Source organism: Chionomys nivalis, chromosome 13, assembly GCF_950005125.1.
Source record: "Chionomys nivalis chromosome 13, mChiNiv1.1, whole genome shotgun sequence".
Classification (NCBI taxonomy): Eukaryota; Metazoa; Chordata; class Mammalia; order Rodentia; family Cricetidae; genus Chionomys; species Chionomys nivalis.
The window spans coordinates 17390241-17917832 of record NC_080098.1 but is presented as its reverse complement, the minus strand read 5'-3'; the positions used below and the strand labels follow the sequence as shown (position 1 = coordinate 17917832).

General features: G+C 41.5%; 4 protein-coding genes and 1 pseudogene across 8 annotated transcripts in view; 2 read left to right on the top strand and 3 right to left on the bottom strand.

Annotated features, from left to right (window-relative positions):
* Positions 1–56848: 56848 nt before the first annotated feature.
* Positions 56849–236232, bottom strand: Rsu1 (Ras suppressor protein 1). Its single transcript, XM_057787590.1, has 9 exons — positions 236068–236232; positions 235793–235904; positions 207848–207898; positions 190164–190284; positions 184680–184798; positions 182802–182884; positions 182414–182528; positions 143929–144061; positions 56849–57624 (listed from the first exon to the last, which is right to left on the bottom strand). Exons 2-9 carry the CDS (start codon positions 235899–235901, stop codon positions 57522–57524), a joined length of 834 nt encoding a protein of 277 aa, XP_057643573.1. The 5' UTR covers positions 235902–235904; positions 236068–236232; the 3' UTR covers positions 56849–57521.
* A 7629-nt stretch (positions 236233–243861) lies between these two features.
* Positions 243862–450430, bottom strand: Cubn (cubilin). Of its 2 annotated transcripts, none has more exons than XM_057787625.1 (67): positions 450315–450430; positions 449820–449949; positions 448816–448911; positions 448226–448264; positions 445815–445916; positions 445041–445144; positions 438682–438808; positions 437603–437765; positions 434709–434840; positions 434176–434271; positions 430517–430635; positions 429695–429881; positions 428503–428615; positions 426125–426359; positions 421949–422130; positions 419467–419629; positions 418392–418582; positions 410358–410502; positions 409403–409581; positions 408569–408734; positions 407963–408179; positions 405793–405923; positions 402553–402742; positions 400265–400425; positions 399500–399681; positions 398622–398778; positions 396242–396429; positions 373775–373925; positions 355626–355807; positions 350960–351134; positions 349160–349329; positions 334112–334271; positions 332230–332343; positions 330073–330183; positions 328746–328874; positions 327743–327875; positions 324605–324810; positions 323540–323724; positions 321900–322092; positions 321406–321603; positions 317519–317665; positions 315358–315548; positions 315043–315226; positions 310394–310568; positions 309295–309473; positions 307949–308158; positions 307216–307356; positions 306389–306570; positions 299296–299467; positions 298027–298233; positions 295859–296008; positions 293858–293979; positions 293123–293348; positions 291560–291747; positions 286929–287085; positions 284897–285046; positions 282086–282286; positions 279931–280057; positions 275773–275990; positions 260022–260230; positions 254460–254622; positions 253902–254107; positions 250652–250796; positions 249594–249775; positions 247482–247647; positions 245395–245630; positions 243862–243971 (listed from the first exon to the last, which is right to left on the bottom strand). In XM_057787625.1, the coding sequence occupies exons 1-67, from the start codon at positions 450425–450427 to the stop codon at positions 243864–243866; spliced, it is 10857 nt and encodes a 3618-aa protein (XP_057643608.1). In that variant the 5' UTR covers positions 450428–450430; the 3' UTR covers positions 243862–243863. The 2 variants fall into 2 exon arrangements, with proteins under 2 accessions (XP_057643608.1, XP_057643607.1); XM_057787624.1 differs by having other exon boundaries at positions 434170–434271; positions 450315–450427.
* Positions 450431–466028: 15598 nt separating this feature from the next.
* On the top strand, positions 466029–466611 carry LOC130885857 (60S ribosomal protein L9-like; annotated as a pseudogene).
* Positions 466506–503568, bottom strand: Trdmt1 (tRNA aspartic acid methyltransferase 1). Of its 4 annotated transcripts, none has more exons than XM_057787659.1 (11): positions 503494–503568; positions 491477–491586; positions 486044–486120; positions 484298–484369; positions 483720–483785; positions 483380–483449; positions 482333–482416; positions 480763–481106; positions 478016–478073; positions 477395–477524; positions 466506–466576 (listed from the first exon to the last, which is right to left on the bottom strand). In XM_057787659.1, the coding sequence occupies exons 1-11, from the start codon at positions 503555–503557 to the stop codon at positions 466569–466571; spliced, it is 1083 nt and encodes a 360-aa protein (XP_057643642.1). In that variant the 5' UTR covers positions 503558–503568; the 3' UTR covers positions 466506–466568. The 4 variants fall into 4 exon arrangements, 3 of the variants coding, with proteins under 3 accessions (XP_057643642.1, XP_057643640.1, XP_057643641.1); XM_057787657.1 differs by lacking the exon at positions 466506–466576 and adding an exon at positions 470147–471599; XR_009058199.1 differs by lacking the exons at positions 466506–466576; positions 477395–477524 and adding exons at positions 471463–471599; positions 477584–477744.
* A 23799-nt stretch (positions 503569–527367) lies between these two features.
* Positions 527368–527592, top strand: part of Vim (vimentin) — an 8301-nt gene continuing 8076 nt past the window's right edge. Inside the window, exon 1 of the mRNA XM_057787825.1 lies at positions 527368–527592. This exon is cut by the window's right edge and continues 443 nt beyond it. Coding sequence (XP_057643808.1) covers positions 527473–527592 — 120 coding nt within the window. The 5' untranslated portion in view covers positions 527368–527472.

The window sequence follows — 527592 nt, the reverse complement described above, 5'->3', positions numbered from 1 at the left end:
TTGGGCATGTCCCCCTAGAATTGAGCATATGTCTGCCATGACAACATAGACCACTGACTAGCCCTTCCTGTCCATTGTCCCATAACCAAGCATGGTGTCCATATACCTCTTGGTTTAGAGTCCCAGAATGGAACAAAGGGTGGGGGGAGGCATTTTACCAAAAGTATATTTCTCAGGGAAAAAAAAAATGACATATTGATTCTGAACAACATGTTGGCTTTTCCTTCTGAAATTCCAGCTGGTTCAGGCCATAGTCTAATGTTTTATCCAGTGTTTGACTGCACTGGTGAGAATGACTTCTCTGGACAAATCAGTTGTATTATTTTCTCATTAATACATTCCATTTAAATCAATTCAATTTAGTATAAAACATGTGAGAAGAGAATTGAACACGGTCCACGCCACCCTCCACCCATCTTTTCTCATCACCTTCTGCAATTGTTCAACGCCTACGGCCACGGTTCAGAAATGAGGACTTGCTCCCTCGTTGTCCTTGAGGTCAGAGATTCTAAGTCCCTAAGCCTCAGTGACTGGTGCAAAGCTTCTTTAAATTCCCAGGCTTGATTTACATAACTGGCCCTGTCTTCCACATCACTGGCCAATTATCAGCTAATCATTCCTGAAATAGCCTTACCATTTCCAGGCTTTCTTGAGCACCCTTTCAACACCTTCCTCTCCTTTCTCCTCCTCTGGGTACCTGTTCACTCTGCTGTTGCCCTGAGCTCCTTCCCTCATGGGCCCTTCCTCTGCATTTCTCAGTCTGTGGTCCTCGATGAGCTCTGTTCCAAACCTCATCCTCTCCCACTGCTACCTCAGGACACACCAGGTCTTTTGATCTCTGGCCTCCTGCCATGTTTTTGTCACTTTGTGAGAAAGGATCTGAGAAAGGAATACTAAATATTAGGTGATATAGAGAAAAATGTATTTAATCACAGCTCTAAAGGCTGGCAGGCCAAGGCATGATGCTGCCATCTGGTTGGCATCTAGTGAAGGTCTTTCTGCAGCATTATCCCGTGGTAGAAGACAGGAGAGAAAAAAGAATGAAGTCAAGTATGAACTTTTAGAAATGAAGGCGGGGAGGAAGTCAGTTAAAGCAGTTGGCAAACTTATTCCCATACCATGCCTGCAATAATCTGAACCTGCTAATTGCTACAGGTATGGGTATCTTACTACTTGTATTTTGTTTTTAATGTTGAATAAATAAGATGCTAACTGGTCATACCAAAATATCCAATTTTTAAAACAGAAAGGAAGGGTTGGGAAGGTTGCTTAGTGGGTAGTGATTGTTACAGAAGCCCCAGGACTTGCCCCCAAGCACCGAGGATGAGGCTTCCAATGCAACCAGGACAAATGAAGAGGTGTTGCAGAGCCAGAAAGATGGAGGAGTGAAGAGGTCTTTGTTGTTGCTATTGTTTTGCTTTTGTTCTTTTGTTTGTTTTCCTCTTTGTGTTTGTTTGCTTGCTTATTTTGTTTTGATTTTTAAAATTTTCATTTGGGTGGGTACTGAGGAGGGAAGATATGAGGGACTGGGAGGTGAGCAGAATTGGGGTGCATGATGTGAAATTCCCAAAGATTCAATAAAAAATATGTTTTAAAAAAAAGTTGACCTGGTACTATGTTAACCTCAACACTGGGGGAATGGATAGAGATGGTAGATCCCTGGGGCTCCTTAGCTGGTTGCCTAGTCAGTTAGTGAGTTCCAGGTTTAATGAGACATCTTGTTTTATTCAAAAACATTAAGATTACATGGGGGTGACTTTCTTTTATTTAAAAAATATTTTGTGATTTTATGTGCATGTGTGTTTTTGCATATGCATATGCTTCTGAACCACACATGTATCTGGTACCCAAAAAAGACAGAAAGGGGCATCATATTCCCTGGAACTATAGTTACATGTGATTATGAGCAACCATGTGGGTGCTAGAACTTGAACCCAGGTCCTCTGGAAGGGCAATAAAAACTCTTAACTGCTGAGGCACCTCTCTAGGCCCATGATGGTAAGTTTCAATAGCCAACTTGGTAGAATCTAGACTCTAGTGACAGTGAGGAACTGTCTGAATTGTGTGGGTCTGTGGGCATGTGCATAACACATTTTCTTAAGTGGGTTAATTAAGGTGAGAAAACTCACTCTGAATATGGACAGCATTGTTTCGAAGGCCGGACTTACAAAAGGGAGATTCACCTGAGCACAGGTGTATGTCCATTCACTCTGCTCTTGACTGCAGATGTGACCAGCCACCTCGATTTTTCTATAAAGATGGACTGAACTTGGAACAAACCCCTAAAATAAACTAAATAAAATAAGCACTTTCTCTAACTTGCTTTCACTAGGGGATTTTATCATTGGAACAGGAAAGGGAACTAAAACAGGCAGAGAGTAAAGGGGGCCCGGACATGAGCCTCAGGCCTCCATAGGCATGCACACACACCATCAAGAGCATGTCCATACTTCTCTCTCCCTCTCCTTTCATTCTCTCTCCCTCTTCCTCCCTCACAAATGGCTTCATCTTTTATCAATATTCCCAAAAACATAACTACTCAGTTACCCAAAGTCCTAACTGTGCATCTGTAAGCACAGATCTACTCGCTACAAATACGAATGTCACATTTTTGATTTGTTATTTGTAATTAGAGATTTTATTTTAACCCCTTTGACTTCATCAGTCAGGCTACTCACCAGTTCCAGAAACACAGACAATGCATTCCAGGTAAGACACCACAGCACACTCGAGACAGTAAATGAATTTCTTGAAGTTTTCAGTATGGAGTACAGTTTGAATTTTAATGAGTTTCGGCTCGTCTTAAATCCATACAAATACAGAAATACATATTGTACGATGCAAATGAACTTGAAGTGGCTTCAGTGCACGATAATGCCATCCCTGTGATGGCTGCATTAATTCTCACGGCCAGAAACCACTCAAAAGGGAGCACTTTCCCACCTATGTGAGATAACAGGCAAGCTGCTCTTCCCAAGCAATCAAGAGGACATAATTCAGCTGCAGGAATAAATACTCTTACAGGACACACAAAAAAAGAATGGAACTGGGGAGATAAAAATGCAAGAATAAATACAGGTGGTTAAACCAGTGAAAAGGGAATCTCAATGAGAGAAAATGATTGGCCGATTTCTTTCTTTGAGTGCCTCACATACTATAAGCTTTCTTGGAATAACTCAAGTTTTAAATATGGCGCTGCTTTTAAGTTCAGCCTTCAAATAGCCTTATCGTCAGGGAATGGTTCTGAAGCACTGTGGGGATAACTAAAGAATTGGATTCTCTTTGAAGCAACATTTACCTCTTTGTCAGTGCAATTAGAGATGACCAGGGGGCAACGCTGTGGCTGCAGTTCCCTCTACCTGGTGGGAACATGCTGTTAGTCTCACTCAGGGCCCAGCTGGCATGCTAAACCGGCATCGCATCGCATCTCCTTCGGAAACTTGGTGGATGCATGCCATCACCGCAGACCTGAGTGGGACTCAATGCCAAATTAAAACCTGCACTCTTTTGTTGCCCAAGAGATTCATTTGAGGCTCTTATGCCCTCCATGTACTCCGCCCTTTGTTTCCTGACTATTGGTAACATGTTTTTAGCCACGAAAGTGATCATTGTAATTATTCATTTGTGAAACTTTTTAAAATTTAACATAGAAGAGACTTTAATTGAAACTGAGTTTCCTGAGATAAAATGGCCTCTTTGTGGGAGATGGAGGATTTGAAAGGGATTTCAGGTCTTTGTGTGGCATTTACCTTCAATCACCAGAGCTTGGGGTTTGGGGATGATTGAGGTGTATATACACTGACTCAAATAGAATGTGCGAGATTGAAATTGGAAAACTCCTTTTAGATGAACTGTTCATGAAAGTGGAAAATTACAGGATTTGTCTCAGTAACATAATATTTGGGGCTATGAGAAGACACTTTCATATTTTATCTTGGCAGTAAGAGCTTGTTACAGAAAATAAGATGGCTGGTTTGAAGGTGGGGTCTCAAATTTGAAAGCTATTTGTTTTGTTTTGTCCTCTTTAATGCTAAAGCAGGAAAATTATCTTCTGAAAGTATTAAGAAGACTAAAGTAAGGATCCAGAATCTAGAGAACCCCACCGTCTTGAGTTCTCAGGTTGCTCTTTTGGAAGGGCAGACTTGATTACGGGGCTGGGTACTGTAAACAGAGTAGATCTTTTTCTCTACCGTCTCCCAGAGTCTGGAACCAGCATCTCTGCACCCAAGAAGTCCTTAGGAACAATTTTTTTAGCGAGTAAAGAGAAAGGCACTTGCTGGCTGTGCCACTCTAAGAGTAAAGATAAAAACATGTTCAATGGTTATAGTTCAATGGAACATTCTGGGCCAACCAAAGCAACATCGTTAGCTGTAACAGAGGAACCTGAAGAAATAGACCACTCACGGTCACTCTTCGTCAGGAAGATTCTGTGAAGGCAAACCTTTGGCGGTTTGTCCCTAAGACTCTAACTAACCTTTCCTTCCACCCCATCTGGCCAGACAGTTCTTCGTGGGTCAGTCACGTTGGGTTCTCTTTCTTCAGTTTAAAATTTAAATATAAAAGTCATGGGCTATCCATTTATTCTTACATTTGGGAGGCAGAGACAGGAGGATCACTGTGCGTTTAGGACTAACCAGGTCTCTGCACGGCAAGTGCCAGGCTGGCCATAGCTACAAAGTGAGACCATGTCTTTAAAAATAATAATAATAAATTAAAGTACATACCATTGGCAAGTCCAAAGAGAAATGACCCCAGAGGGCTTCTGCTGACGCTCTGGAAGCTCTGACCAGTCCCTCAGACCCTGTAGGATATACCAACAGGGCTCACTACCCCCCTTTTCCGTGACTTCCTTTCTTATTATGCCACCTAAAATGGTTTTATGCTGCTTACAAATGCAGACCCTAACAATCAACCATGGTTGGACTTTAAGGACATTATGGGGATCTTATGCTTTCTTCTACACCTGTACAGTGCTGTCTACTAGAACCTTCTGGCAGATATGATGAGGATGCTCTGCACTTTCTGTGACCATTAAGGTAGCCACCTCTCGTCACAACAGACTGTCGTGTACATCAGATATAACTAGAACAAACAGGAAAGCGCGTCTATCATTTCATTTCATTAAATTCTGTTAGGTTGACATAGGTAACTAGTAGCTCTGTGTTTAGAGGTCTGGTGTGTTCAGATGGTAAGGTTTCGTTTTCTCCGGGAAGGACAGAATAAGAGAAATGTGCAAAAACTGAAAGAGTGAGTCATTAGTTGGCTGCAGGCAAAATCTCATAAAATGAGGATCCAGAAGGCCTCCTGGAAACACCATGCTCGGAAGTGGCCATGAGTGAGGCAGTCTATTGTTTCATCGAGGACTGTATAATAAAGTGTCTTGCACACAGTAGCTTAGTGGAACTTGGTTTTCTCATAGTTCTAGAAGCTCGAAGTCTGACACCCGAATAACAGCAGAGTGTTTTGTGTCTGTCTTTCTCCTTAGCTTGTAAATGGTTGCTGTGATAGTTTAAATCCAGAAGGCTGCCCGAAGGCCCATGTGCTAAAGGCTTAGTCCCCAGCTTGGTACTGTTGAGAAGTAATGGGAGCTTTTGAGGTGTGGTCTGTGAGGGGAGGTTTAAATCTTGGGAGAATGCCAACAGAAGAGGAAGTTGTAGTATCCTGTCCCGTCCCCCCCCCCCCCAGGTGTTGGCCATAACGTGAATGGCTCTCCATCATGGAGGATGCGGTGGTCTGGATAAAATAACATGATCCTAGTCTCTGCCATTTGAACATTTGGTCCCCTACCATGACGGACTTTTGTTCTTCTGGGACAAGATGTCAAACAAAGCCCTTCTTCTGGAAGTTGCATTAGTCATTGTGGTTCATCACAGCAACAGAAAATTAGTACTACCGTGGGCGAATCTCTTTTTCCATGATCTGCTACCTTACCATACACCTAAAGCAGTAGGGCCAATCAGCTATGGTCTGGAACGTCCAAAATTATGAGCCAAAATAAGCCTTGCCATTTTAAAAGATGTCCGCCTCAGTCATTTTTTCACAGGAAAGGAAAACTAACACAACTTTCTTCTCCTTCTGTCTTCCCATTGTTTCCCTCCATGTCGGTATCCCAATCTCGCCCTTTACAGACTACCAGATCTGTCCGATGAGGGCCCATCTGTATGGAATAATTGTACCTTAGCCACTTTAAGCACTGTCATATTTGAAGAGTTGGGGTTAGAGTTTCAACATGTGGATTTGTGGGGACAGACTACAATGGAGCTAAAAGAAACAGGGGCTTAGAAATGGATATGCCTGACAGATGAAAGCAAAGAAGAATGTTCTAGTTGCTAGTACAGCTAGAAACGTGCCGTCCAGAGGGACCAGGACGTTCAGTCAGGATTCCCGATCCAAGTTTGCAGCATCTCACGCATGTTAATTGCGGTGTCAGAGAGCTGTGGGTGTGACATAGCTCTCCTCCCGGTTACCATGTCCAGGGAGTCTAATGAGTGTGACTTACTTCTTGTAACTAAGAGATTTCAATGGGGATTTTTGGCTCTTTCAGATTCTCCCTTTGAAATCATTTCTACTTTGCCCTTTTCTCCTTCAAAATGGTTTCCAGAGCATGGCTTTATGGCTACATAGCAGGGCTTGCATCACAGCTTTCTGCCTGTCGGTCTCCGGGCCGCCAGCTTATTCCAGCTCTCCTCTCACATACCAAACTGAGATTCCTCACCCCGAGAGATGGTGACCGTCATTCCTCCAAGTTTCTAGAGATTTTAAAGCCCCATCATCTCAAAGTCTCAAATTGAATCTCTGATTCATAATGACACACTAATTATAATTTTTGCCTACATAAGATATTAATTTCTATTACCACTGAAAATCCATCAGTCATCACTAGTTCAATTTCTAGTCCTTCTACTGACATATCTCATCTATGTTTCTAGGCGTGGTTCCTGCTAGCGTTTCCCCTTCTTAGCATGCCTGGGCATATAATCCCACCTACTCAGAAGGCTGAGTTAGGATGATCAAGTTCAAGATCAGCCTAGGCAATTTAATTATCTACTGTCTGAAAAATAAAAAAAGCAGATCCAGCAAGATGACTCAGTAGACCCAGGAGCCTGCCACTGAGCCCAGTGACCTGAGTTCAATCCCCAGGTCTTACATGGTAGAAGGAGAGAAAAATGCCCTCCATTTCTGCTCTCGTGCACACACACACACACACACACATGCACAAAAAATAAATTTTAATATAAAGTTAAATAAAAAATGTAGACAAAAGTTTCTGTCCCGCCCTGCCCTGCAGCTTTTCTCAATGAGGTTTTTTCATCTTGCTTCCTCTGTGTTTGGCTATTTTTTGGCTATGTATTCATTCATTCTGGGTTAAGAAAAGTAAGATTTAATTGAAAAAGACCACCTAAAATATCTCTAGTGGGAACAGATGGCCCAGATGATATAATGTTTCAGAGCACCTCTGTGGCAGTTTCTTCTGAGTTCAGCATCCAGAACAGCTTCAAGACTGCTGGTTAAGATGATCCAGCCTCACAGAATACTCTAGTCAGGACTTGATCATAATCCTAAATTTTCTTTGGGTCCCCATAAGATTACCAGCACCCCCAATCAGCAGGAAGTAGTTTTAAAATCTATGCTTACATTCCAAAAAAAAAAAAAATGGATTTGTTTAGTATGTTGGTTACAAGTAGTTATGGACAATGGTCAGGAAAAAAAGCTCAACAAATAAAATTAGATTCAGGGTCTTGTCTTTGAAAAGAAATAAAAGGGAGAATTGTTGTGGGATAATGCTTTTGTACACTGTAACGATTGGTCATTCTTATTGGTTTAATAAAGCACTGATTGGCCAGCAATCAGGCAGGAAGTATAGGCAGGGTAATCAGACTAAGAAAATTCCAAAAGGAGAAAAAGCAGAGACAGAGTCACTAGCCAGACACAGGGCAAGCAAGACAAAAAGCCTCACTGAGAGAAGGTACCAAGCCACACTGTTAAACATAGGTTAAAAATTATGAGTTAAGTTATAAGAGCTAGTTAATAATAAATCTGAGCAATAGGCCAAACAGTTCATAATTTTTAAAACAAACAGGAAGCAAGATGAGAATGCTGTACTGAGAAAAGGCACCAAGCCACATGGTTAAATATAGATAAGAATTATGGGTTAATTTAAGTTGCAAGAGCTAGTTAATAATAAGCCTGAGCAATAGACCAAATAGTTTTTAATTAATATAAGCCTCTGTATGTTTCTTTGGAACTGAATGGCTGTGGGACCAGGCAGGACAGAAGTTTCTGTTTACAAAAAAACATGAATTATAGCTCCCTGGTAGAGAGCTTAGCATATGGGAGGCACTAGGCATAAGACTCAACACTAGGAAAAAAAAGGGGGGTGGAGGCTGCTGTATCTTCCCTTTAGATGGTGTTACTGTCTGTACTGAATTTTCATATGTTGAAGTATTAATTCCAGTTCTTGGAAATGCTTCCTTATTTATAGATTCCTTAGAAAAGTCATTAAGTTAAAATGGGTCATTTTGATGAATCCTAATCCAGTATTATCAGTGAGTGTCCTTATGAAGAAAAAAGATTAGGGAACACAAATATACTTGGGAATTGAAGGACACACGTCATAAAGACCACTGGGAAGAGGCCATATATACTCCAAAAGAAAGATCTACAACAGATCCTTTTCTACCATCCCAGAAGAATTTTTGTTCTTCTGACACCCTCATCCCAGATTTCCTGCTTCTTAAACTGTAAGAAAATGAACTTCTGTTGTTTTTAAACCACATGATCTACTTTGTTGTGGCAAACATAGGCAAGTAGCACAGGTAAGAGTCATTATTTCTTTCTCTGTGTGACTAGTTCCCCTGCGGGCAGATGGGTAGTTCTGTATCTCATGAGTAAAGAAGTACCTGTCACATGCTAGGGATTCAATAGTTGCCATTCTAATGTTCTTGGCTCCATTAATATTAGTGCCAGTTCTTCAGTATAATAAGTTTTATAATTTGTTTGCATATAAAATTTGCAGCCCAGAATCCAGTCTTTGCTGTCAATGAAGGTAGTACTTTGGTCTCTCTTACTTTTTCTTATTTCTCAGTTGACTCCAAACTTGACCAAAGCGGAATCCATGCTTTTGATTTCCGATATCACTCTGCCTCTTGGAAGTGGTAGGGGCCCTGCCAGTATTTTACTAAATAAGATTTTATTTATATGTTTTCTGAAATTGTCATGGTGCACTTTTTAAAGTTATACTTGTTCCTTGAAGAATTTCTATGTGTGTATGGTCACTTTTACTCCCCATGCTCTCAGATCTGCCTTACACCTCTACTAACACCCCTCCTCTATATAGCTCCACTGTCCACATTCATGTCTTTTTGGTTTTGTCTTGTGACGCACTGAGTTTAGCCCTCTGTGTAACCCTAGGTATGGAATTGTCCAATGGAGCATGAGGGGGTTCACTGGTGGATACTCATGGGAAGACATGACTTTCCCTCCTTCCAAATCCACCAAGAAGTCTTTAGTTCAGCCGTCAGGGTAAGGTCCATGAGCCTCTCCTTCATCCACACCTGGCTATTGCCAGGTCCCGTCAGCTGCAGGGTGAGCACAGGTAACCATGGCTGCTGTGTGCTCTTGCTTGCAAAATTGGGAGGCAGAGGCAGGAGGATCTCTGCGAGTTCGAGACCAGCCTGGTCTACAAGAGCTAGTTCCAGGACAGGCTCCAAAACCACAGAGAAACCCTGTCTCGAAAAACCGAAAAAAAAAAAAAAAAAAAGAATTGCTTATTTAGGCCGGGCGATGGTGGCGCACGCCTTTAATCCCAGCATTCAGGAGGCAGAGGCAGGCGGATCTCTGTGAGTTCAAGGCCAGCCTGGTCTACAAGAGCTAGTTCCGGGACAGGCACCAAAGCTACAGAGAAACCCTGTCTCGAAAAACCAAAAAAAAAAAAAAAAAAAAAAAGAAAGAAAAAAAGAAAAATGCATATTGTTATCTCCAGCTGGAGTCCAGGGCTCTAAAGGGCAGGGATTTTCCTAAATGATTGAAATTCTGCCCTCTCTTAGTAGAGGTTTAATACATTTACCCATGTGCCCACTCTTAAATTGGTTCGATTACACTTAATTTTTAAGAACTAAAGTCACATAAAAACAAAACAGACAAGAACTAAACACAAAGCTGTAGCTTTTCTCACTTTTTTGTGTTTTCTGTTTGTTTGTTTGTTTGGGTTTTTCTTAGAAATTGTGGTGATTTCCTTCTGAAAAAGAAACATTAAAGCCTTACCTCATGTTTCCACTCTTGGGTCACCAATTAAGCCTGTTTAGTTTGAGATAATTGAAGAGCCATCCTCTGTATTAACTCATCTACAGGTTTGGACAGCATTTCTTTGCAATTCTTTCCAAATGGAAAGTTCTACACCTGTGCTCCAAACCCCACCAGGACCTCTCAACGCTTTCAAACCTCTCTCTTCTAAATTGCCTCCTAAATTCTCGCTGTTTTCAGGATCACTTTTCTCCACTATCCCAGCTGAGATGCACTCAGGTGGTTACCCTACCAGATCCAGGATGCTAAATCTGAAACAGGTCTTTCTGGAAAGAGGGCATTCATATTTTCCCCATGTTTAAAGCAACATTTCTCAGGAAGAGATGTCAGTGGGAAAAGATAGCATGCTCGTGCTACATGAAGTTTAGCTAGAGTTTCTATTTGCTGCCATTCACTTCATCCACTGTGGCTCCCTCTGTCTGACTGTCAAGATGAAGTCAACTGGCAGCAGAGCCCAGGTCTCAGTGGAGGTGGCAAGAGGCAGTGTGGACCTGGTGAGATTGGGGCTTCACAAAAGGAAGAAACTGAAAATGGGAATAGAATCTCCACATAGCAATGAGAAGCTGTGGGAGGAACCTAAAAGAGGGTGCCAATATATCATCTTCTCTGTGGATGAGTTTTATAAACTGAAAACTTGGAAAAATCAAGAAGGGGAAAAAAAAAAGATTCTAGACCAAAGGAGCAACTTGCACACAACTTCCCACTGTGAAGGAGAGAAGATGGCCCTAAAGTCAAAAGGAAGGTCAGAGTGACTGGCACAGGGCGGGACCAGGGAATGAGGCCTCAGAGGCAGACACATGGGTGGCTTCTCTAGCTTCTGGCTATGTGCAGACAGCAAAGGTCTTTTATCTTGTTCATATATGATTTACCTTTCTAAAAATGAAAATAAAAACTTTACTATGTTGTTACAAGGATGACTCCATTGGTAAAGTGTGTGCCTCGCAAGCATGAGGACATGTTTCAACCAGTACCACAAGGTAAACAAAGGCTGTGTGGTGGCGTGTGCTTGTAGTCCTAGATAGGGGAGGCAGAGGCAGGGGATTCCTGCGGCTCCATGGTGTCAGCATCGTCTAATTCTCAAGTTCTGGGCTAGTCCCACCCAAAAGGGATGACACTTGAGAATGATACCTAAGCTTGTCTTTTGTTCTCTACATACAGATGCTCATATGTGTACGTGTGTGTGTGCACTTGCACATGAACAAACACACAAACACACATGTATGTACACACACACGATAAAAGATCAGTTTTAGGAAAAATTCACACAAGATAGAACAGAAAACATAGACTTCCAATATACTTCTTGTTCCTCACACAGTTTCCCTGTTGCTAGCATCTTGCCATTTGTGTGTTACATTTGTTATAAAATCAACATTGGTGAATCATTACACTAATTGGACAAAGGAGACTGTGCCGTGTGTGTGTTTTGTCTGTGTATGTGTGTGAAAACGATAATAGTTACAGAAGAGAACACATCCCAGCTTCCTTTCCCTCACCATCACCTCTAGAGAAATCCCCAGTGCATCTGATCCTCTAGAAGGGGACATACCAGGTGATGTATTCCCTAGATACCTGTTTAATCATCTGTGACATGCTCATTGACAGGCAGACTCTGCTTCTAGAATCTAGCCTACAGAGTGTGAAGGGGCAATGAAAAGTGATCATTTTTATTCTGTATCATTTAAAAACATATATATGAGATATTTAAAGACAACAATATTTCTCCGTGTGTGTGTGTGTGTGTGTGTGTGTGTGTGTGTGTATTCCTTGCCAAGAGGAACCCTGAGACTTGGGTATGCTAAACAAGTGTTCTACCTCTGAGCTACAACACCAGCTCTATTCTTGACCTTAACTTAGACTATTTTATTCTCCATTTCTGGTCCTAAAATTTTTGAGAAACAGTCTCTCTCAAGCACTGTAAGTAAAAGGCTGTGTGCATCTTAAACACTTACATGTTGCAAAGAAAGCCTTCAGGAACTTGGGTGTCTTTAGAGACCTGCTGGCTTTGTTGGTGAGTCTGCATAGTCATTCTTTCTACCTTTTAAAAGTTTTTCAAAGGTCTCAATATATAGCTCTGGCTGTCTTGAAACCTACTCTGTAGACCAAGCTGTCCTTGAACTCACAGAGATCCACATGCCTCTACCTCCTAAGTGCTGGGATTAAAGGTTTGTGCCACCCACCGCCTGGCTTACATATTTGTTCTTAAAGTGTAGTTGACCTGGCTTTTGCTTTGTTCTCTGACTTCTTAGTTACCACAGTTAGACTTAAAAAAAAATATTAAGTAGAAAATTCTAAGAATGAACAATTCATAAATATTAAATAACATTATAGTATAGGATTAAATTACTCTATTTTAGTGTTAATTACTATTAATTTAAAAGTATAGCTAATTTATAAATTAATCTTTGTCACAGGTATGCATATAAAGGGAAATATGTTGATTTCTCTACATTTAATACTTCATAATTTCAGGTATCAGATGACACCTGGGAAGGTATACACATACAAAGGAGAGAAAGAGACAGAGAGACAGAGGGAGGGAGACTATTCTCTTTCTCATTCCAGGATTCTGTGCAAATGCGGGGGGCTGCTTTCTGCTCTGAGTCCTAAGTGACCCTGTATTTACATATGTTCAGGTTCTCAAGATAATAAGTGTTCTTTGGTTAGTGAATTACACTGGTGCTTGGGGTAGGATCCTTCCCATGGGGTCAGTAGACAGACTTAGGGCTGGGTTGCCTGGGACTTTCCTAAAGCTCCATAGGGTGTACTCGGGACTTTGAGGCTGCCTGCTGACAGTCACCTTGCCAAAGTGTTCTGAACTGTGGTAGTCACAGGCAGGCTGTCGGTTCTTTACGGTGCAGTCACCTGATTCTCAGTGATCCCAGAAGACTGATGTTGGAGCTCATCAGTGAAATAACATGAGAGAGAAATGGGCGCAAACTTAGGGCAACCATGGTGCTCTCATTGGGGGTTCTTTTGATGCCTGTTCCTTTTCAGTTCACTTTGAAGACTATCTTTCATTGGCATACAATATTTGATACATAAAATGAAATTTTATATGAAGCTTCATATTTGGTAACTAAAAGTATTTAAGTAACTTGAATGTAATATACTGAGTCTGATTTTTAAACAGGATTTCTTGGAAATGAAAGTCTGATAGTAACTATAAAATGTAACAGGAAGCACGTGGGTAAAGCATTGTGAGGAAAATCACCTTCTAAGAAATTAGAATGAGAACTAACGCCCCTATTTCTCTTACCACACCAGGGAGAGCTCTATGGTGGCTCACAGGGCTGGAAGTGATGGAAAGCTTCTTAAACAATAAGCGTGACTCTCTGGTCCTCTCCTGTCCTTTCTACTGCAGAAAGATGTACTGTCACCATCATTGTACCTCAGACAAACGTCCATGTCCCAATCTTTTGGTAGAGAAGGAGGAATAAGCTTGTCTCCTGATAAACAAAGGCAGAGAATTTCCAAAGATATCTCAAAGCAGTGAATCTATTTCCCCACCACGTTTCTTAAACCCAAGGGCTCCCCAAAGCACAGCAAAGATATTGTACAAAGCATGGGGATTTCTTAAAAATGTAAAATATTTCATATTTAGAAAAACCGACGCTGACAGTATTCTACAGATACACACGTGCCTTCTACATGAGATCATCTTGGTTACTGGAAAGAAAAAAGGTGGCAAGCTTGGGAAATGGCAGCTTCCACCAAATGTGTGAACAAGAGAAAAGCTGGTTTCTTCTCCCTCCTCTCTGGATCCTGTTTCCACCGGGGAAAAGGCTGTCCTGTTTCTCTTTTCACTGAACACTTAACAGTTCCTGCAGCCAGATTTCTTACAGAGGAATGAGGGAGAAGGGTGAGAGGCAAATTGTGGGATTTCCAGTCATATGGTTGGCACTGTGCTTGTTAAAATGGATGGTTATGTTACTTCTTTTCCCAACCTCCTGCATCAACTGTTTAAAAAGAACGAAAGATAAGACGGCAACCAAGTATTTGTTTTTATTCCTGGGGGACTCTTAGCAAATATGCCATAAAGTATCCCTAAGGGACTCTTGGTAAATATACCATGAAGTATCCCTAAGAGACTCTCAGTAAACATATCATACAGGGTTTGTTTCCCCACGCTTATTACAGCAGGTTTCACAGTGCCAAGTCATGGAATCAGTCTAGGTATGCCTCAACAGATGGATGAAGAACATGTGGGTTTTTTTCAGGCATAATGAATAAATGTATCAGGCCTAGTGGTACACATCTGTAATCCCAGTACCTGGAAGCTGGAGACAAAGGGGACTTAAGTCATTCTCAGGTACACATCAAGTTCAAGACTATCCTGGCCTTCATAAGACACTGCAAACAGGCAAGTGAACAACAGAAAAGTGGGATTATATCATTTGCTAGAAAACAGAAGGAGCTGGGGGTTATATTAAACAAAATAAGTCAAACTCAGAAAGACAAATAACATACTTTCTCTCATTTGTAGACCACAGATTTTATATAGTTTAAACACATATGCAACGCTCACCCCTACCATGAAAGTTAAAGACCAGTAGAAGGAAAAGGGACTGTGGAAAAGGAAGAGAGGCTATGGGTGTGAGTATGGGTGTTTATGAAACTCAGCACTGTGTGAAAGGATTACACACCAATATAAAGCAGTAAATACACAACCCAATTCGGCAAGGGATTTGACAGTCAAGCTTAGTAAACTGAATTTGATCTCTAGATGCCATGTAAAGGTGGAAGGAGGGAGCCAGTCCTACAAAGTTGTCTTCTGATCTTCACACACACCATGACATATGTGTATATGTATGCATCCTTCAGAGGGGGGAGGGAAGGGGGAAGAGCAGGAGGTAGAGAGGAAGGAGAAGGAGATAGGGGAAAAGAGACACAGGGAGACAGAGACTCCAACGTTTAATAACCAATGAAAAAAAACCATTTAAAATAAATAGAACAATTCTGATTTAATTAAAAGACCAACAATAAGAACCAGTAGGCTTTTATTTTTAAGTCTTGGGCTTTGATCTTAGAAATTCTTTACGGGCACTAGGAACTGAACATTGGGCCTTATACATTACTAGGGTAGTTTTGCTTTGTTTTTACCACTGAGATACACCTTTCACCCATGATGGACAGAGTTTCATTATGTCGTTAAGGCACTTCTCAAACTTGCAATCTCCTCTTCCCCTGTCTCCCCTCAAGTACTGTAATTGCAGGCATACATCAGCATTACTTTAAGGTCATTCTCCAGGTTGAAGTGCTGGAGATCAAACCCACGACCCTCATCACAGCCACACAAGTGCTGTGGGAGAAATCCACCAGCTTAGCTACAGTCCCTAGTTAAATAATCTGTGCTTTTTACAGCTCAAAATTTTAAAATAAAAGCCACCCAGTAAAAGTGAGGAGCATGGTTTTGTCTCCTCTCTTTCCTCTTCAGCCTGAGTCCCTTTGGCAAGCACTTCTCTGTTTCCCTTGGATCCTGTAACAACATATGCCTAGTATGGTTTTCCCAGTGTATCCCCTGGCGGTCAGAAGCTATGCTGGTAGACGGTATCTTCAAGCAGAAGTGTCCTGTTAAGGAAAAGGGTTGTTGATGGCAAAAGGAAGCTCCCTCTGCCGGATGTGGGCTTCTTCTGCAGGAAGGAAAGACTGAATATCCACTTAGTGGCTGGATACTTTACTGCCCTGCTCGGAAGTCTTTCTGACAGTGGACAAGCTGATCTTGGGGTCTAAGACCTCAGAGAACTCAGGTAGGAACTGCTGGATCAGAGCCCTCTGTGGATGCTCTCTGAGGCTAAATACCCAAAGCCTAGGACTCAGGACAGAGTTAAATTACAGTGCTCATCACTAAGAAAGGGACAGATGGCAGACCTACCCTGAAATAGCTTTTCTGGAAGGCTAACACATGCTAAATTGCATTAATTGTAATAATTGCTTTTCATGCCTTGATGAAACACTGGCAAAGACCTTCAGAGATCTTCTAATCATGGCAAATTAGCAGAGCACCCTCAACAGACAGAGCCCTGGAGCTGTGTTTTGACTTTTGTTAAGAGACTAAAAAGACCATAGGAAGCACTTGCTTGAGAAAGAGGTGCACAGCTGAGGCCCTGGATATAGCACACGCTAGAGAAGCACCCAGTGCGTCTGCAGTCAAGTTGTGAGCATTTCTTTAGTGACTAACTTAACTGATTCAGTAATGAACGTTTGGAGGTTTAGATACTTCTCCCTTTAACAGGCTTCATTCTTTTTAACTCAGAGGAGCAGAGACACTGGAGGGTCAGACTTCCTACAAAATGTTTATGATTTTCCTCTGATAAACAAAGCTGTGTTAGAGTTTGGATAGTGGTTTGCCCCTGAAGATCTATGTTGTAGGCTCCAAACCCAGCCTGGTGTGCTGTTAGGGTTAGGGTGGGACATTTAAGGGGTAGGGACAGAGTGGAACGGGAGGAAGCTGGATTGTTAGGAGCTATTTTCTGGGGGGGGGGGTACATGAATCCTGGCCCCTTCCTTTCTTTTTTGTTTCCTGGATGCAGTAAGAAGAACAGCTCATGTCTACCACATCCTTCTGTCAGGATGATCTGAACTGCTCAGGCCCAAATCAGCAAACTTGAGGGAACTGGGATGAACTCTCTAAACTTAAACCAAAAATCAACCGATTCTCCTTTATTTTAGTTGAATATCTCAGGCATTTTGCTACAGTAATGGAAAGATGACTAACACAGAGACCATGCAACACAGGGAGGATTTACATTACCTAAAAAAAGCTTTCTAGTCTTTCCTTTCCCACTTTTCTACGGTGATGTTTATGTTTTGCTTTATTGTACCTCCTGTAAGTATGTTGAGCCAAACTTTTGCTTTATGCATGGTATCAGTGTACAACTTTGGATCCTTGCCATTACTTTAATCTTCGAGGAATATGCATTTTCTTTCTACTTCTGCTATTCTGCCAACAAATGCAAGGAACCTTTCTGGAGAATGCAATAGGCTCCAGGTACTGTGAATGCAGAGCACTTTATGGAATGTCGGATGTAGCTAACATTATTTGATCCAAAAACTACTGTAAGCTCTTTTGTAATAACTCATTTAAGGGGCTAAACAGATGGCTCAGAGGTTAAGAGCACTGACTGTTCTTCCAGAGGTCCTGAGTTCAATTCCCAGAACCCACATGGTGGCTCATAGCCATCTATGATGAGATTCAATGCTGTGCAGGCAAAATGTAGACTGAACATCTTATGCACAATAAATAAGTAAATCTTAAAAAAAAAATAACTCATTTAAGCCCCAGGAACTTAGAGGTCATTGTTATTCCAAGTTATACAAATGAGAAGCCTACCGTGCTGACATAAACGATTTTCTCAAGATCTTACAGTTATGAGTAACAGAACTGAACCTTGTAACTCGGGAATCTGCCACCAGAGGCCTTGTTTCTTGTAGTTAATAACACGAAGAACTAGCGACCGTTTTGCAGGTGCCTTAATTAGAACTTATGTGGCCATGACAAAGCATCATGACCAAAAGCAACTGGAGGAAGAGAGGATTTATTTTAACTTTCAGTTCTCAGGTTACTCTGTCTCACTGAGGGAAGTCAGGGCAGAGACTCAAGGCAGGAATCTAGAGGCAGAAGCTAAAGCAGAGGCTAGAGATGAGTGCTGCCTACTAGCTTTCTCTCCAGGGCTTGCTCAGCCTGCTTGCTTATACAGTCTTCCCAGGGGTGCCACAACCCACAGCGAGCTTGATCCTCCCCGCTACCTTTCATCAGTCAAGAAAATGCCCCACTGGCTTGGCCTTTGGCATCTTCTTTATGAAGTTTCCAGCTTTTAAATAACTCTAGCTTGTATTCAGTTGAAAAAAAATTAGACAGGTCAGTGAGTGAACAAGTCAGTAAGCATAGTCTCAATCCAACATCCAGGTCCCATTAAACAGGAGTACATGCTCTTGGGCAGTTGTTGGCAAAGTTTTTATGCCAGATAATGAATAATTTGACTTTTTGGATCAAAGAGTCTGCGTAGCAACTACTCTACACATTATCAAGAAAGGCCTATAGACAATGTGCCAATAAACAAGAAGGCTATGTTCCAATAAAACTTTATTCATAAGAATAGATGTTCTTTGTTTTCTGACAGCTTGGTTTCTTCTGAAAGACTGTGGTTTGGTGTCAGCCATAAAGAGTAACCTAATATCAGGTCTAAATAAAGACTCGGGGTTAGACATTTGCACTAAAATTTGGATAGCAGGCAGCAGGGAAGAGAGTCAGTGTACTAAAAAGATAAGTACTTAGGAATGATGAAAGTACATGGATAGTTGGGAAAGATGCAAACATGGTGAGAGGTTCATATGACTTAGGCAAACTGTAGGCTTAGAGAAGAGGATTTGTGCCTAGTTTAAAAAAACTAGTGTCTTGTAAATTAACTGCTTTCTAAGTTATTCATTTAAGAACTTCTAATTTTTCTCTGTGAATAAATAGTTTCACAACTAGTGAACAACTAGTTCAGCTTTGATGTTTTCCTCTTAACTTAAAGCCTGGAAAATGTTTCTCCACAAACCAGGCATGGTGCCACCAGCAGGTAATCACAGGACTCCAAATGCTGAAGCAAGAGGATTGTAGGTTTGAGGTCATCCAGAAATATGTAGCAAAATCCTACCTCATAAAATGCATACAAAAACAAATAGTTAAATAAATAAAATGTATCCATGTGCAACTTTATCAACAAAATAGGAAGAAATTATAGAGGGTATACTATGCATTGCAAGAAAGTCACAAAGAAATGTGGAATTTCAGAGATAATACACTGTAACATTCTAGAAGATACACAGGAGATGAGGACAAATTTTTGTCTTTTGCAAAACCCTGCGGGTGTAATTTTGCCATTACGTAAGATGGATGTGTCCATGGTGAGACATGAGAAATCTTTGCAACTTCAGCGACATAACAAGAATGCTGCAGGGAAACATCATTGCTGGCGCCATTCTTCCTCTTGGTCTGTAAGGCAACTAAGGGTGCTCTTGACAGCTTACTGATGAAACAGGATTTATTTATAATGTTCACAGACACTTGTTTAGGTTATTAAGTTTATTGGGAAGGCTACATAGGTATGAGGGATATTGAGTGTATTGCTAGATTCTATTCCCCAGAGTTAGGCAACATTCCCGGGGCATGTCTGGAACTGGAGGAGAAGGTGGGGTGGAAGACTCACCAGATTCCCTCAAAGCATGAATAGTTCTCGATGTGATCAGGCCATCACCTTAATTTAAGAACTCCCTATATAAAAGAAAAAGATGGAAGTTTCACATCAACTTTTTAGGTAAAATTCTTAAGACAAGTTCCAAGCCAAGATGTGTGTGTGTGTGTGTGTGTGTGTGTGTGTGAGAGAGAGAGAGAGAGAGAGAGAGAGAGAGAGAGAGTACGTTTGTGTGTGCACAGCACGTGTGAATATGCCAGGCTAGAGGACAACCTCAGCTAGATCACATGTGTCCCTTTGACATTGTTCACCTACTTTTTTGAGGCAGGATCTCTCTCACTCATCAGATAGGTTAGTCTGGCAGACCATCAAGTCCCAAGGATCTGTCTCTGCTCCCCCAGTGCTGGGATTAAAATGTTTGTTATCATGATAGGCTTTGTTTACTTGAGTTCTAGGGATTAAACTCTGGTCCTCCTGTTTGCAAGGTAAGTTCCTTATAATTAGCACTTCCCCCGCCCAAGCTGTTTGAGTTTAAAAAGAGGAAACAAAAGAACTATGTGATTTTTAAGCCACTTACTCCTGTAGGAAATAAATGGACCATGCAGGGTTCTTGGAATTTTATTTTACTGTATTCACCCAAGGGTGCAGAGTAAGGAGGCTTTCTCTTGTTCTTCGAGTCTGTTGGGCTTGAACTCATGTCAGATAGCACTGTAAGGCCCTGCAAACTGGAATCTGACTTCTAAGGGTGGAAAGAGACCAGGCAGTTAAGGAGACACCAAAGCTAAGGACCATCCTATTCTTTGGCAGCTTTGAGAGCAATGATGTACAAGAATCTCTTTTAGATTGAAAATGGGTCGTGGGGGGGGGGTGCTGATGGTGTGGGTCATGTGTGTGTGGGGGTGCTGATGGTGAGGTCATGTGTGTGTGTGTCAGGGGGTGCTGGTGGTGTGGTCATGTGTGGGGTTGCTGGTGGTGTGTAAGTTTCTTCATCCAGTTTGAGACAGACACACAGAAATAGAAGGGACTTCCATGGAAAAAGGCCATAGTTCCAAAGCCAAAAATGAGACAGGCAGGGAAAGAGGCTTCCTCGTTAAAGGTACCATAGGGAGATCACCAGCCCCAAAGACCTCCCCAATGCATCCACAGAACTGTCCACAAAATGATAAAGCATTATATCAGTCAAGATGAAAAATGTGGATACATCACGAACAGCACCAAACAAAACAAAACCTTTTTTTGTCCCATCACCCACCTGCCTGCTCTTTGTGGCCGTTCCTTCCCTCTGCTTCAATGGTGGAGGTATTAGAACCAGCATTTAGCACAGCAACCTGAGTTAGGAGGAGGAGGAATGAAGTAGTAACTGGGGCAGAGAAAAAATACACCTTCTTTCCCTGTGCAGGTTCTGACTCCATTGAGTCTGAATTAGGAGGAGGAAGAGGAGGATCAGTTTGGATCAGGTTTAAAATATTCATGCAACTTGGACACTAGCCTTTCAGCTCACATGGTCTGTTATGGCCAGAGAAGAAACAGAGATGGCAGAAGCCCTTCCTACATTGTCATCTAACGTTTGTAGGACTGAGTTGGAGTCAAGTAGTTCTATTAATAAAACTTAAGCTAAAGGGAAGTAAAATATGGTTGCTTTGCTTCTTTGTTTGTGCTGGCTACTCTGGGTCCTGCTGCCTCCAGATCCGTTTGTCAACCTCCCCCTTTTTGATTGGTGCCTTAGGATAGTGGTAGCACAATTCTAAACTGAACCCCTAAAATTTAGTCCCTTCCCACTGCATGCACTGATGTATAATCTCTTCCCCTTGAATGTTGCCAGGCTTTGTAAATGCAGGAGAGTCAGCCCTGTGGTTATGTGACTCTATGTAAAGCTGTCTTGGAAGTCCAGAGAGGGAGAGTTGCCTACTGGTTTTAAAGAAGTCAGAGGTCACACTGAGATGGTCAAGCAAATAGACCCTGGAGCTGGTTTCTGGAGAACCCTCTAGATTCACAGCCAAGAAGACAACTGGTTGTTACAAATTCGGGAGCAGGAATTCTGTTAATAACATATTGTTATTATTGAATAATCATGGGGAAAGGCCAAAATATTACATAAGGTCACTGTCTTGGCTGAGACCTTGATTTTGCTGTGGGAATCCCAGTACAGAAGCAGTTCTCCCGTGTCTGGACTCCCATCTAGGGTAAGCGTGAAAGAATAAATATGTATCTGTCTGTGTAGTAACCTGCTATAGGATAAAGCTAACACACAGGGTTTGTTTTTGAGGACTGCTTTCCAACTTTCCAATGTCAGGTGGTTCTAGCTTCATTCAGCTAGAGCAGAAGTTCTCATCCCGTGGGTCATGACTCCCTTAGGGGTTGAATGACCCTTTCGCAGGGGTCACGTATCAGGTATCTTGCATATCAGATATTGACATTATGATTCATAACAATAGCAAAATCACAGTTATGAAGTAGCAACAAAATAATTTTGTGGTTGAGGGGGTCACTACAACATGAGGAACTGTATTAAGGGGTCACAGCATTAGGGAAGATGCGAACCACTGAGCTAGTGCGAGGTGTTCCAGAAAAACGGAGAGAGAAACCAAGGCATCTTTTCCTCTCTCTCTGTTTGCCATGGATAATTTCACAGTCAGAGACCAGTACATTGGGTAGGCACTGTGTCTTAGTTTGGGTTACTATTGCTATGATGAAACACCATGACTAAAAGCAAGTTGAGGAGGAGAGGGTTTATTTGGCTTACACTTCCACATAACTATTTATCAATAAGGGAAGTCAGGACAGGAATTTAAACAGGGCAGGAACTGGAGGCAGGAGCTGAAGCAGAGGTCATGGAGGGGTGATGCTGTTTGTTCCCTATGGCTTGCTCAGCCAGATTTCTTTTTTCCCTCCCCTCCTCCCACTTCCCACCCACTCCTCCACACACCCTCCCCCACCCCCTCCAGTCCTAAGAGAGAGCAGGGTACCCTGCTCTGTGGGAAGTCCAAGGTCCTCCCTTCTACATCCAGGCTTAGGAAGGTATGTATCCAAAGAGAATAGATCCCCAAAAGCCAGTACATGCAGTAGAGACAAATCCCAGTGCCATTATCATTGGCTTCTCAGTCAGCCCCCATTGTCAGCCACATTCAGAGGGTCTAGTTTGATCTCATGCTTATTCAGTCCCAGTCCAGCTGGAGTTGGTGAGCTTCCATTAGCTCAGGCAAATTGTCTCTGTGGGAGAACCAACCCCTTGTGGTCCTGACTTCCTTGCTGATATTCTCCCTCCTTTCGCTCTTCAACTGAAACTTGGGAGCTCAGTCCAGTGCTCCAATGTAGGTCGCTGTCTCTATCTCCATCCGTAGCCAGACGAAGTTTCTATGGTGATATTCAAGATAGTCATCAGTCTGACTACAGGACAAGGCCAGTTCAAGCACCTTCTCCTCTACTGCCCAGGGTCCTAGCTGGGGTCATTCCCGTGGATTCCTGGGAACCCCTCCAGAGCCAAGCCCCTTGCCAACCCCAAAATGGCTCCCTCAATTAAGATATCTCCTTTCCTGCTTTCCTCCATCACAACCATCCTACTCCCCCAAGCTCTCCCCAACCATCCCCTGTGCCTCTCCCTCTCTCCCTCTCCCCTTCCCCCACCCTACCTTCATCCCCATGCTCTCAAGTTTTTCCTGGCGATCTTGTCTGCTTTCAATTTCCAGTAAGATCTATATATGTTTTTCTTTGAGTTCACCTTATTACTTAGCTTCTCTAGAATCACGAACTATAGGCTATTACCCATAGTGCTTAGCACGTTCAGGTTAGTAATGAATTTCTGAGATATGCTTATGTTTAGTAGAGTAATGCATTGCAAGATTTGGCATTTGGAACTTCCAGCAAAAGTTCACTATTTATTCTATAACACCATGAATCTTAGATGTCTAATTCTCAGCACTGAATGCCAAGTCAGTTTGAGGACCCTGAAGGAGAAGTCTACACCTTCTCCACCAGTCTACCCTCTCTCTGGAAGGAACTGCACCACCGGCCTGAATCCCCCATTCCCAGCATGAACAAGCAATGACATACGAGTGTCCTACTTACCTTACAATGGAGGTAAAGCATTTCAGAAAGCCACACATCTGTCCATGCTGGAGACTCCTGCATTAAAGTGGAGGCATTTTCTCAAAGGAACTACATTCTAAGACTGCTAGAAAAATGTCAGCTTCATTGTCCATTGATGGTGGGCTTTGAGGACAGCCTTAAGTTCACAAATAAAAATGTTCAGGTGCAGAAGCTCGATAATCCAGCAAAAAGGAAGATGTTGTCTTGACCTTTTATTTAACATTTCTATGTATATAAGAAAACAATCAGCCAGTGAGCTGAACTTTAGGTTAATAAAGGTGGGCTCTTGGCTCTTTACAAAGCAAACTGCTTGGAATGTGACAGGATCACCAGAGGTAGCCGGTTGCTCTACCCATCAGTAGCTGTGGGCAGACAGAGGAGGTGAGACCGATCATTGTGGTGTACCTTATAATCAGAAGCCTAGGAATAAACAGTTCCAGAGGATATGGAGTGGATCCATGTAGACTTGTCCTCCCATGAGTTCTACCATACATCAACTGCCTTGCTTGGTGTCGCCTAGGAATAAACAGGTTCCAGAGGATACGGAGTGGATCCATGTAGACCAGTCCTCCCATGAGTTCTACCGTACATTAACTGCTTTGCTTGGTGTTGCTTATTTACACAACAGTGCAATTCTGTTGTGGCTCACCTTTGGGCAGGAACAAGATGGTCACTTGAGAAAATGTTCAATTACAAGTCAATATGTGATGTAGAATATCTGCCATTTGATTCTGAACTCATGATGATTCTGTAAGGGGAAAGGATTCAAACTTAGGTCAAATGATTCTCTATGATTGAAGGAGCCCTCTGTCTATGCCAAGAAATGGGTGTGTTTTGAATGAGCATACTCCTGATACAAATGCCAGTTGATGCTTTCATTCACAGTAATGAGTAAGTGAAACAGAAAACAAAAGATGTATCAGTTTCATCAATTTGTCAATGGCATGAGTGACTTCCTTGCTCAATCAGTTTATAACTTTTTAATACTACAATTTTCCTTCAACTTTTTGAAGTGTTTGGAGTGTCCAATGCTGTAGACACACATTTTTAAAACACAGTGAGCATAATTCACATTGTCTGGAGGAACTAAAGAGTGAGCAAATCAAACTCCAACAGTAGTGTCAGCCCGTTCCTATGGTATAAGCTTTGTCATTCTCAAACATTAGACTTGACGTGGAGAGAAAATAACTGTATCTATTACACTTAACACAGCACCTTCAGGACCCTGGATAGTTCAGGGCATAGGAGATGAGCTTTTAGTCAAAAGAATCAGGGGACTGGGGAAATGGCACAGTCAGTTCGTGCTGGATGTAAAACCATGAGCACCCGAGTTCCATGCTTAGCATGGATGTTGAAAATAAAAAGACAAAAACAAACGGACAAAACGAAAAAATAAATATACAAAAAGAAAACCAATCAAAACAAAACCAGATTTGGCAGGATGTGCCAAGCCTGGTGCTGAGGAGGTAGAGACAGGCTCCCTGAGGCTTCCTGGCCAACCAGCCTAGCATCAAGCTCCAGGTTCAGTGAGAGACCCTGTCTTAAAATATAAGGTGCACAGCAATTAAGGAAGAAACTTGACATCACACACACAGAGACACACACACATGCACACACACATGCATGCACACATGTGCATGCACACAGACATGCATAAATAGATTCTTCCCATTCTGAAATAAATGAAGAAGAAAATGGAATATCCTTTCCTGTCAAGGACGAATCTCAACAAAAATACCTCTTTCCAGGGTAAGGGCATGGGAATTTAGAAATATAAGTAAAGAATACAGAGACACATAAAAAACAATAAGACAAAAACCATAGAATAATGCCTGGAGGGCATTCCAGTGATTACTGAAAATCATCTGTGTTTATTTTTCCATAGCTTTTATAGCCAATGTAATGGTGGGGAGGGGGGGAAAGTAACAAAAGACATTGTTATTAACATGATACAAAGGACAACTCAAACAGTCAATTGCTCTAACACTCTGGGACATCAAATTATTATGAAGTGGAACAGAAACAAAGGCAGAGGTATTTAGGGTTTGTAAATATTATATTTTTGTCCCCATGGTGGCAGCATATCTGCCACTGCCTTCCTGGGACTTGAAGAAGCCAAAATAAGGCCTTGCCTTTGCCCTGTAAGCAGAGGTGCTATGGTCACCTAACCTCAGCCTCTATTGCTGCTGAACCCAAGGGAAGAGTGAAGGGAATGTGGGGTTTAGCCTAGCAATGGCCTAGGTTACTGTTGACATTGTGGCAGTCCACTACACGCTCTGTAGCCAGCTGAGTCTGACCCATGCTATGTGGTGGAGCCAGGAAGGCTTAAAGGACTATACCTCCCACAGTGAGCATCCAGAGCCAGTCAACAGAAATGCCTAGAGGCTATTTGACCCACGAGCCAAGGAGCCTATATGGATAAATCTATGGCTTTTAACAGAGGAGAGGATTTAAGAATTCTCCCAATTTTATGGTTACAAGATTTAAAATAAATAAACAAGGTAATAAGAATCCACGTGGCTATACCCGCCTAAGCTTGTGGTCTCACACGGGAGTCTCAGAGCCGCTATAATGGCGGACACCTGAGAACCTGTAAATTTGTCAGCTGCCTCTAACACTAGCCTGTGATGGGACTGATAAATGTAAAATGCATGGCCTATGTCCAGGCACAGCTGGGTTCTAGGGACACACATGTGCGGACAAACCCTCAGGCAGAAGTGCCTAATGGCCCCAGAGATCTTAAAGGACCCCGCATGACCCACGTGCCACATGGTTGCATCAATTACATATGACCCAACTGTTTGAGGCTTTTAGCGCAAGTGTGAGCTCCATCATCTGTGTATGACACAGCCACGTGATCCCTCTGTGTGCATGTGCTAGGCAGTCTTTAAAAGTTGGATGCACCATCTTCAGCTCTCTCTGCACACCAACCTCACCAGGCCTGTACACCCAACCCCCTAATAAACTCCTAAGTGGGTTTGTTGCGTGTTCTGTGTTTCCTTCTCACTCATGCCAATGTAATTTCACCTAGCCCATCAAGTACATGTGGTTTCTGATGGATCAGTTCAGGTTTCCCAGAGTTTTACATGGTTAAATTGCAGGTTGTGCTCTTTCTCGGTTTTCTCGCCTGGCTTACTCAATTAGCATGTTTATCTTGTGTTATGGCAAATGTCGGTTTATTCTTTCTTCTTCTCTCACACTATTCCACTGCATCTATGTGCACAATCTGCTTATCATACTTGTAAGTGGTTGTTGAATTGTTTTAAGACCAGACCTGAAGAAAATATATACAAAGCAGATATTTGATTTAAAAAAAAAGGCTTCATCAAGAATATATAGATATTTCCTAAAATTCAATAGGAAAACAGCTATCCTAACTTTTTTGTTTTCAGCAGAGCTTGGTAACTGCTTGCTGTCCATGAGGGAGTTAGCATTTAGTCATGCTCCTATGCTATACATATAACATGATATGTATATCTTTTCTCTAAATAGTGTTCGTGGCTATTTCTTCTTCCATATCATTTCTATTTTTACACCTTAAAATTTTTGTTATTCATCACCTGCCGAATTCTTTTCAGCAATCGACTTTGCTTGAGAAGGGCTCACAATATCTGTTCTCTAATTTTTTTTCTGCTTAATCATAGCTTCCAGGAACCATTATTCTTTTGTAGGTATGGTACTGGATACTGAATCCTGGCTCTCACACATAAGAGGCAAGCACTCTACCACTGAGCAACACCCCAGTCCCCTCTTGCCTCCTTTTTGCTTGGATTCTTTTGAAACTGGCTCTTGATAAGTTGCTCAGCTACCCTTGAACTTCCTGTGCCCAGCTAGGCTTGAACTTATGATCTGTCTGTCTACGCCTCTTGACTAGTAAGGATTTCAGGTGTGTGCCACTGGGTCCAGCTCATTATTCTTTATATTTAGTTCTGTGCATCTATCTTCTATCTCAGCCAGGTATTTAGTGTTTTGAAAGTTAGTCCTTTGTGAGCTTTAAGTTTAGATTTCTCAACTCTTGCTTTTCATTGAAATGGCACACAATTGTATAGCTATTATCATTTGATAATTATTTCTATGATTTTTTTTATGATCTTTGCAGAAGCTTTCGCTCTTGAAGGTTAGTGTCCTTCCTGTCTAGGCTTCAGTAGCTCCTAGCACACTCATGGTTCAGATACTTCTTTAATACATTTGATTATTTGTTTAATAAACACCTGTTAAGCAGTAAATATAATAGACAGCAGCAACAAAAAGTCCCCCTCTTATGAAACTTATATTCTGATAGAGACAGACAGGAAATAAATGCACAGCATACATAGGGTGCTTTAGAAAAACATCATACAGTTTTATATATCTCTGCATTTGTGAATATTTTATTAAAATACTTACATGTAAGCATTTTTGAAAAAGTATAAAACTTCATATGCATACAAAATATACCTTATCTAGAGTATTTTAAAGATAAATAGGTAAGGATTCTAGTCTAACAAAATCACAACATTCATTTACTAATTGTAATAATCACATGATTTCAACAAAATGGGAAGGTTGATTAACATAATCCTAAAGGCCTAGAAAGACTCTCTTTTAAAGGCTGAGATCTGGTGGAAGGTCAGGCAGTACTGTTGGGGATTAGGACTGCTAATATGGTGGTTGGAAATGTTTTACCTGCAAAGTAACATTTAAGAAAATACCTTGGTTTTTTTTTTTCTCACACTAGTGGGCATCAAACAAAAACACTCTACATCTAACCATTTTCTGGGTTTGATGTCTCCATGCCATGATGTGCATGAGGACAATCCACTGCCCAATGTCCTTCCCTATGGCATCTTGGACAAGATCTCGCAGGACCAAGATGAAGATTAGGGAATGCTAGTGTTCAGTGACCAGTTCTACCACATTTGAAACATGGGTCTGGTGGTTCTTGAGCCCCAGGGAGCAAGGGAGCAGCATGGACATCATGGATCGAATGGTCTGTCACTTTGGCGGTCAGGGGGCTGTGGTTGGCACGTGACAGTGATGGTTAAAGGCTTTGTCATTCCTTGCGTGACATATTAGAAAAATGTCTTAAAAGCCAACTCTAAGACTTCTGCCAGTGGAGTCAAGGGGCCTTTCTCCAAATGTCTAAATTTAGCCTTAATGTCAGGGTAACGCTGAGAAAAAAAATGAGTCATGAGTAACTGTCTGCCTTCCATGTTTCTGGATCTAAGTTAGTATATTGTAACAGAGTTTTAGTGAGGTGTTCCAAAAATGCAGAAGGATTTTCCTTAATATCCTATTTAACCTTTGAGAGCTTAGTATAGTTTACTGGCTTGAGGGCCAGACCTGCCAGAAGGAAAGTCAAAAACTAGTACCTAGCTAAAATTCCACCTGGGGTGTTATAATCCCAGTGCCGGTCCTGCTCAGGGACTGCCTCTGTCCCTGGGGGTGTGTTGGATGAGTTTGGTGAAGCTCATCTGCATGTAGTCTGGCCTACTCCCAAACTCACCTGTACTCTTCAGTCTCACAGCGCCAATGAAATTACCTGGCGAGAGTGAGAAGGAAACACAAAACAGCCAACAAACCCACTTAGGAGTTTATTGGGGGTGTGCAGGCCTGGTGAGGTTGGTGTGCAGAGAGAGGAAGATGGCACGTCCAGCCTTTAAAGGCTGCCTAGCACAGTCTCACAGGGGGATGACGTGGCTATGTCATATGCAGATGACAGAGCTCACACATGCGTGCAAGGGCTCACGCAGCAGTGTCAAACACAGATGATGCAACCATGCACACGTGGGTCATGCGGGGTCCTTTAAGATCCCTGGGACCATTAGACACTTCTGCCTTAGGGTTTGTCCACACATGCGTGGCCCTAGAACCTGGGAGTGTCAGCCATGCTGTGGCTGAACCATAACACTAGGAGGTAGGGAGATGGAGGAAGATGGATTTGCAAAGGTGCCTGAGGGGACTGTAGGGAGAGCAGGGTAAGTTCATGGTCTTGATCGTGGCCAAGTTTTATAGGTATTTGAAATACAAAATACCAATGTGATGTTTACACACTTAGAGTATGTACAGATTAGTGTAGGCATACTAAAATTCAATAAAACTGCTACCCTTGTCTGTGGGTATTGAGCAAATGTATACAGACTGCTGTCAGGCATTATGCTGGTTTAGTAAATTAGAGGTTGCTGCTTCTCCTCCAAACCATGGCTTCACTACCACTGAGTACTTAGCTAGGTTTCTAGTACCAGCCATGGTCTACCTCTTATTAAGGGGTGTGTGGGGGTCTTATGTCTAATTAGAGAACTGTTATTTACCATAGAGGTATGTGTGCCACCTCCATACACTTATCAATCTTCTGACTCAGTTTCTAGAGTGCTGGAATTACATGTGCATATACCACACTTGGCTACATGTACTTTTATATATGTGTATGTATTAAATGAAATACAAAGGACAAATATATTAATGTACAGAAATATAGTTACATGTACATATGTAAATGTATTTGGCAGCCATATAAAATACAGATGCCTTTTACTGTATGTAACGATAGATTTTATAGATGCTTACGTGTGTTTATATAAACAAGAATTGAAGTAATGTTAAATGTGAGGGATATTATTTCTTAATTTTAGGCTAGTTTCTTTTAAATTGCATTTTAAGCTCTATATATTTGAGTTTATTTCAAGCATCTGTTCATTGTTTTTCTTTTGGTAAATAAAATGGTTGTGATGTTATAACTAAGAAGGAGGAGGATGGGGAGTCAGCTGAAGAACAGAATAAAATATTTCCAGCAGGGGAACTGCCTGATGTGGGAGGGGCTTGGTGGGACGACAAACAGGAGGCAACAATGAAAGGAAGCCAGGTAGCGAGGAGTGGTCCAGGTTCTCGCAGGTGCCTAAGGCTTTGGCACTTCATCTACTTTAGAAACAGGATACGCATATTTTTTATGTGATTTGTATGAGTCAGTACTTTAGATCTACTAAGGCAGCTGCTGTCTTATTGAGGTTTTAGTAGTAACAAAAAATCATCTTTTAGTAAATTAAATATAAAAGAAAAATATTGAGAACATGTATGAGTTTCCCTGAAAGGAACAGGATATTTTCAGTTGTGGACACCACTCTATAACCAAAACCTCAACCTTGACCAGGACCTGCAGTACTGAAGTGAATGCTGGCCTTTGCTTTTGGTTCTACCACAGTTAAGAGACTGCACAGACCTAAGCAACTGTACCTTAGCTGCACCACATGAAAATCAACTTCAGTAATGAAAGAAAAGGAGGGGAAGCGGGGGAGGAGGGAAGAGGGGAAGGAAGAACAGGAGGAAGAGGAAGGAGGAAATGGACGGAGAAAGGACCGCAAATCAAACACACCTGGATGAAGACACACACAAAAAGACAAGGGAGAGCAGATTAAAAAGGAAGCAAAGAGAAATGTATAGAATCCCTGGCAGCAGACCTGGGTTGATCCCTTCAGGCCCCAGCCTTGCTGTAATCATTTAGCTCCATGGGCTTGAGCACTAGGCATGGCCCCCAAAGGGCTTGGATTAGACCCATCACTGTGAGCAATTAGTCTCACCGTGTTTCCTTCTCTGCCCTGGCCATTTTCTTTTCCTCAGGCCACAGTCTTTGTGTTTTGTTTTGTTTTTGTTTTTTTTTTCCTCTCAGATTATTTACCTATAAAATGGGAAAAACAATTTTTTTCTAATATGTTTTTTACCTCATGACCTGTTTTTAAACATTTGCATAATTTACTTGAAGGGATCAGAATGTCAATGTTTAAAAGAGCTTTAAATTTAGAGCTAATGTGTTTTTCCCCCCTTTTCGGCTTGTCAGTAAAATGAAGACTCACTATGGGGTTGACTTTTGTGCTCAAAAAACTGTGTTCAAAGTTTGAAGCTGTGGAAGAAACAAAGAGATAGACATTATATTAAAAAAATGAAGGAAAAAAGTTTTTCCTCCAAATGCACAAACATTAGCTTGCAAATGACAATGATAAAAAAGAAAGGGCAAGATTCAATATAAAGAAAAAAATTGTTATATATAATATATAGTTGACACATTTGACTATGCTTATTCTTCTTTAAAAAATAAACATAGGAACACTTAGCAAGGTGTGTGCACAATAAATAAGAACAGAAAAGGATGCCCAAAATCATTCATTGTCGCCCATGACTAGGTACCATTACACTGCCCTGAGAATGACCAAAATAAAATAAATATGGCAACACCAAGTATATACAAATATACATGAAATAACTGGGATTCTGTCCACTGCTGATGGGTATATAAAATTGTTTAACTTCTTTTTAAGACAATTTTAAAGTTTCTTATGAAATTAAATTTATGATCATGCTGTACCCCACTGTGTTCATTGCTGTTGTATCTCTGTGACCAAATTACTTGACAGAAACAATACGAGGACAGAAAGCTTGTTTGAGCTCATTGTTTCAAAGCTAGAGTTCAGTACATCCCCAGAAGGAAGGCATGGTAAAGGAAGATGACCTGACATGGCCTGATGGCAGGGGATGAAGCAGAGTCTGTCTCTATGACCTAGACTGGAACAGAGAAAATTGGAACCATTCAAAGTCTGCCTCAAGTAACCTGGTTTTCATCAGCCAGAACCATTCTCCAAAGACTCCCCAACTTCCCCAAAGAACCCTCTATTAGAAGGACAAGTGTTTAAAATGTGAAGCATTTTATGAAAATAGGAAGCATTCTGGGTTCAAAATGTAATTTTGCTGCACTATTTCTATGTATGGAGAGATAAAAACATGCGCCCATGCCAAAACTTACTCATCATGAGTAAGATGAAACCTGCCTGAGCCCCAGTGCTTGTGGGGCTGATACGAGAGCATCACAGGGTCAAGGCCAGCCTAGGCTACTTAGGAAGATGCTTCCTCAAACTAAGGAAAAAATTCTGGTCACGTAAGACTTACTGACAAATATTTAAAGTAGTTTCATTTATAATAACCTCCATATGTAAACAAATCAAGTGTTTTTTTTTTTTTTTTTTTTTTGGTTTTTCGAGACAGGGTTTCTCTGTAGCTTTGGTGCCTGTCCTGGAACTAGCTCTTGTAGACCAGGCTGGCCTCGAACTCACAGAGATCCGCCTGCCTCTGCCTCCCGAGTGCTGGGATTAAAGGCGTGCGCCACCACCGCCCGGCAAATCAAGTGTTTTGACAGTTGAAAAAGGCACACATAGTATAGGCCCTAATAAACTATTAAAAGCCCCTCACCCTAAGAAAACCCTACTGATGATACATTTCGTAATATGGGTGAGTCTCGAGAGAATTGTGTTGCCCCAAAGAGGCTAGATATCTTTATATAAAACTCCAGAAAAGAAAAACCAAATTTATGGTGACCAAAAAAATAGTTTAATACTTGGTTGGTTATGGCTAAGGGAGAGTGGGAGTTGGAACTAAAGAGAACTTTTGGGGTAATAAAATGTCTTATACTTTGATTGTGATGGTAGTTACATGGGCATATAAATTTGTCTACAGTTATTGAGATGTATACTTAAAATGGCCACATTTTATTGTATATGAAGAATACTTCAATAAAACTGATTTAACTTTTTATTTTTTGAAAGAATGCTTACATCAAGTGGGTTAGCGAGTCTCAGAAGCATTGCATCCTCAAGGCATTTTATTCCAAATTACAGCAATTTGAGGAGGGGGAGAATCCTCTGGTAGCGAATCTTAAAGCCTGTTCTAATATTAACATACTTTCTATATTAATGCTGTCATCAATCAAATATCAATCTATAAAGTGACAAAGATGCTAAGTAAATCAAGCGGCACACAAGTCCCTCTTCTGACATCCTGACTATACTTTATAATGTCACCTGCCTTCAAACAAATCAAGTTCTGTCCTGAGAGGCACTACTCATAATGTTTGTGCCATGAGTTTTACATTTACTGTGTGGACCGACTGATGGCAAGGTTTTTTAAGCTTAAGAGGTTTAAGTGACATTTGAAAAATATCTGAGATGAAAAATATAGTAGATGAATAATTTCCTTAATCAGTATAATCACCAAGAAATTGATGATCACAGTTTATAGCCTGTTCATGGGGATATTTTAAAAGTCTCAGGCTACTATAAAAATATTCCCGTGTTATAAGTGATCATTTACAATACAAAAAGATGAAAATTAATAATAAAAGCTACTTTTTCATATCCCTTCTACTCAAGTTACCTCCAGTTATGGTCATTTATTCTACTGCAGCATTTCTTGTCATTTCCTTTTTAGGACATACAAATGCTTGGGGTACTCCCAGGTACAGGAGTAGTAGTATTACAAAGAGTGCTGGGGATAGCCAACCACTGTATTCTTTGTTTATCTAAAAACGACAATATATTTGTTGCCTTAATCCTTGCAAAATGCTCCCTATCTGCTCTATTCTAAAGGAATGTTGGAACAATGTAAATCAACACTTTGTTGAAAGGTCCCCTTCTGTCTCCACATATACCTGGTTACTATGCAAGGGAATCCAGAAATCTCATTTCCGCTTGTTTTCAGATGCAGCTATTAGGGAAATGTCTTAGTCATTGTTCTATTGCTGTGAAAAGTTACCATGACCAAGGGAACTCTTATAAAGAAAATATTTAATTGCGAGCTTGCTTGCTGTTTCAGAGGTTTAGTTGATGGTGGGGAGCATGGCAGTGGAGCAGTCACTGAGAGTTACATCCTGATCCACAGGCAGAGAGAGAGAGAGAGAGAGATTCCAGGCTTGGCATCAGCTTTTGAAACCCCAAATCCAGTAACACACTTTCTCCTACAAGGCCACACCTCTTAATCCTTCTAATCCTCTCAGTGTCATTCCCTACTGACTATGAATTTAAATACATGAGCCTATGGGGAGCATTCATATTCAGACCATCACAGAAAGCATGTCATGATGAAATGAAAGTCTTCTGTTCTTAACCAATGTCAAGGGTGGCAAAGGTCAGAGGACATAGTTCAGGAGTTTGTTCTCTCCTTTTGTAGATCACAGGGATTTAATTTAGGCCATCAGACTTGATGGCGGACATTTCCACCCATTGAACTATCTCAACAGTCTTAATTGTGATAGCATGGCTTCACAGGACAAAATTAAAGAAAGAGATTTACAGGGCATGGGAAATAATTTATATTATGTCACATGAGAACATATGATATGTAAGATTATGCAACTGTTTTGTAAAAATGTATGTGTGTATATATATTAAGTACATGCATAGAAAGATAGAAAGATGCATGCTAATTGTCATCTGTAGAAAAAATTAAAGATGAATATGAGTGAAGGTAATCTTTTCTTTTTCATTTTATGTCATCTTAGATGTTTGCATAATAAGTGCATATTAAATAAAGGTATTTAAACTTATAGTGTCCTTAGTTTCTGCAGCATTTAATTATTTTATAATATTTAGGTATGTTGACAGAGGTTTCTGTCCTGCCCGGTCCTCTGACCATTTAGTCCCAAAGGAATACACAGAGGTCTACATTAATCAGACCTGTTTGGTCAATTGATTCAGGCTTCTTATTAACTCTTACATCCTACATTAACCCATAATTCTTGTCTGTGTTAGCCACGTGGCTTAGTACCTTTTATCAGCAAGGCATTGTCATCTTGCTTCCTCTGCATCTGGGTGACGATTGCAGACTGAGTCTTTCCTCTTCCCAGAATTTTTGTGTTCTCAGTTGCTCCACCTATACTTCCTGCCTGGCTGCCCCGCCTAAACTTCCTGCCTGGCTACTGGCCAATCAGCACATTATTAAAGCAATACAACTGACAAATCTTTACAGGGTACAAGATCATTGTCCCACAGGATAGATATGTAGCTGGGCAGTGGTTGTGTATGGCTTTAACTCCATCACTCGGGAGACAGAAGTAGGCGGATCTCTATGAGTTCTAGGCTTGTCTGGTCTATAAATAGAATCCTAAAACAGTCAGGGCTATTACACAGAAAAACCCTGTCTCAAAAAACAAAACATTTAACAAAACCAAAAAATTTACATGTATATGCTTATTTAAAAATGAGGAGTGCACTTCATCATTACATCAAGGAGTGCAGAAGACCGTGTAGTGCAGAGATGTGGCCAGGGGCTCTATCACGCCACTGACTCACTGTGTGATCTTTACCAAATCTTTCCAGCTCATGGAGTTGTTGTCTCTCCATCTGTTAAATGTCACTGGTATCAGCTAGAGAGAGATTCACCTATTTGCTTATCCAACAAACACTGGTTGGAGTTTTACCTCCATATGTTGGTCCCCGTGGCTAGATCTACAAATGCAAAACTGAAAGCGATACAGCTTTACTTTCTGAGGAAGTTGTTCAGAAACAACAGCAGTTCAATAGGAAGTGAATGTGTCGATTAGTATCTCACTGACTGCAAGTCACAAAACTCCTAATCAAACACGGCTTAATGATACGATGGTATTTTAAGGAACATCTCACAAGAGAAGATCCTAGGGTTGGTTAAATGCAGTGGCTATCATTCTGATGTTGGCTCCATACTTTTCCCTTCAGATCTGATAAACTCAGTATGTTGGTTTTATACCCCAGGTTTGTTTCCACTCATGGTTAAAGATGACAGCTATAGCTCCAACCATCCCATCTTGATACAAATAAAGATAGGGACTATGTAGAACAGGAGAGATAGATAGCTCAGTTGTTAAAACGCTGGGCTTCACCCTGTAGAGTTCTCTGGGCAAGGTGGGGCACATATTCCCAGTGTTGGGAATGCAGACTAGTTTACATGCGGAGTTCCAGAAGCAAGAGATCTCGACTTGAAGAAAAGGTGACGAATGACTCTTGAGGTTGACCTCTGGCCTCTCTTTGGATTCTCACTCAAACATACATGTGCAGTCACTCCTGCACCATGATGGAAACTGTGATGATTGGGGAAGAAGGTATGTTGGACTCCGGTACACAGAACCAGCTCAGTGGACATTAGCTTTAATTATTTTTTTTCTAAAAAATATTATACAATGCTAACTTGTTCCAAAGAAAGTGCTTGTGTTCATTTGCTAGAGGTGCCAAAAAAGTTATTACACATTGGGGATTTAAACAACAAATTTATTGTCTCACAACTCTGGAGGCCACAAGTCTGAAATTAAGGTAACAGATGGCAGGACTGGTTTCTTCTGTAGGCTGTGAAGACTCTCTTCCAATGGAATCTTTGGACATCTCCCGATGTGTCTTCACTGTATGTTCTCTCTCTAGCTCTCTCACAGACACAGACACACACATTCCTCCCCTCACAGACATACACACACACACTCCTCCTCACACACACACACACACACACACACACACACTCCCTCATAAGGATGACAGTAACGTTAGGTTGTGACCCGATCCTTCATGATAGATGTCAGCTCCCCTGGTGATAACTGCATGTGCCTAGTTTCCAAATATGGTGACAGCAGGGGGGTCTCATGGTCAAGACATCAACTTATGAATTTTGAGTGGTGGTTAGGACTTTAACCAAGAAAGTTTACCCATGGCACTGCCCATTACTGATCAAGTGTCTTCATTAAAAAAATCTTTCCAGAGTATGAAAGTAAAAGAGGAAACACAAATTTCTGGCTGCGTGTTCAGTGCCCTCATGTTGAGATGTACCCTGCAGGTAGCAAACTCCTTTCTCTAACAATTTTTGGGGAGATTTATGAGCACATGGAGGGGAAGCTAGAGTAGAAACTTTGCCCATGCTGAACTCTCTCCATAGAGAATGACCTCTGCTCCCGATTTTGCTTTCATTGCCCCCCCCACCCCATCATTTGTTTTCTTGTTCCTTTTAGCAAGAGGAAAACAAATCTCCTGCTGCAATCATTTGCGTTTTGTCCCACCATGGGGGAGAGTAGCAGTAGAGAACAGCCCAGGAGTTTGTTCTTGTCTTGTTGCCATCTTTTAGACGTTGGGCATTGGCCACGGTTTATATAGAGCACAGCACAACAACGCATGGTGCCTTTCACCCACTCACAGTTGCTCCTAACTGCAGACGGGCTTTGTAAGCTTCTCCAAGTCAAATGTGTGTGGTCAGCTGCTTGCAGGAAGCACAGAGACCACCCTGGTGATGCTCTTCCGCCTACAGCCACAGCCACTCTGCCTTTAGCTTGGAGAGGGGCTGGATGGAAAGAAGGCAACCCTGAGTTTTATCCCTGGAAAGAGATGGAAGCTGAGAGAGGACAAAACAGGAACTGTGCTCCGCCACTGCTAATCAGCAGGCTTGCTGGCTCCCTTCCTCACGCCACGCTGAGTTTTCTGTTCTCAGCTCCTCGTTACCTCTGTCTGCTTCTCTCTTCCTCTTTCTCACCCACCAGACACCAGACCTCCTTCTGTTTGAGAGCTGCAGTTTTTAGTTTTGTCAGTCTGAGCCATCCCACCCAAAGCCTATGGCACTTGTGCAGGGTGGCACTTGCTCTGCACCCACTCCGTGGGATGGAGAGCCTGGCACCTACCCTGCCACTCACTGCGGCCTGTCCCTGCCTTCAGTCACAGAGACAGGTGGAACAGTTCATTTCTAACTACACTTCCTGAATGCCCAATGAGATGTATTTTCTTTCTTTTTAATGCTTACCATTAATATTTTTAAGGAGAAAATGGGGAAAATTTTTCAGCATCTCCGACAGTGTGTTCCATGGGTTTCCTGGTGGGAGGTGATGAAGGCATTTTCTAACTGACTAAAAATGGTTAGCCACAACACCATGAAAATATCTCAGAATGTTTTAAAATGAAGGGAAAAAATTCCTCTGTGACATGAAAATAGCAATTGAGAGGGGGTCCAGGGGCCGCTGGTAGCTTTGGGTGGCTGATTTTATTCTTCTCTGGACCTCTCTAGTGATTTCCACACCAATTTTCATCTACTTCAAAAAAAAAAATCTAGCCTCCCAAGGTTCAGGGGGAAAAAGTATTGGCCATTTGTTATTTTGGACACAGATGATTCCAGCTGAGGGAGGACATTAAAATGTTTCAGGAAACACAGCCTTTGAACTATCGCTATAGTTCTCATCTCTCACCAATTCTTCCCAAATGAGAACCCCTCCATCCAGACCAGAGCCCTTTTGTGGCTCTGCAGGCTTCAGAGTGCCCTCCCTGGGCACCTTTTTAAGTAGTGGGATTCAGCCAGGGCTTGCACCGACGCTGAAGAACGACTTTGTGCCACACACGGTTCTAAGCTTCAAATTATGGCAGACAGCACCATTCCAAAACCTTCCACCCTTTCCAACTTTTTTGCCTCAAAGAGGGCAGAGGAAGTCCACTGCTTTGTTCTGTGTTTCTGATCAGAGGGCTTGAGGTGAGGGGTGGGGATCAGTACCATCATTGTCACCATGTTTTGTGTCTCTTAAGAGAGAGACTTCAGATGTTATGTGTGGAGGCCAATGCCCATACCCCGAATGGAAGTATGAAAGAGATGTCAGCATTATTAATAATGCCTTCAAATAGCACCAGGTGCACATGTGAACCCCATTGTTCCGGTTGCTAATGACTGGAGCTATTGTATTGACAGATCTCTGCAGGAGTTTCTGCTACTCCACCCTTTCTCCTAGCCATTCTACACTTGGATGCTCCTGAAGTGGCCTAGCCCTGATCTTCCTCTTTACTCCCTCTTAGGGTGGCTCTCTGTTTGTCATTTATTCAAGAGTCCTCCTACTTAGGGAGAGGCTCTTGGAGGAGCCTGTAACTTTGACTTGGAAATTGAGGGTGTCAAGAGCAGAAAGAGACAGCAGAAGAGGGAACATGAAATTCAGCCCAAACCAGGAGAATGGAAAGGGGCCGGGGAGCAGTAGACTGAGACTTCTAAAGCCACAGTTGAGGATTTCCACATTGTGCTGGGTTGAATTATGATGGAAAGGCACATAGGAGCCAAGCACAGATGCAGGACCAGGCAACAACACACCCCCTTCCTTGGTCTTCTCCCTCACTGTTAGCTTGTCAGGGAAATATTGTTTCAAATACACAGGGGCTTGATTTAGGGAGATCCACTGACTCTGTGTTTTTGTTACATTAGTTGAGATGGATTTAAAAACTCAAAAGTAGATCTCTGCTGTCTCTGAGACTCATATAAAACAAAGCAGTCCCAGCCGGGCGGTGGTGGCGCATGCCTTTAATCCCAGCACTTGGGAGGCAGAGGCAGGTGGATCTCTGTGAGTTCAAGACCAGCCTGGTCTACAAGAGCTAGTACCAGGACAGACTCCAAAGCTACAGAGAAACACTGTCTCAAAAAACAAACAATCCCCCCCAACAACAACAACAACAAACCAAACTAGTCCCATTTCACCAGACATGGGTTTGTTTGATCTTTTCTGGGCAATTTAGTTTGCTCAGATAACTAAAGAAAGGGTGTAGGTTTTGCTTCTGGGCATCAAACCCCTTTTCCCTCTTGTTACCCCCTTGTGTGCATCCAAAGAAGTCTCTTTTGTAGCACATTCTAGTCAAGAGATTGTGCTTTTGCGAGCCAGTTTGAAGCGATGCTGGCCATCTGCTTCCTCCTGCTAATGGTGAGGCTAATTGGTTTACACTATGGTTTAGTAACCATGATACACATTATTGGGTTGTGACACTTATCTTTGTGTCACAAGGTGATTATGGCTTTAATCACTCCCCAAATATCAGGTTTCCTAAATCACTTAATTCTTCATCAAATAGAGAGGAGAGCCAGATATTATCTCCTCTCACTTTGGATGAGGAGCCAGAGACCCATGTATGATTTATGAGGTTTGGACCACATCTGCACACATTGTGCTTGTCTGTCTTGTCTTCTCTAGTGTCTTATTTAAATGATCATTGATATCAAGTCCTGGAACCTAGATTCTAGTCCTGAACTTGTCATTCATCTGAAGAGGTAACTTGTGTTTACTTACAGAATGCGCATCTACTAATGCGGCATGAAAGCTTGACATCAACGTTCATTTTAGTCTTATTGGACAGCCTGATTTTTAAAAAAATGTGTCTCTCTGTGTGTATGTGTCATGTGTGAGTAACCAGAGAGGCGCAAAGAGGGCACTGGATCCCCTGGAGCTGGAGTTATAGGTACTTGTGTGTTGCCCAGCATGGATGGTTGGAAACAAACCTGTGTCGTGGAAGAGCAGTAAGAGCCCCTATTTGCCAAGCCACCTCTTTAGCCCTGGCAGTCCTGATCTTGTAAGTTTCTCAGTGTCGGCACAAAGGTGAACTTGATCTGTGTCACTTACTCTTCATGGAGAAATGCAGTACCTTTTCCAAAGGTAGAGGTTAGGGGGCTGGAGAGGACCTGGGCCCCTAACAACCACATGGCTGTTCATAGCCTGCTTTAACTCCAGTTCCAGGGCATCCAATGTGCTCTTCTGTCTTTTGCGGGCACCAGGCACATGTATGAGATGCACAGACATATGTGAAGACAAAATACCCATATACATAAAACACAAATAAAGAAATCTTTAAAAAAAATAATGTTAGCGGTAAAAACAAAGAACCCCTTCCAAAAATCAAATTAAAGACTGTTCTTCTGGTCCCTGAATTTGTTCAAACTCCTTCAGTATGAATATACCATTGCTGTGAGCTACAATGGACATCATTTCACTATCAGAGGTAAACACTGGAACTGTTCACTGAGGTTCACATAGCAGTTTCACAGTCTACATTGTTGCCAAGGGCATTAGATCCTCCTCTGCTCCACCTCTCCCAATGGCCTTTAACCATCGACCTGGGATCTCATTCCTCTTATTCTGTGGATGCTTGGAGGGATTCCTTTTGGATTTGTGGTAAACCCCAAACTCTGTAGGGTTGTTAAGTTTATTCTTCACTGTTCTTTAGACCCAAGAACAGCACCAGGGATGCTGACGGCCTTTATGTCCCCCTCTCCCTCTCTGTAGGCTCCGACCTTTCCCGTCTCCCCTCTGCTTGGACCTCTCTCTCTCTCTGTCTGTCTGTCTCTCTCTGTCTCTGTCTCTCTCTCACACACACATGTATGTATGTATGTATGTATGTACATCAGAGAGAGGAGGGAGGAGGAAAGAAGACAGAGATAAAGAGAGATTCATATGTCTACATAAAATCTAAGATTCACGAATGAAAGAAATCATGCAGTATTTGTCTTTCTGAGTCTGGTTTAGTTTGCTTATAATGATGATCTCAAGTTACATGATATTCTAATCTTACTTAGTCCTTCTTGTTATTGCTCGCTACACTACCAAAGTTTTCCCTTTAGGAGGATTCAGAATTTGTAATTCCATAATTATTTGTGTGAATATTAGTTTTTGGATGGTTTCCTTCACTGGACTAGATTTTATGTTGCAAAGGGCAAGGCTGCTCTTGCTTCATTTAAATGGTCCTCCCCATAGTTAGGATAGTCTGTATACGAGTGTTCAGTAAGAATTCATTTTGAAAATTGTTTAGTGAAAGCATTGACAGTGTTCTAGGAGTAGATTTATAACTGTTGACTAAACTGACAGAGCACACACTGTCTTAAACACCTATGCTTTTACCCATAGCCAAAGAGAAGTCTTTATAGACTGTGACAACGCATTATGATAAAAAACATCTCTTACATTCTAAGAGACTGGAACTTTTGCTGAACCACATAGCCAGAGTTAACAATAACACACCTTGAGGTTACTTAAGACTGCTGTCCTGCTGGGACCCAGCCTGTATGTTTAACCTGCTTTTACGAGAACAGTACCAGGCAACCTTAACTTGCCTTGGATTTCCTATGTAGTCAACGTTTACAACCTAAGCTAATACATAGCTCTAACAGGAAGTTGTGTACTCTTCTGTGACCCCAACCCAAGAGTAATGCATGCTTGTTATGATAATCATTTTCTGGAAGTAGAAACTAGATAAAAATAGCCTTATAAATGAGTACACAACATAAATGCTGAAAGCAGCATATGGCTATTGTTTGATAAACAATGATGCTCCTAATACTGTTGGATATTTGGGTAAGCTGGGGTTAGTTTGGGTCAATGACTTAAAGACCTGTAAAAATCAAAGATTTCTGTAAAGTGTCCCTCATTACTTCCTCTGTGATGCTTTCTGTGTTGTTCAATAGAAGAGGGGACAAAACAGCTGAGGCACACACAGACTCATGGGGACAGAGGCAGGCACAGGGACAGATCTGCAAGACAGTCTTTAGGCAGGCCACATAACACACAGTCACAAGGATGGAAGACACAGGGAGAGTGAAGTAGATAATTCAAATCTGGACACATTCTTGGTTAATGACACCATGGGAACATGCTTTGACTTCTTTACTTAATGTGACACCCACACATTACTGGTGATTCTGAGTTTATTATTAAAACATTCAAATCCACAGCAAAAACTAACAATGGGGGATGCAGACACTCATGGCTGCCTAAAGTACAGAAAAGTAAGCAATGGATACAGGGTCACCCTTTAAAAAGGCACTAACACTGTTCAGGGAATCCCGTGGGAAAGGGACTGGAACTATGTCAGAGCCAGAAGGCAGGAGGAAGGACTAGGAATGCAATTATATGATTACATATTAAAATGAAAAATAGAAGTTTAATGTGCTTTCGTATTCTAAATACTTCATGTCCATTTCTTTTTTTTTTTTAAGATTTATTTATTTATTAGGTATACAACATTCTGCCTCCATGTCTGCCCACACGGCAGAGGAGGGCACCAGATCTCATTATAGATGGTTGTGAGCCACCATGTGGTTGCTGGGAATTGAACTCAGGACCTCTGGAAGAGCAGACAGTGCTCTTAACCACTGAGCCATCTCTCCAGCCCCCTTTATGTCCATTTCTAAAAAGGGTACAATACTATGTATTTACTTATTCTAAATGCTTCATTCAGGTCAATTTCTAAAAAGTGTATATCACTGAAAAGCAAGTTCCCAGCCTCTGTGCCCAGGATCAATTTCTGCTGTACTGACATATTCTTGTTGAGATAATCTGAGAATATATAAATACATATTTAACATATATTCAACAAATATTCTTCAGGTGAACAAGATAATAGACTGTACCTATTATTGTAAACTTGTAAAAACTTGAGGGGGCAACAAGATAGGAGCTTCTTAGTCTGTCATAAAAGCGTATAAAATAAAATAAAATAAAAGTGTATAAAATAAGCCTTTCCGAGCTGACAACAAAAATAATTTAGGCAGCTTAGGAACAAACTTCATATTGATTCTTTTTGTCTTTGTTTATAGCCGTGGATCAGAAAATTAATATGAATACAGACCGCCATCCCCACCTAAAGAAATGAGGGTTCTTTAATGAGGAAATAGGAAAGTTATTATTTTCTTGAAAGATGCAATTCTAGTTTTAGAATTTGCTGTAGCGATGGAAGCCACCCAGAGAAACAGGAATTCTTCAGGTTCTTAAGTGGGGAGCTAGATGCCTGAACCTGTAGCTAGGCGAGGCACCTCCTAGAGGTGCCCCAGGCAACACCATCTAGACTGATAGACCCCATGGAAATCGGCCACACACAACAGAATGAAAACTTCCGGAAGTTTTGGGCGGTTCTGCTTCTCTATTCTGAGCACAGGGCGGTCACTTCTGGCTACACATATTTCTCTGTGCTGAATACATTTGCTGGTGTTTGTTTCCCACGGGCACCAAGTACCACGGACACAGCAGTTTAAAACAGTTGATATTTATTCTCTGGGTTTTGGAGATAATTTTACTTTTTGGATCTGAAGTGTCCCCCTAAAAGACCCATGTGCTGAAAATTTGGTACCAGCTGGTCCATCCAATCACTGATGGGTGGTAGTACCAGGAGAAGTTTAATTAATCCATGGATGGATTAATAATATAATAGTGCTACTGGGAGGTGTCGTAATTAGCCTTAGCTGTCGTGATACAACCCAGAGTCACTTGGGAAGAGGAAACCCAAAGTGAAGAATTGCCTAGATAAGTCTGGGCTGCAGCCATGTCTGTGGGGCATTTGGTTCATAGCTAACTGACTTAGGAGAGCTCAGCCCACTGTAGGCAGGGCCATCCCTAAGTAGGTGGGTCTGAGCTGTAGAAGAAATATGGCTGAGCAAACTGGAAGCAGTGCTCATCCCTGGTTTCTGCTTCAAGCTCCTGCCTGAGTTCCTGCCTTTGGAACATCGTTTGGCTGTTTTGATGATGGATCCTAACTTGTAAGCCAAATAAACCCTTCCCTCCTCTAAACTACCTTGGATAATGGTCTTTTATCACAACAATAGAAGGTGGGGCCTAGTTAGAGGAAATAAGCAACTGGGGGTGTTTGGGGAGTATAGCACCCATCTGTCTGTCTATCCATCTACTCATCACCAATCTTGCTACATCTTTCTCACTTTCCAGCTGCCACAGGTTGAACAGCTTTGCTCTCCATGTTGTTTTGCCTCCCTACATCTCAGAAACAAAGAGAGCCAGCTGAGCACAGACCTAAGTCTCTGAACATGTGAGCCACGATAAATCATTCTTCCTTGTAAACTGTGTTCTGGGTGCTTTGTGCCAGCCAAGAAAGACTGTATAACCGCGTTTCCTCTAAAGTTTCAAGAAGATCCTTCCTTGCCTTTTCAACATGAGGATGCTACTGAACATTCTGAGGTTTGTAGCATCATCACTCCAGGCTCTGCCCTGGCCTTCACTGTTACATGACCTTCTTTCCTGGGTGTCTGTCATCATAGATTGTGTGGGAAGATACCAGTCACTGGTTGTGGCTTAATCTAATCCAGTAGGGACTTATTTCCCTTGCCTGATTATATAGCAAAGAGTATTTCCCCATAAAATAACATTCTCAAGTACTAGATGAACTTCAATCTTGTAGGGTAAGGATGGATACTCAATCCAGAACAGTGCCCAAGGCAAGTGAAATGCAACCAAGAAAAGCCAAAGCCCGCAGTCATCTAAAAATCTCTAGCCACACTAATGTTGACTTCCTCTGGAGGCTCTTCCATCCAGCAGACCCCAGTGTCTTCATCTCTGGGCTTCTTCACACCTCCAGTGAAAACAACTACCCTTCCAGACTCTCAGGTCTTACATGAACCATCCTGTCACTGATGAAGGCCCTCCACCCATATCACCACCAATGCTGGAGCAGCTGAATGGTGAGATAACCTGGAAGCTGAGGCCAAGTCTTCAGGCCAAGTCTTCAGGCAGAGCCTCCCTGAGCCTCAGTCTTGGTCTTGATGCTGCATTGTGTATGGTGATGCACGTAGCTTTGTTAAAACTATGCAGCAAGCAGCCCATGCAAGCAATGGGACCACGGCTGAGTGTGGCAGGCAGGCAGATTTTGAGTGGTACTCTGGAGGAGTTATGAATGGATTGTGCTCCCCACCCCTACTTGCAGCTGTTAGTCATGGTAACACTTCCCTCCTGGGCTGAGACACGTTGGTTTTGCTGACAACATCTGTGTACAGAACGTGCCAGTTTCAGAGTGTGTGGAAGAGTGTCAGTGCGAGGTTCCAGATCGGTAAACTGACCTGTGAGCTGGAAAATTAGGATGATTTGAGGAATTGCACGTGTGTATGTGTGTGTGTGTGTGTGTGTGTGAGAGAGAGAGAGAGAGAGAGAGAGAGAGAGAGAGAGAGAGAGAGAGAGAGTTGTTGGGGTGGTGGAGGGGTGAATATAGCCTCCAGCGACAGTGTACTGTCGGGTATGTAATTTACAGCTTGCTCCATTGCTATTGGAGGAACTGATACATTGCCTAGGTGGTTGATGACAAGCCATTCTAGTTCAAGGCCTTTTCTAATAACACTTCATTTTGGCCTGGCCTTGATCCCTTAATTCACTCTCATTTTTTAGGGACACACACCTTATTAGACATGTCAGATTCTCCACAATGCATCCAAATATTCCATAAGATATGGCCACTACAGTGATTACATAAGTAAAAATTCTTAGAAGAGATAGGATATTGGAAATAGCCAGTAGAAACAGGATTGATCCATCCAGTAATATTTGAAGTATAATATGTTTGAAGGACTATGCTCTATATGAGGACACTATGATGGATATATGGATACAATGGGTTCTTTTCTCCATCTCTGACTGAACCTGTAAGAACAGTTTTCCAAATGGTCTGATCATTCAAAGCTAGGAAATGGTTCAATCCCTTTAGGTGTATTACGCTTCTTTAATGGGCATCACTGGAAATAGTTCTCTGTTTTAGCCGAGGAGAGAGAGCAAAGGTTCTGTGGAGTGAGGTTTGTCGGCTTCAGTCACTATCCCACATAGCCAATAGAGACATGATGCCATCTAATCAACATTAGGAAAAGACATCAGAAACCAAAGGCCCAACACTGACAGATGGGGTCATGAATCAGTACCATGGATATCAACACAGAGTGGGGTGAGATAATAAAATAAACATTTCAGGATATCAAAAGCAGATACTCCAAGTATTAGGATATATGGGAGACCCAAGAATGGCGTTTCTCAATTGGTGGGTCATGACTCCCACAGGGGTTACATATCAGATATCCTGTATATCAGGTAGTTGCATTAAGATTCAGAACAGCAGCCAAATCATAGATATGAAGTAACAACAAAAACAATTTTATGGTTGGGGGTCATCACAACATGAGGAAGTGGATTAAAGAACTGCAGCATTAGGAAGGTTGAGAGACACTGCGCAAGAAGCTTGATTGACAGTCAAGGGGCAATATGGGCTTGGTCATGTGCTTAGGAGCCAAAGACCCTTCCCTTACAGCCTTCCTCTGCCACTCGCTAGCTGTACACTTTGAGAGATGTTCCTTCAATCTCTGACGTCACATTTCCTACCATTGATCATGAACACAGAATGAGAATGAAAGAAAACACGTCGGTGAAACGTCTAATATACGGAAGGCCCTCAAGAATGAGTGACATCGACTTCCCTTAGTCCCTGGCTCATTGGGGCATCCAGGAGTTCCTGTGTAGGTGCCGAGAAGTTTCATCGGGACGGGTGAGTGTGTGCTATCCTGGGGCGGACTGTCCCGGTAGAGAGCACAAACACCCCTCCCCCAGCTCCTGCTGCAGGGCTTGCTCTCCTACACACCCGCCCCCACCCCCACCCCCAAACCTGCCTTGTATGCAAGGTCCTTAGCTGTGGAAGAGTTTCCTGCCATTTCACTAAGGCTACCAACCCAGAGCAGTGAGTCCCTGACTAGAGGGCAGGCCTCAAGGTCCCCGCCAGGGAAAGCGGGCCCCTGCTGCTGGGGCTGCAGTCTCTGCTGTGATCTGCTGGACCTGCTCTGCCTGCGCCCTACTTCCATTAGTCCCTGGCTCATTGGGGCATCCAGGAGTTCCTGTGTAGGTGCCAAGAAGTTTCATCGGGACGGGTGAGTGTGTACTATCCTGGGGCGGACGGTCCCGGTAGAGAGCACAAACGCCCCTACACTAAGGCTACCCAACCAGAGCAGCGGGCAGGCCTCAGCAACCCCCGAAAGGGAGCGCAGGCACCTCCAGCTTGTACTGCAGTGTCGCCTGTGTTCTACTGGACCCCGCCCGACCCCTTGCATTCGGCCTTCTTTACGCGGGTCATTGGAATACCACGCATCCATGTTTTGGTGTTGAGGAGTTCACCTGGAAGGGAACGGTTCCTGCCCCTACACTGAGGAGATACACCTAGAGAGTTAGTCACAGCAAAGACTGGTCCAAGACATCAGGCCTCTCCTGGCTCCATTTGAAGGAAAAGATGGGCAGGCGCCAATGCAAGAATTCCCCCAACAACTTGAAAGGCAACGTGACATCACCAGGATCCAGGAATCCCGAAATGAGAAGTCTAAACCCTAATACAGAAGAATTAGAAGAATTCGACTCAAAAGTGAATTTTATGAAAATAATAGAGGACCTTAAACAGGAAGTGAAAAACTGCCACAACCAATTAGAGATTACAAACAAAAAGGTAGAGGAAATGAATAAATATCTCAAAGATACCCAAGAAAACCAAGAGAAACAAGAAAAAGTAATCAAACAGGTAAGGGAAACGGTTCAAGACTTGAAGAACGAAGTGGAAGTAATAAAGAAAACACAAACCGAGGGAAGGATGGAGATGGAAAATTTGAATAAACGAACAGGAACTACAGAGACAAGTACCACCAACAGATTACAAGAGATAGAAGAAAGAATCTCAGACACTGAAGATACCATAGAGAAAATAAACACTCTCATCAAAGAAAACAGCATAACCAACAAATTCTCATCACAAAACATTCAGGAAATCTGGGACACAATAAAAAGACCAAACCTAAGAATAATAGGGATAGAAGAAGGAGAAGAAGTACAGCTCAATGGTCCAGAAAATATATTTAATAAAATTATAGAAGAAAACTTTCCCAACCTTAAGAAAGATATTCCTTTGAAGGTCCAAGAAGCATACAGAACACCAAATCGACTGGATCAAAAAAAAACATCTCCTCGTCATATAATAATCAAAACACAAAACATACAGAATAAAGAAAGAATATTAAGAGCTGCAAAGGAAAAAGGTCAAGTTACCTATAAAGGTAAACCTATCAGACTTACACCTGATTTCTCTATGGAAACCATGAAAGCCAGAAGGTCCTGGATAGATATACTGCAGAAACTACGAGACCATGGATGCAAGCCCAGACTACTATACCCAGCCAAGCTTTCGTTCACTATAAATGGAGAAAACAAAGTTTTCCAGGATAAAAACAAATTTAAACAATACGTAGCCACAAATCCAGCCCTTCAGAAAGTAATTGAAGGAAAATCACAAACCAAGGAGTCCAACAATGCCCACAATAACTCAGACATCTAAAGACCCTTCACCAGCACAACTTGAAGAAGGGAAACACACAAACTCTACTACCAAAGAAAAGAAAGAAAGAAAGGAAAAATGACCGGAGTTAACAACCACTGGTCATTAATATCACTTAATATCAATGGACTCAACTCACCTATAAAGAGGCACAGGCTAAGAGATTGGATACGAAAACAGGATCCAACATTCTGCTGCTTACAAGAAACACACCTCAACCACAAAGACAGACATCTACTCAGAGTAAAGGGCTGGGAAAAGGTTTATCAAGCAAACGGACCTAAGAAACAAGCAGGTGTGGCCATACTAATTTCTAAGAAAGTTGACTTCAAACTAAAATCAATCAAAAGAGATGGAGATGGACATTTTTTACTCATAACAGGAACAATTCACCAGGATGAAATCTCAATCCTGAATATATATGCCCCTAATATAAAAGCACCCACTTATGTAAAAGAAACGTTACTAAAACTCAAGGCAGTCATCAAACCACACACACTAATAGTAGGAGATTTCAACACTCCTCTCTCACCAATGGACAGGTCAATCAAACAGAAACCTAACAGAGAAATAAGAGGATTAAGGGAGGTAATGAATCAAATGGACTTAACAGACATCTATAGAACATTCCACCCAAATAGGAAAGAATATACCTTCTTCTCTGCAGCTCATGGAACCTTCTCGAAAATAGACCACATACTCGGTAACAAAGCAAACTTACACAGTTACAAAAAAATATCGGTTACCACCTGTGTCTTATCAGATCACCATGGATTAAAGTTAGAATTCAACAACAATGCTATCCCCAGAAAGCCTATGAACTCATGGAAACTGGACAGTCAACTACTGAACCTCACCTGGATCAAGGAAGAAATAAAGAAAGAAATTAAAGTCTTTCTTGAATTCAATGAAAACGAAGACTCAACATACGCAAACCTATGGGACACTATGAAAGCAGTGCTAAGAGGAAAATTCATAGCATTAAGTGCCCACTTAAAGAAAACGGAGAAAGCACACATTGGAGACTTAATAGCCCACCTGAAAGCTTTAGAAAAAAAAGAAGCAGACTCACCTAGGAGAAGTAGAAGACTGGAAATAATCAAATTGAGGGCTGAAATCAACAAAATAGAAACACAGAAAACAATCCAAAGAATCAATGAAACAAAAAGCTGGTTCATGGAGAAAATCAATAAGATTGATAAACCCCTATCCAAACTAATCAAACGGCGGAGAGAGAATACGCAAATTAACAAAATCAGAAACGAAAAGGGAGACATAACCACAGACTCAGTGGAAATTCAGAGAATCATTAGATCTTACTACAAAAATCTGTATGCCACAAAATTGGAAAATGTTATAGAAATGGACACTTTTTTAGATAAGTACCATATACCAAAGTTAAACCAGGACCAGGTGAACAATCTAAATAGACCTGTTAGTCGCGAAGAATTAGAAGTTGTTATAAAAAACCTCCCCACCAAAAAAAGCCCAGGTCCAGATGGCTTCAATGCAGAATTCTACCAGAACTTCCAAGAAGACCTAATACCTATACTCCTTAATGTATTTCACAATATTGAAACAGAGAAGTCATTGCCAAATTCCTTTTATGAAGCTGAAGTTACTCTGATACCAAAACCACACAAAGACACAACCAAGAAAGAGAACTACAGGCCAATCTCACTCATGAACATCGACGCAAAAATACTCAATAAAATACTGGCAAACCGAATCCAAGAACACATCAGAAAAATTATCCATTATGATCAAGTAGGCTTCATCCCAGAGATGCAGGGCTGGTTCAACATACGAAAATCTATCAATGTAATCCATCATATAAATAAACTGAAAGAAAAAAACCATATGATCATTTCATTAGATGCTGAAAAAGCATTTGACAAAATTCAACATCCCTTTATGATAAAGGTCTTAGAGAGATTAGGAATACAAGGGTCGTTCCTAACTATAATAAAAGCTATTTATAGCAAGCCGTCAGCTAACATCAAATTAAATGGAGAGAAACTCAAAGCTATACCACTAAAATCAGGAACACGACAAGGTTGTCCACTCTCTCCATACCTCTTTAATATAGTGCTTGAAATTCTAGCAATAGCAATAAGACAACATAAGGGGATCAAAGGGATTCAAATCGGAAAGGAAGAAGTTAAACTTTCATTATTTGCAGACGATATGATAGTGTACATAAGCGACCCCAAAAACTCCAGCAAAGAACTCCTTCAGCTGATAAACACCTTTAGTAGCGTTGCAGGATACAAGATCAATTCCAAAAAATCAGTTGCCCTCCTATACACAAAGGATAAGGAAGCAGAGATGGAAATCAGAGAAGCATCACCCTTCACGATAGCCACAAATAGCATAAAATATCTTGGGGTAACTCTAACCAAGGAAGTAAAGGATCTATTTGACAAGAACTTTAAGTCAATGAAGAAAGAAATTGAGGAGGATACCAGAAAATGGAAGGATCTCCCTTGCTCTTGGATAGGGAGGATCAACATAGTAAAAATGGCAATTCTACCAAGGGCAATTTATAGATTCAATGCAATCCCCATCAAAATCCCATCAAAATTCTTCACAGATCTTGAGAGGACAATAATCAACTTTATATGGAGAAACAAAAAACCCAGGATAGCCAAAACAATCTTATATAATAAAGGATCGTCTGGAGGCATTACCATCCCTGACCTCAAACTCTATTACAGAGCCTCAGTATTGAAAACAGTTTGGTATTGGCATAAAAACAGAGAAGTCGACCAATGGAACCGAGTAGAAGACCCTGATTTTAACCCACAAACTTATGAACACCTAATTTTTGATAAAGGAGCTAAAAGTATTCAATGGAAAAAAGAGAGCATCTTCAACAAATGGTGCTGGCAGAACTGGTTGTCAACGTGTAGAAGAATGAAAATAGATCCATATCTATCACCATGCACAAAACTCAAGTCCAAATGGATTAAAGACCTCAATATTAGTCTGAACACACTGAACCTGATAGAAGAAAAAGTTGGAAGTACTCTACAACATATGGGTACAGGAGATCACTTCCTACGTTTATCCCCAGCAGCACAGACATTAAGGGCAACATTGAATAAATGGGACCTCCTGAAACTGAGTAGCTTCTGTAAAGCAAAGGACACTGTCACTAAGACAAAAAGGCAACCCACTGACTGGGAGAAGATCTTCACCAACCCTGCAACAGACAAAGGTCTGATCACCAAAATATATAAAGAACTCAAGAAACTAAACTTTAAAATGCTAATGAACCCAATAAAAAAATGGGGCACTGATCTGAACAGAGAATTCTCAACAGAAGAAATTCAAATGGCCAAAAGACACCTAAGGTCATGCTCAACCTCCTTAGCGATAAGGGAAATGCAAATTAAAACAACTTTGAGATACCATCTTACACCTGTCAGAATGGCTAAAATCAAGAACACCAATGATAGCCTTTGCTGGAGAGGTTGTGGAGAAAGAGGCACACTCATTCATTGCTGGTGGGAATGCAAACTTGTGCAACCACTTTGGAAATCAGTGTGGCGATTTCTCAGGAAATTTGGGATCAACCTACCCCAAGATCCAGTAATACCACTATTGGGAATATACCCAAGAGATGCCACATCAAATGACAAAAGTATCTGTTCAACTATGTTCATAGCAGCATTGTTTGTAATAGCCAAAACCTGGAAACAACCTAGATGCCCTTCAATGGAGGAATGGATGAAGAAAGTGTGGAATATATACATATTAGAGTACTACTCAGCAGTAAAAAACAATGACTTCTCGAATTTTGCGTGCAAATGGATGGAAATAGAAAACACTATCCTGAGTGAGGTATCCCAGACTCAAAAAGAGGAACATGGGATGTACTCACTCATAATCGGTTTCTAGCCATAAAATAAAAGACATTAAGCATATAATGTGTGATCCTATAGAAGCTAAATAAGAAAGTGAACCCAAAGAAAATCATATAGTCATCCGCATGGAGAGGGGGAAGTAGACAAGATTCCAGGGCAAAAACTGGGAACTTGCGGGTGAGGTGGCATGGGGCAAAGGGGAAATGGGATGAGAAATATGAGAAGGGGAGGATGGGAGGAGCTCGGAGGATTGGGATGGTTGGGATATAGGAAGGATGGATACGGGAGCAGCGAAGTATATATCCTATCTAAGGGAGCCATCTTAGGGTTGGCAAGAGACTTGACTCTTGAGGGGTTCGCAGGTGTCCAGGAATATGTCCCCAGCTGGTACCCTGGGCAACTAAGGAGAGGGAACCTGAAATGACCCTATCCTATACTGATGAATATCTTGCATATCACCTTAGAACCTTCATCTGGCGATGGATCGAGGTAGAGACAGAGTCTCAATTTGGAGCAACGGTCTGAGCTCTTAAGGTCCAAATGAGGAGCAGAAGGAGGGAGAACATGAGCAAAAAATCAGGACCACGAGGGATGCACCCACCCACTGTGACAGTGGAACTGATTTATTGGGAGCCCACCAAGGCCAGCTGGTCTGGGACTGAATAAGCATGGGTTGATTCCGGACTCTCTGAGCATGGCGGTCAATGAAGACTGATGAGAAGCCAAGGACAATGGCACTAGGTTTCGATCCTAATACATGAACTGGCTTTGTGGGAGCTTAGCCTGTTTGGACGCTCACCTTTCTGGACGTAGATAGAAGGACCTTGGTCTTCCCGCAGGGCAGGGAATTTGGACTGCTCTTCAGTATCGAGAGGGAGGGGGAATGGAGTGGGGGGAGGAGAAGAGGAGTGGGGATAGGGGGAGGAAGTGGGGGGAGGGCAATATTTGGGAGGAGGGGAGGGAAATGGGAAATGGGGAGCAGGTGGAAATTTTAATTAAAAAAGAATAAAAAAAAAAAATAAAAAAAAAAAATAAAAAAAATAAATCCTGTACCAGCATCTTGGACTGAAGAAGAGGGGAAAGGAGGTGATCAAAAGAACATCAATGTTGTTCTCTCTCTCTGTTTCCAAATCTGTCCAAATGTGACCGAGTTCCTGTCACCATATCTGGGAGCTGCTCCTGTCACCATGCCCTCCTCATCATAATGGACTCGTAACTCCTCAAACAAGATTGAAAAGAAATCCTTCCTCCTTTAAGTCATTTCTTATCCAGTGTTTGGTCACAGTAACAAGAAAAGTAAATAAAATTTTCTTTTGTTGTTTCTTCTTTAGTAAAAAAAAAAAAAGAATGAGTGACATCATCCCTACAGAAAAGAGTAAAGCAGCAACGACAATGAATCCTAGTGCTTGTTATATATGAGATAAGGGTTAACGTCACAATGTATGCAGTCTTGACAGAAATGTGACATTCCTTAAGCGCAGAGAAATTTTCTGAAATGTTACTGATGGGGAACTATCCCCTATACATGGAATATAACATATTGTGTATACAGTATGGGAAAGCCTATGAATACAAATGATTAAAACCTAATTTTAGGCCATAAACATGCTTACCAGCAAAAGCGCCATGAATAAGTGCAAGGCAGAATAGCTGGCGGAGTTGATTTCAGAGCCGAGTTTTATTTGTTCAAAGGCTACCTTCTGCACTAGGATTTTGTTGTTGCTGCTGTCTAGATGCTGAGTAGACACAGAATACAAGGAGATGTGGGGGCTCGAGTGCTAGCTCACTAGTCAAGGTGCTTGCTGCTCTTTCAGGGAATGAGAGTCTACTGTCCAGCACCCACCATGGGAGATTCACAACCATCTGTAATTCCAGCTCCAGGAAGTCTGATTCTGGTGTCTGTGGGCACCCGTAGATATATGCACCTGCACACATAAAAATACATAAATAATAAAAGAAGTCTTTTTAAAAAGGATGTGGAAATCCATTTTAGTAACAGAAAATGCTAACGTGACATTTTATATTATGCTTTAAATTTAAATACATGATCTTATTTTCTGGACTATGTTATATATAATAATATACCACGTGCATTCTGAAAAAATATGCATTTGATGTTTTTGATTACAAGTTACATGGTCATTACAGAAGTTTAAAAGCACAGAGTCAGGCTAAAAAATAAAACGAGAAAAAGAATCCTAGTCCACAAAGCAGCGATAATTCATCAACGTCTTAAATGTAGTTTTACATGCACATACTACAAAAACAACTTTAAAAAAAATAAAATTAGGATCATTTTTTCATAGTTTGAAGATCTTTTCGCTATTTAACCATCTGGTATAATCAGATATTCCCCACTGTCTTGAGACGTTGTTCATTGACTGTGGACACTCTGGAATTCTCCCATTCGGTCAGCTGGCTTTCCCTACATTCAGTCACGGCTGCCATGCCACCAGGGCAGTATTCACATACCTCTCTTCGTCTGTACCTCTGGCAGTGCCTTCAGGATATATCCTTGGAAGTAAAAATTCTTGTTTGGAAGGAAATGATTTTAGGTCTTTGCTGTGTGCATTATTAAAGTGCTACACCCAGCCTCGATGGAAATTTATATTCCCTGTGGCAGTAGAGAAGAATGTGTACCTCCCACCCCTCCTCTAACTAGGCCCACCTCAAAAAGATTTGCTCACTTCTCACTGCTAGACATTGCTTATTTTTGATTTGTATTTTTTTGATTACTAGTGAGTTTTTGCCTTTTTATTTCCCTCACGCTTTTGGGGGATACTGCATCTTAACAAATATAGTGCTTGGCCCATATTCCTGTCTAGAGAGCTCGCCTTCTGAAAGAGAGATTTCTTACAGACTTTCATATTGCTGTTTTTATTAATACTTTGCTGCTAATTTAATTGTTGGCGACGTCTGTCACGCAATAGTGGTAGCAGTGTTCTTCCTTGTACAACTTCACAAGCTTTAAAACAATAATGAAAAAAACAAACCCATGGGGTGGCCAACTCTGTTCCCATGATCATCCTTTGGAGCCTGCACCAAGGGGTGGCAGTCGGGGCTTCCCATGGGTAATGGTACCCAGCGTACTAACTGGAAAAAAGAATTTGTAAGGCAGTGCTCTCAGCTGAGATTAGAACTTCATGCCCAAATGAATTCAAGGCCTTTGGTCTGACTCTGGCTCGCTTAGGGCACAGCTGGGAAATGGATGGCAAGTATTGCAAGGGAAATGTTAGGTCCTTCCCCCATAGCCCGCCAGAAGTGCATCTCATCTTACCTGTCTTTTGCTGTAAGGTCTCCAGGTGCTCCCACAAAACTTGTGTTTGGGCTTATTTTCATCCCCACACCCACCACTGCTGGCGAGAAGGAAAACTGCCTAATGCAGAGGGTTGAGAACTGGTCATCTGATGACCCTGTCACGGTGGTCCCCGTACCAGGTGTGCTATAGATTGTGCACATTTGTACAACTTCTTTGGCATCAAGCTCTTAGGAGAATGTTTCTGTGTGAACAGATTCTCTCCAGTTAGAAAAAAAAACACACTTGAGTTTCTCTTTCCCTTCTTCCACAGTCCTTGTCTAGCAAGCACTGGCAAAAGTCACAGTTTCGTTTGGTGAAAGATGACAGCTTTCCAAAATCTTCTGCCAGAATCTCCTCGAGATTTGTTTTTCTCCTCCTTCTTAATTTAGAAACAGTCTTCAAAGGAGAAGAAAGAGAGAAACCTGATAAATTGATGCGAGAGGAAAGCAACAATGATTTAATTATTTTTTTATTTCTTTCATGATAAGGTTCATAGATGATCATCTACAATCAAAATTAGATGAGTAAAATTTTTTTTGGGGGGTGAGGGAGTAATAAAAATGTATATATATATACCCCAATACTAGGTTAATTTTTTATTTTAGTCAAGAAGAAATGTGTGATATAAATTCAAGACTTTATTAAAATCATTTTGGAGTTTAAATGAACATAATAGCTTGGCGGTGAAGGAAGATTTTTTTTAATAAGGCACAATAATGAGTTATGTGAATAAACAGAAAGAATGAAAAGTGTTAAAAGTGTTAACTGTGACATTTAAGTAGTTACATGATTTTAATTATTCTTTTGATAATAAGCAGCCTTGTGACGTTTATTCAAGGAACTGAAACCTGTGCCTACCATGGAATTTGCAGGAGAATGGGAGCTTTGTTTCCTGCCTTTGGCAGTTTTAAGGAAACAAATGGGAATGGATTTAAGGCTTTATAAAATGTACCACCTACTACAAGGATTTCAAAAGTGCAAAGGTGAGGTTGCACTCACTGGGAAGAGAGAGGGGAAAGGATTTTCTTTTCTTTCTTTTCTTTTTTTTTTTAAAGTAGGCACAGGCACACTGTACTGATCTGTGAGACAGAGTGAGGAAGGCCAGGAGATCTAGAGAGGAGGTCGGAGTGTCTGCTCCTTATTTGTTCTTGGCTGCTAGGGGTTTCCGGCTGATCTTTTTTGATTTGTCGTTATTCTTCTTTGGGGGTTCTGGGTTCGCCTGCATGTGTCTGCCGTAGAGGCTAAAGAGAGAGAGAGAGAGAGGGTAAAGTCATGAGCTTTGCTTACTAGTCTGTTTCTTTAGAAAGACCTTTAAATATTCAAGCACCAGGTATGTTTGAGGAGCCAAAAATGTTGTTTACTCTGCCTCATCCACTCTAAGAATTTATGATTTTACACATGTGTGTACAGACATGTATGTCTGTACATACCCCCTGTGCTATGGTTTTCTATCATAGACAAGGTTCTTGGTATTTCACATTTCCTGGAACGGGTGCAGGAAGAGGAAAGGACTGTAAACACAGGTCATGTTTACAAAGCCCTTCTAGAGCGGTGTTCCAAAGACTTAGAGTATTTACACCTACAAGGACAAAGAACTCATTGAACTTGAGAGACAGAATATCCGTTTCAAGAGCAGTAAGTACCAATGCTTGGACTGAAAGCCCAGGGGCCAGTTAATGTGACTAAGAGCAATGGTCTTAGAGATCAGATCGGCTGCTCATGGATGATGGATAGTGTGGGGATGGCCATCACACATCAATGCCACATTAATAAGTACCGCTGATTAAATGTTGACAAAGTGCCCCGCAATTACAGTGGATGGCATCTATTGCCGGAAGGGTTTAACTGAGCGGAGATAGTAATTAATCCATAATTTATGAGTAATTCTGATTAAACAAAATTAAAGCCACCCTAAAATAAATAGAGCTCAGCCTTAACTCCCCTTGGTAATATAACTGTGTTTTCCAGAGAGTTCCATGCACCTCCCAGCCCTTGGTATCTCTAGAGGAAAGGCCTGGCCTTAGTCACAGTTGCACCTGCTCTTTGTTAATGGGATGAGAGTCAGCCAAGAGTCTCACCTCTACAGGTAAGCAGTCACTGGTCCTCATGCCTACTCAGCACCATATCTATTTTTCTGAAGGTTTGTTTCTGGGTCTGTTTGCTTTCTGATTTACTTATGGTGCACTGTTGAGGATGAGTCCAGGGTCACAGGGATGCTAGGTAAGTGCTTTGTCCCTGAGCTACACCCCTAACCCCTTCTCTCAGTTTTGACACTAACACTGGGAGGAACACAAGGATGCACCTGACTGGCATCAACACTCTGGCTGAGAAGTTGAGGGGAGGGCCCGGCGAACGGAACTGTCTCCTTGGTAGGCGGCAAGCCAGGCACTGGTGTTATAGTAAGTAGGTAACATTATGTTTTCTCTTCTGCAGACTCCCAAGTGCCAGTTTAGAAGATGGTTGTTCCAACGGGGTGATGGAGAGGTATGCCCTTACAGAGCTGAGAATTCAGAGTTTACAGCTCATAGGGGATGGAACCAGGAGCCAGGTGTGGGGACTGCTCTGCAGGTAAAGGGGACAGTCATCCTCTTGTATCAAAGAGGCAGCATATCTCTATACAGGTTACAAGGGAGCCTGTGGATAGGCTTCAGCCCTGCAGCAATTAGGAGCTTGGAGAGCTTTGTACTGGCATAATGGTCAGAGTAGGCTGGACACCTGGGGTCCCATAACCTAGAAAGAACTAATGGCTTTTAATGGTGCACAAAGCAAGTCCAGACTTAGTTCTGCCACCCAATTCCCGTGCTGTCAATATCTCTGCCTATGTATTGCCTTCCCAGAATCTTGCCCAGAGACAATAAACAGAAAGCACACTGAGTCAAAGCAGCCCGGCCATCCTATTCTTTACCTTCATTTGCACATTTGGAAAAATACTTTTCAACCATATAGCTTCTGTGATCTCTTCACCAAAGGCCACATACCCAAAGCTCAGGGGCTCCAGGCTCCCCTGGAGGACTCTCATCTCTGAGGTCCTTTCGCATGCCACAGAGCCAAGATCTGACTTTGTCCTGTGCATTCGCAAGGATGCCCCTGACCTCAGGATTATCTGTTACACTGATTTCTTATATTTTCCCTCTGTTTTACAACCATTTATCCCCACAAAGGAAAAAGAAATACACATGCTCAAACTCAGACAACATCAGATGTGATGGATTAGAAAAGCCAAGAGAAACAAGACAGCTCATTCATATGTGTTCTGGTGTGAATATGAAATGCTCTCAAAGGCTGGGTTTGAACCCCTGATCTTTAGTCAATGGCACAATTCTTTCGTGGGGGGCACATGTCTACAGAACTATTGAAATGTGGGGCCTAATTGAAAAGTGTGGGCCACTGTGGGAGGTCTTTAGAATTATACTGGGTTTAGCTTCTGGTCTCACTTGGCTTCCTTATCATCAAAGGGTGATCCAAGCCATGCCACAAGCTTTCAACGCTATGCCTACATCATGATGGATTGGTATCCCCTGAAATGAAGAGACAAAATAAATCCTCCTCTTTTAAATTGTGGCTGTCAGGTATTCTGTCATAGCGATGAGAAAGTATAACTAATACAACAGAGAAACGCAAACCTACCTCAGTATTAGCAAAGGCATACCAACAACAAGAGGAGATGGAGGGTCAAGAGAGCTCAAGTCTCATGAAGGACTTGACTGGCATGGCCTGAACGAAGCGAACCACACGGGCAAGCAGGACATTCCCTGGAGGGGCAGGGATCCGGAAAAGTCAGTTCTGAAGGAGATGCTAAAGCCACGTGGCACTCGGCAAGGCTCTCCTTCCCTTAGAGAAAGAGCAGGAATGTTCCAGTGTTTCAATTACTGCCTTTGACACTCAGCTCACACTGTGTGTGCTTGGGCTTCCCGGGGCTTTGGAGCAATGCACTACAAAGGGCTAAGCAGTCACTGCAGGCGTTGCAGTCTGAGTTTTGACCCTTAAACAGTGTTGACGCTGAGCAAATCGGCAGCAGCTTTCACAGGCGCCCTCCCTCTGCCATGCCTCAGTTTCCTCACCTGTAAGTAAGGGAGTTTCCTTACAGGGTAGCTCTAGGCTGGGCACCACGGCAAATCTACTGGAAGTAGGCAGAAAACACTTTTGAAAACGAGGGCTTATGATATGGAGCTCTACTCAGAGTGGCTAAGTAGAGTTAATCACATGGTTATCTTATTTCATTAGGAGTTTCCTCTGAAAAATAACATGCTATTTTCTAGCAATGACAATGCTTTAGACACTCTAGAAGAAAGGTTTTAATTCTCTTTGAAGGAAGTAACCATGGCTGAGCTAAATGCATTGGCCCACTTCCTCAGTGAGTCACTGAAGGGTTGGATGATACCTCTGTCCCCTGTGTGATCCTTTAATTCCTCCAGCTATGTGGGCAGATGAGAGTCAGCCTTATCCTGAGCAGCTGTCCCCACTGAGAGATGGGCTGTGGCAGGGCAGTAATGACACATATCTCAGGGTCCAAATTCTTGGGTACCATTCTTGGCTGCACTACTTATTACTCAGGGGGACCTCCATTTTCTAGGTGTGACAGACAGATCACTGGTCTGCAAAGGTGACCACATCGTAATCCTTCCAATACACTCTAAGGTTTAGGACTTTGTAGAATCCAGCCTTCTCTACTTGTCCTGTTCCTTCCCACTTCTGTACCCAAGAAGACCCCAGCCATCCCTCAGCCCTGAACACTCTGTCACTTCCAAGATGTATAGCCTACAGCATCCAGGACTGCAGGCCCTGGGGAGAAGAGATCCAGCTGTGCACTCATCCATCTGTACCGCATTCAGTTCCAGATGCTACACGGCCTTGGGGATACCACTAAGTCACCACAGTCTGTTGTTCTCTTCTACAGGATGGAGATGAAATTTCTCTGCAACCTTGGAGGGGGCTTCAGGAAAGATGGAGCTAGACACACAGAAACAATCCTGTCCATGTTGACACACGATAGATGCTCTAAAGGCTATCACTGCCTTTAACATCTCACAAAACTCATGACCCAGTCTACTAGTCCTCCTCCTCCTACACACACACACACACACACACACACACACACACACACACGCACACACGTGCACACATGCACTCTGCTGTATGATCTGGAACCTATATTGTGACCATATGTCCCTGGGTGCTGTTTCTTGAAAGAATTCCAACAGGCACTGGCACTTGGCCATGTCGAACTGACAGTGTTGACAGAGAATCTTGCTCAAGATTACCAAGGAGCTTACAGTCACTAGTGGCCAAAGTGTTCAAGCAAGCTGGAAAATGGGGGAGAGGGAGATGTGTCTTTTGCAAAGAGTCCTAGAAAATCCCACTTCTGAAATCTAAGGTTTGTAGAAGATAAATGGGAGATGGTTAGTGAGTTCGAACAATACCCACCACGACGAGGGATACTCTAAAGTGACAGGAAAAAGTCCATTACTCCCAAGGAGCCTGAGAAGCACGCCTTGTCAATTTTAAAAGCACATTTGGCTTGTGGTTGCTCTCAGAACCTCCTTGCTCAGGAACACAAGGGCCCTCCACCTTCATCTGTGAAGACACGAGTGAGAGGAGAAAGCCATGCCCCGAGCCACCAGAAGATGATGCCCCGGGAGGACCAGGGGAACCATTAGGAAAAGATCCTGCAGACTGCTATTGCCATCAGGATCCTGCCTGTAAAAGCAGCTCTACTGGAATGTGTTATTAAAGCAGTGGTACACAGACCATACCAAGTCCATGAAACTGAAAACTACTACCCGTTAGTAGGTAATGGGGTATTGAATTCAGTTATTCAACAAAATGTTCCAGCCTAGCATATCAGAATAGATTTTGCAATCAGTGTTTCTATTAAGCATTATGAGATGCACAATTTCCCATTACGGATGTGTGAGCTCTGCTGAACGGGGACACTTCCAGTCTTAGACAAAGCCGTATGTTTTCTTGCGGTCTTCTGCTGTGAACATCTCATTTCTGGAGAGCTGCCACGTGAGGACCACTGTGCACCAACCCACTCCTTCTTCCTAGAAGGTTTCTCTCTTGGCTACGAAGCACAGCCCAGAAATCCTCTGAAGGCATCTTTGAAGACCTGTTCTGTCTCGTGTCTCTGTTTTTATTCCTTTGTATCCTCTTCCACAGAAAGATCATCTAATTTTACAGCTCCGATGAGGACATCAAAGCTTTCCAAGTCGCTCACCTCTTCAACCCAGCTGGTGAAGCAGTTACAAAATGTAACAAAGCAGGTGAGCAGCTCCAAAGAGGCTCCTTGGAGGAATTCTAGCAACACCCTGGAAACTGGATCCAGAAGGCAGTAGAGCCTGATATGATCTCATTGAGGTATCCGGGAAAAAGCTGGGGCTGGAAAGATGGCTCTGGGGTTAAAAAGCCCTTTTCGGATAAACATGAACATAGAAGTTCAGATATCTGGAAGCCAAGGAAAAGTGATCTAACTGGAATTCCAGGGGTTAAAAAGAGGTGGCTGCGGATCCCCAGAACAAGCTGGCTAAGTAGCCTGCCTGAAATACAGAGAGATGAATTCTATTGAGAGAACTCGTTTCAGTAAATTAGGAGGATGATAGAGGAAAATACTCAGTGCCAACCTTGTATCTCCATGGACATGCAAACATACATGGACACATGGACACCCATAATACACATATAAAAGAAAAAAATGCTAAGTCAATCTGAGGCCTGATATTAGTGTTTTACCAGCTATCATTCATCTGCATCTCTGTGCTTTTTGCTTTAGATGACCCGTGTTATTACTGCCCAGAATGCTGGCCTGGGTCCTTTCTACAAGACAGTTTTCAATTTTACTTCGAGGCTTCCCCGGTTTTCACTGGTCTTCACCGCTATTCTGCCTTCAGGAAGCACTATGGGATTTACTAGGCTCTCACCATTATGTCCTGGCTAACACAGTGACTTCTGCCCTTGGCTCTCTATTTCAAGGCATCGGCGGAATGCCTGATGACACCGTGTTCCTGGCACTGTGGCTTCCATGCACTCATTAGCCACTGTCACAGTCGCCCAGTGGAGTAGGACCTATTGTTATCTTTCTTATCCAAACGAGAAAACGGACACTTTCCAACTTCAGGCTTGGGTCAACCCAGACAATTACTCCAAAGTTCAAACCTGACTAAGTTATCTTGTCGTATGTCATTCCAGACTTTCCAGTCTTGTTTTCTTCATAAGAGAACCATGTTTTTTTTTTTCTTCTGGAGAGTGGGGGATGCAAACTTGCCTTCCTTTGTATTCTGTATACCCAAGGCACACTAGAAACACATTGTATGCCGTGTAAATATTGTGTTTCAGAATGCCAGGTATATGTGAGGTGCAATATGTTGCTCTCAAGTCGTTTGCTGTGTCATATGCCTCCCTACTGTTGTTTTGGGTGTTTCCATGGCAAGTCCTTATACAGACCAAGAAAAGAACCAATTTTAAAAGCTAAGTAGATGGCCAGCAAAAATAATGAGAAGTAATTTTGCTTGTAATCTGTAATCTGTTGGTAGGATGCTAAATTTAACATGGCTGCAAATAAATTTGTGGACAAAGTGTGAAGCCTGGATTATTAATAAGCATTTGTACTATCTTTATTTATCCATCTAGCAGCTATGAGGGGCTGGTGACAGGATCTTAGCACATAAATTGCTGAGTCCTGAAGAAAAAACATATAACTATTCCATTCCTAAGATAAGTCTCATTAATTCAAAATGCTATGATTTTTTTTTGAGATGCTTCCACACAGTCCTACCAGCAGCAATATGAGCCTTTCACATCTTTGCCATCATCTCTCCCAGTGTTCACTGTGCTCAACACAGTGTAAAAGGAGTGTACAAACATCCACGGGTAAGCAGCATCTATACAAACAGCCCAAAGGAATAGGTAGCTGCTTGAACAGAGATGTGAGGCTGTGCCAAAATACCATACATACTAGAAGGCAGAATTGAAAACATTCCACACATCCCAACCTCACTCTCTGCCCCACTGGAGGGATGAACAGTAGATTCGGGAAAGAGCAAAACCAACAATACCATAGCTAGAAGATGCTCATTAAGCTTCATCATCCTGTCTACTCTAATGATGCTTTCACTTAATAAAAATTCCCTGAGCAGTGGAAAGGATATTAGACAAAGTCTTTGGCTATGTATCAGAGGTCCAAGCTGTCACCGGCAAGCATGCAGTTCAGGGGGTATGCTCCCCGGGGAAGGAGCAGAAACGGCTTTCACGGAATACATGCAGAGGAAAATCAATAGTTGCAACTTGCTCTGCTGCTCAAGCATTTAAGAAAATAGGTAATCCTTTTAAATTAAACTGCAAAGTGCTAAATGTTGCAATTTCCAAACTGAACTCAGAGGTGAAAGGAAAGACACCAAGGACACTGGGAAGTTCCCTAAACAGGCTTCTTCGATAAACACTATACCTGGAGGGACTTCCCCCTCCATTCCCCTGAGGTTAATTCACTTATTTCAAAAATTATTCCTTAAGTTCACTACTATGAAAACCCAAACCCCAATAACTTGAGTCTGGCCTTAAAAGTTAAATAGTAATTTTCCAAAGAGATTTTGGAACCTGGATAACTAGGTGCTAATAAAATAAAATATCACAAGCTATTGTGACATTTCGTTCCTATTTTATAAATCACCTTAAACTTCACATTCTGTCAATACAAAATTACCAAGTATATGAAGAGCTTATGATAGCTGGACCAATGCTGAGACACCACCCTAAAACCCGAATATATGGGAAATAAGATTGTTATTTTGTGTAAATGATAAATCAATACACAGTGAATTGAAGTAGGAACATGACAAGTCATCAAAATAGCACCAGCATAGTCCCTAAGTCAGTGAGCTTGACCATAACAGACACCAACAGAGATGGAAAGAGATCCTGTTCTTAGAAACAATGGTCACCAATGAAAAAAGTGGGTTCAATGCAGGCAGTGGGGGACTTCTGCACCTCCAGAGAAAGGCAGCAGGGAACAGCAACTGCAGTGTGTACACATTCAAGAATGCTACATCCACAGTAAAGCCAAGGGATCAATCACAGTGAGTTCTTCTCTTGCTCTGCACACATGGGCCCATGCCTACATGTTCCAGCCCGAGGTCAGCTCCCCACACGCCACCATTACTTGTCTTAGTCAGCGTTATTACCGTTGTGATGAAACACCATCACCAAAACCAACTTGGACAGGAAAGGGTTTACTTTTTCACAGTCCCAGATAACACTCCATCATCAAAAGCAGCAAGGGAAAGCTTTTTGCAGGACAGGAACCTGGAGGCAGAAGCTGATGCAGAGGCCATGGAGGGGTACTTCTTACTAACTTGCTCCTCATGGCTTGCTCAGTCTGCTTTTGTATAGAACCCAGGACCACCAGATGACACCACCTACAATGGGCTGGGCCCTCCCCCAAATATTACTTATTAAGAAAATGCTATACAGCCAGATCTTATGGAGGTGTTTTCTCAATTGAGGCTTGCTCCTCTTAGAAGATTCTAGCTTGTGTCATGTTGACATAAAACTAGGCAGCACAACTTCCCTCCCTGCTTCCATCCCAGGTTCTTGCCCCTTCTAACACTGGTCCTTATTTGCCTGTCCAGAGTTCTTCCCAAGTTCTCCCCTAGAAAGGAACCACCACCATGCTCATTGACAGACGAAGAAACAGAGGCACTGGAAGCTTAAATACCTTGATGAGAAGATAATCAACTCTGAGGATACTGATGGCTTTGGAGGTCATGTGACTCACCTCATCCTAAGCCTGCCAGGATGTCTTGTCACCTTGGCTAAAATAATTGGATGGAAAATGAGCAAGTGGTCCATGATAGCCAACAAGAGAAACAGGTCTAGGTTCTGAGCTGTTGAGGGAAGAAACAAACGCCTTTCTTTTTGTTTACTTAAGAATGAGAAGAACCCAGATTTGCATTCCACACCGGCCTAGTGGGAGAGGGGACTGACTGCCTAGGAGAGAAACTGGCATAGACAAAGCAGAATAGAAACACAGGGAGGTTTTGGGCCCAATGATGCTAACTGAGCCCATAGACCATGATGTGCCTGAAACCCACTAGCTGCTCTTATTATATAAGATCTTCCTCTTGGGCTTTGTGTTCCTTGCCATTAAAGGACAGCTGTGCTGACACTCTTACTCCGCGCTCCTTCATGTGTGATCTCCCCAGCCAGGTCTTCTTGATCAGCATTGTCACTGATGACACAAGCCTCCTCTTATTGTATGTCACAATAGTGTTATGATGCTCATGTGATTACTATTGCCTCTTGCCCCACCAAACAGAAGAATCCTTAGAGGGTAGGAACCTGACCGACTGTCTTCCTTAGTCCCCTCTTTATCTGGCTGTGATGGTCAGTCCTCATTGTCTGTCTACTTGACTGATTTAGATTCACTAGGAGACAGCTCTTACTATGTTTGTGGAGCTGTTTCCGGAGAGGTTTAACGGACTGGGAAAGACTCATGTTAATGTGGGAAGCACCGTCTCATGGACTGGGGTCTTGGACTGCACAAAAAGGGAACAAAGACAAAGGCAGACCAGGGTCAGCATTCCCTATCCCTTTGCTTCCTGATCCCAAGAGATGTGAACAAACAGTCTTGTGCTTCTGCCTACAGTCTTGGTCCACTCCTACTGACAAGCCTTCTCCACAGTGATATAACGTTTCCTTAAACCGTGAGCCAAGTCCTTCCTCCTTTAAGTGATTCTTGTCAGGTATTTGGTCAATGGTAAGAAAATAATGGATACTGGGTAGTGTATTACAGATACACTATAAGTGTCCGCTGACTGAATGAAATCGAGTATATCATTACTAGGATTATCAAAAGCATCCGAGTGTTGGAATGACTCTCCCGATGGATCATGAATGCCTCTGGAATAAGATTATGTCTAAGATTATTTTTTTTGTTCTTGTGCCTAGTACCCAATAGTCACCAAAAATATGGATTGGCTAATGGACAGAACAATGGTAGAGGGTGTGTGTGTGTGTGTGTGTGTGTGTGTGTGTGTGTGTGATGGAGAACTGTTTGTACCATGGTGGACAGGAAACAGAGGGTCTGGCAGGAACCAGAGGCTGGGTGTAACCTTAATACGCGTACATGTAGTGACCCATTTTCTATAGCTAGGATCTGATTCCTAAAGGTTTTGCAGTCTCCTAATTGTGCCATCACATAGGGGAACAAGTGGCCAAAACTGTGGGGGACACTTCAGCATCAACCTATAACATGTACTTTATGGAACTTGAACAGTGCTTCAATTTTACAAATTCATTTAACCAAGGCACAGTAAATGAAACTTCACAGGGTTGACATCTCAAAGGTGCTAGGTTATAACATGACATGATGCCTAACATTGAAAACAGTGCAGTATTAGTTTTTTCTTTAGCAATCAAGGAATTTTGGTGAGACAAATCACTTCTACTTACAAATTGCAAAGATTAAACCAAGAGCAAAACCAAACAACAAAACAGCTTTAGTATTCAAACCCAGAATGTCTTTAGCTACAGACTATCTATGGTGGTTTATCCACAAGGCTGTCAGCCACCCAGGTGACTTCAAACAAGAGTAAGAAGAGACAGTGGGTACCTTCTGCCCTGTCCCTATCATAGCCAAGTTCCTCCTGGAGCAGTGTTTCTGGGATGTGGTCATTGGCATCTCTGATACACAGCAAATCAAGTTTTGCTTCTCCATCAGGTTCCCACTTTTGAACACCTGGTGGTGATATAAAGATCAGGAGCAGGGCAACCTCTTGTGACAAGGGGTTCCATCAGGAGTAGGGAGATACAGGGGTACTGAATTCAAGGCACCAATTATGAGAGGAATAATGAAGATACTACAGCTTCAAAAAACAAATCTTTGGATTTCACCTCCCTTTTAGTCTTGATTTGCATATTTTGAGTTTAAGAAAAGAAACACCCTCAAAAGGAAGTTTATAAGATATTTCCTGCCTTGATCTATTCAGATTGTTTATCATGTATTTTTATATTTTTGTTTTTATATCATATTTTTAAGAGTCTCTGAGAAACATACAGTCTACAGAATAAAAATGGCTAAAACCCAAGATGGTTACAGGCTAGGCTGGCTGTGACCCCAGATCTGCTGGAGGATCCCAGGCACCAGCAAGGAACCCGTGAGGAGACTCAGGGAAAGACCGTGAGTAGGGGCTGGCTCTCAGGACTTGGTTTTTGTGTCTGATGCCCCCAACAGGCAAAAACTGTGGCTGTGGGTGGGCAGGGAAGAGCTGAAACCTGTCACAACAGCCCGCTGCATCCAAGAATCTCAAGCGCTTCGTCTAAGAATCTCACCCACCAAACACCCCTGGAAGGTGTTAGAACATTCGATGTGCAGATGGTGAGTGTGAGGTGGAGTAGAAGTGTGCCGTGGAGATGCCAGAGGCACAGGGGGTGTGGCAGCTCCTCCCCGCTCCCTGGTGGCATGGGACAGAAGACCTTGAAGGGAACACACACAGAGAAGGAACATGCAGATGCAATAATCGGTATGTGGGAAGAGTCCACTCCAGCTGTGAGGGTCTATAAAACACAGGGCAGCTCCTGTGGAACAAGGCGAGGCATCACAGTCAAGTTTCATGAGAAAAAAATGTCCTCAGATGATACTGGACACCAACATTAAATCTGCTGCGTATATCAAGGCTCGTGATTTTTTAAAATTTATATTTCTTGGTGAAGTATTTTCTCCATGTACCTCAAAACTAAAAACAACAACACAAAAACAAAGAAACCCAATACTCTGAAAATTGAAAGAAGGGCAGATGACCCCTGCAGGTTCTCTCTCATTTCTGCGACAACAGATGGTGTGTGCCCTGAAAGTATGTATGCTGCTTCTCTGTCTGTCTGTCTGTCTGTCTGATCCTGACAAGGAGTGCTCTCTTAGGAGGTCACTTTTGACTGAGTGTGTGTGTGTATGATATGCAGAGGTGTGCACAGGCATGCTCATGAATGTGTTGTGTACACAGAAAGGCTAGAGAATAATCTTGGATATTGTTATTCAAGAGTATAACCCTGACCTTGTTCTTTGAGATAGGGTTTCTCACTGGGATTCAGGGATCGTCAACTAGGCTAGGTTGGCTGGCCAGTGAGTCTTGGGAATCTTCCCATCTCCACCTCCCCAGCACTGGAATTACAAGTGCTTGCCATCCTGGCTGGTTTTTCTGTGGATTCTGAGGATTAAACTCAGGTCCTCACGTTTGTGCAGCAAGAACTTTGACAACTGACCCTATACCCTCAGCCCCAACATGCTGCATTCAATTTCCTTGTGGATTCAGGTTCAAAACAGAAAAGCCCAGATACACTTAGTGCACAGTATGCTTTGAGAGAGAGGAGACCAGGGGAATACGGCATCTTCTTCCATGGTTGGCATTCGTATGGAAGCTAACTTACAGCAAACTCATCTAAGTTATTCTGCAAGTCATCTGTAATTCTTCATAGCTGGGTAACTTTGGACAAGTTACTCAGCCTCTCTGAGAGGTCTTTCTCATCTGTAAACTAGTATTGAGATTAACGGTACATACATCATGGGATTGTCATGAGGATGAAATAACAAAGCACTGAGTATATGGCAGACACCATATAGGTACTAACACATCCAGGCTGCTGCACACTGTGCTAGAACTGGGATTGTCCATTCTAAACTTGAGTGAAACCACGGAATTGCAAAATGCCTTATGCTCGTCTGCACAAAGTTTTACACAAAACACAGTTTCTTTCCAGAGAGATATTTTAAAAGATGCTGTATTATGCATGCCTGAGGAAAATAGGAACTGGTGGAGAATACACAGAAGGTCCTTAGAAATAAAAACACCCGACAAGTTCAGTCACTCTTGGAGGCAGTCTTCACTGGGTATGAGACAAAACCACCAGAGTCAATGCTAAAAGCAGGAAGGGAGCGGCCATGCAGAGGGCTCTGTCCAGGGTTCTGAATGGGCGGCACTCCAACACTAATTGAAAAGAGGAGGCGGGGATCGGGTACATCTTCAGTCCTCATCTCGCTCCAGCCCTCCCATTCACAGGCTAAGCTGTTCTAGAATCTATTCAGATGGGACCCACATTATGTAAGAGTCAATAATCTTTATGGTAACTCTGCAGTGAAAGTGTCATTTGTTGTAATGAACACTGATCATAAGTTAAGCCCCTAGCTACTCTCTGTGTTATTTTTTATTATACTGTTCCTTGCTCTGTTATATTTCAGGAGTACTGAGGGAATTTATCCAACTATGTGTGCTAGTCAGCTCTTCGTTACTCAGATTGCATTTTGCTAAGATGCTCCGCAGCAATTTGCAAACACACTGATTCCTAAGGAAATGCATCAGACACTGGTTATGTGTTCTCCTCTGCTGATGCCAGCAGGCAGCCTTCCCTCTTCTCTTTTCTCCTGGCTATCCGTCCCCTTCATTTGCCATTTTTCCTCTCTGTTTAGCTGCCACCCCATTCAGAGTACAGTTCTCCAGGCCCAAATCTGAGAGTATTAACAATGTGATACTGGACATTTTTTTTTTCAGCAGTAATAACTCTTTGTTCAATTCAGCACCAAGAATACTGTTTTCCAAAGCAACATCTCTCCTATAGCTCACACTTGCAAACACCGCTCTGTGCTTACATTACAGGCCTACCCCTCTGGCTGCTTCGAAGGACTCCAAAAGGCACTTAAGTGAAGAAAAGCTGGAATGCTTCCATTTCTTCTTCTTCTTCTTCTTCTTCTTCTTCTTCTTCTTCTTCTTCTTCTTCTTCTTCTTCTTCTTCTTCTTCTTCTTCTTCTTCCTCCTCCTCTTCCTCCTCCTCCTCCTCTTCCTCCTCCTCCTCCTCCTTCTTTTTTTAAAAAAAGTCAATATGAAAAATTCATTTGGCTTGTTGTATGTTAGGCATGAGAGTAGAGTTTCCACGTGCCTCTATGCCTTGTGCTCTTGGAGTTGCTTGTAGGTAGGCTATGATTTCCCCAGGGGACCACACTGCTGCCATGACTTGGAGATCACTGGCCAGCACAAAGGCATGGAGCCCTCATGGATTCACACCAAGCCATCAGCTCCCTGACTATAAACACCAGCAGACTCTGTTGCTCTGGCTGCACATGGCGCTGCAGCCCATTACTACCAGACACCAAGGAAGGTTAGCTTCTGCTGCACTGCTAGCTTTGTTCAGGATGCTAAAGAAGAAACCAAAATATTAAGAATGAGAAAACAGCACGTAGAGGCATCAAAGACCTCGGCACTCCATTATTGACAACTTTTTAGGGAAGACTCAGCTGGGAATGCTTCTTCTTAGGGAATCTCACTCAATGAACTGAAATGCACACAGGCAAGCAAGAAAGCCACATTCTCCTCACTATGTTTTCTTCCTGAGACACGTGACGGAGGAGCTGAGAAGAAACTTAGATTACCATACCTGCATCTCTTTAAAAATAGCCTGGCTAGCCCCTGCCCCCAGACAGATGCATCCTACCAGCACGCAGACTTCCCCGGAGAAGAGGGGAAGAGTGTGCCTGTGCTCAGGTCCCTTTCACTAGTGGCCACTCACGTTGGTCATTGAATAGATTCTACTCTAGGTCGACGATGATGCCACGGGGGTAGTGCAATTCTTCAAACTCTAAAAGTCAGAGAAGTGGCCGGCAAGATGACTTAGGCCCTGACAACCTAACTCTGACCCCAGAACCCACACAGTGGAAGAGAAGAAGCGATTTCTACCAGCTGCTCCTGTTCCACTCGTCATACTCAGACTAAGTGTAACTTTCAAAAAGAGAGACCGCAGGTTCACTCATTTCAAGGCTTCTTCTCTGAATAAAGCTTTATTTGTGGTTCCACTCACACAGGTCAGAGCCATGACATCAGGTCTGCATGATCAGATGTCTAAAGTTGTAAGGTCCAGAAGTTCATAGTAAAATAGCTCAGTTGTAGAAAAGATAGCTTCAGAAGTTTAGATTTAAAAGGCTAAAAGCCGGGGCAAGAGACAGTTCATACACATAAGTGTAACCTGAATAAAAGTCAGTACTCAGTGAGAATAGAGACAGGGAAGCCAAAACTTCAACAGCAGAGGTTGAGGAAAGAAACATAGGACGCTCAGCTGCTCAGGATGAATCTAGTCTTTAAAGATACGCCTCCGTAAGTGAGTCTGTCCAAGGCTCAAAGCTAAAGGACCCTCATTGAGAGCACTGTCAGCTACTTTACAAGAGATGGTAGGAGTACACAAGTCAGTGAAGGTACACAGAGAGCTGCAGGTCTCTAGACTCAGAACACTGCGGGAGATCATCCAGGCACACCAGTAGGTGCCTTAAGATATCTGAAAAGACACAATTCAACACACTGGGCAGCCAGGTACAAAACTGCTAGATAACTGCACATTAGATTACATATCCAGCTTGAGAAAAGCCTTGTGATCATGAACACTGTATATTCAGAAGGGGGGGGGAGGGAGAGAGAAAAAATGGAGTTATAACTTCATCTTGATACAGTCCCTCTTCATTTACTAGGGATTCCAAAAACTAGAATTCACTGTATCTTGATACATCAGTGTCAAAAGAGACTTAGGACTCAGTGGTGTGGAGAGAAGTTTTGAAGCACCTTGTATTTGCTCTAGGCACCAATTTTATTAACAAGCTGAGTTATCATGGAAGGTGTGTCCAGTAAACCCTGAATCCCCTCTTAACCAGCACCCCTGATGAGGTGTGGGAAGCTGCAGCAGGCTGTATGTGTTGTGCATGTCTATACACCTATGTGTGGGCAGTGACATGAGTACTGCTGGAGAGACAGGAGATCTGAACTCACATCCCAATGATGCTCCATCATGTCCATTCTCGGCCCCACTAGCTATTGCTTCCATCCACCTCTGTGGACAGTCTACCGCTCTTTTCCCGTTGGGAATCCCATCCCTCCCTCCTTAGAGCCCAACTCTCTTCACTTTGACAATTTCTGCCCACGATTTTCAATCTCTCTCCCGAATTCCAACTTTGCAGACTGATGGGTGGCCCTCAACTCTGGAGAAAAAGTCACTTTCCCATTGCTTATGCCAGGATTTATTACTATAACTAACTTTGGGGAAGATGCCCTCACAGATGAAAACAATGTCATGACTACTTAGGAGAGACACCTGGCTCCCCTGCCCTTTCCACTTTCCATTTCCCTTACCTCACTTACAGTGCTCAGGGCACACTCTGCCCAGAATACCAGCTCTCTGTGCACACTCCACAGTTAGGCGGATGTTCTGAAGGCAAGGACGACACCTTATAAATCCCTGTCTGCTCAGCCTGGTCCTGTACACATGAAGTATACTTAACAGATAATTGTTCCAAAAGTTGATTGATTAAAGGAGCCTCAGACTTAACTCCCTTCGCAGGTTCATGAGAAGAAATATACCATGAAACTCAAGGATACAGCTGGCGCCCTAATTAATATCTGTCACTTGGCGGTTCTTAATTAAGAACTCTAAAATAAAGACCCACCTTTCTCCCATGCCAAATGGGTATCACCTTCATCAGCATCCGAGTGATGAAACTGCAACTTCATTATTTTCTGCTTTTTTTTCTCTGCCCTGCCAGATGGGAACATTAGCTACATAGTATTTATTAGTATAACAGAGACCAGCGCAGAGGCTTGGGAGAATTCGAACAGAAGCAGACCCTTGCGCTCTTTCAATGCCAGCTTTGAACAGAAGGGGAAATGCCTTCTTTGTCCTATTTCTAGGAGGGAGAGAGCGATATTTGATGTAGGAAGTAGACTCTGTTACCAACACAGATTGCTTCCTGTCCCTTGGGGGTCTGTTGCCCCCTGGAAGTCTGTTGTTCCTTGAAGTCCATTCATGTTTATTCTCATAACAGGCCCAGCAGTACTTGCCTCAGGAAAAGATTGGGCCATGAACAGGGAACCACTTTCTAAATATAACCCCAGCAGCACAGACAACTGAGAGAAACAATAAATGGGACCTCCTGAAACTAAAAAGCTTCTGTAAAGCAAAGGACACAGTCAATAAGACAAATCGACAGCCTACAGAATGGGAAAAGTTCTTCACTAACCCCACATCAGACAGAGGGCTGATCTCCAAAATATTCAAAGAACTCAAGAAACTGGACACCAAAAGATCACATAATCCAATAAAAAAAAATGGAGTACAGACCTAAACAGAGAACTCTCAACAGAGGAATCTAAAATGGCTGAAAGACACTTAAGGAAATGTTCAACATCCTTAGTCATCAGAGAAATGCAAATCAAAATGACTCTGAGATACCATCTAACACCTGTAAGAATGGCCAAGATTAAAACACTGATGACAACTTATGCTGGAAAGGTTGTGGGGAAAAGGGAACACTTCTGCATTGCTGGTGGGAATGCAAGCTAGTACAACCCCTTTGGATGTCAGTGTGGCGATTTCTCAGAAAATTAGGAAACAACCTTCTTCAAGATCCAGTAATACCACCTTTGGGTATATATCCAAAGGATGCTCAATCGTGCCACAAGGACATGTGCTCAACTATGTTCATAGCAGCATTGTTTGTCATAGCCAGAACCTGGAAACAACCTAAATGCCCCTCGATCAAAGAATGGATAAGAAAAATGTGGTACATTTATACAATGGAGTACTACACAGCAGAAAAAAATAATGGTAGCTTGAATTTTGCAGGAAAATGAATGGAGCTAGAAAACATTATTTTGAGTGAGACACAGACACAGAAAGACAATTATCACATGTACTCACTCATAGGTGGTTTTTAAACATAAGGCAAAGAAAGCCAGCCTACAAACCACAATCCCAGAAAACTTAGACAACAATGAGGAAAATAAGAGAGACTTACATAGTTCTAATCTACATGGGAAGTAGAAAGTAGAAAGACAAGATCTCCTGAGTAAATTGGGAGCATGGGGACCTCGGGGGAGGATTGAAGGGGGAAGGGAAGAGGCAGGGAGGGGAGCAGAGAAAAATGTAGAGCTCAATAAATATCAATTAAAAAAAAAGAACAAAAGATTGGGCCATAAACTTTTAAAACTGGGAAATATGGCAAAAGAACAAACTTACCATCTTTCCCAAGATGGTCACAAGGTCACTGAAGGGGACAAAGCAGGGTCCCCAGGGTCCTGTCACTGGGAACCATACTGTACTTTCCTAGGTCAGGCTGGTGCATGAGCCTCAGTGGTTATCAATTACCTCACTGAGTCCTTATTTTAAAAAGGACCTGGGCATCCTTAGGCACCCAGCACGAATATCCTGCTATGATAATTACCTCTCCTATTCTTAAAACAAAAATGAACAAGTTCAGGACAGCAAGATGGTTAAGTAAAGGCGCCAGTCTCTAAGCCGAATGATGTGAGTTTGATCCCCCACATAGTGGAAAGAGAGAACTGACTCTCACAAATGTCCTTGGACTTCCACACCTGGGCTGTGGCACACACATGCCCACTTACACACCACATGTGCACTCAAAATAAATAGATTAAAATGTAATAAAAATGTCCTTGATTGTGCAGTACCCCTTTGCTCACTTAGGTAGTGTTGGAGAAAGCAGAGAGAGAAGAAGAAGGGGTGGGTGGATGATATTAGCATGGTAGACACACTCCCTCCTTATTAGGGTTCATCCCAGCTCTCGGGATCAGGGGCGAACTCTGGCTCCATCAATGTTCACGAGGGAGATTGGGCTGTAATTCTCTTTCTTTGTCTCATCTTTGTGTGCTGTGGGTATCAGGGTAACTGTAGCCTCATAAAAAGAATTTGGCAGATGTAAAACCTATTTGTCTCATTCTTGAGAATAGGCAGGAACAGCATTTATCTACTGAACGCATCCAGTGATACATTCTGTTTCTTTATGTTCTCCATTATGGTATACTGGGGAAATTATACCTTTTCAACTATGTGGAGTCGGGGCGTATTATCTACGTAAACTGTATCAGGGTGAGAGAGGCAAGGCTGAAGTCTTTGTGACAGAAGGGAATGTAAAACATTGAAAGCAGTGGGATGCTAGGAAGGCTCGGGGAGAGGAAGCTACAGTACTGAGCCCAGACCAGCACACAGCAACTGCTCAAGAAACACAGCCACTGTTAATATCGCTAATATTATTGGTAACCATCCTTTCTGCCTCATGTTGCTTGACAAACTGCTGGCAGAAAAATGAAATCTACTTTCTGCCTCTCTGGATTTTCCATCCAAAAGTAAGGGAAGCAGTGATGAAGGGCGTCTTGTCTAAATTTGAAGGAGATGGATCACGCATGGCAAACCGCCTAGGAGGGAGGAAGGTTATTCCCAGTAGCCCTGGCAGATAGAGGATACTTCATTATCCTGTCCATTACAAACCACTCCAGACACATAGTTATCGACGACAATCTGCCAATTGATTAAACATCTCAATATATGAATCCAACTTTACATTAATTAGCAGTTTGGAGACAATGATCTTAGAAGTTAGGGAAGGCAGTTTTGAAAATGTTTACATCTGCCTTTGCTTTAACCTTCTGTGAACTATCACACACAATTTACCTTCTTCTAAATAAGCTACATTTCTGGTTCATTTGTTCGCTAGAATAAGATGGGTGCAAGAAGTTTTGCGTTTGTTTTTTATTTCGTGCAACATGAAATGTGGATTTAATAAATAGCTCCACAAGGCAGGTAGAGAAGGCATTTGCTGACATTGACGTACATTTGCTCTCAAGAACAAACAACAAAAATTAATTGTACAACACCGTGCGCTTATGATTTCCCTCTCCGCGTGTGAAGTTACAGGGGGCAAAGAGGCCGCTGGCTCATGTTCCACATGGGAAGCTTGACAAAGTTGGTTTCAAAATGTAAGTTTTGCTCTTCCCTCTTTTTATTAATTCCTGCATTTTACTAATTAAGCCTTACTGTTTGACCTTTCAAAAAATCTCCAACAAATTCTCCGAAGGGGATTTTTTCTTTAAAGAAGCGAGATAAATTCATAAAAGCCTTTTTTTTTTTTTTAAGTTTCTCTTTTATTTGGGTGGCACACAGGGCCTTCTATTTGTTCCTCAAGTGCTTCCCTGTTGGCTAGAACATAATTGACACCATGAGGTGATGCACTGGGTACAGGCCGCTGTCCAGGAGAATGGCCAATGATAAGGGGCTAGAGCTATGGCTCAGTGGACAAGGCACTTGTTGAGCAAGCAGGACGACCAGATTATAGATCTCCAGAATTCACAAAAACTAAAAACAAAAAATTGGCAGGTGTGGCAACCAACCCATGAGTCTCAAAGCAACTTGACTAGCTAGCCTAACCAAAGCAGAGAGCAACAGGTTCAGCATCAGACCCTACCTCAGAAAACAAAGAGCAATTAAGGGAAACACCTAATGTCAACCTCTGGCTTCCACAGAGACACATGTGCACCTGCACACATACCTGTGAATACACGCACACACACACACACACACACACACACACACACAGGTATGTCCAAACAAACACAGAAGAACACAAGAACCCATGCCTAGGAGCCCAACAGACATGTAGAGCTCGCCAAACTTTAGCATATTCCAAGACTTTCAAGAGACTCATGTGCACGTGAAGGCTAAGGGTCTCGGGGGATCACCTGCATGCCAGACGATACCAGGAAGTCTGTGCTGCACAGGAGACCAACATGCTTGGCTCCACTTTCTTTATCCCTTCAACAGAGCCACAGCGCCCATCTGGATCTACATGCAGGCTGCTCCCACAGAGCGTCCCTGCAGAGAAGCAGGACACACCAAGATGGGCTGGGACTTGGCAAGTCCATGAGGATTTCCTCTCCTGTTCAGGAGAGGGACAGCTGAGGGCACTGAATTGCCGCATGATAGGATTTCGAGCAATGGAAGATAAGTTTCATAATATGCAAAGAGAAGTAGATTTAATAAGTATAATCCCCCAAATACCTGCTAGTCTTGAACTATTCTTACCTTGGAAACAAGAAAAAGTGTTGGGAAAGTCAACTCTAGTTTAAATGGAAAAAGTTTCAGGGACCCTGAATGGCTCATTGGAGCATCGCTGCTTCCTTGTGCACAGCCGGTTCTGCCATGATGCCATCAAGTGTATTTACCCGTTGGTGTCTCTGTGTAAAAATTCCCCAGGAATAGTGTTTGTTGAGAATGGTCCATAAGTCTCTCACAGAACTGGTGAGTTGCTGCCTCGCTGTACCTCAAGCAAAACCTAAAAGGAAGTTTATGTTTTTGCCAGACAAACTTAACCTATAGATAATGACTGGGTTGTAACAGACACATTGGGTTATTTTTGTATTAGCCAGGTACTTAAGAAGTAGTTCTACCTGACAATGTTGAGAGAAAGAACACATTAGTGATGGAACCCATCAAAAAAGATTTTATGAGTGTTTTTGTTTACTGGTTAAAGATTGTTCTAGAATGTGGGCATGGAATCTTGCCTGTCTCCCAAGTGCTGCCCAAGAAATCCAGACCATTCCCATGGGAAGTGATTAGGAAGATTTTGGGTTCCTCCCTTTAACCTTCTACTTTCCTAGTAATACTGATCATTTTCCCCCTTCTTTGTTTTAAAGCAGTTTTACAATGGATGTGACCTGCCCTCCCAATGACTAAGGGTCTGTTAGCTCCCTTCATTTGTTCTCAGAGAGCCGGTGACATCAATCTTGCATCACAGAGCTCTGTGAAGCCTCTCCCAGCCTTGTTAATGTAAAAGTTGATGGGAAAGAAGCAGATCATACCAAAAGCCAGCTTTAGACAGCTGGCCCCCAATTCATCCATCCCTTTGTGTGCTGGGAAGCTTTGCTCACTGCGTGGGCCCACGCTACAGGTGTGTTTCATGATTTCCTTTATAGTGGCCATGATCCATCTAATTGAAAACAATTCATCCCGGGTAGCACTTGCCAGAATAACTCACCAACCTAGGGCACAGTATGCAGCTAAATTAGAATATAATCAGAGTTAGATATTCTGAGAATATATCATCTCACATTTAATCAGCACCAGATTCTTGCTTTGCATCGAAATATCCCAAACCGAATCCCTTCTTTGCCAGGAAGTAATAGTAACAGGTCCTCTAAGCCCTTCCTCATACAATAGCCTCAACTCCCATCATAATGAACTCGATGCATTATCGCATTCTGGTAGAAAAATAAGTTTTTTTTTTTCTGTTTCATAGTTATTTACTTTTTATCACCAATAATAAACACATTTGCTTTTTAGGAGCCCTAAGGTTCCACTCGTAATTAACATCCAACTGGCTGCCAGCAAATGATTTCTGATGATTAATTCAGCTATTACAAAGCAAACTGTGGTGTCCATGGGAGGATCAGAAGCAAGGTTCTTTTGAGAAAGCTACGGTTGTTGCTGGTGAGGCCCATCCATGCAGTTCTCTGAAGGGATGGACTCAAAGCACAGAGGGGATTTAAGCCAAGAGCAAGCTGGGGTGCCCAGGTATGAGATCCAGCTACCATGGATGACATGCAGTGACGCTCATACTGTGCCTGCCTAGTGGTAACCAGCATGGGGACCTCCAATGAGTCTGTAGCCACGGGCTTCACAGGAAGGGGAAACAAAGCAGAAGGTATTTTCAAAGGGAAAACTACGCTTTTTGACCTGAGGACCCCTACCTTGTGCCCTAGAAGACCTTCCAATTCCAGAAGACCCACAACCACTAATCATAGCTCACCTTTCTGGTTTGTTTTGCCATTTTCATTTAAAAGCAAGAGCAGTCATTTGCTTTTAAAAATGTTCCCACATCAGAAAAGAAAAAGAGAAATTCACCTGGTGGGACAATAGCAGAATCCCAAGTCTTTTGCTGGCACTGCCAGGTAAGCCCCACCTTTGCCCTCCACCAAGCTGGGACCCACTGTGAGCCCAGGACTCCTTCCTTGACCTTGATGCTTCCTGTTCCCACTTCAGCCCCCACAGTGAGCACATGTACCTCGGCATACAGTAGGGACCACAAAATCCGTTTGCAAGTTTGGCTTGAGTCAGTGCAATAGAATTAGGGAGGTCTAAGCTGATGCTCAAAGTGTATGTGGCCTGAGATGCTTCTGGAATCTGTCCACAAATCTAAATCACTTCTGCCTCAACTGACAAGTTCTTCTGAGTCCTCTCTCAGCATGGGTTCCACCCTAAAAAAGGTGTGTGGGAAGCCATTCACTGCTAACATCTGTCACACTCTTAGGATTTAACAAAAGTGCATTTATATCACCTACCACTGTCTTCCAAAGACAATGAGGAAAATGCCATTTATTTTCTCTGTCTCTTTTCTTTTTGTATCTCTATCACACAAACAACAGCCACCAGACCAAATTTTGCCAGATGATAAATAAGACACAAGGTTTAGTATTCTCTATAAACTATGGAAAACAAATTGCTCTCTGAAACTATCAAGGGCACAAAGCCTTTTAAACATTTTTAGTCTTCCTAGTTCAGTTTTTTCCTTCTCATTGGAGATAACAAGTACATCCTTGGTTTATTAGTAATAAGTTCAAAGTGCCTTAAAAATCCCCAGAGACCTTTAATATACTTTTATTTTTTTCAAAAAAGATTTATGTGCACAGTGTTTTCCTATATATATACATATACATATATAGGAAAATATGCACACACATATGCACTATGGACACTTTAAAAGCTATGAAGCGTAGCATATGCCAAATATGAGAACACAGCCATCTTTGAAAACTAACGTCAGGTATGTCAGGGCTCCTGAAAATATCATGGACACCAGGTAGGGAAAGAGTGACGAACATATTACTTGTATCTCTTAAAATGAAAGGAGACAAATGCTTGTGGTACCTAGCACTTGTCTTCATCTGGGGATGAAATGTGAGGAAAGCAATCAAAGCTGCCACTCCTAAGCTGCCTGGGGGTATGGTTTTGTTGTGGATTCTTTCATCTGGTCAGGAGAAAGGCAGCACACCAATGGCTTGGTAAGGTTTCTTTCTTGGCAAAAGTTCTAAAAAGTCCTACAGTGAATACGCCAAGGTAGTAAACCCCATGTTGCTGGAGGCACTTAAGCAGATACAAGGTGACAATAGGGTCAGAAGGCTGTCAGGGATCTCTAGGGGTTTACCTTAATTGACCACTACCCTGCCAACTCCAGGATCTCATAGGCATTCCCCGCCTTTCTATGCTCAGATTCTTTGCGTATCTTCTGAGAACTGTGCCAAGCAGTGAGCAGGCATCTTTTTGTGGGTGGGTCGGGACCCCAGGGCACTGAAGGGTGACTGGAAGCAACTGGACATCTATGCCAACTACCAACTGCCACCTGGTTCAAGGCATCTCCAACTGGTTTTCTCCTCCCCACTCCTAATTCTCATTAACTTGAAAGACAGCTGACAGCAGTGTGGGATTTCACACTAAGGCTCAATCTGTCTTTCCTAGCGTCCTTTATTGATCAGGTGGCTTCAACCAAGTGAACCACAGCTCTGCAGCCTGTGCCCCTGCACACCTTCCAACACACAGGATTGGCACATGGTGCTAGGAAGCCAGGCGATGAAGGGGGCGAAACGGGCAGCAATGCCCTTAACCCCCTCACAGACAAGACAGAACGAAAGGTGGCATCGGGGCTTTTGCTCTTGTCTGGTGGGAGGAAATGAAGAATTTTCTGCCCTGGGACAGAGTGCAGGTGACCAGAAGTGTTCCCCAGCAGATTTGCAAAAGTAATGGCGGCATAAGCCAGAGCAATCCAAACGGCGGAGGAGAAAACGTGTTTCCTGACCCAGCCGATTGCATCTCCCAGTATGTGTTGTATTTAAGACATATGGGCTCTACTCCTAAGTATATAATGTTTTATATAAAAAGCTGAGTAGAATTCTGTATCCCCTTCCAGTGTTCTAACAATCTTCACACACAACCAAGTGCTTCCTGAAAGCCTAGTATTGTTGCCTCTGCACCTTATGTTCCAAATTTCCTTACTGTGTCCGCTGCATTAAATGGTGCTCGGTTCCCATGGAATAAACATGTGCAGAGATGTGTTTTTATTACCATGTGGCAGAACGCCACCCCAAATCAAAGAGTGTGAGATCGGAAAGGGAGGTTTAGGGCTGACGTGTTTCTTTCACGTTGTCGTTGGAGGCACTGAATCCACAGATGTTACCAAAGGTTTGCTGTGCTCTGTGATCTGCCAAGACGAGGTCAAGGCTAGGAATTCTTACTTGATTTCATTTCCCAGTTGTTATTTTCTTAGCTACCAGAGTGAAGCCTTTGCCTGGTTACTTACGCAGAACAACTAGTTCAGAAAACGTACATCCATAAAAAGATTACCCACAGAAGCTCCATCTATAATATCCTTCAGCTGAAAGCAACAGTCACGACCAGGGACAGGGCAGTTGATGCACACCCTATGCTGTATTTAACAGTGGAAGATGGGTGCTCTGGAGAATACCCTGGGTAGCCTCTCTGGGTGTAGGAATAAGAGAGGACTTGCTTGGATTATCTTCAAGAGCCTTGGTGCTCTTTACTGTCCTACGACACTTCTTTAGCTCCTACATCCATAGTCTCTGTCTCTCTCCCCTAGTCAGTTAAAGACTTTTCTAACCCTTTAAGTGATATTAATGGACCGCGAGGGGTGCACCCACACACTGAGACAATGGGGATGTTCTATCAGGAACTCACCAAGGCCAGCTGGACTGGGTCTGAAAAAGCATGGGATAAAACCGGACTTACTGAACATAGAGGACAATGAGGACTACTGAGAACTCAAGAACAATGGCACTGGGTTTTGATCCTACTGCACGTACTGGCTTTGTGGGAGCCTAGGCAGTTTGGATGCTCACCTTACTAGACCTGGATGGAGCTGGGTGGTCCTTGGACTTCCCACAGGGCAGGGAACCCGGATTACTCTTAGGGATGATGATAAGGGAGGGGGACTTGATGGGGGAGGGGGAGGGAAATGGGAGGTGGTGGCGGGGAGAAGGCAGAAATCTTTAATAAATAAATAAATAAATAAAAATAATTAAAAAAAGACTTTTTTAATACTGTATTTCCTGCTCCGTTCTCCATTCTGTCTCTAGCCATGAATCCTATTTCCCCGAATACTATGGCTGTTGGTGTAGTTCAGATGTAGCAAGGATTTCTGGTTCCACTCAGCAGCAGGAAAAAAAAAGTCACCTCACAGGTTTAAACACCGAGCTCTGAAAGGAGGCTTTTACCCAGTCCACATAGCAGTCTACAGACCTACATGTGGTTCCATTGCTGCCACCATCTTCTCTTTAGCTCGGGATGAATTTCAGAGGCCAAGGGAAGCCCCTTTGCTAGATTCAGGGTCCTAGCCCGTTCACCAGGCATGAGGGTATGTGCCTGGAGTCCCAGCCACATTCAGTGCTGAGGCAGGAAAGCCATCTGAGCTCAGGAATCTGAGGCTAGCCTGGGGACAACTGTCCTGTGTCCCACAGAATTCATTTGATTTCCTCTCAGCTGGACACCTACGTTCACACAGATTCATTATACCGCTGCCATAGGAAACACTCCGTATTCTCCTCCAGCAACTGCCAGTTGTTGAGCAGCCCTAAACCTATCCCAACTAAACCAGCATGTCCTCACCAAAGCCACATCTGGGCTTCAGCGAGACTTCTGCATCCCTAATTCCAAAGGCTGTCTCCTGATCTCAGTTCTCTCTGATCACTGAGAGCGACTGTGTCCACATTCTGGAAGTCCTGGATTCCACTGCCTTCTGCTGCTCTGACTTTTCTCCCTAGCAGCTCCTCCTGTGTTTCTTGTGCCAGTCTCTCTCCTCTCCATGGTGCCTGGGGACTCGGTGTGTGACGGTCTTGTCTTTACACTCACTCCTTACACGGTCTCCTCCAGATTCATGACTAGCAACCAACACGTCTCAATCCCCAGCCAAGATCTCAAGCCCGCCTCCAGGCTCCTGCAGCCACCCGCCTACAGAGCATCTCCACTTGGATGTCTGGAGGCAGCTCACCCTTAACCACTTCTTGCTGCCCCCTCCTTCAAATCTGTTTCTCTCCCAGAAGCCCCCATTTTAGCAAGGCCTACTTCAGTCTGAAAATTGTTCACACAGTGTGCAAAGTCATCCCTGACTCCTGTCCTCCTCTCCCAGCCCACACTGAACCCGCCGGCAGATTCTGTCAGCCTCCCCTTCAAACGCACGCCGAGCACTTCAAGTCTCCTCATCCCTGCAGCTGCCACTCCCGCCTAGACTGCTGCAAATCCTTCCAATTTGTTTGCTCTCTTTCCCTGCTGGTAAAAGAGATTTTTTTATTAGATTTATTTATTAATTTATTAAAGATTTCTGCCTCCTCCCCGCCACCGCCTCCCATTTCCCTCCCCCTCCTCCAATCAACTCCCCCTCCCTCAGCAGCCCAAAGAACAGTCAGGGTTCCTTGCCCTGTGGGAAGTCCAAGGACCTCCCACCTCCTTCCAGGTCTAGTAAGGTGAGCATCAAAACAGCCTCGGCTCCCACAAAGCCAGTACGTGCAGTAGGATCAAAACCCAGTGCCTGTAGGGACATAGCCCCACCCATTGGGGGCATGTTCGCCTCGGGCTAATGTTTACGGATAAATCTGCCAGGCGTGAGCCCAGCAGCCCTTTTCCTTTGCTCCGCTTTTCCAGTGCTCCGTGGGAACCTGTGGTCCTGTAAGTTTATTTCCTTATTAAAGCTGTATATATCTATATAATCTGTCTGCATTCATTTGCGCCGCCACATTTGGTGCCCAACGTGGGGCGTAAATGAATGCAGACAGATTATAAAAATATATACAGCTTTAATAAGGAAATAGACTTACAGGACCACAGGTTCCCGTGGAGAACAGGAAAAGCAGAGCAAAAAAGGGGCTGCTGGGATCACGCCCGGCAGATTTATCCGTAAACATTAGCCCGAGGCGAACACGCCCCCAATGGGTGGGGCTATGTCCCTACAAGTGCCATTGTTCTTGACTTCTCAGCAGCCCTCATTGTCCACTATGTTCAGCGAGTCTGCTTTTATCCCATGCTTTTTCAGACCCAGTCCAGCAGGCCTTGGTGAGTTCCTGATAGAACATCCCCATGTCTCAGTGTGTCGGTGCACACCTCGCGGTCCTGAGTTCCTTGCTCGTGCTCTCTCTCCTTCTGCTCCTCATTTGGACCTTGGGATTTCAGCCCGGTGTTCCAATGTGGGTCTCTGTCTCTGTCTCCTTTCATCGCCTGATAAAGGTTAATATCCAGGAGGATAACTATATGTTTTTCTTTGGGTTCACCTTCTTATTTAGCTTCTCTAGGATCACGAATTATAGGCTCAATGTCCTTTATTTATGGCTAGAAACCAATTATGAGTGAGTACATCCCATGTTCCTCTTTTTGGGTCTGGCTTACCTCACTCAGGATAGTGTTTTCTATTTCCGTCCATTTGCATGCAAAATTCAAGAAGTCATTGTTTTTTAATGCTGAGTAGTACTCTAATATGTATATATTCCATACTTTCTTCATCCATTCTTCCATTGAAGGGCATCTAGGTTGTTTCCAGGTTCTGGCTTTTACAAACAATGCTGCTATGAACATAGTTGAGCATATACTTTTGTTGTATGATAGGGCATCTCTTGGATATATTCCCAAGAGTGGTATTGCTGGGTCCAGGGGTAGGTTGATCCTGAATTTCCTGAGAAACCGCCACACTGCTTTCCAAAGTGGTTGCACAAGTTTGCATTCCCACCAGCAATGGATGAGTGTACCCCTTTCTCCACAACCTCTCCAGCAAAGGCTATCATTGGTGTTTTTGATTTTAGCCATTCTGACAGGTGTAAGATGGTATCTTAAAGTTGTCTTGATTTGCATTTCCCTGATCGCTAAGGAAGTTGAGCATGACCTAAGTGTCTTTTGGCCATTTGAACTTCTTCTGTTGAGAATTCTCTGTTCAGCTCAGTGCCCCATTTATAATTGGGTTGATTAGCATTTTACAGTCTAGTTTCTTGAGTTCTTTATATATTTTGGAGATCAGACCTTTGTCTGTTGTGGAGTTGGTGAAGATCTTCTCCCAGTCAGTGGGTTGCCTTTTTGTTTTAGTGACAGTGTCCTTTGCTTTACAGAAGCTTCTCAGTTTCAGGAGGTCCCATTTATTCAATGTTGCCCTTAATGTCTGTGCTGCTGGGGTTGTACGTAAGAAGTAGTCTCCTGTGCCCATGTGTTGTAGAGTACTTCCCACTTTCTCTTCTATCAGCTTCAGTGTGTTCAGACTGATATTGAGGTCTTTAATCCATTTGGAGTTGAGTTTTGTTCATGGTGATAGATATGAATCTATTTTCATTCTTCTACAGATTGACATCCAGTTATGCCAGCACAATTTGTTGAAGATGCTCTCTTTCTTCCATTGTATACTTTTAGCTCCTTTACCAAAAATCAGGTGTTCATAGGTTTGTGGGTTAAAGTCCGGGTCTTCTATTCGATTCCATTGGTCGACTTCTCTGTTTTTATGCCAATACCAAGCTGTTTTCAATACTGTAGCTCTGTAATAGAGTTTGAAGTCAGGGATGGTAATGCCTCCAGACGATCCTTTACTGTATAAAATTGTTTTGGCTATCCTGTTTTTTTTGTTTTTCCATATAAAGTTGATTATTGTGAAGAATTTTGATGGGATTTTGATGGGGATTGCATTGAATCTATAGATTGCTTTTGGTAGAATTGCCATTTTTACTATGTTGATCCTCCCAATCCAAGAGCATGGGAGATCCTTCCATTTTCTGGTGTCCTCTTCAATTTCTTTCTTCAAAGACTTAAAGTTCTTGTCAAATAGATCTTTCACTTCCTTGGTCAGAGTTACCTCAAGGTATTTTATGCTATTTGTGGCTATTGTGAAAAGTGATGCTTGATCGACAAACCCCTATCCAAACTAATTAAACGACAGAGAGAGAACACGCAAATAAATAAGATCAGAAATGAAAAGGGGGACATAACCACAGACACAGAGGAAATTCAGAGAATCATTAGATCTTACTACAAAAGCCTGTATGCCACAAAACTGGAAAATACAAAAGAAATGGACATTTTTTAAGATAAGTACCATATACCAAAGTTGAACCAAGACCAGGTGAACAATCTAAATAGACCTGTTAGTCACGAAGAATTAGAAGCTGTTATCAAAAACCTCCCTGCCAAAAAAAGCCCAGGACCAGATGGTTTCAATGCAGAATTCTACCAGAACTTCCAAGAAGACCTAATACCTATACTCCTTAATGCATTTCACAATATAGAAACAGAAGAGTCATTGCCAAATTCCTTTTATGAAGCTACAGTCACCCTGATATCAAAACCTCACAAAGACTTAACCAAGAAAGAGAATTACAGGCCAATGTCACTCATGAATATCGATGCAAAAATTCTCAATAAAATACTGGCAAACCGAATCCAAGAACACATTAGAAAAATTATCCATTATGATCAAGTAGGCTTCATCCCAGAGATGCAGAGCTGGTTCAACATACGCAAATCTATCAATGTAATCCATCATATAAATAAACTGAAAGAAAAAAACCATATGATCATTTCATTAGATGCTGAAAAAGCATTCGACAAAATTCAACACCCCTTTATGATAAAGGTCTTGGAGAGACTAGGGATACAAGGGTCATACCTAAATATAATAAAAACAATTTACAGCAAGCCGACAGCTAACATTAAATTAAACGGAGAAAAACTCAAAGCCATCCCACTAAAATCAGGAACACGACAAGGCTGTCCACTCTCACCGTACCTCTTCAATATAGTGCTTGAAGTTCTAGCAATAGCAATAAGACAACATAAGGGGATCAAGGGGATTCGTATTGGAAAGGAAGAAGTTAAACTTTCGTTATTTGCAGATGATATGATAGTATACATAAACGACCCCAAAAACTCTACCAAAGAACTCCTACAGCTGATAAACACCTTTACTTTAGTAATGTGGCAGGATACAAGATCAACTCCAAAAAATCAGTTGCCTTCCTATACACTAAGGATAAGGAAGCAGAGAGGGAAATTAGAGATTTTTTTTTTTTTAATTTAAAGATAGAAGGTAGCTATTCTCCTCAAAATATGAGAATTGCTTCCTGACTCTTTGTGGATAGTAGCCAAGATCTTCACAGTGGCTTAAGAGACCTCCTTGTCCTATTCCGTGCTGTTTGAGCTCCTTCCCACACTGCCCCACAGTTCCCTCTGCGGGTGCCTGCTTCTCCTTGGCTGGGAGCACTTGTTGACCCCTTCCTCTAGGTTTCTGCATGCCCTTCAGGTATTTGAGGCCTTCCCCATTACCACGTGTTGGCTAGCATTCCCTCCCCCCCCCCAGACACCTTTACCACCATCCCGCACAGCATGCCTGCATCCTTTTATTCTTCCTCCCCAGTAGGATCTACTCTTTGTGATCGCAAGAACTGTTTTACATTCCCTGCTATTTCCACGGGGAAGAATGGGTACCACAGGCACTGGACAAATGAGTGATGAGGGAACACTTGGCTTTTTATTAATCTCTCCCTCTCTCCCCATTCACCCTCAGCCCAAGTGCTAAGGATGGAACGCAGGGCCTCACACATGCTAGGCAAGTGCTTTACTACTAAGCAACAACTTAAGCAACAGATTCCTTTGATTTCCTGCACCTAAAACATCATAGGTACATTACAATACCCACGGATTATCTCACAGAAACCAGAAGCAGCACTGAAAATGCTCAATCAAACCATGTGCAAATTCAATCTTGATTCTGTACAAAATAGAAACAGCTCTTTATGGCACCCAAAACTGTTCATTTAGGCAAAATTTGTGGCTGTTACTGTGATCATGACCTAGCTATGGACAGAAATGAAGAGGTTACTAGGGGTGTGGCAGTTATTATCTGTGTGACCACGGCTCCCCAGTGGCTTTTAGTTAACAGGCTAGATTGCTTTAGAAAGCTGAGTCCAAAACAGCAAACATACAAGCAAACCATTGGGTTACATTAATATATTGAAAAACCTACTCAGCTATTGTAATAATTGATACCAAGCATCTAGAAGACAGTACAAACAGGGCTGGGGAAATGGTGCAGTGCTTAAAAGGCTCATTATGAAGCGAGTTCAGATCCCTAGGACCCATGTAAAAAGCCAGGCATGGGAGATATGAGCCTGTAACCCCAGCCCTAGAGGGATGGAACAGGCCTATCCTCAGATCAGTCAGTCAGTCTGACTGAATGACAAGATCCAGGTTTAGTGAGAAACCCTGTCTCAGAAAACAGTATGAGGAAGTGGGAAAGCTATCCAGCATCACCTCCTAGCTTACACACACACACACACACACACACACCACTTTAAAGACAAAGCATAAGTAACCAGTGAAAGTACTGAAATGAGAACTCAGGTCAGACCATATTTCTGCAATTAGCACCATATACTTTAAAAAGAAACAAACAAGCAAACATTAAGAAAGAAAAGGAAGACAAAGAAAAAGTGTTTTTCCTGGTAGAGGAGAGAACAGGAAGATGAAAGCAACAGAAAGAACTGTGTCCAGATGCCTCCACTGAACAACCATTGTGTGTTTCCAAAACCAAAAAACCAAACCAAACAACAAAAAAAAAATCCCAAAAATCCAAAAAGCAAAAACAAACAAACAAACAAACAACAACAACAACAACAAACAAAGAACAAAAGAACAGAAGCCTACCTCTGATGTGTGTGGTACTTTACAACTTGTAAATCTTTTCAGCATATGATTGCTGCTACCCTGATAAAGTCTGTGTGGTAGCCATAGCCACAGGATTACCTACTGTTCAGTCTATGTTATATATTTCAATTCGTGTTTGCATATTTATCATTTTTACATGTTCTTCCACAGAGGGTTCTTTGGTCTATAATGTTTGGGAATTGCAGAGAGCTGGACCCCTCACCTGGGGAGCTCCTGCATACAATAAAACGGCCTAACTAAGGCTTTGCGGGCCTCCTAAACTAACATTTTCCTTCTTTATTTTTGTTTGGTTTGACTTCCTGCCTGTTAACCTCCCTGAGTCTTATGCAGATCACCCTGGCCTGATTTTTCTCTGGAATGATATCATGGCCTCAGAAGGCTTCGCAGAAGTGAAGCCCCAGTGGGCCTGTGATTTAAAATAAAGCTTTTATGAAAACGGCAAGCACGAACTAGCATGGTAGGTGCTGCAGAGCCCTCAGCCTTTGCATGTTAGTTTCATTTTCCACGCGAGAGCAGGGGCTGGGGGTGTTCTCACACAAAGTTCTAGGGGAGGTCATGTGGGAATGGGGTGGAACCGCATTCCCTGAAATGGAAATGGATGCCCAGAGGTGAGGACGCATGAGAGCTGTGCAAACATCAAGCTAAAGCATGCGACATGACATGAAAATCCACACAGTTCAAACCAACCGATGTAATAGCTCTTGACATGCAGGGAAGGGAGGGGAAAGGACAGAGGACAAGCCAGCATCAGCTTCAGCAACCGATGGCTTTTATAACTTAACAAATGGATGTGGACTTTGCTGGATAATTCAGGCTTATTAAATGTGTGAAATTCTTGTGATTCATTGTCCCTCCTGTTTTCTCAGGGACTTTGTGAAATCCAGGCTTGGCACTACCGAAAATAAGAAAATGCAGTGTAAAATGATGTCATTATCATCAGTGTCTTTAAATGCACAATGATCTCAGACACTTCTCTGCTTGGACTCCTGAGTGACTGCCTCCACTGCTGAGCGGTTATGGATGGGGTACTTTATTTCTTTGAGATCACGCAAATGGAACTTCTGAACTCATTATGGAAAAATTACTAAGTTATAAAATACCACTGCTAATAAAGGTGTGCCTATAATACGAAGAGTGATTAAAGTCATATGAGACTCTGACCTGTTAAATAATAATGTCAAATAATAATCCATAAAGCTGTAAGCATTTCATCCAGTTACTATAATTACCGCTGGCCTCGTCACTAATTGCCTTACCAACTTTTAAATTTCCCCCAAAGGCTCTTCAAATGCTTGTTACTGTCACGTGTGTTCTAGTATTGGTGACGGAGACGACCCCTGCAATAACAAACTTCATCTCTGTTCTAATCCTATTGATTAGCAATGAATTTGCGGGCTGCAAGATATTTTAGTAAAACTAATGCTTTTAAAGGTGGGGGGAAATCCATGCACTGAAACTGAGGGGAATAACAATGTTTTCCCATATTTCTGCCAACATATTAACTAATCCCGTGAAGAGGATCCTTGATGTGTCAGGTGCTGACTGATGAGTGCCCAGGGCTCAGACTTAAGCACAGAATTTTATTGCCGAAGACACTTTCATCTGCAGCCAAATCGCCAGGGAAACACTCTGTCATACGACTTCATTCTGCATGGAGACCCTGTGACAATACTGGCATCCTCAGGATTTGTTCGGGCCCTTCCTGTTGCATCTACCTATCTGTGCCTGGACATATTTATGGAAATATTATTTATGGAAGCACTGCAGCTCATGCGGACACTTGGCTCGGCACCCAGAAGCCACTCAGTCAGCTCATGTTTTATCTCAACAGCCAGCTGAGAATAAGAGCTCAGAAGTTGTAGGTTTTTAATATCAATGAGATAATATATTTTAGAAAGGTTTAATACCCTCACTTCACATTAATGGGAGCCAATGGAGCACCGGACTAAAAGTTATAGACCAAAGTTACTTTAAAAACACCCACAGCCTTCTGTTTGAGGCGAACCAAAGTTAGGAGAATCAGAAAAAGGGCAAAGGAAGGAGAGAGAGGGGGAGTGAGGGAAAACAGAGGCAAAGAGGGGAAAACGTATGCACTCTGAACTCCACACATTTTGAGGTGAACTTTTGAGTTTGTATTCATACGTGTACACATTTGTGTTCTGACATGTGGAGGACAGGGGTGGACATCAGGTGACCTCCTCAGTCAGTTTCCCTCGAGATTTTGAGACAGGATCTCTCATGGAACATGGAGGTCATTGTCTGGGCTAAACTGGCTGGCCACCAGAGAGTTGCAGAAACCTGCCTGCCTCTGCTTCCAAGCCCTGGGACAAGCATGTACTGTAGCTCCGTGAACTCTCGGATCAAAGACAGGTCCTTGTGTTTATGCAGCAAGCACTTTAATGGACTTAGCCATCTGCCTGACCTCTTTGGAACCTTTAATTTTGGATCGTATTTACCTTGCTTGGTATGGAACCCCCAACCCCTATCTCCAGGAAATAATTTTTGGCATTCTGCTGGCCTCTGAGCACCATGTTTGTGAATCTTCAGTAGGCTGGCCAGTTCTTTACCCTCTTCTCCACCTTTTCTCTAAGCAAATCCACACTCCCATTGGCATCCCTGGAAGAACCAATCAGCTGATACCTCCAATTCTGCACTATATATGTAGTCTAATAACAGTCTTTCAAGAAGTTAATCCAAGGGACTGGAAAGATGGCTCGATGTTTAAGAGCAGTGACTGCTCTTCCAGAGGACCCGAGTTCAATTCTCAGCACCTACATGGTAGTTCACAACTGTCTGTAACTCCAGGATTCAACCCCCTCACGCAGACATACATATAGGCAAAACACTAATAAGATAAAAATAAATTTTAAACAAAGGAAGTTAATCTGGTCATATACCCATGTCCTCCCACACTTGCCACTAAAGAACAAAAATTCCTTGTCAGCCATTGGCACCTGGAAGGCATGGCCTCTGACCAGCACTGTGACTCTGGAACCAAGTCCCTTAGTCCATGCACACGTATCCTCTCCCCAGGCCTTACTGTATGCTGCCACAAGAACTCTGCATGCAAGTCTTTTTTTCTGGAAACCCCTTCCAGGCTCACTCCTCGACACTGCTTACCCCTCTTTGCTTCATGAGGTTAGCTCTGGCTGTTCTTTGGAGCTTTGCTTACCCATGATGATGTCACAATCTACCTACCTCTCTTTCCCCAAATTCACTGTGTGGCTTACTTTGCTCTCTGCTGCTGAAAAAACACCATGACCAAAAATAACTTGGGGAGGAAAGGGTTTATTTAGTTTACCCATCCTAATCAGAGCCTATCCTAATGCGAAGTCAGGACAGGAACTCAAGGGAGGAACCCGGAGACAGGAAATGAAAGCAGAGGCCATAGAGGAATACTGCTTAATGGTTTGTTTCCCATGAATCATTGTTTGCACTCTTATACAGCCCAGGACTACCTTCCAATGGGTGTCCCCATTCAGAGTGGGCTGGGGACCACTAATACCAATCTTTACAAACAAAAAGGCTCCACAAACTTGCCTACACGCCAAACTGGTAGAGATATTTTCTCAATTGAGCTTCCTTCTTCTCAGATTGCTCTAGCAAGTTCACAAAAAACCTCTATGGCACTAGGGTTCACAAACTATACTTACTTTTGAGTCTATTCAACAGGATGTGTCTCTTACTGCAACATATATAGCATAGAACATGTGTGTCTTCAAGCACCCTTGGATCCCAGGGCAGATATAGGTGCACAGTCAGTGCTGGAGCCAGAGAATCCAAGTATTAACATTAGGCAAGAGAACTTCATAGCCTTCCACCACGGCCAGGGTGAACATCGGGCTCTCACACCCACAGAAGGGTGGTGACCGGATGGGATTACCAGCACCAGCTAATGGTTGAGGTTGTCAGATTCACCTCAAAAGTAGCTTCAAAGAGTTTAAAAACGCTGCACCCATATTCATAACCACACTCTCCTATAGTTGGTACCAGTCATCTTTATCAACGCAACCATAAAGCAAGGATGTGCGGTGGGCTAGGCACAGATCAAGTTCTCTTAAATTCTGTCAGATTCCTATTATGAGTACAAGCCCCTGTTTCTCAGAGTAAGGCTGTTGATACAAAGGCCCAGGTACTTTCTTTTTAATGGCAAATTTCCTGTGTGTGCACATGTGCAGATGTGTTAATTTGTGTAAATGTGTGTGTACACATCACTACCCACATGTGGAGGTCAGAGGACTACTTCGGGTATCAGTACTCACTTTTCCACCATGTATGAACATGATCTCATCGCTGCTGTGTCCTTCAGGCTGTCTGCAGGCTTCTGGGAATTCTCTTGTCTCTGTTGCCCATCTCCCTGGAGTTGTTCTGGGAATACAGACATGTATATCCTGGGATTGTCACATGTTCTGGGACTAGCACCATGTCTGGTTTGTATGCAGGTTCTGGGAATCTGAACTGAGGTTCTCACATTTGTATAACAGGCATTTTCTTCACTGAGCCATCTTCCAACCACAAAAGTGTGGCTAATCCGTAAACTTGTGCTACAGACACCTGTACCCATGGATCTGAGCCCTGAGCCAGTGAAAGCCACATGTGAATTGATAACTGACCAATTTCCTTTACCCAGGGTAAGGTGTGCAGGGGAGGTAGTGAGGCTGACCCTCTTCCTCATCCTAGGGGAGGCAGGAAGGACAGGCAGAGGAAACATTTCTTAGAACTGAATGGGATGTGAGAAAGGTGGGTGACTTGCACTTCAAAGCTGGGCAGAATACGGCTCACAAATTTGGTCCACATGGCCAAGGTTCTACAAGGAACACATGCTTGGCATGTTGGCTTCTAGGTCTGAAAATGAGTTTGAATGACTTCTTCCCATGCAGACAACCTGAGGCACAGCTAACTTTGTAAAGTTGGTTTCACAGATTTGTAGCAACAGCCTGGTCTTGATTTTCCTTGGATATGGGAAGGGGAATAATGGATCGCAGCATCTGCCAGATTAGAGTAAAATTTTTATTTTCTTTGTCACCTAATATTTTACCTGGTGACGGAGAATTATATCCATATCCACTGTCACTTTAAGCAGTGAGATGAGCAAAAGAAAGGCACGGAAAGAAGTGAGGGGGCATGGTTTTAAAACTTCAGAAATTAAACTCAATAGCTTAGAGATATCACAAAAGAATAAAGTGTTGTCTGTAAAATCCAAGGGGGGCATTGTAGAGACAGAAAACGTACCCATGCCTGCCTCGGACAGTGGACTCTGGTTAACTAGAGGAATCCATTCCAGTGTTAGGATTTGGGTCTCTAATCTTTTTGGTCAATAATTTTTCACACACTGAAAACTGCACACTGAGGCAAGAGCCCCTTTCTTTTGTCTTAAAATTTCCAGCCATTAATTATGTCCTGGATGGCATATTTTCATGTAGAAAATAAACAGAGAAATATTATTCTTGGCTTGGGAAGGATATCAAAGCTACGTGTAATTTATAGCATTATTCTTGAAATGCAATTTATAATATTCTCAAAAGAACTGTGATAACAGACTACTGTGTCAAGCTGTTTAACCTGCTGCCAAAGGTGAGTCATTTCAATGAACAAGATTATTCTAAATGCTCTATTTCAATTTTATACAGAATTCTTGATCATTTCTCAAGATTTCAAATTTTTATGCCCCATTTCCCATTTTTATAGTCTGGAATAGAATTCATATATAGTACAATTTCATGCTTACTCTTTAAATAAGGAGTCCCCAATATTTACAACAAAATTGTTAATTTGAAGAAGTGAAATGTAAGAAAGTCCTTTTTGAGAAGTGTAAATGCCTATTGCTTAGTCTACTCAGCAGACAACAGAAGATCAAGTTTTTATATAACAAAGGGATTTATGGGAACTCACAGTTATGTGAAGGATAGAATCCACTCAAGGGTAGCCACAGAGCTATAGAAAACTAGGTATATAAGAACCACAGTGCACATTGAAGTCATTCCATAATGCCCAGCCATGAGGACTCAGAAGATCTGTCTGGACAAGGTCAAGCACAGAAATGATGATTTCTAGAACAGACAAGCAGATGGAATCTGCTGCTGAGAAGAGAATCAACAGCACTGTGTCAAAGTCACATGTGAAGAGCTGATTTCTCAAACGAGGCACGAAGATGCACAACTGAAATTCCAGCGCCAGAGAGGCCGAGGCAAGAAGAACTCAAGTTTAAAGCCATCTTAGGCTACACAGGGAAACTCTGAAAACACATACATATGCACACACACATGATGAAAATACCCACACACATGCACAAGCACAGTCACACACATACACAGTGTAGATTTCTAATGGATGCCTGAAGAGTTAAACATTATTTTCCAGGCCGAGAAGAGATAATTTAGCAATTAGAGTGTTAGCAGGCCAAGTATGAGGGCTGGAGTTTGGCACCTCTGAACTGACATAAAATCTAGGAGGGGATGGCAGGCCACCTGCAATCCCAGCATGTGGGAGGCAGAGAGAGGAATTCCCCCAAGCAAGGTGGAGAGCTAGACTACTCAAAACAGAAAGCCACAGGTTCAGCAAGACACACTGCCTCAATAAAAAAGGCGCAAGACATGCAGCCTCCATGTGCCCATGTGCCCAGACACCTGCACAGACCTGAGAACACGCACACATATGTGCACACATGCCACATATAGAAACATACAAAAATTTTATATATATGAATAACAGTTATATACTAAATATGTTATTAAACTAGGGAGCTTAGCACTTTGTGGACAAAAGCTTCATAGATCCGGCTCGGAACAAAGATGTAATGGACTCTTATTATCTTGCTAATTGTGCTAGCTCGTTTGTTTGTAAACTTAACACAAGATAGAGTCATCTGGAAAGAGGGAACCTTAATTGAGTGACTGCCTCTATCAGACTGGTCTATAGGTAAGTCTATGGGGGGAGTTTTCTTGACTGATGATTGCTGAGGCAGGCAGCCCACTACAGGCAGTGCCAAGCCTGGGCAGGTGGTCCTATGTGGTGTGAGGAAGCCATGGGGGTCAATCCAGTAAGCAATTGGTCTCTCCTTCAGCTCCTATCCTGGCTTCCCTCAAAGATAGACTGAGATTAGGAAGTGGAAGCCAAATAAACCCTGTCCTTCCTAAGTTGCTTTTAGTCATGGAGTTTGATCAAAGAAATAGAAAACAAACTCATAAACCCTTTCTTCATTCAATGCTCTATCGGGAACTCACCAAGGCCAGCTGTCCTGGGTCTGAAAAAGCATGGGATAAAACCAGACTCGCTGAACATAGCGGACAATGAGGATTGCTGAGAACTCAAGAACAATGGCAATGGGTTTTGATCCTACTGCACGTACTGGCTTTGTGGGAGCCTAGGCAGTTTGGATGCTCACCTTACTAGACCTGGAAGGAGGTGGGAGGTCCTTGGACTTCCCACAGGGCAGGGAACCCTGACTGCTCTTGGGGCTGATGACGGAGGGGGACTTGATTGGGAGGGGGAGGGAAATGGAAGGTGGTGGTGGGGAGGAGGCAGAAATCCTTAATAAATAAATAAATAAATAAATAAGAATTGAAATGACAACTTTTGTATCATATTTGTTCCTACTCAACAACTTAAAGTGGTCCAGATATACGTGGTACCACACAGCACCATCTTCATTGACTACATCACTCTGAGAAAGATGGTCACCTCTTCTGCATCTCAGGCTCCTAATCTACACCCTGTAAAACTAACAGTTTATGACTATAATGAAGACAAAATGTGAAAATCCAATAACAAGCCCTCCGGCCGGTGACACCTGCCAAATTCTGTCAGCCAGGGTGACTATTACCAACAGGTCACTCACAGCTAACCCTAATAATGGACAATTTATCAATTAATGACATAGGATATCTTTGTGTTTAACAATAATTTTATTTTTAGTTATATGTATGTGCGTGTATCTATGTAAGGGCATGTGTAGAAGTGAATAGTGTCCACCCTGGACGTCAGAAAAGGTGTCAATTCTCCTGGAGTTGGAATTACAGGTGGTTTGAGTCACCTCACAGAGGGACTGGGAATTGACCTCAGGTTTAAGAGAAACAAACCCTCTTAACTGATGAACCACTTCTCCAACTGGGAAGCCCATGATTTAAATGTGATGTGTTGCCTCAGTGAAAATGTTTCTTGGCATCTTACTGGACCTTTAAATGCCCCCTTCTACTAAGTTGACAGAAAAAAGTAATCAAGAGTTATACAACCGATGTTTACCAGCTGCCTGGGACTTCACTGTGTACTTATATATAGTCTCTTTATTAATCAAATAATTTGGCATGTGATACATGATGTGCATATGTGTGTGCAGGCATATAGACCCATGCACGAGGAAGATGGTCAGAGGAAGATATCGGGTGTCCAGCTTTATCCCTGGGCTCCTTATTCCCTTGATGCTCACAAACCCGGGAGCTAGCCAGGTGGCCAGAGAGTTCCAGAGAGCTCACATTCTCCTATCCCCACCTACTACAGCACCGAGGCTATAGTCCCATGAGCAAGCATGCCTGGCTTCTAACATCAGTGCTAGGGATTCAAACTCAGATCTTTATGCTTGTGTAGGAAGTAACCCTCACCCGCACAGCCATGTTCCCATCTTCTCCATTGCTCTTTCTTCTTTTTTCTTTATAGTTTCAAGTTCACATTATTGGACTGGCAACATACCGTAGCAGTGCAAGGACGTGCAAGTACTCACAGATGTTCCATATTATGAAGGAAGAGGTTACAGTTAAGAGGAGGTCAGGTTAGGGTCTAGGCAAACTTTGTGGGTGTCTGAAGTCAGCACATTAATGGTCATGCACAGCATTTTGATTTTGCATGTCAATAGAGCTTCGTAAAGAAGAAAAAGAAAAGGAATGCCCAGATGAACAATATGGAGATATAGCAGGTGGGAAGATGGAAGTTCCAATGCCATTACTAATAGGAATCTCTGGAAGCACACATTATGAACTATGGTAGGTCACACTGTACTGAAGAAAACACCAGAAGACACACCTGAGCGCTGATTATTTCCGGGTAAATGATGAGAGCCGGCTTTTCTCATGAGAGCATTTCAGAAAATCCTGTATTCCGACCCAGTTTTAACTATGAAAAATAAAACTCAAGACAATATTTAACAGCCTTGATTTTCTAGTGCTCTTCTTCAGATGTCTTAGGAAGAAGAAGCTGTGGGATTGCAGACACTTCGAGATACACATCTGTGTTTCCTTAAGCCACCAAATGCCACAGCCTATAAGGAAAGAATCACGTTACATGGCTTTCCAAAACATCATGTCAGGGTTGCAAATCCAGGAAGAGTGAATAAAGCTCTGGGCTACTCCAAGTTGTCACAAGTCACGTCCACTCTCCATCTCTGAGGGGCAATCCTGCAGAGACCGAGAGTGGCGGAGGGGCTGAGCACAAGATTTAGTTAGTGTGAAAGGTGGTTTAGTTAGCATGTTTCATAGAAGACAGTGTTCTTCTATAAAGTTATCAGAAAAGACACTAGGAAAAGAAAAGATAATAATTATGTTTTTTAAACCCTTGATTATCAAAACATCTCATTTCAGGCAAACAGCAATAATACTTTTTTTTCAAAAGAGATTCTCTTTCATGTATTTTTGTAAAGAGCTACGAAAGCCACTTTATATTTTATAAGCTGAAGAGACTAAATAAAACTTTTTTGTCAAACAGGATTTTCCACTCAGATATAAAGATGGCAAAAAAAGTGTGGGAGAAGGGGAGGGAGACACATGCATTCAAAATTAAACCATACCACAGTAAAAACCATAGCAGCTAAGAATCTAGTTCTCCTGGGTTTTATTGCATGATGCTCATGTTTCCCAGATAGGGAAGTAAAGGAAGTTGAAAGACACTTGGTCAAGAATGCAGTGCTGGCCTGAAGCAGTACCTACCTCTTAGGAAGGACTATATGAGGAGCTGTCTTTTTATCTTTAAGTCCCACATAAGGTTCAAAGGCTGAACAGTAACTGCAGATGAGTCAAGGCTTCCACAGGTGCCTACTTTTCCCCTTGTCAGTTTCCTGCTCTTCAGCAGAATCAAACACTTACACCTTTAGGTTCCAGGGGTCCACCAGACACTCCCATCCCAGCACCCCAAAGACTGCACTAAGTACATTCCATATGTCGTTGTTTCCTTCACTCCGCGTGTCACGGGGGTATGACTCAAAACCTTTTCCAGATTCAGGGGTTACTAGAGACATGACATATTACTTGATCCTTCTGAATACACTATAATGGTACTATAATAGTGACCATTTGTATGTAAAATACTATATATAGTACTCAGGACACAGGAGTGTGCACGTTGAAAAGATGTATCGCATCGGTGCTGTTAGGGAAACGCATGTCAAAACCACACTGAGATGTTATACCACCTATAAGATGGCTATAATTTAAATGAGCTAATGGGGGCAGGGAAAAGTGGCTCAGTAGATAAAATGCTTGCTGAGAAAGCATGAAGAACTGATTTTAGACTCTTAGTACCCATCTAGTGTGGAGGCATGCATCTACGTCTCTGCACCCCAGAAACAAGACAGGAAGATACCTGGGGGGCTCCCTGTCAAACTAACATTGACAGTTACTGAGCTCCAGGTTCAGAGACCCTGCCTCAAAAACTAAAGTGAAGAGCTACAGGGGAAGACATCAGAGGTCGACCTCTAGCCTCTACACATAACACACATGCAATGCACCCACATGTGTACACCCAACTAGACATAAAAGCCAGCATTATACCTATAGGTACACACCCAAGATAAATGAAAACATGTCTACCGAAACACTTGTACACAAGTTTAATATTACTCACAATTATGATAATACTATGATGAGTAGATAAATGAAACATGCTATAACCACATCAGGTCATGAAAAGAACTGAAGTGCTCATCTACAAATCTGTGGTGGTGGTATCGATGGCTGCAGACTCACAGTTGAGAAAAAGAGACAAAGAAGGCCTCGGTCATCGCCCCACCCCCAACCCCGACCTGCCCAAAGAAAATCTAGACAGGAAGCAACGGAAGAGAACCCTTAAATATTGTGATAAGGATGCTGCAGGGTAGCTCTCCACAGCTGAAGGCTTCTGGTGGGGGTGGAGGTGGGGGTGGGGATGCGGAAGGACTCAGCTTTCTTTTAGGGGCTGGCCACTGGAAGCTTGACTATCTTCCAGTGAGTGAGAATATATAACACAAACTGGATTTTTTTTCTTGCGGGGCGGGGGGAGGTCTCAAAGTTTGGGGGTGGGATAGACCTGGGAGAACGGGGAAGTGAGTGTGATCAGCGTGTATTGTATGAAACTATCAAATAATCAATATAAATATTATGTTGGAAAAAAAAGAAGGCTACTAAAATAAGCACACTGACCCATGAGTTCACACACAGGCAGGGACAGGAATAGAAGGAGCTGCCTACTTCTATACGGCGCTGCTCTGAGTCACTTCTCCTTAGCATTTTCAAAGACTGTCCACTTTAGGGAAACTGAGGCAGGCAAGTCAGTTAAATCGGCGTTGTATCAGAACCTAGTGTGCTGACTTCTGGACACACAGGTGTCATGCCTCGTTCTTTTGATCAGCCCAAGATCTTGTTACGGGTCTGCACAGTGCAGGTACAGCTGTGCACACCCGAAGTCTCCCCTTGGCTGAGCCTCCTCTAGCTTGCCTGAGGAAGCAAAGAGGGAGCCATAGTGAAGGAGTGAGGTAAACAGATGGCTGACACAAAGACCAAAAATTCATTTTTCTGAAATTAAATGGCAAATTCAGTTGTTCATTCTTTTACTTCAAATCGTTGCCTTCCAAAGAATGAAATGTACCTGGAATACATTCAGAGGGTTGGGAACAAAGCGTTTCTGTAACTCACACGGCACTGCTGAAAACCAAGACTGGTTTTTAACTCTTAGCATTGCTTAACCTATTAAGAACAGGGAGCTGAAGAATGTTAAATAATTTGCCTGTAGTTAGACACACAATTTCTCATTCTTCCACTAAGAGACTCTTGTCATATACAAGATTCATTTTCCTCGTCCCAATGGATGTTTTAGAAAATGATTTGATTCTGAGATGTATAGACAGGTAAAGGAAAGGCATTTAAATCTTTCTTTCAAAAAAGTGAGAATTTTATGAACAAAGATTTAAACAACCTCATCTTTATTTTTAATTTATTTCGGGAACATCAATGCAGATTAAAACCTAAAAAGGTTTTTCACCCCCTTTTATTACAAGCAAGCGAGTATCCTAAGAAAATTCAGATTAGAAGGGGCCCTTGTGAGGCTCGAAGATGCACGTTCAGCTGACTTAGAATTAAATTACTCTCCTTCTGAGATATGCATCTTACTTCTTCTGTACGCAAACAACTTGGATGACTTCCTTCTCCAAATCAATTAACAAAATTAAAAATGAAAAAGCACATTCAAAGAGGAGAATCTTATCAGCGTTTTACAAAGAAGCTATTGTGCCTGAAAGATATAGTTCTGTAAATCCTAAGTGCTACTCAAATCAGAGCTACAAAAGACACATTAACAGAAAACAACCTAGCTCCCCTATATGAGGAGATACAGAATTGAAAGAAAATGAATTCAGCTGCCTTGTTGCTGCTATTTGGCAAGTCAAGATAGGAACCTGCCGGAGTGGAGTCCTATTTTCTCTTTTGGTTCTCAGAGGTGAGGGCATTTTGAAGGGTTAGACAGAACATAGTTCTTAACAAAACTCCATGTAAACAGTCTCTGCAAACAGAGCATGCCCAATTGCTTTCACGAATTATTAGTACCCCAATTTTATTAGAAATTACTCTTCTAGTCTTGCCTGGAGTAAGATTTTCTGAGACATAAGGAGATTTAGGTTTTTTTTTAACTATTAATATATAGTAGCAAAGTAAGTTCTCAATTTATCATTGTCAAAAGTGGATGGCAATATGTCAGGAGTTTTGTTTAGAAAAACAAAAGAAGACAAAATGCATCCTATCTCCTGAAACTCTCCTAGTCTCTGCAAAAGGTCTTGGATCAGGCCTTTCGCATCAGCAAGAAGCACCATTGTAGAGTACTTTGTACAATTACATATATGCAATGATTTCATTAACTCTGACAAAAATTAATTCACTCTTTCCCTCAGGCACAGTCTGGGAGGATGGAATAACTAAAAAACTCAAACAAAATTCAAACATCAGGGTATGCGCATGCCCTAAGAGTAGAGACTTTTTAGCTTACTGTGGATCTTTAAAACTGTATTTGTAGATGTGCCAATAGGTAGATATGATCATGTGACCTCATTAATCAGTAAGGACAGAGTTTAAATGAAGACTCAGCAGTTACACAGATAAGGATACCTTTGACATTTTTGTTCCTACTCAAAACAGTGTTGGACTATTGTTAACATTTATCAAGTATGGCACCTAGTAGGTCTTCCACACATCCTCACTGTGACTATTAAAGACAACGGTAAAGTTATCTTTTGAGCTGAAAGTCCTTCAATGAGATAGAAAGAAAATCAAGACATTATATGGCTGAGAACAGGCTCTAATCTAACAACAAGGCTACACCAATAAAGATGCTGGGAAATTTTTCTTAATGTTTTTTTATCTCATAAAGGAGAAGCAGTGAATTTTTCATAATATATATTTCACTCAAGGTTTTAATATTTATAACTAATATACACAATATACAAAAAAATATGTAGACTGTGGAATTTGATTTACTTGAATCATCTTTATTAGATAAATTAATTTTTTATTGTCACATATCAGGATGGCCTTGTGTGCATAAATTTTTACTGTAAAATAGTTTAAAAATTTAAATGCTAGATGCACCAACATTTTTACTACTGAACTATGTGCTTCTTTTTGTGTATTTATGTAACATCTTTCTCACGGTTGTCAAACAAACCATGGGGGCTTGAATGGACAATCTCGGGCAACTTTTCTTATTCCGTCTGCTAGGTTAAAAGAACTCTGCATCTAATGACAGAACGTACCCCGTCACTGACTCTGGCAACTTTTCGTAGAAGATATATTTGAGGAAGAGTCAGTTCATTCAGATTTACACTATTTGAAGGAAAAATGCCAAAAGCACATCCTTCAAGATTATACTTTTTACCTTCCTTCTGCATAAGCTGATAAATCCTTGGTGTCACGGCTGCAGCGTACCCTGCTATTTTTATTTTCTCCTGACAGAAAATTCAAAGCTGACAAATGTTGTAGAACAGACATAGTTATTAAAAGCTTCAATTTACAGCAAATAGTGACAGTTTGCTGTTGTGCTCATAAAGCAAAATCGAAGAGGAGTAAATACACGGGCCAAGGTAGAACGTATAGCATACACACCTTCAGCAACTCTTCCTGAACTCATGCCTCTCACTGGGCATGCTATTCCCGAGGGGGCTTAGGTACAGACTCAAGATCAGAAACAAAGCAAAGGTGTATAACCCTGAATACAACTTCAAAGCCTTTACTTACAAACACTGTTCGGTAGCTACAGATGGCTTTGAAAAGAACTGACTTGAACTGCAGTGTAGCTAGCTGTGTACTAACCAAGAATCAAATGCTTGCCCAGGGGAGAAAAACAATGAAGCAAAGAAGCAAAAATATCTGCTTTCATATCAAAGAAATGACTGATTTGCTGTTGAGATGAGTTTCCTAGCATTCATATTCACTCACACTTTTACTTTGTGCTGCATTCCGGGTGAGAAAAGTATTTTTCTACACAAACACTGTATAAATTCCGGGGCCAGGTAATGTACCAGGTATTTCGGAGACAGCACTGAAGAGTTTATACGTGAAATCCTAAAGACCCTTACGTGACTGACTATTCAGCACAGGGAGCTAAACAATGGATTCCCACTTGGGAACAGAGACATTAGAAAAAACAAACAAACAAAAAAACCAACAGAGAAATGCATGTAGGAAAATAAAGCAATTTCTCTTCCATTCTAGAAGCAAGTCATCAGTAAGAGGGAGTGAGCTCAGAAAGTCTGTTCTGAGGCTGTAGGTGAAACAGACTCCCCTGCCCTAGGAATAGCCCCACCTGGAAGAGAAGCCACTTTCAAACAGAAAAACTTTATGAGGTGGTGGGAAGGTTCGAAACCAAGATTATGGAGCAGATAAAACTCAGGGAGGGATGTGTGGCGAGATGGCCCAGCAGGTAAGGGCCCGCTGCCAAGCCTGAGAACAGGAGTTCAGTCTGGGATCCATGCGGTGGAGGGGAGAACTGGTCTTTCCTAGCTGTCCTTTGATTTCCACACTCATGTCATGATGCATACGAGCTCACACACACATGCACACACAAAACTTAATATATATTATATATATACATACCACACACAACTTAATATATATAATATATACCACACATACACACACACTTACAACTTAATATGTATATATAATATATATACATACCACACACACATATATATCACACATGCACACACACAAACTTTATACATATATAAAATATATATATATACTTTATATATATAGACACATACAATGCAAACAACACTTTTATTAAAAAAGGAAATCAGCTCATACATTTTGCATTTTTATGCTAATGAATGCATTATATGTAAATACATATATGTAAAACTAAGACTATTCTGTTACTTAGGTTTTCTATCAATTTTTATCTAAAGGACAGCAAACTCTAAATGGAAGAGCTGAAGATATTCAGGAGAAATGTAGGGACCGAGGGATAAACGTGGAGCACTAACAACAACAAAGGCCATGTGCTGGTTCAGGTAGCATGTTCAGAGGGCCAGTGCGAAAGGGGCGGGACTGATCCTCAGGTTTAAAAGCTGGCATCCATACCACCTGGATTTCAGTAAACAAGTCTTTGGGCGATAGTGGACTATTAACAGCCCTTCTGTTTTAAAATACAGAGACTCCTTCAGGGATGCACTGAAGGGTACACAACTAGAAACACTGGATTACAAACAGCTCTCACGCTCCCATGTGTAGTTCTTTGCACAAAACAATGCACCCTGTGCAGTGTGTGAGTGAAACACAAAAATAAAATCCATTGTGTGCTCTCCGCTGTAGTGACAGGATTTCCCTCTCATGCCCACACAGCACAGACTAGGATCAGTGTGAGGCAGGAGCAGTCACAATCAAAAATATTCTTCTACACAATTCCTCACCACCGCCTTCCACAATGCTCCTGATGATACTTGCATTTCAAAACCTACATGGCTGAAATAGTCAGTGCATCAAAGACTCTTTGGCCACAGATATTGAGGACAATTTTATTTTGTTGTATAATTCTTGTTATGAATCAGTTAATGTTGACTATACTTGATTTCAGAAGTGCATGCAGAAGACACTGTCAGATGGGGCTGAACTGTTCGTGTATTGACAATAAAAATATGAGGATTTATTTTTTTTTAGTGTATATGTCTGTGTGTATGTGTGAGTGTGTGCGTGCACACGCATGCGTACGTGATGTAAGCATGTGGGTGTACCAGCCAGTGTATGTGCCTATGGAGACCAGAAGACGATGTTAGGTATTTTCTTTAATTATTCTCCACCTTATTGCTTGAGGCAGGATCTCTCGCTGGCCTTGAGCTCACAAGAATGGCTTTACAAGTCCCAGGATCACCTGATTTTGCCTACCCACATCCAGTGCTGGAGTTACAGGTACCCTCTACCACATCTGGCTTTTTATGTGGATGCTGAGAATCTGAACTCAGGTCCTTAGGCTTGTAAAGGTCCCAAAAGGACACATCACCCATTGAACCCATCTTTTCAAATTACACTATACATTCTGAAAGTCTGAGAATTGTTTGGGATAGCAAGATGGTGGTCCCAACAGAAGTCAGCGCTCACAGATGCTTCTGCTTGGGGCAGAAGTCACAGTTTCTCCTAGAACGGTAAGATTCCTAAAAGTAGTAGTGTAGATTCTGCCCGAATAGTGTCCTTCCCACATCCCATCCTGTGACTCCACATAGCTGCACTGGCAGTGTGAGCGGTAGCGGAACACAAATGTTTTTCCATGTTTTATTCATTTTCTTTACTCTCAATATTCCTAAATACATAAATTAAAACCGGAATCACCTAGTGTGAATTTGTAATAACAACCACCATCACGACCCAAGAGTGGCCTCGTCCTTTCTAATCAGAGAGGAGCATTTTGTACTTATTATACAATACGCTCTGTGTGATAAAATGTACAGCTACTTCTACAATGAGGAGCAGAAGACAAGAAATGGATAGAGGTAAAGTTATTGTTAGCAAACAGCCACATTTACAAACTAAAGAGATAAACGGGCAATTACTAAAAATTTGAGCTTAGGGCTGGGAGAGGCTCTGGTTTAAAACTGGGCTCTTCCAGCAGCTATGTTAGTGAAGGGCAAGAATTTGATGAAAACTTTGGTCTCTGACCTGTAAAGTAGGGGTGATTATGGTTCTTGCCTGAAAACGTACATTCAGGGCTTATCAGAGCATCTGCCATTAAAAAAGTACAACCCAATGATTTCATATAACATTACATATGCATATATAGTTAAACACCTATAATTATTAATATAATAATTACACCCAATGTAGATGGGCTAAAAGTATGAAAAATAGGAAGTTCATTTTCCCCTAATAGTCTTCTAATTCTGAATGTTTATTTGAAAACTTGCTAGTTATTCATCAAATGATAATTTATTACAAGTAAAATTTTGGAGCTGGGCCTGGTGGTACACACCTTTAATTCCAGCACTCGGGAGGCAGAGGCAGGCCTCTGTGAACTCTGTGAGTTCAAGGCCAGCCTGGTCTACAAAGTGAGTTCCAGGACAGCTAGGGCTGTTATACAGAGAAATCTTATTTTGGAAAACAAAACAAGAAATACAATATTATTAGATAAATTAGGTAAAAATCAAAATTATCAAGTCGTACTAAATTATAGGAAGTCTTACAAAATTCTGTAATCACAAAGAGCAAAGTTCATAATTTTTCAGAAAACTATTGTTACTATGGAGAGATATTCTTCAAAGCTTTTCTTTCCTACACAAACATGCATTTAGGAATAGGCTTGCAATCTGCCTCTTAAATTTATGTTATGGAAATTGTCGAAGTCATTAAACAGTGGGTAGCAACCCAGCTTTAACTGGTGGCATCAGCATCCACTCATTCGCCTCCTTTCCCATCCAGCACTGCTGGGCACTCTGTCTTTCCCAATTGTTATTACAAATGAGATTAAGGTTGTATTGGCTTGTTCGATAAGAGGATTAGCTCACGCATAAAATAAGGAGAGCGGTAGCTGAAGAGTTTTATTTTATCTCAAGGTGTCTGCTGGTGGTTGTTTAATAAAATTGTATAAAATCAAAATATTTGAACAGGTAACTTTTGGCTTCAAACTCCTTTCCACGACGCATCCTTGAGCATCTGTGTGGACATGAGCACCCACAGAGCCATGTGTTTACAGTAACAGGGTCAAGTAGGGCTGACCCACCTAGCAGAAGCAAGCATTCTCCCACGAGTACTCCGTTAGCAGGTTTTACAGGACAGAAGTGGTTTGGGCTAGAGAGATGGGTCAGTTGGTGAAATAAATGCTTGTCTTATAAGCATGAGGACCTGAGTTTGATCCACAACACACACACGCTCTAGACTCAGAGAAGGAACCTGTCTCAAAAAGAAAGGAGAAGATCGAAAGAGAAAGGCAGTCAGTATCAACTGCTGGCCTTACATACATGTGCACACACATGAACACACACACGCATTCCATATACATGATTTTTAACAAGTCAAAAAATACTAAGTTTTACAGAAAACAGTTTTGAAATATGCTGTTTGCTGTTTTAAAAAAGTCCTTATTTCTTATACTATGTAATTAAAAAAATTAGCAATGAGGAGAAACAAAAATAAGAGCCAGAGAGCTGACCAGCTGACTGTGATGCTCCGTGTTGTCACAGACAGGAGCATTCAGTCCCCAGGAAAAACAGAGTTCTCTTTAAATGCTGAAAATATGCAAACATGTCAAACTGGTCCTTTATTCCATTGCAATTTTTTTTCTGTCAGTGTAACAAGCTGACAAAAATCTGAATGCCAAGTGCACATACTTCGCTGATGGAGAACATGGAGCCCCACAATAACCACATTCATCTCTCAGAGAGGTCACGTGGCTTCCAGGCAGAAATACTGATTCATACCTAGTCTCCTCCTGCCTCAAAATCTGACAAATATTCAAAGCCAAAGCTGGGAAATTTCTTTCCGAAAAGGTTTTTCTGGTTAATTAGGGAATGTTACATGAATGTCTACTTTTATCCAAGTATTAAGAGATTTTAATAAGCAGGTTGTTAGGTAATAATAACATGGATATATGCAATGCCCTAGATACTGGAAATTGTTTGGAAATGAAGAATCTAAAGTTAGGCAACATTATCAGACTAAACAATATCTCTAGTTTGACTTTTAGCTTTTCCCCTCATTTAAAAAATATTACCATAGCCGGGAGGTGGTGGTGCTTTAATCCCAGAACTCGGGAGGCAGAGGCAGGTGGATCTCTGTGAGTTCGAGGCCAGCCTGGTCTATAAGAGCTAGTTCCAGGACAGGAACCAAAAAGCTACAGAGAAAACTTGTCTCGAAAATCAAAAAAAAAAAAAAAATTACCATAATAAGCCAATAAAAAGTTAGATTTTTGGGGGGCTAGATTTTATTCTTCCAGATTTTTGTGTGTTCTTGTATGAACTGTGTATTCTGTGACTTCTGCAGATGTCATCCTTCTAGAGGGCTCTGTATCCCTCTAGACATTGATTCCTTTCTCCATGGTCCATGGCAAGGCACAACTGACCACTTAGGGATTCTTTTAGGAGATAATTAGATTTTGTGGTGTAATTTCTCCTGTTAAACTCGAGGAATTTAAATGCTCAATGTCTTTTCCTATATCCCAATCACTGCATATCTTGATTCTATGCTAAGTGTCCCCTAAAGGCCCCTCAAGCTATGTCTCCCAGAGGCCCCTGGAGCTAAGTGTTCCCCAAGGCCCAAGGTGCTGTGTCCCTCAAAGGTACCAGATGCTAAGTGTCCTCCAAAGACCCCAAGAGTTAAGTGTCTCCCAAAGGTCCCAGATGCTAAGTGTCCCTCAGCGGTCCCAGGTATTAAATGTCCTCCAAAGGCATATAATAGGAACCGAAGGTCTTGGTCCCCAGCTCACAGTGCTCCTGGGAGATGGTGGTACCTACAGGAAAGAAAGCTACACTACTGAGACATGGCCTTCGTAGGGGGGAGGGGACCCTGTTCCTTCTTATTTCTCATTTTTGCTCTAAGAGATGAACTGTCTAATTGTACCCTGAGCCTCTGTAATCATGCACCACCTTACTATAGTCCCCAGAGAAACACAGCCAAGTAACCAGAGTCTGAAATCTCCAAAACCAGGAGAAAAATATTCTTTCCTTCTGGAGAAGGTGATCATATCAAGTATCTGTCATAGAGACAAAACTGGCATCTTATTCCGTATGAAGATTTGTCAATATGAATTATAAAGTTACTAAGCAAGATACATATTAGAGCTCAGCTTTCTAAGTTATGGGTCTCAGCATCCTTAAAGCTTGTATAAGTGAACGTATGTGGGGGGTTCAAAAGAAACTTAACTGCAGCCCTGGTTCCCAGCACACATTTCTACGCCAAGGTCACTCTGAGTTACACACTGCATGTCTTTACTGTGCACAGTAAGTTTCTACACTTTATAAACACAGTGACCAATTTAAGTACGGAAAACCAAGAGTTAATATTTTCCCATTTTCAATCTTCAGTGACTATCAGACTGGCATATTTGGATTGTGTTGTGTTAGAATGTTTGATTTTTAAAAGGCTGTTTGAGTTCTGACTTGATTTTCATTAAAAAAAATCATCCAGTGAATTTTGGCCTAATATTAGGACAGAATTCTGGCAATTTCTGAAATGGCCCCAATACAGTTCTGCCATTTTCTACTGTATATTTAAGTAAAGTCATTTGTCAGCGCTTGGAATTATCAAATTGGAGTACTGATCTGTCAGGAGCCATGTCCCCCCGAAATTATTATAGGAATCACCACCGTGAGAAGTTTTGCAGAGGGTTCCACTTCCCAATTGTATTGAGAATAGTCTTATTGACAAAGCCTATCCCACACCCAAATTAACTGGTAATAGAGAGCTATCTGTTAGCGGAACCCACCTCATATTCCAAACTATCTAGAGAACTAGGTGTGTCAACTTGTGACTTCCTGACCAAGGAATCGTGACCTGACCAATTGTAACCTCTTGGCCTTCGTGACGGACGTGGACCACGTGGCAAGATCCCGTGCCCCAGCCCCCCAAGCTCCTCATCCAGGGGCTATATAAACTGTAACCATGACTCTAATAAACGGAGGCTTTGACAAGTTTGCTTGGCCTTCTTCCTCTTATCAGCACATGTCTTTCAGGTGGTACCTCTCCGTGACCCTGGAATAACTGACCAGCCAGGTGGGTTACAGACCCTAGACAGAGTAACTCGCCAAGGCTGTCTACACTGATCAACTGTGAAAGATGCTGAAGATGCTATGTCCTTTGGTATCAAAGATCCTGCCAAGATTCAACTCAATTTTTATGTAAAAATAAGCAAGCACATTAACCTCTAGTATTCACTTTCAGTTTTAATAAGTGGTAAAATTATGTGTATACCAAATACTTGTTTCAAAATAGATTTCTTAATGATTATCAAAAATGTTAAATTTGTATTCCTATTTTACAAAGCTCTATAAAAATGTTCACATAAAACTTTCTCAGGGGTCATGAGTAGGAAATTTGAGAAAGGTTGCCTTAAAGGGCCACCACTCCTTTGAGTTCTCTTTGGAATAGTCTAGCTTTAGGGATGACCAACAAAAAGGAAAACAAAACAAAAACAAAGCCACAAAGCCATTGTGTGTGTGTGTGTGTGTGTTAACCTACAATACTCATACTCAAGATGTTGAGGCAAGGGGAGTGTGAATCTTAGGTAAATCTAGGCTACATAGTGAATTCCAGGCTAGCCTAGACTGAACAGTGACAGCCTGCAAACACTAAAGAAAACCATATAATAAACAAAGGACTCAAGCTTAATATCATAGATCTTTCTTTGACATATAAAAGACTTTTGTCTATATATTCAACGTGCATCCAGATATGGCTTGAAAAACAGTGATTTAAAGAATACGTATCCTTCTTGCTACATTACCTTCTCCATGTGTTTAATGCAATTTAGGAGAATTCAGACTGTATTTGTCTGCCTGGGATGTTAAAGACAAGGAGACAGAGAGAACATGAGTGTTCCTGTAGCCCCATATCCTTGCTCACAAATGGCTCTATTTGGACTTACTTCACCACTGAGTAGGTATAAAAGAGTTACCATAGTGGTTTTACTGTATAACATACTGTTTAGTAGTAAAGTTGATTCTTTTTATGAATATTAGCCCATCATGTTTCCTGGCTATCTTTTAAAAAACTGTGCATATGCTGTGTCAATTTTTACTTCAGTTTTTACACAGCACTCATCTCTCACTGAAGACCACTGACGGGTGGATGAAACTATGAATAATATCTGTCTATCATCCATCCATCCATCCATCCATCCATCCATCCATCCATCCATCCATCTAATTACCACATTTTTCCTATAAACACACACATACCAATGATAGCTGTTTAATTTATAGATAAGACATGGTGAGTGATCAACAAATAACAGATAGCTGTCGCAGCACACTAAGTTTAAGCGCTGTGAATGGCCTCTCTTCCCCAGGTCATTCAGAGTATGTCACACACTGTACGCACCGTTATGATGATGAGATGATGTCATGCCTCACTGACGGGATGCCGTGAGGTGGACAGTGTTAGTCTATCACGCAAAGGTTACTGGAACACGAATATTGTGGAGGTCTGACAGCTCTCTGATAACCAACAGCGTTCTAAGTGGCTAACGAGTGTTTAGTATATATACCATAGATATGCCAGACAAAGGGGTGATTCATATTCTGCGAAGGACAGAGTGACATTTCAGCGCGCTACTCAGAACAGCATGCAATTTGAAACTAATGAGTTCTTTCTGGAATCTACTGTTTAATATTTTTGGACCACAGTCGGCTCATGCTGCCTGTGCTGTGAGAAAATTAAACTGTACAAGAAGAGGCCTGAATTTCTTAGTGATTTAGATGGTAATATTACAAGGGAGATTGTGATCCACTCCCTCAGTTGCAGTGAATTTTTATTTACTAATGGTATCCTTAGATAAGGAGAAATATATATATATTTTAATGTTATTGAATTTGTCAGTGTTTCCTTGAAAGATTTTATTTTGTTGCGTATTTATGTTTCTTTGTTATCTTCAGGGTATAAAATATTTCTCCAATATGTGATCAAAAAGATATTCCTGGGGCTGGCGATGAAGCTCAAAGGTGGCGTACCTACTAGCACGCACAAAGCAGTATCAGGCCTGACACCCGGAAATGCCAAGTCGACAACATAAATATTTTCTCTTTTTTGCTCTTCGAAAGTTCTATAGCTTTCTTTCCCTTTAACCATTTTCTGTTTATGATTTAAATATTTCAATATTTCATATACACTGAACACGCCCATGTGTTGTGACCTGGTTTCATTTTGTCACTCCACATGTGCCATCTTGCAATTGCGTCACCTGTCAGCCTAACCTCTCCCATGCACCTTTGGTCCTCATTCTGTCCGGGAGGAGGTTGCCACACATGCATGTGACGTTCTGTTTGGACTTCCTGCCCTCTCCTACTGGCCCTTCATCTAGCCCTACTTCACCATCTTGGCTACCACAGCTTCATAACATGGAGTGTGAACCCACAAAAGTCTATGTAACAATTTATTAGGGGGTGCGATGGAAAAACAAACTCAGGAACACAGAACAAAGCAGACGCCTCCTCTAATCTAGCTGCTGCTGTCCTGCCATTCTCCCAAGGGTGAGAAGGACCAACTGCAATGCTCGCTCCAGCTCTGACCACCCAAGAGAGTGCGCACGCGAACCTTCTCCTTCATATTATCTGGTCATGTCTCCAGAGAAAACCTCACCAGTGACAAGTCTCCCCCAAAGTCATTGGCTAAATGGACTGCACTCCCACAACAATTACAGGCCTTGATGTCTACATGTTAACATCCCATCTTCCCCACTGTGGTTGCTCCTAAAGGTGTTATTTATCTTTGGTTCTTCACTATTCCAAACAAACAAACAAAAACAAAAAGTAAAAACAAACAACTGTGGAACATGATCGCCAGGTTCTACTTTTCCTCATTGGTTACTTTTAATGTCTCTTGTTCTGTGTTTGGGTCTACAGTTCCAACATGACAGGTCTCAATATAGATTTAACTATGTCACTTAGTATGAGATGTATTTCTTCTGAGGGTTGCAATGCCTAAAACCTTTGAAAATCTTCATGTCTTTAAACCTTAACCAAATGGCCTCTGCTATTGGGGAATCTATCTGCAAGGGACACACTATTCTGTGTGTTTTACGGGCAGAGGCAAATAACTTTCAAAAGATGTTTGAAAGGTCAGCTGCTGCTCCCTTGAGCAGAGGGTGAATCTGGTCCCTGTCTAGCATGGTAAAGGTAACATCTGCCTCCAGAGAGAGGAAGCACACATTTGTTCATAGCCCATTCAATGTCCTTCATTGGAAACAAATTTTCATATAGTATATTCAGATCATGGTTTGCCCTCCCTCAATTTGTCCCAAATCCTTTCCACTTCCCCATCCACCATTCCCTTTCCCTCGTTAGAAAACAAATAGGTAACAATAGCCAAATAAAATAAAATAAAAAATATCAAACAAACCAGAATTAAAAAAAAAAACAGTGGAAAACACAAGAAACACTAACACACAAGCATACACTCAGAACTCATAAAAACCCAAAATTGGACACCATAATATATAACCAAAAAACCAATAAGATTTTTTTAAAAAGTCCAAACAAAGAAATACAAGACACGAATGTCTACAAAAGTACCACTGAGTTCATTTTCTATTGGTATCAACTGCCAGGCCTGGGCCTACCCTTCACTGTGATTAAGATATCCACTGAGACGTCACTGGAAAAACCAGCATTCCCTTTGCAACTGAGTATCACTTGGAGGTTGCTTATTGTTTAGGGATGAGAATTTGAGCCCACTTTCACCTTTTAGCACCAGGACCCCACTGTCTGGAACCTGTGCAAGCTCTGTGTTCACTGTGGGCTGCTCTGTCATCCCTTGGACAAATGGATCAGGGGGACCCACCTTGATCATGTACCCCATGATTGTGTCTGATTTAGAGAGCCATGTCTTAGACTAGTGTCCCCCAAACTGAGGCAGGTACACTCATTAGCATGAGAGTAAAGTTTCACAACCCTCATAGTTCTTGATAATGTCTATGTTCAATACTGTAGCGTTCTAGAATTTCAAATAGACATGTGTGAAAACCTTGCATTCTATCCTCATCCCCATGTTTTAATTTCTCTTTACTATTTTTCCTCTTTGTTTCATGTCGAATATTTTTTCATGATCTTCCAGACCAATCTCTCTTCAGCTGCATGTAAATGTATACTTAATATATGAGTTTTAAACTATCATGTATAATGGCTAATAGTCACTGTCAACCGGACTAAATTTAGAATCACCATGACAACACACCTCTGGGCAAGCATATGAGATTGTTTCCAGAAAGGTTTAACCTAGGGAAGAATCATTCCAAACATAGGCTGGATGGAGCTCAGGACTGGATAAAAAGAGGACATGAGCTAAGCGACAGACTCCTTGTCAGGACTGTCTGTGGACGCGACGTGTCCAGCTGGTTCACGCCTCAGTTATTACTTCTCTGGGACTGTCCCTTATTCCTTGTTAAACTGCTATTGTCACAGCAAGTAGAAAAGTGACTTTGATACCATTATTATACTTTTAATTCTAGGATTCTATCCAGTAAATTAAAATAAAATCTGGACATTTGATGGTTTCATCCTTGTTCAATTTATTTTCTATATTCAGAACCCAGCATCTCAGTGTCCTAAGGCCCTAGAGATCTAAGTTTGTCGTTGACTATTGGTGCTGAACCTTGTAAACACTAGCGTATATTATTTCCTGCTTGGTAAGCCTCAGAGAGCTGGTATTTCCTCATGGTAACGTCACATGAACTGACTCCATAGAGATCTTGAAAGTGCCGGATATTTGAGTTGCTCCTCCAGACAGGGTTTCTGCTCATCGCTCCCAGGGGTCAGAGGGCTCCATCAATGTGGAAACATGCTACCTGACTATTCCAGGCTGTTCCTGTCATCACCATGCTACCGGCATGAACTTCCTCCTTACATTCATCCCCAGAAAAGTTCACAATTGCGGAGAGGATACATGAACATGATAATGCGTGTTTTATACAACCACAGACACATCAATTTGGTCATGTGCTCACTAGCTCTAACGGGCCCTTCACTGAGAACATGGTTGCTTCGCAAGCTCTGTTTCTGTGAGTTGTTTCGAGTCTGGCTCTTAGCTGGACCCCAGTCCTTGTCATCTATTCCCCAAGTAAACTAATCAACCAAGTGCCAAGTTCCTCAGCTGAGCACTGTTTCTGGCATAGTCCTGGGGGATTGCCTTACACCTTTGGTTTCCAGGCCTCACAGTCTTAAGGCCTCTTGAAGAACTCTTCTTGTTCTCTGGCAAGTGTGGTGACATATTTATAAAATTCCATTTCCTGACCTGTCCTGTGTCTAGTCATCTCTTTAGTAAGTAGGCTTTTAGAATATCTGAGCCCCATAAACTATCATTTCTTTCTCTTTCAGACACCCACAAAATGGGCATCTCTCCTTTCAGCAGGAGCCTCTTAGAGCTGGCTAAAAGTAGTCGTTCAGGAAAAGACTGAACATTTTTGGGAATTACACAATTACACCAAAATTCATATTATTTTGCAATATTAAGACCTCATAAGCTGATCAGGTTGTTTCTCAAATTTACACAGGCTTGAGACAATGGAAGCTCGGACATCATTTTGCCCTGCGCTCACAACATCTATAGCTACCATGTCTCCCTGAGAAAACTGGTAAATTTCTAAATGAATTTCTGATGAACTGAAATACAAGAAAACATAGGCGTACTGACTCAAGACATCCTACCTTACTACTACATACTCTAAAGTTTCAGGAATAGGCACCGTGGCCCCTTAGAGTCTGTAAAGCTGTCTACTGTTCCTTTCCCAACAGAATCACACTGTGACCTTGTGACTTCCTGTGACATGCACTGTCTAACCTCTAAGAGCCCTTAACTGACCTGTAAATATCTTAATTGTGGCAAAATTGAATCATAGCCCCAGAAGTATATTTCTGGTGGTTTGAAACCCATTTTTAGACACATCAGAATGAAGGAATGAAGAGGAATCAATAGGTGAGAACGTGGCTGAAGCTCTGTTTCTGTTGAAAGAAAAGAAGCTTCCGAGCTTCAATCAGTTAGACACCCTCTGATCGCTCATATGCTGATTCATACAGACTTATTTTAATTAAAGAAAAAAATTAGGTTACATTTTTGTCCTGCCATCTTAAAATTAAAAGATAACATCATCAAAGAAATCTCGCACAGGATGACATGAAATACTCTGTGAAGTTAAAGATGAGATTAAATTTGACTAAAAAAATCCAGGACTGATAGAGTAAGAAGTCAGTGGTAATAATAGCTGGAGGGGGGCATCCCTCTGCAATCCTGAGGTAAGAAATAACTTCTCTACGTCTGGAAGGATGAGAGTGCCTTTTCTCGGTATAAAAACAGAAAGGAGCCAGAAATAATGATGTTTAGAAAAGCCCATTCATGCCTCAGACCGTGGTTTTTGCTTCACAATGCCTAACTCCCTGAAATATCTTCCGGCGAGATCTGTGTGTGCCATGGCAGCCTGGCAGACAGCGTTAGCAAGGCAGTGATAAATTTATTCAGGACAGTTCATTCAAAGCCTTCCGTTTCTAAACAAGAGTGGTACATGTTCATGCATGCTGGGGGAAGGGGTCATTTGTGATGCTCAGGCTTGATCTGCCACCCCCCCCCCACCACCACTCCCTTGGAGTGAAGAGAGATGTCTTTATTCTGGAAAGATGAAGGGACTGAGCATAAAGATGGATTTAAGGTTATAATTTGCTTATTTGGGTATCTACTTTCTTCAATTGAAAAAGCTGCATCAAATCTCTTTGAACATTTCCTAATGCTCTTGATAATGGGTCAAAAATATTCTTCAATTAAGCCTCAAAACCACTCCATGGAAGAAGCCCGACTATTATCTCTCCATTGTATGGTGCAGGAGACTCTGTAGGCTAGGAGGCTATAACGACAGCCAAAAAGGTCACAGGGAAAGCCACTCACTGTGCAGAACAAGAACTTGTGTCGTCAGCAGGCAAAGGTCATCACTGGTTTTTCTTAATTTCCCACATGGTCGCCAGCAAAATACAGAAGATACAGGACTTCACTATACACGCCACACAAATGGGTGACGACAATCTTTTCACTTTAACCTTGAATACAAAACTGCAGCCATGCAGGAAGAGATACTCCTAATTGCATGCCATTTAACAGACAAAAATCACATCTTTTCAGATTTCCACGCAGGGACAAGCTAGTCCCAGAGCCAGGCACAGTTTAGTTACTGCCTCTGAGAGACTGCCCAGGTGGCAGTGGGACCTTTTTTTAAAGCTGTGACAGGTAAAGGGGTGCATTCCAAGAAAAGTAGTTAGTGAACCTACTATAGGCTCCAGGGACCACAGGAGGGATTTGGGTTAAATCTGCCTCTATGAATACTGTTTATGGTCCCAACACTGACCTTTCTTTTATTGAGAATTTTATAGAATTCACTAAAATATACAGCACGGAAACACCGACCGCAGTTCCTTTAACACATGACTGTTTTATATGGAAGAAAGGCTTCATTTTAATCTTAGACATTTATGAGGACCCCAGGGAAATTCTAGAAACTCCAGTGCAGTTATTCGTTGTGAGTCCTCCTACCTGCGGCCATAGCTCCCAGCCCAGCTAGCTACCCATCCAGAGCTGCGTGCTTGGCCTGATAGTGGAGCAAGCTGCAGGTCTTGATTATGTGGAGAGCCAGCTCTGGAAGGTCAATAGTGATCAGAAGATCAAGCCAAAGGAGCAAGTTCATGTTAAATATTGGTTCAGCATGTTGCCACATCTTAGTTCCTGAACCAGTCACATCTAGGAGTTCAATGGTTGCTTCTTGTGAATAAGACAATGCTTTGGTACAGTCTGGGGACTAAGCTGTGTGCCAGGATACCGTTAGTGTCCTGTCCGGGTTGGCTGATTCCCATGGGGAGTTGTATTCCATCTATGCAAAGAGAAGGCATCCAACTGCATTATCTGAGGCGTCTCTAGTGCTGCGCCACTATTACATTCTGGACTATCAGTCTTATTTGTTCCTTATCAGTTCAGAAGGACAATATTGGAGAAAAATATCATTTTCTCATAGATCCTTCCCTAACCTCAAGCTCATTCTTTCTGTGACATTCTGTGATACACTATTATTGTCACTTAGAGCATTTTTTTAACTTTTAAAAATAAGTTTATTTATCTTACATACTTGCCATAGCTTCCCCTACCTTATACTTCCCAATCCCTGCTCCCCCCCCTGCAACCCTGCTCTGTTCCCACCCCCAAAACAATCCTCCTCTGTGTCTGTTTAAGAAAGGGCAAGTCTCCCATGAGTATTAACAAAACATGGCATATCACGCTGCGGTAAGGCTAACGCCCCCTCCCACCTTGTATTAAGATTGGGCAAGGGGATCTAGTATGAAGAGTAGGGTCCCAAAATCCAGTAAAAGAGTCAGAGACAGCCCCTGTTCCCACTGTTAGGAGTCCCACGAGAAGACAACTGTATGCTGAGTGCCTAGGTCAGTGCCATGCAGGCTCTCTGGTTGTTGTTTCAGTCTCTGTGAGCCCCTATGAGACCAGCTTATTCTGTGAGTTTTCTGGTGGTGTCCTTGAACCCTCTGGCTCCCACAATCCTTACTTCTTCTCTTCTGGAGGATTCCCTGAGCTCCACCTAATGTTTGACTGTGGTCTGCATCTGTTTTCATTGGCAACCATGTATTAAAGGATTACTACATGGTCAACGCAGTTCTCAGGGACCTATATGCATTATCTTATATACATTTGATTGACAACATTATAAGTCAGGCATTGTTAACTGATGTTCAGAAAGTTCTGACAGTGGTCTGGAGAGATGGGTCAATAAATAAAAGTGTTTTCTGCACAAGCAGGAGAACCTGAGTTTGAATCCCCAAGCACCCACAGAAAACAGTAGGTGTGGCCACATGCACACCTGACACCCCAGCACTGTGGATGTGTGAATAGGAGGTCATTGGGGCTCCCGTACAGTCTAGCTCCAGGATCCGTCAGAGACATCGTCTCAAAAGAATGAGACAGAAAGTGACAGCAGGACACTGGGCATTGTTCTCTGGCCTTTGTTACATTTGTACGTGGGAGTGCGCGCGCGCGCGCGCGCGCACACACACACACACACAAATTTAACAAATAATGGCATGGGTTTAGAATATGAATCGAAAGCCATCTGTCTTTAGAACTCGCCATCCCTTAATTTTAGGTAAGAAAGAGTATTTGGCATCTAATTACTAATCATATAACAATAGCTTTAAAAAATACTTTTGTCCAAAGCTTATTCTTTAAAGATTAAAAAACAGGTCTTTTCCATAGAAATTTACTATTTTTAAAAAACCTTAAATAAAAGATCCTATTAAACAAAATGGAAATGATAAAATTTGGACTTAGAAGATGGTGATATTGAACTATTCCACAGATCACTGTGAAATTTAGATAAATTTCTGGTCTTGTGCCATGACAAAATGGACAAAATAATATACTGGCACACAGAACAAGATCTCGACAGTTCATCTAGGCAGCTATGCAGTTATGAATAATTTTAATAAATATGCAAAGCTGGTATTCTGCCACATAAAATACGTAGTCAATTGTGAACTTGATATATATTTGTAGACTATAATGTGTCCTTGGAATTAAATAATTGTCACTTCCATGAATACCACTATCTTTTGAGTCTAGGCAATCTACCTTTTGTCTAGTACTTTTTAAAGATTAATTTTGATCTTTCAGCGTTTTGCCTATGAGTGTTACCAATTAATTTTATAAGTCAAGTTTTATTCTACAGCAAGAATCTACTGCCTACTAGAAACAAATTGCAGACTCCTTGCCAAATGCATTTCTATACCCAAGATTCTGATATAAAACTATTTTCAAGGATAAGTTGAAATAAGAAATCTTATCTACATCTACGTCTTTCAAAATAACACAGAAAGACTCAGAAGAACACATATACATATACATGCACACGGCAGCTCAAAGACACAAGTGCTCATGTCCTTGCTGTGACTAAGGATATGACTACATGGATAAACAACCTACTGAAGGGAACATACGTAAGCTCTTCCTGTGGTCCATGCTTAGGATGCTCTTTCATCATCACTGAGTCACAAAGACTATGGGTCTGTCTTGAGCTCAAGGAAGAAACTGACGTTTGTCAAAGATAAACCATCCTTGGGCTGTCTGTCTAGTTTGGAATCCAAACTTGTCTCGGGCAGGTTTTACTAAGATTTGCTTTTCTCACTATTTTCATCATAGATAATAAAAAATAAGGAACAAAAGTTAAGAGTGGGGGCACCTGGGCTTAGATTCTGTGTCACGTTCTCAAGATTTCTTAGATGTAATTTCTTTTACTGGAGCTATACATTGGTGTTGGGGATTCAAACTCGGGTCCCAACGCTTGCTCACTCTTATGGAGACTGCATCCTTACCAATGGCTATGAACCACTGAGTACTTCCTGCATGCTTTCTCTACTTAATCTTCAAAACACTGCACTCAGTGCTAGAACACAATGACAATAAAAACAAAATCTCCTATAATCTCGTCCACTTTCCACACGATCACTAAGCCTCCTGCAATACAAGGACATTAGTGACATGACTCTAATCAAGTGTCAACGGGCTCCAGTGCTAGGAGAGGTATGAGCAATCGATGATAGGCTACTCCCTGCTGGACTCGGCCTGAATTCCCAGTGTGCAAGAGTGTTTGCTCTACAAGTATGAGGATCTGAACTCAAATCACTAGCACCAACAGAAAAAGCTGGCAATGGCGTATGCGTGCCTACACCAGAACTCTGAGGCAGAAATGGGAAATTGTTCCTAAAATAAATACATATGTGAAAGAAATATAAATGGAATTATCAAATAGCAAGGGAGACAATGCTCTAACTAGACAACTTTCACCACCCAAGTGAAACTTTCAATGACAGGAATGGGTTACATCTGGTTGAAATTGGACAAAGAAGACCCATGGAAAAAACCCCAAACATCTCTGGCTATTGCCATGGTTATTAGATGTGTTCCAAAAGTTTTTGGTAAGGCTGTATTGTTGACGACACCTACATATCTTGTTGAACAGATGTCAAGGTGGTGCCTAACTAGAGCCTTTAGCCCTACTGGCCAGTGTTCCTGCTATTAGAAGATATTCTGCATGCTACTGGAGGAGAAATGCAAACACTAACCCAGCTACAAATCCTTCAGTCAACAATAGTGACCTGCTTGTGAGATCTACTGGTGCAACAGTGGCACAAATGTTGGGGGAGAAACCATCCACTCTCTGATTGGACTTAAGGTTCACTCCATGAGCCAGGCAGTGGTGGCGCACGCCTTTAATCCCAGCACTTGGGAGGCAGAGGTAGGCAGATCTCTGTGAGTTTGAGATCAGCCTGGTCTACAAGAGCTAGTTCCAGGACAGGCTCCAAAAAAAAAAAAAAAAGGTTCACTCTATGAGATGCCATGCCTGACACGGCTAAGATGGACATGAACCTTAGACTGGAAAGGCCATAGGACTAGGGGAAAATCAAATACTCTTGTTCTGTTAAAGGAATATAACAAGAATATGATTCACGACATTCTGCTATACCCATAGACCAGTGCCTCATTCAGCCACCATCACAGAAACTTCATCTTGCAGCAGATGGGAACAAACACAGACTCTTTAACACAGTTCCTCATGTTGTGGTGATCCCCCAACCATAAAATTAATTGCTACTTCATAGCTCTAATTTTGCTACTGTTGTGGACTGTGACATATAAGATGGATGACTATGAAAACAATGTCTAACACTGCAGGACTGACGCACACATGAACTCACAGAGACTATGGTAGCATGCAAAGAGCCTGCACAGGATCAGACCAGATAGGATCCTGGCACTGAGAGGGAGATGCGAACATGGGCTCCCATATCTAACCGAGAAGATATTATCAAGAAGATATCTGCAGCTTACATACATTTGCAAAGGAAAAATTAATTTTTTCCAATGGAGTATCACTAACCAAACTTAAGGGCAGGCCCCATGCCTAGCAGCAGACAGCCACCACAAAACAAACTCAATAGAATTTTTGTAGACATTTTTGGTTTCATATTGTTTTGGGGTGCTCTTTTTTCATTGGTTTTACTGGTCTTTGCCTGTGTATTATGGTTTCCGATCTTGATCTTGTGTTTTTATGGATGTCATATAGGAGTTTCTTGGGTTGTTGTTTTTCTACTTGTTCTCTTTTGGTTGTTTGCTTGTCTGTTAGTTTGCTTTCTAAAGAGAGAGAGAGAGAAAGCATGGAGTTAGCTTGGTGGGGAAGTAAGAAGGATCTGGGAGGTGCTGAAGAAGAGGAAGGCAAGATCAGAACATATTTTATAAAAATTGTTCAATAATAAAAGAAAAAAATTGAAACTACTGTGCAGTCAGAGAGTAGGTTAGTAATGTCTGCAAATACATGTGGATAAAGGTGCAGGGGTGTAAGGGGATGCATGTCAGCCCTGTGAGGAGAGAAACCCTGGGGTTGGTGAGCACGTGCCTATCTGTTTCAGTCAGTTGCTCTTGGAGTGTGACGTCAAAATGTATACTGTAAAGATGTGACTTATTGTAGGTCAAGTGTCCTCCAATGGAGATGTTCAGTTAAAAATAAAAAAGTAACTGCTCCAGTAGACAAAAGGTAAGATTGCACTTTGAACCCAGATCTCCTGCCTGCAGTTCCTAAAGGTCCACTTTGTACAGAAATTCTGTCTTCCTCCTGAGGCCATCAGAATTTCCAGGGTAGAACCTGTGTCAGAGCCCTCCTCCTCAGGGTCATGCCCAAGCAGCATCAAGACATTCCACACTTGGTGCATACATCTTTCATGGCTATTCAGGAGGCTTCTGGCTATAAATGATGCTCTTCCAGCTGGGCATGTGGTGCTGAATTATCATCTCAAGATCTGGGGGTGGAGGCAGGAGGATCATGAGTTCAAGGCAAACTTTAATTATACAACAGTGTTCTGTCTTTAAACAAAAATGCCTTCTCCAGATCCCCAAGGAAAAGATACACTTCCAGGAGCTGCAAAGGCTCACTGGCCAGAAACAGGCGAAGAAGGCTGTGGGTCCAACACATTCAGTGCAGTGGCTGCATCTCATTCATAAGGCAGGCAGCCACATTTGTCTATTAAACCACATGCACCTCAAAAGGAGGACTTCTCCCTCAATTCTAGCTATAACTCCTCTCTCTGCATTCCTCCCTCCCTCCCTCCCTCCCTCCCTCCCTCCCTCCCTCCCTCCCTCCCTCCCTCCCTCCCTCATGTGCATAACTAAAAGGAATTCACACTATTCGCTTAAGAACTATAAAATGCCACCCTCTCCACTGAAACCCTTAATTAACAATGAAAATTTAATTAGGAGAAGTTTTGTAGTAACACAGACACTAATCCAATCTGTAAGAAAATTCAGCACTAAATCTGGAGCCGGGCAATGATGGGATTCTGCTGCATGGAAACAAGCCGAGTGTTTTAAAGCAGTCAGCATTCCACAAATTTTGTGTCCCTGGACGCAACAGGTCAGGCTGCATTGCAGGTGACAACTCTATTGGAGGATATGGCTCCTTCTCAACATGAAGCAGGAGGCTCCAACTCCTGAAGACTGAACAATGGCTGAAGGAATTCCTTATGCCTTTCCCCATCCACATTCTCAGATTTATAGTGGGATCTGGGTACTTCTTCTGTCTTGTGATGTCTGAGCTGTCTCTTCTAGACTGGTGTGGGGGGGTCTTGGACCTTGCTCTCCAGTTGGAGGCACTATTTTAGGTAGTTGTGCATGTTTTGAAGGTAGGGTTCTGGCAGAGGAATATTGGGAGGGATGAATAACTCAAAAAAACCTTTTGAAAAAGTCACATGGAGACAGACCCACACTGTAGAATCTTCCACATACATACATACACACATACATACATACATACATACATACATACATACGCACACACACACACACACAGAGTTAAAATGAAGTTAGCCTATAATGGGAGGACAGTGCTCATAGTAGACACCATATGCAGCAAATTAAAGGCCCAGTGCCAGAAATTGGCTACCTGTTTTGAATTGCTACTTACAGTGAGTCTCATAGACCCCCAAACATTACATGTTATGGACAGTGCTGTTGGTTAACCTTCAGAACCTGGCAGTAACACCTTACCAATGAAGAAACCACATACTCGAACAGAGAACATGGAGATACCAAGCTGGTACAACCACAGAAGCCTCATCCCCAGTGGCTTGCTTTTATAGTGCTGGAAGGTGCTATGCATACTACAGAGGAGAAAGTAATCATCACTTCTGTGAATTCTGTGAGTTATAAAAATGCCTGGCCTGGAAAGATAAGCCCACTGGTGCAACAGAGGCATAGACATCATGGAAGTAAGCAGTCACTTTCTGATTGGATTTAAATCCAATTTAATTCTGCTCCACAAGATGAAAACCATGCCTGGCACCATTTTCAGGCCAAGAACCTGTGGTAGGCAGGTCACAGGCCCCAGCATAGAACCCCATAACTATTATTCTGCCAAATGGGCATGATATTAAACTGACTCTTAATGGCTTATCATTATATCCATTGATTACTGCATCTTTTAACTCTTATTGGAGAAGCTAATATTTACATTAGATGTTAATAACACAAAGACTCATAACTGGCCAAGATGCAGAGAATAACCCTAAATAGCATATCTTTATCATATTTCCCCATCCTAAGGCTCGGGAATCGTTGTAGAAAATGAAACAGAAAGACTAAGAGCCAGTGACGGTGGACGAATATAATGAAACAGTGTCTTCCTGACAGAACATGGCATCTACGCATATGAACATACAGTGGTTGTGACAGCATGCACATCCCTGTGCAAATTCAAGGCAGAATTCAAGGTGAACCTCAGCATGGAGAGATGAGGTGGACATCATGGCCCACCACTAAAAATCTATTAGAAACTGCTAGCGACTGAGAGATGGGCTAGTCAGTTTTAAGAGTGCTGTCCTTGGTAAGTTGACCACGCTCTAATGGAAGGCCGCTATTCATGTAAATACATAAGTTGATGTATTCAGATGGGTCTGGACCAATAAATTCCGATAATGCAGAAAAGACACACGCACGTATGTACACACGCTCGGGCGCGCGCGCACGCACACACACACCTAGACACAGAGGTAATGGTGGAAATCATTATGAATGAGCAGTCCTCTGAAGATGACAACTTTTCTACTCAGGCATCTAGTGGACCTCACACCACGCTGCCCTAGTCATGAAGCTCAGTAGAGAAAAGTGCTTTTGGGCCTTAGTTTTTGCATTCAAGTGCTATTTCCCACCTCAAGGAAGGAGACTCTTGGAGAATAATCAATTCTTCATAAGGGTAAGAAAATTAAACCAAGGTCTACAGCTAATAAGAAAACAAAGACACAAAGAACAAAGAAGATTGTGTGAAAGTTCTTTAGGTGTATTTACTTCCTGTAAACCAATCTAATACAAGGTGATCTGTAAAAAGCCAGAAGTCCATTTAAAAACTCAAAAAAGAAATCAAGCATGCTAGAGAACAGTCCTACCCTGAGCTGACGCTGGCTCAGTCAGTAGTGCTCACATAAACATCCAGGCATGGAGGAAACACTTGTAATCACAGGGCTGGGAAGGTGGAGGTAGGAGTATCCCTAGAGTTTGCTGGCCAGTTGGGTTAGCAGAATCGTTGAGCCCCATGGTCCTCTCCAAGTCCTACTGAGTGGTAACATCTTAAAAGACAAAGCAGACAGTACCCAGGGAGAATAGTACCTGAAGGGGTATTCTGACCTCCATAACCAGGAACACACACACATACCCACATGCACCCAACCCCACCGCCATGCACACATAGAGTAATTTACTACCTAAATGAACAAATAGAAAGGGCACATATTAATGACGTAAGTCAACTACAAAATACAACCATGAAGCCTACATTGAATGTACACACACCCATTGAGCCAGAGAGTACAGCTGGCCAGAAAATTGGTCTGTACCTTTTGCATCAAAACAACCCATATAAGAGGCATACTAAGTCAGAATCAAGGTGACTTATGGAAGGGCAGACTTTGGGACTAAAGATGGAGCAAGGGAGATCCTGTTGGGGACCCCTAGTACATTTATCTTCAAGTAAAGCAGAACATATATGTCTCTGTAGGACAGTGAACTGGCTCAAAAGCAGACGAGCCAAGTGCTCGTGAACATCTCATTAATCTCTACACATTGACGTTCAATGAAGGTGTGTAATTGTCTTCTAGTCACTGTGGCCAAATAGCTGAGAAAACAACATTAAAGGAGAAAATACTTGTTCTGCATTAGTTTCATGTTCCTGTCCATCATTCTCTTGTTTCATTGTTAGAGGTTTGTGCAGAGGCCTTGGGCAGAAATCTATGGTAAAGGAAGCTGCTCACCTCATGAAGTCAGGAAGCAGAGAAGAGATGGAATTGGGGAACCTGGGGCCAGACAGATAAAGCCCCGGTGACATTCTCTGAGTGAATGGCTTTCTCCTTCGAGGACCCAGCTAAGGTGTTCTATCACCTCCCAGTGGATGCCACCAAATTAAAAATCCATCACAGATGAAATCACTGATTAGGTCAGGGTCTTCAGGATCTAGTTGTGGACACACCAACAGCTGGCTCTTAGTATGAGAGTTTTGCTGAGGGGGCAACCTCATCTAAAACCGTAACAGAGTGACGTCACTCCTTCATTCATTCTTAGATATTACCCTAAAACAGGATGAAGAAAGAGGTTCATTTGGGAAATGAGCTTTAGGGTGGGGTCTAGGCTTTTGCATTCTAGTACTAGTTCCTACTTCAAGGAAAGAAGGACACTTGGAAAGGAGTTTTTAAAACAAGACAGGCTGAGTTTGACACTTGGTTCTGTCACAAGCCTCGTCTATCTGCTGTTCAGTTTCTCCTGTGACTGTTTCACCCCTGCAAGCGGAAGTGAATGCCGACATCTCTGAGCCACGCCTTCATGGGAGACGAGACCCTGTGAATGCAGACCCCTTGGAGTCTACAGCACAGGTGGGGGTCAAGGAAAGTGGCTTCTCTGCTGTGAGTGCAACCAGACCGGATCCTGTCACACACTAATCTGTTTAGGTATCAGCAAAGGAAGAGAAAAACTTGCAGAGGTCTGTGCCTCCTGCTCTGAACTTCCTTAGTGAAAGTAGCTCACGGTCCTACGGTTCTTCGACTCTCTGTATCTGAACTGCAGTGAAACTGAAGTCACCCTGTAAAGCCTGTTCACCTGGTGGGTGGGCTTCAAGGAACCGTTTTCACTATTTGCCATTATATCTTTTCCAATCATATTTCTCTATACAATTGATTTTCCTCTGTGGCTACCAGTTTTCTTGTTGCCCCATCTTAGAAAAAAGAAATGAAGCAGAAAACAGGAAAAAAAAAACAATTTCAAGACTTTTAAGTATCATCAAACAAAACTTTTACTGACAAAATTCACATTCCTCTGGAGCTATCTAGCATTTGGTACCAAAATAAATTTGCTAGTTGCAAGACACATGCTATTAAAAGATCACCACTCAGGCAGTTTTTATCAAGCACACATAATAAGAACAGACTTAAAGTGCTCATCATCGCACATAAACAGTCTGAAACACACATCTCATCTTAGCTTACAGCCCCCAAAACTAAAGGAGGGAAGGAAAACAGTCCTCCTTGAGTGTGGGTACAGGGCCGGCACCTCCACAACACGTTCCTCACTGCCATGCCTGTCTTTAAATGACGGGAAACGTTCCCTCTGAACCTAAACCTAAAAGGTGAAGAGAATATGCCCACTCCATATTACGACTAGTTTTGTGGATTTTATTCCCTCTAGAGATAATCACCTCTCCTAGTTTATTGTGTGTCCCTCAGAAATACTCCTCAGGCTCACAAACACATCCATATACTTCCCAGTCCTAGGAAATCCTCCACTGGTGGACAAGCAAAAGACTGGCAAGTAGCAAACCCTCAGATTCACCCAGGTCTCCCTCTGAAGTGAGGCATCACTTTGCCATTGACAAGTTACGAAAGGCACTTAGACGTGAAGAGAGCTATAAAAACAAGAAGCACCTGGGAAGACCTAATCTCCTTCAACCACGTACTGAGAACACATTTTAATGTTCAAAGTATTATTTAGCAACTCCCTGAAAAACAAAAAGTGCTACACACTTTGGTCCACTTCAGACCTCAGAACGGAATTTTTCTGAAGACATTAGGAGACCTGTCAAAGACTTCTCTGCATAAAATAGTTCGTTTATATAATAAACGAGAGCATACCACATATAAAGCTACATAATCAGGAAATCAGGATTCTCACTTTCAGAGAAATTCCAGGCTCGTAAAGCAAAAGTGTGTATGTGTGCACATGAGTGTGTGTACATAAGACTACCCTCAAAATATGTGTAGTATTCACAGTAATGAATAGTACACACATGTAAGAAGCCTGGTACCTGGTAAATCCTTACATATGACAGCAATTATTACAACCATCATGAAGACTGCTACCAAGAAAAGGAAAGGTCCTGAAGAAATAGTAGAAGGACCCTACAGCAGAAGGGTAGCAAGGGATCTGGGGAAGCACAATTGAAGCTGAAAATGGAAGAATACCTGAACATTCCACAGGCAAGGACAGAAATAAAGAACACTCAGCAGAGAACTCAGCTAACATGAGGGTCTGTGATGGAAATTAGGTGTCTGTCATGGGATATCTCATAGCCCTGCCATTCTAGGTTCAGCCTCAGTGGCTCTGCATAAAGGCTTTGTCATGCCAGGGCCCCTTTTTCCTGAGGATCATGAGGTACTGATACATTCAAGAAAGAGCTAGGGATAATAGAGAAACCCCCTTCCATGCAGCTCAACCCACACCACAGAGCCAAATCTTTAATTAAACCTTCTAAAGAGTATCAAAATCTAGTAAACCCAAGTCAGTTTCCATTCTTCAGAAGAAACATGTGAAATATATCCACATGGAAAGCAATTTGAATCTCACCCCTTCCTTTGTGTGCCTTTGCCACCATGCCCAAAGACCTGACCCCAGTAATTCTGTGATGGAAATTCAGAAGAAAGTGCAGGTCCTATGTCTGCAAAACACTGGAAATGATGCTTTCTACCTCCTGTTTATTTAGCATCCTGAGTTTCATAGTAAGCTAAGCACGATATTCTTCTGGAGAAAAACAGAAACGTTGCACCCGAGAAGATAACGATTGCCCTGCTGACTGCGTGTGTGAAATTATGAGTAAGTTCTCTGCTATTGGCTGTAAATATCACACACAACTGACAAAAAAGCACAGCCTTAAATGATCCTGTACATGCCTCTTTCTCTACCCTATTAAGATGCTCGTTGTTTCTTTGATTTATCTGATAATAAATTTTTGATGACTGGTAAGTCTCATAAAATTGCTCTGATGCTGACTGCATTGATTAATAAGTCTGACGAATCGAAAGTGTCAGGAATTCATGTGTAAGAATAAGTTACTGCCAAACATATATTAGATATTCTATAAAGGATAGAATAAAAGGTTGATCTGGTAATTTTATCTTGTATTCATTTTCCTGTAACAATTTATATTTGGGGTCATCATTGTCTTCCTTTGCTAAAAAAAAGAAATCAATAAAGGAAATCTGATTAGGTGTTAAAATCAAGAATTAAACTATGTTTAAAAAATAACGAATTAGTATAACAATAAACCACGTTCTCTAGAATAATAAAGAACTCAGAAATAGTTGCTGGAATGACCCTAAAAGAAGATGTATTCAGAAATTACCTCATTAAAGATGCAGAAATTTGGTGAGATCATTCATCAAAGCAAAACTGAGATAGAAGCCACGCTGGTGTGTGTGTGCGTGTGTGCAAGTGTACACATGTGGAGGAGCTGTGTGTGTACTTATGCATATGAGCATGTGGAGGCCAGCGGTCAACCATGGTTACTGTTTCTCAGGTATTGTCTGCCTTGTTTTTGAGGGATAGCTTCTCGCTGCCCTGGAACTTTCCAGGTATGCTAGGCTGGCTATCTAGCAAGCTCCAGGCAACTCTCTATTACAAAGCAAGGCAAGGCACCTCACCCATTTTTTTGTTTCTTTTTGTTACAGAGCCCTTGCTGTCCTGGAACTTGCTTTGTAGACCAGGCTGACCTCAAACACACAGAGATCCAGCTGCCTTTGTCTCTGTCTCTGCCTCTGCCTCCCAAGTGCTGGGATTAAAGGTGTGCACCACCATGTTCTTTTTAACGTGGGTTCTAGGGCTTGAACGCAAGTCATCAAGTACTTTAGAGACTGAACTACTTCTTCAGCTTTTCCTTGAAACTTCCTTTAATACCAACATAGGCTATAATTATTCTCTTTAGAACCATGTGTTTTTTCTTGACTTAAAAAGTAAGCCTATCAAGAAAGAAAGGAAGGAAGAAGGAAGGAAGGAAGGAAGGAAGGAAGGAAAGAAAGAAAGAAAGGAAGGAAGAAGGAAAGAAAGAAAGGAAGGAAGGAAGAAGGAAAGAAAGAGAGAGAGAGAGAGAGAGAGAGAGAGAGAGAGAGAGAGAGAGAGAGAGAACCAACCACTATCTAGAGGCTTTCTTTCTTCCTCTGTCTTCAGGGTTTCACAGCAAGGTCACCATGTCTTTACGGTCTCATGTTGCATAGTATGAAAACAGGTCCTTTATTTTTGATGGCTGTTCTGGGAAAGTAAGGTAATCTAGCACCAAGAGGAAAGAACTCTATAGTGTTTGCCATCTTGGACATTCACCCAGGGATCTCATGAGTCAAAGAAGGAACAATGATTTTAAAAAGTCATGAGTGCTGGACTCCAGGCTGAGACAGACTGTGCCCGCGCAGTTACAGGAGAAACTCCAACACGTGTCACATAGGGCTGAAAACGTCCCTGAAACAGTGCATGTCTACTGGGAGCGTTCAAGTGACACAAAAGTCCTCCAGACTGCGTCTCTCTCTTTGTGACACTGGTGTGGCCAACTTGGTCTTATTTAGAAAACCCCAGGATTGTTGGGGAATGCCTGTGTGTGTATCTGTTAAGGCACTTCTACAGCAGACTAAGGGTGAGGACACACCCTACCCGTGGGTGGTGTCAGTCTCCCAGGCTGGGGACCCGGACAGAGTGTAAAGGAACAGTGGAGACAGCCAGCCCAACAAGCACGGTGACCGTTTCTGCTCCTTGGCTATCATCTGTGCACTGCTTTGCTCTGCCACTGTCCCTCTAGCTTGATAGACTGGCATTCCGGAAACCAAATCTAAGGCAAAACAAATGTTTCCTCTTATGTTGTCTATCAGATGCTTGGTCACTGGGACAAGACAAGAAACTATTATGTTCCTTATATGGGAAATGAAATGGTGTCCAGTGGGCAACAATCTATGAAATGTTCCCTCTTGAACCCTCTAGCTAAAGATTGGCATTCACAAGATACCTTCAAATTGAGACCAGCTTGGATTTTGACAAGATTTAGCCTTAAAACCATTCGCCTGCATCAAAACCTTGTGCGAGCCTGCCTGCGGCATACATGGTGAAAACCGTGTTTTGGGGGGACATGCTACTCTGGATGCCAAGCAGGGACACAGTACCCGGATGCCAATCTTGAGGGGGCATGGATGGGGAAGTGCTTTGCAGGGACGTGTTACTCTGGATGCCAATCTTGAGGGGGCACAGGTGGGAACACAATGCAAGACCTCAGAGGAGACGGCAAGATGATTCTACGGCATTTAGATAATAATATTATGGAGTAGGGGTGATGTTCTCTTCCATCAGCCCTACTATTTGATGAAGATCTACTAAATCCTACCCTAAATTCAGAATCTGACCATGTTTGAACACAGTGTTGTTATAGAAGAAATCAAGTAAACTAAGACCATTAGGATGGGTCTAAACTCAGCAGGACTGGTGTTCTTGTTTGTTAAAAAAAAAAAAGTAAATTTGGTCACAGAACAGAAGGGCATAGAAGGAAAAATAGGTGAAGAGGGGCAGGGAAAGAGAGTCATCCATCTACCAGGGCAAGAAGAAGGACCCACCCACACAGCAGGAAAAGAGGAACCCACATACCAGGGCGACCAACAGGCTTGAACAGGTGCTGCCTCATGGTCCTCAGAAGGAACCAATCCCACTGACAGCTGGCTTGAGATTACTGGCTTGCATTATGGTATGGTAAGTCAAACGCCAGTGTCAACGCCAGTAAACCAATTCCAATAGTTAAGGTAAAATTATCAGAGCAGAAACCTCTATAAAAAGACAAAATAATAATTTTTAAAAGCTAGAGTAGTCATTTATTTAGCCTATCATGAAAAACTCCTAATTGGCATCTGATTCAACCACTAATCAACCACTATCTGACTGGGCAGAGACTGAAGTATAGGCTTACATATTGAATATTTTAAAGATAACAGAATTATTACATTACTAATATGGGCTTCACATATTACTATTATGAAGCTAGCTAAAAATAACTATACTAGTGAGTACCTATTTTCTTTACCACAAACATTTTTCATACCATAAATCTTAAAATCACACATGAAACAATATACAAACTCAACATAATAAAACATAAAAAATTATCTCTTTGATGCCTGATGAGTAAGTTGAAACCCTGACAAACGCCTGCGAATATAACTTATGTTTAAGTTTTTATCTGATAAAGTTGGTTGAAACTCTTTTCATAACATAATTCATTCTGATCCCATATGCCTGACAACAAGGAAAAACACTTAACTGCCAAAAATAACAGTAATAAATAAATAACACCTTCACCAATGCCCAACTAGAATAAGAGATTGGGGTTCAGTAAAAAGCTAGCATGCAATAAAATAAGATACAACTGTGTAGAGAATAGAAACCAGAGGCAGTTTAGTTTGATCATATAAAAGTGCCACTTTTTAATTTATCTCCCAAATAAAAAAAGTAAATTCAAGCAATAATTCACTGTAGTTGGATAGAAAGCATCGAGCTCTGAGTGCTCAAATTGGGGAATCTGAGAAAGATTATCAATACGGAGGGCTATCTTCGTCACTGATGATGTCAATAACTTACAGGTCAAAGTGATTATATCAAGTGACTACTATCTAATCATGGAACTCAAAACAGTTCCTCTTGAATAGGAAATCACCTGACATATTTCCTTTGGGGAATGTGGATAGAGTAGTTGGTGTTTATTTTCTTCCTGTCAAGTGTGAGAAAGTATACATATTATACTAGTCTTAAAATGACATCATAGTGTGGCGTGCCATGCATCACACGCTATACACAAGCTCAGTGCAAGTCTGAATATCAACAGTCAAGAGAGGGAGTGAAGGGGGGAGAGAAGACAGGAAGGAAAGGGATACTGAAGTAAAAGGAGAGGAAGAAGGAGAAAGAGGAGGAAGAAGCAGGGAGAGAAGGAAGGAGGAGGATGAAGAGGAAAGAGAAAGAGGAACAGGAGGGAGAAAAGGAAGAAGAGAGGGGAAGAAGAAAGAAAAAAAGGGAAAGGAAGAGGAGGAGGAACAGGGTGGGAAAAGAGGAATGGAATGGGCGACAAGAAAGAGGAGGGAGAGGAAGGAGAATGGGGAAAAGAAAGAGGTGGAAGGGGAAGAGGCTGCTCCATACCTTAAAATGATCAATTGACGGATTCTGTGGGCAAAGTTCAGAGTAAACATCTCCTCCACAGACAGAGCAGGTGTGCCCCCACTTTGATCCTCTAGAGGTTAATCAGGAATTTTTTTTTAATGACAACTGCAGGAATCACTGAGAAAAGTACAAAGCACAGGGCTTCACCTCCTGTCAACCTTGGTACCACCAGGTCCCTGCAGAATCTCAGGAAATCCGCATCCTCAAGGCCTGACCACACTAGAGGGAGGACCTGAAAACTGTGACGGTCAATGTGGACATCAGAAGGGACCATTTCCAAAGTCTGGATTTCTACCTAAGCATGTCGAGAGGGAACCATTCCAAAATAGGATATTATCAAGTGTCATTTTGTATAGACGCCACCTGGAACACCAGCAAGATTCTAAAGGCTGGATTTCAAGCCTTTGCAGGTTGAACTTCACAGGTGTGGCGGGTGAAGACTATCAAGTGTAACTCGCAGAGTATCAGGGCACGGGAAATGTCAAATGGAAAGCACCTTTCTTTATAAAAATTGAATCATTTTAAACACAAGAGTGGAGAAAACAAATCTTCATAAACATGTTTAAAAGAATAAAGGAAAAAACTGTTTATAGAATAAATTATGAATATGTCCAATTAAAAATATTAGTTATGTGTGAAATTTAATAATTCTAAGACACAAAACAGAAAGGAAAAAAAATCCTTCAATGCAAAACTTATTAAGTGATTTTCCAAAAAAATGGAAGACAGAAAAATATTCCACATTCTTCCTCCAACAGTCTATGTATCTCCTGTTACCCTCAAAGGGAAGCACGACTTTACTAGGACAATTAACAACTATGACCAGACAGAGAAAGAGTTGAGCAACTAAATCAAAGATAGACAGTCACTATTACATAAACCTTCTTAAATTCTGTGCTCACAGTCCATTTGCTATATGGGGAAAATGAAAGCTATGGGATTTTATGATTTAATGCCGTCACCTTAACAAAACCAGCCTAGTCAAGCTCTAAGAGAGTTACATTTATTTAGAGAGAAATAGGATCGTCACTCAAGCAAATAGCTTCAAACAATTTTTTTTTTAAAGATCTCTCTGTCTCCCTCTCCCTCTCTCCAGTGCATGGGTGTTTGATTTTGTGAGTTTATGTGCTTATATGTCCAGGAGCCTGCAGAGACCAAAAGAGACCATATGATCCCATGGACCTTGAGTTACAGGCTATTGGTTGAATCTATAAATTCTGGGAACTGAACCCAGGGACCCTGAGAGAGGGCTCTCAATTGCTGAGTCATCACTCCAGCTCTGCAAGTAATCTTGGAAATGTCCGTGGAAGTTTTACAACATGGAGGCTATTAAAACTCAAGAAAGACGGTAATGGTGTCATGCTTTTATGTTTGCAAATGACTGACTCTTTGTTCTGGAACCAACCCTCACAATTACCAATGTCATCATGATCCTTAATTCTCTGAGGTCTTATTATATTTCTTCTGTTTTCCTCTCTGGCAGAGATAAACTATTCTACTTTATTCATTTAAGAGAGACACACAGTGGTACAATGTACCAAGATGTGGACACCAAGTGGGAATCTAAAAACTGGGGGCTATCTTGGAAGCTGGCTACTGAATGTTCAGAGAGGATCTGCAGCTGAGGTTTGCTTGTATAGCTGTTACCTCTCCATCACTGTGACACAATGTCTTAGAAAATCAACTTCAAGGAAGAAAAGATTTATTTTGGTTCACAGTTTCAAGGCAGTAAGTCCACACACCCATCATTGTGGGTCCATAGCACAGCAGAATTATCACAGTGGGCACAGCGTGGCAGACCAGAGCTGCTCACCCATGGGAAGTGGACATGCGCCTTCTTATAATGTACCCCAATCCATACTGAACACTGAGTTCTGACTCACCGAAAGGATTGAATTTGTACCTGTCTGTATGTTTTTGTCTACAAGTCAACCCCAAACACACCTAAGGACTGTATCACTTGTTAGTGAAGGGTTGTGGTTGGTGCATGCAGAAGGCACACCCTTTGAAAGAAGAGGTGGAGGTGCAGTCTCGGGCTCCGTGCAGTTTAAGGGAATGGGTCTCCTGCAGAAGGTCAGCAAGGTTTCAAAATGTCTCAAAGGTCAACATGTATGGAAGGCTGCCTCTGCAGTCTCGGGCAAAGAATCCGTTGTGACTTGTCTAAGGTTGGCCTCCCCACTCCACCTGAGTGTCCTGGTGGTTTTGTTGCTGTACCTTTACAAAGTAAAGAGATGTGACACAAGCCTACCCAAAATTTAATACTTTCAATGCCTTTCGCTTTTTCCTTTGATATTTTGTAGCAACCCTTGCCATTTTGTTTGTTTGGTTTTGGTTTTTGAGACATGGTTTCATTGTGTAATCCTGGTTGTCCTGAATCTGGCTCTATAGACCAGGCTGACCCTGAAATCACAGAGATCTACCTGTCTCTGTCCCTGGAATGCTGGGATCGAAGGTGTGTGCCACCACTGGCTGGCTGTATTGATCCTTGTTAAAGACATGTGCAGACAAAACGGACCAGAGGTGCCAAAAGCTTGAACGTCATCGTATATTATGGGGGAAATAGAATGATACATTTATTAAATTTAAACAGGAAGCCAGCTATACATATGTAGCAAGTATAAAGGAAATTATAAATGACTGGGAGTAGAATGTAGTCAACTTTTAAGATTAAAAGCAATCTCTATATCAAAGCTTTAAGGAAAGCTTTGGTCCTTCCTGTTCATTTCTAATGTACAGAAGTATTGTTTGCATGTGGCTTAATTTATTTCCAGATACAATAATTAAACCAAAAAGGTCTACAGTGTACTGTATACTGTTTACCAGTATGTAAAATTCACAGAGAGAATCAAAAGGTCCTGATGGTTCAACTTTCTCCTTGGTCTTTCTGAAGATATTCATAAAACCATCTGCTAAGCTTTGTGTATCCATCTACAATTCCTTAGAAAAACCTAAAAGGCTTTCAGAGTTTTCATTAGATATGATTCCCTGCTTCACATGGCTGTCTTAGAGTGAGAGAGCCCACACTCTGAGTTCCAGATGCACTGGTAAGGGTACAGAGACTGGGTACCAGATGCATTGATAAGGGCCCACAGACTGGGTACCAGACGCACTGGTAAGGGAACACAAACTGGGTCCCAGACACACTGGTAAGAGAGCACAAACTGGGTCCCAGATGCACTGGTAAGGAAACACAAACTGGGTCCCAGATGCACTGGTAAGGGTACAGAGACTGGGTACCAGATGCATTGATAAGGGCCCACAGACTGGGTACCAGACGCACTGGTAAGGGAGCACAAACTGGGTTTCAGATGCACTGGTAAGGGAGCACAAACTGGGTTTCAGATGCACTGGTAAGGGAGCACAAACTGGGTCCCAGATGCACTGGTAAGGGAGCACAAACTGGGTTTCAGATGCACTGGTAAGGGAGCACAAACTGGGTCCCAGACGCACTGGTAAGGGAACACAAACTGGGTCCCAGATGCACTGGTAAGGGAACACAAACTGGGTTTCAGACGCACTGGTAAGGGAGCACAAACTGGGTTTCAGATGCACTGGTAAGGGCCCACAAACTGGGTTCCAGATGTGCAGACTGGGTCCCAGGTGCACTGGTGACTTAAAGAACTTCTAGGCTGCTGACTCAGCAGCTATTAGCCGACGTGTTAGTTGATTAATAAAGCCCATTTATGTCCATTATACCCTGGGACAGGTTTGCCCACAGTGCAGAAGGAAAGGTAACTTTGTTTTAATTCTACATGCAGATAAAATAACTAGTCCTCATAAATCAAGCAAGACGGCTGGTTTTGCCGGATTCCCCAGCGAAGAGAAATAAATGCTTGGTGGTTTTTCGTAATTGTAATTGCCCACCTGCCCTCGAGCACTGTTCCCACTAACTCACGTGAAAGGAGAATCTCCTGAGGGGGCGTATTTCCCTGGGGAGAAAAGCAAGCCACAGGGCAGAAGAATGAGGAAGAAGCATCTTTTGTGTCAAGTCAGGCTGGGAATGAGAATGTGGGCTTGCCACACTGCAAATTGCACCCTTCATGGGGACGCCCGTGTTCCAAAGGCCTCTTTCAACTAACACGTCTTCAGCCCAGCATTTGTCAAATGTCTCCTTTTGTTAACTTGTTGACAAGAGTGAACTTGTCAGCTTTTAAAATGGCTGCGGTCGCTGTGTGCACGCCTAGATGGAAATGTGGGAAGTGCGAGCTACTCCCTTTCACAGCAGATCTTGTCAAGCGCTCAGACTTCAGCCCGGCTGCTCCTTCAGCAGGAGAAAAAAAAAATCTACCTCTGGAAAGGTAACAAGCAGTGATGGGTCCATCAAATTTCTACAGACATCAAAGAAGTCAAATAGAAATAAGTAGGTGAATAGGTACCATCCCCAGAAGAGTTAAAAGGTGATGTGTGCTTCAGCCACGGAATGAAAATGCTACTGGGTTTAAATGTGTTCCCTATCTCCAGACTCAGCCACTTATTTTACATTAACAGGGGCACAAGACATAATGGGTAACACAATGACAACAGTCAGTATCTTCCCCTTGAAGCAAGAAGACAGGTAGACACAGAGCAGTCTCCACCTGAGAAATGGCTACGACCAATGAACACCCAGAGTGGACCCTTCAGAGCATCTCTGAAGAGCCATATGGTAGGGCTGGTGAGATGGCACATAGAATGGATCACTGCGTAGAGGGGCCTGTACACAGGTCTGATAACTGGAATTAAACTCCTGGGGACAATAGGAGAGGTCCCATTCCTTACAATTGTCCTCTGACTGCTACATGTATGTCATAAACACACACACACACAAACAAACACACACACAAAATGAAAAACAAATCAACATCCTAGCTGCCAACACCTATTGCTCTTCTTCCTGCTTCACTGACTAAGCTCCTCTTTGAATCAAGTGAAATCATCTCCAAGAACCTAGGGTTTCTTTTCTGCCCAGTCACCAATTCTCTGTCCATTTTGAGTATCCACATTTCTCCCTGTAGTCCATCAGAGCCGGTAAACCAGATGAGCCAGCCTTGAGCTTGTCACATCCCTACATCCAGGACATCTTGGGGATGTGCTTGAAAGTGCCAAAGGCACTGGGGAAAATTTTCAATCACCAGCATGAAAAGAAAACTTTTGGAATGTTCCCTAATTCTTTCCTGCTTCTACCTAGGTAAAAGATGAATTGGATAGGGGGAAAGTGGGGGAGGAATTTATCCTCAAATTTCAAAATTTCAAATCAAACTGTGTTTTCATAGGTGTATGTGTATCTTTAATATGTGGCCATATATTAATATAAGTACATATATATATATATATATGCACATTAAGTATTTTTAATTAGAGGAGATATGATATATCAGTTAAAGTAAAAGAGATAAAGAAACGAAGTAATTATTAGAAATTATAAGGACAGCTGGGGAGAAATGATAGTTGGCAAAGTGCTTTCTGGTTAGCACGAGGATGAGGTAGATTCCCAGGACTCACACAGAAGAACCACTTAGGCTGTAATCTCAGTGCTGGGGAAGCAGAAAGAGCGATGCCCTGGGACTCGGTGGCCAGGCGGCCTGTCTATCTTGACAAGCTCCAGGCCAGTAACAGACCGTGTCTCAGTGGACAGCACTCCTAAAGAATGACACCGGGAATTGGTCTCTAGCCTGCATACACATGTGCACATATTCACATACGTGCGTGCATACACATAAACATATACCCCTACCCACCCACACACAAAAGAAATTATAAAACTTCGGGTTCTTTGAGAACCTAAGACTTAGGCACTGGACATGGAAGTTGCCTTTACAAAAGTAATGAGAGCCATGAATAAAGAGCCACATGGTCTCCTGTCAAACTTGAAAAGGTGGTTTTAGGTTTTTTTAATTTTTAGAATTAGAGTACTATTGTTTCTGATAGAAGGTCACTATGCAATGCTGCTTTGGCGGTAATGGAATGGAGGTAGGTGCTAATTACCACGAGGGTGCATCTGTCTGTCCATCTCCTTGCAGAGGCCCCCAGGCTGCAAGCAACCCTGCATGTTAACATGTGAGGATGAGTAATGGAGAACAGTGTTGGACAAGCAAGCACTTTATGTCTATGACCTGACTCTGCGTCTTAACTGCCTAATGATCCATATTTCAGCCCAGCCTATCTTATAAATGATGCTAGTTATGATGAGAGAATATGGTTTAAAAAGCTGAAAGAAAGAAAGCCGTCAGCATTCATTTCTGTCCCAAGGAGGGAGGAAGAGGTCACAGTGCACCCTGCCCTTCAGTGCTGAACAGAGTAGTGGATGGTCCCCTAAAAAGGAGACAAGGTCTTTGTACGCTTCCTTACACTTCTCAGTGTTGATTTAACTCTACCAAAGGTGATCCACTTTGCCACAGTTAATCTAACACACAAGATAGGTTTATAATACACAGACTGCTTCGTTACACCAACCCTCAAGGTGAAGATGCTAATGACGGAGGTGAGAATATAAACAACAGGGCTGAGGAGAGTGTTCAATAGGCAAGGTGCCTGCCAGGCAAGCGTGTCAGATCCTCAGAACTCACATAAAACCAGACACAGACACCACAGCACTCACTGCTCCCATAGTGCTCCCATGGTGACATGTGGGATAGAAAAGGAGAATTGCTAAGCTTGCAGGTAGGTTTGTCTGGCATGCACAGCACTAAGATCCCATCTTAACACAAGGTGGAAAGCAAGGGCTGACATCCAAAGACATCCTTGACACCATGTGCACTGTAGTACCTGTGCACTACCCCCGAACACGCAGGTAAACACACACATGTATATAGGTGTGTACATACACACACATGTATATGTTACTGATTAAATTCATCATGTATTCGTCGTTAAATAACTACCAATGAACTACGTAAACAAGATACCCCTTCTTCATCCAGAATCCTAACTAGGATTGAATCAATTGAATCCATTGATAAGACGTATAATGGTGATTAATTGCCTAATAATGACTCTGAGGTACCGTAAACCCCAGGAAGTCACAAATTAATCTTTATAAATGAAATTCAACTTAGTAGCGCGTTTATACACAATGAATTCTAATCTCCCATAAATTATAAATTAATTTAGACTAAATCAAAAGTTGTTAATTGGAATAAAAAGCAATGCTTCCTCTACTTCTGAATTAATAGAGGCTGGTGGGCACTTTTCTGCATATTACCACATAGAAAAAGTTCCATAGCCTTGCATTTGATAACAGAAAATTATCAGCTGTGAGCCAGAAAAAAAAAACCATGATGCCAATAATTACCAAGAAGCACAAAATAATCTGTTAAATCGCAATTATATTTCTGCACGTTTTCATTAACTACACAACTTCTAAGGCTGAGCTATATTTGCATTTTTGAAAATCTGGAATCTCTAATGACTGTTCATACCTGCTCAGTCCATACACAATAACGAACTGGACATGTAAATTATTCTGAGGGCTTGCCACATGGATGTCTCAGCATTATCTAAGAAGCATGCTGTAGTTGCTTCACCTACAAGGAGGTGCTGCCATATTGTCAGCTTCTATGTAAATTCTGCCTTCCTGTGCCATTCTGCCACTGAGCTACCTTCCCAAAGCTTCAGAGTATTTCCCCGGCCGGGCGGTGGTGGCGCACGCCTTTAATCCCAGCACTTGGGAGGCAGAGGCAGGCGGATCTCTGTGAGTTCGAGACTAGCCTGGTCTACAGAGCTAGTTCCAGGACAGGCTCCAAAGCCACAGAGAAACCCTGTCTCGAAAAGCCAAAAAAAAAAAACAAAAAAACAGAGTATTTCCTTTTCTCCTTTGCACAGTCTTCTCTACAGCACCCCTGCTGGAAGACTGCAGAATGACAGCTGGCCATTTACAGAAGACTGCCTCTGTCCTGTCACCTGATCCAGACCCACTGGCCCAGTACAGCCTTGATGTTTTCAGTTGGGAATGGGGGTAAGGCTTTTTCTATTCTCAAAAAGAAACCAAGAGACTCTTGAGGGAGCACATCCTTTATTGATATTCTTGCTTTGCTCTAGCAGTCAGGATGCTAAACTGGAGCTGAAAATAGAAGCAGATTAAAATACAACTGAATTTTTCTCAAGTCTCCCTGAAGATGGTTAAAACTACACTAGCCTTCTGCATTAGGAATCAGGTAAGCATTGAGATAAATGAACACCTTAGGGTGTAGGAGCTAGGGGGAGATGGAAAAATGACAGAAGGCAGCACTAGCAGGCGGGAGGTGGGAGAATACCCATGAACCCTGAAACCCGAGGAAGAGAGAAGTGGGAATCATTAGGTATTGTGGGAGGGACTTCCCATGGTCCCCCTTAACCGTAAGGGGGGACTTGAGATACGGTAGCCATGACCTAAAGCTGGCTGGTTCTTCTTTCTCCTCCCTCCTCGTTTTCTGTCTGTCCTGTTTCCACTGGAGCTCGTTATCCCACTAGAGTAAAACCTTCTGCACAATGGAATGGCTGGCCTGGTATTCTCTATAGATTTTATAAATAAAGGCTAAACAAGGTTTCTCGCAACACATAACTCTCCTACACAGAACAGTAAAGGGTGCTCTGATCTTAACATGTCTGGTTAAGTTCCTGGAGTACAATAGATATTTAACCAATTTAATACCTTTGTTCACCTTCCTAGATCTGGATGGAGGGGGGAGGACCTTGGACTTTCCACAGGGCAGGGAACTCTGACTGCTCCTGGGACTGGAGAGGGAGGAGAAGAGGAGTGGGGGGAGGGGGAGAGGGGCGGGAGGATGGGGAGTGAAATGGGAGGCGGGGAGGAGGCGGAAATTTTTTTTTTTCAATTAAAAAAAAATGCCAAAAAACAACAACAAAAAAATTCTCTAAACAGAACTGGCAAAAATGCCCTTGAACATGTCAAGTAAAAATACTGTACATATATCAAAGACAATTACCACCTGAAGTTTTTAGTAAAACATTTAGCAATGCTATGTGCTCACTACCAACACACAGAAAAAAAAATGCCAAGATATTTTTTAAAAACACATTTAAATATTTAAAATATTAATTTAAAAATCAATTTGAAGTTTAAGAAAAGCATAGTTTACTTACTACTTGTAGGTTTCAGAACGAATATATTCAAAAACATGGGAAACACCAAGCTGGAACTGATCAGCAATTGGGGTGACCCAGGGGTTGTTCTCTGCTTTGAAGACCTGCTTCTGACCAGTTAGATCCAAGTTGCCTGAAAAGATGGAGAGAAAGAAAGGGAAGCTGAAGGTTCTGTCATCCAACAGGGTAAGCATGAAGAAATCCTTAAGTATGCTAAGTCATTTTTACTTTATTTTTTAAAGCTCTTAGCCCAAATCTTACTGGTACACATAAGCAGTGTTGATGATGATACCCTGATTTGAGAAACTGATACCAAATGGAGGGAGGGAGGGAGGGAGGAAGGAAGGTACAGAGGGAGGAGAAGAGGGGAGGGGAAGAGAGGGGAAGAGAAGAAACAGAAAGGTTCACAAGCACCAACTTAAGAAGATGCTTTGTCCAGTACAGCATGTCTCATTTTGCTAGGTTTTTCTATAGAAACTAAAAGTCTTATTCAAGACTGAAAGAGGGACTGGAGAGATGGCCCAGCAGTTAGGACAGTACACTGCTCTTGCACAGGGCCCAGGTTTGGTTCCCCACACCCACATAAAGTGGCTCACAGTCTCCTTTAACTCCAGTTCCAGGGTAATTCAGAACCTCTGCCTTCATAGCCATGGACAGATTCACCCACGGACATACCCACCGAAGCACACACCCACCCATGCATATAACTAAAACCGAAGTTATTCTCTAAAACAAAAGATTGAAAGAAGAGATAACATTGAAGCCTCCTGGTGATGCTTGTGTGTATTGGCATTTTATTTGTATTTTAATAAATAAAGCTTGCCTGAGGATCAGAAAGGTAAAACAGTCATACTGGCCAGCTTTATAGACCAGGCAGTGGTGACACACATCTTTAATCCCAGTAGACACACTAGCTTGCCACAGAAAGCAGATGGTAGTGTACACGCCCTTAATCACAGCACTAGAGAGAATTATAAAACGGGAGGAGACAGCTCTCAGTGTGTCATTCCTAAACGTAGGATCGTCATTTTGGACTGAGGTAGAGGTAAGAGCCAGTGGCTGGCTGTTTTGCTTTTCTGACCTTCAGGTTGAATCCCAATTTCTGTCTCTGGGTTTTTTATTAATGGTGCTACACTAGTGTTAGTGGATCTAAGGCAAATCAGATCACCAGAATGTTCTTCATCGAGCACAAAATCAAGTGAGGTGATAGGAGCGCATTCCACTGCCGTGTTACCCTGTATCTACCCCTCCAGCACTATGAGCATATCGAAGATCAGTTCTAAGTGAGTCTCATTAACACGGTGATGATGCAGGCTAACACTTGTATCGCTCTAATCAGTTTACAAATTACCTTAGAAAATTACTCCCTCGGTTAATTTTCTAGCAATCTCTGAGATCAGTTACTAACATCACTTTATAGGTGAAGAAATGGACATTTGGGGTGAATGAACTAATGTGCCCCAGGTCAGAAAATGTCAGCACAGGAATCTGAATCTGGTTCCAAACCTTGTTTTCTTTCCATGGCCAAAACAATCCATCTGCGTGTCCATCTAGATCAATAATGTGTGTTAATGAAGCACTGAAGCCAGGAAGTTCCCTCCCACCTGTGGATCACCTACTCAAGATCAATCGAATCTCCCTGCCCCAACTTTTGGACTCCTCAAAAATAGAAAAGGAACCATGAAGGTACTTCCTTCCACCTGTCAGTTGACAGAAGACAAGATTAAAGACAGAGTACTTCTACAGCAGGAATGGATGTGGCTTCACCTGGAGAGTCCCCACAGCCTTTTCCTGAGAGGTCCAATTTCAGTCTTCTGCAGCCAAGGGCTGTTTGAACAGAGACTTTCAGCAATTACCCTTCTCAAGACATGCCAAGTGACATGGCTGTCCTGTTCGGACACATTACTGGCATTTTCCCAGAACTGATGGTAAGGACAATGAAAATATATTCTTGACATGCAAGTAGACCAACACAAATAATTTTCCCATTCCTCTGAGCTCTGGGAATGAAGGAATAAACAATAAAAATTCATTTTCTTTTGTGATATGTAGTATATGCATGTGTGTGTGTGTGTCTGTGTGTGGTGTGTGTGTCTGTGTGTGCACGTGAGCGTAAGCACATGTGTGTAGTCTAGGAACAAATGTTGGCTGTCTTCCTCAGTTGCCACCTTGCTTTTTTCAGAGTATCTCTCAGTAAACCTGGAGGTTACTGAAACTGACTGGCCAGCAAGCCGCTGTGATCCTCCTGCCTTGCCCAGTGTCAAGATTATAGGAATGCACCATTTTGCCCATGCCTAGCTTTTCACACAGTGCTGGGAATTTGAGTTGAGATTCTCATGCCTACAGGGCATGTACTTCACCAACTATGCCATCTCCCCAGTTCCAAAAATTTTTGTTACAAAGTGGTTATACTTGTTTCTTCTTAAAACAACTTTGATTCTTTCCTTTTTGTTATAAAAATTGAAAAAAAACAGAGAAAGAAAAATATTAATGAAAAAAGAGGTCATGATATTAAAGGATGAGGGGTGTGTGGGAGGATCTGGAAGTAGGAAAGGAAAGGGAGAAACATTATAATTGTGTTATAATCTTAACAATAAAAAATAAATTTCTACAAGCCCACAATAACTTTTAAAGAAGACATATTACTAAATATTAGAGAACTAATTCATCACGTCTTTCCAAAGAAACTGATTTTGTTGATATAAAGTACAAAAACAAACAGATACATTGCTCTCCAAGATTATCAATACTGTCAATTTCCTCATCTTAATGATTAAACATTGGTCAGCTATTATATCACTCAGAAAATTAATGAGCTTGATTCTACAAATCATTTCATGTACTTTGGGAGGGGGAGTGCTGTTGGGGTTCCTAAGAAGGAGACTAATCTCTCATTTGCATTTTTCTGTAGCTCTGATTTCTTCTTATGATCTAGGTTTTCAATTCCTAAGTCATCTCTTCCATACCACTCTGTCACTAATGCTTGTCCTTCAGAGTCCCCTTATCCTAAAGAGGATGATGATAGAAATTTCAAAAGGTAAGTCCATATTCTTACCATACAAAAGGTAAGCATATGTATATGAACAATATACACTCTATACCCTGTCCTTAGGACGCACGACCACCTGAGCAAGGTCCCTTGTACTAGGTATTAGTCACTACAGGAACAATTCAGTAAAAAGCTGAGGTGAACAAACCCCTCTAACACACCCACCTGATGTGTCACTGAAGCTGACATATCGTCATCTTCCTGCATCTAAGTTCTTCCTACTCACTTAGCCTTGTCAACAATGAAACAAAGAAAGATCACAAGGTGGTAAATACTACAGATTGATGGAATTAGGTCACAAACTGACTTCTAAACAAAAGGGATTCCCCCAATCGGAGGGAATTCTGTGGGAACTCTCTTCCCCTTCTGACTCTAATGCTGGTTACCTTGCTGAGAAGTAGAGCTGAATTTCACTTGGTACAGTTCTAATCTGCAGACCAAGCATCCAGGGCATTGTATCATTCGCCCACTACCATGAACTAAGGCTGTAGCAATGGCTTCCTCCGAGTTTGTGGTTTAGACAGGGACCACAGGAATATGAGGTTTTCATCACTTCACAAAGAGGAGCAGGGACTTCCAAAGGCAAGCTGTGTTGAGGCACAAAGGATTTCTGGCTGTGCTGTATTTCCAGGGCCTTGGGTCATGGCAGAGACTGAGGAAGATGCCATGGATCAGCATCGGTTAATTCAAAGTTCAAATTTGATTGACACAGACAGTTAGGAAAGGGGGCTGGCTTCTTTTTCTGGACTACATCGCGAGCCCCTTTCTGCTGTGTACTAAGGCTTACCCCAGTACTTGAAAACACAAGGACAAGCTGGCATGGTGGTTCACATCAATAATGCTAGGGAAAGAAACTGAGACAGGATGGTAGGAGTTCTAGGCTAGCCTGGCCTATACAGACTCAGCCTCAAAAAATAAGTATGATACAAACAAATTTTCAACGCAGCATCCTTGAACTTAAGATCCAGCTTCACATTTCTATAGGAAAAAGGAATCTATGGTCTACCGCCAACCAACTACCAAGACGTTAAAGTATGAGCATAGCCTCTGGTTAACTACCTGACAGTGTCTTACAAACCCTGCAGTCTTTAATGGCAAGCTTCTGAAAATAATACACGAAGATCCTATGCTCCCTCGCTGCCACACTTGGAAGGCAAACGTAAGGGAATAATGCCAGGAAAGGTCAGCCATACCCTCTGCCTGAAGCCCTCGGCCCCCTGGAGATCTGTCAGTCCCTGGTGATGTCTCTATTTAGTGCTGTCAGTGGAGACAGGAGAGGCACAGAGGATTGTTAATGACTTCTGCTAACTGGAGCACAGAGGGGATGCTGACTGTAAGCTAGACATGCTCCCTTCAGGGAAAAGGAGTCATAACCCGATGTGTGAGAGTGAGAGGAAGCAGAGAGGACCATGGGATATTATTCATCAGCATCGCCATTTCCATCACTTTGAATCCATTCTGTTGTTCTGCTCTCTGTGCTGTGGGGTGGAGAGGGAGAGCCGAGTTACCCTATGCCTTTATCTTCTGCTGATTTTAGTATCAGCACTGCTGAAGCAAATACACAGGGGCCCTCACAATCCAAGACGAACTGAGGGGGAGGCGTGTCTGAGAGGAGAGAATGGTTCAAGTTCACTGAAGAGAAAAACAAAACATCAGTTTCCTGTTTGATGAAAGGACGGTGAAGACCACATGGACGCTCCACAACAAACCTTGAAGAAGGAATCAATTACCTGGGACCAGGATGGAAATTACAGGTGATTCCAACAGAGCAGCATCTCCCCAGAATTATCATGGGAGCTAGGCATGATGGGATGAGCATCTTTTGCTTTTCGACTTAACGTCACTGGTGGTTAACACAATCCCTACTTCTGTGCAGCTGCAATCCGTCCAGGGAGCTATCTGTCTCCGGGTTCTCTTGCCTCACTCTGCACCAGCCTGGCATGCAGCAATTTCAGAAGAGGGCTAATATAATTAGAGTGAAGATGGGCCATTATGCCGTGCAAAAAGATGACATCTGTCTCAGATCGGCCTAGCAACAAGTTCCCATCGCCTCGGTGAAGCTCGTCTGTCAGCTGTCTGGGGTGTGTTCCCTTTTAAGTAATAACAGGCAGGCAGCATCTCATCCCGCTGTCAGTCAGCCTGCAATCGCCCTCACACTGCACGCTTCAGTGCATCCAGCAAGGAGCCCTCCCCCGGCCCCTTTATTAGAAGGCTGAGCAGTGCCCTGGTGGTGCTCTAACAAGGACCAGGCAGCAGGATTAAGCACTGTGACAAAGAGGATCTAATAGGCTCCAAAGTGGTGCATCTACAGACACGCTGGCTGGCTCGCAGACACAAACTCACTTTGCTCAACTCCTCAGTCGGGAGGAGCGGGCCACTGGGGGAGCCAGGCAGCACCTTGATTAGCAGTGACCCTCTGACCGATGCTGCTATGAAGATCATCTATCACTCAGAGGCTTATTCTGCAATTGCAAATTGGATTTTCCATTTTATTACCTGCAAAAGGACCACATATGCCTCTTTCTCAGCCCCTAGTACAGCCAGCTTGGCTGTGTGGTGGTAATTGTGTAAACTCTAAATCATGCAATACAATCATTCGCCTTGCTGGTTATAAACGTGATTGAATGCAATAGGCAACCAAGGCCCCATTAATAAGCATGCTCATTTTCACTTATGGAAATTGGTTGTTTCCCGTAATCACACTGTGAAAATTCTTCCCAGGAACTCAAGATCCTGACATGTGTGGCCAGGAGCACCGTTTATCACATTGCAAGCAGGGCAAGGCGGGAGGGCTGGGTACATTTTTCACGTCATCAAAATGGCATTTCCTCCCTCCCCAATTTCACAATGATGCCACAGAGAACATTTAAATTAATGTACTCTGAAAGTCAGGTTCTCCCTCACTCATAAAAATCTAAGACCATGGTCTAACAAGGCTAAACTAGAAAACCATGGCCGACTAGGGATTCCGTCATTCAGATCCCAAGTTTACCCAAGCCCAGGTAACTGATGCTCATGAAGGAGCTCAGACAAGATCGCATGGTACCTGAAAAGTACCTCCTCCCCTGCTCGGCAGCCAATTCCCACATATATATGTGTGTGTTGATAGTTTTCCCATATAGAGGCTATATATATATATACATATATAATATATACACACACACACATATATATGTATATGCATATATGTATATATATGTATATTTCATTCCAATGTGCAACCTTGGCAATTATAGAAATGTGTGATTATTGCTGGCTGACTATGCAAAGTCCCTCTGTCTTCAGTTCTATTTTACTGAATGAAAAATAATAAAAGCTTATAAGATGATAGCCATGCTGCAACAGAAAATACTTGTAATAATAATCTCAGGGACTAGAATGCTCACTACGAGGTGATGAGACAAGAGTGATATTGTAAATGTGATTAGCAATTAAAATAGACATCTGTCTGAACTGGCCTGGAAAGAGGGCATGTTTCATTTTTTAAAAGTATTGGTAGTCTTATGATTATTTTTTAAACAAAAGGCAAAAGGAAAATAATCTCATGATATGCATATAATTAAATTTTACATGTAAAATAAAAAGAAGAAAGGGGTATATCACAACTATTAATGTTCATTTCCTCAAACAGGAAAAATTAAGGTGAGACAGAGATGTGAACCAGCAAAAAAAAAAAAGGATAACATATTTTCCCTTTCAAGAACGTAATGTTGTAGTAAGTGTGGCTAATTTTCGTAATTTAAAAAAGATTAAAGATGAAGAGATGAAAGGACCTTAGAAGCATTTTTGTCAAAAACAAATTCAATATCCGTAGTGTGTGGTAACTGCTGCAAAGAGGAGCCTCAGATCCGAGAGGGCATCTTCCTGTCACTGTGACCACCGCAGCGGCCCACCCAGGTCTCTCAGGTTCTAAAGACTTCAGAATCTGGGTCTGAGGTTGCCCCTCTTTCTGTGCATCATCAGCGCAATCAAAGGAAGGTAGGATGTCTCCTGACAGCTCTCAGATTTATTCTGCAGGGAATACATGGCCACACCATCATTCTGCCAACTGTCGGGTGAGCCTTTCTTGAGCAGGGGCAACCTGATTTGAAAATAGGTATTCTGTTTATTTCAGGCATGCAATACATGGATGCTTTATCATGCATGCTAAGATAAACAGTTATTCTTCCCCGCTAGTCCAGGGAAAGGTATAATTTAAATTTTAAAAGATAATAAAACAAAAAGAATCCCCCGCCCCCCTCCACCTTCCCTCCAAATGGATCCAACGAAAGCAGCTCCTGATGTATGTGAATGCGGGAGCAAACAGGTCCAGAAGCCTTTCCCAATAGAGAAAAATCACATTTTGAATTGTTTCCATCTCACGTTCTTCTTGGCCATTTTAAAACCATGGCCCAGAGTAATATGGGACAGGGGTAGCTATTGCTCACTTGTAGATATGATCACCTAGCAACAAAACAGTGAGCATCCCCAACACACACCATCACAGCAGCTTCATTTTGCAAGTGGAAATGGCCACTAATAAATAATTCATGTTCTAAACCTGGCATTTGTTTAGGACCTCCCTATCACTCGTCTAAACATGGGAGGCAATACAATTTTTGCTTGCCAGATTACTCTTGTATTGTTAACGTAATGTCAGATCTTATAGAAAAGAAGCTCCATGGTCCCAGATTTTGTTTAACACACACCATTCACTGACTTAGCGACCAGGAGACTGGGTAAACTCTGTGCTCTGTGGAGCTTCACTCTCCCTGTCCACCAAGTGAGAGTAATCAATGGGCAGCACTGTGGATGGGTGGCAAGGACGGTCCATGAACTGCTTCTATGGAATGGAAAGCATCATAGGATTATGAAACACGATTCTATTATGATTTTAAGTAAAATCTACCATGTGCATTTGACAAACATTTCCTTAGTTCTGTGAGTTCCGTTAAGGAACTGACATGTAAACTCGGAAAACTGCCATTCTTCTGAGGGTAGGTCCTGAGCAGAGAAGGTTGGTAATCGAGAATAGGGATGAGGTGGTACGTGTCTGCAATCTCCACACCCAGGAGGCAGAGGCAAGACCTTTCATGAGCAACAAACGGAGGTCCAGGTCCACTTGATGTCTTGATATCTATGTTAGATATCAAGAGCCTATCTCAAAATAAAGTGAGGATATAATGCAGTTTAGAAACAATGATTACAAAGATTGTATTTTGTTTTTTTGAAGACTGAGAGACTGCTAGTCAAGAGTGGTTTGTTTACATCTTATTGAGTGGCTTCCCCAAGAACACTGGTCATGGCTTGTCTTAATCACTATGACACTCCATCCCATCAAATTTCCTTGCTCGCGGGGCTACTGAAGGCTTCCTTCCAACCTCTTGAGAAACCAGAAATGTCAATCCTGAAGAAGTCTCTGGTAATGTGGAAACCCAGTGAGAAGTCATTTATTAAAGAAATATAAACTAATAACAAATTTATATTTAATAATAAGTTGCTGCATTACCCCTTTTAATTGAATCGATACAGCTATCATCAACCCATCTTCACCACACCCATTTCACTTAAATAAATAGAACATTTTCCTTAATGACAAAAATTTTTACAGTTAGTTTAACATCAAATTAGCATACTCCCTCAGGCTGCATGTGTTGATAGGGAAGTCTGACTTACTGTCTTTTGCATGTGGACATACAATCTTCACAACATCATATCTGGAAAGAGTTGACGCTTCTCCATTGTATGGTCTTGGTATTCTCATTAAAAAAATAAATTCTAGTCAGGTTTGGTGGCACACAAGTTTAATCCCAGCACTCAGGAGGCAGAGGCAGAGGCAGGTGGATCTCTGTGAGTTCAAGGTCAGCCTGGTCTACAAAGTGAGTTCCAGAACAGTCAGAGAAACCCTGTCTTGAAAAAAATCTTTCAAGCAGCCTTGTAGACTGCCTTCCTTCCTTCCTTCCTTCCTTCCTTCCTTCCTTCCTTCCTTCCTTCCTTCCTTCCTTCCTTCCTTCCTTCTTTCCTTTTTTGACAAGAGCTGTGACTATGGTGAGATAGAATTTCAATGCAGATTTTTGTTGTTTTGTTTTGTTTGGTTTGGTTTTTGGTTTTTCGAGATGCGGTTTCTCTATAGCTTTAGAGCCTGTCCTGGAACTCTCTCTGTAGACCAGACTGGCCTAGAACTCACAGAGTCCACCTGTCTCTGCCTCCCAAGTGCTGGGATTAAAGGTGTGCACCACCACTGTCCAGCTTTCAATGCAGTTTTGATTGGCATTTCAGTGATGAGTAAAGAGGCTGGATCCTGTTCATAGCTTTCAACAGTGTGATGGAGAACAGGAGCCACACACTGCATGGAGAAGACACACTACTATAGCCATCATGAAAAGCTTCATGGAGGAGCTTCCTTTTAAAAAAAGATCTACCATATAGTATATATCTACTGGGTACTAGGTACACATCTGAAGGAAACTAAGCCACTACACAAAAGAGAGGCCAGCATACCCACACTTGCTGTGGCATTAGTCTCAATATTCAAGACTATAAAATCAGCCTGTCAACAGCTGAATTGATTATACAATACACATCATAAACAGATGATACATATATGGAGTAGTACTCAGCCATAAAGAATGAAATTGGACTGGAGGTTACTCCATTAAAGGAAATATTCCAGACACAGAAAAGTAAGTACTTCATATTCTTTCTTTTGTGTGTGTGTGTGTGTGTGTGTTGGGGGCGTGACAAAAAAGTCCACTCAAAAGTAGAAAGACTCTCAGAGGAGAAGGTGCCTGGCAGGAAGAGAGAGAGTCAAGAAGACAAAAGAGGGTGGGTAGGAAGAGTGTAAATTATCCAAACATGCCCCACGTGCATACGGAAATGGCACAGTGCAATCATTTGAATAACTAGTGAGTTAATAATACAAACAAACCCATTCGACCACATACTTGAGAATTTACATTAGCATTCTCTATTCCACTGGTCTGTATCTGAAATTATGATAGCATGCTTTATTTTATTTGATTTTTGCACTGGGGCTAGAACCCAGGGCCTTATTCACACTAAACAAGAGCGGTACCCCTGAGCCACATCCCAAGGCCTTCCTTCTTTATTTTAATTACTGTACTTTGTACATGGTTTCAATTTATAAAGAGTAAGTCATCTAGATTTGTTCTTTTCAGCACTGTTTTCACCATTTGGGCCACTGGCATTTCATATGAATTCCAGAATTTTTCTTTTATTTCTATAAAAGGTATTGTTGGAACTTAATGGGGATCCAATTAAATGCATGAACAACTTCCAGGAGCATGGCACAATTTTATTAACAGGGCAGAATATTCAATATTTTTTACCAGGCCACACTTATCAAGAGTCCCTATGCAATAGTCACAACATACAGAGGTATACATTTATGTAATCTGATAATATATATGCTTTTGAATGAATATCACATGTAATTCTAGGTTGACTAGGACACTATCTTTAAAATAATACAATTTCATTATATTCTCACTTATGAAAATCAGCATACAGAGATAAGGGACTTGGAAATATCTCAGGTGACTTTTCACTGCCAGGGAAAGAGGAGAGATAGGTTTGAGGGAAGGCAAGACAGAGCAGACTTCCAGGGTCGGATGTGGCTGATAAACATAGCACAGAAGGACTGTGGTGTCCTGTGGAAGTCTGAACTCCTGGATGCTGGCGTATTCTATCTTAACACATTTACTTTTCAAATGGAAACCTCTATAATAGTGCAGAGAAATGCTGTGACTCACACTTCAAAGCCTTGAAGACCCTAAGTGTGTGCGTTGCAGTTTTCAATGTTCTTTTCTTAAGGAAGTAAGGGTGGACCTACTTCCTCAGTGGTCCTCCTCTCTAACAAAGATCTGAGAACCAACAGAAGGAAGTGGTCAGACCTGACTAACAGAACCCAGAAGAATCTGTAACAGAGATCTGAGAACCAGCAGAAAGCAGTGGTCAGAGCTGACCAACAGAACCCAGAACTCGCCTATGTCTAAGACCAGACTTTGATCTTAGATCAGCAGCCTCTGGCACAGACCTGTACTAACTACCAAATTGCCTCAAGGCTACAATCTAGAATTGTGTGCAGTGGCAGAACCCTGTAGCATAGGGATGCTATCAAATTTAATTTCCAAAATATGTAAAAGGAGGAAATAATTTACTAGATAACATCAGAAGAGATAAAATGGCAAACAAATACAGAATAATGCAACAGGCTTGAATATGATCCCTTAATCTGAACAATAATCACCTCAATAATGTTCCCAATGGCAAAAACTTACTTTTTCCATGTCTGACCTCATAAACACTATCTTAGGAAGAAGCTGGGCTGTGCTTTAGCCAATCAGATGAAAGCTGAAGTTCGAATGTCACTGTAAGGCAGCATGAGGCGCTTTCTCATAAGGAAGAGGAGAATGAAATTAACTTTATTTTTTATTTATATATAAATACCCTTGAATCCAATTTTATTAAAGGTTAAGTCAGGGATCAACCACCTACACAGAACCTAAACTTAAGTTATATGTAAAAATGGCTTGTTTCGGCTTTGCTTCATGCTTGAGAGCTTATATTTTTATTACCTTGGTGCTATGTGTTATATTCTCTGCAGAGGCTGTGGATGATAAGGGTGTGGACGCTGTGTCACATAAAATATGTGCTAAGATAATTAACAATGGCGAGTGGCACAATTGCTAAGTCTACAGGTAAGACTGTAATAACTGGAACTTAATTTTCAGTGAATTCCGAATTTTCACAACAAAAAAAAATTAATGTTTTTAGGCTACATATTAACAATCCATTTTAATGAGTATTGATTAAACTTATTTTCACTGATTATTCACTTATTAGTAATAATAAGAAAATCTAGAAAAAAAGGCAGTGATAGAATTCTGTTATATGCTCCACGTGCATAAACACATACACGCACAAACATAGATCCTACCTCTAAACACAATGAAAGCAAAAACTACACACTAGAGCAGAGTAAACTGCAGGGGATTAAAATGAAACTATACATTTTAATAGATACAACCATACCCTTTTGTTTCCCTTGTGACAAAATGCAATAAGCATCTACAAATTATTATGATCTGAATATGAAACTCTGCCCACAGGCTCATTTGATAACACCTGGCCTCCAGCTGGCAGCGATAATGCAGAAGGCAATGGAAACTTTAGGGGATGGGGCTTAGGTAGGGGAAGTAGGTCACCTGGTCCCTAATCTTCCATCCCTCTTCTAGATTTGATTTCCCCCTGCCCTGCCCCCCAAAATGATCAGTCTAAATACATGGGACTAAAAGTTGTAAGGTAGGGCGAGGGGGGCACCCAGCACAATAAACTCTTAGCAACTATGAGCCAAAGTAAGGTTTCTTTCTATAAATTATTCTCACAGGTATCTTGATTACAACTATGTCAAAGTCACTAATACACATCATCTTAAGTCTTTAGTGTTGATCCATATTTAAGCAGAATACAAACACATCCACTAACACAGTCTAAAACTTTTAACAGTAAGGCGTAAGAAATATGAATGCAAAGCCAGTATGTGACTCAAGGGAAAGAGTCTACCACACCTCTCACAGATTCACTTTGATAATTTATGAATCCTAACATAAAAAAGCATCACTATAAATAGCACAGTGAAAATGGAGTTCTACCACAATTTTGGATGTGGGTGAGAATGATTATATCATTACATCATGAATTTGTTTCCAGTATTTTTAGAAAGCCAACTGCTTCAGGTTAAAAATATGAAATACTGTCACAGTAACAATTAACAAAAACAGAAAGTACTATCATACTCTACTCAAGAGGAAAACAATCAACAATTACAAAATCATCTTCACTGTGTGAAGGTGTCTCTGAAGCTCAGTTTATTTACAGGGGGAAAAAATAAACTCAAGCTTGAATGAGTCAAACTCAGGCTTGGTTCCAAGCATTAGCACTTACAACTAACTTTTCTGGTTGCAACTGGTTCCCACAGCCTTGCCAATCCCAACTGGCTACTAATGCCTTCCAAACTGATCATTCTGACATTCTGATCATCACCACCTTAACACTGGCATCATAAAAAATAATTTTTACCCTCCCATAACCTCCTTATATCATTTTAGCCTCCTGTTGACCCTGTGTGTGTGTGCGTGTGTGTGTGTGTGTGTGTGTGTACACAGGTCTTGTGTGGGTGGTCACAGCTGCTGTGTTCATGACTGCAACGGACATGCCATTTCTAGAAGATGGCACTTTACGGAAGATTCCTCCCCATCCTCTGGCTCTTACACTCTTTCCACCCCCTCTTCAGCAATGTTCCCTGGGCCTCTGAGTGGGTGATAAAAGATGTCCCATTTAGAGCTGAGCACTCAGCAGTTCCTGATCCTCAGCACTTTGACAGGATATGAATCTTTGCTTTGACCAAAATAACAACTCCAAACAGTGAACCAATTCCTTCCATGTGACATTTTACATGTTATTCCTATTTAGTTAATACTGAGCATATGGAGAGTTTCAGAAACTTTTCCGTTTGGTTTGAAGCTACAAACTATGAAGGAAGAGCCATCAAGGGCCAAGTCTCTTACCTGACATCATTTAGAACAGTCAATGCCTGGGGATCACAAAGCTACACTCCATAGAGTAGTCAGAGTCATTGCTTAAATTTTAAACAACCATTCCTTAAAATACGTCATTCAAGGTCATTAAAGGACACTCCAGAGAATCATCTTGTGAATCACTTTCCATCAGATGACACATGGTTTGAGTTCATTACCTAAGTTCACTTTGGTCTTTATTGCTCCTGAATCCTATTTTGATGTGGAATTCCCCTCTATATGCTGTGAATATGTTTTATTACCATTGGTTAATAAAGAAGCTGTTTTGGCCAGTAGCTTAGCAGAGAAAAGTCAGGCAAGAAATCTGAATAGAGATATATAGAGAAAGTAGGCTGAGTCAAGGAGACGCCTTGTAGTTGCTGAAGGAGACAGATGCCCAGAACTTTATCTGGTAAGTCACAGTCTCGTGGTGATACACAGATGAATAGAAATGGGTTATTTAAGATATAAGAGCTAGCTAGAAATATGCATGAACCATTGGTCAAGTAGTGTTGTGATTAGTATAGCTTCTGTTTGATTATTCAGGTCTGGGCAGCTGGGAAATGAATGAGTAGCCTCTGTTTACAAAATGGCACCAAATGTGGGGCAACTATATTCACATAAAAACTGAGAGAGCTTGGGAGGAATACTAGACACAAAAGAACAGAGTTAAGCACAGCTTCTTGGTAGCTGCATTTTTTTTTTCAGGTAGGCTCTGTTGCTGGCAGCTAACAGAGGTATGGCTTCTTTAAGAGATGGCTTCCTGGTTTGTGCTGGCAGAAAACTCTGGCTCTTTCGAGAGGTCCTACACTTAAATGGGGTCTATGAGCAGTGTGTTACAAATTACTTAATGGTGACATAGACCCGCTACATCCCTGGAGCTGGGGCAGTGAGCATGACTCACAGAGGTGGTGATCATGCCTCTGCCATGTTGGACTGGGCACAGCAAAACAGGCAAGGCCATGGAGTTGGTCCTGGTCACACCTGCTTAGCATTAAAAAAAGTTCCCCTGCTCAGAAAATGACTACAGATGCACAATAAAGAGAGATTCAGATGAAATAGACCTCTGAATGAGTCACAGTGATGGATAAATATACATAGGATTGGGAAAGAGGAAAATGAGTATTGACAGTTAAAAATTAAACAAAGTCTTTAAAGAGACTTCAAAATTTGTGTCTTAGGATATGTTACTTTGGAAAAGAGGTTCTGCTTGTTTCCACAGAACATGAGAACATGTGGATTTCTTCCAGGCTAATGTGGTTTGATGGAACAAAACCCCCTGAAAGGTTTCTCTGAACACTAGAATTACTTCACCCAACAAACAGCAGGAAGCAGATTGGAGAAAACTATGCCCAAATTCCTAAAATGATTGTTTATAAATGTTTATTTTCATTTAAAGGGGGTTGATTATAAGTGATTAATAGTCACAGTCAATTTTAAAAAAATAAGAAGGATATTATATAAAGATGAATACTTTGCATTGGTATGGATCTCGGTCTACTGATACATATTTAAGGTTAATATTGTTATACTGTGTATATATTTCTGATCTTGTTTAAGGTATTGTGTTTGTGCAGCCCATTTAAAAATGTAATGCATAGTTAAGAAATACAGATTAATAGAATGTCATCTAGAATAGTCAAACTGTAGCCATGTTGGTTAGTTTTCTACATGTACAAAGATATATTTCAAATGGATAAGTATTCTTCAAACCTTTCAAAGATTTACAGAATATGACATTTAAAATGTTTTAAGAATTTAGACTTTTCTTGACAGTGAAACATTTCTGCTTCTGGCATTACCAATTACTTCAAGAGGATAATGAGCATTAAAGAAGCTCTTTATGGAGTTTGATAGCCATTTGGGTAAGAAACTGCTCTTAACTGGACTGTTTGATGGTATGCTGTATGAACTGGATATGCAGGACTCACAGAAAAGTGACTGATAAATTTCCCAAAAGATGGGGCAGTCCTTCAGGATTTCTGCTTCATGAAGAGTCTGCCAGACATTCTGTAGGATATAGACATTGTGCAGGGTACAGAAGAAAGTGACTGACAAACTGCCAATATAGGTAAAGCAGTCCTTCACATTTCCTGCCTCATGGAAAAGTCTGCCAGACATTTTAAGTCTGTAGACTGAAGAAGGATGACCCAATGTTACAGAAGAACTTTGGGCAACTATCCAGGCAGCAAGAAGTCTCTGTCAATTCTAGAGTTTTGGAAATAGCTTATAATATACTTCCTGTTTACTTAGGTAATGTATCCTTCTGGGGTCTTTGAAGAGTTGAAGACAGATAGTTATAGTTAAGCTTTTATTAGTTATAATAAAAGATAAACTAGATATAAATATTGTAACTATACCCTTTGATAAGTAGCCTAGTCAGGGCAATTGGCTGAGCACGACTAAAAGAAGGCAAACCATAATTATGACCAAAAGCGTATGCTCTATTATGTGAAGAACTCTGAGTAAACACTGAACAAAGTGTTTCAGAAACCTCCTATACATAACAACATAGAGAAGTCAAATATCAAATAGAGACAAATGGACAGTCACCAGCCACTCTAGAGAATGACTGTACTGTACAGATGATCTGTGAATACTTCAAAAAGACAACAACAACTCAAAATCTTCAGGAAATGCAAACTACTAACTTCACGGTTGGGTCCAGGAAAATGGAAAGTTCTTTGCTCTAGTTCTTGCTAAGCATGTCCTTACGAATTAGAGTTTCTCTCACATTATGAGTACTCTATGAGGAATAAATTGTTCTAAGGACCTACTATGTACACCTCCTTTCTTTACACCAGCACAGGGCACACACATGTGTAGTCAACACACACCCCCTCTGACTATCACACAGGTTTGTTTTTTTTTTTAAAGAAACAAAGAAAAACTATCTTTTTTCATTTTGCATACCAATCCCAGTTCTCATTCCCTCCACTCCTCCCGTCCTTTCCACCTTTGCCCCACCCCTGAACCTCCTATCCACTCCTCAAAGAGGGTAAGTAAGGCACATTGCTTTGGGGAAGGTTCAAGGCCCTCTCTACTATTTCTAGGCTGAGCAAGGTATCCATCCAAAGAGAATGGGTTCCCAAAAAGCCAGTACAAGAGGTAAGAACAAATCCTGGTATCACTGCCTGTGGACCCGCAGTCTGCCCCAGCCATCCAACTGTCAACCACATTCAGAGAAGCTAATTTGGACCTATGCTGGTTCCTTCCCTGTCCGGCTGCTGTTGGGGAGTTCCCATCAGCTCAGATAAACTATTCAGTGGGTGACCCCCATCATGGTCTTGACCTCTTTGTTCATATTCTCACTCTTCTCACTCTTCAACTGGACTTTGGGAGCTCAACCCAGTGCTCCGATGCAGGTCTCTGCCTCTGTTTCCAACAGCTGCTGGATGAAGGTTCTATGGGGACATTTAAGATATTCATCAATCTGACTACAGGGCAAGGCTAGTTCAGGCACCCTCTCCACTATTGCTGAGGGTCTTAGCTAGGGTCATTTTTGTGGATTCCTGGGAATTTTTTTAGTGCTAGGTTTCTTGTTAGCCACATAATGGCTCCCTCAATCAAAATATCTTTTTTCCTTGCTCACAGAGATCCACCTGCCTCTGTCTCCAGAGTGCTGGGATTAAAGGTATGCACTACCACGGCATGGCTAATTGAAAACTTTTTAAAGCATTGGAAAGATCTCATCCATGCTATTATGACTTAAGAGCATACCTGAAAATTCTAACAAAAAAGGAAAATCACATGCAAAAGGGGTTGACCTTGGGGGAGGGGAGGTGGGGAAGAACTGGGATGAGTAGAGATAGGGAAAACTGTAATCAGGATATATTATATGAGAATAAAGCCTATTTTCAACAAAAGGAAAAAGAGACATGGGCCTATATAATATTTACTGTTAGGGCAAATAGAAAACATTTCTGGACAATAGCAGATAAAGGAAATCAAGGTATCTGAAAAGCACATTATTTTAAATACTTAAGGTACTAATACATCCATCTAAACAACAATATATATCATGCTGGTTGGAGTGATTTGGGCTGAGAGAGCACAGTGCATGAGAATCTGACTTCATTATTCTCATCATTCTGTTGGGCTAGAAAGAAATGGATGCAGTCAAATATAAAGGCTAAATATCTTAATTATAAAATATCCACTTTTATATTTTTTATTCTGCAGATAAAATATTTCTTCGAAAGTAATGCTGTCACTTAAAATCCTTAACATGTGCGTATTTTTTAAAGAATGATTGTGCCCTTTGAAAAGCAATGACTTTATCTTTAGGGGAATGCCACATTGGCCCCAAATTACACACAGAAGAACAAAGAGCACCTCACTACAGTTCAATGAAGCGTCTGTGCAGGCGCCCTGACGGCAGTTTTCAGATGCTCTTTGATGATGAATGATAATATTAAGCTCATACTCAGAGACAGCATACAATAATTCTCCATTCCCTGATATTAAAAACCTATAAAAGAACATAAAGCTAGCCTCATATCATAATTTACCCCCTGTGGTTTAAGTACTTCTTTGTGATAACTTAAGTCAGAAAAGAATAAGAGGTTTCAGGGACATTGGTAGGTGTTGGGGCTAAGGCAAAACAGTCAAGAGCCAAACTCAGAAAGGTAGAGGACAAGCTATCAGGTAGAGAGGGTCAAAGACAGCTGACTTCGGTTGCACTGAAAGATGCGCAGTCTATAGGTTTTACTTTATTGGTTTTTTTAAAAAAAAATATAAGGTTTATTCTAATATAACGTAAAAGAGATACAATCAAATGGAATAATGATTTTTCTATATCCTCCTTCCTCAATTCAGATAGAAGGGATCTGATCCATAATATATCATTTACAAAGAAACAGTCACGTTCCACTACCACAAACTATAATGGGCACTAGTTGAGGGAAGAGAAATTTAGAACAGAATGGGGGAAAACGCTAGCTGTGCCATCCAGTTCTGAGTGTTCAAACATGATATAGACTGTAGTGACAGTAATGAAGGCCTCTCAAGTGAGCTTTGGCAGAAGTCCTAAGATCCAATGTCTCAAGCTAGTTGGAAAGAAGGCGAGGAGAACAGTGGGCATCTCCAGAGAAGCCCTGTGGGGGTTGGTGCGGGAGAATTGTCTGTATTCTGTCAATCATGTTTTAGATAAATGCTGATTGGCCAGATAGGAAATATGTCGGGAATACCAGACAGGAAATAGAAATAATGTAATGAGAACAGGAGAATTCTGGGAAGGAGGAAGTTGATTTCTCCGACTCCTGCCCAGACCACCGAAGCAGCAGGATGTGATCTGCCCCACTGAAAAAAGGTACTGAGCCACATGGGTAACATAGATCAGAAAAATGAGTTAATCAAAATGTGAGAGTTAACTAGTGAGAGGCTAGAGCTAAAGGGCCAATCAGCTTTATAACTTATAGAGATCTATGTGTGATTTTCTTTGGGGCTAAACAGTTGTGGGGTACCTGGTGGGAGGACAGAAACCCCAACAACAAACAAACAAGCCCATTCATGCTACAGGGGGTTAGAAAAAACTTCTTGTTGCTGGAGCAGGAAGGAACAGCCATGCAAAGGGTGTGTAGGGTCACGCAGCAGCATACCAATGGTTTCTAACTTTGCTACTACTCCCAGAGTAGAGAATGTATGAAAAGTGACAGGGCTGTTGCTTAAGCAACTATGTCATCTGAATGAGAACTGGAACTAGTAAACAGATAACTCCTATCATGGGAGCAATGAAAACGAATGAAATGCAGCCTTAGGCAACAATGTAGATAGATCTCACGTCATAATGCCAAATGAAAGGAGACAGAAAGCATGCTGAATGATACGGCTTTATATGAAAGTCAAAATGAGCAGAAGCAAAAAATTACACTACCAGATAAGGTAGAAATTATACATATGTAGAAAGGAAGGCCTTTCCAATGTTTCCAATGACTGCAAGAAGATCCCAAGGCACTTCTGAGGCTCTGAAGGTTACCTATTTATTGATCTGTGCAGTTATTGCTTGAGTCTTCATATGGAAATAATTCCTTTTTAATCTTATGGGTGTTGTGCTTTTACACATGTGTCTATGTGTGTGTGAGTATGTATCTATGTGTGTGTGAATGTGTGTGTCTATGTGTGTGTGAGTGTGTATGTGTGAAAAAAGAGGAAGTGCAAGAAAGAACACATGAATAGATATTATGACTATAAATGGATGAGAATAAATGGGCATCTGAGTTAAAAGTGTAAGTCACTTAAGAAGTGGATAAACCAACATGGCTTGTGATATTACTTTAGCAAAAAGTGGAGTACCTGCGGATGGTTTGTGTGTCCTTATGAAGAGGCCTGGTGGCAGGGTTCGCACCTCTACTCTTCTGCTACTGGAGCAGTGAAGACAGCGGGTTGCCCCTCTTGTCGCGAAGGAGTAAGTCAGCATATTGCAAGCCGAGAGCAGCCCTCAGCAGACACCAACCCTGACAGAGCTTTGATGAAGGACTTTTTAGGCTCCGTTGCTGTGAAAATGAATCTCTGTTCTTTGACTAACCCAGTCTCAGGTACTTTGTAATAGCACAAAACAGACAGTGGTACCGAGTATACAGACACAGAGGATATAGAACATAAGTCATTTTAGATAAAGCATCTACTGGATAACTGAATCCAACCAATTAAACAACATTCATAAAATCTATGAATCTACAGTTTGAAATATAGCTACAATTTAATACTCTAAAAGCTCTAACTTTACATTAATGTTTTGGGAATTAAAAATATGCTAATACTCTTGGTCAAGTAGTAAAATTTTAGAAATTTGATTTTTCTTTCTTAAATTTAAGTAATATTTACTAAGCTATGTAGTTTATTAGTTTAAACAACATATACCACTTGTTGATCTTCTGTCTTGACATTTATTAAGTATTGATGAGCAAAACATAAATAATTATTATTTAAGGTGGTAGAATATTGACTGAAGTATTGCTAGCTTTCTGAATTCTTTAAATCTATAACATAACAGACATTAGTTTTATGAGAGTAATACAATATTTTTCCAAATTGTTTTTTTGAGTTAAAAGCTAAATAGTCTTTCGACCCCCAGTATTTGTCCCCTTACTTACACATCCCATATTTTATCATCCCTACTCACTCAAGGCCTCCCTTTTTCCCTTAGTGGAGCACTTAGTGGGATGCTGAGGGAGAGGGTGTCATGTTCCAGGAAATAACCCCCACTGGTGCTCATGTACGAAAACATAATTAAGCTTAGGGATCAAAAAGGAAAAAAAAAAAAGACACCCAAGTGGGGTGGGGGGCACATCTGGAAGAAAAGGGGTTCAGTGAGAGAGGAGGGGGGATGAGAGAGTAACATGGACTAAAAATGTCCAAAACTCTGTGTGCATGTGTGTGTGTTTCTGCATACCTGAAATTGTCAAATAAATAGAAATAAAACAAAAATCTTTTCTCCCTACTCTACCAAGAATAAAAAAAAACATAAGCAAACAAAACCCCTAAGATATTTAATGTCTAAAAATAATCCACCTCCTCCATCTCTGTATCCAGTGAAGGAAATGAACTGAAGTTACAAGGCAAGTCAAATCCCCTAATGACAAAATGAGATCTAGCAGGCAGCAATGGGCTGTGTGTGAGCTGCTCTACCAACAAGATGACACCACAGATACCTGACGTTGTTTTCTTGTTATCGAGCCAGCACCCTGCACTCCACCGTGTTTTCTCTGACATTGTATCCCCAGTTAATGAGGAAGGTGTTTCAAGGAACTAATTAACAGAAGCCCTTACGATGCAGGGTTTTCTCAGAGATGCCTACCCAGTAGAGAGCCCCAGGCCCCTCCTCTCTTACCTGCAATGACAGCTGTCTAGGACTTGAGAGTCCACTGGCCTGGTGAGAACGTGAAGACGTTCCACCTGGCTGCACATTTTGATACAATTACTTGACCCTGATATTTTGGATGGAGGTTAAGGGTATACATCCACACAAAACACCTGATACAACTTTCCTAATAAGCTGAAAACAAATACCCTACTTTTTCTAAGGTTAAAAAAAAAAGTTGCTTCTGGCTAATTGAAGTTCAAACACAAACCAGCAGGAATTTGTTTTTCGTTGGCAACAGCACAGAGCTGCTCATGGATGGACCACAGGTATGTAAAGGTAAGACCACCCATCATACCCATCCAATAGTGTTGGAACATCCAAGTTGATGTATTTACAAATGCAGTAGATACCCAACAGAGGCCATCAGTGTGCGCCTAAATTCCAGGAGACCCTCGGGGAGCATCTGCATATTCCTTACTCTGGCTCCATCCTGGGAACCCACCCTGAAACCTCCTATGGCACCATGAGTAAACAACAAAGTGAGAAAATCGGAATTTTAAAACAGTATTCAAGACACCCCTAGCCAAACGGTGTTGTGCTAATGACTTCTACTTTTAGCTGACAAGTCGTGCTATTTAAACAACCATATTTTGCTGCAAGACAGCCTTCAGGAACAGGTACCAAGGCAACCAGGCTGCTGCCGGGCTGTGGGGAGCTGGGGGAGGAAGGACGCACTGATAAGAATCCAAATCACCACCACAAACTCGAAAAATTATCCGAAGGAAAAACGAAGAGCTGGACTTCATTCAACATCCATCTGGCATCTCTGCCAGGAAAGAAATAACTTAGGGCTCCACGTCTTTAACCAGCTTCACATTTCAGAACTACATGGAAGGAGATTCAACGCTGCTCAAAGAGATGATCTGAAAACGATTTCTGTGGCTGATATTTTGGTGATATTTCTGGACATGACATCTTTGGTTGATGACTTAGGTATAGAATATGAAGCTAGTAATCTCTGTAACCTACTCCTGATAGAAGAGCTAAACACAACACTGATGCTGTCAAAATACGTCACCATAGACTCATATGCCAAAATAGTTTTATGTCAAAAGCTATTAATCATAATATCAGTATATAGGATGAGGGAGGCAAGCAATATAAATTTCATTTCTTCCCAATATGAATAATAAAAATCTGTCACATGTCTACCTACATTCTGAATCAAACCCCAGAACCAAATTCTGAAACTAAGCAAGGCCTGCAGAAGTCTAGTCTGCCCTGGTGGAGGATGAGACAGGGCCCACTGTGTGGGAAAACCAGTCAGCAAACATCTACCCTACTGAGGTGGGACCACTTTAACTCTAGCTCAGTGAAACTGACTTAGGAACTTACATCCAGAATTGTATGAAAGTCCACTAGGTTTTTTTTTTTTTTTTTTTTTTTTTTTTTTTTTTTTTTTTTTTTTTGTCACTGAATTCAGACAGTCTGTTGTAGCAGCAAAAAGAAACTAATACAGTGATGGTATATAAAAAGCGTTCTGGGTGCCTCCCTCTTTAGGCTTTTACAATGAATCATAATGCCACTTCTATTTACTGAGCTGTTTCCAGCTTTAAGGCCTGTTGACAAAATCTATGCCAGCTGTTGCCTAATGTTACAAAAATAAAATAAATGTATTTTGGTCTTGGCACAGAAAGTATATGGCAACAAATGCATATGTTGATTCTTACAGGAGGTTATTACACATTATTAGGGTATTACAATAATTGAAATATACTCCAAATCTTAATCCTGTAATACGTTACTTAACAGTGGCTACATTACTGTTGGTTTTCTCAAAAGACAATGAAGAGTAAGCGGAAGGGCTGGAGAGGTAGTTCAGTGGTAAAGGTTTTGTTCATGTGAGCATGGGGATGTGAGTTAAGAGCCCTCAACCCATGTGTCCTAGTTAGGGTTTCTATTGCTGTGAAGAGACATCACGACCATGGCAACTCTTACAAAGGAAAACATTTAATTGAGATTGGCTTACAGCTTCAGAGGCTCAGGTTTAACCCATTGTCTTTATGGTGGCATGCAGGTAGACACGGTGCTGACCCACAGGCAGAAGCCACTGTGCCACTCAGCATGGCTTGAGCATACGAGACCTCAAACCCTGCTTCCACAGTGAGACTTCCTCAAACATGGCCACACCTACTCCAGCAAGGCCACACCTCCTAATAGTGCCACCTCCTATGGCCCAGGATTCAAACACATGAGCCTATGGTGATCATACCTATTCAAACCACCACACCATGTAAAAGCTGGGCAATTCTAATGCTGGACAAGTGCAGACAGGTAGATCCCCGAAGCTCTGGAAATCAATGTAGATAAATGAATATGCTCCAGGTTTAGTGAGAGCCTCTGTCTCTAAAACATCAAGTAAAGAGCAATAGAGTTGCAATCAGCATTGATCTCTGGCCTCCACACAAACACAGAATGGATACCTGCATGTGCACATGTACACATATACACAGAAACACACACACAAGCACACACACATACATGGGAGAGAGACAAAGAGGAGGAATAAAGAGAGAGCAAGAGAGAGGAAGGCTACAAGACAATGGAAAAGTCCATATACTTAGTAATTAACAGTAGAGAGGCAGGTAGTAAGCAAATGAGTGTGAGGCAGAGAAAAGCTAGCTGCACACCAGTTATCTTTCCTAAATACAACACCCAGAAAGAATTTTTTTTTCTTTTTACAAGTGCTGGGAGTTGTTATGCACACCTGTAATCCCATTTATCAGAAGGCTGAGGCAGGAGGCTAAGAATTAGATGCCAGCTTGAGCTACTTGGTGGTTACCACACTAGTGCCACCTTGTCTCAAAAAGCACCAAAAATCAAAATAAACAGAAATGGAGGAAGGTCATTGGTTAATAAAGAAACTGCCTTGGCCCATTTGATTGGCTAGCCTTTAGGTGGGTGGAGTAAACAGAACAGAATGCTGGGAGGAAGAGGAAGTGAGCTCAGACTCAATAGCTCTCCTCTCTGGGGCAGATGCGATGAAGCTCTGACCCAGGATGGACGTAGGCTAGAATCTTCCCGGAAAGCGCACCTTGGGGTGCTACAAACATTATTAGAAATGGGCTAGTCCAGGTGCGAGAGTTAGCCGAGAAGAGGCTAGATATGATGGGCCAAGCAGTGTTTAAAAGAATACAGTTTGTGTATTGTTATTTCGGGGCATAAGCTAGCCAAGCAGCCATGAGCCGGGCTGTGGGAAGAGGCCCACAGCTCCTTCAACACAGAAAGATAGGAAGCCTTTGGGATAATAGAAACCTAGGGTACAGGAACCAGGATCTGGGTAAATCCAGACATCTTCCTTCTTTCTTTAGGTCATTAGCTCATGGTTTATGGCAAATACGGTTCACTGGAATAGCTCCAAGAATCCCATCCTCCCCTCACCACCACAGGCTTTGCACATTGAGTCTGCAGTTAATCGTGACCATTCCTTTGGCCAATGGGTTGCTAGAAATGTGAAATAAGTCAAAGAGCCTGGGTACCTGAGGATACAGCTTGTGCACATGAGAGATAACCTGAGGCATCTACTGAAGAGACAACCACAAAATCAGGGCTCAGGGGACCCAAAGAGAAAGAGGACACTGGAACAAGCAAGCTGTCTTTTCGACAGCAGTCTAAGTCCACTGTACAGTGAGATGATCCAACAACCATCATTTCGTTTTCTGCTGCTATATAACAGCATCATAGGCTGGACAACTTGAAAGATGTTTTTGTCACCGTTCTAGAAACTGGGATGGTCCACATCAAGAGGTGGGTATGTGGTGGGCCTTCCTGTGACAACTTCCCATGGCAGAGGGCATTGCACAGTGAGAACCTGCTGCTGCTCCTTCCTCTTCCTTTTCTGCCGCTGTCTTTCTTCTCTCTTCCTCCTCCTCTCTTCCCTTCCTCTTGATAAAGCCATTAACTCCATCTAGGGAACTGGACCTACAAGATCTCATCTAACTGCGCACTTCTCGTGGGGCTCCATTTCAAACACAGACAGCATACATATGATGAGAGCCTTTGCTTCCCTAACAATCAACTTTTGGGGGTGCCATTTACAACCAGAGCACTCACCAGTCAATCAGCCCCCCAGCTGAGCAGGCTCATGAAAGATTCAAGGAAATAACAGCGAAGACAGTTCTACGTAGGAGAACTGTAAGTGAACCAGAAAGCTCTGGTCAATATTATAGCTAAGAACTGACAGTGAGCAATCCAGTAGGCAAGAAAACACACAAGTTTGTGATAAACTGGTGTTCAAAGAACTGTTAAAGAAACAACACAGACCAGAAAATTTTCATTCATACAAAACACAACACACGTCCCTAAGGAGTGAGAGACAGTTAATAATTGATAGGAGAAAAGGAGTTATATTCAATAGTAGCCATTGGTAAATCGCCTGTACTCAAGTAAATAACCTCTTCCGTCCCACCTATGATCATGTAAGCAAGCCTCATCCTTTAGGCACTGTGCCAGGAACATAGACAGCTGAGAAATAACATTCTCTTGGATGTTAGGTTGGGTAAATCATTTTCTGCATCCTCTTACAACAAATTACAGCTAGCCGAGTCTTTTGGATAGCAATTGCTTTCACTGGGGTCAGTCAACTGAAATGATCAAACAATGAACCTTTACCACTGACCATTGATCTTGTTAATTGCTTGTGCCACTACATTTGCTTCTGTGGTTTCCAGCCAGCCCTCTCTTAAGACTGCTCCAATTGCTAAATGGTCAAAACATACAGAGCGACAGATTTAGTATTTCACTGGCAATTTATATAACTGTCAGCTACCCAGTTGTTGTGGTGAATTGTGATTTATTTGTCTCGCATTGTAGCACATAACCTTTTAAATGGAAGAGGAAAAGCCAACTCCTTTGTAAAGCTTAATATATGACCATCTACCCCTTTACCCTATGAACTGGATTTGAAAGAGAGGGGATCAAGTGAGCGATGTATTTCCCTTCCTGCAGCTCTTCCTTCAGTATAATGCATTCCATTAATAATGCTTCCATTACTAAGCTTGATTTGCACACTGCACACGAATCCATAGGAGATCTGAGCGCTTTACATGAGGGACAGTAGGCTACCAGCTGGCTAAAAGAACCTAAAATAGAAAGTTGAAACAGGACTGTTTGGGGGAGAAACGTTATACTGAAGGCTTTGTGGGAAATTATGGTTCTGTAGGTAATTATGAGGCCCTTAATAGTTTCCAAATTACACGTAAAGCTTCCCAAGTAGAAATGTACTCCTGGGTTCATGAGTTTCTCAAAAGAATCGACATCTACTGACAATTAACAATAATGGCTTAAGATACAGCCGGTAGCTATCATAATTAAAGGGACTAAATAATGGCACTACACCAAGGGGCATCAAATCCTGTTACATACAGCAGTCTCTAAGCAAAATATAAGGCAGGTGAGAACTGCTTAGGTCTGCTCCCCCAAACTGATATAAGTCCTAGTATCTCAGAATGTGGCTGTATCTGAAGACAGGGACTTTATGGAGGTGATTTATTTAAAATGGTATCCCACGAGAGTAGACATTAATCCAGTCTCCCTGGGCTAAAAAAGAGAGGAAGACATTTGGATACAGATAAAAAGGTGCTGTGAAGACACAGGGTGAGGCAGGCACAGGGAACAGCGTCCCATGGACAAAGAAAAGAGGTAAGGAACAGATCCTTCTCCATCACCAATACCCAGGAAGATGCAGTTCTCAGGATCAGACCTCCCGCCTTTCCAAGCGGGAGGGAGAGCTGGGTTATAGCACAATGCTACTTAGAAAACTAACACCGTCTTAGGCATAATGGTGAAGAGATGACATAAAAAGCAATTAAGACCCTGAGATTGTCCTGGGTGGTTAAAATATGAGAGGAAAAGGGTTTCAAAAGATGTGCTTAGACAATTGCGATTAGATATGTACCCTGCTATGTCTATGATAAACACTATCAGTGAGTGCACGGTTGGAAGAATAACTTCTTGAAGTTGTGTAAACAGGAAAGAAAAACACACTATGTTACTGTTTTCCACATGGCCAAGGATCAAAATAAGGCCAGATTTCTGGATCTAGGCACAATGAGTAACTAGACAGTAATGCAATAAGTGCTTCTAGATATCAGGCAAGATGTAGCTCAGTACTAGACCCATAAGAGAAGGAGATACACTGGGGAGATCCATATTCATCCTTTTTTTCTCACATGGATGTTTCTAGGTAGTTACAGCTGAAGCGATAGATCAGACATCATGGTATGGCTGAGTTGAAAAGACAAAAATCACACATGTTTTCAGAGAAAGCAAGGCAGTGGAAAGAAAAGAATTAATAAAAAAACAAAACAGAGTCACAGAAGGATCTCCACAAGTCAGTGACCAAACAACACTGATGTCTAGTACAAGTGTCCTCAAATCTAAGAAAGCAAAACAAAACTCACCAGGGAGGAACAACTGCAGAGAGATGTAACGGAACCACTGCTGCAGTTTGCAGAGGATCAGAAACTAAGCCCAGACCATGCTGAATGCAGAGCCCTCACTGTAAACATGGTCACACACAGGAAGTCTGATGAACTGCGGTAAGCTAGTCCCAGAGTTTACCTAGTATGCATGAACTGACCCCATTAGGCATTACAAACACGCCTTGAAAGAAAGAATACCTTGAAATACTTTGCTTGCAGGTAAAGTAACTCTCCGCTGGACTTAAGCTCAACTACTTGCAAAGGAAGACAGCAGAGGTCACGTGCTCAGAGACACATGGTGTCAGGCCAGGATGGAGCTCAGTCTGCAGTGTGCTTGCCAGACATGCAGGAGTCGTAGGATCAAGCTCCAGCATCACATGAACTGGGTGAGGTGGTGCATTTCTGCAAGCCCAGTGATAGGGAGAGGGGAGCAGGAAGCTAGAAGTTCAAACATCCTTGACTACATGAGACCCTGCCTGATAAATAAATAAAGAAATTTAATTAAAATCACATATATGGTCTCCATATATAATATATTTATTTATTTATACATGTTGTCTATCATGCAATAGACCAGAAAACAAATTAATCAAAAATTTTAAGGGTTAAAAATATATACGCTAGAAAATACGCAACACTGTAAATCTGAAATCAGTGTTAAAAACTCTCAGAAATGGCAAATTCTGGAGAACCAAAATTCTCAATTTTGAAACAATTAAAAAGCCAAAGAAGGAACCAGAAGGGGAATTAGAAACCCTTTTAATCTGAAATATGAAAATACAGAATATGTGACATGCAGTTAACACGGCAACAAGGGAAATTTTTATATTTCTAAATGTGTATTATAGAAGAGTCATTAAAAAATTTTAACTTTTCACTCAAATCTAAAAAAAAAAAACCAAACCGAACTGAGAAAGGAGAGAATAAAAGGAAATTAATAAACAGTAAAACATAAAGAAACTCCAACTACAATGCCAGGTCTCTGAAATGACTAAAACATATTTAATAAAGTATCTGACCCACTCAAAGGTGGTAGGAAAGAGAGAATAAATGCAAATTCCAACTCTAGCAAACAAACTCAGACAGCATAGATTTAGATGCTACACAGCAGCTTAAAAGGTGCACACAAGATTTTTGAGGTCCTAAATTCCACCAGACACTAGGAGAAATAGAAAGTCTTTGGAAAAGTGGATGATTAAGACTATTGTTAAAACCGCACACCAGGGCTAGAGAAGTCAAAGCGACAATGCTGACACTGAGCGGACCCTTCCTCCCAGTAGCTGGTCTGCAAAGCACCAGACATAGGCTGCAGTCTGGGGAGGGAGCAAAGGCTTTCCTCTAGGTAAAAACTGTTCAATGGTGCAAGATTGGAGCACGTGAACACCCCTACCCAACACACACACACACACACACACACACACACACACACAGATTCTAGTTAACAAGGTACGGTAGTTTGAATGTAATTGACCCCCATAATTTCATAGGGAGTGTCACTATTAGGAGGTGTGACTTTGTTGAAGAGGGTGTGGCCTTGTTAGAGGAAGCCTGTCACTGTGGGGCAGGTTTTGAGGTTTCCTGTGCTCAGGAGACTGCTTGGGTGTCTTAGCCAACTTCCTGTGGCCTGCATATCAAGATGTGGCCAGCATCATGTCTGTCATGCTCCCCACCATGATGATAATCGACTGAACCTCTGAAGCTGTAAGCCAGACCCATAAATTAAATGCTCTCCTTATAAGAGTTACCGTGATCATGGTGTCTCTCCACAGCACTTGAAGCCTTACCTAAGACACAAGGTGATCCACAAGCCATTTGTGGTTTCACGAGAGCACCCTCCTCACTGTGGACAACTGACCAGAAGGAGCACGGCTATGGTACCATGGAGGAGGCTGTTTGAAGTTGAAATGCCTGGGCTCAGAAATGTTTTAGATTTCACATTTGTTTCAGATTCTGGAATATTTGCATTTACATAATGAGATATCTTAGGAATCGGCCCAAAGCTAAACATAAATTCATTTATATCTCGTAGCCACCACAGACACAGCCTGAAAGCAATTTTACACAATAGTTTTAACAGTGTCTGTATTTGGACTTCAACTCATCACAGGCAGTCAGAAGAGGTTTCCCACTGACAGTGTTATGTTGGCCCCCAGAGTCTCAGACTTTTGGATTAAGGCAACTTAATGTACATAGCAACCCAGGTGAGAACAAAGGAAGGCAACAGGTGTGCCACAGGGGAGCCGACGACAGTCCCACAGACTGAGACACTAATGTCGTTCCCATCTTGCAATGTTTAACCATTTGCTTTATTACCTCCTTCTATCAGAGATATTTGCTATCGGAGGGGGAAAAGTTTCATTTACAACTGTTCACCCAAACCAGGAGACATAGGAACACATCCTACACAGAGTAGGATGAAAAAGAAGATTGGGCATGGCTGTCCAAGGAGGTGGCTTTCTCTTAGCATTGCAGACCAGTGCTTCCAACCGGACTTAAGTACACATAGCACATTTAGATGCTCTCATCCCAAAGCAGTCAGTGTAGGAGACTAAAACTGATGAATGTGTCAACAGTTCATCCCACAAAGGTCTAAATAAACATAGTCTTAAAAGTTGATCAGTGATGAATTATGATAGAGTGCAGTTTGGGCTTCATCAACACTACATCCCTGACGTTGACAAAATGAAGGACAGTCATCCCCATTCTACTCCGTTCCCAGCTCTGGTATCCCGAAATGTTCACACTCATGTTTGTAATAGCATTTGAGGTCAGTCTGAACAGAGGGTTGCTCATTTACTTCAGCTAGGAGTAAGACACAGGAGATGCTTTGAAAAGAGATGCCATGGAACTGGGAGACATTGTATATGCGTTTGGGGGTAAGAACTGTGTTCACAGACACGCCCGTGGAATAACAAAAATTAAATCCGGGAGCTTGGTTACTGCCGGCATTTCTCCCAGGGCAAGCACACATTTAGTGTCCCATTAAATCAAAGGATGCCCACTGCACACAGTGGCATGCTTCACCAGCTGGTGCTAACACGGATTGATGTGTGTGTTCAATCACACCGAACCTGACATGCCTCTGGAAATTTATACTGCACAGCGGAAACGTTTGCTATGATACAGCTTCCCACTCCCTTGAAGGCAGTAACTCACCAGGTAGAAATACAGCTCACTTAGCAGTTTTAAAAATCCATGCTTAAAGTATTTTCAGGGGCCAATGATTCACCGGAACAGAATAGATAAAGTGGGACTTGTTAAAAAATATCATGGAGGAGGCTTGAGAGGGGTCATTTTTGATTATCCGCTAAGACCATGGGGAATCAAAAGATATGAAACATGGCTTTTTGTAAAGTCTGGTGAAAGATATATTACCAACAGGAATAAATAGCATGTAAGAGCCAGCCCGCGGTACCATCCAAGTCAAAATTCAAAGTTTGGCAAATTTTTTTTTTATTCTTTCCACTTCCTTTTTTCCAGATGAAATTAGGGAACATATTTGGGATCATTCCAATCTGTCATCTAATGGCATATTTTACCTCCTCGTTGGCTCGATATCAGCATGTTTATAAACTACCAGGAGGAACACTTACTTCTGAAACCAAGAGATCTGAGCTAAAAACCAGATCCCCTGAACAACAGATGATGTCAATGACGTAGGGAATGATGGGTGAAGCACAGACGGCTGGAGTCTCCTTACAAAGAAGCCAAAAAGCTCTTCTTCCAGAGAGTACAGAACTGAGAGTTTAGAGACATTTGGGTTATAAACTAAGGTATTGTGTAATTCTATTAAGTTTAAAAACAGGCTTAAAGTGTGAGAAACCAATTTTGTTTCATATACAAGTAAGTAGTGACATAGGTTTTTGGCAGAAAGAAAAATTTACAGGGGCAGGAAAGATTGCTCAGTAGTTAGAAACACTTTTTGCTCTAATAAAAGATTGAGTTCAGTTCCTTGCACCTGTGTGTGTGGCTAAATTGTTTGTAACTTTAGTTCCAGGAGTGATCTGATGTCCTCTTCTGGAACCTTCACTTATGTGCACACACACACATATACATAATTAATACATTGGAAAGTTAGGAAGGAAGGAAGGAAGGAAGGAAGGAAGGAAGGAAGGAAGGAAGGAAGGAAGGAAGGAAGGAAAAGAGGGAGGAAGGGAGAAAGGGAGGAAGGAAGGAAGGCAGGGAGGGAGGGAGGGAGGGAGGGAGAGAGGAGGGAAGGAGAGAGGAGGGAGGGAGAGAGGAGGGAAGGAGGGAGAGAGGGAGGGAGGGAGGGAGGGAGGGAGGGAGGGAGGGAGGGAAGAAATAAAGCTAGGAAGAGAGCAAGCGAGCAGACCAGCCCTTGTCACTTGGTGGTATATCTCTTCAGCCACATCAAGCCACATGCCAATCATTTCACAGACTTAGCATTACATCTTTTACAGTATCTTCATTGATCTACAGAGCTTTAAAAACCACGAGGTTCTTTAGAGAGACCAATCTATATGATATTCTGTTCTAAAAAGGCATAAAGCAAAGAAGCCAACAGCCCACGGTGCTCCTTTTCTTAACCTGGTGAGCATACTGCACACAGTGGCCTGACTTCCACACTCCAGGTCCTGAGTGACCCCTTGTATTACTCTACTTTCTCATGGCTATGACACAATCCTTGACAGAAGAAAAAGAAGGGAGAAGAGTTTTACTTGGGCTCAGAGTTTTGAATCATACAGTCTATTATGGAAGTGAGGGCAGAGCTGCAGAAACAGCAAGGTCTTTAGCAGCAGGAGCCTGTGGCTGCTGCTTCTCACATCGTGGCTAATCAGAAAGCAGAAAACAGACAAGAATCAGAACTGGGTGTAACCTTCAATGCCTGTTCTTAGTGACGCAATTTCACCAGCTAGGGCTCATGTCGACAAACTCCCTAAACAATGCCAACAACAGGGACCAAGAGTTCAAATAATGAGTCCGTGAAGAGTGGGCATTTCTGGTTTAAATCATCACACCTCCCATGGGTCCTTGGCATGTCCTTCAACCTCACAGAGCTGTCAGTTACTCACCCACTAAATAGGGAGAAACACCCCAATTTCACCACATTGTTGGACGTTCAAATGAAATGTCATGTATAAAAATGGTGAGTACATACATTTATACACTCAATAAAGACTAGTTTTCTTTTATATTCTTTGTGAATTCTTCAGAGTAATACAGAAAAACTGAAGTAATTTTTTAAACGAGAAAATAAAAGGTCAGTATTCACAGGTGCTCAGGAACCGCTTGGCTCTCATTTCTTGTCTCCTTTCTTCTGCCTTCTCCCTGGCTCATCTTAGAAAGCTTCCACACACTCAGATACGTGCATCAGCTACTTTTGGGTCACTGTGGCAAATACCTCACAGCAAAAACTCATGGTTCTGGAAGTTCTCTGTTTGCCATCATTGGGAAGCTAGGATGACGATCATGGTAGTAGCGGCAGCAGCAAGCAGAGGGCTGCCACAGCCAGAGACTCCAAGAACCAGTCCTCGTGAAAACTTACACCAACCCCTCAAAGGTTCCATAGCTTTCCATCTAGAGAATAAGCAGTCAACACATAGCCTGTGGGATATTTTAGATTTAAACTATAATATTATGCTGCTCTAAATTCCAGGTTTCGCAAGAACATCTGTGCCCTTGGTAGTGTGTTCTCTGTTGCTTTTGTTTGCTTGCTTTTGCAGGCTTCCTATGGGGGCAAAGGCTAGTGGTATCTGTGGAACTACGTCACTTGGAGGAAAAGCCAGCACTCTGACGCTGGCTTTCCCACTGACCCTCTGTGGTGGGAAAGTTATAAACCTTTAGGAGGTAAGGTCTGCCTGGAGAGATGCGACACTGTGGGAAGGCTCTGGAAGTTATAGCCTTGCCCTACTTCCAGTTCTCTCTCTCTGCTTCCTGTGTGTAGAATTGAAAAATGTGATCAGTCATCTTCCTAATCCCGCCTCTGTGCCATGCCTTCCCTGCCACGGTGGACTCTATCCCTCCAGAAGTGTAAGCCCTTTCTCCCTCAAGTCACTTTTAGTCACGATATTTATCACTGCAGTTAAGAAGTAACTAATGCAGTCTGGAAGTCCATGCTGCCCCCCCCCACCACCACTACCTTTGCTGGACATTCACACAACTTTTCTTATTTCTCCCACAGGAGCTACATCAGAACCTTGGCTCTGGCTGCTCTCTCTGCTTGGAAGGCGCCTTCCCTCCTTTAGGTCTCAATTAAATGCATTATAGGCAAGGCCTTCTCAGATTGCCTCTTCCCTTACCCAGCATTCGCTCAGGCCTGATTTTCAACACCACCTGATTTAGCATCTCTCCTCACTTACCTAGCTCTCTCGATCTTTGTCAATTGTCTGCATGTCTCCTTCCCTTCCTTCCCTCCATATGGGCAGCTGTCTCCTCTTAGCACCCCTAGCAGATATGCTAAAGAGGATCTTAATAAATACTTGTTGGACAGGCGAATTCTGCTTCTTGGGAAGGTCAGTCCTTTGGAATTAAAACAAAATAGCCTAAAGAAGGAAATTAATAAATGCCTGAATGAATACAGGAGCAGGTGACTCAATTCCCAATTTATATCTAATACTCTAGAGATATTACTTCTGCGTTGCACTGAGAAATCACCTGACAGAAACAAGGGAGAAAGGTTTATCTTGGCTCCTGGTTTCAAAAGGAATTGAGTTCTCTATGAGGGCAACGGCAGTCACATGGGAATAGACTAAGAAGAGAGAGCTGGGTAGGAAGAGTGGGTAAATTCTTCAAAGACACCCCTCCCCTCCCTGGCTTAGCTAACTCTGCCAGGCAGGCCCTACCCCTGAAGGGCTCCACAGCTTGAAGTGGTGCCACAAACTGGGCAGAAAGTGTTTAAATCATGAGTCTGGGGTGACATTACTCATTGCAACCACTACAATATAGATAGCTTGACGTGAAAGTGAGAAACCAGAAAAACAGTCTAAGTAAGGAAATTAGTCTACGCAAGGAAAAGAAAAGCCACAGAATTCCAAGCAAGCCCCCGACTTTCACTGTGCTGGATTAGACAAGTCTGAACGCATCTGGATTTCTCTGCTTGGCTGAAATTCTCTCACTGAAGAGATTTCAAATTACAAACTCTGGATTTATTAGAAAGATTTTCAACAAAAATCTCAGGAGCACTTACCTTGCTTATGTAAAAACTAAATAAGCCGAAAGGAAATCACCACACACACTTTAAAACATACTCAGAGGCAAAGCTGCAGCCAGTGGGTACCACAGAGACAGGAAGGATGAGCTGAATGAGAGAAGGGGCTTCAGATGGTCACTGGGCATCACGTGCACAAGTGAAAGCCAAATCTACTATGGTGCTTGCTTACTGAGAGGCAAGAATCACACAGGCAAAGCGACTGGCTTGGAATGAAACAGCAAAGTAGTAATTCATTTTGCAAAGCCCATTTCAGGCACACTTTGCATAGTACTCCAGCCTCACCCAAGGACCAGCAAAGCCTGCCATGCAATTGGCCTTACTGTCTCAAACTTCCTCCTGCACCATCTTGAAGGGCTGATGTTTTTTGGTTCAAACTCGGAAGTACATGTCTAGGAATCTTCTTCCTGCCATATGGGTGGGTAGGAGACCATCACAGTGGTCAGGAACGTGGGCCTGGAGGAAGACTGACAGGTTCAAGGAAAGCCACTGTGACTCATAGCTGGGCCCTTAAGGATATGTCACAAATCCTCCCTGAGCCTCAGTTTCTCCATCTCTAAAGGACTGTTCCCCATTCTCACAAGTCCAGAAGAAATTGCATGGAAAAGTACTTATCACTGTGCTCCGGCATCCAAGGCCTTACCAGCTATGATTATATTACCAGCTAGCATGTTGCCCTTGCGTTTTAAAATAATCACTGCTCAAAAATCTTCATCTTTATTTTAAATTAGTAACTAGGGTTTCTGAAGAATTTATTACCTATTTCAAATGAAGGTATTCACTTCAAAGTAGAAAAAGACCTACCAGACAGACGTGGACAGTGTATTCTAGGTATGGCTAGCAGAAATGAAGCCACTCAAAGACTCGTTACAATTCTACTCCTAAGTAAAAAATATACACGTGTTGTTATCAGATACCTTAAAAAAAATGTCAGAGAAATATGATGACATAGAATATTTATGTAAACTAAAAAAAGAATAAGGCTTAAAAATACATAGATAGAACCATTCGGTTCAAGGAGGCACTTTTCTAATAAATCATCCAATAAAAGAATTGCCAAGCCAAACAGTGATGGTGCATGCCTGTAATTCCAGCACTCTGGGAGGCAGGGGCAGACAGATCTCTGTGAGTTCAAGGTCAGTCTGGTATATGAGCTAGTTCCAGGGCAGGCTCCAATGCTACAGAGAAACCCTGTCTTGAAACCCCACCCCCTAAGAAAAGAAAGAAAAAGAAAAAGAAAAAGAAAAAAGAATTGCCTAGCCTAATACTTTAGATTACCATATTGCTTGCAGAACTGAAAAAGCAAGCAATATGGCAACCAAATGCATATTTACGTCTTCCAGTTTTACTAGTCACACTAAGCGAAGACACGCGTCAGAAGCTTCATCCTGTTACACAAGAATCTGTCTCACACTTGGAGTTTTGATTCAATAGTGTAGGAGGAGGTGAGTTATTTATGTTCTGTAAAATGTCCCCAAGTATTGCTAATGCTAAAATCCACAGTTAACAAACACTGGCCCAAGGCAGTGTTTTCCCCGAGGTGAGTTGTTTCCCCTTGGAAAATCCTCACTAAATACCATTGCCCTTGAACTCTTCCATTCCCAGACAGGACCCACGAAGCCCAGGCTGGCCTTGAACATGTGAGTCTCCTATTTCGCATCTCAACTGCTAGGTTTACAAGTTTATATGACCAAAAGAATACTTTTTGGCTACTATGTGTTGCTTCGTTCCTTCCAAAGCAAAACTTGACTCCTTGTAGTTCAGTGAAGAAAAGGTGCTGAGCTACTCTTGAACCCTGAAAACTCAGTCCTCCTTTGGAGTTACCAAAGGGGTGAAGGAGATGGGAAAGTGGGGTGAAGTGGGATTCATCCCATGAAATCAAGTGCCTGCTTGTCTTTACAGCTTTTTTTTTTTTATGTGTATGCCTCTGTCTGTGTGAGGGTAAGCCACATGTATGTAGTATGTGTGTGTATGCCTGTGTCTGTGTGAGGGTATGCCATAGGCATGTAGGTTCTTACAGAAAAGTTGGGTTTCCAGTAACTGGGAGCCACCTCAGGGGTGCTGAGAACCAAACTTGAGTCCTCTGGAAGAGCAGCAATGCTCTTAACTGCTGGTCCAGTCCTCCAAGCCCCTGTTTATCTTTTATACAGTACTTTGCCTCTGAACTGTGGTCTCCTGTGTGACAACCACACATAGCTATGAAACATCTGATTTGTGGCTGGTGGCCTCTGTGCTGGGAGTGCAACTCTAGACAGAACCCACATTGTACCCACAACCTTCTTAATACTTTAGTATCCAAGATTGCCACTTCATTACCTCATTCAGCAGGTTTTGTTTTAACTCGATACTGCTCATCTGGCATGGGTGAGCACGGAAGGCAGAGCGGGGAACAGACGTCAAAATGTTCTTACTCTCATGGCATTTTATATTTTCATTTGCAATGGCCTTTGAAAACTACCAGTCCTACTGTAGAATGGTTTTCTCCAACAAGCATGAGTCAAATAAAGTTTTTTTTTTCAAATATGTTATTTTGGTGTAGAGAAACAAATAATTGAGAAACAATATCAGTTCAAGAAAGTTAGGTGGGTCAAAGGAGAGAAGAAATGAGAGGAAATGAGAGACCAGTGAAAGTCAAGATTTTATTGTTTCTGTTTAACAAAGGGTCTCACCATGTGACCCAGGGTGGCTCACGAGTCCCCTCCCCCTCCCCCTCCCCTGCCTCTATTTCCCAAGTGTGTGCCTGCCGTTCATGAGCTTGTTGCCGAAGAGCAGTGTCAACTCAGCAGTCAAACTGTGGGTTCAGAGGTTACAAGAGAAGAAGAAGAGACACCCACCTGGGGCCACACAGAGAACTGAAATTTAGCCACCTGTAACAGGACCAAAGAGTTCCCAGTAAAAAACATTTAACAATTCTCACTGGAGATGGCATCAGGGCAAACCAAAGCCACCACTGGAAAAGGCTTTTTCAGGTAGCTAGAATAAATACGCTTTATCTAGTTGTTAAAAAAATTTTAGTTGTGGGGGAGGAGCAAGAGATAATAAGAATATTGTTTTGGCAAGCCATTGCTAACCAATGAGAACCCAGAAGGCTTACTCAGCTATCACACAAGGCATTCTAAAGGAAGCTCTTACTGCTAACCCCAAGCTCCTCCCACTGCACCACCGGGTCAGAGGCCGGCCATCCCTCAGCGATTTCTAAGATGCTGCCCCTACAGCTGTATCACAGAAAGTCAATTCATAATACCTGGGCTCTGGCCAATGACAAATTGCCCTAATTTGATCAGAATGGGGTGCCTGAGTGAGTCGAGAGTGAGTGTCAAGGGGAGGAGAGATGTCAGCCACAGTCGCAAAGTTGGGGTTATTATGAACTAAGCTCGGCATGAAGACTCTGACAAGCATCCTTACCTAGCTCTGGAGGCAGAACAGTCAGGCGGTTCCCCTGGATGTGGAGCTCCTTCAGCTGGGTGAGCTCACCGATTTCCTTAGGCAGTGAGATCAGGTCATTATCCCTGAGGCTGAGCTAAATATACGAAAACAGGGAGCTGTCAAAACATTTTTCATAAAGAGGTGCTCAACAGAAACTCATGCCCTCACCCAATGCCCTCTCTTCCTTCAAGGCTCAATCTTTCCAATTCATTTAAAAGTGTCTGAGGCTAAAAACAAGAAACAGAAGTAGGGGCAGTGGTTCATTCCTGCAAAACAAACCTTACTCCTGCCCAAATTGACTTGATTCTACTCCTACAAGGGCTGCAGAAGTGAATTGATTTTCTAAGAATTTAGATAAATCACTTACTATCTGCAACTTCGTGAGCTTCCCAATATCTGGAGGCAGGATTTCAAAATCGTTGTCACTTAGATAGAGTGCACGCAGGGTGGCTGCAAATTAAACAGCAATATATAAACAGGGTGGCAAGGAATCCAACCATCTGGGGTCTGATCAATGAAAGGGAGTCAGCTTTGATTAATAACCCTGGCGGGATGAAAAGCCTGTGACATACCTAGGGCTCACTCTAATAGCGAGCAGGTCAAACCTAGATTTACCGGTTGATTGTGGTGCTGGTGTATCCAGGAAAACATCTGTATCCAGGAAGACTGACACAATTAACAACCCCGGGCTTTACACAAAGAGGTTGGCACCGTTGTGATGTTTTCAGAAACGATAGCAATGTTTCTCTAGTACTTTAGATTCACATTTATTATACTATTTGCAGTTCAAGAGAAAGAAGGACCACATGGTCCCACAGGGCCACCCACATCAGAATCCAGAGCAAAGGAGCTCTTCCATCAAAACGGATCTACGTCAGATTGGAACTTTCTTATACAAATAGATCCATTTTAAGAATGAATACATGAAGGGCTTTCCCGTGACGGACACCATTGTCATGACTTTTTGTTCCCATAATCAGGCTAATTACTGTCACTTTTCTTTGTCACTTTAATGATGAAACTGAATGAAGACAAAGGTGCTAAAATGAGGACATGGATTTAAGAGATTAAAGCTTAAAGCAAGCAGAATACTTGCACAGATTATAAAACGATGGCATGATCCCAGCCTCCGAAGGCTAAAATCTTAAACAGCTAACAACAACAACAACGCAAATTTAATTAGATGTACTTTAAAACTTTGCTTAGCAGCTATCAAATTACATTCCAACATGGGAAAACAGACAGAAATGTATGTTATCACATATAACAAAAATCATTTTCTCTGTGGCCCAAGAAAACAATTTAGAATTGGTTTTATGTGCTTCAGAATGTCTGGTAGGCGGCATGAAAGGGAAGTAAAGAGTGGAATTTTATAGGCTGCTTCAGAAGTGACAGATTTTCTAGTGTGGCATTGTGACAAGAGGTTAAAGAAAGGGGACTCACCACAGTGTAAGGCCTGCCTAGGCCCCATAGCGAGGGCTAGGCCAGGCAAGGCTATCTATGAGGCCCTTTCTCAACAGTAACTTAGTAATAGAAATAAACACACAGAACATGGCCAACAGAATGTTCACAGGACACAGAAGTCCCTGTCACAGGTGCAGATAAACTGACTTCACATACAACTCTTCCCTGAGTATTTCATGAGTTGCTGGGATGTCAATCATCCTGATTTTTATATGTATCTATAGCAAGAAAAGTAAACATGTAACCATCCTTGACAAACAATTCCATAATGGTTATATACTAGATAATGTCAGTCTATGGCAAGGAGAGCTCTTTAAAGACTTAAGTAAGAATTTGAGCTAGATATTTAAACAATTCTGTTAGCAGCTTATGAATGGATATTTTTTATAAATTATTTCCTGGAGTATCTTTGAGCAGTGCATTGCAGAGAATTAATAGTAACCAGGAAAAAACCTTTTCTTTTCTTTCACACTCTTAAAAAAAAAAAAATCAAGATTTCTAGCTAGATGTGAGACTTGGTCTCACTGAAGAACAAAATCTCTCTTGGAAAGTTAATGTGACATCATTGAGTCCACTTCTGTCCAATGGTGTCAGACACCTATACATCAAATACAAATACTGCTACACAATGAAGGAATATGCAAAAGGACTGTGATGGAAATACATAAATACATATATTTCTAATGATTTCTCTTAAGAGTTTTGGCACTGGCAAAGAAATCAGCACTCTTAGAACCAAAGTACTATGTTAAAGAGATTTACAGAATGAAAAGTTTCTCACTGAGGTAGAAGAAGTTTCCGGGGAGAGAATGTTCATTCAGGTTGTTGTAAGTCAAGTCCAGGACCTCCAGAGCCGGGAGAGAGCCAAATCCTCGAGGCAGTGTGTTCAGCCTGTTCATGCTGTGGTTTGAGGACAGAAGGAACATGTCACCTCTCACAAAGCAGAAATTCACCAAGAACACTAGAAACGGTGCAACCCCAGCTCATAAGGATGAAAGCCTCAAAGCCGGCCATGATACAGCATTCACGGAATGCAATTCATTGTTCATCTTACTCATGTAAATTAACTGACCAGAGGAAATAGTCACACAAACAGTACATGCAACGTGCTGGATCATCACATCAAGCTATTTAACATATTCCTTATTCCATGAGCATTTTGATCGTGCTGAGACTATATCGGGAATACAAATACATACAAATCTACTCTCTGAGCAACTTTTAAATACAGCAGATACTGTTGACTCTAGTTACTGTGGTATATATAACCTCTTGAACTTATTCCTGAACAACTGAAATTCCTGGTCTTTTAGCATCTTCTTACTTCTTCATCCCTGCCACCTGCCTCTGGTGAAAAATCACTTTATCCTGCTGACTTTCATATTTTACCTCTCCGATGAGATAATGCATACTAACCTCAATCTAAGCATTTTACTCAGACAACCCATGTTCACAAAATGAAAATTTTTAGTTATCACTTCCTCCAATAGGAAAACTCGAATACCACTCTACATACGAATACCCAAAAAAACCTGTCTGTCTGAAGAGAAACTTCCTTAAGCATGAGCAAACAAGAATTCAAAACATGTATTCCGGGTATTTGTTTTATTTCATACATTCATTGTGATGGGAAGGGACATCACATTCCTATTCTCTAACTATGAACCAATGATCACAATTATCTCCAGTTAGAATGCTGGTTGCCGGGGCCTGGGGCAGAGGGAGGGAAACTGGTTGTTTCAGGTTTGTAAGACAAGAGACTTCATGTGTGATAGCGGTGTGGAAGCAGCACTCTTGACTGCCACACTACAGAAAGGTCAAGATGGTAAACCTTATGATACATATACACACACGTCTATGTGTGTATTGCGTGCATATACGTGTGGTGGCTAAGGTTAGCTGTCAACTAGACACACCTGAGCAAAGAGACTCTTCACTGAAGAACTGCTTCTATCAGACTGACCTACAGGCATGTCTGTGGGGCACTTTCCTTATTGCTTATTGGTGTGAGAACGCCCAGACACTGCAGGTGGTGTCCTCCCTCAGGCAGCTGGGCCTGAGCTGTGGAAGCAAGGCAGCTGAAGAAATCAGAGGCGACAAGCTAGTAAGCAGCTGTTCTCTCTAGTTCCTGCCACAGTTCCTGCTGCAGTTCCTGCCTTGAGTTCCTGCCTTGGCATCCCCTAATGCTAGACTGTAATTTGTCAGCCAAATAAACCCTTCAGCCCCCGCATTGCGCTTGGCTAGCATTTTATTACGATAGAGAAGCGAATTACATATGCATACATACACACATATGTATGTATATGTATATATAAAATCGAAGAGAATATTTTGATATTATCTTTTATTCTTCAAGACCTTTATTTTTCTTATTGCAGCTCTCTTTGAGAATACTTAAAAGTCAGTTTAGAGCCGGGCGGTGGTGCACGCCTTTAATCCCAGCACTCGGGAGGCAGAGGCAGGCGGATCTCTGTGAGTTCCAGACCAGCCTGGTCTACAAGAGCTAGTTCCAGGACAGGCTCCAAAACCACAGAGAAACCCTGTCTCGAAAAACCAAAAAAAAAAAAAAAGTCAGTTTAAAAACACTCAGTGTAAGCTGACAGGGAGGAGAGGCTGTGACAGTAGAAATCAACCCAATCATTGACCATTCTAATAAGAGACAGTGTTGCCCGCCTCTACCAACCCAGACCTCATGAGAAATGAGGAAGCAAAAGGGAACCCAAGAGAAAAATGGATTTACAAGTCTCAAGTAGAGGGGGTCCCAGGCTGGACTATTCACCTCAAAACAGAGGGTTTGTCAGCGTCCCTATGATGTCACAGTCCGTGAATCACATCTATTTCAGGACTTTCATCTGGTTCACTAACTGCCAAGTGCTTACAAGATGAATTCTAGCAACAAACTAGGCTGACAGTCCAGAACAGTTGACTGTGGTCCTCTTCAGTGAAGTCTGCCCAAAACCTATTAAACTGCAAACTCCGAACATCCAGGGCTTTTCATTTCTTGTAAAATACACAAATACACCGTACTTTTAAGAGTTAAGAACAGATCAAAACTTTCTCTTGTGAGCTGGCCTAAAGTTCTTTCATGTCTTGGAATCATCATAACAAACAGCAAATATTACATAACACGAAATCTGTTTGGTTAAGTGCATCTTCAGGACTATGATGTGCATGACGTAACCTTGTGCTTATGGTCTCCCGAGTGCACACTTGCGTTCTACCTGCTTGTGCCAAGCAGTCCTCTCCATCCTGCCTTCCCCTGGACTTAATGTGCCTGTATAAGTCTCTATGACATTCAAGAACAGAAACTCCTTTGTTGAAACCCATCTTAATTCCTTTCCCAATGAACTAAAAGTTTTGTTGTGATGCCAAGTTCTATGGAGCTATGGAATTAAACACTGGAAGTTTTACATAATCAATAAACTTAGAGCCAAAAGTACAACTAATTCCAAAAGGACAAGAAAATAACTAAGGTGCATGTTCATCAAGTTGACCTTTCTGTTCAAACTCAACTGAACCAAGCCTGAGCTTATGTTCTTCCCAAACGTGTCTCCATCTCAAATTCCAAGCTCGACACAGAAATCGAGATTGGATACCTCCCATCAGTAACTGTCTTGGTAATTTTTCTTCTACATAGTTTTCAAATGAACCCCTCCAGCCCCTCCTCCACTGTCACGGATCCAGATCATCTCAGCCGCAGAGGTGGCTCCCCGCTGTTCCCCACTGGCCCCTTGGCCTCTACCCCAACTCCCATTAGCCCTCTACACACTGAGCTTTCAGACAAAACTCGCACTTCATACCCACTACTCTGCGAGACAAATTCTTTAATCATCAGGCAGACACAGTCCGCAATCAGAGCCCCATCGTATAAATCGGGGCAGCAATTGTGACTCCCTGCTGCCACTGAAATCGTTCGTTTAGCACAGTGTCTCCATGACGGCTGCATTGCTATTACCTAAAATGGCACCTGGTAGCCACCTGGAAATCAACAAGCATCCATTAGGTGATCGGCAAGCGATTCCCAAGTGTCAGGCTGGTCTTGCATCTCACGTGACCACCACCTGCCTCACATTTTACGTCCAGTTACACCAGTGAACTGTCAATAAACAGCCCAGAAGTTCAGTGCTCTGAGCTTTGAAATGTGTCGCTCTCTCAACCTGAGATGCCTGCTTGGTTGTCTAGGTCAGAAAGTCACTTGCAAGCATTGTTTGGGTTCCAGTGTTCATCCCGCGTGAAGCCTTTTGAGAACCCCATCTATAGCCTAACCCTAACTCATGTCTCTGATTCCATTACAGTTCCATCAGCCCCGGTACAACTATGGCCCTACTGTGTTCACTGACAGTATGCCGTGCCCCTATCTTAAGGTCCACGCCAAGATATTTATCCTTGCTCCCCGTCAGTAATGCTGACATAGAATAAGCAACTTACATAGTCAAGAAACAAATGAACAAATTAGTGAAACACTGATGATAACAATCACTAGTGCTGTGCTCTGATTAACATATATTAGGTCATGTTCCTAATTACATGCTATTCAAATATGTACTGTGCATTAATATCCTTATAATATGCTAATAGATGTATATACTACATATACATACATTTTATATGTATTTTTTAATTTTACAAATGCTTAACATTAAAGATACATATTTTTAGCATTTTTGCATACTAATTTACCATACAACTAATGGGTTTTTTTTTTGTATGTTTGTGATTTATGTACATGTACTTACCTGTATGTGCCCCTGCACAGGCCAGAGAAGGACACAGAGTATGTGTCTTCTTTAATCACTCTATACCTTATTTTTTTAGATAAGTTAGTTCTCCCACTGAACCTAATGCTTGCCATTTTGGCGAGGCTATCTAGCCAGCAGGTTCCCAGGATCTACCTGTGTCTATCTCTGCATCCCCAGTGCTGAGCTACAAATACCCAAGGCCAATCCTGATTTTTACATGGGTATTGAGGATTTGAACCCAGGCCCTCCTGGTTCCAAACCAAGCAGTCTTACCCACTGAGCAATCTCCCCAGAGCCAGGACTTATTATTATTAATCTTCAAACTTGAGAACTAAATGCATAATCCTTCCTTTTCTGTTTCACGGGTTGGGATCCAGTGTGAGCACGAGCAAGGGAAAGCTGTCATTTGAAGGGAGGTTCTCTTTCACTCCGCTTCCTCTCACGCATTAGCAAGCAGATGCTCGCAGATCTTGTAAAGCTGGTCTCTTATCCAAATGGAGGTTCAAAAAAAGAGTTATCTAACCAAACCCTTCATGTGAAAAATGAACTAGCAACCGTTTCCTAAGCTCCCTATGAGGCTGATAAATACACAGTATACTTCTCTTGCCATGCAGCTCGCTAACATAACGGCAACATCCAGTGGCTACAATTTTATGTCTTAATTGGCTTGTGCAGAGATGGGAACATGAATGGACTAGCACTCAGCCAACAACTAGGGCAGGGGAGATGAAATCAAAAGCCAGCATTCCACTTGCCATCGATGAGGTCTGATAGACCCAAATAGATGGAGGTCTCCACCTCACTCGGCCACCGAAGCCAGCGGTAATCAGGAGCAAATGGCTTAACCCCTTGCAAGGAGCTTGGCTGCCTCTCTGCATCAGGAAAGTGCTGAATCCCGCCCTTTCCACCTCACAAATTGGACAGGGTCAAGTGCTGGCGCAAGAACTAACAAGCAAGCACTACACAGAGACAAGGTGCTACTGCCGTTCAGTGATGCTTGGTTCTGCAACCTCAGCTCATTCACTCTCCTTTCTTCACCTTGGTGTGAAATGTAGGATTGCTCCTACTCCCACAACACAGGAAAACGCGAGAAGTCACAGTGCAATGCGAAGGCCACTGCATGGATGGAATGTGTTTGTCAAGCTACTTCTATGTACACACAGAGAACAGTTCAACAGGAGCCCAGCATATCTGAACAGTTAACGCTGTTCAAGTCAGTCCTTCCTTGGCCAGCACAATGAAAATCAAATGTTATTGGAAACAAAATATCATGAAAATAACTTCTTTATTGTGTGCCAACAACCAACCAGCTTCTCGATTAGTTCCCAACTAGATACGCACTGATGGAGGACAGAGAAAAGAAATATTAAAACAACAGCCTTTTCTAAAGCCTGAAACATAAAAAGCAATGAGAAACTCCCTTCTCCCATGGGATAACCACGTAAACGCTGTCCCTCGCTTGCCCACGCCCTCATTCCCTTTACCTCTCTACTGGCGTCCTTTCCGCAAGCTCGTCCACTACTTACCCCAGATTCAGGTGCTTCAGCTTCTGAAGGCTGCTGATCTGGGTGGGCAGTTCCTCGATCTGGTTGTTGAAGAAGTTAAGCACCTCCAAGTTCTTCAGTTCTGCTACGTTTGGGGGCACAGCTATGGGAATGGAGATGCCGCGTGTGAATTCAAGGTGTAAAGGATGCTAGCCATGCATTTTCCCTGCAAACGCAAGCGAGGTCAGACTCCAGGGTTGTCCACGCACAGATCGCATTCACATTTCGTAAGTTTACTTATTTTCGTGGGTAATAACTAATGACAATGTGGAAGAAACTGAAGTGTTTCTTTTATGTAATCAGATAAAACCTCGGGTGTACAGAGGGTGACAGCAGGAACGAAAAGAGGACCCCCACACAGGCAGCAGCCTCCCGGGGAGCAGTACACCGCACACATGCCCTTGCCATAAGTCTGACACTTGCAGTTATTCTCTTCCTTGTGGTTGCCTTGAACCTCCAGCACTGGACAGCTAACTGCAGTGAATGAGGCTACATTCAAGCTTCGTAAATAATACTGTATCTGACAAGCTGTACTTGTTAACATTGAACTCAATCACAGTTTAACCTCAACCTGAAATAGTACAATGTTCAATGTTCCTCCTTCCTAATTTTGTCCTTTGGAGTAATGTACTTTGATCAAAACATACACACACCACCACACACACACACACACACACACACACGTAGTGGGAGCTGTGGGCTGCGTTCCTACCATCCAGCTCCTGGCCACCTGGCTAGCTTATGCCCCGAAATAACAACACACAAATTGTATTCATTTAAACACTGCTTGGCCCATTATATCTAGCCTCTTCTCGGCTAACTCTCGCACCTGGACTAGCCCATTTCTAATAATGTGTGTAGCACCCCAAGATGCGCTTACCGGGAAGATTCTAGCCTACATCCATCCTGGGTCGGAGCTTCATCGCATCTGCCCCAGAGAGGAGAGCTATCAAGTCTGAGCTCACTTCCTCTTCCTCCCAGCATTCTGTTCTGTTTACTCCACCCACCTATGTTCTAACCTATGAGGGCCAAGCAGTTTCTTTATTTTTTAACCAATGACCTTCCTCCATCACACACACACACAAACACACACACACACACATGCGCGCGCAAGCGCCATATTAACAAGTGATCAATACATTATTTTGGGGGGTGGGTGGGGTTTGAGACAGGGTTTCTCTATGTAACAGCCCTGGCTGTCTTGGAATTCACACTGTAGACCATACCACCAGCAGCTGGCCTCGAACTCACAGAGATCTGCCTGCTTCTTCCTCCCAATTGCTGGGATTAAAGGCTTGTGCCACCACTGCCTGGTAAACAATACATTCTTACATTGAAATGCAGAGAGCCAACTCAGTAGCGTACTGACGACAGTAGTGTGCAGGTCACGGGTGAAGAGAACCACCTGGGACCTGCATGGGGTCTCCTTACTTATAGTCCACGACTGAAGACAAATAAAAAGTCTCAAAAGTCTTGGCAGCCGTTAGTATCTGCTACTTTGAGGAACCCAGAGTGCACAAATACCAGCAGCACCTTTTGCTTTCAAATGGAAGTGTCGTGGCGCTCCAAGGTAAGCAACTAGCTCATAGGTAGGCTGGGTTTACTTCTTATTAAACCACAGCCAGGAGTCAATCAACTGAAGATCAAAAATGCTTGGAGAAAATACTGCATCCTTCCTGACTTTATAGAACAGGCTTTTCTTGTAATTACTTCCTAAATATGCAGTTTAACAAGCATTGGTATCTCATGAGATACTATTGTAATCTAGAATGATTGAAAGTGCATGGAGAATGTGCCTGGGTTATGTGCATATACTGTGCCCTTTTACCTAAGGGACCAAGAATCCCTGGATTTTGTTAACCAGGGCTTTTATAACCAATCCCCAATGACGCTGAGGCACAAATGTTCCACTTCAAAATGGTAGCAAAGCACGGGGAGGGGGGGGGGGTTGGGGAGTTCAACATATTGCCACTCATCTATCCTAATTGTTATCTAATTTTCTGTAGGCAAACACATGCAGCTTGTCCATCGTTCACAGGAACTATACTTTTCAAACTTTCCAGACCACTGAAAATACCAATGTGGCCTTGGACGCAGCACGAGCAAGCGGGCCATGCCTCCTATCAGAACAGTCACTTCCCATCCCAGCAGCTCAACTCTCTTCTCTCCGCCCCTGACAGCTGGGAAAGTCGCTTTGCTGGCCAGCCTTCCTGACTCTGAGTTAAGTCTAAACTCAGAACCAGGAGCACTTGTGCTTAGGACTTCTGCACAGATGTATGAAAATTCCAAACATCTGAGAGATAGATCCAAACAGCCATTCCAAGAACAGCACTTGGCAGCTCCCAGGCAAGACAAAGTAACGGGTGATACTGTTTGTATTCGCTCTGAGTCACTCTTTTCAACACTGAGAAATACCACAGGTATCAGTGGCCTAATTTCTTTTGATTTTGATTGTGAGCCTAGCCTCTAACGCTGAACCCTCTCTCCAGCCAAATCTATGGCCTGATTTCCTTAAGAGAGGAACTACTTGGGATGATAAAAAGGAAATGCTTCCACTGGAAGAAGGGACATGATAGACAAAGATTGGGGTACACTCCAGCCACAGGCAGGTGACAGTGGTCCCACGGAGCCTTGCATTAGCTCCCCAAATGGATGGAGACAAAAGCACCAGCATTTTATGGAATAGTCTAGACAGCTGGGAAGAATTTCAGGATGACTTGTGGATACTCAATCAAATAACTAAAAGCCTAACAAAATGATGGCAAAACCATATTTTAGGTGTGTATTCTTTCATGTAAATAAGTGATGTTCACTTTATATAAGCATCAAACTTTACCCTAATGGCTATGTGTTCCCTCCACGGACTAAAGTGAAGGACAGCTACCAGAGACCTAACCCTCTTCTCTTTCCACCCTGAAGCTAACAGTGAAGCCTCCTCTCACTACAGTGATCTGATTAGCTTGAAGAGCAATAAAGAAAGTTACTGAAACCAAGAGAAAATGATGATCTCAATTTAGCCACAAACCAAGAATAATGTGGCCAGAATTACTGCCGCCTCCCCAAACCTACTCTGCCAATGCAATTAAATGCTGGTCTAAAGGTATCGCCTCTTTGACAGGATGAGAGATTATTTCACTCTCCTTGCTAAAGTGGTCCAATTTAAAACCACCAATTATGTTAAATGTGATTTAGGACTTTGTTTAGTGGACACAAACAATAACCCTGCATTCAATTTACCAAACCTCTCTCAGCCTTTTGGTGTGCATTTGAATGTGTTGTGTTGAGACTACATTCACATGGGAAGGGAAAAACCAAATACATAGCTATTATTTCCCTGTAAACTACAGAATTTTTCATCAGTCCTGGTAAAAACAGAATAACATTCCGATTTATTGGGACAGAAGACCATTTATCCAACCAAAATTCAGAGACTGCTAAGCATGTGCAGGGTGCTATAGTCCTGACATCTAGGGTAGTGATGCTTTGCAGGTAAAGTAAGAGATTGGCTGTGCTGTTTAGAGAAAGAAAGTTACAAAAGAAGGGCTGCTGTCATAGTCCTAACATGGAGTCAGAGGCAGTGTCTGGAAAGCCAGCTCATCCTCACAAGACCATGACCGATGTAAAAGGTTAGCAATAGAAAGCTGTGGTGAATAAATCATGTGTATACACAGCACAGACGATCCCAACCGTTAGGGTAAGGTGGCTGCAAAATCTCGCCAGGCAAAAGCCTCTCCTGGAGTATTCCACGGCATCCGTGGGACATGTTAGCAAGAAGAAGCAATTGAAAACATAATTAAGGGGGCTGGTGAAATGGCTCAGCAGTTAAAGACACTTCCAAGGCAGGTAACTTGCATTTAATCCTTGGGGAACCACATGATGTCATATAAGTTCCACACGCTAACTGATTGCGCCACTGAGCTCCTGGGAATCCACGTGATGTAAGGAGTGACTGTAGAGGTTACCCTCTGACCTCTACATACACACCACAGCATGCACAGATACACACACACACACACACACACACAAACCAACAAATAAATACAACTTCAAAAATCTTTTTAAGAGAATATAATTAAACAGTGTGCATCAATGTCTCTTATAACCACTCGGAAACCCTGTCCATCTGCCTGCACAGTGCATGGTCTGGGAGCACCAGGTCCCTAGCCTATGCAGAATTGTGTGTCCAGAAGCAGCAGAGAAGTACTAGGTATCTGGTCAGACATCACAGGCTGACTCAGACCCTCCTGACTCTGCCTTGTCCTTACTGGGTGTCTCCTTACAACAGACAACCTCTCTGGGACTCCTTTTCCTCCAGAGTAGAATGAGAAAGCGAATTGTGGTCATTTTAAATCCTCTTCTACCTGCTTTTAACATTTTATGAGTCTAAGAAGAGAAGGATTGTGAAAATCAATGATAATAGATTCAAATCATGCAACTCTGGGGTCCCCAATTAGGATGTGCAGTCAGGCAGAACTGTGCTTGTCACAAAGGACTTGGGAGCATTCTCTGTCTTGTCAGTGACAGTCCCTCTAATTTTCAGAGTTCAGCTGCTAAATTTGGGAGGAAGGCCACAACTGTTCTCTGCTGCTCCCAGGCTCCCAAGGTCACACTCTGTGTCAATGGGAAGACCACACCACTTCCGGGGCTCCTTTTAGCCCAGATGTTAAGCCCAGGGCCTGTTTGCTGAGTACATTCCGGGGTTTCTAACAATTTCAGACAAACCAACCCAGCACGGCCCTATTTCTTCCTTCAAGTTTTTACATAATGAAAATAAAACCAAACAAAACAAAAATTATGAATGTTGTCTTAGAGGTCTGTCTATTTTATATTCTGGCTCAGAGTCAGCAATTCAGAAATTATTCTCCAAAGTATCTGGAAGGTTCCAGGTCCGTCTATCTTATATTCTGGCTCAGACTCAGCAATTCAGGAAATAGTCTCCAAAGTATTTGGGAGGTTCCACAAAAAAAACCCCGAGGGACTTAAAGGCCTCATTAGCTTGTCTTTGAGGGGGCTTCATCAGAGCCAGCATGGTGTCACACATCTGTAATACCATCACTCAGGGGGCTAAGATAGGAGGATGACAGGTCAAGAACAACAAAGTGGGTCCCACTTAGAGTTCCCCTTAGGCCACCGTAGAGCAAGAAGCCTCATAGTGCACCTCCCTCTCTCCATCTCTTCCTACAGATCATGGGCTAGAACTCTAGCTGCAAGAAATAAGTGACTCTATTCCCGAGGAAGAGTGTGACATCGAAAAGGACATTTGCCGCCATGCTATACACATTTTTAAAATTTATGTGTATGTGATATTTTGTCTGCATGTATGTCTATGTACCACGTGCATGCCTGGAGCTGAAGAGACCAGAGCAGGGCATCAGATCACCTTGAACTGGAGCGACAGATGGTTGGAAGCTGCCATGTGGGTACTGAGAATCAAACCCAGGTCCTCTGCGAGAGCAGCCACAGTGTCCTTAAGTAGGAAGCCATCTCTCTAGCCCCTCATGATTTTATATTTACAATCGGCAGAAGCTACATGGCCAATAAGGGACTCTTGAGAAGGGCTTTCCCGCACCTAGCTGGCAAGCAGCAGGGCGCCCCCAGCAAAAGGAGGAGCAAGACAAACGAGGTCACAGCAACAGAGCTCCACTCTTGGAGAATTCTGTTCTGTGATGTAAAATCAGTAATTCTGTGACTGATAAGATACCTTTAAGCATTTTAAGAGTTTATGAACATAGTAACAAAATTTCTCTGGAGTCAAGCTGGTCAGTGGGTAACCACTATTTATATAGATGTTTAAAGCTAGATTAATCAAAGTGAAAAAAAAATACTGCTATGATTAAGATCTGAAAAGACCTCACAGGCTCATGCTCCGAGCACTTGTTTCCTGGCTGGTGGCACTGTTTGGGGAGGCTGTAGAGTCTTGAAGAGGTGGGGCCTGGTGTCTAGTAAGTCACTAGGGGCAGGTCTTGAAGAGGACAGTCCAGCCACTGGTTCAAATCCCACTCTCTCTAGCTCCTGGTCCACAGCAGAGCCACGTAAAGTTATGCCACAAGCTCCTGTCACCGTGAACTGAGTCACTCGACCGTACCTTCCCAGCTAGGATGAACTGGAAACCAGTGAAAGCACACAGGAAAAGAAACATTTCCTCTTTGAGTGGCCCCACTACACTTTCATATTGGGAAGGGCTGAACAACCCCACGAGGTTCATCTAGACCATTTCCACCTCTGCAGAATGTTCTGTTGGGCAGTACTGCTCTAGGACTCTGCATCGTAAAACATGGGGTATAAATCTTGAGCAGCGAAAGATTTACAGATGGGTGGGGTGGCCTAGATTTTCATCTCAGTGGCATGGGGATGGGCCTGGGAACCTGCATTCCCACTAGCTCTGAGGGATGCCAAGGCTGCTGTTGGTAGAAAGCCTTTTCTAGTTTGGAGATCTGTCACTCTATTGGTCCTATTATGATCACTTCTTCAATGTCTACCCATTACTCCACACAATTACAGTGATAGTCATATGAGCAATCTTACCCAAACAAGAGAGAGCCTGGGAACTGATGAAAAGCGGGAAAAGGAAGAAAAGAAGAAAAAGTACTTTGAAACGAATCCATCCAACCTAGACGCTACCATACCGCATTACTAGTCAACACCAGCTTCTCCAACTGCGATTCCCCTGGTGAGAACCGTGGTGGGTAAGATAAACGCACACAAAGGTTGAAATCCTCAAGTCACTGAATTCAGGCACCCAGGACCAAACTCATCATGAGCAAGTGCGGTCCTGTACAGAGAGTTTGGGTGCTGGAGTGCCACACCAGGGCATGCTGGAGAGATGAAGACACATCACACAGACTGCCTTGGGTGGGTTCAGTCATTCCACGGGTTTTTTGAGCAAAAGCATTTTGCCCCCTAAGGCTAAGAAACAAAACTGTGAAGAATGACAGGCTCTGGGAACAGCAGGCATCATGCAAAACATAAGGATGGGAGCCCTGCCTGGGAGCAGCCCACGGAGGGGTCAGGAAGCCACGTATTGGTCTTTGGAGCCATATGGTTAGTACTGACAGTGGTTCTCCTATAGCTCCAGAAGGGCAGCTAATAGACCGTGCACCATGTTAACACCCACGCTGCCAGGAAGCCAGGAGCAGCACAGAACATGCGGGTTTCCATCAGAAGCGAAGGCATAGAATCCGGAGGTGACCTTCTCCCAGCCCCCACCACCAAACGTGGGGTGAGCTCCAGTGATTGCTGGGCTGGGATGCAGAGCTCAGGGGACCCAGCCCTCAGACAATTTTCAAAGAAGCAGATTCATGGTTCAGTTTTAACGTCCTTTATGGGAAGCCAGTGATGGACTGGAAATTCCCAGAGGACGAAAAGAGGGAGACCCTGAGCACACACCTCCCAGGGCCGTGCGCCTGCAGCACCAGCACAGGGCTGACAGCAGCAGACACAGGAGCGCACACATCTGCTGAAGGATAAGGCGGAGCACTGTCGCCACCTGTCCATTTCCAGGGACACAAAGGCGCCACCTAACCCAGATCTATTAGCCACAACAATATCACATGGGAGGGGGTCAAAATAAATTACAACACACATCACTCTTTCAAAAAGCCTAGTGCATTAAATATGCGCGCGGGGGGGGGCAGCAAGACGCTTTGGGGGTAAAGCGCTTACAGGGAATCCCAGGAGGCTGAGTTTGATCCTCACAAACACCACATGAAGGTAGAAGGAGAGAACTGACTCCACATTGTTGTCCTCTGATCTCCACATGCACACCATGGCAGGTGTACCCCGACACGCACACATACACACACACACCAATAAAAGTTTCAAGGAAAGTATTTTGGCTACTGACATAACAAAACTATGTGCTCTCGTTTTTTATTTGTTTGTTTGTTTTATGTGGGGAGCAGGTTGGGTTTTTGGGGTTTTCTAATTGTTTTTATTGAGCTATTTGTTTTTCTCTGCTCCCCTCCTTTCCCCCTCCCCTTCTGCCCCCTCCCATGATCTCCATGCTCCAAATTTACTCAGGAGATCTTGTCTTTTTCTACTTCCCATGTAAATTAGATCCATGTATGTCTCTCTTAGGGTCCTCTTTGTGTCTATGTTCTCTGGGCTGTGAATTGTAGGCTGGTTTTTCTTTGCTTTATGTCTAAAAGCCACTTATGAGTGAGTATACATTATATTTTCTTTCTGGGTCTGGGTTACCTCACTCAATATGTTTTTTTCTAGATTCATCCATTTGCTTGCAAATTTCAACAGGTCATTATTTTTTTCCACTGTGTAGAAGTCCATTGTGTAAATATACCTCATTTTCTTTATCCATTCTTCAGTCAAGGGGCATTTAGGCTGTTTCCAGGTTCTGGCTATTACAAATAATGCTGCTATGAACACAGTTGAGCACATGTCCTTGTGGTATGATTGAGCATCCTTTGGGTATATACCCAAAAGTGTTATTGCTAAGTCTTCAGGTAGACTGTTTCTAATTTTCCAAGAAATTGCCATACTGATATCCAAAGGGGCTGTACCAGCTTGCATTCCCACCAGCAATGCACAAATGTTCCCTTTTCCCCACAACGTCTCCAGCATTAAGCTGTCATCAGTGCTTTTGATCTTGGCCATTCTTCCAGGTGCAGGATGGAACCTCAGAGTTGTTTTGATTTGCATTTCTCTAATGACTAAAGATGTTGAACATTTCCTTAAGTGTTTTTCAGCTATTTTAGATTTGTCATTTGTGAGTTCTCTGTTTAAGTCTGTACTCATTTTTTTTTTTATTTTGAATTGGGTTATTTGTTCTTTCGATGACCAGTTTTTTGAGTTCTTTGTATATTAGCCTTGCCTGTTCTGGAACTCACTTTATAGACCAAGCTGGCCCAGAACTCACAGAGATCCACCTGCTTCTACCTCCCACATGCTGCAATTAAAGCTGTGCACCACCACTGCCTGGCATGGTCTTATTTTTTACACTCTAGGTTTTTATGACCTTTCTTTTAAACAGAAAAGAAGAATGGATGGTGAAGAACACTAAGCTAGCTTGTTCCTACATCAAAGGTAAAGAAATGCTACCAAGGACAGGGTGGTACATGAAAATGAGCAAAGCTTCTCATAACATATACGACCATCCAAGACAGAAGAGGAAGAGCCAGCACATCTATGACCAGATTTTTCATGGATCAAGACACTGGATGGCCACTGTCCTCCTGTAGCCTGAATGAAACTAAGGTCACAGAACCTGTTTGGAATATGGCTTGGAGCATGGCTGGAGAAAATAAAGCCCGAGGGCCTTTAACCCTTACCCATCCCAGTTAGAAAACAGCTCCTAGTTCCACTGGAGGCACTGTCTAGGCTCGGTACGTGCGTGCCAATTCCTACAGCAAACCAGGAATCCTAACCTTCAATGCGATTTCAGTGATTCCATGTAAAAAAAGAGATCTTTACTCTCACATACAAGAACTTAGGCTCCTTGGAATTTTATATGCAAATAAAAAAGATCATTTGTACTGATGGTGATTAATCACCTTTGTTTTCCGTCCAGAACCACGAGGTGGATAATGACGTAATTATATATTACTGTACGAGTCTGAAGTTCAAAAGTACACTAATCATGTTCGGCTTCACAGGTTTTATGGGGTTTCCTCCAAAGCAGCTATTAAAGCAGTGAATTCCAGTAGTTACAGGTTATTTAAAAACATAAAGTTTATGAAACACTGAAGCAAGTTTTCATTTAAAAGGTTCCAGATGTCCCTCAAGGTAAAAATAAAAATTCACAAAGTAAGCCTCCACCTTAATGAAGGCCACCAGCTCCCCAAGTATTATTAGACTTACAGGTAACTACAATAATTCCACCTGCGGTTAATCAACGAGGATTTGCAGAGCATGTGTGCCCAGGGGCAAACACATTTCATGGTCCTCTTTAGGATTCTGCAGTTTAAGAAGTGTTATGATCCAAAAACCAAACCAAAACCAAACAAAAATATCCCTGAGTTAATCATTGCACAGACACACAAATATGGTCCCTCTCCTACCAGCAGCAATGTGAACAATCAGTCATACAAAAATTAGGAGAAAATGGCATAAATAAGCAATAAGGCGGATTGTGTACCATAAAACCAAATGTGCAAAAATATAGGTGCCTGAGCTATAAAACGTGTTCATGCACAGCTAAAGGAGACACGCGAAGAGCCAACAGGCATGGGCTGTTCCCCTTCCGAGGAGAGCCTGACGCCTGCACTAACTTCGCAGACAGGAAAGCAGGGACAGTTGGTACTGTCTTCAAGAGGACTTACAAACCCCGGGTTCTGCTGGGAAACATATTCCTAATTACACTCGATTCTGGTCTCCACTAATTCAGTCACACATCAGCAGACAGCTTTCATTTGGGGGTTGGGTAGAACAATTAGCACTCAAAGGAGAAAAAAAAAATGGCACTCAGAGGCGTGAGAAAGAAGTGACATCTAGTGAAAAGGAAGAAAAGAACAGTGCTCCTGCTATGAAAAATGCCCCAGAAGCTCAGAAACATCAAGAGAAACAAACAAACAAACAAACAAAACCCACACAAGGTCCTCCATCAACAGAGGAAGTGAGCGTGAGGTATAAAAAAGCTGTTTAGCTTCCTTGATGTGCACACTTTAGTATGTATAGAGTATAGTATAATACAGTATAGCATATGCAGTATATGAACACATGGATGGTTCATATATGCTTATTAACAATAAGAGGCAGACAGTACTTGAATCAAACCTTCAACACATGCTCAGAGCATGCTTTGCCAATAGTTTCTGTCTCCCCTTACAACTGAGAATTACTTCCATAAGAGACCACATGGGGTTGCTTCTCTTCCTATTAGAGCATGTGTTTAGAGGCTGAGGAAAAGGTTAATTCCATCAGCAGGGGAGGAAGGGGAAGTAGAGGAAGATGGCCAAAGATAGAAAAATGCACACAGTCCACTCAGTGGTTTCAAACTCCTCCCTCAAGATGTAAGTCCTGCCCTCCAACCTTGACAATTCTCCCTTGTCTAATGGAAACAAGTAAAACTCTAGAGTCGTAGAAATGTTTGGACCAAGGAGCACTGGATTTCCCTTGCCTGGGACAGTTAAACTGCACACATAGCTCACATAGAGAAGCGGCCATGGACATGGGAGTGCAGAGACTCGGGCTGCAGGAGGACACAGCCCTTCTGATGCCGACTATCTAACCACATTAAGTCTAATTCCTCCACTTAAAGGAGAGTTTGGTTGTATGAATGGCATCTCTTGTCTCACTTAATTCTCAGTTAATTTCACATGTGGGGTGCTGCCCTTCGACCTGATGGACCATGGGGTGTCTTCTATTACATGCCACACAGCCATGGTCCATTCTGAGGGAGAAGGGGACTTCATGGAAGTGACAGGAGTTCCCTTGTGTGTCTGAACAATGGCAGATTTCAGAAAGACGAGTCAGAGCTTTGGAGCTGAAAATGAGCAGAACAAAGAACATACAGGCGAGGAGAAACAATACCAAAAATAAAAATCATACAAAAGACAGTTCAGATTGAATATAAGATCAAAAGTTTACCAACTGTGATTACATGGGCAATTCTGTCCTAATAGACTAAGTGATAGAGAAAAAGAAAACATTCTAAAGAAATTCATTACTTAAAAACACATACACACACACATATAAAACCATATTTTACTCAAGACCAGGGGCTACAAGATTAGAAATCCTTATTTTGAAATGTAAATTTAAGCTGATAAATTAAGTGGTATATATGAATACTTTTTATTTGAGTTTCTCATTCTGCATGAAAATCATCTTTTTAAAGTTCTGGGGAACTTTCTTCAAGAAACAGCATCAGTTTTTCCTGTCCTGTGTTTCCTCCAGCCCAGAGTTTCCGAATCAGAGATGCATAGGCTTAAAGAACTCATGTCTGGGCAGAGCAGGACCCAAGGCCAGTAAATTCATAAGCCCCCTGGGCACATCTCCAGGGATTATGATCAGTTTTCCTTTGATTTTTAAATAATAAGGGTAATAATAACTCAATGATTTAAGAAGTTAAGAAATCCTTTTTAAGATGCTCATGCCTGTATATTGCACATTCTAGGATATATACATTCACTTTCTATGTCCCCCCCCCCCCCCCCCCGTGTGTGTGCTTGTTGTCCTTGACTTAACCTTGGCTGGCTCATGGTCTAGGACATTGGACAACACTATATGCAGATCCTATTTTGCTATTAAGCCATCTCTGCTCGACAGACATTTAACTGTAAATAGAAAGAAAAACTGCTCAATATCAACCCGTAGGATGGGCTGGTTAGGATTTGGAAGGTAACAAGCTCCTCTGCCCCATCTTATATTTTCACAGCCTGTCACCATTCTCAAGCTGTTATGATTGATGTCCTCCCATTTGAAACGATACCATTGGAGAATTAATATGCTATATTTTAGGTGGCTTCCTTTTATCATGGAACAAAGTCCCAAGAAAAAGGATACTAAAATAGGTACTTTTGGGGGGTGGAATCAGCAGCCAGGGGACCAAAAGGAACATGGCCCATCAGCCAAGGGTGAGGTGTCACAGGAGCTAGGAGCAAACGGACCAAAAGAAACAGCGTCAATCACCCAGGGATGCCATGAACAATCTCCATTCACTGCACTCACTGCCTGAGATCTGACCTGGGGCTGGACCACTCTCTCACACGTGATGACATCACATGCCTGCTTACTGATGCCAAAAATAACAGCACACGGCCAACTGCAGGCAATTTTTCAAGGTAACCTGACGACCGGGACCGGCAGAGAGATATTGTTTAATTAATAGCTGTCAGGTTCAAAAATACTATGTGCACACTTTTCCAACTCCAATCTTTCAAACGATGGCACAATAACAAACTGATAAATGTGCACTAATTAAAAAAATAAGCTATTGATCAAAGCCTCTGTGTTATAAATACATTTGTGCTCTGTTAAAATGCAAGCAGCAAGTTGTTTTGATATTGTCACAAGATAAATTCATGGCACAGGAGATTTATTTTGCATATCCCCCTTCATACTTTAATTTCATCCAAGCCAGGAACAGAAATTTTTGCATACGGGATGACAGATAAGCTATGAGAGAGGGAGTAACTAGAGAGCCAAGAGCAGCAAGGTCTTGGGAGGGTAGTGAAGGTCATTATTATGAATTGGGACAGTTAATTCTCACTCATCCAACAATCCATTATGGCTATGGGGAAGGTCGTCAGTGTATCCCACTCTTAAAACCGGTTCCATTTTCTTCTTTACAGCTGGATCTGCACATTTCCTTAGCCTGCTCAGTTCATTTACAATGATACTGGTGGTGCATAGTCTACTGGTCTACATAAAATTTACAAGCAATGGCCTAATGCGCTATGTACTCAGAATATCAACCTTGTTTTTTTTTTTTTTTTTTAAAAAAATGAAATCACTAAAGAAAATATCCTAGCATTTTCTTGTTCACTGTGATTTCAGATTCACATCTAAGCTCTCAGTAATGGGAAATCGCCTTTTCAAAAGCCATATCTGGCCATAATACTTGGGTTTACTACCTAACAAGCCATTGCCAATACATTAAATGACAAGATAAAGCCCACAGCTAAGATCCCAAACTGCGGCCATAACTGGCAATACCTCAGGAAATGTCCCACGCGACAGTTAAAAGTTAAAGCACCCAACTGCACGATTTCATTCAGATACACACACTTGGGGCACGTTGTCCAAAACAGAGTGCTGCTCACTGGTAGCAAAGATAAGAGATGTGATCTGAGTTCACAGCTCAAACTGATGATGGCTCCATGCGCAACACGTAGGTGCTCTACAATGGGACACACTATTGTTTTATTTAAGCTGTCTGCAGTACCTATAGACGCTTGTTCATACAGGATCACTTTCCAATGTCAAGAGAAGTGTCATGTTGAAAATGAATGTCTAGAAGCTTTCATCTCAGGTTGAAGGAAACCCATGTGATAAATCCTAGCATTTGTCCTGAACAGCATTATTCATTAGTGCAAAAATCAGTATTAATGTGAGCAAGATGAATATTTCCCATTTGTTTTATTTGTAAATTAACATCTGGTCACAGGCATGTGTATGCTGAACATCCTGCTATAAAAAATCTCAGTGACACCCAATACGAAACAGTGTAGAAAGGGAACACATTTCCTTCTACTTAGACCTACTGGGAAAAGAACTGTTCCTCACTTAAGAAAGCAGCAATAATAAACAGTGAAAAACAGTGGTGTGTGGAACTGAATACATATTTCAGTTTTAACAGCCAAACATAAAAACCAAATAGCTCCTTTGATAAAGAGCTATTGTAAATGTAACAAAACTTCACGATGTAAATGGCAACAGCAACATGCCCTGTGGTACAAAGCCAAGCCAGAGAGCTGCCAAAAACATTTCTTCTGACAACACAAACTTGTTTTTCAATCTTAGGTAGCAGACCTGGGGCGGGGGGGGGAGGGGGGGAGTGGTACCAGAATCAAATGTGTGTCTCAACACTGACCTCTAGTGGACAGACTTAAAATGATTGTCTCCCACAGAAATTCTTTTGCACCAATGCTAACATCTCCAAAACCGTTTAGGAACAAGTTAGGAAGCCAGCTGGAGAAGATGCAAAGCTAGCTCTCACACAGGATGACCTTGCACAGGTCATGGCAAAGGTGGTCAGGGACAGACAACTGTGATAAACACTTGTCTCTCTTCTTACCGGATTCCTTTGTCCCAGCAGGCAGATTCTTGGTTAGGCCTCCCACAAAGGCAAGCATGTCTGGGAAAGTTACTGTTAACATTAGTTCCCTAGGTGACTTTATCAGAATCCATCAGCACCGCCCCAGTCGCCCAACTTTAATGAAGTTTCAACAGTTATACCTTGGGCCTTGGATTTTTCAATTTTGTTGTTTCTTAGTTAGACAAGGCTTCAAGAATCTCTGGACTGGCAGTATGATTGCCTCTTATATACAAAGCTCTGGGTTTTAACCCTGGCATCGCAAAAAAGTGAATGAATGAGTGAATGAATGAATAACAGCTCTTTAGAAAGAAGTCAGATTCAGATCTACATAAAGAAAGAACGAGTTCAGGTAAAATAAAAAATAAAATACAATTCTAGGGCTGGGTGAGTACAGGGCAGCTTTATAAGCTGGGGGACCCAAGTCTAGATCCCCAGCACCCAAATAAAAACAGCATGGAGGTTGATGCAGCTGTAATCCCAGCAGGTGGGAGAGGCGGAAACAGGTGGCTCCCAGCCTAGGCAGAAAGAAGAGCCCCACGCTCAGTGCAAGAAGTAAATAGAAAACAAAGGAAGATACTTGGCCTCGACCTCCAGTGTCTATGTGTTCATGTACCCATACACGTGAACACATGACGCACGCGCGCACACACACACATTATGCACACAAAACTATTGGACAACCTCAGGAATGATAAAGGCCACCTTAGGGTTTTGATAACCTCACTTGTAGTGTATCGTCCTACACGGATCTATCAAGGTCAAAACCCCAACAGGAAAAGGGTTGTCAACCCAGCGCCACAGTGATCAGACGTCTCTGCAGATGTTAACTCAGAAGCAAATGGTGTCGTCAGACAAGGTTCCAGTCTGGATAAGCTAGTCATTCCTTCCACAGGCAGGCGAGCAGAAATGCCAGAGAGCAGTGTAATTGGCACAGTGAGAGAAAAACACAAATATTTTAGCAAGACAAAAGTAAGCAGTGCTGAGGGGTTTGTATTTTGAGTCCCAGTGGTTTTAATGTAGCCTTGTCAGGCGGCCCCTATTAAAGAACAATGGGAAGTGAAAGACACTGATTAGAATAGAAAGTGACAGGAAGGTGGGTTCAGCCGTGAACGTTTAATGCATATTTATATTTCCATCAAATGGACATATTTACTATAAACACTTGAAAAACCACAGCGAAGTCATTCATTTAAATGCCAGAAAAATAGTAAAAGATGCTAATTTGACCTTAGTAGAACAGATCGGGTGTCACTGACACTACAGGACGGCTTGAAAGAGAGTCTACCAAGACGATTAATTAACGCTTACTGGATTAGGTCAGGAGCGTCTCACATGGAGGGAGAAGAAGCAAATGGGGAAAGAAGACCAAGTTTGGATTCTTTCATGGTCAATCTATTACAGTTTACCACATTTACACCTCTCTAAAGTATCTGATGGAGAAAGAGACAGATTGACCTGTTGATTCCTACGGCTCCGGTCTGCAGGTGTGTAAAATGAAACAAAAACCAGCTATTGGGATGCTCTTCTAAACAGCTATTGGGATGCTCTTTTAAACAGCTAGATTGACAAATGATCTATAGGGATGCAACACATCCGACTGTCTTGCACAAATCTAAGTGAACAAACCTTAGACCTACTGATCAGCTAAGACTTTTATAAACTGCAAACTAGGAGTATAGAGAATTCCTACCGGGAAGTCCCAGGGAATTCTGAGATCATGTGTGGGGCACTTTTCAAAACAAACTGCAAAGCTCCTCTGAATTAGAATTGTGGTCACCAAGTACAGCAAGACCGGGGCTATAAAAGCAACACAACCAGCACATTACCTGTAACAACAAAGGTTACGTGGGACATGGAGATCTGATTTTCAGCTTCTGTGGTCACTGCTACTCAAACACAACAGTGCCACTCCGCCTTTCCTTACAAATATGCATTCTGCCTAAAAATGAGCTAATCGGCTTCTTTCTAGCACTTGAGGGGCCCTCCTTTACTGCCACTCTTAATCCTCAATAATCAACAGCTCGGTGACATTGCCTCCAGCTACGTATAATGCACATGCACACATAAATTCACAACACAAATCCCTCAACATGACATTCCACTCAACGCCATCGGACTCGGAAAGCCCCCTAACAAATGCTTGCCACATGACTAGAAAAATCATTCAAGTCTGCAGGAAATATATCAAGTGGGAAGAAGTGACAGTCAATTAGGAATGAGGAAGGCAAGTGGGCCCCGGCCATTAAAGTCTTTAAAGCCTTAATGCCAAGAGGGAAATGGACCATCGTTCACTTCTGATATTCCTTTTAAAACAGGTATTAATTCTGCTGCATGTGAAGCACTTCAATACACCATGCATGCCCACGAGAATCCTGCAGGAGGGACCCAGGAACCAGCCTCAAAAAAAAAAAAAAAAAAAAAAAGAGAAAAATGTATTCAATATAGACAATTTTGTGAGCTTTTGTCCATCTATAAAGCTGGGACAAAAAGCATATCCAACAATGAAATCTTCCCCACTGTAGGAAGAAATATAGAAGAAAACAATTTTTATTCTAATATAACTTTGTGTCGTTGTTGAGAGTGATGGGGGGGCACCCAGGATTGTGCCCTTGGCTGGACTTAAACACCTGGGCTGAAGACATCCTCTTCCCTCAGCCTCCTGCACAGCCACACCCAGCTCAATACTTTCCTCAGGAAATGCTAACCCCTGGCCAGGCATTTCCATTCCCCAGCGGATTCGGGATAGGAAAGCATTCTCAAAGTAGAGGCAAGCACAGAATGCAGAGAGAGGGAAGGGGAACATACACATCTTCACTGTCACCTAAATAAACTTTAATTTTGTCACAAGTGATCACTTCTCATTACTTTCTTTAGTGGAAAGAATAACAGAATCAGCGGCACTGTGGCAAAATGTAGGCGGGAAGCCATGTAATGAAAAAGAAGCTTCACTTACTTGTTAGCTTGTTGTGACTGAGCACCAGTTGTGTGATATGGGCCAAGGAGACTGGAAAAGAAAGAACAAAACAGTCAGGAATGTTACAGTTGCACTCCCTTCTCTCCCAGGTAGGCTGCAAAATTATTTTCAAAGGTGGAGATGTCTGCCACTCAGAATACAAGCTAGAATTCATGCAAACTGTCTTCTCGGTGCTAGACCGGGCAAAGAAGCCAGGCAATAAATGGTGCAATTAGCACGGCAAGTTGGAGCTAATGAGATTCCTGTTACAGATCAAACATTACAAGGACCACTTAGCTTTACTTGGAGACCTGGTTAGCTGGCCTAACTCAAACCATCCATTCCAATACACTGCAGCTCAGAAGAAAGGTCCAAGATTGCAGAGAAACTGGAGGCCCTGCTTATACCAAGCAAAACCTTCATATCCAACAGATATAAGTAAACAAGGAGCACAGCTCTACCCCACTGTCCACACTGGAATTCCTTTACACATAACTGCAGGATCAGAGAGAAACCTCTCTGACGTCCTCTAAACATAATTTAGTTGATAAGAGAAAGTTCTGACTTGGAATGTGTACTGTTTACCAGTTTCCAGCCTAATGACAGAGGCACTATCTGTGTCCCCAAGGAACTTGCCATGGTCCACTGGGTTCCAAAACTCTACAGGATGCTCAGAATTATATATATTCTTCCAATACTCTGTCTCTAAGCACATTCTTTTAATGCAGTTGAAATTTTTGTTTAAAGAGGTAAGAAAGAACAATTGCCAGCTTGCTCTGGAGACAGCAAGAACTGCCTCTAAGTATAACTTTTTTTTTGGCTTTTCAAGACAGGGTTTCTCTGTGGTTTTGGAGCCTGCCCTGGAACTAGCTCTTGTAGACCAGGCTGGTCTCAAACTCACAGAGATCCGCCTGCCTCTGCCTCCCAAGTGCTGGGATTAAAGGCGTGCGCCACCACCGCCCAGCCTAATTATAACATTTTTAATGTCTGTTATCATTCCATCCATTATAGAAGAATTCAAAATACAATTCAAGAGCAAACCTTGCTCTTGCTTCCTCTAGTCTGGTCCACTGAGACCAAGCCACTAAGCCATAAACTTAGGGAACATGGGGACGGGGGGAGGTCCTACATGACCATCCAAACCAAGATCATGGCCAAGTGTAATGTCAGCTCCATTCAACAAACACCCCATTTATTTGCAACAAAACTTTGAATCCACAGTGCATGGCATTGCCAACCCTTCTCAGTGTTCTTTAGTCTCAGAATATCCCCTGTCCTTGGCTTTCATGGCCTTGGTGACTGGGTACTGCAGCCAGATCATTTTTCATTATGTCCTTGCTATGGTTCCAATAGGTTTGGGGAGAGGGTATTCAGTATAACACACGCTTCCTCCATAACGTACAACTTTCAGAAGAGGGCCAGACAGGCTGATGGGTTCGCACAGTCTTGGACTTGAATCTCCAGAACTGTGAGTCAAAAGAGACTTGGTTCGATTTCCTAAGTATCCCTCATCAGGTGGCAAGGCAAAGCACTTGTGGGTCAGCCCCTTGCCTGGACTCTCCCATCCACTGATCCTCTGAGTTTGGCTATGTTTCTCTGTCAGGTGCATGGCACCAATGCATTCTCACTGTGCCCTACCCAGCAGTTTGTGACATTGCCTATAACTTAGGATCTTCCTGTGACCACAGGTCCCACCATCAATTTAGCCCATTGTCTCTAGTAAGCATGTGGAGCAGAAAAGCTAAATGAAACTACACTCATGCTGTGTTCCTCACCCGACTTTAAACTTGCTTGTTTTTCAGTTCCCAACCGAGGCACATGTCCCTCCCACAAGCTACTTGGTAAAGACTACTGCGACTACTAAAAATTCTAAAACTTTTTACATGATTTTCATTATTTATTAGACAGCAATGGTCTAAATCCCTGAAAATGTCTCCTAGAATGTCAGGGCACAGATCTATAGCTCCAGCGTTTACATGGCCATGACCAGTCAGTCAAACATGAAAGGCAATGAACGTGCTTACCCAGGCTCTCCTGGAACTAAACTCCTCCCTCACACCCTCCTGTTGGTTGCACAAATGTGCCCTATACAACTAAACAGCCACCCTGACTGGCTGTACCAGGTCAGTATAGACTTAGACACAGAGCTTGCTTTCTCCTGCTGATCCACAGAGCCCTACGTCCTAAAGGGGAACAGGCTCTGGAGACAAGATATGCACATCTCTATGACCAAACCTTCTTCTCCCACCTCTCTCAGTCTGGCTCCCTCCTCACTAGTCTCAGATGCTGGCCCATGACCAGCTGCTGGCCACCAGATGCCCTCTCACTGTGTGGATTAAGATACACCACTCTGTAAGGTTGTCTTCTTGTCCACTCCTGCCCCACACGCCACCCTAGGTCATCCCTGAACATTCTGTGCCACTTCCATTTAATGATTTCGGGGAACCACAGGGGAGGAAAGATAGCAAGGCGAAGCGGAGCACTCCTGTGGTTTGTAAGAGGAATCATCATGGTGGCCCCATGTGACATCAGAGAGCTCGGACACTGTGGAAACCCTCACACATTTACTAGTAAGAGTTCAGATTTTCTTGTCTACTAAATGAAGTGGTCCTCTGTTTCAGAGGTGGAAGTCTAACATAACAAGAATCTCAAAAATTCCCCTGCACCGCACAAGTCTCACAGATGAATCTGTTAAGATTATGTTCCGCTTCCTGCTGAGAGAAAATGACAAATGGCAGGGATTCCAGCTGCACAGGGGCATCTCCAGTACACACACAAGCAGTCCAGAGGTCCCTTGGGTGCCCAAGCTTCGTTCTCATCTCATGTGGACCAAATGTCTTTTCACATGTACTTGTTGACACGCTAATCCCCAAGAGGATTTGGAGGTGGAGCCTTTAGCAATTAGGGCCATGAGGGTGGAGCCTCCATCAGTGGCATCAACACCTTCAGACAGGAAACAAAAGAGAGATGACCTCTTCACATTCCTGCTGCCATCTCCAGCCAGTGAGGACCAGGCAAGACTGTGACCCTCTGTAAACCAAGAGAGGGGATCTCACCAGGCACCAAAACTGTTGGCACCTGATCCATCAACATGCCAGTTTTCAGGACCGTGAAGGGTTTAAGCCAGCCAGCCTATGGCGTATCTCTTTTAATAACCCAAACTCTGAGAGAAACATCATGATACCAGTTGACTAAATGAGGTTGACCAACACACCTTCATTCCTCCTAGGAAGAGGGAAGAGAAAGCAAGTCTTCCAGGATCTTTTGAGAACATGTACATGGTCTACGCATTCACAGGCTTTCCGTATACAGGCTACCTACTGCAGGACAGGCTGGACATAGAGCCTGTATTCCAGGCAACTGCTAGTTAGCCAAAGAGGAAAAAAAGTTGAGGTTTTACTACCAAGAAAGAGCAAACTAAATCTAGCAGATAAATAGCAGTCTCTCATGCTGACATCTGGATGTCACAGGAATCAATTCTGATTACAAAAGAAAATTGATAATTTTCCTATCTCCTTCTGCCTTAATTTTTCCTCAGATATCAACAAGTAACTAATTAGAAAGGGAAAAAAACCAATCTGTTCTTCTTAACGATGGGCAAAGTTGACAGTGACAGATTTAATTGGGAGAAGCCAACTCTTTTCAATCATTTCATCCTGCTTGTCCAACCATCACTGAGCAGGCGAGAAGGCACCGGAGCTGAAAAGTTGAGCTGTCTCTTTAATCATACGTTGTTGTTCCTCCTGACCGCACCACGAGAATGTATTTTTCTTTCTTACTATTGTTACAGGGCTCTGAGTCAAAGTAGGTGAGAGGGAGAGAAACTAGAGCAGGAAAGAAAAAGTTTATAAAAGAGCTTTGAGGAAAATGTTTGGGGCAACAAAGGGCTGGAGGTTGAGTCTGCAGGGAAGGCAGTTAAGTCGGACAGGATCAAGAGAAACCTGCAAAGCCTATGACAGGAACAGACCAAGTGACAGGGACGTATTCATCCAGCCAACCACTCCCTGTCACTCGGGAAAGGTGGGTTCATTGTGACTCTGTGACATATGACAACTGTGCGGTTAGGAGGGAAGAAAAAGTTGGCCACAATAGAACGGGTCATTTCAGACTACAAAAGCCGCCCTGTTAAACATGCCAAAGAAATGGAAACGGGCTGTACCCCCTGACCTGCTCCTGGTACCTCGCTGACCATAATCACACCCAGGGATGGTTTTCTGCTGCGTTAATAATACACTCTAAGGGTAGGCTTTGCTATTCATAAGCTCTACCAGAACACATTGTTAGCAAAATTGTTCCAAAAGCAACATTCAAGTGTGATTGCCCCAGTATTTGTAGAGTCTGTATCAAAATTCAACTAAATGAATGAAAATGTGCCACAAGTTATGCGTTATGGTACCTTCACTATTCTTCCCCTGTGTTACAGGGTAGGTATTGCAGCGAGCCTGGGGTCCTGAATGAAGACATATACTATTTGGCATGCACACTGCCATGTTAAGGACCCCAGCACCTCAGCCTTCCCTGGGAGAGACTCAGAGGGACAGCAAAGTCTCCCTCTGGTCCCAGCATGAATGTTGATAGCGGATGTAGAAAATGCCCATCATAGTTTTTTCCCCCTGGATGTTTACAGCCTGAAGACTGAGATTAGCTAAGCCTGCCTCCTTGTTCAGCTCTACGTAATAAGCACGCTGCCACTTCTCCATCAGAGAGCCCAGCCCACCCAATCCCAGCTTCTCTCTCCCTGTGTGCCTATCACTTCTTCATTCCCTTGTCACCTCCGGTCAAGTTTCCAAACCCAAGCTCTCCAAGAATGTAGTAGAATATGATAGTTCGTTCATGTGCTCCTGGCTGACTCCAGGGTGGAAACAAACTATTACAAGTTCCAAGGCAGGCTGGGAGACAGAGTGAGTTCCACAGTGAGATCCTGCATCAAAAAGGAACAAGAAAAATGCTAGCTGGATGCACACATGGGATCAGAGCAAAACAAGAGTGGGAAGCAAAATGGCTAGAGGGAGGCATTTGTGGGGAAGTGGGGATAGGCAGAGGCTGCTGGCACTGTGGGGGTAACTATTTATTCTATAACTAAGAGGACGAGCAGGAAAGTGCTGAGGAGTTGGATGGATCAATAATTTCACAAGAAAGACAATGAAGGGTTCATTTGGGCACTTACTAGATATTTACTGCCAGAACACCAGCCAATACACATAGTCTCTTAAAAGTGGCACCGACTGATTGCCCATCCTGGTTAGCCTGGGATAGTCTCAGATCACATCTGCTGCCCCAGGATAGTCACCCGATGTAGGAACACAAGGCATGCTGGTAGAAGAGGCTCACACACTCAAGGGAAGGAAGGAGATCTGAAAAGATGAGCTATGCAGAAGATGCTCCTCACAGTGAGGTGAGGAACACCAAGAGACGCTCAAGTAGACGGACACCACATACTGGAGCTGGCTCTGGGGAACATGTGGAGACAGAGGCAGTGAGCATGAAGCTGCAGTGTAGGGAAGGTGCAGAAGCAGGAGGAGCTCAACCCAGATTTCACTGGGCAAATTCAGGAACAAACAACTAACTAATCTCCTGGGAAGGGGCTAGAGAGATGGCTCAGATGGTAAAGCTCTTACGGCACAGCATGGGTACCCGAGTTTGGGACCCTAGCACCTATATGGTATGGGTCTGTAACTAATGGTATGGGTGGGATGGAGACAGGCAAAGCCCTCATTCTCACTAGTAAGTGAGTCCCAGCTTTGGTAAGAGGCCCTGTCTCAACAAATGAGGTGGTGATGGATAAATGGAGACACCAAACATCATCCTCTGTCCTCCCAGGCACACGTCCATATGTGCAAGCACACAATAAACATGTACACATGTATAGGCCCCCCATACATATACATGTGCAAATAAAATCCTAGAAAAGAATCACTATTTCCAGGAAAGCATCTATTGTTAAACCAGGTTCCGTGTTTTTCCTTCTTCTTCAGCAAAAAACAGCCAACATGAGAAAAACAACAACAAAAAATTAGCAGGTAAAGCCACTGCAACTATGATGACACTGTGAAGTTATTTCCAAAGAACCCCACAAATCACAGCCACGTGGAGCAGTGAGAGCTGTCTCCAAGGCTTTCCATGGGGAAACTGGAATGCAAATGATTCCTCTGGTGGCCCTTTACATATGGGAGGAAAGTTCTGGCTTCGGAGAATGACATTTACATCCAGAAATGACAGAAAGCCTGCAAGGCACGGGTGGCACAGAGCCTGAAGTGGTCACAAAGTCTGTCACTGGTCAGAACTGGCCTCGACTGATTTCCCAGTGAAAACTCCCGTAATTTCGGTCCCACTAACAGAATGTCAGCCATCAGTTAGTGTTGGAGGCTGTGTGCTAAATATAGCAAAAGCTTCTGGGAGGCATTGTTATCATGAGAACACAAATGGCTTCCTGAATCTTGGTATCTTGGTGCCTCTTCTGGTATAAAATGGAACACGACAGACCAATAACATACCTCCTCAGATATTCAACATGGTCACCTTACTGTACAACATGGGACACTATTTAAATTCTGCACAATTTGCTGATGAGCATAGAGACCACCGTGTTAATACAAACCCACGCAAAGTTGTAAATTACTAAAGAAGAATTGCTTTGAACTTTGCATATAAGATGATCCTAATACCATTTTGGTGTCCCAGTGGGTTAGGAAGCCTTAAGTAACCTTGGCTCAAAGACACCACAAGAACGTGGGCACTGACCAACTGTCAATATCAATGATGACCAACTTGAGTTTTGCATCTCTGTGATGTGTGATTAAAATGCCTGCCTGTGTCACCCAGTGGAAGTTATTTCACCCCTGACAGTAGAATCCAGACTCAGTCCTTCTTACGCATGCAGGTTCTGGCTATATATCAAAATGAAGACAAACAATAAAATGCCAGATACTGAGATATAACTCAAAGATATTCATCAACACACTCTGAATCATAAAAACATTTGTTTTGGATTTCACTCATAATTTAAACCTTTAAACAAAATTCAATGTGGTATGAAAGTTTTTCTTCATTTCACAGCTGATTATTATGCAGGTTTGCAAACTGGTCAGTGTCTTTTTAATTTTGTTGCTACTTCATAACTTTTAAAAAATTGTTTCTATTGAGCTATACATTTTTCTGTGCTCCCCTCCCTCCCTTCCTCCCCTCTCCCTTTCTACCCTCCCTCATGACCCCCACACTCCCAATTTACTCAGATCTTGTCTTTTTCTCCTTCCTATGTAGGTCCATGTATGTCTCTCTTAGGATCCTCTTTGTTGTCTATGTTCTCTGTGGTTGTGACCTGTGGGCTGGTTTTTCTTTGCTTTATTTATAAAAGTCACCTAGGAGTGAGTACATATTATTATATTTGTCTTTCTGGGTTATCTCATTCAATATGGTTTTTTTTCTAGATCCATCCATTTGCCTAAAAATTTCAAGATGTCATTATTTTCTTCTGCTGTGTGGTACTCCATTGTGTAAATATACCACATTTTCTTTACCCATTCTTTGGCTGAGAGGCATCTAGGTTGTTTCCAGGTTCTGGTTATTACAAATAATGCTGCTACAAACATAGTTGAGCACATGTCCTTGTGGTATGATTAAGCATCCTTTGGGTATATAACCAAAAGTGGTATTACTAAGTCCTGAGGTAGACTGTTTCTAATTTTCTGAGACATTGCTACCCTGAAATCCAAAGAAGCTAGACAAGTTTGCACTCCCACCAGCAATAGAGGAGCATTTGTTCCCCTTTCCCCAGATCCTCTCCAGGTTACTATTTAATACAAAGTGTTTATCTACTCTGATTACATCTTGTCCTTCATTCAACAGGAACACAGATTATTTCAGATGACAACTGAGCAAAAATGTGATATGTCTTTTTTGCCCTAGGAGCAAGAAAAACATCATGATCACGCCACTAACTGAGAGCTTGGGGTGTCCCAGTACTTCAAACAACTGGACTGTTCAGGATCAGAACAGAGCAAGGATGGAGAGGAAGGGTGGGTTCTTCTCTTTTAGAGCTGGGGTATCCATCTCCCATTCTTGCTCACAACAGCTTCTGACTGCTGAGCATTCAATCTCTAGGATTACATCACTGACCACTCCCCTTTCTCTGGGATTATGTCATTGACCACTCCCCTTTTTCTGGGATTATGCTACTGACCACTCCCCTTTCTCTGGAATTACATCATTGACCACTCCCCTTTTTCTGGGATTGCATCACTGACCACACCCCTTTCCCTGAAATTACATCACTGACCACTCTCCTTTCCCTGGGATTACATCAGTAACTACTCCCCTTTGTCTGGGATTACATCACTGACCACTCCCCTTTCTCTGGGATTATGACATTGACCATGCCCCTTTCTCTGGGATTACATCACTGACCACTCCCATCTCTCTGGTTCTCAGTCCTTTGGTCCTAGTCTGGTTATAGCACCAATCTCTCTAGCTTTCCATCTTGTGGACGGCAGAAATGTGACTCTTCAGCCTCTGTAACCTTATGAGACAACTTTCATAATAAATCTCATCCTGAATCTGTATATGTCTGTATAAAACTGACCATTTCTGTATCCATAAAGGATAGAAGAGCCTGTCTATGAAAAGAGGAAAGTTTAAAAGAAAAGATTAAAGAGTTTCAGTTTAAAAAAAATCTTCAAGAATCAAAGTCAATATAATTCCACATCTGCCCTCCAACATCAGTCCTCTCCTTTACTTCCTTTCCTCTGAGTTGCTTATTTGCATCAACTAACTTCTTTTTGGCAACATCTGCTGTATTTGTGTAACATAAACATGTACTTTTAGAAACTCTTATTTTGCTGCTTAGTTTTCTTGTCAACTTGCCCCAAATTAGAGTCTCCTAGGAAGAAGCAACCTCAGTTTAGGAACTGTCTGCATCAGCTGGCCTGTGGAGCACACTCCTTGATGACTAATGTTGGAGGACCCAGCTTACCCTGGGCAATACCATCCCTAGGCAGGTGGACTGAGCTACAGAAAAAGGCAACCCGTAAGCAGCCTCCCTCTGTGGTTTCAGCTCCCAGCTCCTGCTCAGAGTTCCTGCCTTGGCTCGCCTCGATAATGGACTGTATCCTATCAGAATAAATGACGTATTTCCTGTCTTAGTCCTCGATAATGGACTGTATCCTATCAGAATAAATAGCGTGTTTCCTGTCCTAGTTGCGTTTGGTCATGGTGTTTATCACGGCCAAAAAAGCAACTGGAGCCTAAGGAATCTATATCTTGGTCATTTTGTGTTGTTATAATCAAATGCCATAAACTTGGTAATTTAAAGAAAAAAGAAGTATTAGTCTTAAAAAAGAGGAGAGGGTAACATAGGATGACTTTGAGGGAACAAAGGAAAGAGGAAAATGACATAATTATATTATAATCTCAATTTAAAAAATAACTTATTTCCGCAATCTAGAAAGTTCATGCTCAAAGGCCTAAATCGACATACAGATTGCTAACTGCACAATTTCATGGCAGAAAGCAGAAGGACAAGAGAGGGGAAGGCAAAGAACCAGAGGAACCAATTCAGTTTTACAACAACCCCTCAGGAAGACTGGCACGCTCCCGAGATGGCATTAACCTACTCATGAAGACTCCAGAGCCTAGTCAACCCTTTATAGGGCAGGTTTCCCAACTCTTAGAAGCTGGATGCAGCTGCTAGCACATAGACTTTGGGGGACACACTCAAACTACAGCATGTTTGAAATCTGAGAACACAAGATCCATGAGCTGGGTATTTTTTCCTAAGAGCCCACAGAGCATCTGAATCAAAGCTGAGACTACATCCTGGCTTCGTGATTCTTAATCCTCAGTTTATTATTTCTAAACTGGGAATATAATATTCACACTTGGTCAGAGCGTTCTTTATAAGACAGTAGAAAATCTTATCATAATAAAAATAGTATAAACCTGAAAGGAAAGATTCTATCTTGAAAAACAAATATGAGAGTTACATAAAAGAACTGAGCTGAAAGCACATGATACAACCCAGGCAGTATGAGCTCAGCCCGTGTCCTATGTCCTAAAGTCATGAGAGCCTGAGACAATCATTACATCCCCCAGGAGCACACATTCCTCATGTTAAAAAGAAAGGCTGAATTAAAGTATTTGATTCTGCGACAGGAATGAATATTTGCACAGGACCCATCACATCAATATGCTGTGTTGGGATGATAATAATACTGAATGCTTGCCAAAGGTTCACAACATGGCAGGCACAGACCTAAGAATTTGAACTCACCTAGTCCTCAGAATAACCCTATACAGTAATGGTCCCATTAATTACCTGCACCTCTCCCAGATTCAGACAAGGAAAAGGAGACCAGGAGAATGCAAGTGACTTGCTCATGGCTGCCGAGCTTGCAGGCGGAGAGAAGCTTTCTAAAACTATCCAAACAAGAAACTGGATGGTGTCCAACACTAGCTGCTGCCCCAAATAAGCAACATACAAATGCGCCACTTACGGCACCCACAGTTTGCTCGACTGTTTGTCATGCAAAAGATAGAGGAGAGCATAGGTCCACTGGTGTGGCTTCTTGCTGAAGTGAAGCTTCAGTACCGTCAGGCAGCAGCTCAGTGCTTCTCGGCCGCTAGGGAACCTCACAAAGGAACGTGCTGCTGTTGCGTACACGGCAGCAGAGGTTCTCTCCTACGGGGTCTGATCTTGGCATTTCTATTCACTGGCTACCTGCTCTGGGCTATAGCTCTCTGCCCGTACTTCAGCTTTCTCCTAAACATCTCTCCTGAACCTGTCCATATTCCTCTGGCAAAGGCAAGCCAAGCCCCCTCCCCGCATGGATTAGGAATTGGGAGATGGAATTTGACCTTCTAACATCACCAGAGCCTTGTAGTTCTTGGAGGAGGGTCCATAGAAGCAGAACAATTCACAATAGATCGAAAAGAAGCAGAATAAGGCCCCAAGAAGCAGGGGCCAGGTAAAACCATCAGTGGCAGAACCCCAGTGACCCACTTTCTCCAGATAAGCACCACCTGCTATGGCTTCTGCTACCCGCACAAACAGCACCGCCATCTTGGAATCGCAAGCTTAAAAAGGTGTACCTGGAGAGGAGAATGCACACTAAACCCTAACAGTGCTCCTCATAACTGACCGAGCGTACATGGGGCCGTTTTCCGGGCAGCAGTAGACGGTCCTCTGATTTCTTTTGTACATGCATCTTTTCCTGCATCCCACCTGCCTGACCCCCTCAACACTTAAGAGATGTCACTCTCGGTGTCCATAAACTCCCATCAAATCCTCAGCTCTTGGGTATTTGATTCTTCACCTCCTAACCCCTGACCATGCAAGCCTGTACATTCAAATCTTCAAAAGAGATAGGACTCAGCTTAACAGACACAAGATCTAACGATGGATGGTGACGAGGCTCTTGAGTGCCTGCTCCGTACAAGCTATTGCAAACACACAAGCACACCAGCCTTCATCTGAGGAGGGCCATACTTTTCTCATATCAACAAAGACGAAGTCAAGTACAAAGGCACAGGGTGAACCATGGAATGACATCCGACCAACAGTAGAGATAACTAATCAACTATAATGTTACAGTTGGAATATGAACTGTCCCGCACAGATTCACCTGTTCCAACACGTGGTCCCCAACGGCTGGCCTGCTTTGGAAGGCTGTGGAACTTAAAGCAGCTGGATCCCTAGGGCCAGATTTTCCTTGACTGGCTCCCCTACTTTTCTGAGCACAGCTCTGATGTAACTGGCTTCTTCCTGTTCCTACTACCACAGACTCTCCTTCACGATGAAAAAGTTCTGAAATCATGAGCCAAAATACCTTTCCCTCCTAAAGATGCTTCTGCCAGGTACTCCAGGCATGGCGATGAAAAGTAATTAATTCAGACTTCTACTTGAAGTTCACTTCTTCAGTCAACTCCACAGGTACTTGAAGAAACACAAAAAGAATCAATATCTAAAAAAAATCTCATTTTCTCTATAGAAAGGCAAAGACTCTAACTAGGAAGGCGCTCTGGTGAGCAGCAGAGAGGGGTAACCAGTGTCTTTCCCACCAAAACTCACTTTCCTCTCCACCTGCAGTAATGTTTTAGTGTTGGGTGAAGATACCAATGATGGAGGTGGGTCTTGTATTAATCTGTTGCTTTCATTGGTTAATTAATAAAAAAAACTGCCTAGGCCCATTTGATAGGTGGGTGGAGTAAACAGAACAGAATGCTGGGAGAAAGATGAGTCAATGAGTCGCCATGATTTTCCCACTCCAGACAGATGCAGGTTAAGATCTTCCCTGGTAAGCCACCTAGTGGGCTACACAGATTATTAGAAATGGGTTAGATCAATATGTAAAAGCTAGCCAATAAGAGGCTGAAACTAATGGGCCAGGCAATGTTTAAAAGAATACAATTTCCATGTAATTATTTCGGGGCATAAGCCATGCGGGCGGCCGGGTGCCAGGGACGCAGCCCCGCGGCTCTTATTTCAACATACCAACACCAGCTCCCTCACCTACTGCTGCTGGTGGGTGTGGTCTTGAGGATACTTTGATTTATGGATTTTAGATCTGGGAATCAATGCATTTCTGATGTTCTAAGAAAGCACAAAGCTTGTGGTACTTTGTTCCAGCAGCCACCAGAGTCTGATACAATTGGACTAAAAGAAAAATGTTAAAATCTCAGCATGTAAGGAAATAAAGAACAATGGCTTACACAGGGAATAAAATGAGATGTCATCAGGCTTTTGGACAGCCATAACTTTTGCCAGAAGAAAATGGGAAGACATAGTTACAGTGTTTCAAGAAGCTGAGTATTGTATATAGTAAAACTGGCTTTCCAGGCAAAGGCACAGATCTGTGTTTACCATCAACATGCAAGGACTCTAGGAATCCTTCTAGATGAGTCTCCCAGGTACATCAGAATAACTTGGGACACTGACAGCACAAAACAGCACATCTGGGTCCTGCACAGTAATTCTTACCAAGAGAGACTGAGACGGGTAATCTAGGTCCCTTACAAACAGAGACACCCCACATTTCATCGGCTTCACAAGTCAGGACGACCAAGAGCCACCTGCCTCAAGCTGCACACAAAGGGACCTAGAAAGAAACCGAGGTCTCTGCAGTATAACAGAGATGTTTATTGACTCTCAACACCTGCCTCTGACTCTGACAGGAAAGAAAGCTGTTATCTTCAAGCCTTTATAGGTTTCTTGTCCACAAAGCACAGCCTGGACTCCAAGTGACTTATCTCACAGCCAATAGAGAAGAAAGCTCCCTGCAGAGAATCTGTGCTAATGAGTGGGTGAAGCAAAAGATTCCAGCCCCTAGAACTTAGGGCAAGGTTGTGGCGGGCGGCCTGCATTGAAGGGGGCCATAGGGAGGGAAGGGAGTGATACAGGGCTTGCTGGGGTCGGGGTGGGGAGACACAGGGCCTGCAGTAATGGGAGGTGACATAGGGTCTCCTCTGTGTGTGTGTGTGTGTTTGTGGTGTAGACATACATGCACGCTCACACATACACAAATAAATGATTCCAATAAAACAAAGAAAATTCAAAGTCTACAAAAATTCAGTTTGCAAACTCCAAAATAGAGGAAGGAGGGACCAAACAAAAGCCACAATATCAATGACATCAGTATGGGTATGGTAAAGGAAAACCAAAACAATAAACAGTCAGAGAATAGAGAACGCCATGCGAGCTGACTAAGTCCACTCAAAACTTGAGCAGATGACAGAAGAGCAGCTCAAATGAGGAAGGGCTGCCCATTCCAAGATCAGCGCAAGGCCAGTAAGAGCTGAGGGCTGGGACAAGACTAGCCCAGGACCTGAAAAATGACCACCAAGGGCTTCCTATCAAGACAGAGCCGAGAATCAAGACTGGGCAAGGCAGAAACTCCAGAGATGCAGGAGAGGGACAGTACAGCAGGGTGGAGGGCTGAGCTGGTTCATCTATTCGTGAGCTGCTATGTTCTGGGAGACAACAGAAGGTGGAAAGTTATAATAGTAAAACTAACTTGAAATATAAAAAAAGAAAAATGGAAATGAACACAAAGCCTATACATTTATTAAAATGAAATATAGGGCAGAATACAAAAATAGCATTCCTTGGGCAGGGTCCTGTACCGTATAGAACAGATGTAAGCTGGGCATACATGACTGCATGCATGGCTCTCTGCTTTCGGGCCCTGGACACTGTATGCTCATCGCGTCCCTCGGACAGGGTAAATCTTCTTCCTTCAGTTGCTTTTATCGGGTATTTTACAACAACAGGAAAGGACGTGAAAACACTCCAGAGTGCACGGAAATTACTAAAGGGTATACTCTTGTCTAAAGAACTGAAGAGGCCGGGCGGTGGTGGCGCACGCCTTTAATCCCAGCACTCGGGAGGCAGAGGCAGGTGGATCTCTGTGAGTTCAAGGCCAGCCTGGTCTACAAGAGCTAGTTCCAGGACAGGAACCAAAAGCTACAGAGAAACCCTGTCTCGAAAAATCCAAATAAATAAATAAATAAATAAATAAATAAAAATAATAAAGAACTGAAGAACTAGAAGGGGCTTCCGGGCGTTAGTAGTCTGAGCTTATTACAGTAACTATGACAAAACTAGCCAGGACAGAAGCAAAACTTACTCTTCAACGCAAAAGCTGACATGGACGCCACATTCAGACCTTCATAGCTCTTGGTCTGGGGCATGGACTGCACTCTACAGCCTTAGTCCTTCCCTGGGTGATGCTGACGTACAGCCATGTTTGGAAGCCTCCTGTGTAGATCAGATGGACCCCTCAGTGTGGCATTTCTCAGAGAGGGGTCTGAGATGTGAAAAGCTTGCTCAGAAAGGGGCAATGTTCTAGAAAGTGCCTTCTTTGTTTGACCTGGATAGTGCCCTTTCAAAAACCCAGTATACGCTAGGAGGGCTCAGTGCAGGTCGGCCACATACTTCTCAAATATTCTCCCTATTTTGGTGATTCCCACTTTGTATTTTCAAAAACATATGGGCACACATTCCACCACCCAGCAATTTGCTCCTTGGTATTTAACCAACAGAAGTGCACGCATATGTTCGCCAAAACGTGTCTCCATATGCTCACGGCAGCGCTGTTTATAACAGCCCTACCTGGAGAATACCTGTGGCAGGTAGCTTTGTGTTACTGTGCATGAACACACTCTAGAACGGGTTGACGTGTGTTCACACTCTGGAGGTTTCAGTTCCTGACCGCTTGGCCCTTGTGGAGGTTTGAATAAGAAGGAGCCCCAAGAGGTATGGCCTTGTTGGGGGAAGTATGCAATGGAGGGTAGGGTGGGATGGGCAGGCAGGGATGGCTTTGAAGTTTCGAAAGCCCAAGCCAGGCTCAGTCTCTGTCTGGTACCCGGGGATGAGGATGTAACTCGCAAGTATTGCCCCAGCACCATGAATACTGCCATTTACCCTGCCGTGATGATAATGGATTAAGTTTCTGAAACTGTGAGCAAGCCCCCAGTTACATGTTGTCCTTTATAAGGGTTTCTTTGGTCATCGTATCTCTTCACAGTAGCAGAAGAGTGGCTAAGACAGCCTGTTGCTTTCAGGCTGGAGCAAACCTGCTGAGCTCCCAACTGGGGAGTAAAAACCAAGTAGAAAAGGCTACACACTAAAATCCCCTTAAAGGGCATGGCACTCTACAGTGACTGCCTCTCACAAAGTATCCTTGCATCTTAAAGTCTCTACCACCCTCCAAAAGCACCAGGACAGGAATTAAGCCTTTTGTAAACATTTCAAATCCAAACCAAAGCACTTCAATGGTGGGCTGATTGTACAAACTGTGTCTACAACCAGCTGCATACGAATGATGAGCATACAGGCAAGCACACGCTGAAGCCCGTATTACACTATGCTCTTTCTTTGTTCCCCGCCCCGCAATGGTATGCATGAGAAAACAGGCAGTATTCACCTATGCTTCTAAGGCTGGGAGAACAGTCTTTCCTGAAGGAACGGTGAGTGGGAGCGCTCCTGAGATGCCGCCAGTGTGAAGGCTGGAATTCTACTGCGCTGAATGCAGAGCATGACGTCTTTAACCGGGTGCTCATGGGGGCATCTTTTAGAAGGCATGTGCAAATCAGAAAGAGCTCCGATTTCCTCAGCTCAAAAGATACGAACACGGGTAGGTCAGCATCCATGAATGCATTCCTAAACAGATAGGAAGCCACTAGTCCATCCAGTCAGGAACAGCGCCGCATCAGGCATTAAGTTCACGTGCTCATTAGTCGTTTATCTTTGCCTCCTCCAAAGGGTTTGTACGAAACTTGTCAGGAAAGCTGGGAGGAAGCCAAGACTGTGGCTCCTATGGCCTGGATTCAAACACTTCTACCACAGCCTGGTGTTGCTTAGGCCTGCGCATGTTTCCCCAGCCACTAACTGGATCATCATCACTACAGGGACCATGACTTTAAAAAGTAATCGGCAAGGGAGTTTGCACAATGATCCATGATGAATGTGAACATGTGTCAACATACTTTACCTGTACAGGGGACCAATGGTATACCCGCCCTGCCCCTACACTAAACTACCTGTACAGGGGACCAATGGTATACCTTCCCCCTACCCTAAACTTCTCCACCCAGGGGCTCGGCTGCCCTTCCCTATATAACCCGGCTACTTGGGTTAGCTGATCCTTTCATCTACAATCTAGGGGTGTCTCTTGGCCCAGGTTGCCCCTTTTGGTTGGCAGTTGCTTTCCCCTCTCCCATTTCCTTCCTTCCCTCCCAAGGCTCAGAGTCACGTACGCTCTCGACTCTCCCAGAAATCAAATTCCCTTTCCAATGAGACGCGTGGTCTGATGATACATGCCACTCATTTGACCCTGTTTGTTTTTGTTTGGTTGTTTTTTTTTTTTTTCGTTATTTTTTTTTCCTCAAGACAGGGTTTCTCTGTAGCTTCAGAGCCTGTCCTGAAACCAGCTCTTGTAGACCACGCTGGCCTCGAACTCATAGAAATCTATCTACCTCTGCCTCCCAAGTGCTGGGATTAAAGGCGGGCACCACCACCACGCGGAAACCTGTTTGTTTTTAATACTAAAAACTATTCTGAGTCCAAAGAACACAGAGAAGCATGTGGGAACAGAAATATCTTTGCGAACAGTGGTTCTCGACCTTTCTAATGCCGAGACCCTTTAATACAGTTCCTCATGTTATGGTGAATCCCAACCATAAAATTATTTTCATTGCTACTTCATAACTGTAATTTTGCTAATGTTTTGAATTGCAATTTAAATATCTGTGTTTTCTGACGGTTCTGTGATAGGATTATTTGACTCAAAGCGCTCACAAACCACTGCTCAAGAGCTACAGGCCATTACAACTCTGTCATTCTGGCTTACTCTGTCCACACAGGAGCCAGAGTCTCCCAGTACAGTCTTTTCTAGCCCCTCGGCGTACAGAATGCCACAAGCTAATGCTCTAAGTTTGAAGCCAGGGGAAAAATATGAATTAAGATATACAATAGAAAAAGCTGTCATAATAAATGATTAAAGAAACAGTACATCTCACATGTGGTCATCAGACTTGGTGCGGACTGATGGTTTCTCAGGAAACCCCAAAGCAAGGAACAGGCCAGCTGGCCCTGCTCAGATAGTGATTACACTACTTCTGGGTCTTCTCCAGCACGGCACTCTGCAACCACTGTGCAAACCTAGGGGCTGAGCTGGCCGGAGGCACACATTGTAGAAGCCTAACACGGTGTTTGAAGGAACCATGAAACGGAGCCAAGCATGGAGAAGCAGGCCCTTAATCCGTCTCTCAGGAGGCTAAGGCAGAGCACAGTAAAGCTCAAGGCCTATCCGGTGACAGAGTAAGTCCAAGCCACCTGACTACTGAGAGCCTATCTTTAAAAGAAAAAATTGAACGTGACCATGGCTATAGCACAGTGGCAGAGTGCCAACTTGGCATGCAGGAGGCTCTTGGTTCAATTACCAATAACCCTGATCCCCCCCACACTACACACAAAAGAATACTCTTTGAGAAAGAACATAAAGTTGGGTAGGTAGATGGACAGATCTAAGTGTAATTGGGGCAGGGGAGAGACTATGATCAACACATATAGTACGAAAACTTCAAAAAAATAAAATAACCCAAAGAAAACTGAAGTTGAACACCCTGAAAGGCAGGGCAGCCCCAGCCAGCCCTGGGAAATGTCTCTTTGTCATCCCTCCAGGCCTGTCACCTTTTGGCAGGGCAGGAAAACCATCTAACACAGGACTAAAGGGCAACGTTTCGATTCCACACTCACTTAGCTCAGCCACAGACAGCAGCCCCTCCCATCTCCAGAAGGCTGGAAAAGACCTTGTGCACCCAACGGTGTCAGGAAAACAAGATCGCTCAGGGGCATTTCAGTGAGAATCTCCACTGCACACGGTAGGGATGGCATCGTGTGCTCCAAATCCCTGCCGAGGCCTGGACCTCGAAGTCCCTGGAAGAAGGCTCTGCAGAGAGCATCTTTGTGGCGGCGCAAATGAATGTAGACAGATTATATAGATATATACAGCTTTAATAAGGAAATAGACTTATAGGACCACAGGTTCCCGCGGAGTACTGGAAAAGCGGAGCAAAAGAAAAAGGGCTGCTGGGCTCGCCCCCAATGGGTGGGGCTATGTCCCTACACATCTTTATGGAGTTAAGTGAGTTAAAATGCAGAGCTTGGGTGGCCCTGGTCCAAGCTGACCACTGTCCTCAAGAGAAGAAGAAGACAGACACCAGAAGTACACACAGTCAGAGGAAAGTCCATCTGAGGATGAAGGCAGAAAACAGGCACCTGCAAGCCAGGCAGAGATGGTTCACAGCAATGAATCCCGCTAACGTCTCAGCTTGGACTTCCTAGGGGAAACTGCATCTCTGTTGTTTGAGGAACTCAAGTCTTTGGCATTTTGTTATGGTGGTATTTTGTTATGGTTGCATTTTTTTTTTACTTTTCCAACACTCTAAATCCAAATCACTGTTTTTCATGATTACACACACACACACACACACGCTGGAGAGTCTACTGGATCGTGCACTCAGGAGCATGTTGGGAGGAGGCTTGAAGCCTGATGAAGATGTTTCCGATCGCAATCTTGCCATGGGTGAGATTCCCCTCACCTGTGAGGTGAAGCAGGTGATGCCCCATTAGGTGGTACAAAAAGGAGAGGTGAGAGGCTTACAAAGCAACCAGGAAGGCAGCAGCAGGGATCAATGAGACACTGCCTTCCATAAGCAGCTCAACACTGACCCCTGCTGGTCAAACTGTGACATAGCCAGACCATTCCTCAGCCACTACCTCTTTGGCTTTGAAAAATGGAAAAACTGTGCCAATTCCCTAACCAAAATGCAGCCGGCCTTTTTCAGCCACGAAGTCACCTGCAGCATTTGTGGTGTCTTAGCAGATCTCACATACAGAGACAAGGCTTTCTTTCAGGAAAATATAAAGACGAATCAAAGGTTATTTCAAGGCGTTATTCACGCCAGCTCTCACACTGATTCACATTCTCCTAACAACCGGTGCAACGGCACAGCAGTGAGCGACATGATTTTTATGGGGAAATCTGCTTTATTATCCAATACCACTCTGTACAGTCTTAATATAGTAAATATTAATGTATCACGGGATAAAGATTCAATATAAAGGAAATCCCTGAGAGTAGTGCCCAGCATGAAGGCTGCATTCAGTCAGCAGCTGCTACTCAATACAAGGCATTTTAATAATTGAAAACTTGTCAGGTTCTTAAGGGGCATTTGTGATTCTCAACACAACCCGGGTCACAAACATATCACAGCTGAAGTCCTGTGGACAGCCCTCCCTGCCCCCATCCGTTCCTGGACCATCACTTTCTACTTTTGTCTACTTACTACTCTGAACTTGCCAGTGCGAGGACACAGCTGCTTCTGACTAAGGCACACAGGACACAGTTATCGGACTCCCCGGGATTTTGATTACGGTGAGGAAGGGGGTAGAGAGTGCCAGGGTGGTTAGAAACTGAGACCACTGAGCAAAAAACACTGGAAACACACCATCCCTTACACTTCCGGGTCATAAACATTGCTGTAAATTTTTATACAATCACAGGACAACTATAAAATAACAGCGTGAGATAACGAGATGGCTCTGTGGATAACAGCCCTTGCCCCACGTCTGAGGACCTGAGTTCAGTCCCCGGGACTCGCGTGAGATAACGAGATGGCTCTGTGGATAACAGCCCTTGCCCCACGTCTGAGGACCTGAGTTCAGTCCCCGGGACTCGCGAGGTAGGAAGTGAGACCCAACTCCAGCAAACTGTCATGTAGCACACATGCTGTAGCAAATACACATATATACACACACACATACATACAAGTAAATAAATTTCTAAATGTGGGGCATTCACAGGACTTTAGCTGCGATGTGTTTGTGGCTCAGGTTCGGTTGAGAATCATATGTCACGTAGCAGCTACTGACTAAATGCACTTTCATGCTGGGCACTACTCTTAAAGGATTCCCTTTATACAGACTGGGGAAATAGGCTGAGTAGATACAAAGTGTATACTGAGCACTCTGCAGGCCCTTGGAAAGAAAGACTAAATATTCCCAGCTTATATACGAGGAAGATGAGGCTCGGAGCAGACTATTGATTTGTCTGCTTACTAGATTTTCACCTTAGGGTGCCACAGCTAGGCATGGCAGCATATGGGGAGGTTGAAGCAGAAGGATCACAAACTCAAATCTAGCCTGGGCTGCGTAGACAATCTATTTACAAAACAAAACAAAAAGTCACTGCCAATTGGAGCCCAAGTATCAAACACTTAATAGAAAATGCCATTACTAGTCCAGTCATACCAAAAAAGACACATCTTCTCTTTAGCCTCATTCCTCATCTTAATAAAATATTTATAGAATTTAATGGTATGTATATAAACCATTTTAACATATATATTAAAACTCCAAATAAAACAGAACAAACCATTTAGAAATTCTATCTTGCCCTGATAGTTGCAAACTATCCCCTCTAGAAGCTTTGAGAGAAATCTTTCTAGAGGGCCACGGCCGCCACTCATCTTCCCTGATTTACTGTCCGCTGCAATGCCTCAAAATCCCTTCACTAAGTCTAAAACAACCTCGAGAAAAGAACCCAATTTTAAAAACGGGCAACAGAACTAAGCAGAGAATTCTCAAAAGGAAAAAAAAAAAAAACACAAATAGCTAAGAAACGTTTAAAAAAATATTCAACATCCTTATCCACCAGGGAAATGCAAATTAAAACTGCTTTGGGATTTCATCTTACATCAGTCAAAATGGCCAAGATCAATAAAACAAGTGATAGCACACGCTGGGTAAGGACACAAAGAAAAGGGAACACTTATTTATTTACAGTGGGCATGTAAACCTGTGCAGCCACTATGGACTATGCGAATCAGTGTGCTAACTCCTCAGAAAGCTGTAGATCAACTTCAAGATCCAGCTCTACCACTCTTGGGCATATACCCAACATATTCTATATGCTACTATAGACATATTTGCTCATCCACATTCATTGCTGCTCTGTACATAATAGCCAGAGTCGCCTAGATATCAGTTGGCTGATGAATAGATAATGAAAATGGGGTACAATTACACAATGAAATACTAGTCAGCTGTTTAAAGAACGGAATTATGAAATTCCCATCTAATTGGGTGGAGCTATAAAAAAAAAGCATCCTGAGTGAGGAAACTAAGAATAGAAAGATACTGTAAGTTCTTTATGTGTGGATGTTTGCTTTTGGGTCTTTGATATGTGTGCTATAATCCATATACCCACAGCGGTTAGGTACCTACTAAGGGACTGGCGGGGGGGGGGGGGGAGGCGGGAGGGATGGGAGGATCTCCCAAAAAAAGGGAAAGAGAATATCTTGCTAAGGAAAGATGGGAGAGGGAGAGACTAGAGCCGGAGTATGAAGTGAGGAGGAAGGCGGAAGAGAGGAGTGAGGGAAGGAATTTGGGGAGGGACACTATCACTAAGGGCCATTATACTATAGGACTTCCTAAAACATATACAAATATGAAAGAAAATAAGTGGAATAGCCAAAGAATGGAGGAGACAATGCCCTAACTAGAAACCTTATACCACCAGGCGAAGCTTCCAGTGTCAGGAATGGATTATATCTGAGTCTTTGTCAGGGACCCCATGTAAACCCACAAATATCTTAGGCTACTGCTGAGGCTATGGGTTGCTCTCCAAGAACTGATGGCAAGACCCTATTGCTAAAAAAGAGCGCCTACATATGTATCTCATTAAATATGGAGAAGGTGCGCTGGTGCCTGTCCAGAGCCTCCACCCCTACTGGTAAGTGCCTATGGTCCTGGAAGGTGCTCTGTACACCAACAGAGGAGGAAGGCAAACACCAGTCCAGCTGCAAACACTGCAACCTACAGCAGAGACTTGCCTACGGGATAGGCTGGTGTGCTAACAGCACAAAGAGCTAAAGTTAAGGCCCATGAGATGGAAACCATGCTTGGGTGGCCAGGAACCTGAGACCGAATAGGCCATTGGTCCAATGGAAACCAAACATTGGTGTTCTGCTAAAAGAACATACAATACAATGGCTCCTAGTGACACTCTGCCATACCCAAAGATCAGCTCCTTGCTCAGTCCTCATCAGAGAACCTTCCTCTTGCAGTAGATGGAGCTAACACAGAGTCCTACAGTGGACAATGTGCAATCAGGGAGCGAAGCTGTAGCACTCAGGCCTGAGTGTGATGTCTTCCTCTAACCTCTCCCCTCAGGGCTCGGGGGGCCAGGCAGAAGAGCAGGCAGAAGATTGTAAGGTCCCAAGTGGGTGGAGGACTCCAAGGCCATGGTGCCCTCCAGACACAGCAGGACTGACACACAGAAACCCACAGAGACCGTGGCAGCATGCACAGGGTCAGTACAGGTTCAAGACACATGAGGTCCCAGCGCTGAGAGGGGGCGGGGACACAGGCTCTCCCTCCTAAGCAAGAAGCTATCTTCAACTTACACTTGCTTGCAAAGGAAGACTTCATTTTCTCCATTGGTTTCTCAGTGGGGAGATTAACCACGCTTCAGAGGAGGCCCGTGTCCAGGAAGATCTGGCCATGATGCATGAGTTTCTGGGGTTTGTGCTTGTTAGATTTATTTTGTTTTGAATGCTTATTTTTTTAAGAGAGAGAGAGAGAAAGAGAGAGAGAGAGAGGAATTGGGTGAACAGGAAGGGGAAGGGAGTGGAAGAGGGAAAAGCACAATCAGAACATACTGTATGAAAAAAAAAAAAAAGAAAGAAAAACTTTCCAAACAAAAATGTTACCAAAAAGCAGCTACATTCTTCATTTCATAAACTTTCCCCTAGTATTACACTAAACAGAGGAGCACAGAGGAGACTCTTGAGCAAGCTGGAGGGGGCTGGTGGAAGCCTCCTGGAGGAGGTTACATGGGAATGGAGTCACTGTCAGAGAAGTCATCTATTCTCTGCACAGCTTTGACAGAGGAAGGGACGTCTCAGCAGGAGACAGAAGGGAAATGGGCATCCCTACACTTCCCAGACACAAAGCTGGGCCTGTCCACCAACTTCAAAACTGAAATATTTCGATAGACGATAGCTAAAATACACCCATTCTGCCAGTCCGGATACTTGCCCGGAAGATGGCTGAGACTGGCAGCCTAGCGCAGGCTGCGGTGGTCCTGCTGTTTATTTTGCAAGTCATTTTAGACCAGTGGCTCTCAACCTTCCTAACGCTGCAACCCTTTAATGCAGTTCTTCACGTTGTGGTGAGCCCAACCACAAAACTATTTTCATTGCTACTTCACAACTGTAATTTTGCTACTGCTATAAATCGTAATATAACTATCTGAAGGATCATTCAACTCCCAAAGGGTCGCGACCTACGGGTTGAGAACCAGGGCTTTAGCCAGACACCCCCCTGCCCCAGCTTACATTTTAGAGCTTTATCTGGAAAACATTTTAATCTAGCTTGTAAAACAAGAAAAGGCTGAAAATGCTTAAGCACTCGCAAAAGAAACTTGAAGATATTAAAAAGACACAAAAGATTTAAATAGAAAAAAATGAGAAAAGAAAAAATAAAACTCCTACAAAGTCCCTGTGACCACTGGTGGGATCTTTGGCCTCTTGGAAGTTCATATGGGAAGGCTTAAATGTAATCTTTTTTTTTTTTTTTTTTTTTTGGTCTTTCGAGACAGGGTTTCTCTGTGGTTTTGGAGCCTGTCCTGGAACTAGCTCTTGTAGACCAGGCTGGTCTCGAACTCACAGAGATCCACCTGCCTCTGCCTCCTGAATGCTGGGATTAAAGGCGTGCGCCACCACCGCCCGGCGCTTAAATGTAATCTTATCAAGCAGGAGAAGATGGGTGGGTGCTCTAGCGAAAGATTTCCATGGAGAAAATAAACAACTTGCTTTGATTTATTTGGCTTTGGGCAGGATGACTCTTGGAAACTTAAGGAGAAGATGTTAGGTAGAAAAGAATTTTAAAGGATGAAATAAAACAAAGTTCTACAGAAGAGCGACGCAAGCTACAGAGTTAGCCCATGCTCTCAAAGGGAGCACACAAAACAGCGATGCCGGACAGGGCTACTGCACTGAAGTCCAGCTAATCATGACAGGGGATCCGGGCTCACCTCACTGCCACTCTGCTGACATCAGCATTCAAAATGCATTCCTGGATTTAAAACTAAAGGGGTCCTATGAAGCCTGGAGGGGGTGAGGGGTAGGGAAGGGGTGGGACTGAATTTCTAAACAAGGAGGATCTTGAAGTTTGGAAGATAAGAATCTGAAACCACTCTAACCCACCTCAAATCCTGGCTCCTAAGAATGTCCCAGGGTAGGATTTGAACATCCCCAGTCTCTGCACTGGTCTCCTGCTTGAAATTGCTCCCCATCAGAAGAGTGTGATATATGCACAAAGTGTCTTGCAAAAAGTAACCTACTAGCTGAAGATGGAAGGAGCTTGCCCAGCACCAGGAAGCCCTCTCTTCATTTCCCAAAGACAGTATAAACCAGGTGTGGGGCATCACACCTGCCATCCCAGCACATGGGAGAGGAACCCAGGACGGTCTTCCTCAGCTACAAAATGAGGTGAGTTCCAGACCATTCTGGCCTACAGGAGAGCCTGTCTCAGAAAAGAAACAAAGTATTTCATCACATCTGAGGAAACACTTTGCTGTGTTCATTCTCATCTCGACCGCCCCCCAAACAGAAAAAGTGACATTTCAAATGCTTCAATGTAATACAAATCCTCCTTTCTTATCTTCAAAGCTGAATCATTAAATTATTTTTAAGAAATGAAAGTAAAGGCAATAAAAAGGAAAGCTTAGGATACAAAACTGTCATTCCCTACATCTAAGTCAGTTTGTTTCCTGTGTTTAATCAGGATACTAACAGACAAAATGTCACAGCTGCAGGTAAACTTTAGTAAGCAAAAAAGTATGGGCATTCCTACAGGAAGCTCAGAGTAACCCTGCCATACCACACACATTGTATGCTAACTGATTGCCGCTTTCAATGTGTTCCTGTGGTGCTGAGGATGAACCCAGAACTCACTCTCTCTACACAAATGCTTGACCACTGAGCTCCTATCCAGGGAATGGCTGATAGATAGAGCCAGTTTAGGAACAGGCTTCCAGTGAACATTCTAGAATCTTCCAGGTTGTCCTGATGGCAGGGAGTCAATATATGCAGCCTTTCCTTAAACCACCACCACCAGAGGGGGTGATTTTTTCCAAATACCCACTGAGCTTTCCAGGAAGTCCCAGTGTTCTCCCTCGGCTTCTGGTCTGAGCAATTAAAGGATGACCCGGCTTATTACCCCCAAGTGTTAGCCCAGAAGCATTTCTTATTTTCAGGAAGCAAGTGACTATCTTTTCTTCTACAGTAAGAGCCAAGGCTTCAAAGAGATAATGGAGCTGGATTGAAATAGCTAAGCCACTCTTGCCATTTGTTAATATTACATGGATTCTCATCTTCCAAAACAATATAAAATGGCTCTGCCCAATTCTGACTCATACTTCAGTACATGGGGAAGGATGCCACAGGCAGAAAACTGGGGAGTGTGCAGGGCACAGATGTACCAGGTTCCCTGTCTTCTGCTTAGCCTCTCCTTCCTCTACTGCAGTGGGACCCAAATAAAATTCATGATCACCAGAATTGGGCCAAGGCAATGAGAGTACATCTATATTGTCAATAGCCAACTCAGTACCAAAATTCACCACAAACCCATCCTTCCTGCAAGAGACTAACACGTATCGAGCAAGTTAAGACATGGTTGAGATGCTAAGATGCTAAAACCTATGTCAAAGCAGGACTCTACATAATGCCCACCAAATGCAAGATGTGTGCACGTCTCCTTCCGCCTGGATGTGTCAACATCCGGCCCCTTGTGGCCCCAGTGCAGATGATAAACTCACAGTAAACTCGATTTTACTCTCTTCATGCCTAGGAAGTGCCCCACCATCTCTAAGCTCTCTGGACAGCTCCTTAAATTAATTCTGCTGTGGCATCTGCTCTGGCTCTCAGGAACTCATAAACTCCACCCACCATTCTCTGCTTCATTCCTCAAGCATTTCAGAGCACCTCCTGTGGTCCAGACTATTCTCAAGAACACAAGCATAAATATTGCACATCTTTGTTCTGGTATTGAATGAGGAAGAGAGGCTATTGGATGAAAAAGAAATAAATCAATTAAAGTCGATGTAATCTATTCCTTGAAGGAAGGCCAATTTCACAGAAGGAGGAAGAAAGAGAAGGCTTTTCACAGTCTGTGATGTCTGTCACTGACTCTTGGCTGTCAAGTTAACAGGCTACAGGTGGAAAGGGTGGGACACGGAAACAGCAGGCTCTCGAGCCAGGGAGAGCTGACTGCTCAGGTTCAAGCAGAGGAATTTATTCAATATCTTCTGGTGCCGGATTCGTGAAAAGATCCACTTATGGTCAGAGTCCGACCTTGTGTGTCCCACCGAGGAATGTGGGCACCACAGTCAATTGATAAACATTAAGAGGGTCTAAACCAGTGGTTGCTAACCTTCCTAACGCTGCGACCCTTTAATACAGATTCTCGTTTTTTTAGTAACCCCTAAACATAAAATTATTTCGTCGTTACATCCTAACTGCAACTTTGCTACGGTAATGATTAGTAATGTAAATATCTGATATACAGGATATCTAATATGGACCCAAAGAGGTCAGGACCCAAAGGTTCAGAACCACTGGTCTAAACGAAGTCACACGCAACCTGCAGAAGTGTTGTGTCTCACGTAGAAAGTGTCTTCAAATGGCACAATTAGTTCCCAACACTTAAAAACTATGAAAACTTGGATTTGGGAATTATTTATTTTAAAAAAATTCTGGCAATACTGGTTCAATATTCACACATGGTGACAACTGTCTGGATGTGGCGAGGCCCCTCCTGCCCTCCTGCCAGAGGGGCACAGGTTATGGAATGCATGGTCACTTCCACTTGAACTGAGTTTTACAGAAAAGTTAACACAATAAAATAGGTGTCACACAAATTTTAGGCTGAAAACAACACCCTGATTAAACGGGACATTCAACTGGAGGCAAGGTGGCAGTGAGCTTGGAGCACAGAAGTGAGCAAGCCTGAACGCAAATGGAAGAATGGCCCCGAAATAAATAATGAAGGGGAAGGGTTGAAAATACTCCTGGCATTAAAAGTTTTGCTAATCGTGTAACTTTTGAGTGCCCCTGACTCATGATCCGTATAGAGTCAAGTGACCTCCAAATTAAAAATATAAATGGCTATTAGGGACACTGCCTCTGCAGCTGATAAGGAACTGCAGCACACCTCCCGTGCGGTTCTCATCTGGTTTACCAGTCCGAGCAAAACAAACTGTGGTTGCAAACTTTCTGAGCCAGGCTCCCGACAAGTGTTTACAAGCAGAGGTGGGATGGGAGCCTTCTGAAAGTGGCCTCCCAGGAGCGCAGTTTCTTAGCAAACTTAGCAACTATCCGAGAACTTACACAAGCCGTTGACATCCAGCATACTGGAGATGCCCCTGTCACTCATGTCCACTTCCGGTTGGTTCTTCTCCCTGCTCTCCTCCACCAGCTTCTTCAGTGACTTAGACATATTCTGCAGCAAAAGACAACAAAGCACGTGGGCGATGGCAAGAGTGTGGAGAGTGGGAGCGGGAGAGGGAGGGAAGGGCAGAGGCCAGGGTCTCCAGGGCAGTCTGGGGGAGCGTGGGCATCACCGCGGAGTCCTGAGTGGGAGGGCCCGGACCCCGCGCACTCACCACAGAGGGCAACAGCTGGCGTGGGAGCCTTCAGGGGAAACTCGGGTGGCGAGAGTGCACTCGAGCAGCCAAAACCAGGTTCTGAGAGGAGGAACACACCCTGTCTCGGCGACCGGCGCAGGCGCACACCAAATCCGGCCAACCCCACGCCCCTCCCGGCCTGACACTTCCCAAATTAGGAGAACAGTTTCCCAGACGCCGCTCCCGGCGAGGCTCGCCCACAGAAGAATGTGGACCCCGAGGCTGGCCAATCATACACGATTTTAGGCTCAGAGGCTCCGCCCCACGCTGAAAGACGCCCATTTTCCTCGGGTTTGAAACTTGGATTGGACGCAGCGAGGTGCGTGCGGTCTAGATTTTGCACATGTGCAGTAGGTCTACTGAAGGAACAAGCTCTGTGGGCGGAAGCAGGGAAGTTTAGGGCGGAATGCTGGAAAAGCAGTAGGTGTAAAGAATGGAGAGTAGCTTGTTTTGAAGGATTGGGGATCGAGTCCTGGGAAGTCCAGAAGTCAGTTATTCTCTTTGTCCTGCGTCTTTCATTGCGGCTCCCCTTCCAAGTGTGTGTGTGTTGGGGGGGGAGGGGGGGAAGCAGTGAGTGTATTACCCTGAATTCCTCTGAGTCTGTCACAAACCTGGTGAAAGCATGCTTCTGAAGATAAAAATTCCGCCAAAAAAAAAAAAAAAAAAAGCAGTCTTCAACAGGAGGCTCACGGGTTTCTGTACCTGCCTCTGACCTTGTTCTTAAAGCAGCTGGAATCTCCCTAAGGGTTAGATGTGCAACAGTAAATAAACTCAACCACTTCAGAGTTCCACCAGAAGAGGAGCCAACTCCACCCGAGTCTTCCCTGCCATCATTGTCTGAGGAGCTTTGACACTGTGAGCCAAAAGAAATTCTCCCGCCCCTAAGGTATTTCTGCCAGGTGTTTTGTCATGGCGATGTGAGCGTAACTAATACAGTTATGTCCTGAAAATGTAAAACAGAAGTGCAGGTGAGCAGCCTAACGAGGAAGTATATAGGGCAAGTTTGAAGAATCTGAGAAATAGGCTACAAGCGGAAATCCCACCCTCTGGACTTGCCGGTGTGCTCACCAGCAAGGAAGTTCTCTGAACCCAGTACTTACTTTGGGATGTGACCCCATGTAGGCTTTAAACTCACTGGGTAGCCAAGACTGGCCTTGAACTCGTGACAACCCTTCTGTCTCTCAAGTGCTAGGATTTTTGTACAGTAGTACATGATTTCTTCATTCCATTTAATACCATCAGATTTTCCTATGGTGGAGTAAGAGAAATGGCTCCATGGTTAAGAACCCTTGCTGCTCTTGCAGAGGACTAAAATTCAGGTACCAGCACCCATGTTGGGCAGCTCACTGCAGTCTGTAACTCTAGTTATAGGGGATCAGATGTCTTCTGGCCTCCAAAGTTACCAGCATACACACATGTGCACGCACACATGCACACACACATACATACATACATACATACTTAAATCCTAAAAAACTTTCCACTGGGTCTATGGCTGTGGATCAATTGTCATATCATTTGGTCTAGATTTGAGCCTCTTTTCCCCATGGTTACTGGGGTTGGAATCTCAACTCTGTCACTGTGAGTCTGTACTTGTTTTCTATAGCTCGCTTTTCTCATCTGTGAAGCGGGAGTGATGGTTTCTACTGTTTGGTGTAGTATGTCACACAGCTGCACTAAGATTCTCTCCCTTAGACCTGGATGGAGGGGGTGGACCTTGGACTTCCCACAGGGCAGGGAACCCTGACTGCTCTTTGAACTGGAGAGGGAGGTGGAGGAGGAGTGGGGGGAGGGGGAGGGAAATGGGAGGAGGTGGAAATTTTTTTTTTGTTTTGTTTTGTTTTTTTGTTTTTCGAGACAGGGTTTCTCTGTGGCTTTGGAGCCTGTCCTGGAACTAGCTCTGTAGACCAGGCTGGTCTCGAACTCACAGAGATCCACCTGCCTCTGCCTCCCGAGTGCTGGGATTAAAGGCGTGCGCCACCATCACCCGGCGGAAATTTTTAATTTAAAAAAAAAAAAAAAAAAAGATTCTCTCCCTGGAACTATGAGGAAGACTTCTGAAGAAATTCTTCTTGTTCACTGGAGTTTAAATGAAATAGGAAACTGTGAGTAGTGAAACCTACATCTGTGGCATTTTCTGATCTCAGACAGTCATGGCCTATATTTCCATTGGAGCGTTTGTCCCAAGAATGCCTCACATCTCAACGGGTTCCACTGAGCCTCTCTTTCAGCGTTTCTTTTGCTGCGATAATCACCATGACTATACGCAGGTTTGGGAGGAGAGGGTTCATTTCATCGTGCAATTCTCAGGTCACACTTCAGCGAAGAAGGACGTCAAGGCAGGAACTGAAGCAGAGGCCGTGGAGGGATGCTGCTTACTGGCTTGCATCTCCCTATGGCTCGCTCAGCCTGCCTTCTTCACCGCATCCATGCTCACCTGCCCAGAGGTGCACCACTCACAGTGAGCTGGACCCCCTACATCAACCAATCAAGGTACAGATTTCCCTACAGGGAGTCTGCTGGCAGAATTCTCTCAGTTGAGGTTCTTCTTCCCTGATGGCACTAGCTTATATCAGGTTGACAAAAATAAATAAATAAAAAATAAAAAAAAAATCCATCAGGATAGGACCCTATGAGAAAGGTATTCCAGTCAGATCCTAAAAACCAGACGTAGACACTGTGGCAAGAGACGGTGCACTTTGTCTTGATTTTTAAAAGCAAGCTCAAGTTAGTTAATGGGGGAGGGGAATCAGAGGGCAGTGGAAGACTGGTTTCCTCCAGTATCACCCCTGGCCCCAGACTATGCAAGAATAGGGTGGACTCCAGAGCCCAGGGGATTGAATTAGAAAGCTGCTTCCAATCCTGTATTAAGCTGCTTATTGCTAGACCACAAGGAGGCAAGAAAAGGAAGTGGTGCTGGAGCTGAGATCTTGTTTTCTGACCTGCCCCATTTCAGATAGGATGCTGTAAGTTTCCATTTGTCCCTGAAGTCAGTGGTTTGCTATGACCACAGGATTTTCTCAGTTCTATGAAAGCAGACACTTTCTTTTCTCTGCATTTTATTTTTTGAATTATATTTGTATTTCCTTCAGGTTCCTTCAGTGTTATGCAAATACAACTTCCCACTAAATCCAAATAAGGCTCCCTGACACTTACCTCATGGCCATGCACTTTACATTTTGACTTTATGAGCTCCTATTTAGGACCTGGAAGGAACGTGTGTGTGTGTGTGTGTGTGTGTGTGTGTGTGTGTCCAAAGCACTACAATGCCAGCGGAAATATCAACAACTATTTGATGCCTGGGTTTTGATTGGAGGCAATAAACCTTAAGAATGAAGCACTCTGGAAATGAGAAGAGGGTGGGGAAAGTCTCTTGCCACTGCTCTTAGGAGTTGACTTCAAGTCAGTCTCACCAGATAAGAAAATTGAGGCTGAGCATGGTAGCACATACCTGTAACCCAACGCTTGGGAAGTGAGGGTGGGAAGGTTTTAGTTTGATGCTACAGGGCAAGTTGAGACCAACCTTATCTTATGAATGAATTATTTAAAGACGGTTGAAAAATAATGTGAAGAGGAAAAGGAAAAAAAAGAGAGAGATGTGAGGGGAAAGCAGAAAAGATAAGGGAAAATGAGAGGAAAAGGGATGTGCAGGGTACTTGGTCACATGGTGCAAAAGGTGGCTTCTGATTGGTTTAATAAAGAGCTGAATGGCCAGTAGCTAGGCAAGATATAAGAGGAGAGAATAGGTGGGACGTCTGGGGAGAGAGAGAAAATGGAGATAAATGTAGGCTTGTGAGAGGCAGAATAAGTTGGATGCATAGAATGGGAGAGGGGTAAAAAGCCACATGGCAGAACATAGATTACTAGAAACAGGGTGATTTGAGTTATGAGAGCTATATGGGAAAAGGCCTAAGCTAAAGGCCAACTTTCATAATTAATAATAGGTCTCCATGTCATTCCTGGGGAGCTGGTGATTTTCAGAAAGTTGACCAGAAAATCTAATTCCAAAAGGATGAGGAAGGGAAGAGGAGGGGGAGACGAGGGGAAGGCTGAGGAGGGAATGGTTCTCACAAGAACCCAGGAAAGATGGATCTGGGAAGGTTGCATTGTGATAGAAATCTATGGCTGTCTTCATTTTCTCCTCAGTGTGTTTAGTGCAAGTCACAGGATAGACATTCAATAAACATTTATAAATGAATGAATTATAAGTAGAACCAGTATGAGATGGCTCTCGCCTAGAGAGTGCCAGCTTTAGCTCACTGATGTCAACAGAACAATGGTATCTATAATAGTGATTTCTACTCAGAGGGACCCACGCGTCTCTAAGATGCATGCTAATATGTCCAGGAAGTGGGACTGTAGAATTAAAGAAAGCATATTCAGTATTTTCAAGTAATTATAAAGTTGAAAAGTTGATTTTAAAAAGGAGGCAAAGCTCCTCAATATTCCCAAGGTAGCAATCCAGGCTCGAGGGTTTTTTGTTTTGTTTTGTTTTGGATGGTTAGTCAATAGCTACCCTGCAGGCATAAGCTGAGTACAGCAAAAAGAAAATGAACTCTCGGGTTCCAAGGGGTTCATCTTCGTGACAAAGACCCTGTCTGTACTTCGCTCTCTTTGTAGGAGTGAATGCATGATCTTGCTCTTTCTTCCTAAATGCCTTGCAAAGGTACAGAATGTGAGAGATTACAGACATGAATGACAGGAGATCTTTATGATGTATTGTCATACATGTATTAGTTTTTAATTCTGGTCTTCTTGCAGTTATTCCCTTGTTCCATCTTGTCAAGGCCCTGGTGTGGGAGGTCCTTCTGTATATGTGTTGCTTTTATTGGTTAATGAATAAAGAAGCTGCTTCAGGCCAATGGCTTAACAGAATATAGCCAGGCTGGAAAAGATATATGCAGAGAGAGTAGGCTTCCTTGGAGAAGCCATGTAGCCTAGTCAGAGACAGACACCAGACGGAACCTTGCTGGTATGCCACAGCCACGTGGCAATACACAGATTAATAGAAGTGGGTTAAATTAAGATGTATGGGCTAGCCAATAAGAAGCTAGAGCTAATGGCCAAGCAGTGATTTAATTAATACAGTTTCTGTGTGGTTATTTTGGGGCTGAGTAGCCGGGAACAAACAAGTGTTTTTCCCCTACAAGTCCCTTTGGATTTAATGATGTTATTCATTGATTGACCATATTTCCAATACAACACTATCCATAAACTGGAGATATATACATAGCTGATGGGAACAGGGCTATTTAAGCTGATAATATTTCATCAAAGCACCTGTATGTTCTGTACAGAAACAATTTCTCCTGTGTTTATGTGTTAAAGTTAGGTGAAGCAGCACTCTCTCGTTCAGTGCCGGTCTTAAAGACGTCACTTTGCAGAGTTAGCATAGTAAGTTTTGTTCTGTGAAGTCATCTGCTTTGCTGGAGGACATGGAAAATTCCAGAAAGCACTGGGTTTTCATGCAGAAAGAAAGGTAGTAAGGTCCTCCCTTAGTTACCCATCTGGAAAAGTAGGAGACAACAACATACTATGGAGTGTTCTCATTCTTGACAAACCTGCATAGTGTACCACAAAGCTAGGGCACCCGAGGTAATGGTATTTTCAGGAGCCACAGACTCTAAGACAACGTACACAACTTCAGCACACCCGTGGTTTAGAAATGTTGTTACCCACTACTCAGAGACAAGCATATGCAAGTTTTGTTTTGTAGATCTGTGCATTTTTATACTTGATAATAAATAGAATTGTCTACAGTAAATGCTCTATATTCTTGGTTTACTTGAATAGAAATATATAGACTGTGCTTCAGAACATGGTCCTGCTTAGAACATTATTGCTTTGAGATTTTGCTTTTACTAACAATTTTTTAAAAGATTTATTTATTTATTTATTTATTATGTATACAGTATTCTCAGTACTCTGCCTGCAGGCCAGAAGAGGGCACCAGATCTCATTACAGATGGTTGTGAGCCACCATGTGGTAGCTGGGAATTGAACTCAGGACCTTTGGAAGAGCAGGTGGTGCTCTTAACCACTGAGCTATCTCTCCAGCCCCTTACTAACAATTTTTAAACAGACAGAAACAACACACTTTTACAACCAAATATTCATTGATTTCTGTGTGTTATAACAGTACCTTGAAACAAGGCGTGAAGGGAATATGAAGATGTCCAATAAAACACACATATAATAAGAACTGATGACCTGCGTTGAGTTGAAGGTGTAACTGTGAGGCTGGAAACATGGCAGATGTTTCTGCTGTAGCAAGTACAACCTATACAGTATAGCATGGAGGGCAGTAGGGCTCCAGTGATGAGAAGAGAGTGTATGCAAAGTTAAAGAGCTATGTGATAGACGTAAGGGCTGATTTTTTTCCCTGAAAGTTTAATGTATTGTGGTTTGAGTCGAACAGGCCACCACAGGCTTGTGCGTTTGAACAGTTTGTTGATCCCCAGCTGGTGGCACTGTCTGGGGAGACTGCTGAACCTTTGGTCCCCAGCTGGTGACGCTGTCTGGGGAGACTGCAGAACCTTTGGACCCCAGCTGGTGGCGCTGTCTGGGGAGACTGCAGAACCTTTGGATCCCAGCCGGCGGCGCTGTCTGGAGAGACTGCAGAACCTTTGGTCCCCAGCTGGTGGCGCTGTCTGGGGAGACTGCAGAACCTTTGGTCCTCAGCTGGTGGAGCTGTCTGGGGAGACTGCAGAACCTTTGGTCCCCAGCTGGTGGCACTGTCTGTGCAGAACCTTTGGTCCCCAGCTGGTGGCTGTCTGTGGAGACTGCTAAACCTTTGATTCCCAGCTGGTGATGCTGTCTGGGGAGACTGCTAAACATTTGGTCCCCAGCTGGTGGCGCTGTCTGGGGAGACTGCAGAACCTTTGATCCCCAGCTGGTGGTGCTGTTTAGTGAGGCTGTAAAACCTTGGACTGTAGGAATTGGAGCACTAGGGCTGAATCTTATAGGCCACTTTGCTTCCTAGTTTTCTGCAAAGTTTGTGCTTTTGTACATGTTTCTACTGCCCATTCCACCACGCCCCTCTCAGTATGATGAAAAGAAACCCTCTAAAACAGTGAGCAAACAAACCCTTTCTTACAACAGACAAGTATAGCAGAAAGAAGTATCCTTAGTGTACAGAGGCATGACTGTGACGCATGCCTAAGAGATGCGACCTAAGAAAAGTTAATTGGGGAAATTCTAGAGCCTTGAATAATAGCGAGTGGAAGGTATACAGAGATTCAATAGCCAGGACAGCACAGAGTCCTGAGGATGACCAGAGGGGAGCCCCAGCATGGCTAAGAGCGGAAACTGGAGAGCTCATGATGCAGAACAGTTTCCGAGGTCACAGAAAATTCTTCAACCACAAGCCACCATGAAAACCCAAGTTGCAATGGGTTACAAATGAAGACAACAGACTGTACATCATTTTCAGTAATGTTTACTACCCTGACTTTGACTTTTGTAGCAAAAACAATGCATATATATGTATCACTGGTTTTTCAAAACGTACAACAATCTGTCCCAGGGTAACTTTCACCTTTGAAACAACTTACAAGATGTCAGCTAAATGGTGCATCCAGTAAGAGCGCTGCATACAGCTGAGTTGAACCAAGTGCTGCTCTGTATTCAGAACATTAAATGTACAAAACTGGTTCCACACTGTCTCTGGTAAAGGCCATGGAAGTTCAGTTCATGTTTGATGGCTCAGGTGGGGATGGGGATGAGGAAGGCAGAGTTCTGGACAGGGTGGTAGCCAACCACACAGCTCTCCTGACTCAGCTGTCCCACACTATCTCAAACCTTGACAGCCGTGTTGTATACAGCGCATGAAATCTTACGAAGACTTGATTTGATGACGCTCTGAAGGGGACTGTAGTAGGGTCCTAAAATTGAGGGGAGGGAAATGGTTAGTTTTTAAATTAAACATATTTTAGAAATGTCAGCCTACTTAAAGTATTACCCATAGAAACCTTATAGAGTTTGTAGTCTGTACCTTCTAACAGTGAACCAACATCTATTTCTAGAAGTAACCTGTCAATAATTAATGCATTAATTAATACAAAAGGATGCTCCCAGGAACAGGATGCTGAGAAGTGATGGGTGGGGAGATAATGCTAAACTCCCATTGGTCTTTTGTTTTCCAGATGTCTGAACTGAGTGCGGACAATGGTGCGCGTCTTTACATAAACATAAAGCATATTGCCGCTAGACCCTCGCACAGAAGCTGGCTGCTGCAGGAGCGTACATAACCTGATGCTTTATGCTTGTGTTTTACTCTTCTTCTTTCTTCTTATGCTTTATATTTCGAGTTAACATCGTGAAATGTTAAATAAATTGGTGATACCTTTCATTTAACAAAATAAAGGAACAGAAATAATTATACGTGGGAGGGAGTATATTTTGAAAGCACTGGCGTATCCAGTTATATACCTAGATTTTATGTGACACTGGTCTACGTGGCAGTCATTTGCCTCCTAATGCCCCAGTTATCCTTCAGCTACCAAGTCCGGAGTAACTGTTCTTTCCATGGCACAGACTGTGCACTATGGGACCAAATGAAGCTGAACGCTTAGAAGGCACTGAAATAGACACACAGGAGCCGTACAAACATAAAATAAAGATATCTCTTTTATTTAATACTGGGTATAATAGTGACATGGTGCCTACTGGTCCCAAAATCAAAATTCTCCCCAAGTAACCAAATTTCTGTGTGAAGATGTAGTTAGCCAAATGTTTCCTGGAGTGTCAGCTGTAGCAGTGAAAAGTTGAGAACTGACTTTCTCAGCAGAGAGCCCTTGTTAAGTAATCTGGACTGCCTCAGGCACATAGAAAATGAAACACCAAAAATGTATCTACATCAGTGTAGTAAGATATTAATGACATATTGGTAGATGATTAGACGATATAAAATGTGCTGATATGTGTATATATTCAAAGAAAGGTTCTAGTAATAATAGCATTCTCAAGCTTTTAAAATTTTTGATATACTTACTGATATTTCTAAAAATAAAATTTTACAGCAAACTTTTAAATAATTTATGTATTTTGAATTCTCTAGATTTCCGGTGACATGATGCTTGTCCAATTTGTTTCAAAGACCCGTGTGAATAAAGAGAAGGTTAGAAACAAAATAATTCTCTAGGTTTCAGCGGTGCATGTAATATAACATATCTGCCACCAGATAGCGCTCATGCTCCCAAAATAGAAACCACTGACCTGTAACTTTGGTTTTTGCATGTGCCTATACTGTGATTGTCAATGTTTTAAAATCACATGTGAAAATCTAATAACGTTTGCTTTACTCACCGTTCCACAGTAGGTTCCAAAGGGTGGCGAGCTGGCGTCTGGCCCATTATAGAGAGTGAGGTAGTTGTGGGCGCAGTCTCCTGGAGGGTTGATAATGAAAACAGAAAAGCTGACGGAGAGAGGTCTTCCAGAAGGAGCAATGATGGTCCATTCACAGTGAATGTTGCTTGGGTAGTTGTTAGGATAGCCAGGACTGGTTAATAGACCACTGTCATCAAGAAGAGTTCCTCCACAGCCTGCAAGGAAGGAATGGAAAAGGTTCCATTTAGGGAAGTGCTTTTCCACAGGTGCAGGTCATGGAAGGGAGAGCTTTTAATCTTCTTAAGGGGGCAGGGAATCTGCAAAAGCAGCCAGCCAAGGCAGAACCCCTCTTCTTGGTGGACATCCTCTCCAGGCCCATTCCCACCAGCCATTCCTTTCTCAATAGTCTGTGACCTGAGGTGACTTCTCCCAGGATGGCTCTTTGCTAACCTCAGGCTGAGAACAAACTGGAAAACAACACAATAGCTTCCGGAGAGGAAAGTCTCTGTCTGCATGTTTTCAGGGTGCAGCAGCTTCCACAAGCAGAGTAGGTAACAGTGGCTGGGAAGCCAAAATCAAGTCAAGGTCTGTGGCACGCAGACTGATATCACAGCTTAGATGCTATAATAAAACAGGCCCACGCTGACAGTTCTAAGATCTAATCAGCTTCTAAATTGGATGCGGTACCTTTACCAGGGTCTCCTTTCTGTGGAACCCCTGTGTATCATAGCCACGGGGCGCCTATTAGTCTCAGGGCCAAAATTTCTCCCCAAGTAACAACCATTCTGTGTGAAGGTAATAGTTAGCAAAGGTTTCCTGGAGCGTGAACTGTAGTCGTGAAGGGCAGGCTTCACATCAAATCTCTTTGGTGCTTGGTGTCACTGGGTTTGATTTGCTCATTTCTACATGAAAGCTGAGGAGATCCAGAAGAAAGAGCCTAGTAACTGGGACTTGGGCAACTTGATCTTCAATTCACACTTTGTTTACTGATTATTTATTGTATTGTTTGCTTCCCCCCTTTTTTTAATTTTAAGTTTTTCAAGATCAGTTCTTACTATGTATGTAAGGCTGGCCTCAAGAATTATGACTGCTGGGTTGGAAAGATGGCTCAGTGATTAAGAGAATTGCCTGTTCTTCCAAAGGTCCTGAGTTCAATTCCCAGCAACCACATGGTGGTTCACACCACCTGAAATGAGATCTGGTGCCCTCTTCTGGCCTGCAGGAATGCATGTAGGCAAATCACTGTATACTTAATAAATAAATAAATCTTAAAAAAAAAGAATTATGACTGCATTGCCTCAGCTTTCCAAGTGCACGATTACAGGCTGCTAATGCCAGTACATTCGTTCCTTCCTCCTTTACCTCCAGTCAGGACAGTTAATTACTGGGCACCTTTGGGTGTGTGGAGACTTTGCTATCTGTGGTTATTGGATGGGACCCTCACTTCCCCTGAGGACACTTAAAAGATTCCTTTTATGGTTTCTATTTTGTCGGTTTGGGGCTATTACAGGCAGTTCATAAAGGCATTTCTCCTTGCTCAACTAAATGTGTTCACGGGACTTATATCTCCTGCTAGTTGATAAATAGACAACCAAACATTCAGGAAGACAGTTGTCACCCTGAAGAAGCAATCAAGACACAGGAGTTTCACCAAACGACAGGAGCCAGGACGGGCACAGCTGCGCAGCTGTGCACACCATCAGGAGTGTCTGTGTGCACACAGCGGGCTGCTCACTGTATACAGCTGCTGGCTGCTCGTCCTGACTCGACCTTCTTGTAATTTCATTCACTGAATTCTCAGAGAGGTCCTTGGTGATCAAACCAGAAGAACAAGATAAAGTTTATACGGAAAGTTTACAGTGTTTACATTCTCGGGCCTTTTGCATGTAGAATGCGGTCTTTTATATCATTGGAATGATAAATAATTGTAGGATTTTGAAAAATCAGTTCTTCGCCGTTTAAAAATCGGAACGTTTCACAGAAAATCATCAGGTGTGATCTAATGCGATAAAGGCCTTTTAATCTGCCATCTCCTGTAGAGGCTTCCCTCACAGTGGCTAGCTTACCAGACGGAGAGGAGGTCCAGATGATTTTGTATCCAGGGACTGAGAGTGAGTCATCTGTCTTAAACCGCAGATACAACTCGTTGCTCTGAGAGAAGATGGGGTTCGGCTGCATCAGGCCACAGTACTTGTCAAGCAGCGGTGAACTGCTGTTGCTCCCACTTCTTACCTGTTAAAAGCAGTCATTAGTCAGCCCATCCATATTATTCCTGCTTCAACTCATCACTACCATGATGAGACAAGTTCAGTAAGTGTTTGGTTTGTTTTTTAAGACAGTTCTTCTGCTAAATGTTTAAACAAAATGGAAACAGAGTTCTGGCTGGGACAGACTGGTTGGTTATCTTCAAGTTTGTGGGATAACTGCCATATTTAAGAATGCTGGAAGGCCCGACCTGCCGCCCTCATACTCTTGCCTTTGAGTTTCCTTCCCTTGGGATCCTCTTGTAAATCACTGCTGAGGAGGGGAGACATACAGCACAGAGCTTACGATGTGCATGTTTCTAACTCAGAGCAGAGGCACATCTGGGAAATTAGAGAGGGAGTTGGGGACACATTCGTTCACAGTAGGGTCTGGAACAGGGCCCTCTCTGCTAGCCTCTGCTAGCAATACATTATAGCCCTCATAATGGGCTTCTGTTCCCACCATAGTTAACTTGAATGGAACACTAGGGCTTCCTGCACATAGTCTCCTCTGCAGCACTAAACTCAGATACGTTTAACAGGCCGTGCTGTAGCTTCCTGTCTCTGCTCATGCAACAGGAAGCTTCTCATCCATTCTCTGGAGTGGAGGAGGATGTCTGGGTGGTGTAGTCCTTACCCTCCAATGCAAAAACAAAACAAAACTAAAAAATCCATGACTTTACTTCCCAGCATCCAAAGGACAAATGACAAAGGCTAAGTTCGACCAATAAGAGGCAACTTGAGGTAGGGATGACTTAGAATTAGCAGGGAGTGCGCCCCTTTTCTGTATCATGCTCTTCTTGTTTCTGTTTAGTTCTTATAGAATCATTTGCTTTTGAGGACGGGTAAGCATGTCAGTCCAAGTCTAACTTCCTGGCGAGCACAAACAACATTGCTTCTGTGTCTTCATTTCTTCCCTCCTCTCATCTCCTGCCATGGGAAGTAACCCATGAGGAAGACATGAGCTTTCCCTGGAAATTGACTGTTTGTTAAAAACACTGATTAGTTTCACTCTATATGGGGAGCTTTTCAACATAATAAGGCATCAGGAAGCTTGTGGGAGCTGAACCCATGTGCAAAGACCGTCTCCTGGGACACCATTCTCCCCCAGGTTGAGGACCACACATGGGATGGGTGAAGCAGGATGGTACAGAAACAAGACAGTTGGGAATGGGCTGGTGGCTAAAAAGACAGAAATCTGTTAGCATTAAGAAGCAGCAGAAGAAAAGAAGCTAATGGAAAAGAAACATCAGAAGAAAAGGGGCAGCATGAGCCTGAAAGTTGTTTATCCCACGAAGAGCAGACAGCTCCAGAGAGCTTATTTGGAATAAAAACTAATCAAACACAGACATTTTAACTACGCTGATTTGATTAATATGCGTATGTGTTTACAATATTGTGCAGTACCCCAACTGTGTGCACAGTTAAAATGTGATTAAGCTTCTAAGGAACCGAACAAAGAGGCAGTAACAGAAGAAATAAATAAATCTCTGAGTCAGGTGTGGAGGCTGTGGACATCTTTCAGAGCCTTTCCTGTATAGCCACAAGGTCAATTGGGAAGTTTTAGATTTAGCGTTGGCAGAACACAGGTGTAGCAACCACATGATGGGGAATCAGTGTGTAAAAAAGCCTTCACACTTAGTTGGTGCTATAGGCACCTTATCCTTGGCATCCGGAATTCATGTAACTTCCTTGAGAAACTCTTCTCTGTTCCTTCCTGAGTGGTGTTTCCACTGACTGTGATGCTGTCATCTGTACTGTACTTCTGGTACTAAAACTAGAATATTCTCAGCACACATTTATAGAATGAAAAAATAATGATTAACATAAAAAAATGAAGAGAGACATATTGGATTAACATCACTATAGAAAAATTCTTAGTTATCCATCATCTTTTTACATCATTCATTTAAATTATATTCAAATATATATTACCTCCAAGAAATCATGCCTGCATTCATTTGAATATTCCAGCTCAAACCAGTAGAAAAAGAGGGAAATGGTATTGTTGTGTGGGGCTCTGAGAATAATGGTGCAGTCCAAGTTATTATGATACTCTTGAGGCCATCCAGGACTCTTCAGATTGCCAAATGCTTGGTTGTATTCTCTGTTGCAATCTGCGATAAAAACCAATATTCATAATTAATGTGCACACCTACATATTTAGTGTTCTTTTAGGTTGACAATTCAGTGTTTAGAGTCTACTGAATCTGAGCAAAAGCCGGGCGGTGGTGGCGCACGCCTTTAATCCCAGCACTTGGGAGGCAGAGGCAGGTGGATCTCTGTGAGTTCGAGACCAGCCTGGTCTACAAGAGCTAGTTCCAGGACAGGCTCCAAAACCACAGAGAAACCCTGTCTAGAAAAAAAAACCAAAAAAAAAAAAAAAAAAAAAGAAAGAAAAGAAAAGAATCTGAGCAAAGTTCAGAAGCTGCTCCAGTCTCTTGGATGATGTTTAAGCAAACTGAGACCCAAGAGATGCTGAGAATGCATGCCCACAGCTGCAGTGCCAGGCCTTGTTAATGTGGATGCCCCCATGTGAAGTGTGAAACACAAGCCCCTTTTGAGAAACACTCCAGCATTTTTGAACTCTTACTCACATGGCGGGAGAGTCAGTGGCTGACATTTAGATATTTTTTAGACCCAAAGGCTTTTATAGTCCCAGACACTATCTGCATAAGAATTTCCATTGATGGATTGTTAGTTCTGCTACAACTCACATTTTTCTTTTTACGATTTTTTTTGTTTGGTAAAATTAAAAACCGGAAGTAACTGTGTCTTTGAATCAAATGCTGCTTTAGTTTTAATCAAGTTCAAAACAGTCCTTACAGGAAATATTCTCTGCAAACACTTCTCAGTCACCAAACTCAGTTGAATCTTACTTCTGATGGGTGTGTGTTTACTTTAGCAAAACCAGATGTGTTCACTGGAGTCAGTTCCAGCAATCCCTGCCATCGAAGCTGCCTTTCCCCATAAACAAGACGTTTTAGGCTCACCTGCAATCTGATAGGTGAAATGCACCCGAGAGTTCATGTTTAAAACATCAGATTTGAAAACGACAGTTGCGGTCCTTGTTGAAGAATAAAACACTGGCAAGGCTGTAAAGTTCGTGCCGCAGTACAGAGTCACTGGCCCATTACCCTGAAATGAAATAGAAGCCACATGGCCTGAGATACAGTTTCAGGAGACAGCAGCCACACGGATAATAAACTGTATTTAACATGTGACTTGAGTATCCAGCCATGGAAAACAGCTCATGCCTCAAGTGTGCTGCAACGCTCACCATTAACAGTGTCCCACCTTCCTAGAGGAAGGGGAAATTAGGAGTAGAATTTCTGCTAAAACCACAAGCAGGCACTTCTCTACAGAAAACAAAGCTGTTCCTCCTCGAGTAGTGTCACAGCTAAAGTGTGTGTTTTGTTCAGAGCAGAGCCAGGTTGTGTGAGCTCCCGACAGGGCTCTTACTGCAGCTTCTCCCACAGTCTAGAGTTCTCTTAGATTAGCCAGAGCCAGGTGTTCCTATGTGTTTCCCCTTCCCTGTCATCTTGGGTGCTCAGTATCTATAATAATGTCCCTGATCTCTTCGGCAGCACTCTGGGGATGTTGTTCCCTCTCAAATGCACAGGGTAAATGGCTAATAATTTCTACACATGTAAGCAGGTACCTCAAAGGTAGCAGCCAGCAGCCACAGTCGCATTATGCACACGCTGAAATACATGCAGTTCTTGGACTCTTTAAAGGCACACCCTCCAGCCCTGCTCCCAGACTCCCATTATGGGTCTGTGCTCCCTCACCTACCCTTAGCCCACTCTCTTCTGCATTGACCTCCTCCTAAGTTCGTCTGCTGTAACCTCTAAACTTTGACTGCATTGCTAACCCTCCAGTGTTTCTATCCCAAGACTTCCAACTCTGTAGTCCTACATGAATCTCACATCTCCAGCAGCCATGAAGGCTCTCTCCACGGTTCACTGGGTGAAAGTGGTGTAGGGTGGTGGGGAGGGTTCTTCTGTGTTTTTCAATATAGAATCTCTCCTCTGTGATGGCTTAGCTCATAGTAATTTTCTATGTCCTAGGCTTGCTCTGAGCACTTAGAGGCTTTGAATATTTTTGTACATAGTGCACCCTCACTTTGAACTTTGCATGGGTGATACTCATTTCCATTCTCTATGGTTGCCTACTCCAGGGCCAGCTATCCACCCTACACCTTCTCCAGTGTTCCCACATCCACCAAATAAGCCTTTTGCTATCGTCCAACCAGCCTCTCTTTCTACTCTGGGGTAACTTGAGAATGCTAGTTTTTTCCTAGCCATCATCTTTGTTGTTGCTATTGTCTTTATTCCCTATTTGTCCACTGTAGTCTCCTTTATTCATTCAGTTTGAGCAGATTATTCAGTGACAAGAAGTACGTGTTTCTCATTATTGAAAATACATAGTGTGTTCTTCATTATAGCATTTTCCCTCTGTGGTGTCTTAGCTCATAGTTACAGTCTATGTCCTAGGTTTGTCTGAGCCTTTAGAGGCTTTGAGTATTTTTATAGACAGTGCATTAAACATCCTCACTTGTATTATCTGAGGCCAGTACACCTGCTCTTGTATACCTCAGATTCCTCATTCTTTATGTGCTATTTATTGTGCCCTGATGAGGAATCTTCCCTGATTCTTCAAGTTCCAGCTTCATAAAGTAATGAGGAACAGAAAGAACTTTGACCCCATGTAGAGTCCCCAAAATGTGAGCCTATTTCCACCTTGTCTGAAGGTCAGAGAGTTTCAGCTTGCTCAAAGTTGTTGAGAACAAGTACGGCTACACACCGAGACCTGGGGTGTGATTACTTGGTGTTTTGGACATTAAGGTGGCCCAAAGAGGTGTATCTTCTCCTCCTCGACCAAAGGTCAGGAAATTCAATCATACTTCTGTTTCTTCTTTGAATTAGGAAGTTTGACCTAGGGAGGGGCTACCTTCAGGATACTTGGTCTAGGGTGAGTTCATTGTCTAAACAACAGAATGCATTTCTCAAGAATTAATGGCTTGATGTCTCTAGTATTGAAGCAAGTAGTTGATCTAGCTGTCCTTTGTACCATGTTAAATCAGTCTTTTGCCTCGCCCTCCCCATTGTATTGGGGTATAAAAGTGTATGGGTGATTTTACTGGAGCTCCCTCTCAGTACTATTGTATGTTTCTGTTTTATTATTTTCATTCATGTCTTCATTCTCTTTACTTATTTTTCTAATTCCCATGCCCCTACCCTGGTAAGTGTTATACTTGTCAAAGCTAGTCTCCGAAACCCAAAGGGTCTGCTCCACTTGGTTCTAAGTCCTTCCACTGGGGAATAGGAGTTCTGTGCTGACAGCCATTGTCAGTAGAATGCTGAGAACCTGGTATCTCCACAACCCAGGAGCCTAAGAATAACCTCAGTCTCTCTAGGCTCTCCACGGCACTCATCTCGGATCCTCAGAAGGTGCCAGGTAGAGCTCTGTCACTGCCAGGCCTTGGGCATTTGAATGTGGCCTTCTAAACTAAACTGTTAGTTTCTAAACAGGTTAACTGCTCACCGCTCATGACTACAGATACCATCCAAGGGTTTGGGTTCAGTCTATGAGCCCTGAGTGTGGATATTTTTCTCTGGCCACCTCATTACTCTCCGTGTTTACCCACAGCCGAGGAGATGATCATACTCAGATCTCTGGGTCTTTCACACACCAGCTGCTCTGTCATCTTTCCCGTGTGAACTTAAGACTCAGATATTTATCTCCTTGAACCCAGACAGCTTCTGTTTTCCCTTTTCTATTCTCTCCCATTGCTGTAAGTGTAGCCCTGCCTAGTTATACAGCCTCTTAGCTGGTTTGCCTACATTTTGTATAGATCCCTCCAGTTCACCCTACACCAATCCTGCTGGTCACAGACATGATTCTCCAGATGTAGCCCACGGAGCTCTGGGATTGGTGGCAGAACACAAGATATGCTCATCAAATACTGATTAATGTGTGTTATGCCAACAAATCCGCGTTTAAAGGGGGCCCTAGGAATATGCATTTTTAGCAAGATAGCTGGATGCTTCCTAGACATGGGACATTTGCAAAGCCTCTTTCCTACGGGACTACATTTACATTTCTTAGTATGATGGAAAGTAGAGTTTTGTCTCCTGCTGAAAAAAATACACTTTTAGAAGGAACAGGGACTTTATTTGGGCATGGCTTCATTACTTCCATCATTTGCAGATGTGACGGCCAGCACGCTGGGGTCTTTACCTGTGGTGAATCCTGAAGCTCTAAGTAGCTCTGTGAACAGTCTTGTGAGGCCAGCTTTAATTCCCACACTGTTATCTTGATGTTCTGGTATGGAGGAGCCTCGATGATCCAAGTGCAGGTGGAAAGTGGGCGTCTGATGTTCGACAAGTGAGGTGAGGAAGCATTTTGTGGGGTCACAGTTGCAAAATGTGTCCCCCCACAAGGCACTGAAGAGAGGAGAAAGAAAAAGGTAGATGATTTAATCATGTCTAATTATATATAACAGCTTTAAAATCCTGCTCTAGCCCAGCCCACAGGAAGTAATTTTATTATTCTTTTAAGGATTCGAGTGTATGTCCTGGTGATGCAGGGCTATGATCCCAGCTCCTTGCAAACCTGAGGCAAGAGAATGGAGTTCAAGACTGGCCTGGCAGCTTAGTGAGACTTTGTTAAAGAAAGGGAAAAGGAGAGCTGGGAATGTGGCCCACACGTGTTCAATAATAATCCTCTAAAATTGTCATTAATTTAGATGAAATAAGCTTGCATTCTTTGCATTTCACAATATGTCAAAATACTTACTGTCCACAAAGGTATATGTTGCATTAAATCCTTCTCTGTCTTGAGCTATGTCAGAGACAAACTGAACCGTAAGGAAGTTGCTAGACGAGATAAAAGGGGCAGGTATTTGGTCACCACACAATCTTCCACCTAAATCCGCTGCCATGCTCCTGCCATCTGCTATCTGGAAGAGAAAGCAGTTTATAGTAGTTCGTTATTAACAGAGGAATCGTTGTTTTTCATTGCAGCTACCATAGGTCAGTACTAAGCATCTTTATATTGGTGCTCTTACAGACAGCCTTGATTTAGATAGATACTACCATAATGACTTTCAGTAAAAATCCAGTATGATGCCAAACAGACATTTTTCTCTTAGGAAAAGTAATATATAATTTAAAGAACTATGGCTGTGAACTTACCAGGCCCATTACTAATATTTCTAATGCCCAAAATTATTCCTAGAGGCCCTTCCCGAGGCTTCCTGGATAAGTAAGCTCTTATTTCTCCTCTTTACTCTCAAGATGTCACCTAGAGGTTGCTGCCAAAACAAAGTGAGGCCAGGACCTGCCTGACTACTTCCTACCCTCTTGATACAAAGGCCATGGCCAATGACAGCAGCTGTCAAGGCCTAACGGAGGGCGCTTTCCTCCCACCTCAGATCTCATGGGTCTCCTTTCTGCCCATCTGCTTCTCTGACTCCTCGAACATCCCAGGCTTAGTCTTGCTCCACAGCTGTAGCATCTGCCTTCCTTTGCTGTGTTGTAATAAGGGCGGCGGGGCTGCGTCCCCGGCACTCGGCCGCCCGCATGGCTAGCTTATGCCCCGAAATAATTACACGGAAACTGTATTCTTTTAAACACTGCCTGGCCCATTAGTTTCAGCCTCTTATTGGCTAGCTCTTACATATTGATCTAACCCATTTTTAATATTTTGTGTAATACCACGAGCTGGCTTACCAGGAAAGATCTTAACCTGCGTCTGTCTGGAGTGGGAGAATCATGGCGACTCCTTGACTCGGCTTCTTTCTCCCAGCATTCTGTTCTGTCTACTCCGCCTACCTAATTTTCTGTCCTATTAAAGGGGCCAAGGCAGTTTCTTTATTACTTAACCAATGAAACAGATAGAAAGATGACCCACCTCCATCATTGCTGGATCACTCTTCCCTGTATTTGCCAAGCCTTTTCTGTGGTTCCTTCAGGTCCTCGCCCCCTATATCACCCACTGGGTTCCCAGACTTTAACAGTGCGTAAGGCATAAATGATGTCTCGTCAATACCTAGGAAATGCTCTGATTCTCCCCCCACTAGCACCTGCCTTGGTTTGCTTTATCTTATTACACCAGAGTACCATAGACGAGGGCATTTATAAACAAATAAGTTGATTGGTAACAGTTCCGGAGGTTGAGAAGTCTTTAGAATTCCAGGACTGCCTCTGATGAGGACCTTCCTACCTTCTGACTTAAAAGCATCATCTGAAGAGACAGCAGGAGCATGCCAGATCTGCAATAGCTTCCTCTTTTATGGAGTCATTCACCCCATCCTACGAACCCCCTCTCATGACTTCATCTGACTCAGTTATATCTCAAAGCTCCCCGGATACCATGAGCACGTGAATCCGAGGCTTCTGTTTCTAACACACAAACTAGAACGATGTTCACGCCACAGCACACCCTTCCCTAAAATGTTCTCCCCAAGTCTCCCCTATCTCAATCAATAAACAGCTCAAGACTAAACTTGAGTCCTGCCCAACTCTTCTCCATTCCCATCACGACCATACCTGCTTCTTTCCACCTTCTAAATATATCGGCATCAACGCCATGTCACCCTGCGCCTCCAGAACATGGCTTACAAATCAGCTGCACAGAACACCCACGCAGGTCTCTACCAGGCTGCCCAGGTATTGGTGACCTAGACTTATGCTCTTGTTCTCCCTGTAAAGCTACGTTTGCCCAGAATGCAGTCTTCACTCTCTGCAAGCCCTGGCCGACAAAGATGCTACACCCCCTCTCATATCCCTCCCGCAATGGTCTCGGGCAGTCTCCTCCCTCAGTGATATAGTCTTGAGGGATTTCTAGCCATGGAGCCTCCTCAGAGAGGCCACGCCCACACAGTGTGGCCCTCCTCCAGTATCATCCCGTTGTATTTTTCTGTAACCAAACTAACCTACTTATTGCTTATCTGCTTTCCCTGGGCTCCCACTCTGCAAGGATGTGAGTCCCCAAGAAGAGGCACGGAGCTCTGCTCAGAAGTGTTTCCAGCACCGAGAACCATGCATGCTCATACACCCTTTTACAGACACTGAATGTGATGACCTGGATGTTCCTCAAACACCTTATTTAAAAACAAAGTACGCTTTACTTTTTTATTTGTATTTCAGTAATTTTGATTGTACTTTAATAACAAATTTCTGTGTTTGTTTAGCTCCAGATCTGAGCTCGTAACAGAACCACATCAGATCCGAGATCTTAGAGCAGTGCTTCCCTGGCATTATTTGTTATAGAGATAGTGGATTTCAAAATTAAAAGTTAAATGAACTGACCACTAGATGGCACTGTCTCCCCTATATGAACATAACTTATTCATGCAGAATGTTAAAAGAGAGGGATTCTGTAATCTAACAGCCTCGATTTACAGAAGAGAAGAGTTACAAGTTTAGGACAATGTGCTTTTTCTGATAAAGGAAGTTTCATTACACCCACTGTGGTCCTCATGATCATTGCAAGCTTTTTCACTTCTGTATCACGTGCCTGGCTTGTGTTGGGTCTCGTGTGTACAGAGAGGCATAAAAACACTCTCTACCTTCAAGGTGCTCATTGACCAGTGAGAGGGGCCAGAACTAAATATAAGCATATGTGCATATACGTGTCTATGTATCTCTCCATATACATATATTTACAAATGGGAAAAAGCCAAAAAAGGAAGAAAGAAAGATGAAAATAAATGTATCAAATAAAATAAGGGAAATATGTACCGTGAAAGGAAGAAGTATGTTGGATATAAGAGAATCAGGAAAAACCCGTCCATTTCATGCCAAGGAGCTTGAGTCACTCTACAAGAGCAGATGTGGGTTTTAAATAGAGACAAGCAAATATGAAGGACAAGGGAGAAGCCACAGCTGGGTGGAAGGAGGCCCTGCACTGGCAGGACAACCATTCAATTACTGTTTAAATGAGAGTTTCCCAGCTGATTGGAGATACATAGTTACACTTGGCATGGCTCTTAGAGTCCTGTGCAATCAAGCCTGACATTCTTTCTATCTTTTCTCTGTTCTCTGACAACACCAAATCCCCACTATGTGGGGACCCTGCCCAGTACTGGGGCAGGAACTGCACGTCTATGGTGCCTTGAATAATAATCCACCCACACCTTGCTCCCTAGAATCCTTTGTTTCCTGGCATCACTGGACAAAATGCCTATAATAATCAACTCGAGAGAAAAAGATCTACTTTGTCTCTCACTCTCAGTCCAGTCATGACTAATCTCCATAGCGACTGAGTTACAGCGCTCTCTTGTCCGGGGTCTGTGCTGCCGTAAAGCATGGCGGCAAAAGGACGTACTGAGGGTGGCTGTACACGGCATAGAAGCTGTGATGCAGAGAGAAAGGAGGGCTTGGGGCTCAAGTATCTTTGCAAAGGGCGGTGTCCTCAGTCACCTACGTTCCTAATGAGTCCCTATGTTGGCAGCCTTGCCTTCTTTACCATTGGGCTTTGGTGAGACATTCAAGACCCAGGCTATCATAGTAATAGTACTTAATCTTTATGGTATAATCTGGTTTGCATACTGTCTATCGAACTGAGTCAACTTAGCTTCCATAGAGTGCCATTTTATTGCAATATTAATGTGATTGACTGCCTCATGTTCCTGTTGCCATGGCTTCTCCACCACGATGGGATATGATTTCAAAGCCTGCACTGGAATGAACTGTTCCTTTTTTTTTCTTCACAGACCTAGCTCTCTAATGGAGACATCTCAAAGTTTCACATTCCTAGTGCTTTCCTTCCATCCGTCTGCCAGTTACTGGGAAAGCTACCAGTGGGTAAAGCTGCTCTCCAGAAATGGAAAAGAAGAATAGTCCTAAAGAGAACTTATTGTAATAAACAAATAATAAAATAAATGACTTAAGATTTCATTTTGAAACTAGCAAACAACAATTCCTTTTGATGCTGCTATTTCTGTCAAAATGACTTTCGGAAATTCATATGGTCACAAGTTCTTACCTATCACCAAATCACACTCACAGAAATCAATTTACCTCCTTGCAGGACCTATGATATCTCACATGAGTTAAGTTCCTACTCTTTGTATGAATCACTTTTTAAAATATTCATTAATTATAGTGTATGTCTCTCTCTCTGTCTCTGTATCTGTCTCTGTCTCTCTCTCTCTCTCTCTGTGATGTATGTATACAAGCATAGGTGCGTGCAGGCCACAGCATGCCAAAGGCCACTTTTCACTATGGGTTCAGGCTTATGAAGCAAGTGCTTTCACCTGTTGAAGCATCTTGACCACCCTTATTTTGGGTATTTTTAAGAAAAGGAAATTCATAGTTGGAAATAACCAAAGGGGGGAAAAGGAAGTAAATTGGTTAATGAATCATTATATGGCACAATGTGCACCCTAATACACACTGTTTTTATTCTCAAAATACCCTTGCAAAGTAGCTGCTGTTGTATGATTATTTTAAATGAAATAAAGTGATAAGGAGTCAGGTTGACTAATAATTTAGTCTGGTAACAAAACTAGGTTTGAGTCAACCTACTCTCTGCCTTCTAATCCTATGACTCTTCGATAACCTAGGGAAGCTGGTTTTAAATAACTTCTTAAGCTGGTCTGGCTACTTGGGTCTCATTTTAGAGAAGGATTAAGCTTGAACTGACACACAACATCCCACACTTTGTTCTCTCTAGTTCCTCATGCACTCCCTCGAGTCGACTGGCTTCTATCCCAATGCCTTATTACAAAGGTTCTCATCCAGCGGAATGACTTCCTTCATCACAGCCTTTCTTGGCCTGTGACCTGACACTTAGCAGCTCTGTCCACCCACATGCCACTTGGACAAGCATTTTCCCTTGACTCAATGCACTGAACTGTGACCGCCTGTCACACGCTTTTCCCCCTCATCTGCTCCCTTCCCTTCATCCTCCGTGCTCCCACTTCACCCCTGGGTACCAGTCCTAGAACAGGATGAGAACATGGCTGTCTGGCTTCACGCTGTCTAAGGAATTGTGATTCTTTGAACTTTTTAGGAAGCTTTGGATGCCATCTGCATACATAGAAGAAACAGACCAAATAAGGGGTGTTTCTTTTTTGGACTTCAGGTGTCAGTTATATTTAGGATTGCCAAGTTCTTTTGAGTCTCTCACTCCATATGTCCAATCTTCCTGTAGACACTGAACAAGACAAAGCTGAATCTTGAAGGTTAGAAGTCACTTGAAGTTTGAGTCATGATAACAGACATGAACTCGAACAGGAAACTAACATCTGTAATATACACTGAAGCCACTGAGAGCAGCAGTGCTCCCATTTTGAAGTCTGAGAGATAGCACCCTGCTTTAGAGCAGACTCTTGCCGTGTAGTCGTCTTACCTGCACGTAATCATAGTAGCATCTCCCGTCTGCTGTCCCTCTCTCCAGAGAGAACTTACTGAAGGTGAGTTCAATGAGCTTGTTTTCAGGTGCAATTATGTACCAGATGCAGTTTAGCTCCCGGTCGTACTTTCCATCTGAGTCTGAGTCCGGAGAGACAAAGGTGCCCTTGTCCTCTGTCAGGTATCCGCCACAGCCCTGCAGTGGTCCTGTGAAAACAAAGACACATCCCGTGCAAACGGACAAAATGACCTCAGCTTCCACACGGAAGGGCTTTGAAAAGGGGGGGCTACATTCTCTGCCATGGATTTGCACACATTATCCGGACCTTGACAAGCAAGTATGTGTGTTTATCAAATTTTCTTGGCTCCTTGCTTATTGTGGTTGTTTGAAAGAAAATGGCCCCCAAAGGGTGTAGCACTATTAGGAGGTGTGGCCTTGTTAGAGGAAGTGTGTCACTGTGGAGGCAGACTTTGAGGCCTACAACTTCCTGGTGCCTACAAACCAAAATGTAGGACACTCAGCTACTTCTGCAGCTACATGTCTGCCTACATGTCATATGTCACCATAATAATAGACTAAACCTCTGAAAGTGTAAGCCACCCCATTAAATGTTTCCCTTTGTAAGAGTTGCCACGGTAATGGTTTCTCAATAGAAATGCTAACTAAAGCACTGATTCTCCTTTTATCCCCGGCACCCACTGGGGTCGCCTCCTTTTCGGCATGTACAGGTCCCTGAGAGTGAGCAACCATGTTGAGGCGCACACATGTGCCTCTTTGGAACTCTTCATGCGATTTGTTCAGACTTTTCCCTACCTTGAAGAACTCAATTTTGTGCAAACTGAGTATTTTGCATAATAAAGCTGGTGGAAATGTTCACTTGCCTGACTTTCAAGTTCTACTTTTGTGAATGCTGCCAAAACTGAAAATTGAATTTATGAAGATTTACCCAACATGTCTAAGAAAATTACCTCCCAACCAGGTTTTCATTTAAATAGTCTGACAGAAAGAGGCCGAGAGGAGGCAGCTTGCTCTGTGGTCTAGCTTACATTAAACTGCCTTCCAAAACCAAGTCCTGCGGGGACTGAAGACCAGAAGAACTTCATTCAAGAAAAATTGTCTACATTGAAATTCAACAGTTAGTACTGCACAATCAAATTACAGAACACAGAATACCCTAACGGTGCCTGTACGTCCACCGTGAGAAAGAAGAGAAACAAAATCCTCTGGATTTAGGTTCTGCCTATTCCGTAGCCTAATGGGGATATCAGAGATGACACAGGAAGAACATAAAAATGAAGAAAAACTTACTGACAGTTTCTAAAAAATTAAGCTCAAAGTAGTCACATAAAAAAATAACATTAAATTAGTGTTCAAATTAATGTCTTACCACTTGCACTAGACATAAACACAACTTTCTTTGTCACGGGCCTTCTATTTATCTCATTCCAACTGTTTATCTACATTACCGAAAAGATTAACCTCCACATTAGGGGGCCTTTAGATGTTTTTGGACTTGATGAGAGATAGAGAGAATGGTAGCCCTCCTCGACATCAGCCACAAAGTAGAGAGGCTGTGAAGGGGGACTTTCAGCACAGGTGCATGCCTTGCAAGCCAGGCTGCCCTGTCCACAGCTTCTGTGCTAGATAAAGCTGGAGAGTGTTTTCACAGTCAGGTATTCCCTGGAGTCGAAATGTTTCCAAAGACCCAATCCCTAATATGGCCTCTCTAGTATACAGGTCAAAATGAGTCTGAAACAGAGCACTGCATATAGTCACACTGTGTGCTATTGGTGGTCAGCTCATGAAACATGCCTGCAAAACACAGAAAAAAACTGGAGCTTGGACAGCTTTTATTCAGTCGTGGGCTGTTACATAAGGAGACCAGTTAAACTCACTGGCTTGCATAGCAGGGAATAACAATTACATTATTAATGAAATGGAAAATGCATGGTTATTTAATATTTCCTTAATATTCGAGGAAGTACACTTAAGATTAAAGTTCATTAGAAGTAATAACACATAACTAATTATGATAATTATGATATAGTGAGAGGAATGGTAGATGCCCTAAAAGGAAAAAGAAAAAATTAATTTTGTAAGAAGTCTTCAGCAGTTACTGTGAGGATAGAGACGCTCCAGTGCAGTATTCAACTCAGGCCTTAAGGCTGCATGGAATAAGAACCTGCCGAAATAGGACTGAGAACATTTGCTCTCGGCTGAAAGACGCTCATCATCCAATATTAAATGAACAATATGTGTAGGGAGGCACAATTCAATATTAAATGAACAATATGTGTATGAAGGCACAATTCTGTTCTGAAAACCATGCAGCAGATGAAGGTTCATCCCAAGGCTCAAGTCTAGGGCATGAAAAACTTTGATTCTATCCTGTGGATGGTGGGGATCCACTTGGAAGCCTCTTAATGTAAGATTTGTTTTTATTCTTATTTATTGTATGTGTGAGAGAATACCATCTGCCCGTGAGAGCCTGTCAAGGCCACAGGAGGAATGCATAGTTGGATTTCTTGAAGCTGGAGATATTGGCTCTGTGAGCCATTCTCTGAGTGTTGTGAATGAGCTTGAATCCTCTAGACATGTGGTAATCACTAAACCTCTCAGCCATCTATGGCTGCTTGAAAGGCTTTTGATCAGGGAAGTGGTCGGATGATTTCATCTGGTAGTAGCATCTTACATTAAGGGAGCATTGACTAGAGGCGATGCCAGCTTTAGTTATAGGCAACAGACATCTAGATGGCTAACTACACAGTATCACTGTAATAACAGCAAACACACACACACATACACACATAAACATATATATACACACATATATGCATCCATACACAGATACACATACAAATATATACACACAATACACATACATACACATACACATATACATACATACACACACATGCATACAAGCTAATACATACACATACACACAGAGAAAACTTGTTCGAATTATCAAGCTATTGTAAAGTACAGAATTCATAAAATACAGAGAAGACAGAAAGCTAACATTACTTAATATTAAACAATATTACCAGTCAGATAGTCCTGACCAAATTAGCTAAGTAACTGAAAAAAAAATAATATTATATGGGTGGATAGCAGTTTGTAGTGTTCTGGAAATGATAATTGTAGAAAATGCCCCATTTTAGTATTTAACCATAGTGCAGCTTCTCCATGCTTCAGATTCTCCTAAGGTAGATGGGAAAGCAAGTGTGCTTGGCTTTGGGAGAATGTAAACAGAATCCTCACGAAATGAGAATGCAATGTCAAAAACTGCTATGGCACATTGTTGTGTACAAATATCTATAGAAACATAAAATAATAGGATCTGTGACTATGGAAGAGTCCCCACATATTAAAATATCTGCATTTTCTGTATTGATATTTTGAAGTTCCTTTTCTTCTGATAAAGACATCATGACATTGTTCTTCTTAGAATCGCCCATCCAACATCTTTTCTACCGTTGAGAAAGTGCTCATCCACCAGCACCTGGCTGAGCCACTTTGATGGCACATCCTGTACCCAAGAACAAATGTCACTCATTTGTAAGTTGAATTTACAAATAAAACTTAAATAGAACTTATCTGTAAGTTGGAAAAATTTAACTCAAAAGAGCTATTTCTTCAGAGAAAGAAAATGTTTGGGGGGAAAAATTCTGCTGGAGATATAAACCCAGTTCAGCAGAGAGATTCCAGCCAGATCTACTTAATTAAGTCAGTAACTGAATCCTAAATGATTAGACTTCAGGTGAAGCACAAGGCAGCATCAGTCTGATAAGAGAAGAAATAGCTGCCCTATCTAGGAGAATCATCTTAGAGACTCCAGTGGAGGGAGATGACTTATTAAGGAGTTATTTTGAGGACTGACATTTTTGTGACTGACACTTTCCTGAGGTCTTTGGGATGCTATCTCCCTGTCTCTGGACTCTTGCTGCTCAAGAGGTTAGTGACCTGCTGCACTTCAGATGATGATCGCCCCGACTTCAGCATATTCCTGCTGCCCAGCGCCATCTGTGCCAGGAGGTGAGGGTCAAACAGCTCTGGAAGCCTCACACCAAATGCCTCTAAAAACCGGTGCCCCAGTGAGACAGAGCATGCCATGGTGGCTTCTCGTCAACAATGGGGGCTTGAGTTTCACAGTCATAGTTTGCAGTAAAGCTCACTGTGACCTTCACAGCTGCAATATCGACTGATCCAGGGTTGTGAACTCACTTGAGAATTCAACGAGGTTTCTGATGGCTGTGCTTATTTCTCTAAAAGGATTTCATTGGATACCGCACAATGTCATGATTAAAAACTCACAGAAAACTAGGATTAGAAGGGAAATTTCTCAGTTTGGTAAAGAACAGCTTATACCTATTAGCACAACTTATACCTATTAGCAAACTTTTAAAAAATTGAGTGTGCGTGTGCATGTATGTGTACTTGTCCATGCCCATGGAGGCCAGAGACTAATGTCCAGTGTCTTTTGCAATGTTCTTCATGTTAGATTTTGAGATAGAGTCTCTCACTGAGCCTGGAGCTTGCTGATTCCTCTGTCGAGTTAGACACATATACAAGGGGGCTTGGTGGGGGAAATGAAGCATCTGCTGTTGTTCACTTCTCGCTCTGTGCATGAAGATAAATTTGTACGAGCTGTTCTTGGTCTGTAGGTGCCAGACCAGCTTAAGGGCAGTAAAGCAACAGATAGGTAATGTAATCTATATGGTAAAGGCTAAAATAACAACAGATCATGTCTGCAATAACAGAAGAAGAGTGATTAAAAAGAAGCAAAGGACAGGAGCTATGCCTGCCACCAAGCCTGAAGACGGGTTCAATCCCTAGTACCGGGAGAACTCCTGCCAAGTTCTCCTCTGATGTCCTATAACATCCATTGTGACACTCCATCCCCAAACATATGCACACGCACAAGTGAAAAATAAAATGCAATAAATAAGTTTGAAAACAAGAAAGGATGGTTGCGGGAACATGTGATGAGGCAGGAAAAGCCGAAAAGAGCACAAAGGTTGAGTGAAATCTGATATGTAATTTCATTGCACACAAACATGTTAGATGTTAAATTCCCCAATGGGAAGAAAAAGCCAAACAGCAAATACACTCTACAGGATAGAGCAAGGTTGGAAGTAAAAGGGTCAACAAATATGTCATGTAAATATATGTACACATACATAATTAGAGTTCTTAACCAAATGCCTTTTGGGTCCAAAAGAAAGCTGTGCATATTATTCTAAATCAGGAAAAAAATGGATATTATTATTAAGATGTTTTCAAAAGTTACTGCATAATGAAATAAGTTAATATTCCAGGAGGATACAGTGGCTTTAGGCATGATTGTTCTTTATAGAATGTATGGATCCCAGTGAGTGCCTTCCTCAACCTCCCAAGATAAACCTACTAGTTAGAGCTGGGAATTCCTGGCTTGTCAAATGAGTACGGAGGATATTCTGGTTTAATCAACGCTATAACCCTAATGAGGAGTGTGACCACTTTATAAATTAGAAAACCAAGACAGAGTAGTTAAACACATTGTCCAAGGCTGAACTTGTTAAAATTACAAGCTGACTCTGATTCTCCAAAGCTGACATATAATTCAGGACTGCCATCTTCACAGGCAGAGTTATCACACTGAGTTTACAAAGAGTTGATAATTTCTGTTTGAGTTTATCAAGTAGAGACTTGCTAAACTCACCATTGCATCCTTGAAATCACTGCCTACAAAATAAGTAGCAAAAGATATTGTTAAAAAAAATGAATGAATACATTTAACACAAATAGTTATAAGATAGGTCTCTGATTTCTAGTATAGGTTTAGAGAATTTTTATAATTAAAACTATTTCTTGATTTACAAAGGTGTTGCCTAATTATAAAAAATACATGAATATGCATATGTACATCAGTGAAATGACTTTTTAGCCTTAAGTGTTAGCCTATTTTTAAAGCCAACTTTTCTAACTTTCATGCCATATCTTACTACATATTTCAGCAGGACAGCAATAGAAATTTCATTAAAAGATATAAAATAATGACTCTAAGTCAGTCTAGCAGGTAGTCTCATAGTGGCGAACAACAGATGATGCCAGGTCTATTACTTAAGGGATTTGATCTCTGGGCATCGGGGCAGTATATCAGTAGGTAGAACACATTCATTAACTTGTACAATTCCATACATACTAATGAGCATACTCCCTATATAAATGGAATATGATTTTACTGAATATTGACAATTACTAAGTGGAAATTTTTTAAAAAGGAAAATATTCTGTTTAAAGAAAAGCAAGCTTAATAGTGATATATTACTTAGATGTCATAAAATAGATGATGATATAAGAAATAAAATTTATAAAATAAAATCCAACAACCAATAATTTCATAATAATAGCTTAAATAAGGAAATGGAATTTTTGTTTTCATTAATGTGTTGTTTTGTACTAAATATATAGTTGTTTTTTTAACTTTCACTGCCCTGGTGTTGTGCTACTTAGTAGTGACAGAGATCAATCCCCTTCCTATGGAACTTGCTAAGTGTCCATGATAAATCATGTAATTCCCTTGTGACTTGGTTTCCCCACTTCTAAACTTGACTATTTGACAAGTGTAGCAAACAGGGCTACACCATCAGAATAAAATATCTAAATTACTTCATTTTTTCAGAACCCTGGGGTTAAGAAATGTTACTAATTGGAGCCCATAATTAGAAGCTACCAATTTTTGTTGTCATACAGGTTTATTATCCTTTATTAAAATATAGATATATTCCCTATATCTGTATTTAACCATGCTAGGGCTTCACCCTTTATGCCATGCAAAGCCAGCAGGACAGATGAGACATTTTCCTATCAACACCAAAAACGTGGCTTTTACAACATATATTCATATTTGCAAAATACATATACTTGCTATATTTACAATTATATAACAAATTGCATAATCTATATTTAAAGTATAAATTTGTTCTTTATATAAATTTTAAATAATTCATGTGTATTTAAATGTTACATTTATAACATAGATTATATAAAATGCAACTACGAATGGAAATATATAAAGGTTAAATATTATTTATGTTATAAATATGCCATATACAAATGTATAACTATTCTATGTGGTAGTATTATATAGTAATAGTAAAACTTAAATGTTCTATTCAGAACTAGCATCCTATGATTTTAAAGCAGATAGAATCAAATGAGACGATGAACACAGCTTGGTGTTGAAAAAAAAATCTGGCTTATTTGCTCAAGGACAGGAAACCCTATTCTTCCAGACTAGGAGCAAATGTAGACATTCAGAGGACAAGGAGAAGGGATACTTGATTGTGGATGATACTGATATAAGTTCATTAAGATCTTTCCTTGCTTGATCCTGAAGCCTACAAGGTTTTGATGAGCTATGCAATAGCTGGTTTCTTTATTCCATCCACACATTCTAAGCTAAGCAAATATTCTTTCAGTGAGTCTCCAAGGAATAAGCTACAGATAACCTTGTGTTTAGTCTCATCCTCAGGGGACAGGTAATCAACAGTGAAAGCAAGCAGACTTGCAAGGGGCAGAAACAGGCTTAGTCTAGTTTTCTTTAAACGGGTTACAGTTTCAGCTGTTCTCATTCTCAGGCTTCATAAAAGGAAGCAAATGACATTAGGAAACCAGACAAATAGCATCCCCCGGTTGCTTTCAAGTCATACCCCACTATTACTTCCTGGAGAGTTATGAGTAGTGATTTATCAAATTATTCAACTGATAACCCAGATATCTGACTGCAGCTGTACTTCTAGAAGTCAGGGTAGCAGCAGCCTGTCTCCAGCTGCTCAGACGCGCCTAGAGAAGCACACACACATGATTTTAATGTCAGTGAATATTTGAAAGTGCATTCTTTTATTGTCGGGCTACACAATTTCAGGGTGCCTCTCAGAGTTTAAATTTATTTTTGAGTGTGTGTGTGATTATTTTGGTTTAAGCTAGACAGGCAGCCGGAAATCAACAAGCCCCCTCCCGACAACAAATTGGCACCCATTTGGCCAACTAAAAGCCACATAAAAACCTGAGAAAACTTAGAAATTAATTCTAGACACACACACAACACAGAGTTTGCTAGTGACATTTTCTTGGATGGGTTCTGTTTGCTAAAAGCAAACAGAGGCATGGCTCCTTTAAGACAGATTTTTCTGATTCAGCCATAGCAGGAAAGAAGTCGTGCTGCTTTAAAAGGCAGCTTTCTGAGCCATGCAGCCAGCATGAACTCTGGCTATGGAGCATTTGGGCATTTGTGGGCCTAGGTATTTGTGTGCCCACTCAGGGTTGGGAGGAAAGTAGCTGAGACCATGACCATGGCTCAGCACTCCCCTGCCTGGGCAGGCAGTGTGACCATATCTACTAGGTGTGCACAGGCATGAGACTCCTGCCACCATACATAGAGATATTTTCTAGGCTGCACATTGCTCTGCATGGCAGATTTAGCTATTACTCAGATTAAAAGGGTTTATGTGCTGCATGCTCATTCTCAGAGTTAAAGTGCTGAGTGTGACTCCTACCTGGCAGCCCCAGAGCCTCTACCACTTTAAAAGTGGAGAGAGGCAGAGCCAGCATCCAGTGCAGCAGCAACCAAGCTGCTTACCATTTTAAAAGCTCTTCAAGACAGTAAAGAATCACAGATAACGCAATAAGGACAGATTCAGACATAAAAGAACTCTAAATGGGTCACAGTGTTGGATAAATGTGCATAGGCTTGGAAGAGAGAATAAAATGAGTATAGAGAGTTATAAAAGGAAGGAAATGATTTATAAAAAATAAAGCAGTCTTTAAAGAGAGAATACAAGCAATCATAGATTAAAGAAGTAAAGATAATTAAATAAATATTAAAAAGTAAATAGAGTAAAAACAAGCCACATAAAGATGGAATATACACAGAGAGTCTGGATTATAAATATTATTGCATTTTCTTTAAATTTTTTGACTGTGAATGAGCTAAGTAAAGAGAGACATTTCATTGTATGGGCTGCTAAGCTAAACCAGCATGTATATTATAAAGGTAGCATGACTTGCAAATTTGGGTCTAAGGATATGTTGCTTTGGAAAAGAGGTTCTTTACTTGTTTCCACAGAGGATGAAAACCTGTGGATTGCTTCCAGACTGGTGTGGTTTGATGGAATAAGACCCCATGAAAGGTTCCCTTGAATACTCCTCAAAAAATTACTTTGCCAAACTGCTGACTCAGATGAACTTAGCACACGGGATACATCATAAAAGACCTGATTAACAGCACCCCCAATCATCAGGAAGCAGTATGGACAAAACTATGCCCATATTCCCAAATATTGTCTATAAATATTTGCTTACATTTAAAGGGAGATATGAATAATTTACATAGATATGGATCTTGGTTTATTGATACAAATTTAAGGTCAATTTTGTTATATGTATAATATGTATATGTATTTCTGATCTTGATTAAGGTATTATGTTTGTGTAGCTAATTTAAAAATGTAATGTATAATTAAGAAATATAAGTTAATAGATACTCATCTATAATAGTCAAGCTTGTAATCATCTTAGATTTTATAGATATATAGAAATACATTTCAGTTAGATAGGTATTCTTCATATCTTTCAGAGACTTTCAGAATATGGCATTTAAAATGTTTTAAGAACTTAGGACTTTTCATGACAATGAGACACAGCTGCTCCTTGCAGCACCAATTACTTCAAGAGGAAGATGGGCATCAAAGAGCCTCCTTAGCCATTTGGGCAAGAAACTGCTCTTTCCTGGACTGCTTAATTGGACATGCATGACCCACACAGAAATGACTGCTGAACTTGCGTAAAGGTGAGACCATTCTTCAGGGTTCTTGCTTCATGAAAGAGTCTGTGAGACATTCTGCAGGATACAGAAGAAAGTGACTGGCAAACTGCCAATACAGGCAGACCTGTCTTTGAAGTTTCCTGCTTCATGGAAAAGTCTGCTAGATACTATGGGCCTGTAGGCTGAAGATGAATGCCCCAACAGTACAGAAAAACTTTGGGTGACTGTCTAGGCAATGAGATATCTCTGTCAATTCTAGAGTTTTAGAAGTTGCTCACAATGTTCTTCCTTTTTAGTTAGGTAATATTACATCCTTCTGGAGGCTTTGATGGAGTTTAATAGTATATTGATAGTTATAGTTTTCCTTAGTTATGATAAAAGATAAAATAAATAGAAATATTGTAACTGTGATTTTTGCTTGATACAAACTGTTTTGTTATATGGAATTTTACTATGTTAAAGTCTTCCTTTTTGTTTAAACAGAAAAGGGGAAATGGTGTGGGAGGTCCTTCTGTCTATGTGTTGCTTTTATTGGGTAATGAATAAAGGAACTGCTTTGGACCATAGCAGAGATATAGGGAAAGAGAGCTAGATGGAGAAAGCTAAATGTAATGCTGGGAGGAAGAAGGCAGAGTCAGAGAGATGATATGGAGCCGCCAGAGACAGACACTGGAAATTTTACCCAGTAAAGCACAGCCACATGGCAATACATAGATTAATAGAAATGGGTTAAATTAATATGATTGAGCCAATAAGAAGCTAGAACTGATGGGTCAAGCAGTGATTTAATTAATACAGTTTCTGTGTGATTATTTTGGGTCTAAGCTAGCTGGGCAGCAGGGAACCAACAAGCCCCTTTCCCCAATAAAAGCAAACGACATTAAGAAACCAGACAAATAGCATCCCTTGGTTGCTTTTAAGTCATATCCCACTATTACTTCCTGGAGAGTTATGAGTAGTGATTTATCAAATTATTCAACTGATAACCCAGATATCTGACTGCAGTTGCACTTCCAGAAGTCAGGGCAGCAGCAGCCTGTCTCCAGCTGCTCAGAGGCGCCTAGAGAAGCACACACACATGTTTTTAATGTCAGTGAATATTTGAAAGTGCATTCTTTTATTGTCGGGCTACACCATTTCAGGGTGCCTCTCAGAGTTTAAGCTTGACACCACAACTGGGAAGGCTAAATATAACTAGAAGTAGAATTCTCAAGTGTGCATTTGAGAGTTGCCATTTGCTGAGACCTTATTTTTCATTCCCATGATCCCTAACACTCTACAAACTCTGCTTTTCATAACCCCTTTTAGAAATCATAATTTTTTTATTCTCTCAACTTCTTTCTACCCCTCCCACTGTCTGTCCTTTTAACACATTTGAGAGATGTTTTCCAAGAGTATGATAACAGGTCCAGAGACCAAGCTCATTTTACCCAATATTGAGTCAGATCCAGTATCTCCAGAACTGGATGAAAGGTATTCCCTTCTCTTTCCTGTAAAATAGCTTAACTCTATGTATCGTGAATCAATTTTGAGAGTAAATAGGTATAATATATAATATTAGTCACATATAAATGTAATTTCAAAATAGGCATAATTTATTCATTTATTGTTCAGTTCATTCACACAGCCATTATTGATGGAGTAATATTTATGTCTGAGTCCTCTATGTTGCCTTAGGATTTAATTAGAATTTAACTTCTGATTTGATTTAAGTTATAAAATATAGTTTAGGACAGCTATAATATGTTCCAGGAACTAAACTACTTTACCTCTAATAGATTCTTAAAAAATGGAAAGTGATAATATTTCAAGCTAATCTTCTTTAGTAGATGAAAATTGAGCAGAGAGAGAGGTTAGGGCTTCTCAAAAGCTCCATCTCAGGCAGTGATATGATGAGTCACCTGTATCCTGGGTACCTAAATCCTGGCACACGGCTCTTTCCCTTTGGCCATGTTCCTGCCTTCACCGACCTGTGATTCATTCTGTCCTTGCCGGATATGTGTTTTTGTATTCATGTCTTTCTCTCACCCTGAGTTTGCCTTTAATGCTGCCTGACTCACCTCTGCATGACTAATAAGCCAGGTGAAGGAAGACAGATAGTGGTCCCCATTCTCAGCATATTCACTGCAATCCACAGGAGGCAGAGAGGTTAAAGATGTGTTTCTGACCTCATTACAGATGGTTGTAAGCCACTATGTGGTTGCTGGGAATTGAACTCAGGACCTTTGAAAGAGCAGGCAATGTTCTTATATACATAATAAATAAATAATTTTTGAAAAGCATATAAGCAGTCAGTTTTCTAGAAAAGATATTAAAGATATTGCATGCCTTTTTTTTTTTTTAAAAAAAAAATGTGTTTCTGGTCACTGAGGTCCCTGATGTAGCTTTTTTTATCTCCAGGGGCAGGGATTTATCTCCCTGGATTGCAGGAACTCCTGTCTCTTGGGCTTTTCTTGATTCCAATGCCCACAAAACCTTACTGAGCCAAGTTTAGTACTGTATATTAGAATTGTGCTGAAGTGATACAAAATGCATTCTGGGAGGGGGAATGGGAGCTAGGATGATGGCTGAGTGGATAAAGTGCTTGCTATGCACGCATGAGGCTGGGTACCTAATATTGCATGTAGATGCTGGGCTGACAAGGCGGCCCATCTGGAATCACAGCCCTTGGGAAGATGGATTCTAAAACAAGTCTGTTAGCTTTACTAGCTACACTGGAAAGCTATGGGTCAATTGAGAGAGTCTGCCTCGATGTATAAGGTAAAGAGTGATTGAAGCACAGTCCTGCCTCAATCTTGGGTCTCCATATGCTCACACATGTAGATATGCATCCTACATGCATACCCCACTCATATACATACAAACTACTAAAGAAAAGAAAGAAGAAAAACAAAATGACTATGGAACCGAAAGTACACACCTAGCGCTGGCCCTAGAAGATGTGTGTTAACATAATGAGTAGTCATGAAAGACTTACAACATCATGACAGACTCAGCGAGACACTTGGCCACGAGGTCAACAGAGTAAGGCATGGAGGCATGAGCTGTAAAAACATATGTTCAAAGATGAAGTGTTTTATTTTTGACATGTGAAAGTTGGCCATGGCTGAAGTGAGCTCTGTTGGCAAAGGAGAGGCTAAGACTAAGCTAGCAGAGAGTGTTAGGAAAAAGCAGAGTGCTTTCATTGTGAGTTCTGCCCTGTAGAGCTGACATACATCATCTAAACCCACAGAACGACTGGGATCTCAGAGGCATTGATGATCTGAAAAAAGATGAACACTTGGTCTTGAAAAAAATGCTCATCTTTTTAGAGAATTTCATTTTCCTGGATCCTGGGAGCTCGGCACAATCATCTCTGGCTCCTCTTGTTTCAGTTACCCATGTTATGTTGACACTCATGGGAAATGCAAGAAAAGTTTATGTCGTGGTTATGTGCCAGCTCCTGCTGTCAGCTTTGCCTTCGTCTATCGCCACACTTGAGCAATAATTCCACAAACGGAAGAAGAAACAACTTCACCCTCAATGTACTAACTACCCACTGTGGGTAGTTCCCCCAAATTTCCTCAGTGAATGAGAAACACTAATGTACTAAATGCACAGGGAGATGCTGCACTGACTGTCACATAAGTACATAAGCTGATTTTTTACAGAATTTTGAAAAGTCAAAGCAGATGTGCATAAATTATTGTCAACTGTGTAATCTAAACAGCAAAGCCGTGAAAGCTGCACTTAGCGATCTAGTTGAGATAAAACTAAACAGAAATGTCAAGGGCTACAGTGGTCTCCTCTTTACATGAGGTTTTACCAGGGAAGGCAGATGGATAGCCTGAGAAGTAAGCAGTCTGGTCCACAGTCTGTCTCCTTATAGAAAATACGGGATGGTTTAAGTGGATGAAGTGGAAGAGGAAGGTGGAGGCGACTAGCTGAGGCTGACTTTGCACTTTTTATTTTTTTGCGAAGTCTGTAATAAATAGATTCTGGAAATCCGAGAACTGCAATGACATTCGTTACTCCTTTTCCTCACCATGCAAACGATCAACAAAACTGTAACTTATTTAGCCTGGCCAGGACATGTAGTTGTGTGAGCTAGAAAGCTTTGTAAAACCCAATTAAAAATTACAATACTCGCCGGGCGGTGGTGGCGCACGCCTTTAATCCCAGCACTCGGGAGGCAGAGGCAGGCGGATCTCTGGAAGTTCGAGGCCAGCCTGGTCTACAAGAGCTAGTTCTGGGACAAGGCACCAAAGCTACAGAGAAACCCTGTCTCGAAAAAAAAAAAAAAAAAAATTACAATACTCATATTCTCACTGAAAAGTGCAATTAATAATTAAATTATTTCTGGAATGTCTTCAAGTGGACAATGGCATTTATACAGATGGGAAAGTGATAAAAATTTTTCACATGAGGCACAGGGGCATCTCAATACATGAGATCCTTCATGCAAAATTAAAATATCTAAAGAAAAGTGAGTCTTTCCTTTCAAGTAGTCTATAGTGTTTTATATACCGCTTCACCTATACTATTCTAGGAAGGCTACAGTCTGTGTCTTGTGAGTCTTGCTTTCAAGTTGTTGTTTCAAGCTGAAAAGGGTAAGTGGCAAAGTGCCTTTCTGATACAAGTATCGCAGTATCTACTCTTTATGAGGAGCTTAAAAAACATCAACGTCTGTCTGATCACTCCCCTCCTGGAAAGCGTTATTGGGGCTGGGGAGATGGCTCAATAGTCAAGATCTCTTGCTGCTCAGTCATAAGAACCTGAGAACCAGAGTTTGCATGACAGCACCCACAAGACGCAGCTCACAGACACCCATAACTGCAGTTCCAAGTACCTTTTTCTGGTCTCTGAAGACATCTGCACACACATGTGCATGTATACTCATGCAGACACATGCACATAGATACACATAAATAAATAAAAACCTTTAAAAATGAATTCAGAAAGTGTGACATAGGAAAACGTAATAAAGTTAAGCTCTGTTTTTGTGTCACGGAGATAAAGGTGAAATCGGCCATGGGCAAAGAGAAAATCCTGGGAAAAGAGCCCAGGTGATTTATTGTGGGAAAGTTCTCCTGTCATTTTAATCTTCTCAGAGATTGGGATTCTCTTGAGGATTGGTAAGATCTCAGAACATTGGTTACATCAATATTCAAGGAAAAAAATCAAAATACTTCCCTGAGTCCAATAAAAATTGTACAGTTAAGCAATTAGTATAAGCAGAGAACTAGCTAGGTTAAAAAGCTAATCTTAGGCAGATTATTATCTTTCATATACAGTGGCAATAAACTGGGCTTTTGTTTTCAGTTTATCCTCACCCTTAGCCATCCTGCCATCTCACAATGACTCTGAGACCACCCTCTCCATCCCAAATGTCTTTTCAACCATCTCTTAAATATCTTTACTTAAGTACCTGACAAGCCCACCAGCCCCAAATATGGCAAACTTCATGACTAAGAATAGACTTAGGTACCACCTGAGTAGACTTACATAACATCATCATCCAACGAGTGGCCCTTAAGACCACATCTTCAACTTGCATTCCCTTGTAATGTCCCATCAAGTTCCAAACGCTACACTTCTGATGCATTTGGCCTTCTAAAGACCTTTACTATTTCAATTTTTTTCTTTACCTACATTCCCACTTGTGCTAGTTAGACCCTTGGCCATTTCCCACCAGGACTTCTGTCCTAAGCTCCTATTTCCTTCCTTAGGTTGTTAGGTTCTTGAAGCATTCCTTTTTTATAGCCACAAGATCATTCCATACATTCTCAAGACTCTTTACCACTCTAGGAGTAAAGCACCCATTGTCAATGAGGCCTTCTAGCTGGGCTTCTTCTGTGTTCAAATGAAAATCAGCTGGGATTAACTCGGAGAAAAAAATTAAACAAAGAAGAAATGTAGAAGTAACAAGAAAAAGACTTTCATGTCTCAAATGCTCACCTAGTGTCTCCCTGAAACTTATTTTCCAGCCTTTTGCTGTTTGAGAAGAATCCGTCTTGAATAGCAGGGTCAGGCTGTTACTGGTGCTCTTAAGATCCCGTGGAATCGTGGAACCACAGAATTTTCCAAAGGACCTATTTCCAATGCTAGGACCGTCGAAAACCGCCAGGTAGTCATTGTCGCAAAGCGGGGAGGGAGCAACTTCAAAATCACTGAACCTGTGAAGTACACCTGGTTATTTCTCATGTCCTTTTTTGTGTGCCTATTAAATTGTACCTGTAGTTCTCATAAAATTGAATAAAAACAAAAAAGAGACTGACAACACAGAATTGGAAAGAAATCGTATAAACAAGGTGTATTCAAATATGAAGCCACTATTTGTTGGGTAACTGTAATATACTAACAACTGTGATGAGACCTGATGATGTAAAGATGAATAAAATACAATTCTGCATTTTAAGACAATCTAGACCTAGGTTCAAGTGAAGTCAATTTTTAGATAATTTTGTATTCTTTCACAATCCCTACATTCATAATACACTTTGACCATATCTCCCCATTATTCTCTCAACCACCTCTCTCCAACTGACTCCCTTTCTGTTTCTAGCAATCATCTCACTGCTTCCATGTGCTTTATTGATGTGTTCTATAGCACTTAACTAGAGTTGCTTGCATAATTATGGACAGGGTGTTACTCCTTAAACAAGGGCAAGTTACTAGTGGCTACGCCTTCAAGGAACACGACTCCTTCCAGCATTTTTTTTGTTGTTGTTGTTACCATTGCCTGCCTACAGCTCCTAAGATTGAATGTTGACAAGCTGGCCTATGTTATCATCCTAATAACATGCAAAGTTTTTGAGTTTCACCTAAACTATATTCCTCCTCTTCGATTTTTCTTGTGTTATTTGGTAAGTGGCACTGCTGTCTCATTCTTTATTTATGTGAAGAATACTGAGACAAATGAAAGAAATTCTGATTTATATAGCTTGATTGTGGTTCTTCCAGCCTCTTGTTTCCTTCTTCTAAAACGAAGTTTATAGAACCATCAATGCAACAATGTGATACAGCCAAATTACAGCATCTGGCATACAGCATATCCTCAGTAAAATTAAGTTATGATTTTATACAACAAGAACATGAAATAATTTTGGTTTGAAAAATACGGAGCAGAGGTAACAAAGAATGACTAAATTCTGTTATGTCACTGGACTGATCTAAAAAGAAATTCACACATAGCTCCCTGAGTGGATCACTGGAGGCTCCCGGCACAGCCTCTGCCCTGCCTTCCGAGCACTGGGTAGGGATGATTGCATGTGCACACACCAAAGTCTGGTGTGGCCATAGGACATAGCCTGGCTATAGGAATGCTAGCAGAAGGTAAGGCCCTGCTTGTTTTGATAGACAGCCTTTCTGTGTCAGTGAGAATCACAGGAGCAAACATAAGAGTGAAGCTCCCATCTGCCCGGGACACTGAGTGAGCACAGTTGGCCAAGCATCTTGTCAGCCACACTGAAACCACTCATACCAAAGAGAAGTAACGTGCTAAACCAGTGTGCCTTGGCTGCTTGCTACCACATTCAACCTTCCTGACAAATCTATCCTGACTTTTCCTCTGATGGCCTTGGTTAGTATTTTATTCCACACCTTTGCTTTGACATTTTTGTTTGTTTGTTTGGTTTTGGTTTTGCTTTGTTTGTGAGACAGGGTCCTGGGACTCCAGATATAGACCAGGCTGGCCTTGAACTCACAGAGATCCAACCTGCCTCTGCCTCCTAAATGCTTTGAAAATGATTCCTAGATACCCCAAAAGGGAAGACTTTATATGTGCTTTTATTTTTGAACCATATGATAGGCTTATTTCTGCTTTCTCAAAAATTTCTGCTAGCAGATTTAATGAACATATGACAATATGAAATGATTCTGAAATATAAAATAGCTAAACATTTCCTTTTTATGAGCATTAAAATAACCCTAAGTCTTTCCCTAAAGAATTTTGGCTAGTCAGATAAGTGTTTTCAAACTGATGATGAAGGTCCATACCAAAAAAAAAAACCTGATCCCTTTCATCAAATGTAATATTTACTGTTTTCTTTAGAGAATATTATTCCAGAGCAAGAGAAAGACCATTTCCAATGACATTTTTTGTTTTTAATTGTTATTTTTGATATATTTGATTTTATTGTGTATGCATAGATAACACATTTATTTTTACAAAAGAAAAATCTAAAAAGAATGACAAAATCTGAGTTTTCAGGGGCACCCAAATCTGTTCTGACTTTCTACCCCAAAACACACAAAAAACTCTTAGAAAAGTCCATTTTTTCATTTGTGTCCAGCATGTTTTCAAAGCCTGTGTATATACTGTTTTACTTTGCAATACTATACACCTTTGCAATCTCTGTAGCAGTATCTGGTCATAGAATTAAAACTACTAGATGTACACTGTAAATAATTTTCCAAAAATAAAGAAAAACTTGTGACCATTGATCTTCAGGGTCAGGCAGGAAATGAAAACATGTATGTATGGAAGTTTTACATACATAAATGTTATGTCTCTGTAAACAATGATCTCGATGTTTCTCCAACAAATTCCTATGCTGAAATCTTAACTCTAGGCAACCAGAGTTGTGAAGTAGGGGCTCTTGGAAGAGACTAAATTATGAGGGTTCAGTCTTTGTGAATGGGATTGGTGTGTTTATGAATGAGTTCTGAGAATGCCACCCCCAACCCTCCACGGCTGAAGTACAAGCTAGGAGAGATTTTCTTCTGTAAACCAGGAAGTAGATTGGACCATCTGACGCTGAAACTGCCTGTTTTGAGCCCCCCAGACTCCACTATGAGCATTTTGTTGCATCAAAGTCATTTATCTGCACGTTGTTATGGCAACCTGTGCATCCTGTACACGTAAGAAACACACACCAGCACAAGCACCCTAGACAAGCTGTACCTGTTCTGCCATTCTGGGAGAGCAATCTCTTCTCTGGTCTCTTCCTCATAGTAGTCTGGCAGTTTGTGTTCCTTTAATCCTAAAACTTGCAGGACCTTTATCCCTATGGCACATTTTCTCCACAAAGAATTTCAGGTGGGATTGACAGTTTCCTCACGGTCCCCACCTATAACCACTTTCCTTTCGTGGAGCTAAATCAATCTGATGAGTCATGCCTTACACTTCATGGACCCAACAGACATACAAGATGCTGAAAGTAAGCTTCAGAGTTCATAAATCATCAGGAAAGAACCTATCAGTGACAAATCAGGGACAGATGAGTAACCATTGTCCCAGCTTGTCAAGCTTCTGTGTGTGAAACTCTGTATTGCCCAGCGATTAGTCTAACTTTCAGATTTCCTATCTCATGGTGAAAATTTCAGCTTTCAGTGAAATTGAAGAGCTGGACATCAACCATCCTAAAAGAAAGAAGCCTAGCACGTTATCCCTCTGGACAATGGAGGCTCCATCCTTTCAATCAGTCTCACTTGGAATAAGGAGAATCAGAGAGATAATTTACTAGTGATGTAATATATCCACATAAAGCAACAGCTTGGAGTCGCTTTAATTCACAAATAAAAACAAATATTATGGCATAATATTTATCTTTAAGAGACAAAAGACAGTAAAATTACTCAGGACACGGATTTGGGAGGACACCAGACATGGAGTCAAATTTTCGCTCTTCATTTAAATATGTGCTACTTTGGGAAAGCTGTGTGACCTTTTAAAGACACACATATAAGTGTGCTTGCGTATTTATCATGATGGTTTTAACAGCACAATAAAACACCTGAGGAAAGAGTTGAGCAAAGCTTCTTGTGTATAATAAATGTTGAACAAATGGCAACCATTTTTCCTAGTCCTTTGTACCCTCTTCCATGTTAAGGAGTGCATTTAAGCTGACAACCATTATAGGAAGCTCCGTCAAACTGTTAAGAAATTACAAGAAGTGTTTTAACTGGCCAAGCTCCCATTTTAACCTCAGTCCCCCCTGGATTCTGCAGAGGATGAGAGGACTACCTTGTAGGCTTTCCTGCCATATGGGATCCCTCTACCTATCCCCAAATTCCAGCTAGGCCACTATGAGAACTCACGGGCTCCATCAGTAAGGAAGCTTTTCTGTGAGCAAAGGCCAAAGGATTTTCTCAAGGCAAATCTGTCTCACATACCTAAGCAGAATCACTTTGTTGCTGCTAACGCTGATGCTGTAGACACAGTAGACGTCATTGGGGTATCTGGAGTAGAAGGAAGGACTGCTAAGGACCCCGTAGGATTTATTGTAGGTCCCACCACAGGCTGTAATAAAAGACAAGCAAATGAACAGATACTAATTATTACTTATAACATGGGCAAATCTTTTGGGGGGATTAGTCAAAGCTATTGTTTGCTGCCCCCTAAAAGAGTTCATATTAATTGTTCTTCAGGTGACCTTAATCTCCTTCATTGTGTTTATGAATAATTTTGAATTTCCCAGACAGGAGAAAAAGGAGAGAAATGTAGAAGAACATTTAAAGCATTTGGAGGGGGGTAAGTCTAAGTAAAAGAAAAACAAAAACCAGAATGAAAGCAACAAGAAAGACTTTTTTTTTTTATATGTTGGGATATCTGTCGCGTCACTCTAAATGACAGATTGACAGAGAGATGGTGTGGCAACTGGATTCTCAAATAAGGCAGGCAGACCCCAGGTGTGCTCCATTCATATGGGAAGACTGCAATGTAGAAATCCAAATGATCACAGATTCAGGGCCTCTGTGTTAGGGATAAATGTTATAAGTAAAATGCTAGAAGTCAGCTACCTCTGTGGGTCAATTGCCTCACTCTTAGGGTCTACAGACTTGTATTTAGTTGTGAAATTAGGAAAGCTTATTGTTGCCCAAATTTGTGTTATTTGCCTTCGATAAGCATGACTATATTTGACCCAGCCGTTAACAGCTCATAGCCCTTTGTTATACCCAGCAGTCAACAATGCAATCACCGCAAAATATAATGACGTACCATTATAACTAATAAGGCATTGTTTTTACATGGATTGTATCCAGCCAGATTCAGATGTTCGCACCTAATGATGGTATTCCCATGAGCATGCTTATTTGTTTTAGAATTCTAAAATTACGTGAAGTTTGTATATTTTGATGATGTTTCTATGGTTACCAATGAACACACTCCACTAACATATCACCAAGATTAGATACAATTTGTGGCTTTTTATTTAAGGCTTTTGTTTATTTGGCTTGGCTTTAACTCTGCCCATTTACAGGGCAAATTCTTTTCTGTGCCAAAAGTCTTCATACATTCTGACTTCTGGATATAGCAGCCACAAATTAAATGCCATATCGGTAGCAACTGCTTTATTTCACTCAATGTCAATTACATGATCTCTAGAAGCTTGTCAGTGGCTGAACAACTTCTCCACACACTACCAAGGTTTGAAGCCAGTAGCAGCAACATTCTTTAAGTGATACTTAAAGGGGGATTGAACTGTGCTCCCTGTACTTTAGGAAAATAAGGAGTAAATGAACAGAAGAATACACACATATATGTGTGTGTGTGTCTTAATTCTCCAAAGTAGTAGTTAAGAATAAAACAAATCCTCTTCTTCTTCTTCATCTGAGGCCATAAGAGAATATGTGCTCTATTAGATTGATGCAATCAGGCATAGCAAACGTCAGAGATCATCCTTTCTAGCTGCTGACGTGAGTTGCTGAGACCAAGCTATGAGACTCTTTTCATGTGTAAATCATGTTCTCTGTAGATGGGCAAATTGCCTTATTTGAAAATAAACTACCTTATTTCTTCCCATTAATCATTCATGTGGCCAAGCAAAGACAAAACAAACCCAGGAACAGTTTTGTGTGCTGGTTTTACTGAATGACTGTAAGATAATGCTACAAAAATAATCTCAATTATTTTAAGAGGGTAATTTTAGTTAAAATTCAGGAGAAGTGTCTATTATATGTAGATATATATAATCTAATATATATTAATTTATGCATTATATGTGTGTGTACTTGTATGTATGTGCGTTACATGTAAAATGTGCCCACAGAGGCCAAAGGAGGGCATTGTGAGCTGCTGTGTGAGAACTGGAAACCAAACCTAAGTCTGAAAGAGCAGTAAGTGCTTTTAGCTACAGAGCCATCTCTACAGTCCCTAATGGTTTATTTTTAAAGGAAAATACCGCCTTTTGTATCATGTACCTAATTGATAATTTTTTGCACTAATGTCTCTGAATCTTTAATTTGGTGACATATGATGAATCATAAAACCTTCTTATGTGAATAACAGCAGAAAATGATTCCAAACCATAACAGTAGGGTTACTCACAGGTGATTCTGTAGGAAATCTTGAACCCTAAGTCTGTGGTATACGCATTAGAATAGAAGTTGAGTGACACTGGGCCAGCCACAGTGAGGGGATGCAGGGCTTCAGAACCACACAGAGTCACAAGAGGAGTGGAAGAGAGGTTGTGGCCTTTGATGATGTGCAAGCCATCATGATCACAGTTTCCAGTGATGGCTGAGCGATCTACACAGAACAGAGAATGACCAACATCAGAACAGAAATGCTGTAGACAAGTGATGCTATAAACAGGCAAAATACCACAGTTCTGTAACTGATCCAAAAATTATAACCAAATTTAAGAGGTGGTTTCCTATATCAATATATAACTTCATTTCCAGATGAAATAATATTTGTCCAAGAGACAAACATGGACAAAAAATAGAAATCAGGTAGAACGCTATAATAAATAAACTCAGTTGTTACTCAGAGTTTCTTCCTCTACAGAACCATTCCTTTTACCTAGAGATAATAAAACCAGAGGCAACTTGCCTCCAAGGGGAAATAGGATATCTGAAGACTTTTTTTTTCCCTGCCACACTGGAGAATGAGATAGAGGCCAGGGAAGCTGTTAAGCAGGCTTTAACACACCTGCGACCATTCCCATACTCTGAGCCTTTCTGTCACAAAAAGAAAAAAGAAAACAACAAAAACAAAATCCCACCCCCCAAATCACCCAGAATGTCAACAGTGCTGCTCTTGAGAGAGACTTAGAGAGACTTCACACAGAGAAGTAAAGATAAGGGTGGCCATGAGCAGAACCTGAGAAATTCCTTGATGCTTCCTGACAGCCCTTTCCAATAAGTCACACAACTATCAATTTTAGGGCTTTGAAGATTATAAATTTGCATCATCATTGTCTTCTAATTTAAAGCAAAGGAGGTTCAACCCAACAACCTTACTGTTTATCAACCAACAGCCCTTTCCCTAGAGTTGGTTGATGCAGAGAAGTGCATCTTCTTAGGAACCTCTTCCCACGGAGGAATCAGAACTTGGGAGGTGAAGATCACAGAACATAGGCGAAAGGAAGTCCCATGGTGCTCGTTCATGAAAGCAGAGCAGACCCCAAACTTATTCACTCATTCAGTATCAATTGAGTGCCTATTCAGACTCACAGAATTGCTTATCTCTCTGGATAGTTTTTAATGGATGTCTAATTGTAGGTGTGTATGTTTACACGCATGTATGTAGAATATAAATGCAAATGAATGAATTAAAAGTTATGCACCTGGACTGATGGCACAGACCTGTAATCCCAGCTCCTTGCAAGTCTGAGGCATATTGCAAGTTTGAGGCCAACCAAGTCTATAGAGCAAGTTCATGGCCAGCTTGAGTTGATTAGCCAAACTCCATCTCAAAACAACAAGGGAAAATAGGCCTGGAGACTTAGCTCAGTGGTGGATTACTTGTCAAATTTGGTGTATATCCCTCAGTTCAATCCTCTGTGTTCGGGAAAAAATAGAGGCTATATAAAATATAACAGGCTCCAGATGCATTTTGTTTAAGCAATTTTATGTGATGCCTGTGTCTTTAAAGTTACTATATTATTTTTTCTTTCAGTTCTGGATGAAATACATAAAATGGTACTTTTGTTTATTAAAAACCAGAAGAAAGTCAAGCCTATGACTTCAGCTTCTCTGCAGACTTTGGCAGGAGTTATAGGCCTGCTTGATCTACATAAAAATTCAAAACCAGCTTGGGCAGCTAAGTGAGACCTTGTTTAAAATAAAAACTTTTTATTACAATAAAAAGTAATGGGTGTGGTTTTAGCTTAGTTGTAGGGTGCTTGCTGCTCCTGCCCAAAGTTCAGTCCTCAGTGTGGAGATGAAAATAATTTTCTATTTGTAATTTTATTTGCATTTGCATTACAGTTGAGAACATGTTTATTATTGTCTTCAAATGATCATTTTAGACTACTGTGCCTACATCTTTCTCATTAATAGCTTAATTATTTTTTTGTTTCCTTGAAATAGATTGAATCTTTGGCAATTATCAAAAGATAAGAGATAAGTTATGGTGAATATGTGGGTATTTAAACTGGTGTAACCATTATGGAAAAGAGGGCCCTCAAAAAGTTAAAAATAGATCAATACTATTCAGCAGCTTCACTCTTGGGCTTACACCCAGAAGAAATGAAGTCAGTGTGGTAAAGACCAATCTATCCTTCCATGTTTGTTGAAGAATTATTCATAATAGCCAAGACATGAAATCGACTCAGATCCTTTGCCTGATGAATAAAGAGAATGACACACATAGAAAGACAGCTGAATGAGCACAATGGAATACTACTCTTTTTGAAGAAGGAAATACTGTAGTTTGTGGCAATATGAATAAGTTTCAAGGCATTATACTGATTGAAAAAAACATACTCAGGAAAAACAAATAGCACACAATTTCATTTCTCTGTGAAATCTAAAACAGCCGAACTTGTTGAGGAGAACAGTAACAGCCGAACTTGTTGAGGAGAACAGGGGTTACTATATGTTAGGGTGGGGAGATGTCCATCAAAGATCACAATACTTAACTGTACTTTTGCAAAATGAATAAATTCAGAAAATCTTCTGTACAACATGTGGATTATAATTAATAATGATGTATTATCTAGCTGAATATTGCTAAGAGAATAAATTCTAGATGGTCTCACAATCAAAAAATTGTATGTTAGTAAATACTTTAACTAACTTGACAATAGCCATGCTGCAAGCAATGCCTTTATCAAAGTCCTATAGCAACACTATAGATACATAATTTTAATCAGTAAAAAATTAATCAAGTTTTGGAAAAGAATAAACATACCTTCTAAATGGAAGGACACAAAGGTCAGGATGATCAGAGACTGAGGTTCAACATCTATGAAGTAGGTGCAGTTCATGTTATTGTCATATGGTTTTGGGAAGTTTGGAGAGATGATGTCACCTCTGGAGCCATTGAACCTACGTCCACATCCTACACAAGAATAAAAATCCATCATCAGGAGATTCATTATCATCAATAGCAACTACTTCATAAAGAGAAAGATATAAGTTTGCCATCTCATGAAGTCTCTACAGAAATTTCTTGAGATACTCTTAATGGAGGAAGAGCACCAAGGGAATGACTCTTTGATTTATAAGTCAATATGTGTGCAAAACAAGAACTTACTAGAATATCATGAGGAATTTTAGATGCTAAGTAAGTACATATTTTGCCACACAATACACTTCAGGTCTCGCAATATTTTTAAGACGATAAATGACCAAAGATTAAATATGGTTCATATAAAGAAACAAACCATATAAGAATGAGTTGCAGGCCTGGGGAAATGAATCTGTCTGTACACTGTTTGCCTTGAAAGCATGAGGACCTGAGCTCAGTATTAGAATCCAGGTGAAAAGAAAGCCAGACTTCTTGGTGTACCCTTGGGACTCCAGCTGTGGGGAGAGAGAGTGAGGAAGACCCTGAGGCTTGGCTGAGCAGCCAGTCCAGCCTATGAAGTGAGTTGCACGCCAGTACAAGATTCTCCATCAAAAAAAGAAAACAAAAAAGAAGGGCAGTGCCTGAGGAATACCCAGGGTTGTTCTCTGGCTCCCATATGCACTCACTTATACACAGATACACCTGCACACACGTGCACAAGCACATACATGCACATGCACACATATACAGTGTGATTTAGCTCACAGTATTACTTTATATTTTATTTGAAAAGTATTATATTAATCACCTAAAGAGCTGATAAAGGGTTTTCTAAATGTCCTTATTAGAAAACTATTACTTCCTTACTTTTAAATCTAATCATAATAATAATGATAATTGCTTTTTAAAGCTTGTTTAATATACTAGTCATGATATTTATCAGACTGTTGCAGCAAATACAGAAAGCAGGGGCAATAGTACACAGCTGGACTCCCCGCTGTTCTGGAAGCAGAGGCAGTAGTGTTAGCCCAAGGAAAGCCTGTGCTGCACTGGAGCTTCATTCAGGACTGCCTTAGGCTACTTAGATAGACACTGTGTTGGAGGAAAGGGCTGGGAACGTAGTTCTAAAGTAGCGCTTTTCTGGTGTATAAAACCCCCTAGGTTAAACCACACTGTTGCAGAAACTAATACCTGTGCGTTACTAAGGCAGCATTTGTTTTCATATACTTCTAGCTAATGTATGCCACCCTTTGACTGTAAATTATGACAGTGTATATATCCTTTTACACTGAATGACTCTCTCTCTCTCTCTCTCTCTCTCTCTCTCTCTCTCTCACAGACACACACACACACACACACACACACAGGTCATCTGAACATCCAGGCTAAATCAGAAGTTGGCCATCATTACTCCCTTATCCATCACCCTTCTTTTATTCACATCTGAGATAGCTGTTTACTGTGTTATTCCCTCCAATTCTTTCTCTAAAGTTTTTCCCTGAGCAATGCTTTGTAAATGTGGCCCCGTGATTTAATTCATCCAGACACACGGGCCACAGCATCTAGACTTGGAAACTGCTACAGTTTCCACTAACCTAATTTGTGTTCAGTTGTCAGAGTCGTGGAACCTTCTGGATCATACTCAGATGACTTGCGTTTGAATTCAGCTCCAATAGCACTCTATCTTTTCCCCCAAACTGGTTTCAAACTCCATTTTTTCCTGCCTTTGCCTTTTCTGGAACATAGGCACGTACAGCCGTGGCTGAATCTCACTGACTTTCGAAGGAGGGTGTTCTGGCAGAATTAGGTGGCTCATTCGTGGTCCTTCCTGGGATTACTATCAGGACAATCTTGATGGGGTTCTCACACTGTTCCCCAAGTCCATCTGAGGCACCTGCTCTTCCTCAACAGCTTAGATTCCAGTGCTACTTACGGCTTACGAAGGACGCAGAGAAGCCCTGGCCCGGCATATCCTCAGATTGGAAGACAGCAGTGAATATGTTTCCTGATGTGACAATGGGACTGGGAGCCACATCTCCACAGCTTGTGGCTAACAGGGTATCATTGGTCTCCAAAGTTCCTCCCCAGACCTGATGGGGTCAAAAACATGACTTAATGCTAACAGTTTTCACCTGCCAATATTTTAACAGGTTTAGGCTTGAATATAATTGTACTCAATTCTATAGGAAAAGAAAAACCATAAGACTAAGTAAGCCACATGCAAATCTGGAATATTTTCTTTTGAGAATGGTTTTAAAGCTGCCTTCTAAGTGTTCTGTTTCATCCTGGTTGCTCTAAGGAGGTTGTGTTTGGATTTTATAGAGCTGGACAGTGAGGACTTCTTCTGATTGGTCTACTTTAGGTAACCCTGCCTTCTACGTAGGCATTCAGGAAGGAAGTGACTAGAGAAAATGAGCCAAGGATGCTGTGCAGTCTAAATCTCTCTGTAGTAGCTGCAGGAAGACACTTACCTCTCTTAATTCCACTCTATCTGGTACCTGTGATTTGTGTTGCCACTTTTGATTTTTATCAGTCTTGCAAAATCTTTATCAATTTTCTTAATTTTTCTACTGTTTTCCTATTGTCAAGTTCATTAATTTCTATTTTTATCATTATTTTCTTGATTATTGGCTTTGACTTTATTTTAAAAATGTACATTCTTACACTGTAAGAATGGCCAAGATCAAAACCACTGATGACAACTTATGCTGGAGAGGATGTGGGTAAAGAAAACACTCCTGCATTGCTGATGGGAGTACAAATTGGTACAGCCCCCTTCGATATCAGTACGGCAATTTTTCAGAAAATTAGGAAACAACCTTCCTCAAGACCCAGCAATACCACTTTTGGGTATATACCCAAAGGATGCTCAATTGTAACACAAGAACATGTGCTCAACTATGTTCATAGCAGCATTGTTTGTCATAGCCAGAACCTGGAAACAACCTATATGCCCCTCGATGCCCCTCGACCAAAGAATGGATAAGGAAAATGTGGTACATTTACACAATGGAGTAGTACACAGCAGAAAAAATAATGACATCTTGAAATTTGCAGGCAAATGAATGGATCTAGAAAACATCACATTGAGTGAGGTAACCCAGACACAGAAAGACGATTATCACATGTACTCATTCATAGGTGGTTTTTAAACATAAAGCAAAGAAAACCAGCCTACAATTCACAATCCTAGAGAACCTAGACAACAATGAGGACCCTAAGAGAGACATACATGGATCTAATATACATGGGAAGTAGAAAAAGACAAGATCTCTTGAGTAAATTGGGATCATGGAGACCATGGGAGAGGGCTGAAGGGTAGGGGAGAGGAAGAGAGGGGAGCAGAGACAAATATATAGCTCAATAAGACCAATAAAAAAGTACATGAAGTCTGTAATATTATCAATTTACTTTTAAACATTTTTTGCCATAATCTATATACTTGATTGGTTTTATTTTCTTTGATTCACTTTTGTATGTTTTTAACCCATGTGTGTTTGACCCAGAGGTATTTGAAGGTGTTTGATGTCAGTGTATTTCCTCATACAGTGTACTTTGTCTTTGTTAAAATCCTCTCTGAATTTCGAGTCTTGGTCAATGACAGTTATAAAAATTTTACCTGCCAAGCCCTATGTCTGCCTCCCTCATATAACTTTTGCACAGTCTACATGTTCCAGTCTCTTAAGTGTGTTACTGTAAGGGATCCAGGCCCCAGCAACCAAGCCCATTCCCATACAGAGGAGCATTCATAGCCCAGGCACCTTGCAGGAGAGTCTCTTTTTCAGGAGCCTCGAGCTGGAGGCCTTCACGAACATCTTTGCAAGATTCCTCTTGAGGGGAAGGGATAATGCTCAAAATGTTTTCCTCCACTTTAACTCAGTCTTCTGTTTGGGGCTCACACAACTGTGGATCAGTCCTACCTCTGAGCTGACCACTTGACCCCTTCCACGTGCTTATCAAAAAGTATGATGGGAGGAGTCCACACTGCTGCCCTTTTCACCTCTTGATTATGCTGTTTCAGGAAGCAATTAAAGACTTGATTTCTGTGCTCACTCTGGCTGGTTGTTTTAGCTGAGTGCTCACTCTGATGTGTGCAAGGCCGACTCTTTTTCTACTATAGCTTTGTAGTTCTACTTTATACCGTCAGAGAAAATATTCTCCGCAGTTTAGCTCTTTCATTTGTTGAGGTTTTATTACTTTTCATCTCAGTATGTGGTCTATCCTGGTAAGTTACAAAGACATCAAAAATGTGGATGCTATTGCTAATGTATGGTTTCGTTTATATTTGTCAATTTTATTCTACTGCTTCCCAGTCTCAGAGCTCCCTTGCATGCTGGTGCATTGTTTAGCTGTTGCCCCATGAGCTACTAAGAGTCAAGTGCTGAAATCTTAACCCAACTGAAGAGCTATCTACATAGCTCTATCAAGTTTTGCTCTCATGTTTCTGGTTTTTATTGTTTCAAGAAAGAACATTCAATCTCATTTTGTCTTCCTGGTAGACTGTTTTATTCTCATAAGATATCTCTTTCCTACAGCAATATTTTCAAGCTATGGATTTCATTTTAGCAGGTGTTAATGTGGCCATTACTGCTTTTTTTTTTAAAAAAAATAATGTTTCCATGATCTATTATTTTATATCCTTCTCTTTCAACCTATTTGTATGGTTGTGTTTGAAGTGAGTTTGTCTCCTCTTACATCATGTTCCAATAATCTATTTTAATTGGTGTAACTAAGTTGCTTAAGACACACAAACACATTGTGCCTCTTTGACCCACTGTGTATTTTTTCTTGATGTCCTTAAACTCCCTGTGCAACCAAGAATGGACTTGACACTCTGATGCTTCTGCCTCCACCTTTTGAATGCTAGGGTTCTAAGTGTGTAAAACCATGCCAAGTCTCTGTACCCAAAGGTACAGAGAGTCCTTCATCTGGTTTGACTTCTGTGCATTTGTCCTCCAAATGGAAGGGTTAAGTAAGATTTTCCTATTAGTACTTTAGGGTCTTTGAGAGGAGGAACACCTCTAATTTTGAGAACAAAGAGGAACCTTTTGAATCTTTGACTCTCCTGTCCACCTTGCCTAGTGTCTCTATTACAAAGAAAAGAGTCCTTGACTAATGATAGCAAGGACCTTTCCATTCTTGGTAGTTTGCTGTCATTGGGTCCCTTTGCTTATTTCTTCCATTATGTAGAAGCATCCTTTGGCAGAAACAAGTGTTTCATAATATAGTTATCATAGTCTTGTCAATGGAAAGCCTAACACTCGATGAAACAGTGTTTCTTTGCTGACTCACTTTTGTCAATTACTAATTGATATCACTTTCTGCTGGCACTTGGGTTGTATGACACTTTCAGAGGGACTTCCACTCTATCCAGAGGAAGAATGATCCCAGTCAGTTTCCCTGATTAACTTTTTTCCATTGAATAATGTATAAGACTTCATGTTTACATACTTTGTGTTGACTCATCTGATGAGAAGAGAGTTCTCTTATTTCATGGAAAAAAAGCAATTAAGAGAAGCATATATTGATTCTTTTTTATTATGTGCATAGTTTGTAAGAATTAGATTTTTATTTAAATAAGACAAACATATCAATGTGAAATAAAACACTTTGAGAGATGATATGAAATAATAACTTTGATTTTAAAAAGGCATTTCCATTCTTAGTAGTTTTTATAAAAACTAGGTAGTTTATGCTATCATGTCATATTCCAATGCTTAATACAACCCCACTGAATTTGGAATCATTCTTTTCATTTTATAGTTAAGTAATTTGAAGCCAAAATATTAAATTAAGCCATAAAAATACATGTGGGTGGTAAGTACAAAAGAGATGAATATATTTCTGGCTAATGGAATTCAGGCTGATGTCTTTCCACTAAAAGGCATAGTTTCACAGTGACACAATATACAATATGTAATATAGCCCAGCTAAAGTGAACTTATAGCACAGTTAAGATCATGTCAATGGGAAGTGAAAATCATTGTCATGGGAGCAGAAAAGCTGCTTTCAAGGAAAGCTGCCTATCCAACTTCCTGCTACCATCAGTTTTATTGCTCAGGTATCTCGTGATTGTTTTCCTGTATGGACTCGATGTCTAGAAAAAAGGTTGTCATTGACTATTTCAACATCCTATCATTTTTAGGGCATATATTAAATTTTCCTTGTGATGAGACCTTATCCTGCTTATACTGTATTTTGTTTTAGGAAAGAAAGACAAAAATAGGAAGAAAGGGGGAGAGAAAAATCAAGGAGGGAGAGAAGAAAGGAAAGAAGGAATAAGGGAAAAAACAAAGAGGAAAGGATAAACCATCCACCAATGTTCATGACAATTTCAGGAGGTCAGAGAAAATTCTTCACTGTGCCAGATCAGAAGATGGGGGACTACAGGAAGCATGGACTTGGTGGTTCACATCTAATCTTCTAACAGTCGGGGTGTCTTGCTTTCACATCTAAACAGTTCAAGCAGTAAAACTGTACTCTTTTCACATCGAGAAATGACCGAGTCCTCTTTAGCCAAAATGCTTACATTCAGAAAACCAGTTAAACAAACAGTGCACCAACCTTCACAAAGCTGTTCGGACACTGGCTGTCGCTGCTGGGGATTCGGAAATTGCTGTCAAAGCTAATCTCCCAGTGTTTGCTTTCATGTGTGATGGCTGTCCAGGAACATCTGCTGTTCAGGGGGAATGGCTGAGGCCAATGAGGAGATTTGATCGTACCATTATCTGAATGGAATGTTCCACCACAACCTGGAAATTTTCCATTAAAAAAAAAAATCAATCTTCAAGATAAAGTATCAAATTTAGAAACCAGAGACAGCTAGAGAATATTTCTAAATGTGGGATTATAACTAATCTCTTCTTGTGTGTGACTCATCTTTGGGGCAGGGATGAAGCAGGAGCTACAGACATGAAGTTCATTAAAAGGAGGGCTGTCACTGTTTCAGTACACACACACAGCCCATTTGAGGTCACTTGATCTGAGTCTTGTAAGACTATAGCAGATAGATCCCCACTCTATCTCAAAACAAGTCATCTTTTCTATGTGGCTGTGTAGTAGGTAGATAGGTAGCCAGGCCACATTCACTCTGTGTTTTCTTACCACTAACAGATGTGCGATCGCTCATAATTTTAGTCTACTAGATTGAACTAGAGAAAAGGGCTTTTGAACAGGGAAAGTCCTCCCACTGAATAACCTGACTCATTCGTATTGAAACTGATTGATTGTTCTGAATAAATCATAGGAATATGAAGAAAACAAATCTAGAATTATTTTCATAAAACACACACCTAAGAGATAACAAAGAAAAGTAGGAATTCAGAACAGAATGAAGTTATATAAAGGGGAATGGCCTGAATCTTTTGCTTTTGAGCCAGTGCTTCATCTGTAATCCCCTGATGACTTCAGGAGCAACTAATGGTTTAATGAGGATCTCGAATCAGTCTATAGAGATCTTCATGTTTCAGTCTATAGAGATCTTCATGTTAACCAACTCTGCTACAAAGAACTGCCCTGTGAGAGTTAGGTAGGACATACTAAAATCCTGACTAACTATCTGTTACAAATATTCATATTTTCTGGGAATTTTCATAGGGTTTATATTTCATAGGTACAATGCTATTTTCAAAAATCAAATCTGTTATCTTTGATTAAATGTCCATAGCAGACTTCCCATCAAAAATTTCATCTGCTCACTGTTATCTTCACACCCCTTAAACACCAGTCTCTAGGAACTATATAGATATAGACAGATATAGATATAGATATCTCAAGACTCTTTATGGTGTAAGCTCTGTCTTACCTCTTTGAAAAGTCTGCCTGTTAGCTGAGAGTGAGACTATTTGTCTCTTGTTATCCCCTGAACAATATGTATATAGCAACTATATACATTGCATTTATATTATATTATGAATTAGACATAATCTAGAGATAATGTTTTCTGGAGGACACTCATGCGCTACACACAAGTACTGCACCATTTTGCATGAGAAAGTTTAGCACTTCTAGATTTGTTTGAGTGGAGTCCTGGAGCCCATCCCCCATCAGTACTAAGGAATGACTATGCTTTAAATTAGTTATGAAAAGTAAATGGTAAGCACAGAAAAGGTTTTTTGTTTATTTTACCTAATGTGCTTGTATTCCATGTAGCATAAAATCCACGACTTTGCCCTAGATGGTTTGTGTTAAAAGTCACCAGAAGCTTGTTGGAACCAGACTGTACCGGCCCTGGGAGTGACCACCCACAGTACCGTCCTATGATGGGGGATTCAGGGTAGCCACCATTCCTGACAGTAACAGAGTCCGCAGTGCAAGTTGGATCCATCTCTAGATGAAAGTCACTAAATGTGAGCTACAGAAGAGAAAAGACGTGATGAGCCACCCTGAGCTGTTGGAGTTCATCTCCCTCCAAGCAAACAAGGTTTTACAAATATTTTCATTTTGTCATAATTCACATTGCCTTGTATTTCTGATTCTTTGGTTATTTTTTCCTCTACACTCTGTTTTCCTTATTGAAAGTTCTCTTGTGAATTTAGAAAGAGTGTATTTTTTTTTTCATGAATTAGAGTCATTTGAGAGAACCCCAGAAACTTCTTAGGCTAGAATGACAGTTCATGTCAATACTGAATTCGCCTCTTTCCTGGAGGCTGAATAAGCTTCTACAAACACCTTCTCCTAATCTGAGAAATATAAGTCTTCATTAATTGTAGACTAGTGTAGATAGCAATAGCTACACTCCAAACAAAGAACTTTATAGAGAATTTATCTGATTATAAATCCAAAGCCTACCCTAACCACTTATTTATATATACACACACACACACATTTCCATGGTCCAGTAGCCCAGCTGTAAGAACTCACAGTGATGATGTGCCCTTCTGGGGCTTCCAATAGCCATGAACATTGGGTCCATCTACCATAGACGTTTGGATAGTTAGGACTTGAGATCACTCCACTATGACCTGTCTGTATTCCACCACAATCTGAAATGAAATTTGTAAACCTCTAAATAAGAGAGAAGAAAACACTCACATAGCCAAAACAATACTTAATGATAACCATCTTACTTTCTGGTAGAAATATAATCAGCAAATCAATAAATAAAAACCTGAACCAGAGTAAAGTTAGAGTGAAAGAATCTAAACAACTTAATTAAACCCCTACTAGTAGTCAACAAACAGAATTCCATAGTACAGACAACCTCAACTTAGCAGAAAATAGAGGGTTATCTTCATTGTAAATGAGAATAGTTAGCTGCAGTATATAGGTAACAATATAGGAACACCAGACCATAGATATATGGGTGACAATCACTTAGGTTTCAAAGAACAGATTATTGTAGCAGGTTAAAAAGATGCTACACGTCTATGACATCATATGATCTGTCATTCAACATGAACAACACTGCTTGTTTGTCTGACTCTTCTTTCAATGGGATGAAAAATAACCAAGGGATAAAAACGTTTGCACAAATAGATTATGTTTGAGTTTATTTCCTCCTTCAACCATGCAGTGGGTTGCTGTGGAATAATCTTTCTGCACACCGTGAAGATGTGTTTTTGTCAAGGCACCTTCTGATGACAATAATAAAGAGCTGAGCGGCCATTAGTTGGGAAGAAAGAGGCTAGGTGGAACTTCTGGGGACAGAGAACTCTGGGGAGAAGAAAGGGGGAGTTGCCAAGCAGATGTTGAGAAAGCAGGCTAGGCAGTGCAGAGTAAAGGTAACCAAGCCACATGAAAGAACATAGGTTAAAAGATACGGGTTAATTTACGTTAAGAGCTAATGGCACAAGCCTAAGCTAAAGTCAGGCTTTCATAATTAATAAGAGGTCTCCGTGTTGTTTTTTGTGAGCTGGCGGCCCAAAGAATAATCTGTCTTCATTTGGTTATAACACAACAAACAGTACATGAAACTATAGCAAAACATACATTTCTCAGTCAAACTCAACAGAAAGAAAAGTGGGATTCTAAAATCTGTCAACAAGTACACTCAAACACAGAGGCGCAATGCCAAACAGAAAGTGTGGCAGATCAAGAGGGCTCTAACGAAGACATGGTCTTAGGGTGGGGGTTAGGTTCTGGAGACAGGTGGAAAAGGAAGGAAGACTTCATATTTCACAAAAGGAAGCATTGTCACAAGTTTGAAAGGATTGCCATGCTAGTGAAAGGAAGCAGAAAAAAATCTCTGGTAACCAAGACAAGCAGTTTTATTGCCCACCTTGAACTGAAATTCTACACATAAATTCAAAATGCCACGCATGCAGGACTGACACAAATTACTATAAATATGCAGTAATCCGAATAAAACAAACTATGACCATGTAGGATTTATCCTAAAATGTAAGAATGATTTACAAAAGAAAATATGTCAATGTAAATTGGGGACCAATTACATATAAAACCAAACCATATAAGACAAAGCAAAAAGACTATAGTTTGAAGAAAACACAATTGTCTACACAGAGAAACTGAGAGAATCAAAGTATTAAAACCATAAGACCATAATAGGGTCTCTGAAATAAAGGTAGGTATATAAAAACCATAAAGTTCGGCCGGGCGGTGGTGGCGCACGCCTTTAATCCCAGCACTCGGGAGGCAGAGGCAGGTGAATCTCTGTGAGTTCGAGACCAGCCTGGTCTACAAGAGCTAGTTCCAGGACAGGCTCCAAAACCACAGAGAAACCCTGTCTCGAAAAACCAGAAAAAAAAAAAAAAAAAAAAAAAAACCATAAAGTTCTTTTCTTGGTATCCAGTAACAACTGATTAAAACTTAACCTGAAACATTTCACTGAAATTATCAATGAAACTATTATGAGCTAAGACATAAATTTATACAGCTTTATGGAGTATCTATCAGGCTTACCGGTAAAGTTGTATTGTATATGGAATCCAGTATATTCTACACGCTCGTTGGTGACAAAGTGAATCCACACCTGAGGGTAGGGGATAATCAAGGGTACCGCTGGTGCTGACAAGCTGCAAAACTTCTCTATCAGGGGCCCATCAGCATCACCTGATCAAAATAGTATGCCAGTGACATTACTCATAGGGTTTCAGACAAATATCTTTAACTAATAGGAATAAATAATAAAAACAACAAAAAGTACTCCTTGATACATTTCAAACTGGGTACAGTAGCAGACATTTCAAAGGAAACCCTCTACTGTCTTTATCAATACACACAAAAGAGTTCTCTGACACACCGGGTGTAGAGATGTCTGAACCATCGGTGCCAGTTTATTCCAATTTACGTCTTCAAATTCACTTTCACATATCTAAACAGAAATGCAATCAACTTCATACTCCTTTAGCTGTGTGCTGTGTGTGGGACAAAGGAAGATAACGCCAACTGTGATAACAAATACGCTCTTAGGATAAAGGTGATGATCGCCTAAACTTCTCAAGACTCTTTGCTGCATTTGGTCATTGAAAATGAGCAGAATATTCAGCACTCAGGCCAAGAACTGTCAGTGTTAGGCTGAACAAGTTTCATGAAGATTGCTTTTCACAGAAACCTGATTAACATTTAGAGAGGACCTGGGAAGTGCGCATTTATCTGCTCCCTGTTTATTCTGCCAGATGAACATCACTGACCTTATAAATCAATGGAATAGAGTATTTCTACTGTCTGTAAATCAGGGGGAATGAAGAGAAGATTGGATTTCACTGACAGAAATTGATTATATAGCTGTTCTGCTTTATTCTGCGAATGGCCTGGCAACAGGTAGAGGTAGTGAGTGTTTATCAGCGTTTCTTGGAAAGCATTCCCAAATGATGACTCCCATGTTTAAACCCATGTGCCTCACTCAGAGAGCTGGGATGATTCTCTTGGATGATCTGTCACCCAAGATTATACCAAAGCCCTTCACAAAATCTGTTTTCTGTGCTCTCAAAAGAGGCCATCAGTGACTGGGCAGGTCTTCTCAGTTTTGGCCGTGGTGTACCATTGCCGTTACATATCTCACCACTACATTATTTTATATAAAACTGGAAAGAAATTATCTTTAAAAGTATAGATATGGAACACATCCTTTAACCCATTTGATTTCTTACATTTTACTTTACATGTGTCAAATTGCTTCTCAGTCTGACAACAGCACTACACTATTATAACCACTACATATTATTTTGTAATGACATTTTCTGCATAGACACAGCTGCTTCTTACTTGCTGTTTAATATCATTTGTGTGGGTACATTAAGATTGTTACTCTTCTCTTTAACTTTCCCTGTTTCTCTACCACCCAAAGGTTTAAGACAGACCTTTGCAGAACAGCTTCCTCCCCTAAAATAAAAGGTGTTAAAATAACACAATGACAATAATAATACAATATATATAACATATACATTATATTCAATATTATAATAATTAATAATATAATATAAGGTAGCTACCACTTTCAGCTTTCTTTTCTTTAACACTGGGGATTAAGAAGAACACAACCTACATCTGACAGTATAGAACACCCGTAACATTATTTTCCTCCTCTGTCTACTTCTTTTCTTACTGGGAAGCAAGTGTCAGTGTGACGGTAGAGGCACCCTCATTAGATCATCTACACCTGAAACCTAAAATTGTCAAGAGAAGTATGGTTCATCAGTTATGCTTTGAGCCTTTCCTATCAGGAAACGAATGAATGATAAAAGCTTCCATGTGCTGCCCCCCCCCCCAAAAAAAAAGAATCTAACAACCTCCTTGTGGAACCCCACAGTTCAGGAAACTCTGCCAGCGTCTGAGCAGAGAAAGCGTGGTTCCCAGCCCCAGTGGAGCACACTGACAGGCCAGAGCCTGATCGGGACCCGTGTGGGTGAGCCTCCCACACAGGAGACCTGAGACAGACACTCTCCTTGCTAAGGTCCCACTGCCTTCACAGTTCTTGGGTCCCATTTCCCATCTGGGAAAACAGAATTTCAGCTTTGCACCAACAAGGGACTTTTGTAACTCGTGTGCTAAGATAGTAGCTGTTGTTGTTGTTTCCAGGAACAGGAAGAACATACAGATAGATGAGAAAATACATTCTTTGAACTCACCCACTCGAAACTCGAGTACATCAAATGCACAGTCCTGGTGACTCTCAAGGGAAAGTCTTACAAAATGGATGGTAAGGGACGAATTTTCCCGATTTGGATTGCTGAGAGTCCATTCACAGTCTAGGTTGCTTGCATAGTCACGGATTCCGTTATAGCCAGGAGAAGTAAAGTTTCCACCAGAGCTACTCGGAAGAGGTCCACCACACACTAAGGCAAATAAGGCACACAAAGAGTAATAAGATCCACGCTGCAACTGACAATTCCAACAATCAAGACCCAGTGAGTGGAATAACAAAGACAGTATCACTTTGCTTTTCTAGATGTGATCAGGCTTGTAGGCAAAGAGCATGCCAACCGTAGGAGGGATGCCTATGGGTCCATGAAGGAAGGATGCACGATGCATAGTTTTTATATTTCCCTTCTGGAATAGAGAAGATGGCTGTGGTTTGGCTGTGTATCAATATCTCCAAGTTTATACATATTATTCATTCACTATTTAATTTAGAGAAATACACAAACTACTGCTAGGTCCTAGTGTCTTTTGATGAACAATTTTCTATTTGATCCAGTAATTTATTTGCATCAAATAGATAATATAACACCAGAGTGCCAACAAACCCTCTCTGTTTTGATGGTAAGGAATGATTCTTAAACCAATAAAATAAAAACAATTTTTTTAAAGATGTATTTACTTCCATTCTTCCTAAAATACAAAACCCTTGGATAATGGCAGCAGATATAAAAGGAAGAGCGTATTTATAATCCAGGCCATATGTTGCTTAATTTTGGGATAATCTATATTAAATGCGACCCAGGCTATTATTTTCACTGAACATACATGTATAAGTAGGTGAACAGAAAACAGTAATATGTATTCAGTTGTCTATGGAATTAATTACTCTGTAGTAACTGTTACCTAGGAAGTAGGTGTTTTCTTGAATATAAAATAATAAATCAGACACTGTCAGTTCAGAGTCAGTCCTAGCAGTGGTATTACATGGAATCATTCTAGGAAGTAATTCAATAAAATTTTGTTGTAAAAAAAATCAAAATGCAAGTTTTTTTTCCCCCTGAAACTACAATGGTTGCTTCCCCCACCCCTAAACAGGTTTTCTGTTTGCTCATATCTGTTACTCCTGTACTAAAGAATGCAGGTGTACTTTTGACCATTGTAGAGAAAACAGAAGGCTTGGCTGCTTGGGGCAGTGTTTGTGGAGGCACTGAGTGAGTCTGACCGAGAGGAGATACGTTTGCAGCATCCTACATCACCTGCATCTTCGCTGGAGGTGTAGGAAGCAGTGAAGCCTCCATACGGCCGGGATCCATCAGTGAAAAATACGACCTTCATTGTGTTTCCAGTAGACTGGAACTCATTGGTTACATTCACACGGCTGCACAGTTTCTGTAGCTGGGGCGAGTTACTTCTAATGCCATTGAACACCTGTTAGAGAAAATAGTTTGACTTGTAACTATGTTGCCCGTGTTACTGAATAGCCCTCAGGAGAGCACTGTCTCCGGCTCTAGGTGTGAAGTAAGCGTGCCACCGTGCTTTCTGTCACCGAGTTTACTGACATGTCGTTTTCCTAATCGGGCCTTGGAAGCTCTAACACACTAAATTAAAGGTTAGGTTTAGGTGATTTCAAGTGCAGAATCATTCATCTTCTCTAAATAACTTGAAAGTACCTTTAAGTGTTTTTTCTTTTTTGCTTTTAATTAGGTGTACTTGTGAGAATCTGGGCAGGGCTATGTGCACGTGAGCGCAGGTGCTTGCGAGGCCAGAAGGCCAGGGCCTTGGATTTGCCCAGAGCTGGAGTTACAGATGGTTGTGATGGCACAGAGTGTGTGCCTGGAACTGAACTCCAGTCCTCTGCAGCCTGGTTTACGTTCTTAACCCCTTAGCCCCTTAAAAAGCAGTTTAAAAAAAATACAACGATCTTTGTGTAAAATATAATGGCTCTTTCTGATTACTTATGGATTCAAAGTTTCTATATTCTTTGTCATTTGACTTAACCTTTTTTTTTAGTTTTTAATTTTGAGATTATAATATAACAACCAATTGGTATGCTTTTACTCTTTTCACTTTTAAAAACTGTATTTTTACTGGTATCAAAATACAATTAGTAACTACGTCTGCACAAAGCCTTGTGAACACTTTCCAGAGTTCAGAAATGTTTCTAGAGAAATAATTAGCAATTTACTCAGTGATTGATATTCTTAATCTTTAAAAGGATTTGGAAGGCTCACAATTAGAAACATCAGCTTAAAAGCTTTGAGGAAGTAGGGCATGTTCTCCTCCAAGCGATGCAAGCGTTTCCAGTTACTGTAATTAGTGATTGGTTGTAGCTCTTTGGAGGTTTCTGGTTTAAAAGGCCTTCCAGCTACAAGACCAGAGGAAATGTTCCCGTCATTTCTTGTGTAGTTACAAAGCCAGACTCTGCTAATTGCCTGCTGGGGTTATCTTATCTGATTATTACCATCCCCCTCTCTCTCAGGCGTGGACTACTATCACTCCATTCTCCAAAGGCAGACAGTAGAGTACAGAGATTTGTAGTTTGCTGAAATTCCAAGAACTAGAAATATTTGAATTTGGGTTCAAATTCCAATATCAAACTACAAAGAAAAGCAACGGAAGACAATACCTATTTCATGCTACTACAAGCAGGAATGGATAATGTGGTCACAGAATCAGAAGAACTTAGAACCAGTTACAAGGCTGGCGGGACACGTTGAAGGCAATGATCAATGGTTTTTGTTGCCTCTTTGTGTGTCTGACCCTGGCGAAGAACTGGAATGATTAGAATATGTGCACTCATCCAGTTAGTATATGAACTTCTTTATCCACTTAGAAGCCAGCAGAGTGTGAGCTCCTGTCTTATCCTCTAACGCTTTTGTAGTCAGAAACTGCAAGCCTCAGAAGACAAAAGGCAGCAGCAGGCACATGACAGTCAAAACAAGAGATGAGCTGTTACGAGCAGGAACAAAATTGGGCATTGGTCTCATGACCCCCACACACTGTGTGGGTGCACACGCCTTTCATTTCCTCCCTGTGAGTCATCAGATTGGTTGCTGGATTTGGAAGAGCATCAAGTTCAGTCCAACTGGGTGTGGTGCTCAACAAGCACAGTATGCCTGAAACTCTCCCTGCCACTTGCAGATCTTAAGCTTTCTGTCCTTGTCGGATAAGCATTCAAGTACACAGAAGTTGGGCAAAGGCAATTCTAACACTTGTTTGGAATAAAGGGGGAAGAATAAACACCAACACATAAACATATTTTAAAGAAACAGAATTTGAACATCCTCCTACAGAAATGAATTTCCAAAGAGGTTCCTTCATGGAGTTTCTTTCTCCCATAAGGGAAGGTCTGAAGCTGTGATATTTGCAGCACACTAATTACATGTCACGGTCTGTGTTAGTTACTTCCACAAACTCCAGTTACCAGGCTCAAGTACGTGTGCGAGCTGTCAATCAGCTTTTGCACACTTTTCTTAAATATGAATGAAATTCAAGCAGGTCTCTGGGGAAACATCTAATATGAAACACAGAGACTGATATAAATGGAAATGGAACCTAAAGGAAACAATACAAAATTATGCATTAAATGATTAAGGTACAGCAGGAATCGTATACGTCCTCAAAAGTTATCATCCACACTTGTGTCCTTAGGGAATACAAGCACATATGCCTCACCAAAACACAGGAAATTGCCTGAGAAAGGAAATGTACAGCACCCATGAAGCCAGGTGGCCAGTCCAGAAGGGAATGAAGAGGCTACAAACATGATGGTGCAGGAAAATCCCCAAACAATAACTCCCACCAGGCTTGCTGCAGGTGGACATGAATTTGCAGGATACTGGCGATAAAAATAGACACATATGCCTTTGGTGGAAGATGTGTAGAACAATTAGTGACTAATACCCATAAAACATAAAAATAGTACAACTCTTGTAACTGTTATTTAAAAAAGCAAAAGGAAATTTGGCCACAACATATTGCCTGGCTTAACTTGAATGCAGTTTCCATGATCACCCAGGCCATGACCGTGGAAGCTCTGACAGGTTTGTTTTAGAGGGAGATTGGCAGAATATGGGAACTGTGGGTTCCCTATGTGTGCTTCTCAAGGAAGGGAGCTAATTCCTTAGTTTCTATAGTAGGAGGTGGGTAAATGACACCCAAGACCAACTGAAGAGGTGCATAATAGGAATGTTAGCTAGATTTAATGGCATAAATGCTACAAGAGATAGTTAGGATACCAGAGAGTAGATACATCTGGCTTCAGTGATTAGGAGTGGAGAGGTCACAAGTCGGGTCTTGATTTGCAATCTGTGACCATTAGAGTCAATCTGATTCCATTTTAAAGCTGGGACTGCTTTTATCTTTCTTGTAGGTCATGTACAGTCTGTGGTGGTAAAATTCCTAACAATCATTGGATCCAACATGGTTTAAATCATAGATATAGTTTCATAGGGCAAACACCCTCAGTTAACCCTCAAAAATAATTATGAAATTTTAGTGATAGGTGTGTAGAATGTAAAAATTAGGTATTTTTTGTTTTCTAACCTTCTAAGATACTGTTTACTTAGTTGCCATTATATTTAATCGGAAAACATTTTAAATTAGTTTTAAGGGAATTTATATTTCTTAGTTAAACTACATAAAATTATGTAGGAGCCGGGGAAACATACAACACATAAAAATATGGTACACTGGGACTGTTTAACCTTTTTCTCTGTTTTCTTTGTCTATATATTCATATAATAAGTAATAGGAAAAATGTTTCTATATAACTAACAACTATGGGTCACAAAATGGCTGTGTATAAAGGTGCCTGCCACCAAGTCTAATCTTTACATGAATGCTGTAGCATGTGAACACCCATAAACATACATGCACAATAAAGATACTATTAAAATGTATTTTTAAAATTAACAATCATTTGGTGGGGATGATTTCAGTTACATAGAATGCACAAGTCCTGGGTTCAATCCCCAGCACCATATAAACCAGATGTGTGGTGCATACCAGAAATTATAATACTCTGGAAGTGGAGCTGGGGGATCAGAATTTCAAGGTCATCCTCTGCTACCTACTGGGTTCTAAGCTAGCCTGGGCTACTTGACATCTTCTTTAAAACAGACAAACAAAAAATAAAAAGAAGGAAAAAAGAAAGAAAAGAAAAAAATAAGTAAAAGAACAAAAAGAGACAGAGAAAAGAGAGAGAAAGAAAGGAGAAAACAAAAACACAATGCAGCAATCCCTGGCTCTCAAACTTAAGGAAGACACATGGGTTCCATACTGAGTGTCTGGGAAAACATTTCAGTACTTTAGATACTAGCACTGAGACAATAACCTGATGGCTGACTCAGGAAACTTGAGGGTAACAGGAGTGATGACGAGGGGGTGTCATGGGAAATTTGAGGGTAACAGGAGTGATGAGGGGGTGTCATGGGAGGCTTCATCTTTGGAATTTACTATTCAGCAGCAAAAAACTAAACTGAAAACAGAAGTGGTTCTTAACTTTTTTAAGCCGACAATGTTATTTCTATAATTCATTCATCAAGCCTTTATCTTCATGAGCGAGCATAGGCCACTGGGGATTCACTGAAGGAGACTGAGTGCTGGCCCTCCTAGAGCTGGCATGAAGTACTGTGAAATGACAACACAGGGGAGGCCAGGTGAAGATGTGGGTCTTCATGTAGGGTCTTAGTGAGGCGGTGTGGGTCAGTCGCTAGAGCAGAGACCCAAAGGAAGTAAAACATAACCAGGCAGCCATCTTGAGAGAAACAGTCTAGGTAGAGGCCATAATTAACCATTACAGCCTGATATTGGAGCCGGGTAGCATAGTCAAGGAATAAAAGAGAAGCTGGAACAGCTGAGTCATAGGAGTGAAGGAGTGGGGGACAGGTAAGATGGAGGGGTACAAGAGGGAGGACCAGCAGGTCTTGTCTGACTGGGTGGGCCTTGGTAGGATTTGGGATTCATCTGAATGAGACGAAAGACGATTGGAGGATTTCTCAAGGAGAAAATGACATGCCATGATTAAGCATTTCTTTCCCATTGCTTAGGATTGAACCCAGGGTTTTATATATGCCAGGCAAAGTTCCTACCACTACCGTACTCTCCTACCCTCAATACAGTCCTGTTGCGACTGGAAACCATGATTCTGGCTGCTGTGCTGAGAATGCGGATGACAAGGCTAGAAGCGGAGACCACCTGGGACGAATGGGACAATCTGGGTGAAGAACGGTGACATAGCAGTGGGCAGACAGACGTTAGAGCTGGCATTTTCTAAGGCACAACCAATGCCCCCTGTGTATGGATGGGTGTGGGAACTACAACTGTGGAGCCCCAAAATGTGAGCCTTTTCCACCTTGTTTGTCTCAAGGTCAGAGAGATTCAGCTTGCTCCAAGTTGTTAACAACAAGTGTGTGCGGCTACACACCCTGACCTGGGTGTGGTCACTTGGTGTTTTGGATGTTAAGATGCCCCTACAGGTAGATTCACTCCACCATGTCCAAAAGTCATAGAATTCAACTACACTTTTATTCCTTCTTCTGAATTAAGAGGTTTGACCGAAGGAGTGTCTGCCTTCAGGATACTTGGTCTAGAGTGGGTTCACTGCTTAAACAGCAGAATGCTTTTTTTTTTTATTGAAAAAATTTCTGCCTCCTCCCGCCTCCCATTTTCCTCCCCCTCCTCCCACTCCTCTCCCCCTCCCCCCACTCCATTCCCCGTCCCTCTCCAGTCTGAAGAGCAGTCTGGATTCCCTGCCCTATGGGAAGTCCAAGATCCTCCCCCCTCCATCCAGGTCCAGGAAGGTGAGCATCCAAACTGAGGAGAGGGAACCTGAAATGACCCTATCCTATAGTCATACTGATGAATATCTTGCATATCACCATAGAACCTTCATCTGGCGATGGATGGAGATAGAGACAGAGACCCACACTGGAGCACCGGACTGAGCTCCCAAGGTCCAAATGAGGAGCAGAAGGAGGAAGAACATGAGCAAGGAAGTCAAGACTGCGAGGGGTGCACTCACCCACTGAGACAGTGGGGCTGCTCTATTGGGAGCTCACCAAGGCCAGCTGGACTGGGACTGAATAAGCATGGGATAAAACCGGACTCTCTGAACATGGTGGACAACAGAATGCTTTTATCAGGAGTTGATGATGTGATGTCTCAAATATTAAAGCAAGTAACAATCTGGTTGTCCTTTGTATCATGTTAAAATGGTCTTTTGTCTTCTTTCCCCTTTTATATTGGGGTATAAAAGCGTGTGGGAAATTAAAGGCAGGTGATTTCCTCTCGGTACTATGCTATGTTTCTGTTTTTCTTTTCACTCACATCTTTGTTCTCGTTACTGTTTCCCTAATCCCTGTGCCCCTGCCCTGGTAAGTGGTGTACTCGTTGAAGCTGATCTCTGATATACAACTCCAAAATGAACACCAACAATGTTCCCCTTAGCCATTAGAAATATTATTTAGTAAGATAAGGAAGACTGAAGAGTTCAGGTGTGGTGGTACACACTTTTAATCCCTGAACTCAGGAGGAAGAGGCAGGTTGATTTCTAACTTTGAGCCTAGACTGGTCTACAGAGCAAATCCCAGGACAGCCAGGGCTACACAGTAAAACCCTATCTTGAAAAAACAAGGGCAGTCAGGGCTACACAATGAAATCCTATCTTTAAAAACAAAACAAAACAAAAAAGACTGAAGAAGGGAGCAGGATGAGCGGAGAAATATACTAACATTAATTCCATTCGGTAGTCTATTAGTCTGCACATAGTTATATCGATAAGTACAAATACATATACACAAAAATTGTTGGTACACACACACACACACACACAGTCAACACACTTCTCAGTCAACAACACATTTGTTATTCATACTCATGGGTCTCATTTGCTTTCTTCCACTAAGGGAAGCTAATAATGCTGAGGGCATGGCTTTCACATTTGAAGTTGGCAACATGGCAGGCTTCCTAACCAGGGTCCCTCAATACCTCTGTCAGAGAATGAGCTTACATAGGAACACTCATCTGCTTAAGCCTCGCTGGTCCCTGTACTGAGACCGATGAAGTTTGCCTATGTGTGTAGCCGTGACCTGCTTATTCTCTTTTGTTGCATGTAATGATAGTGTGCTCTGAAAACTTATCCATCATATGACATTTGTGCATGCAATGACAGATAACCGTCTCTGAAAGCAGTGAGTGGTGATTTTGTTCTATCCAAACTATATAGACTTGGTCTGAAATGCAGTTGTATAGGTGGTAACCATTTGATTGAGTTTTCATATTACTACTTCTGGCGAATACACTCCACACACAACGGAACACAGTGCCCATCCTGGAGAGAACACTTACTATGAGGTGCTCGTTGTCGCAGGATGGAGAGCTGCTCAGCCTCAAGTTGGTAAAGGTCAGGATGACCCTCCTGCCTTCTGGCACAGTGATTGTCCACTCGCAGATCCAGGCATGAGGATTTGGGTTGGGGTAGTTGGGAGACGTAAAACTCCCAGTAGGGCCATATAAGTTCCCACCACACACTGAAAGACAGAATGAACAAATTTAATCAAAATATCTTTCAGAAGGAACATTTTTAAAATTACCCATCTAGGCAAATTTTTGGCATACTTTTGTCTCCACGTGTATGATAATGCTTATCTATATTCATCTCTTGACTTCTTATAGTCACATCTGTATTCAGTTCTTGGTTCTGTCAATACCTGACATTTGATTCCATGGGAAACAGTCCACTGGCAGCATTTAAATCAGTATTAGAGCCCAGGAAGTATGAAAGATCAATAAATATGGCAAACTTAGGAAGACTAAAGTCATTATTCTGTTTTTCAACAGGACCTTTATTTGATCCGCGTTCATCAGGGAATTTAGGAATGTGAGTTCTTGAGAGTTCTAGGGCATTACAGTGTACTAATTTCTCAAGATGGGTTTTACAGATAAGCCACGTCTCCTCTCTGCATCTCTCTCGATACAAGTACTTTCCTTTGTGACATTTAATCCAGCTGTACGTTTTCATTAATTGGTGACTGTTTAATTAGTATCCGCCTTTCAACTTCTCATAAGTCAAGAAGGCAGCATCACATTTTCTTTTTCCCATTCTTATATCAGTATCCAGCGCAGTGCCTATCCTCTAAACTATCAGTACCCTTCTGATAAGTCACTGAACTCACCTTCTCTGCTGGACTTAAACTGCAGCCTAAATCCTGAGGCGGTGACAGAGCCGTCTGTGACAAACCTGACTGAAGCAACATTGCTAGAAGTGTCGACACTGCTAGGAATGGAGGTTCCACAGTACCGGCCCAAAGTGTTTCCTGTAAGAGTCAAATAATTCATTATGTGCATGCCCAGGTGACTTATTTCTGTTAATGTTTACATAAGTTGTTATGCACGAACAAAGAAAACCTTAAAAGACAATCTTTTGTCCATGAAGAAATGGCAACAACTGGTATGAAAATCAGGAACAAAAATCAACATATTCAAATATATGCAGATGTATAAAGAGTGGAGCCAATTAGGGTAAGTCTTTCTCAGCCTGATGAGGGAGGCTTGCTCGCATGGTTATGATACAAATGCCTCTCACACTGTTATATGACATACACCGCATTCCCCTCTCCGTATGCTTCAGGAGACTCCTCCGGTAACCACACGTGGCACACTGGGCTATGCACAGGAGGATGCTGTCCCCAAAATAATCACAGACCAGCTTTAGCGATAATGAGCATCCATTGTAATCTGTTAGAAACATGGAAAAGGACTGCTGGTCTTGCTCAGTGCTCATGAACCTACATTTCTCTGATGACATCAGACACACCTTTGCCTTTCTCAAAAACAAAGATGCTTCAGATCTTGAACAAATTGGTTAAGAAGTAAACACATCCCCAAAGAAAGTAGTATTTCACTAACCAGCGCTATTGTTTTCCAAGATCTCCACAAAGTCTTTTGTACAACCAGAGGAACTCTGAAGATTAAAATCTTCAAAACGGATGGTGAGGTAGTGTCCTGGGAGGCCCCGGAGATGCCACTGACAAAACACATTGTTTGGATAGGAAAGGGTTGGGTATCCAATGCTCTCGATGACCCCACTGTCCCCTGAGATTGTTCCTCCGCACGGGGCTACAAAACACACACACACAAATGATATTCAATTATGGATTATTTTTATGATTAAGTCAGTGTAATTTAAAACTTTTAGGAGCCAAATTAATATTAACAGAAGTTGTAAAATTTGAAAATGTTTGCTTAAACTTTCCTGATTATTTGAAATCGACTTTGGATGGAAAGAAAGAGACGCCAAGCCTACTCAGTGCGAGAAACGGAAGATGACTATGGAAAGTCAAATTCTGCAACGTCACGTCCATTCTCTTAGGACAACATGCAAGAGCTATTATGTGTATGTAAATTACATCCAGGAAGCAACTGGAAGTTTAATAAGACCTGCCTGGTATCTTCTGCTGCTGATTCCAAATACTATGTACACTCTTCTGGAAGGGGAATGGGCTGACTGGCGACTGCTGGTATCCACCTGTCTAGGTTCAATTTAAGCACACATTGCATTGCAGTACATGGTTTCTTAGAGCTTAAAAATTTCTATTCAGTTATTGTTTATCAATAGATGCAACAGCTACATTAACCTACATACAATATTCCTTAGGATACAAGGTAAGTTGTGCAGATTATATATTGTTAAAACTAGGCTTTCTGAGTTTTTGCTGATTTACATTCTCTTTTTGAGACTTCAGATTCACCAGATACATGTGATATATGGTATTATATACTTGGAGTGAATCTTCAATATATGTGTTTATGGCTCATTTTTTGAATAAAGAAATCAAACTCCAGGGGAATACTGTGCTTTTCATTAAGTGACTGGCGTGGCATTAAGATTCAGAAGGAAAAGTCTGGACTATTCCATGGATGCTGTTTGGTGTTCCAAGTCATTGTCCAACTGCAGTTGTTGGATCACTAAGGAATTTTGCAAGGATATTGTATTTATTTCGTGGTAAGAGAAATAAAGCTTGATATAACTGAAAATACTTTTTATACACAAGTTAGGAAAATATAAAATAAAATACGAATAAAAATTACATTTTAGCATAATACAAAGTAACTTAAACCTGGTGATGACATTGTGAGTTTATGTGTAACCTTCTTCTTCCTAGTCTTAAAATTAGGCAGATGAGAGGCATGGCATGGTTAGGCTTCAGTGTTTCCCTGTACCATTGTTTTCCTAGTTGAAAATAAAGCATTACCTATAGAATACTTGGCCTTGAATCCCATGTAGTTGGACCCACTCTCAGTGTGGAATTTCAAGTACATAAGTTCTCTTGAGGATACCCAGTTGCTAGGCAAAGAGCTCCCACACAATTTGGAAAGCAGCGGTGCGTGTGAGTCAACTCCATCGCGCAACTCAAGGTAGCTCGAAGAACAGCTGGCAGAAAAAAAATTAAGTTGACAAAACCAGTTACTTTCATTTATTTTGTCATTCAAGACTTCTTTCTTCAAGGACAATGTTTAATCATCATTTCTGTACTATAAGACAACATGACCGAGTCTCCTTAAGCTTCATGACATTTTTAAATACCATATTTTTCCTAATGACAGCACAGCCTTTCGTGAGTTCCTGAAGAAGACAACTTTTTATACTGGGAGATAGTTATTTACATATTTTATATTTGTCTTATAAACATAAAAGACATTTTAGATGAACTATGGATTCAACTAAAGGAGAATTTGTCAGAATGATACTTGAATATATTTCACATGAGAAAGATCTGCTTCTCTTGGAAGTCCCATGACTTTGGCTACTGAGGAGCACAGGTACACTCTCTACGTCCATAAAAGAAGACAAGCTTTTACTAATGTTTCCTAATAAAGTTAAACTAGAGACTCCATACTAATTCCTGGAAAAATAAATTGTGTTCAGTATCTAAAAACGATGACTGGGGAATTGTAGAGTACTTGGTTGGTGGTTTGTGACACTGGTGGCCTCTAGTGCCATGCCACCTAAATTCTTATTTGTTAAGCAAATATTTATTATTTGTGACACTTAATATGAGGTTGGAGAAAAAATACTTATCTATCAGAGATTGTACTTTTCCTGTGGAAGAAGAAACAACATCAATCGCAAACAGTCACCCTCAGGGTCTCATGGAGGGTGTGTTGACGGTCAGGAGGAGAGTTGCTGCCAGGCAAGGATTTGAGGCTTCAGACATTTACTTATCTCTGTCTCTACATTTTTTTCTGGGCAATGGGTACCACAGAGCAAAGAAGACATAGTTGTCTTGAGACATGACAGCTAAAATAATATTAACTTTGGGGTGGAGGAACTTTAAAATGTAGGTGACCTACCTGGGTGTTTCTTCAATATGGAATTGATCTTCAAATTGGAGCTGTATACTTTTCCCAGAAGGAGCTTCTAAGATCCAAATGCATTCAACATGCTGGGGATAATTAGCAGGGTAGTTGGGGGAGGTTATGTATCCATCAGAATTGGCATCATGAATGTAGATATCGCCCCCGCAGGCTGTCAAGAAACAGTTAGGTCAATCTACGGTCTGATGAATGAGAACATAATCAGCTACCATAACTGTTGTGTACAGTCAACTTGTCTTTACTTGTCCTCTCAATTTTATCTTTTATCAGAATTATCTTCATGTTCTTTTTAAGCAAGTAAATTCTGGCATTCCTATAAAACAAGCCACCATGTATGTCCCTCTTTATCCTGTCAAACTATGTATTCTTCTATTTTTGTTAGGTTGGGCATTTAGTTTTGAAATGTGTGTATTTGCAGGGATTGGTTTTGCTTGTTTGTCTGTTTTTAAATTTTAATTTATTTTTTACTTTATTTGTATGAGTGCTTTGACTACATATATATCTGTGTACTACACGCATGCCTGGTGCCATTTGAGGCCAGAAGAGAGCATCAGATTCCCTGGAAATGGAGTTGCAGACAGTTGTGAAGCATCATATGGATGCTGGGAATTGAACCTGGGTCCTCTGGAAAAGCAACTAGTGCAGCTAGTGCTCTTAACTGCTGACCCATCTCTCTAGCTCATTTGTTTGCTTTTTGAGAGAGTCTTGGCTAAGCCCCAACTGTCTATGTCACTGACACTGCCTTGAATTTCTGAATCTCTTATACCCATCTCCCATCAACTGGGATTATAGACACATACCATGATGATCAGATTGTCTATTTGGAATGAAAATTTTATATTTCACTAAAGTTAACAAAATTATTATGCAAAATATTTGCAGCATCACATGAACACGTAAACTGAAGATCTCCGAGGCTGACTGGTTGATTAGAAATTCTAGGCTTGCAGAGCTGGGCTATTGTAGTCTGGAGTCAAATCATCTTGGGCTGTCTTTAGCCTCCTTAATAGTCATTTATTGTCCACATGTGTTTGATCTAACATCCATCTTCATGGCTGTAAGGTAAATCCTTTTGAAATATAATATAGATCTTTAGCTTCACCAACCGAAAGGTTAAGAATGTCATCATGAGCACCTGAGGCCAATAGAAATTTCCTTTCTTTGTTATGAGCCACCAATGTATATGAAAAGTTGTTCCCACCAATGTATATGAAAAGTGCCTTGATCTAAGACTCTCTTTTTTCCGTTACTATAAAGGTTTCCTGAAGCCATTACTATGTTGGAACATAGCATTTGAGGATAGCCTGATTCTGTTTTCCCAGATGATGGTCACTCATATATGGAATCCAGAAAAAAATTCTGTATTCACTTTTATATGAAAACTTCAGCATCAATAAATGCAAACCCATCAGTTAGTCAAGTGAGAAAGTAAGCAAGCAGTTACAAATTCTCATTGAAAGCTCAGATCAGCGAGCTTTCACTCACTGCAGGCCTGTGATCTCAGTATGTGATCTCAATATGTGATCTCAAAAACAAAGAGGACAAGCCGGGCGGTGGTGGCGCACGCCTTTAATCCCAGCACTTGGGAGGCAGAGGCAGGCGGATCTCTGTGAGTTCGAGACCAGCCTGGTCTACAAGAGCTAGTTCCAGGACAGGCTCCAAAACCACAGAGAAACCCTGTCTCGAAAAACCAAAAAACAAACAAACAAACAAACAAAAAACAAAGAGGACATTAAGGACTATTATTCTAGATCACAGTTCTCAACTTGTGGGCTGAGACCCTTTGGGGCGGGGGTGAAATGGCCCTTCTACAGGGGTTACCTAAGACCATTGGAAAATACAAATATATACATTAAGATTCATCACAGTAGCAAGCAATGAAAACAATTTTACGGTTGAGGTCTCCACAGCATGTGGAACTGTATTAAAGGGTCGCAGCATGAGGAAGTTTGAGAACCATTGCCCTAGATCATCCTCTGACTCCGCACATGTACCTCAGATGCGAGGTATTTGCTTGTATTGGAGATGGAGTCTTTTTATGCAGCCCTGGCTGGTCTGCAATTCATAACATGACTAGACTGACCTTAAACTTGTAGTCATCCTCCTGCCTCTTCTTCCTGAGAACTGGGAGTACAAATAATTTACTCCTTTCTTTCAGATCCCCTACTACCATGCAAAACATGAACTCATTTATGGCTGTGTTCATCGTCTTCAGAGTATGTAGTTCAGGGATTCAGGATGAACACGGTCAGTCTGGCGCTTTGAGTGCACCTAGTTCTTATGCATGCTCCTCTATCCCTTCTCTCCACTTCCACCTCCAAGTGACCCGAAACCCATCGAATACCCTACTTATACCATCTTTCAACATGGCCTCTTCTCACCTTCTTGCTGACATTGCCTTAGTTGAGGACACAACAGCTTTTCCTGAATTCTCTTTCATTTGGGTTTTTACTTCATTCTTCCGATCATGCAACTATGTTGATGTTTCTGTTTTGGTCCAGCCATGACACATTGGATTTAAATCTTTCATTTTCTCCACAAAGCATCTGGTAATACCTTATCCTTAGGTCTTACTAATGGCCCTTAGCATTGTGACCCACATGTGGCTCATCATCACATTCACCTCCTTTTGACCTTGTTCTCCACCATACTAAATTTTTGCAAAACCGTGAATTGTCTTCTAAAGCCGAGATGTCTCATGTTGTTGCATTATTCTTTGCTGAAGTATAAAACTCTGTTCTCTCTGTTTCTTCTCTGATCCCATCAGTTGGATAGATGCTTCTCTCTGTGGTTACAGATCCTGGAGCATTTCTCCATCTGGAACTTACTATGTTGTATAATAACTGTCTCTGCTTGTCTGTCTCCTTCATTGTGTGGAGCCTCTGGATGGAACTCAGTAATGCATGCAGGGTGAAGCTCTTTCTAAATGTTTAGCTAACTAATTAACAAGCCATTTAATCAGGTGAGAATAAAAGACATTTAACGCAGCGCCATAGAAATCTCAATCAACTACAATGAAGGGAAGTCTCTGGGAAAAGGTGGTAAAAAGCTCAGCAAAGGATGCCAAGAGATATTCATGCAAAACATAATTTAAGACATGGGAAATGGTATGAGGTAGACACGATGGGAAGAGCCAGGGAGAAGTCTGGCTTTAGTAAGTAGGAGGAGACAGGCAAAGCATAACCATATTGCTGGGGCTACCCCCAAAAAGTTTTTAAAACCAAAAGACCTTTGTTTGATCTTAATATTAAGGACAGTCATGTGTGTAAGGAAAGTCAGGGACATGACAATGACCACTGGCATAGATGCATGACTGGTTGATCTAGAAAGGAACTAAGAAGAAAGACACTTAATACAACAGACCCGCCACAGAGTTAAGATTAAGCTGAGCACTGACACAGTAGGAAAGTGGGGCCTGCAGGGAGGTCAAACCACTGTGAACACCAACATGAAGACAGTGATGTAAGAGAAAATTCCAGCCTCAATCAGCACTGCAGCTGTCCTCAGAGCTGTTAACAGATCCCTGTATGTCGGAGCTTGATTCACTATGAAGTGACTGAACACCCTGCTTGTCTTGGGCCTTGCTAAAGTTATTAAATGCTTCAGGGGGAATAATTAATAAATATTTTCATTTCTTTTTTTTTCCTAAATAAAAAAAATGATGATAGCATTCTGAACTCTCTCACAACTGAGATAATGTGTAATAAGACAGACGGTTTCTATTGGGCATGGTGGTATGTGTTTATAGTTCTAGTATTTGGGATATCAAGGCAGAAAGATAAAGGACTCAAAGGTCTTCAGCTATACAGCGAATTCCTGGCTACCTTGGGCTGTATGAGACCTATTTTAGACAGCAGCAGCAGCAGCAATATAAGCAACAAGAACAAAAACCCATGGTTCCACTAAGATCAATGTACCTTTTGAAGCATATTTGAGAATCTGGAACTAAGATCACATAATCATTCAAGATATTGAATTTGGGGTGACAAATAGAGATTTAGTTGTGTTGTTTATCCTCCACTGACATTTAGTTAAATGCTATTAAAAAGTAAATGTTATAAAAATCAAAGCATCCCAGTAAAACTAAATACAAGTATAATTAAACATAAAAGTAAGGGTGATTAGTTAACGATTGCTGCTGGAATACAATAATACACAAGTAATAACTAAGTGAGTAATAATAGAATCATAGGTTCACTAGGTTCACTACAAACGAAGAACAGTGATGATGAAGAAGAGCGATCAAAGCCTTTACTATGGTAAAATAACTAAGTTTAACTTAGACATTTCATCATCGAAAGGGGCCCATTAAGATTAGTTCATTTTCTACACATTTGCCAGTAATTGGAAAAAAATAAACAATACAAAACCAATAACTTGGAAAACTCAAGGCATTATTTTACTTACCTAAAAAGTAGAAATAACTATAATATAATTTCCTTTAAAAGCATCCTGCTGAAGAGTTAATGTATGTAGCATACTCTAAGTCCTAGATTGATCAAGACCTGTTCTTGTTAATACTAACACTTTAACCTAGGAAAACTTGGCATTTTCCCCTAAAATGTGTATCAACAAAAATCAAACAATCTCAGAAAAAATATAAAGCTCCTAGAGGAAATACGTACCTAAACTCTTTGCCTCATATCTGATCTTAAATCCTTGCCCGCTGTTACTATTATCAGAAATGAACTGAACAAACATTTCATTGTCTGAGGTGAACAGAGTTGACGGAGGATAAATTCCACAGAAACGACCATTTGCTCCAGAGGGTCCCAAGGGTGGAGAATGGATATCTGGTCCATTTCTTAGCTGGAAAGAGATTAAAATTGTGCAAATTATATTCCAAAAGAATGTTAGAAGTCCTACCAATTTATATACTAAGAATGTTAAATTAAGTCTGCAGAGACAGTTAACTATAAAGAGTAACAAGCATGACCTACCACCAAGTAATCCCCCTGGCTGCAAGAAGAGTCTCTATTTTGAATCTGGAAAGGTTGCTCAAAATGGACAGCGATGGTCAGACCACTCTGGACCAGAACATGCCAGGAGCAGTTGAGGTTGGGGATGTAGAGGTCTGGGTACTTGGGCGATGTGATAATCCCTCTGTCTGCATGCAAATATCCACCACAGCCTTCCCAAGAAGAAAAAGAAAAGTAGGTTATTTAAATGATATTGACAACGAGGTGTTTATGCTTCTCTCCCTGTTCCCCACCCCCCACCCCCAACTGGAGATTTTTCAAAATGTAAGCAACAGATGAGAAATTTGAAACTAACAGGGATCAAAGTATGAGAAATGATTAGAGGCACAATTACTAAATGAGCACACACTGTTGGGTACCCACAGTGAGGTGGTTAAGATTTGAGTCATGGAGAGAAGACCATTTACTTTCACAAAAGCTGGCTTTCCAGAGGTAGAAGAAACAAATGTATACTCTGTGAAATAGCAGTAAATCCAAGAAAGAAAAATGAAGGGACGAGGGGGTAATGTACTCTGTGCTCAGGAAGTTAGAGAGGTGGATGTCTGAGCAGAGACCTGGATGGAATAAGGAATCAAACTGGGTGAGTTTAGGGAAGATGAACAACGCAATCCAGAGAACAGTACAAAGACCTGGTGTGGTAAGTGGGGTGTCACTGGGACTTGGACTAGATGAGGCAGCATGAGCAATTCAGAAAGTAGCTTGGTGAAGTTATGTAAGAAGCAGAGTAGTCTTATTCTTCTATGTAAGAATGGAAAGGCTTTGGAGATCATCTGTGTATATATCATCTATCTGTCTGGTGTCTATCCATCTGTCCATCCAACCAACCATATCTCTCCCTATCTATCTATCTATCTATCTATCTATCTATCTATCTATCTATCTATCTATCTATCTATCTATCTATCTATCATCTATCTATCTATCTATCATCTATCTATCTATCTCTTATCTGTTTGTTTGTGTATCTATCTAAGGAGATGAGCTATACCGATTTTAGACATTGGGAGTTGAGAAGAGTGGTGGAGCAGGCCTTAAGTTGTCACTGTCAAGTACTAGACAGCCTGCTATCAAGTAAATGAAGAAACTGCATACGACTTAGATTGCAGAGGCAGACGTTCATTTGGGCCCTAATCCAAAGCTCACCCACTATCCCCTGCACATCTTGTTTCTACTGAGTGTAAGGTAGATAATTTTCCTTTGATTGCTCCATTCTTACAAAAGCTACATATAAACAGGGAAAAAATTACTAGATTAATTTTAATATTAGGTTAATAATTCATTTTAAAATTAAAATTTTCTTTCCATATTCCATAGACAATTTCTTTAATGTTAATCTAGCTTGACTTGAAAGTTATTATTAGACTTCATACGCTGTCAAGTTTTGAGAAAACTCAATGATATGACACATTAGAGCATTTCATATACTCTAATGTATATCCTCTGACTGATCAAGTATCTATTTCAAGAGCTACAGGTTCGTTCTATCAAGTGGCTGATTTCAACCAAAGCCTTTATGAAGGTGTCTCTTGCTTCATGTTTACTGGTTGTTTCTTAAGCTGAATACAGCATGTATCTATAATTCCTTAGCGGGGCTGTGAATATGTGTTATCTTCCAGTTCCAGTCCTTAGTTAAGGTGAAAGATATTTTAAAGATCTTTTCCTTGTGTCTACCATGAGCACCAATGTTACAGAAGGTATCACTCAGACATCTGAGGGCAATAGACACTCTGTACAACTAGACAACTCTAGTTTGTGTGAGGACTTGGTACCTAGCACCCTGATGTAGCAGGGATCTGTGACTTTTGATTTATAACTTGTGTCTTGTATAAGAAAATGAGATGAGTAATTAGGGAGAAAGTGAAGAGAAGAGAAGGGAAGGGAAGGGAAGGGAAGGGAAGGGAAGGGAAGGGAAGGGAAGGGAAGGGAAAGGAAAGAATAGGGCAGGGGAGGGGAAGGTGAGGAGAAGAGGGAGAAATACAAGGAAAAGACAGAGAAGAGGACAGAAAGAATTGAGACAAGAGAAGAGAGGTAGAGGAAAACAGGAAAGGGGCAAACAAGGAAGGAGAAAAGGGAGAGAGAGGAGTGGGGAGGAAATTGAACAGCAAATGTTTGACTTCATTACTCTTGTGAACGGAGGCGTTGAAGCCTGCTCCAGGGACGCTGGAGTCTGAGATGAAGTGGATGTACATGAACTCTCCAGTTGACCGGATGGGCCCAGGAATATTTCTGCCACACAGGACAGCCAGCTGCTGGGCTAAGAAATTGTCTCCTGTGACAAAAGAAGGAGAATGTCAGTTTAAAGACACAGTCTTAAGATTCCACTCCACCATCATTTGCAGCCCAGCCAAAACTACTCACATATTTTTCTCAGATCGCCCAAGTTCCTAGGAGATAATAGTGTTCTCACTAAGAGGGCCAGTCAGTCAGCTTTACATCCTCCTGGCTCCAGCTTGCCATGGTCTACTTACCCTCTCCTTAACCCTTTTCAATAAAAAAAAAAAAAAAAAAAAACCCTTTGGGACAAGTCTCTCTGTCTTCCTAAACAGCTGGCGGCCAGCTCTTCCTGGCACAAAATCTTAGAAAGAGAGCAGCTGAAGCTGGAAAGGATTCAAGGGCCATGTTTATGTGAGTGGAGTCAGAGGCTCTGATCTTAGCTACTGTGATGGCTGAATATCAAATGTCCGAAGAAGCAAGAAAGACCGGTTCCTTAGCCTAGACCTGGGCTCATAGGGCTAATATTCAGATATCGTTCACTAGGAGGTATGGGTGCTTCATATGACCATCTCCCCAGCCCAAAGACGTTTTTTTTTTTTTTTTTTTTTTTTTTTTTTTTTTTTTTTTTTTTTTTTTTTTTTTTTTAAATTTGTTTTGCTTTGTGGTAAAAGGACCATGGTTATGTAGAGGATGAGAAAAGATGGTCCCCCAGGAAGAGACACAAAAGGAAGTCAGCTTATTGTGTGGCCCCTTTTCCTTTTGCTTCCTTTGGGTATAGGCTTTCACCAAACCCTGAGCTGTCTCAGCCAGGAGCTAAATGGAATAAAGGGGATTAGAGTAGATTCAGATTCCTTGAATGGGAAATTAATAAACACAGAAAATTGGTAGATTTCAAACTTAAAAAAAATAAGAGATTTGAGACATGAGGAAATGTGCTTTTTTTACACAACAGATATATACTCATATAATATATTTATACACAAACATATAAAATACATATATATACTTTAAAAAATATTGACAAGTCAGTTTATAATTTCTATGTAATTATCAATATACTGGCCATTATAAAGACGAACTTTTTCCAGAAGCTTGGAACAGAATTTATTGACTTTTTCTGTAATTATCAAAGCTACAAAAGTTTGGTTCATTTACCCAATACAGTTATGTCAATACATGTTTTACTTCTCAGTGACACTGGGATTTATCTATTAATTTTATTTATTTTATAAGCACCACCTAGACTGGTGAAACAATGCTTATTCCAACATGATTACTGTTAATCCATTCGTCAGTCGTTCCGTAACTCAGTAACTGGAAAATGGAATCCTTTACTTGTCTTTCTAGTCTCTAAACTTAATTCTGTGCCATTTTGATAAACTTCCAAGTAATAATCATCCCAATTTTAGAGCCAAAACTCTCTCTAAAGGGGGGCAGTAAGTCTGGGAACAATAAATATAAGGCCTAGAAAACAGGTAGTGATTCCCTAGGCCACCCTGTCATAGAGATATAGAAACAGGTACTAACGGTATAAATGCCTGACATTTATCGAGCAGTTACTATGTGACCCTCATAAGTGTCTTACATATGTTTTCAATTTTTCCTTCGCAAAAATCAGCTAGGTATTATTATCATACCCAGAAAAAAAAAGAATCTTATAAGGGACACAAGTTTGGTTACCATATGTAAGGGCACAGAAGTCAACAATGACTCTAACCCTGGCATATTAACTCTAGACACCCCAAACTTCCTCTACAAGATGATATGTCTAATTAAACTACATCAGGGATTACTGATATTGTTATTATTATTATTTAGTTTTGAGACAAGATCCAAAGTATTCCAGACTCACCTTGAACTCACAAAGTAACAGAGAATGACTTGGAAGTTCTGATCCACTTACCTCCATTTTCTGAGTGGTAGGATTACAAGCATTTGTGACACTGGGAATTGAACCAAAGGCTTCTTGACTGCTAACCAAGCACTCTGTCAACTAATCTATAGTCAAGTCCAGAATTACTGATGTCTGATATAATTCCCCCCCTCTTCCCCTTGCTTTCCTCCCTCCATTTATTCTTTTCTTTCTTTCCCTTCTTTCCAAAAATGTTTTCTATGCTCAGCACAGTTCTATGAAACCTATTTGGCAGAATGTTTAGTACATTAAATTGGATGTGTGTTATACATGATGCTTGGTATCACCATTTTATGGGCAATGAACTTCATATATTGGCTTCAGAATGTCAAACATGCCTACTAATCAGAAGCAAAATAACTAGTGGGGCAAAAATCCAAATAAATAAAATAACAAGAAAGTAAATTTTAGTTTCAAAGTATCTTAGCACAATGCAAATGAACAAAATACCCCAAATACCCTGCAACTGACACAGGTGCTCAACACACGCGTTTCTGAACCAGCAAACAAACAGATGAAGAAGGAAGGAAGCTATAAGCTATCTATTCATGGTCGTGAACAAAAGGACCCATGTGTATCTGTTACTTTATTGATCTAAATGCTTTTGTTGTTTGGGCACAAAGCACAATTTCTGAGTTCTTTCAACTCACCCCATGAGCAAGAAAATGGATAGAACATATCAGCAGTGTCTCCTTAAGTAAAGTGAGGCTTAAAGGATTCTGCATCTATAAAATCCTTGGACTTTTGTTAGAATTTTACATTTATTGCCTTTTCTGATAATCATAAAAAGCCACTGGGGGATAAAAGCCCTTGGGAGCAGCATTCATCTCTTTCACAGATGATAAAACAGGCTTGTATAGGTCATTGAAAAGAAAGGGAGCATGCCTTAGCATTCAGGCTTCCAAGACAGGCAGCTCAGTAGACGGTTAGTTCTATAGAGCAAGCAAGCTACTCCATTGATGCAGTTCCCTCCTAAAGATTTCCAAAAGCTTTCAACTGTATTGTGACCACTCAGAATTGTGTGTGCCAGAATGCAGCCACTGAATTACACTCTAAGAATAAATTTAGTATCTACAGGGATGCCTTGATATCAGAAAAGAGAAGCACTTTGGACATGGGCTAAAAGCCAATTGTTCACAGGACAAAGGGTAGGTGAGGGCATGATTGATTATTTCTTAGTGCCCAGTCTCTATAGACTGAGATATGCATTTCCACTAAGCAATGTTTCTCACTGGGAGGTTTTGTTGGGGTGGGAGTATAAGAAAGCAATTTCTTGAATATTAAAGTCAAACATCTTTGCTTTTATTGACAATCTTCATTTCCAGGTGATGCTGACATTGACATTCTGGGAGCGACTGAGAAACACAGATATGGAGGATGTGACCTCATTATTGTCCTTTTGTATTTAGTTGATGCAGAGTATGAAGCGCAATTGTGTGTATATTGGTTCTTCATCACTGTACAGTCACACCACAACACCCTCATTTCTATTCCTTCTGCCCACAGATTCAGGAGATGATGAGAAAGAGACACATTTTTGGTATTCTACTTTGACCTTAATGCCTTAAGTACAAATATCAATATTTACTTTCATTGTGTCAATAAAAATTGAACACAGCCTGGAGTCCAGACCATGTCTCTCCTTTTGAGGCCTTTGTTTTCTCCGAGGAATGTGCTATCCCTGACATTGTGCAATGAGTGATACAGTACTCTCCCTACAGTCTCTAGACATTGTAGCTTTTTTTTTCTATTTGATCACTCGACTGGTTACAGTATCTATGAAATTCCACACAAAATGTAGTGGATCTAGTACGTAAGCATAAAGACAACTGAATGTACCTGTGTATAAGATTTTAAACAGCGATCTCTATACAGTTTCTTACCATCTCTTATGATCAGCTTGTCATAGTCACATGTTGCCTGAGACTCAATGTCCATGGAGAGGATGTTGAGTTCCACAGTAGAACCAGGAGCACGGATGATCCATACACAGTCAGCACGGTTATTATACTGCCCAGGCCAGCCCGGGGAGAACAAAAGGACAGGAGTGTCTCCTGTCACCAAATACCCTCCACAGGCACCTGTGGAAAGAAAATCCTCATCTTTAACACTTTGTCCTTTAAGCGCTTCAAAGTGGCCACACTCTGGGGCTGAGAGAGAATGCGTGGTTAAAAGCACTTCCTGTTTTTCCAGACGACCTGAGCTATGTTCCCAATACCCATGTCAGGTAGTTCACAAACACTGTGACTCCATCTCCAGGAAACATAACCTCTCTTCTGGCCTGTAAGAGCACCAGTACAAACACATCACACACACACACACACACACACACACACACACCAGTCTTAGACAAACCCCCAGACATTACCAAACCCACCTGTACCAATGGTAGGAACAGCTCCAGCAGAAGCGTCTAATGCAAACCATTCCAGAAGGAATCCCTTCCCTGAGATGGTAGCATCAGAAGAAAACTGGAATGTCATAGAGTTTCTACTGGAGCTAAAAGATTCCATGTGGGTACTGCAATAAGTGCCAATCAGGTTGGAGTGAATGTCAAACCCATCATAGATCTGCATGTAAAAAAATAAAATAAATAAAATAAAACATCGTAACTAGGCAGCTATCTGTAGTTTTCTTCATTAAATGAGAAATTTAAAGGAAGGTTTGTATTTCATAATTTTATCAGAGTAGAAAAGTTATCAAGAAAATACTTCAATTTAAAACAGAAAGTCACATTAAATACATTATTGTAGATAATTTAAGTTATTCCATATAGAGTAACTGTAGAATTATCTTTTAAAAACATGCTTGTGGGCTCTAGCATATTTAGTGGCTTTTAGTCAAATCTGTGGGTGGGAAAGTAAAGCCTACAGTAAAGAGGTTCCCACTCTAAGAGAGACCGGAGCTGATTACAAACAAAGAAAGAACCACAGTTCATGAGGGTCCGTATATTCAAAATGCTTAGTAGATCTATTCTATCTGCCTTAAAATACTATCTCACCTATGTAGAGGCATATTTTATGACAGTTTTAAAATAACCATAAAATCCTCTATTAAGCTTATTTCTTTCAAATTATGTCACAATTATTTCCACACCTATTGGGCATCATGCCATCTGTCATTGGGTTCTACTTTGAGCACTGAGCTTTCAAGAAGCGTGATTGGATTGTGGTTTTCAGGAATATGATAGCGTTTTCTGAAATTCGCAGATTAGTCAATGCATGGATGGCAAAGTCATCATAGCGTCTCCATTTGTGTTTCCTTATTTTTATATCACCCTTTCAGGTTTTAAGGCTGTACCATTGGAATAGACAACTCTCTTTTGGGAAGTCTGCTGCATCTGAGTATGCTTTATGCCCCCTTCCTCTCTCTCCACTGATGTGGGATTACCCTCTGTATGCTGTGAATACCATTGGTTAATAAAGAAGCTGTCTTGGGCTGTGATAGGGCAAAAGAGTAGAGCTAAGCAAGAAAAACTAAACTGAATGCTGGGAGAAAGAAAGCAGAGTGGAGAAGCCATGTAGCCCCACCGAAGACAGATGCCTGAACTTTACCCAGTAAGCCACAGCCACATGGCCATATACAGATTAAGATAGATGGGTTAAATTAAGATATAAGAGTCACACAGAAATATGCTTAAGCTATTGGCCAAACAGTATTGCAAATAATATGGTTTCTGAGTGACTATTTTGGGGCTGAGCAGCCGGGAACAGAACAAGTAGCCTCCTACAACACTCCACCTTAACAATCGGGCTTCTATCTACAATAAAGACTTCTCTTAAATCCCCACCTTGCTTCAAGAAAAACTGCAAAACAAGACAAAAACAAATAAAAGAACAAACAGGATAACGGGATAGAAGATAGAATAAACACATAACCAGAGCAAATAGGCATGCTTAGACAAAGTCAACAAGGAAATTATAGTAATGCTTAAAATGTCTTTTATTTATTATGGACTTAGTTTTGCCAATAGTATCCATTGAAGTAGATAAACCTCCTCCTCACAAAGAAACTCACCTTTAATTTGTCATATTGGCAGTTGCCTACTGATTCCATGTCTATCTCCAAGATTCTAGCATGGATAATCTGAGATGCGTTTACATTTACTGTCCATCTATAATTGGAATTAGGGGGATAATTTCCAGGCCATAAAGGAGATGCGATTTTCCCATGCGTTCCCACAATATTATCATTGCCAAATACTAGGAGGGAAAACAGAGTTGTAAATCAGACCAATTTAGAATTTGTTCTTTAATAAAATGAAATGAAAACAAAACAAAAAACAAAAACAAAGGGCAAGACTGTTGGAAAGGGTAGGCTTTTAATTGACTGGGATTTCTTTTCTGACCACTGAAAGAAATACTGCTTTCCTTTAGGTTTTCTGGGCTATTAGCTCCTGGAGGAGAATGGTTCCTGAATGAAATTTCATCTCCTTAGCTGACTGCAGGGTATGAAAAGAAGGGACAACTTCCCATGAGAAAAGTATTTCCCAGACACCAGAGGAGTTGGGGAGTAGTCACTCCAGCTCACACCTTAACTGTAGTTTTACCAATTTTGATTTGCTTTATGAAAGAAAGGAATTTTTCTTTCCTTTTTAAAATTCTATATGACAATCAACACAGAGAATAGTCAATCATGGAAAAACTCGAGTTAAAGAACAAAAATAATTAATACTTTATCTGTATTGGAAGAATAGCCCAGGTTTTATCCGAATGCTTAAGCTAATCCTAAAATAATTCTAAAGATCTTAATATGAAGAATGTATTAAAAGATCAAACGAAACATGTTTGATAGAACTTTATCTGCCTGGAAGATAAAAAAGGTTCCTTTGCACAATATCATAAACATTAATAACAGTTGCAAATCGGGGCCTAAAAAAAGACTTAAAACAGCAAGCTCAATTTTCTTATCTGTTAGTGAGCCATCCATAAACAACTGAGATTTTCTGGTATATTACTCTAAAATCTGAGGAAAGAATGTGGCGTGTAGGATTATTTTTAGTTGATACATTACTGAAATTTTTCATCATTCCTAGTTTGTAGGATTCTTTCTAGAAGCCATTACGGAAACAGACCAACTTACTATGATTGAACCTGGCCTGGAAGCCCATGCCACTGCCTGAGCCATCAGAGACAAATCTGATCCACAAAGTATGGCCCTTGATGGAAGAGTAATTGCCAGGGAGGGAGTTTCCACAGTATCGTCCCACCAAGCGGCCTGTGGCATTTCCTTCCCGGATTTCCACAAAATCCTTGTTACAGTTTAAAGAGTTCTCCAATTGGAAGGATCTAATTTGGAAACAAACAAACAACAAAAGTAGCAGAGTGAACTGGTGAAGAAATTTGAGATCCTGACTTCAGTTTCAGGAGAGCCAAACCCCTCTCCTGGCCCCCATTGGCCTCCAGTTCAATACTGAAAATGTTGCTTCAATAATTGGATATCCCCCTGGAGTTAGAAAAAGAAACTCAATTTCTTCTTTATATGCTGAAATTAATTTAACATTTTTCACATGTGTTCTCAAAATATTAGAAATACAAAGCTCTTACAACAAAACAGAGTATCCTTGGAACTTTGAGATAAAGAACTGCAAAATAGTACTACCTACAAAAAAAGCAGCATAATTCAGGCTCAATTTTATTACACTTAATGTTATTAACAATGTGAAATATGCTAAAATTGTTTTACTCTACTTCTGAGATGAGAGAGGTGAATCCTCTCTCATCTCAGAAGGTAACCCATCCCCCCCCCCACCGCAGGATCACTCTGAAAGCATCATTCTGAAGCATCATGTGTGGTCTAGCCACCTTAGGACCACCTCAAAGCTCATTTGCAATGAAGAATCTGGACTCCTCATGATTTGTCTGGGCGTTTCTTTCCTTATTTCAGATCCTTTGCTTACACAGGATCGATTCTGATTCCATTTTTATGGGTGTTCTGTGTGTGTGAATATGTCTCAGATTCTGTATCTGTTTCTTGTACTTTTCCTTCAGCCCCCCCACCCCGTTTTGTCCTATCCTGGTTTGTTTATTTTTATTTTATCTTCTAATAATTATTATTACTTTAGGTGATTGTATTCTAATGAGAGAAAAAAAGGTGTGGCTTTGGATGGGTGAGAAAGTGGGGATGATCTAGGAGGAGTTGTGGGAAGGTAAGCAATAGTCAGGACATAATGTATGAAAAATATTTTTCAATAAAAAACAAATAATTATATATTCAGGAGGGGGAGAATCTAGCTATAAATACCAACTGAATCAGGATGTGAAATTTAACAAAACTCAGGTGATGCGAACGCCTGTTAAAATTCTGACAAGTGATCAGGGAGGTTGCACAGGTCTTTGCTAATGATCAGATTGTTTATCTCCCAGGGAGAAACAGCAGGGAGGGCTTTCTGCTAGGAATCACGGTGATGATTCTTCCAGGAGTCAAATTAAGCTTCTTATAAGTTTTATTCTTGGGAGTCTTTGTTTTAGGCTGGTACATTTTATAAGCAAATCTACCCTTTGGCTAAGATCTGTCAGTGAAAATAGAATGTGCAGCACAAATAATACACTTTCTGTTTCTCATTATCTCCCTTCTGTTAGAAGCAACCATTTCCTCAATGCCTTCTTCTGGCATAAAGTATTATTTCTGTTCATTCCTTTGAATATCTGCTTTTACGGAATAACTAAGTTTTATTTCTCCCCTCTCCTTTTCATTGCAAATTCAACCATAATTTATCCGCTTTTTTCTCCGTACTCAGTTTCACCACAGCATCCATAAACCAACCCTGTGTTAGAACTTGATGAGCTTCAGATGCTTTTCACACACCCCAGGGAAGAGGGCTAGTCCACATCTGGAAGTGCTTTAGACCAGAGCAGAAATAACTCCCAAGCCTTGCCAGGAAGCCTTTCTCATAACCATTGGCACAGAGCGAAAGCAGTGTGCACTCTACAAAGGCCCCTTAAACAACAAAACTCAAGCCAGTAACACAACAGAGTCAGACTGCTTCCAGGTGAGCAAGGAAACCTTCCCATGTGGCAGTTTAAAGTTGTGTTGACTCTCATCTACAGGAAGAGTGTCTTGCTTAGCACAATGTCACTTGCACCCTAAGGAGGCATGGTCTGGCTGATGGATTAAAGAAAGCAATTTGAAATATTTGAACTTGTCTCATTTCTAATCAGTTCTTGTGCACAGACGGGCATGGCTATGAGGAAGATCCAGCAAGCAATTCTCTTCTCTCAACATGGAAGAGTTTACATGCTTTTCAGAACAAAATTAACATTGCCATGCATGCCTGTTATTCCTGCATGGCAAAGTGAGGCAGGAAAATCACAAGTTTGAGGCCATTGAGGGCTATACACCGAGGACATGTGAAAAACAACTACAACAAAGAATTTATTTCAACCTGACTCCAATAACATGTAATATAGTATGACATATGACTTTGAACTCAAAATGGTTATGTAAATACCAACATAGCTTCAGTTAGTGTTTGTTTGTTCTTTTTCTTTTCTTCTTTTATTTTTTGAGACAGGGTCTCTGGGTTACTCTGGTTGTTCTGGGAACATGTTGTATAGACCAGATTGGTCTCAAACTCAAAGAGATTTATTTACCTGCCTCTCCCCCTGAGTGCTGGGGTTAAAGTTGTGTACCACCACAGCTGGATACCAGTGCGTATTTTTTAAGTCCCCATTATCAATATGCTTTGTCATTGGAACCTCTCTACTGAGGGATGAGACAATCTCATTTCACTTACCATGTGCTCTTCACATCTGCTTCTGGGAAATATTATTATTGCCGTTTAGTTTAACCTAGGTCTATTTGGAACGTAACAAGATCTACCATCCATTCCACAGCCACAGTCCATGTTCCAAAAGTGTTAGGATTCAATGAGAAGCTTGAAGGCAGTCTTACCAACCAACTGCTAGTTTAAAAAAAAACTAACACGAAAACCCCTCCCTTCCATTTCCCTGATAGGAAAGGAATAGGGATAAGGTATGTGGGTAAAGAAGGTCTAATGGAGACAGGTACTGTTTCTCTCCATTGAAAGATTCTTAGTGCTTTACATAACTCAAGCTATGAGCGGGACAGAAGAAATTGGGGACAGTCTTCCTGAGGTTTCCCTGTTCCCTCTGGTGAGGGCTCGGACGCAGGATGCTGGTTACCCCGTCTGTCACTAACAGTGCCGTCTCCCTGCAGACTCACCAGTACTGAAACAGCATACCCACATAAGGGACTTACAGGAAGGACAGCTGCATCTGGTTCCCAGGGGAGCTGACAACGTTCCAGACACACTCCACGTTAGGATGGTATTCTGCTGGGTAGTTAGGGCTGTTGAAGATGCCGTGAGCCATGTTGAAGGTTCCACCGCAAGCTGGAAGGCAAAAGAAACAGAGTTTCAGAGCAAAGGCCAAATGAAAGACACCGCAAGATACAAGAGAAGAGCATTAGAGCCATCTGTGAAGCAGCACACGGCACTTCCATGTACTCCACAGTAATAACTGATCTCTGTCACATGTAGTAACCAGAAAAGCAACAGCTCCTCAGTATGTGGGCCAGAGGGGGCCCTTTTCTGAAAGGCTTCCTCAACGTGGACTAGAACTTTAGGTAAAAGGGACCTGATTTTAATCCTGCATTCCCTTGGTTTTCATGGTCAGGGTGATTTTCGAGTTTGCCCTGGAAGAGGAGGTACTTTTCTCTGGTTGCCATGGAAAAGACAGCTTTCCATCTTTCCCTCTGTGGAGAGCACTGAAACTGACCATTCTTCATTGTTCTACACTATATCTGTAACCGCCTCTCCTGGCCAAGAACCACAGTGTTGGCTGGCACCTCTTTCCTTTCCTGCCCACGTGCCTCACGACAGAGTGGACAGTTGGTCAATGGCCGGGCCTACCTACCATCAGTGCAGAAGATGGAAGAATGACCATGAGGCTGTGCGTCCATATGAGTTGCCACCAAACTGCTAGTCATGGAGCATCTTAGCAAACACAGTGCTGGGATGCTAGCGAACAGGTCTCCAGGAAGATAAGGTCTAGCTAAAAATCAGTCGGCTTTCTAGCTAATTATCCACATGTTTATATCTCATGATTGTGAGAATTTGCACAGTATTAAATTATAAAAAAAGCACATGGGAAATTTTAAACTAAAAGAGTCAACTTTAAACCAAAAGAGTTCTAAACAACCAACCGAAGATTTCTATCACACGCTGCTAACCCTGCTCCATCTGTTAATACCTCTTACTTACCTGATGTTGACGCAGAATAGAAGGCATGGAAACCCTCAAACCTGCCCAAAGAATTGGAGACGAACCTCAGGGTCAGGGCACTGCCAAAGGATATGATGGGATGGGGCAGAGAGTTGCCACAGTAACGGCCTAAAGGATGAAGGGAGTAACGAGGAGGTAAGTAACGACGTGGTAGGAGCCACGCGTCTCTTCACCAAGCACACACAAGAATCTCACAATCTCACAGTGAGAACCCCTTACATCAGAGTTGTGTTTGAGGCAATGCCTGACCACTAAAGATAAACTCTAGCTACAAGCATAGTCAGGATAAACTATTAATCTGATTTTTAAAAAAATTAGCGTGACAGAGGGAAAGCTGATGTGAGCAGACTTCAAATGTAACTCAAGTAATCATTTCCAGCCACGTGGGGACTAGACAACAATGCACTAAGAATCTCAGTAAGAGGAGATAGGGCGCCGGGTTATATGAATTCAATGCATGGCTTGCCATTTACTGGCAATGTAACCTGAGACAAGTTACTTGGGTGCTCTGTTTCCCCATATGAAGACGGGGGCATATTAGAAATAACTAACCCCATGTCATAAAGACGTAAGGACTGAGTTACCACTTATAAAGTACTTAGAACAGTACTCTACAGGAGGCGGTTGGGTAAGAGTGTGTGTTATACAATGCATCCTTGGCACAATGCAAATGGATCAGTGTCTCAGACAAGACAATGAGAGGTGTTCTCCTTCCTTGTCCACCAAGCTCCGTTATGGGTGCTGGAATCAGAGCAGTCTCTTCTAACAGAGCTTGTCCTCTGCCAGGGGGGACACTCCCATGGCAAAATACTCACAGAGGAAGCTTAATGCATCTAAGGCTGTTTTGTCTGAACCATTTTAAGAGCCATGTCACATATGTTTTAACTTTATTGGGATGTCTAGCAAACAAACTGGTGAATTTTTAATTAAATCAATTAATATGTTTTTCTTCCTTTGGAAACAGAAGAAACATTTCCAATAGAGTGTAAGAAGTACTTTAAAGTACTAACCAGAAATTTCTGAATTTTCTGTTTACTGATGAAATGGCCTTTGTTCCACTATTGATTCAGACTGGAGTTTAGAATCTGTAACTTGCACTTCAAAAGCAAACTAAAATACACAAGCTATTGTCGAACGTAAATAATTTGGGTTTCTTGAGCCCCACATTATCCCGCTTTCCGACCCTCTGATTATTCCTATGTGGCTTTTGAGGCTCTTCATGCTCATTAGAAACACTGTAATTTTGAATGTCACACACACACACTACATGCCAAAACTACAAATGTAAATGACCGAGTCTCTGTACCTTGGACAGGTGCGTCATAGTCCTTGCCATCCAAAATTTCTAAAAAGTCCTCTTGACAACCCGTGCTGTCTTGAAGCTGAAAGTGGCTGAAGGTGAGGGTGATATGATTGACTGTAGAAAAAACAAGAGAGAAGAGGGTTGGTGATTTAATAAAATCCTGGCAAGCAGAAGAGAGATATTTTTGCCTCTGGTACTTTCAGAGAAGGGTTTTCCAGCAGGGAAGTAAGGATTTGGCAGGCTTTGCACAGGGGCTGGGGTGGGTAAACAGAGCTAAGGGTTCAGCTTCATGCTTCAAGGGCTTCCTTTGAAGAGTAACAGAATCGATGCTTTTGAAAATGCCTGTAGAATCCAAAATGCCAGTTATGGTAAATCAGGAGTCTTGGGCAAGTTCATCCCAGAGGCTTTGGGAACTGTCTTATTGGAAAATGTAACTTTAGGCTTTTGTTGCTTTGTTTATCAGCCATTGTTGTGTTCCTCTCATAAATACTTTCCTCCAGATTAGTTTTCTGAGAGTCTGATTCCTTGCATGTGCTTGTGCCGAAAGATCCTTTTTGCACAGGACCTGCCTCTTGGCACTCAGGCTGGTTTAGGGGTCAGAACCAGTGCCCCTGAGCTTCTGAATCATCCACCAAGAATGCTTTGAGTCAAGTAAGGAACAGTAAGTGCCTGGGTACATTTTCCTTTTGTTGTCCTTCACTGTGTCCCTAATGTTCAGAATGGGATCTTTTCCTGTTGCTGGCCTTGCAGCAAGAACTTTCATCTGGATGTTTTTACAGCTCATGAGAAAATAATCAGTAGGCACAAAACTGCTGGGTTCAAGGCAGGGGGCTTCTCTTTTTCAGTTTGGTTAGGGCTCCACCCTCTCTATCTACAAAGACTAAAAATTACATCACTGGCGCCCACATCTCCTGCATGGCTACAAAATTCTATCAGTTGGTGAAATTTTAATTTCATAATGAATAACAATGAAATTAAATTTAATAATATTTAAACCCAGCTCTTCTGCAAATAATTTTATGCCAGGACCTGATTAGCCTAAAGTGACTGTCCAATTTTCACACAAGTCATTAATTAGAGTTCAGAGCAGAGAACTTAATGGTTTTCCCACACTGTGTCTGAGATCACAAATTCTTCCTGGAAATCTTAAAGGAGGGCAGGGGTCACATGAAATAGGATTCATAATGGGACCAGACTCACTCTGTGTGGAGCTATTGTGTAATGTCTATAAGGATCATCTCATTTTCTCACCTGTCAACATGAACAGACTACTACCATGTCAGGTAATAGAATTCTAAGATTCCGAGAAGAAAAGAAGGCAAACATTTACTGAATGCTTCTAGGTCTGTGCTGAGATTTCATAAATCTATTCATGGCAGGAGAGACAGGGTTTTGCTATTAGTTTCGCCTTTAGTGACCAATAGCTTGTGAGATCGTATCCTCCAACTGTAAGATATTTCTCCAAATTATCTCCTTCTTATTCACATATTCATAGGTATCTACTATGCTCAGCAATACATGGTAGGTAGGTAAGTGTTCTGGGAGTCACGTCTTCAATCCTTTGTCTTTGTTGGTTTGTTTGTTGTTTGCTTGTTCTTGAAACAAGGATTTCACTGATCCCAGAGTGGCTTCCAACTGGATATGAATAGAGGGTGACCTTGAACTTCTGATTCTCCTACTTCAGTGTGTGTTGGAATGACCAGCATTTGCCACCACTCCCGACTCATGTAGTTCTGGGGATCAAACCCAGAGCTTCGCTGGTGACAGGTAGGTACTCAGTCCACTGAGGTATACCTTCATCTCTACAACCCTTGGAATTTTTAGAGACAGTGTCTCCAGATATTTACTCAGGCTGGCTTGACCTTATTGTTGACCCCAGCCTCATCTCCAACTCATAATCCTTCTGTCTTAGCTTCCAGAGTGCTAGGATTACCACACCCAGCCTTAAAACTCCCTTTAAGTTAATATGAATGAGTTTAGACAGGTTTGCTTACTAGACTAGAAAACGACTATTTCCACACATTCCAGGAACCAGGCCTTCCCTAAAAGAGGCCAGTCAGCAATTGTTGCCACTGAAGAGCTAAGGGTTCTACTCACAGCCATACCTCCCAAGGGGATCCCTTGCTCCAGACTCCTCTCCTTTTTATTCTTGTTACTTACATGGAGGTTGAGCTTCTAGTATCCAGGTACAGTTTTGATTGTTTGGATATTTATCAGGGAACAACGGAGAGGAAATAGTATCGGAAGAGTCAGTGATGATGTGACCTCCACATTCTGAGAAGCAAAAACACGCATGTCATATACTTTTGATTTCTACCCATGACACCAAACAATTATTAGATGACTGAAAAGGCTTCTTATTTCCACCGTGAATGCCAAGAAAGCTCTCTGTTAAGGAAGTTACACATAAACCATCAGACAGACAATGAGAAAATACTTTAGAGCTATAATATTTTTCAATTATAGGAAGTGGGGGCTATGGCATAGAACAATACACTAAATGGTTGTGAATTGTCTGAATCATTCAATCAATACCCTGGCTTTGATTGATTTCCTCTGTTTCCTTGTAAATCATAAGAAGGGTAATTTGTTCGCAAATCAACTTTATTTTCTCTGGAAAGAACTCAATTTATAAAGATGATTGCAAGTTAACCAGAGAAACTCAATGTTCTGTGGAAACAAGGAGAGGAGAGTGTATCTCACTGCTGAGTGCCCCGTCTCCAGAGGAGGCAGGACTGAACCAGGACCTGGAGGGTAAGAGCAGTGCAGGGAGTGGACAGCCTGAGCAAAGCCATGGGTGAGAAGAGGGGCCATATTTATACAGCCTTGGCTGAACCACGAGAGGCCTAAACAGTATTGGAGGCAGCAGCACTGTAAAAGGGTCAGGGCTGGTTTGGGGACTGTGGCTAACAGATGGAGTGGCTTTTGTATTCTAAGCCACACAGAGACAGGACAGACACGAGGAATCAGTGTGACCACAGTGTGTCTCCTGGAAATTATTTGGGAGAAAGATGGAACAGGAGTAGGTGAGTTTGAGGAGGCTGTTATAAAAGTTCAGAGGGACAGGAGAGTATTTTTACTCTGAAGCAACACTTAAAGGAATGTTAAGTGTAAAAATAAAAAAAAATAGCAGTAAATACTGCTTTTTCTTTGAAATCACTGAGAATAGCAGATACTCACACTAGTGTCTTGCTCTGATGTCTCTGAGAGTGCACCCTTGTCAGACTGACACAGAAATACTCTTCATCTAGGACTCTTTACTAATGTGATACTAGCAAGTCTACCAGTAGAGCTGCTAATAGGCACATGTGGAATAAACAGGCTAATCTTATTTGAGGTGAGGCCAGTGAGGTGGCTTAGCAGGGAAAGGCATTTGCCGTCAGGTCTACAGGCATGAGTTCAATCCCTAAGACCCACATGATAAAAGGAGAGAACTAAGTCCCATAAGCTGTCCTCTGACCTCTATACATACACCATGACACACCCAAATAAACATGCGTCAGTATTTTTAATTAAACTTTTTTTGAAGTAAATGATCTGAGCCATCCAGATAAAAATCAAGGCCCCATTCAAACCAATTAATCATTCCTACAAATTCTGGGTTACTCCATGTCTGACAATTTGATAAAGATTTCTCTGAGAGAAATCTGGTGAAAAGCCTTGAGAGAGGAAATTGAGAACTGGTGATTTGAAGATATAAACAATGGAAAGCCATGGGATTCAGGTAAAGGGCTCCATGGAGACAGAATCTGACTCTACACTACAAACAAGGCTTACAGTTGTATATCTCCTTGGATAGGTGCTAGGTAAATTAATTTGGCTAATTCTTATTTTGTATATTGCTGGTACTGTACCATTAAATGCTATTTTAAAAACACAGTGCTTAAGAGATGCGCAGATCCTGAGACACAATCATCATTTAAGGCAGACAAAGACGTGCAAAATGTAGGAGCATCTAGAATACCTGCAATCTTCCTATCTGAACATTTGCATATTAAACTCTGATCAACTCCAGGGCTCAGGTCACCCACAGTATACTTACCTTGCCTGAACTGAGCTCGGAAGCCCCTGCTCTGTCTGGAAGAGCCAGACTGAAATCTCACAAAGAGGCTGTTTCCTGTCGAGAGGATGGAGTTAGGCGGCGTCTGTCTTCCACACACACTGGCAACACGGGTGTTTGCGGAACTTGAGCCATCATAAGTCTACAAAGACGGAAAACAGAAAACTCTCAGTACTGCAAGTTTACATCTATACAGGCCCATATTCTGTGGACCATCTACATATCAACAGATCAGTAAAACATTGCATTGGCTGGCTCTAGAACAACTGGCTTTATTTCATCGTCCTGCTATAGAGTTCCGGGGAGCATATCTAAGCATTTGATCATTTTCTAGAGACAATCTAGTGTGAGGTTTTCTGCTAAGCCCATTATTACCTCCATAAGTTCTGACCCTCACAGGCCTCCTTTCCCCATTACCATCAGTACATGCCCACGATGTGTACTGAAAATGTTTCATGCAGAGTTAAACACAAAAGCAAAACAAGTGAGAGATAACAAGTAACCATTCGTTTTTAGAAACAACATTCTTGAACTCCTTTGCTCCTCAGAGGCTCATAGACAATGAGCAAGAAAAATGGTAGAATTCTTCTAATAACGTGAGTGGGATTAACCTGGTTTAAAAAAATTACCTCATTCAAAGACGTGTATTAGGTTCCGACCCTGCCCAGTACTATGCTGGCACTCCTCCAAGGCACTTTTTGTGCCAGTGGAGTAAAGTTTATATTATCTGTGCCCCAAACTCTGCATCATTCTAAAACTGGAGGTTACTCCTCTATTTGCTGTCTGATCTAACATGCATTCTTGAACACTTTCATGTATAAAGCAGGGACGAATGAGTCTCTTTTCTGTGCTTGGCAACACTTGTTACCACTAAGCACATACTCCGTCAGAAACTGGATTCAGTCTTTCTCGTTTGATCCTTTCAACTGGTTTCTCTACCTATATCTTTATCAACAAATCCATAGATAGTCTTAGCAAAGTATAAGGTACATAATTCCTAAGAGGAAACAAGTCACTTTGAGTCTGAAAACTTGATTTTACGGTCTAGAATTGAAACTCTTATTTTGTTCAATATAAGATATATGTTGACCAGGGTAGATATATTGCTATAATGAGAGTGATTCTCTGAAATAAATTAAATTGATTATGACTATCTCATTAAAAACTAATTGCCACCTATATTTTGTTAGAAAAAATTGGGGAGATAACAGAATACTCAGGGATCTAAGGAAGGGAGGCATTCACAAGTTACTTGGAAGAATCTAGTGATGACTCTCATCAGCATTCTATTAGAGAAGCAGGGTTGGGGTGTTCTGAGTTGATTTGTGAACGTTCATGAGTCAGATGGGCAATAGAACTTACGTTCTCAGAGAAAGGGACCAGGCCAGTACAGTAATAAATAGAAAGTAAGTCTGGTTCCAGAACAATACTTCTTTCTTCCTTCCCCTTTTATCATTTAATGGTCATGTTTTAAATCCAAGCATTTGATACATGAAACTCTAACGATGGTTTTTATTTAACGAACACTGACAGAAAATTGAATGATATTCTTCTTCCAGACTCCCTCAGTATCACAAGTACCTGTTACATATTTCAAAGTCCATGCTAGCATCCTGTCCCTTCTCTGGCCCTAGCCTGTTCTAAACTCCTTTCAACTCGTGGGATTTCCTATAACCCTGCTATCCTCAATGATGTTTTCTCTATGCTCTGCTCCTGCCTCTCTTACTATGGTTTCTCTATTCTCTATTCTCCCCTCTTTAGCTGTCTGTTGGCCATGTTCAATCTGCTTCTTTCTCTCTCCGCTCAGGGCTCTTCCAGAGGCCTCTGGCTAGTCTCTCTCTTATATCTACAATCAGAACCTTCTTTACCATACCATAGAATAGTCATCTTGTCAGCTTATACACTTATTAATTAAACAAACAAACGACAAAGGGCTTGAAGTTTGGGGTGGGTTGAGAGTAGGGATATGGGAGGAGTAGGAGGGGGCCTGAGATGATTATGACCAAAATAAATTGTATACATGTATGAAAATTTCAAAATAAATAAATATTGTTCCCAGTCTAATACAATTGCTTCTTTTAGACAAACAATTGCCAAAACAACATATAAGCCATCACAAACACACCTCTTAATTTGATCGATTTCTTAAACTTCAGTTCAGTACTAGACTCTATGAAGTATATACTAACTCCCAAAAGAATAGAAACTTAAACCTTTTTGAAGCCCACATTTAAAAGGAAAATTTTCTAGTTCAATATCTGCTGCTGTGATAAAATACCCTGGCAAACAATCTAGGGAAGAAAGGGGTTTACTTCATCTTATAATTCCAGCTCACAGTCTGTCATTGTGGGGAAGTCATGACCAGGAACCTCAAGCAGCTAATCAGACCACAAGAAAAGAGCATAGTCTTTTCCTTGCTTGTTTTCAACTTGATTGCTCTTATACAGTTCAGGACCTTTTACCTAGGGAATGGTGCCACCCAAAGTGGGCTGGTGCCTGTATCAATTAATTAAGTTGAATTCCCCATAAGCATACCCATATGCCCACCCAATGTAGATAATCCCTCCTTGAGACTCTCTTCCCAGGCCATTCTTGTCCTTGAATGGAAGCTGTGTACCAATAGCATACCAAATACGTGTGTATCTCTCTCTGTATGTGTTGTAATTTTATAAGCATGACAGCAAATGTCTCAAGTTCATCTCCAACATGTGGCTATTTTTAAATAAAGTGAGACAAGAGTATTTATTATGAAATTATGCTCTATTCAAAATAAGTTAGTAACTTATCCAAGATCACACAGCTAGTGAGCATGAGTCTTCACTCACCAAGTTCTACATAACAGCGCTTCTTTTTAAAAACAATTATGATAGCTGGCTTATTGGCATGTGCTTGTAACCCCAGAATTTTGGAAGACTGCGGTAGGAGACCATAAATTCAAGCCCACCCTAAACTACAAGAGTAAGACACTGGCTAAATAACCAGTTATTAACATTCTGAAAAATTTCAAAGCCTCAGACTAGCAATGAGACAGTATTTTAAAACTGCATTTGAAATATCAATTCTACTTGAGACTGTCTTCAACATCTGCAGTATTAAGACAATATTTTCACATTTTAATTTGCAAAGTTACAAGGAAACACTGCAAGAAAGAAATTATGAGAAACTGTTTCTGCTTATTTAAAGGTCTACTGTCACAAAACTATCAGTATGTATGGTCCCTTTATTTTGACTTAGCTCCCAAAACAGAACTAGCAAATTGTATTACCATGGGAATTCATATAGCCTAAGTGATTCTTAAGTCTACTGCCAAGACCAGGCTTAGGAATTGATTTTCAGCCTGCTATTTAAGGAGCAAATGCCAGAGCAGTATACACACAAGACTCTCAACTTCCTCTTCTTCTAGGTGACAGTAATGAAGTATGGATTTGGAAGCTGAATCCACAAAAGAATAAGCAGCCACCATGTTCATGGACTCAATTAGCACATCTCTCAGTAAGCCGAGGCAGAGCTGGTAAGTGGTAAACATTTCTGTGGGAAACGGGGTCCCTTCCTAAAGGACTGGGGATGCTATAAAATTATAAGATTCTAGCATACACATTTACTAAGCCGAAATATATCTTTAGTATATAAAAAGAAAGGAAAAGTACATAACTTGGCACGTAATGGCCAGTAAATATGAGATGTTTTAATGTCTCACATATGGCAGTCTGTAGTTTCTAAGAACAGAAAGCTGGGTTGAGAAAAACCTTAAGAAAAAGTTGCCCTCTCCTTCATGAGATGGATTATTAAAAAAAAAAAAAAAGGTTCAAAGCAGGTAAAAAGCTCTTCACAGGGGAGAGAGGTCCCTGTGACTGCTGTCAGGCCAGGTTTCCTATATTCTGGGACCAAGGAGCAAAATGACAGTAGTGTAGATACAGAGCACAGCCAGCCCCACACACTCAGTTCCCAGCTGCCTTTCCCTGGCACCATGAGAGAGGGGGAAGAATGAGGTGGACCAAGGGCTTTGAGCTCTCACAGCCCAGAGAATCTCAGATACAGGACTAGATGCAATGTCTCAGCTCCTTTCCTACCCTGAGCCCTAGTCAGAAGCAAGAACTGAGCTAATGGATTAGGAATTTTCATAGTTGACATTTTAATATCGTGAGAGTTGAGTAAATGTCAACCATTGTCATGTTAATACATGTCCCCCTTGTCATATATCAAGAGGCATTAGGGGACAAATCATTCAAGTGAGAGGCTGATCCCCTTCCTGATGACATTGACAGTCCTGGGAGGAAGGGATCTATGTTCAGAGTCTTACAGAGCGGCAGTCTGAGAAAACACAATGCGAATCTTTTAACTTACTGCATATAATGTGTGGATGTGAATATTCATTATTAATGAACTCATCAATATGCACTATTAAAACATTGAAAGAATATTTTTTAGAGTGAAAAACAATCTTATTTAGCAGAAAAATCTTTATAAACTTCAGTATGGAATTGGAATAATGGAGGTGATGTTTCTCATCTTGGGGGACAAGCTGCTCTCCTTCTTGGGCTTCCTAATCATTGTTTAGACATCTACTCTGAAATGGAGCTAAGATGAGTTTTTATCACATACTATTATGTGAATTAAAAAGGATTGAATAAAAAGAATTAAGAGCGTTCCTGGGGTACTGTTTGTATAACAGATAGCTATAAATAGCATAAATCTTCATGACAAAACATTTTTCCATCTCTCTTCTATCTCCCAGCCCAGGGACTCAGTATGCTGTCAGTTTTCTCTGATGTAGCTTTGATTCCACCTCCTCTGCTCATGCCTGGAGGCTCCCCCTGGGTGCTTTAGAATTTGGATCTTGCCTTGATCACTTTTTTTTTTCTACCTGGCTTTGTGTCACCTTTCAGTTCAGTCTCCCAGCAACTGCCACTGTGCCTTGCGCTGTCTCTAAAGTGTAAAGTCAAACACAAAAGGCAAGCTAAACAGCCCTACAGATTTGTAGAGTACATCAGACAAGCAGTCACTGGTGGCTCCCCTTCTGAAGTTAAGAACACGTGATTGATATGGATGCTACTAGCAGTGCTTTAGCCTGGAGTGCCCCTTCTGCTCTGATCATAACCCTAGAATGATTAAATGGCTCATGATCGCCTGATGGAAGCATCAGTCACTTCTTATGGCCCAAAGCCCATGACTGCAGGGTAAAAATGAATTTTGACTCTGGCAGTAACACATCTTTTACTTCTAAAACTTTCATGTTGAGCTTTCCATGAAGAAAAACTTGGATGTACAAGTATGTGGTTTTTCTTTCCATTTGTGGCACTATACTTTTTGCTTCCCTAATTTACTTGCAAGTTTTTTATTGGAAAATAAATTATGATTTATTTTTTGCAGGAGATAACAAAATAATGCAATCACAGCCTAACAAAATGTGTTAAGTGGGGGTTGGTGAGATGGCTCAGCCGGTTAGGGCACCTATAGACAAACCTGATGACCGGCATTGGATCCTTGGGACCTGATCACATGGTGGAAGGAGAGAGGTTGTTCTAACAAGTTGTTTTCTGATCTCCATATGCATACACACAAATATTCAAAATTAATATGTAAAAATGTATTTAAAAAGTTAATTTCGTTAGGATGATATATTGAAGACGGAAAAATAGTTATATATCTTAAATTTTAAGTATTTAAACACAAAGGGAGGACTGTTTATGATTTAAAAATGATAGTGAGCAAAGAGCTGAGGATTCTACATCCAGTTCTGTGTTCCTAAGATCCACAATACAAAAAGACAACTAAGACCATAGGTCTAAGGCGACTTCATTGGCCACTTGGCCCTTATTCTTCACCAAATTTTAACTCTGGCAACTCAGGTTTCCTGCTTCAAGTGCTTTAAGTCTTAGCAAAGTGAAAGGGATGTGAGGAATACACTCAGGGTAAAAGAACTAAGGCATGTCTGTTAGGGCCAAAGGAAGTTCCAATTCCCCAAACTCCAGAAGGCACTCCCGATATCCAGAAATGAGCTTACCTTGGATGCTGGATAAAAGCCAACATCCCTCAGGAACTCGTGAAGCTGGTTCCCCTCTACCAAAAGGAGTCATGTTCCTTATCACCAGTAAAAGGGACTAATGGATCTCCAATTAACACATACCTCTGGCTCCTGGCAGCATAGCCAAGGTCCAGGCTAGCCTCCAGACTCCCCCAGTCCCTGCTCTCATCTCAGTGTTCCTGTGCCAGGCTCCTTCCCTCCCCTTCTCACAACCTGGCTGTTGGCATTGTTCTAAGCCCCTGCTCCGCTACCCTCACTACCCTTTCTGATTCTCTACCTTCAGCTATTTCACCCTCTCTTGCAAATAGCACTTGTCAAATATAGTCTGCTGGCCACGTACGGTCTACTTCTTTTTCTCCCTGCTTGAACTCTTTCAGATGCCTCTGAATATTCTCTCTTACGCACAATAAAGGCTTCCCGTACCATGGAGCAGTCATGCCATTCGTGCATACAACATCAAGGGACAAAAATCAACCTTGAGAAGAGAGAACTCACAAACCACCTTCACATTTTATATACAGTAGTGTAGCTGCTAATGGGATTCCCAGCTTCAGATCCGGCTCCAAGAGAGAGGAAGTAATATGACAATGATGGGGAGTCCCGTCTTGGACAAAGACTAATGGCAAAGCTGGGAAGTCCCTCAGGATATTGTCCATGTTATTAGTCACCAATGTAACCAGGGAAGGATATGGAAACATCACTCTGGGCAGCGGCTTTTCCCGAGGGAAGAGAGGAAGGAAGCAGGAACATCCTCAGCTGTGATGTTTCCCAGCATGCTGCTCTGCAAGGAGCACCAAGGCAAACCCCTAACTGTCCATCTCAGTTCAGGACTCCGCTCCTGGGCTGTTTCTACACTACAACTCGCTCTTCACATTTCCGGAAGCCTGGGGGATGTAAAGCTGTGTAGTGGCTGCAGGTCCTGATGTAAAGATCCCCCCCCCCGCCCCCAAAAGGAAGCATTTAAAGAGATGGAGCCAAAACAAACACAAAACACAATAAATAGCCTGGCCCGGGGAACTGAGAGCTGTGGCTTCAGCTCAGCTCCTTCCCTTGCTTCAGCACAGCTGTTGGAGATTCATTTGGCATGGGCCTGGGAATGGCTAAGCAGGTTATCAAAAGGGAGCCACAAAGCAAACCTTCTAAAGATGGTACTCAGGCATCTCAGGGCAAACTAAGATGTTTGACACAGATACTGGAGGAAGGGAAGAAGGGAAATAAAGTGGGAGAGAGGAGAGAACAGGGAGGGCTAAAGAGGAAGGGAGAGGAAGGAAGGGTGACTAGCCTGGATTCCTCAGTAAAACAATAAATATTTAAAGAAGGCCGCTTCCCTTTGTCTCCCTGAAGCTCCAGCCATCTGTTATGTTATTCCTCTTTCCCTTTGGCCCCTTTTGAGAAATGAGTGTTTTCAAAGCAAACATATCATGGGCTACATGGCAACAAAAACCATAAGACAAATTATGGATGCTGTAGTAGGCGCCTGCTCTGGGTGCTGTGGGCAGATAATGTGAACAAGCCCGGCTGCCTCCGAGGGAAGCTCGGAGATGGGGTCCTCTCAGTTCAGATCAGAAACTCAGCTTCCTTTCCTTTAGAGAGGCACCGAAAACTTCAGAACAGAACAAAACCAAACCAGTTAGGGCTTGCTTGCCTCCTGTGGCCTCTGCCCTGTTTGCCTTCGAATAGGCTCCCTGCAAATAAGAGGCAGGGTGGGCCTGCACTCTGCTGCCTTTTATCTGCTGATTCTCATAAGGCAGACATTCCATTGTGCTGAGCAAAGAGGCTGCTGGAAACCCAGGCCAGCCTCCAGGGGCCCTGGGTGCCCCTCAGCCACCTTCCCTCCTCCCTCTCCCCTCTCCCCTCCTTCCTCTCTCCTCTGGGTTCTCCCCCTCCTCCCTCTCTTACATTGAGCCCAGTCATTTTCTCTCAGGTCCATAAGAACTTGCAGACCCAGAGCCTCTAAGGCTCAGAAGAGAAATTCTAATGAAGCAATTAAACTGGCAGCTGGAGGTCACTTTAATACTCAGCCTTCCTGAAGGACAGTGTGATGAAACCACTTTCCCTTCTGAACACACAGAGCCACCCCCTAGCCAGCAGCTCCCACTATTGCCTAACCTGAACCACTCCTGGCGTATCATTCCCCCAAACCAGAGCAGAGTTAAAGCTAGGCTGGAAACTGGGTAACAGAAAACACAGAGAAGTTACCAAATTTGTTGAAACCCATCTCCTGGTGTACTTTGCAGGTCAGCTCTGTGTGGTACCCTCAACATTTTAATAGAAGCTTTTAAATAAATTGGTTTCCCTCCATTTTCATTATAGCGGGATGAAATTCTAGAAAATCCACCTGAGCCATGTTTTCTAAGCTCGGAGGCCCCTCAGAATAATGAGGTTCTACATCAATAAGAGTGCCGGGAGCGAGGGACTGCCGCACAATTCCACAGGTGCCCTCTGCAAATCTTAAAAGGCGCCGATCCCAGCAGCAGGACAGATGGCAAGAACTCACTCGCTCATTATTCACCATGGCTCTAGCAGGGATTCAGGCCTCACGTTGCTGCCTTTGGGTGCAGCCCGCTGTGGGTTACGTGAAAGGAGATTGGCTGTGTTTATCACTTCGTTACCTTAGTGGTACATCTAGTGATAAACACCTGACAGAAACCGCTGGAGGAAAGAAACGTTTAACTAGGCTGATGGCTGTATTTTTAATTTTAAATGTGTTTCCTCTGCATGCCGAAGTTTGGCTTTCATTCCCAGTGCTCCAGCTTGGGGCTATCTGTAGGCTCACCCTACCTTCTAGATGAGCCACCATCTGTGTCACAGAAGAGAGAGGCAAGACTGTCACTGAAGCCCCGGTGGCCTTGCATTCCCCAGACTGACCTGAGAGGCCCTGTGAGTCAGACTGGGACATAATGCTGTCCTTACTCCATTGCACCCACTCTTTCCCTCTTTCTGCTCACAAATGCAAGTTCAAGCTGGATGCTCTTCCCTAGCTTTCCAGGTTCCCAGAGCCCTTAGTAAGCCAAGATCCTCAAGTCATTCAGAGAGAGAGGCCATACTCAACAACAAGGACATGGCGGGTGATACATGCAATCAGCACCTAACAATGAATGAATGTATGAAAGAATGAAAGAATGAATGAATGAATGAATGAGCTAACCTATCAACCAGCCAATCAATGGAATCTAGACCTCCTCACTTATAACCAAGGACGTTTTCCATTCCATATTTAAATTTCTATCATTTTTTTTCAGTGACAATTCAAGTCCAGGTTCACCAGAAATAGAAGTCAATTTTTTTATATTTTATCAAAATACTTATTCTTACTTTAGGGATTATGATAAGGGCTTCCTTTGAGTCCCGGGCCTGCTAGTAATGTGTACTGCACCTTGACCCAGACTCTCTTTGTCTCTTAAGGAGATTTTCAAGAAGATGACACTAAAATAACTTGTATTTTGTTCTGACTTCAGCATTCTGTATTTTTATTAACTCTATGATTGTTGATATTTCCATTATCACTATCGTAATTACTACAGGTTTTTTTTTTTAACAAAAACAGGATGACATATGCCATTTAAGCACAGTTTATTATGGGATTGATGGTACATTTGAGGTCTACTGAAAACGCCCTGAATATAATCATTATTAAAAGTATCATTAGCTGCTGTTATTTTTCCCCTTGCTAATGCTCTAAGTAACAGGAGCAAGAAATTGCCTTTGGTGTCTCCACCATGAATGACTGGCTTTGTATGAGCTTCAGCTACGGAGAGTCTTGTGTAAGCATTGGACATCAGGGTGCACTTCCTATCCAGTGTCCATCTGGCCATAAAGATGAATGGCTGGGATTTCAATGCTGGCCTTCACGAAACCCTGGATAACGAACTGCATCTCGGAGCCAAGCATCCAGCCTAACCAGAGCATTGCCCTACCTGGTTCCAAACCTCTGCAGACTTCCTGATCCCACAGTCCAGTGTGCTTTGGCCACTGTGTGCAGCAGATTTCTTTTCCTGTTTACCTGTATGCCTTTTTCATGCTTAATTACGTTGTTCTGAAGGTTATTTCTAAATCATAAGAAAAGATGGCTTAACTTATACAAAGCTGTGCCCTTAACAGCATAAATGTATAAGTTAGAAAAAATAGGTCATGTGTTCTAATTTCTCATTCTAAAAATGTACAATTATAGGTCCCATCTGGGTCACTGCTAATTAATTTTGTGTTGTGACAGACACCTGACAGGGACAGATGAAGGGAGGGAGGGAGGAAGAGAGGAAGGGAGGGACTACCCTGACCCATGGTGTCACGGTGACTTCAGTTCATCATGACAGAAGGGCATGGCGGTGGAGGGCTCCAGCTCTGGTGTTCAGAGCATGTGAGCTGGATAACTCATGGAACATAAACCAGAAAACAACGGAGTGTACCATTTATATGGATGCTCCGACTTCCACCAGCCCATCCCAATGCCCAAGGGCTCCAACAGCCCTCTAAACTGTACTGAAATCTAGAAGCCCAGCGCTAAAATTATCAGCCTTTGGGCGATACCTCAGATTCAAACCATAACGCTATGTATCAAGTCTGTATCGATAACACAACTATTTCTGTGGCGTTTAGATTGACTGTTCTTTTCTCACTCACATCTCATCCTTATGGGATATATGTGGTCTCTCTGTGCCCACTCTCTCTGCTTCTTCTCCTGTGACCCTGGTAATCTCCTTAGCTCCTGTCCTCTGAGCTTTCCTTTGTCCCTTGAATGGTGGCATGACCCCTAAGAATTTACCTGTTTCTCCTATATGTGACCACACTTACTCGCATGACTTCAAGAACCACCCGAGTAGAAATATACATACAATTACATGCATATCTCCAACTAAGACCCCCACCTTGAACAATGAACTCAAACTCTAAACTCTATACATAGGACAGCCATTACACACAAAAGTTTCCTGTCGAACCCATAAAGCTTAACTCTTTACTCAGTCAATGGCATTGTCAGTTACCTGTTCTTTAAACAAATAGTTTTCACCCCAATCTCTTTTAACCACCCACCTTCTACCATGTAATTAGCCCATGGGTCTTTCATTTTGTCACCATAACAGGCCTCTAGTATGAACGGTCCCTTCTTTCCATTCCTAAGACAATTGCCCAGAGTAAGACTCTACCACGCAAGCATTTCCCATTGACACTCAATGGTCTTTATTGACCCCTTTTCTTTGCCAACTCATTCCTTACAAAGCTCACTGTAAAATATAGCCTTGAATAAGTTATTCCTGTTACGTGGAAAAATGTATATGGACTAAATCTAACTAAATATTATTTCAGTTTTTTCTTTTTAGTTAAGGCACGGAAGAGTATTCAACCTGGATGGCCTTTATTGGCTTTGGTCTCCGTGCTTCTAAACAACTGTCTGTACTCCAGGCACAAATCTTGCCTTTCCTGCTGCAAAGTCCTTGTGTTATTTTCCCATCTACCCTCCTCTGGCAGCCTCCCTCACCTTTTGACTCACTGTGTGCCCTCTGTCACTTAAATGTCGCCTCCAGTGTATAAGCTTTTCCAGCTTCCAGGACCAAATGAGTCACTCACTCCCTGCTGCTTTCCTGTGATTACTATGGCAGTGTGCTGAGTCCTAGGCACACTAAGACAGAATTCCATTAGACATATTCATAAATGTCTAAGGAGTTTGAGGCCCAGTATCAGAGAACGAGGAGCCGTCCAGCTAGCTCCTAAGCCCGTTGACCCTCCTAATATTCCACACTGCCTCTTCTCTGCTCATTGGACATCCCTGTCTGAAATCACATGACCCATCCATAACAGAAGCATGGTGTTGGTGACAGTGGAAAGCTTCTCTTTGACAGCAAGCACATTGTGCACATTTTCTCAAATAACCCAGTGTCTCATGTATCATAGGCCCCCATATTAAACTATTCCAGCCAATGAGACTAAAACTGAATGTTGATGACCACATCTGGGCTAGATAGACCCAGGTTAGCCTACCAGAAAGCCAGATCTCTGAGCCACTGCATTCCAGTGACTCTCAGTGTTGGTGCAGCCCACTCTTTATATCATAGTTTGCCGAGTCCTTCAGGGTGTCTGTTTCTAAGCATCCTTCTGTGCACTGCCTAGGCTACTCCAGCTGTTTCGTGATGACAACGTGGTCAGATGACCACATGTTGTATGGTGTATGTTTTGATGTATCTGCCACCCTGAGTCCCTCCCAGAACCTGTCTGCCAATTTACTTGGGCACCTCCATCCTAGGATGGGATCCTATTTGAGGTTTTGCTTCCTCTTGCCCATTCTCTCCAGCTATGGTTGGTTAAGACAAGCCCTGCTGTACAAGGAGATATGTTAGTAGTTAACACAAACTTTCGTCTGTGTATTTGTCCCCAAGGTTCATGGAAAAAGCATTTCATGAGCACAGGAAGGAAAAACACACCCAAATTGGGTGTGTCTCTAATCTGGGTTTTGAGCTGATCATATTCTGTATGTTGAGCTCTAGGGATCATGGAATACGCCAAGGGGGAGCTCTGTCTCCAGTTGTCTGCACTGTGGGTGCTGCGGAAAAAAGGAAGTCAAGACGTGACTGTTATCCCTGCCTGGAGATGGACAGTAAGCTTCCAGCCGATTCAAACTTGTATCAAAGACACTTCTTTGAATCAGTATCTATTTATGTTTTGCTTGTAAAGAAATTTTGCAAGCCTATAAGGTTTCCTTCTTTAGGCAGAACATATAATTCCATCTGTTTTTTGTTTGCTTGCTTGCTTCTGATTACTGCCGCAGAAAGTCAGCATTTAGTCTACAAGATTCTGAAAGACGGTCTTTCCACACCCCACCCCCTTGCTTTATGTTTTTCTCAAGTGAATACGCCTTTCTATTTATTCTACTTGTGAATTTAGATAATTTTTATTAAGTTAATTCTTTACTTGATTTCAGAAGCTCGAGACATTAGCCCTCTAAACACTGCTGCTATTTTCTCTTCCTCCTAGGATCCTTGTCTACGCACCTCTAACATGTCTAAGTCCCTCTTCTGTATTTAGTCTTTCCTTCGCCCATGCCTTCTTCATGCTCATTATTCTGACTTATCTTCCAGATCGTTGTTTCTTGATCATCTTACTCTAATTTACCCAAACATCATTATTCAGGAGTGTCAGTTTAGATGATACTGTGTTTTTTGTGTGCATGTGTGTGTGTATGTTTTGTCTGTTTGTTTTTTATAAAAAAAAACTTCAGTTGTCTCTTTTTAATAGTTATAATGTGACTTTCATAGTTTGCAGTTCTTTACTGAAATATTTTAGTTTGATTTTTATCTTCAGGAGCTTAGTAATCATGTATCTAGTGACCTCAACATTGGGTATGGAAGCAAGTTTGTTTCTGTTGCCTGCTGGTCTGCTGTGTCTCATTTATGTAACAGCATCTCGTCAAGTACATGCCTTCAACAGGCTGCTGGCTACTGCACATGCAAACATACAGGGGATCTACAATGATTCTCTCTCCCCTTAAAGGAAACTTTATATTGCTTCTCCCAGAGTCCATACGTGAACATATAATCAACACAAAATTTGCTTTCCCTTATCTTGAAATTTGTGGGAACCACTCAGATGCCTTGAAGATGGGAACCAGTCATTTTAGAGGCTACTGTACCTTTATTTTACTTAGGATATAATTTTTCTTCCAGGGCCTGTACCTAGCTGGGTTCTGAGCTCATTGTCATCTTTGTTCCCAAAGCCCCAAAAGTACTGCTGACCTTTTCTGAATGGTCAAAACCATTATGGGCAAAGACTGTTCCAAATACTGTGTTCATATTTCACATATTAAAATGGGACATTGCTACATTGAGAAAGTTGCTTTAGATGTCTTCATTTTCAATACTCTTTTTCAAAAGAGTTGGTCTGAGTTGGCATTAAGGAGAATGGATTTTCTATATATACTGCCTTTCCCACTTGGACCCTGAAAGCTTATTCAGGGGGTATGCATACAGTCATGAGTCAAATAAACTTTTTTAATGATCCAACCTTGTAAAATAATACTTAAAATGCACACCATTAGACTTGATGATTTTGAAACATGGAAAAACTTTTGAATTTTCTTGAGTCAAATTCAAAGAAGCTAGCCAGTTGGAGTGTGTGTAAAGAATTTACAGGAAGTTAAAATAGGAAGATCCATTAACCAAGAAAGCCTGGTTTATATTAGAATGAAATGCCTATAAACAAGTAGAACATGGAAATTATTTTGCTGGAAAAATCAGTAACCAAAATTGTTTTAATTGCAAAGATAAAGAAAACTTCAACCATTCTTATAGTAAGTACAAAGTATTCATTTAAAGTCAGGAAGCTTTAGGTGCTGGTAACTGTAACAACTCCTTATCATCAAACCCACCAACAGTTGCATCTCTTTCTGTACCCTAATCTCCCAGCCTGTTTGGTCCTATCAGAGAATTGATTTGTTCAAGTAGCAAAATGAAAACATTCTGATGACCAGGAAAGTTAAACTTTCTAGGAACCACGGAAGGTTAATGATAACCCATCTAAAGCAGTGATGACGAATCTTCCCACTGGTTTCCCTGGTCTAGTTTGTGGTGAGCCATGTCCATAAGAGAGCTTTGTAGAAATCCCCCTTTACACACACACACACACAGAGAGAGAGAGAGAGAGAGAGAGAGAGAGAGAGAGAGAGAGAGAGAGAGAGGGAGGGAGGGAGGGAGGGAGGGAGGGAGGGAGGGAGGGAGTGTCCCTTCTTCCTTTCCCTAGATAATGGACTGAGATAGGTTATTGAAACTATTTCTTGATATGAAGAAAAAAATTAAAAATGCTAGAGCAGGGATGGAGCTGCTTACCAAACCTCTATATCATCCACATGTGATCAGATTTTAAGAAAAACAAACAAACAGAAATATAATGTGCATATGTTTAAAGATGCTAGGAACTGGCTCACCTATCTACCTGAAAACACCCATAACTAATAAGTACACTCTCAAAATTTGCTCACATTGCAAAAGGTAACAATGTTTGCAGTTTGTGCCACTTACCATAATACAGGAATCTGTGGCTTCAAGGTCGAAGTCAGTGATGTTCAGGAGAACACGGTGATGTTTTCCAACTTGAATAATCCAAGAGCACTGAGTGTTAGCTCTGTAGCTATTGGGGTAATATGGAGAGTGAATCTCTCCACTGGGAGCCTGGAAAATCCCACCACAACCTGCAAGTAGGAAACCCAATTCAGCCATGAGAGGACTCCTTGTTATAAAAACTGTAAGTCATCTGGTTCTCAGCACAGATGATCAGTATCCTACCTGGTTAGACTACTGCATCAGTTCTATGCTAAAACTTTAAAGAACCAAATATCCACATTAATTCATTCAATTCAAATTAGATAAGAGAACATGGATAATATGAGTAAAATACTTTAAATATTATAAATAACGATGCTAAAAGTCAATTAAAATTATAATGTGGACTGAGGATATAATTCAGTGGGTAGACTGTTTGCCTATAACATGCACAAGAACCCGGGTTCAAATTCCAGCATGGCATAAACTGTGCATAGCCATGAATCCTGCAATCCCAGTGTTCCAGATGTGGAGACAGGGCGCTCAGAAGCTCAAATTTATCTGTTACTATATCGAAAGTTTGAGGTCTAAATATGGTCATGTCTCAAAAAAAATAACAAAAATAAATAAGATGAATTCATGCTTTCACTGACCATAAGTGTCCCTTTGTTTTTCCCCCTAAAACAATACATACTCTAAGAATCATCCCTGCCTTTGAAGTGTTAGATGGTCCAGTGACTACAACATTGCAAATTACTTAATGTCTGTCTTTGAAATTGTTCATATTCCAGATAGAGTGCATGGCTTAAGTTCTGTTTAATTCTTATAATGTTATCAAATATCTGTTAATGGAAAGTCTATCAATATAAGCCATTGTTCCTTGAATTTATGATAATACAAACAACTGATAGAAAATTTCACCACTGTTTTCTGGCAGTGGCACTAATCTTAATGTTCTACCTATAAATTGATGGGCAATTTAAGAGAGAATTCATATAGCTCCATACTGCCTTGGTGGTAAGAAAGGGCCTAATGTGGGCTCTCATCATATGTCTGCACTATCATACAGCAACGGTACCTTGGCCAAGCCACTGGGCTCTCACTATCATATAGCAATGGTACCTTGGGCAAGCCACTGGACTCTCTGAACTTCCTTCCCCATCCCTGCTTGTAAGATAAGGATATACAATAGACTTCCCTCACAGTGTAAGTTGTAAAGATGAAAAGAGATAGGCCTCATTAGCTAGAAAACTGCCTGGGATATAGCAAACATGCTTCACCTCAGCAATAGTGTGAATGTCTGGTAAAAAAAAAAAATTATACAATGTGTAACTTAAAAAATCTGAACAAGCAACTTCTTTCGACAACCTAAGATCTTGGGCAGAAAATCCCTATTGCAACACTTACTTTTGGATTGACAAATCTAACACTTACTTCTTTTGACCTTTGCTAAGAATTCAATCTACTCTATGGCACGATGTAACTGGACACTTACTGATGTTGAGGTTTGACCTGGGAAATAGGAACTAATCATGTGTGCAGCAAGCAAGTCTCTTCAACCACCATGATTCTACTTCTACGTGGACTGGCCTATTTATGTCCTTAGAGAGGCAAACCCCATCGTGACTTCTAAGGAAGACCATATGCCAAAGCAACACTGGCTACTCGAGGAGTTAAAAAGTTATCAGGGTGTAACTAACGCCTTCTTCCAATAACTGTAAAATTCAGCTAGGCTTCGGCTCCAAGACCTGCAGGATATCTCCATATATGTTCACTTACCTCCAGGGACTGCTTGCCATGAAGCATTGAAACCTCTCCCATTTACACTGTTGTCAGTCTTAAATCGGATTGCTAGTTCATTTCCAGTGCTGGAGATCTGCATGGGATTCGCTGATGATGTTCGCGAACACAGCTGAGCTATTCTTGGAGAGTGAAAGTCGGGGCCTGCATAGATCTATCAAGGGGTAGAAAAGGACTTTACTTAAAAAGACACACTTAGGCATTTCACTCCTTCTTGAGTTTTTTGTTTTCAACCAGTTCTTAGAATCTATTATGATTAGAGATTGTACTCAGTCTCCCTGGATGAGATGAACTATAAATTTGAACTGAATATTTATGGGCACTCCCTCTGCCTTATGTACAAAAAATTTTAATAACCCACAAGATATCTATTTGCTACATCAGATGGAATAGTGAAGTCAGAACACAGAGATTATTCCAGAATCCCCCTATCTTTTGTTTCCATATATGGGTTGCTGCTTTCTCTGACAGAGACATTGCATGTAATACAGTATAAAGACAGACTTTCTAAATCTTGTACGTCTCAGGAGAAAGATGTTCTTACTTATGAACACTGAGTTCATGGAAGGCTTTTGATTTTCTAGTTACATTTTTAGGAAATTTCATCTACCCTGAAAATGGAACGTTTGATAAGATTTGGAATCAAACGTAAGAGGATTGCTTCTTCAGAGGGAGTTGAAATGCAACCTGCAGAAGTGTATTCTGGGCATTGCAGGAGTGGTCGGCATCTTCCTATGCCTGCTCTGAAGACTGTGGCCAGGATTTCCCACAGGGCTGTAGAAACCCTTTAGGTCTCTCCCGCATGAGTGCAGCCCTCTCAGGCCCCTCCAAGTTTGCCTGACTTTATGTCTGACTGGAATCCCTCAACTCAGTGGCACACTCTGCCAGAAAGGGTTTCGTTTCCCTTGCCCTACCTCCAGGAGAACTCGCCTGCTGGACACGGCTTATTTAAAGTGTGCATGGGACTGGGGGTGAGGGAAACAAAATGACTTAGAGAAGACTCTACTCCCATCTTCAAGATCTTCTCCGAGTTGCTTTGCAGAAGACAGACTACTTCGGGGGACAGTTTTCAAGAATATCGATGTCTAAGCCTGCACAGCATCCAGGGCCAAAGTCAGCAAGGCCTCTCTGGGTGAGACCTCACTGGGCAGCAACCCCTCTCACCACTCCAGGCCTGGACTCTTTCCTTCTGCTCCTCCGCAATGCCCTCCCTTCCCTGCTCACCCGCAAGCCCTCAGCTGACTGATAGGGAATTCACTCAATAGTTCCCTGGGGAGAGAGTGAGAACAAGAAACCTACTTTGGAGGAGGAGTATATGACTTGAATCTATAATGATTTCTTTGTCTGATTATCTCTCTCCCACATCCCCCGACCCCCAGTCAGTCAGGAAACGCTAAAGAAAAAGAAACCGCTCTTTCCCAGAGGGCTGAGCACCAGCACAGTAATCGCAAAGGAACGAAGCAAAGCGGGTCATGGCTCTGGGCTTATTTTCATTATGAGGAACTGATGTTTGCTGTTTGCAAGGCCCTGAGAGTGCCATGCAAAGCCTGGCTTCAGGAAGGGCCTCTGAGGTTGTCTCTCGCACACACACTCCTACTCTCAGGAGCACAGCAACGAGCACACATCCTCAGAGAACACCGCGCTGGCGCTAAGTGCCGACAAGCCGGCAAAATAATCTTTGTTTTCCCTGGTCCTGCATCCCCTTGAGATCACAAACATAATGGGTACGAGTTGGCTAGGCCTAGAAGCCTCCAACAGAATAAACACCGCTGCTTTGGACATTCTTTGCTTCCCCTGGCGCTGGGCTTAGCTCACAAATGACCACTGCTGAGAGACCCTGACTGTGCAAACTGCCCACACCAAACAATTGTCTGGTTTAATGTACTAGGGTGGGGATTTCCTCTCCTGGATGCCAATCTAGGCTCTCCACAGAGCTTTCTTGGAGACCGAAACAAAATCGGCCTGGGATTTCCTTAACCAAATCAACAGAATGGCGATTTTTGGTTCCCATAAATAAAACATGGTCAAGTGGGAAAGGATGGAAAGAATTTCAGGGTGTGGCTCATTCCACTCCCGCTTGTGACTAACGCTGTGAGGGAAGAAATGGCATGCTGGTCAGAGATTAACGAGTGGTTTTTAGCAAATGCCCGAGATGGAGAGTATTTCAAAGTCCGCAATTTTAGTCTGTTTTGAACATTGCTTTCTGCTCTGTTAGCTCCATTTATTTTGAAGATCAAGTCAGCATTCCAGGGCTATGAGTAGCCCTACGGCTGTTGCTTTGTAAAACTGACCACTTTCTGAACAGCGATCCTGTAAGGGAAGAGACGGCTCCCCATAGAATTTAATGGACCCCAGAAAGTCCAGTGTCTAGTGACAGTAAGTCCTACTTGGCTGTGCACAGCAGGATAGGAGACATGTTTGAGCTGGCATAGGACACCTACCCCCAACAGTGCTGCTTGCTGACTGGAGTCTCTCATTTTTGTCTCTATGCTCTTGAGACTGCTCACGAGAGAACACCCTCCACCCCTGTCTCGGTGCATGTAATAGGTGTGACAAGACCCGAAGCACAATGAATCCATTTACATTTTGCCAAGTGAGCACCAATCACATGTACTCTGGAATACAAAAATGAAGGGCTTGGAACCTGGAACAGTGTACGGCGCTACAGAGAATCAGCTGCCAGCCCTCTGTAAGTGTTGAGGGTTTTATGTAATCAAGTAGTATTTTTGTTGGTAGAGAAACAACTTCAGCATCCCACGGGTCTTTCTTCCAGCTACAAGGGCAAATTCCCAGAGGCGCCTCATTCTCTCCTAAACACCATTGCTCCAGTAACACAGAGGCGTGACACAGTAGCAGTACTGCCGCAGAGAAGGGTATGGATTTGACCCAAGGCCTCCCAGTTTGGGCTTTGACTCCTTTTCTCTTATCACTGTCTGTACCCACCACTAGGGCTTGAGAACCCCAACTTATCAAATAACTTTAAAGGGTCCAACTTTTCTTATAAAGGCCTTTCTACTATTTTCAATCTTCGCTCGTATTTCATTTCATCTGGGTAGCATAAGGCAGCGAGTGGCAACTAGATTCATTTCATAGGTTGTCCGTTTGCAGAGGAGAGAACCCCCTGGAGGAAACCACATCAAGACTGGCATATGGCAAACATCAGTTGGCAGAGAGAGCCGTGAAACTCTTCCTCTCCTAGCCGTACAGAAGAGCACACCCAAGTAAAGCCCAAGATACACGAGTGTGGGAGAGGCTTGAGCTGTGTACATGACCTATGACGGTGACGAGTGCTGGGACCAGGTATTGTCAAGGGCATGCTTTTCTCTCGTCTCACTAGCACACTCTCATCGCCGTTTCTTAATAACTCTCTCTATTTCTATTCATAACCTTGTATCCCTAGTCTACTTCTTTACCCTGGGACACATGAAACTGGAAACTTTGACAGGTGCCATCCACGCCTTTAACAGCCACCATCCAGGTGATCACAAGAAAGGCCACGAACTTGAGACTCGACTTCGACAACTGTAATATGTGAACAGAATCTTCCTCTTTGTTTTTCCCCACGGGACTATTCACATTCCATTGTGAATGTGGTCGTGTACAATCACTGTGACCCAAATGTATCTCCTTATCATGAATCAGAGCCGTGGACGCTTTTGCTCATTCATAAATATTAGATGCTTACTCTTTGCTGGGTGTTTGGGGCTATGAATGCATCGTTCATAAACATTAGATGCTTACTCTTTGCTGGGTGTTTGGGGCTATGAATGCAGGGGAAAAGATAGAAACAAACCAAATATCCAGCCTCGTGGGGGCTACATGTTATTAGCTGTAGAATGGTGTGAAATAGTCCCCACGGCTGAGGTGATGGGGAGTTTGTGTGTGCCTAGAAACTATTCAACTTGGTTGATACTTCCAAGTTGATTAGTATAAACTTTAAGACCCCAAACTCTCAAAGGTTGTCTTAATTTTCTGAGATAAACTCTTGAAGTAGCATAGGAAAGTCCTTATCTACAAAGGCCTTTTTTTTTTTGTAGATAAAGGTCACCCTGAGTGACTTTTAAAAAATCCCCTGTAGCTGCTGCAGCTGTACCTCCAGCAGAACAGCGGCCAGAACCGCAGGCAGCAGCTGCAGCTGTGAAGGCAGCGGTGGCACACGTGCTCAGTACACTGGGGCCCATCTTCCCACTGACTTCCAAATGCAGGGTGTTTCCTCTAAGGGAGATTCCTCGCTCCCCTCAGACCAGAGGTAGAAGTGTGGGCTGCTAAAGGGCCCAAGCATAGTCTTTATCTACAGGCAGCAGAGACAGGGACGAGTGAATCAGCTTCCTGTGCTTCCCTAAAAGGGGCCAAACCCAAGCAGTCCTCTGTGACTCTTCTCCTTCATTGGCTCTCCTTTCCCATTGTTCCCCAAATGCTGCTGTCTGTCCTTACTTCCTAGGGAACCGGCCCCAGCCAAGGCCCCCACAAGGATAGAGACCCAATTGGCATATTAATCCCATATGTCTGCTAACATTATCCACAGCGAGGCGATACTTCTTAGAATGTCTAAGAATAGAACAGGGCTAGCCCCTGGAAAGAATGTGTGCCGGCTCCTGCTTTGCCCTAGCGTGGTAACACAGGGAGAAACAACCCGACTTCCTACCTCCAGGGTGTCGAAGTTGCAGCTTGCGTGTTGTTCCACATCAAAATCATGGATGGTGAGCTGGATACTACTCCCTGGGGCTCCGCGAATGTTCCAGATACACTCCTTGTTGTGGAGATAGTTGAGAGGGTACCCAGGGCTGCTGAAGGAGCCCGCAACTCCAGACATCTCCCCACCACAGCCTGTCAGACACAAAAAAACTCAGTTAATGCTAACTGGCAACAGTGGCCAGGACATATTTAAGCCTTCTTCTAACTAAAGGTGACAGAAGACGTGCAATGCCTTGTACAGGAGAAAAGTTACGATAAAGTTTAATTTTCCCGCCACAAAGCAGTAAGAAGAGCATGGGTGTAGTTAAGAAGCAGAACGCACACTTGGGATGTACACTGCCCTGGCTCCCCAGCGGAAAGGGCGAGAGACGGAAAATGATAGTTATGAAAGTTATTTTTTAAGATAAATGCATATTACTTTATTTCCATAATAATGTTGACTTCTTATTCCTACCACATCTTGATTTCCTTCATTAGCTTTAGGTGAAAAGACCTAGGAGGAAGACAGCGGATTTTAGGAGTGGGGGTCCTGTGTCTACTGCAGAATTTCAAATCTACAAAGGACCTGCTTCTAGCCAGGGCTGGTGGTGCCTGTCTGCAGTCCCAGCAGGGGAAGCGGTGGCAGGATCAGGAGGACAGGGTTAACCTCAGCTCACAGCAAGTTTGAGCCCAGCCTGTAACATCTGAGATTGACTCAGGAAGAAGGGAGGAGGGAAAAAAGGAGGGAGGGAGGGAGCCCTGATTCTGGCTCCAAGTTCCCAAAGTGCTAGCTAGCACCTTCTTCGCAAGCTTTGCTGCTACTTCCACTGGGACTTTTGTTCCAGACTTTTTTTTGCAGCTCAAAGCAATACCTTTCCTATGTCTTACAATGTTTCTCCTTTTATTTCTGGAGTGGGGGGAAATCCCATTTAAAAAAAAAAGTTAATGGTCTAAAAATCAGTGTCATCATAGATTAGGAAATATTTTTGTGCTGTAAAATTACACTAAAAATATTCCTGAAGCTAAAACCAGCATAGTCTGTACAATTCTTCAGTACCATCTGCTCAACTCTAGGGGGCGCCGTTCAATTTGCTCTAGAAATTGTCACTTCCTGAGCTTGGGCACCAGTGGGGCCTGTGTTATGTTCAAACATAGAGCTTTTGCCCAAATTACAAGAGAGTGAGGCTATTCTGTTTACATGTTAGGGTTCTTTTTTTTTTTTTTTTTTTTTTTGGTTTTTCGAGACAGGGTTTCTCTGTGGTTTTGGTTCCTGTCCTGGAACTAGCTCTTGTAGACCAGGCTGGTCTCGATCTCACAGAGATCCGCCTGCCTCTGCCTCCCGAGTGCTGGGATTAAAGGCGTGCGCCACCACTGCCCGGCTCATGCTAGGGTTCTTAACAACCTTTTTATCAAATAAATAATGCAATGAGGAAGCCCTTCGAGAGAAGGAGCTGGGAGCTCAGCTAGCGCATCTCTGTATCTTTACTGAGGTTCTATCCATCAGCCAATCAAATCCATTATTTGAAAATCACAGTTGACTCATCTGAGCCTCTGCATCACGTTTTCCCACTGTTTCCACTTGTTTTAGATTTCCGTGTAAATTCCATATACATAACAGGATACTAACGCCCTGCCCCATCCTGTGCACTGGGATGATGATACCAGGCTCTGGACTCCAGTGAGGCTTCGAAAGCTGCAGCTACAGCTCTGTTGATCCGCAATTCAAGACCTATGATAAGCAAGATTTGCTTAATAATACGAGTAAAATATTGTTTTAAGTGTATCATTCTATGCTCCCATTAATAGTGAGTGAGGTTGTGTGTGCCTTTGATAACAAATTTCTAATACTGGCAGTTTTATCCTGTCGGGAAAACATGTGGTTATGGAAGATAAACGAGAGGGTCTGCGGATGCTGGAAAATTCTGTCAAATTCTGTGTTTCCTTCATGTTCTCATTACTTCTAATAAATCTGACTTCAAAGTTCATGTCAAATACAAATTAAAATGTGAAATTTAGTACTTATGATTGAAACCATAAATGTCTAGAAAATAAAGTCAATTCTGATAATTATGTTAGAATATGACTGTATCTTTGTTGCTCTAAATTGAGAAAAAAAAAGCAAAATCATTTTCCAGTTTCCTTCCTTCACTTGTTGCTCACTTATTAAGGCATTTATCACTGAGGGTAAGCATTGCTGCAGAAACCAGGTGCATTTAATGTCCGATCACTGGGTATTTGCCTGAGGGTAAGCATTGCTGCAGAAACTAGGCCCTTTTAATGTTGTTATCCTGAGTATATATGCCTGTGGGCAAGCATTGCTGCAGAAACCAGGTACATTTAATGTCTTTTAAAAAACAAATTTATGCACATACATTTTTAGGACTATACACCATTACACCATTATTGCTTTTTCTTCCATTCTCAAAGATTAATTTCAACATTTTTATTTAAAAAACAAGCGAGTTGTTTTTTTTTTATATATATACTTTATTGATTAGATTTTCAAAGCAGCACCAGAGCCAAGGATCTGATCTCAACATCTCTGTGCGCAGGGATGAGTCGGGGTCAGGGTCGGGGTCGGGGTATTAATACTCTGTTATGTACAAAGGAATTTATCAGGAAACCTGAAACAATTGGAAAACACAGTGGGAAAATATGATCTAGCTGAAGCTTAGATGACTCAACCATGATTTTAAAACAATGGATTTGATTGGCTGATGGACAGAACATAATAACCATAAGCTCCTCTCGAAGGATTTCCTCACTGGGTTGTTTATTTAATAAAATGGTTATCAAGAGTCCTAGCACGTAAGCAGAATGGCTTCACAGGCCCCAGTGCTGCCCAAGCTCAGGAGTGTCTGTTTCTAGAGTAAGTAGACTGGGAATGGGGCCCTCTAGAGTTTTTTATACTGTTTTGATTTTGTGTTTTGTTTTTTTATTATTTTGAAATAATAAAAATGTGGTCTCATTATGTACCTTTTGTTTGCCTGGAACTAACCATGTAGACCAGGCTGGTCTCATAAAGATCTGTCTGCCTCTCTGAGTGCTGGGATCAAAGGTGTGCCCTACTACATCCGGCCCTTAAATGGCCTTAATAACAACAAGAATGAATGCATGATCATGCCATAGTCTGTTAGACTGGTGACTTTGGGTATGAAACAAAGTCACAGGAAGAAATTAGAAAGGGAATGCTGGAAATGGGAAGATTCATGACAACCAACGGTCACCTGGCAATAACATAAGAGGTGACTCCAGACTACCAATGCCCTTTGTGTGGCTATGCTGAGTTTGTGGTTGAATGAATAACAAAATACAAAGAAAATAGGGAGGTTTTAATAACTAGACATTCTTGATGAAAATAGATGAATGTTGACTTAGAAAACGGATTCCAGGGATCTACATGGAGAATCTGACAAAATGATAAAAATGTCAACCAATGAGAGAACAAGAGCATGATAAATAAGAACTCTCCAGAGTTTCAAATTTAGAAGAACAGTGATGTGGCTCCTTGCCCCCAGTTTGTCAAAGGCTTTCACAGAGACAATAATATTTGTAACCGTTTAATTAGCACGTTAGATGGAACACTTTCAGACACCGCCAAGTACTTGGACTCAAGGTGGGCTGTAACATTAGACAAGGTGGGCTTCAACTCTGACTGTGAAACTTCATGGATAAGTAATTTATTATCCCCAATCTTCAGATCAACTGCACGAATATTAGTCCATAATTCATAGAGTTATTATATAGGTTAATAAAGGAGCCAAAATAAGGCTTTTGGAAAAGTGTCTTGAATAGGACAACTGCTCTGCTTTTGATTGGCTCACAGCAAGAGTTTTCTAGACGTGAGAACACAGTATAAAAAGCTTGGGGCTAGGATAGAATTGTTGGCTAAAAATTTCGCCATCAATAGAGAAAAGATACAAAACCCGTTACTCATTAAGTTGTATGTTTTTAAAAACTGTTCATGTGTATACGGTAGTACAGTTTTCAAAAGGCTTTTAGTAAAAAAGACTCATTATCTTGTTTGACATTCCTAACAACAACACGGGGTGGGCAAGGCTCACTTTAGAGGTGAGCTGTGAGTCCAGGTCACTCAGGGAAAATTCTCAGCTTCCCCTCCCAGCTCTAGTTCTCTGCTGTCCATTAAGCCCATTGGCCACGGCAGCCTGACAGCGCTGCAGAGCTGTGATGACTGCACTGGACACTACCCTCATGGCTTCTCTGGCCACTGACTAAACAAGGGATTTCCACAGCAACCTGGATAAAGGAAGCGGAGCAACATCCGTTTGTCAGCTCTGAGACAAATCTGACACTGTGGTGTGTCAACGTCACAGACGGCAGCTGGACTGGACCGCAGCAGCGCTGGGAAGCGGCCCACAAGCTTTTCCAGGTTTAAGCGGCTGAGCTTTAGAAAACCTTTACCAGTGACTGATAATCTACTTGATTTTTTACTTCCCTCCAAATCCTGCCATTGGCTGAAAGGAAGCGTTTACCTTATCAGCAGGAAACACACTGCTCTAGGCGCTCTGAACAAGGGAGAGCTGAAAGCTGTTGCTGCGCCTATTTAGTTTGATAGATTACTAGTTTTTTTCCCACAGAATAACTCACCCAATACTATTTTGTTTTGTCTAAAGCAAGCTATGAATTTTTAAATTGCAGCACAAAATTACAGTCAGGGTCTCCTAGGAGAATTCTATCTTTAAACCAATTACACTCAGAAGCACAGAGTTTCGATTCATCCTCTTGTGCCCCAGAATCACTCAAATCACCATCACCTCACATCTGGTGTTTTCCTAACACCATAATCCAGAAGCCAATTTGTCAGGGGAGTGTTGGTACAGAACAAATATGACCAAAACCACAAATGCTGGCGGAAAAGAAACTGCAAAGCCGGCTCCCAGGGTACCACCACACTCTATTCTCTACTTCCCGAGGGAAACCTGAGAAACCAGCAGTTGGTGGTACCAAGCCCGAGAACCAGAGGATAGTAAAAACAACAACTACAGTAAAAACAAATGCTAAACACACAAAAAATGAGAAATACAAAAATATAAAAAATGAAAAAAATACTCAACAGTATATTGATTTATAACATAATAGTTTAAAATGCAAACTTTTGTTCTGTAATAATAACTTGAAATGGGTTCAAAGGCCAGGTCAATTTACTCCTTTTACACAAAAGGCCTCTTTGCACCTCTGATGTACTTGGCTATCTCACCTCTGGTTTGTTTTACTGAAGCTGATTTTATTTGAAACACACAAGCACAAAAGCTTGAAGGCAAAGCAACAACAGAAGAATCTTATTTAGTCTCTGTCTGGAATTTAAAAATGCATGGCTATGTCTGGTACAACAGAAACAATATTAAGAGAGTTCTGTGAGGAACAGAACTTTTAGTTATCTTTAAAAGCAAGCAAGTTTAGCAACAGCCAGAAAGGACAAAAAGGAAAAGTTGGAGAGGACTGCAGAAGACTAGGGAGTGGAGTTCCTCTTTGGGTCAGGAGGTTTGATGGGAATTAGCAGAGAGAAACTGGGCGATTAGGGAAGGTCCAAACCGTGACATGGTAAACTCTTTCCTGGTTCTCTTGTTTGACTTCATTCCATAATCATTCTAGCTTGTGCTGTCCTTCACACAAGTAAAGGTTAACCACAATTATTCTCTAGAAAATGAATCTGCAAATTCTGAAGTTCAGGTCAATCCTGACAAATTTGGGAGACTGGCTTTGCCTGTGACTTCAAAGGCAAGAAATATGAGATTTTCCTAAGGACAAGGAAGAAACAAGAAGACAGACAAAGTTACAGAACAGAACATCCTGGCTAAGTAGAGTCGTTTCCCAGATTCATGTCCACCGGGAACCCGAGCATGTGATAGGCAGGTCTTTGCAACATTATTGCATCAAGAAGAGGTTACGGGATTAGGGTGGGGTTGAAATCTCACATGACTGATGGCCTTATGAGAAGAAAGACAGTGAACCCAGCACTGAGAGGAGGCACCCATACAAAGGTAGAGGCAGAAGTTGAGTTCATAGCTGCTCAAAGTCACAAAACCCAAGAATTTCCAGCCCACAACAGAAGTTCGGAAAGGAAGGAACATTTTTCCCTGGGGTACCTTTTAGTGGGATGGCCTAGCCAATACCTTGAATTTAGGTCTTCTATAGTAAAGTGATAAATTCCTGTTGTCTTAAGGCACCTCCCCTGGGTACTTTATTACAATAGCCTTATGAAGTTAATACATTTCATTCTTTTGCTCATAAATGAGACCAGCAAACTCCCAGGCAGGCAGGAGGCAGCAGCAGTCTGGGTGTCACATGGGAAGGAGGGTGATGCGTGAGTTCTCCTCCCTCATCTTGTACTGATCACTTCCTATTTATCTTCTCAGATAATAGATGATGCTTAGACAAGGATGAGGTTAGAAATAGAAAAGATCTACCATTGAGGAAGCCAGCAACAGACACTGGGTCCAGCACCACATTAGGGGGAAATAAGAAGTTAAAAAAATAATTTAAAAAAATCTAAAAGGTCATTAAGGGTTAGAAATTTTCATCATCCATGGGAACCTCACTCCTACCTCATATTTTGTAATAATGTATTTTGACTGATTTCTATATAATCTATTGAATCTATTTTCTATATCTATAATCTATATCATATATAATATATGCTTGGAGTGATGTTATACATTTTTAATACTACAAACAAAGAAAAAAAAACCCAAAACAAAACAATCCTTATCATGAAGAGTACGACTTGGACAAAACATCCCAGAAGTTTAAAATCAAGGCTGCCTATAGTTATAAAATGACAGGACCCGCTACGCAATGCAAAGGTATGCAAGATTGAGTCAACAACAACCTCTAACTATCTAGGATGTCCTGGATCATCTTAGTACATCAGCAAAAGAAATAAATCCAGGCTGGTCATACTCTATATAAAATTTAATTTCCTGTACATAAAGGATAAACATCTTTCATTTGAATCCAGAGAAATATAGCCAGTCTCATAAGCTTTTTGCTGTGATGAACAGCACCCTTTTCCTTCCAATCTCCTATTTCTATTTTGAATTTAGATTTAGATTTGAAATGTTTTCCCAGTAGAAATTCTGCGCTTACAGTTCTCTAGGATAAATCAATCCATTAGTTATACTCATCCTGTTGATCGCCTCGCATCTACCTTCTCTCTGACTCTCAGAGAGTTTTGAAATTATTTAAAAATTCTAAACAAAGTGCAGTATGACATATCTGCAAAGGAAACAAAATCAACGAAATGGAATAAATGTCTTCTAAAATAAGTCACACATCAGGCTAGTAACAGCTAATCCTAGGAACAAGCAAAGATGGAGGAATCACGCCTCATGCATTAGCAAGTCCAACGTTCACACTTCCATTTTTTCAATATTCAAAAGCGCCAGTTTTTCAAGGTCATTATTTTAGACAACTTTTTCTAGGCAGAAGTTCAGGGAGCCTCCGGGGCTCCACATCACTCCCTTCTCTGTAATTCTGCCTTTCACTTTGCCCTCAGTTCCCAAGCCTTGCTCCACAGGGAGGTGTGTCACACCAGAAAAATGTCCAAAATCAGGCAGCACCATGTGGATGGTGTTGACACAACCATGGACTTAGTCATGTCAAGGAGAGGCCACTGCCTGACAGTGGACTGAAGTTAACACAGCTGTACCCTAAGAGGGAGACTTGGAAACAGACATGCAGAAGGGGAAAGGCTGTGAACGATGGCAGCAGAGACTGGTCACAGGAAAAGATGAGTCCAAGATTCTTTCCTGTTAGTCTTATATCCAGGACTGTAGCCAGTCAGCCAGCCAACCTAGTCCCCTCTCTAATGGGGAGGAAAACAACTGAGTCAGCAAATCCTCCCACACTCCACACTGTCTGCTGACCCAGTCCAGTCCCTTGTCGCTCTCACTGCAACCTGACTCCTCCTTGTAGCTTTTTCTGCAACTAACCCTGGACAACAGACTGGCTAATCTTCCTGTGTTTTTTTTCCCTAATCAAACAACTCCATCAGTTGTGTGTGGTGACTCCAACAGAGCATTAAGGGAATGAATCAGGACAGGACTGAAGCAGAGCTCAGTGGTAGAACACATGCTTAGCAAGTTTGAGTGTGAACGATGCCCTGAAAGAAAAGACATTGTGTGCAAAGCTGTTTGGACGAGTCCTAACATCAGCCTTTTTGGACTAGTCCTTTGCCTGACAATGCACTAAGGCCTCACCACAGAACTCCATATTTTATTGCTACTTGAACTGAAAGACAAGATGCTTAGTGTAATTTTGTGGGGAGCTCTGGAAACTAGAACATAAGTTGCATGGGAAAGATTCTATAAATTCTTTCAATATGCCTATTGTTATGGAATTCACTTATAGAATTAGCCACTGCAAGCTCTGAACTTGTTTATATTTTCACAGTGAAACTTGTGGGGGAAATCGCTGACTTCAGACAGCAGACAACTACTTAAAGCACCGACTTCGACGTCAGATGCCAAACACTTCTTTGTGCTGATCCCACAATCCTTGGACTTCTGAGGCTGAGCTACATAATTTCTTCACGGTTCCTTTCTCCATCATTTTCCTCTACAATATGAGACAATGTTGCTTCTTGCACAGAATTATTGGAAGGAGATATGAGATAATATCTTAAAGTACCCAGGACATTGAAATTACCATTTTTAAGAAAAAACACCAAGAGTAATAGTAACTAAAATGCCAGTGAGGTTGGTGTAACTAGGTACAATTTAATCATATTTAAACTCAATTTTCAATGTAGTTTGTAATGTAATTAATAACTTAAGATAGATTTACTGGCCAGAGAAGTGGCTCCACAGGTAAAGGGTTGCTGGCAACTAACATGGTAGAAAGAAAGAGCTGACTCCCATAAGTTGACCTCTGACCTCCACATGCATACTCTGTGTGCACACTTACACACTACACACATAAATAAATGGATACTATAAATAAGTAAAATGTTGAAAAATTCCTAAATATTGACTTAAAATTACTCTTAGGTAGTTAAACCTACATTGCTTACTCTATATGATGAGAAGGAAAAAGCATTAGAAACAGTGTTTTTGTATCATTAATTACAAATATACAGAATGTAAAATTCTACTAACTTCTACAGTACTGTTTCTGTCCTATAGCAGAGACTCTTTCTATTTGGTGAGAGGAAAATGACAAGTGATAATTTCGCTGAGCTCACAGTGGTATTTGCATAAAAATTATTGTTAGATATGCAATAATTAAGAAATATGAATAAAATTAATGTTCCATACTGAACTTAATGACTTGCATGTGTTATTTCGGTTATTTGTGTCTATTACAGTATTTGAAGTTGAAAAGAAATAACTTGAAATCTCTCGGAAAGAATGTGCAATTGCTATCAGGGATATTTGTTGCTAGGAAACCAGAATACAAATAGAATATTTGAGAAAACTCTCCCTTTGGCCCCAAATCAAGGAATACTCTAAATTGTGCAATACATGATTTTGGAAGGTCACGATTGTTGAGGGTTATTATTTTTCTTTTTTTCCATTTTATAATGGTTTGAAAGAGCAGCCATGGAAATAGAGCTCAGATATTTTCAAACAGTAGCAATGTGGGAATTGGGACATAAGGCATTAATGGCTCTGGGTAGAGACTCAGAGCCAAGATTAGACGAAGGTCAGTGTGTGTGTGTGTGTGTGTGTGTGTGTGTGTGTGTGTGTTTACTGCTGTTGTCAAGGAGGCAAAGTGAAAAATGCCAGGGTTTAGCTTTCCCATGCACTGTGAAAGATCCACACGCGTTTACCATTACTTCTGACCACAAAACTCATGATGAAAACCCTTGATTCAAAGGCAAAACAAGCTGAAAACCTTTTTTTGAGTATATCTGTCCAAAAGCAGTGTTATTGGTAAAGAGATTTGTTTGTTGTTTATTTTTGAGACAAGATTGTTCTAATATTGCCCAGGCTGATATCAAATAATGAGCTCAAGAGAGTTTATTGCTAGTCTCCTAAAAATCTGAAAATACAGAAAATCACTGCTGCCTGACTTGGTAAACAGATTTTTAAAAGTAGCATTATTCAGTGAGAGCTTGTTTTGAACAAAGATACAACTGAGACTTTGCCAAAATAAAAAATCAGCCATGGCATCATGATCAAAACTCTGAACTTTGTTCTATACTAAGGCAGCATTCATTTCTAGTCTTCACTGCTAAAAATATCTTAGAGTACCACAAAGAAGTCTAAAATGTTAAAGTGGGCAAAATACAAGCACACATTTAAGTGTGCAGTATGCATAAATCTGGGGAGAAATTCAGTGAGTTGCTGAACAACTGTCTTTGGATGTGAACACAACCAGTGGCTATTCCTTTGATTTTTCTTAAAGCTCTATCTAAGCCAAACAATTTATTTCACAGCGCACAATAACCATAAAACAAGGACAGGGTTTCATCTCTCTCATCTTTTCCAGTCACTTGCTTGAAGAGTTGGTGCATGAGGGACGTGTACCCTCAACATAACGAGGATCCTTTAAGGACAGAGGAGCACGTATGTTCTCACTTCACTCTGTATCATGTTATATTTGCCACAGCTTAGCAGGAAGTGGCACCATGAAAGCAATTCCATCTCCACCTGAGAGGAAGGGCTCTCCCAGAGCGGGTGATACACATGCCAGTTTTGCTGATTTGGATCATTGCTGACCACAATTCATAAAATCACTTTCATTACAAACATCATGAATAAACAAGACTCAAGATAGACACAAAAGAGTAATCGTGCAATAATTTAAAAGGTGTCAAAACAATGTTCAAACATGAAAACGTAAATATGATGTCTGAGCAATAGCTTTGAAGGAAGTATCAGGGAAAGTGAATGTGGCCGTTCTGCCTTATAACTTATTATGGGGCCAGCTGTGTCACCTTCAGCTTCTCTGTGAAGGACTCAATAGATCAGTAGCTCTCCTTGACCTTTGACCTGTTTATTTTGTAAGTCTATTTCTTCTCTTTTAATAGACATAGTCCACACAAGTCCCTTCAAGTCCCCTCTGCCACCATTTCTGCAGTTTCTCCAACTGTAATCTCCTTCCATGACATCTTCCACCCCCTGCTTTTGAAACAATGGTAGTGGCCTGGGGAGAAGACTCGGTGGTTAAAACACTTGGATGAGGACTGGATTTTGGAAACCTAGAAACCCACACTGAGAAGGCCAGATGGGCACTGTGGCCCACTTGTATTTCTAGCCTCTGAAGGGAGAGATGGGATCCCCAGAGCAAGTTGGCTAGCAAAAGCAGATATATCAGTGAGCTCTAGGTTTGTTTGAGAGACCCTTTATCAGTGAGTAAGGTGGAAGAGCAATGCAGGATTATTTCCAACATCAGCCTCATGGGCCTCCAGGTCTGTCCATATGGAGCGTCAGATCTTCACATACATCCACATAGAATTCCCCCATCAGCGGTTTACTGCATCATCCTTTTGCCTTCGACCCTTACCTAACTGACAGGCACACTGCTTCTGATCATTGCACAGGATCTTGAATTTGCATGCTCAAATTGAACAGATGTACAGTCTCCATTAAGGTTCCCTGTCTATAGTAATTGGTGGCAACAGCACCGGATGATCTACTGTGGGGACGCCGGACTAAGACCCTCTCTTCATTGCATAGACCCATAGGCATCATCTGACATCATGTCTGCCTATCCCAGCTTCCACATATCTCCTAATTTGCTGCTGCATCAGCTTCTGTTCTGGTTCTTTCTCCCTGTTCTATTATGATAGTACCCCAGCAGTGATGTGGGATTCCCCTCTGTAGGCTGTGAATATGTTTTATTACCATTGGTTAATAAAGAAGCTGTTTCAGGCAATGGCTTAACAGAATAAAGCCAGGCAGGAAATCCAAACACAGATATAGAAAGAGAGTAGGCAGAGTCAAGGAGACACCATGTAACTGCCAAAAGAGACAGATGTCAGAACTTTGCCTGGTAGGCCACAGCCTTGGGGCAATTCACAGAACTCACAGATTCAGTTGCATAGCCAGTAGTACCTTAATTTCTATCACACACTTTGCTTAGTGTTTTTCAACCTTTATTGACTCCTTATAGAGGCTTTCAAGATATTTTCCAATTTTTCATCTATGGCATTTAATACTGAGACATTCTAAATATCTTCTATGCATGCATGTGCTGGTGTGTGTGTGTGTGTGTGTGTGTGTGTGTGTGTATAATTTTCAAGACAGGGTTTCCCTGTAGCTTTAGAGCCTGTCCTGAAACTCTCTCGGTAGACCAGGCTGATTTTGAACTCACAGAGATCTGTCCATCTCTGCCTCCCAATTGCTTCGATTAAAGGTGTGTGCTACCACCATCCAGAAATATATTTCAAAGAATAAGACTTTTTTCTTCTTTTTAAAACAGGGATCACAGATTCTGTGTGCTACCCCTCTGCATCTACCTGCAGAGCCCAGCTAATTCACTCTAAGAAACTGACCCCCAGCATCCATGTTTGTAAGAAAAATAATAACAGAATCACAACAGCTAAAACTTGAGTGCTCCCAGCGACCCAAGCTCATAGTTCTAAGTCACAAAACAAATAAAAATGTCCAATTAGAAGGAATTCCCCTGAAAGACCCACAGTTGTCCATGACCAAGAGTGGGAATGAGGGCTGAAAAGAAGCATGGCCGACCCCGTGGGGCTTCCTGGCTAGATTTCCCAAAGTGACTTTTGAGAAGCCCTTGGCTCGGGGCTGAAAGTCCAGTTACCCAGCGAGGCACTGTCTTTCAAACCCAGTCACTCTCAGAGGGTCCTGAAAATGTTTTAAAATGTTCTCTCAGAGTTCGCCTAGAGTTTCTGAAAACTCTAGGGCCCCAGAAATCTCATTAATAACTAAAAAGAAGGCAGAATGGAGTGGCCCCCATCTGAGAGATGATGTCATCTGTCTCCCCACAGAAAAGGCCACGCTTCCCTTTGTGGAAGTCCATGGTGACATCACCTCCTGCTCACAGGCCATTTAGCTCTTCCCCTGCTGGTTCCCTAGCTGAAGTGCCTGCTGCCTTTGCAAATGTCATTCACAGAGCTCCTTGACCTTGTTTGTATGCTGGGCTCCACTGCCAAGGGAGGGGAGGCCTCCGGAGCACAGGGAAGAGCTGAGGGGCGGGTGTGTGCAGATGGCAGGGAGCTCCTATTCATACAACTTATGGAAAGTTCTATACACCCTTCAGCAGCCCAGACCGAGGCTCCCAGGGTGGAATTCAGTTTCTGAACAATGCTGTCAATGCTGAATTCTGTGAACCGATTAGCCAGGCAGGGCGGCGCGGCCATTTCTTTCTTTTTAGGGTGGGATTTTCTTTGAAGATCTGCATAAAGGCACTGCAGTGTGGGCTTTATCTTGCCTCGACAGAGCCACTTTCAAAATGCACCCACAGAGAAGGCCCGCTTGTAGATCCATTTTCTTAAAGTAAATAGAAGATTTGTGCTGTTGACCAAAAGGCACACTGGGTAAACGGATTTATTTATTACTGAGCAAAATGAATGAAGTGTGTAGGGGTTCCTGAGCCACAGTGCTGGGGAAATGATGTCACCTCAATTCCGGGCTCTGCAAGCATTTGCTGAGCTCTTATAGCAGAGTCTGGAAAAGAGCCAGTGGGGAAAGGGCTTCGTGTGATTTGGTTCTGATGAAAACAGGAGAGAGCTTTAACTTCACCCATCCTGGCCAGGTGAGGAAAAGATGCTCAGGGCCAGGTCAGGCTAGGGATCTATGGACTCTGAGCACAGGCCCAGAGGGACGACGCAGAGACTTGCCTTTGGTTTTTGTCTGCTGATTGTGGTTTTTGTGCACACTTGCATTTGCGAAGATGGAGAGTCAAATGCTACAGAGTGAATTTCAGTCAAGGATGGGCAGCGCACACCTGGGTTGCCCCACAGATTGTGCCACCAGGTGACAAGATGGTCATCATGATGAGACGGGCTAACACTGTAGTGCTTGAAACACGCCCCTGTTGTTTAGTGGGGCACGACTATGCTTAGTTTATATTTTGTATTGTACCCTTATTTTAAGTCAATTTGTCATGCTTCGCCATCCATGAGGATCCTACTCCAGACCTATTTTAATTGAGTAAAGGATTTGCATGTTGGAAGACACCGTAGCCTCTATGGTTTGAGTTTGTGCCTTATAGAGCCAGCTTGTGGTAGCCACTGCTTAAGTTTCTAGCTCTCTCTAGAGATTCATCCTTTGACCCTGAATCTAACCGCATGTGACTTTTTTTTTGTTTTGTTTTCTTCGAGACAGGGTTTCTCTGTGGCTTTGGAGCCTGTCCTGGAACTAGCTCTGTAGACCAGGCTGGTCTCGAACTCACAGAGATCCGCCTGCCTATGCCTCCTGAGTGCTGGGATTAAAGGCGTGTGCTACCATTGCCCGGCTCCACATGTGACTTGTTAATGCCATCTGTTCCTCCTGCATCCTTAAATCACTGGGTCACTCCTTTCCTTTCCCTGATTTGGCCAGATACCACCTGCTTATTTTTCAGGTTCAGAGGTTGCAATTTCATAGAAGACTTTTCTGTCTGCCTGCATTCCTGACCCAATATCATCGCATCTTATTATTCTGTGTGATCTCTCAGCCCTTATCAGATTTGATTGTGCATATTCATTTGCATGTTTAATGTCTTTCCTTTATTGTAATGACTATGAAAATTGAACTGTTTCTGTGTGTGCACATAGATCTGTGTCCCTAATCATAGCATGGTATCTGGTACAAAAGCATTCCCCCAATACCCATAACTTTAATAAACAGAAGAATGATAGTTTATAACTTTTGTCCTCAGGTTTTCTCTAAGGGATAATCAGGTTGCCACTCCCAGTGAAGGCCTTCTGCCTGCCTTATTCTGCTGACACCTCTTCTCAAGCCATGGCAAGTCATATGGTCCAAACATAGAACATAATATATACAAGCATGCCATGATGACATATGACATCAATTAATTTTGTATCGATTTTAACTGTTGACAATCTCCTTCCAGAAGATTATTGCCAAGTACCATTTATATAAGTAGGCAGTACAGAGTTAATTTTTTTTCAGTTTTGATCCTAACTACTAACATACTGTTGCGTAACTCTGGCTCTGAGTTTAGCAAATTTTCAGCAAATGGGGAAAAATTTTGCAATAGTAAACAGGAAAAGAGAATAGACAGAGAGTGTCTTTGACTCTCTTAAAAGAAGACAGATTTCCAAACAGAAGTGAAAGAAAAATTTTGGCTCAAAAAACCCGAAGTGCTTTCAGCAGAGGACTTGGCATTTTGGCTAGGAGAACCCAGTGATACAGCAAGCTGGGTGCAGCCAGTAATGACGACCCCATAAAACTCTTTAGTGAGGCCTCTGGTCAGTGTGGCTAGAGCCTGGAGGGGAGGGTAAGCAGTCTCCTGAATAAAGAGATCAGTTAGCAAAAGCACTGTCCTTCTCTCTTCGTTCTGAGTGCAAGGCTGCATCACTTAAGAAATTGAAAGGCTGCCGGGTGGTGGTGGCGCATGCCTTTAATCCCAGCACTTGGGAGGCAGAGGCAGGCGGATCTCTGTGAGTTTGAGACCAGCCTGGTCTACAAGAGCTAATTCCAGGACAGGCTCCAAAACCACAGAGAAACCCTGTCTCGAAAAAGCAAAAAAAAAAAAAAAAAAAAAAAAAAAGAGAGAGAGAGAGAGATTGAAAGGCAGCAAGGGCCAAAACTGACCAGTTGAATCCTATCTCTCAGGACTTGGAACTCAGACAGGAGTTTACACTCCTAGGCAATTCCTGTGTTTACCTAGGATTGAGGACCACATTCCCAAGTCACTTCCTGAACTGTACTCTTATGTGCCCAGAGGAGCATTCTGCCCTTTAGATCTTTGAAGCAGAAAGAGTCTCCTTCAGGACTCTTGCTACCATCCTGGTGCTGTTTGGACCTGGTTATGACACTGGGTGGCTTGAGCATCTTAGAAGTATGTTCCGGATTCTGGGGAGACTGTCTTTCTGCCATTTCATTTCAACAAGCTCCATGCCAGTTTTACCTTGCTCCTAAAACTGAGTTATACTGAATAGTAACATTACCCTCTGTAGTAAGGGTCTTAGAAACTCCAGTTGGTCTGCCTACTCCTCAATATTTACAAGATCCCCAGTGAGGGCTGAGGCTATCGGTCATCAGGAGAGTACTTGCCTAGCACATTTGAGGCCCTGATGTTGCTCTCACAGCATTGTAAAGCTAGATACAACCACAAGGAAACCCTAATTGTTTTGTGGATATACATACCTGACATACCCTGATCTCAAGATTACACCAGAACCCAACAATCTGAGAAATTTCCAAGACTTTCCTGCCTGGTTTGTTTTTTCAGTCCATCTCTAGATTATTACAATATTGCTGAAGAGCCGGGCGGTGGTGGCGCACGCCTTTAATCCCAGCACTTGGGAGGCAGAGGTAGGCGGATCTCTGTGAGTTCGAGACCAGCCTGGTCTACAAGAGCTAGTTCCAGGACAGGCTCCAAAACCACAGAGAAACCCTGTCTCGAAAAACAAAAAACAAAACAAACAAACAAACAAAAAAAACAATATTGCTGAAGAGCAGAACACTGGAGACAGACGATACTAAGGAGAGAAATCAGCTAAATCCTTTTATGAAGTCAATCAATTTATAGTGGGTTCATAATTTCATCATGAGTGGAAAGGGTCTCATCCTGATATTTAAGGGTTCTACAATTGGGGACTTCTGGATGGCAGCTCTGAGATTTATATGGGTGGGCTGTGACACCAATAAATCTCAAGTCTCAAATGCTCAGGTACTTGCTAAAGTACCTCTGATTCATACTCTCTCTCTCCTTCCTCTCCCTCTCTGTGTGTGTCTCTCTATTTGTTTCTGTGTGCACTTACATGTGCATGCTCATGCCAGGGATGGATACTGTGTGGCCGTGTAGGGAGAGGTCAGAGTACCATGGAGAGCACTAGTCCTCAGGGACTTCCCACCTTTTGTTTGAGGCAAGGTCTCTTATTGATCTGAACTCTGCTGAGTAGGCTAGGTCAGCTGGTCAGTGAGCTCTGGAGTTCTGCTCATCTTCACCTCCCATCTTTCCATCACTGGGATTATAAGAGCTCGCTATTGTGCATGGCTTGGGTTCAGGGATCTAACTAGATTTAACTTGTGAGACAAGCTCCTTACCAACTGAGACAACTCACCAGCCCTTTTCACCGATTTTAACAGGATTACAATTTAGGCATCCGCTAGATTTCTGGTATAACATTGCAATTCTACCTCTTTTGGATTTACTGAAATTCCCCGTGAGTCCTAATCTGTGGTCGGACAGTTGAGAACTACTGGATGACGTTCTTTTGAAGTTGGACTATCCTAGCACCATCTCTCTTAAACCTTAATCACCAGGAAGGTTAACTAAGATACTGTTCTGGATCTACTACTTTCAAGTTTCTGACCCAGTAGGTCTAGCATAGGAAGGCTAAGAATGTGTATTTCTGAAAAGTTCCTTGTGCTACCACTCTTACTGGGGACTGCCTTTTGAAAGCCGTTGGTCTGGGACCATCCCCCTGTAGACTGACACACAGGAGATCAATTTTGAAGTCTCATGTCTCGTGTTAATAATGACTTTTAGAGAAGTAATTATCTTCACCTGCTTCTCAACTACTCGTTTGCAGTTGGGTTTCAATGCGTCCCTACTCCATTTCGTAGACACAAGACATAAGCCTGGACTCTTGTATCCAGCTCAAATTATCGGCTGTTCCTCTCATCCCAGCCCTTTCTTTACCCTTTTGCTGACCTTTCTGACTCCTATTCTTTATATTGTCCTGATCGTTCTCTTTCTGACAATGAGCCTCGCGTCTCTTTCTGGGCTCCTGCACCCTAAAGACTCCCATGCCACTCTGTAATGTTTTTGTTCTAGGGCAGAGGACCACACCACCTGCTCAAGCGGTTATTGAAATTGCTTCTACTTTAACCATTTTTTCTCAGGGCACTAGCAAAATTTAACTCCCCAAATTCCACAAATGTCTCAGTCAGTTATCTTATGCATAGCTCTAGTTACTACTTTGCATTTATTATTTATTGATGCTACTGTATTCATGGATAGAATTGACTAAATAACAATTATTAATACAACCAGTATTAACACAGGACTTACCATGAATGAACCACTGCATCTTAAATCCTCTCTCGTCCGTATCTAGCCCATCTGTATAGAACAGTACATGAAGCTTGGAGCCTGTGGTGGCCCCTGGTGGGGGGATATCTGCTCCACAGTAGCGTCCTATCCTTTGGGGTCCATCATAAAGCTGAAATTAAAGAGAAATTTCACAAAGTAAAAACACTGCACGTATTTTTTGTTGTTCTCTTTGTTTCTGTTTGCTTTCAAGGAGGGCTAGCTTAGCTACATAGATGCACACTGGCTCAAAAGTTAAAGGTGTGTCTACTCTCATGGGATATTATAAGAATTAAAATTAATTGCATATAGACTGTTTCAGAGAAGGATTAGATTACTAAACCCAGTAGATGTGAAAATTAGACTACAAATTTTGGTTTTATTTTAACCTGCCAAGTCCAAATTAAAATCCAGAATAGGGAACTAGGCTGACCTTGAACTAGTTATGTAGCCAAACATTCTCACTGTCCTGACAATATCTCTCTAAATCTGGGAGGGCAGGTGCAGAACCGAACTAGATTTCTGCTGTGCTGGAATCAAACCTAGAGCTTTGTGCATGCCAGGCAAGCTCTCTACCAACTGGGCTCCACTCCAGCACCACGTGAGCACTTTCAGCAGCAACAAAGCATGCCAGTGATGCAGTTTTCATTGCAATCTTGTCGTGTGTTGAAAATGATTTCAGATTTTTGTCAGTATATAAATCTGATACTTTAAAGACTTCTGATAAAATTTCTAATAAAGATTCCGAAAAGTACACTTTGTGTTGTTTTGTAATATTATTAAAATCCTTAGCAGAAAGTTTGTACCACTCTCTGAATGTGGTGGACAATGAGAGCTGACGAGAGGCCAAGGAGAAAGGCACAGGAACTTTCATCTGGCGATGGATCGAGAGAGAGACAGAGACCCAATTTGGATCAACCGTCTGAGCTCTTAAGGTCCAAATGAGGAGCAGAAGGAGGGAGAACATGAGCAAGGAAATCAGGACCACGAGGCGTGCACCCACCCACAGTGACAGTGGAACTGATCTATTGGGAGCTCTCCAAGGCCAGCTGGACTGGGACTGAATAAGCATGGGTTGAAACTGGACTCTCTGAACAAGGCGGACAATGAAGGCTGATGAGAGGCCAAGGACAATGGCACTAGGTTTCGATCCTAATACATGAACTGGCTTTGTGGGAGCGTAGCCTGTTTGGATGCTCACCTTCCTGGACCTAGATAGAAGTGGGAGGACCTTGGTCTTCCTGTAGAGCAGGGAATTTGGACTGCTCTTCAGTATCGAGAGGGAGGGGGAGTGGACTAGGGGGAGGAGAAGAGGAGTGGGGATAGGGGGAGGGGAGCGGGGGAGGGGGCAATATGTGGGAGGAGGGGGAGGGAAATGGGAAACGGGGAGCAGTTGGAAATTTTAATTAAAAAAGAATAAAAAAAAAAAAAGAAAGTTTGTACCAAACCAAAATCATACTCGCACTTTATAAACACATTTCCTTCCATGAAAGTTCGTTAAATTTGACTATTATCATCATTTTTATTTATTTTTGCTTTTCTAAATATTCTTCCTTTTTTCTTAAAAAATAACTTTTTTATACAATATATTCTGATCACTGATTTCCCTCGTCATCTCCTCCCTTATCTTACCCACCTTCCCCTTCCCACCCATCCATCTCCAAGCTTTCTCTCTCTCTCTTTAGAAAACAAAGAGGCCCACTTTAAACAAGTGAACCAAAGTAAAACAAACAAATGGGGAAAATGGAAAGTGCATGAGAAATGCAAACACACACAGAATACATGCACACACACACAAAACCCGCAAGAATACAAAATTGGAAATACTAATGCTAAGAATGAGAAATTGTGCTTTTGCAATTATTGTCATTTGTGTTAGGCTGAGTACTACAGACTAGAGCCTTCTGGGTTTTCACGCTGCATGTCTAATGGGTATTTGCATCTCTTCCCTGGGAGGTTTTCTGCTGGGGTCGTTGCCCATTATTCCATGAACATATTTCTACAGCTTTCTTGGTGTCTCATTTTAAAAACATAATAGAGAGATAGTTAAACAAATATCCAATTTAAAATAAAAAACATTTTTTCCTCCTTTCACATAGGAAAAAGAATGCCGTCCTCAAAACATGGCCTCCTCATGTGGAAGCCATTAGATTTCTTCTTCATCCCTTTGAAGTCCACATTAATCACTTTGCTCCAGTTATCCTTAGAATGATACCAAAATGGAACATATCTGAAAATATGCACATAAACTTACATGATTATTCTTTTTTGAGGGGAGAGAGTTTGGGGGGGGCAGAGTTTTGGACGGGGGAGAGTTTCTTTATTTAGCCCTGGCTGTCCTGGAACTCAGGCTGGCCTTTCACTCATCTGCATCCAGAGTCCTGGGATTAAAGGCTGCCCTGTCTGGTCTCTGATTGTTCTTATTCTCATCTATTTTTCCCTGTGGGGACTGACCTCTCTAATGTGCTGTCAAGCACTCTACCACTGAGCTATATCTTCAGCCTTCCTTGGTTACTTATTTTTAGTGGATGTGCATTTGGTGTGCCTTTGAGTACATGCATAATATGGACTCGATGCCTTTCAAACTGGTGTAGTTAGTTTTTTTAACTAAATGTGATAAGTGTCCCTTAAATACATTGACTCAGCCATGAAAACCTTATAGAGAAATTTTACAAAGTACTTTGATGGAACCTTCATAATTTCAATAATTAGATATGAATCTTTTCCACCTCTGAATAAACCATCCTCCTTTGGGTTTTTGTTTCAGGTTCTTTGGAGACAAGGTCTCACTGTGCAACCCAGGAAGGCTGGAAATTCACTATGTAACCTAGGATGGTTTAAACTTGCAGTAATGCACCTGCCCCAGGTTCTCATATAATAGGTTTACAGGGGTAAGGCACCATGCCGAGTGACACCTTAGCTCTTTGCTTCTCTTTCTACGCAGGCAGCCACATCTCTTCCCTTTCTAGTGATGGGCACAGCATTCTCTTACCCCTACTGACGGTGAGTTTCCTTAGGGAACAGGCTATCCCTGATTTCCTTTCCCTCATATGCACAGCATTATGAGGGCCCCATTCCAGTATAGATCCAGTGAATGTACACTTTGATTTTTGCCACCAGTGTATTTACTTTAAGGACTGAATCTGTACTACTTCTTCTGTATAGTTAGATAAGAATTTGAATTATAAAATTGCAAATATCCGTCTAATAATTGTGCAGTAGAAGATTTGAATCACTTTGTAGTCATTCTGCAGAGTGGGGACCTAGGTGCTGTCTTGTTCAGGTTCAGAAGAAATCATGATTTCTGAATGTTGGCCTGCCTCATCAAGTTCCCAACAAGTTGTTTGTCTTGGTTGTAAGATGTAGGGAAGGTCTGAAGAGATGAAAAATGGGAAGCGAGTCCAATATGCCATTCACCAGTTGGTACTAAGCCTATGATTTTCAAGTAAACGAATGAGATAGTAGTCATTTCTCAGATCTATTATTTTACCTTCCTTATTTCTTTTCTGTAAATACTCTTAGTTTAAAAACTTAGATTTCTTATCAGGTTTCTAGCATACTACATGTTCTGGTTAGTTTTATGTCAACTTTTCATGGCCTAGAGTCATTTGGGAAGATAGACCCTCAATTAAGAAAACAGCCTCACCAAACTGACTTCTTGGTAAGCCTAGGAAGGGAGCATTTTCTTGATTAATGATGTGGGAGGGGCAGCTTACAGTGGGCCACACAACCCATGGCCTGGTGGTCCTGAGTGCTCTAAAACAACAGACTGAGCAAGCCATGAAGAACAGGAAAGCCAGTAAGCAGTATTTCTTCATGGCCTCCTCTTCCAATTCTTGCCTCCATGTTCCTGCCTTGACTTCCCTCAGTGATGAACTGTGATATGGAATTGCACGTTTGAAGTGACCCTTTTCTCTCCAAGTTGCTTTTGGACGTGGAGTTTACTTCAGTAATAGACACTACATAGTGAAAGAAACCAGATGAAGGAGGGAGAATGAAAAAAAGAAAAAGATAAGAGGGAAGGATGGAGAGAGAGAGAGAGAGAGAGAGAGAGAGAGAGAGAGAGAGAGCATGAACAAACACAACAGGAAAATCAGAAAAGAAGAAACAAGAGCCAAAGCCCATCACCTCAAGTCTTGGACTCTATCACCTTCTACAAGCTAGAGGCAGGGGCACAAGGAAACCAGGCTGTATTGGGAGTGCTCCCAGGCTGTACTGGGAGTGCTCCTGAATCACCGTCTCTTTGTAGAATATTTCTCTTCAATTTCAGAATTTCAGTTTCAGAATTTGTATCAGATTTATTGCAGGAAGTCTACTGTGAAACTGAACACAAAAATATACTGTCTCCAAATACTGACAAAAAAAGCAAGTCTTTCAGCCTGCTTTAAAACTAACTTTGAATGTGATTTAATGACCAAAGCTGAAATTACTTCATCTCTAACGTGCAAAATTTAAGATAAGCACTTTTATGATCATAAGAAGCCTCAACCTGGTGGATTACAGTAAGCATTGGATAGCTGCAAGCTGAGGAACGTAGTTGGATTCTATATAAGGTCATTATACATTCCAATACAGTATAGAGCATTGTTTTTCTCCATAACTCAACAAGCTTAAGAACTATGACCTTTTACATGATGTAGAGGTTCATTTTTCTTTTTTCTTTTTTTAATGGAAGTTCTTCCCTAAAGAAGATTTCCTAATGCCAGAAGCCAGTGGCCTTAAAGGAGTGCATTGTGAATGGGACTGAGCAGAGTAGGTGACCAAGAAGGATGGACTTGTGAAAACACTGATGAATGATAAAGAAATGTCTTTATCCTCTAGGAAGAATGGAATGAGACATCAAGCAGACATATTTGAAAACGCTTAAATAAAATGTCAGATAAATTAATGAACTAATTAGTGTACAACAATACTTCTACTAGAGAGAGGGGGAGAAACCACCCCATTCCTTCAGTTTTACACCCTTTTAACATTTACATTTAATTAAATCAGGTCTTTTTGTTTATATCCACACAGATGGTTAATGTCACCTCCACAATTCATTCCCGAGTAAACTCACCACACAAAAAGTAACAGTCATTTTTCAAAGTACACAAATACCAGTCACCATGGAAACCAGTTGGTGTCCTGCTGCTCTTGGTTCTGTTTTCAGTGCAGAGTGTTCAACCACAGGACAATCCAGCTGTGACTCATAGCCACGACCAGAAAACACACTGTTTGGGCCTGGTAAAACCATGATTTCTTCTGCTTTCAGAGAGCCCGAACCACTCCACAGAACCACCGAGAAGTTCTAAGTGAGCTCTCTAGAAGTGAACTAAAACTACAGGTGAGATTCTCTTACTTTGAAGGTGGACTCTAATTTGTGTCTCTGAAAGTCTTTTTTTTTATTACTTGAAATGGTTCTCGCTTTGTCACACTGGCTATCAAACACGTTTCAAATGTGAGATTGGGTCTCAAAAGGCCGTCTGTGTTCAGTCTTGTCAGTTTTTCTCTTAGAAACACAATTTAAGTATAATGTGTTTTGCTCAAGTCTCCCTCACCTCCTCTCCAATAACAACAACAACAGCTAAACCTCAGCCCTTCTCAGGGCACATAGAGAGGAGGAAATCCCTTGGCCAGGCCACACTTCTCAGCATGCTGGGCTATTGGGTTACTTCTTCTGTATGGATGAAAATCTGGTGCAAACATGGAGACCATTAGTGAGTTCAGATTCCAGTTACTATATGGGCCCCTCTCAATGTTAAAGACCCCCAAAGCAAATGATATAGAATTGAAGACATATTAAAGACAAAGGCATTGCAACATCTGAGATAGTCCAATTATTGTGATAGCAATGCTTCTTAATTTTTATTTATTATTACTGTGTGTTTGTGTATGATATATGTGCATGTGGAGGTTAGAGATAAACTTTTGGAAATTTATTCTCTCTTTCCATCATGTGGATTCTGGGAATTGAACTTAGCTCATCAGGTATTCACAGCAAATGCTTTTACCTGTTGAGCCATCCCGCTGGCCCACTAAGATAGGTTTCTTTTTAAAAAAAATTATGTTATTGAATGTGTATATGTGTGAATGGTGTTTTCTGGGGTCATGTGTGGGCTGATGCATGTCTGGAGGCCAGAGGACGTTGCTGTGGAATTAATCCTCCCCTTCCACCATGGTATCTAGGGATAAACTAAAGTTGCTGTCCTTGTAGATGCTAGTGCCTTCACTTGATGGATCATTTCACTGGCCCTGGAGATTAAAGTACCCTGGCTTTCAGGCATGGTGGCACATGCCTTTAATCCCAGTACTTAGAAAACAGAGATAGGTAGATCTCTTTGAGTTTGGGTCAGCCTTATCTACAAAGTGAGTTCCAGGACAGCAGACAGATCTTTTCTTAAAAAAAAAAAAAACCAACCAACCAACCAACCAACCAACCAACAAATGAAAAAGTCCCCTGGCTTTGTGGGCACTTTCAGAATCACTGGACGTCAGAATCTAAATGAGCAGCACCCAGTGCAACATGCTCTGCCCACAGCGGGCCCTCCCTTCACCAACACTCAAGAACATGTTCTTCAAGACCCTTGCTTTGCAGGAGTCTCTCATTTGAGCTCTTGTATGATGCTGTTTGGTGACTTTGAAAATTTGTGACTATAATGAATAACGGTAACAGTGTCTACCACACGAGGAGACGAACAGACTGACATTTTCCTAACTCTCTAGCACGGGGGCTTGGCAGCTGAGGCATTCCTCTTTACTTCAGATTAACACAAAAGTCATTCTTTATGTACAATTTTTCCTTTCCTTTGTACTTTTTCTTTCCTGTTCCTGGAGCTCAAACCCAGCATCTTGCCAATGCTAGGCACGCACTGCACCACTGAGCAACCACAGCAATCTTTTTTTAAAAAAATATTTATTATGTATACAATATTCTGTCTGTGTGTATGTCTGCAGGCCAGAAGAGGGCACCAGACCTCAATCCAGATGGTTGTGAGCCACCATGTGGTTGCCGGGAATTGAACTCAGGACCTTTGGAAGAGCAGGCAATGCTCTTAACCACTGAGCCATCTCTCCAGCCCCAGCCACAGCAATCTTAAGTATTGTTTTCTTATTTTCTTGAAGTGTGTCTAGAGGTAAATCTCACTTTTCTCTATTGCAGAAGATTAATTTTAAGACAGAGAAAGCGAAGGAAGCCTTTCTTGTATGATATCATTAAAATTGGAGTAAACTTTGGAGAATTTAGTCACATCCTATTATATGTAAATATCGAAACTTGCAAGGAAAATTGCTTCATATCTGAACATGTAACTGAAATAATTCATCATCTGCTGTGAAGAGGAATGTTCAGATGCAGCACTGACTCCTCTTTCTCTAGATAAAGGGAGACTCTGGTCAGTGCAAGGAGGCTGACTCAAGTCCTGAGCAGTTCTTATGTGGGCTTTTGAAGTCAAGTGTAATGATGGAAGCAGTAATTTCCTCGCCAGGACATCCACAGTCTAGGAGGTTGTAGCCAGACACAGTCTAGCTATAGGTGCTTTGCTTATTGCACAGCCTTGAGGAAATTAGTTAACTTCTTGAATCTAAACTTTCTGTATGAATGTGAAAGTTTGGTGTCACATGGTTCATACAGGTTTGTGACAATGAGAAAACTACATGGCAACAAGGCCTGGCATGTAGAATATGCTTGAAATGTTTTCCGATTTTTGGTCATACACAAAGGGAACAAAATTAGTTTTTTTTTCTAAAGAAACTGCCCAAAAGTAGCTTTGTGAAATGAACTATGAGTCTAGACAGCAAAGGCTGACTCATGGTTAGCACTTAGAATGGTCACTGGCTGAGAAGACAGGGAAGAAATGAATCAAGCCTGGAAATGGAGAGCCCCTCCTTGCATCGTGTTACTGTGGCTACCTCGGTTTGAGTGACCACTGTAGCCATCCCTGACATTCTGGGTGCAAAGCCAGCTGCAAATCTTCCTGTGTGTGGTGAAGGAAGTGACGTGTGTTCAGGAGTGCAGGAAGTGTGATCCATCATAGCCAGGGATGGCCCAACAAGAAAGAGGACGTCAGAAGTTGTTGAGGCTAGCATGATGGGGTAAGAAGGGGCTGAGCACACTAAAGCAGAAAGGGCTTCTCCTTATTTTAGTGACCTTTCTCCTATCTACCCTGCAGCTCCTGCTGGCCCTGGAACACAAGTGGACCAGAGCTGCTGAATTCTTGAAACATCTGTTCAGTTCTTTGCCCCACTCCGCCCCCCCCCCCCCAACAAAAAACAACTGTAGAATGCCTATGGCATTGACTCATTATTTTTCCTGTGCTGACGATGAACCCAGGGTACTGTGCAGGCTGGGAAAGTATTCCATCTCTGAGCCACAGACTTAACAGCAACTTATGGATGCACATTATCTTAGTAAATATGGCACTTTTATAGGCTGCTGTAAATGTTAAGGGCTTTGGTATGTTTCTGTAATTTTGCCAAAGGAAAATCACATAGTCTGATACAAAGTTGTCATTATGAACAGGAAAAACCAAAGGTGTGTATGTGTTGGTGGGGGGTACAGACGGCTGAACTGCAGAAGGTCAATTAGGCAAATGTTGAGGAAGGCTGACAGCAGGACACACTCAGGATTGCTCCGCTGTGCCTCTCCTCACTCAGCTGCAGCTACTCCTTCGCAGGGCCCTGGCATCTGAGGCTCACACACATCTCCTCACTATGGGAAGAAGAGCCTTGCTGCCGTGCGCTGCCAGGGTGGGACAGGAAATGGGAAACGCCCATCTACAGTCACTGATTACTCATAATGCCAGGCTTTGCATGGGAGAGGCCAGCAGAGCACCACAGTCCGAGTTATTTTGTGTCACTTTGAATTAGAGGTTTATCTGAAATCCAGAGGGCTTAGTGCCTGTCCCTGGGCTTGCCGGTCTTGATCGTCTCTTACTGCTTTCTATGGGTCACTTACATCAGAAGTCACAAAGGTTGATTTCTGTTCTTTTGTTGTATTTTGTTGTTGTTGTTGTTTGCTTTGTTTTGTTTTTTTCAATCTGTGTGTAACCATGGATTTAAGATAACAATTTAACTACAAAGATCTTTACGTCAGAATTGTTTAGAAAAGTGGAAATGTGAAGGACACTGTCTCTCAGCAGGCAGCATTGTAGTAAGGAAATGAGAATGTGTCGTGGAAAATGACACGTGCAATAGATATGTCCCATAAAATATCATAATTAGCTAGAATGCATGAGATGACCTATGCATATTAAAATAAAATAAACATAAAAGAGAACAGTAAATAAATACTATTAAATATTATTAGCAATGGTGCAACTTGATTTCTTGTTTCTTCTAGACTTTTCTATGTTTTCGCAATCTCCTGCAATGACTATGTGTTCTTTTTTGATTAGATAAAATCTATTTTTAATGCATTATCTTGGGGAACTATTGACATCATAATATAAGTACGTTCCGGTAATGTTTCCCCTATGCTAGAATTCCACACTCCTCTCAGTTGTCAGACACCCAGCTGGCCCTCTAAAAATATTCTGCTATTTCCATATCTCTCTTCTGCACTCAGGATCAAACATCAACATTGCTGTCCTAAAATATTGTTATGGAAAGTAATCTGTTCCAGCAATATCTTCAAACCATGTTGATCCCGAGTATTTCTTTTTCTGCAGTAACTTTTTATTATTAATTATTGTAATTCTTCATTAAAAATCAGAAGCCCAAGGACTAAAGGCTTTCTATGAATATTGGTTTTATAGCAGCTGACGGAGCTGTGAGTGCCTAGTTCCCTCCCCAGGGGGAAGGGAAAGGTTTTGAACGCCAAGAATACTCTCTCGTGACTATATAAACGGTTAATTCCATAGCGGCAGCCTTCCTCCTGCCAATTGTTCTGCCATAGTGAAACACTAGACATTCTAAAAATAAATTATTGTGTCTTCCAAAATTGTATCTGCTGCAGATGGATTCTGGGATAGAGAAAAGTCGAGTTGATAGAAAAACATGAAATCTTAGAGCCTTGAGCCTCAGAGGCCTAAGGAGCTTGTATCTGCCTCTTCCCCCAAGCTGCCACAGCAGAAAGAGGAAGCCTGTTAAATAGGAACTGAAATTAAAATATCATTGCATATTTTAGCACGAGAAATGAAAGCAGAGGGGAGCAATGGAGAGGGTCCTGCAAGATAGGTTATAATGGATATGAAGATGCAGTGATTATTCTGCGTGCCAACTAAAAAAGCCAATGTGTGCATGTATGTCTATATTATGATACCTATAATGCTGTGATTGGAAATTTGCCTGATTTAAAAAACTAAACAAAAATCCACAACTGGGATTCACAATATTGAAACTCAGCCTGTGACCTGCACCTTCCTACTCTGCAGTAATGTGCCTGCAAACATGGCCCTCTCTGTGCAGTGTACCTGCAAACATGGTCCAATCTGTGCAGTGTGCCTGCAAACATGGTCCTCTCTGTGCAGTGTGCCTGCAAACATGGTCCTCTCTGTGCAGTGTGCCTGCAAACATGGTCCAATCTGTGTAGTGTGCCTGTAAACATGGTCCTACCCTTGCACTGTACCTGCAAACATGGTCCTCTCTGTGCAGTGTGCCTGCAAACATGGTCCTCTCTGGGCAGTGTGCATGCAAACACGGTCCTACCCATGCAGTGTGCCTGCAAACATGATCCTCTCTGTGCAGTGTGCCTGAAAACATGGTCCTCTCTTTGCAGTGTGCCTGAAAACATGGTTCTACCCATGCAGTGGGCCTGCAAGCCTGATAGCAGATGTCTCTGGGATGTAGCAAGAGGGAACTGTTGTGGGTAATAATTCCAAGCTGTGAGCACATGAAAAGATTTCTAAGTGGCTTAGAGGTAGCTGAGAAAATTAATGGGTTTGGTTCTTACTCATCTGTATCTCCTGCTCCTGCTTCAAATCTGAGAGGACATGGAGCACAAAAACCATAGCTCTTTTGAACTCAAGGGCTGGCTGTCTTTTGGGGACCAGTGACTCTGCATCAAGTATAGCAAATTAATCACTTGAAAATTATTAATCGTGGGGATGGTCAGAAAAGAGCAGAATTTCTCCCTTTCCCTAAAGACAGGTTTTATGTAGCAGTCTGTCCTTAATCTGATCCTCCTGTCTCAGTCTCTGAAGGGCTAGGATTATAGGTATATGCCACCTGACACCAATCCCTACCCCCAAAAGAATCTGGATCACATTAAAATAGAGATCTTTTAAATTTTTAAAATTAAAAAGCAAATCACATTTTACCCAGATTGATGGAGGTGGGTCTTGTATTAATCTGTTGCTTTCATTGGTTAATTAATAAAGAAACTACCTAGGCCCATTTGATAGGCCAACCCTTAGGTGGGTGGAGTAAACAGAACAGAATGCTGGGAGAAAGAAGCCGAGTCAGGGAGTCGCCATGATTCTCCCACTCCAGACAGATGCAGGTTAAGATCTTTCCTGGTAAGCCAGCTCGTGGTACTACACAGAATATTAGAAATGGGTTAGATCAATATGTAAGAGCTAGCCAATAAGAGGCTGGAACTAATGGGCCAGGCAGTGATTAAAAGAATACAGTTTCCGTGTAATTATTTCAGGTAAAGCCATGCAGGCGGCCGGGTGCAGGGGACGCAGCCCCGCCGCTCTTATTACTTCACCAGATAACTCGGGAGTCAGCATTTGTGTAAGATGCGTCTTGGACTGCTTTCTGACTTAAGAGAGTCCAACCTTGTTGAACTCACAGTTCTGAAGGCCGATTATCTTGGTGGATGCTAGAGTGTCACAGCTGGCTTCACGAAGAAAACGGTATGGCTGCATACAGCTTCTCCTTACACCCACAAGCAAGTGGCAGGTGGCCTAGAAGCTGCTCTGAACTATAAGCAGACTGCTAAGGTCCTAGAAGCGGACTTCCTCTAAGGGACAGTTCTAGGAAGTGTGACTCATCTGCTCAGGAAGTGTGCAAGGAGAAGCCTCCAGATCAAAAACATCTGCTCAGGAAGTGTGCAAGGAGAAGCCTCCAGATCAAAGACAGACCCGTTGTTGCACACACAGAAACCCCTTTGCTTCTCTGCTTTGCTCTAATCAGAAAGTGAGAGTTTTATTACCAGGCTGCTCAGATTTAGACAGAAGAGGCCTGGGGGCTTTGTTAAGAAGGCTGAGAGGCAGAGGGAGGGAGCCCTGGTCTCCACACATGGGGGCACTGTGTCCAACTCAGTGCTGGAGAGTTAGGAACACTCTCCTGAAGACTCTAGCCTGTGGAGTGGGTAGCAAGTATTTGTGTGTGGAGGGTGTTTCTGTGAGCTTGTGGGTCTCAGTCCATGTGTGTGCTGCTGGGTGGAGGCCAGATATCTAGTTTTTGAGACAAAGTTTCTCCCCAATTTAATGAGGCTGGCTGGCCAGATTCAGGGGCCCTCCTGTTTCCACACCCCTATTCCCTAGGACTGGGTTACAGAGATGTGAGGGGTGATGTCACACCCAGCTTTCTGTAGAAGACTCTGAACTCAGGTCCCCATGCTTGCATGACACACACTTTAGTAACTGAAACAAGCCCTCGGGTCTCAACTACAGTGTTTTACTTGGTGCAAAAGGCTCCCGAGGGCAAACAGCAGGCTGTGGGATTCTGTTCATGCTGGAATAACAATGCCCTGTTCATGGGCTTGTGGTCTCTACCATGCATTATTCTAAGTTAAAATGCCTAGCATCTCTGAAATGAAGACAGTATTGTCATCTCTACTGTAGAAATCTAAAAGTCGAGATGTGTGCAGGTTTAATAAGGCAGGAAGATGAATTTTATCAATTATTCAAGGAAAAATGTTGTTGCTTCCTTCACCATTTTTTTTTCTAAAAACAAGTGTTAAGATGTAGAAAAGTCCTCATTCTCTGTTAAAGAGTTATAGAGAACAACAGCACGGATTTTAAAGGAAAGGACTGAGCAGGACAGCGATGGGGCCCAAATCTGTGGGTCACCTCTGGCCAAGCAATATTTGAAGAGCGCTGTGCTTTATTCTTAACATGCCATAGCAATCAGCAGTTTAACCTAATTGGATTAAATGTGCTTAATCAGATTTGATTCTGATAATGGGCTCCTCAACAGCACAAGAAAGAACTCTTTCCAATTACATTTTTCGTGGAGAATTAAGGGAGACTATTATTTTCCTTGAAACCAGACTTTCTGAGTACTGAGCAATTGTTCTGGAGTCCTGCGTGGAAGCAGTTATGTAGTCATGTGACCCGCAGTGATGGGCAAATACAAACATCTTTTTCTACTTCCCTTGTTGGAGAAGTTACGAAAAAAAATTGAACTGGATAAATAATTTTGCCTTTAAATAGATTCCAGGAAAGAAAGAGAAGCCAAAGTCCTAACCAGAACCGAGTATATGAAGTACGAGGACATGGACGTTGAAAGCGGCTCACGTGAACTGTGGGAGTTGTCCAACAGCTCAACCCTGGGTTTGGAGGAGGGAGACCTCACTAGGCTGAGCTGCCAGTCGGCTGGAGAAACACAGGTGGCATTTTCAAGAAAATATTTTGTAAGAAGGGTGGAAAGCATGGTTCTCAAATGTTCTGAGAAGACTTGGAATGGCCAAGAATGACTGTTTAGCTCTCCAGCAGTAGGGGGGAAGGAGTCAAGAAAGTATTTCCAGAGTGTTCTTAAAATTCCTCAATTTGAACATTCTTCCTCCACAGCAGTACAAGAGTTGATCCCCTTGCTCTCACTTTCCACATCAAGCCCCTTAAAGAATTTCCATGGTATTCAGTTAACCAGACTCTCCATGGTATTCAGTTAACCAGACTCTCCATGGTATTCAGTTAACCAGACTCTCCATGGTATTCAGTTAACCAGACCCTCTGTGTTATTCAGTTAACGAGACTCTCCGTGTTATTCAGTTAACCAGACTCTCCATGGTATTCAGTTAACCAGACTCTCCATGGTATTCAGTTAACCAGACTCTCTATGTTATTCAGTTAACCAGACTCTCCCGTGTTATTCAGTTAACCAGACTCTCTATGGTATTCAGTTAACCAGACTCTCCGTGTTTGTTAACCAGACTCTCCATGGTATTCAGTTAACCAAACTCTCTGTTATTCAATTAACCAGATTCTCCGTGTTATTCAGTTAACCAGACTCTCCATGGTATTCAGTTAACCAGAATCATCTTTTTAAAAACGATCTCAAACTAGCATGGTGTGGCTTGCCTGTAATCTCAACACTCCGGAGGCTGAGACAAGAGAATTAGGAGTTCAAGGCCAACTCTGGCTCAGAAAAACCCCACACATATTCAGATAGCTTGAAGAAGTAACACAGCCAGCAAAAAGCAAAATAACCAACCCACCAAATTGTATCTAACTCAGCATTTCCCTAATTCACTACAACACAAAGCTCCTATTTGTGAATCATCTACCAGCTTCTGTGGTATATAACTACGTGGTGACCGTGAACCGTCTTCCCTGCTAGCTGGGCTCATGAATCACTATATGGAAAACTAAGAATACCGGCAATGACTCTGATGTGATTGAGAAATAAACTATTGTTGCATGAAGTACCAGCAAGTCAATGTAAGTCCTCTACAGATACAGTAACACTGCATTGGGTAATTACAAAATCATGGGATTCACAGTTGTGGGATGGGAACTTTTGCTCAGAACAGAGATACAGGGAATATGTTGTCAAACTGGAGGATTCGGGACATTGATGATGAGTTCTTTAATCCATAACTAAAGGCATTATTTTGCAATTGAAAGTTTCCAGGGTATAGTGGTTATTTTGCAGTTGAAAGAGGACAGGAGAGTGAAGAATAAGATATGAACATCTGGTGAGCAGGATGACATCAGCGAAGGTTTGGCAGGAGATGAAAGAGATTTTACACACTGGAGGGAAATGCGTTTGACAGATGGCACTGGCATCGGCAGGAAGAATCTGAAACTTTCTTCCACTGAAAAGGTACAGAAAGGGAGGAGAGAACGGGATGGAAGATTGTGCTGGCCAGTTGTGTGTCAGCTTGACACAAGCTACGGCTATCTGAAAGGAAGAAACCTTGACTGAGAAAATGTCTCCCTCACATCTGACCATAACGCGTTTTCTTAATTAGTGATTGATGGGGAAAGGCCCAGCACACTGTGAGTGGTGTCATCCTTGGGCTGGTAGTCATGGGTTCTATAAGGAAGCAGGCTGAGCAAGCCAGTAAGCAGTACCCTTCTTGGCCTCTACAACCAGATCCTGCCTCCGGGATCTTGCCCTGTCCTGACTTCCTTAGTGACAAACAGGGCTATGAAAGTGTAACTCATAAACCCTCTTTCCTTCCAAGTTGTTTTGGTCAGTCTTTAATTACAGCAATAGAAACCCCAAGACAAAGACTAGAGTGGCAAAGATGCCTATACGAAAAGTATAGGCAGCAAAATTTAGAGTTCAAATACAAGCATTGTACCATCAAGCTGACGTTGTTTATGTGATGTGGTCGCTGTAATAATATCATCCCATGGCCCTCTGAAAATACAAGTGCCTCTGTCACTATGGGAAAGCAAACACTCACTTTAAAGAGAAATATTTATTTGTAACAAAGTTAAATACTAAGTTGCCTATCAGGACACTTGTAACTTCCCAATAGAGCTTTGGAATGAAGATATCACCATCAGTCATGACAGAGTGGGCTACAGAAAGTTATCTTCAGTGCTGGTCAAAACCTTGTGGGGCCTTGTTTGCTGGAATACTCCTGGGTTCTGGTGAAATCTGTGGTGGGATCTTAGGAAATGCTTCTCTATTGAATAAGATCTATAGTTGATTTTGGAATGCAGCTAGATTTAACAGCCAGTTTAAAATGTAATTTTTAAATCAATAGGGACAGCAATGTCCTTAAAAGTTCTATCTAGGCTGTTTGGATGTTCACCTTACTAGACCTGGAAGGAAGTGGGAGGTCCTTGGACTTCCCACAGGGCAGAGAACCCTGACTGTTCTTTGGGCTGATGAGAGAGGGGGAGTTGATTGGGGGAGGGGGAGGGAAATGGGAGGCGGTGGCGGGGAGGAGACAGAAATCTTTAATAAATAAATAAATTAATAATAATAAAAAGTATTTTTAAAAAGTTCTATCTATCATCTATCTATCTATCTATCATCTATCTATCTATCTATCTATCATCTATCTATCTATCTATCTATCTATCATCTATCTATGTGTGTATGTGCACATGTTGGGCTACTCTGTGCACACATGATGTGACCATAGGAATAAGAGAGTATCAGGTGGTTTTTTTTTTGTTTTGTTTCTTTTTTTTTTTTTTTTTTTTTTGAGGTTCATATTGTTCTCAGTGAGGCTGGGAGTCAGTCAGCCCTGAGGATCTGCCTCAGCAGTCTTCCACCTCTTCTTCCCATGGTGTTACAGGTGAGGTATGGGATCTGAACCCTGGCCCTCATGTATGTGCAGCCAGAGCTCTTAATCACCACGCCACCCCTCCACTTCCTCGACTGCAGCCTCTACAAAAGAAACCTGTCAACACACTGCTGCACCCAAAGGATCCACAGAAACGGCGACTGGAAGCCCAATCAGCCATGTGGGCACTTGTTTTGACATGTGGGATATCTTGTTTTGACAAAACCAGAGAATTTGCTGAATTATTTGCATGCTTGTTTCTCAGGAAGTGAAGACAAGTGCTCTTCTGGATGTACTGTTACTGGGAAGGAGTGTTATTGTTATGGAAGTGACAAACTGTTTGTGAGGACTGAGAATAGCTGAATACATCAATTGTAAACCTAAGGTTTGAGTGATGCTTATTCCACAGTAAGACAGAATGCTATGTATCTCAAGCTAGGCCAAGAAAGAAAGAATAAATTTTTAAAGGGAAGGAACAGAAAGGGAAAAGAAAATTCAAAGTAAGTGACAGATTATTAAAAATTAAATTATTCCTGTGAGTCAGAAATGACATGAGAGCAGAGGGTTAGCAAAAGGAAAAATCTCGGAAGAAAGTGACCAACCTATGAAGCTCTCTGACTCTCCTTATGAGCATGCATACAAATCAGCCAAATGTTGGAGTCTCTAGGAAAAGGGTCCCAGTGTTCAAAGCTATGATCAGGGTAAGAAGAGGATGACTGACTTGGCTAGGCAATGTCTTCAGATAAGGACACAGGAGAGACAGATAAGACTTTGATTCCGAAACTGGAGGAAGAGACATTGAATTTCAGTTCAGGGGACAGGTCAGCTTCTTAATGAATCTTTCCGGGAGTAAGCGAACCCTAGTCTGCAGTACCTACTCATTACAGAAATAATTTGTCATTTTGGTGGATTCTTGGTTTTCATAAAATATTTTGGGATGACAGCAAAATCATGACCCTACCTGCTCAGAGTATTTGCCTTGCTTACAGATGTCACATGTGAAAAATGCTGCTCATACCACCTCGAGAGCTGCCCATGCATGTGGAAGCTGAACCCACACCTTGGCTGCTACAGTATAAATGTGAGCCACTGATTTAGGTTAGTACCCTCTGCACAGTCCTGGCTTCAGCGTGCGTGCCGAAGCTGCAAGGACAAGGATGTGGAAACTCTGTGAAGCTTTTGGAGATAAGTGGGGCTAGATAGGACCCATCATGGAGAAGCAACAGAGCTTCCCAGAGGAGTGATGGTGGAGAGTTCACTCTTGGGCATTTCCTGGATTCTCGGGTTCTTCTCTGTGGCCTATGACACTCAAAGCTGCAATCCCACAACAAACATTACTAATCCTTTCTCTTGTCTTACTGTACGTGAGATGCACCTGTGGTGACTATAACACAGAGAAATGAATGCTAGAAGAACCGTCCAAGTTATATGGGAAATGTCTTTCAGTTTGCAAAATATAAAAACGTTTGTTTGGAAATTTCTTAGATAAGAATGACAAGAATTTCAGCTAATATCCTAAATCAGAAACTGAAAATAATTTTTAGCATATACAAATAAATTATGGTTATTTTAGTAAAAGGCAATTTCTGTGAAGAGGACATGGTGGAACAGTATCCTTTTGAAAAACAGTGTTAGAACCGTGAGGGACCCATGGACACTCCCTCGTGATTTCTGTGAAGGTAACAGGAAGCTATGAAAGAGAATTTATGATGTATGAAGAAGTGTTGCAGCCAATGGCACCGGCCCAAGGCACAGCACCTGGGGTTCAGCATCCTTGCCTCTTGTTACTGTTATTTTTAGCTATGGGAAACTCACATCTATATAACTTTTCCTACCTGTAAAATGAGAACAATGTTTCCTGTGTTACCCAGCTATAATATATGCTTAGCAAATAGTAGCTATTATTATAACCTGGCTGTTTAAATAGTGATAGCCCCCAAATATTCAACAAATAGATCCGTTTATACTAAAACCACTGTATGAGAGAACTTGAAATAGGTGTCATCCTGTGTGACATTTTTATCGACTATTTTTTTATTGAAAATAAACTTTTTTCATATTCTGATCATTTTCCCTTCCCTCATTTCCTCCTAGATCCTTCCCACTTCCTCACTCTTCCAACTCTTTGTCAATTATTTTTGAAGAAGTTGTATGCCCATAAGTAATGGATAATGAAAAATGTTCTAAAGAGTACTGAATGTGGATTTAGGGGGATCATGAGGTGAAGAAATTCCCAGATAAATTTAAACATAACTTGCTAGGAGAAATGACCTCCGGGACCTTTTTAAACTGTATGAGCTAAGGTAAGTAAGATGTACATGCTACAAAGCTTATCAGCTATAGCAGTTCACCTAAAAAGCAGCTGGGAGATAACTGGTCTATATATATATATATATATATATACATATATATATATATATATAAATATAACCTGGGTGCTAATAAACTTCATGTTCCTTTTACCTATAATACAAGAAACATTAAACAAATAGCATGCTCTCAGGAAAGGCATCTCTGCCCAGGTTAATGGGAGGTTCTGTCCAGTTATGGGGCCACATTTAGGACACTCTGGCATGCAGATAAAGAACATGCAGAGGGGAACTCCCATGAAAGCCACATGAGGACCAGTTAAGGAAATGTCGGCGAGGACTAGGGAAGAGAGGCCACAGCATCCTGTACTGGTTTGAGGCAAAGCAGCCAGTCAAACCTCTACGTCTCCTCACGGCCTTCTGCTATGTCCTGCTAATCCCCAACATGGGCTTCTCAATCCCGCTGATGTTCTAGCGAACCGTCTCAGCCCTCACCTGCTCTACCACTGCCTGCAGTCTCTCACACCTTTGGTAACCAGCTCTTAGGTCCACTGAGCCAACCTCCTTTCTCTGTTCTCTTCTCAACATTAAGGACACCCACCTCCATTGACTTAACACCTCTAACACCTGCCAGGGGTGTTTACACACCAGTGAGCTGATTTCTCCCAAATCTACCTACTGCTTCTCCCTGTATCCCCAGTCACCTGTTAGTAATGTCTTCTAAATGAACACCCAGAACAAAATGAAACCACGTTACAAAACATGGACTGAATCCTTGAGACTGACCTCACAGAGCTGCATGGGCAATGGCGAGCTTCCCTAAACAGATGCCCTGTGCTCACACTGATCCTATTTCTAAATCTAATGTGCCTTGTTTGGGGTAGATTCATTTCCCAGTGAGGTCTGGGCTGGACCTAACCCAGTCTTTTTATAGTTTCTGTTTTATTACTTCAAAATAACTAATTTCTGGGCCCAATAAGTATCACTCATTGGGGAATTGGCTAAATCACTTGAAGGGGGAAAAAAAAAAGCAAACCTTTAACTAGAAGTTATTAAAATAATGGAAGCTAGAGATTTTGTGCTTGTGGCTTTTTCTCCTTAAATGGTTGGGATTTTTAATTTTCCATCTTAGAGCAGCCTCTGCAGCCATGGCTCTGGTCCTGCCCCATTGGCTTATAGCAATGGAAAAAGATCTCTTCCCTCTGGCAATACTGTCATTCTTTGGAAGGCTTTTCTGAACTTCTGTTTCTCATTCTGTGTTTCTGCACTTCCACCATCAGTGTTGCACAAGAGAAAAGACACGCCTGGGACACGACAAGCTCACCATCACAAGGTGCCTCTCATGAGCTGTTCTGTAGCTGTTGGAACAAGTACTCCTATTTGAGTTTTCAAACGCATCTAAAAACCACCCGAGGAGATGCTGCACCCACAGGCAAGTCTTTGGGTATAGTTCCCGGAAATGCTCATTTTGTTTCCTTTCCACTCTGTCCCACAACTAGAGACCAGTGTATTCACTTCCTCTTCTCTTTAGTGCTTGGCACTGTACCGTCGCAGATTACAGCCATGGTGCCCACTTAGCATGGGGTGTGTTGCACACCCAACAGTTGGCATTTGTTGCATGTTCTGATTTGTGCTCAGAGCTGACGGGCTGTACTGAATGTGTAGGAATTTACAAAATGATTACCGAGGAATTCACTTCTCTCTTATTAGTTAATAGCTACCATCAGATTACAGATGAAATATGGCTGTGATAACTTAATCTCAGTTCCTCAAATTTGTGCAAAGTAAGGACTTGGTCAAAGTTCATATCAGACAGCTGGTAGTTCAAGAAGACACGAGTTCAGAATGAGAGTCTTAACTAATAAAACTTGCTATCTAAACCATAAGTCTCATATGTGGAGAAAAGTATAATTAAGTTATGCAAATGAAGCAGGGTAGTTCCTGAGCTCCTGGAGGCGCCTGACTTGAGGGGAAGTTAAGTGGACTTCAAACTATTGACAAGCCAGCCATGATACACACCTACAATCCCAACATTTCGGTGGTGGAGGCAGCTGAAACAGACTCTCAAGGCCAACCTTGGCTACCCAGCAAGTTTGAAGCTAACCTGACCTACAACAGAAGACCCTGTTTCTAAAGCCTGAAAGCCAAACAACCGAAAATGCCATTCCATCTTCATGCCTTAAATTGGCTATGTAGTGCATCATATTTTCTTAGGGCAGCTAGCATATATGGCTTTCTAGTGTGAGAATACTGTTTCTACATATTTTTTTTCTACATATAAAATGAGGAGTGTTTTGTGTTTGCTTGACTGGTCTGCTTTTCTGTGACAGAATTTTGTTATTATTTCTCAGTTGACCTCAGGCTGATAATCCTCCTGCCCCAGGCTCCGACATGCTAAGATTACAGGTATGCATCACAACTTGAATAAAATTTTCATTTGATGTTGTTGTTGTTGTTGTTGTTAATCCAATAGAATTTTCCCCCAAACAAAAGACTCTCCTTATATTCTTGACTTCAAGCAAAAGTCTCTCAAAGAAGAGATGTTCTCTGTTTCTAAAGCTAACGTAGTACTTGGCAAAGGCATGGTGATCTCAAACAACATATAATTACATTAGTCTTTTGGTAAGATTGGGGAAGGGGAGTTAGAGAAGTTTGCAAAGGTTCCTAGTCCTGGGAACATGGCCTAGGCTTACAAGTGCTGACTCTGTACGTCTTTGCAGGGAGATTGCTAAACACCACAAATCCCTTTGATTGCTATGGGTACTGAACCTAGGACTTGGCACATTCCAGGCAAGCACCCTGCCACTAGCTACGTCCTCACTAATAATCCTTTAAAAAGTACACTAAGTCATAGAGTTGTGGAAACCTTGGGAAAAAATGAACTGTATTGTCAGAGTGGGTCCCCTACACTTCGTGAAAGTTTGCCAGCGAAAGCATCAGATGTGGACATAGGGGAACAAAAGCAATATGTCAGTTGACCCAACAAGCGATGTTATTAACTATGGAAAATAGATGTCAAACATGTCAAACACATGCCAACTGTTTAAATGAAATTTTTGTTTAATCCATGAAAATATAAACTAAGATCTAAATTTATGTTTACCTGAGTGAGTATTAATATTAAAATAAGCAAAATAAGTGTCTTCCTAATTTTTAAAATGTATAATCCTAAAAGTTGCATATACAAGGGATCAGAACAACTTTCTTAAATGGAATTTCCCATAATAAAAATAGCAGGTTATTTTACAATGCCTCATCGTCTACATTTAATACTAAAGCAGCCCCTAGTGTATGATTGCATAAAGAAACTTGAATTAATATTATAAGTGTTCATTTTTGTGAGCCACCATGTGGTTGCTGGGAATTGAACTTAGAACCCCTGGAAGAGCAGTCAGTGCTCTTAACCACTGAGCCATCTCTCCAATCCAAGTGTTCATTTTTGTGACAAGTAAAATGTCTATTTTGAAAATGGAAAATAGACTTAAACAAACTTGAATTTTAAAATTAAAAATATGCTTAGTATCAGGAAAAGTAGATATTAAAATATTCAAACTTTTTCTCTTATGTATAGAGATCAAACATAAAAACAACAAGCAAGATAATAATTTTAAGCAAAAGTTAAAATGATGCAATAAAAGATATAAAACACACCCATCCATCAACACTGGTAGTTGATATATTACAGATACACATGGCATGATTAGTGATTTGATTCTGAAAAGTATGAACTTCTAGCATAAGCTATTTGTTTATTTGTTACTTGATATGAACATGGAATTATTTACTGATCTTCAGAACACTCACCTCTAAATAATCTTCGGAGCAGTTTCTATGAGAAGTAACACTTAAATCCAGAAATGTGTAGTTCACAGTGTTGCCTGTTGTTGCTTGGATGGTCCAGTTACAACGCAGATTCTTGTCATAGGGCTTTGGGTAGTTTATGCTCTCCAAGATGCCATAGGTTTTATTCACGATTACTACATTGTCACATGCTACAGAAAAAAAAAAAAAAAACAGCCATGAGTGTTAAAAAGAACTTGCACAAATGTCCTCATATCTTTGGGATGTGTATAAGATTCCTATTTAAGACGGTATCAAGGATTTCCCACTTTTCACTCTAGATTAATAAATGCATATGTATGCATGGGATGCCATTTTTATGCTGAAGGAGTCTCCATTTAGAATAATGTAAAATAATATTTAGGTTAATTGAAGCATCAAAATGTCATGGAAATGGAACAGTTATATTATAAAAGACACCCAGTTACTATACATTGTTGGACAAACAACATGGCTCTACTCTGATCTCTCTGCTGTACTTAGAAACATGTAGTGAGCAGTCTATGCTTCTGTTTTCTAGCTTGAACATTTGGAACAAATGAACAATCTGATCTTTGAACTCAACAGTTAGGAATACATGGCTTTTGTGGATGGTTCATGAGTAACAGCTAGAACACACAGCTGTCTGGCACGAGTCTCAACAATAGAACGTACAACTGTCTACACAAGTCTTAGCAAAGGCTTTGTTAAACTTCAGGTCACTCATCACGAAATTCTGAATGAGCAGAGGGAGCAAAAGGTAGGAAAGAATAAATAAAATTCCTTAATTATGAACAATTTTTGAACTATTGTGGGTAGCATTTTCTCAAGATGACTACTCATCAAGGCCACAGAAGTGACTGTAGCTATGGCTAATCCTGGGACAAGCACCAAATCCAACCAACCAAAATGACCAGAACAAAGTAAATGCATCACCTCCCCTCTCATTGTCTATACTTTAAAAACTATTTTCTATTTATTTATTTATGATGTGAAATAAAAGAAAATAAACATTGTTTGGAGAGACCTGCCTCTGCCCTGTGGTTCCTAGACCATTTTCTCCTAGCCATGAATGTAGTGGCACCACTCAGAGATTTGAAAAGGGAGCACTGGGCCTTTCACTTCTTCCTTTGCTGTAGCAGGCACAGGAACCAGCTGGATTCTCCTGAAAACCTTTAGACTACTTTTTTGTTAACAGAGGATTTCTCAATAATATTTTTGGCTTTGGGTATGTGTGGGAGAGTAAGCCCATAGGTAGCGGGAAATCACAACAGTCTGGATCCCAAACCCACACAGGTGGCTCTCATGTCTCACAACTCACTCTGCCTGCAAGCTCTCCAATTTCAAATGACAAGTGGTTTTATTTGGGGCGGGGGTGCAGGATCTCATATTGTATCGTGCAGGCTAGCACTGAACTAGCTACACAGCATGACTTTGAACTTCTGATTCTCCTGCTTCCACTTCTTAAATACTGGGATCCCACACACACGCCACCACACTTAGTTTTATGACGTGTTGGAGATGAATTTGGAACTTCATGCTAAGCAAGCACTTTGCCAACTGATCCACATCCCCAGCACCTGCTTCTATCTGTAAGGACTGATAGCCTGTGTATAGAAACTACTAGAAGGAGAAAAAGAGAAAGAGTGGTTTTAGTAGCCCAATAATAATCAAGAGAAACAGAGGCGAAGCAATAGCAAAATGAAAGGAATTGCTGCATGTTCAATCAAACAGATAGACACCTCACGGAGTATTGCTGCATGTTCAATCAAACAGATAGATACCTCGTGGAGTATTGCTGCATGTTCAAACAGATAGACAGCTCGTGGAGTATTAGGAAGCTGTTCGCATATAAAATGATGATTAATTTCAGAAGAACAAAGCCATACGTAGAAATCAGTTTGCCAGGGGAAGGAAGCAGGAAAGAAAGGGAATAGGACGATATGGACTACAATGAAGAACGCATCTTCCCCATACATGCTTCTCTATTTAACAGAACTAAGGCAGAGGACAGAACCTAGGCTGAGAGGCTGCTTTGGTCACCAGACCAATGTTTCATTAAAGGATGGTGACCCACAACATGAGTGAAAACTCGGAGGTCTTAGAGCATTATGTGACCTGCAACTGAATTACAGGCATCTCCGCATAGTAAAATCTATGCTGCGTTTCTTGGTTTACCAGATGCTTCAGTGATATGAGATTAGGTTTAATAAGTATGTAGTTTTTCCTTCCAATGGCACTGAAGATTTTACACACTAACTCAAGACTAATTTCCAAGGCTCAAGCCACTGGTAAATGTTATCTGGGTTGTTTTTCCGAGTCTGGGGTCTGCTGGAGGTTCTCTGCTGTTGGCATTTGTACTTACTCTGCCAGTATTTTACTTTAAAGCCACGTCCTTGCTGGCCATCGTCTGTCCTGAGTTTCACCAATATGCTGTCTCTACTGGAACGGATGGGAGCTGGTGTTGTGTCTCCGCAGAGTTTATTTATCAGATGGGAGCTGGTACTCGGGCCATCGTACACCTTTAGTAAGACATTGTGCACATCAGACAGTCAAGGCTCTGAACGTAAAGGACTTTGCAGGAAAGAAGTGAAGACAAAATACATGTATGTTTTAAGAAAAGAACAGTCCTAAATTTTATCAACGTGTCTCTAAACTTGTGCGATAAACGGCAATGTATGACAGTAAGGAAGTGAACTGCCACTGAAATCTGAACATGCAAAAGGAAAAATCAGTGCAAACCTTGAGACCATAACTGACATGCGTTGTTGGTTTTTGATTACAAAATGTGTAATTTGTGAGACTTCAGCCCATTTTCTTTACAGGATTCTAGAGGAGCACGGTGAAGAGCAGGAACTGGTAAAGACACAGCTACATGAGTTTACTCCTCTAATTCACCGCAGTGGTTCAGGGAATTGCAAGTTTTCAACACAGCCACAAAGTTGTGTAGGTTATGATTAGCACAAAGTCCATAACTACTCAGGATATTATTTTTTTCTACCAAATCTTTACAGCTTATAGTAAAATACCTCAAATGATTAATGTATCAAGTCATTCAGCATGCACTTCATGTAGAAGGTTGTCATTTTTACCACATTTCTTTCAGGGTTTACTTTGTTTGAATCTTTTACATGAACGCTCCTCTTACATCCTGCTGCTTTTGGAATCTTAAGAACATTTTTTAAGTTCTTTGCACTGAGTAAGAGATGCGCATCAAAGGGCCCAGAGACTCATTGTACATACAGCCAAGTAATCCAGAGAGCAGTTGGGGTGGGGCTCGACGTGAAAGTCTTGGAACTCCAGCTGGAAAGGGCTGCCGTGGCTGGCTTCCAGCTGCCAGTAGCACTCAGAGCTGTGGTAGTAGGGCATCGGGTAGTTGGGGGATGTGAACAAGCCCGTGGGGCTCGTGAGATTGCCTCCACAGCCTACAGAGGGGAAACAGTGAGTGAGACGTGGCCTTTTCTTCATGTGAGATTAACCTGGCCTACATCATCCTGCCGCTATTGTGGTCTTCTTTGTATTCTGACTTCTCCAGTACTGGGGATGGAGCTCACATACGCTAAGCAAGAGCTCTACCACCAAATCTCACATCTCAAGCTTTTGGGTTTTAGAGATAAGAACTCATTATGTAGACCAGGCCGGCCTCAAACTTGGGATCCTCCCGTCTCTGCCTCCCTGGGGCTGGATGATAAAAATTCACCATCACAGCCAACTGTGTGCCTCTTTAAAATGTCATAGGACAAGAGATCAGCTAAAGCTCAACTTCCCAAAATGGACTTTCATTTTTCTAGTCAAGATGAGCAACTTGGTGAAATTTCCTGGGAACTAGAACTTTCCTCTTCCTTCAAAATATATGCTGCTGTTATTCCAAAAACATTTGTGACATTAAATTTATTGTAAAGAATGATAAAAAGTTAAGTAGGAAAATTGGCAGGTGGTGTCAGCACGACAATGAAGAAACCAATCAACTTGGTTTCTCTAGTAAAAAGTCGGGGCTTTGCTATTTACCTGTTGATGCTGTGTCCCAGTGAGCTAAGAAACCCCTATATGTTTGCACTCTGTCAGTCTTAAACCTCAGCCACAGCCTGTTGCTCTGAGAGATGATTTTAGGGGGCAAAACTGAGCCACAGTAATGTCCAAGGAGTGGTGAAGTTTCGAAGCCTCCATCTCTGTGACAGAAACAGAAATAAAAATAGATTAAGTTACAGTTTGACTACAACATTCAATAAACACACAACAAATTCAAAGTTCAGATGAGTTGCTGATTTCCTCAGCTAGCATCTCCCAAACACTACTTTAAAAAACACAATTTCAAGTTCTAAGGCCTTAGTTCTTCACTGACTAGGAGCTGAATGAGTTAATAAAGCATATCTATTATTTATGGCTTTGATGGCATCTTTATACCAGCTGCAGAGAGGCTGTATTTGAGATTCACCTTCTCAAAGCTTCTGGCAAATAGATCAGAAAATACAGAATATGGAACCAGTTATCTACAGTATAAACCAATACATTTCATTTTTAGAAAGAAATATTACTTACATCTTACTGATTTTGAAATCTTCAAGATTTCAAATCTTCAAATCTTTCAAATCTTCAAGATGTAATATATTTATAATATTTGGGACAATTGTAGAAATAATTACTTTCCTAAGAAGTTTGGGGGATTTAAAATCTATAGGTATTTCTTAAAGGATGATTCATTGACTGTTAATGCCAAGTACTTAGTTCTTATAAATTTAAAAAAAAAAAAAACTAAGCTGAGCCTGAAAGTTCATAGCTATAAGCATAGCACTCAGTAGGCTGAGTCAGGAGGATTTCTGTGAGTTTGGGGGCAGCCTGGACTATCTAGTGAATTCTGAACCACCTCAGGCTACATACTGACACTCTTAAACCCCCTCCCCTCAAATGAAATTATGTTAATTTAGCATTATATGGTTCAGTTATAATTTATTAATTTATTATCTTACTTTATAGCAAAGAATAAAATTTATTATAAAGTGTTAAAAGATTCTAACACATTGGAAATGACAGGTAAATATTTTATATAGTTGCTTGCCAAAATAATCAGTCTAATATTACTTGATGTAATGATAGAAGAAATAGATAGATAGATAGATAGATAGATAGATAGATAGATAGATAGATGGATGATAGGTAGATACTAATATACAATTGCCAGTGATATATTTTTTTTAAATTATACTTGTTTAAAGTGCAAACAGTAAAAGAAATGTCAAGCACTGAAATCACCAATTCTAGACTTTTGTTATTTAAAAACAAGATAAAGTTGCTATTATACAAATGGTTTTAGTGATATAATAAGATTAAATGGACAGCAAAGACCCACAACCTTAGACTGATCTTACATAAAGAATGAAGGTACTTGATGAGGGACGTAGATGCTGATGATCAACTTGACACGACCTAGAATCAACTGGGATAGGAATCTCAACGAGGCTACTGGGTTGGCCTGTGGCCATGGCTGTGGGGGTGATGTCTTAATTAAATTAAAAATGTGGGAAGAATTAGCCCACTCTAGGCAACATCATTCCATCATTCCTGAACTATATGAGACAGAAAAACCGAGCTGAGCGCAAGAAATCAAGCAAGCTAGCAAGAAGCGTGCATGCACTTATTTCTTTTTGTTCCTGACTGTGGGTATGATGTGACTGAGTTCCTGGCACCTTGCTCATCTACTATGACAGACTGGACCCTGAAATCATGGGCTACAAGAAAACCTTCCTCACCTATGTCTCTTTGGGTCAAGACATTTCTTCTCAGCAATGGGAATGGAATTAGATGTCAGCAATAGGTGCATCACATTTGAGAGTAGTAGCTCATCGGTTTCCTTTGTCTAACAGCTGAAACTTACTGCAAAATCTTCCTAATATAAGAATTTGAAATAACTGTCAGGGGGCTGAGAAGACGGCTCAGCAGTGAAGAATACTTTACTACTCTCACAGAGGACCAGAGTCTAATTCCCAGTATTCTTAACATGTAGCTCACAACCACCTGCAACTCCAGAGGATCCAACATCCTTCACAGGCACTGCACTTACAAGCACATAACCATACTCACACGCATAAACATAATTTAAATCAAGAAAGTAAAATCTCGAATAATCACCAAATCTTATACAATTTCTCCTTTTCTTGAATATCATGTTTAAAAAGACAAATTTTATGTGTTATAATACAGGACTTGTAAAATAATTTTACAAAACTTTCCATGTTCCCTTTAATCTTTTCTGAGAAGATTGTTGAAAATAAAGGTTATAATGAAGGAAAAGCCCATACCTAATTTCCACAAAATCGAAACACTTTTGCCCCGACCTATCCTCCAAGCTAAAGTTAGTAAATTTCAGTTCAATCTGTTCATTGAATCCCACTGTGATCCTGTAGACGCAATCCAAGTTATTGGGGTACTTATTAGGGTAGTTCGGGGAGGTGAGGTCCCCAAAATTATCTGTATACTCTTCAAAGCACACTGTGAAAAGAAAGAGAGAGAAAAATGGGAAACAGTACACATCTACATACATCCTGTAATATGCAATGCGTTAATTTGTGCTCCTGCACTTGAGTTTCAACAGTATTTTGTAAAGATCAAAGATTGCTTTCATTTTGAAATAATGTTTTTTAAAATTTCAGATGCAGCCAAATCCTAAATCTTAACTGTGTGGCCGACATAGTTATATATTTTTTGACAGAGTAAAGTTTTGAGACTAGAAGTGTTACAATTTTTCTAATTTATGTAAATTACCATAAACATCTCCCTCATGCAAAGATAAACTGAGGTAGACTTGCTTTGTACTTTCTTGAAACAGCATAAAAATAAAATTCAATCATGCCTACAAGATTTTTAGACAGATTTCGTGAAGTGATGCCTAACTTTATATGGTAACTGATACTTTCCAATCTTTTGCTTTGTTTTTGTTCAGATCCACTTTTTTGTTTGTTTGTTTCAAGACAGTGTTTTTCTTGTAACAGCCCCAGCTGTCCTGTAGCCAGGCTTGTCTTGAACTCACAGAGATCCACCTGCCTCTGCCTCCCTGGTGCTGGGATTAAAGGCGTGTGCCCCCACTGCCTGGCTTCAACTCTCCATTTTTAATGAATGAGTCAGTAATTAATTTGAAAAATAATGAAATAATTGTTAGATACTATTTATTCTTAAAATTTAAGTTCATTTCTTATTTATGCTTACAAAGTTTTTTTTTATTAGTTCTGTATTTAATCAGTGGATAGGTAATACCTGTTAATAGGATATGATTATAACTTAAATGGTAAAGTATACCAACTCTATTATCTCAATATTCAGGTATTTTCTACTTCGTGTTAGTAAATCCTGGAAGTTAAATCTGTGGCAAGGGGTTCTTATGAGTTTCTACCCAACATTGTTATTTTTGTTATTTTTTTTTTTAATCTCCCCAGGCACATTTAAATGAGAGCTCCTGCGAATGCTTAGGGAGGGAGTCAGAGCATGAACAAGAAGTGGCTCTCCTTCCTCCCAAACACATATTTAAGGGCTGACATCATAGCCTTCTGGCAGGACCTACAGATGGAAGTCTAACTGAATTCAAACCAGGAAATTTTGACTCCACCACACGAAGGCAGGACAGATTTAGGGGAAATGTCCATGGGCTGTGCTAAGAAACTAGACATCAGTAGTGCAGAACATCATGATCACTCTAAAATAATGTCTGCCAGAAGAATAAAATAGGTTCCAGGCCAGTGATTGGGTGTCCTCTGGTTTTTTATCTGACATGATTTCAGGCTACAGAAAACACCCAGAAAAAGATGCTGTGAAATGAGAGTTCTCACCTCTGTTCTTCTAGCCAGTAGCTCATTTCATCCAGGCTCCTGAGAACATTAGCCAACTAACTGACCATCACCCACTTAACCTCCATTCCAGTCTCCTGCGTGAGCTGTGCCCTGAGACGTACCACAGGGCCAGCCTCAGCAACACATGCAATCCAGTCGCCCATATAACCTTCTGGGTCCCGTCACCTGACTGCTATTTCAAGTGATGTGACTGTGTTAACCAGTCCTATGAGTTCATCCAGCAAAAGGCAGACACGCAGTGAACAGCAAGAGGCAGAGAGGATGTACTACTCCCTCGTCTGGAGCTTCAGCTCTGTCTGGCCCGAGGGGGTTGGGGGCTGGAGTAACGACTAACACACAGGGAAGCAGGGCGGAGGGTCTTTGCGGTTCTCCTACAGTGTCTCCTTTCTCAGCACTTCGTTTTTCTCCTCTCTCATTTCTTCCTTTTCCTTTGTTCTTCCGTGTTAGAGGGTTTGGGAGGGATTGAACCCAGCCATGTAATCTGAACATATGGTGTAACTGAGCATACTCCAAACTCTGTCCTCTACATCAGTTATCCTTCCTGTCTAGCTTACCTGTCAGTTTGTCCAGTTCTACTTGCATCTTATCTTTCTAAACAATTTCATTAACTTTTAAATTATCATCCTCCTCCCCAGGTTATGATAACGGCTCTTGGCTGTCTCTTCCCTTCATATTGCCTTCCAAGCTCGTGTAGTGTTAACACGATCATTTCAGTCATCACAGAGCTGTGTTTCATTTTGTATACTATTACAAAGATCCCCACGATATTTTCAGGAGGCACTTCCTGAATTACATGTTATTTAAGATACAACTAGCTTATTCATGCAGCAAATTAAAATTATGTTCATAGAGGATTAGAACCAGAAAACATTTCAAAAAATCATCAGATATAATCTTTTAATTACACAGATGAGAAAATTGTACCCCACAAAGTTCAACTGACTTACTCCAAATCTAATATTCGGTGTGGTTTAGGGCTAAGCATATGAGAGAGACAAAACTACAGAAGTATGGAAAATTGTGCACACGCTGTAATTTCCTGAGAAATCCACTTTGGCCTTTGGCTGTTAACCATCTAAATAAGACCTAGTGAGAATGTCAGTTACACAAGATAACACACTATACTTTAAATCCTTGGGCTTTAGAGCCCTTGTGCTTGGGCTAGGTAATGCGCTCTCTGCTAGAGTGAGTTCTGCCAGCAATGAACATATACAAGTCTCTGGCACTCTGAATTTCTAAAGTCCTGCTTCCAGAACACAGAAGTTGAACTACTTATGCCTGAACCAAAGTACAGTGACCAAACTCCCTGGAGGAGAAGGAAGTGAAAAACTGGCCAGGGAGGACTTTTTCTTTGTCTTTATTTATTATAGGATTAAGGGCTACAAAAAACAGCCCCTCAAAGATGGCACGAGACTGTCAGAAAAGGTATGTCCAGGCCCAGAAGGGTCCCCTGAACCATGGGATGTTTGGCAAGTAGAGGTACCATGTGCCTGCTGTGGATGTGCACCGGCTGCCAGTTTCCCCCATCGAGCATTTTTCTAAGTACGTTATAAAACTGAAGGCCCAGAACCCCTAAAAGGGCACACAGCTCGGGTAGCAGCATTGCCCTATTTTTAATAAGGTTGTGTTGTCTTTATGTTTTATACCTTATTCCAGAGACTAGACATTAGATCTACTTTGCAGTGGAGAAACTATTACCTGATGTTGCATCAACTGTTTTATAGGTTACTGAAAATCCTTCGTGGGCAACAGCAGAGTCGGACACAAACGTCAGCTTTATTGAATGGGAACTGCTAATAAGAGAAGGAGGGATGGATTTTCCACAATATCTGTTTTAAATGAAGAAAGAAAAGAAAAACAGATTTTTAAACGGTTAATATATTTGAACCAATATGCCAAAATTTTGTACATTTAAAGATGGTTGTTATCTATTTCCTATCAACCTTGAAACCAAATGTATTTCAGTGACAGCGTCAATACTCTTGTTCATGATTCCCTAAGAGTTGTGTGTCCAGCTGAGCCCCTTGACATAAATGGGAAGTTAAGCAGGCCAGCAATCGCCTGCTGTTAGCATACTGAGGAATTCATTCATGGAACTGTCCTGAAGGGAATCAGTGCACGCTAACCTCATCCAGCACAAGTCCCAGCCACTCCTGTCGCTCAGGGGCATCATGACATCGGGCACCTAGCTAGACTGTTCTGTCACACTTTCTGCCTGCTTCACACAGTTCTTAACACCTGTGTCACTTAGTATAATGTACATAGGCTTTGAAAGCAATGTCTGGATAGTGGGCTCTGGTGTAAGCTGTCTACTGTCTTCAAGCAGCTAGCTTGTGGAGAGGTAAGGGTGCAATTAGTAAACCATGTCATCGCTCCTTCAGAACAGAGGAAGTTTACTCAGAAAGTCTCTTCTAGCAATACCCAAAATACAACTACAGTAAATGACATTATGCCATGGTATTTTATCTTGAGAAGCATGCATAAGAAAAAAAGACTAGGAAAATGGAACCAAAGAGAAAATTATAATATGGAACAAATAGAAGCTAAGATGTTGAAAATGGGAAATATGAGAATTAAAAAGTTTGGTATAGAATAGCATTTTAGTATCAACAGAGAATTACCATATTAATAAGACTGAAGGCAGAAAAATTAATAAGTACATGGGCACACATAACCATGTATCCTAAACTGGAACATAATCTTTAAACTTTATCTCCTCAGCAAGAATTGTATTTCTGTCATCGTTAAAAGTACCCAGATTTTACTTTAAGAAAAAAAACAAAAACTAAAAGGGTGAAATGTTGTGGGACAACAGTCTTGTACCCTGTAAAGGCTTATCAGTTGTACTGGTTTAATAAAACATTGATTGGCCAGTAGCCAGATAGGAAGTATAAGCAGGGCAACCAGAACAGGAGAATTCTGGGAAGAGGAAAGGCTCAGTCTGCAGTAGTCACAGAGGAAGCAAGATGAGAACACCTCACATAGACAAGAATGATGAGCTAATTTAAGATGTAAGAATTAGTTAATAAGAAACCTAAGCTAACAGACCAACCAGTTTATGATTAATGTAGACCTCTGTGTATTTTTTGGGGGGAGGGACTGAATGGCTGTGGGACTGGGTGGGACAGAAACCTCAGTCAACAATGAATGACTGAGGTGAGAAGCAAAAGAGGGTGAGAAGCTGTATAAACAGAAGTAAGAAATGTAGAGACTAACTTAAAAGGAAAATGTTTACAACGCAAACATAATAATAGAGGCTGGGTCTAACTCTGCATTAAAATTTCTGCAACTCTGGGGAAATGAGGTGGAAAAAACTCTCAAGGACAGAAAATAAATACATTAAAAAGGAAACTGGAAAGTAACTTAACAATATTACGGGGCAAAATCCAAAACTATTCTTACAAGAATACATGAACTTAAAATTCTTCACAGACTATCAAATATCAAGGACAAAAAGAAACAGGAAAGTGCAACTCATAATGAGAGAATAATCAGTGAACACATATCAAGTAATCACATAACCACTGATTGAGAATAGACATTAAAATAACGGTAACCGTATCACATAGACTTAGAAGGTATGGAAAATCATATATATCTATATATGGTGGATATTTTGTGTTTTTACCAGTGAAATGATGATTATACTAAATAATGTACTTGTCAGTAATATAGATTTTTCTATTCCATGCACGTTATTTCAAAATGGAACCATATGTAAGGTCAACATATTTTGCCAATTTATAAAATAAACTTGAAAAGATATATATAAAATGATGTAAGTGTAATAGTGACTTTATTCATCTATGTACAAAAAAATCTATATGCTCTGCTTCAAAGTTCAGCATAGACAACCAAGCATTCTCACCTCCCGAGAGATATCTGAGCATCAATGTCATCGACTTCCAGGTAATCATTTGTGCAGTTGTAATGGAAGTCCAGGTAAAATGTGTTGAATTCCAGACGAATCACTTTGCCTTGCGGGACTACTATATGCCAAGTACAATTTACACCACTTGGGTAGATCTTTGGAAAACCAGGACTTTCAATAGTTCCTGTTTCTTCTGTGAGAACTTCTCCACATTCTGGTGAAATAATAACAACAATAATCACAATAGTTAATGAAAAGAGCTACATGGGTCCCAAATTAAAAGGTGCTTATCATAATTGCTTAAAGAACAAATGAAAACTGTTGCTTCTTATCTGCCATTTACGATAACTTAGTTTTCTCTTTTATTGATAGATACACAACTATTGATAAATATTTGTTAAATATAGTCTTTGTTTTTAAGTGTACTTTATCATTTTTCACAGAATAATTGATTTTTATGTTATTCACTTATTGTAATGAAATTGTGTTTTCAGAAGTGTGGATTGAATCCAGAACCTTACACACATAGGCAAACATGCCTAGTTTCACTGGTAATTTATTCTGATAGCAGCATGGAAGGGAGAGAGATCAACATGTTCCTACCTAAATTCTCACTACTGTACTTAGCCGTGAAGCCACGATTTTCCACGGAAAAACTTTTCACAAATGTGACGTAAAGAACATTGTACACAGATGTGACAAATGATGGTATGTTTGTGCCACAAAACTTCTCATTTTCAGAAGATCCCAAGACAGAACTGGCACCAATCTAGGGAAAAAAATAGATATGTCCAAGTTAATTTTTATTAAACATCCATTTTGGAAAACTGTAGCCCCTGTGTTGAAGCTATCGGTAAGAGTGTGGTGGGGGACGGGCTGCAGAATCAGTCTCTTTTGGGGACTGTGAGGAGAACAACTTTTATTTCTTGCTTTTGATTCAGGGTGCATTTTATTCTTGCATCATCACTCTCGTGAGAATTTACAGCATGACGATGAACAGAAGCGATGAGACGACATGCCTGCCTTTCAGCCAATCGCCAAGGCGAAGCGTTTAGCCCCTCCACCACTCTGTATGATGGCATCTACATGTCTTTTGGTGCCTTATATCATATTAAGAAGGTTTCTCTTGCCACAGTTTTTAAAGCTGTTTTTATTATAAGGAGCAGGTAGATTCTGTCAAGTGCTTTTGTACATTTTATTGGGCGAATACATTGTCTTTTACTTTAGTGATACTATTATATCTGTACTATACTACTCACTGATTTTTAGGACACAATAATATTCTACACATATTTGTAAAAATTTCCCTTCATCGTAGTATATAACCATATACGTGCTGGATTCAATGACGTAGTATTGGTCTGTCCAAGCAACAGTTCTTTTCCTATAAGCAGCATACGGGTACTTTGGTAGAACTCAATGGTATTTCACTCTTACCTCAACGTAATCAGTGTCACAGGAGGCAGAACTTCCAATCTGGAAGTCAGTGAAATTGAGGAGAACAATCTGTCTCTGGGGTTGGGAGATGGTCCACCTACAGGTTCTTTGTCCGGGATAGGCATTAGGATGAAACGGAGATCGAATGACGCCTTCTCCTGTTAACTCACCCCCACAAGCTAGAATGGAAAATGAGAACCATATTTGCTCAGAATTAAAGAATTCGTGACCTCAGTTTCATTACCGATCTAACTCTGCCTAAGAAACAGCAGAACGTCACACTGTTACAGGAATATATTAACTAAGATAAACCAAAACTTAAAATGTTAGAATGACATAAATTGGACATTTAAAAAAACAAGCAAAGAAAAGGACCGTCAAGGGGCTGGAGAGATGGCTGAGCAGTTAAGAGCACTGGCTGCTCTTCCAGAGGATCTGAGTTTGATTCCCAGCATCCATATGTCAGCTTATGACCAATTTCAACTCAAGTCCCAGGGAATCTGATACCTCTTCTGGCCTCTGAGGGCATGAGGCACACATGCTGTGCCCAGACATTCAGATAGATAAAAAGCCCACCCACATAAAATAATTTAAAAAGAGATAGAGATGAAACATGGCTCAGTCAATAAAATGCTGCATGTGTATGAATTCTGATCTCCAGCACCCATGAAACTGGGTACAATTGTGGGTGTATGCAATCCCAGCACTAGGTGGGTGGGGGGGGAGCACAGGATAGATGACTTTCCAGAGCTCACTGTGCAGCCAATCCAGCTGAATCCGAGAATTCTAGGGAGGGACCCTGTCTCAATAAGGTGGAAGGAAATTGAGAAAGAGATTCAACCTCAATGCCCTGGCCTCTATGGGCACCACACACACACACACACACACACAAATCCAGGCATATGACATGCACACATGAACACACACACACACAAAAAGAAAGAAGTTTCCTTACCAACTTGATAGTCAGCTCTGAAGCTCGCCTTCTGGACTAAGGTGTCTATTCTCAGTCTAATCCAGACTTTATTAGACATCGATCTAATGGGTAACAGGGTTGTATTGTCACAGACCCTTCCAAGTAAGTTGTTATGGTCTCCGACCTAAGCAGAAAAGTAAAGACAGATTTGTAATGCTAACCAGGAAAGTCACTGTAGTAATTGGGGATAGTATTTGGAGACTAGAAAATGGCACATTCAAAACAAAAGTTTGTTTTCTGTAGTGTCTATATTATATTTAGAAGTCGTCAGAAGGTCAATTTTAGCACAAACTATTGGTACTAAATACACATAAGATCTTAAGTCAATATAGTGCGTAACTATATAATCCTTAAAATGTTCCAATAATTTCCACAATATCAAAAAGGAAATAAATCTGAAACTGCAGTTTCCCCAAAACAACAAAAGCTAAGAATGTAGCATATCAAAAGATGAAAGTTCAACTAAGTCTGCAATTCGAGGTATAAACTCTGTTCATAAGCCACACACAGAGAGAGAGAGTCTGGAGAATTAATACTAAAAACAGAACAAAACCATTAAAAGAAAAAGGAAAAGCTAAGAGCAATTTTAGACAAAACTTAGTAAGAAAATAAGAAATATGTCTAAGGACACAAAATACAAATATTAAACATCACAAACACAGAGTTTAAGAAGCATTCAATTAATTAAATGCAATTCTGTATACAGTTCTTTGCCAAAGTCTTTGAATGCTTGAGATAGCTTATTTTCATAAAGTTATACAAATTCCTAAAAGGATCTGAAGGAGAGGAAGACAGGAACAGCTGCTGCAGACAGTGGGACATCACTGCACAGGTCCTTCAGCCCACTCTCCCCAAGTAGGCGGCACTGTGAGAAACCCTTTCCTCCCAAGCCCTTTCCACCTTTAAGGGACAGACAATCCCCACAGTGAATATATTCAAAGGCCCCCAGGCACGACACAACTCGCTACTACCAAATTCCAAATAAACAGTAAAAAATAAAAAGCACGGAGCAATTGCACTTGTTAATATAGATACAGAATCCTAAACAACGTTCTAGAAAAATAAATTGACAGACCACTGGCTCAGTGGGTACCGGCACTTGATGCCAAGCCTGACGACCCGAGTGTGTTTCCCCAGAACTGACATGGTGGAAGGAGAGAACGAATTCCTACAAGCTGTCTTCTGATTTCTAATAATCTTAGCAATTTACTACATCTAAGCCTTGCCAGTGAGATAGAAAAAAATCTATGAGAAAGCCGCGAAATTTCCCAAAATTTTGGTAATAAAACATTGACTAAAGAGGAGCTCTTGTTACTTCTGACATTTCTAAAGGTGAAACAGGGAGATTATCTCCACAGTTGAGATTCGTACAAAGGATGTACATGAGATTCTAGTTCCATGGAATTATTCTGGAGGACGGAGCTCCCCAGTGTTAATCTATTCTCAATTAGCATTACTGAGATCTCAGCAAGAAGCCGGCCCGTGCTGGCAGGAGTGCCGTGGGCAGTCGGTGCTCACAGAACCTGAGACAGCACAGATGCTCCCCGGAACCATGGCAGTGTGATGTTCGTGCAGAAGCAGCCACAGCACTATCACCTAACCACGGTTTCTCAGTGGACACCATAAATCCTGAGGGTGTTTTTTTTATTCTGACATTGGTGGGCCATGACCAGCATAGAGTAGTTAAGATTCACACCATTAGAGTCTGAACTGTCACAGCCACACACAAGGATTCTCTAATATCCTGTGCGATTTTCACTTAGGTGAAAAAAGTTGCTGTTGAGCACAAAATTTAGTCCATTTTTACATATATAACATAAAGTACTTTGGGGGAATATTTAATACTCAGGATGGTCAGTAGAATACAAATGAAAAAGTACTTTTTTCTTCCCTCTGGAAAGCCACCAAGAGGACCTCATTCCTCAGAGAACTCAGTCACCAGCCAGCCCAGCCAATGGGCCTGCATTTATTCAGAATTCCTGGCAGTCTAGAAGACAAAACCCTGACTCTGTTTATCTCAAACTGAAGTTTGTCCGGGCATCTCACATATCGGGGGGTGGGGGGGGTGGTTTTTATTTTGTTTCTTTAATTTTACTCATAACTTAAAGTTTTAATATATATATGGATTTTATTCCAGAATAGTAAAATGATGTTATAAAAAGATCTTAAAGTAGAAAAGCTCTTTGCGTGCAGGGGATTAAGGAGTACTCGGGAGATGTGTCTCTTAAACTGAGGTCAGTAAGAATTATTTAGGTCAAGGGCAGTGAGCAGTAAAGGCTGGCGGGATATTGCAACATTGTTCCTCTCATCTAAAACCGGTAGAAGTACAAAATTCTGGAAGGCTGTTTGTCAATATACCTCATGTGTATTAGACCTCGAATGCTATCATAAGAACATCTGAGATGCAGACAAATTTGCATGTGGATCCACATCCAAGAATGGTCTGCAAAGATAAGAGCTAAAGCTATTTTAAAAACTCGGCCATGTGAGGTCATCGCATGCTGCTCCACTGAGTCGGGCTTATAGCAGTTCCTTACTCTAAGCTCTTAATATCTGCAACACAAATTTCTTCTAAGTCAAGTTATGTACTTGACCAAACAGCAAATCTCAGAGGGAAGAGAAAGTGTCCTTCCAAGTATCTAACAAAAACAAACAAACAAAGAACACACGAGTGAGATGGTGTTGGGCCCTCTAATTCCGGGATTCTACTTGTTTTTTCTATGATCATCATCTTTCTGTTCTGTTAGTCCATTAGAAAATGAGAAGAAGGAAGAAAACCAGCCAGCCATATCAGAGCACACTGGAGCTGGCTGGTCTCCTGGGTCCTGGTTAGTGAAACTCAAGGACATTAACAAAGGGAATGCAGCTGCCATCCAGATGTTAGAAGAGGAGCTTACAGACCTCAAGGGCCCTGAACCTGGAAGGTGCAACTAATTTTGGCTGTGTTTCTCTCCTTATGGAAGGAAACCTTATTAATTCTGAAAGCCTGTGTTCTTCTTGGATCCCAGGCAGAGCAATCCTTTAACCACCAAACTTTAAAGAGAGATGCTGGATTAAAATGTATCAAATGTTCTAACCGACCCCAAATTCATTTGCACTTAATATCCTAGCACTTGTAAATTCACACTCTCATCCAAAGCCGGCTTTCTTTGTGCTCGGAAGCTTGAGTAAACTATTTCATATTTCATAATCACAGATTTCTTTTATGTGAGAGCATTGACTATCTGTTCTCTGCCATGAGACTTGTCATGTCTCCTGATGGAGTGCTAACACTTAATCCTTTCCACTGACTGGGAGCTTCACCACAGGAACTGCTCAGCCTTGAGGAATTCAAGTAGATATGGCAAACCTATTTCCTTAAGGAGGCTTTGACTATCATTGGGTGACTCAAATGTTGTTTAATTTTTCTACTTGAAAGACTAGGAGCCTGAATCCTACAAAATCAAAGCCCTCGATGACAGCAGCGGAGCCTCAAGCAGAACAAATCCCAAACCAACAGGGCAGAAAGCAAGCATAGTAACTAACCATGGAATATGTTGGTTATCATTTTTATTTGCCTAAGAAATGTTATTAATTGCTTATTATAATACAACCTAAAGAAAGATAAATAATATCGAAACTGGGTGTGTTGTAACAAAGTTTCTCTTCTTTTAAGAAGTCATGGATGTCATGCAATTTGTACTTGTAGAGGAAAGACCATAAATTGATTAATTTAGTGGTCACATTTACAAAGGAACCACAAGGTCCAGTGGAAGACACCAGTGTTCTGTAAACTGGGCTTAGGTTTCTCAAGGATTTGTTTTGTTTCACTGTATATGAGCGGGTCCTTTGTATGTATGGGTGCACATGTATGTGAGGGTGCACATATGTGTGTATGCATATGCATACACGCACAAACGGAGATCAAAAGATACCTTAATATGTCATCCTCAAAAACATCATCTGTCTCCTTTGAGATGGAGTTTTCATTGGTCTGGAACTGACAAATTAGGCTGGACTGGCTGACCTCAGGGAGCCTCCTGTTTCGAACACCACAGCTCTTGGATTACAAACGTGTGCCACTACACATGGGCTAGGGGCCAAACATGCTTGCAAGGTAAGTTCTTTACCAACTGAGTATTGCTGCCTGCCTCTCAAGGATTTTTTTTTATTCATTTTGTGTATTTACAGATTCTTACTAGACTCCAAGAGGCTCAGGATACAATGAGTAACCTAGGCTATTTAACCTAAGAAGCATTGCAAACGGCATCTATAAGCGGAACTAGTTCCTAAAGAAAAACTACCCATTAAAGCCTGAGTTCTTATAAAGGAACTATTTTCTGTACAGAGAGCTAAGATCAACTGAGCTGCAAGACATAATTCATATGAAACTTTAAGTGCAAGCTGTAGAGCTGAGTAAGCAGTAGACTTTGACATCTGGAACAGATCATGTCTCAAAACCATGCCTGAATGCATGCATGCATTTCTCTGTGTGCTAACTATCCCGATCTGGTTTTACACTACAAATTTAAAATCCATTCAAGTATCAAAACTTCATTAAAAGAAAACCAAATATGCTAAAACTAGAAGGGTTGTCCTACCAAAGGACTGAAAACAGACCTGGCCTTATGGTAACATTAAACCTGCTAACATACTCTCTGAGAAGTGAATTGTAGGCTGATGGACTCCCTGGTGCCTTGGTGGGAGAGGGACTTGATCTTAAAAACTATGTTCAGCTAATACAGGTGAATGGAAAAGGACTGTGACTTCACTCTAAGTGAGAGAATGATATGCAAGGGATAGAAGATGAGAGACACCAGGCTTGGCTTAGTAACGATGATAAAGTTGCTATTATCATCATCCTTATTATTGGTTACTGGCTTTTATTCTTCATTAACATATTTGACCACTTGTGGTCAGCATTTCAGCAATTTAGGAACATTTGAGTCTCACAAACTAGTATTAGTTTCCATCTCTATCTATCAATAAAATTATCAATTAAAACTTACCTTCTAAAATCAAGAAAAAGCAATCTATTTTTCCTAGAGTGTCTTCTCTCCTGATTCTAAACCCCAGCAATCAAGCCTCCCTTTCTCCTTCCTGGCATCCCCATCATCCTCACTATTGTGTTGTTGTGACCACTCACTGGTTGGCTCGTGCTAAAAGCCTGCTAATAGTCTTTCCAGGCTCTCAGAACACAACACAACTCTTTAGCTCAGCCTGTATGGCCACACAGGATTAGTGCTACCTCCTTCATGTCTTTTCTCCTTTCTGAGTCTAATCCCTGTGGGCTATTTTCTGGGTTTTGTTGTCATATTTTTATATCATTCAGTCTTTGGGGCTGTGTTGGCCACTGTATTTCTTGGGTATTTCTGTCACCAACTCCCCACGTGTAGACCCCATAGGTACTATCCTTGGGGAAGCTACTCCAGACCAATCACAGCAGAGATGAAGTCAAGGCCTCCACACTTTTTGTTCATTCCACTCCTTTATAATATTTTTAAATTTTTGTCATAGGTATATTTCCGTGTCTGAGGGGAGTGGAGGAAGCCCTGAGAAAATAGTTCTGAGTGAACATGGGCTGCTGACATGGATGTGGCCATGTCAAGGACCTTAGCCTCAGACCCACAGGAAAGCAGCAAAGCCTTCCCCCAGAATGAGGCTCGGAGGATACAAAGCCTTGATCTGTCCGTGTGCAGATGTTGATAGTGTGTGCATGGAATAATGTCCATCATAGCTTCCTCCTCGTAGATATCTATGGCCTGAAAACTGCTCCCCTATAGAGACTACTCCTACTAAGGTCAGCTAAACCTGCCTTCTTGATCATCGGTATATAACAGGTCTGCTTCCTTGTTTATTTGTACATAATAGCCCATCTCCTTGTACAACTGCATGCAATAACCCTGCTTTTCTGCCCAACTAAATATAATTGGTAAGTGATGCTCTGGGTTACTTCATTTCTCCATCAGAGAGCACAGCAACCCAACCCCAGCTCTTCTCTAGGTCAGTGTGTTGGCTTTCCTTCATTCTCTTGCCATCCCAATCAGATCTGGCCCCCACGGCTGCGCAAGGGTGGAGCACATTGCTAAGCAGGAAGATCTGTTCCTCTAGAAGTCATGCCCTCCCACTCTATCAGCCTCTCCTGTCACCACCCTTCTCCAGTTTCCCTGAGTCAGTGTGCGGTAAGGTCTGGAAAATAAGTGGGATGTAAAAGCCGATTCATCTCCCTCCACAGCCTGCTTCAAGCATCAGCCTTAATGTCATATACTTTAGCCGTTATTACTCAGCCTACAACTTGTACTTTCTGGAATAAAAATTTAAAATTGCATTGCTACCTCCTGTGCCCTTCATTCAGAATAGTCCTGATGGCTTAAGCCACTTCTGAAATATTAATGATAGCTTTGTGTTCTGGAAAGATGTTTCTGTCACATCTTAATACTGTTCTATACACTTTAAAAGCTCTCTTGGGCAAGAACAAATAAACTAAAAGTTAATCTCTCTTTGAATTCATGCATTTTCAGCCATGTCACACTGACCATGGGAAAATGTGGTTTTAGAAGTAGAAACTTTAGTTGAGATGTGTGTGTCTGTGTGTGCATGCATGAGTATGCACATGTGTGCATGTGCATATCCCTGTGTGTGTGTGCATGTGTGTGTTTGCATGCACATGTGTGTGTGTAAATGTGTGGTTATAGTTTAAGATAGCAATGTTCTTTCATAATTTCCATCAAAGTCTTATGAGGTTGTGCACACATCAGACTGTAAATAGATACATGGCTGACCATGGAAGAGTCTTATTGACTCATTCTGAACTACTGATAAGATCAAGGCAAGAATAAAAATTTGGTCTAGGAGAACTTCGTTTTATAATGTTTTGTAAAAACCTTTAAGGCTTTCTTTCTCATTTCTTCCTTGATTTTATTTTCCCAAAGATTAAAAGAACAGATAAGGCAGCTTAATTAAGTAGAAACTGAAGTACTCAAAGAATTACCCAAAGTTACACTGACATCTAAAACAGAACTAAAGAAATAATTGAGATCATTTAACCCAGTCCCAGTCTAACTACAAAATATTCAGTCACTCTGCTTTACAAAATTAAGTTGCTGGGCACTAGTTTTATGATCTTTTTCCCCCATAACAATTTAAAGGAGTCTACTAGATGGGTGGAAATTCATGGGGAGTGTTCACTGAAGACAGAGGGTCTATCTGTCCTTCCACCGGAAACACCTCTGTCAAGAATACAGAAACTCCGCAGAATTCCTTGATACCATAGTGATGTTTTTGCTTTTCTTGGACAACTTCCGTGCCTGGTTTCATAATCTCCTGTGACTTGAGAGTCGGGTGTGGGATTCCCAGGGCCCTGCTCTCTGGGGAAGTCTAAGCTTCTCCTGTGGTTACAAGAACACTATTACAAGTCTGTTCTTGCAAGAGACTGGTGTGCCTCCTAAATCCAAGCCACAACTTACTGAACACCTATTGTGGGCAGGTTACTTAATTTCTCTGAGCCTTAGATTCCTGAGATTAAAGCGGGAGATGTGAGGATTTAATGAATTAGCGTAACTCTGTGTCAAGACTGACTGCGCGATATGAGCAAATATGACTTTCTCTAGAAAATCTATCTGAAATTCTAATCCTATCAATACCTCTAGTTACATTTACTCTCGTGTGTGTGCCTTGGTAAACAGAGCTCCACTGAACAACTTATAATTTAGCACTATCGTGATTGTCTAGTTTTAACTCTCCTTCTCATGCTTTCCTGGCTCCCTTATCAAGCACTCGTCTTCTCTTCTTAGGGCTGTGTTAGACAGATGCTTTTAGATCCCCCTAGAACACTTGTTCTTGAACTCTTGCTTCACCTGGAAGCTTCCCATTCCCCACGATGCTGCTTCAGAGGAAAGGTATACAATGCCATGTCTACCAAGCACTCTGGTGACCTAGATGCACCTGGCTTGACAGCCATTTGAAGACCGCTGCTCCACAGAATACAGAAATTGCAACGAGTGTCCCACAAGGGTAACTGAGCAGAAAGGTTACCTCGATGTAGGTGTGCGTGCAGCCCAAGGGGCTCTCCAGCTCCACGTGGGTAAAGTTGATATCTATTTTCTCTCCTTCGGGCTGTGTGATGAGGTAGACACACTGTCTATCATGACTGAAGGGTCCAGACAAGAGAGGAAGCAAGAGCTCACCCTCCGTGCCTGTGTAGTTCCCGCCACATTGCAGACCAGCTGAGGAGAACAAAGGAGAGAAGGGGTGGTCATGAGGATGGCATTCCTCTGGCTGGACACATCAGGCTCCATTTTCAAAACTTTAGCTCACTCCTACGTTTAAATACCCCCTGCTGTGTTCAACCTGCATGACTCCATGTCACCTGTTTTCTGAGTTTCAGTTTCAGATTAGAGATAGATATAGATGTAGATGTAGAGATAGATACACACATGACAGCTATGGGAATACTAAGACTGACTGTGCATTTAGTCTGAAGCTAAAGCAAAGGGTGAAAGAGACCAATGAGAATGGTTACGATTTTTCCTGATACAGAGATTTCCAGGGTGCTTCCCCCAGGAATTCTCGTTGAGAACGCAGTAATGGGTGACACAAGCAAAAGTCTCCCACTGACTCAAATGAGAGCCATAGAGTGTTTCATTTTTGTTCTTTGCTTCCAGACATGAAGGTAACCGAAAGCATCACAGCTAAAAGGACAGACGCGAGCTCTAGGAACTGGAACGTACATTCCTGGAAGTTGGTTTCTGTGCACTGGACTTGATCCAAAAATGCAGCTAGGTATTTCTCAGAGAGACTACGCTGCTCTCATGAATACTCTTGCATGAAGCAAAACAAAAAGCACCACTGGGGACCTGAGGTTCTGAATTATTTAGTTTTAGGAGCCTGTGGTTTCCGTCATAATATGGATCCCATAACTGAAAGGTTAGGGGGTACTGTAGTATTTAACCCAGAGGAGACAAAGAATGAATCTGAAGTGGTATGAGAAATATCCACGAAGACATGTCACTAATCCAGGAAAGCCTTCATTTTAGGCATCACCGAGCAGCTGTGAGCACAGCACCAGACTCCCGGTGGACAGTCAGTCTTGGGTAAGTGGGACACTTACAGGGCATGGTTAGATAGGTGATGTGGAAACCCTTGTCAGTGATGTCAGCGTCAGAATGGAAATGGATTCTTGCAGCAGGACCCGTAGTCTGAAGCGGTGGGGTAGACAGAGAAGTGCAGAATTTGCCAAGAACGGGGTCCTGATCGAAAGGACCATCTCGAATCTAAAGCAAAAGAACAAGCCATTAAGTTGAAAGTAGTCAGGTTCTCATTAATGAAGTCGCTTGGGACATAAGCTTCAGAAAAAAAAAATTGTCATTTAAGTACGGCAGCAAGGCAAAGCCATCTAAAGTACTGGATAAACAGAATCTATCATTTGGAAGTTTCCCGGTCATATGCATAACTAACACACAGTCAGTGTCCGGTAAGGAATGTGCCCTCAGGGTCCTGTCAAATGCCTCAGCAACTGCTGGAATTTCAACTCTGGGGCAGAATACATACTTTGGGTTTTTCTTATGACGATGTAAAGTTCAGTTTTCTTTCATGAAGCCTCTTCCCCTAAATTGAAGAAATCCTAGTAATTTAGAAGAAGAAAATGGTATTTCAAAGGAAATAGGAGAATGGAGAGCAGTGATGAGAACTGATCTGCAGCTTGGCTGAGTACACGGGTGTGCAGAGAGATGCAGGCAGGAGAGGATGCGCATAAAGATGCCTTCGAAAGCACAGCCGTGAGGGGCATTCGCACTGCATACAGCGGCATACTCTACTCTGACAGCGTAAACTTGCAAACTGTTACTTTTTCTGTATTCTCATGTGTGTGAATTCTGTGTGCATCATGTGCTTGTGAGAGTGTGTGAGTTATAGGTGTGTGTGTGTGTGCATGTGTGCATGGAGGTATGTGTGTGTCTATAAGCACGCATGTGTATTACTGGGCCGCGGCATTCTTATGGAGGTCAGAGGACAACATTCATGAAGCAGTTCTCCCCTTCCATTGTGAAATCTGGAAATCAAACTCCGGTCCTCAGGCTTACTGGACCAGCGCTTTTACTAACAGAACCATTTCACCTACCCAAACCATAATGAGGTTACATCTATAACGTTACCTCAACGCAATGGTTTCCTCCTCCTCTCCTCTCCTCTCCTCTCCTCTCCTCTCCTCTCCTCTCCTCTCCTCTCCTCTCCTCTCCTCTCCTCTCCTCTCCTCTCCTCTCCTCTCCTCCCTTTTTCTCCCTTCCTCTCCCCTCCCCTCTACCTCTCCTTTTTCCCATTTTTCCATCCCCCTCGCTCTCCATTTTTTAACAGGATCAAAGACTGAACCTAAGATCTTGTGTAATTTCCAGGACTTAAAGAACCTTGTTGGTTTTTTATGCATTGACTAAATCACATTGACTGCTCAATAATTCTGACATAATTGCCAAAAATCTATACTATAGAGAACACCAAAGAGTGAATGAGCTAAAAAGGATTCTCATGTGGTCAAGTTAATTTACTCAAATTAATTTTTCCAATGGCAGAAAATTTATAGGGCAAGGCTACTTTTATTTTTTACTTGTAACTAGTTCCTTGAAACACTGATGAGAAATGAGTGGAGGTTCAATATTATCTGGATGATTGATACATTCTATAATGTGGTGTTCAGAAATTAATATGTAATACTAAAAAGGCTTTAATCTCCATTTGATAGGATTTATTGAATATTAATTTCACAATAACTCACTTTTTAACTATCAACTTTTAAAAGGATATTTTGCTAAGACTTTCCAAGGAGAAGCTGATCTTTGAGTCACTCCCAAAGGTTTCAAATCCATTATTACCACTGCTAATGACTAATGGCTCCAGCTTTGGAGACCTGCTTGGCAGCTGGATCCTTTGTGCTTTATGAATAATTCCACAGCACTCCATCCTTCTCTAATGGACTCAGAAAGGCTCATTGTCTTGTTAGCAGTGCTCAGGGGGTCTGAGATTTACGGTGACAAAAGACCAGGAAGCACCTAAGAACTCAGGCTCCTTAGTGACCTTCTCAGTCTACCAGAGGAGAGCGACATTTCTGATGTGTCCAATCGCGTGTGGAATTTGAATGTAGCAGTCCCTTTCCTCCTCCATATTGTAATTTTTCACTAATGGGATAGAGCAGACGGACTCTCTTCCTCTCCAGGGAGACTTTCAACATTTTCCAGTGAGATTTAACACTGACAACCCTTCCCACAGAATCCTTACGGCTCACTAAAATTAAGTGGTGGAATACCCTGAGGGTTTGCCTTGGACAACTAAGAATTAGAATCCGTGTTGCAAGAGAGAGCCATTGCTTAGGATTTACTCTCAGTCCGGGAGCCTGAATCTCCAGTAAGGAATGGGGGAAGGCAATGCAGGGTTTTCCACACTCAAGACAAACCTAGAAATACAAACTAGTGTGATTGAGATTGAAGACTTAGCATTGACTTTCTAAGTATTAGTAACAAACCTGGGCCGTCCATGGGCATCATTGACCTGTGTCCTGAGTGCTAAGCACACATATCAAGGCCTCTCTAAATGCAGTGTTTTACCTCCAGATAATCTTTACTGCAGTCATCGTGACTCTCCAGGCTCAAGGTCCCAAAGGTAAAAGTTATCAAGGAGCCAGGACTGGCCAGAATGTGCCAGACACAATCTCTTCCTGGGGGGTAGTTTCCAGGGTACCCAGGAGATGTAATGGAACCATAATCACCAGTCAGTATGCCGCCACACTCTGAAATAAGAAGGAAAGTGAGTAAATTCGTATGTACACTAAATTTCCATAGAATTCTCATAGATTCTGCTGGCAAGAGGTAAGATCTTTTACATAACTATGAAGAGTTTAGCTTAGGAGGCTCTGATAAACAACAGGGTCCTTCCAGCTGCCCAGACTCACAGTTGTAAATCTACTACAAACAAGGTAAACCAGTCACCCACGCAGGAACTCTGTACCTACAGAACACTATGCGGTTATGTGGTTTAAGACTCGGAGTTTACCCTTCTGAGACATCAATAATAAACAATGGAGAAGCCTGCGTGCCGAATCCTGAACTCATCCTAGAATTCTTTCCATATGGAACTTCCAGGTGGTACAGAAGTAAACAAAGAAGACAATAAAACTTCTGCTAACTAAAGTCAACAAAAATGTGAAGTTTCTCAAGTATTCATGATTTCAGAGTAACGTGTAATATAAGGAAGCAGTTGCGTGGAAACAGCACCAAACATTTGTGTAGGAGTTTCCCAGGTAAATAGAAGCCTTCACTGCTGTTACACTGAGGAAGACTACAGAGCATCTAACAGAGACCAGCTCAGGGCATGAAGCCAGAGAATGCCAAAGTGGAAGAGAATGAATAATTTAATACTATTATCAATCCCTTCCGAAGGGAGAGGGTTTGGTGAAGATCCTGAAAACTGAACTGAAAGCTCAGAAGAGCTAGAACCATGTACTAGGAATCACGGTACCCCATCCGGATTAAGGGGAAGTTTTGAAACACCCTTCTCAATTCTGGCATCAACTAGATCAAGGCGATCTGTCAGTAATGTAACTGCCTATTAAAGCAAAAGCAACTGTTTAGAGAATACAGTGCAACCCAGAGTCCACATAACAGATAAGCTGTGATGTTATACTCGTGATACAGACTTATTTGAAACAAGTGGGGAAAAGTAAACAATAACAAATAAGAGTCATTGTGAGCAAGGCCGGAAACAATCTGATGTCGGGGCTCCCAAACAAGGGCTCCATACTAACTATAAGCTTAAAGGGGAAATTTGACAAAAATATAGTCTGATAAAGTTTTTCAACAAAAACTTTAGATATTATATTATCTATTAAGTCAATGCTAACCAAGTTACAATTCCTAGTACCACAGAGGTTAGGTGTAGAGTAAGAGACTAGGGCATACAGACATATCTCCTTAGGAAAGGGAAATAGAATAGCTAGTTATAGATAGCTAACTGTCAGCAGGGGTGGGGTGGGAGGGATGGAACAGGTGAATCAAATAAAGAGGGGCTGGGTGGAACAAGGAAAGACAGCTAAAATTAAGGATCTTTTGTGGGACAGTTTTGAAGCTTAATACAGTAGAAATTTCCTAATACATACGTGTGTGTGTGTATGTGTGTGTGCGAAGGAGATCTAAATGAAATCACCAAATAAAGGAGGAGACGGAGCCCCAACTGGACCTGTCACCAACTGATGCTTCTAGTATCAGAATTGGGTTACATCTAAGTGAGTCAAAAGGGTTCTACAAGGTCCTAAATAACCCAGGCTGTTGACAAAACTGTAGGTTGCTCTACACAAATTATGGCAAAGCCCCATTGCTAAAGACTCAAAATGGACTAATGACTTAATTAAATGGACTGACTCTGCAAAACCACTATGAAAACAGAGGGAAGATCCCTATTGTAGATCTGAATAATGATTAATTGTGGACCAGACTCCAAAACACAGAGGCAATAGAAGTCTATAGTTAGTAGAAAAAAATTGATAAACCATGATAAAATAAAATGTTTCTGCACCAAGAGAAACAATCAGCAGACTGAAGAGGGAGCCTGGAAAGTGGATACAGCATCAACAATCTGTATCTTATATGGTGGTGGGGGGTTGATGTCCAAAAGAAATAAGGAAAAACATCAAGAGGAAAAAACCCAGTAGCTGGCTATTATCAGGGGGATGCTAGGCAGCATGTGCATTTAAGAAATACTGCAGGTTCCAGCTCTGGTCATCTACTGCTCAGCATGGTAGCAACAGTCAACACGCCACAATGTAATTGACATCTCGTGAGAAAGCAGTTCTTAAACATTCTCACCACATACAGAATAAAAAGGAAAAATCAACGTTTGAAATCATTAGAAAAGGGAAATCAAATAAAATATAGTGAGCAAAGTTGTCAGAACAAAACAAGTAAAGTCTACAATCACAGCTTGATACCTCTCTGTAGTTCTCACATCAGCAGAGCAAATGTCTTAAGTCACTTGGGAAATACAATATTTGAACAAAGCTACTGTCCAAATTGACTAAGTTAACAGTGAACATATATAGATGGCCATATCCAATTATTGCAAAACACATGTTTTTCCTCTCCATATAGGAAATATCAAAATAAAAGCATTAGTCCATGAACCATATTCTTGGTACACTGCTTCATTATTGAGTGACCACACTGGAAATTACGGTCACTGAGAAACCAAAATAAAAATGGGAAAATATCTTAAACTGAATACTATAAAAATACACATTAAAACATATGGATAAAGATAAAATAGTAAATTGATTCACTTCACTGCATACATTAACATGTACTTTTGTTGCATGTGCATATGTGATGTAATATGCATATGTGTACACAGAGGTCAGGGGTTGGCTTCCAAACTTCCATGTTTTTTTTGCAATCACATACCACCTTGCATATCAAGGCAAGCCAACTCTCCGAGGGTCTACTTTCTCACCTTCTGAGCACTGGGCTAAGGCAGGCTGTCACTCTTGCCTGACTTTTATGTAGGCCCCTATAATTTCATAGCAAGCACTTTGCCCACCAAGCCTCTCCTCAGGCCCTAAAAAAGGTATTTTTAAAGTCCAGGAACCACTTTTTGAATCTTCTAGGTCAAGATCTCAGGAAAATTATAAAAGCAAAAGTAAGTTAAGGTTTCCAAATATAAGAGAGAGAAAAAAAATCACTTTAATATAAGTAGGCTTGAGATGAATTCAGCATACTAATGAGGCATAAGTAAAAGAATGTAACTTTAAGGAATTGGCTACCAGCTGTCAGCACCTACTTGTTGTAGCGCTTTTTCTGGGAGATGGAGAGAGAGAGAGAGAGAGAACAAACAAAAACCTAAGAACAATGAAAAAGAATTGTCAATTATCAAGTGGTCATTAAAATAAGGACTAATATAGGAAGGAGCAGACAATGTCCCCAGGACATTCTTGTAGCAAATTTACTAGTAGAAGTTATAAAAATGTTTTTTTTTTGATTGATGGTGTGAGCCTAGTGATGAAGACACCATATCCTTTGGCCATAGAACATGGAGAAATCACTTGACCAGGAAATTTCCTCCCTCTTGGTTAGCTTTTGTACTTATAGAAGGTTCTATGAAGGCTGCTGCAGAAAAAAAAATTCATCTGTGAACCCTGAAAACTGCAATCATGGCCTGCACAAGGTATGTCCATGGGTGCCATAGTCGTATGAATTAGTTACTTAAGAACCAATCACATTCTAAATGGATTTAAGGTCTTCCCTATAAAAAGAAACACATCCTGTAAGTCTGGCCAAGAAACCAACTTTTGATGGCCACACCCCCTGCCACAAGCAGCCCCAGTGAGGGCTTCACCTCTAGGAGTATATGGGAAACATAAATTGACTTGGTGAATTATTTAAAAAGAGAAAAAAAATTGCTTGATATTGAGCAAGGTAAGGGTGGATATCTGAGGAGGTAGGGAGAAGAAAGTATATACAACAAAAATAAACTGTATTAACTTTTGGAACAATTAATACAAATATTATAACAACTCCAGAACTCTGTCCAGTAATTTAATAAGGACCTCATTACTACTCGTGCATCTTAGACTTAGCAACACACACTAATTTTTCTGTTCGTAAATTCAAAATAAAATTCATTTTAAAATTATTTGATCTTGAAATCACTATTAAAAATGTTGCATTATTTCTAGGTCACCAGAATGTCATAACGTTATGAAACTATGTTGTGCTCGCTTCTCATTTCGCACTCACCAGGCTGCTTTGCCTCCCACTTGGCTGTAAAGCCTCTCCCCTGTCTTATGGCTTCAGAGTAGAGGCGGAAGTAGAGAGCATTGCCACTGCTGTGGACCCCCTGCGGGGGGCTGGAGCCACAGTATCTCCCAAGTGGGAAAGCTGCTGAGGAATCGCCATCATGGATCTGCAGAAACTCCCGGGGACAGTTACTTGCTGCTTCCAAGTCAAAAGACGTGAAGGTGACATGCAGAACCTGGAAGAACATAAAAGCATTCCTGTGTTAATGCGCGATTGTTTCTTCCAGTAGCTAGCAAGCGTTCACAGGAAGGGGCACAGCCAGGCATCTCTAGTTACTCATCAGTGTGTGCAGCAAGTCTACATACAAAAATCATTCAATCAAATGTTAATTCATATAGAAATATGAAAAAGGCTCTGGGGAGATGGAAATGCTATTTACCCCAATTGATTCATTATGTGTTGTATACATGTATCAAATGATCAAGATCATATTGGGCTCCATAATCTATGCACTAACACTACATATCAATTTTAACTGCTCTGAATGAAATACATATACCAAGATTTTTATCGCACTGACTAATCTATCAAGTGTATGGTCAAAAATGTTTCTGAATCAAAAAAATGAAATGGTAGTTTGAAAAAATATACCTTGAATTAAGTCCAAATGGCTGAGATTTACACTCATAAGGCTTTATCCTGAACCTTTGCAGTACCTGTATACATATTCGCCCCACCTCGTATCGATTCCACGAGGGTCTCAGGTGTCCAGCTTACTCTAAGACCTGACTGTGGGATAATGGGCCTGGGGAAGGACTTCAGGGGCTGGACACCATCACAGTGCAAAGAGTACCCGAGCAGAAAACAGGAAAAGGGTAATGAAGTGGAAAGGAGCGAGCACGTGCGCATTTTAAATGTAATAAAACACAAAGGGTTTTAAACTGATAACCCTATTTTAAAACAAATGTCTAAAAGAAGGCTGTTAGATTTCATTTTCACCAGAATCAAAACTCACAACCGTATTTAGCTAGGATAAATCATTTCAAGATGTTTTTAAAACTCTATGTTAGAATATTTTAACGTGTTTCCTATCATTACATTATTTTCTTACTTAAAGCAATTTAAATGGAAATCAAATAAATGTTATTTGCTTTTTATGCTTCTATTATATTACATATGGCAAAAGAATATATGAAATTATGTCATGAAAAACAAGATAATTTTCTTAAGAATGGTAATGTATATAAATTTTTTCACATAAAATATTTTCCTTGGAAAAATACATTTTCAATGTCAGGAAATGGAATTCATTAGAAGTAAATGGAAGGAAGGAAACTCACACAGCATACCCAGTGGGAAACTTTCTGGAATTTATTCTACTATGTAATGGCCAAGCTACAACTGGCTGTCCTTCCTTAAGGGAAAATAATATTTTCTGACCCTCACACAATGTCCTCTGCAGCATCAGTTTGTTGGGAAAAGTTAGTGAGATTTCAAGGGACAATCTTATCTAGTAAGGCTTACCACTTTAAGTCTAAGGATTGCTTAGGAAAAAAAAATACGTTGGAAATCTGACTGTTGAAGAATGACAAAAATGAAAATCATGGGCTCGGATCTCAGTTTTAAGTGTTCATGTAGTGGTTCAGCATCACGAACTTTGGAATCAGACGGCCTGAAGCTGTTTCTTAAAAACCATATGCTATTTAAAACACACACACACACACACACACACACACACACACACCTGGACAAATGTTTCAAACACTCTAGATTCTCTTCATGCATACACAAAATGGGGTTAATAGTTCCTAGCTTTAGAATTTAAAGTAGACTGATGTATACGGAGCATATGGTACTGGGCATAGAGAGGACACATCATAATGAAGCCGTCTTAAAACCAGTGGCCACCATTTTGTAACAATCCACGGAGGTCAATGGTCATCTTCAGGTACTAGCTTTGCAGAAACAGCATGGTTTTACAGATTAACTATTGACCTATAGCTAGATGACCAATTTTGGGAATCCTTTGTTACCAGAAGTAAACAAACAAACAAAAAACAATGGACTCTAGAACCAAACTTGACTTGAAATTAACCTCTTCCTCTAATAAATTAGGTAGTATTAAAAATAAAAATTATTTTCTATTATTTCAACTGTAAAATAAAGATATTGTTATTTAGAAGAATTTGTAAGACGTTAGAGAAAGATAAAGTGTTTAGGCCAAAGCCCAGCACTTACCCAATATTCAATATGTGAGAGCTGAATTATCATCATCTATACCTTGTATATGTGTATACACATGCATATATATGTCATACATATCAAAATTTTAAATGTATTAATGAAATCTGCTCATGAACAATGATTACTGTATTTACCTTCTCCTCATCAGTCTTGACAACCCAGAAACAGTTAACATCATGAATGTAGGTATCATTGGGGCTCTGGTAGGCAAAGAATCCTTGTGTCCCTGAGAGGATCCCTCCACAAGCTGGAAAAAAAAAAGATGAATTGTGTTTTTCATAGATACCCAAAAGAAAGAGGCCAGGCAACACCTACTCTGAAATTTCCTCTTCTCTGGTCCCTGTTGGTTGACAAGCCACACCCTGCCTTGCACCCATAGCCCATTTCATACCCATCACCCTTTCTACAAACTTCACTGGGCTCCTTTATTTTCTTTTGACTTCCATTCTCCCAACCTTGAAGAACTAGAATTTTCCCCCGTGATTCAATCACAGTCCTGCCATCTCACGCTCCCTTCCTGCTTCTAGGCCACAGGCTTAGCTCCCTGATTACATGGTGACCAGATTAAGATTAAGGTGGAGACTATGTTTTATGCTTTGACATTTTATCATTGTCCTAAGACTTTCTTGAATGAACTCACTCCAAAGCAGGAGTAAGAGGAGAGCCGGTGGGGGTGGGGTGGTTAGAGGAGGCAGGGTCTGAGGGTGGTGCCTGGGAGTGGGAAATAAAGGGAGGACTTGTAGAGGCCCTAAGGAGGAATGTCCCAAATAAAAGAACACCGTGTTGATACTCATGTGGCTATGGAGTTGAGTAGCAAAAGAAAACTGCCTGGCTTGACCGAGTGTTTCCAGGGAACCAGAGAAAAGCGTGGTGATATGGACAGGATGGAGGGTGCTCATGGAAGATAAATGAAAAACAATCTAAATCTTGATTAACTGGACCATGAAGAACCAATGCTTCAGCAATAGGAGAATGATGAGTAAGGAGAAGAATATTCTGTGAACATTAGATGCCCGCCATGCAGGAAGTGGCCCTCTGGGAAAACCGAAAGGCAAGTTCCCGCGTAGCTCACACATTCTGAAAGAATATAATGTTCATGGAAAATACTGACGATCTTTTTGAAGAAAAAAATGTTTCTTGTTTAAAATGAGGTTCATAAATATCCACCTTGTGGATTCTATGCTTTTTCTGTAAGGAGAAATCTATGTTTTAGCATCTAAACTGGTAAGAAATCAAGTTACATTGACAAATTGCAAAGAGCCTATTGGAAGATGACGTCCCTAACTAAGCGAGGGGTATCTGCAGGAGATGGGGGGTCTTCCATACCTCTCTGGGGCATCTGGCAATAATACCCAGTCCAGGAGCTCGTGCAGGCACAAGTGAAGCCGTTGATACCATCGATACAAGTGCCCCCATTTAAACAGGGGTTGCTCACACACTCATTAATGTTTTCTGTGCAGTTGGTTCCAGACCAGCCTGGGTCACACTTACAGGAATAACCAAATACGCCTTCCTAAGGAGAAAATAAAAGCATCGTACTATGAAGCAAATGGATAGACTATATACAGAACCAACCCAAATCGTGGAAACAAGTAACAATATAAGGTACATAGTTAGCAGGAATTAAAATATAGTATATATTTTCCAGTAGACAAATTCATTAATTACTAAGCATAATTCGTCATATTTATTTCCATAAAACTACAGGGTTGACTTACTATTTGGAAAATCATTGATTAGAAAAATTAAGTCACGACTGAAGATAAAGTTCAAAGTTTAAAAGGGCTTAATGCTTTTATAGAGAACCAGGGTTCAATTCCCAGTACCATATCAGGCAGCTCCAACTGCCTCGAAGTCTACTTCTAGGGAATATGATGCCTTCTTGCCTCTGCTGACACAGGGGGCACACAAATCCATGCAAGGACATGCATTTACACATAAAAATAAATAGATCAATCTTTTTTTAACGAAAATCAACTTGTTGGTTTATTTGTTTTCCTGGGAACCAAAGTTACTACCTATCTGTAATCTGAGAATGAAAGACCTTCACACAAAATGTGAACAATGGTCTTTAGGCGTGTGAATCATACCAAATAAAGCAATGATTATTCGCAAGTTTTAAATCTCCCCACGAGGAGCAAGACTCACGATGCACTGTCCGTTTACACACGGGTGACTTGAGCAAATATCACTGAGGCGCACACATCCATTTGGCCCAAAACCGTTTCCTGTATATCCGTGAGGACAGGTGCAGAGAGGCAAAAACCCTGTTCAGAAAAAAAAATGGAAGTGTTAAGTACAGGGATCCTTAGTTCAGAGGCAGTCATGAAACTCAACTCTGGTGTCTAGACAAGATTCTATCAACAGCAAGCACATCTGTTCCTATGGGCAGGCAAGAGAAAGCCAAAGGAGAAGAAATTAAAATCTTCGTTTTTTCCCATTTTACTTTAAAGCACACATTTCTAATATATATATATATATATATTTGCAACCATGCCATCATATCATATGATGGATAATCTGAGGCCACATACAAGCAGGAAGGCAGGAAGGGAATGGGAAAAGGAGGATGGGACTTTTTATCAGGAAGGGGTCCTTAGTAGAAAATAAGAGTTTGATGGCAACACTGTCTGTTGCAAGCAATAGATATATCTGTATGTGGCTACATATCATATAAAGAGATTGCTCAGTCCTCTAGATAACCCTATAAACATATCCTGCTATAAATGTTTATATCTTTACAGATAAAATGAGAGCACTTGCAGATTGTCCTGTTCAAGGACACACAGTGATGTAGGAGTCAAGAGAAACTATGGGTGTGGCTCCAGGTACAGCCCAGAATTAGCATTAAACGGGCAGTTCTCATATTCTAGGAATGTGCACATGCAGATTGCACCTACATACTACTTCAGTGAAAAACGAATTTGAGACATTCAAAGGAATTTCACAGTGAAACTACAGATTAAAATAATACAGTAACACAATCAACAAAATGCAAACACCCATGTTTCTTCAGGAGTTTTTCTAAGCTCTTTGCTTCCATGTTACAGGATTCAAGCAAAGACAATCTAAGTGGTCAGAGAAAGAAGTTGGTCAAAAAAAAAAAAAAAAAAACGAAAAAGATTGAATCTTTCAGTACCACTAATAATTATGATATGAGTGAGATAAAAGCTAAAGATAATATTAAAACATCTAAAATTTTCAATTTTATTCTGTAATGCTTAGAACAAATATCCCTTTTGATATTTTAAAAAATTCTACCAGATGTAATGTCCAGAAACTTTCTGATTTCTTAATGGCTTAAGGTCACATGTCACTGCAGAAATTTTGTCACTGCAAATTATTTCTATCACTATAAAATAGCTGAAATAATGCATGAAAATAAATATGATGATTAATTTAAGCACATTCCTCCACCAGCAAACACTAATGAAAATGAATAGACAATCTTGCTGAAAAATCCAAGTGGAATAAATTCTGTAACATGACCAATTATTTCTAACAACAATAGTGATGATTTTGTGCCCATAGGTAACATTACTTGAAGATTTGAACTTAAAAAATAAAACACAAAGGATTGCATAAGGATGTGTTCTTTTACTTATTTATTTCTTTAAACGTGTTTTCCGAGGGAAATGGTGTAGGCAAAGTTGAACACTGCTCACTTTGCCTGGACATCTGCCATCATTCCTCAGGCAAGGGCACAGGCTTCAGGGAAGATCGGCGAAGAATGTAAAATGCTACATCACATCATTTAAGATAGGACCAGCTTCTGTTCTTAAAAATTAATTATTTTCATAAGTGCCTGTTTCATTTTGGTCTTTCAATAACTCTACACAATGAATATTATTACTGCCCTTACTTTACAAAGGGAGAACTGGAGGGTAGAGACCTTAGGTGCCTTGACCACTGTCAGACAGGAAGAATATAAGAGGACCAAGGGAGAAATCAAATGACTTTCTCAAAGAAATTCTCTTCTTGACCACATTACTTTGTTTATCATTTAGTAATCATATGATCACTCTTATGTGTACAGTGTATATGACCATGTAGAGATAGATCTGTGTATATACGCACATGCACACATATAGTTTTCTTATCTATATAGGAACATTAAAATGCATTAGTAAAAAATAAAAATGATAATTTGAATAATTAAGGAATGTGATATTATTTAATATATGAAGTCAAGTCTATCCATTTGGACAAAAAAACATCTGGGTTTCCATTTGATACATAAGTGAACAACAAAAAAACATAAGAACAAACTAAATGATTTACAAAGATTTCAATAGGAAAGACTTTTCTCAACATAATGCTAGCACAAGAAAAATAAGAAAGCTGATTAATTCGTTGACTATGAAATTCTTAAACCTCTACAGAGAAAACACTAGTACAAAACAAAGAGAACAACATGCTATGAACAAAGTGTTGTAAAATACAGCACAGATGGGAAGACAATTTTCTCGGTAAAAATGAAAACTGCAAATTAATAAGAAAGCAAATGAGCATGTAAAAATAGAAAAAGTGATCAATAAAAATGTGAATATTATTATTCATTAGTCACACCAAAGTACAGTTTAAAAGAAATAAGCAACAAGTCAGGTAGTGGTGGTGCACACCTTTAATCCCAGTATTCAAGAGGCAGCGGCAAGAAGAATTCTGTTTGAGTCCAGCTTGATCTACAGAATGAGTTCTAGGACAACCTGATCTATAGACTGAGTTCTAGGACAACCAGAGCTACACACAAATAAACCCTGTCTCGAAAAACAAAACCAAACAAACATACAAAAGGGAGAGCAATTAACTGTTGGCTATAAAATGTATCAAGACACCGGGAGGTTGTGGTGCATGCCTTTAATCACAACACTTGGGAGGCAGAGACAGGAGGATCTCTGTGAGTTCAAGACCAGCCTGGTCAACAAAGTAAGTTACAGGACAGCCAAAGCTACACACAAAGAGAAACACACACACACACAGAGAGAGAGAGAGAGAGAGAGAGAGAGAGAGAGAGAGAGAGAGAGAGGAGAGAGAGGGAACGAGAGAGAGAGAGAGAGAGAGAGAATCTGTCTCGAAAAAACAAACAAATGTATTATGACAAAAAAATAGATTTGTTAATTGTTAGAGTGTTAGACTTGGGGTACATAAATATTTCACCGACTGTTGGCTGGGACATACAATGATACAATTCTCAGAGAGGTGTGTGGCTGCACAGATGAGCTGGCACTCATTTAGGCAGTATCACAGCAACTATATAGCAAGATCCACCTCCCCTTTTCTAGAAGTAAACTCCTTATTTCAGCTGCGTCCATGATGCTGGAAATAAATGCTAAATAGTCTCTGCTGCCATGGGTAGCCAGATGGCACAATTCCAGCCAATGGCACAGAATAAGAGTCATAAAAGAAGGTGGCATGTCCTTCCCTTTCTCCATCTGTTTACTAAAGTCATTAAGTGATTATTTGGATTAATTATCATGTGAAACAATTTCCAACCAAAGTAGACCACTCAAGGGTACCAGACTACTGCATTTCAACATGTGTATAGTTTTGTGATGTGTCAGATTTTTGTTGGAAGGTCAAACTAAGAGTTTTGACAGCTGTAAATAATAGTTCTGCCTATAATACCAGCACTTGGGAGGCTGAGGCAGGAAGACTGTATGATTTCAAGGTCAACTGAGTTACAGGATGAGGCTTTGCTCTCCCCCAAAGGAATCTCAAGGAGAAAATATTTACTTTTAGAATATGGAATTGTTGAGAGGGTTTGACTGAAACATCCAAGGACAAAGAGATTGAGTCATTACCTATACCAAGAGCCGAGGAGCAGCTCGCCTCTGGGTGGCAGCCTCCATTATTGATCAAGCAGGTGTCCAAGGGTGTACACTCTCTCCCATCACCGCTGAAACCTGACCAAAGCAAACAGAGAGTGAGAAACAATGTCAAGAAATCCTTGGAATCTAGTTTTATTTAAACTAGAGGATAGCCAGAATGACCTCTTCTAGAAGAAAAAGGACACTAACATGTATGAGCCTTACCTGTGAGCAGGTCACAAGTGCTCACATGTATTAAATAGATACATATATGTGGTAACAATGGAGAAATGGCTCTAAAGATTCTCACAGAAGCATTTCCCAGTCCTGTGTTTTCTCACTGATTGCTGTGGCTGCCAACATTATTACCTATTCTGTTTTTACTTTGCTGTATTATTGCATGCTGAATCTACACTTTAAGTTAAGCATGATGGACCATTTCCTTACTTAGAAATCATTTTAAAGTGAGCACAGATACAGATTCTATTTAAAGTGTATTGGCTGTGGTGGCATCAGGAAGCTTGGGGAAGTACCTGGTGGGCAGTTCCCACAGCTGAAAGATCCAGGTGTGTTGTGGCAGGGGACAAAAGGGGCCACAGAGCAGCCCCCGTTGTTTATCTCACATTCATTGATGTCATGGCACTCGTAACCATTTCCTTGCCAGCCTAGAAAAGATTTGTCAGATTAGCACTGTCAACAACTCAATGAGGAAGAAATACAGATAGTTAAGACATCCACAAAATAGTTCTGGGTTGGCAACATGGCTCAGCAGCAAAAGACACTTAACAAAAAGCCTATTTTCTGAGTTCAATCCCTGGGACCCACAAGGTAGAAGGAGAGAAATAACTCCAGTTTGTCTTCTGACCTCGTAAGGCATATTATGGTATGCATTCCCCAACATGAGTTATTTATTTATTTGTTTTTATTTATTTATTCAAGAATAATAAAGAATAGCCAGGCGGTGGTGGCGCAGGCCTTTAATCCCAGCACTCGGGAGGCAGAGGCAGGCGGATCTCTGTGAGTTCGAGACCAGCCTGGTCTACAAGAGCTAGTTCCAGGATAGGCTCCAAAACTACAGAGAAACCCTGTCTCGAAAAAAAAAAAAAAAAAAAAAAAAAAAGAATAATAAAGAATAATAAAAATTTTGCTCTTCACAAAACTATCAATTAAAATGAGAGATTCCTAACAGGTTGTCCAAAAATTGTTCTAAATGTACAAATCTAATTCTGGAAAGGTGTTGGATGAATGGGGCTTGCTTGTAGACTGTTGATTGGATATTAATAAAACCATGAATTGCTTAAAATGGTGCCTGTGTTTCTACAAAGAAAATGGAGGATGAGATTGAAGGTGAAGAGAGAGTCATCTTTAGATATTCATGTAGTAGTTAATCACGATAACATTAGTATAACTATCATGATTCATTGTCATAATGGTGTGAGAAGTCCTTCTGCATATGTGTTGCTTTTATTGGTTAATGAATAAAGAAGCTGCTTTGGTCTGTGTTAGGCGCAGGGCAGGGGAACTAAACTGAATGCTGGGAAAAGGAAGGTGGAGTCAAGAGAAAATATGTAGCCCTACTGGAGACAGATGCCAGATGCAGGATGGAACTTTACCAGGAGAGCCACAGCTACATGGTGATACACAGATTAATGGAGTTGGGCTAGTTTAGGATGTAAGAGCTAGCCAATAAGGAGTTAGAGCTAACAGACCAAGCAGTGATTTAAATAATATAGTTTCTGAGTGATTATTTTGTGGTTTGGGCAGCTGGGAACGAATAAGTGATCTCCTCCAATATTATAATAATAATCATGTTTAAGTATCATCAAATCCTTAGCATGCTTTTAATGCTGGCTCTAAGTGGGGTCCACTTCATACACTGACTTAAGGAAATTATCCTTGTCTGAGCTTGGTTAGGTGAATACCCAAGGAAGAGCTGATGGAATTGCACTATACCTCTAATGAGGATCTTTAAGGCATGCTACCTTGCTTTCCTTTTATACAGGTATTCTTGTTGTTCCCTGCATTTATAAGCAACAGATAGAACCTCTAAGACTTGGAGGAAATGGAGTGATTAAAAACAAAAACTTAGCTTTCAGTTTCTTCCTTATAAGTTTTTCCTTGTTGTTTTCTTCATATAAGAAAAAGAAGAATTGCATGCGTAGTGCCCATTCTCTAATTTGAACCATCTGTTTTTCTGATTCTACTGTTCAAAGGTTGTCATCATCAATTACCTTGAAGAATTCAGCTATTTGCAAGTTTTGTACCCTGAGAGGCATGAGGGGAGTCAGACCTCCTTAGTTCTGCTAGTTCTAAACCAACACCATGGAAGCACTCACTCAACTACAAATCTCTAAACGAAAGCACTATGTGTGCCCACGCCTTGGTGCAACAGAGTGAGGAGATGTTCTGCAGGTGAACTCAGATCTAGGGCCAGACAGACCTGGATTTGGATCTGGCCCACTAAAGCTTTGTGTGCTTGAAGAAGTTATTTGATCCTTCCTAGTCTCCACTCCTACTATTTAAAATAGAAACCACATCTTACCATAACTTGGTATTTGTTGCAGCTGTAGAGTTGGAAAACTTGGATGGTACCTTTGTGGCATTTGTATAGAAGAGTAACTTCTGTTGTGGTCTTCCAGCTGTGCTCTATCTACTCCTTAAGTGCACCCAGGAGTAGAAAGTGACCCCAAAAGCTCCCTGAAGTCTGGTTACCAGCTAACACATATCCCAGCTCAATGCTTTTCCCATGGCACATGCCCTACAAATCTGTCCTGAGTAGTAGTGGTGATCTCATGCGCTGTTGTTAAGAGAGGAAGCTTGCGATTCAAACTTGGGCCATCTTTGAGTACAGAGTTCAGATTCTTCAGCAACTCAACACAACGGTTTCCCTTAAAGATTCAGTGTTCAGGACGGAGAAAGCTGAACACCTCTATTTATAGCAAGAATATAGGATATTCAAGGACACACAAAAGCAAGAACTACTGGTTTGTAGCAGAGATGCAAAATAGTCAAGGAATTTGCCCAAATTTACAAATAGCTGGCTAGGAGAAATAAGAAATAAACTCTAGTCTGGTCAGCGGACAGCCATAGCAATGCAAGATCAGACCCTATAAATTCTACGTCCAGTTATGCCCCAAAGTAGGATGTTAGCACTCTGACACCCAAGTTTAAATCGCAAGCTTCCTCTCTTAACAACAACCGCATGAGATCCCCACTACCATTCAGGATAGATTTGTAGGGCATGCACCTTATCTCCCAGCCCCACCAGGGACTTGCTCTCCCGTGAGATGGTCTTGAGTAGAGCAGGTAGCTAGGTTTAGACACTCCCACAGAATGATCTTCTTGTCCATCATTAGTAGAGGGAAATTGATTCTGGTCTCCTGTCTGTGTGGTATTCAGGGCCTAGCACGGGTCCCCAAGAATGTACCTGTTGGGCAGGCCCCACAGTAGAAAGAGCCTTGCGTGTTGAAACACTGCACTTGATCTGCACAAGGTGAGGGATGGAGGCTGCATTCATCTTTGTCTTCTGTGCAGGTGATGCCATTTGGTGTCGTGGTCCACCCAGCATCACAGAGGCAGTGAAAATTTGGCTGTCAGGAAAACAATAAAGTAAGGAAACAGCCAGGAAGAGGAGAGAGTTTCACCAAACTCCAAACTGTTTTATTTTCTAACATTCATTTGCAACAGAGCATTTGAGGGGAGTCTTTTTCTTCCCGTATGATTTAAGCATTTAGACCAAACCATGGTGAAAGGAATGTCTTCATTTTAGAATAAGAGGATCCTATAATTTATTCCAAAGATGCCCAGGAAAGAGCAACAATAATCAAGAGCTGTAATTAAAGTCACTGAACTCAGTCAGCTATGTTTTTAAGGGATAAACACCCAAGTAGGCACAGACTTGGGACAATCACTTGCTTTTTTGAAAATTTCTCCCCCCCTTCATTCCTTCCCCTACTCCCCTACTGCTAGAGGGAACTGTTTTCTATCACATAAGATTTTTTTAAATGAATTAAGAATAAATAACTAAAATTCTTATGAAAGGAAAAACTGGCCTGGCTACCCTGAATGTTAGGCATGTATGACCCAGAGCACAGAGGGACACCAGAGATGTGGACCTATAAAGTCTGCCCCACTCATCTGCCTCACACATGACTCGAGGCCAGATCAGCCCAGACACCAGCTGCTGTTGACAACACGGCCTGTAACATTACACGTTTTGTCGCTGTCAGACTCACAGATCAGGAGGTCATGGCTTCCAGAGAGATTCATCAAGGAATAATAAGAAGGTTCATATTTTACACAACAGACTTATTTTCTATTTTCTGAGTCCAGTTTTCTGTATGTCATCTCCCTCCTGGCCTGTGTGTGTCCTGCTAAGGGATGGCAGTGACTTCGCCTCTTGGGTCACTCCAGCACCATGCTGGTGCAGAGTCAGCCACAGTTGTGAAGAGGGCAGCTGTGGCTTCTGCAAGGAGCCCCGGGGGGAGGGAGGGGTGGAGAACACACCTGTCCATGTTGTACTCGCTCTAAATCCTCACAGATGCCATGCTTACAGAGCTGCTTCGAGCCCTGTTCACAGTCATTGTATTTGGATGCACACTGGGGTCCATACGTATCAGGCGTGCAGTCACATCTGTTGATCATACAAGAGCACAGTGTCAGGGTTTGTGCCTTTAATACCAGAAGCTGTCTATTAGCATCAGTGAGGAATGTCCCCATTGCAACCCAATAACGTTAATAATAAGCCAGCCCTGCTGCTGTGTCAGCTGCAGCCTTTGGATGAAATTCTCCAGCTCTTCTCCAAGCAGAGCGTGGAGGCGACACACTATCTTTGCAAAATCGCCTCTTAGAGAAACACGACCCAATGTCTCGTGGAACCACAGCCATAAATTCTCTTGATCTCAAGTCATCAAACAGTGCTTTCAAAGGTCAGATGTCTGTAAAACATGGGTGACAGAGTTCGTTCAAGAAGGGAAAAGAAAAGATCAGCAAGTTCACTCAGCATCCATCCTTTGGCACCTTCCAGCAAGTGTAGACCATTATCTATGGTCAGTGCCTTTATATCACAGAGGACAAGATGCATTATATCAGGAAGATAAGTGGTTGATAGTGGGATAGTTCCTTCATAGTCATATTTTAATGCATGACAAAACATAATTATCATATGATAGCTAAATACCAGGAGACATTCTGCCACTAGAGAATGCCAGGTGAGCAAAAGTAAAAGACGGAAAGTTGGCTTAAGTTACTGTCTGACTCTTTACGTTTGGCTTAGTTGTGTATGTGCAATGTGGTAGGAGCAGGAGTGAGGCAGGGGATGAAGGACTCACACAGGCTTAATCTGGCCACACCCTAGAGAGTGAAAAAAATGAAGCTCAGAAGTCACTGTTAGATTCCAGCAGAGAATCATCACGAAGGGAATTGAACATCAGTGCTGATGCCAGAGGCAAGGGTGAGGGGGTGTCTGCACGGCACGTCTGTCTCTCATGCCTGCAACCTTGAGCTAATTTCTGATGGTTCTGGAAAAGAATGCTGGCTACAAAGTGGAAAGGTTATTTTAGCAATATGCATTAAGGTATTGGGGGCTCAGCCAGTCACAGAAGTCAAAGTGTGGGTAGAAGTGCAAGAAGTGAGTTTAAAAACAGTCAGGAGACAAGCAGAGATACAAGACAAGGCATGCCATGGCTGGGCCCAGAAACAATAGCTGGTGTGGCCCCTTTGAGTCATTTCCAAGTAAAAAGTGACCAGTGGGTATTGCCAGACATGGGGAGTACGAATGTGAGGAGCTGCACCCATGCACTAACATGTAGAGCTACCAGATCCACCTAATGGAAATACCAGGCTACACAGTTAAGATTCTATTCTAAGTAAATGGATATTTTGCAAAATATGTAAATATGATCCATGCAGTTTATAGCACCACTATATATAAAAGTTATTTAAACAACAGATTCTATCTACGAGCATTCCAGGATTATTTTTATCATTAAGACCAGGTCATAGATTAATAATAATTAGCGATCAAACTTACACTTGAATGTTAGCTTCCTACCCTACCACTTACTCATCCCTTTCTATACTTCCCCTTCTGCCTTGTTCCCTTTTTTCTGTGGATCTCGCTTTAGCATAGAGTACTCTTCCAGTGAATTTAATTACACTCTGGGATTACAATACCTTCAAGCATTTCGTATACCTATTTAAGCATTTGATTCATTGCTAGACATTTTTCTGTCTTATCCATGCATTTGACATGTAAAAAAAAAACAATCTCAGAGCCAATTATTGCAAGTTTTTCTCAATGTATTTGCCATGTAAGGGACATCTGGATGTTTAGGTACAGCTAGGACCTAGTGACACAGGTCTAAATCCCGAGCAAACAGTCACCCTTTGGCCCTGCTAACGATCTCATGACCCCTTCTAATGGCATTCCTCTCTAGGAAGTACTCTGAAGTGTGTTTCTCTTAAAGCTTAGGACTTAGCCACTGGAAAATTACTTAAGATGCCAGAGGAGATTGCGGCCATGCGTCTGAGAGCAACCTCCTCTCCTTAGTTGGCACTGCCTTCTGCCTAACTACTGTCACGGGAAATGAGTGGATATTAATCTCATCCTCTTTTAAGCCACATACAAGGTAATCTTCTTTCACTTAAATCTTCTTTCATTTAGCTAATAAGAGGAGGAGGCAGAAAATAAAACAAGTAAACTTATAGACTTCCTTGCCATGATCTTCAAAGGCAAGAATTTTGATCTTATTTTAACAGACATGCATTGCCTACTGACAGAGAGCTGATATCTGAATCTTAATAAAAACCCAGGTTTGTTTTACTCGAGTGCCATTGTTTTTCCATGTTACATTTCTGTTCTCATGAGTAAAGTAAGTGAGTGTGAAGGTTTTGCAATTGTGTGTCTTTTTAATATAACAGCATTTGCATGCAAAGTATGTTTTCGAAGTGACTCAGTATGGCTTTTGAAGGAAAAGAGTAATTCATCATATAAATACTTATCAAGCAATAATAAAGGTCATATGTGTATTTGAAAACTACCTTACGAATATTCTTGCCTTTGATAGTATTCCTTTTAAACTCATTTATTGTGTGTGCATGTGTGTATGTGATGTGTGGGATTGAGTGTGGATATGTGTATACCGTATATGTGGATATGTGTGTTGAGATCAGGGGTCAGTTCTCTACAACCATAAGATCCAGGCATCCTATCAGCTCATCAGTTTTTTGCAGCAAGTGTGTTTAACTGCTGAGCTATATCTCCAACCCTTAGTTATTAGTTATTTCAAAAACCTTTTATTTGAGGAAATACCAATGCGCTTGTCAATTGAGAAGACATCAAATATCCTTCCATAGTCTTAGATAACTTGTTTCAGAGTCCATGACTCAATATCAGTATACTAAGTAACTAAAGAGATATCAAGTTTAATACCTAACTACTATCTGATATTAAAGCAGGATTATCTTCGTTATCTAAACCTTGCAATATTTTTAAATGTATCAATGATATGGAGATAAAATAAGATATACAGAATTCCCGTCATGTGCCTGGGGAGCAAACACAGCTTGTTTTCTCCCTTGAAAGCACTGTAGATCTACACCTTAAGTACATATACCATCTTGGGATGTCAGTATGTAAGACCCCAAGAGCTGTCTTATATATAAAGCAAGTCAGGGAACAATCAGAAATATCTTTTACAGTGAAGATAAAACCATGACACCAAGAAGAGAAAACGATCTTCCTGTTGGCTCTCATGGGAGCTGGGGGCAAGATTTGAGGCACAGGGATTGGTGGAAACAGGCAAAATATTCTCTTACCACTCTAAAAAAAGAATTTTTACCTAAACAAAAGAAAATGGCTATGAAACAGGGACCCCAACTAATCGGGACTTGCATGGTGCCTCATCTTCTCAACGGTATTCATCATTATGCATTATTCATCTTGTTAAGAAAGAATTTCATTTTCCCTCAACTAAACTGAGAGTTTTTCAAATTGAGGCAGCTTCACACTGGAGCCAGCTTCGCCCGCCGCACGCACACATTGTGTATCCAGATCATTCCACAGCAGCTCACGTTTTCCTTATCAAATCCACCCAAGTGTTTCCCTAAGGGTTTCTAACCTCAATGAAACCACTGATTAATAAGCATTTTAACCTCACATAATTAGCAGAATTCAAGAAATGATTAATTGTTCATTGTTTTATTATGTACTGACTCACAAAGCAATAACTAAATTTTATGCTCATTATTTTATATTACCCCTTCAAGATGTTACTCAAGGATAGGGGCAATGGCTTAGCCAGTGAATTGCTTGTCTTGTAAGCCTGAAGACCAGGGGTCAATACCCAGAATCCATTTTTAAAAATAAAGGTCCAGGTGCAGTGACTTGTGCTTATAACCATGGAGCTGGGGCAGGAGAAGGAGGTAGATCCCAAACTCTTGCTGGCTGGCCAGTCACCAGGTCAGTGAAAGACTCTGTCTCCAGAAACAAGAGCAGGGGCTGGACAGATGGGCAGGCAGTGAAGAGAACTTGCTGATCTTCCGGAGTACATGGGTTCGATTCCCACTACCCACAAGACAACTCACAACCATTTGTAACTCCAGATCTAGGGAACCAACTCCTCTTTGACCTCTGGGAATGCCAGGGATGCATGTGGTATACAGACATACATTCAGGCAAAGCACCCAGGCACAAAATATAAAATAATAATAAAAATTACAAAAAAAAAACAAGGTGAAGGGTACCTGAGCCTGAGGAGTGATACCTGAGGTTGTTCTCTGTCTTCTACATACATGGATGTTCACACCCATGTATGCACACACACACTATGGTATATACCTACATTCATGTGTTTAAGATACAAGTACTCAATTGCGGTTCTCAAGGCCTTCTAAACTATTCTCATACCAAGAAGAGGGCATAGTTAAGTGTTCTGTTTTCTCATGTTCCCCAGCAAAGCTACGCGGGGTGGAGACTAGAAACAATAAACAGCCCAGACTCCCAAGAAGTCTGTGTGCTTTTCTTCCCACAGGGAACAGAACAAGTCTAATACTGTCTTGTGAAGGACCCTACCAACAAGAAACAACTCCCGGCAAATAAACTTTCACTCCCTTTCTCCTTCCCCTGTCACTCAGGCTCCCGCACCCGCCCTCTACCTCTCACCTTCCCCTGTGAGTGTCTCCTCCTTGGCATGCAGTGAAGAACTGTGAATTGTGGGTGCTGCAGGGTCGTACCCCCTTCCCACCTTCATAGGGGTAGGTATGAAAAATTATGCCCTGAAGGACCACAGTAATGGCTTGTGTGCACGGCTCCCATTCCACCCACACAACCACCACTCAACTGGCACGGAAAGCACCCACAGTGATGATAAGTGAGGACTGGAATTATATCTAATCTCCAGGACACTACTAGATACTGGGGAGCAAGCAATTACATATGCCAGGAGTCAAGTTGGGACAGGTGTCACTGGTCTCTCTGTGATAAATGCCCATCAACAGAAACCAGGAAGTGATGCTTTCAAGGGATTTGGGCGGAGACAGAGCGTGAGTGACAGCAGCAACACCAGCATCATGGCAACTAGAGCCAAAGTCCAAACAGCAAAGTCCTCAGACGAGGTCACTGGCTGTTCCCTTCAAGGCTGTGACTTGTTAACGCCTCAGCTCATGGTGCCCTATGGCCTCTCAGATCACACAGCGTTACATTTCTGGTAGAGGTCATTTTGGATTTTGCACGATAATTGAATTTGTAAACATGTCTAGAAGAAGTTTGCAGGAGTGGAGTTTATTAGCCTAGAATCAACCAAGATTTTAAAGCTCAGCTTCAAGGAACAAAAGGACCATGGCTGCTTTTTGAGAAAATGTGTTGAGATGACAGGGGTTAAAAGAAAATGACGCCGCTCATTTCTGCAGGACATTGTTATAAGATAACGGAGGCACAGGAAGAGAGCGAAGATGTGCTCTTTAATCAAGCTAGATTATCCTGCAATGCAATGAGTAGCCCATGTCATAGCAGAATTGGCTTTTAAAGCCTTACAGAGCCTCAGCATATGGACAGTAGCCAGAATATAGTGAAAACTATTGTCAAATTCTTCTCAAACATGATTTTAAGAAACCATACACTAGTAAATCCGACAATGACCGGGCCTAAACTTCAAGACTTGATTTTGAGAAGGTGCTTCTGGGGCTGCTGGCATGGGCGGCCATTACTACTAAAGTCCAGTGGGAATACAGAGGCTTCGTGGGGTCTAGTTCAGTGTAAGGGACGGTTTCCTGGGAAAGACTGTGAGTAAGAGGATGGCGAGATGCCATCGTGATTGAATCATTGGACAAAAATGAATCTGCGAACAAGACAAGTCGCTCGGGGACTGTGGCTGTGACCTCGTGGCTAATTGAGAGTGCAGAGAGTTAACTCTGAATGTTACTTCAACATTTGATTCATTTTGGCCAACATTCCTACAGCGTGTGAAAGAACTACCCTTACCGCAGCTGTCAGCTTGCTAGAACCTGGAATCAGCGTAACCCTGGGGGCACTGGAATGGTGGACTGCCCCCTCCACATAACCTCATCCCATTGCTGCCCTTTAAACCTCTGCTTCTTGCTCAGGTGTCACCATGCCCTGCTGAGTGCTCTGTGGCAGTCACAGAAGCCTTCTTCTTCCTCAGAGATTCTGCCAAAATGAATTTTTCATGGGGCAAAAGGTTTTTATTCGTTTGAGCAAAAATATCCATGAACCGTTCAGTAGAAGTCAAATAATTCCTATTTGACTCCTAGTTTTTCTGGGACTACGGACATTAATTTCGATGCTTTTTAATTATTTAGTATTCTTGTCTTTCAGAAATACACATGACATTTTCAAAAGAAGTTACCTGAAACTCCCCATTGTGTTCACACAGGTAGCGCCACTCTGGCAGCCAAAGGGTGTTCCTGAGTAAATGGCGCACTCATTAACATCTTCTGAGCAGAAAAGACCCTGCAGAGGTGTAAAGAACTCAGTCAGGTGCCAGAGGACATGGGCTCTTAGGAAACAATATTTACAGAGTGTATTTAATGACTGATATATGGACAGTAACTCCTTGGTAAAGTCAAGTACAATATTACTGATTTTAATCTTGGACTAAGATTCCTCTAGAACTCAGGTTGGACCCCGTGGATCTAAAGAGTTCCTCACAAGAGCACAGTGGTCCTCACAAGAGCACAGTGGCCACATGAGGAGAATCTTTTCATAGGCAACCCTTGTTTCAAAAGGATGCTATACTTGGGGATAGTTGCTTAGCAATCTTTTTGTTGATGCCCGCTTAGCAGTATTTTCATTACGGCTAAGAGGGGCCAAGCACACTTCCTTACACACACACTCCAAGATGCAGCCCGGGCTCTCCAGTGCTGTACTACTTAAGGCAGTGCTGATAGAACTACCATGCCCTACCATTATCCATTTGAGAGAGCTGCTCAAGGGGGCCAAGGACTTGTGGTTAAATCATCGACTTTACCACCGTTTGGCACGATTCCCTCTGACTCCTGAGGCCACAGAATGCTAGAAACTTTGGTGGATAATTAGATCTGTCTGAATGAGTCCAGAGAGCCCCTGCTGACTCACCTGCCAGCAGCTCTTTGATTTTGAAGTCAAAGACAATGTGACTCACCTCCCACTGCGGAGGGCAGATACAAAGGAAAGAGTTGTGCAGGTTGACGCAGGTGCCACCATTGAGGCAGGGATTGCTACTGCAAACCTTCCTCTCCACGTTCTGAAAAACAACAGGACAGTCAAAGTCAAAGAGAACGGTCCTTGGCACACAGCACAGGGCAGGCTGCAGATGCAGTGAGGGCTTCCTCCAGACTTCCTCCAATGACTCACATTCTCCATCAAGTCAATTCTCTTGAGAAAATAACAACCATGCTCATTTTCCTTAACGCTTTCCGAACTCTAGACATGGGTAGGGGCGGTAATTCCCTGTTCCTTAGAAGCATCACCCATCTGAAAAATACGTGCTACCAGATAGGAATAAAGGTTTCAAGTCTGGACATACAAATGGATGTTCCTGTTGCACTAAGAAAATGCAATGGAAATTTCCATTCTTTTTGCCTAGTGGTCTTATCTCAGGTACCTCTAGATAAGCCTTTGAAAACTGATCATCTTTTATTACCACCCTCCTGCCGTTGGCTCAGATGACTGAACTCTTTTCTCTAAGCCCCTTTGTTTGAAATGTGACCAGCTAAGACACACCTTCCACCCTCTGTTCACCTGACCGCCTTTAGATCAGCACAGCAAACAGGCCTACTTTTGTGCACACAAACTGGGATCTCACCCTTCGTCAGCTACCAGTTTCAATTCTGTACACTTTGTAAAGACTTGGGGGTGCAGGGGCAACTGCTTCATAGGGGGCAGTCATGATACAGTCAAGGTATTTTACTGTATTGGCTTTAGCAAAATTCTGTTTAAATCAGGGACAAAGTGTTTATTATATATATCCCTACATATGTATAACCAAAGGCTCAGAGGAAATCAACTTGGGTCTGTGGATAAATTGAGAGCTAGAAGAAAGACCATGAACTGGCCCAGTGCTGTTTCCTGCACAGCCCATTCTTTCTCTGCCCTTGTCCTAAACCACAGGTGTGTGTGTGTGTATGAGAGAGAGAGAGAGAGAGAGAGAGAGAGAGAGAGAGAGAGAGAAAAACTCTGCTCTTTTCCTTCCTTTGATTCGTCTTTGTTCCAGAACCACAATGAACGGTGTCCATTAAAGGATCAAAGGACATTATGAAGAACATTTGCCACAAACTTACAAGTTTTCTGGTGAACAAAAGCAACACTGTCTAGGGATTAAAATGCTCGAGATTGTGGGAGTCCAGCAGGAAGGAAAATCAGCTAGCTGTCAGGAGGGAGACAATGGGGAGCAGCTGTGCAGACCATGGAGCCCTTGTCCCATCCAAAGGCAGGAAGATACTAACACTTGAATCACTAAAATCTCTCCCTGAGTGGTGGGGAGAGGACAGCAAAAGCTCATTTGGATCACGATCTTTGGTTCTTGACCAGGAGTAAAACTGGAAGCACCATAGCAGCTAGAAAACTCCCATGCTGCTTTGCTCCACAACGCTCACTGTTCCTTGCTCGTTCAGCGGGCCCCTCCATGTTACATCACGTGATGTGCAGAGCAATTCTCTGAAGAGATAATGGCTGTGGTACAATCCATTGTCAGTGATAAAAAGGGAGCATGAACTTGCTCATCAAACTTTACTCCCAAGGTAAAAGACAATGCTTGAATTGCCGTAGAAATAAACCGTGACTATTTAGAGCAGACACTATTACCGGGACATTGCAGAAGTGTCATTTGGAATTTTAAGTATTGACAGATTTATCCATTTGGGGGCAGAAGGTTGTGGTTTGAACAGAAGCCTTAGCCATTTACCCACAGTGACGGTGAAAAGCATAAACTTACATAGCAAGGCATACACATGTCAAGGTTAGAGGGTGTTTGCTCTAGGAAGTGCTTCAGGCTGAATTACCAGCCAGTGAGGTTTTAAGGAAACTGAGAACATTGTGTACACCCCTGAGATTCTGAGTTCAATTTACAGAGGCTGTGTGACTGTTTGAAGCCCAGTTATTGATGACAGCTGGGAGAATCCTAGCTAAGAGTACACAAGTAAGCCCACAGTGGCATGGCTAAAAGTGGGCAGTTAAGGGAGGGGCCAAGGGCTGTGAGAGGTCGAAAGCTCACATTCTTAGTGACTTACGGTGGCATAATGCCCAGGACCTCACATGCATCCTCGGGGACACAAGTTGGAACCAGAATCAAACACTGGAAAATCAAGTCTTTGCTATTGATCATCTACTGCTTAAAATAAGACTATTGACTGCATTTTTTGTATTTTTTATTTTTTTAAGGGAAGATCACACTATGTATTCCAAGCTGTCTTGTATCTCACTGTGTACCCCAAGCTGGGTTCAATCGTCCTGGCTCAGTCTCCTGAGTACTAGGGCGACAGGGGAGCAACAGCCATATCTACCCTAGAAGTAATGTTTATATATTTTCAGTGACTATCCAGTCCCAGGACTTACCTGCTGCAAACTTTGGAAATTTCTCTCAAGGTCCACAAGCTGTAGAGGTGGGAAGAGAATGCATCTATTAGCTGGCGGACACATCTCACATGTGATGGTGACCTTGGCTATGCTTCCCCTTTAGGGACGCTCTTTGTTCTGGCTTTCGTTCCTTACTTTTCCCCTCCTCCTTCCTCTCCTTCTGGGGGTTCCTTTCCATCCCATTCCTTTCCATGGTGTAACATTTTAAAGGTCTTTTAGAAAGAAGTCCAGCCCACAGATAAGCTGGCTCACTGTGACTGTGGCACAAATGACAGTGATAACCCCCTCCCCTCCTTCAGCAAGGAAGATGCTATCAGAACGGGAGCAAAGCCAAGTCTTGCAACAAGGCCTTGTCGTAGCACTTACTGTCCTCTGCCCATCACCACACCTCCTTACCCTTAGCCCCAAAGTTACGCCACTTAACCCCAAAGCTCACAGTTATAACGATAAACATCTAAAGATGGGACGGGGTTGATGCATCACCTGAGAAGAACATTACTTACAAAGCTGGATTTTTAACAGGAATTCATTTGCTCTTATGATGTGTGCAATTCGTGTATCAGGCTTACCTTGGAGTTAAGTTGATGAACTTGACTAAGTATGTTTTGGGGAAGACCAGTTGCATTCCTCTTTAAATCTATAATGTCATCTTTGTTTCTCTGGATCTAATTTTAAAAAAAAAGTGAAGATAAAGGAAAAGAGTAACAGGGGAAAAAATCATTTCCATCTTACAGGAGCAAGCATTAAGGCCTTATCTATTATAAACCCCAGAGCAATGTCACATGTAATAACAATTAACCCAAAATAGATACGGCACAATCCCATTGACTCTCTTCTATAGCAGCATACCAATGTTTTCTCTATATGTATTCCCAGGACAAACTAACATTTTAAGGTGCTTATTAAGAAGCACGGAGGGCCAGGGATATAGCTCAATGATAGAGAATTTGCCTAATATGTAAAAATGCCAGGTTCAGTCCCAAATACCACAACAATGTACAGCTTTGGATTTTAAATCTTGGCCCAATCGTTTATTGTGCATTTTTGGACGTTTAAAACTTATTTATCACACTTGTAGCTCATAAGTTGAGTAATAATAAACATCTTACTGAGGAGTCCTGGAGTCAAATCATATAATACACAACAGTGTGTGACCTAGACACAGCTCTAACATTACGGCTGACACACAGCATGGTGCCATCAATACTGAGTACTGAAAACACTCAATAGAGCCTGAGAACGAGTGACCACTCTGTGTTGCAAAGACTCTGCAGAGCCCGTCTGTGTCTACCTCCGGTCCCCTCCTTATTTCCCTCCCCACCGGAGGAGTTCTGGGTTTCTTTCTGGATCTGCTCTGGACTGTGGAATCTGTCCCCGCACAGTGAGCCTCCTCCTCTGGAACTGCTCCCTCTCTCCCGACCATGAAGCCCTCACATGGCTTCTTTTTAAGAACTAATCTTCCGGTTGTGTTCTCTATGCTCACAACTCAAGGTGTCGACTAATACTGAGCTGAACTGCTAAGTTTTATCGGATAGATATACAAAGAAACATCTGTATTTTTCCAGAGAGTTACCTGATGTAAACATTCACCAAGGTCTTCATCGTTTAATTTGACTTTTCCCAGGGATCCAGTTCTAAATTCAATGTTTTGGGCAGAGCTTGTAAGAAACACTAAGTTTCCCCCCTCTGTGGTCATCCGAGGCCTATACAATTCAAGCAGAGAACCCATCAGCAATTAGTACACCGAATTTTAAACCAGTTTCTTGCTGGATACTAATAGTCTCTCTACATCTTCCCCTTGCCTTCAACCCAGCCAAATCTCTGTTTATCTATCATCTGTTCCCTGAGGATTTCTTAATGCTATTTCCCAGGAATTGCAGTTGGGACTCATTTACAATTGTAACTGGGAAACCAATTCCTTACACCAGCACCAGCCTTCTCCCTGCTGGTTTTCCACCATCACTGCTTTCCTTCGGAAATGCTGCACTTTTACTTATCCGGTTACCTGGGACAGACGCCAAGGACATACCCCAGTCCCTTAGCCCCAATGAGTCACGCATCTACTTACTGGTGGAGGTCAGTGATCCTTTTCTGTCGCTTCTGTTCCAGCTCTCCAGTTTCGCCATCCAACTTGGCTATCATCAACAGAGTAACCAAACCCCAGAGAAAATGTGAGGACATGTTCCTCACCAGCCTCCCAGCTCGCCAGGCAAGAGGGAGACCACTCCAGCCAACTGAGTCTGGAATTTGAGAGCAGTGACCCAGGCGGCTGTACTTTGATCAGCAGAATATTCTTTAACTTTCCAGGCTTTCCAAGAAGGCTTAAGTTATTTTGTCCTTCCTGAGGAATGTCAATGATCTTAGATCTCCAGTACTGTTCAACTTATAAAGGGTCAAAATCTACCTTAAATGATGCACAACTTAATCATTATTTGTTTAACCTTTGAAACAGTAACCAGAAAGCTTTGGAAACGTCCACTGACAGAGTCCTTGCTGAGAAGGCACTCGGCTTTAGGCAGATGTGCTGGAGAAGCTGATTTCTTATCTCACACCATGAGTAAACGCTACTGCTAAATGCCTTCAAAGACCAAAATTTAAGAACTAAAACTATAATACTATTAGCAGAAAACAGGGAAATAGGCCTCTGAATTTGTAACCATTTCTTGTCCCTAACAAAAATACAAGCAGTAAGAGGCAAAGGAAAGCAGAGGAGAAAGATTTCTGTCCAAATTCAAGGCTGTTGTTCCCCAGAAAGGACACTTTTCAGGAGCCTCAATGGATAACTTCAGAGGGACTCGGCTTTCATGAGTGGGGGAGCCCCCGTGGAGGTCGTGGTCCGACAAAGGACCCCCACCCACGTTCATGTAGGCAATCACAGCCACAGAAAAGCATGGAAACAGGAAGGGAGCTTGTTGGAAAGAAGGGGCTCTGTGGGAGGAGGAAGAGGGTAGGAGAGGATAATGGGGTGAATAGGATCAAAATACAGGATACATACATATGAAATTGCCAGAGTAGAAATAAAAATATTTTAAGCCACTCAAAGAATTGGAGGAAATATTTGAAAACCATATATACCAAAGGAGATTAATATCCAGAATTTTTAAAAAATTCCCACAATTCAACAACAAAACAAAACAAAACAAAACACAATTTAAAAAATCATCAGAGGAACTGAATGAGCACGCCTCCAGAAAAGACATTATAGACATTCACAAAGATATATCTATACTCACTGGCGAAATCCCTATATTCTATACCGAGACATAACTCCATACCCAGTAAGCTTGATACTCTTGAAAGCAGAAGACAAGTCCTGGCAGAACCTGAAAGTTTGTTGCATTGGTAGAGAAATGGTGCTGTTGTCACAGAAACCACATAGGAGTTCCTCAAAACTTCACTGATGACTTAACATATGATCCAGTAATCTCACTTCCGTGTATATACATATAACCATTGAAAACAGGGACTCAAAAAGATACCTGCACTGCAATGTTCACAGAAGTATTTCTTGTAATAGGCAAAGGCACAATCAACCCAAGTGTTCATTCACAGATGACTCAATTAAAAGGTGTACACACAGACTATGTGATTTTGATTTCTTTTATTGTGAGGTAGACTAGGCTGGTCTCAAACTTGTGATCCACCAGCCTCTGCTTCTCCAGTGCTGGAATTACAGCTCTACACTGACAATACCCAATGTACAACAAAATATTTTTCAGCTATAAAGAAGAAAATTTGACACACACCACAATGTGGACCCACCCTGAAGATTTTAAATGAACAGTTCCAAGAAGAAAAACACCCTCTAACATTCTACATACATGAGGTGCTTGGATTAGTCAAATTCACGGATACAGAAAATGGAGTGGAGGTTCCCACGTGCAGGAGAATGAGAACTCACTGATTAATACCTTTGGAGATCCACACTGGAAAGGTGAAAGGCCTGATGAGAATAACAGTGATGGTGAAAGGCTCTGATGAGGGTTGCAGTGACGGTGAAAGGCCCTGATGAGGGACAGCAGTGATGGTGAAGGGCCCTGGTGAGAGGTAGCAGTGATGGTGAAAGGCCCTGGTGAGGGGTAGCAGTGATGGTGAAAGGCTCTGATGAGGGTTGCAGTGATGGTGAAAGGCTCTGATAAGGGCAGCAGTGATGGTGAGAGGCTCTGATGAGGGCAGCAGTGATGGTGAAAGGTTCTGATGAGGGTAGCAGTGATGGTGAAAGGCTCTGATGAGGGTTGCAGTGACGGCTGAAGCACAAACATGTGGACCTACTGTCACTCAACTGTAAAATTTAAATATGTCTATGTTTATTTTCCAATGTTGTACATTGAAGCTAGAGTTAGTCCTGAGTTTCTTCCATCTGTAGATGCTGCACATGGTATAGCAAAACTACCAGAGCCCAGGAGACACCCCTAGGGGTCATAACTCCAGGGTCTACAGGCCCAGCAGGTAGCTACCAGCTGATGCTGTTGACACCCCAACTTCTATATCTCAGTAGATCAAAACCCATCCCAGAGCTCTGGCTCAACGTGGACTTTGACCAACTCAACTGAAGCTCAAGGGAGCTGCAACCATCGGATTGATTGTGAGAGTAGCTCATCTTCTAGAGGCTTCTGGACGAGAGTCATCTCTGCTGCCACATGCTGATCTTTACACCCATTCTTCTCATTCCTCACTTGGGAAGTCACAAAGATCCAGGGTTACTCTATCCCCCCACCCCCACCAAATAAATAAACCATCTCAAGAAAAGAAAAGATGTTTCTTTACCTAAATTCACTGGTCTCAACATTACAGAAAGACAATTGCTGTGGGAGCTCCTTCAGCTCCTTCAGCCAATAGCCTTTAAGATACCAGCCTACTTGGCTGAAACCTCTGTCAACAGACAATCTTGGAAAAAAAATTCAGTGCCATCTAAATTTTTAAAATATTAATTCCTCAAATATACTGCATGGTTTGATATAATGGAAAAATATGACAGTATTTAACTTCTGTCCAATTTGACCACTATAATTCATCTAACACAAACCAAAGAAACTGTATTTCAAGTTAATTATCCTTCAAGCTGATCTTGAGATCAAATGGTGACAGGTTTTGTTACTTGTTTTAAGAGATAGATATGAGGTAATGGCTGGAGAGAAGGCTCAGTGGTTAGGAGTGTGGACTGTTCTGCCAAAGGACCAGAGTTGCATCCCCAGCACCCATATCTGGCGGCTTCTGTTTGTCTGCAACTCTAGCTTCAAGAAGTTTTTATCCCTCTGGCCTATGTGAACACCTGTACGTGTGCACATACTTGCATGCATATGCATAATTGTAAATACAAAACTCTCTCAAAAGAGAGATAAATATAATACATAGTATTTGAGGATGAACATAAAAGTTTTAAAATTTCATTAATACAAATTTGTAATTCACCATTTTGCTAGATCCAAAATCACACAGAAACAAAATGTTTCTAATACTACTAGAACCTAAAATGTTTTTTAAGAAGTAAACCCCAGCATTCTTGGCAAGTGATTAGGATGATGAAAGTGTAGCAAGAAGGTTGAGTAAGTAAAAGGTTTTTTTGGCAAAAGAGAAAAATAAAATTATTAGCGATGGAGCCAGATAAGTGGGTAGGTCTTCTGCTGTTGCCATGGTGAGGGAATCTATTCTTATCCCAGCCTTTGTCCTTGCCATGGTTCTGGCTCTGCTGTGCTCCAGTCTCTGTGCTGGAATTCACATGGGTTCAATCCTTTCCTCCTTATGGCAGATGAGGATGTTTTTCTTAGAAGTTAATTTCTAATCATTCCTTTAGACTTTTACTAGTACCTCCCAATTTACTCTTAGTTTATTGGATTTTAGTTCACTGAGTTGATATTTCTAGAACACCTTATTTGTGTGAAACTGGATCATGCATTGGGAAATGCCAGTTAATAAAAGCTAAAGAACTTTAACATTGAGGCAAGAATATAGAAAAGAATGAAATAAATAAATGTACAGGCTATTCTCCAATAAGATAAGTGGGATAAGAGGGTGGTGTGGCATAAGGAGATTGTGGGGAAAGACATACTTACTATGGTGGGCAGGAGAGCATCCTGAGAAGATGGCACTTACGGAATTAGCTGAAAATTGTTGACACACTATATTATCTATGAATCCCCATCTCTGGGCCCTAGGACTGTTTATTTTTCCTCTTCCACTAAGCTACATAGACTGGCTACAGAATCTACCAGTCAGCTTCCACACTAACTGGACTGTCTTTCAGCTGAATGACATAGTTTGAGAACATGGACCTTGTATGCCCCTCTCTGATTCCGTGTGGGAACTGTAAAAACTTCTTGGGAATAGTGAAGCATATATTACACTGTTTTCAGAAGGGTCCTGATTAGTTACTGATGTACTCTAACCTTCTATGAACACACAGACAAACATATACTAAGGAAAACAAAACAAAATTTGAGATTTGGGAAATGACCATATAAAAACTCAACTCTAAAAATATCCCTTGGTCATCACCATTGTACTGATGAATCTGCACATAGTTAAATGGTGCTCTGAGGTCAAGGATGATTACATAGCATAGTATACAACATACTGTGTCTATGGTGTTCAAATAGTTACTACTTTTATTTTGTTTTTCTCCTGCGTATTTGGGTGTTGCTATTTCGCTTTGCTTCTCGAGATACGGTCTCACCATGCGGCCTGCTGACCTCCCGTCTGAGGCGCTCCTCCTCAAGTACAGCAAATGCTGACATTACAGCTGTATGGCCACGGGCAGAGCTGCATAACATTTAGCGTAGAGTTCTTTCACTAAACTGTGTGCTTTTGGGGTTGACCCCTTTGGTTGGTTTCACCATGGATTATATTCTCTTTAATACAGAAAAGCATTTCCTTTTATTTCATGCCCCTGCTTGCCTGTCTAGTAATCAGTCAAAAAAAAAAAAAACTGAATTAGTTCCAGTTCAGCATTATCATAAATTCAACAATCCTAAATACTTTCAAATGTCTGTGTGTCAATGTGCATGCTTTAGTTTTTTTCTGGTAAATAATAAAGGTGATTGCTGAGACATGGCAAAACAGTTACAGTTTTCTTAATTCTAAGAAATACGAAGCTATTTTTCTTCGAACCTCCTAATTACATACAAGTGTTCCATTTGATCCACGCTGTGCCCATCACTTGGCATTGCCAATATTTAACGTCTAGTCATTTTAGTGGGTATGCAGTGTTATCTCATTATGATTCTAGTCACAGTTTCCTAATGACCGGAGATACTATGAATCTTTTTGTTGTCTTTGTCGTTTGTACACCTTATTTGTTAATTTGTCTGTTAATTAAAACAGAATTCTATCATTTCCCCTTCTGCTTTCCCACCTTCTGACCTGCCATGCTCTTCCTGTAATGTTTCTGGTATGCGTATGTTTTTAGGGCTGACTATTCGCCATTAGATTTTTTATGAGTTAACATATCTAAATTCAAGTCTTTCCAAATATATATCTTACAAGTATTTTTCTCACACCAGTATAAAGCTGTTCATTTCTTTAAGAGTGTTTTCAAGTAACAAGCTATAAATGAAATTTTAAAAAGATTATGTAGTGATTCCAGATGATATCATCCAATATGAAAATTCTGAAAAGCCAAAGTTATATTAATAGAAACTAAACAGGAGTTGGTTAGGGTTGGGTGGGGGCATTGTCAGTAAGAAAGCGTGAGGGAACATTTATGATAAATAATAAATACCTGATACTTCGTTTATATGAGTTATAGAACTGCATGCTTAAAATAGATGAACTCTTAAGAGTATAAGCCACTATTTTAAAAATGGCTTAAAGTTATTTGTCTTCTATGTATAAATGTCACTGTGTTTATGATGCTTCCCATTTCTGTAATAAACGACAACCAAAGCAACTTATAGAAGGAAGGATTTCTGTGACCTTGTTGTTCCAGAGGGACAAGCATCCATCGCCACCATGGTAGGAAGTATGGCAGCAGGCATGAATGGAGGCTGGAGCAGCAAGCTCGCTTCTTGAACTGCAAGCAGAGAGAAGAAATGGCAATGGGAGGAGTCTACAAGCTCTCAAAGCCTGCTTCCAGTGTCTCTTCCCAACAAGGCTACACCTCCGAAACCTCCCTAAACAGTGGCAGCAACTGAGGAGCAAGCGTTCAGGTATGTGGGTTCAGGGGAGACAATCTCACTCAAACCACCAGAGCCACTATATAGAAGGACGATATAAAACACTGATGAGCCACCATATAGAAGGACGATATAAAACACTGATGATGATTTCATGCCATGAAAAGCACCTAAGACCGTTCTCATAAATGATAATAGATAAATGTTACACAATGACCCAGTGCTTGAAGTTTAACCACTGGCGCAGAGATAGGAGAGAAGTTTGACAATGGAAACTATTTAGCAAGTTTAGACAAGGATAAGCCCGGCTGGTGTTTTCCTGTGCGGAGGACAATCCAGACTCTCAAGGTCCGAACAAAGCTCTTTCTTATGTTTTCCCTAAACAGCCCTGACTTGGCAGATCTTTCTAGTGTAAAAGTCTCTGGTATGGTCTTAATAAAAAACTTTCTCTTTTACCACATCCTCCCCATTTTGATAATGTGCTTGTTGTTCAACAAGGTAAAATCTTTAATTCCAATCTAGGTCCACAGCTCTTCATCATCTTTTATATTAGAAAGAAAAGGACAACCTAGGCAAATTCTTTCAAGGTTGGCTGACCTTTGATGAGGAGTTGGGGATTTTACATCCAGCTCATTGGCTCAGCTTTTCCTCAAATCAATAAATAAGTCAGACTCTCTGCTTCAGATGACACTGGAGACGATGTAAAAATCAATCGCTCGCTCTGGGACATTATCACTCATCCTGTTCCCTGCTGTATGCAGAGTTTCCTCAGCAAAAATGAAATCCTTTTAGGACGCATGACCTTCAGAAGAACCTCCTCTCCTTTCTCCAGGGGTAAATGGTCTATAACCAGGAAATTCCAGTTCTGAATAACAAAGCACTGTCTGCTCCCAAATCCAGAATCTATGCTATAAGTCAATGCGTGCCTTTCCATATCAGCCACCTTCTCGAAGCTACAAATTTAGTATAAAATAAGGGGAAGTTGCTGTCCTCCAAAGGCTCACTTCTAGAGAATACTATAGAGCCTGGGGAAAGCCTGCGTTCTGAGGCTCATCATCCAGTCTCATGATCCCCTCATTTCTTCACCATGCTTCCACGTAGCAGAAAGAGGATCACGGCACTGAAGGGACATAACACCTCCCAGTATATAAGAACTGTTCACTACAGATACAATGTTGCTATCACGCCATGTATTAATAAACAGATATTGTTTATCCCCTAGTCTCCACTTTCTCTAGGGTTTAGAGTCCTTAAAGCAAAAACAAACAGATGAGTAGACCAGCAGCAAAAACCAGAATTCAGGGTTGTTCACATTTTGCTATAGGGAATCACTAGGTGCAAGCAGGAGTGCATGATACTCTTCGGAAATTCCAGAAGAGAATCATTCATTGTGGACTCTGAGATAAAAGATAGCCGAGGTGGAGATAGGAGTGTCGAGCAAAGGTCAGTCGCTGTCTGAAGACCAGGCACAGGGATCCAGGAAGCAAATTACTCCACCGTAGGAGATAGGAAGCAAGATTAACTCAAATCCAAGTATCTTTGAGAGAAGTCCGACCAAATAGGAGCCTCATAAATAGGATGGAGCAGATTTTTCATGAGATTCTCGCAGCTGGGCCCTTCAATAAGGATTTGCTTTAGGAGCTGCTAAATACTGGGGAAAGGGACCAAATGTTGGATTTGTTGCCTAAAACACCCAAAAGGTATCCCATAAATGTTTTTAATTCATTAAAATAAAACTATTGGACCCAACCAAGTTCTTAATGGTGTTTGTTATAATCTCGATTTATATGCACGGGCCTCTATTCTCGTTCACGTCTTTAGTCAAGTACATGCGAATGTATTTTGCTTTGTTGAAGATATCAGGCACTATACGGAGCTAGGGTGGGATCTGCTGCTCTGTCCAAATGGTCAGTGAAAAATCAGTCATTTATGATTTCTTAAGCTCTGCTCCCTGACCCACCTCAGCTTTCACCTTCTTCTTGGTCCCACAGTCTTCCTTATTGATGCCTCAGCCCACCTTCCTCTCTTTCCCAAGTGCGCTGTTCATAATCTGAACGACTTCTCTTCTCGGCTCTTTAACTTTCCCAAGATTTTGGCACAATGTTTGCTTTTTCTGTGACACCACTTCATCTCCTTTTATGTTCTAAACTCTCAGTTTTAAATGCCATCTAAAGAGCCTGGCTCTGTAAAGGCTGAATCGTGACCATCATTTCCCTGGGAAGATAGGAGCAAGATCGTGTTTGCCTCTTACATCACCTCTGCTTAGAGACATCCTGGATCTGCTTAGGAGGCTGGAATAGACACAAGGCTTGAAGAGGCCCTGGCTGAGGCAGTGGACAAGCCAAAGAAAGACAGTAGGAAAGATATTTCAGCAATAGTAGCTACTTACCAGAGGACATACTCATATTCCCTCAGAAGCATTGGGCCGGTAACATTCATGCTTCTTACTTGAGAAATAAGATGGATTGCGCGTCTTTAATTAAACAACAGAGTCAGAGGAAGTCTGTGAAAGGTCCATCCAAGAAACGGAAGGAACTTTCATCCCTCAGCTGCCTCTACTAGAACCTTCTTACTCGAGGTGTGCCAGTTGAGCCCAACTCCAGCTCAAAAATTTCTACTATGGGTCTACTGAGTCAAAAATTTCCCTCTAAAAACACCCACATTCATGATCAGTTGTACGTGAACACTGTCACTGACTACGTCAGGCAAGGAACGATACTTGTGTTTCTGTTTTTCTTAGACCACTCTTCAAAGTTTCTGTAACTCTACCTCTTTCCCTTCTGTGGTTCTTCTTGCTAAGAAAGTTTTTGCTTCTCCTGATCCTAAATCTTTTAATTTCATAACGTGTTGTTAATAGCAATATCTTCTATTAATTAAAAAAGTGAGCACCAATTCTTGGCCATGTCTTTTGTTTCCCATGAGGGAACAGTTCTAAACTCTTTGTCCCCTGTCTGCTAACTTGTCCAATCTATTTCATACTGGACTTGCTCTCCAGGACACTCACTGAGCCTTCTCAGAGCACTTCAACCTCAACCTATTATAATAGAGAACAGATGGCATGCTCTAAGTCCATAGGTGGCGTTTATGACTACCCAGGCTTATCAGGGCAAGATGGCGATTTCATGGGAAACTTTTTTTTTTTAATTTTTATTTTTATTCTTTTTTAATTAAGATTTCCACCTGCTCCCCGTTTCCCATTTCCCTCCCCTCCTCCCAAATATTGCCCCCTCCCCCATTCCCCTCCCCCTATCCCCACTCCTCTTCTCCTCCCCCCACACCATTCCCCCTCCCTCTCGATACTGAAGAGCAGTCCAAATTCCCTGCCCTGCGGGAAGACGAAGGTCTTCTATCTACGTCCAGGAAGGTGAGCATCTAAACAGGCTAAGCTCCCACAAAGCCAGTTCATGTATTAGGATCAAAACCTAGTGCCATTGTCCTTGGCTTCTCATCAGCCTTCATTGTCCGCCATGCTCAGAGAGTCCAGTTTCAACCCATGCTTATTCAGTCCCAGACCAGCTGGCCTTGGTGGGCTCCCAATAAATCAGTTCCTCTATCACAGTGGGTGGGTGCACCCCTCGTGGTCCTGACTTCCTTGCTCATGTTCTCCCTCCTTCTGCACCTCATTTGGACCTTAAGAGCTCAGACCGTTGCTCCAAATTGAGTCTCTGTAACGTGAGTAGGGGAGGATGGGAGGAGCTTGGGGGATTGGGATGGTTGGGATATAGGAAGGGTGGATATGGGAGCAGCGAAGTATATATCCTAACTAAGGGAGCCATCTTAGTGTTGGCAAGAGACTTGACTCTAGAGGGGTTCGCAGGTGTCCAGGGAGATGTCCCCAGCTGGTACCTTGGGCAACTGAGGAGAGGGAACCTGAAATGACCCTATCCTATACTGATGAATATCTTACATATCACCTTAGAACCTTCATCATGGGAAACTTAAATGCCAATTTTGAAGGCATTTTGATTTGAGGCATCTACATCTGTAGAAAAAGGGGAATCTTTGAATTTGCTACTAGAATCAAGGCTTACTGGAGATTTCAGTGCAAAGCGTATAGACCATTCCAATTCCTTTCCTACTAGAGTCTTGGAACTTGCCTAGTGGGTACATTCTGGCAACTGCCATTTTGTACCTCAAGATAGTTGCATGAGCTCTATATGAATTCTATTGTCTTACAGTAGTAACAGATATTCATTGATGATACATAAAGTCCTCAATAGTAAGGGAAGTTCCCAAAAAAGTAAACTTGATGACCTTCTTTGGCTTAGAGTAAAGTTGCCATGCAAATCTGTGGAGCAATAGTGAGGGCTCATTATATAGACCAACACAACATGGAGCAGACTGTGCCTTGGCTTCACACTGGGAGAGCCAAGCATGTGAAGACTAAGAAAACTAGTTTCAATTGGTCCAGCAGCAGCATCTCAGAGAAAAATGGGTACAGATGTGGAAAGGGGGCTTAAATACCAGGCTAGAGGACATTGGTGGAACCTTCTGGTGTCAAAAGGAGCTGCTGAGACAGCGTGGATGCTGCAGTCCTTATGTGATATTTCTGGCAGTCACACAAATTTATTTGAAGAACTCCATCTATGTGGAAGTCATAAAAACAGAGGCTGCAGATGGAGAGGTGGCTTGAAGTAGCTGACAAGACCCTCATAGGCCTGGGAGAGTTCCCATTACCTTTTATTCCTTCAGGATGACTTGGGTGCGCCTTTTAGTCCACATTCATATCAGCTTAAATATTAGAAATAACCAGGAATTTGGTCATGAAATGAAGTATTTATTACTAGAACGATCTCTTTTAACTTTCCAAACAGTTAACTTATTGTCTGTATCAGGACTATAGAATTGCTTTAAAACTACATTTATGGGGCTGGAGAGACAGCTAAGCAATTCAGAACTCTTGGTGTTCTTCCAAAAGACCTGGTTTCAAATCTCAGCACTCATTCTCCAAAGCTCCAAATTCAACCCAGACACATACAGACAAAACAAAACTTAAAAAAAAAAAACCCTATGTTTACACATGCCACTGTAGTGATCTCTCTCTCTCTTTCTCCCTTTCTCCCCCCTCTCTCTCTGTCTCTTTGTCTCTGTCTCTGTCTCTCTCTGTCTCTCTCTCACACACACACACAATTTCCTGGCAGTACAGTGTTAATCCCATTGTCTTCATTTTCCATATAAGGTACTATGACATAATTATGGAAAAGTATTCAGTTTAAAACTGTTCACTTGCTTACTCCATGGGAAGTGCATTGTCACCTAGAAAATGAACAAATGTACTCTTGTGCTTAGTTGAGCTTTTGAGTACAATGTGTCCTGAGCTATGGAGTATAATGCCTTCATTTGTTCTCCGTGTTCGTTACTGCAGTGAATGCAATCATCACCAGGGAGAATGAAAAGGAAGCACAATTCCATCATTACATGTGACTAATTTAATTCATTGTTGGCAGGGATGGTGCCTAGCAAGGAGATTGTTATACATTATTGAGAGTTTGATATACTTTTGCTTTTTCAAGGTTTCTTTTTTAATTCACAATGTCCCCGCAGTCTCCCATCACTGAAAGGGATTTCTTATGAACAGAGAACAGAGCAAAACAAATACAAACTTCTGAGATGTGGGGCTTCAAAAGCTAGTTGGCTTTTGTACCTGCTGCTATACCTGGGGGTAGAACACTTCCTAGAGACCAAGCTGGAGTTCCACGAAAGTGCGGCAGTAAGGCAAGGGCTATCTTTGGTGGGACATTCATGTATCCCTATAATAATCCTTTCCCCATTAACTGAAAAGGATAAAATCAGTTTTTCACCTGGTGATGTCTCAAGTCCTCTGAACGAGACAATGGTGTGAGATTAGACATCATTTGTACTATAATTGAAGCTGCCTGCACCCAGACTCCACTGTGGATGACTAAGTGAAGGAAATAAACCATTGCACAGAGTGGTGGTTGTGGTTTTTTTTCAAAGAGGGTAAAGCATTTTCAACAAATGTGATGTTTGATGAGCAGAGTTAAGTAAGAGTACCTCCATGGAGGGATCAATTTCACTGATCCTTGGCGCTCCTCAGGCCTCTTGTGATTTTAATTAAGAAGATACACATAAAAGCGGCACATGGCAGCACCTTTATCTTAGAGGAAGCTTTGCTTGGCCCACGTGATTTATGATGGGGCTGACTTCACAAGGCCGATGCTTTCCAAAGGCCTGTCATTGCCAGGGGATTTGTTAATTGAAGTGCAGCACCAAGCCGTGGGAAGATGTAAGGTGCTGTCATCGGGGGCAGGAAGAAGGATGGGATGACTTCACCTCTGAGCCTTTTCCAGAATCATTATCCTTAGATCTACATAAAACAAAGCCTTTGCCCCTTTGGATGTTTTCTTTCTGGTGGCTTGGTCTATATTTATTACAGAGGCACTGCTAAATCAGGCTTTGCAAACAGTTCCTGGACTATGTTTGGAAGAGCTGTAAACCGTACCATAAGACTTGTACACAATTCTGGCACTACTTTTTCCAATACCATCAGCTTCTTCCTCCTGGGTTGGCTGACTAATAGGATTATTAAAAACTTCCCCAAGTCATGAAAGAAATGTCAATGATGATGCTCAGCAATTCATATTCAAATCAGGTAACCAGACAATTATTTATTGGGCACCCATTGTCAGCAGCTGAGAGAGGTGCCGCGAGGACAGAACTGGGAAAGACGCAGCCTTTGTCCTCTAGAAAAAAATGTCTAGGAGCTAGGGGATTGTATTCCATGACACCAGAATAGAAAAGAAGTGGGAGCTTAACCAGCATTCTCGGCATCTGACATATCTTCTAGTGTCATGTCTTTCTTACCGAAATTGTGATGTCTCTAAATACAGATTATTATATATTGTGAGACTCTGGATCCTATTTTACTGTTGTACTTTTTAGACAAACTCTTACTATAACCCAGAGTAGCCTGGAACTTCCTTTTTAGACCAGATTGGCCCCAAACCTGTAATCCTCCTGACTCAGCCTGCCGAGTGTTGCATTTACAGGCATACACCTCCATTGACTGGGTCCTGCTTTAATCTTTCATTTTAACAGGTGAACTGTCCGTGTTCACTACAGAGATCTTAGTTTGCTGTTATCCTGATGGCAGTTTAAATCATAGGGCCTTTGTTATTTTGGTGCTTGGTTTATCTGGTCCTGATGGGGTCTTAATGATCCATTGATGCTACTACTTTAAGTGATAGTAGCATCTTCCTTGGGCCAGATCAACCTGGTGACTCTGAAAGACAAGAGTGTATGGACCATAGTGAGGAAGGCTTCCTGGGTCGGGTGCCTCTGTGGTTCCATTGGATGATACCCCTGAGCAGGTGTAGGGCCTGAAGGAAGTGGAGTACTGTGCTTGGGTGCTTCTCTGTGGGGCTTTGGACACATAGGTAACAGATGATGCCACTGTCCTGGTGTTACGAAGACTATACCATTCTATCTGAAGTGGGGTGAGCCTCCCAGGTGGCCTTCTGTTTCTAGGCTGTATGTTGGGGACATGGGCACTGAGTTACCCCTTTTCTCTGTGGTATGGACATCAGAAGGCGTCTTGTAGCTGTCGTTCCTCTAGCCATAGGAACCTACACCAGCTGTTTCTCTTCCCATCTGCAGAGTTCTTCTGTTATCTTCTTTTATTATAGAATTATATTTACACAGTTTAAAATCATACTGAGAGGAAAACAAGAATAAATTTGTGTTCTCTGGTCAAGGATAGAAATCAAAACACAGTATTTTAAGATTTGTTTCTATCTGTACTGTTCCCTAAACCAAAAGCACATTCCAGAGTTTATTTTTAAGGTCATGTGTTCCAAACGAGTAAATCTGGCTACCTGAAGAGGGGAAAGCTTGAGCTTCATACTGTACTTCCCTTCTGTAGCTTTGACTCCCACTCTGCTGTGGTCAAAATGCCCATCCATTCACCAAACACCTGAGTGTTTTCTATGTGGCAGCACTACTAGGTACTAGCAGTGGGGAGAGGTTGAAACTGTCTTCTCTGTGGGCTGAGCAGATGGCTTGCTCTTCAAGCACGAGCGCCTGAGTTCAGATCCTTACCACCCACACTGTAAAACCCCAACATGTGTGCCTGTAATCCCTGTGAAAGGAGCAGACAGGTATCTCTGGGCTTGACAGCAGACATTTTAATCAAGATGGTGAGCTCCAATTTCACTGAGAGGCTTCCTCTAAAATATAAGGTATAGAGGGGCCGAGGAAGACACTTGATGCTGAACTCTGATCTAACACACACACCACACACTTTTAACTGAAGCTCATGAATGGGATACCTAATGGCAACGGAAGTGACCAAGAACTTAGTAGATGGGGTGTGGACTTGGTAGGCTAAAAGAACTAACACATTATAAGGAAAACTGTTAAGTCTTGAAAACCAATTTTAGAATAAAAATGTTTAGTTTTTGTTTTGCTAAATTTGATGTGACAGCAATCCATCCTAGTTGAAAACTGCCTGGCATGAAGATTCTAGAAACACATCCCCATCTGGCCTCATCTGCGTGTCATCAGTAGAGAGATTAAGAAAGCATAAGAATCTCTGAAAAACAAGCGGTTTTGACAATGAGGGACAGTTCAGGGCAGCTCCAGGCCCACCCTCCCTCTGCCTCTCCCCCTCTAGGTGATCTCATCTAAGTATGAAGCCAGCCCAGCTAAACAACCACTTCCACTCAGTGATTTCCATCCCTCCCAGTAGAACAGACACCATGATGCCATCTGAATGCAGAGCGAGTACCCAGTGGAAGCATGCGCAGGCGAGTAAAGACACAAGAGCAGTGGAAGGCTGGGAAGGAGAGACGCCAGTGAGGAAAACAGCCTCTCTTCTACTTCTATAAAACTTTCTGTGCTCATTTTTATAGGGAAAGTAAGATTTTCTGAAGCTTTCAGAATCAGCCACGGTGTATTTTAGGGAAGCGTTAGATGCAGCTGAAAGTCAGACTCCGGACCAGAGAAACGACTTGGCTTCCAAGCCTCGTGACCCGAGGACCCACATAGAGTTTCAGGAGAGAACTGGCTCCTGAAAGTTGTCCTTTGACCTTTACATGCAAGCCATGGAATGGCATAGCATCAAGAATACACATAAAGACACAATAAATAAATATGATACAGCTCCTTAGAGACTAAAAGAAGACTCATAAGCTACGGTAAATACAAAACCATTCAGTTGTGAACACGGGGAAGGAGAAGGCCAAACACTTTTCTGCACAGGCTTGTATTTCTTGAGCAAATACATCTGAAGCTAAGAAGGACAAAAGAGGTTAATGACGGGGGGTGGGGTGTAAGTAAAGTATTTTATACACATGTAACAAATTATCACAACGAAATTCACTGTACTGAAGAATTCATATGGGTTTTAACAGAGGCAGTGCCTAAATGGAGAGTTACTCTGTAATACCACAGGCCCTAACTATCCACTTTGCTTTCTGAGGCTTTGGAATCTAACTATGATCCAAACTGAGTAGAAAATTTCAAAATAACCAGTGTTAAAAAGAAAAGGAGGGGGCAGAGAAAAAATATCCAGCATGTACTCCTTACTTAAGACTTTATTTCTAAGTAAGTTGTCTGTAGTCCAGGTCAACGGAACACTAGAAATCTAATTCTCCAAAAATTTCATTAATCAATACTTAGTATAAAGATTATATTTTGCTCTTTGCCCCATCTACTGCGAGAATGAAGACCATTCTCAGCAATCAGACGGTCGACATTCCAGAAAATGTGGACATCACTCTGCAGGGGCACACAGTCATTGTGAAGGGCCCCAGAGGAACCCTCCGGAGGGACTTCAATCACATCAATGTAGAGCTGAGCCTTCTTGGGAAGAAGAAGAGGCTCCGGGTTGACAAATGGTGGGGCAACAGGAAGGAACTGGCCACCGTCAGAACCATCTGCAGCCATATTCAAAACATGATGCATTACGCTGGGCTTCCGCTACAAGATGAGGTCTGTGTATGCTCACTTCCCCATCAACGTCGTTATTCAGGAGAATGGGTCTTTGGTTGAAATCCGAAATTTCTTGGGTGAAAAATACATCCGCAGGGTTCGGGTGAGGACAGGCGTTGCTTGTTCTGTCTCTCAAGCCCAGAAGGATGAATTAATCCTTGAAGGAAATGATACTGAACTTGTTTCAAACTCGGCGGCTCTGATACAGCAGGCCACAACAGTTATAAGAACAAGGATATCAGGAAGTTTTTGGATGGCATCTATGTGTCTGAAAAGGGAACAGTGCAGCAGGCTGATGAGTAGACCTAAGTTACCAGCTCCAGAAACAAGATCCTGAATTTTAATACGATTTGGGGTGTCTTTTGGGACAATAAAAGACTTGTATTGAGAAAAAAAAAATTATATTTTTGTATTTTACAATTGAGAAATATTGTATAACTGAAATTAGAAACAAAATAACAAAAAAAGTCATATCTGATTTGGTGTATATACCAGGACTCTAAAATTCTAAATATCGTGCTATTTGTCTAAAACCTAAAAGTTCTTCAGTTTTATGCTGAAATCTGCTCCATGTATGGATCAAGTCCTGCTTGGACACCCAGCATTGCCTGAACTCTTCCCCAGCGCCTTTGTGGAGGGTCTAATAACAGGGATGCTCTTGCCTGGAACTATGTTCAAGGAGGGCTTCCTGTCAGGAATCCACAGGAAGGAACTCTATTACTTTTCTTTCCTAAGGATGTTGGGTTTCGGGAGCCACAGAGGATTCCACCTTGAGAGCAAGCGCTGACTGCAGTAGGATTTCTTAGGGAATGTACACTCACCTCAGAGTGACTGCCCCTGCCGCCTGAGTTTTAACACAGAGGTCATAGAGATGCAACTCATAGGTACTAAGTGTAGGATTTTCTTCAGATACTGTTTTATAGGTCTGTATTTAAAAAATATTTTAATTTTTTGGAGACACAGTCTTTCTACATAGCCCCGGGTATCCTGGAACTCACCATGTGGACCAGGCAGCCTTGAACTCACAGAGATTCATCTGCCTCTATCTCTCTAGTGCTAGGATTAAAGATGTGTGCCACCATGCCCAGCTGAATATTTTAATTCTTGAGGTAGATTAATTAGGATAAATTGATACGAAATTTTAAAAACTAACAAAGAATGTATAGTTTGAATCATGGTTGTATATTTGAAGAGCATACATATCTTGCAATAAAATATCCTAAAAGTTCCAAAGATAGAAACAGAAACACTCAGGGAAAATATTCTTTTATTAGAAATTTCAAATTTTTAGTAGCACAGAAGGACAATGGTGTGGACAGGCTGACTGTCCTAACCTGAAGATGGAAAGTGTATATGACGCAAGTAAAGGGTTCTCCCAAATGACATCTTACAGGCACATGCTAGACAAAAGTGACGAATGAGAAAAAATACCAGACCAGGGATTCTTGTCGAATTGACATGATAACTGTATGCAGTGCACACAGGCAGTAAATACTGACAGAAGATGAACTAGCCAAGAGGCCCAAAGGTTGTGTTTTTAAAAAGAACCCAAATCATCATAATGGCAGGCTTGGAGACACTGCTCAGCCTGTGACTTTCACTCCAAGTCCAAAGTCGTAAGGCAATGGCACTTCAAAGTTATGTAATTAAAGCAGTTCCCAGCTAAGGGCAAATTACATGTAAACTCTTCTCGTTATCTCTACTCCCTCCTTTCTCTTTTTCTTGTGTGTGAGTGTGTATGCATGTGCGCATGACCCACGCACACACGTAAACTGAGGTTTAAATTCAGGATTATGAGTATGCTAAGATAACTCTGCCACTTAGGTACACTGCCAGTACAAGTCACACTTCTGTCAACAACAAACAACACAGGAAAGCACATTTGAATGCTCCATCTGAGCTCAAAACTGGGACCTCGTTGTTTTGACTTGGCTTGTGGAAAACTCATGAGTCTACACAATGATGTCATAACCAAACAGATGGTCCAGCTCTCACACCTAGGATGGCTACTCATCTCCCAAATTATTCCCCAGTGTAAATCATCTTGCCAGTATTAATTACTTTTCATCTATTCATTAGTCTGCTGCCTTTAGAGCACTAAATGTTCGAGGCAAGGAAGAAGTATCTTCAAATTATATAACACGGCACATACATGGTGGGAATCCAACCCCAGTTCTCAGCAAGAACAGTGAGTGTTGTTAACTGCTGAGCCACCTCTCCAGGCCCTTAATACTTTTATAAAGTCATATTTTGTTTCCCAACTTAGAACAGAATGCTCCCTAGACCTACCAAATATGTTCAGAGTTGAGACACTATAACTCAGCACTTACTATAATACTGTTCAGTGGGCACTGGACCTTATAATACCACATAATTGTAAGCATAGCATAACTACAGTTAAACTATGAACTATCTTATTGGTAAAGAATCATTCAGCAGTGAAGATAACCTGCATGACAGTGCACCAAGATGATTTCAGGTCATGATTATGAGCCTTTGGTGAGGTTCACCTTTACACATACATAAAACGTAGACAGTGACTGTTGCTACATAGATAGCTTAAGCTTTATAGCTTTGATAAACCCACACTTACCTGAGTTCAGAGAAAAAACTATTTTTAAAATTTCAGCACAATATACATAACATGAAATTGGGCATCCAACAGATTTAAGTGTTTAGCTTGGTGACACTAAGCACATTCACAGTGTGTCACCATCAGTGCCATCTACTTCCAAAACCTTCTCATCTTCCCAATTTGCCCAGCTCTGCACCTGCTAACCACTGACGCCCAACCCCAGGCAAACACTGAGGTAGCCCGTCTGTCTTTCCATGACTGACTTATTTCATTAGCAGTTTCCCAAGGCCCACCCAGGTCATGGCACGTGTCATGCACACATTCCAGTGAGCACTGACTGCTCTTCAGGGAATGTATGTGCCACACTTTGTTCATCTACTGATGCCGTGAGCACATTGGCTGGAGACAGAAAAAAGCTAAATTCCGAGTCAAGAGAAAGGATGGGGTAGCACCATATAGAAATAGTGGCAAGTTTTCCTTCTATGACCTTCCTGCCACATAAGCCACGTCATCTTCCTTGGAATGTAAAGACAGACAAATTTAACCCAAAAGCTGACAAAGCAAAAACACTCTGGTAATGGCAAACTAGAAGGAAGTATGTGCGAATGAAGACAGAACAGTGAGTTTTTATTTTCAGATTAAGATTAAAGAGAGGCTGGGTTTAGCAGTGCCAGCCTTTAATTCTAGCTCTCTGGAGGCTGGGGGGTGGGGGGAGTCGGATCCCTCTCAGTCAGAAACCAGCTGGTCTATAGAGTAAATTCCAGGCTACAGTGGCACACTGTATCAAAAAATCAAACAGGATTAATGAAGAGATAGATAATTCATTTGTATTTGCATTTCCTGAGGCCTTTTTATCTAAAAAGGAATAGAACTAAGTAAAGCATTCAACAGACTAGAATTAGAATCTGTTTTCAAGTTAGGAGAAATTAACAAAAAGTAAGATTTTTAAAAACATTTTTTTTTATTTTTTAAAATAATATTAATTCTTGGAGAACATTGTACGATTTATCTGGATCATATTCACCCTCCCTCCCTGATTCCTCACTTTGGGTCTTCTTTTTTTTTTTTTTTTTTTTTTTTTTTGGTTTTTCGAGACAGGGTTTCTCTGTGGTTTTGGAGCCTGTCCTGGAACTAGCTCTTGTAGACCAGGCTGGTCTTGAACTCACAGAGATTCACCTGCCTCTGCCTCCCGAGTGCTGGGATTAAAGGCGTGCGCCACCACCGCCCGGCTTGGGTCTTCTTAAAAACCAATTAAATCAGCAGGGGTGGGGTGGGGGCAGCATGGGACAGGGAGGTGGCCCCCGCCTTTAATCCCAGCAATTAGGAGGCAGAGGCAGGTGGATCTCTGTGAGTTCAAGGCCAGCCTGGTCTACTGGGTTAGCTCCAGGACAGCCAGGGCTGTTACACAGAGAAACTCTGTGTGTGTGTGTGGCGGGGGGTGGAGAAGAAAAACAAAACAATCAAGTCCAATTGTGTTGCTTCGGTATTCTTGAGCCTGCCTGGAGTGTGAACCACGTACCAGTAACCACACCCTTAAGGAAAATGGCCTCTCTTGCCCAGCAGCTATCAACTCAGCTAGCACAACTCAATGGACTCAATATCCACTTCGGCACTCTCCATGCTGAGGTCCTGTGCAGATTTCAGCTCATGCAGGCTTTGTGCACGCTGTCACAATAGCTATGAGTTCATGTGTACAACTGTCCTGCTCTGCCTGGAAACACTGGTTTCTTAAACCACTTCTGGGTCTTACAGTCTTTCTGCTCTGTCTTCTGCAGGGATCCCTGAGCCTTGGCAGGAAGGAAGTGCTATGTCCCACTTACCACTGAGCACTCCACAGTCTCTCAGTCTCTGCATGCTAAGTAGTTTTGAGTTTCTGTATTACCATCTACCAAAAGAAGCTTCCCTGTATTGAGGGCAACACTAATCTATGGTATAATAATAAACCATCAGGAATGACTTAATACTATGCCCATTTAGCAGAATAATGGTAGTAGGTTACCCCTAGGGTGCTGAGCCAGATAACAGTGCCAGGCATGGGTTCCATCTCATTGATCAGGCCTTAAATCAACTTGAGAGCAGTTGGTTGTTCCCATAGCAGTCGTGGGCATACCCTAACAGGGCGGTCACACTGCAGCTCACAGGGCTCCCAGCTGGTTAAGAATGATGACGACCTCTCCCTTCCATAGCATGCACAGCACCTTCCAACACTATGGAACCTGGTCAGAAGGGATGACGCCTCCAGGTACACTTGGTTTCTCCATGTCACATAAAACAACTTGAAAATTAACGTACAAAGATGATTTTCTAAAGATCATTATATTATTCATGTCATACTATATAAAGTACTAAAATAGATATAAAAGTTTAAACATCCTTAATTTGTAGCATGTGAAACATATTTCATACACATACTTAAAAACTATAAAAATATTTGCCCATAGGGCAAAACAACAAAATGAAGTTTTGGGGATATGGTAATATAAATTTAAGAAAACAATTTGACATGCATTACATAAATTTCCAATTAAAATGCTATGAAACTAATTTAAATTTTATACAAATTTGCTCAAAATAGAATTTTAGAATCATTGTCTAGAATTGGAGGTACTTCCAAATGATTCACACAGGACTGTGAGGAGCTTGGCCACTACATGCACATTGAGACTGTTGCCAAGAAGCCGGTACTGCTGCTTCACCGTTATCTTCTCGGGAAACTCTAGAAAACAGAGGCGGCCTTTTCAGTATAGTTACTTGCAATGCTAATGTCCACAAACAAAAGGTACCTTTTAGTAAAGGCACAATGGCCACTTATAAATACATTCATGCCTTCTTGGCAATGTCATGACCAACGAAGGCCCTACGCTATACAATGGGTCACCTAGTGACACTATAGTGTGTCTGTGTAAGCATACTCTATGATGCTCACATGAAACTGCTTAAGAACTCAGTACTAAGAAAGTGTACTCACAGCTAACACAAAAGATAGTAAACTGCTAATATGAGCACGACAGTTTACAAATAAATGAGAATTTGGAGGAATGAATATTTTATAACATCATGCTATAATGCCGATAGCAAGAGGTGCTGTATAACACAATTATATTAAATAATAACAGAGTACAGCTAAGGCAAACACATATTCAGAGTTCACAAAAACATGTTATTTCACTTTGAAAAAATGGTGGCTACTATTTTTCTCAGTAAGTTTTTTTTTATTTAACAACACTTATCATAAAATTTACTCTTTTAAAAAAGTATTTGCTTTGTGCATTTTAGGATAGAGTTCTCAAACATCTTCATTTTCATTACTTCACAATGAAATATGCTTGCACCCATCAGTAGCAGTCACTCCCTGGACTTGTCTTTGTCCACCCCCAACCACTATTTTTCATGCTATTACAGATTTGGCTATTCTAACTTCATATACATGGAATCAAGAGATATGCTTTATGTCAGTCTTTTCACAGTTATCATAATGTTATCAGGTCTATTCACATTAGAGCAAATTCCAGTACTTACTTTCTATTAGTCAATACTATTATTAAGATAAGACATTTTATTATTCATTCATCTACTGGTAAACGCTTGAGCTGTTTCCATTCTGGGATACTATTATAATATGTACATATTATGGTAGTTTTTCTTGGATATGTATCTAGAGGTAAAACTGCTGAGTCATATTCATTCAATGTCTGCAGAGATGTTAGCACTGTTTGATTTCACTCTGGTGGATATGAAGAAATAGTTCACTGTGGTTTTCTTACATTTCTCTAATAATTAATGATATTTAACATCCATTTCATATGTTTATTGGGTATCTGCCTATTTTCTTTAAAGAAATGTATATTCAAATCAGTTTCACATTTTTTATGTTGGATTATTTTCTTTTCATTGTTGAGCTGTAAAAGTTCTTTATGTATCCCATATATAGCTCATTTTCATAGTTTGCTTCCATAAGCTGATTTTCTCTTACCTGATTTAATCACATTCAGTGTGATTTGTCATAACAAGCGAAGCAAAAGAAAATTAAACAATAATATAAAGGAAATAATTAAGAACACTAAGAATAGTACAATTTCATATAATTGTAATGAAGAACCATTATGTAAAGTAGCTTCACCAATATTAGACTCTAGATTAACTGTAATAAGATAACAGTAATTACTATAATAAAGCCGCCATCTGCAATTAAGCATGACTGTAAATCTTATATCATACAGATAGTGAGCCACAGGCATGCACCTTACTAATCTCAAAGATTATTCAGTTCCAAAAACCACAGACACAAATGTGTTTACAAGGAACTTTTACACTATCCTAGGGATGATTCTTTGCAAGGTTAAGGCTTCACTAAAGGGAAAGGTGAGTTTAGGAACAGAATTTTATTTTGTGCAGATATTAAAGTCTAAACTAAGTGATAGAAAAAATTATAATAGTTTTTAAGTTAAAGGGTGGTTTTAAAAAGCCTTGATATATTAAAAAACAAACTCAAGTCTTCAAAAACAAAACCACATAGAATGCATGAGATCAAGACAGCAGCTTTTCCTTCCCCATTAAAGGTCAGTGTCCCTCTCCTAAAGCCAGCTAGTCACAGAGAAGCAAGCTGACAGCCACAAGACACCAGGACAAAATGAACAGAAAGATCAATATGATTCCATCATTGCCAGGGAACAAATGGCTCAGACAATGTCCATTTTTGTACCCATAGCTAATGTTGGAAGCACATATGAAGGACAGTTATGTCATGTTCTATGATAACATTTGGGCAAGTCTGTCAACACAAGCATATCATATATTTTAAAAGAGAATTCAGCAATTAAAAATATGTAACAATAACAAATGAGGCCATGAATCTGAGAAAGAACAAGGAGGGGACACATGGGGGGAGGGTTGAAGGGGTGAAATGTAAAAAAGAAAATGATGTGATTATATTTTAATCTAAAAAATGTTAAAAATTAAATGGAATAAAATAAAGATTCCTAATAGTATTTTGTGTAAATATATATTTGAAGAACCTCAAGAAATTCTACTTTACTCAACTCAAATTTCAAAACAGAAAAAATATTTATGAAATTTATAAAATAAAAAGTAGCCATCTCTAGGGTCTACCAAGATAGTTTAGAGCCACTACTTAAAGACATTTAGGTAAATAGGTAAAAAGAGAATTCTACAAGGTATCCTTTAACCTACACACACATGCATCATGGCAGATGCACATATGTACATGCACATATACACACAAAATAAATAAATAAGTGTAATATTTTAAAAGTATAGAGAAATAATTTAAACCAATATAATTTTTCTAGGATAATATGTAGGCATTTAAACACACTAACTCAGTCAACTGTCATAATATCTCATAAAGTGGGTGGTTTTAATTATCTACATTTTACAAAAAAAGAAAACAAAAAGAGAAAAGATAATTTAAGGTAGAGCAAAGAAAGATTCTAGCTTGGTTTGATTCTGGCCCTCCAAACCTCTTACCAAGTTTCAATATTACCACGGTGACCACAGCTCTAGAGGTAAAATAATCAGGTTTCTGAGACTGAGGAACTCACTTTGATTAGACAATCAATAGCTTCTCTTTTAAGAAGTATGCAAAGTAGTACTCTAATATGTATATATTCCATACTTTCTTCATCTATTCTTCCATTGAAGGGCATCTAGGTTGTTTCCAGGTTCTGGCTATTACAAACAATGCTGCTATGAACATAGTTGAGCATATATTTTTGTTGTATGATAGGGCATCTCTTGAGTATATTCCCAAGAGTGGTATTGCTGGGTCCAGGGGTAGGTTGATCCGAATTTCCTGAGAAACCGCCTGGGTCTGAAAAAGCATGGGATAAAACCGGACTCGCTGAATATAGCGGACAATAAGGGCTGCTGAGAAGTCAAGAACAATGGCACTGGGTTTTGATCCTACTGCACATACTGACTTTGTGGGAGCCTAGACTGTTTGGATGCTCACCTTACTAGACCTGGAAGGAGGTGGGAGGTCCTTGGACTTCCCACAGGGCAGGAAATCCTGACTGCTCTTAGGGCTGCTGAGGGAGGGGGAGTTGATTGGGGGAGGGGGAGGGAAATGGGAAATGGGAGGTGGTGGCGGGGAGAAGACAGAAATCTTAAATAAATAAATAAATAAAAGAAGTATGCAAAGTACATCTGCTTGTTCAAAATACAAAGAGAATAATAAGTAGGAGAGCAGACTGGAAACCAGAATTAAGTCTAATCCTCAGCTCCTAAATTTTCTCCCTTTGTGACATAAACCAAGGAGCGTCTGCCTTTCTTTAGTAACAATCTCTAAAACATTGACGATTGAATGAGCTGACCAAAAAAGGGGGAAAATAGTATTTTTTTCTATCTTAAATTATGTTAGTGTGGTGATTTCTCAGAAAATTAGAAAACAACTTTCCTCAAGACCCAATAATACCATTTTGGGGTATATATCCAAAGGATGTTCAATCGTGCCACAAGGACATGTGCTCAACTATGTTCATAACAGCTTTGTTTGTCATAGCCAGAACCTGGAAACAACCTAAATGCCCCTTGGCTGAAGAATGGATAAGGAAAATGTGGTACATTTACACAATGGAGTACTACACAGCAGAAAAAAATAACGACAGCTTGATTTTTGCAGGAAAATGGATGGAGCTAGAAAACATCATTTTGAGTGAGGTAACTCAGACACAGAAAGACAATTATCACATGTACTCACTCATAAGTGGTTTTTAAACATCAAGCAAAGAAAGCCAGCCTACATACCACAATCCCAAAGAACTTAGACAACAATGAGGACACTAAGAGAGACTTACACAGATATAATCTACATGGGAAGTAGAAAGTATAAAAAGACAAGATCTTCTGAGTAAATTGGGAGCATGGGGACCTTGGGGAATCGAGGATTGAAAGGGGGAAGGAGAGAAGGGAGGGGAGCAGAGAAAAATGTAGAGCTCAATAAATATCAATTTAAAAAAAGAAAAAATTAAAAACAGATAGAATACAATTATAGTGTTTTCCCTTCCCTTTCCTTCTACCTGTCTCCCATCCTTGTTCCCTCTCACAATTATGCTTTTTCAATTTTTATTGTTACACACACAAACACACACACACACGCAGGCACACACACACATATATATATAATATCCAAATTTATAAACATAAACTGCAGCAATGATAAGCCTTTAAAGGACAGGGAGTAGAAAATAAGCCCGGTTGCCATGAGTATGCTCACAGAAGCAAACACTGAGAGCAGTTAAATGGGATGGCCAGCTTGCTGTCAGTGTACAAGGGACCTCATCTGTAAGTTTATTATTTAGGCTCTGAAAGCCAATCTCTTTCGCCTATTATTCACCTCACAAACAGGCATCAATGTTACAACTCTACTGGACTTAAAAGTCTCCCTTCGATATTCAAATCCTCAAGCAGAGTTCTCAGAGGCAGATTTCCTCCTCCTAGTCCTGGAGGCTTGCTGGGTAGGTCTAGTTTTCCCTTTGCCGGTTTAGCCAGGAATGGGGAGCACTCTGAGCCCCTGGTGTAAGAACACATGGATGTTTTAGACCTAGAGTGCTGGCGGCCACGGGACAGGAAGGGCTTGGGAACAATGTAAGCACAGGACAGTGTCCAGGCTTCACGGCACTAATCCCTGGATTTCCTGCACTATGGTGAAGTGAGGACTTTGCCTTCCCTCTATCTCTGCTTTTGTTTGTCAGTTCCCCTGCTGTAGATCCCCTAATGCTCCTGAGTGCCCCTCACATTCCTTATAGTAGACAACAAAAGCAAATAACTGATAATGTGTCTTCGCTCAAGTAAAAATCAACCTCAAATCCAACCTCTATCCAACAACTGGTTAACTCAACCACCCTTTACCTTCTTACTGTGAAAATACCAATTGGGCCTAGCCGAGCCTGTTAGTATAGACTATAATCCCAGCTACGGAGAGAGCTGAGGCAGAAAGATCATGATTTCAAGGACCACCTGGGCTTAAAAGCAGGCTCATGACTGGTCAACTTTAAAAAAAAGAGCCTTTCTAATTATTAAAAAAAAGGGGGGGGGAGGGCAGGGAAATGTAGCTGGGTGCAGCATACTTGAGGCTCTGAGTTAATAAAAATAACAAGAAAATATAGGGGAGAAATTGAGGGGACTCCCCACCATACACAAGCTAGTGTGGAGTTACCAAGTTCAGACCTATGGAAACACAGATGGAGACAGAACGTGATCCTACCCACTGAGGGAGTTAGTCATCAACACTCTGCCCTCAGCCTGAATGGGCTGACTCACTGCTGGACTAAAGGAGAGGGAACACTAGAAGACAAGGCTCAGCACCGTCATGAGACACAACGGAAGAGAAGACAAGCCAGGAAAACCCCAAAGCTGTCACAGCACACAGGAGGGGTTCACAAACTCACCTGTCCTGGCACGGAGTCACTCATGAAACACTCATGTGAGGTTCTCATGAAATTCTGAGAGCTTTAATAAAGGAAAGCTGTGACCCTCATGGATCTCACATACCAAATTCTGGAGGAAATCCCTGCAGATTCGCAATTTCTCTAGGTGTGAAATATCGCAGTTTGAGCGTTGACAACTTAGCTATCTTTTCTTCCGGGGGCAAATTATTAAGAGATTTGAAGACATTCTCAATCTGTTAAAAAAAAAAAAAACCCCACGAGAAATTAAAAAGTACTGCATAACCAGACTTACCATTTCCAGGTACGAGGCAGCTGGAGGGCAGTGGACAAGCCATCTGCCATGTCACATGGAGCAGAACGTACAAATGAATATCTCTGTGAACAGCTGGATCACTGCTTCAATAATGGCAACAGACTTGGAAAAGCAAAGGCTCTACTGAACTGATCAGGAACCTAAGACACATCAGTAAATGTAAAAATTAGAAAATTTATAATTAGAAAATTATAAAACGTACAGGAAACTGAGTCAACTAACAAAGTCAATTTCACAATGCTAACAAGAAACTCAGTAAGTAAAAGAATCACACCACAGAAAATAAAATGTGTTTATCAGTAACTACATAGCCACTCAGCTGAACATTTCAAATATTTTAATATTCTTAAATTAAATGTTAAAGATAATATTACTTAATAGAAACTTTAAATTTAAAAACATACATGGTACCTGAACATCTTCTGCAGTCTGTAACACTGAGCCTGTCCCTTCAATGTAGCTTCCATACCTGAAAAATTCACATTAATAATACATGACGCCCGATGTATATTAATACCAAATCTCTCTCTCTCTCTCTCTCTCTCTCTCTCTCTCTCTCTCTCTCTCTGTGTGTGTGTGTGTGTGTGTGTGTGAGTCTGTGTGACTGTTTATGTATATATAGGTGTGCATGTACATGCATGTGTGTGAAGGCCCAAGGACAACACTGGGTGTCATGTCTCAAGCACAACCCAATGTTTTTTGCAGACAGGCTCTCTCACTGACATCAAACACACCAAATAAGTTAAGCTGGGCATTCAGCAAGGCCCAGAGATCTGCTGGTCTCACTCTCCAGAGTTGAGTTTGCAGATCTATGCCACCATGCCTAGCTATATTTGACATGTGTTCTGGGGTTCTAATTCTGGTCCTTATGCTTATTAAAAACAGTATACTAGCCAGAGATCTCGTTCTAAAAATATTTTTACATGATAAAATATTTCTAAAATGACATAAATTTATATTCTTCTAAAACATCTTAGTGTCATAGAAATATGCCTTGTAATTTAAAATAAAAGACATAATTCTATTTAAACTTCTGAAAACTAAACTTGGCAGTTGAGTTATATAAACACCACTGAACACTGTATTAGCATTTTTGTATCAATTGTCATATCTGCAATGTTTCTTGTTAGGAAGTACACACTATATTTCAAAGGTCCCTGCCACATTAAACCAAATGTATAGATGAAAATATATTGCTATTATTTTTATAATGCCCAAATTATAATTTCTTCTCAGCATACAAAATCTTTGGCTCCCTAATACCACAAGAACTTAAGTTTAACTTTCATTAACCCATTTTTCTCTTATTAGCATCTTCACTTAAGAATTAGTTTAAAATTGTATAAGATGTATAAAATACTTCAGAAATGAAAGGTATAGTATTATTTTTCTGTTGTTGACAAGTTGGCTTTCCATCATGAGCACTCTCTTTTCACAGTAAGGACAATTTAAACTATAAACTAGAGAAGTACATCAGGGAAAAATAACTGCTTCCCACTGTCTTCTTATATGTGCTGCACATTTAGTCGTCTGTGTGCCCGCCATCTTTAGCTGAAGATGCAGAGCTGTCACAGTGAGGCTTCCTTTATGTCATCTGTATTATAAGAGAGTACCAAGGCTGCTTTTTATTACAAACTGTTAAGTATTATTTTATGAGAATCCTAACCAGAACCTATTGAACTTGGTAACAGACAACGGTTGAGTGGAGTCTTTTTAAATAATAAATCTTTCCTCCTGGAAGCACAGCAGCAGATCATAAAATCAGCCTAAGTCTATGTGGCTATAGGGCAGCAGCGCCTTTCTCCAGCCTAACAACAAGCAGGCAAGAAGACGGTCGGAATTGTCACATCACACTGAGTGAAGCTGAGGGGCGGGCACAAAACAGAGACAGTGTTTTTAACTTTTTTCCTAATCAATTCCCCCTACCACCATGTTTTTTAAAAATTGTCAAAAAAATTGTTGTAATTCAAGAAACAACCCAAAATAAAACACTAAATGTTCAACCATAGGTAATTAACAAAACAAATTATACTCCTCCTCTTTTCCATTAGCATCAAAGGCATTCTTATATTACCATGACAATAATATCCAAGGAAGATTATGAGTGGCTTTCCTCTAAGCCAGCAGCCACCATTTTGGAAATTCATCTCTGCCCTCTTACAAAAAGAGTGCCCCAGCTAGGCCTGTTGACTGCTTTTGTCCCTTGTAGAAGGGGGAGGGGGTGAAGGGTCACAGATGTCACCTGAGTATTCACTGCTCCCTACCACTGTGCTGTGCAACTCTGCCTTCATTGCGGATGGCGTCAGGGAGAGCTGGAGTATATAGCCAGGGAAGAGTAGATAAAGGACCCTCCACCTGTGCAGATACAGGCAAGCCATGATCCTTACTGTGTAAAGGCTTCCAGGTACAGCCTGCTGGGAGTCAGGAGTACTCACACCCCTTTAGGTAACAGCTCACCTGTGCTCTGGAAGGAAGCCCAATAAACTCATTGGTTCTCAAGAGTGAACTTTGGTGGAATCACGCTTCAGTTTGAGGCTAGAGCATTAGTAGTAGAGGTACTGTTGCCATGGTGAGAAGTTTTTTAATGGTCATCCCAGGAAGCAATATTAATAACAACACCTTTGGAAGGCCAGATAGTATATTGATACCACAGGCTGGTAAAAGACACAGATGGCCAAGAGACAGATGAAGTAGGGAGTTTTATAATATTAGTAACTTTTGAATTTTGGAACATGAGAATTCATTATCTATTTAAAAATCCAAGTAAATTTTAAACTGTAACTGGATGATTCAATTTTATTTCCTTAAACTAAAATATAATTTCTTTCAATATAGTAACAGACATCACTCTTGAGGTTTGATGTGTCTCAAAGAAAGAAATGTAAGATTACCAATTCACAAACTGCAGAAATCATGCTAAGACAAGTACTGAAGCTATACAAAGGTCATTCGCAAATGGCCTTGTCTTCCACGAACACTCTGTGGGTGGTGCACAGAATGTTCTGTGCCAGGAATGCTCACTCATGCTCTACTGGCAATTAGGAAAAAAGTCAGTCTAAGAGAAACATTTATCAAACGGTTCTGCTGAGAACTGAAAGACTAGCTATAAAACATGATTATTTTAGAGACAACACAGAGGGAATCACTTTCAACCTTACCCTTTGGTAAAGCACATGGACCTTCTGGAAGTGGGCTTAACGATATCTAGAAGAAGAGCGTATCGCAGCAACAACTTTGGTGGTAAAAAGTACTGGCTTGGGTCAACATCTTCAAGAAACTCTTTCAGCATCTGCACAGAGAGGTCACTGTCCTGCTGGTGCTTCCTGCCGATTTCTTCTGCAGTTTCAAGCTTAAAAAGAATGGTATCTTTTCCTGAGCACTGTGCGCTGCTGCTATCAAAGCAGGTGCTTGGTTCAGGACTCTCGGCTGGTAGCTTATTTTCTGTAACTTCTAAATTGTTTTGTGGCTGTATAGTCGCACTTTTAGGAAACTCCATCAGTATCTGGCATTAAATTAAAAAATACAAACTGTCAAAAGTTTTATTTAAAATAAGAGATAAATCAATAATATCAATTGAACATGTGGGAACCTGTTTAGCCTTTATAAGGTTGACATTAAAAACATAAACACAGTGGTCTGCTTGTGTGTACACGCACTGTTGTCAGAAGTTACTAGTCATACAGCCATACAGAAAGTGAGCTGCACAGGATTTATTCCACAGAATTCCTGTTTGGTGTACTTATTAATGGAAAAGCTCACAAAATATAAACACAGCATCACAAGGGGGAAAGAAGTTTAAAAAGCAATGTTGACATTGGAAAATGTGCAGAGAACTAAAGATTACCAAACTCCTCCATTAAAAAGGAAATGCTGCAACATCCTCAATTAGAAAACAAAACTCACAGTGCTTTTCACTGAGAATATTCATGTGGGAGTGGGGTGGGCAGTGTGGATGATTTGATATAGAAACTCATAATCTCATATACTTCTATTTTACAACTGAGAAAAATACTCAAGGAATTTCTAATGATTAAGTCTTCCTTAATACACTTTTCACATTGCTTCTGAAACCATCCAGACAGAAAGAACATGTCACTGGAGAGTCAAAATGATGACTAGACTTCACTAGCCGACCTACTGGCTTCTGAGCTGTACTGGGGACAGTTACGTGGAGCAAAGTTCTTTGAGCCACTGCAACTCTGTTATCTTACCTCATTTCTTATGAAAACATAAAATTGCTTACCAAGAATCTCAACTTAGCAGTTGAGAATTTGATGTTAGCTTATACTAATGATTACTACATTTTACCCAATTAAGATAACTAAAATTGGCATCATGGAAAGTATAATAAATATGTTTAAACAGGCCATTTTAAAGACAGTACACTATATTTTATCAGAAGTAATCAAAGGCTTTAAGTGGAAGAGAAAATGACAAATGCAAAAGTCAGTTGGCCTGGAAATAATGGGGGATAACAATGCTAATGGTAATTTTCAAACTTACAAAGCTTTGTGAGCTTTAGCTCTATTTAGCTTAGTGAAAAGTAAACCAAAGAGAGAAGAGAGATAAAAGTAAACACCAGGAGAAGCAGAGGCCTGGAAACGGATATGAAGATGACCTGTATTATAAACTCTAGAGGCACTGTAGCCCTGAGTAGGTACTGAGAAGAAACTGGCAGACTGAGATTCATTCATGAGTACACAGTAATAGCAGCAGCAGCAACAATACCTGACCAGGGACCTGAAAAGGTAAAGGCTCTGACTGAAGCTTTGCAATAAGAAAATATCGTAGCCTCGAGTTTGGAATACCAAGCTGCAAGCAAAACAGAAAGGCTAGTTACCATATGAAATTTGGGAGATTTATAGCAACTTCAGCATAAAGATGCAGACAGATATGCACCTCATTTCTGCCAGAGCAAATATGGCTACTGATTTAAGACTTCTTCACAGAAGAATCTAAGCCAGTTACCTTGCTGCTCTGTATCTTTCAGTGAATAATATTTCTCCCAGACAAATGCATTCATAGGTCATAATTCACAAGTAAGAAGAAATAGAGACATTCTGTATTCGTTATTGATAATAGTGGTAAAATAGTAGTACATTAAATTCAAATATAGATATTTTTGTTATTCTTACTTTTACTTTTAAAGAGGAGGATTACTATACTTTAGAAGAGGCAATGATCAGAAATAAAGTTAAAGAGATCTGTTACACTGCAAGTTCTGACAACTTATATATTAAATTTTTAAACTAGATTTTCTTTTCATCTGTGCACAAAGAGCTATATAATATAGCTAACGATGATAAGAAACTAAAAGGAATGGCAAACACAGCAACACTTACAACATCAATCTTTCAAATAGCAAGTGCTTTGATTTCTTACATGAAATGAAAACAGTGCTTGCAATCTAATGTCATTTAACAACAAGGAATTATAAACAATATGTCCACTTTGCTTTCAATCTTGGACTACTTTGAGCATTACTGCACACAAGACACCTAATTCAAACATGTAAAACTCCATTTATTTTCAATACCTACAATCGTTTATTTTCCAAAAAGAAAGATGCATGAAATTTAATGAACCTATTTTATGTACAGGTAAATCAACAAGCATGGACTGTGTTCTTCAGAAAGTAATAGTCATGTCTGAGTCAATTTAACACTTATATGAAATATTAAAAATAGGTCTATATTGTTTATTACATCCAATTCCCCAGGGTGGGGAAGTCCTTAAATGATCACTCATCTAAGGGTTTGCAGTTGTGATACCTACAGAGGACGGAGATAACAGAAACTCCTGATGCTGAAAACCACAGGCTTCCATCGTTTTTATCAGCAGCTCTCTGCAAAGAGAAAAGATCCAGCCCTTGCTTAGACATGGCATCCTTATATAAAAACACACACAACACTTCATCAGCAGGAAAAACCCAACTCTACTAAAGCCATTTGGAGGCAATTCTCCCAAGTCATTACCTGAGAAGTTGCATTTTGTTTTTATTTTTCAATACAGCAAATATTTTTAATCTTCCTTCATATATTATACCCTGACCACAGTTCTTCCTCTCTCTTCTCCCCCAAGTCTAAGACATGTGCAAGACAAATATATGCTTTACCTTGTAGATGATACTTCAAAACCTTTAACATTTTCTAGAAGAATATACTTGGGTAATTTTTGTAATCTACAAGCCAAAACAAATAGAAATACAATTATTTCATTACAAAGAAATAAAAAGAAAATCACAAGTTGTAAGAAATGGAGGCTTAAGTAACTTTTAGATTTAAAAAAAAATGAATTTTAAATCCTATTTTATTCATTTTTCCCAAGACTTGAAAAAGTTCACACCTGAATAGTTAGCTTCCATTGAAGCATAGCTCATAATTTGGCTTTCACGGGCTTCTGCATGGCTCCCAGGGCTGCCATTCAGCCCCGATGGCAGCGTTCACCAGCACTGGCAACATCTGCATGACTAGAATGAATGAGCAGCAGCAACCAAGTTTAGGTGGCTCCTGACAGCTCTGTCACTCACTGTGGAGGCAAGCATGCAATTCTGCAACATTTGCTGTCGTTTTATTAACTGTGACAGAAGAAGGGGACATGTGGCAACTGCTAATCTATACAGAATGACAAGCATTACATATTTCCATAGTCACAGCTTTAAATTGAAGGTAAATTTGCAAAAATCTAAATTACCTTGGGAGAATATCTAGAATGTACAAGAAGCTATTTGTCCTTGGATCAGTCATATCCCCTTGTAGGCCAATTCTAAGAAAGCAAAGAAAACACAAAAGAAGTTTATCAAAAATTTTACATAATAATACCAAAAAGACTTAGTCAGTTAAGAGAATTCAAATAAGTTGATCTTTACCATAAGGAACAAAACAGAAAAGAAAGGAAAACAAGTTGGCTGGGTAGGTGGTGATCCCAGTAGATGACACTGGTGATAACCACCATTTAAGTGGACTTGACAAGAAGGGACACTGAGATAATCTTGTCGGGTGTAAACAGACCCTTGATCTCAGGGTCTAGACAACCTAGGGTCAGCACGTGGAATCAGGCAGCGCTGGGCTAGGAAACACAGCGGACAAAGTTCACAGTATGGCCAAGGTTCAAATAGAAAGGAACACTAGGATGGGGTCTGGAAAAGAGGACCAAAGGGTCAGGGTTTTCACTTTGGTGCTTAGTAGCCTCATGGTCCTACGTTACGAGACATCTCTATCAATCTGTCAGCGCGGCTGAGATTAAACTGGTCTTAAACAGATTCCTCAGAAATCTCCAGTTCCATATTCTTTCCCTTTCCACCCAGAGCTCAGATATCAACTATGGAATCGCGGCTGCAGCAGCAGCTGGAGTTAGGCTAACCTACAGAGAAGACGGCAAGAGGGAAGACCCTGGGCCACTGCAGCAGTACACGTCCTCGGGCTGACTTCTGCTCTGTGCACACTAGGCCACACGCCCCACGTGCTTAAATAAACTCCAAAGATCAGGAAGTACAGCATCAGACACACTACATGGCATCCGGGCACAAGAACCCTCAGGGAGACAAGCTTCCTCAAGTTCAAAGATGTTACAGCACAAGATTATTCATCTAAATCAAAATATTTATTATATATAGCACTTCAGCCAGCCATATTAATACAAAATATATCAATAATTAAGAAATAATGGTTCTGACCTTTGTCTAACTGTATAGTCATGGAAAAGTTAAACATTCTATGCCTCAGTTTCTCACAAAATAATAGTAACATTAAGACTCTATTAATGTGGCTACTTAAAAACAATATATCTTATTAGAAAAAATAAATTTGTTTTAAGACAATTCCTTGAAACACATTGTTAGAAATTACTAAATAAATCTGAAATTAGAAATTATAATGTGGCTATGAAAAATCTGAATTATCATTAATTTTGAGAAATACACAATTTGCAAATATATGCTAAACTGGCTTTCAATTTTTTACATAAGTAATTTACAAATTAAATATTTCTGAGGAAAATTCAGTTTCACTGATAAGAATTGGCTCTGAATGCTCAACATTTTATAGGAATTAAGGTAATTTGATACAAAAATAAATGTACCTTAGATATACCTATAACACAGTATTAAACATATACTACTGAACAAATTATTTTGCTCTTCTGACTGTAACTGTCAATTCCAATGCTTGATGCTGGATTATAATATGAGTGCAGGAAAGGATACATTTACAAAGTACTTTAAAGCTGTGCATGTGCAGCTATGGTCTTAAGCTCTTCCTGCTTCCCTTCTTTCCTTCTTCTGTCTCTCCCCTTTCTTTTCTTATTGGTGGTGAGGGATGTATGTGTGTGTGTCATGATTTGAACACAGGGCCTCATGCATGTTAGGCAAGTATTTGCCACTGAGCTATATCCTCAACCCACATCAACTCTTCCTTAATAGAAAATATTTATCATACATACCTTGTGAATGGCTGACATGGAGGGCTCATTAAAATCATATTGAAAGATAGCTTGTCAAACTCTTCCAGTGAAATACCCTAAGGAATGAACATTTGGAAGAAAGAAAACAGGCACAGAATTAAGAGAGGAAGTACTAAACAATTAGAACTAAGGAATCCGACATCGCAGGGTTGCCTAACACCACGCTTTACACCGATTTCCCAAAGCAATCTTGTCAGGAAAACAGTGGCTTCCTCCATAACACCTGTCCCTTTAGGAGGTCTCAGGTGTAACACTGCTGTTTCTGGACTTGACCAAGTAGAACTTTATTTTGTAAGTAACCATATTTGGCAAAGGTCTGGGGAATCTTTAAGCACCCATCTATCAATGTGCTTCTCTGTTTCACAAGTGTGATGTAATGAATAGCCAGAACGGTCAGCTTAGTACTGTGTCAATTTAGCAGAGTAATGGTAACAGGACATGATTGATTAAAATGACCCCTAATCGGTTCCGTTTACACATGCATATAAAAACACACATATATTTACAACAATGAGAAATACATGTCAGTGTTTCCATTGCCAATTCTCATTAAGCATTCTTGGCCAGAAATACAAAAAGAATAGCCTAGTATCACAACCTCCCTAGTTATTATAACAAATCTCTAACAAGCGTTAAGTATTTCGATAAAGTAGGAAAGTTTATGCTCTGAATTCTATGAAGGGTGAGTGAAATCGAGAACATGTCAGCTGTAGCCACTGAATTAAAAGTGACATGTATAAAGCCAGGAAATAACATATGAGTCTTGAGAAGTGCTCATAATTTTTAGTTTTATTACAAGAGATTAAAATGTTCAGTAAAAAATACCAAATTTTATGAATACTCTCAGACACAGTTTTCCTCTTTTCCAGAAGGATCTCATTCATTCCTATCAAGAGAATCCTTACTTTTGACACTGGTGCATTTCTAGGAGAAAGCTCACTTTGGGTCCACTGTGAGCATCCTTCAGATAAGTTTTGATAAACCTGTTTATGTTTCCTTTGTAACTATGGAGTCTGTACTGGTAAGACAATGGTTTTCCTATCTTGTAGCGTAGAACTGATAAACAGTGAAAACTCATTCCTTATCCTGTCCTGCCCTGTGAGAGTATTTTATGCATCAATTACCATTCAATCATTTATCTACTGTCAGCTTTAAACCCTTTCATCCTTTATCAGCATTTTCATGGCATTTCTCTGCTCACTTTATATGTACAGTATGTTAGCTCATTTAGCAATTTTTATAAATCCACTACTATTTCTGAGTAGCATTTACCTGGCAGGCATTGTTGTATACAATGAGCAAGCCCAATGAGGTGTCTGCTCATGACATTTACACACTAGTCATTAGTAATTTCTCACTTGCTAGCTAAGTACTTTGGTTTCATCTACAGCTTTTTGATTAAGGAATTCTGCTGCTTGTTATGAACCTGTGTTATATCTCAGCCCGACCATGGATGATAACGAAGACTTTTCTGGCAGGCTATGTGGAAAAAAGTTGCCTTCCTCAAGACAGGCCTGGTACACAGCCAAGACCGTATCGCAGTCTCTCAAGGGCGCTGCTGTCACGGTCTTGCTGCCATGGACAATCGCGCTCTTGCATTCTAGTTACCATCCCTGCTCCACAGCGTTCGCCATCCTAAATGACTTCCTCTCTCCATTTGACAATGCCGTCAGAAGTCACCTGCTAGTGTCTGCTAGAGGAGGAGGAGACCACAAGAATTTCCTCCCCCGCCCCTCTCTCTCTGTACCAGGCACTCTTCCAATTCTTGGCCTCCCACTCTCCCTGTCCTCATATCTTAAGCAGGGAGACAGCCCCCACCTTGTGCTGATCCAAGGAGACACAAGGTAAATCAGGGTTTTCAGTTAAGTTAGATTCTGGCTGATACTTTATGACCTCACCTGCATATGTTAACTGTAAAAGTCAAACCCATAGAGGCAAAGAGTAAACTGGTTGAAAAACAGTGGTGGAAGAGCACCAAGCCACTGCAGTGAGTTTGGCATCTATTATATGTTATGGCGATGTGCTTTGCCCCTGCCCAGCAGGCTCACACAAAGTAAGAATGTAGGGGGAAGAATATGCCATTTGCTCAATGTAACCATTTCTTAGCGTACATATGTGAGTACATATAAACTATATTCCATACAAATATATATAAAAATTCCTATTTCTTTCCTGCACTATAAAACAAAAAGATAGTCTTTTTTTTTCCCTCACAAACACACAGATTAATGAACTGACTTCTCCTTTGAGTGAGCTAGAATTGCTTCCCCCAGCCCCTTTTCTTGTTTCTAATAATATTATAGACTGTGCATATCTATTTTATAGATTTACCATATCTATTAAAACTAGCAAGGAAATATAATTAAAGTTTGAATTCCTTAAGCTTCTATTAGTATATATCTAGAGATCTTAATAGGTCCAAATACACAGTTTCTCATCATTCCTCTTAAAGAGTAGAACAGACAGGTTATTAAATTATTGAAAGTAAAATATTCAATCAGTAGTATATTAAGAATTTGTTGATTTAGATTATGTTTGGTTACATCGACTTTAAAATATTTATATTAAATTTGATTTTGTAATAATCATTTGCTATCTCACAGAAATTATGAAACCTAGATTTACCTAAGTCTGTACATTCAATTCAGAATTACATATTTTGGGTATTCTTATTCTGAACGTGTTTACACTGCTACTTTCATGATGAGAAGGCTAAACTGATTCTGGTTGGCCATGAAGCTTATGATGGGCACCTTATTAGTTATTATCATACCTCGCACTGTAGTCAGGGCCAAGAATCGATATCTAAACAGATGGTGGGCCTTGGGTGAGGGCCTGCTTGCTACTCCTGCCCTGCTAAAGTGACAAATAAAAGACTATGGTGTGCTCAGCCTTAAGTGAGACCTTTGCCCCCCCCCTGCACATGTGTGCATGTGTGCACTCCCAAGGGTTGGAGATCATCTTAGAAGAGGAGATAGAAAGGTTGAAAGATCCTGGCAGTGAACAACTACAATGAAATTCCATAAGAGTTTAACTTCTAACAACTTTACCTTCATTTTTACGAAGCCAAAACAACCTCAGAAGCCCCAAAAAAGCTGTGTTAAATATAAGTGCTACTGAGTTTGCACATAGTAGACTTCTGTTAGAGTGGGCTATCATTGCAGGGAAGAGACTGAAAAACTAAAGTAGGATCTCACGATTGCCACAGCTTTCTGCTAAGTAATTATTTCTAGACAGCAGTGAAGGGAGGCAACTCCCAAGCAGAACCAAGTAACCTAAACAGTGGAGGAGAGACAGGAAGAGGTCAGGGTGACTAACTGTGTGGCAGGAGGAAGGAAGCACACATAATCTGCACAGCTGTCCCACTGAACCTCTGGGATCCGTCTGTGCAGACAGCAGTCACGACACCGTAAGATAGAGCAAAGGACATCTACCAGGGAAAGAACAGTTACTAAGAAGACATAAATTCCAGATTTTACATAAGATCAAGAGTCACTTATACCAAGCAGAGAGCCTATGTAGGTATGTATGGCAAAAATCCCACAGGACTTACATTGCCTGAATTCAGTATGAACTAAAAACTACCACTATCAAAGCCTTGTGTTATTGAAGTAAGAGTTGATATATTCATCCTACTGAGAAAAGGGCCCAAAGATGCACCCATAAATAGGTGACCTGTTCCTTATAACATGGGAACTGACTAAAAGACTACCCTTCAGCAAATGATCGACTTTACATTCTCTCACGGTGAAAAAAAATAGCCCATTCTGCATACTGCATGCAAAAAGTAAGTGTGAATGGATCATAGATACAAATGTAAAACCCAAACCTACAACTCTAAGGAAAAAAAAAAAAACAGAAAAATTTGGAGAATAAAAAGGTTTCACCGAATATACTGAAAAAAGCTCTGTGCAGAAAAAAAAAATTCCTATAACTTCTGCTCTTTGATGGAAACAGCTAAAGAAATAAAAAGGCAGGCTATTGAATTAGAGAAAATATTTGTTATACCCATTCTGAAAAAATAAGTTTAATACAGAAAACAAATGTAACTAAGTAATACAAACTGCACACTTCACATGGATGCCATTACTTGCATAATTGACAGCTTCATGAGAATTTTGCATGTAAAATTTCTACAATAAGAAGTTAAGGCCTCATTTTCACAGTAAGAAATATTGGGCTCTGTTGGGTTTCCTTCTGCTGTCCTGTGGATAAACAGCTCAGAATGGAATTACTGGGCTGGATGACAATTATCTGCAAAGTCATGAGATAACAAGTTTCCCAAAGTGCTTTAATAAATCTTACATTAGATCCATCAGTGTCTCAGTGAGAACACTCACATATCAGCAGACACTCGCTGTTGCTAGTCTTCCACAGGAAGAGCATGGGTAAAGAAACTTACTCGCCCCCGAGCCTGACTTCAATCCTCAGAAACCACATGGTGAAAATAGAGAATCAATACCTCCAAGCTGTCCCTTGACCTACACACACACACCACACACACACACACACACACACACACACACAAACGCATGCATGTGCCATTGAATACACAATGTCTCTCTTTTACAAACACACTGACAAATAATAGGAACAAAACGAGGTGTTCTTATTTATTTTTATTGAAAAACATTTTTTTCATACACTTATTCTGATTATGATTTCCCTTCCTTATTTCCTCCCAGAACCTCCCCACCTCCCTACCCATTCAATTACATACCTTCTTTCTCTTTAGAAAACAAGCAGGCCAATAGTAAAAGTTTTTTAAAAGAAAAAACAGAGTAAAATAGAACAAACATGCAGAGAAAAAAGAAAGAAAAAGCATAAGAAATACACACAAACCCATATAAACAAAAAATGGGAACCATAAGAGATAAGCAAAAGACAAGCACACACACAAAAAAAAAAAAAGAAAAGAAAAAAAAAATGCCCAACCAAAGCATTATAAGACAAAATCTCCAAAAATACTATTGAGTTCATTTTGTGTTGGTCATCTACTGCTCGTATTCGTTTCAAAACAGAGCCCATGACTGGTGACATATATTAACTCTGACAAGGTTGCTAGTGAGCATTCAAAAAGTAATAGCCAAGGAACCCTTCCTTACTGTTCCACGTGCTGTATTACACAGCTAGGAACTGAATGTGACCACTACAGTTTGCTATCTCCACTATTGAAGCTAATCGTATTCATGTCAATCTTTTCTTTCAGACAGCAAATAGTGACCTCACTCTTTGAGTGTTTTAAATAATTTACTCTTTCTTTTGATAGAATTTAAAACATTCATTCTTCTCCTAAAATTTTATTTGTACAACTTATTTTCCAATTAAGCCACCAGAAACCAGTATTTAGAAATTGTTAGTAATATGAATTTTCACTGCTATTATATTATTAAAATAATAATATATACTCACTTCAATAGTCTTTGCCAGTAATTGTGTGTGAGGAAAATTATGCTTGTATACTTCATTAGCAACAGTATTCACATCAATAGCAGCCACCACGTGTGCAGGGATACAGCTTTCTGTAATGATAAAAAGGAATACCTTCAATATCAGCCCATCATAAAGAATCCAGCAGTGCACCGACTTTCTCCCCCATCCTGATCTCAGCCCATAGCAAAGAACCAGGCAAGAGGAACAGGCAGGAAGTGGAGTCTTTCAGCACGACGTTCAGTTTTCTCTCTGGCAGCATGCTGAGCGCTGAGAGTAAGACTTCAACTTTCTTTTGCTTTCTTTTCCTTTTCTTTTGGAGCCTATCCTGGAATTTGCTCTGTAGAGCAGGCTGGCCTCAAACTCATAGAGATCCACCTTCCTCTGCCTCCCAAGTGCTCAGATTAAAGGCGTGCAAACACCACCGTCTAGCTTAACTTCAACTTTCTTAGTTGTCTTAGAAGATAGCTTTCTTTTCTCATTAAGCCACATGTTTATGCCAAACACAGTTTTCTAAGTTAAATAAAAAACAGGAACATAAAATACACTCTGGAAGTCCCATTATTAAGAACTTTATATAAGCAAATGACCCTGTGTTCTCACTTTCCTGTATTAAGAAAAAGCTGATTCACAATACCACTAAAAATGCCTTTAATATAAATTTATTTTGTAATAACAGCTTCACTGAGATATAACTTACACACAACAGAATCACCATGCTTAGAGTTTCATTTTTAAATGAGTTCAGTTCATTAGTGTTCAATTGAAAAAAGTTCAGAGCCTAACAACCACACTTTTTTTTTTTTTTTTTTTTTTTTGATTTTCGAGACAGGGTTTCTCGGTAGCTTTTTGGTTCCTGTCCTTGGAACTAGCTCTTGTAGTCCAGGCTGGCCTTGAACTCACAGAGATCCGCCTGCCTCTGCCTCCCCAGTGCTGGGATTAAAGGCGTGCGCCACCACCGCCCGGCAAAACCACACATTTTTAACAGAGCTTAAGAGACTGGACAGGAAGAGAGGCTCAGATTAAGGCATACCTTGCTGCTAAGGAAACACATTCTCAACACAGCTTCAAATCCAAAGAATCTGAACATATTTTCGGTGTAATTAAAAGTTTGAACTCTATAAGTATGGCTGTTTTATAGACCATATCCAAAATCAGGAGAAAACATGGGGAATTTTAAATATAAAAAGCATCTGAAACTTGAGAAAATCATTGGTTAGCACAACAAGATTACCAGTAGATCCAAACAGCTTTCTTTATTAGCCATTTGTTGATGACCAAGCAGCTTCACTTGGTGCAGACATTTCCAGGGTCTAGGGAGTTAGAACTCAGAAAGCAAGCAGCTGCACAGATCACAGGACAAAAGGCAGAGAAAGACTCCCATGCTCAGGTCACTGCAGCCTTACACTGAATCCTAGAAAAGAGAGGCTCAGGAGAAAACAAGGACTTAGATGTCTCCACGTGAATATTCTGTCGGGTACTTCCTGTCTGTGGAAAAGGACAGTCCTCCGTGCCTTACACATGGGCACTAGATTACTTAATACCACAGGTAGCTGCCTCTGGCTGACTTTAAATTTAATAACTAGTTTCTTGACTTAGGATATATTTGAGGTTATAAATCATATCTTTGTTTAAAAGCATGAAAGACTTCAAAACCTAAAACAAAAAGGTTTCTAAGCCAAAAGTTATACAAATTAATTTTAAAAATCATGAAACTTACTAATATAAGTCACTAATCACTATGAGAACTCAGAATTCAACTTTGCTAAAAAAGATAAATTGCAATCTCCATGGTGCAGCCTGCTTGCAGTTCCCCACAGAAGCAGGCAGGATTGCCTGGAGGTGGCTGGCATGACTTTCATCTCTTTTAGGTCGACTGAAAATCTAATCATGTGCTGAATCCATACCATAGTCAATAAGTAATTTTATGCTCTTGTATTATATGTCTGGAGGACATAAAACCTGACAAAAAGCTACTGCCAAATGAGTGTTTCATGTGGAGATCCAAAACCTGATGAACTGAAAAGTAATTCTCAGAAAAGAACGGACTATGAAAGTCAATGAGCAAATGCAGTGTTCTCGTGGACGGAGCAGTGTTTAAACTGTTATAAAACTAGAGCCTCCTGAAGATAGAAAGACACAAGCACACATAAGAAGGGTATCTGAAACCCGAGCATGTTTCAGATTTTGGAATATTTGCATATACATAGCAAGACAGCATGAGGGTAGGACCCAATTATAAAACTCATTTGCTTCCTATAAACCTTGTACACACAGCTTGAAGGTCATTTTAATTTAAAAAAATCATTATTTATTTGTTTGTTTATTATGTTGTATAAACCTTTACTCAGTGAGCCACTACTGAACCATCTCTGGCTCCAATTGTATATAAAATGTTTAGTTTCTGGGCATTTCTTTTACTTCGATCAATTATGAGATTGAGTAGAATTTTCCACTTGTGGCATCAAGATGATTATTAAGCAGTCTTTGATTCTGGAGCATTTCACAGTTTACTGTTTTTATTAGGATGCTCACTCTTACTAACACATTTCTGATGCTAACTTCAACTTGATTTTTGAAATATTGTTTAGGTTATGTTTAGGTATTTAAAACAAATGTTTAGGTATGCTTCTAAGGAGAAATTAAACTCATATATAACAATGGAAAAAGCAAGTTGATCTTTTATGGCAACATCTAAAACTGGACTCCAAAGAAAGCCATCTCAATATTCTCTAATAAAATAGCTTAAATACACAGGATAGAAGGTTTGAAAGTGTCGAGGTGAAAAGAATGCTCTAGAACTGTGCCCCTTTGAGCTCTCTCACTTGGGATCCAAGAGTTATTCTTAAAGGAGCAAGAACTGGGACGGGAACCCAGCAGGGTTTGGGGAGTAGAAGGGGATGTGCATTCTGGTCTTTGCTCCAATGCTGTGCATGGGTTTAATCCAAGACATTTCAGTCACTAATCTGGGTTTCGTATTTACGAATAGGAAGCACAGTTTTTTAAGAAGGTGAGACATTCTAGTTAGAGAAACACAACACACACTGTTGTCAACGTTGTAAGGTGAGATCTACATGGAAATGACAAGGGCATCATGTTTCCATTTCTGAGAACTGAAGTTTACTTTGAATAGCAATAGTTTTCCTTCTTTTTTTTTTTTTTGGTTTTTCGAGACAGGGTTTCTCTGTGGCTTTGGAGCCTGTCCTGGAACTAGCTCTTGTAGACCAGGCTGGTCTCGAACTCACAGAGATCCGCTTGCCTCTGCCTCCCAAGTGCTGGGATTAAAGGCGTGCGCCACCATCGCCCGGCATAGTTTTCCTTCTTTTTCTGGAAAAGCTGTAAGGAAGAACTTAGCTGGTCATAAAAGGTGCAAATTCATTCTCTCTCTGGCCTGATACACTGTTCACACATAGTTACTACGTGGGAGAAATATCAAGTGTAGAATTGAGCAGTTCATGCTGAAATAAAAGTTCTTAGGAACTTTTGTCTTCTTTTTCATCTACTTTCTGATCTGGCCCTAATAAAAGTTGGGTAAATATGTAACTGGCCTCAGACTCACACCTGAGACATTTAATCAGGTAGCATGTTAACACTGACCTCTAGTTGTGAGATCGTGGATCAGATGAGGATATGGAAGGTTTATTTTTCCATTCAGAGTGACAGCTTAAAGGAATAAAGCACGAGGTAGAAGTGGACCTGTAAAGGCTTTTAATTTAAAATATTTGCTAACTGGGGCAATTGGGACAGGGAAAGGCATCTCTGCAAGCTGAGTTTGACAACATGGACCAGGGACCACACCAGGGAGAGGATGGATGCCCCACACAAACAAACACATGGCACATGTATCCCCAAATATACAAATAAATACAAACAAATATGAATAAATAAATAAATGAAATCATTTTCAAATGTTTTTATTGCTATTAGCAAATATATTTCCTGGATTTTCTTAAAAGCTGTTTGCTTGTTTAGACACTTCTAAGAAATTATTTCAAGGCATAAAATGAAGACTAAGTTCCCCCACTTGGTACAGCCGAAGGCCCCGCAGGAATATGATAAGATATGTGGGCTGAGATCTGATTATACCCTTGACACTGTATCTGAGAACTGAAATATTATTTTCCAACAAAATATAGAATGACAGAAGATCTGAAGAAGCAGCATGGGAGAGAGGGATGGCAAGTTACTGTATAAAAAGAAACACGTGAGGGGGCTTACAGGCACAAAAAGCAAAGATGTCACATCAGAAAAAAGAACACAGTTCAAAAAGCAGGGAACGAATTTTGAGGGAAACTTGAGAAAGGAAATTGAGGCACAAAAATTCTTTTCCAGGAAGTGTTTGGGGAAGCCCAATTAAAGTTGTGCTCCTGTGAGGAGGCAGCCACTAGAGCCCCTTCCTGTCTCCTCATGCTGCCCTGGAGCTTTCCTCAAAAGATCAACAGAGAAAGGTCACACAAGACTCACTTTTGTCAAGGCCACAGAATGCGACAAAGCACCGACACTACCCTGAGGCCTCAGACTTATCACCCTTAGGATTAAGGAGTCTTGACTTCCCAGGCAGGCGGTGCCCCTAAAAATTTTGTTTCTAAATATAGGTAGCAAGGATGAAAAGTTAATGTAAAACTCTAAAATAGCTCCTCCATCCAAACGGACTCTATGATGAGCGACAATACAGACGTTCCACATTTGCACGGTCTGATATGATACACACTTGGGTAGGTATGAAGCATTTAGCCCGAGACCAACACGACTAAGGAACTAAATTTCTCTCGAACTTCATCTTAATTTAAATGCAAACAGCTGTGTTTGGCTGGTGGCATCCATACTGAGTTTATAATCACCAGGCTCAGAAGTCCTGGCAAAGAGTCAGCACTCCACAGTGGGGAAACAGTGAAGAGAAATCCATGTGGAAATTCTCACAAGCTACAGTATTGGAAAATGTACTTATCCTCTCTGAACTTCAATTTCCTCATTAATGAAATGGATATATATATATATATATATATATATATATATATATATATATATATATATATAACAGCTCCCATAAAGAGCTCCTATTAAAAATAAATGAAATAGAGTCAATAAAACCTCCAGCAACAGGAGATATCCAGTAAGTAATAAAAACCCCACTGGCCACTTAGCACTCATCTGAAAAGTTACAGACCATATAGTGTTGATGACAGTTTAATTTTTATCATTATTAAACCTAGGAAATTAGGCCAACAAGAAAATTTAAGTAGTAACTATTCAGAGAGAAATATCAGAAGTATTTTAAAGAGATTTTTAGAACAGCATAAGCAGAAAGCTTTTGCAATAGTAACTAGAAGGCTTTAACCTCCACTACAGATATTCAGTAAAAACTGATGAAAATTGATGTCAGAACAGCACTGAGAAAAGCAAAACTTTTCTTGGCCTTGCTATTAACCCATGGCTTGACAGGAGACAACAGGGAGGATTAAGCAATCCTTTTCCCCCAGAATATGACATGCTTTGTCTAATTTTCAGGAAGATAGTCCAAACAAAAAACTTTTAATGAAACTTTCTGTGCCCAATACTCAATGAGTGTTCAGGAAAAGAGGGTGGAGCTTCAGGTTATCTTTCATGACCTGCCATTCTGGACCCAGACCTCAGTGCCAAATTCACCGTGAGAAACAGAAAATTGGTGCAAGAGGAAAATCCCTGCCCTGTTGTTGTCTATGTGCTTTCCTAACAACTATACTGTAAACTGCATGGCCAGGGCTGGGGAGCTCATGGGATGGTTCACTGGGTGTGAGTGCTTGCTCTGACACCATGAGGACTTGAATTCGAATCCCCAGCTCTCAGAAAAATCAAGGATGGCTGTGCATGCACCCAATCCACATGGAGTAAAACTGAGATGTATAAATAAAGAAATCAATTCCTAATGACATGATTTGGGTCACTACTTCAAGTTCTACTTCAAATTTAGAGGCAGCCTTTAAATGAGTATGTTTAAAACTTTTATGCCAACTAGTTTGGGGTAAGTTTTGTCATTTGCAGAAAACATTTCTAGTAGCCACTCAAGTGAATGCACACGGACGCATCTTTGCTCCTACGAAGAAATGCATTTTAAATGTCAGCTTAAAAGGCAGGACACTATCAACATAACAACCTGATTAGTCAGCTGACTACATACCTGCAAACAAAAATACATTGTTTAATCAACATTTCCCAGGTGTCCTAAACTGAGTTAAGGAGGAAGGATTCTTCAAGTATGGGAGGAGGAACTTCAGGAACTTTATTCAGAGCAACTCAATACCCGATTTCTCTATATAGACACTAAATACAACAAACACAGAGAAGGCGATTTGGAAATGGTATCTCTGCTATTTTTAAAGGAAAGATGTAATATTTTCAGTTCTACAGTCCACACATTTTTCTGGTTTTAGGCCTACTTATCTGGAAACTTGTACTAAAAAAAACTGTGAGCAAGTATGAAAAGATATACATGTAAACTGCATGCATGTATGGGAACACAATCCACATCTACTGATACAAAGTAAAAGCACCCTTCACTGCCGAAGCTAATTACAGAATATCCTGTTGAGTCAGGACCTGAGTGTTGAAGTCCATGTGGCGGTTTGTTCAGATCACAACAGGGAAAACAGCAGATGTTATCAGTGGTTATCTTCATGATGAAATTTGCAGGAGATAGGATCTTTGCTTCTTTGCGCTATTCAATTTTTTAAGACAGTGAGGATGCACTACTTCTTGGTTTGTTTGTTTTATTAAGTCTAAATTGATTTTAGAGCTATGCTCTCACCATGGAGCCCACGCTATCCTTAAACTATTGATCCCCCTGACTCATACTCTGAAAGTTGGGATAAGAGGCATGCCCCACCATGACACCAGAAAACTAGTTTTACAATCAGTACAAAGTAAACAAACAAATCAACTTTTCTGATATTGATATCAGAATAAAAGAACTCAATGGTCTTTTTGTTATGAGCCTGAGAAATAAAAGGAAAATATCCAAGATAAACTACAAAAGATACTCCTCAAAACACACCTTTTCAGGCTATGAACTCACATATAAACAACAGTAACTCAATGCATGACTTGATTCCACTGACTCAATGAAAAAAATAAAAGTTAAAGTTCTTTACAGTTCTTTATAGACAGGAATCAATTAAAAGTCACATCCAGAATTCAAAGGAAATAAGCTATGTAACTAGAGAACAAGCAACACAAATGCATGGGATCCAGCTGATTACAGCCTTCAACAACGAAGATTTTGAATGCGTCCTCTGTAAATTTGCTTTGTGAGAACAGAGCCATTTGGTCAACGCCCTGCTGCTGTAAGATATTTGCGATGCTCTTTGCTGATGTCTTCTCAATAATCGATAACAATAAAAACTACAGGAGAGGACAAAACAGTATTTCACCTCTAGTTAACTATCAAAACTGACATAAAATATAATTACAGGGTCTGGAGAGATGGCTCAGTGATTAAGAGCACTTACTTCTCTTCCAGAGGACCTCAGTTCAGTTCCTAGCACCTATGTTTTGTGCTCACAACCACCGGCAACTCCAGCACCAGGAAATCTAACAACTTCCAATGGCCTCTTCTAGCAGCCACACACAGTCACACACATACCATGTATGTCTTTGTGTGTGTGTGTAACATATTTAATATATAAACAACTATTGTATCACTCATAAATATCTCCCAAAACTAGCCTCTGAAAATTCTGTTTCAATTTGTTATTGAGTTCAATTTGTTTAATAGTTAATTCTTTTTAGAAGCATTCAACTTTCATCAATAGTAACTCAGCATGTCAAATTCTATAATACAAAATGTTATATAGTTAGCACAATTATTATTAGTGAAAACAGTTAACTGAGAAAAAAAGAAAAAACATTTACTGAGTACCTTTACACTTCCTACATATTTTTCTCAATTCTCACAATGCATGTCCATCTCACAGAGAAGGCATTCACACTCAGAAATGCTTTAAAAAAAAAAACTTCTTAATTTTCACACAAGCATTATGAAATCAACCATTATTCATCTGACTTCAAAATAGAGGCATTATTTTATCTCTCAAAGAAAGAGACAGCACTGGAAGGCCAGGTGTTGTTTTTAACAAACTCACAATTATTTGATTTTTATCAATAAAGACTTGGGAGCCGGATGCTGGGGTGAAAGCCTGCTAGCTCAGAAGGGTAGAGAAATCACCCAGCTGACAGACCTTCCTCCTCTGTTTTGTCCTACAAGTCCACCCTGTCTCCTCCAGTCTCAAACAAATATCCCCAAATTCATAGTCCCTCCCTTCTACTTCCTGTGTTTCTCTATCTTCCCTTCTGACTCCTTCGAACTCTATTTTTTTCTTAATAATTTTATGTTCACTTCCTGTCGAATGGTTAATTGCTCTGACTCTTGACTTATGATTGACTTTATTTGACCCTGTTTACAATATTCAAGCAGAAAGCTCTTTGATTAAACATCTGTGATAGGGCTGAGCCACACCATAACTAGAAATAGGTTTTCCCAATAAATAAAACAATCTCAGAGCTCACAGTGTGATCAAACATCCTGCAACAGTCAGGCAATTTAAAATATTTATCAATTTATCCCACAGATAATTTTTTAAACAATATATATTAATTTTCTATAACTTTATGATTCATGAGCAACAATAAGTTGCCCCATATGTATTGAGTACTTGCTACATAAGCACTGTGTAAGTACCTTGTGTGTGTGTGTGTCCATGTACACAAAGATCACAGCAGGATGCTGAGTGTCTCCCTTCATTGTTTTCCATGTTAATGCTTTAAGACAAGGTCTCTAAGTGAAGCAGATGTCATTTTCATCTGACCAGTGAGCTCTTAGAATCCACCTGCTTTCCCCTTGGAATGCTATAGATGCCTAGCTTTTTACATGGGTGCTTTGGTTTATTTTTTTTTCTTTTTTTTTATTATTTTTATTCTTTTTTAATTAAAATTTCCACCTGCTCCCCGTTTCCCATTTCCCTCCCCTCCTCCCAAATATTGCCCCCTCCCCCGACTCCCCTCCCCCTATCCCCACTCCTCTTCTCCTCCCCCCACACCATTCCCCCTCCCTCTCGATACTGAAGAGCAGTCCAAATTCTCTGCCCTGCGGGAAGACGAAGGTCTTCTATCTATGTCCAGGAAGGTGGGCGTCTAAACAGGCTAAGCACCCACAAAGCCAGTTCATGTATTAGGATCGAAACCTAGTGCCTTTGTCCTTGGCTTCTCATCAGCCTTCATTGTCCGTCATGCTCAGAGAGTCCAGTTTCGACCCATGCTTTGGTTTAAACTCGGGTCCTGTGGCTTGAGAAACAAGTGCCCTTGCTCCCTGAACCAACTCCCAGACAGACCTATAAATATTTCTTAAAAAGTAATTTATACTCTTACAACTCCCTTTTGATATAGAGGTTTTATGGTGTTCTCATTTTATGGGAGAAGATACTGAAGCAGAGAATGTTTGGGGTTTGTCCATTCTTATGTACCCAAGAGAATTCAAAGCTGGAATCCAAACAGATACTTATATACCAATATTCAGAGAGATTATCCACAATAAAACAAATAAGCTGGAAAAGTTTAAGCATCTATTAATAATAAATAAGCTTGTTATATATACAATATATTTTTCAGCCATAAAAAGGAATGAGGCATTGTCACATATTACAAGATAGTTGAACTTTGTAAACACTGCAAGAAGTGTTAACATAAGCCAGACATCATAGGATATTTAGGTGGTTTTCCTTCTAAGGTGCCTAGAATAGACAGTTCATAAAGCTGAAGTAGAACGGAGGCTTCAGTAACTTGAGGAAGGGGCGGGTGCAGAGATATTTTTAAGAGGGCGCACCCCTTCTGTCTAGGATATTGAAAATGTTATAAAAACTGATATTGGTTACAGTTGTGTGACTTTGTAAACATATTTACTGTTGCTGAACTGTACACTGAGACACAAAGTGATACATTTTATAGTGTGTGATATATGTGTATAGAAACATAATTACAACAATAAAATATTCCATTGTTCCACTGCAAACATTATCTAGAAGTAGACAAATGGACATTCAATATTCTTACCACTGCTCTTCTTCAAGCAAGTTAGTAAATGGAACCAATGATAGAAACAGAGAATGATTAAAAGATCTGATAGACAGACCTAAGCTGGGGTACTGGCTCTACCACTAAGCTAGCTTATTACAAACTCAGTTCAGGTCCTGTCGTAATAAAACTCAAAGCCTGCTGCCACTGCTATCAATCTTTATTAGCTACATAAATACAAGCAAACACCAGAGTGTACTTCATTACAGACCAATTTAAAACCAAAGTTCCTCAAACAGATAAACACACAAAAAAACCTATTTGTATTAATATGATCATGACCTCTTTTATAAGCAAACCTCAATCCAAAGATGGAGGGAAAGTAGAAAAGCTACTTTAGATAACAGGGCAGGAATCTCTTAATAGCTCATATATTAACTAATCTAAGATGGGGACAGAGAGAAGGTATCACAGAAAAATCTGCGACTTAGAAAAGTGAAGGAACACAGAAAGCCCATGGAGCCCACTGAGTCTAGACAAGAGGGCAGCCGGGTAAGCAAAAAACAGCTCATAGTCCAGATAAGAAACAACTGTGATTCTAACCTTCATTGTTGGATGAATTATTCCAAAATTCATAAGCACATTTTAAGAAGAAGAATCAAGGTTTACACTCAAGGATCTATTTGAAGCACATTGTGTTTGGGGGAAAAATAGGAGAAATCTACAAGTTCAAAATTAAATAGTTATGTATAGCTTATAATAAAATACTAAGTGGCTTTTAAAATTATGTTAATTAAAAAGTTTCAAGATGGGCTGGAGAGATGGCTCAGTCATTAAAGGCTAGACTCACAACCAAAAAATTTAAGACATGAGGAAAATGCTAACACTATATGCCCCTGAAAAATTAATAAAGCAGATAGAACAAGTTTCTCTAATTTGCTTAATTTTAAAGTGATGAATGTAAAGACCAGAAAAAAAAGCAGTGAAACATGCAATATTTCTAGCCTAGTTGAGATTTAAAAACCAATATTTGTTGAAAAACATGTACAAACTCAATCCACTGGAAACTGAATGCTTCTTAGCCTATTGTTACTCGTGGTACTAAAAAAGGGAGCAGAGAAGTTTCTGTTTTGTATTTGTGTTAGCAGAACAGACATACACACATCCAACGCTTTTTCACTTCGTAAGTGCCTAGCATACAGTACTTGGAAATGGAGTTCACAAAGTAAGAGTTTTTGAGTCAATGTCACAAAAAATGGACAAAGAAGTTAACTAAACAGTCTCAAAACGAGAGTGGCAGCAATCTGATTTGTCAGGCACCTTACTCTGTCTTTAATTTTCGAGGTCTCTTTCTGGAAGTCCTATTTCACACATTTAAAACCAAGCAACAGGTTCAAAACTGCAAAGCCAAAGTCACACTTTTGAAAAATTTGATCCCCGTTCCCTGGCATCTGTGTAGGCCTGCAGAAGGCACGTTTCTTTCCACGGACTTAACCATGCTCCCTCCCCTTTTCGCTTCCCCTACACACTAATTCTAGTAAATTCCTATCTTGAATTGTAGCTATCGCCTTGCTCCAACCCATCCCCTCCTGTTTTCGTGCCTTCCTCCAGGCTCAGAGACAGTCAGCCTACAATTTGGGCTTTGGCACTGAGCAAAGGGGTCTCCTCTTTCCTTAACTTTGTCTGAACCAAATTAGGTTCATTTGACTTCCCAGACCCAAGGATCCCGCCTCACAGACAGTACTCTGGGGCGCCCGGCCTGCTTAGGCTACAAAGCTTGGGGCCAGAACAGGGGAGTCGCAGCCTTGAGGGGCGGGCCGGGCGGCGGTGAAGTGGTTTCCAGGGCAACCGAGGTCGGCTGCCACCAGGTCCCGCCCCGCCCTCCGCCCCTCGGCGGCGCGAGAACCGGAACCTGCGGCCCGGAGTGAATCAATGAGAAGTTTTCTGTCTGCTCTCACCTCGCAGCGCGTGGTGCATGCCACCAATGCCACTATACAGCTCCAAGACACGCAGAGGCTCCATGCCTCGCCACCGCGACCGCGGCCTGGAAACTAGGCCTACCGGTCCTCCGCTTCTCTTACCCCCCCTTCCGCTCCGCCCCCTTCGCTTCTGGTTCCGCGGCTTTTCAGTTCCCTAACCTCCTGTTGCTAACTCAGGCTGGAGACTAAGACAGCGTGGAGCCTGGGGCCTGTGCAGGGGTGCAGAAGGGGATGGAGGGCAGACAACTATTAATATGGCCTCCCAAGTGCGAGGCAGCCTCTTCGCCTCCTGAGTTGGGCCTTATCTTCCTTGTTTGTTGTTTTCTGTGACCTTGAGTGAGAAAGAAACCCCTCAGTAGAGAACTGAAAACGCCGTCGACTTTGAAGTGAATTACTGATTAGAGTCGTTTTTTAACGGCCGGCTCCTTTTGTTCTTTTCAAGTCCGACCTGATCAAGTATTTCTTTGAGGACTCTTGAGCAGGTACCCACAGGCTCCCTGGTGTGCCTGTGCTAGAGTGTGGAGTTAAATCCTGGTTACTTTGTCTAGGGGTGTGATTCTCACTTCGGAGTTAAATCTTACCAGGTTCTCCCCTAAAGAAAGCTCCAAAATTACAAGTATTTAGAGCAGAGCCCTGGGGAAGCATTGACAATAGAGAGGATGTTTTCTATGAATGATAATAGGGTTGATTTTATTTTACCTTGGTAAAAACCCCAACATAGGCTGTTTTTTTTCTTTTATTGAAAATAGATCTCTTTTTTCCCCTTGCATAATATATCCCGATTACAGTTTCCCTTCCCTTAACTTCTCCTAGCTCCTTGACACCTCCCCTCCCATACAGATCCACCCCTTTCTTGTCTCTCATTAGAAAACAAATAGGCTTCTAGGGGATGAAATAAGATAAAAACAAAACTAACACATTGTTATTGAGCAAAGCAAAAAGAAGGAAAGGCACCTGAGAGAAGGCACAAGAGACAGACCTACTCATTTGCATACTCATGAAAACACTAACCTGGGAACCATCATGTATATGCAAAGGACCTGCCATAGGTAAAAAGAGAGAAGAAAAAATACATTAAAAAAGTATTAAGGCGAATTTTTTTTTTAAAGGAAGAACCCTGAAACAACATTATGAGACAAGGAAACTACAAAGATGCCACTGAGTTCATTTTTTGTTGGTCAGTTACTGTTGAGCATGCAGCCTACCCTTAAGAGTAGGTTATTTCCCCAGTGAGACTCCCTTGGGGGAAACTACATTTTCATTTGCAAGTGGTTATGAGTTGGAAGTTAGTTCTAGGTTAGAGATGGAAGTTTGTATCTACTTCTCTAGAACCCTACCTGGTACAGACCTGTGCAGGTCTTGTGTATGCTACCTCAGTCTCTGTGAGTTCAATGTGTGTCAATCATGTTGATTCAGAAGGCCTGTCTTCCTGGTGTCCTCCATCTCCTCTGGCTCTTATATTGTTTTCATCTCCTCTTCTATGGAGTTGTCTGATCCCTTGGGGGAAGAATTTGATAGAGACATCTCATTTACAGCTAAGTGTTCCAGTGATGGAGGAGGGTCATCTTTCTATCTGTTGCTTTCATTGGTTAATTAATAAAGAAACTACTTGGCCTTTGATAGGAAAGAAAATTAGGTAGGCGGAGTAGACAGAACAAAATGCTGGGAGAAAGAAGCCGAGTCAGGCAGTCGCCATGATTCTCCCGCCAGACACAAACGCAGGTTAAGATCCTCCCTGGTAAGCCACCAGCTCATGGTGCTACACAGATTATTAGAAATGGGTTAATCAAAGATGTGAGAATTAGCCAATACAGAACTAATGGGCCAAGCAGTATTTAAAAGAATACAGTTTTCGTGTAATTATTTCGGGTAAAGCTAGCCTGGTGGCGGAATGCAGCCCTACCGCCCCACCACAACATTCCAGGGTCCCTTAGTCTGCTTGATGTCTGGCTGTGGGTCTCTGTATTAATTCCTTTCTGCTACAGGAGAAAGCTTCTCTGATGATAGCTGAGCAAGGCTCTGGTCTATGAGTATAGCAGAATGTCAGTAGGAGTCATTTTGGCCCAAGTGCTCCCAAACAACCCAGGCTGTTGCCAAATCTATAAGTTGCTTTTCACAAACTGACAGCGTGGTCCCATTACTGAAGACAACACCTGTACAAATCATTGAACGTGGAGAAGTTGAGCTGGTGCTCACATAGAGCCTCCACCTCTGTGTGCTAACTTCTTAGGCACAGGAAGGTATACTGCATGCTACCAACAGAGAGGCATAAACACCAACCCAGTCCTAAACCTTTGATCTACAATGCTGTCCTCCCTGCAAGTTATGTTTCTGCGATGATGGCACAAATTTTGTGAACGCAACCAGTCAATATCTAACTTGACTGCAGACCCACTCCATAAGATGTAACCCATAGCCAACACTGCTAGGGGGACTAAGAACCTGACTCAGGGACCTATGGGAAAAATCCAAATACTACTGCTCTAAAAATGAATCAATTAATTTCTCATAATGACTCGCATATGCTATTAGCATCACATAGCCATTGATGTTTAGAGGCCTCCAAGGGTTAGGGCTGTTCCTCAATATATAGTCAGTCCCAGGCTGAGTTGCGGAGACTCCACTGTGAACTGAGTCTAAGCACCCATTTAAAGAAAAGAACATATTCTTATCATGCATGTCTACTTTATTTCTTCTCAGTGTCACCACAGTTAACTTTAGGTCTTATTAGGAGGAATGTGAGAATATGATTTGTAATAAATATATCTGACTCATTAGAAACTTTGCAAGCTAACTCATGTCATATTGTTACTAAATGTATACTAGCATATCTGAATTTTAGAACTGGTTGATACATCTTGTTGTGGCCTATAAAATTAAGTTTTTAATTAACCAATATCCATTGTCCTTTATGTGTTCTGCATTTACTGGCCACTTATTTAGATAAAAAAAGGGGGGGCATCATGTGGTAGAAAGATAACTAGGATTTAGCCTTGGCATTGCCAGTAACTGGCTGTGTGACTTTGAGATAACCTGATTTCCTCTTCTGAAAGATGGACAGGAAGAGGGAAGAGATGGTTACCAAGAGCTTTGCAGTTCCAGTACACCATGGGTGAATTAGTATCTGAAAAAGAAGGCTCTGATTTAGCCCCGTGTTCAAATTGAGATGTCTAGACAGAAGGCTTTTTAAATGTCTTAAGAAAATAAAGAATTTAACCAATTCAACTAATAGAAACTATATGTACTCTAACATAATTAACGAAAAGTTTTTCTAAGGTCAGTTATATAATATTAGTATCACCAATAGAGATCCATACATAAAATATAAAGGATAATATATAGTCTCATATATTTATATACATTCATCAACCAAATTAATATTAAATTAATCAAGAATCGGTTCAGCTGAAAACCTAAGTAAATACGACCAAAGACCGTACTCTTTAGAGAAGGACAGTATATACAAATATGGCGGAGTTAATGAAAATAACAGCTTCCAGACTTCACACTGACTGTTGACATAATGATGACAAGGACATTTACGCATCTTCACAATGTGGCCTTAGCTTTTTCTTCTTTCTTGGCACTCCCCAAACCTCCCTTCTCTTCTCTGCTTACATTGTCTGCTGTGTTCTTTGCCTTGCCTAGAAATCTCGTGGAACCTTCCTAATAGATTCTTAGGATAGAAAGTCCAGTTCGTTTCTATTGCAGGGGCTCCTTAACTGCTGAAATGTAGCTCTCCTTGTTTCTAAAACCAAACCCTTTCCATTTCCTCTGGCCCAGCTTTCATATCACATGAACTATGTCTTTAGCATAATAGTTCTCTAAAGTTAACCACATGTGATAGTTACTTTGAAAATGGAAATTAGGGATAGAGAGATGGCTGAGGGGTGGGGGTGGGGGGGTGGTAAAGGCTTTTGTCACCAAGCTTGACAATCTGAGTTCAATACCCAGTGCCAACATGGGAGAAGGAAGAACAGACCCCTGCAGGTCATCCTCTGACCTGCAGTCATGTACTGTCGCACACATGCACCAGTGCATGGGCACACGGGCACATTCATACATGTCAGGAAAGAACAGAGACTTTAGAATAATAATTTACAGTGCTCTCCATGGAAGCCTTCTTCGTAGATGGCCGGCCCTCTAGAGTCCAGTTGATGTGCAGATTGTGTTCTTTGGGAGGTAATAGGGAGGCTTGCATAGTGGCAGCACAATGGGGAGTCACTGAATAAGAGTGTAAGATTAGTAGATAGAAGAAAAAAATTAAAAATAGAAACAAATACCAAAACTTGGAATTTTTAGTGAATTTTCGCTTGCAGCGGAAAATTTACTTCTAAATCAACGTACATGAGCACCAAGAAAATAAAGGTATATATGTAAAATACATCCCAAATTGTGAGTTTGAGGCCAGCCTGGTCTACAAGAACTAGTTCCAGAACAGGCTCCAAAACTACAGATAAACTCTGTCTTGAGGGAAAAAAAAAACACAAATAAATAAAGACACAATATAATACCAAGGAGTATATTAAAATAATAGCACATTCTCAATCATTAAGGGGGTTCGCTGCATGTCTTAGAATCCTTCTTTCTCTCCTGCGCATCATTATTATCTATTAAAACTCACCAAAGTCTGCCAAATGCTTAACACAGTTTTGTCAATCATCTTTGACCTTCCGTTGTTCAAGTGACTCTTTATTTGCAACTGAAAGGTGACTTGGATTCCTATACAGGCTCACATCTCAAGAGCCATGCCCTGCCCGTGCCAACTTCAGAAAAGAGCAAGGAGCATTCTGGTCTACACAGAAAAGGAATGGTTCCTGTCAGTTGCAGAGGAAATGAAAAAGTCATCATTTAGAATAAATTGACAATAAATGTCCTCGGGAGAGGAAATTACATTCAGAAGAAAAGTTCGGAAGCTACCTTTAGAGTACGCCTCTGTACTGACTTTGAAGACATGACTCTATAATGCACTGTGTTGTGGATATGAGTGCAATCTCAAGAGCCAGAATATAGTTGAGAATGACAATCCTGAATTTTTTTTTTTTTTTTTTTTGATTTTTGAGACAGGGTTTCTCCATAGCTTTTGGTTCCTGTCCTGGAACTAGCTCTTGTAGACCAGGCTGGCCTCGACCTCACAGAGATCCGCCTGCCTCTGTCTCCAGAGTGCTGGGATTAAAGGCGTGTGCCACCACCGCCCAGCTGACAATCCTGCATTTCCTTTCAGTGTGGTTTGAGGAAAGCCATTTAACCACTCCAAGACCAAGTGAACATTAATAAATGTAGCAATAATGGAACACATGGTTTTAAAGATTAAATGAGGATTAAAAGTATTTAGCCTAATGTTATTGTTTGGAGATAAAAATGGCCCCAAGTGTTGTGTGTAGGAAGCTTGCTTCCTGTTGGTGTTGGTACTACTGAGAAGCGATGGGAACATGAGGATATTAACTTTGTCAATGGACTGTTCATAGATAAATGGACCACTAGGTTGTGACGACCAAGTGGGAGGAAATGGGTCTTTGACATGCACATCTTGTTCCTGGCCCCTTCCTATCATCTTTCCTCTGCTTCCTGGACACCATAAAGTGAACAGTTGCTTCATGTTCCCCACTTCCATGATGTTCTCCGTCACCACAGGGTCAAAACAACGACTCCAGCCACCCTTTTCCTGAAACTGTGAAACTAAATGACATTTCATAGTCAAACCATTAATTAATAGTTGAATACTGACTGCCAAATGAACAATTAAATATCAACTAGACAAAGTCTAGAGTCGCTTGAGGAGTCTCAGTTGAGGAATTGCCCAGAGAAGATTGGCCTGTGGGCCGGTCTGTGGAAGATTGTTTGGATTATTAGTTGATGTAGGAAGACCCAGTCCACTGTAGACAGCTCCATTTTCTGGGGAGGTGACCCTCTGCTGTATAAAAACGCCAGACAAGCATGGACCTAAGAGAAAGCCAGCAAGAAGTCTTCCCCCATAGTTTCCACTTCCAGCTTCTGCTTAAGTTTCTCCCCTGATTTCTTCGATGGTTGACTGTGACCCAGAACTGTAAGCACATTGGACCCTCTCCTTTCCTAAGTTACATCTAGTCGGTGTTTTCACAAACCAGAAAGGAAACCGAGCATTGTTTTAAAATAGGGATCTTAAAAATGACGGGAAAGAAGGTATTCAAAAGCAATTTTTTCAGCGAAACATTTCATCTCATTTCCAGTGTCCAGTTGCCTTGTTGATAGATTGTCACCTAGGAAAAGAAACAGGAAAGGAAATGTGTTCTGTCTGGGACAGGATAAACTCTCAAGAGAAAAAGACCAGATGGAAAATGAACTTCCTGGTGACTTTAAGGGTAAGTAATTTCCTGTTGAAAGTATATTCTACAACTTACAGCTGTGAGCATTCCCATCTCCTGCTTCCCACAAGGAGAAAAACAATACACTTTAAAGAGGTAGATTACAAAGGAAACTTACAGTCTCTGAAAATGTAGAAGCCATGAGCCTGATCGCTTGCCTCAGTTATAGGTTATAATACTGATTTTGTTCTTTGAAATTTCTGAAATCCCTAGTTGAAGAATGTTTCGTGCAAATTTTAAGGATTGTGTTTTAGAAAAAATAATGGGATCTGACTTTAAACCCTTTTCCATGGGCTCACAGAAAGTTTGAGCTAAATGGAATCTTAACAATTATTGTGAAAAAAATACAACTAGTTTTTCACACTACTTTTTAGAGAGAGAACACTTCTTCTAAAGAATTTTTATTCAGAATCATTGTAGAGAGATATGGTGAAACAGAACAGGTGCACACATGGAAATACACACATGCATACACATGAACACTCACACAGATGCACACACAGAAACAAATATACACAGAGAGATAAATGTATACATGAGGCACACATGCACACAGATGCACAAGTACACATAGACACATGTACACAGACACACACATACACAAGCACATGCACAGACAGGCACACAAATGCACACATATGTACATAGACACACAGAAACTAAATGCATGCACACACACGCAACACATGCCCTGCTGTTGAAGTACTAATGTTAGCAGAGAACAATACCTGATAACCTCTTCTACTCCGTCCATCTTGTGACCACCTCTACATGACTTCATGGGACATTGATTGTAAAACCAACCTGAGTGGTACAGATAAAGCTGTGGAGACTCTGAAGGCTTGTGAGTCATGCCTGATGCCACAGCCTTGGGAGAACCTGGAAGTCCAGCTCATGACACAGCAGAATCTTTTCCATAGCTGTTGGTTTTATTTACACATATTTATTTATATGTGTGTGTGCAAATGTGGGTATGTATGAGTGTATGTGTGTGAACACCCACACATGTGGCAACAAAATGACAATCAGCAAGAGTTGGTTCTCTCTTTCCATTATATGGGCTTCTGAGATTGAAGCTCGCTCCTTTACCTGTTGAACCATCTTGAAGATCTTCTTTGTATGTTCTAAACGACTTCGCCATAACATGAGTTAGCCCATTCTTTCCTAATAATACTACAACACACATACACACACACACACACACACTGCCCTAATGAGTATATTCCCAAGAAGTCAATTTGTGAGTTACTTAACAAGACATCTTCCCTTCTTGTGTCCTATTCTTGTGCTTATTCTTCCAATACAACAAATGTTGGAACTAGAGAAAACAAAACTGAATGGTACCAAGAGTTGTTACCTCTTTGCTTTAGTAAATTCACCTGAGTATTTAGAACCCACTAAAGATTTCCAACATACAAGCAGACGTAGCAATGTGTGCGAAGAGAAACACATGCAAATAGACTCCAAAAATCTCTTCTTCATTTTCTTCATCTTCAGTTTTAGTGACTCCATCATCAAAATTGATAAACTACAACCCAAAGAAAGATCCTATACAAGAATTGTCTATTTTGCTCTTGCTTTTTAGGGATTAGTTTAGATACATTATTATTATTTGACAACATTTGCATATCTTCAAACTATTATGTAAAACAATTACAATACAATAGCACTTCCTTACATAAAATTACATTAGATTATATTACATTTATCTACTCTATATAAGAAAATCTTACATTTGTTTTAATCATTAAAAATGGTACCTTTATCTTTTCAAGTAACCTATGTGGGTCTAAAACAAACATAGTTTTTCCTCGAAACTGCTTTGCATAGTTGCTATACAGAGACCATCAACCCTTATTTCACAGAATCAACTTTTCCCTGCAAACTGATTCTGGGTTCTCCTTTCCATCTAAGGTAGTCGCTTCTAAGTTAAAATACCTAAATTCCCCAGAGGGACTTTGGACTGAGTGGCTAAAATTAACTACATTTCTATAGATGGCAGAAGAATGTTCTATTAATAAGCTGACATTAAGTCAGACAATATTGACTAATCTCTTCAAGAAGGGTAGAGAAGGCCAGGTGGTGGGGGCACAGGTCTTTAATCCCAGCACTCAGGAGTCAGAGACAGGCAGATCCCTGTGAGTTCAAGGCCAGCCTTTTCAGGACAGGCTCCAAAACTACATAGAGAAACCCTGCCTTGGAAAAAGAAAAAAGTAGAGATAATTAAAATGTTTATTAGTCAATATTGGTCTTTTTAACTTTTTTTAAACTATGTGATTTTTAGAGAGAGAAAAGGCTGAGTGTTAGTTAGTGTGACAGTGCAAACCTGTAATCCCAGCACTCTGCCAGCTCAGGCAGGTGGATGGCCAGGAAACGTAGGCTACACAGCAAGATTCAAGCCAGCCTAGTCTATGAGACTCTGTCTCCAAAGGGAAGAGCAGCAGTAACAGTGATGGTGGTAACAATAGTAAAGACATATAAAAAATGTAAAAGAACGATGGTTGGTGAGGTTAGTGGTACAGTGCTTTGGTGACCTATGCAAGACCCTGGGTTTGATCCATAGCACTGCAAGAAAAAAAAAAAAGGAATAAAAGAAGAAAATGTGATTTGATCAGTGTCACGTGAAATGATGTTCACCAGGTTGACAGATTTATTTGGTCAAAGTTTTAAAGAAGGAAAGTGATATGAGTGTAGCTATGAAAAAATATGACTGCCACCCTATAACAAGGAGGAGGGTAGAGTGTATTTTGAGGAAGAATTTCACACTAGCAGCTCAAGATGACTCTGGTTGGGAAGGAATGTCAGGAATCTGCAGGGCGCAGCTTTCTGCCCTCCCTTCAGTTGAAAAGGAATCCTAGAACAGGGTGGGGAGAGAGCCACAGAAAGAACAATGCCTATACATCCTTGCAAAGGTAACGGTGTTGAAAATGCAAATGCTTAAACTATATCCAGATTTTTAGAAAGTCTCTTAAAGGGGCTTATGAGCACACACTGGAAATGCCCAGAATGGAGTAAGCTCCATCTGAATTCCAGAGTCTCTCATTTGCCCGATCTCTCTCCATTTATGTAGCGATAAAACACTCATTCTGCTGCACGTCGATTAGAACATAGGGAAACATATGAAGAGAAAAGGAGACGTGAGAAGCCATGGTTGTTAGCACTAATAATATTTTACCAAAGTCAGAATCCTGTGCATAATTCACACACACACACACACACACACAGTTTCAGCCTCTTCACATTTTATCATTATTGGCTCTGCACCTCATTAGACACACCAGCTTTTACATATTATATTTACTGCCTGTTGTGAAGGATAAAAGAAATAACAGTATATAAATAATAAAACATCTTCTGTAAACTCGATTGTGCCTTGCTCTCTCATGACCATGAATTTCACATATTCTCAGTGTGTTTTTTCATCTTGTTTCAATGGTTCATAAAAACAAAAAATATATGTTCCTATTTTTTTAGTACTCAATACTTAGGAAATTTTCTCTGTACAAAAATCAGTATAAATGCACTTTCCTGATTATTTACATTCTAAGCTTTCTGTTAGTCTCATCAGATACTTTTGGGGAGACTATGTAAAAAAAAAATTTCCTAAACTTGTAACCAGACTGATTTCCAGAAAGGGAAGAACCCCAATTCCTACCAGCACTGCCAGGGACCTGTTGTCTTCCATATCTTTTTAAACAAACGTGTTCTTTTTCATGCTAAAAGATGACAAGTCATGTTTTGTTCACCTTGTTTTTATTGGTATCAAGGATGCTTATTCATTGATCATCCACATGAAATTCTTTTATTTTGTCAATTACTTGTAATATTTGTCCTTTCCCTGCCTGAATAATATGTATTTCCTAGCCAATCATCACATTTTATTTCTGTCTTTTTCACATGGTTATTCACATATTAAAAACAATCCCCACTTCATCATTTTTTCCACTTAGGCTTGATATGTTTTTCGATGCACAAGGTATTCCATTTTCTGAGACAAATATTGCCATCTGCTCCTTTGCTGCTTCAACATAGAAGGTCCTTTGGGAAAATGAACAGACTTTATGTCCATGTTCTCCTTCTCCTTGCTTAACAAACTGATTTTCACACATAATTATTGCAAAGTGATGAAATGAAACAGACTTTTCTATAAATATCTAGTTTTCTCTTCCATATTTGTTTACAATACTTTTTGAGAACCCTATACTCTTTTTATTTATTTGTTTGTTTGTTTATTAAAACAATCTTTTCTCATTTTACATTCCAATCCCAGTTCCCTCTCTGTGTCTCCTCTTCCTGCTCTCCCTACCTTCCACCCTCCCCCCATGGCTTCCATGGGAGTCAACAACACCTGACTCATTACATTGAGGCAGGACCCAGGCCCTTTTCCCTATATCTAGGCAGAGCAAGGTATTTCTCCATAGGAAATGGGCTCCAAAAAGCCAGTTCAAGCACTAGGGATAAATCCTGGTCCCACTACGAATGACCCCACAGACAGCCCGAGTCACACAACTGTCGCCCACATTCGGAGGGTCTAGTTTGGGACTATGCAGCTTCCCCAGCTGTCAGTCGAGAATCAGTGAGCTCCTATAAGCTCAGGTCAGCTGTTTCTGTGGATATTTCCCTCCTGCCCCTCGTCATGGTCTTGACCCCTTTGCCCTCTCTCTTTGAATGGACTAAGGAAGCTCACCCCAGTGCTTAGTGGCAGATCTCTGCATCTGCTTCCGTCAGTTGCTGGATGAAGGCTCTATGACAATTAAGGCAGTCATCAATCTGATTCCAGGGCAAGGCCAGTTCAGGTACCCTCTCCACTATTGCTTAGGGTCTTATCTAGGGTCATCCTTATGGATTTCTTTTTTTTTTTTTTTTTTTTTTGGTTTTTCGAGACAGGGTTTCTCTGTGGTTTTGGAGCCTGTCCTGGAACTAGCTCTTGTAGACCAGGCTGGCCTCGAACTCACAGAGATCTGCCTGCCTCTGAGGATCTCCCTAGTGCCAGGTTTCTCGCTAGCCCCATTATGGCTTCCTCAATCAAGATATCTCTTTCCTTGCTCTCCCTCTCTGTCCTTCCCACATCTTGGCCATCCTGCTTCCTTATTAAAACCCTATTTTCTTAACCATATAGTTGCATGGTACCTCGTCTTCCCTCCTGGTATGTCAGTAATATCGTGTGTGTGTGTGTGTGTGTGTCCCTTTTAGCGCTATTCGTTTGTCTGCTATTTTTGTTTGAAATTCATTTCAAGTCCCCTTCTCTCCCTGAAAGAACAGATGACATACTTACCAATCGAAACCATGCCAGTTTTAGACTCACTTTCTTTACTGAAACACATGTGGATCTCCCTCACTTCATAAGAAAACTGAAGCATTCCCCTGAAGCTGAATTAGTTCATAAATAAACACAGATAATCTTTGTAATCCTAAAATCTGCTGATGAGCATCCTTAGTCCCAGCTCCTAGATGATGTCATTATGTCAACATTCATGAACCTTCTTCAACCCACACAGCAAATAACTCAGATCCCAAGGATAATATCTAAAAACGGTAATGTCTGTGTTTTCAAAACTGCCTTCTCGTGGTTATCTAACTTGATTTTCACAATGATCCTGTAAGTAACCTTCACTAATGCAATTTTTCACTAGTGTAAAATGAAAATTGAACGTTCGTAAAGTCACAGTTAAAAGATTAAGTAATACACGGTTAAACAAAATTCTAAAGTCGTATTTTATTTCCAGGATTAAGTCATATATTTCCCTGACCACAGGGGAATTTTTAAAAAAAGCAGGTAATTTTCTGTGTCAATTTCTAGAAACTCCCTCAACATCAGAGTTTATTTAAATTTTCAATCTTTATGGTTTTCATTTCTTGTTACCCACAATACTTCACAGTGTCTCTCACACACACTGAATCCCTTGTCCCATTCCAATGAGATAAGTCATGGGCAGTGGCCATGCATATGGTCTTCAGATGTAGAAACTGGCGTCTGTAGACAGATGGAGTTGGCTAAGTCAGCGGAATATAAGAATAGTATAGGATTTTATAAAGCTGAGTTAAACTTCTCTCCTAATATGGAAAGGAATGCCTTTTCGGGTTGGGTTTTTGGTTTGGTTTTGGGGGGTGTTTTATTTATTTATTTACTTACTTATTTTTAGACAGGATTTCTCTGTGTAGGCCTGGCTGTCCTGAAGAGTGCTCTGTAGACCAGGCTGACCTCAAACTCACAGAGATCCACCTACCTCCACCTCCAAAATGCTGGGATCAAAGGTGTGCACCACCAGGACCTGGTGGAGTGCTTTTTCTTAATAGAACAATTATTCTAGAACTTCAGAAGCGTGTCATAGTATATGATATATTAACCTACTCTTTTTGGTTGCCCCTCTGCGAGTCATATACAAGCAGCCAGTCAACAAATTAAAGGTCAGACTTTTATTACTTATTTACTATTTTGAATTCATAATATTAATGCCTTTAAAAAATACACTTTATATTTTTTGAGACACGGCTTTGGGGTTGAGGAAACGGCACAGTCCGTTAACTGCTTGCCTTGCAAGACGGGATATTAGCTGCTTGCCTAGCAAGCCTGAAGACCTGAGTTCAGATACCTAAAAGCAGTATAAAATGTTAGGTAGAGCTGTGTTTTCCTAAAATCCCAGTGTTGGAAGTGAGAGGCCTAAGACTGAAAGATTGTTGGCACTTGCTGGCTACCCTGTCTAGCTGCATCAGCAGATTCCATGGTCAGTGAATTGTCTCAAAGAGCATAAGGTGAGAGTGAAGGAGGCACACATCTGAGGGCAGTCTCTGGCCTCCACACGTATGTGCATACACGCATGCCTACCCACACCCTAACCTAATAATTCATGAAACACACACACACAGAGAAGGTGGGTATCTAATTCCAGGCTGACTTGGAATCCACTATGTAGCGGAGGCGGGCTTTGAACTCCTGGTTCTCCTGCCTTTACCTCTCAAGTGCTGGGGTTGCAGACAAGCACTGTACCACCCACCCAAAGCCTGCTTTTTATCATTTCCTCCTCCCTTCATAAGCAAAACCTGACCAATTTCCCTCAGCCTCCAACCACTGCATGATTCATCCCCTTTATGCCCACAAATACCAATGTTTCACTGTGATCAAGGTTCTCAGAATCACACTGATTTTTCTGAAAACACAGAGCACTGCCCCACCCAGGTTTGGGATGGGGACTGTTTCTAACAAATTGCCAGGAGGTGCTGATGTTGACTGTCGGGGTACCACTCCTCGAGAACCACCGCACTAGTACCTCCTCTCAAGGGTTCTTTTCATAGCTTCCCTCCAGAAAATGCTTCAGATGGCAAGACTCGGGCATGTATCAACCACATGACTTGGCTTCCCATTGGAAGCGTCTATCTGGAAGAAAAAGAGAAATGTTTAGCATGACACATTGCCTCTTTCAAGCTTTTCCAGGCACCAAATTAGAAGCAGGAGAGTTACAGGGAGAGCACCACAATCCATGCTAGAATGATGCTGTCGAGATTTCGGCATCTTACAGCTTGGTTCCTGAAGTCAGTTCTAATAGGTAACAATGGGCAGGTGAGTCCCCCACCCCAGCCACCCTGCAGTTTGGTACCACATGCTCCCAGCAAAGCCCAAGCCCAAGCCCAAGCCAGAAGATTCTTGAAGGGAGCTCAAAAGGCAGCTTATATTCTTGGTTTTTGCATGCTGTAACTGTCAATGGTAAGATTTTTTTCTTTCCTTTTAAGAATCCAGATATATTATTGGAGATCCATTATTTTAAATAAATATTTTTCTACAACTTCTTTACTGTTTTTCACAGAAAAAATTCTCAATGGTCAATAAGTAACATCTATGAGATCAAATAGGTCGATTAAATTCTGGAGAGTCTGACAAAGTATTATCCTTTGCATTTCTTTGTGTAATTATCACCTCTAGATACCTCCCAGGGGAGATTTTTAATTTCATTTTTCATCTCTGTGGAAGAAATTAAGGCACTTTATGCTATGCTATAAAACAATTCTGCATTCTAATTATCATAAGTATGACTACAATTTTAAATAGCTTATTACATTCAGTACAAAATAATTGATGAGAAATATTATCTTATCTCTTGTTAGGAAATAAATTTCCAGCAACAACATTAACACATTCACATATTTCAAGAACCACTGACCTTTCATTCCGATCACCATGAGCTTACTGCATTGTAACATATAGGTCAGCCAGTGAGTAATAAGCCATCCAGATGTAGGTTTTTTCTGCCTTAGTCCAAAGAAAAGAAAAGAGAGTCATAATGGTAAGGTTAGTGAACACTCAGATTTTTAAATAAGTCACTCTGTGTGAGGATGAGTCACAAGTACTTCCTTAGTGACAAAAGTTGTCTGGGTAACAAAGATGCTTCTCTACGTGAAGAACGGGACAGTATGTTGGGTTTCAAACCCACTAGTCATTTCCTTCGCTTAATTGCTAACTGCACTTCCCTGGCTGCAGTTTGGAGCCTGTGTTTGAGTGAGTAACCCAGCAACTAAGACTCACACTGTAGTTTGCAAGGGAGAACAAAACAGTAAAGTTTACATTTCCATGGATTTGGAGAGTAAAAGTCAATGTTGCTTCCCCAGGGTCTTCTGACTTTCTGAGGAAATTCACTTGGATCTCAATGTGACCACATCATTATGCAAGCCTTAGAGACCAATTATTTCATAGAAATGGGGGAAGTAGAAGACACAGTATCTAAAAACGTTTTTCTGTCTTTAGCAGCCGTCAGGGACCCTGGAACATGTAAGTACTCAAAACACATCAGCGGGGTACGGTTTCTGGTTCTCTCAGAACAACCCAATCTGTGAGTAATCATGCCATTATTGATTTAGGATTTCACCTTGTCCTGCTGCTTCTGTCCCTCCCACATGCCCAATACTTTAAGCATGCTCTATTTTTTTAAATAAAGCAAATGTTTATAAGCATTCTTTGGGAAAAATCTGGTATGCAAAAGCAACAAGATAAATGAGAAAAAATTTAAAACTAGATAGCAAGCCTACATGCTTTATCAGGAACACTTTGGTCTGGCCTTGAAAACTCCTGACTGTCCTTGGACTTCTTGAGCTTCCTTTCATTTCATGCGACTCTTGCATTTTTCTTAGCTTGTGCAATATTAATAGCCCAAAGGACTAGAATCTTAAAAAACTTTGCCACTCCATTCACACCACTAGAGAGTGGGTAAACAACAGGGGTGCTCTTGCTTGTGGAAGCGATACAAGTGCAAACTCTGTCCCATTTATTTCATTTCTATTAGCAAACATGGACTAGCATTTTTATTCATTTAATTGTACGCAGAAATCAAGTGACATCACTATCAAAAGTAGAAAATGAGACGTACACAGAAACCCCCTAAGATGGCCATAATTCTGGGATGACTCGCCAAAGCCACAGCATTCTCTGAATTAAAATGAGTCCTGTTGCTTCATCAGACCGGAGCAGGGTGGCAGGGGAATGCAAAGAGAAAGACACTATACTAAGAATGCCAAAAGGACTCCAGAACCATTGCCTCCCTGCTGAGTAGCGTTCATTTTGCCACGAAGGTGACATGAAGGCCCTTGGGGAGGAAGCTCATCAGCAGTCGCACCACGCTATGGAGGAAGCGCACACTGACACAGCAAGCAAGGCGTGCGGACTGGTGCGATGGCGGCACTGCTGCTCGGTGGACAACCAACAGTTTTGTGCCGCCTGCTCCATAGGAAGGGAGGACACACCTGGTATTGTAGGCCTGGCCGAAAGGCTGAGATCTCATTGGCTGAAGGAGGTGGGAGCACTACTGTTGTATCCCTAAGAGGATATATTCACAATTTGTCTTCTAAATATTTGTACTTATAGTCATAGCTTAGTGTCCCTCTGAATCTAGAGCAGAAAAAGTCCCTTTTGCAAAGAATGACAGTTAATGCAGAACTCACATACAGACAAAGTGCTGAAATTCAACAGCTGTCGAGGCACAGCCCCCAAATGGGACATCTGTGTCCCCTAAAGCTTGGGGAGCGTCACAGAAGAGGAAGTAGAAAGAATTAACAGTGGGACAACGGAGAAGAACGCCATGAGATGCTATCGCTCACACATGACATGGCTATTGCAGTCATGAACATTAGGCAGCCATGGTTATCTGCATAAGCTCACTCCCTTCACCATTTCATCGTGGACAGAGGAGGTGCCCATGAAGGCCCATCTCTTTCTAATGAACGGGGGACTGCTAGTTGCCACTGGAGGGGAGGGTACGATTTTCTTTCATGTTGTAGTCACTGGGGTTAGAATTAGAAGGGGTTCAGAGGGGAAAAAAGAGTTTGTAGCAGAGGGCAATGGGGTGTTAATATAACCACAAAACAAGGCATGTCTGTATGAAACCATCAAAAGTAAGGAAAAGGAACAAGAATGCTTTCAGCTCCATACAAGAAACTGTGCTACAAAACAATTCCATTTTATTATTACCTGATTTCTTACATTTCCAGGAACAACAACAATAATATTAATAGTAACCTCTCACCACTTGAGAACTACATGACCTCCACAAATTAGAAATTTCCGAGGATGCCAAGGTAATTGGCAAAATTTCTAAGATTAGCATGACTCCCTCCCCCCCCACACCCCTTTTTCCCCATACTGACTGCTTTATTTACAGGCTTGTGAGTGACAATTGTCCCCAATCCAGCCCCTATCTTTTCTACAAGTGGAAATGAAGATGAAAACGAACTCCTCGACAAAGCCCAACCAAGTGACCAGGGCAATCTAGCCTTGACTCCCAGACCACAAACACAAGGAGGTGGGGAGACCAGGAAATCCAGTTCCCTAAAGCCAATGTGCTGGTGAGGCCGCTGAGGAGAGTGCAGGTCCCACAGCTATTCCTTGCCAGAAATGTCAGGAAACTTTCACCAGAGGAACCAGGAACCTAAATCTTAGGGGCAGGGCTGGGGGCAGAAGAAGGGAGCAACTTGAAGAGTCATATAAGGCATAAGGTCCTGAAGTTTGAGGCTACTTAGGGCAGCATGGCTCTCCTCACTTCCACCCCATCTATGAGCAACCCGGGCCACCATTCCAGCCATATTTGCGTACACACACACACACACACACACACACACACACACACACACATCTACTCCATGAACACACAGAGAAGACTACCACAGCCGGGACCCACTCACAGCCATTCCATACTCTCAGAGAGAGGGCTGTCACAGCCCCAGACCCACATCCGGAAGCCCTGGAATGTCTCTGAACTGGTACCCAGGTGAGGGTCTGCTGAGGGGACAGGTCCTTGATATTGCTACTGATTGGCTTTCTCAAAGGCATCTGTCCAATTGCTGGTTCTGACAGACACGTGATGGTGTCTGGACTCCTCCATGCATCCGTACAGAAGATGACTTCAGCATGGCAAGCACAGTCCATTTTTACATCACAAGACTTCTTGTGGTTGCAGGAGAAGCAAGCGAACCAGGTCTCTAGGCTGCCTGTTATCTTCTCGGGGCAGCTTTTTTGGAGGGGATGAAGCCTATCCCAGCCCTGCCTTGCAGTCAAGGCCACTTGACCTTGGAGATACTAACTTCCAGCCCTTCCCTAATCTTTAAAAAGCGATGAAACAACATTATAAGCCATTGAACAAATATGTAACAGTTTTGTTAAAATGGTCTCAATAAGTAACCATATTACAACAATTTCATTTAGGGCTCTTTTAAATGGCATCTCGATTTTATAACTGGGATGGCAGAGATTTTTGATCCTAAATCTTCTTTCTTTTCTATCTCTTCTTTTATCCCTTTCAATAAGTGGACAAATTCACAGAATCTAGCTGTGCTTCCCCGAGTAACATTTGCTGGGACTGTTTTGGTTTCTACACTAGGTTTCCCTTCTGCACGTCAACTAACAGTTTCATTCCTTCTACCCACATTACACCTTCTTTCCTCTTCTGTAGATTGTAACAAGATGATTAAGAAGTACGCTTTATGGATAATTCTGTGGATAGCTATCTACTTTTCCTTCCCAAAGTTGAAAGACATCTCTAGAGGAGGATCTTGGAGTTTCTTTGTTCTCTATTCTTCTGAGAAGTGTGGAGATACCAAAGACACCCATGATTTTATCATTGTAGCTATGGAAACCAAACACACTGAAAGCCGCGAGGGGAAGTAAAAGACAACTAACATGAACTATTCCTGTGAGTGGGTAAGAAATAACGTAGAGTTAAAATAGCTCTGCTTCACCTTTACGAGATTTTAATCTACGTCGACTAGAGTAGTGTATGCTCTTCTTGATGACAGACCTTAATGAATAATCATTTCCTTCAAATTAATTTCCTGCCTAAATTGTTCTGCCTAGAATATACTCATCCTCTTGATTACCCTGTCCGGAAAGCCCAGAGGTGCGTTTGCTTCTGTCTTTCTCTGCCTCTCTCTAATCTCTAAGCCTTGCCTTCACTTCAGTTTCTTTGATCTACTACAAACAGTTCTCAAGCAGTCTGCCCAATTCATCCTCAACAGCAAGCCACAGAAACCCCCTAAGATGCAGCAACAAGCATGTCTTTCTCCTCAGAAACCACAGAGAATTCCACTGCCCACTGCATCAATTACCAACTCCTCTCCCTGGTATTTGGTCTTCCAACGCATGGCCCCGTGTTAACTTCCAGTTCCCTTCCCTCTCCCTCTGCCTCACAATCCAGCAACTCTGAGCTTCTTGGTATTCCTCAGAAGCCCCAGATTTCTTCTGGCTTCTTAACTCCTCCCTAAAGGTAGGAAAAGTTTCCGACTTACTTCACTCTACTAAGAAGCATGGGATACAGTGGAGAAAGCAAATATGAATAATTTTTTAATTTGTGGGCATCATGGTCTTTATTACAACTTTTTAGGAATTTTTTCCTTTGAGTATTGTCTCTGTTGTACCATGTGCATACTCACACAGACTCCATATAATGCTGCAAGAAGATATGGACCACATGCTTCTTCTCCAGTTTATGGCAGCGTGTCTAGCAATGGCTAAATATTCAATAAGTATATTTTGAATAAATTAATAAAATATATAGATCACAACTTCCCATAAAGTTTGAGTTCCATCACATCTAAAGTGATGAGCATACTGAAGGAACATAGCACAAGCCACTGAATGTTAGTCTCCCTGCCTTTATTCCTTTTATTCACAGACTCAACAAATGTTCTCCTCCAGCCACTGAAAACAGAAGAGTGAGCCAGGCAGTGGTGGTGCACACCCTTAATCCCAAAGGCAAGTGAATCTCTATGAGTTCGAGGCCAGCCTGGTCTTCAAAGCTAGTTCCAGGACAGCTAGGACTGCTGCACAGAGAAATCCGAAACCCTGTCTTCAAAAGCAAAAACAACAAAACAAACCCCAAAAACAGAGAAGTAAGAAAGGAGTGAATGTGAGCTTTCATCTCATAGCGTCCATATCCTAGCAAAGGGATGAGTAATCAATCCTCTTTAGGTCATCTTGGAATTTTAAAAACAAAATCTTTAAGAAAAGGGATTATAAGAAAAGGGATTAAGACCCAAGACAGATGCACGGGTAGAAGCTGAATATCTGGATGAAGCAGAAGCCAGCTGTAGTATCACAGGAAGGAGGTACAGAAGAACTCAAACACCTGAACTTGGGTGACAGCAACATGAGAGACATGTGGCTGCAGGTATCAGTGGGACACCTGCCCCGTTGGACCTAAGAGATGCAGAAGTAAGGAAATGGCAACAACAAAGTCTCCAGTCCTGTTTCCTCACTGAAATGCTCCACAAAGAGAAGCTGGGGAAGCTGCTGTGGATGGTGGGTGTCTAATGGTGCTTAGCAGACTACCGAAGGAGTAGGGCAGCAATTAGGTGAAAATGTTTAACTCCTAAGTTTGCATTTAGAGCAAAGGTGCAAACAAATCCCAACTGTTATCGACTGTGTTTAGAGACAAAGCACCTGTTGTATGCCTGTGCCAAATCCCTCTAAGAGTCTGGCACCCAGCAAGATAGTAAGTAATTACTCTGCCTATTTAATTTCTAGAACACAACAAATGCCTAAATATTATTCATGAACTGAATTGGTTGCTAGTATGATAACTATCACCATAAAATCAAACAGAAAAGCCGCTGAAAGGAGGGTCAAGTATAACTTGATGGATATTCAATGTGCATACAATACCTCCCATCCAGTAAGCATAAAAATGAAAACTCTTGTATTCCTTATTATCTTCATGATGGGGACTTAGGTTTTGTCTTGTTTTTAGCCTCTGATTTTAATTTTGATTCATAAAAGCTATGCATGTTTATAGGATACCATATGATATTTATGCCTCTGTGGGTATTTTGTTTGTTTAGATAAAGAAGAGCATGTCATGGCTGTCCTCGAAAGAGTTATGCAGGGAAAAAGACTTAAACTCCTCCTCTTCCTGTCTCCACCATTCAGGTAGTAGGACTACATGCTTACTTCACTAGGCCTCATTTTACCTGTCCTCTCATTCCTAGTGTTCACTCACAGGTTCTGCCAGCTGCAGTCCTCTTGACATGACTTACTGTAGGCAGCTTTCTCAGAGCCTCCATAGGCCACTAAGCTCCTGTGCGCACGGCTGGCTGGTCTGTCAACTCAAGTCACCCCGTTCAACTGACATGGCCAAAGCTTGCAAATTCCCAAATCACTGTTTGTACTTCACACGTGGTCGTGTTTGCCTGGCCTACAGCTCACATGACCATTCACTTATTTATATGCAAACTTGCATCACACCTAAGTCAAGCATTTAAAAATACTTGAGATAGACTTTCAAGGCAATTAAAAATAAATATGAAAACTGAGAAAGCTATCATAGACTGCTTACTTTCAAAAGTAAGTACACAGTGAGTGATGGTGAGGTCATTTATCCCAACATACTGGTTTCTACCTTCTGCCAATATCACCTGCTGGGTAAAGTGCTGTGTGAGACCCCTCTCCGTGTGTATGTGTGTGTGTGTCTGTGTGTGTATGAGTGTATAGTGAAACAAATTCTTTCCCAAGTCTCATGACTTCTCCATGAATGAATTGTAGTAGCTTTCAATTCACTTCTCTACCTTTTAAAAACTTCTAAATTGAAGAATAAATTGAACAGTGAATGTTTGTAAATAAATACACAGTTCCATCCATTCTAGAGATATCAGCAGACATATCAACAACAGAAAGAGAATATTCATAGACCTTCCTGAGACTACAGAACGGAAACTGTCCAGAGAGAAAGGATTCCCTTCAGGTGATGAAGGGGACCAGGGCCTACTGAAGAAGTCATCACACATAACCTGAGGAATTTGCTGTGGGTGCCCGCATGGCACACTGCCACACCACACCAGAATCCAGTCCTCATTTTCCACAGTGACTCATTCTGTGAGAGTTCACTGACAAAGCCACTGCACTGCCCGGGAATCAACATGCCATGTAGGAGGAAGGGCTGTGCTCCCTCAGCCCCACGGGGAAATCACTTTTCTCACCCTGAGCCATTCCAAGCAAACTCACAATGGTGACATTTGCTGAACAGTGGCTTGAATAAAAGGCTCTCAGTGCCCAGGATGGTAACGTGAGGCACAGGCTAACCCCAGGAATGCTCTCTGGGAGGGACTCACAGCCTCTCATTGAAAGAGAGAAAAAAGAAAGCCACAGCGGGAGAACTGGGCCCCAGAGGGTCCTGCTGGCAGTGACAGTCTCCAGAACTGAGTGAGATGAGGTAAACACACTATTGCTTCAAAGAACCTCTTACAAAGAAGCTAGCGGAACTCCAAGCACCTCTAAGCCATTTTTCTTAATTGCCAGGTAAGCTGTGGCTACTCTCTGCCCCAAAGAAAAACAAAAGCAAAAATGTAACCCAGGCCTTTTCCTCATCTCTTCACAAATGGATCCTTTCCCCAGCCCTTTTGTGATTAATTCTTTTAGTACTCCATAAATACCCTCTCAGAGTACTCCCCAAAGCACCTGGGATTGATTGGTTTTCTTTTTTTGCTGCTGCTTAATCACAAGGGGCCTGACTTCCCTATCCAAGAAGCTCCATCTCCCCTGGAGAACCGAGACCCCTTGGTCCTGTGTAGTTGTTAACAGTGAAACAGTAGCCTTTGAGCTGGACAGTTGGTTTTCCTTTGAATGGTGACCTTCGCTGGATCTAAACAGCGTCTGGACCTTTTGTTCTGTGGACAGTCGCATCTCCATTTCAAGTGATATTTTACAAATTATTGTGGGGGGGGGGAAGGATCTGTGACATTGTCCAGATCAGTCTCTAGAATCTTCTCCATCTGCATTGCTGCCCTAAAAATCTCTTTCTTCAGTCATCTCTTGAGTTACATAACTACCTTTCTTTTGAACTCATTCATCAAATTGGACGGGATTTTTGTTCTGTTTTTTTTCTTTGTTTGTTTGTTTTTAATGATACCTAATGAATTCTTGTCTGGCTCAGGTTATCTTTTAATAAATTACACTTTCAGAAAAGGCCGTGATCATTGAGCTTGTTTTTTGAAACTACCAACGTAGTTTCCTCTTTCACCCAGAAGTTAGGGTGTGGTTTTATGCAGGAAGAAAAGAAGGGAGGGAAACGCGGGAGGGAACTTAGCAAGAAAAGCCTTGCTGAATGCATTTGCGATCTGGGAGGGGGTGGGATGTGTTCGGTGGCTCTCAGAAGTTTCTTCCTAAGGAGAACTCACCACATTCTGGTGTCTCCACGACAACAATCAAAAGAGCAGTTACGCTCAGAGTTGGTTTGAAACTTAGGACAATGAGCTTGGCGCTCTCAGATTTTTGAGTCAATCTCAACTAACGGTTTTTCCTGAACCGCTAGACGATCTCACCCTCAGGGATTCGTGAGTCACCACCATTGACTCAGCGACCCCACCCTTGTCCCCTGGGCTTTAGTCAGGAGGCAGTGGATCCTGGCCCTCTGGAGTTGGACTGAGTCCGTTAAATCCCAGGATACGACCACCCAAAACAAGCCAGCCCTGTGCAAAGGATCGAGTGCGTGTCCTTGAGCCTGGTATGGTGGGCAGAAGGCTTCTCCACTACGTGGTCCCAATCTCAAGCTCTCTTTGTTTCTCTCTCCCCGCCTTCCGATCTGCAGGACAGCCTTTGCTTGCTCTTCCTGCTCCTCCACTCACAGGTCTCCCCACCCACCCAGTCCCAGAAGACCAGCTCTACGACCGCGCCCCTCCCGCCGGCGCGCCTAGTCCCACGCCCCTTTGGCGCAGTGCCAGGGACCACTTTGCTCAACTTTCCGGAGCTCCCCCCCCCCATCCATCCCGCGATCCCTCCTTTATTAGAACGCAAGGAGCCTGGGGGAGTTTAGGGTGATCATCTGGAAAGCCCCTGAAAGTCCTAACCCTGTCCAAAAAGTAACGGGATGTGTCCGATCCCCGACAGCTCTGAAAGAAGACTCGAGGGACACCCCCTTGACCCCCCTCTTCCTCCTCCCGCCTTCCTCACTTCTCTCCGGGTCCCCATTGGTTGGCGCGCCCAGCGGCTAGGATGGCAGTGGGAGGGGACCCTCTTTCCTAACAGTGTTATAAAAGCAGCGCCCTTGACGGGGTCCGGTCCTCTGCCACTCTTGCTCCGGACCCCAGAGACAACAGCGCTCCCACGCTTGCAGCCGCAGCAGCCGAGTCCACCTTCGCCCTCGAAACCATGTCCACCAGGTCCGTGTCCTCGTCCTCCTACCGCAGGATGTTCGGTGGCCCTGGCACTTCTAGCCGGCCGAGTTCCAACCGGAGCTATGTGACCACGTCCACCCGCACCTACAGCCTG

Bases quoted from the DNA above. Each gene is read 5' to 3' on its own strand.
- Rsu1 (XM_057787590.1), bottom strand. From the start codon at position 235,901: ATGTCTAAGTCACTGAAGAAGCTGGTGGAGGAGAGCAGGGAGAAGAAC. The intron at 207,899-235,792 runs GTAAGTTCTCGG...TTTCTTTTCCAG, and splicing joins GCTGGATGTCAACGGCTTGT to TCTCCTTGGCCCATATCACA. The intron at 144,062-182,413 runs GTAAGGATGCTT...CCATCTTTTCAG, and splicing joins TGTTCTGCCTCCAGAGCTAG to GCAACTTGGATCTAACTGGT.
- Cubn (XM_057787624.1), bottom strand. From the start codon at position 450,427: ATGTCCTCACATTTTCTCTGGGGTTTGGTTACTCTGTTGATGATAGCC. The intron at 445,917-448,225 runs GTAAGTCCTGGG...GTTGTTTTTCAG, and splicing joins ATTTCCAAAGTTTGCAGCAG to AACGTGGAGAGGAAGGTTTG. The intron at 330,184-332,229 runs GTAAGTAACAAG...TTTTTTCTACAG, and splicing joins ACTAGAAGCTCAACCTCCAT to TCAATCATATCACCCTCACC.
- Trdmt1 (XM_057787657.1), bottom strand. From the start codon at position 503,557: ATGGAGCCTCTGCGTGTCTTGGAGCTGTATAGTGGCATTGGTGGCATG. The intron at 483,450-483,719 runs GTAAAGCATATA...TTCTCTTTGCAG, and splicing joins TTTGAAGTATCATCTACAAG to AGAGCTGCTGATAAAAACGA. The intron at 478,074-480,762 runs GTAAGGTTGAAA...TGAATTTTTCAG, and splicing joins TCCATGTGCTTTACCAAAGG to GTATGGAAGCTACATTGAAG.